The sequence below is a fragment of the Lynx rufus genome, unplaced genomic scaffold (genome assembly GCF_022079265.1).
Source record: "Lynx rufus isolate CCGP_SWC_20201006 ecotype Redwood Valley unplaced genomic scaffold, mLynRuf1.p SCAF_3, whole genome shotgun sequence".
NCBI lineage: Eukaryota > Metazoa > Chordata > Mammalia > Carnivora > Felidae > Lynx > Lynx rufus.
Genome location: NW_025814845.1, coordinates 1828025 through 2377500, shown reverse-complemented (window position 1 = coordinate 2377500; position 549476 = coordinate 1828025). Strand labels below are relative to the sequence as shown.

General features: G+C 51.8%; 5 protein-coding genes across 8 annotated transcripts in view; 2 read left to right on the top strand and 3 right to left on the bottom strand.

Annotated features, from left to right (window-relative positions):
* Positions 1-102814, top strand: part of STK32B (serine/threonine kinase 32B) — a 393873-nt gene extending 291059 nt beyond the window's left edge. Inside the window, exons 5-12 of one of the 2 annotated variants that reach the window (XM_047092008.1) lie at positions 31969-32006; positions 47461-47550; positions 70669-70772; positions 79348-79464; positions 81345-81470; positions 84286-84417; positions 85132-85196; positions 102676-102814. In XM_047092008.1, the coding sequence (XP_046947964.1) occupies positions 31969-32006; positions 47461-47550; positions 70669-70772; positions 79348-79464; positions 81345-81470; positions 84286-84417; positions 85132-85196; positions 102676-102814 (811 nt within the window). The remainder of the gene's footprint in view (positions 1-31968; positions 32007-47460; positions 47551-70668; positions 70773-79347; positions 79465-81344; positions 81471-84285; positions 84418-85131; positions 85197-102675) is intronic. The other variant, XM_047092009.1, reaches the window with a different exon arrangement.
* Positions 102815-139192: 36378 nt separating this feature from the next.
* Positions 139193-274401, bottom strand: EVC2 (EvC ciliary complex subunit 2). The gene is made up of 21 exons (XM_047091307.1): positions 274074-274401; positions 264103-264269; positions 260304-260372; positions 258388-258574; positions 251454-251563; positions 246028-246081; positions 230489-230623; positions 227029-227168; positions 200093-200417; positions 191488-191727; positions 189148-189323; positions 186233-186392; positions 182218-182672; positions 176564-176768; positions 174293-174415; positions 159284-159511; positions 148895-149109; positions 147372-147459; positions 144691-144887; positions 141895-141996; positions 139193-139748 (listed from the first exon to the last, which is right to left on the bottom strand). Exons 1-21 carry the CDS (start codon positions 274399-274401, stop codon positions 139478-139480), a joined length of 3975 nt encoding a protein of 1324 aa, XP_046947263.1. The 3' UTR covers positions 139193-139477.
* Positions 274402-276729: 2328 nt separating this feature from the next.
* Positions 276730-349398, top strand: EVC (EvC ciliary complex subunit 1). 2 transcript variants are annotated; one of them, XM_047092145.1, is made up of 21 exons: positions 276730-276903; positions 283023-283145; positions 289210-289293; positions 291324-291556; positions 292833-292917; positions 298748-298846; positions 301685-301822; positions 304600-304758; positions 309637-309853; positions 312400-312548; positions 314809-314907; positions 323156-323368; positions 331622-331731; positions 335163-335373; positions 336316-336522; positions 339150-339294; positions 341091-341202; positions 345906-346032; positions 347758-347851; positions 348517-348628; positions 349168-349398. In XM_047092145.1, the coding sequence occupies exons 1-21, from the start codon at positions 276730-276732 to the stop codon at positions 349247-349249; spliced, it is 2973 nt and encodes a 990-aa protein (XP_046948101.1). In that variant the 3' UTR covers positions 349250-349398. The 2 variants fall into 2 exon arrangements, with proteins under 2 accessions (XP_046948101.1, XP_046948102.1); XM_047092146.1 differs by having other exon boundaries at positions 349165-349398.
* Positions 349399-354967: 5569 nt separating this feature from the next.
* Positions 354968-432636, bottom strand: CRMP1 (collapsin response mediator protein 1). Of its 2 annotated transcripts, none has more exons than XM_047091862.1 (14): positions 432256-432636; positions 406747-406835; positions 401221-401405; positions 397173-397337; positions 383006-383067; positions 381003-381083; positions 375836-375904; positions 374596-374716; positions 371940-372096; positions 370529-370670; positions 369693-369863; positions 360866-361045; positions 358651-358816; positions 354968-356032 (listed from the first exon to the last, which is right to left on the bottom strand). In XM_047091862.1, the coding sequence occupies exons 1-14, from the start codon at positions 432634-432636 to the stop codon at positions 355941-355943; spliced, it is 2061 nt and encodes a 686-aa protein (XP_046947818.1). In that variant the 3' UTR covers positions 354968-355940. The 2 variants fall into 2 exon arrangements, with proteins under 2 accessions (XP_046947818.1, XP_046947819.1); XM_047091863.1 differs by lacking the exon at positions 432256-432636 and adding an exon at positions 427689-427860.
* Positions 432637-500593: 67957 nt separating this feature from the next.
* CUNH4orf50 (chromosome unknown C4orf50 homolog) lies at positions 500594-548232 on the bottom strand. The gene is made up of 13 exons (XM_047091306.1): positions 547844-548232; positions 543240-543378; positions 539659-540243; positions 531674-531875; positions 530396-530523; positions 527136-529568; positions 526453-526458; positions 519391-519558; positions 515465-515521; positions 514111-514293; positions 507470-507518; positions 505854-505981; positions 500594-500853 (listed from the first exon to the last, which is right to left on the bottom strand). Exons 1-13 carry the CDS (start codon positions 548131-548133, stop codon positions 500602-500604), a joined length of 4620 nt encoding a protein of 1539 aa, XP_046947262.1. The 5' UTR covers positions 548134-548232; the 3' UTR covers positions 500594-500601.
* Between the last annotated feature and the right edge of the window lie 1244 nt (positions 548233-549476).

The window sequence follows — 549476 nt, the reverse complement described above, 5'->3', positions numbered from 1 at the left end:
CCCTCTGGGGCCACAGTGGGAGGGGTAGGAGCTCCCCAAAGCAACCAGAAGAAGAGGGCAGGAGGCCATGCTAAGCAGAAAACACATGGTTCTCTAGTCCACACGCACACACAATACATACACACAGATACATACAACGCACACATGCACACACATACATACACATTCGCACATATGCACACATATACGCGCACACACACATACACATACACACATATGCACACACATACACACCCTTACGCACATATACACATGCACACACATATACATGTGCACACACATATACACATACGTGCTCACATACTCACATTAGCACATATGCACATACCCACACATACACACATATACACACATACACGCACACATATTCACACATACACGTACATACACCCACAGACCATTAGGGCTTGTTCACAGTGTTCTCAGCCTGAATGCCTCTCTTCCATGAACGCTTCCTGGGGAAAAAATACTGCCTCTTCTGGGAAACCTTCCAGATTCTTTTCAACAATGTAGTTACTCCCTCTTCTGTGTTTCCACTGAACTTTTGCATATTTCTATGACAACAATGACTTATTTACATATCTGCCTCCTCCACCAGACTGGGGGCTTAGTGTGAACCCTTTATGCACCTTGCTCCCTTCAGGGTAGAACACAGTGCCTGGCATACAGTAGGTTCTAGAAAGACCTAGAAAGAGTGAATGAATTGAACAGTAAGACTCTCAAAGATTTCTTGAAATTAAATCCTAAATACAAGCTATTTTCATTCTCATTGAAAGATTCCTTACTTGCCTGCACCATTCATCTTGCTTATGTGCATTCTGAAAAAGCTGCATATGAAGTCACATTCTGTTCTCTACAGCGAAATTCGATGCTGTGCTGGGGAAGAGATTTTCATGTTTGAAAACCTTCCACTTCACCAATTGCATGAAAATCCAGAGAATTCCCATGGCAGGGCGGGGGGGGGGGGGCGGGCAGCAGGTGCCATTCCTAACATTTTAACACAGATGTCCCTGGAGGGTATTAGAACGTTAACCTGGGAGCTCCTCCCAAGGTTGGCACTACTCATTTTTCGAGATGGATTAGTGAGTCAGGGGGGAAAGAGGAAGTTCTTAAGAGTGAGGGAAAGAGTGGGTGTGTGTGCGCGCGTGTGTGCACGTGTGCTCACTGCAGAGGTGTGTTTCTACACATTAGACCGAGGAGGGCGTGGGACTATAAAGGGCAGCATAACAGGTCTTGATTTAGAACTTGGGACTCCACACTGTCGTGCTCAGCGATGTTCACTGATGTGTGCTGACTTTCTGGACAGCTCACAGTTGTACCGATGTGGACGTATCCTCTTGCTGTGTGTTTATTTCTGTAAGATGTATGCATCCCCCGAATCTACTTCTAGAGGAGGCTGGGTGGCTGATAAATGGGAAGAGAACATGAGAAGCCATGAGCAGGGGATCCAGCCTCGGAGATTGAACCCAGTGGTGCGCTCCACGGAAAATTGCTTCAGTCCCGAGCCTTGAGCCCATTTTCTTCCTTGAAAGTGGGTATGGTGCTGGGAACCTCAGGGTTGCTGCAAGGACATTCCTAGCATGTGTCCTGTCCGCTGCTTGGTCCAGTTGTTGAGCTAAGCCACCTGTTACCTTCCTGAAGTCTTGGACAGGCAGATAGATTAAAGCAGAGTGAAATCTTTATTAAAGAAAACTGACTTTGGAGGTTGGTTTTCCAGTTTCTCCCTGGGTCACGGGAACAAGTTTATCTCTTCAGTCCTCGTTTTCCTCATCTTCAAAACGGGGTGAGTATCGGTCACTCCTGGCTGGTGGTGGAAATGAAGTGAAATCGTGCGTGAGAAGACGCTCAGTGCCTGGGAGGTACCCAAGCAACACGTGCAGGGAAAGGAGATTCTCATATCAGTCCCACTAAAGGGGACAAGAAGCACAGATGGCCCCCTCCCATGGCCCAGGTGACAACTCAAATGGCTTCAGTCGTACCTGACTTCCTGGCTGCCTCTTGTAGTGTTTTGCATTGAGTAGAAGCACCTGGCCTTTTACATAGATGGACCGGGGGCCAGATCCTGACCATGTCTTTGTCGAAGTTGATGCCAAGTTCCTGGACTACTAATTTCAGAAGACAGCTTGCAGTAAGCAATACAGATGGTGGTCCTGGTGACAGCTGCCCCTGACAGCACACCCGGTGCACCACGGGGTCTGTTGGCTCTGTTACGCACGCCATCTTGTTAACCCTCGCGCCCACCATGTCTGTTGGGCGTTAGTTGCCACTCCCCTCCCTTAAGGAGCTTTGAGCATGGAGGTTCAGGGAGCTTAAGTAGCTTGTGGGAGGTGATGAGGCTAATTTAAGTGGGGGAGGAGTTTAAGCCCGCATCTGCTCATTTCAGTGCAGGGACTCTGCCCTTCCCCTTCCCTCCATATTTAGATTGTAGTTTCAGAAGAATAAAGAAAAGCACCCTTTTCGCCTGGAAATAATTCACATTTCCCCTAGAACTAAGATTAAAAAAAAAAAAAAGCAACACATGGGCTTTTTATAAGACATTGACGATGTTTATTTTGTCGATGCCCGTCAAAAGGCCCATGATTCAGAAATGCTCCAGGGGAGCCCCAGGATAGCTCTTTATGCCCTTCCATTTGTCAGATGGAAGATGCTTAAATTGTGTGGTCCCAGGGGTCAGAAGTGGAACACGACAGTGAACATGGCAGGAGGCTGGTTGGATTCTCCATCATGTAAAGGATTTGGAGCTGTCCAGCCCTGTGGCCGGCAGCCTCACCCAGCAGTAAGTATGTAGTTGGCTTTCATTGACCCCATTTCATCAGGGACTGGAGGACCACCAAGTAGGATGCTGGAGAGAAGGTGCATCCAGGGATAGAGACCTAGGCGGGAGGGCTGGCAGCCCCCCTGTACCAACAATGAAATGCCAGCTGACTTGTCCATACCCACACACTTCAACCACAGATTATGTAAGTTCCTTCTTTGATCCCACATGCTGGAGACCCAGGAAAGAGAGGAACTGGGGGTATATCAGAGGCAGACCCTTCCCTCCACCCTCACATTCCTGGGCAGAGAGGGAAAACAAAGGACAGCACAGCTAAGCCCCTTCCTACCTCTGTGTCCTTCAGTCACGCCTACAGTGATGGGGGAAGGCAAAGCTCTGAATCTTATATGAGAATGGAGTTTTAAACTCTAGGTTGGACTTTGATTGTCAACCTTTCCTGGGACGTAATGGAGTTTCCCCAAAATGGGAATCTTCTCTCCAACAGAGAAAGGACATTCACTATGGCACAAATGGGCAAGGATTTGAGAATAAAGACAACCTGATTTAAATAGCCTGATAAGCGGAGATAACATAAGACACTGGCCGTGTTCACATTTCCCTCCAGAAGTTGACCTGTACTTGGCCAAATGCAGCTCATGGCAGGAGAGGAAAAAGCACAGCTCCCTTCTCCATGCAGGCATGTTGCACCTGATGACTCCCCCGCTCTGCTCTCTTCTGTTGCTTATGTGAGGATTTGGTGAGCCCAATGGCTGTTGGTGATCAGACCAGTTGTGCCAACGGGCACATCCACTCCTTGGGCCTGGTGGCCGTTTCTCAGGGAGCGTGAAGATCTCAATCCTGATCCCATGAGGGGAATTCCCCAGATATGGGCCAAGATTAATGCCTATGTAGCTGCGAACCAGCACATTGAATAGGATTGTGTTAAGCACATCAGTGGTGGTTCTTACAGGCATCTTTTCCCTCACTGGGGCACTCTCATGGCTAACTCAGCACCTGCTATATTGGAGGCATGCCATGTTTCTGAAGGAATAACAAGTGAAACCCTTTGGAAACCCTTGAGGGAGAGTTAAATCCTAAAGAGTGACTGATGGCATCTGACGGTAAAGATTGTGATCTGGAGAGTGAGTCAGAGGTTGGTTTACACTTCTGGGGTGAGAAACAACCTTTTATTCAAGCCGAAGTGACCCTGCAACTCAATTCCATAGTTCAGGTTGTGCAAACAGCTTCTGAGCTTGGATTCCTACCTGGAGAGGCAGGTGCCACAGGGTAACGTCACTGGACTGGCTGCCGTAGAACCTGGGTGGAGACCCTGGAGACACCACTTACTGGCCGTGGGACCTCAGGTGAGGTATTCATCTCTGTAAAAGAACAACACACTTGTTAGAATGGTAAAAAAAGACTCTGGGCAGGTCTTTTGCAAGAGGCCAAGGCTATTGCAATAAAGAAGAAGGATTGGGCTTAACTCCAAATACAGGAAGGGACCGATGGGGACTTCTAGCTAAGAAGCAGAATGGAGGATCATGGATGAAAATTTGCTAAGAGGAAACATTAAACATAGATTTCTGTCTGAACCAACTCAATGATATTTTCGCTGAAGACAGATGAGCATGATCAGATATGAGGGGTGGGCATGAAGAGTTGGATCAACTTTCAAGGATGGGAGTTATTGCCAAACTGTCTCAGCAGAATTCCTGCTGAAATAGGGCCCCGTGGGCCAAACACAGGGCCCCAGGACAAGGTCTGGCGCAAAAGAGGGCTCAGAGGAGCCAGTCTAAAGTTGAGTCAAGAAGACAGTCTTCGTCACTCTTGGGCTGTCTCTTGTCTTACGGCCCTCACAGGCTGGCTGGGAAGATAACACAAGGCGGGGCAGTAGATGGGAAAGAGGAGGCTGGATTCCAGCCCTTAGGTTGGAGGGGCTTTGTCATGACCACTCAGCGCCTGCACTGTGCTGTGGAGATACTCATAGACCACCTGACAACTGGTGGAAGTCACTACATTCCAATAAACCTTGATGTACAAAAACAGGATTTGTGCTCCAAGTGGTAGGCTGCTGACCCCTGTCTGTAGAGGGAGGGGAGCCTTTCTAATTAATACAAAAGTGCTGTATAGGTGCAGTGTTCATAGGGCTCCCATTCTATTTCCCCCACATTATCGTGATTATCAGTATTTCTTTTATAATCCAGTCCTAATGTATGTGTAGTAGAAGCCACTTCGCAAACCCTTATGCAATAAAGTGGATATAAATTTTTTCAAACATATTATCTTGTGGGATGATCCCAGGATTCTGGTCTCTGGAACTTGGGGCAAGGAGAGCAGGGAGGGCAGGGAGGGGCAGTGTCCCAAGAGGTGACAGTACCCTATAGGGATGACATCCCCTCCATGCAGAACACAGCCAGATGATGATAGAGCTGTCCTCTGGGAGCCACAAGACACTTCTCTCTGTCCTTGGAAATAGGCCAACAGGTGGCTTGTACTTGAGTTGACCCCACTCATCCCTGCAGACAGGGAAGCAGATAGAGCAGGTGGTCCAGAATGAGAGGACTGACCTCACTGAGGAGAGGTGAGCACTGGTGGTCAGAAGGACTTACATTTGAGAATGGAAGACAAAGCACTGGGGACCATGGTAGCCAGCATGAGGCGGGAAATGTGGAAGCAAAGGGTGGGGGGCCGATCTCAGTGAATTTCTGGCCGATGAACAAGACTTTGAAACTGCCACCTGGTCCTCCACCCCCACCCCACCCCCCAGGTTCCTGCCCCCTCCGTTCAGCCAGGTTGTGCATGGACTTGGTTAATTTGCTGAGAACACCACGGTGCCGTCCATTCTTTGTGCAGGAGCCTTGAAGCTTCGGGCAGGCCAGGACTCAAGGCATCTTGCTCTCTTAGCTCTAGTTCACATTTGAGACCTTGTCATCGCTGTTCTATATTGGCGTCCTATGGAGGGAATTGTCATTAATCTAATGTTTCATCCTATGCTAGAGCAGGACATACGGAGTGTTTAACTGGGAGAAGATGATAGCTCTGCTCTCATCTTTTCTGGGTCAGTGGACTATTTAATAAGGTTTCGGCTCCATCCCCATCATTGCTGCAGTCACTGCATCCGCACTTTTGGCTCAAGCCTCCAGCAGGAGAAAGGAGATTCTATCAGGCTGATATCCCAGCTCTTCCTCTCCACCACACATCTGTATTTCTTTCCTGAATTCAGACTGATTTTTGCAGGGCGTTTCATGCTCCAGAGCGTGAAAGCAGAGGGTTTTTTTTTTTTTTTGCAATGAGCCCAATAAAGCGTAAGATTGGGTTCAACAGAGTTGAGCTCCTTCAAGACATGAGACCCACAGCTTGTGTGGTGAGCCCTCGTTTCACTCACCTGAGGTCAACAAAGATGAACTGAATGCTGCCTAGTAGACCCACATTTTTTTTTTGTATTTTTTTTTATTTTATATATGAAATTTATTGTCAAAATGGTTTCCATACAACACCCAGTGCTCATCCCAAAAGGTGCCCTCTTCAATACCCATCACCCACCCTCTCCTCCCTCCCACCCCCCATCAACCCTCAGTTTGTTCTCAGTTTTTAATAGTCTCTTATGCTTTGGCTCTCTCCCACTCTAACCTCTTTTTTTTTTTTCCTTCCCCTCCCCCATGGGTTCCTGTTAAGTTTCTCAGGATCCACATAAGAGTGAAACCATATGGTATCTGTCTTTCTCTGTATGGCTTATTTCACTTAGCATCACACTCTCCAGTTCCATCCACGTTGCTACAAAAGGCCATATTTCATTTTTTCTCATTGCCACGTAGTATTCCATTGTGTATATAAACCACAATTTCTTAATCCATTCATCAGTTGAACAAATAACCCAGTGAAGAAATGGGCAGAAAACATGAATAGACACTTCTCTAAAGAAGACATCCGAATGGCCAACAGGCACATGAAAAGATGTTCAGCGTCGCTCCTTATCAGGGAAATACAAATCAAAACCACACTCAGGTATCACCTCACGCCAGTCAGAGTGGCCAAAATGAACAAATCAGGAGACTATAGATGCTGGAGAGGATGTGGAGAAACGGGAACCCTCTTGCACTGTTGGTGGGAATGCAAATTGGTGCAGCCGCTCTGGAAAGCAGTGTGGAGGTTCCTCAGAAAATTAAAAATAGACCTACCCTATGACCCAGCAATAGCACTAGTAGACCCACATTTTGTTCACACCAACTGAGAGATGTGATTAGAGCTTCGGTAGGGTCAGCCCTGGGGACAGGAAAGGCTTTCTTGGCGGGGGGTGGGGAGCTTTAGCTGTGGCTTGAAGCATCAGCAGGAATCACCCAGGAAACAGAGAATCATAAGGAGGCCTCAGTTTGTGAGTACTCTTGCATATAACTTGCCCATCTGTCTCAGTCAGGGCTCCCAGAGAAACAGAGCCAATAGGATGGATGGATGGATGGATGGATAGATAGATAGATAGATAGATAGATAGATAGATAGATAACTGGCTCGCGTGACTACAGAGGTGGGCAGGGCCTCACGTCCATAGGGTTAGTCCTCAAGCTGGGCAGCCAGGAGAGCCAGTGGTATAGTTAGCGTCCAGAGGTCAGCAGGTTCAAGACCCAAGAGAAGCTGATATTTCAGTTCAAGTTCAAAGGCAGTCAGGTGGGAAACAGTTCTCTCCTAAAAGGTCAGCAACCTTCTTACTGTAGTCAGGCCTCCACCTGATTGGAGGAGGCCCTCCCACATTGGGGAGGCAATGTGATTTACTCAGCGTATGGGTTCAAATGTCATTCTTCTCCAAAAACATCCTCACGTGCACACCCAGAATATCTGGGCACCAACTATCTGGGCACCCCATGGCCCAGGCAAGTTGACACATAAGATTAATCATCATAGGCTCTATAGCCAATGACTGGTGTCCTTACCAGAGACAGAACTGGACACACAAAGACACAGGGGAGAGAAGGCCATGAAGACAGAGGCAGGGAGTTCAGTGATGCAGCCACAAGCCAGAGAACACTTAGAGCCACCAGAAGGACCCTTCCCTAGAGCCCTGCTGACCCCTTGTCACCTGCTGCGGAAGGCAGTGGTCCTGCTCTCTGCTCTTTGTTAAACGGAGATTAGCAGGTGTCTGATGTTAAAAAGATTCCAGATCCAACTGAGAAAGCTTTTTGACCTGAATGAGAATTGGTAGAGAAGAACTTTATCACCCCGTGATCCAGTGCAACAGAATGAGGTCACGTGTGCGCCTAAAGTCACCGCCCAAGGCCTGTGGTCCTCACAGCCTTGCGTGGTGGACGTCTGGGCTGCACTGGCCCAGCCTACACCATCCTGCCTGCCCATTTCCAGCCTCAGTGCCAGCACTCTGCGCCCGCATCGGGCCTCTCTGCCTGTGCAGATCGTTTATCTGCGGTCCCACAGGACACCCCCCCCCTCCCTCCCCATGCACACCTGTTTCCCCAGCCTCCTCCCCAGGAGAACCAGGTTCTCCTGTATTGGCCTCTTGTCTTCCTGGAACTCCTATCAATTATTTGGGTGTCGGACTTGCTAGAATTATCCCCTCTGCTTTCTCTTTCTCCCCTTATTTTCCATCTCCAAGACTTCTTAGGCTCCTCCCTGGGAAATGTCCTTGACCTCAGAATCTTCCGAGCCCGACTCTTGGTTTGTTTTGCAGTTCTCCGACGAGAGCCTCTCTCATTTTCTGATTGTTCCTTTTCCGTAGCATCTTGTGTTTTATGGGCGCAATATCTTCTTCTCCCTCTCTGAGGATATTAGTTACGGTTATTTCCAAGTTCCCTCTCCCCTACATTTGTTTCTCTGTCCTCTGAGGGCCTTTTATCTGTTTATTTTGGTCATTGTCTTTCATCTTAAAGGTTTTCCTCTAATGACTGCTGGCCACTGGTAAGTGCTCCCTCATAATAAAGGGCAAGGTGGGAAAAGGCTGGCTGGTGGCAGGGGCCGTCGGGGAGGCCCCACAGTGCAGCACAGACAGGTGCCTCCCGGGCCTGGTTAGGCAGCAGCTGGCCATGCCCGTGTCTGCAGGTATCACCCCAGCCCACTCCTCATCCCGACCCCTCCCCCACTGCACCTGCCTCCCCCTCCACCCCGCCCGCTGCTCATGGGGCTCCCGGCATCCTCCCAGTCTACCCAGAGTCCCCTGCCCCCCTGCTTCCAAAATGCAGCAAGTCTCCTCTGAGTTGTCCACCCTCGGAAGGGGCTGTGAGCTCCCTTTCCATCCTCAGAAGGGCTGTGAACCCCCCAGGCACGCCCACCGCCCCTTTGCCTCCCGCCAGCTTTTGGCATCTTTGTGCTGATGGAGCACGTGGATGGCGTTCCTCTACGTGCCGCGGTCAGGCTTCATTCTAGGAGGTCGCGGGACTCCTGCGTGGTGTGGGGTGTTCAGAAATACCTTCAAATTTAAAAATATCTGTCCCCGATGCCAAAATTTCACCATTAAAATTCATATTTCTTATTGAGGCATAACAAAGAGTTCTCAAATTTGAAACAGCAGCAGAAGGGGTAAAACATTAAGAGCTCACCTTCGTTGGGTTGAGCTTCTCAGACTGCATTCCAGGCTGATAGAGAAACGGTTCCCAACCTCAGATCCAGTGTGTGTCCTGTCACACCTCCCACCAAATGCCTCCTTGGTATTTTTCTTTGCCGATTCTTTGTCTTTCATTTAATGCATGTTTTTTTAAAAAATTTTTTTAACGTTTATTTATTTTTGAGACAGAGAGAGACAGAGCGTGAATGGGGGAGGGTCAGAGAGAGAGGGAGACACAGAATCTGAAACGGGCTCCAGGCTCTGAGCTGTCAGCACAGAGCCTGACGCGGGGCTCGAACTCACGGACCGCGAGATCACGACCTGAGCCGAAGTTGGCCGCTTAACCGACTGAGCCACCCAGGCGCCCCTAATGCATGTATTTTTAAAAAGACTTTACATAAGTATCTTAAATGGCCAATATTACTTGCTTTTAATATAAATGTAAAGAAAATAAATGAAAATGAAATAGTACTATCAAGTTTGGGTTAGATTGGGAACCCACCAAGAGTATAAGCAGAGTCCTACTCTCTCTCTGTGTGTAAAAAGGGCACAGGGTGGCACCTGGGTGGCTCGTTCAGTTAAGCATCAGGCTTCAACTCAGGTCATGATCTCATGGTTCATGAGTTTGAGCCCTGCATCGGGCTCTGTGCTGTCAGTGCAGAGCCTGCTTTCAATCCTGTCTTCCTCTCTCTCTGCCCGTCCCTGTCTCTCTCTCTCTCTCTCTCTCTCCCTCTGTCTCTCATAAATAAATAAACATTAAAAAAGAATTTTAGGGGCGCCTGGGTGGCGCAGTCGGTTAAGCGGCCGACTTCAGCCAGGTCACGATCTCGCGGTCCGGGAGTTCGAGCCCCGCGTCAGGCTCTGGGCTGATGGCTCAGAGCCTGGAGCCTGTTTCCGATTCTGTGTCTCCCTCTCTCTCTGCCCCTCCCCCGTTCATGCTCTGTCTCTCTCTGTCCCAAAAATAAATAAACGTTGAAAAAAAAAATTAAAAAAAAAAAAGAATTTTAAATACTGCAGATATAGGGCCGCCAGGTTGAGTCTTGCTTCTTGACATGATCAGGAGAATCTAAAGAGCTGAAATGTCTGGTAGGGTCCTGTCCACATAGCACCCAAAATAATCATACTGGCCACTGGGAATGTCACACACTTTGTGAAACACTGGCTAAGTGGGAATGGAACACAGGCAAGGAAAAAAGTGGTGAAGAGGAGAGTAGAACCAGAGGTCATTGTGATGGTTCTCAAGCTTGAGGGTGCAAATCCACGCCAGGAGAGCAGGCCACCGGCCAGGTCTCCTCCAGACTTCCTGTGTCTGGGTTGGGGTCCCCGAGTGTGCATGTGTGATCAGCATGCCTACAGGTGGTCGGTGGAGCCTTCTTTGAGAAACACTGGTCCAGCAGGTGGGGTTGTGGCTAGGAGTCTCTGTGGAGCCCCATTCCAAAGCCCCAGGCTTCATTTCCGTCTCTGGCCCTCTCCGGCATGGGCCCTCAGCACCTTGATGCCCATCCCCAAGTGGAAGATGCTTCCCCTACAGGAGTATGACAGTTCTGCCCAACCATTGGGAGATCTGGGAGAGGGCAGGTGATCGGCTCTGTGCAGCCAAGTGAAACCACTGGGTAGCTCTGGGCTGCGCTGATAGACCTCAAAGAGACTTCAGGGGTCAATGCTAAGGTCAGTAGGAAAGGAACACCAAGAGGAAGAAACCTCTGGATTCAGCCCGAACCAAGCTCTCTCCTCCCCACGTTTGCTGGTCAGTGATAACCATGAGGCTGAGAGTACCCAGTTATTGCGATGCTATATGGATCTTTCACTATTCCTTATGAGATAATTACCAGTTATCATTACCTTATGAGATAATTACCAATCTCATAGGCTGGATTCAAACCAGCCTGTGGTGTTAGTTTCTCTACTAGCCTGGCTGCCCCCCACTCTCTGTTCTCCATCTTCCCAGACCTCTCACCAGGGTCCCCTTGAACTCCACTACTCAGTCTACAATTCTCTCTGATATCTTTATCCTTAGAGCTCACTGCATGCCTCCTTCCTGACTTCAGGGAAACTGGCTTTTCCTGAACCCCTATTCCTCTTACAACTGTCCAGAGTAGGCAGCTCCCACCCCCACTTCTGTACCCCAAGGTCAAGAGGGCTCTCTCCTCTTCACATAATCCCATGAGAGGGTGTTTGGGGCTGAACTGTGTTCCCTACAAAATTCATATGTTGAAGCTTTAACCCCAGCAGTTAAGAATAAGTCAGAATATGACTATATTTGGAGATCAGGCCTTTAAAGAAGTAATTGAGGTAAAATGGGATCTTCAGACTCAGCTCTAATCCAGTCTGACTGGTGTCCTTATGAGAAGAAGATATTTACACACAGATGCACACAGAGGGATGACCATGTGAGGACACAGAGAGAAGACAGCCATTTACATGCCAGGGAGAGATGCCTTAAGGAAGTCGACCTGCCGACACCTTGATCTTGGACTTCTAGCCTCCATTCCATAATGGGGATATGAAGACACTCCATTAGGAGGACGTAAGTTTCTGTTGTTAAGCACCCCGGTCTGTGGTGTTATGTTGTGGCAGCCCAGCAGACCTAGACAGAAGGCTGGTGGTCCTCTGGTGCGTCCTTAGGATGATCTTGGAGCTGAATCTGATGCTGGGAACCGCTCAGTGCATGTTCCAGGGACTGATCGTGTTAGCACCACTGGGAGTACAGCGGGAGCCACCATCGTCCCAGCAGGACGTCACGAAACTGCTCACCGTGAGGCTGCCTGAGTCACAGACCCACATTCTCATGCCCAGGGCATCTCCCAAGCCCACTTCTTGGTTTTCAAGGACAATTTGGTTATGTTTATTCTAGTAAAGCCATCCCAAAATAGATCTGTCCTCCAGCTGGTCACGAGCGATTTCATGCGCTCTTCTCTTATCAAGTAAGATAGAAAATGGAATGAGGTAGGCTGCTTCTGAGCCACCATGACCCTGTGGCCACACATCCCTCCCCTATGTGTCTAATCCAGACCCTCCTGGCCCCTCCCGAAGTTCTCCAGTGCTAGTCAAGAAAACAAAAGAGGCCAAACTTTTGCATTGAAATTATACTATGAGATAGAAGGATGTTGCTCTGAAGATATATGGGAATTGGGGAATTGTACTGATGCTTTGTCTAATTGTGTGAACAGATACTGTAGAGAAAAGCTTCATGTCTAAGGTGAGGGCAACTTAGGCAACCACTCACTAATCAATATGCCCTTGAGCCAGCAACTACTCGCCAAGCCTCATTATTTCATAGGAAGCAGGAAGCGCAGTTCCCACCTCACAGTGGGACCGGCATCAACTGAGAACCTACTACGTGCAGGTGCCTTTACCTAGGGATGGCTGGGCCACCTGGGGCACCATATTCAGTAGTGCCTGTGCTTGGTATAACATTCTGCTGTAGCCACCTTGAAATTCTTGCTAAGATTTGGACAAGGGCCTTGCATGTTTCTTTTCACACTAGACGCCACCAATTATGTAGCTAGTCCTACTTTTACCTCCAGTCATGTAATCCTCACAGTATCCTGCAAAATGGAGCTTAAGATCTTTGTGGTAAAGAACTTGAGACTTGGAGAAGTTCATAAGCCTGCTCAATAGCCCAACAGCCTGTTGACAGCATCACCATCACCATCACCATCACCACCGTCATCATCACCATCATCACCATCACCATCAACATCATCACCATCACCATCACCATCACTAACATTACCTCTGGTGGCTCTTGGTCCATAGCTCATCATCATCATCATCATCACCATCACCACCACCACCACCATCATCATCACCATCATCTCTACCATCACCATCATCACCAACACTATTAACACCATCACCACCACCATCATCACCATCACCGCCATTGTCATCATCACCATCATCTCTGGTAGCCCCACCCCTTCCCCAGCTCTCTGCCCCATTGCCCAGGACAGATCTTGAACTGCAGTGACACAATGTGAATGACCATATTTATCACCTGTTTTTATTTCTTGTCTCTCCCTACTGGCAGGCAACCTCCATGAGAGTAAGAACTTGCCTGGGTTTTGTCCATTCTAGTCCGAGTAGAGAGCAGCACCTGGCACATAGTGAGCTCTGAACACGTGTGGTGAGTGCAAGGAATCAATGATTTCTCAAGACTCCATTGCCAGGAACTGTGCTGTCACTTTAGGTCTTCGATCTTAATCTTTACAGCCATCCCTCAAGGAAGGACAAATGTCCCCAACTGATGGGTGAGGACTCTAAGACTTAGAAAGGTTAAGTCACACTTCTCATCAGTGGCAGAGCCAGACTTTGAACCCACATCTCTCTGGTGCTCGTGAAGGATCAGTTGCTCGTGGTATGATGGGTCACCTGGGGGTCACAACGAGCAGCAGCCTTGTCATCTGTAGCATGAACCCGAGAAAAATCACCCCACCCCCAAGGGATTTTAGACTAAATGAGATGATGTGTGTGCAGCATGTAAAAGGTGGTCAATACAGGTTAGATGCTGACCACCTTTGTCTCCTGCACCCTTCCCACCATCCTATGCGGAACTCTTGCCTCACACCTGCCTTGCCCAGAGGTATAGATTTTAGGAAATGGCACCTACCTGGATTATTTGTAATCAAATTCTGAATTCTTTTTCTGAGAGCTTCTCTGCCCCTGCCTGCCACCACCTTGTGGCTCCCCGATGTCCTTGGGACCTTGCTAATATGGTTACTGGCACAGGTTCTAGCAACAGGTGCCTAGGTTTGAATCAGGGGGCTAATGGATAGATAGGTGGATAAACAGATGATAGATAGATAGATGGATAGATAGATAATAGATAGATAATGTATATATTTTCAGGGATTGCCTCACACGGTTGTAGAGGTGCAAGTCCAAAATCTACAGGATGGAGACTCAGTGAAGAGTTACAGTTCAAGTCCAAAACTGTTGTGGAATTTTTTTTTTTTTTTTTTTTTTTTTTTTTAGCCAGGGGAAGTCAGACTTCATTCCATTCAGGCCTTCAACTAATCGGATGGTTTTCTTATTTCTAAATTACTTAAAATTTTTTGATATATTAATTAAGCTCTCACCATGGTGCCCAGATTAGGCTAATTCTTTTGTATCCATTTTCTTTTTTTGAGAGAGAGAGAGAGAGAGAAAATCTTAAGCAGGCTCCATGCTCAGCACAGACATGGGGCTTGATCTCACGACCTTGATATCGTGACCTGCGCCAAAATCAAGAGTTGGACGTTTAACCGACCGAGTCACCCAGGTGCTCTTACCCTGTGGCATTTTCAATCCTCACAGCAATCCCGAGAGGGCGTGATGACTGCCCAACCTTACAGAAGAGGAAACTGAGGTACAGAGAGGTTATGAGCCTCAGGGCCAGCTTGTTTCAGATAGATTTAGGGTCCCTTCCAGGGGTGGCAGACTCGGCCCCTGTGGCTCTTACACCTTTTGGCTGTATGCCCCCTTGGACAAGATACAGAGAGACTGAGCCCTAAAAATAGTAACTCTTGAAATACTAATTCACTGTAATGCTCGTTGTGTGTGCTGCTTTCTACCCAGGGCTCCGGCGTTCCTAGTGCAACCAGGGAAGGGAAATCCCTCCTCCTTTGTTTCCACCCTGAGCCCTGCCCTCCCCTGTGGGTGGGTGGGTGGGTGTCAGTGCTGTATGCTCGATTCCTCTGCCAGCGGATCAGCATTGCTTTAGAGCTCCGGGAAATCAGTCACTCCTGCATCCACTGTCACTCGTGCAGCCCTGCCTCGAGTCAAGGATCGCCTCCCCAACCCCCAGCCCATCAATCGAACTGAACATTCCTGCTCCCAGCGAGCCCCAGGGCTCAGCAGCTGTAACACCAGCATCCCAACCGGTTCCCAAAGGAATCAGAGCCCACCACCGGGGCCTTTTGTTTTAGTGACCCTGTGCCGACACGCCAGGTCTCCTAAGACTACAAGTTCCCCCACAGCCCTCCCCTGAACTCAGCGCCCCCCTCCCCGCCCAATGCGAGCCAATTCAGATATCTGAGTTGCTCCTTTAGCAGAGCAGGGCTTTCAAGCCCCAGGAGGCATCAGACCCCGCCTCCACTGGGGCTTGTCCCCAAAATGCAGGTTCCCAGGCCTCACCCTCGGAGGCTGAGGCTGCGCCTGGTCTGGGATGGAGATGGCAGGCTGCGTTGGTCCTAAGGATCCTGGTTCCCAAAGTTGCCAGACTGAGGGGCAGTGGTGAGAAACGAGGAAGGGGAATCCGCGGAGGCAGGTGGTCGGGAGCGCCGGGGCTTGCGTCCGCTCCGCCATCCGGACAGCTGTTAACCGAGTGCGTTTTGTGGCAGACGCTGTTTTAGGTGCTGGTGACATACCAGCGTGGGGGGGGGGGGAGGGGGGGGACGTCCCTGCTGTCTGAGGTTTACATCGCAAACAAGAAAGACACACCGAGAGCAAGTGGGTAAGAAGGTCGGGTGGTGATGGGGTATGGAGAGGAATCAAGGAGGGTGAGCGGGAGGGGCCGGCAGAGGGGGGGAGTCACAGGGTTTGGGGGACGGGCCTCCAGGCAGGGGACCGCAAGGCCCAGGCTCGGTGGGACCTTGCTGGGCAGGCAGCCCCTCTGGCCGAGTGCAGGGAGGGGAGGGGAGGGGAGCGGGCGGATCCTAAGTGGTCTTGCTGCGGGGGAGTCCGCAGAGGGCGGTGAGCCGAGAGCGCCCCCTGTGGCTGCTACGAGGAAGTGTGCGGGGAGGCGGGGCCTCAGGGTTGAGGAGGTGCTCACTTTGGGGCGGGTGTGAGAAACCGCAGAGCCAGTGGCGTCCCCCCCCCCCCCCGCCAGGCTTTGGGGCAGAAGGTGTTGGGGGTTTGAAGAGAGAAGCATATAACGTAGCCCCCGAAGAGCGAGAGGGAGCAGGTGGGGAGGGTGCCATCAGGGGCCAGGGGGCAGTGGGAAGGGAGTTGAGAGCCAACCCTGGGTCGTGGTTGCGCTTTCCTGCAGCCGTGTTCAGCCGGACGGTGCAGGAGGGCAGCCGTCAGAAAGCAGAAGGTAACTAGGGTCTGGGTTTGGCCTGCCGTACCGGGATCGGGAACCGAGGGTTGGGGGAGTTGGCGTGGATGAGGACAGAGGACTTCTGGCTGTGAGAGCTGGGGACACGGGGCCTGGCGGGCGGACAGTGAGGGGGCAGCGAGATCATGAGACTGTGGATGCGGTGGGTGAAAGACCGAAGATTCCGGGCACCCAGCCAGAGTGGCAGGTGTGCTGGAAGGTGGCCGTGGGTGGTCCAGAGCGCGGTGCCCGAGAGGTCAGGGGCGTGACTGTGGGGTGAATGGTGGAGGCAGAGTGGGCACCCAGACCTTTGTGCGTCGGGAGGTCAGGGACTGAAGACTCTAGGTGCCCAGCCACGTGGCTGTTGCATCCCGAGACTCACACCTGGGGTGCGTGGCAGGGAGGCAGGAAACCAGGGACCGAGTCCCACGCAGGGGCCTAACGCAGGGAAGGGAGGAGACAGAGTGGTCAGATAGCCCCAATTTCAATGGTGGTGGAGTTGAGGCAGAAGGAGGGACAGGGACAATGGGGAGCCAGGGGACGCCTGCCCTCCTCCATCCTGGAGCCCCCAGGGGTGATGGGAAAGTGTCCACTAGAGAGGACTGGGGTGGGGGCAGTGTCCCCGGTGGATAGCCCTTGGGGTTACAGCAGGCAGTGAAGGACATGTTCCAAGGAAGAGCTGAGCTGTGAGTTCTAGAAGGGGCAGCGGAGGGACTGGGGCTCCCTCTCCACTCTTACAAATGGGGTGATTACATCAGGGAAGAGGGAATTTTCCAGAGGCCCGCCATACTCTGGGCAACTTACCAAACATTATTAGGTTCCATGTTCTTCAACCAGAAACTGGGAATAATGACCCTTGTCCCAGGGCTGTGTGGGGACAAGCTGTGAGGTGCAGTCAGATCACAGCCTTCTTGTTCTCGAGGATCCGCGGGTCATTGCGTCACACTGACTAAAGATAGAAGGTTCTGGTCCCCCCCCACCTTGCTGCATCCCCCCGTGCCATCCCCCCTGTTGTCCACAGTCTCCAGAGACCCCCACCCAACTGTCTCTCTCAAACAGGACCCTCCACTGCTTTCCCCTGATTTTCCCCCAGTGCCACGGTGCACGGTCTGACTCTGCCTGTTTACCTCCTTATGGCTACAATGTAAGCCATTGTTTATTGACTCTGGGTACCTTGTTTTGTTCACTGCCTTACCCTCAGCACCCGGACCATTGCTGTCAGAGGGTGATGTCGATAAATGTGCTAGAATGCCCACAAGAGCTCACATCCGGTGTGACCCCAGAGCCCGGCCCGCTGCGTGGTGGTAAACTGTGGTCTGCGGGGAGGTGGGCTTAGGAAAAGCAAGTTCTCAGCGGTACAGAGAGCACTGGCCTTGGAGACAGATCAACCCTGACCTGAGCCCCATTGAAATGCACCTATTTGTGATTTAGAGAAAGCAGTTGAGCCTCTCATTATAATAAGAAACACAGTTATTTCTTAGGTGTCTTTTAGCCCTGAAATACCTTTGTCAGTGACTCAGATAAAATCCACGCTATTAGTTTTATGACAGCTGGGAAAACAAAGTTCAAATCCCACGCGTGGTGCCCTTCACGGGGGGACCCATGGAAGTCGGCAGGCAGAGGGCTGACCAGACGGAGACTCAGCAGTGCTCCAGGCACGGGGAGCGTGTGCAGACACGTGGGCAGGTGGGTCAAGAGGCTCTGTCTCACCCAGAACGTGGACCAGAAAGAGCCAGAGGAGCTGGGTTCAAATCCAATTGCTACTTTTTAAAATTTTTTTTAACATTTCTTTATTTTTGAGAGAGAGAAAGAGAGGCAGAGTGCAAGCAGGGGCAGGGGCAGAGGCAGAGAGAGGGAGACACAGAACACGAAGCAGGCTCCAGGCTCTGAGCTGTCAGCACAGAGTCTGATGCAGGGCTCGAACCCACGAACCACGAGATCATGACCTGAGCCGTATGAAGGGGGAATTGCTGGTGCTCTCTAGACTTCAGTTCCTTGTTCAGAAAGAGAAGATAATGCCAGTTCTCTAGGGCTGTGAGGTGGATTAAGTGAATTACACATGGGAAGGGCTTTCCTGAACTGTAAAACCGCGCACACCCGAGAGATGCTCCTAATCGTGTTGGTCCGCTCTGCTGTCTTCCTTTCTGCCGCATCCTGTTTCCTCTGAACTCCCTCGGGGTGGGGGTAATCATCACCATTTATTGAGCACCTACTATATGCTAGGGACTGAGCCAGGTCTTTTGCGTACATGATTTCTTTTTATCCCCATTTTACAGATGAGGAAAACTGAGACCCAGGTGGTAACAGAGTAAGGATTTAAACCATTGTCCGTATGTGAAGGGCCCAAAGTTTTATCCATCGGCACAGGATGTCTGGGCAAGCGTCCTGTCCTTTTACGCGCTTTTCTTGTTTTCCATTTGCCGTGCAGTGGCTCTTGCCTTGAGTTGGCAGTCTGGCAGAGCGTGCTGACTCTGGGACAGACTGTTACAATTTGAATTCTAGGAGCAACTGGAAAGTGATAACGCTGGGTTGGGTGGGTCTCCAAGGTCTTCATGGACCCTTCCTGACCTGACCGGGAACGTGACCCCCTCATTGCGTCTAGGGTGGCATGTTGGGTATGTTGTCAGGCTCACCCGTCCATGAAGGAATTAATTGAACCCAGTGCATCCTTGACCATGTTTGTGAACGCTGAAAGCTTCAAAAACCTCCACGAGATATACTTGGGGATAATTAGCTGGATGCAATTGCCGTAGTAACCAAGTTTACATCCAGGCCCCATGGAGAGACACAGCTCTTGAACTGGATTAATCAATGTCAACCATGCTGGTGTTTGTTCTTTGCAGGATTAAAGGGAAACGAACAACCCCCACGCACGGTTTGACCGGATGCGCTTTCTCCCCCAGATAATGAAGAGAAAGGAAAATGGCTGGGGTCGCAGCATGAAGTTTTAGCTAGATGCAAGACAGAACTCCCTTACGAGGCTGTGTGCACATTTAAAAAATGCTTCTGTTAAACCAAGACGTGGGTCTCTAACTGGTCTATCCTGGCTCTACCACGGACTGACTGTGGCTCAGGGAAACGTCTCACTGCGCTCAGCCTGTTTGACTATCCGGGACCAGAGGGATCACAATATTGCCCATGTGTATGAGTTCGTGGGGGCTGCCATAGCAAAATAGCCCCAGACAGCGTGGCTTTAAAAAACAGAAATTTACTTTCTCACGGTCCTGGAGGCTGGAAATCTCCTGGAAGATCAAGGTTGGTTGTCCTGAGGCCTCTATCTCTGGCGTGTACGTGGTTGCCTTTTCCCCGTGTCTTCATAGGATCGCCCCTCTGTGCATGTCTTAACCTCCTCTTCTTATAAAGACACCAGTTCAATTGGATTCGGGCCTGGCCTCGTGACCTCATTTTAACTTAATTGCTTCTTTACAGACCCTGTCTCCGAATACAGTCACATTCTGAGGTCCTAAGGGTCAGTGCTTCAACACCTGACTCTGCAGGGGGACACAATACAGACTGAATCATGCCCCCGCCCCCACAATGCCATGTCTTAATCCCCCCAAACCTGTGAGTGTGACACCTTTATACAGCAGAAGGGACTTTGCATGTATGACTAAGTTAAGGATCATGAGCTGGGAAAATTATCCTGGATGGTCTAGGTGGGTCCAATATGACCGCAGGTGTCCTTATGAGAAGGAGGCAGGAGGTTCGGAGTCAGGAGAAGGGGGTGTACCTGTGGAGCAAGAGGCTGAGGGGAGGCGAGGAGGGGGAGCCAGTTAAGGAACGTGGGTGTCTCTAGAAGCCGAAGGGCAGGGAAACAGCTTCCCCCCTAGAGCTTCCGGAAGGAACACAGCCCTGTCGACACTTGATTTCAGACTCTGAAGGCTCATTTTGGACCTCTGGCCCCCAGAACTGTACGAGAAAAAAATCCATTTTGTTTTAGGTCACTAGGTTTGCAGTAACTTGTTACGGCTGCCCCAGAAAGCGCATCGGGTTTATGAGGGCAGATGGGGCCGCACGTGCTACGTACCCGGAAGAGGCAGCCAGACTGACATCAGTCTGGGGCACGGGGCAGCAGGGAGGGGCCGTGGGCCAACGAGACACTACGTCCCTTAAACTGGGTGGCCTGAGACATGAATTGATTCTCGTCCGGTTCAAAGTCCAAAATCGGGGCGCCTGGGTGGCTCAGTTAGTTAAGCATCCGACTTCGGCTCAGGTCATGATCTCACGGTTCGTGGGTTCGAGCCCCCCGTTGGGCTCTGTGCTGACAGCTCGGAGCTGGAGCCTGCTTCGGATTCTGTGTCTCCCCTCCCTCTCTCTCTGCCCCTCCCCAGCTTGTGCGCTCACTCTCTCTCTCTCTCTCTCTCTCTCTCTCAAACATTAAAAAAAAAAAATTTTAAGTCCAAAATCAAGATGTCAACATGTTTGTTCCTTCTTGGGGCTGAGAGGGAGAACCCAGCCCCTCCCTCTGTCCCGGTGCCTGGCCGTCCCGGGCGACCTTGGCCTGCAGATCTCCTCTGCAGTCTTCACTTCTGTCTTCACACGGCCTTCTCTGTTTGGATGTGAGTCTTTCCCTCTCTGTATACGGACACCAGTTGTTGGGTGTGGGGCTCTCCTCAAGCAGTGCCCCTTCCTCTTCATGACCTCTGCAAAGACACCATTTCCAGATGGCATCCCATTCACAGGTAGACACGAACTTGGGGGACACTCTTTGATCCACGGCAGTAGTGCGGGAGGGGATTGCAGTCAAACCGTGTCCTAAAACCTGCGGGTTGCTGGGTATGGGGGAGGCTGTGCCACTGAGAGACAAGACCGGGGACAGCTGGAGGACACAGGGCGCCACGGGGGTCTGCTCTGCTGGGCCCTGGCCTCTGGCTTCTGGTGGGGCGTGCTAGACGCGCGTCCACGCATGGGCCTGGGTCTGTGACAATCACGCTGTAAGTTGTGTCCTTACGACTGACTTTTCTAGGTTAAAATGTCTCCTCTTCTCCTCCTCCTGCTGTTCAACTACACTGGGGTCCTTGGTAGTTTTCTTTAATGCCCTCAGCTGATGGATGCCCACGTTGACAACCACATCTCAGTGTTCACCTTTTATTTTTGAGATTATGTTAGAACTGGCCAGTGGCACCGGAGGTACCAGAGGGCCATTAAGGGGATTTATGTCAGAAGGGACAGAGTCAGATTTATGCCTCGTAAAGCCATTCGGGTCATAGTAGAAAAGAAGTGCGTCCTCGTGTGCGGGCGTTGTTATAAGGAAACGTATCCTGCAATACCAGTAACGTAATCGTATTTATCAAATCAGATGTTTATTACGTGCGTGCTTCTCCGGTTATTACTTACTACTGCCTAGTATCGATTGTGGAAACTCCTGCATGTTTTTTTTTTTTTTTCTTGAGATTTGTTTTTTTTCTCTCTCAGGCAGAGAACATTGATCTACAGACCAGGCCACATGCAACTGGGGTCTTATCTGCTAACATGTGAACTCTGACCTTCTGTGAATAGTTCTTTCTTCATCAGTACGATGGGAGCAGTGACATCCGCTAGAGATGTGTCAGAACTAAGTGAGGTGACATACGAAACGCTGCCATTGTACTGATGCAGAGTAAGCGCGGTCCGTGTTAAAGCCACGAAATGTGCGTGGAATTGCCCCCGGCACGCCGCTAGCTGGGGGGTGGGTGCAGGCTCCGCCCAAGCCGGCTAAGACGGAGGTCAGCAGTCAGGGTGACCCCCACCTACCCACCCCGAGCCCCAAAGATGGCTCCTTATCTGCCCCCAGGGCCTGTTGTGTTAGCCCAGCCTGACCTTCGAAGCGTCTGGGCCTCACTCTGCTAACAAAGAGCATGGCACCCATGGGGATGGCCCTGTGCTGACCACTCCCCCGAATCCCCACCGAAATCAAGTGGGTCACGAGTGTCCGGCCAGACCAGAAGGAAAGCCCAAGAATTCGCTTTGCGTCCTAACCCACCTAAAGTTGGCTTTCTCCTCAAATAACGCCCCTCACAGGTGGCCCCCGCCTGCCTCTGTAAGCTCGTCTCCCCTGACCACAGCCTCTGCCGACCCCCCCACCTCCCGGGTCAGGCCAGGTCTGTCCTCCCTGTGCCCAGAGCTGCCCAGATGTCCTCCGTGGTGAACAGCGGGGAGTCACAGGAGTTTCTGGATCAGACGATGGGCTTGTTGAATTTGGGTATTACAATAAAGGGGAGTTCCTGCAAGAGGATGTACATCGAGGTGCTTTAACGACACCAAGAATGAAAGTGACTGAAGCAGACAAATCCTTTCCGGAACTGCGCGGATTGTGTGTCATCCGACTTAGAGTGAGGAAAAGCGGGCCTGCGGTGGCAGGTGGAGCGCTGGGGCCACGGGGCCGGCGAGAGGGGCGCTCAGGACTCGCTTCTTCCCACCTCCACCTGCCACCTCCGTGCACACCTCCCGCGTCCGCCTCTGGCGGTGAAATAGCCGCAGCTCTCATTCCCAAACGTGGCCCTTCTTCCATCCGGTTTTTCTTCGTTGCCGCGGAGGATTGCTGACGGAGGGCCTTTTGAAGTCCCTGCAGAGGGACACATGCAGAAATGTCCTTTCCGCCCTCCTTTGCAGTCAGGATCAGAGCCACTTCTGTGCTGGTTTTTTTTTTTTTAATAGACAGTAAATTTCGTATTAAAAAAATAAATAAAATAAAATAGCCCAGCTGACATTTTATGCTTTGTTTTATTTGGGGGCTGGAGAATAATTCAGGAGCAAGAACCAGGTTTTATAGCCTCGCCTGCGTCCTTTCCATCAAAGTGCCATTTTGCCCGGCTCTGAAATTATGGGCCTGTCCTCAGAAAACATCGTCACGGCCTTTCCATCCACGCAGAGCTCCTGACGCGCGTTCCGAACGCCCGAGCCCATTTGGAAGGGGATGATGTGCTGGCACGGAGATATCATCAATGAGAAAAATAGAGCGGGAGGGAACGGCCCTGAGTCCCGCGGCCCTACGGCTCTGATAAGATGCTCTGCCCATAAAATGCTCTTATTAAATCCCAAGTGACTCGGGCTCGAGGCTGCCTGGTGATGCTCCTATGAAAGAGATCGCATTCACTTTCCCAGAAGCCAGGCGACGGGCCCGAGTGCTCCCCAGCTCCATTTAAACAGCAGGGGTAGTGACCTGTCGCTTATTTCTGCACTCCTTCGGCACAGGGAGGCCTGCCGCCAGTAGGACTGCGTTGGATTTTTCCAGCAGCAGTCAGAGAGGGGGCGATTTCCATTTTCCCGGTGAGGGAGCAAGGCTCATGTTGCCCTAGATCATAGTGTGTCGGTTTTCCATTGCCGGCTAACAAACAGCTACTAATTTAGCAGTTCACACGGTTCACATTTATTCCCTCAGCTTCCGTGGGTCAGGCCCCCGGCACGGCTGAGCTGGCCCATCTGCTCAGGGTGCCACAAAGCTGCAGACTAGGTACCCACGGGCTGTGCTCATTCCTGGACCTCCGCCAAGCTCCCACGGTTGTGGACAGACCAGAACGCGTCCCTGCGGCTGCAGGCTGAGCTCCCGTTTTCTCGCTGGCTCTCAGCTGCTGGAGGTACCCGCGACTCCCGCCCTGGGTCCCGCGCACATATGACAGTGCCCATCCTCAGAGCCAGCAAGGGAGGATCCCTCACTCCAGCCTGATGGAAACGGAGTCGGAGAGAATGGAATCTTGGGGGTGACACCTGTCTCCTTCGTCACATTCCCTTGGCTGGACCCGCGTCATAGGTCAGATGATCCGCTCTCTCTCGGACAGAGTCAGCCACCTCACCTGCAAAATGAGGGCTTGCTCCCAGGTTGCCCATGACTGACGCTTTCTTGATGTCAACCTAACGTCAGCTCTTCTGGAAGCCCTTCTGTGACCTCCCACCAACAGCAGGACCGCTTTTGGTTTCTAGATGTTCAAAGCACTCGTCCCAACTTGTGACGGGTCATTTATTCACGAGCTTCCTGGCCCGTCTCCCTTCCTGGAGCTCAAGCTCCATTCAGCTGGATCCGTCCTGTTTGCTCTTGTGTCCCCCGTGACCACAGAGGGGACACCCCATAAATGCTGGAGAACCGTTGATTCACCTCCAGGCTAAGAGCCGGCACAGAGGGAACGTGTGCATGTGTCAGATTTACCCCGCAGCATGAAGGGTGCGGGAGCACAGGCAGGGGTCACCCTGGTGGGTGGCCCCAGGGGGCAGGGCTGGGAGCCCAGGCTATCTGCTCCTGAGAAGGACTCACCGGACAGATAGCCTCTCTCTCTACTTTGCCAGACTGCTCACCTCTGTGCCCTGTTCGGTCCTCTTGACGTGAGAGACGGTGAACAGGGCTTCTCAGGGGTGGCGGCAGACTCTGTGGGCAGGAGCCTGTCTGAGGTCACCCTGTGGTCTGTGGGGGACCCCGGCTGCCACTGGAGATCGGCCAGCCCCCTCCATCAGCTCCCCTTCTGCCGGCTGTGTTAGCTTCCTAATTACCACAAAACCTGTGGCATAAAACGACATGAATTTATCATCTCACACTTCTGGCCAGAAGACTGAAATTAAGGTGTCAGCCACACCGAGACTCTCCGGAAGCTCTGGGGAGACATCGTTCCTGCTTCTTCCAGCTTCTGGTGGCTCCTGGTGCTGCTGGGCTTATGGCCACGTCTCTCCAAATGCTGGCCGTGTCTTCACAAGCTCTTCTTCTGTCCTTCATGTCTGTGTGTCCAAATCTCCCTCCCCTCTCTCTTGTAAAGACAGAAAGCGTTGGACTGAGGACCCCCCTAAACCCAAGATGGTTTTATGTTGGGGTCCTTAACTAATTCCACCTGCAAAGGTGGCGTTTCCAAATAAAGTCACATTCTCAAGTTCTGGGTAGATACGAATATTGGGGGGACACTATTCACCCCACTCCACGAGGTGACGTCTCCTTAGGTCTGCCCCCATCTCGCGTTGGCTCTGACACCCTGATCCCTACTGTCTGAATGCACCTGGCTGTTGCTTCTCCAGCAGCCCCCTTCAGTCTTACCCGGCTTCGTGGCCTCACTCACTCCTGCACTACAGCATCTATGCTTCTGAGGCACGTGGCACCCAGCCCACGCGTGTCTCAGCCCCATGGATTCTGAGCTTCGTGTGGGAGGGACTGTGTGCTGAGTCCCTGCAACCCCAGCTCTCGGGCGTTTGCAAAATGTTGGTGGGGAGAAAAGGAAGAGGAGAAGGAGAGAGAGAGTGATGAAGAGAAGGGGGTAGGTGCAAAGCCCCGAGAGAGCACCTTTAGCATCAGAGGAGGCCATGGACCCTGCGAGCATTTGGGGGCTTATGCTCCATGGGCCACAGCCACCTCCTCCCCCATCCCCACCCCCCAAACAAGGTCACGCCAGGCCTTACGAGATTGCTTTAACATCCACTGTTCTGTCTCCATTCTTTTTTTTTTTTTTTAATGTTTATTTATTTTGGGGAGAGAGAGAGAGAGAGAGAGTGTGAGCGGGGGAGGGGCAGACAGAGAGGGAGACACAGAATCCGAAGCAGCTCCAGGATCCGAGCTGTCAGCCCAGACCCGATGCGGGGTGCGAACCCATGAACTGCGAGATCATGACACAAGGCGAAGTTGGACACTTAACTGACTGAGCCACCCAGGCACCCCTCTCCATTCTTGACAAGTACTTAGTTCCCCTTTTCTTTTTTTTTTTTTAACTTGAAATTTACTGTCAAATTGGTTTCCATACAACACTCAGTGCTCACCAACAGGTGCCCTCCTCAATGCCCATCACCCACTTTCCCCTCCCTCCCACCCCCCCATCAACCCTCAGTTTATACTCAGTTTTTAAGAGTCTCTTATGGTTTGGCTCTCTCCCTCTCTAACTTTTTTTTTCCTTCCCCTCCCCCACGGTCTTCTTTTAAGTTTCTCAGGATCCACATAAGAGTGAAAACATACGGTATCTGTCTTTCTCTGTATGGCTTATTTCACTTAGCATCACACTCTCCAGTTCCATCCACGTTGCTACAAAAGGCCATATTTCATTCTTTCTCACTGTCACATAGTATTCCATTGCGTATACAAACCACAATTTCTTTATCCATTCATCAGTTGATGGACATTTTAGCTCTTTCCGTAATTTGGCTGTTGTTCAAAGTGCTGGGGTACAAGTGCCCCTGTGCATCAGTACTCCTGTATCCCTTGGGTAAATTCCTAGCAGTGCTATTGCTGGGTCATAGGGTAGGTCTATTTTTAATTTTTTGAGGAACCTCCACACTGTTTTCCAGAGTGGCTGCACCAGTTTGCATTCCCACCAGCAGTGCAAAAGGGTTCCCGTTTCTCCACATCCTCTCCAGCATCTATGGTCTCCTGATATGTTCATTTTGGCCACTCTGACTGGCGTGAGGTGATATCTGAGTGTGGTTTTGATTTGTATTTCCCTGATGAGGAGTGACATTGAGCATCTTTTCATGTGCCTGTTGGCCATCCGGATGTCTTCTTTAGAAAAGTGTCTATTCGTGTCTTCTGCCCATTTCTTCACTGGATTATTTGTTTTTCAGGTGTGGAGTTTGGTGAGTTCTTTATAGATTTTGGATGCTAGCCCTTTGTCTGATATGTCATTTGCAAATATCTTTTCCCATTCTTTCGGTTGCCTTTTAGTTTTGTTGATTGTTTCCTTTGCAGTGCAGAAGCTTTTTCTCTTCATGAGGTCCCAATAGTTCACTTTTGCTTTTAATTCCCTTGCCTTTGGAGATGTGTCTAGTAAGAAATTGCTGCGGCTGAGGTCAGAGAGGTCTTTTCCTGCTTTCTCCTCTAGGGTTTGGATGGTTTCCTGTCTCACATTCAGGTCCTTTATCCATTTTGAGTTTATTTTTGTGAATGGTGTGAGAAAGTGGTCTAGCTTCAACCTTCTGCATGTTGCTGTCCAGTTCTCCCAACACCAGTGTTAAAGAGACTGTCTTTTTTCCATTGGATGTTCTTTCCTGCTTTGTCAAAGATTAGTTGGCCATGCGTTTGTGGGTCTAGTTCTGGGGTTTCTATTCTATTGCATTGGTCTATGTGTCTGTTTTCGTGCCAATACCATGCTGTCTTGATGATTACAGCTTTGTAGTAGAGGCTGAAGTCTGGGATTGTGATGCCTCCCGCTTTGGTCTTCTTCTTCAGTATTACTTTGGCTATTCATAGCTGAGAACTTCCCTGATCTGGGGAAGGAAAAAGGCATTGAAATCCAAGAGGCACAGAGAACACCCTTCAGAGGTAACTTGAATTGATCTTCTACACAACATATCATAGTGAAACTGGCAAAATACAAGGATAAAGAGAAAATTCTGAAAGCAGCTAGGGATAAACACGCTCTAACATAAAGGGAGACCGATAAGACTAGTGGCAGAGCTATCTACTGAAACTTGGCAGGCCAGAAAGGAATGGCAGAAAATCTTCGATGTGATGAACAGAAAAAATATGCAGCCGAGAATCCTTTATCCAGCAAGTCTGTCATTCAGAATAGAAGGAGAGAGAAAGGTCTTCCCAAACAAACAAAAACTGAAGGAATTCATCACCACTAAACCAGCCTTACAAGGGATCCTAAGGGGGATTCTGTGAGTGAAATGTTGCAAGGACCACAAAGGACCAGAGACATCACTACAAGCAGGAAACCTACAGACATCACAATGACTCTAAACCCATATCTTTCTATAACACTGAATATAAATGCACTAAATGCTCCAATCAAAAGACATAGGGTATCAAAATGGATTTTTTAAAAAAGACCCATCTATTTGCTGTCTACAAGAGACTCATTTTAGATCTGAGGACACCTTCAGATTGAAAGTGAGGGGATGGAGAACTATCTATCATGCTATTGGAAGTCAAAAGAAAGATGGAGTAGCCATACTTAGGCAAACTAGACTTTAAAGACTGTAACGAGATGAAGAAGGGCATTATATATTAATTACAGGATCTATCCGTCAGGAAGAGCTAACAATTATAAATGTCTATGTGCCGGATATGGGAGCCCCCAAATACATAAAACAATTAATCACAAACATAAGCAACCTTATTGATAAGAATGTGGTAATTGCAGGGGACTTTTTTTTTTTTTTCAATGTTTATTTATTTTTGGGACAGAGAGAGACAGAGCATGAACGGGGGAGGGGCAGAGAGAGAGGCAGACACAGAATCGGAAACAGGCTCCAGGCTCCGAGCCATCAGCCCAGAGCCTGACGCGGGGCTCGAACTCACGGACCGTGAGATCGTGACCTGGCTGAAGTCGGACGCTTAACCGACTGCGCCACCCAGGCGCCCCTGCAGGGGACTTTAATACCCCACTTACATGGGATCTAGATGGCTAGATCATCTAGACACAGGATAAATAAAGAAACAAGGGCCCTGAATGATACATTGGATCAGATGGACTTGACAGATATATTTAGAACTCTGCATCCCAAAGCAACAGAATATACTTTCTTCTCAAGTGCACGTGGAACATTCTCCGAGATAGATCGCATACTGGGTCACAAACCAGCCCTTAATAAGTATAAAAGAATTGAGATCATAGCATGAACACTTTCCGACCACAATGCTATGAAACTTGAAATCAACCACAGGAAAAAGTCTGGAAAAACTCCAAAAGCATGGAGGTTAAAGAACACCCTACTAGGGGCGCCTGGGTGGCGCAGTCGGTTAAGCGTCCGACTTCAGCCAGGTCACGATCTCACGGTCCGTGAGTTCGAGCCCCGCGTCAGGCTCTGGGCTGATGGCTCAGAGCCTGGAGCCTGTTTCCGATTCTGTGTCTCCCTCTCTCTCTGCCCCTCCCTCGTTCATGCTCTGTCTCTCTCTGTCCCAAAAATAAATAAATGTTGAAAAAAAAATTAAAAAAAAAAAAAAAGAACACCCTACTAAAGAATGAATGGGTCAACCAGAAAATTAGAGAAGAAATTAAAAAATATACGGAAACAAAAGAAAATGAAAATACAACAATCCAAACGCTTTGGGATGCAGTGAAGGCAGTCCTGAGAGGAAAATACATTGCAATTCAGGCCTATCTCAAGAAACAAGAAAAATCCCAAATACAAAATCTAACAGCACACCTAAAGGAACTAGAAGCAGAACAGCAAAGAACCCCAAACCCAGCAGACGAAGAGAAAGAATAAAGATCAGAGCAGAAATAAACAATATAGAATCTAAAAAAAACTGTAGAGCAGATCAATGAAACCAAGAGTTGGCTTTTTGACAAAATAAACAATTGATAAACCTCCAGCCAGGCTTCTCAAAAAGAAAAGGGAGATGACCCAAATAGATAAAATCATGAATGAAAATGGAATTGCTACAACCAATCCCTCAGAAATACAAGCAATTATCAGGGAATGCTATGAAAAATTATATGCCAACAAACTGGACAACCTAGAAGAAATGGACAAATTCCTAGGCACCCACACACTTCCAAAACTCAAACAGGAAGAAATAGAAAACTTGAACAGACCCATAACCAGCAAAGAAATTGAATCAGTCATCAAAAATCTCCCAACAAATAAGAGTCCAGGACCAGATGGCTTCCCTGGGGAATTCTCTATCAGACATTTAAAGCAGAGATAATACCTATCCTTCTCAAGCTGTTCCAAAAATTAGAAAGGGAAGGAAAACTTCCAGACTCGTTCTATGAAGCCAGCATTACTTGGATTCCTAAACCAGACAGAGACCCAGCAAAAAAAGAGAACTATAGGCCAATATCCCTGATGAATATGGATGCAAAAATTCTCAATAAGATACTAGCAAATCGAATTCAACAGCATGTAAAAAGAATTATTCACCATGATCAAGTGAGATTCATTCCTGGGCTGCAGGGCTGGTTCAACATTCGCAAATAGTTCCCCTTTTCTTGAGAGCCCTACTGGGAGGTGCCCTCTGTGGGGACCAAGTGTTTGTTGGTTTGAAGCACAAACCCTTGACCCTGGGTCTTCTGCCCTTTGTTTTAATTTCATAAGTTTTCAAGCTTATCCTTCCCATGGGGACTCCATGAATCATCTCTGTCCACTGTGGATGTTTTGTGAACTTGGCAGTGGTGGGGGCAGGGCGGTAAATTCCATTTTCAGAATGCTCATCAATATTCAAGGCTCGAAAAGTCACAGTGGAACTAAAAGTTTAAATATATAGGTTGAGTGTTTCTTTCATCTCCAAAGCCATAGACACTGCACCACATGATTACAAATATCCAGCGTCTGTTTTCAGGTACAGTTACTAGTTGATAAACTCAGGAGCAAATGTTTTCTATTTTGATGCAAGTTGTTATTAGTCTCAGAGGATTGGACATTTGTTATAAATGAATGAGTGGGGTTTGCATTTCTAAAGGCTGTGGTTTTAATACCGAGCTTCGGGGAGTGTATGCATGTTCATGATAAGTACATCGGGGCTGAAGATGTCAATTGAGTTTCTCAAAGGCTTTTGTTGTTGTTGTTGTTACATTTATTCTTCCATTCCTCCCTCATCCGTGTTTCCTGTGTGTTGACAAAGACTCCTTCTCCTCAACCAAACTTCATGCAGGCTCTTCTGAGTTCTTCTGCAACTCGTCCTCCGCTTTCGGGCTTTGTTGTTCACCTTTGCATTGTCCAGTCTTAGGGAGGACCGTGATGTTGGTTTTGCCAGAAGCGTGCATCCTCCACATCTGGTCAGGTGCCTCATCCCCCAGGTGATGTCCAGTGCCCCAGCCTGCCTTTGGCAAGAGTCCTCTAGTGGGTGGCTTTACCCAAATCCCCCTCCCTTGATGTTTCCAGTTAGTAACTTTGCATCCATGACCCCCACCTGCTCCTTGGCTGTAAATTCCCACTTTGTCCGTGATGCGTTCAGAATTGAGGCCAGGTCTCCCCTGCTGCAATTGTCCTGAGTATAGTCTGTTCTTGCACTCTGACTACTGTCCAGCTCTGATTTTTCTCTGACAGAGTCTACTGACAACAGGCATCGTGCTAGGCACGTGGTGCAGAGGTGAAGAAGGCAAGCTCCCACCTTGAATAAGCATGACTTGGAGTCGGAAGCCCTTTGCTCTAATGGCGATGTTCGGCAGAACTTTCCAGAAACTCGCCTGCTCCCACCCTAAAAAAGACCAGCAAACTTTCTCCCCAAAGGATCAGATAATAAACATTTTAGGCTTTCGGGGCCACATCAGTCTCTGTAGTACATCCTTTTGGTTTTGCTTTTTGTGCGTGTTTTGTTTTGATGACTCCTGAGAGATGTAAAAGCCCTTCTTAGCCTCGCAGGCTGCACAAAAACTGGCTGAGGGCTGGGTGTGGCTGATCTCTGACCTAAACAAGTTGACAGTCTTCCTGAACCTCCTTCCCGTGTCTGTAGAGCAGAGACCGTCACCCCCGGGGGGTTGCATAACAAGGTGGGAGGGCTACAGTCCATCAGGAGGGGGGAGCGTCTATGCAGGTGCTCAATGAGCAGATACTCCTAGGAGTCTCAAAACCAGAAATTGTCAAGAACATTCAGGAAGAAGGTATTCCCACGGTCGACTTGGAGTTCCAGGAAACGAGAAGGGAGCAAGAGCACAGGTGCTCTATCATCATAGTAATTACTCCCCTGCCCCCTGAGATGTCATGCCAAGGGAGAGACAGGCATGCTGGGTGTTGTCAGGCGTTTGTCCCCAAGTGTCATGTTTGTTATGTGCTCATCAATAGACTCAGGAATCACATTTTCAGCCTCTTTGTTTTCTCTTACAGAGACATCAAGCCAGACAACATACTGCTGGATGAACACGGTAAGCCTGTTACGTGAGTTTTATAGGGACACTTGCAGCGGGGAGTTTGAGGCTCTGGGAAACCGGGGTCCTGGGGCGTTGGATTTGAGCGTTGGCTAGAAAGCCTTTTTTTGGTTTAATTCTGGTGGGTGAACATCTGTGTAATTTCCGGTCCGTGTCCTGAGCAGTGAGCCGAGCCCAACGTATTTGAAGGTTTCATGGCCGACCGCATAGCTGTTCTTGTCCTGATGTGAGGAGGACGGGGCAGAGGTGGGAATGAGATGTAGGGCTGGAGAGCTCCCCCACCTGTGGACCTGTGGCTTCAGGAAATGTGCTTACCTCTCCGAGCCTCAAGCTCGTCTTCTGTAAAACATAAAATGGGGTCCGCCTTCCAGATTCTCACGGAGATCAAAGGGCATCATATGTGCCTCGCAAGCCAGAAATCAGTAATCCGTAATCCGCCACGCTTTCCCTCATCCTGGCTTCTCGAGCTTTCATGTGCGTATAGACCCTGATTCAGTAAGTCTCAGGTGGGGCCTGGATTCTGCATTTTAAGAGCTCCCGGGTGAAGCCAACGCTACTGGTCGGTGGACCCCATTTGGAGAAGGAGGGCTGCCTATGTCCAACTTTGGTCTCCTGGGAATCTCTGCGGGGACTTGGTAAGAATTAAAGGCCATTCCCTGTCTTGCTTCGGCAGGCCTGGGCCTCTGTGCTTTGGCTCACTCCCAGGGATGTGACGCCCATCAGAGTCGGGCCCGTTAAGTCCGGGGCGTGGCCCAACAATGCACAGTTCGGCCGATCTGACAGTCACCTGTAGCCTTGAACACTGACCTTGCTGACGTGGCTTTGGGGCCTCAGCCCCCAAGGGCTTTGGGGAAGACGGGGTGGAGTCAGCAGCTGGGGAGTTTTCTGAGGTGCTCCTGTGTCGTGCAGGGGTGAGACTGCTGCCTCTTCTACGCAGCTCCTCCCAGCCTCCCTCCCCGACCCCAGGAGGAGGAGGCTGTGGCTCCTTCTAGAAGCCTCTCTGGAAGCCTGTTTGTGTAATCCTACCTCATTGTGTAAGCTCCTTGGTATCAGGAGGTGGAGAGCAGGAGTGGTGGAACCTGGGCTCGAACCTCCTGCCAGAAGGTGAAACCGGCCTGGGTGCTTTGGGGCGGTGGGTCGAGATGCCTGTGCTCCGGACCGGAGGGTCAGTGATGACCTCAGGACACCAGGGCGCCTGGGCAGAGCTGAGGATACAGGTCGCGGCTCCAGTGAGTGTATACAAGTCAGGGTCCCCGGATGTGGAGCTCAGCTGACCCCCCGGCTCTCCGCGTGTCTTCGGCAAGTCACTCCACCTCTGTGAGCCCTGGCTTTCCCAGCGGTAAGGCAGAAGCGGGGCGGCGTGGCGGGCACGGCGACCGTGGAAGACAGACAGTGAGGGCCCGCCCCTGTCACGCCAGCAGGACCTAAAAGGTGCTCCCTCAGCCGCTCCCTGCCCCTTCTCTGCTCAGGGCAGGGTGGGTGGGATCACAGAGGCAGGTGAACACGACTTAACCGGAAGAACTCGGCCATTTTATCTGTGAGGAAATGAGACCCAGGCCTGTGCGACTCCACAGTTCATATGTGGTCCGGCCACTGGTTCCTGTGGCCACTGCGCGCAGAGACGCAGGCATGCAGCCTTCCCTGTGTCTCCTTGGTCCTGAGCTCTGGATCTCCATCCATCCCTCTCCTCCTTCCCTTTTACGCTCATTCTCAGGGGTCCTGAGGGGGACCCCTCAGGGGGATTTTCAAGGTACCTGGTGGTTCTGAGGTCAGTGCTGGGCCAGGGCAGGGGCCGGGCCGTGCGAAAGCGGAGGGACTGGGCTGCGGGCTTCCTGGGTCCTGCTGTGTGAGGGGGGGTGGTTCACAGGGCACTTGGGGGCGAGTGGGGACGCTCCACTGCCAGAGGCCACGAGACCCCACACAGTTCACGCTTTCACAACTGGCGGTGGAGGGTGGAGCTCGCGCGGGCAGGAGACACCTGCCCTCAATCTTGGGCATCAGGTGACGCAGCAGCCACGGCAGCCAAGTTTGCTTTCCTCTCCTTGTATTAACCGTGCCTTTTCTTCCTGACTTCTGATGCCTGACTTCTTCACACTCAGGGCCACTATCCACCTGCCCCAGTCACCCCAGGGCCAGGCCCCAGACGAGCAGGGACGGTCCCTGCACCCCAGAGCTGCTGAAATCACGCAGGCCGACCAGTCCTAACCCTGCCTGCCCTGCCTCACTCACTCCTTCCCACAGAAACCACCAGAAAGCCCCCTGCCCACGTTTTCGCCCTTCTCCCTCAGCCTCGCGGCCGACCCTGATCTCCTCCACACGGCTCCCATGACGCGGTGGACCCCCTTCTCTTGGGTACGTGCAAGAAGAAACTATCCTTTCAGTGGCAGTTGTCCCCTGGTCTGTTGGCCTTACTGTACCTCAGATGTCCCGTTAATTGATGTATTTTAGAGCAGTCCTTAACTGAACTCGTCTCAAAGAATTCACCCTCCATTGCTGAAATATTTATTGATGATTGTGAGGGGCACTCCCCGAAACGGTAGCAGACAGGAGCACAGACTCTCCCCCTCCCTTGTCAAAACGCTTTCCAGGCTTCCTCCGTCGCCCCTGGAGGCAGAGACCCCAGGGCAGCAACAAGGTGGGCGCGCATTGTTTCTGAAGCCTCGGATCCAGGGACTGGAGAGCGGAGAAGGAAGTGTGGGGGGCCGGGGGTCTTTCCAAGTCGGAGGGGCCACAGTGTGTCATTATGTAGACAGGGTCCCGAGCGTTTCAGGACGGAGTGTGGGGGTGGGGTTGAGATCTGCTCTGGGGGTCCTTGGGAGGTGGTAGGTAATGCGCTTCTTTTCAGAAGGGCCGCAGGGAAGGGTCGGTCCTCGTGCAGCACGATGCCAGGGGAGAGTCGTTTAGCCTCAGCGCGGGAGTCTCTGAAAGCCCCCCAGTACACAGCCCCTGTCTCAGTTTCCTACGGCTGCTGCAACAAAGTCCCACAGATGGAGAGCTCCAACAGCAGAAATGCATTGTCTCCTACTGTTGGAGTCTGGAAGTCCAAGGTCAAGGTGTGGACGGGGCTGTGTCCCCTCTGAGGCACCAGGGACGGTCCGTTCCTGTTCTCTCCGTGAGCTTCTGCCGGTCCCCGGGCTGGGGCAGCGTAATTCCAAGCTCCACGTGGCATTCTCCCCAGGTGCATGTCTGTGTGCAAGAACACCAGGCTTACTGGACCAGGGGCCCACCCCACCCGCTTCCGTGTGACCTCGTCTTAACCAGTTACATCTGCCATGGCCCTACCCAAATGGAGTCACCTTCTGAACTAACGGGAGTTAGGACTTCAACATACGAATTTGGAGGGCGGGGGAACATCTCAGCCCCATCGTCTCCGTATGGGATTTTAACAAATGAAAAATAAAGCAAGGAGGTGGCAGATAGGGGCCAAGATACCACCTCTTTGCTGACCAAAGCTTGACTTTGTGTGAGTCGAAAAGGCTTCCTTCTCCAAGACCCCAGCGAGGGGAAGATTCACCTCCCAGATCCCCACCCACGTGGGGTAAGAGACTGTTCACATAAGACCAGCAGAGGGGCCCGCATCTGCCCGGGTAGAGCTAAACTGAGTAAAGCTAGTTTGTTCATCCCAAAATGACCCTTCGCATAACCTCCCTTCCTCCCTTGGGGGCCAAGGGTCTACGGACGTGAGATCCCTCCTTGTGAAATCATGAGTTTCTAGGTCTCTGGGGACACGGAGTCCAAATTCCTGCTTTGCCTGATGATCCCCTTAATTGCTCCTGGTTTCCAGAACAGTGTTGGACACCGGGCTGGATGCCCACGTGGCCTGGCCCCCGGCTTCAGGGTGCACATGTGTGTGGAGGGGAGGCTTTCGTCCTGGAGTGAGTCCAGGAGGGTGACCTGTGGGGATAGCAGCGACCTGGCCATCCCCTGACCTGGAGGGAAGGCAGTTCCATCACTGGCCAGCAGCACACCCCTTGTGCACACACCGGTCTGGGTGGCAGTGCCCTCGCGAGAAAGCGGCTTGGTGAAGGAGGGGGGGGGGGTGGTGAGCCTCGGGGTCAAACCCGCCTGGGGCTTGGATTCTGGCTCTAAGACCTCGGGCTGGACACTCAGTTCCTAGCTGCTCACACCAGTGATGAGGCCACCTTAGCAAAAGTCCTGCCTCCGCGAACACCCTCGTCTATCCAGCTCGTCCATCCTTTGGCTTTGCCCCAAACAGCTGACCTCTGCTTTCTTTCCACCTTCCAAACCTCTCCTGAGCACAGCTCGCTGGCAGAACACAAATCTCATCCAGAACCCAAGGTGTAAGAGAGTCAGGAAATGTGGATCTCCCCTCTCTCTGGCCCTTGGAATACAGGAAGTAGCAAAGGACGGAGTGGAATGTGGTGAACGTAGCACAATGTATGCGCTTGGTGAACCGCTAGTTGTACGCCTGAAACGAATGGAACGTTGTGTGTTAGCTATGGGGAGGAAGGGAAGTAGGGAGGGAGGAAAAGAGAAGGGAAGGGAAGGGAAAAAGAAAAGCAAAGAGAAGAAAAGAGAGAGGGAGAGAGAGAAAGGAAAGAAGGAAGGAGAAGGGAGGGAGAGAAGAAAGAAAGAAAGAGAAAGAAAGAAAGAAAGGAAAGAAAGAGAGAAAGAGAAAGAAAGAAAGAGAGAGAGAGAAAGAAAGAAAGAAAAAAGAAAAGAAAAGAAAAAAGAAAAGAAAAAGAAAAGGAAGGAAGGGAGGGAGGAAGGAAGGAAGGAAAAGAAAGGCTGCTAAATGTCAGGAGATCGTCGCCAGCCTGGTCCTACAGAGTCGTACAGAGCAGATCACAGCTGGAAAAGCACTATGAAAACCTCCCTATGAATGGTGTTCATTGTAATTAATTTATGTGATTGCATGAAATTACATGCCCAGCCAGAGTGTGGAAGGAGAGTGTTTTGGCCAAGTAGCCTTGGCTACCCTGCAGGGACTCACCCAGAAACCTGGTGGCTGGAGAGAAAAGAAGAGACAGAACCATGGAGAACCCCTCCCACAGAAGCCTTGGGCGAGGTGGATTCCCTGGGGCATCAGATGAACCAGGCTGCAAATGCCGGGGAAGGCTTTACGAAGTCCCAGTCTATCCTGGGGGAAGTCCCTGAACTGGTCGGGGCGTGAGAGGGCCCCACATCTCCGCCACGGGCTCAGGAAATCCCCGAAGGCTGTTGGCTGCGCACAGCGGGGCCTGGAGCACACAGAAGGTTCTATGGCCCTGAATCCCCGCCCCATGACCAAGACACGGGAGGAGGTCAAATCAAAGAAGAAGAAAACCACACTTTCTTCTCATCAGGCAGACATGCTCTGAAACAGTCAGTCTTCCTGCTGCCGTCAGCCAGATGAAGCCTGGATAAGCTCATGCCCTGGGATTTGATTTGGTTTCTTTTTCTTCCTTTCTTTCTTCTGTTGTCCTGCAGTAAGTCCGCTATGATCTCCGTGAAGATAAGGAGGAGGGGAGAGCGCACGGGGTGTGTGATCCCAAGCGAAAGGTCAGGGCCAGCGTTACGTCACAGTGACATCTCAGAAGCACAGTTATGATTAGCGGGTACACCGGAGCCTGCGCTGGGGAGGGGGCTGCAGCCCACGGCCGTGGCTTCATCCTGTGGCTTCTGTTCCACAGCCCCAGTCTGGCCCCTGCTCAGGCATGATGTAGACCTTGTAAACCAGCGAAGGAAGAGACATGTTCACAAGAGACTTTGCTCCAAATCCAAGTCTCATGAAAGGGAAACGGGGGGAGGTGGGGGGGAGTAATGTGGAAGGTGATCCCCTCTTGTGGACTGGACTGCCTTCCATTCTCTCTCCAGGTCTAGCTCCCCCTGGTGGGCACTGCCTTAACACTCACTCCCGGGAATTCACAGGGAGGCATGGCGTCCAGGAGACAGATCTAGAGAGAAGTCACTGTGCTCCCAGACACAGCCTGCCATTCGGGGGTTGACTGTCCCCTCTGAGCAGCACCCCCAGGCGTGGGCTCATAGGTCCCAGTGAGATGAATGTTCTGCCCGGGTGCATTTGGTTAATACCCACGTGGGGTCACTTCATTATAGGGGCCGAGAGGGGAGAAGGGAAGCAAGGGGCATGGCGGAACAGAAGTAGAAGTTTGTGCAGTGTAGCTGCGGAGGAGGTAAATGAAAATGCAGCGCATTTCACGAAGACTTTGGGTGGCTTTCCCCGGAACGGATTGGGAAGGTGAGGGACTGTGGGTGGGACGTCAGCACCGCTGACCATCCCCACCCCTAAGTTCACGACACAGATAACCGACATTGGGGTTTCAAGCCCCTCCCCGAGACACGCAGGCAGGGTGCAGGCCATAAACAGTTGCTGAATGAATAAAGAAATGAGTGAGACTTGAAAGTGACTTGAAAGTCACATGGCTGTTGTGTGTTTATACTCAGAAAATAGCCCCGGTTACAACTCCTTCTAGCACCAGCTCTGACATTAGCACTTGTGTTTACGGAAGTCATGGAGGGGGTGGCTGGTCCCACCAGCTGAGGTCAGGCTGAGAAAGTGACATTACTACAGTCATAGCAGCCAAAAGTTGACATGGAATGTCATCTACTCCTGTAAATATCACTCTAGGCAGTAAGGGGGGAAAAAGGGAACAGGATTTACTTACCGTATCTCTTTCATTCAGTCTCTCATTTGGTCAATCAGTCAGTCAGCAAACACTTGATGGGTTCCTTTCCCAGGACAGCCCTTTGCTAAGGTACTGGAGGCGGAGATGAACAAGGCAGGATTCCTGGCCTCAAGGGGATGGACAAAGTGACAGATACAGTGTGGTGGATGCTAGGAGGGACGTGACATTGGAGGGCCGTGGAGGGCCGGGGGGAGAGGCCTGAATCCGTCTGCTATGGACGGAATGCTGTGCCCCCCACCCCCTGCTTAGAATTCATATGTTGAAGCCTTAACCCCAATGTGATGATACTCAGAGCTGGGGCCTTTGGAAGGTAACTAGATCTGGATGAGGTCATGAGGTTGGAGCCACCACCATGGGATCGGTGCCCTTATAAAGGGAGGAAGAGGACAGAGCTGTGCCTCTCCACCATGTGAGGTTACAGCAGGAAAGCAGCCATACAAACCAGGAAGAGGGCCGTCACCAAGAACCCGACCGTGCCATCACCCTCGCCTCAGATTTCCAGCCTCCAGGACTGTGGGAAATAAATGTTTGATGTTTCAGCCCACCCCCCACCCCCACCAGCCTATGATATTCTCATAGGAACCTGAGCAGACAAGACACAGTCAGAGATGCCACCCCCTGTGGTAGTGAGTTTCCTGTTGGTGGAAGGATACAAGCAGAGGGTAGATGCAAAGTCTCGGGGCAGGTTTTGAAGGATGAATGGAAGTCTACCAGGCAGAGGAGAGGGCCGAGCATTCCAGTGGTGTCAGATGTGTGAGCTCCCTTGCATTCAGAGAAAGGAGGGAACCTTGGCTGCAGCATGGCTACTGATTGTTGCTGCCACCATTAAAACTTGTGCTGATGGGCCTCACACAACATCTTGAGCTCCTTCTCTTGCTGAGTTTTGAATGTTTTCGATTTATGGAAAGCAAATAGCCTGAAACTCAGTTCATATTTGCCAAGTTTCTCGTAAATTTCCATTCTCCTGGGAAGGAACCCATAGGAGACCTCATATGGCACTAATTTTCACTTTCCCACATCTTTACTCGTTTGTTAAAGGAAGCCCAGTAGGGAGTTACAGCTCATCAATTAGCACTGTTGGGGGCGGGGGGGAGGGACCAGAAAGTGGAATTTGCTGTCTGTCGCACCTGCTGTGCGTGAGTCCCAGGTGAACCTCAGCAGGCCTGCCCAGAGCCCTCGCCCGCCCCGCCCCTGCAGAGGGCTGTCTGGTGCAGCTATGCAGGGGGCAGCGTGGGGCAGAGGTAAACGCTCACCGACCAGGATGAGGCCTGAGACCAAGTCCAGCTTCCTCCCAGATCAGCTGTGTGACCTTGCACAGCACACTGGCCTCTGGGACTTAAGGTTGCTCTCCTGTAAAAAATGAGGGTAGTCAGACCTTCCTGACAAGCGTACTTCAAGGCTTACCGTGAGGTTTGGGACCAAGTCTGTTCTAGTCATGCGACCTTAAAAACCAGTGGCTCAAACTAGAGAGGCTGCATTTTTCTCTTCCCCACTTTGGTGCTTGGCCCCATGTCCATTCACAGCAAAGCAATGTTCAAAAGTGAGTTGGATATGTGGCTCCTTCTCAAAACTCCCTCACTTGGAGTAAAAGCCACTCTCGTCTCCCCGGCCCTGGAGTCTTGCACAGTCTGCCCCACCCTGCCCTGACTGAGCTCCTGTCCCCCTTTCTCTCTCTGGCGTCCTCGCTGGCCCCTCGGAGGGGTCTGTACATGTCTCAGCTTCTGCCAACTACGGTCTTCCCCTGATGTTCCAATGGCTTGCTTCCCCCTCAACCCCTGTCTTCTGGCCTTGTTCAAATGTCACGTTCTCAGTCCCTAACTGCTCTGTTTAGTGCTTACAGCTACCCCATGATGTACTTACTAATGTTAGTTCCACTCACCAGATGAGGGACTGGAAGCTTCCAGAGTGAAATAACTTGCCCGAATCTCGTAAGTGGCTGTGTCAACCGTGATGCGCAGCCAGTCATGTATGGCAAAGAGGAACTCAAATAGTCCCAAGCAATGAAGGGTGTTTTTCAGCTTATACAGCTGAAATCCAGTGGAATGCGGCTTCAGGCAGGGTTTGATCAGGCTCTGGCACCATTTCTCATCTATGCTTGCAGCTCTACTTCTCCATGGGTAGGCTTCATCTTCAGACTACCTTTCTTTATGGTAGCAAATGGCTTTTAACAGTTCTGGGGGTCATATCCCCACCTTACACTGGCCAAAGACAGAATATTACTTTAGGTACCTCCTGAAAAAAAAAAAAAGAACTGAAAAGTTTTCATTTCTTGAACTCCCTGGAAAATTATCTCCCCAGTTTTTAGGTCATATGCATAATCCTGAGTCAAATGCTAAAGTGGAGGGTAAGGTCAACTTGACCCAAAGCCAGATGTACCAGGACCAGTAATTGCTAAGACAGGAGGTAGGAGTGACCACAAACAGCATATGCCTACCAAAGGAGCCCAACCACTGGTTCTTAGGCAACCCAACTCCCAAGGCTGTGTTCTTAACCACTCTGCTCCAAGCCTCTTAACAAGGGAAAGAATGCCATCATTGTGTGCAGATAATGTGCTTCTATGCCTACAAACACCAAGATTCCACTTCAAGAGCTATCATTAAGAGACAAATGAACTGCTTTCCCAAGACTATAAAATAAAACAAAATGGAAGTTCTTTTTTCCTCTCTGTTAGAAGTCCATGATGTTCAGAGGGGCGGAGCCTCCTTCTATCTTGTTCCTCATCTGTGTGGCAAAGGATGTTCTCCCAAACCCACGTAATAGGCAAATGGAAGGAAGGTGGGAGGAAGGAGGGAATGAGAATTCTTTCAAAGGAGATATCCTGGAAGTTCAAATATCATTCTGCTCGCCACCCTTTGGCCAGAAGCTGGTCCTGTAACCACAGCCAGCTGCAGGGGGGCTGGAAGTCAAGCCTTTAGCGGGGTAGCCCTGAAACCAGCTACCAATCCTAGTGCTGTCTGAGAAGGGAAGATGGGATTTTGAGAGATAACCAAAGCTTTTGTGATGGAAGATTAACAGAGAAGCCAGTTGGAGATGAGGAAGCAAAACCCAGTAGCTTTTCATTCTACCGAAAACAGCCAGGGAGAAAAAGAAATGGAAAATATCCTCGTTCAAAAAAGTGACCAAAACTACGTAATACCTGTCTACAAGCGAATGTACCCAGGAATTTACAGAGCGTAAATGAAGAGAACACTCAACATATTTTGAAGGAATCAAGCAAGATCTGGATGAAAAGCCGGGCATGACCCTGGGTGGAAAAACGACGTGTCCACACTCCTCAAATGAATGTATACATTAATGGAATTCCCATCACACTTCATGGAGGGATTTCCTAAAACCAGGCACAACTCGTCTCAGAAGAATAAATGCCTGAGAGTCACTACAAAAACACTGGAAGGAAACATGAGTGCAGGTGAGGCACTCCTATCGAATACTGTAACAGCCTACACATCTATTGTAATTAAACTGATCGAGTCCTGGCCCAGCGGTAAACAGTAGGTCAGTGGAACACAAGAGAGAATCCATAAGCCTATCTTTGTATGTGTAGAACTTGATAGAAAATGAGGGTCACATTACAAGTTATTGGGAAAGGTGAAATATTTCAACAAATATTGGTGAGACAACTGGCCATCCATTTGTAAGAAATAAAATTAGAATGTTACAACAAATTATTCTATATGATTGGGAGATTTTTTTAATGTTTATTTATTTATTTATTTAGAGAGACAGAGCACAAGTAGAGAAGGGGTAGAGAGAGAGACACACACACAGAATCTGAAGCAGGCTCCAGGCTCCGAGCTGTCAGCACAGAGCCCGACGCGGGGCTCGAACTCACGAACCGCGAGATCATGACCCGAGCCGAAGTCAGACGGTCAACCGACTGAGCCACCCAGGCGCCCCCGGGAGATTTCAACACAAAAGATCTAGAAGTATTCTAAGAAAATATAGAAGGTTGTACAAAATATTTGGGGGTGGAATAGGTTTCTGGAAAATTAGAAGGACAATATACTCAAACTATAAAATTAACTTATTATTATTTAAATTTTTAAAACTTTCATGTGGCAAGAGGTACTGTCAGTAGAGTCTAAAGACAAACAACAAGCTAGGAGCAAATATTTGCAGTACACAGAGCACAGTGTAAATGTGTCTAAGAGACACAGCTCTTGTTGAAAATTGATTATTGGGGCCTGGATGGCTTAGCCGGCTGAGCGTCCGACTCTCGGTCTCAGCTGGGGTCATGATCCCAGGATCATGCGATGGATGGAGTCCCACATCGGGCTCCATGCTGAGCGTGGAGCCTGCTTAAGATTCTCTCTCCCGATCTCACAGCTCGTGAGTTCGAGCCCCACGTCAGGCTCTGTGCTGACGGCTCGGAGCCCGGAGCCTGCTTCGGATTCTGTGTGGGTCTCTCTCTCTGCCCCTAACCCACTCGCATTCCGTCTCCGTCTCTCTCAAAAATAAACATTAGAAAAAATTTTTTTAAAAGATTCTCTTTCCCTCTGCCCCTCTCCCTGCCTCTCTCTCAAAATATTTTCAAAAAAAAATTTTTAAAAGAAAATCATTCAGGATTCTAGACAGTTCCCAGGGAGTTGGTAACTGATCATGTGAGAAATGTTCAGCATCGGAGCGCCCGGGCGGCTCAGTCAGTTAAGCATCCAACTTCAGATCGGGTCTTGATCTCACCATTCGGGAGTTCGAGCCCAGATCGGGCTCTCTGCTGTGAGTGCAGAAGCCTCTTCCGATCCTCTGCCTCCCTCTCCCTCTGCCCCTCCCCTGCTCATGCTCTCCATCTCTCAGAAATAAATAAAAACATTAAAGAAAAAAAAACCTTAAAAAAATGTGCAGCCTCATCTGCAGTGAGATACTACTATTCCTCGCCATGTGATTTGCAACAAGTAAAATCATTGAGAACAGTGCTGGTAATGCACGGAAATACTCACTCCCATATCCTGTTTAGAGTACCATAAATGACAACTTTAGAACATAATAAGCAAACCCTTTGATCCTGCAGTCCCACTTGTGGGGATTTATCCGGTCAAATGAAAGTATCTGTATGTATGTAACGCTATGCTCAAGACCGCTAGGGCCAATACAGTCACAAGACAAACAAGTAAGCGACCCAAACTGCAAACCTATAGGGCGATTGGTGAATAAAATATGATATAATCACACTATGGGATGCTTTGCAGCTATAGGGCCACAATTTCTTATTTGAAACTCTTGGGGCCAGGTATGTTCTCGTATCTCGGAATTTTTCAACTTTAAAAATATATTTATGTTAAATTTTTTTTTTCAACGTTTATTTATTTTTGGGACAGAGAGAGACAGAGCATGAACGGGGGAGGGGCAGAGAGAGAGGGAGACACAGAATTGGAAACAGGCTCCAGGCTCTGAGCCATCAGCCCAGCGCCCGACGCGGGGCTCGAACTCACATACCGCGAGATCGTGACCTGGCTGAAGTCGGACGCTTAACCGACTGCGCCACCCAGGCGCCCCAAAATATATTTATGTTAGATAACATATACCTTAGCAATATGAAAAGAATATATGTCTGATAGATAATAATACTTAAAAGCAACACATAGTATATATTATGTAACACCCCCATAGGGGTTAAATGAATCACCAAGGGGGATCAAATATATTTGGTAATCAAATATATTAACATTTCATAGCAAAACATGAATATTCACCATAAGTGGAATAAATAGAACTATGAAGGGAAGTTCCAGGTCAAGTTTTATCACCAAGTAATCATCAAAATTATTGGATTTCTTTCCAATGGAGAACAAGGGTAAGGCCGTTGAGGACAGACCTATGTACATAGACCTGTGAATGGAAAGATGTCATGATGCATGGCTAAATGCAAAAGTAACTTCTGGAACAGCCCATGGACTTTGATCTCATGACTGTAAGGACAAACCAATATGTGTGGAGACACATATACAGAAAAGGGAGAAAGGACAGAGAACCAGGTGACTCCTGGTGGTTACGAGCGGGGGCGGGGGAGCGGCTCAGATGCACATTTGCAGTCTTTGACTTACTCTAATCAGCTGGTGTCACTTTCATAATGCAAATACTAATATTTTTTAAAGAAAGGGAGAAGTGAAGGAAAACCAAATAAAAGCCATACGGGAGGGTTTCAGGGTCCTCTCCATGTGGTGGCTCTGCATGGAAGCCTACAGGTGTGCGGGCAGAAATGACTGAGACCCTCCCATGCCTCACTGTCAACAATGGGACTGTGGATTCGTTTGTTAGTATTAGAAATGGGCCTGGGAGGGGCGCCTGGGTGGCTCAGTTGGTTGAGCGTCTGACTCTGGCTCAGGTCATGATCTCGCAGTTCGTGAGTTCGAGCCCCGCGTCAGGTTCTACACTGACAGCTTGGAGCCTGGAGCCTGCTTCTGATTCTGTGTCTCCCTCTCTCTGCCCCTTCCCTGCTTGTGCTCTTTCTCTCTGTCTCTGTCTCTGTCTCTCTCTCTCTCTGTCTTTAAAAAATAAATAAAACGTTAAAAAAAAAAAAAGAAAAGAAAAGAAACGGGGCCTGGGCAGGTGCGGGGGGCGGACCGGCCCTGGCTGCAGAAGGTGGGGTTTGAGCCACACCGAGGCGGGATAACACAGCTATGAGCAAACACATACGAGAAACCACCCAACGTGTGTGCCAGCCGCTGTAGCATTTTGCTTTTCTTAATCCCTGCCTCCTCCCAGCCGCTCTCTGGGATGGGTATTTCGCTGCCACCCTCCCCACTTTACAGACGAGGACAATGAGGCCCGGGGACACTAAGTGCCTCGCCCAAGATCAGACAACTAATCACAGCCCAGCTGAGACCCAAAGCAAGTCAGTGTGGCTCAGAGTCTGTGCCCACCGCTAGGCCGCGCTGCCTCCCTGCGGGTAGGACGTGGCACGGACGCCAAGTCCAGCCCCAGAGGCTGCAGCAGCTGCATGTTCTAAGGAAGCCCCCTGGGTGGGCACATGCTGCGTCCGGCCTCAAGGAGTTCCCAGCAAGGGCCTGGCTAGTTGACTTAAGCTTCACCCACAAGCACCCGAAGGGAACTGGACATCCTCACGGAGTACCCGGCTGCCGCATCCCACCCAGGAGCTCTGGACACAGCGTCTGGCAGAAGCCTGCCCACACATCAGGGCTGGCAGCTAAGCCTGAGATTGGGGGTTTGCACGTGAACCCACTGGTGCTCTCTCTGTCCACTGCGTCCGATGCTATCAGGCGCGCGTCTCGAGGGAGCCTCATGGCACCTGCTCTGGCGGGTGTCTGTGCACCTCCTGGGGGTTCCCTCCGGGCCCTCCCAACGTCAGTTTTCTGCACGCAAGCCACTTGGATGTTTAAGTCCCAGCATCCTGAACACAGCTTTCAGGTGTACAAATCCAACCATTTTCACATGATGTGACGACAAACAGAGAAATGTGATTGCGTTTATATCTGGTATTCATGGGTCTCAGGGTTGGCTCTGGTATGTACCAAGTTCCCCGGGAGGCCAGTACTAACTGTCAGAATGCTACTCTGTCCCTCTCACCCCCTTCCTTACCTGCTTCTCTTCACCCCCTTTACCCCACATCTCCTGTCTCCTTCCTTCTCGGTCCTTCTTACTTCCTTCTCAGGCTTCTTAAACACTTACATATGGGTGCGCCCAGCCTCTCTGTGTCCCTTCTGCTGCCATTACTTTAGGCTTGATGGAAGGTGGTCTCAAATACCCAGCCACCTCCCCACTGGATTCCTCAGGCCCCCACTGACCATAGCAAACAGCAGAACGAGAGTGTCCTCTGGGCATGAAAACCCTCTCTCCACCCTCTCTCCTCGCCATGGCCACTCAACTTCCTGGGTGAGGGAGTCCAGACTGACCCTTTTCATTTATTTACCGTGAGCTTTTACTCTCTGGGTCAGTGCCTCCAAACTTTTAATCCATAAACGTTTGCATCATGTCCTCATTAGATTTGTTTACTTAAAAGTAATATGCATGTGTCACCAAAAATTCACATTGTAAGACTGGCAGAGGGGCGCCTGGATGGCTCAGTTGGTTGAGCATCCAACTCTAGCTTTTGGCTCAGGTTGTGATCCCAGGGTCGTGGGATCGAGCCCTGCATCAGACTCCACACTGAGCGTGGAGCCTGGTTGAGATTCTCACTAGCTCTCTCTCTCTCTCTAAACAAACAAACAAGAAAAAAAACCTTGCACATCACTGAGACATTTTTTGTGTGTATGTGTATATATACCTACACATTCAAATGGTATTAACTGTCTCCATGTTATTAATTAAATTCTCAAAACTTGTTCATCTTACAGCTGAGAAAATTTATACCTTTGACCAAACTCTCCCTATTCCTCCCAACCCCAGACCCTGGCAACCACTTTCTATTCTCTGCTTCTGTGTGCTTTTTTTTTTTTTTAATGTAGATTCCACATAGAAGTGATACATTCTGTATTTGTCTTTCTCAATCTGGCTTATTTCATTTAGCATGTGACATCCTCAGATCCATCCATGTTGTCAAAAAAACGCCAGGATGTCCTCCCTTCTCGTGGCTGAATGGTACTCCATTGTTTATACACACCACATCTTCCTTATCCTTGCAGCCATTGGTGGACCTTACATTGTCCTAAATTTGTCTAAGTTTGTCTACTGTGAATAATGCTGCCCAAACTAGACATTTTCAAAGTATCAGATAAAAATAGTATTCTGTGTAGAAGTTCTAATATGTTCTTGTACCCACCATACAGCCCACAGCTTTAAGTAGACAAGGAAATAGCCCAGCCGTCTGCAGCTCTTGCTAACTGGGGTTTCTGTTTCTCTATCTCCAGGACATGTTCACATCACAGACTTCAACATAGCAACGATCGTGAGAGGAGCAGAAAAGGCTTCCTCTATGGCTGGGACCAAGCCCTACATGGGTGAGTGTTCCAGGCCCCTTTGGGGTGTTGTAGGCCCAGTGCCTGAGGCATTGGCGTTCCTGTGCTTCACCCCCACCCCCACGCCTACCTGCCACCCCCACACCAGGCCCCTTCCGCTCCCGGTAGGTGCCAGGCACTCTCACACTTTTGTCTTTGCTGTCTTCCCTGCCAGGAAGACCTTCTCCTCCTGTGATTTCTAGAGGACTCCTACCCAGATAGAAAACCTTGCTTCAGGGAAAAAAAAAAAAAAAAGCAGACAAAACCATTTTTTTCTTTTTTATTAATGTCCAGTGGTGTTGCCAAAATATAACTTTGGTATTGGTCATGTGGGGTCTATATTCTTAGGTACACAGTGTTTTCCAATGTGTTTTTTCAGGTTGGTTTTTCTTTAAGACCTTTGATGGAAGTATCATTTTTAGTAAGCATGCTATCTCCTTACTTTTTTTTCTCCAGGGACACCTACTGTCTGAATGTGGGGCCTTTACAAATCTTCAATATTTTGTGATTTTCAAATATTTTGTATCTCTTCCTTCATTTGTTTAAAACTTTCCTCATTTTTCTTTCTCCTTCTTTTAAAGATTATCTGTTGTGTTTATTTGCTTTGTGTGCTTTCTAGAAAAATATTTATTGCAGAAGTAATTTTCCCTTTATTTCTATTTTTTTCCTGAATTTTCTTGCCTGACTTCTGAGTTTTTTAAATTCCAATTTATGTTGTTCTTTCATGTCTTGCATAGTTTTCTTAATGTCTATATTAATTATTAATTCTTAATTGTCTATATTAGTTATTGATGACTGTGTAGCAACACAAGTCAAAACTTAGTGGCTTATATCCTGTTCACGGATTGGAAGAATTACGACTGTTCAAATGTCCATACCACCCAAAGCAATCCACAGATTCAGTGCAATCCCTATCAAAATACCAATAGCGTTTTTAATAGAACTAGAAGAAATAATTCTAAAACTTGCATGGAACTACAAAAGGCCCCTGAATAGTCAAAGCATTAGTGAAAAAGAAGAAGAAAGCTGGCAATATCACAGTCCCAGGTTTCAAGCTATACTGCAAACTGCAAACTGCAAACTGCAGTAACCAAAACAGTATGGTACTGGCACAAAAACAGACACAGAGATCGATGGGATGGAATAGAGAGCCCAGAACTAAACTCACACATACACGGTTAATTATCTATGACAAAGGAGGCAAGAATACACAATAGGAAGGTGACAGTCTCTTTAACAAATGGTGCTGGGAAGACTGGACACCTATGTGCGAAAGAATGAAACCGGACCCCTTTCTTACATCATTCACAAAAATAAACTCAAAATGGGTGAAAGACCCAAATGTGAGACCTGAAACCATAAAACCCCTAGATGAGAGCACAGAGAAACACTGGCCATAACAACATTTTTTGGATAGGTCTTTTCAGGCAATTAAACTATTGGAATTACATCAAAATAAAAAGCTTCTGCACAGTGAAGGAAACAATGAGCAAGATGAAAAGACAATCTACAAAATGGGAGAAGAAATTTGCAAATGACATATCTAATGAAGGGTTTGTATCCAAGAACTTCTATTGTTGTATAATGATAATAATTCCATTAAAAATGGGCAGAAGGCATGAATAGACACTTTTTTCCAGAGGAGACATCCAGATGGCCGACAGGCACATGGAAACATGCTCGTCATCACTCATCATCAGGGAAGTGCAAGTCAAAACCACAATGTGATGTTACTTCACACCTGTCAGAATGGCTAGTAACAAAAAGACAAGAAATAACAAGTGTTGGTGAGGATGTGGAGAAGGAGTCCTCGTGCACTGTTGGTGGGAATGCGGACGGGTGCAGCCGCTGTGGAAAACAGTATGGAATCTCCTCAAAAAAAAAAATCAAAACCAGAACTACTATATGATCCAGTAATTCCAGTGCTGGATGTTTACCCAAAGAAAACAAAAACACTAATTCAAAAACATATAGGCTCCCTTCCTGGATTGCGACATTATTTACAATAGCCAAGATACAGAGGCAACCTAAGCATCCATCGATGGATGAATGGATAAAGAAGATGTGGTGTATATACACAATGGAGTATTACTCAGTCATAAAGAGGAATGAGATCTCACCATTTGCAACCACATGGATGAGCCTGGAGGGTATTATGCTAAGTGAAATATAGAAAGACAAATACGATATGGTCTCATTCGTATGTAGAATCTAAAACACAAAACAAATAAACAAGCAAACAAACAAAAGGCAGAAGCAGACCCATCATTCAGAGAACAAGCTGATGGTTACCAGAGGGGGAGGTAGATGGGGGGAGGGGGAAATGGGGGAAGGGGAGGGGGAGGTACACACTTCTACTTAGGGAAGAAATGAGTCACGTGATGAAAGGCACAGCATAGGGAACATAGTCGATGGCACTTTCGTAGCGTTGTGTGGTGACAGGTGGTAGCTATACCTGTGGTGAGCACAGCATAACGTGTATAGCATTGTGGAATCACCTGAAACTAATGGAACACTGGGTGTCAACGGTACTTCAATGAAAAACAAAGAAAGGAAGTTTGGAGATGACAAAAAATACGTTTGGAGAATGATAAATGAACATTGTTTTAGAAAACACTTAGTGGCTTAGAGGAGTGACATCGTGCTGTGTCTCACAACCCACCATTTGCCTGAATGGTTCCTCTGCTGGCTTAGGCTGGGCTCACTCATCCACTGGGGGCGGAGCTCAGCTAGGACAGCTGAGTTCAATGAGTCTTTCTCTATGTGGCCTTGCATCACTGGGGGGACTGAGTGAGCTTGCTCACGTGGTGGCAGTGGTTTCCAGAAGGAGATCCCACTTCCCACATGCTTTCAAGCTTCTGCTTGTTTCACATTTCCTGACATCCAATTGACCAAAGCAAGTCACATGACCACGACCAGAGACCACGTGGGAGGGGACTGCAGGGGGCATGGATACCAGAAGGGCTGACTCATTGGGTAACCATTAATGAAACAACCAATCACATCTTTTAATGCTTCTGAAATAGTAGGTCACGGTTTTCCTCTGTTTTGAGATGGAGGGTCGTGCATCTTTCTGATCCATTGTCATTGTTAAGTGAGTTATTCTGCTCTTTATTTTCTTTCCTCTTAGGATAACTTTGCATGGAATTTGACTTCAATACCTTTCTGTTTCTTTATTTTAATGTGAAATTAGTTTTCCTAAACTTTTGGATGATGATGTGGTTCAGGCGAACTTTTCTTTTCTTTCTTTCTTTTAATTAGATGTTTATTTATTGGGGCGCCTGGGTGGCTCAGTCGGTTAAGCATCCGACTTCAGGTCAGGTCATGCAAGATCTCACAGTTCATAGGTTCGAGCCCCGCGTCGGGCTCTGTGCTGACAGCTCAGAGCCTGGAGTCTGCTTCGGATTCTGTGTCTCCCTCTCTCTCTGCCCCTCCCCATCCTCTGTCTCTCTATGTCTCTCAGAAATAAATAAAAACATTTGAATTTTTTTAAATTTATTTTAAGAAAGACAGCACAAGCAGGACAGGGGCAGAGAGAGAGGAGAAAGAGAATCTTAAGCAGATTCCGTGCTCAGCACAGAGCCTGATGCAGGGCTCGATCCCATGACTCTGAGATCACGACCTGAGCCAATATCAAGAGTCAGATACTCAACCGACTGAGCCTCCCAGGTGCCCCCAGGGTAGCTCTTCTAATCGAACATCTTCTGTTGTTTTCAAGAGTGTCCAAATCCACTGGGACTTGCTATCTGGGACTTCCTGATCTGTTCTCCTTCCCCACTTTGATCTGGAACATCTCTTTCTTTAGTCCATGGGGGCCCCTGTCCCACTGAGCTTTGATTCCACCTTCAACAGTTTCTCCTTGGGTTGACCTTCTAGAAGGTCTAGAGCTCCTTCTAGAAGGGAGCTCCAGCTGGACGACAGACATTTGGGGTCCCAGACTGACCTGCCCCCACAGAGCACTGGACTGGATAGGCTCTTCCAGACTTTAGCCACTGTTCTCAAACTGGCCAGCTAGGCCTTCCAGGAAATTCTTGCAGGCTGTGTTGGCGCTCTCTGTTCTCTAGCCCATCATATCCAGTCCTGTGTCTTCTCTGTTTCCCTCTGTTCAGAAATCACTACCACGGGAGTCTCGTCACTATTGCTGGTTTGTTTTCACGCACTTACACTTAGGGACTTGTGGGGAGACAACTTAGTTTCGTAGGAAGTGTCACGCATGGGTTTTGGCTTAGCTGTTTATCTGCTCTGTCAGTTCACATGCATCGATATGTAGAGATTCAAAACTGTGTCATCACCTCCGAGAATTCACTACGTGTGTCGTTCATCTTTTATTTATTAAATAAGTGAAGTTTGGCCACAAATAATGGTAAAAATAGTCCTTCTTAGTATTTGCTACATGCCCAGCCATTGAGCTAAGTGCTTTCCATCCACAGTCTTATTTAATGTCACAAACAGGCACAATTATTCATTCCCATTTTAGAGCTGAGGAAAGACGTCGGTGATGAGAGTCAGACCCACGTCAGCGTGAACACCAGAAGGCATGCATTCAAGGGAGCCTGTTCACTTCAGATAGTCCCCTTGGGACGCTGAATCTTCACACCGATACGGCTTTCACTGTTGCAGGTCATTCTGAAATCCCTTTACAGAAGGTTCCAGAGCTGAGGCTAGTCTGTCCAAGGAGGCCACTGACTTAACAAATGGGTGGGAGAACAGGAGTGGGAGGGATGTTAGGGCTGCCTCCCAGGCTTCCGTCTTGCACAGCGAGGTAGACTATAGTGATGTCCTCTGTGTGGGAAGCACAACGGGGCCCACAGGTGTGTGGGGTTCCAGGAAATTGAGTTTGAAATTGAGGTGTCTGGGAAATGCTGTCCGGGCTCCTGGAGTGATGTGGACAGGATTGTGGACCTGGGGAGTTACCAGCACTGAGATTCGGCAGAGCCGAGGCAGTGACAGGGTCCCCCAGGGAGGACGCAGAAGAGAAGAAGAGTGCCAAGCCTGAGGCCCAGGGGACACCATGCCAGGAGCAGCCAAGAGAGCTGAAGGAGCCATCATCTCCAGAAGGGCAGTGAGGAGGCAGAAAGGACATAAGGAGAAATGTGTCCCATTTGGAGCCGCCTTCGTAACCCTGTAAGTTAGTTCTGACTTCCTTTAAGCTATTCCCCAAAAAGCAGACTGATCTCCAGGAGTGTAGACCGTAGGCCACAGGAGAAATTCAGATTAGTATTGTATCAGCCCTTTCTTCTCTGCCTCTGCTCCATCGCCATGCATAGCAGACTTTCCGGCACCTCCTCAGAGATGCCACCGGGCCTGCCCCAGCCTCATTCCCTGGCTGCCCAGTGATGTCCTGGCTCCCAGCCTCTGGGGAAGCAGGCACGTGGTGACCCAGCTGGCCACTCTCCACAGGGGCCCCACGTCCAAAAGGGAGAAGAAAACCAACACGTATTGTGACCCTGCTACATGTTTGTCATTGCAATTATCTATTTATTTTGAGAGAGAGCGAGCACAAGCAGGGGAGGGGCAGGGGTGGGGGGGGGGGAGAGAGAGAGAGAGAGAGAGAGAGAGAGAGAGAGAGAGAGAGAGAGAATCCCAAGCAGGCTCTGCACTGTCAGTGCGGAGCCCAATGCGGGGCTCGAACTCACAGACCGTGATATCGTGGCCTGAGCCGAAACCAAGAGTTGAACGCTTAACCACCTGAGCTACCCTCGGAAGATCCATGTGAGGTTTCTACATCTCTCCATTGTATAGATGAGGAAGCTGAGGCCCAGGGAGGTTGATTCACCTACCCAGAGTTACACCACTGGCAAGTCAAGGAGCCAGAATTTGAAGCCACATCTGTTCGGATCCAAAGTCCACACTTTTGCCACATACCAAGCTGCCTTTTGACTTGGAGTTCCTGCATTGCAAAGCCGTATTTCTCAGACAAGACAAAAGTCTATTGTCCCAAGTGTACGTGGGATTCGGGGCTCCTGGTTTCCTTCTATTTAAAGGAGCTTCAGGGGCGCCTGGGTGGCGCAGTCGGTTAAGCGTCCGACTTCAGCCAGGTCACGATCTCGCGGTCCGGGAGTTCGAGCCCCGCGTCGGGCTCTGGGCTGATGGCTCAGAGCCTGGAGCCTGTTTCCGATTCTGTGTCTCCCTCTCTCTCTGCCCCTCCCCTGTTCATGCTCTGTCTTTCTCTGTCTCAAAAATAAATAAAACGTTAAAGGAGCTTCAGCCCTATGTTAATGAACACGTGAACAGGAGAGAGTTTTACGGGATTTAGCGGGCACAACTGATTTACCCAATGGATCTATTTTCAGACACCATGGGAGTTTACTGGGGAGGACGGGGTGAGGGAGAGCTCTCTCAATAAATTCAAACCCTACAGCTCCCACGGCTGTAAACTCCTGAGGTCAAGTGGCAGCTTGGTCGATTTTGTTCACTTGCGTGATTCAGTTCAAAGGCCCAATAACAAGCTCCCAGAATGTTCCAAACACAGATTCAGAGAACAGGCTGATGAGTAAGCTCCCAGAGGTTGCTCATGAAGGATGATCCTGGAAGAGGCATTTGCATGGAACTGAATTTTCATTAATTAAAAGAGCAGATGGCACTCACAATCAGAGAAAAATAGAAATCTCTCTGAAATGTGCCAGAGTAGAAGTCAGAAATGTTCCAGCGGCCGCCCAGGGCTTCAGAGTTTATTCATCTGTGGTGAAATGAAGAGTCAAGTGTTCATTCAGCGAATATTTACAGAACATTTAGGAGATGAAGGGCTCAGAGATGAGTGATGTTCTCCGGGGCCTTGGAGGCTCCCCGGCTAGTGGGGCAGACAGACGCGTGGGCACAGGTGTAAACAGGACCCTGTCAAGACAGATTCCTGGAGAAGGTGACAATCTGAGTTAGACTCTGAGGGTGCGTTCTGAGTTTGCCTGTTCGGTAAGGACAAGGAGAGGCCATTTCAGGCAGGGGCAACAGCCAGGGCAAAGGCACAGAGGAGGCAACAGCATGGTGTAGGGGGGAAATATGCAGTTTTATTTTTTTTATAGCTTATGGAACAAGACGGGGTGGGGTGGGAACCAAGATGAAGGTCTTGAGTTGACAGTACTCAGGCCAAAGATGAGGGTCTTGAGTGCCAGGGTAGGGACTGCGGAATGAGCTGAAAGCCAGGAGTGGGCCCAGGTGAAGTGTGGCCTCAGCGTGGGGCAGTCTGGGTGTCTCACACTAGTGGCTGATCTCGTTACCCAACATATGCACGTTAACATGCTCAACACGGCAAGTCCTCAAGAAGTGTTGGCCGCCAGACCAACTGATAGTTTCCTCATCTGAGAGATGGGGTGGATGGTTCGCAATCTGCCTTAGTAAGTTGTCTGTGAAGATTTCATGCCGTGGCTGTAGAAGGCACATAACGTAATGCCTGACAAACGGTAGATGCACACAACTGGTAGCTGGTAGTGTTATTGTTATTATTTCCATTATTTCTATCGTTATTGTTTAGATGGTTGGTTATTTGGTATCAGCTTAGCGTTGGGAATCCAGAGCCTGGATTGGGAATCCCCTTGCCTTACGGAGCTCACAGTCTAGTGGGGAAAACGGACCCTAAACAGCTCCTGGTTCACGATCAGAGCAGGGTCGGCTGGAGGACGCTGGGTGCACTGGGGGACCAGTGCCGGCACTCACCAAATGTTAGTTCCCTTCCCCAGGAGGCTGCAGTGAGCAGACAAGTGTGGCTTTGGAGCCATCATGATGATGGGAGTATGTTTCTTGTTGAAATGATTGAGGCTAGTGAAGTTTGCTGACTCTTGTGTCAGAGGGAGTAACAGAGCCAGCATTCAGACCCTGGCCAGTGAGGCTTCAGTGCCCAGTGTCTTTCCTGAGAACCTGTCATTCATTCATCCACCCATCCACCCATCCATCCATCCATCCATCCATCCATCCATCCATCCATTCATCCATTCAACAGAAATCTATTGAGCACTTTCTATGTGCCAAATAGTGTTCTATGGCTCCAAAATACATCTGAGAACAAACAGATAATTTTCCTGCATGCATTGGCTTGGCTATTTGTAAGGTAGATAATCACTTTAAAAATCATCAACCTGATAAATCTGTAGTTTGAGATGTTTACTTTTGAGTAACAATATTCATGCAGGAAAATACACTCTTTTAATGTACAGTTCTGTGAATTTGGACACAGACAGTCATATAAGCACCACCGCAAGAGAGTCTAGAACAGTTCCATCACCCCCAAAATTCCCTCATCCCAGTCCCTGGCAACCAGTGATCAGTTTGGACTATTCCAGAAAGTCATAGAAACGGAGTTGTATTGTCTATAGCCTTTCAAATCTGTTTTGTTTTCCTTTTTTTTTTTTCACTTCAAATGATGTATTCGAGATTTATCCATGTAGCAGTAGCTTTCCTTTTGATTGCTAAGTAGAATACCACTGGATGAATATACATGATTACTTCATCCATTCACCAGCTGAAGGACTTTTGAATTGTTTCCAGTTTTACATAATTATGTATAAAGCCACTGTAAACATCGGCATTCAGGTTTTTTATATGAACTTAAGTTTCCACTTCTCTAGAATAATTAGCTAGAAGCAGGATTGCCGGGTCATATGGTAAGCATATGTTGAACTTTCTGAGAAACTGGCGAGCTGTTTTCCGGGATGACTGGACCATTTTACATCCCACAAGCAACGTATGAGGGCTCCAGTTGCTCTAGGTGCTCACCAGTGCTGGTTATTATCCTGTGGTTATTGTTGTCCTATTAATCATTCTATTACGGAGGTGGTGGTTCTAATTTACAATTCCCTAGTGACTAATGGTGTTTTACATATTTTCATTTGCTTATTTTCCACCTAGACACCTTCTGTTCAAATCATTTGGCCATGATTTGGCCATAGTGACTTTTCTTAATCAAGCTTTTTTGAGAATTCTTTATATATGCTGCATATTAGTCCTTTATTAGATATCAAGTTTTGCAAAAATTTTGGCCAGTCAGTAGCTTGTCTTTCTATCACCTTAATAGAATCTTTTTAGAAGCAGAGCTTTAAATTTTGATACAGTCCAATTAAAAAAAAAATGTGTTGATTGATTGTGTATTTGGTGTTGTATCTAAACATCTTTTCCTCACATGAGGTCACAGAGATTTTTTTCCCTTTGTTTTCTTGTAAACGTGTTATACTTTTGGATTTTCTACTTAAAGCTACATGCAGGGGCACCTGGGTGGCGCAGTCAGTTAAGCGTCCGACTTCAGCCAGGTCACGATCTCGCAGTCCGTGAGTTCGAGCCCCGCATCGGGCTCTGGGCTGATGATGGCCCAGAGCCTGGAGCCTGCTTCCGATTCTGTGTCTCCCTCTCTCTTTGCCCCTCCCCCGTTCATGCTCTGTCTCTCTCTGTCCCAAAAATAAATAAACGTTGGAAAAAAATTAAAAAAAAAAAAAGCTACATGCATTTTTAATTTAGTTCTTCATATGGTGTGAGGTGTGAATCAAGCTTCATTTGCATCCAGCTGTCCAATAGTTCCAGCATGCTTTGATGAAAAGACTGTTCCTTCTCAACTGGGTTGACTTTGCAGTTTGTCAAAACTCAATTGGCCGTAAATGTGTACATCTGTTTCTGGATTCTTTCCTGTCCCATTGGTCTATTTGTTTATGCCCTACCTGAGATCATACTTTTCCCCATACCTTTACAATAATCCTTGAAATCAGGTAGGGAGAGTCTTCCAACTTTTTTCTTCTTTTGAAAATCATTTTGGCTATTCTAGATCCTTTCCCTTTTCACTAAAACTTTAGAATACACTTGTTAATTTCTACAAAAACAAAACAAAGAAACCTCTGGGTTTTTGTTAGAATGGCACTGAATCTACAGATGAGTTTAGACAGAAGTGACACCCAAACAGTGTGGAGCCTTCCAACCACAGAGTATCTCTCCATAGATTTAGGATTTCTTGGATTCTTCCATCAATATAGTTTTCAACGTACAGATTTTGTACATATTTTTTTACACTTATACCTAAGTATCTTATGGATTTTGGTGCTATCCAAATGGTACATTAAAAAAAAAAACCTAGTTACCATCTCCATTCATCAGCAGACGGACACTTGGGCTGTTTCCATAACTTGGTTATTGTAGATAATGGTGCTATAGACATGGGGGTGCATGTAAGATGTGGCATATATATTTACAATGGAGTATTACTCAGCCATGGAAAAGAATGAAATCTTGCCATTTTGCAATGATGTGGATGGAGCTAGAGAGTATTATGTATGCTAAGTGAAACAAGTAGGTCAGAGAAAGACAAATACCATATGATTTCACGCATGTGGAATTTAAGAAACAAACAAACAAAAGAGCAAAGGGAGGGAAAAAAAGAGGGAGAGAGGCAAACCAAGAAACAGACTTTAACTACAGAGAACTAATGGTCACCAGAGAGGAGGTGGTTACGGGGATGGTTGGAATAGGTGATGGTGCTTAAGGACTATACTTACCATGACGAGCACTGGGTGTTGTATAGAATTGTTGAATCACTATATTGTACATCTGAAACGCATATTATGCTGGATGTTAACTAACTGGAATTTAAATAAAAACCTTAAAAATTAGTTATCAATCATTAATTACTGATCTATAGAGATACAGTTGAGTTTTGTATGTTGACCTTGTATCCTGTAACTTTGCTGAACTCACTTCTCAGTCCTAGCAGCTTTGGCAGTAAATTCTTTGGGCTTTCTATGTAGGTAATCATGTTTGCAAATCAGGGTAGTTTTATTTCCTCCTTCCTAATCTGCATGCCTTTTATTTTTCTTTTGTCTTGTTGCTGTAGCTAGAACATTCAATACACTTGGCCTTGATCCTGATCTTAGAAAGCATTTAGTTTTTTTACTGTTGTGTTGGTATTAGCTATAAGGTTCTTTGTAGTTAGTTATTCTTTACCAGGTTAAGGAAGTTCCATGTATTTCCAACTTTCTTGGGGTTTTTTTTTTTTTTTTTTTTTTTTTTTTCAACGTTTTTTTTTTATTTTATTTTTGGGACAGAGAGAGACACAGCATGAACGAGGGAGGGGCAGAGAGAGAGGGAGACACAGAATCAGAAACAGGCTCCAGGCTCCGAGCCATCAGCCCAGAGCCTGACGCGGGGCTCGAACTCACGGACCGCGAGATCGTGACCTGGCTGAAGTCGGACGCTTAACCGACTGCGCCACCCAGGCGCCCCCCTTGGGGTTTTTAAAAATCATAAATGCATGTTGAATTTTGTGAAATATCTTTTCTCAGCCCACTGAGACACTCATGTGGTTTCTATAATCTGTTGAAAGATATTGACTGATTTCAGAAGGTTGGACTTTCCTTATATTTCCATAATAAATCTCACTTGGTCATAATGTATTTTCCTTTTTATATAATGATAGAATCAGTTTGCTAATGCCTCATTTACAATATTTACCCCTAGCTTTATGAATTTTTTAGTTTTCTTTTTCTCGTAACATCTTTGTATGATTTTGGTACCACAGTAACACTGGCAGTGTAAGTTGGGAAATGTTCTGTCCTCTTACACTTCTGGAAAAACTGTGTAGAATTGGTATTCTTTCTAACATATAGAATTGGTAGAATTGGCCAGTGAAGATATTTGGGCCTAGAGTTCTTTACAGGAAGCTTTTAAACTATGAATTGAATTTCTTTAATAAAGATGGTCTATTCTGTTTATTTCTCCTTAAGTCAGAAGAAGAAAGTAAATATTGGCTAGGATTTGGTCATTTGCGTCTTTCAAGAAATTTCTCCATTTCATGTAACCTTGCAAACATTTGGGCTTACAGTCATTTGTAATATCCCCTGGTTACCTTTGTAATGAGTGTAGATTCGGCAGTGATGTCTCCTCTTTCATTCTGGAATTGGTCATTTGTGTTTTCTCTGTGATTTTCCTGGTCATTTTGGTTAGAGGTTTATCACACGTATTCATCTTTTTAAAGAACCAGTTTTTAGTTTCATTGATTTTCTCTGTTTTATTGATTTCTGCTCTGATCTTTTTTATTAACTTCCTTCTGCTTGCTTCGGGTTTAATTTGTTCTTTTTATTTTTTTTAAATGTTATTTATTTTTGAGAGAGAGAGAGAGAGAGAGACAGAGCATGAGCCAGGGAGGGGCAGAGAGAGAGAGGGAGACACAGAACCCGAAGCTGTCAGCACAGAGCCCGACATGAGGCTCGAACTCACAAACTGCGAGATCATGACCTGAGCCAAAGTTGGATGTTTAACCAACTGAGCCACCCAGGCGCCCCTATTCTTATTGATTTTCTGTCTATTTATCATTAAGTGTTGAAATCCCCAACCGTAATTGTGAATTTGCCTATTTTTCTTTGCATTACAGTTTTGTCTCACATAGTTGGATGCTCCGCAGTAAGGTGTGTACATTTTTAGGATTACTACATCTTCTTGCTAAATTGTTGTGTGTGTCATTACATAACATCTTCTTCCATGTTCTGAAGTCTGTTTTTTTTTCAGTTGGCCTTAAATGAACTTTTTAATGTTTGTTTATTCGGTTATTTATTTTTAAATATATTTATTTAAATTCAGGTTAGTTAACATATAGTTAACTAACCATAGTAACATATGGTTTCGGGAGTAGAATTTAGCGATTCCTCACTTCCGTATAACACCCGGTGCTCATCCCACCAAGTGCCCTCCTTAATGCCCATCACCCATTTAGCCCATCGCCCCACCCTCCTCCCTTCCGGCAACCCTCAGGTTGTTCTTTGTATTAAGAGTGTCTTTGTGTGATATTAATATAGCCACTTCAGCTTTCTTTTGTTGATGTTTGCATGGTATTTCCAGTGGGGTACCAGTAAATGTTTAACAACTAGCTCTCTGGTAAAGAGGAAGAAAGTCACTGATTTGTAGATTTTGCTGATTTTTGTGATGTAAGTCCACCCACCGTGACTGACTTCAAGTTATCAGTGTGACATCATCGAACACAGAGTAGGAGAGAGATGAGCTGGGATAAGCCTGTTCCAGAACACCCCTGATAATATCTTTTTCCATCCATTCATGTTTAACCTGTATCTTTGTATTTTAAGTACATGTTATGTAGGCAGCCTTTTTTTAATCCAAGCCAATAATTTCTGCTTTCCATTGATGTTTAGACCATTTACGCTTAATGTAATTAGTGAGATGGTTGGATTGAAATCCATCACCTTGCTTTTTCTTTGTTCCATTTGTTCTCTATTCATTTGCTGCTCTTCTGCTTTATTTTGGATTCGTTCACCATTTTGTATGATCCCACTTTAATTCCCTATTGGTTTACTATTCCTACCTCTTTTTAAAAAATCATAGCTAGAGGTTGTCCTATATTTATAATATACACCATCAATTAATCTGCATCTACCTTGAAATCATACTGCTTCATGTGTAATGTAAGAATCTTACAATAGGGGCACCTGGGTGGCTCAGTCAGGTGAGCGTCTGACTTCAGCTCTGGTTCTGATCTCACGGTTCATGAGTTCAAGCCCCACATCAGGCTTGCTGCTGTCAGTGCAGAGCCTGCTTTGGATCTTCTGTCCCCTTCTCTCTCTGCCCCTCCCCCACGTGCACTCTCTCTCTCAAAAATAAACATTTAAACAAATCTCACAGGGGTACCTGGGTGGCTCAGTCGGTTAAACGTGTGACTTCAGCTCAGATCATGATCTTACAGTTTGTGGGTTCAAGCCCCACGTCGGGCTCTGCGCGGACAGCTCAGAGCCTGGAGCCTGCTTTGGATTCTGAATCTCCCTCTCTCTCTGCCCCTTCCCCACTCATGTACTCTCTCTCTCTCTCTCTCCCTCCCTCCCTCCCTCCCTCCCTCAAAAATGAATAAATGTTAAAAAAAAATGTTTTAAATCTTACAGTAATATACTTCCAGTTCCTCCCACCTATCTTTTGTTTTATTGTGCTGTAGATATATTATTAATTGATTTTATGTTTGCTTCAGACAGTGAATTATATTTTAAAGTGGTTAGAAATGAAAAATACTGATTTTACATTTACATTCCTTTTACCCACTTCCGGTATTTTTTGTTTCTTTGTGCAGCCTCAGTTTCTACAGGATATCAAATTCATTCTACCTGAAAGGCTTGCTTCACCAATTCTTATAGTTGAAAGTCTGCTGGTAGCGAATTCCTTCATTTTTTTATTGTTTGCTGCAAAAAGTCTTCATTTGTGTACATTTTTTTTTAATTTTTTTTTCAACGTTTTTTATTTATTTTTGGGACAGAGAGAGACAGAGCATGAATGGGGGAGGGGCAGAGAGAGAGGGAGACACAGAATTGGAAGCAGGCTCCAGGCTCCGAGCCATCAGCCCAGAGCCCGACGCGGGGCTCGAACTCACGGACCGCGAGATCGTGACCTGGCTGAAGCCGGACGCTTAACCGACTGCACCACCCAGGCGCCCCTTGTGTACATTTTAAAAAGAGATCTTAACAGAATTCTGGATTCAATTTTTTTTTCTCTTTTGGTGCTTAAATATGTCACTCTCTCGCTTATGGCAATGTTTCCGACAACAAATTTGCCATAATCCCTATCTTTGCTTTCCTGTGGGTCATATGCCTTTTTTCTTCAGCTGCCTTCAAGATTTTCCCTTTCTCTTTGGCTTTAGATACGATGTGCTTATGCATGTTGTTTCTTTTGTCATGTTGTGTTTATCCTGGTTGGTGTTCTTGGGGCTTCTTAGACATGTGTGGTTTGGTGACACAATTTTTTGGAAAATTCCTGATTGTTATCTCTGTAAACATTTTTTCTGACCCGTTCTCTCCCTCTCCCTCGCTCTCTCTCTCTCTCTCTCTGTTTCTGAGATTTCAGTTACATGTATGTTAGACCTTCCATATTTCCCCATAGCAGTTGGATTCTCTGTTATTTCTCCCACTTTTTTTTTCTCTTATTTGCCACTTTGAATAATTTCATTCGACTTACCTTCAAGTTCACCTCTTTTGTCCTTGGCTGTTTCAAGTCTATTGGTGAAGCATGTTGGAAGCATGCTTTATCTCTGGCACTATGTTTTGCTTTGTTTTTATTATTGTTAGAGTTTCCATCTGATTCTTTTATAGGTTCCATCTTTTGGTTGAAATCCCCATTTTTTAATGTGCACTGTTTTTTCCACTAGATGTTTGAGATGACAGGAACTGCCCTGTCTGTTAGTTCTCACATCTGGTTCATATCCGAACATGGTTCTGTTGAGTGCTGTGTCTCTTCACACTAGGTTTTTGTTTTTTCTTTCCATCATGTGTCTTACAGCTTTTGGTGAAAGACTGGACATTTCACGTAGGACAGTGTTTATACCTGGAAATGAATGTGTCTCTCCCACGACTGTGCCTTTAGTGTTGTGTGTATGGGAGAACTGAGTCAGTCTAATCAGGGGTTGAGCTGAGTCAGGGTCGGTATGGTTACTCTCAACACACCTCCTCCCGAGTTAGTGTTCCCTCAATGTTCCTGTTCTACCTTCCGCTTCAGGCTTTCTCTATGGGCCTGTGCCTTAGAGAAGGTCTCACTCCTGTTCCTTCTCTTCCTTCTTGTTACTCGATACTTGGTCTGGTTGGGGGCAGCAGGGCACAGGGGACTACACGTTCCCTGTTGTCTTGGCTCAGCCAGTCTTCGCTGGGCTCTGTTTCGCCCAACATCTTGTCTCGGGGATGGGTCTTTCTCATTGACCCTGCCTCTCTCCCAGCAATGGGAAACCATGAATTGTCTGAGCCCAGGATGATTTTCTGTCCCTTCCCAGAGGTAGAGATTTTATTTTTCTGTTCCTTGCCTCTCACGCTCAGTGAGTATTCACCTGTGCCCTTGTGGTCACAGAATCTTCCGCCCTTCCTGCTTTATAAGGCTTTTGTTCCAAAGGGGCATGGGGAGCTGAACCTCGGAAGAGCTCTGTGCCCTCCGGAAGCAGTTGCTCTCTCTTCCCCAATCCTGCATCAAGGCAAGCTTTCAACAGCCTCCTAGTCTCTTCATGAATATACAGTGAGGTCAGCAGAGAAGAGCCTGTGAGGAGAGGTGAATTCCCCTTGCATCTGGACAGCGGTTCTATTCTCTTACTTAAGCCTGCACACAACCTTCAGCAATTCGGTAATCACTGTAACAGAAGTCTCTCACCCTATGGTAGGTTCAGGGGGGCATTTTATTTTTTTTTTTTATTTTATTTTTTTTCAACGTTTATTTTTATTTTTGGGACAGAGAGAGAGACAGAGCATGAACGGGGGAGGGGCAGAGAGAGAGGGAGACACAGAATCAGAAACAGGCTCCAGGCTCTGAGCCATCAGCCCAGAGCCTGACGCGGGGCTCGAACTCCCGGACCGCGAGATCGTGACCTGGCTGAAGTCGGACGCCTAACCGACTGCGCCACCCAGGCGCCCCTGGGGGGCATTTTAAAGAGCATTAATTTTCAGGGCGCCTGGGTGGCTCTGTCAGTTGAGCGTCCAACTTTGGCTCAGGTCATGATCTCAAGGTTCCTGAGTTCGAGCCCCGCATCGGGCTCTGTGCTGACGGCTCAGAGCCGGAAGCCTGCTTTGGATTCTCTGTGTGTGTGTCTCTCTCTCTGCCCCTCTCCTGCTCACACTGTCTCTCTCTCTCTCTCTTAAAAATAAATAAAACATTAAAAAAAATTTTTAAGAGCATTAATTTTTGTGGATAAACAGAATCTTGGAATCCTTTAAGAGACAGACACTATATAAATGAGCTTTTCTTTTTTCAAGTTTATTTATATTTTTGAGAGAGAGAGCAGGAGGGCCAAAGAGAGAGGCGGAGAGAGAGAGAGAATCCCAAGGAGGCCCCAAGATGTCAGCACAGAGCCCAACGCAGGCTTGAACCTACAAACCGTGGGATCATGACCTGAGCCAAAGTAAAGAATCAGATGCTTAACCGACTGAGCCATCGAGGTGCCCGTGAACTTTTCTGTCAGCATAACGTGCTGTGAGATCCCCAGTTTCACATACTGACTGTGTAAAATGCCCTGAGTCTAATTCTGTGCTTCCAGTTAGAACACCATTCTCTAGGAAAACTTCCAAAGTCCTTTTTCTTTTTAAGCGACTAGTTTACTCTGACATGTTTAGCATGAAGTCGTTTTCTGGTTCTGGCACGTCATTTATTTTCATATTTCCTTATTAGCCAATCACACTTCCCTTCTCTTCCTTCTTGTGTAGACTTACGAAGTCCTAATGGTCAACACCTGAACAGTGTCTCAATGCTTTCATTTCAGTTGCTAATAATGCTGCTGGTGTTTCCAGAAGGAGAGAATTGATCAGACTGACGCCGTAGTTTCGTTTCTTCTCCAAGTGTGTGACACCTGAATTCATCTGGCTAGCTTGAGAGCCAAAGAAATATAAATGACCCCCAAGGGATCCAGGCAAAAGCCGGGGATGCTGCTTATCTCTGCTTCCCACAGCTTTTCAGCACGCTTTAACGCAAAGAATTAGGAGGGAGCTCTTGAATCATTTGGGGAACAAGTACGACATGGACCTCCACGAGCTGGGCTTTCACTTACGCGAGCATTTCATTGCTCATGCAATAATGAATTCGTATAACGATAACTGGGTCCCGTCTGTTGAGAACTTGCTGTGTGTCTGTCCCTGTATTAAATGCATCGCTTATGTTAGCTCGCTGTGGGGTAGGGGCTTTTATTATTCCACGGAATCTGAGACTCATACAGGGGTTGAGTCCTCGCCCAATGACAAACAACCGGCAATGGTAGCCACTGAGACTCGAAGCTAGGACTCTGACCAATTTCTTTGCTACTCGGATGCACTGAGCATCCACTTCTAGACCAGCTCCGTGCTAATCCCTGAGCATCAGCGGCTGACTTAGTCATATATCCCTGCCCTCCAAGGGCTCACATCCCAGTGAGGAAGGTGGAAATGCATGCCATTAATTAAAATATAGCATAGTCAGTGCTGCGGGGAGGTACAGACCAGGGTTTGCTGAGACCCTAGAATAGGAGAGGGTAATAGGGAAGAACAGAGGAACAGCATGGTACTCAACATTCCACAGGGGGAGTCAAATTTGGTCTGGGTCTTGAAGGATAAGTAGGAGTTTGTGAGTATAAAAAATAGAATAAAGATTATGAGACAAGCCACAGAAAATTAAAAATAAAGTATATCCTATTTTTTGCACTTGGGCAAAATGAGCAGAATCAAGACAGGGCCCCAGGACGAGGTCGGGGCCGGATTTTAGGAATTCTCGTGCTGGGGCGCTTGAACTTTATTCTATAGCAAATAGAAAAACTTGGAGTGATTTTAATTCAGAGATTTGATGCAATGACCTTGTAGAGATTTTGGAATATACAACGCATAAAGTAGCAGCACCTGGGTGGCTCAGTCGGTTGAGCGTCTGACCTTGGCTCAGGTCCCGATCTCACAGTTTGTGGGTTCGAGCCCCGCGTCGGGCTCTGTGCTGACAGCTCAGAGCCTGGACCCTGCTGCGGATTCTGTGTCCCCCCTTCTCTCTCTGCCCCTCTCCCACTCACGCTCTGTCTCTCGCTCTCAAAAAATCAATAAACATTTTTAAAAATTAAAAAAATTTTTTTAAACATATAAAGTATACATTATGCATGTGGATGTATGCATGTGGATTATTTTTATTTTCAGCATGTTTCAGCATAAACATGGTGTAATTTGGTGGAAGATGTCTGGATTTTGAGGGAGACCGAGCAAGGTTCCGATCATCGTTCTGGATGACCCCAGAGAAAGGGGGAGGGGACGCTGGGTTCAGATAAGGCTCTGAGTCTCCCGGCTGTGCCCCCAGGCCTGTTACTTAACTACTCCAAACCCCAGCTTCCAGGATTGAAGATCATAATAGCGCTGCCTCCCAAGGCCCTTCCGAGGATCAAGTGGAGTGTGAAACTATAGTTCATGCCCTGTAAATATTAGCTTTGCTGAGGAGTAAATAATCTATGTGAAAAACCTTGAAGAACTTACAGCACGTGGTCGATGTTCAATAAACGGCCACGTTAGTATTGCAGCTCTTGGTGTCATAAGTAAAATCACAACTCGTGGTAATAAATGAACAGCTGTACTGTGCCCTGGGCTGGAAGTGGTAGGGATGGTGGTCCCGTCAGGGAGACCTTTAAGCTGGGTGCAACCGTGGCCTGCGTCCCGGATCAGAAAGCCAGCTCCCCCGTCAGAATTGAGAAGGACAGACTGGAGAAGACGACTCTGGAGGCCTGAGGACTGGTGGGGAGACCGCTGCAGGAGATCTGAGCAAGGGCTGTAAGTCCACACAGAGGAGGAAGCGGGTACAGGAGCTGTGCCTGGTGGAGTCACCTGGCTCTGATGGTGGAATTTAACTGTTACAGTGGTGCGTCCCCTGAACCTGGGAGTCAGGATCAGGGTTCTAGACTTAATAGCAGGGCTAGCGAGGGGGTGGCCGAGGCAAACCATTCCTCCCCCTCAAGCCCTGTGGCCAGTTCCAAAAGGGAGGGGACGATGCAAGATGGTTTCCAAGAGACCCTTCGCTTCTGTCGTGCTGACACTCTAAGGCCACCAGCCATCTCTACTTCTGAGGCATGGTCCGGCTTTATGGCATCAGGGGTGAAAGAGCCAACGGATGTGCATTATTAAATGCCTACTGTATACTTGGCTGAGCGCCAGGCCCTGGGAGGGAAGGAAGGCGTAAGGGAGCATCAGGACCCGTCCTCACATAACTCCTGGCAGTCACCTTAGTACAGGAGAAAGGACTCTGGAGTCACAAGACCGAGGGAGGCGAAGCCCAGCTCTGCCACACCAGCTAGATGGCCTGGGGCAAGTCCGTGGCCCCTCTTAGTGATCTCCTTGGGCTGTACAACAAAGTACACAAACACAAGAGAAGGTCACTCCCTCGACGTTCTGGAGGCCAAATCCTTACCAAGATGTCAGCAGGGCTGTGCTCCCTCGGGAGACTCTAGGGGAGGACCCTTCCTTGCCTCTTCTGGCCTCCATTGGCCCCAGGGGTTCCTGGGTTTGTGGCCTCTCCAGTCTCTGCGGGCTCCCATGGCCCTCTCTGTGTCTCCAGCCCCGTTCTTTTCTCTCCTATAAGGACGTCAGTAATTGGGTTTAGCGTGGGCCCTACAATTTACTTGAGATGATTTTATCTTGAATCCTTAATTATATCTGCAAAGAGGCTGCTTCCAAATAGAGTCCCATTCACAGGTACCAGAGGTTAGCACTTGGATATAGCTTTGGAGGGATAGTATTCAACCCGCCACACCCCTTCATGCCTCTACTGTCTCCTCTGAAAATGGAGATCATTATAGCACCTGCCTCATTGGGTGCCTGGGGCATCATAAGACCCTCGGCCTGGACCCTGGACAGCTGGTTGTTCTTTTTCCTCCATCCACATTCGGGAGGAGTCTCGTACCTGACCTCCAGCTTTACACCTGCCCGATGCTCTCACTTCGACGCACTGTGATTCCGGGCCACCAAAGCGCTCATTTCGGTGGCATGTGGATTATGACAAAAATGTTTTTCATGTTCTGTCGTCAGCCCCAAGTGTGCACGGGAGGCAAGAATGTCACCGTCTCTGGGAGTGCAGTCACGGGTCACAGACATTTGTCACTTGATGGGTCATGACAGCCAGGACGGAATGCTGCTTGTACCCTGAATTCTGAATGGGCTGGGGCTGCTGGACCTGTCAGGGATTTATGGGGACCACGTCCGCGCACACAGCCATCGCTGCAGTCGTGGGCGTGTCCCTGCCTCCTGCACTTACTGAACCCATGGGCTGGGCCAGGAGCTGTCCAGGCCCTGGGAACGCACAGACAGCACGATGTTCCAGAACACTCAGCACAGACAGAAGAGGCCAGGTGCACAGACTGAGATGCAGGGAAGGAAGTCCCTCAAGATCGGTGCCCGGCCTCAAGCTCATGGTCGGATCCAGTGGGTTACAGAGGGGCACAGCTCGGTGCTAGCACCTGCGAAGGAATCAAGTATCTGTTCATAGGATGCCTAATGAACAGGCAAGATCCCCACCTCTGAAGGCAGGTCGATCTACAACGGAAAGAACGAGCAGACACAAAGATGCTAAAAATGTGCAAGTCAGGGTCTGGAGACCAGTAGGTCATGAGGATGAAGTTTAGGGTGACCCCCAGGCTTCGGGGTGACAGGGTGGACGGCGTTGAGGCTGAGCGTGACAGGGAGAAGAGATTTGAATGCCAACTCTACCAATGCAAGCCATGCCTGAGATTTCCGGAGCGCTCACTCTGGACCAGCCAGGCATCGGGCTGAACCCTTGGCACATACTGTCTTATTTAATCCTCATCACGGCTCGATGAATAAACCGTTCTTATTATCCGCATTTCACCAAACTGAGACAGAGACGCTTAAGTCACTTGCTAAACTCCTTTCCAGCCACACCGATCTGCTTTCGGTTTCCCAGCACACCACATCAGTTCCCTTGTGAGGCTCAAATAACCCAAGGGGACATTTGCTCAGATTCCCAGTCCTGCCTCCTCCCCAATTTAGGCCGAGTGACTTTTTGTGCTTAAAGAAACATCGATACAAACGTTACTTCAAACAGGGATTCTGCCAGTGTAAAAGGCACACCTCAGCTTTGCACCTCCCGGCTGTGGGACTTCCTTCACGCCTCCGTCCCTCTCTGAGCCTCATCTATAAAATGGGCCCCATGCAAACGTGACCCTGGGGGCTCTTGTGAAGAGGAAAGGAGAACCCGTGGGTGAGTGTGCCCTCTAAGATACGAAGCAAGTGGAGAGCATCGCCGGGGCGGCCGGTGTGTGGCGGCTGGTTGGGGGCAGGTGTCCAGCAGCCCAAGGGCCCAGATTCCAGCGTCCGTGTCGCCTGCCTCGTCCAGCCCTCCCCATTCCCATGCTCACTGAAGACCATTCTGAAATCTGAGTCGTGACCTCTTTAATCACAGCACATTGTGGTTCCAAGGGACAGATTTTGGCTGCTGTGACGACTGTAAAATGGAATTATGTCTGCAAATTAATTTGCTGGAAAAGATCCACATTTCCCAAAGTTTTTCTGGAAGCCGAGATGAGCAATCACAGCATAGATGCCCTCCTGGCCTTGTTGATTTTGGGGCGAGGCAGTGAGATGACCCCACCACTCGGCACGTTAGGGAGCCTCAGGGCCAAGGGACCCCCCAGCACCACCGCAGTGCCCTGAAGAATAAGAATCAGGGCCCAGCACACTCGGCCGTCCAGCCTTCACTTTTCGCTCAGCTGAGGTGAGATTGATTCACAGACCAAAACTCGCCGTTTTAAAGGAGCAATTCTGTCGCATGGAGTACATTCTCAGCACCACCCAGCCACCACCTCTGTCTAGTTCCAGAACGTCTTCATGTCCCCCAGAGGACACCCATTCAGTGGTCACCCCCCATCTGCCCCTCCCCCAGCCTGGGGCACCCGCGATCTGCCTTCTGTCTCTGGATTTTCCAACTCGGGGAGGTCCTCATAGATCCCACCTATGCTAAACTAAAACGGTTTCCTGAGATTGGCAGCAGGCTCAAAGGGTCCCAAACGTCCCCGGTTGTCGGCATGCCTGACCCGGCGTCAGTGCCAGAAGCAGAGTGACATTTGTCAAGGTGCGGTTTCTTCCTCTTAGCTGAGATCTTACCCCACCCGTGTTCGTGCTGCCTGGGATTCCCGCTCCCCCAACCCACCTCCCCCCAGCAGACCGCCTCCACCCCGCACTTGGTGCACCCCATTTGGTTTTTAATTTTTCAATTTTTTTAAATGTTTCTTGAAAACTCCTTTTATTTAAAAAAGTTTCTTAACGTTTATTTATTTTTAAGAGACAGAGCATGAGCAGGGGAGGGGCAGAGAGAGAGGGAGACACAGAATCCGAAGCAGGCTCCAGGCTCTGAGCTGTCAGCACAGAGCCCGACGCGGGGCTCGAACTCACGGACCGTGAGATCATGACCTGAGCTGAAGTCGGACGCTCCACCGACTGGGCCACCCGGGTGCTCCAGAGCACCCCATTTGGGTACCTCCCCGGGGGACACACCTGTGTTTCCGGGCATGCCTGCATTTTGTTCTCGAGCCCGCTTGTGGCTTACAGAGGGCAGGAACCACATGGTGCAGTGGACGGAGTCCTGGCTCCGCCCTCCGAGAAGCTGGGTTACTGTCCCCATGTCCCCTCTCTGAGGGCTGGTGAGTGTAAACTGTGACGTTCAGTGACATCGTCTTTGTCCTGTCTTTGGCAGCCCCGGAAGTGTTCCAGGTGTATGTGGAGGGAGGCCCCGGCTACTCGTACCCCGTCGACTGGTGGTCCCTGGGTATCACGGCCTACGAGCTGCTGCGGGGCTGGGTAAGATGTGTGCCTGCACGGGGAGCACGGGGAGCAGGGGCTCAGGTCCACCCGGACTGGGGTGCTGTCGGCCAGCCATTCGGCTGGGGAGGCGCGCACGCGTGAGGAGTCAGAGGCCCCGGGTCTCCGTCCTGATCATCTGTGTGCCTGGGGTCCCTGAGCATTAGAGGGGCCCCGAGCGAGCTCCTGGTCCAGCCGCCTCACTCTGCTGGCGGGAAAAGGACGTCCCAGCGGGGAAGATCTTCCGTCAAGGCCAGCAGCTCGAATGCCCCGAGCACCTCGGCATCGTGGTTTCAGACGCTGCCGTCTTTCATCCCACGACACTGCATCCGTGCCTGACCCTCCAGCTCATTTCGAGGCTCTTTCAGTATAAGGCCATGTTCCTTTCCTCTTTGTGTGTTTTCCCTGTATCTGCCCTGAGCACAGAGGTAGATGTCCCATAAAATCGGGGCGTTCGGTACGTACTTTTGTTTGTATTTCACTGAATGCGATAGCCAAAGACAAGTAACTGCGACTAATAACATTTTTATTTTGGCGGAAAGAATTATGACGAGCTCATTTTGAGGCGTTTGTTGTCTGCACAAGAATCGTTTGCCAACAATGCCCCTTGACCTTGGTTTCCCTGTTGGTGCAATGGGGTAACAGCCTTCGGTCTGTTTCATGGAGCTGCGGTTACCGCAGGGTCTCTCAGCGCTGCTGGAAGGAGACGTGGGATTTGTGTGTCACTTGCCTTGTCCAGCAACAGTGTCCCTGCCCAGAGCCACGATTTTCAGTGTGTCACAGTCATTTGTGTCCACGCACATCCAGGCCAGCGGAAGTGCACTCCCTGAAGGCAGGGGGCGCCAGTGTGTGTGATACAGGGTGAGGAAGGAAGGAAGGAAGGAAGGAAGGAAGGAAGGAAGGGAGGAAGGAAGAAGGAAGGAAGGAAGGAAGGGAGGGAGGGAGGAAGGGAGAGAGGAAGGAAGGGAGAGAGGGAGGAAGGAAGGAGGAAGGAAGGAGGAAGGAAGGAAGGAAGGAAGGAAGGAAGGAAGGAAGGAAGGAAGGATGAGAGCAGTTTGCAAGCTGTCAAAGCCATGGGAATGCAAATATTATTATTTTCCATCCTGTAGTTTAAGCAACTATTGTGTGCTCCCGATCTCAGTGACCTCCTCTGAATGCCTCAAAAACATAATTACTATATGTGACGTGTCTAGAATTTAAAAAATATATATGTGAATATATATGAACTTGTTAGTTTTCTCAGGCACTGAATGAAAAAAATCCATCTTATTCTTGGGTGGTTCCTTGGTCATCTGCCGGTTTCATTGGTGCTGGTTTCATTGAGAGTCCCTGACGCTGTATGACCACAGGACACAGGCATCCTTCAGATGCTATTTGTCTGATATCCTCAGTCACACAGATACCCTGGGCGAGTGGTTGCCCCAGGCATGATTGGGTGTTCACCAGCGGAAAGTCCATTGTCTGTGTTAAATAAAAATCAGTCGGGTACATTTGCAGATCTAATTGGCTTTATCGTTTTCTAAGTGACGACATTTTGGGCCCGTGGGGTTTTTTGTTCTTTTTCTTTTTGTTTTCATTTTTGTTTAACATCTGTCATTCCCCACGGGTCAGAACAGTCAAAGATGAGGACTTGACAAAAAGGCCCAAGGATAGAGTGGCTCTTGCTCGTTCCAAAATGAATTGTGTCACTTTTAATTCGACTGAGTTTTCTACTCAGAGATTCAAATGCCATGTTCAGGAGAAGAAGGACAGGCGCACGGTGGTATTGGAGCCTTCGGCATGGGGACAGAGTGGTTGGTTCAGTGAAAGGACACCTGTTATGTGCTCGTGTAAACCTTTCTCACAGATGTCTTGGTCTGGCTTCACCTTGGACAGGTTTATGCAAATACTCGGCTGTTTTTCTTTTTTTTCTTTTTTCTTTTTCCATTTTTTAAAATTTATTTATTTATTTAATATGAAATTTATTGTCAAATTGGTTTCCATACAACACCCAGTGCTCATCCCAACAGATGCCCTCCTCAATGCCCATCACCCACTTTCTTCTCTCCCCCACCCCCATCAACCGTCATTTTGTTCTCAGTTTTCAAGAGTCTCTTATGCTTTGGCTCTCTCCCACTCTAACCTCTTTTTTTTTTTCCTTCCCCTCCCCCATGGGTTCCTGTTAAGTTTCTCAGGATCCACATAAGAGTGAAACCATATGGTATCTGTCTTTCTCTGTATGGCTTATTTCACTTAGCATCACACTCTCCAGTTCCATCCATGTTGCTACAAAGGGCCATATTTCATTCTTTCTCATTGCCACGTAGTACTCCATTGTGTATGTAAACCACAATTTTTTTATCCATTCATCAGTTGATGGACATTTAGGCTCTTTCCATAATTTGGCTATTGTTGAAAGTGCTGCTATAAACATTGGGGTACAAGTGCCCCTATGCATCAGTACTCCTGTATCCCTTGGGTAAATTCCTAGCAGTGCTATTGCTGGGTCATAGGGTAGGTCTATTTTTAATTTTTTGAGGAACCTCCACACTGTTTTCCAGAGTGGCTGCACCAGTTTGCATTCCCACCAACAGTGCAAGAAGGTTCCCGTTTCTCCACATCCTCTCCAGCATCTATGGTCTCCTGAATTGTTCATTTTGGCCACTCTGACTGGCGTGAGGTGATATCTGAGTGTGGTTTTGATTTGTATTTCCCTGATGAGGAGTGACATTGAGCATCTTTTCATGTGCCTGTTGGCCATCCGGATGTCTTCTTTAGAGAAGTGTCTATTCATGTTTTCTGCCCATTTCTTCACTGGGTTATTTGTTTTTTGGGTGTGGAGTTTGGTGAGTTCTTTATAGATTTTGGATACTAGCCCTTTGTCCGATATGTCATTTGCAACTATCTTTTCCCATTCCATTGGTTGCCTTTTAGTTTTGTTGGTTGTTTCCTTTGCTGTGCAGAAGCTTTTTATCTTCATAAGGTCCCAGTATTTCATTTTTGCTTTTAATTCCCTTGCCTTTGGGGATGTGTCAAGTAAGAAATTGCTACGGCTGAGGTCAGAGAGGTCTTTTCCTGCTTTCTCCTCTAGGGTTTGGATGGTTTCCTGTCTCACATTCAGGTCCTTTATCCATTTTGAGTTTATTTTTGTGAATGGTGTGAGAAAGTGGTCTAGTTTCAATCTTCTGCATGTTGCTGTCCAGTTCTCCCAGCACCATTTGTTAAAGAGACTGTGTTTTTTCCATTGTATATTCTTTCCTGCTTTGTCAAAGATGAGTTGGCCATACATTTGTGGGTCTAGTTCTGGGGTTTCTATTCTATTCCATTGGTCTATGTGTCTGTTTTTGTGCCAATACCATGCTGTCTTGATGATTACAGCTTTGTTCGGCTCTCTGTTTTTCATACCGGAAACAATCACATTTAGTAAAAAAAAAGCTATCCCAGAAAACACTCCTAAGTTTACCTCTGGAGTGTGTAAACATAGGGGTTGTCCTTCCTTCTCAAATTCCAACACTGTGTCAGTGTCAGTGACACTGTCATTATCCACCTGTTTGTTCCTTGATGGCCTCCAAAGCCAGGGAGTTTTTCACCGCCAAAAGATGGAAGTCATGATGGGAACTTTCCAGTGTGTGCTCTCCGATCTAGAGCTGGAAAGGATGAGATATGTGGGTGGGAAATGGATAAGACCAATACAGCCTGCTGGCTAGGGACCCAGAAATACTCTAGACCCAACCTGGGAAACAGCTGTCTCTCCCCCAGTGCTCTGTAGGGAGAGCCCAGGAATCGAGTGTCCTTAATCGAGTGTCATTCTCTGCATAAATGCAGAGCATCCGGGAGCCTGGTTGGATCTTGCAGCCTGGACCAGGGTCATAAGGAGGCTCTCTCAGCCTGATCCCAGTCCTCACCCTGCAGGCACGCTAAGTGAAAGAGAGACCAAGAAAGTGTCACCCTCTTAGAGCACAGGCACCTTGGTCACCCCAGACGGTGACCACACCCTCTGATTAGAACAGGGGGAGGAGAGGTGTGAGAAGGAGGTTTCCTGCCCACAGACTCAGAGAGGGGACTGGGGATCTCAGCATGGCCGATGTCCCCAGGCATCCCTGACAGGTGATTACCACCTACGGGCTGAGTCCCCTCTGCATCCAGGGAGCTCATAGAACCCGTTTCATTTTTTGACAGCTTGCAAGGCTAGAAAGTGTTTCCTCTCACCCACCTGAAAGCCGCTTTGTCCTAGCAGACAAAGAGGATCCTAGAGGAATTCCCAGGGTCACACCCTGGCCCTGCCAGGTGCCTCGTCTGTGATCTTAACCAAAGCCAATAAACAGATCGGGTGCTTAGAATCCTCATGTCTCAACTGGGAAAGAAGAAATTAATAATATGTACCCAACAGGGTTGCTTTGAGAATTAAGTCATTTCGATGATGCAAATTACCCTGCATGTGCCTGATGAATGTCAGCAACTGTCTGCTTCCTGCTGTGATTCCTGCCCCGGGTTTGGGGGTGGGGGGCTGCCAGCAGCAGGCCTGCATCCTCTCTGACTCAGCCCCTTTACAGCTGGAGACGGGGACGGGGAGTGGAGGCTGGGTCCTGCCTGGTTGGTGAGCCCCGGCAGGAAAGCCCAGGGGCCTGGGGAGCAGAGGTCCGCGTCCCTTCCCCACTCTAGGCGCCTCGGTGCTCTGATTCCAGCTTGGTCACTTCGCTCCTCTGAGTCCCAGCTTCCTCCTTCATCAAATGGGGATTATGAGGCCGACCCACAGGGTCACAGCGGGGATGACGTGAGAAAACGTGGGCAGAGCACACGCAGTGTCTGGCACCCAGGAAGCTTGCTGATTATCAAATAAGTGTGCTCCTGAGACAGGTCGATGAAGATAAAGTGCTGAGGACTTGCTCAGAGGAGCGTGGGAGAGTGTGCGAGGGAGCAGACGCTTAAGCCGGGTCACATAGGAGCCGCTGGAGGGAACAGTGTGAGTATAGATGGGGAAGGGCCGCTGAGGTGGACACAGCAAACATCTCTGACTGACCAGCAGTCAGGACGGTCAGAGGACGGCCCGTAAAAGACCCCGAGAACAGCCGGAGGCACTGGGCTTCACCCTGTAGGCATCATGGTGCTGTCTGTGGCCGCGTCAGCACAACAGTTGAGCGAGGGTGTCCTTCGGAATCACATGTTGCTGGGCTCACCTCCCGGCTTCGCCGCGCAGTCTCTGAACAATCGGTGGTGAGCCCGCTTCTCATCTATCGGATGAGGGCACAGGGTTCCTCGACTTTGGCACTGTGGACACTGGGGGGCCGGGAGTGCTTTGTGGTGGGGGCCGTCCTGGGCAGCGCAGGACGTTCAGGAGCACCCCGGGCCTCCACCTACCAGAGGCCGGCAGAAATCTCCCCTCTGCCTCACGACAACCAAAAATATCTCCAAACATCAGCCAATTTAAATCGCTCCTGTTTGCGAACCACTGCCGTGTGGTAACCAGAACCAAACGAGGCCCCGCGTGCACTGCATGGCACAGAGCGGGGCTCGCGATGTGGACAAAGGGTGAGCCCCAAAACCCCACCCGTGGTGCCATCCCAACCACCTCCCTGACCTTGTCTTTGACCCCAGTCAGCACTTCTCCCTGCGGCCGGGTAGAGAGAGAAGGTTGGGGGTGCAGAGAGGGGATGAATAAAGAGGGAGGGTGTGTGGAGCTCCCCTAGAGGGTGGAGCGCAGAACTAAAGAACTTGGGGTATGCGGGACGGGCAGGCTCGACCGCAGAACCGGGGAATTATTGGCACGTGAACCTGAAGGAAGGAGGGAGGTGGTCCTGGGGTTGAACGCTGACGTCTTGTCCCTTGGTAAAGTAGAGAGAGCACTGTGCCAGGAGTCAGGACCTGGGAGGAAACAGACTCTGTGACCTCACTCTCCAGGTTTTACGTCTCCATTAAGGGAGGGGAAGGAGCGGGGGTTTCGCGTGGTTTTCAGGCCGCGTTTCCTGGACCTCTGGCACCCAGCACAGGTAGTTCAACAGTTCTGAGGAGGGGGACGTGATGTCTCTGGCTTTGGACGTTTCATAGCCCGAGGACCTGTTCTTCGCTTTCATCTGTTCCGCGTTTGAGATCTGGAGGGAAGAGGTGTGGGGGACACACACACACACACATTGGATTGGACGGTCCCCAAAGCCCAGCTCAGCTCTGGCTGTCCAAATAACAAGTCTGCAACAATTCTGTCCCCCCCCTTCCACTTCTCAGTCAATTGGGGTTTTCTGTAAACCGGGGGTTCTGGAATGGAGACACACATGCGCTCCATAACGAGTGTCCGGTGTCCCGCTGCGAAAATCACTTTCGCCAGTGGTTCACGTGATTGCTTTACCTTAGAAATGCCACTTGCTTTCCTGAGTCAACACATCCTAAGGCCGGTGCGTGCGAACTAAGCTTCCATAGAATTCTTTACCCCAAGCAGATGGAATATCGATCTGAGTATTTGCCGATATCCTTGTAGAGGGAGCTGGGTTTCTCCACAGCCGTCCGAACGGACGAAGGCTGAACCGAAAGCCACTGAGCGTATTCTGCGCACGGTGTTCCGCGCTTAGCTGGGAACGTATTTAACTGCTGTGTTGGCCTCGTGGCTTGTCGGGGTTACCATTATTATTGGTCTGGCTCCCTCCAGAAGTGGAGAGAAGGACAGAGCTAGAGAGTGACCGGCTTGGAGGTCGGGTGGCGAGGCAGACGGATCACGCTTGTCGCTGGCTGGTTCTCCGGTTGGGCACTCGGCATGGTGAGCTCTGGTGGCATCGAGGAAAGAGCGGCTAAGGAGATCCTGCATCTCTGTGGGAGGCGGCAAGGTCCCCGTGGGTCTCGCAGCCTCAGTGTCCCGACTCCTAAGATGCGGAGGTGGGAGTGCTCCATCGCCTGAGGTCCTCCAGCCTCCAGCAGCTGGTTTTCCAGGTGCGGCTGGGACAGGGTGGGAGGCATGGTTTTCTCCAAAGGCAAAAAGATGGGAAGAAGCGATCCTGAACCGCCCAGAAACCGACATCTCCGCTCTCAGTTAATGCTCATTCCTGCGACTTCTAATCATGGTAGCCGTTATGGGGGCAAAGGCAGAGGCAGGCAGCAGCCTCGGGAGGAAATTCTGAAACGTCCATGACTGGAACTGTCCTCCACTTCCCATTAAATTGGAAGACAGTGTTTGAAGACGTACGGTAAATAATGTTAGCACATCTAGGTAGCCGGCCTTTCTAGGCAGCCCCAGGTTTTGCTTTTGATCTACATGTTACAGGGCAAAAGGGAGAGTTCCCAGCTTGATTGGCAGATGAAAGAGGAGGCAGCCAGTCCGGAGAAGGTGCCCTTCTGGGTGGACACATCACAAGTCACAGGCACGCTCCCGTGGGCAGGCGTGTTCCCCAGGGGAGCCCCGTTTGGTGAAGATAAAGACGTTCCAGGGAACGGTCATGCACCCAGGGCTCAGGACCCCCTCACCTTCTTGGCTGGTGGCTCCTAGTGGCAGCAGCCCCGTGGGAATTCAAGTTCCACGGGATTGGAGCCCACACCCTGTGAGCCCAGTACGGGCTCTGACCCACAGCCGGCCTCTAGTCAGTGTTTGTGGATGGACAGGCTCATCATGCCCGTCACTGGGCTCTGAGGTCTGCTGGACGGCCGGGGCCCACCTTCAAGGACCCCACCGCTACAGGAATCCCACAGCAGTCAGGTTCACGGGGACGGCGATGAGCTCCTTGCTCTCGGTTTCTCTAGTTGTTACACCACCCGTGCTCCGAAGTGACTGCCGATGCCAGCCCTGAGCCTTTGACCGTATGCAAACCTCAGAGCATCTTGGCCCATGAAGCTGGGGGGAGGGTAAAGAAGGGGAGGGAATTGGGAGGGGGTCGAGGCAGAGGGAGTGAGCTGATGTTCAGACACTGTCCCAGCCATGTCCCCAGGGTCCCACTCAAGAAAGACTAACCAAGTTCCAGGTCTTGAGAGGTTCTTAGAAGCAACAAACTGCCCAGGGCAATGTTTGGAAAACAAGTCAGGAGGTTTAATGCTCTGCTGAGCTGGCCAGTCGGAGAACAGAGTTTTATGCCTCCTCACTGTCGGGGTGGTGCGGGGGGAGGGTGGTAGATAGAAGCCCTACCTCCCCACATCCATCCACCCCACCAGACCCAGACCTGGGTGATTCCAGCCCGCTCACTCCCAGCTGGTTCAGCCAGCGCAGGGAAAGGTGGAGGTGAGGCCCACCGGCAGGCAGGGATTTCGACCGGAAGTGAGGCTGGGAGTCCAGTGGATGATGAGAGCCACCCCACCCCCAAGCCTGGAGTCGGGACTCGGGAGTTAGGCTGTTGGATGCGGATCCTGCCTTTGTCACTTAGTGGCTACGTGACCTCGCCAAGTCATTTAACCTCCTGTGGCCATAACAGAGCACCCACCTGCCGGGTTCGGGCACTACCCTACAGGTCTAATCCCTGTTGGCACGTGGGTCTGGGCCACCTGCTCTGCCGTGAAAGAGGAACACCCACTGTTCCGTAAAGGGAAAGAATAAACCACCCCCTTGTAAATATACAGGTTTAACCACATGGGCGGCGTCTTCCGGTTGGCCCTCTCTCTGAGTCCCTCTCTGGTCCTTTGGTTGCAGAGACCGTATGAAATCCACTCGGCCACGCCCATTGAGGAGATCCTCAACATGTTCAAGGTGGAGCGTGTCCACTACTCCTCCACGTGGTGCAAAGGCATGGTCGCCCTGCTGAAGAAGGTAAGGGGACAGCCCCCAGCCTGCCAGTCCCGGGGGCTAAAGTCATTTAGTGCAGAAGCAGGCATCCCACCAAATTCTGGAAGGAGAGAGGGAACAGAATGCCAGTGGTGGAGGTGATCAAGTCAGTAGAGCGCTAACGCCACATCGTGAGCGCGGGCACCCATCCAGTGGGTCGGAGAACCGCTATCCTGAATGGGGATCTCCCATGCGGCACTGGAGTGGAGTATCCGTTTAAAGTTTATGTATTTATTTGGGGTTTAAAAAAATTTTTTTTAAATGTTTATTTATTTTTGAGCGAAAGAGAGAGTGTGAATGGGAGAGGGGCAGAGAGAGAGGGAGACACAGAATCTGAAGCAGGCTCCAGGCTCCGAGCTGTCAGCACAGAGCCCGGTGAGGGGCTCAAACCCACAAACCGCGAGATCGTGACCTGAGCTGAAGTTGGACACTCAATTGACTGAGCCACCCAGGCACCCCTATTTATTTATTTTGAAAAGAGAAAGAAAGAAAGAGAGACAGAGGGAGCACAAGCAGGGAAAGGACAGAGAGATAGGGAGAGAGAGACAGAGAGAATCCCAAGCAGGCCCCGTGCTATAAGCGCAGAGCCCGACTTGGGGCTCCATCTCAGGAACCGTGAGATCACGACTTGAGCAAAAATCAACAGATTAATTGCTTACCGACTGAGCCACCCAGGCGCGCCCCTAGAGGCTCTGTTTAAATCTGCACCCATCGTTTGGGGCAGCCCCGAGGAGGAGGCTGCCAGGACCAGCAGAGGTGACTCTGCCAGGTGCCCTCACACTGGTTTGACCGCAGCCCACCGGCTGGGCGCAGCTGGGACATTTCTGCAGTGTCGGGGGGCGGGGCGGGGCAGGCGGCAAGCCGGCAGTGGAGTTCCGACTTCCAGCTCCCACCTGTGGGCAGCCGGGTGCCAACCGCCCCCCCCCTTAGCACATGCCACGTCCTTACCAATCTCCTGGGGTCCCACCCTAATCGTGATCTGCAAGTGGAAGAATTGCGTGTCTTTGCTCTTCCTAATCTGAGAGGAGGAAACAGGCAGGCAGCCTCCCGCAGCCCGCCGGAGTTCTTTGTGCAAGGCAAGCCGGAATGTTTTTGGAAAAGCTGAAAGCCCCGCATGGGTGCAAGGTCATAACTCTGGGGCTGCTTTTTATGCCGCACCACCCCTTAGTAGTAGAAACTCTGTTTGAGGAGACACTAAAAATTATACCCTTGGCCACAAATGAGGCCACGCCATCAGGCCACAGAGGTCACCGCTTAGCCGTCCGGGGATAAATTTTATTACACTTTCGAACGCTCCGCCACCAAGCTGACCCTCTCAAGATGACGTGGCCAATTCTCTTTCTATTTAATTGGAAGCCTCTGCAGACATCAATGAGCATGGGTTGTGATGGGGCGCCAGTCCTCGAGGAAAGCGCGGTGGCTGAAATCCAGTCCCTGCCAAAGAGCCCCTTGCTGGGTGACCGTGAGGAAGCAGCCTGACCTCTCGGTTCCTCCCCGTCACTCAAAGAGGTGAGTGTAGGTGACGCTCCCGGCAAGAGCAACCCAGAGCACAGTGTTGATGGCACATGAAAAGCGGAAGCACCTTCAGGGCGCCTGGGGGCTCAGTCGGACACGACTTCTGCTCAGGTCATGATCTCAGAGTCAAGAGATCGAGCCCCAAGTTGGGCTCCACACTGAGCGTGGAGCCTGCTTAAGATTCTCTCTCTCTCTCTCTCTCTCTCTCTCTCTCTCTCTCTCTCAAAAAAGAAAAAAAAGCAGAGGCACCTTCATTTTCCCAGGATTCCTACCTTCAGAGTCCCCGCTAACCTCAGCGGGGCGCACACCTCAAGCAAACATGTTTAAGCACTTCTGCCTTCTGCCCGCAGCTCCTCACCAAGGACCCCGAGAGCCGTCTGTCCAGCCTTGGTGACGTCCAGAGCGCGCCCTACTTGGCCGACATGAACTGGGATGCGGTGTTCGAGAAGGCGCTGACACCCGGCTTTGTGCCCAGTGTGAGTGAGGGTCTCATCCCATGCCACGCCGTCCCTCTGCAGGGTCCCCTGCCCTGCTCTGAACGAACACCCAGAAGCTGGTCCGGGAGGCCTCTGCCGGCCGTGGCCACAGGAGCGCCGGAACGTTCCCATTGCAGTGAGACTTAGTGTGGATTTGGACCTCATCTGCCAGGTTTCTCTCCTTGCAGAAGGTCTTTGTGGGCACGGAGTGTTCTTTGTTTTATGGAGTCACACCCACCGTGTGCGTCACCTACCCATTCATCCGGCCACCCACCGCCCCGCCAGCCTGTACCCGCTGAGCGCCTACGGGCGCAGGCCGTGTGTGTGGCTTGAGGAGGCGACTGGAAAGAAAACACTCTTGGTGCCTGTTGTCAGGGGGCTTGCAGATGAGAGCAGGGCTCCTCAACTGTGCTGTTGGGGGCATTAGGGCCAGATGATTCTTTGGGGGGCGGGGGTGTGGGGACCGTCCTGTGCATCCCTGGACTCCATCCACAGATACCGGTAGCATTCCTCGGCTGTGACACCAAAAACATCCCCAGACCTTGCGGGGCATCCCCTGGGGACAGCTGCCCCCCCACCCCCTTGACAGCCTGTGGGCTAAGTAAGGGTTTGTGCAAAGAAAAAGCCAATAAACCTAAAAGGCACATTTAGTCACCCAGAGCTGGGTCCTGGAGGGACAGTGCCGGGTCTCGGCCGGGAGCACAGGCTGGAGACTTGGGTTCACTACCGCGTCTGTGACCTCGGGTGTGCTCGGGAGTGGGGTTCTTCACCCAAAATGAGGAGACGAGAGGGATCCATCCCACGCTTGGGCGGAGTAAATGCCAAGAGGCCTCCAAAGGCTCGGAGCAGCGAGCCCTCGGTCCACACCGCCCTCGGAACCGCTGTTTTATTAACAGACCCGCCGGGATTCTGGTCTCGGCTCCCTCGGTTGGCTCCCTCAGAATGTTCGCTCTGGATGTGCCAGAGAAATACGCTAGCATCCTTGGGGGTCCCCGTCCGCCATGCTCAGGCCAGGTGGATGAAACCCAGGGATCTTGATGTGGTCCTTTATACGGAGCACAGATTGCCTCAGACAGCCTCCCTGTTGCCACGTGAGCCGTCCCCAAGGCTGGGCGCAGGATGCCCGGGTGACCCTCGGGGCCAATGCCTGCGATCGCCTGTCAGCCTTTGTAGACCTCACCTGCTGCCCTTCCCCAGCCGCACACGAGCACGGTCGTGCACACTCACCTACTCGCATGCACGTTTACACTCGCGCATACTCACATGCACCCTCGCACCCATGCACACTCACACTTGCACACACTCGTGCAAATCTCATACTCATGCACGCTCACACTCGTGCACACTCACTTCCACAGAATCACGGGCAGAGGACCCTGCTTCAGCCACACCCAGACGCCTGTGGTTGTCCCCTCTGGCCACACTGTTTCGTAGCTGTGAACCTGTGCTCACGCTGCTTCCTCCTCTTGGGGGGACAGGGGCTCCTCTCCTTGTCCCCCCAGCAGTCTCCTGTCCCTCCTTCCAGACAGCATCAAACCCAGGGACTGGCTCATTTGAGGGTCTCAGTAACTGCCTTCTGGAAGAGAGAAAAACTTAAGCATTGTCTCCAATGGGACATCCCCCTCCCCCCACTCCCCCCCCCACTTACCTGGCCAGTCCCCCTCCCCCCACTCCCCCCCCCCACTTACCTGGAGTGAATCGCAGCCTCCCTGGTCCTGCACTACACAGAGGCCTGTCTACGCTGGCCGCTAAGATCATTCTGTTACAGTGACTCTGCCGTCCCCCGAGAACTTCAGAGGGCAGGGCCCACTTGCCTTGGCTGGCCTCTGCCTGAGACACACTCCAGAGCAATGGGTAGCCCTAGAAGGCACTAGAAGCTCTCAACGTGGCATTGTCTTAAGTGAACGAGTGATCAGAATCCTCCAGGACTCAGTGTGCTGTGTGTTCCAGGCACCGGCCTGAAGTTTTGCAAGCGTTATCTCATACAGACTCCATAACAGGGGAGTGGTCTCACTAGAAGCATTCTCATGTTGAGGAACTTACCCACGTTTACTCAGTGAGCAATTAACCTCAGGGATCTGTATCCAGAGCCTGCATTAGAATGAATGAATGAATGAATGAACGAACGAACGAACGAACGGATGGCAGATAAATCAGGCCAGGAAAGACTTGGGCCTAAAATCCGAGCGCCTTTTTGGAGACAAGTCCCTGTGCACCTCCAGACTGTGGATGATATAACCACTAGGCTGTGTTGCCTGACGGGACTGGCGTCCTGAGCGACAGCCACCAGCTGGATCTTGGGTCCACGGCCCAGAAGTCAGGGGCACAAAACTCCTCCTGACCCGAGTGGGCGGAGCCCCGCCTGGCACCAGCGGAGGGGCAGGAGGGAGCCAGCTTGGGGAATTGGGCAGATATGGGCCAGAAATAGCATTTTTAAATGAAATTATTAAAAATTATATTTATAGAAGAGGTAGTCCTGACATGAAGATGTGTGTGTGATAAGTGAATAGCATCAGATTGGGAGACTGAACTGGGCCCTGGCAAAACACGAAGCTTCGTGGGAAGGAGGCTGAGGAGGAGTGTGGATGTTAACAGGGCCGGGGGAGGAGACACGGGGATAAATGAACCGTGTCTGCCGCGAGAAGGTGTCGCTTCTCTTCCCCAGAAATAAAACGGAAGCAGCACACCCCACAGTGGTAGTTAGCCATTACTTGTTGAATGAACGATCGAGTGAATGAATGAATGAATGAATGAACACAATCCCGTGGTGGCTGCAACCAAGACAGACCGTGTTTGCTTTTCCGCTTGCTCTCAGAAGGGGAGACTGAATTGTGACCCCACATTTGAACTTGAAGAAATGATCCTTGAATCCAGGCCACTTCACAAAAAGAAGAAGAGGCTGGCAAAGAACAGGTCCAAAGACGGCACAAAGGACAGCTGTCCTCTGGTGAGCGGATCCCCCGGGGGCAGGAATCGCAGGGTCCAGGGAGCCTAAAGGAGGGAGGGGCTGCTGTTTAGCCTAACGGAGGCAACTCACTTCGCCTCTCCAGATACCTCCATTTGCAGTCACTAAGATGCCTCCGCGATTGGGTGGCTTTTCATAGCACAAAACGGAAAGATCGGACGCCTGGGTGGCTCAGTCGGTCATGAGTCCAACTTCGGCTCAGGTCTTGACCTCACAGTTGGTGGGTTCGAGCCCTGCGTCGGGCTCTGTGCTCACAGCTCAGCATCTAGGGCACCAGGAATAGCGCCCCTGTGAGCACAGAGCTGTCTGGCATGTGTTGTCAAAGAGGATGGGCACCTTGGCAGGACGTTCTTGAGATTCTCTGCTCTGCCCACCATCCCGCCTCTTCATCAGGTCTCATGGACATTCAAGCGATTACGAAGCCACTTCATCATTTTCCACCCATATTCCATTCTAAGCTGACTTTCAGGTTGGATGTAATGGCCGCAGACTGAGGTCGAGACGAACATCCTCATCGACCGGGTTCCCTTCGGCACAGCCGCCCATACAGTCAGGGCCCCTCCAGGCACGTCGCTCGTGCCCCGCCCCCGGCATCTGCAGCCCCGTTGAGGTCAAGCTCTGGTCGTCACGGCCTCTGTCGTGTGGCTCCCTGGATGGTGCCCCGTCATTTACTCTCACCTCTCTGCTCTTTGACAGAACGGACACCTGCAGCAGTGCTTGGAGACCGTGCGGAAGGAATTCATCATATTCAACAGAGAGAAGTAAGTCCCCCTCCGGCAGCTGCTGGGCAGAGCCCTCCCAGATGGCACGAGGGCTCCCCGGAGAACGGTGGTCCCTGGAGCCCAGCGAAGCCAGTCCCTGGAAGGGAAGCAGCAGGTGGCCCCGAGTTCTAATCCCGCCTCCGCCGTGCGAGCCAGGCGCCAACTTCACCTGTCTGGGCCCCGGGGTCTTCGCGGGAAGTGGGGGGGGGGGAGCGCGCTGAGCTGGCGCCCAGGGAGGCTGGTGCGGAGGGCGCAGGCTCTCCGACGGTTCGGTGCCTGAGCTCTGGATGGGAATCGCCCCGGGCCCGCCACCTCCAGAGTAACCTGAGGCAAGTCTACCCCTCACTGAGCCTCATCGTCAGCACTGACAAAATGGAAATCCCTCCTTCGCGGTGTGGTTGTTGGCAGATTAGATGAGATTGTGGATACGATGCCTGACAAGGTCGGAGTCCTCGTGCAAAGATTACCGTTACCGTTCTTATTCAACGGGGTGAGCTGGTGTGGGCCGGACGGGGACTCTGGCATCACGGGCTGGCGGGAGCCGGGACGACACCAGGTTAGGAGGGGCCCGGGTGGGTTCTGAGCTGGCGGCATGACCAGGGCTAGTCAGCAAAGGATGCAGACGGCTCAGGCTCGATCCCAGCAGGATGCCGTCAGGAGCTCATCCAACTGGGACTGATTAAAGCAGGATTTGGGCAGGAGTGGGCTCGTGGGGTGGGGACTGAAGCCCCACATGTGGGACTGGACGCAGACCCGTTCCATGTGACCGACACCGAACGAGGCCTTGGGCTTGCAGAGCCTATGGGACGCGCTTCCCACGCTCTGGGAGAGCCAGGTGGGGAAGTGCCAGCTTGAGCCCTGGACATCACAGGACGGCGCCACATTTGCTCCCAGCAGGTGACAGCAGCAGGAATGTGTGCCAGAGGGCAGCCCAGGCAGCGGCTCTCACACCAGGTGCCAGGCTCAGCCGGGCGTCGGGGAAGCTTCCCAAGCTGCCGCGCCCCGCTGAGTCCTGAGGCGGGGGGGAGGGGAAGGGCATGGGGCCCCAGGAGTGAGGACGGCACACAGAAAGGCAAAACGGAGGGACACAGCTGGTGAAGAAGTTTGATCTCCCGGGACGTCACGGTGTCGGTGGAAGGTGAGGCACTCCGTCCAGGATCGCGTGGGTTCCGGCCAGTGGGCCGCTGGGCAGGGCAGGGCCCCGTCCTGCACGGGGCACTGGGACGGGCGAAGGAGCAGCAACCCGACATTTGTCCCGGGCGGCCACAGCTCTCCGACTAGAGGCCGGGTGCCCAGGTCGGCCCAGGCGGGCACGCCAGGCCAGAAGAGCAGGCCTCGCCACTGGGGGCCCACGTCTGTCCGGTCCCCCTGTTCTGGCCGGCAGGACGCGAAGGGCCTCCGTGACCACGGCCCGTCAGACCTGGGGAAGGTGGCAGCCGATGGCTGGGTGCTTTCCGAGCTCACCACCCTTTCCCTGCGGTCCTGCCGCCTCCGGGGCTCAGGGTCCCTCCCCGGCCCAGAACTCTGGCCCCAGGAACTTCTGCTCACACCAGCTCGGGCACATTGGACCGGGGCTCCAGACAGCCTCGTCCTGGACCCTTCCTCCACTCAAGCATGGACTGAGGCGTCCTCAGAGAGCACCCGATGGCAGACGTGAGCCTGTGAAAAGGCTGAGCGGTGACGGACCCGAACGGGCAGCCGTGGCGGCCGCACTGTCCCGTGTGCCGGGAGACGCTTCATCTGGAATCCAAAGAACCCAGATCATTTCCTTTTAAATGAACGTGAAAATGAGACACCCCTCCTTGGGTTATTCACGGGTCGCATCTGACCGCTCTCAGCAGAACCACCACCCTATAGCGGCTCTGACCAGTAAGATGTTCTTTCCCACGGGGAAAAGTGAATTGATGGGGGAAGTCGCCCGGCCATGCAGAAGACCCCTCAGAGATTTGTGGTCATGCATTTAAAGGGAGGCTGGCGCGGCTGACAGGAGTTGGCAGAGCAAAGAGAGAGAACAGAGTCGTTTTCCAGACGGGGCGGGGGGGCGGATGGGCATGTGCAGAAGCAGGAGACCGGAAAGTAGACGGCTGGCCTCAGGGGTGGCTGCATCCCTGCCTCCCTGCTCACCTGGGCTGCCCACCCTCTCCCTCCCCAGGCCCCGAAGGCTCTGCCAGGCTAGCTCCCACCTGCCACGTGCAAGTATCCAGATGAAGGGCCCGGCTGCGTACCCGGGATGCTGTCTGAGCACCGCGTGGGCCCCTCCGGGTCCAGCCGCATCCCTGCTCCACGATGAACGTGGGAAGGGGACCACGTTGCATCCACCGCCACCCTCTCTGCTGCAGTTTCTCATCTCTACAATGTCTCCGTTTGCGAGCACGGTGTGCCCCAAACCAAGAGTCTTCCTTCTAAACCAAGAGAAAAAAATGGGACCTGTCTGTCGCCCACCCCATTCTGCAACCCCGTGTTTAAAGCACCTGCCATGTTGGCATGTAGGACCTTCCTATCTGACATCAGCCAGTGGCCAGTGGCCTGACTGCGTAGGGGACCCGGAGATGCTGAGCCAGGCTCCTCGTCACACTCCCTGGGGCCTCACCAACCCCGGCAGCCTCCAGTGGCTAGCGGCTGTCGCTTTCCTTGTCGGCAGACCAGGCCATCCGCTCACAGCACAGTGGGCCAGGCTGCCGCTGTGCATTGGGCTGCAAAGGGAATCAGCAGGGAGTACGTGGTCACATCAGAATCTCCTGGTTGGGGGGGTCGGTGAAGCATCTGACTTGGGCTCAGGTCCTGATCTCGTGGTTTGTGAGTTCGAGCCCTGCGTCGGGCTCTGTGGTGACAGCTCAGCTTGGGATCCTGTGTCGCCCTCTCTCTCTGCCCACGCCTGCTTGTGCTCTGTTTCTCTCTGTCTTTCAAAAATGAATAAACAGGGGCGCCTGGGTGGCGCAGTCGGTTAGGCGTCCGACTTCAGCCAGGTCACGATCTCGCGGTTCGGGAGTTCGAGCCCCGCGTCGGGCTCTGGGCTGATGGCTCAGAGCCTGGAGCCTGTTTCCGATTCTGTGTCTCCCTCTCTCTCTGCCCCTCCCCCGTTCATGCTCTGTCTCTCTCTGTCCCCAAAATAAATAAAAAACGTTGAAAAAAAAAATTTAAAAAAAAAGAGAGACCAAGCGTGCCCACACTGGGCCTCTTCTGGTTGGTTCTGAGCTGGCCACAAGAATCCGGGTCTAAAACTGCAGACCTTCCCAGCCCTCTGTCTCCCTGGCTCTGGGGTTGGTGACCTGCATCTCCGAGCCCTCACGGGCTTACGGGCGCTCCCGGGGGGCCTCACCCCTGCACGGCTGCCTGGTGTGTGACGTGTGCTTCGTCAGCGAGAACGAGCTCTTGAGCAGACAAAAGTTCCCCTCCCCCCATACGATGAGGAAGCTGTCCTCAGCAGGCAGCACCCGGGGGCATCAGCCAGCTCCTGGAGGAGATTCGCACTCAGTCCTTTAACAGATGTGCCCTAATCTCGGCCTGGACCCTGAGACACCAAAGTGGGTCCAGCGGGCCCTGTGTCCTTGCCGGCTCGTAGCTGGCACAGGCCGCCGTGGGGATGCGGAGGACATGCCCCTGGGCCTGACCTCTCTGGGCCTGTTTGTAAAGAGAGGGCAAAATTCAAATTAGCACTGCCTAATATTCTAGAAACACAACTTTATTGCTGAGCTGAGACCTCAACTGGCAAGAGGCCGCCGAGCCAGGTGGAGCATCTGTTTCAGGGACTGGTCCAGGGATGCGAAGGCCTGGGCAGCTGAGGCTTCCATTAGTTTGAGAAATGGCGCCGTGGGTCCTGTCCTCCTGTTTCTGGCCAGAGATTCGAGCGCAGTCTTTCCAGAAGGTCTTTTCAATAGCATTTGGCAGAGGTTTGCAGAATAAGGAGCCCCTGGTGAGAAAGGAGTTTCAGGAGCTGAATTGCCTATCTATCTGTGTCATCTGGTAAAGAAATCAACATTTTAAAAATCACATTAGGGGGCGCCTGGGTGGCGCAGTCGGTTAGGCGTCCGACTTCAGCCAGGTCACGATCTCGCGGTCCGTGAGTTCGAGCCCCGCGTCAGGCTCTGGGCTGATGGCTCAGAGCCTGGAGCCTGTTTCCGATTCTGTGTCTCCCTCTCTCTCTGCCCCTCCCTCATTCATGCTCTGTCTCTCTCTGTCCCAAAAATAAAATAAAAAAAAAAAGTTGAAAAAAAAGAAAAAAAAAAGGAAAAAAATCACATTAAAGTCACGTCTGGAGGCCCTAAAAATGTTGTATTTAAAAGATGTGGGATACTGCATGTGTGGTACTTATTAATACTGTTAACGATGGTCAGTGACGTTGGTGTAGGACTTTATGGTTTCAGATCATGTTCCTTTAATCCAGATTTGTCAGCCTCGGCCCTGTCAACGTCTGATGACTACTGACGTCAGTTGTTTGATGTGGGGACTGCCCTGTGCTTTGTAGGACGTTTGCCAGCTTTCGTGGCCTCTGCCCATTAGACACCAGTAGCACGACCAAAACTGACCCCAGACACGGGCTGATGTTCCCCAGCAGACCAGTTGCCCCCAGTTGGGGGTCACTGCTTACTGCTTACTTGCCACACTTTTCCTGAGGGGCATATTAGCGTTCCCAACGTCTGCAGCTCTGAACTGGGGTACGAAGGATTTGAAATCTGATCTTCCAGCCCCAGACCCTGGGCTCTTTCTGCTGCGTGTGTGTTCATCCAGCTGTCCGGGAGAGGTTTACTCAGCATCTCCCGGGGGTTGGCTACAAGCGGGCATAGCCGGGAGCAAGGCCCTGTTCTCGTGGGGCTCACACTCGGGTGGACTGAGGACCTGAAGGGAGGGGGTACTTTCCCTAAGCGGCGTCTTTGAGGTGGCCTCCAGCGCGTCCAGGCGGTGCAGCGGCTCGCGTGTAGCAACACCTTTTTATTGGGCACCTGCTCCGTGCGATGCAGTCAGTACGTCCGTCCTGTGGGCCAGGCGCTTTTACTCCCCCATGTAACAGGGGAAGAGGGGCAGACGAAACGTGAGTCGAGGGCACATGACTAGGAGGGCTGGGGTTCCATGGAGGTAATTAGGCTCCAGGGTCCAAGCACGAAATCGAAATGCAAAACGGTCCATCGCCCTGCACATTTAATGTGGAACAAGGAGTTTCCACTAGCTCTGTAGATGGCGTGTGTTGGTGAATCCGGACACGTTCCAGGTGCAAGATGGTACAAGTTAACGTGACAGCGGTCTGTCCTGCTTCCCCATCCTGAGAAAACACAACAGCGAGCCACTGCAGTCTCGGCTGAGGACGAAGGTGGGAGGCCTGGAACACTGACAGATGAATAATCAAAACATGATTAAAGTTTGGTGACCTCATCTTCCTCGGGGACGGGCGGGCTCCCTGGAGACCCCAGGCAGTGAGATAGGGACCCTCTATTGCGGCCTGGAACTGCTGGGGGAATGGAGGTTAAGCAGCGTGAAGTTACGATTCACTTCAGGCTTGGGAACTAGATGAACGGGGCAGGCCCTGGTCCTGCTGCCCTCGGGGCTGTGAGCATGGGGGGCAAGTGGGGTGGGGCGGGTCCCAGCCTCTCTGCCCCTCGGCCTCCGCATCAAGGGCTGGCCTTGACTTTACAAGGTCTGTGCCATTTGCAGAGGACTTTGACTCCCCTCTGATCTCTTCCCCATGGGGAAGGCAGGAAAAGGTTATATCTGCATCTCGTGGATTAATCAGTAAAGGAGGAACCTTCACCTTCACCACTGACACGTCCTCTACCCCCTTTGCTAGGAAGAGGCGAACTTCAAGGACCCCGCCTTCCAAAATCAAGGCCAGTGCATTTTGGTTCTCTCTAGTCTTTGGTCCAGTCTGTGTGGCCCCAGCGTCATTTATAGGTGAGCATAGCCAGGACAGGGAGCCAACAAAGGGCCGAGAGCACCTCCTCTCTAAACCGTGGGGTGGCGGGAGCACCCGCAGCCCTCTGCTCATTCCGTTCTCATCATGGCTCCATTCATAGGATTTTTTTTTTCATACCATTTCACAGTCAGAGAAACCGATAAAAGCCTAACTCTGACTGTCGTGGCATCTCTGAATCTCAGAAGAGTCTTGAGGCTTTACTGCCCACTGAGGCAGAGAAGAAGAGCACAGACGACTGTGGTGGGTGAGGCCAGGCTTTCTGGGATCGCTGCTCCGTGAAACAAGGTGGCGCCTTTCCAAAGCCCAGGAAGATGGTCAGGGAAGATCAGCTCAGCGACCGGGAACAGCGGGAGGAATTTCAGCCACAATTGAAGGGGGCCCTGCAGGTGCTTGGATTGCAGAATCCTGATAGTTGCATGAAAACTCTGGATCAGGAAATCACACGGGAGGCGGGGCCCTCTGCCAAATCCTTTAAGAGAAACTGAAGCCTGGTTTAAAAAGGGCTACTGATCCTGGGGCATGTGGGTGATGCAGTCCATTAAGCGTCTGACTCTTGATCTCGGCTCAGGTCATGATCTCACTGTTCGTGGGTTCAAGCCCTGGGTCGGGCTCTGTGCTGATGGTGTGGAGCCTGCTTGGGATTCTCTCCCTTTTTCTCTCTGCCCCTGCCCCACTTGTGCTATCTCTCTCGCTCTCTTTCTCTCTCTCTCTCCAAAATAAATAAACATTTAAAAAAAATTTTAAGGGCTACTGATCCTGACACATTCACCCCCCAGTGAAAGACCCCGGAAAATACAGCATGGCAGGTTTCCAGTGGGCCAAGAGGCAACACACGGTCCCTCACAAATAGCTGAAGCCATACAGCCCTGTTTCTCTTAGAAGCACATGCTGTCACTGGTCTGCTCAGACTTCAATTATTTAAAGTCCCATCTTCCTTCACCTGCAATTAGTTCTCCAGAGTAAAATATGCCCATTTTGTATGGGAATATTTATAGGCCTTATTAAGTCCTTTGTGAAAGGAGGCTGTGTATGAATTTAAAAATTAGAAACAGGGATCTAATGGTCTGTTTTGAAGTAAATACCGTTGTTGTTTTAATCCTGGTCTAATTTTCTCTCTGTGCCATCTAAGAATCTCATTGCCAGCCGATTAAATGAAAGAATACTATCGCTTTGTGAATATATTGAAAACCTGTTATATGCCATGCGCTGGGCTTGGTACAGTTACATTTCATCTGAAATAAATCCTCACCATAACCTTGATTTGTAAATACTGACATCTAGAGAGAAGGAGTCAGGTGCCTGAAGTCAGCAGTCAGTGTTTTTGCAGAGTTGGGATCCCACATAGTCCAGAGTTTCTCAAGCTCGTATTCTTTCCACTGACTCTTACCTTTAACTGTTTTAAATGTCAGAACTTTAATTAAAATATCCAAGGGAAGCAAACAAATGGTGTCACTCAGAATGTATGTAAAAAACAGAATACAATGGAGGAGGGCACCTGTTGGGATGAGCACTGGGTATTGTATGGAAACCAATTTGACAATAAATTGCATATTCAGAAAAATAATAAATAATAAATAAATAAATAAATAAATAAAACCAGAATACAAACAGTAAGATGGTCTGAAATAAGTGCTTAGAGGCAATTGGCAACTTCTCTGCGGGTCCTTAATGTTAATGCCCTCCGCTTTCTCTAGCTCTGGGCCGCCCCCAGAATCCTTATGAAAAATCCTCATGTTTTCCGCCTGAAATGGCTCTTTTGTTGGTTGCCTTGTGTCCCCCAAAGGGATATGATGAACTCCTGACCGCCCCCCACCCAGTACTGTATTTGGAAATAGGGTCTTTGCAGAAGTAATCAAGTTAAGATGATGTCAAACTGGACTAGGTATATCCAATGACAGGTCTAAGGAGAGGGACATTTGAAGACAGAAGTGGCCACAATCTGAGGGATGCCAGGGATCGCTGGCAAACACTGGAAGCCCGAAGACACAAGGAAGGATTTACCCCAGGCCCCTGCGGACACCTCGGTGTTAGACGTCTGGTCTCCGGAACTTTGAGGGAATATATTTCACGCAGTTGCTGGTACATCACCAGGGAGCCGTGAGGAGCATACACGCCTTCCAGGGACCAGTGAAGGCTCCGTGCCTGGCAGTCATTAACCCTTGATTCCTCCCAAATTTTAACCAAAATGTTACGCGTGCCTATTAGTCTCAGAAAAGTTATTTTACAAAGAGTGCAAACTAAAAATTGTAGTGACTTCTGAAGTATGGACGTTTGACATGTAAATGAATTAGTGATATTTTAATACATTTAATAACCGTACACATATGTGCCATTGCTTCCCCTGGAAGACTTGTGGCCCTGGGAGGTCACAAAGACAGACACCAGCATAAATGGTGAATTCTCTTGAGGCCCTCGTGGCTGCTAGGGTTGGAGATAAAAAAGCAAATGGCTTAGGTGAAATGGGACTCTCGCTCGTTCCTCCTTCCAGGGAGTCCTGCTTCTCTGTACATCGAGGTCGTTTTCTTTTACGGTAAACCCGTTCTTTCCACACAGTGGAAGACACAGTGCGGAGACCTTGAGCCTCCCACCTCTACCACCAGACCCAGGAAAGCAGACAAAAGAGGAAGCTGAAGGAGAGTCACCAAGGAGAAAGCTTGCTGGACCTCAAACGCAAGAATCCCAGGAAATGGCTCTGATTGGCCCCACTTGGGTCAGGTGACGTTCCCTGGACCAATCAAGTCTGGCCACTGGAGGAGGATTCTGATTGGCACCGCTTGCATCAAGTGCCTGCCCTTACCCCATCAATAGCTAAGAGGAGGGAGGTAAGGTCTATAAAAAGCGTGGGCTCCTGTCTCGGCCGAGTTGTGCAAAGGCAAAACAAAGGCAGTGCTCTCCACTTGGAAAATGGGTTGATAGGGTCGAGTTAACTGAGGCCGGCAGAGGAGAGAAGAAGGAGTGGCGCGTGTTGAGGGCTAGGGCAGATTAACAAAGAAAGGGCAGGTGATCCCCCTTGACTTCCCATCTGACCTCCTCTTCCTCTGGGAAGGTGGAAACATGGCGACCGTGCATGGATGGGGGTGGGGAGGATAAGCGGACAGACGGCGCTGATGGCCTAGGCACGGAGGTGAGCGGCCCCAAAGTGTACCTCTCCCTCGGGCCCCTCAACTGTCAAAGAGTTCATTCCTGTCTGGAGCCACAGGGTTTCCAACCATGGCAACTCTGCAACCCAGAACCAGACTGAGGCCATTATTCACCAACAGACCGGTGGCTGGACCTCCAGATCCCCTCTCTGAGCCTACACCGCATCTCCGCGGCTCATAATGAGGGTTTGTTTCTTATCTGCACCGAATGCCTATGGCAGGTCGGGGCGGGGGGCGGGGGTGCTCCTCCCACAGCGCCATCATCCTCCTCACTCAGGACCCAGCCAGCAGCAGCATCGCTGGAGCATCACAGTGACAGAGGAAAGAGACTCAGAGAGGGTCTGGCAACAGCACTGCTCCAGTCTGTTGGTCGCACTTTCTACTCACACTCATTGGCCAGAATGAGTCACACAGTCCGCCCAGCCCCGGGAGCCCCGAAGCGAGATCCTGCCAGGCGCCTGGAAGCGGGCAGATCAGAACGTTTGGTGACTGTCCATCCACTAGGCTGCTGGCTCAGGCCTTTCTTGTGCACCCAAGCCAGTGGGGACCCAGGAAGTCTCTCCCGTCAGCCTGCTCAGACACAAAAGATCAACCTCACCTCTAGACCCAGAGAGGAATCTGCTCGGGCAGGAAGAAGCACGGGGCTGGGAAGGCGGGAAGAGCGGGGTCCTTCACTGGAGTCTGGGCTCAGGTCTGAAAAGCGTGTGACCTACCACCAGCTGCTATATCTTGACGGCCCTTTCTCCTCACCAGGGGTGCTGTTGGTTCTTCTCCAGAAGGTGGATGCAGGCACTAAATGAGGAGGTGTCCAATGAGAACGCACACCCGATACATCTCAATCCCCATCACCCCCACGGGATGGCTGTCCCTGCTGTTTGCCCCAAGCCGATCTGCTTGCAAAGGGGTGGAGAGAGGGGGAGGACAGTAAGACAATCCGCTCCACTTTGCTATCTCACACCCTTGGTGCACACCCTACGTTTGCTTCAGGCAGCGGCAGATAAAACAGAATTGTAACGCTTCTGGCCAAAGGCTGTTATTGAATGTGTGAGATAAGAATTGCAGAGAAGGCTGTCTTCCCAGGAAGCGATGAGGTTTCAAAGTAGAACAGCCAGTTACGCTGAGTTTTTACCGAAGGAAGAGACACCTTGCAGAGACCGGAAAACTGTTTTTTCAGCCCGAATCCCAGAGGAAATACTCCCAGGAGACTTATTTGAAAAGGCCCCTCTGTATGTCCCACCGCTCACACAGTGCGGCGGATTGGGGCTACACGGAAGCCACCGCGTTTCCACCTGGACACTGGAAGGGGGAAGAGGGGACACGGCCACCTCAGCTGGAACAGTGACCTTCCAGTGTTCCCAGTTGCTCAAGGAGACGGTGCAGGGAGCCCCTGGGGAACAGATACCCCAGCTTGACTCCCCCTGCTCCTGATCTCTGCAGGCCCTCCCCTTGGCTAAGCTCGCTGAAGCCAAGGGCGTGGGAGCCTTCGATAAGCACCACCCCCACCAGATTCCTAGGCTGCAGATTCCCAGGCTCCCAGCTGGGTTGAGTGGATCTGGGGGACAACGGGAGATGGTCAGCCCCGGGGGCTCCTAAGAATTGAAGACAGAGAAGAATTCCAGAGAGCGCACCAACGGCCAAAGGAGAGCAGCTGGCATACAGCAGATTTGTCTCGGTTCTAGGTGGGAGAAGGTTCTAAGGGTCCGAGCTATTTCCCCGTGCGGGAAATCTCGGGCGGGGCGAGCAGCAGGGTCCTGCCCAGAGTGGACTCTGCCAGAGCAGGGATTCTTGCGGAGTACACGCCAGTGACTATCTTCCTTTCCACATCCACCTCCCAACCCCACCCGATAACCTTTGTTCGGTTTGGCATGGGCTCTTCCAGAACTTCCCTGGAACTTCAACTCTGGTTTTCAGGAACCACAGAGAGGCAATATACATAACAGCTAAGAGCACAGGTCCTGGAGTCAGACTCACCGGGTCTGAATAGTGATCCCTGCTAGCCTTGTGACCTTGGGCCTCGTGCCAGGGCACCAGTGTCCTCATCTGAAAAATGGGATGTAAATGCCAACTTCCTAGGGTGGTTGTTAGGACGAGTTCACACGTGTTAAGTATTTAACGGCCTCTGCTACGTAATCCGTGCACGCTACACGAGTGCTGGCTAATGTAATTCATTATATACAGAATTATCAGCCCATGTCCATTAAGTGCTGGGTCAAACATGATTTTGCCATAATTTTTAATTCACACACACACACACACACACAAATAACAACCTGTCCCAACTCCCTCAGCTACAAGAAAAAAGAGCTTCATGCATGTTAACTCAGGTGAACTGTTGCCCACAAGGGCTGAGACTCACCAGTTCTGCAAATGACAATCCAATTTGTGTCCCGTGAGGACACTTGTTTCATTTAATTACAATTGGCCTTCTTTCCCCCTTGTTGATGGTGACACAGAGCCTGCCAACCTCTGGGCAAGCACCCTGCTAATGAAGGGTGGCCATTTATTCCTTTGGCCCACCCATCCTTCCGGCACGTTGACTGTGTGCCGGGTACTGTGTAGACACAGACGGCCGTTTCCAGTGGATGAGAGACAACATAACAAGGCAGGAAACCTGGTTCCGGTCTCTGGTTCCACACCCTGGTCTTCCCTGGTTTGTGGACCCCTCTGCACCCCGCCATGACTCCTGGGCCTGGATTCTGTCCTACTCAGCCCGTTGTCCTGTTTCACCCACTTTCTGGGTCCTGACGCTCAGCCATTCCATGTGTACCCCATCCCAGTACCCTCCACTCCTCCAGTTCTTCTGCCCTGACCCCCTCCCCACCCAGGACGTGGCCTACAGAACCATCTCTGGGGGCCTCCATGCTTGGAGACTTCCATCAGAACTATGACAGGCAGTTAACTTTTACTTCCTGGTCCTCAGTTTCCCGATCTGCAAAATGAGAGTATCTCCACAATGTGATCATCATCATCATCGCAAAAATAGCTGCCCTTTAGGGATGCCTGGGTGGCTCAGTCGGTTAAGCATCTGACTTCTGCCCAGGTCATGATCTCGCGACTCGTGAGTTCGAGCCCCATGTCGGGCTCTATGCCGGCAGCTCAGAGCCTGGAGCCTGCTTTGGATTCTGTCTCCCTTTCTCTCTGTCCCTCCGCTGCTTGTGCGCTCTCTCTCTCTCTCTCTCTCTAATGTGAATAAACATTAAAATTTGTTTTTAAATAGCTGCCCTTTATAAAGTAGCTGCTATGGGACAGACGGATGGCACACAGTGCTTCATCTTCTCCTGTCCCTGTGTTGCAGATGAAGAGAGAGACTTGAAGAAGTTGCAAGTCCCCGGCCACTCGGCCAGTGATGGCAAAGCTTGGCCTCCGATCTAATTCTGCCAAGACTCCTAAGCCTGCACTCTCCCGATACACCCCTTTGCCTCGCCATCCACCTTTCTACACAATCCAGGAAACATACATGGGGAGAACCAGTGGGATGATATCAATAGGTGTGAAAACGCTTTAAAATGGTTTTCTTTCTCGAAGCTGATGGCACAAACGAAAACCCGGCTCTCATGTCAGAGGCAGGGCCTTACCTGCAGAAAGCCCGTACTGGATGGATGTTGGGTATTAAGCCGACTGCATCCTGCCTGTGTGATATAGCTTGATTTTAAATTACTTTGATTGCTAATCATTTTATTTTACTCTTCTCAGATGCTTTGCCTTTGAAAAATGCCTCCAGCCCGATTTATTACGAATTTTAATGTGTATCCTCCTCTCCTTGGGCAAGGTTTGCTATCCTAGAGTGCTTCCTTCTAGCATCTAATGGTGGAGTTCGGGGGGGGGGGGGCGGGTTGAGGGAACTTGTGTCTGTCACTCGGAATTCTGGCCACAAAGCTGACAATTAATTTGATAAGTTGGCTGAGAAAATTAAATGTTCCTGCCATTGCAGGGATAACCAGCCAATTTGCATCAGCAGACTTGAGCTCTGCCTAGTAGGATATGTAAAAGCCTTTTTCATTTCTTCCCGTTACAGATAAAACCGGGCTGTGGGCTAGTCATAGAAGTGAGCTCTCAGGGCCACAACCATATGGTTTCGTATCTCTTTCTCGGTTCACGGATTCCTATTTCAGCAACATGAGCCATTCTAATTCCTTCAGAGCGTGGAAAAATCATTCCACGCTCTCTTCCCTCCAGGTCCAGATTGGACGGCATAGGAGTCAACGGAAAGAGCATGGGTCTTGAAGAACGATGGCCCTGGGAGTCCAGCCTCCCAAAGTCACGTAGCTCGTAAGTGGCAGCCCCAGGGATGGAGGCTGGCTCTAAGCCCAGACCCTTGGTGCTACGCTGTGGCACTTCCTTCCAGCAGAGACTTCATCACAGTGAATGTTCGCTGTTTTCTCTCTGCCCTGCTCCACAGCCCCTTCAACTGTGAGCCACAGACAGTGCTAGTGGAAGGGTAGGGGGAGGCATGGGTTGGTGGTGGGTGGGTAGGTGGAAGTGTATTGAGCAGATGGGTGGGTGGCAATGATGAATGGAAATATGGGAGTGGATGGATGAACGGACAGGCAGGACGGTGATGGGTGGATGGATAGTAGATGAATAGGAGATAGATGGGAGGGGGTGGATGGGGAAATGGGGGTAAATCAGGAGATCGACAGATCAGTGTATAGTGAATGGATGAAATGGATGGATGACTAGGTAGATAATTAGGTGGATGGAGGGATGATCAATGGATGAGGCAGATGGATGGGTGTGGGTGTGTATATGGGAGGTGGGTGGCTGGGTGGTAAATCAGTAAGGGTGTGAGGGGTGGACAGGTGAGGAGGGATGAATAGGTGGGGTTGGAGGTGGGACAGATGGGTGGACATAATGGAAGTAGATGGATGGATGGGGGGATGGATGGATGGGGGATGGATGGATGGATGAACAGATGGAAGGGTGGATGGATGGATTGGTAGATGGATGGAAGGGTGGATGGATGGATGGAAGGATGGATGGATGGGGGATGGATGGATGGATGGATGGGGTAGGTGAATAGGCAGATGAGTAAATAAGTGGATGAATATATGGATCGGTGGGTGGGAAATGGATGGATTTTGCTGGGTGGGTGGAGAATGGATGATGAATGTTGGTGGGTGAGGGGCATTGCAGATGTAGTTGGAAGAATGCAGGCTTTGGTGTCTCCCGGAACTCGAGTAGAATCCCAGCTCCACAGGCTCTAGGTGGATGGGGGGATGCCCAGAGAAGGGTCCCTCTTCCTTGATTCAGCCACCTTGGTTCACAATGAATCTGATGGTAGGTTGCCAGGGGCACGCATGACCCGAACTTCATTTAGTTAGTGCTGTAGGGCCCGGTACTCACGGTCACAGTATTTGATGTATGACGCTCCACAGAAGAAGGCAGACTTGAAGCTGCTGGTTCTACTTGTGAAACAACTCTGGCCAAAAGAAGGGGCCAGAGTGCCTAAACCATCAGCTCCAGAGAGGATGCTGGTCCACACAGCAGTGTTCTGTTTGTTCTATTTCTGTGCCTTACCTCACTCCTGTCCCTTCATTTCAGAACCCCTGCCTCCCTCCCGCTACCCCCATTCCATACAAATCCTTAAAGACCAGCTCAAATGCTGCCTCCTACAGGAAACCTTCCCTGCCCCAACAAGATTTCCAAATCCACCTCTCCCTCATCTGCTCCATTCTTTATTACGCAACTTTTGAAGCTATATTTTGTGTTATAATTAGAGAAGGACTGGGGTGTAGAGACAGCAATGCTACCTCTGCTGTGTTTGAACATTTAACAGAAAGTGATAATGGGATTCGTGTTTACCTTGTGATACACCCAGAGAATTACATGGTATCATAGTTATGAACCAAAGAGGAACGTCCTGCTTTGGAAGTGCAGGCATCTGCCATTTAGTTTCTTAGCCATTTGAGTTTTCGACTTTTCCCTGGTTTTTATCTGATTTTCTTTCCAGGAGTGCCTGAGAGAGTCTCTTAAAACAGAGGAGAGGAAAGAGGAGGGACAGGGGAGGAAGGTTCCCAGGAAGTTCCCAGCCCTGCCCAGGAAGTCCAACCACCCCCTCTCATCCTAGATAGACTCTCCCTGCCCCACCCACTTTGTCCTCTAGACCCCAGGCCGCCCTCTGGGTGCTGGCGCCTTCAATAGGATGATGGCTGCGAGCCCTAACCATCTTTCCCAGGTGTGCTAGCTGGACAGCTGCGAGCCACAGGGGCAAAGGGACCGCACACCTGCTCCTCGGCCCTGTGGGTGGCCCAAGGGTAGGAGGCAGTGGCCACCAAGTTTCCCGTCTTAAAAATACTGTGTTGTTGCTGGTACTTCAGCATTACCTGAAGAGCTCACTCCAGCCCTCACATTGTTGCAGACACTAGAAGACCCCACCAAGTGTGCGTGCGCACTCACACACACACACACACACACACACACACAAACACACTGTGACCTGTCAAGGCCATGACTGTGTTGTAGTCACGTGCATGTTTGCCGAGTGAAGTGGCTGTCGTTTACATCTTTCATAGGTCCACACTCTGCTGGATGGAAGCTACTAATGTTAAAAAGTAAATTCAGGGGCGCCTGGGTGGCGCAGTCGGTTAAGCGTCCGACTTCAGCCAGGTCACGATCTCGCGGTCCGTGAGTTCGAGCCCCGCGTCGGGCTCTGGGCTGATGGCTCGGAGCCTGGAGCCTGTTTCCGGTTCTGTGTCTCCCTCTCTCTCTGCCCCTCCCCCGTTCATGCTCTGTCTCTCTCTGTCCCAAAAATAAACGTTGAAAAAAAAAAAAAAAAGTAAATTCAGTCTGAAACCTGCGTCCTTCAGAACAAGAATTGTGGCAATATGGGGCACCTGGGTGGCTCAGTCAGTTAAGCGTCCGACTTCAGCTCAAGTCATGAACTCGTAGTTCGGGAGTCCGAGCCCCACATCGGGCTCTGTGCTGACAGCTCAGAGCCTGGAGACTGCTTCCGATTCTGTGTGTGTGTCTCTCTCTCTCTCTCTCTCAAAAATAAACATTTAAAAAAAATTTAGAGGCACCGGGTGGCTCAGTTGAGCGACTGACTTTGGCTCAGGTCATGAACTTGTGGTTCATGAGCTCGAGCCCCACATTGGGCTCTGTGCTGACAGCTCAGAGCCTGGAGCGTGCTTCGGATTCTGTGTGTGTCTCTCTCTGCCCCTCCCCCGCTCACACTCTGTCTCTCTCTCTCTCTCTCAAAAATAAACATTTTTAAAAAATTTAGGGGTACCAGGGTGGCTCAGTTGGTTGAGCGACTGACTTTGGCTCAGGTCATGAACTCGTGGTTCACGAGCTCAAGCCCCACATCGGGCTCTGTGCTGACAGCTAGGAGCCTGGAGCCTGCTTTGGATTCTGTGTCTCCCTCTTTCTCTGCCCCTCCCCTGCTTGCACTCTGTCTCTCTCACTCTCAAAAAAAAAAAAAATTAAAAAAATATCTTTTAAATAAAAATTTTAAAAAATTTAAAAAGAGAGAATTGTGGCAATATTATTTCCAGCCCCATAGTGGATATTTCACACACATGCTCTCTGATTCCCTTAGCCTCCTGCCAAGTGAATGGGATAATCCCAGGTTTACAGAGGGAAACTGAGGCCCAGAAGAAGACAGCAGCTTGACCCACAGTGCCCAACTAGCAAGTGCTGAGAGCTGTGTTCTTCCTGGTCTCAGACTTCTCCCTCCCTCCCTCCCTGAAGGTCTCCATTTTATTTTTTGCCTGCACCATGCACGCGGTGACAGTTCTAGGATCATGCGTGAACGTGAACTTGCAGGTCACAAAGAGAAGGATGTTGACGTCTTAGATCCTGTGGAGGGCGACCAGGTGGCCAGCTGTGAAGAAATGCAGGGCTGAGACTCACGCCCCCTTAACAGTTTGTCGTGGGCCATTTTGTAAGGCTGGGTGCTCATCTGTTTGGATATGTATCTGGGGTATAAGTTGATTAGTGGCCATTGCCCATTTAGATGGTAAAGTCCGTGAGGACAGACAAGAGGACTACTTTGCTGGCCAGGGTCTCCCCTGCTCTCCTGCATGGTAGCTGGTACATTGGTGGGCATTCGATCACAGGCGTGAATGAATGATGCGCGGGGGCTCATCACCGACACCGACGGTGTGAGCTTTGCAAATCGCATCCATGATCTCCCGCAGACTTCGCAGGGAGTCCTAAGGCAGGAATCGTTATCCCCATTTTCTGGGGATAGGGTAACTGAGGCTCTGTGTGTTAAGTATCTCACCGGAGTGCACCTGACCCAGGCTTCGATCCCAGGCCCGCCTGGGCTCCAGGGCGCCACACTCTGGGCCTGTAGCAGCCGTGCCTCCCAAGCCAGGGGACGGCGTGGGCGAGGGCTTCCCAGTTGCCCTGTTTGTCCAAACGCGTCTCCCGGACCTCCCGCCACCCTCCGTTCTGTGCCACCGACTCAGGTCTGTGCTGTGTTTGTTTGCAGGCTGAGGAGGCAGCAGGGGCCGACCAGCCAGCTCTTGGACACAGAGGGCCGAGCTGGGAGCCAGACCCAGGGCAAGCTCCAGGACGGCTGCAACAACAACATCCTGGGCCACGCCTGCTCCCGGGGCTGCAGCAGCTAAGCCACCGCCTGCGGCCGCCTGACGGGACCGTGCGCATTCCCGTCCTGCCCACCGGAAGCCCCTCTCTGTGCCACGATGGTCCCTATCTCACTCCTGGTAACGCCAGATGCAGAGACAGCCCTGGGCTTGGAGCTGGGAAGCCCGGGTTCTGGTCGCAGGTGCCTGACGGATTCTCTGCGTGACTTCGGACAGCCTTGCCCTTCCTGTGCCTCAGTTTTCTGCATCTGCCAAAGGGGTTAAAACAGCTGTCTGTCCCACTTCTACAAGGTTATTGGGAGAAACCAAATAGGTAGGAGACATGCAAAATCTGTGACATTTATGAAATTGTTTACACAGGCAAAATAGAACCTTGATATTTGAAGTCCACTCCCATCCCGCAAGGCAACTAGGCACCCCCTCCATTCCCACGATTCCCACATCCTGGAGCAAAGCCGGAAGTGTCTTCATTTGCCGCCTCTGGGAGGCCAGTCTTTCTGACCCTCTAAGGTGGCGTGGCCGCGCACCAGCCTGGTCCCCTAGGTCCTGATGCTACAGGTGCATGTCTGCCCTTCTTCACAGAAGACCGCCTCCCACCTGTAATCCCAGCAGGTCCCCCCCCCCACACCCCGCACTGGCGTGGCAAGTGGATGCCCTTCAGAAGGTCAAGTCACTGACCACCATTTTGAGAGTTCCTCCCAAACCCAGTCCCACCGCCAAATTCTGAGTCCCCGTCCCCTTTCTGGGCGTCTTTCCTGTGAAGGGTGGGAAGTGGCCTCCTCAGCATTGTCCTAAAGAGGGTCCCCAAGTGCCACGGATGAGGTGGCTCTGTATTGAGGAACAAAGAAGCGTGGGTCACCAAGAAGTTGAGTCTAGGAGGACAGTGGACTCGCACAAGGAACAAACGGCGGTGGGACCTGTGCGGGCAGCGCTCTGCCCTCTGGATGGGGAGACGCCGTAGTGCCGGGGACCGAGCTTCCGCGCGGCGTCAGGCTCGTGCTCGGAACCCAGCCCTGCTGTTTACCAACCGGAAGACCTTAGGCAAATGGCATAATCACGTCGGTGTCGTTTCCTTGTTTCACAGCGGCGGTGATGAAGCCAGCCTTGCAGGGTGGTTACGGGAGTCAGTGGCATTCTGTGTGTCCCGTGCCCAGCACACGGCACCCACTGCATGGTAGGCACTTTGTGCCCGCGTCACCGTCACTGTTTGCAGAGACTTCCCTACGTCACTCATTTGGCAGGTCACTTTCCGCAGAAACGAGTCCGGTGGTTTGGCTTCCTTGAGCTTTTCTTCCCGGAGTCTTGGAACTCCGTCCATCCCTGTCGACGTTCCGCTGTGGTTTTAGTTTTCCTTCCAACTTCCGGTGTTTACTTTTTACATCAGTCCACCCTCGGGGCCGTCCATGCCATCTCTCCGAAATCTTAAGAGACGTTTTAACGGAGGGTGTGGTTTTCTGTCTTTAACCTTCAAAAAGGAGATGCTCCTAAGAGTCCTCCTTTCAGCCAAGCCTACTCCTCGATTCCGTTGCCCACGTCAGTCTGCTTGTCTTGCGCACTCGTCGTTCTCCGTCCCCCACCGGCACTGTCCTGTTCCCTCCAGGCAATCGCAGGGCTGCTTCTCTCTTCACTGTGACCCGGGCAGCACTTAGGATTTCTTGCTGGGCTGAGTTCATGAATTAGGGGGCAGGAGCTAGAAGTAAGCCCAAGAGACACCAGATTTCCTGGCTGTGTTTAAGTTGATGTTGTTTCTTGTTCAGAATAAACTATTTCTTGGGCATTCCTTCTTGCGACGTTGTTCTTGTTCGGGGTTGGGTGGGGAGGGGCCGTGTCCCTCTTAGAGCCAAAAGGCTCTAGTTGAATTGGAAACATAGAGACGGGGGTGGGGGGGGGGGGGGAAGGACACCAAGTTGGTGATGTGTTTACTTGACTCCCAATAAAATCAAACTCGATCCCAATTTGTATTATTATCATCGTTATTACTCTCATCATCACCATCATTATTTTACACTATAAAGGTGCAATCCGTTTATTACAGAAAAAAATACAGAAAGTTTTCCACCTAGAGCAAAAAAACACTCTTAAAATTTCAAATCACACAGCTCAAACCTCTATACAGCACATGTGCGGGTGCCGATAAACCATGTGCTCTAAAGCACAGACTTCTGGATTTCCCGCCTCCCTGCTTTTGCCCACCCCGTTGTCCCTGCCTGGGATGCCTTTCAACTCCCACACCCGCACATCAACATACATGCCTCTCCGGGGTCAATTCCACCCCTTCCACGATGGCTTCTGGTCTCCTGACCACACTGACTAACCCGAGCCAGACATGACCTTTTCCACGTGCTTGCTCACGCACTTTCACTTTCCCTTGGCTCTGACGGCCATTAATTGCACAGTAAGGCGACTTCTGCCCATGGCTCATCCTCCTTCAAGCCCAGAGAGGCCAAGACCTATTCGTGGCTGTGTCGGTGTCTCAGCCTCCATATTACAGGCTCAACTCTGCTGGCTCATAAGAGGTAATCAGTAATTTGGGAATGAATGAGATGAGAGCAAGCCCAACGCTAAGCGGGGTGGGGTGGGGTGGGTGAAGCTTGCTGTGGGCATCCTCCTGCCTGCCGTCTGGCCCCACTGTACTTCCTGGGTATTTTTCTCTCCACTCTCCAGTGCACTCCCAGGGGCTGCCCTTCTCCGCCCTCCACCCAGTGGAGTACGCAGTCCCTACCCACCCCCTCAGAGCCATCTCCCCTGAGTTCCAAGTTCCAAAAGACTTTTCCCTTCTCCCTCATGCAAACACCCATTCCCAAGGAGTAGCCCAGCCCAATACTGCTGAGCAAGCAATCTGATCAGAGAAATTTGCACCGAAGCAAGAATTTGCAGGAGGATCGTGATTTGCAATCTGGGCATGATAGGACAAGCTGGAGACGGGTGGTGGCAACAGGGTTTCCTTGCCTCCATGGAAATGCATCGTAGGCTTGTGCCAGTGAGTAAAAATGGTGCATATTTAGAGTAATAGTAAAGCCAAAGCTGGATGGTGTGAATCCCTGCTCACTGGCAGATATTACAGTATCTTGTCCCAGACCCTCTTTCCCACGCCAGGTTCTGAATCCATCAGGGCGGGCTGTGCCCTGCCGGCCCCCAGCACCGAACTGCCTTTCAGCAGGTTCTCAATGGATGTGGAAGGAGTGCAGACGCTCCCACCTCGGCGCCCAGCTCTGGCCACGTTTAGCAAATGCCTATCACTCTGATGATTCAGCCCATGCGCTGTGTCTCTCACCATTTCCTCTTCCTGCCGGGAGCATGAAATCATGATGAGGCCTCTCTCGTGTTTAATTACTGACTGTCAACAAAACACACACAGCTTTTTCTTCCTGGGTAAGCACGGACAAACATGATTAATGGATTTCCCTCTCAGTGTCTCTGCACCTCGTGTTGATTCCACATTCCCCAAACACACACTTTCTAATCCTTTCCTCTCCGCAGCGAGAGTGACACATTACACGCAGACTCTTCCCAGGCGTCAAGGCCGCCATTTTGTATTGTCCTGATTCTTGGAAGCTATTTGAACAACCATGTTCTATACTTAATGGCATTTCCTAATAGAAATTCATTTCACAGGTCACATTTAGCCAACTCTTAACAATTAAAGGTGAGAGTGGGGGACTCTCAGATGATGTTCTGGGCAGGGTGAGAAATACCTGAATCCTGTTGTGCTGACGGCCCTTCGCCATGTCCCCAAACCCCATTATAACAGATTCTTAAAGGAGCTCATGAAACAATAGCAAAATAGGCATCAGTGAACAAACGTCCCTATCAACATCAAAGCCCCAGTGCAGAGCCCTGTGAGAAGCTCAAGTTGAAGCAAGAAGACCAGGATTAGGGTCTTAGCGAGACCCTCGACTCTTCTCAAATTTTGACCTTGGCACCATCCAATTCAAGGATGCCAAGCACAGCAGCTCCAGCCATTAGTAATAGTGGCCCCATCAGTGACTCAGATTCTAACCATTCAGAAGAGAAATTCCTCCTTCTTTGTGGGGGAAATGGGCAGGCTTTGATCACAGCCACACCTAACAGAGGAGAGTATGTGAAAATCACCTTTGGACAGTCCTACTCTATCAGAGACCAAAATCAAATAAGCCCAAGTTTTACTCACTAGCCTCCTCCACATCTCTTTTGATAGAATTTCCCCACTCTCACCTACTTCCCACTCTTTGAGGTCGCAACCAGAATGTAATGGCGGACCTGCTTTCTTGTATTATGCTTTATGTCTATACCTCTTGAAGAATTAGTTCCATGTCCTGTAGGTTGTTGCCAAGGTCTTTTTTGCAAAGTCCCAAAGGCATCAAAGAAATCTGGTCACCTCCCAAGAAGAGCAAGTAATTCAATATGGCTTAAGCAGGAAATTACATTGCCACAATAGGTGATTTCCTCTTTCCAACCACTTTTAATCCACTGGGCAGTTGCCACAGTGACTGGTAACGATTCAGCTATAGGCTACTTCGTCAGTCTGGGTCCCAGAGAGGAGTCGTGTAGCAGCACGGCAGTCCACCCGTGATGGATGTGTGCTATGTGTAGGTCTTTGCTGTTTGAAGCCACTGAGATTTGGGGGATATTTGTTACTGCCACACAAGCTAGTCTATTCTGACTGGTTCGGTGCTATCGCCTCTCATCAGTCCTGGTCTCAGAACAATGATTATCGAGAACAGAGACCCAGAAGCTCAAGGAAAAGCAGATTCATCAGAAGGACCAGGAGGAATCCTACTGATGCCATCTGGAGCACTTCAGATGCCCTCGTGGGAACTGGGGGGTCAGCCGGAAGCCACAGTTGCCACCTTGCTCTCTGAAGCTGCAAGAGCTCCCCCCTCAGCCCCACCTTCACATACGCATGCTGTGCTCTTGCCCTGCTCTGCACACTTGCTTTTCCAGCCGTTTCATCACCTTGCACAGCTCCCAAGATTCATCATCTCACAGTTTTGGAGCCTATGGCCACCTGTCTGAATCCTCTGTATCCCTTGGTACGAGTTCCCCAGCGGAAGAGTGCGATAGTCCAGCTCAGTTCAGAGACTCCTGGACCAGTCAGGTGAGGCCGTGTGGGCACGAAGGACAGATCTAGGACACTGTGACATTTACTAATGGCTTTATTTAGCTAACAGGGACCCGAGAGACAAGATTAGGCTCATTTTTGAGAACAGCGTGGCGTTGAGTATCTGGTGTTGATCTTGTAACTTAATTTCACCATTTCTCTATTTCTCATGTTTTATCTTGTAAAGTCTATTTTTTAAGCAATTGGGTTTCTTCCATATGAGCCACCTCGAAACCTTTGTGGAACAGATGAGCAAGACACAAATGCAGAGCTCTTGCACACTTGCTCATGCATTCAGTAAACTCTTACTTGAGAAACCAACACGTGACAGACATTGTCCTGAGCACAGGTGACTTGGTGGTGAGAAGTTCCTGGCCCTCATGGAGTCAATATTCTCCACAGGGGGAGTCAGTCAAGGAAACAGTAAGAAATAAAATAACTCAAGTTGAGATGGAGGTAACCGATGTAGTTAACAGGGTGCCACATGGAGGGGGCTACCCTGCTGTGCTCAGTGAGAGCCTCCAGGGTCAGCACCTGCAGGTTAAAAAAGGGTCAGCCACGGGGTACCTGGGTGGCTCAGTCGGTTGGGCGTCTGGCTCCTGGTTTGGGCTCAGATCACGATCTCATGGTTAGTGCGTTCGAGCCCTGCATCAGGCTTTGCGCTGGCAGTATGGAGCCTGCTTGGGATTCTCTCTCTGCCCCTCCCCCACTCATCCCCCCTGCCCCTATGTCTTTCTCTTTAAAAATAAATACAACAAGAGTGTCAGCCATGCAAAGAGATGATGGATGATGACGTATTCCAGGCAAAGAGAACCAACTGGCAAAGACCCTGAATTAAAAATGATCTGGGTTATTCCAAGAAAAGTAAAGAGGCCAAGGAGGCCGGGGCTTGGTGGGTGGAGTGAAAAGTGGTACAAGATGTGGCTACAGAGCCAGGCAGGGCCCGATCACCGAAGTGCAGGGGAGCCACCGGGAGGAGTTTGGATTTGTGCGGTGAGATCCCCTTGAGCTGTTTGAGAGAGGAGGGTGTCAGCTGTGCAGACAAGAGACCATGGCAAGTGGGAGCGAGGGTGGCAGCTGACAGGATACCGGTCAGCGGATGGGCAGCAGCCCAGGAGAGACGCTGGAGCTTGGGTCAGGGTGGTGGTCCTGGAGATGCGGAAACATGGATGGACTCGGGACGTTTCTAGGGGACTTGAAGGACTGGATTGGGTGGTAAAGGCATGGGGCAGACTTTGGGGTCAGATTTCAAGACACTTGAAATCTCTGAGTCCCGGGTGTAACACCTCAGAGAGCCATCATGGTAATAACACAAAATCATGAATGCATTGTTCCAGTCGCCTGGCGTATGATGCACACTCAGTGAAAATCGTCTTCTCCTCTCCTTCCTCTGGACCCTTTCGGTTGCGCTCACTTTTATCTGCTTCCCTTCCTGGTGAGCTGCCCACCGCTCTGTAACCTGCCCCTCACACACAAGCATGAGTGCACACACGTGTGCTCACTTTCCCTCTGGGATACACACATCAGACATGTGTAAAGGACATCTCAAAGAGTCTTTGGAAAGGTATTTTTTAAAGGCCGCTTGTTTGCGGGAGGATTTTTCTAGAAGTATGAGTTTGCTTTCTGCCATGAGCAAGAGGAAACCCGACTTTAACCGCCTGGCACACAAAAAAGTACTATCCCCAGCGAGTCCAGGGGAGGGGAGCTCCTGGCACAGAACGGTCCACAGATCAACGATACCACCAGGGTCCAGGTTTCGTCCGCCCTTCTGCACGGATATCCCTAATGGGTTGGCATCATCTTCAGGCTGGTGACCCCACAGTTGAGCACATCATACCAGACACAAGAGCATTCAGGGAGGTAGGATGGATCCTGTGTTCCCAGAGCTTTCTCTCAAAAAAGGGAAGTCTTTCCCAGAATCCCCCAAGCTTTCCCTGATGACTCATTGGTCAAAATCTGGTCTCATGCCCATCCTGAACCAAGCGTTGGCATGGGCGAAGGAAGTGCTGTGAGTGGTTTAGGCTGGATGAAGGAGTGAGCGACATGGGTGAACAAAAGGGAAAGTCCATTAGGAAAGAGGAGGGGGAACAGGTTTGGGCTAAGCACAGGGCTCTTAGCAAAGGGAAACTCAAATTTCACTGGATTTGAAGAAAATATTATAGTTTTAATATTTAAACACACACACACACACACACACACACACACACACACACAGAACTTTCTGGCTCTGATTTGCCAAAGAGAGACAAGAGGGGCCATAAATAGTGATCTCATATTTCATTCTTCCATATTAAAATTCTATCCTATGAGGGGCACCTGAGTGGCTCAGTATTTTGGCTCAGGTCATGGTCTCACGGTTGGTAGGTTCATGCCCTGCATCGGGCTCTGTGCTGGCAGTTCGGAGCCTGCTTGGAATTCTCCCGGTCCTCTATCTCTCCCTGTCCCTCCCCACTTCTCTCTCTCTCTAAATCGATAAACAAGCATTAAAAAAAAGATTGAAAAAATTCTATCCTGTGAAAAGCACTCCTCAGAGTCGTTTGTCCTCTGCGGTGACAGTAAACTGCAGGACTTTAAAATGTTAGCGGTGATAGACAGTGCTGATGGCTGGGGCAATGGGGGACCGGCATCTGCTGAGAGCCGACCACCTGCCAGGCCCCGGGCCAGCCACTCTGCCCAGACCGTCCCACTGGGTCCCCAGATCTCTGCAAGGCCAAAAGCATCAACCCCTTTTCAAAAGAGGCAAACTGGGACCCAGAGAAATCCTATTTTATGGCCTCTTCCCAAATCAGAGTAGCTTTCCGTGTGATGAACTGAAAAAGTGCCCCTATACATCTCCAATGCTAAAGATGAATTGGAGGAAGAGGTTGCCCTGACATTCTGCATCGCCCAAGCCCCAAAGCCCTTGAGAACGCACCAAAGTTGGCTGAGGCCCCAGTCTGCCCCCTAATGAAGACAGCGGCCAGGGGTAGGTTATGGGTAAGCATGGCCGTTATCCTGGAGCCTGATGCCCTGAACCTAGAGACTCACTTCTCACAGACAGGACACGGAAAGGGAAAGGCAGTGATGTGGTGGAGGAGAAACCTGACAGGCACCACCTAAACCAGGTGATTAAAGAACACCTGCAAAAAGTCACACTGGTATCAGGTGACACTGGCGGGACGTGATGAGAAGCGCACTCCATTCCCACACTAGACTTCCCCCAAATCCATAACTCCAATCTGTCGCAGACTTTGAGTCTGGAGTTGTCTCTTGTCCGGCGAGAGAGCGGACGCAGAATTAATTGTGAGAGAGGCTAATGTCCAGGGGGAGACGAGAGCCCAGAGTAAGGGTCCTTGCTCTGTTTTTATTAGGATCAGAAGGCTTACAAACGTGATGGACGTACAGAAAGAGACAACGAAACAGTGAACGTTAACTCGTGTGTGTGAGAGAAGGGGGGGTTTCGAAGATGTCCGGCGTGAGGGTTTAGGGCAATACAAAACAAAAGCGCAGTGCCCAGCAGTTGGTTGTTTACGGCAGGCACGAGATGTCACGTCTGTTTACCTTAACTTGCCCAGGGAACAAGGCAGGTAGAGCATGCTACCTCAGGGTCCACAAGGCTCCCTTCTTTCACTGATCAGCTCTGCTCTGGGCAACTTTGCCCTGCCGTGGTCTCTGGCCCTGTTTCCCTGTTTACCTATTCTGGACCCTCCATCCTGCGAAAGCAGCTTTCTGCTTTTGTACTTTGCTGGGGACGCTTTCGCCCTGTTCACCTAATCTCGGATGCTTTCATCCTAAGTCTTGTCTACTCATTGGTGCAAGCTCAGAGAATTCCTAACTTATTCCCCGCACCAGTCTAGTCATAAAAAAACACCAGACAAACCACAACTGAGGAGCATTCTACAGAATGCCTGACCATTGCTCGCCAAAGCATCGTGGCCGTGAGAAATGGGGAAATGCACGGATCGCAGGAGACAAAGGAAACGGGGTGCCCTCAGCTGGCCCATGGAACAGAGAAAGGACATTAGTGGAAAAATTGGTGAAATCCAAAAAAACCCCAAAGGCCTATAGTTTCGTTAATGGTAAGGTAGCAATGCTAATTTCTTAGTTTAACAAATGCAGCGTGCGTGTGACATTAGGAAGAGGCAAACGGACAGTATACAGGAATCCTTTTATGTCTACCATCGAAGCTCTTCTATAAATCTAAAATCATTATTTGAAAAATGTTTAGGGCGCCTGGCTGGCTCAGTCGGTTAAGCGTCCGACTTCAGCTCCGGTCATGATCTCACGGTTCGTGGGTTCGAGCCCCACGTCGGGCTCTGCGGTGGCAGCTCAGAGCCTGGAGCCTGCTTCGGATTCTGTGTCTCCCTCTGTCGCTGCCCCTCCCCCACCCATGCTGTGCCTTTCTCTCTTAAAAATAAACATTTAAAAATGTTTTAAAAAAATGTTTAAATACATCAGCAAAAGAGCTGGGTATCAGCACCCCCAGCATTGTTACCTCCACACCCACCCCACTAACTGCTGCATTTATTTCCAAACTGCAGCGGAGTTCCACTTTCCAAAGAAACAGAAAAGCCCGACGAGGGTACACCTCCTAACTGCAGATGGCTGGTGCTTAGGGTAGAGTTTGCCTTCGGAAGGAGGGCGCTCTGTCTGTACCAGTGCATACAGACTGACGTCAAGCCGCTGGCCGACAGACCCCACGCACAGGTGAAAGCCCGCCTCAACCTGCCCTCCGTGGGGGAAGCCGAAAGATCAAACACAGTCACACACGCACCCGGCAGAGAGCCGCGGAGCCCCCTCTATCCGCCAGCTCGGTCCTTCACGGATAAACCAGAAGGACAGGCGGGATCGGCAGACCTTGGGGAAAACATCACTCCGGGAGGGGGGGGGGCGGGATAAACACAGACCCCCCCCAAAGGAAAGCGCCCACTCAGAGAAGAGAAGAGACCCCTGAAAGGCTGAACTCGTATCTTCAGAGAGATTTGAGATGGTATCGCAGCCACAGAACTTGAGAAGAAGCTATTCCGAAAACACGGGAAGAATACGGAAGAGTTCCTGGAAAAGAAAAATCATTGCCAAAATAATAAATTCAACGGGGGGCTGGAGGAGTAAGTGGAGGAAGCCTCCCAGAGCTGAGGGTAGAGAATTGGAGCAGGATCGGGTGGAGAGGCTGTGACACACGGGACCTGTCACTGTGGTGACAGTGAGCGTGCAGAGCGATCCCTACACGCGGGACAGCCTGCCGAGCACCCCGCGCCCGCACCCCCCCCCCCGACACACGCTCACACAGCTTTTACAACCCAGTGAGGGGGATGCAGTCACTTCCTGTCTTACGGGCGGGGAAACTGAGGCACGGGAGGGGGCGTGACTTGTGGAAGGCACGCAGCCAGGGAAGGAGAGAACCAGACCTCAGACCGAGGCCAGAATCCTTCCCCCCCCCGCCCCGCCCCCTCCCCCTCGGCTACTTTCGCAGCTGGTCACCAAACCACGTGGCCTCATAGGACGTTACAGTCACAGAAACAGAATCAGCGTGACTGCGTTGGTTTACAGATTTTAGAATCACACCACGGACAGAGCACAGCCGCCTTCCCTACATTCAGTCAAGACAACCGACTGCGGTGTAGCCGACAGAAGTCGGACGTGCAGCTGGGGGGGGGGGGGGGAGCCGCGGGGAGAACTGCAAGGGGCTAATCAGCTCATTTCCATAATGAGAGTCTCCAGGCACAGTTGAAAATCGATAAAATACGCAATGGGGCTTATTGGCATCCTCGCTACCGTCCGGCGACGACGTCTCAGCATAGTTTATACTCGCTACCTACGTATACGTACGTACGTGTGCGTGCGTAACAGATACCCCGTGAGGGTTAAGCGGTGTGACGCAAGTTAAGGAAAACACGCCGTAGCCCCGGGGAGTTCCGGCCGCGCTACTGTGGTTTCTAAGGCGTTGCTGTCACTGTCCTTGCGGCCGACGTGCCGGTGACGGTGGCGGCGCCAAAATACCCTTCCGCCTTCCCTGCCTCTGCTACCGACTTCCGCACCGACCCACGTTCCGGCCAGCCGGGATTTGCTAGCTTTGCGAGGGGTTGGTGCCCCGCGCCTGGTGTTTGCACAGGTAAGAGAATTTCTCTCCCACTTCCCAAGAGGTGACGTTATGACAGCAGAGTCCAGCGTCTCTCCGCCTCATCCCTGAACCAGGCAGGCTTCCCGGGGACCTGAGCTGCCCACGGTGCGCCCTCCGGGCAGCACCGCTGACCGGGTCTGGGTTGAATGCATACCCGTCTCAGATGTGTGAATCGCCGTGTAACGTGGCCGGTAGGGTAGGAGGAAGCCCGTGGGGCCACTCAGCTCATGGACACGGACCAACCCGGCCTTTGAAGACAAGTTCTCATTGCCACCTGTCACACTTCGGGAGCTTAATTCATTCAAAGTTGGATGTGAATTTTGTCTTCAAGACACCTACAAACTCATCATGATATAATTCAGTTTAAGTTTCATCTCCCCAAAGAGGCTCTTCCCTTATTTCTACGGCCCACAGGGATCCCACCTACCTGTGAATGTTGACAGCAGCAGACTTATTTGTATACCCATATATACCGTGAGATACGGGAGCCCAGCTACACGAGGAGCTCCCTCAGGCTGAAAGCATATTCTAAATGTCATCTGTCCCTTCATCTGCTACCGGAAGCAGTAGGTGTTCAATAAATGCTTATAAAATAGGGGCGCTTGGGCGGCCCAGTCAGTGAAGTGTCCAACTCTTGGTTTCGGCTCAGGCCACGATCACAGAGTCATGAGACCAAGCCCTGAGTCAGGCTCCGTGCTGAGTGCGGCGCCTGCCCAAGATTCTCTCTCTTTCCCTCTGCCCCTCCCCCACCTCATACATGCGTGCGTGCACACACACACTCTCTCTCTCTCTCTCTTAAAATAAAATAAACGCTTATAAAATAAAATACACCGAGAGCCTAATAGTTACAAGCATTCTCACATGGCTGAGTTTTTACACCACTCTGCCTCTTTGAAAAGAAAATATTAATTGAAATATGCATTCCAGAACTTCTATAGGATGCATGGATGCCCTCGATGGAGACAGAAACGGGGAAAGCTGATTAATGCTTCATAAAGATGGCCCTAGGCCATCTTTTAAATAGATTTAAAATTCTTTTAGTTTTCAAGATCCATCAAGTCTCCTGCGTTTGATATTAACTTCTTGCCATTACATGCAATTCAACAGAAGTGTAAGACCTTCCCATAGGACGGGCACTGGGCTGGGTACCAGGATTCTAAAGCTGAACAAGATGAAACCCCAAGGGGCTGAAGGTCCATTAATTCTCCGATGCTTTACTTTGCACACGACACTGATCCGGCAGCCTGGGGGCCCAGGGACCTGAATACCTTCCGGGACGCTTCCCACAGAACCATTTCTCTGGCTTTGGATTGTGTGTTCCCGGCTCCCCCTGTCCCACATTTCCCTAGGATCTCTCAATTCCTGGATTTGCCAGGAGGTTCCACGTGACTGAGGTTCCCAGACACCTGACCATCTCAAAAAGTAAATTCCTATTTTTAAAAGTGTGTTAGACGTCTTACGGTCTGAGCTACATTTATGCTCATCTTGTGAATCAGATCCCACCAACTGACAAACGTTGACGATGCCATTGACGGGCACTGAGAACTCGCAGGGAGCCTGCCGCCCTCACGTGCTCTCCACCGCATCTTGGGGTTTCGTGCGCTATCTCAGGCCCCACGCGCCCGGGGGCGGCCCTATCCTGCTGGTAGTGGCCCCGCATCTCCGGCCGCGAAGCACGCATGCGCACCAGCTCATAAGGGCTCACGCTAACGCCGCGAGGCTTACCACGATTACCGGCCCTGTTTGCAGAACCTGAGACACCCAGCGGGGAGAGAGAGAGAGACAGAGACAGAGTGTGAGTGAGTGAGGAGCAGAGAGGGGGGAGTCACAGATCCAAAGCAGGCTCCAGGCTCTGAGCTGTCAGCACAGAGCCTGACGCGGGGCTCAAACTCCCGAATGGTGAGATGGGGATCTGAGCCGAAGTCGGACGCTCCACCAGGCGCCCCAAAGTCCACTGATTTAAATATCAATATCATCCAAAACTCACCCTCACAGAAACATCCAAGATAGTGTTCAACCAAATACCTGAGTACGTGGCCCAGCCGAGTCGCACATAAAATTAACCATCACACCAGATGTCACATAGTAAGATCTAGGACCCAGGCTCCCGAGGCACAGCACAGCCGTGTTCTTAAAAGCTGCACGGGGTGGGGGGGGGGGGAGCCTCTGTTTTCACTGATTCTGCTGCCCAGCCGCTCCGCAGGTGAACAGGGATTGATTATGTCCTGCTTCTTTCTAAAGCGGAGTGTTCCTGGGGCGCCTGGGTGGCTCAGTCGGTTAAGCGTCCGACTTCAGCTCAGGTCACAATCTCGCGGCTCAGGTCACAATCTCGCGGTCCGTGAGTTCGAGCCCCGCGTCAGGCTCTGGGCTGATGGCTCAGAGCCTGGAGCCTGTTTCCGATTCTGTGTCTCCCTCTCTCTCTGCCCCTCCCCCATTCATGCTCTGTCTCTCTCTGTCCCCAAAATAAATAAACATTAAAAAAAAATTGTTTTTAATTTAAAAAAATAAAAAAATAAATAAAGCAGAGTGTCCCTGTCCTTTCTCCCCGGGGGGGCAACGTCCGTGTGACCAGTGCTGTCTCCGGACTAACCTAGTGGACTGACTTCAGCTGCTCATAGTTATTGGCTTCAAGACTTTTTCAAACACAGGGGCGCCTGGGTGGCGCAGTCGGATAAGCGTCCGACTTCAGCCAGGTCACGATCTCACGGTCTGTGAGTTCGAGCCCCGCGTCGGGCTCTGGGCTGACGGCTCGGAGCCTGGAGCCTGTTTCCGATTCTGTGTCTCCCTCTCTCTCTGCCCCTCCCCCGTTCATGCTCTGTCTCTCTCTGTCCCCAAAATAAATAAACGTTGAAAAAAAAAAATTAAAAAAAAAAAAAAAAGACTTTTTCAAACACAGCCCTCGGGCCGCTCGAGGCAAAGAGTGTCAATCAATCTGTTTCCTGGGCTGCTCGTCCTGAGTGGGTAGCCACGCCTGCGAACCGCACGGGGCGAGCCCGGAGACCGCCAGCTCCTGCAGGCGTGTGCCAGACACTCTAACGACTTAAGCCCTTCCGTCCTCACAATCCTAACGGCGGGGAGGGGCTCTAATCGCCCACCGTGCAGAAGAGGAGAAAGCAGGTGAGCCCTGCTCATTCACTCACCGGATCTGCATGCGCCTGTGTTCCAGCTGCCCTAACACCCTGGTGAGGAAGCATCCTTTCTCACGGAGCGGTCACTGTGCGGAGGGGAGACAGGCAAATAAGCCAACAAGCCAGCGACACAGTACGTTGCAAGCTGACGAGTTCCGTGGAGAAAAATAAAGCAGAGGCGGGTATGGAGGAGGTAGGGACGGGGTTGCAAATTTCAACCAGGGAAGGTTTCAGGCAGATGACAACATTTGAGTGAAGTCGTAAAAGGAGTGAGGGAGCAAACCATGTTGATGTTCAGAGCAGAGCCTTGCAGAGAGCATGATCAGTGAGTGCAAAGGCCCTGAGGCAGCATTAAGTCTGACTGCGACAAACTGACTGGAGCAAAGTGAAAGGGAAACCACGGAAGAAGAGGTCAGGCAAGAAATGGTCCAGTTGGTATGGCTTTCGAGGGCAGAGAAAGGAGCCTGGCTTTCTCTCTGTTTGAGATGAGAAGGCTTTAGAGGACTGAGCAGGGAAAGCACGCGTCCTGACTCACATCTTTATAAGATCAAAGAGATTAAGAAACTTGTCTCAGGCCATGGCAGCTGGTAAGGGACAGAACAGACCAGTATGTCTAACTGTGAAGGCTGATTCCCTCCTCACCACAACATCAGCCAGAATCGGTTTCCATTGCTTGTGACTAAGAAAGCTGACTGGTAGCGCTATGTGAAAAATAAAACAAACGTTGCAGGAAAGAACGATGGGTGTGAGTTCATTTAAGGTAAGGTAGCCAAGTCTCAGAAGGCCTTCTCGCAGAGGTAGTATTTGAACTGAAATCTGAATGGTAACAAGGCAATTCATGGAGGGTAGAGTGTTGACGAATAGGTGGTGCAAAGGTCCTGGGGCAGGATCCAGCCTGGCATACTGGAGGGATAGAGGGAAGACAACCGTGACTGAATTATGGTAAGCAAGTCGGGGAGAGGTTCCAGACGAGGTCAAAGAGGAGCCAGAGCCTTCAAGGCCTCACAGCCCATGTTAAGGAATTGGGATTTTACTCTTACGAGTGACGAGGAAGGAACTGGGGCGCCTGGGGTGGCTCAGTCGGTTAAGCGTCCGACTTTGGCTCGGATCATGATCTCGTGGTTTGTGGATTCGAACCCCACGTTGGGCTCTGTGCTGATAGCTCAGAGTCTGGAACCTGCTTCGGATCCTGTGTCTCCCTGTCTCTGCCCCTCCCCTACTCACGCTCCGTCTCTCTCTCTCTCTCTTAAAAATGAATAGAAATTAAAAAAAAAAAAAAAGAATGATGAGGAACCAGTGAAGGATTTTAAGCAGGGAGTGATTTGCAGTTTTTAAAAGATCTGTCTTGCTGCTCTGCGGAGAACAAGCTGGGGAAGGGCTTACAGGCTGCCTGACCTGAACCTCAAGTTTCCATAAGGAAAATGGTACATATTTAAGGGAGCTGTTTGTGGTGTGAGACACTGATGTGAGTGTGTTAACCCCAGGCAGGGAGGAATCTGTAAGCAGTCTCCATTGCCGTTCACGGACTCTGAGGCAGTGCCTGGCATCCATTAAGTATTGGCTGAAGGAATGGATGAATGCAGAAGCTTTAAATATACAGGCGCCAGGTAAATGAGAGGACCGTTAAACTCTAAAGCCTTTCCCAAGAGACCCTACCCCTTGACAACAGAGCCAAAGCGTTCCGGGGATATCACTTCCAGGGACTTCTCTTCTGTGAAGCATTCCCGTTCAGGGCTAACCAATTTCCTGTGATCTTGTCGGGGGGGGGCTGGAGGGAATCGCTTCCCACTAATTGATCAAATTCACATGTTCGGGCTTCATGTAATGTCAAATACCCCACCCTGCGCACCCCGCCCACAATTACCTTCCAGACCAGACCGCACGGAGTGGTGGGTGGGGGGCTTTTGTCGTTTTGATAGCCTCGCTGGTCACCGAGTTTTGATGTCCCGGCTTTCCTCCTGCATCTCACGATCATCTGTCACCAGGCACAGCATCTGGTGCGGGGGGAAAGGCTGGACTCCTGTTCCAATGAACAAAGGGAAGCGTTGGTGGCCATTAGCACAATGGTTTCACCGTCTGCCAACCCGATTCTCTACGGCAAACAAGGAGAGATGTTGATTTCCCTCCCCCCCCCCCCTTTGCCAGCGGTGAAGAAGCTGCAAGTTTCAACCGTGTCTCCCTCCCGACAAGCCTGAAAAAACAGGCAACAACAGCCAGAGGTTCCCGCAGCACCAGTGTAAAGGTATTAGGGACCTCCCGGACGAGCCCCCACAAAGGGCCTGTGGATCAGGGGTGGTGGCTAAATGTCCCAGTCGCACCGCGGGTCACCTCCAGTGAAGGTCCCCCAGTGCCACGTCCACGCTGAGCACAGACATCTCGGCTCACAGGGCGGACGAGGGAGGCCGGACCCCGGAACCCCAGCGCCGCTCTTCCGAAGCGCAGCCTCGGCTGTAACTCCCACGCGCAAGCGGATTTCTCGCATCGCGTGCCTCCTCCAATCACTTCGCTCCTCCAAGTCAGAGGGTTGCGTCCGTGCATCTGATTGGTGGAGCCGGATCCCGCGCCTGCCCTGAATCGCAAGGGGAGCTGGGAAAGCGAGTTACTGACTTCCACTGCGGGGAGGCGGGGGTGGTAAGGAGGGAGGGTTTCCAAATTCAGGAACGGTGTCCCCAAGACAAGGCAGCAGCAAACAGCACGATAACCGCTGCATCCGCCGCAGCCGTTCTCTTGGACAAACGTCGTCGTCCACAGTGGCTGCCACATAGCGGGTGCTCAATAAACGGTGGCACCTCTTTCCCCTAGCCGTGCTTCCCTGCTCCCACACGGGGTCTTAGCTGGATGGGAATCTTCTGCTTCCCTTCCTGCGCTTGGGGTTTCTTCCCGGGGACTAGTTCTCCAAAACTAGAGCTTGGAGGTGATGAACAACCGAATTCAGCATACGGAGCTCCACCTTACCCAACTTTAGCAACTGATTTCAAATATAGACACGTGCAGATAATCAATGCAAGTTTATTTCAAAGACATTTTCCCTGAAAAAAAATCTGGGTACTAAGAGTCCGGCTATTAGGTCAGAGCCTTAGTGCCCCTCACCCAAGGGGGGGGGCTTATAAAGCTCATCTGTATGGCTTGATTTCCACCGAATGTGTTTATTTATGTTGTTTGTTTATTTTAAAAATCTATCGAATCATTTAGACACAATAAGGGAAAATAGTTTTACATAAAAGCCATTTTTTTAAGAAATACATTTAATAATTGAGAAGCAATTCGGGAAAATATTTTTACATAAAAATCAAAAACATGTGCATGACAAAACCCATAAGAATTAAATGACGAATGTTATACTTGGCAAATATCTGGAATTTAATTTCATATTAATAACAAAGAGTTATTATCTCTAGTGTATAAATCTCTATAGAGTTCACCAAAATTAGAGGAAGAAGAAACACCCTAGGGAAAAATGAGCCAAGAAATGAATATGTAATTTACAGAAAGACAAAAAGAATCATAATTGTATGAAAAGATGCATAATCTTGCTGAGATGAGACAGGTAAATTAAAGCTACTTCAGTCGAAAGCTTACAACCAGGCTATAGTAACAAGGACCAGATTAGCCTACTGGCTTGGAAAAAAAAAAATTAATGGGCAAAAGGTACAAATAATAGTTTTCAAGGGCCACCTGGATGACTCAGTCCATTAAGCGCTGGACCTCAGCTCGGGTCATGATCTCACAGTTTGTGGGTTCGAGCCCCACGTCGGGCTCTGTGCTAACAGCTCGGAGCCTGGGGCCTGCTTCGGATTTTGTGTCTTCCTCTCTTTCTGCCCCTCCCCTGCTTGCGCTCTCTCTCTCTCTCTCTCTCTCTCAAAAATAAATAAGGGGCGCCTGGGTGGCTCAGTCAGTTAAGCGTCCGACTTCAGCTCAGGTCATGACCTCACAGTCTGTGAGTTCGAGCCCCACGTCGGGCTCCGCGATGACAGCTTGGAGCCTGGAGCCTGCTTCCGATTCTGTGTCTCCCTCTCTCTCTGCCCCTCCCCTGCTCACACTCTGTCTCTCTCTCTCAAAAATAAATAAACATTAAAAAAAATTTAAAAATAAATAAACATTTAAAAAGTTAAACCAACAAACAGACAATAGTTTTCAAGACAAGGGACACTAGGCAATGAAGGACAGTGACCTTGACAAATAGGAAATAAATGAAGTTAGCCCTACAATTGCCCTCAATTTCTGCCTTGAGAGACATTCTGGGCACTGCTGCAGGGAAGAGAATCCAGGTGGGGCCCTGGGGCTCCCCGAGTTAAGGAGGCAGTGCTCAGAAGCCAGACGGTTCAAGATGTCCACAGATTCTGGGAGGAGTAGAGGAGAGGAGAGAACTCCAGAGATTTGCAAAAGGTCACTTTCAACTACTCAGTACAGTGCTGTCAGCAGGTGCCTGTGAGAAAGCTATTTGAGGCCAGAGAAATAACCACCCAAAAGGATTAGAGGGATTAGCATTCAGTGCCCACAGGGGGCTGGGAATAGTGCCAGGCAGACTTGAAAACTTTGAAATTCAGGAATCATCCTGTAGAGTACTTACATCATATGATGCCCAATGATATGGGAATAATTAACCCTAAACTAAACACCATTGTGGCCCCATCCAATAGATCTTAAAAACCAGATGGAAAGGATCAAAATATTTCCAAGTGCGTAACTGCATCTTAGAACAAAGCTTAAGGGTTTTTTATATGAATACAAAAATATTTAGCACCTAACAAGCTAAAATGATTTTCATTCAACTAAATAATACCAGGCATGTAGAGAAGCAGGAAATGTAATGTAAAATGAGGGTGAGAAGTAAGAAATCAACTGGACTCGACATTCATTAGGGGGGAATTTATAGCGCTAACTTCCTAGATTAGAAAAGAAAAAAGATCTCTACCCCAAATTTCCCTTAAGGAACTGGGGGAAAAAAGAGCAAATTAAACCTGAAGTAAGTGAAAAAAAAAAAAAAGGAAAAAAGAGAGAGAGGGGCAAACCATGAAACAGACTCTGAACTGTAGAGAACAAACTGATGGTTAGGGGGGTGGGGGATGGGGGAAACAGCAATACCTTGATTCCAAAACAAGAAAGGCACTATAAGAAAGGCACAGACCAATATTTGTTATGAACTTAGATGCAAAAGTTCCTAGCAAATAGAAACCAATAATATATTAAAAAAAAAAAAAAAAATATATATATATATATATATATATATATATATATATATATTTTCATATATAATGTGTGGGTAACTCAATCGGTTAAATGTCCAACTCTTGATTTTGGCTCAGGTCATGATCTCACGGTCCTAAGATTAAGTCCCATGTTGGGCTCCGCACTGAGCGTGGAGACTGCTTATGATTCTCTCTCTCTCCCTCTGCCCCTTTCCCTTGCTTGCACTCTCTTTCTCCCTCTCTCTCTCTCAACAACAACAACAACAACAACAACAAATGAATAGTAATATCATGACCAAGTTGGGTTTATCCTAATGATACAAAGTTGATTTAATATTTAGAAATAATGTAATTCATCCTATAATAGAATGAAAACCAAAAACCGTATGATCATCTTGATAGATAAACATAAACCATCAGACAAAATCCAACATCCACTTCTTGTTAAAACATTTAAGTTTTTTTATTTCTTCCGAGAGACAGACAGAGAGAGCAAGTGGGGGAGGGGCGGGGGGGGAGAGAATCCCAAGCATCCTCCACGCTTGGCGTGAACCCGGGCTGGAACTCACAAACAGTGAGATCATGACCTGAGCTGAAACCAAGAATCGGTGCTTAATCTATTGAGCCACCCAGGAGCCCCCAGTGTCCATTTCTGATTAAAACTATTAGCAAAGTGGGAATTGAACGGAAATTCTTCCATATGATAAAGACCATCCATGAAAAACATGCAGCTAACATCATACCTCAAGGCGAAAGACTAGAGAAGGAATCACTCATATGTGCTCTGACCACTTCTATTAAACGTGGTGCTGGCCGCTCCGACCAGTGCGATGAGGCCATGAAAAAAATGAAACGTATCCAGGTTGGAAAAGATCTAACACTGTCTTTATTCACAGACTCCATGACTGTCTAAATAGAAAAACTCATGGAACCTATGAAAAAGCTGCTAAAACTCATGAGTGAGTTTAGCAAGCCTGCAGGATACAAGTAAACAAAAATCAATCGAATTTCTATATGCTATCCGTGGGCAAAAAACCCTAAAAACTGAACACTTAAACGGCAATATGATTTACAATAGTATTAAAAATATTTGCCACCCATGGGTAAGTCTGACAACGGTACACAGAGCGCCATAAAGTGCCCCCGAGAGACAGCCCGGAAAACTGTGATAAGTGGAGAGCCACGCTGTCCCCACGGGTCGGGAGACTCCACCTTGTTGAGATGTAAATTCTCCCCAGGCTGATCTAAGGATGCAACACCACCCGAACCCAAATCACAGCTGGCTTTGGGGTGGAAACTGACAAGTAACTTGAGATTCAGACGGAAATGCAAATAACCTATTGTAGCCAAGCAACCTTGTGAAAGAACAACAAACAACAAAAGACCACTAACCCGATGGAAAGTAGTAAAAGTGTAGTGATTAAGAAACTGCCATTCGTATCAAAATAAGCAAGTAGATCAGTGGGACAGAAGGGAGAGGACACAAATAGACTGACGCATTCGATTTCTGACCGGTGAAAAGGCAGTTCATGGAGGAGAAAGAAGAGAGCCTTTTCGAAGAAACAAGGCTCGAACAACTGGACATACAGGTGTGAAAACCGAAAAAGAGAACTGTGGTCCGTTGCTTTCACTGTATACAAAAAAAAAAAAAGCCCCCTCAAAATGTTCCATAGATGTAAAGGCAAAGTTAAAAAACTACACATGCACGCACACACACACACACACACACACACACACAGAGACTTCTGGAAGGAAATAGGATTTGTGATGCTGTTGAGCAACGATTTCACAGATACCTCTCTAGGAAAGGTGTCTGTCTGGGAAAGAAAAGTTTGACAAATGTGACACCCTTCAAAATGAATAGCTCCGCTCTTCCAAAAGTCAGTGTTGAGAGAGTGAAAACGCGAGCTGCAGGATGAGGAAAAATATTTGCAAACCGTACCTTCGATGAAGGATTTGTAGCCAGAATATACGACGAGCTCTTGAAACTCAAAACGGAACAACTAATCACGAGAAGCGACCCGGCAGAAAACTGGGTAAAAGATTTTGCAGGTGCTTCGCCAAAGAAGATGGAGGGTTGGCAAAGAACCACGAAATCCTAACTAAAACCTCAACAAGCCACGCCAGCCCTCCCCTGTCAGAATGACCCGGACTAGAGGCTAATCACTCCCATTTGGGTGAGGGTGTGGAGGGGCTAGAATCCCACACAGTGCTAGTTGGGATCGTAACATTGGCACAGCCACTCGGAAAACAGCTTCACAGATTCTTATAAAGTTTAACATCCGCTTAGCATGTGATCTAGCCATCCACCTGCCGATACATATCCAAGAGAGATGGAAGTATATGTCCCCGCAAGGACTTACGTCTGAACGTTCACAGATTTGCTTTGCGAAGAGCCCAAACCTGGAACAGCTCAGACGTCCATCAGCGGAGGCTGATGCAGAGACAACTTGGGGTGTGTCCGTGCAACTGGGCGCTACTCTGCAGTGGAAGGGATGACCCCCTCGTGTGTGTCACGACACGGATGAGACTCCGAATAATCATGCTGAGTGGAAGAAGCCGAGCAAACGAACAGACAAAACCCTATGTGCTGCTTGGCTCCGTTTATGCGAAATGCCTTGAAATGTGAACTGATCTATGAGAATAGGACAGATCAGTGGTTGCCTACGAGTCGGGGGGGGGGATGCCTTTGGAGGGAGGGTTACAGAGGGATACAGGGGAAACTTTTCTAGGGGCTGCACGTGTCCACTCTCTTGATTTCGATGATGGTATAACAGCAGTGTCCACATGTCAAAATGCACCAAACTGTACGTGCTAATGAAGTTCTAAATTTCAACCTCAGCTGTCCCGGCTGCCCGTGACCTTTCCAGACAGCGGAGCTCCAGTCCAGCGGCCGTAATAAGATTGCTCCGCGAGAATAGATGTTTAAGAGGGGAAGCAGCATATGAGGAAGGTGCAAGCTTTTGTTCATTTTGCATTGACCCTGCAACTTTTGACTGAGTGCCGCCTAGGTGTCAGGGTCTGTTCTGGGCACCAGGGGATAGATGTGGCTGTGAAGAAACCCGACAGAGTCCCCATCCCCCAGAGTGACACGGCAGCGCCACGTGGCGGTGTCAGACGGCCCATCAGGCACACAGGGAGTGTGTGAGACGGTAGTGAGTATACAGAGAGGAAAAAGCAGTGATGGGGATGGAGAATCTCGGGAGGAGTTGCTGTTTCTTTTCTTTTTTTTTTTTTTTTTTAACGTTTATTTAATTTTAAGAGAGAGAGACAAAGCGCGAGCAGGGGAGGGGCAGAGAGAGAGGGAGAGGCCGAATCCGAAGCAGGCTCCAGGCTCTAGGCTGTCAGCCCAGAGCCCGACGCGGGGCTTGAACCCACAAACCGTGAGATCATGACCTGAGCTGAAGTCGGACGCTCAACACACTGAGCCACCCAGGTGCCCCTGGAGTTGTTATTTCAAAGTAAGGGCCCCGGGCAGGTCTCTGGAAGGTGATGGCTGAGCAGACACCTGAAGTGATGGAGTATAGGCTCAGATGATCTGGAAGGGTTGAAAACCAGCTCCTGTTCAAGCCTGCATTTTCTTTTCCCTTTGGACGTGTTCGGAACGCAGCAATGATTTCCAGGTCCCTTCTTCCCAGTCTTGCTGCCTTCCCACCACGCTTTGAAGCAAGGCTTCCCGGCACCTGTTGATGTTTTCGGCATCATAAGCTCAGGGGCTCAGGCCTGGCCACGCCTCTCCCGCCAGCTGGGTGACTCTGAGTGGGTCACTGCCCGTCCCTGAGCCTCATTCTCCTCCTCTGTGCAAACAGAGATGCTAAAACTTCACTCACTCATCCAACAAGTGTGAGCTGACCAGTTATTAGGTGACTGGCCATGCGTGAGGTGCTGGGGACGTGGTGGTGGATAGGACAAGGTCACGGCCTTCCCCGAGTCTGTCCAGCCAGGCACGCTGACTTGGACAGACCACCAGGGTGATGGGTGTTTTAAACAAGATGCGTAGGGGCCACGGGAGCATAAGGAGGGAGTCGAGTTAGCTCTGGGACGTCAGACGATGCTTCCCGGAAGGGACGTGTAAAAGGGATCTAAAGGGGTTAGCCAGACAGAAGAACAGGGACAGCGTGTAAGTGTGCAAATGGCAGAGAAGGGAAGGGTTCTGGGAAGCAGGAACTGTCAGGCAAAGACCCTGAGGCAGAACCAACACTGCTACTTTTCAGGGAACTGGGAAAGGCCGGGACCAGCTTTGCTGGAGTCGCATGTTTGTGTCACAAGGTCACGAATGTCAACTATGATCACCTGCGACAACACGGCTCCCTCCCTGGGCTGCCTCACACACGTGACTCCTTTTCTTTCCTTCCTGGAGCTCTGAGCCGCCCCCCGCTGTGCAGGACACGGTCCCTGCACCTGTCACCCGTCTAGGAATCTGAGGTCCTGTCGTTGCCTGTAATCTACACACACCACGCGGGGCAAGTACAGACTCTTGTGTTCTTTCTGTAGATGAGGAAGCTGAAGTCCTGGAATTAATAGCAGCTCCCATCAGTCAGTTCAACAAATGCCGACCGATTGCTACATGTAGCAGCTTCTGGGCGGATCCGGCCGGTCGCGCGATAAGAAAGCGGCTCGTGCCTAGGAAGTCTCCAGCACTTACATCCGACGTGGGCATCTCAGCTTCCTGTAAGGAGCCCTCACTTTCCAGCACCCACAGCTCTTACGAGGACCTCCTAAAGGAGCCGACACGCCCGCCCCGCCCCCCCCACCCCCGTCCCGGGGCCACTACTCATCCTTGTAACCTGAGGGGGTGCAGGATCAGAGTGTCAACAACCCTGGGTTCTCACCCTGGCTCCGTTGCCTACGAGCTCCTGAATCTGCATGCATCACTCAACTAGGGCACCTCAGTTTTCCATCTGCAAATGGGGATGGCATTAGCACGTACCTTGCGGAGCTGACGTGAGACACAAGTGGATTATGACACGTGAGTGCTAGAGCAGCCCCAGGCACACGGTGGGACTGGCACTGGCTCCTCGCAGCATTCCTTCTGGGCGGAGGCCCGGGGCGTGGTGGCGGGGACAGCTCACGCACGGCTGCCGCCAGGGCAACGAGTGCTCTCCCAGGACCTTCCCCGGTGTCCCCGGGGCCACTGCCAACCCCAGCTGTACCGACAGCTCGAGGCTTTCGCTGGGCCACATGTAAACTCTTCCTGCCATGCCCACGTTGCAGAAGTGAGGTAGGCAGTGCAGAGCTTAGAGGCTCTGACAGTTGAAATTCTCAGTCCAACGTCAACTGGGAACTTGGTTCTCCCTTTGCACGCATCTGCCCCCTTAGCGAGCATCCCTGAGGTCTCCACCAGAGACAGATACCTGGACGCGGACGAGAGAACATTCTGGGCTAATCAAGATCTCCTCACCCTACCGCATTTCCTCATACTGTTACCCGAACAGGCAGCAACATTCAACATCCATGGTGGTCACCTCTCAATCATCTGCAGAGATCAGAGTTAAAGTGGAAGTAACTGACTTCGGAAATAATCTCTTAAAAACCATAGAAGGCATAGTTTTTCTTATTACATCTTTATTTTCTTATTACTTTTATTTTTTTTTAAGTAGGCTCCATGCCTAGTGTGGGACTTGAACTCACAATCCTGAGATCAAGAGTTACATGTTGTACTGATTGAGCTGGCCAGGAGCCCCATTGCATTTTTATTTTAGTTCCGGCACAGTTAACATTCAGTGTTATATTAGTTTCAAGTGTATAATAAGGTGATTCAACACCTTCCATACAACACCCAGTGCTCATCATAACAGGTGCACTCCTTAATCCCCATCACCTACCTCACCCGTCACCCCTCACCTCTCCCTTCCGGTAGCCCTCAGATTCTTCTCTATAGTTAAGAATCTCTTTCTTGGAGGCGCCCAGGTGGCTCAGTCGGTTGAGCATCTGACTCTTGGTTTTGGCTCAGGTCATGATCCCAGGGTCATGGGATCAAGCCCCGCATAGGACTCCACACTGAGCATGGAACCTACTTGAGATTTTCTCTCTCTTGGGGCGCCTGGGTGGCTCAGTTGGTTAAGCGTCCAACTCTTGATTTGGGCTCAGGTCATGATCTCAGGTTCGTGGGGTTCAAGCCCCACATCAGGTTCTATTCTGACAGTGCAAAGCCTGCTTAGGTAACTCCTTCCCTCTCTCTGTCTGCACCCCCCCCCACCTGCTTGCTCTCTCAAAACAAATAAAATTTAAAAAAAAGATTCTCTCTCTCTCCCTTTGCCCTCTCCCCCACGCACACACTCTCTCTCTAAAATTAAAAAAAAAAAAAAACAAAGAGTCTCTTTCTTGGTTTCTCTCTTTTTTTCCCCCTTTGCTCATTTTTCTTTCTTAAATGCCACATGAGTGAAATCATACGGTATCTGTCTTTCTCTGACTTACTTTGCTTAGCATAAAACATTCTAGCTTCATCCACATCGTAAATGGCAAGATTCCATTCTTTTTTCTGGCTGAGTAATATTCCATTGTATATATACCACATCCTCTGTATCCATTCGTCAGTTGATAGACATCTGGGCTCTTTCCATGATTTGGTTATTGTAAATAATGCTGCTATAAACATAGGGGTACATGTATCCCTTTGAATTAGTGTTTTTGTATTCTTTGGGTAAATGCCCAGTAGTGCAAATCCTGAATCACAGGGTAGTTGTATTTTTAACTTTTTGAGGAACCTCCCGAGCGGCTGTACCAGTTTGCATTTCCCCCAAGAGGGCAAGAGGGTTCCTTTTCCTTCACATCCTCACCAACACTCATTGTTTCTCGTGTTTTAGATTTTAGCCATTCTGACAGGTGCGAGGTGGTATCTCTTTGTAGTTTTGACTTGCATTTCCCTGATGATGAGTGATGTTGAGCATCTTTTCATGTGTCTGTTGGCCATCTGGCTGTCTTCCCCGGAGAGATGTCTGTTCATGCATAGAAGACACAGTTTTAAATCCAAAGGTTTTAACTGCACGAGGCAAACTTTCAGAGGGTCGTAAGTGCTTCGGAATCTGGGAGTTGGGAGGATTCTGAATAATAAAGTTGGCAAAAAAAATATTATGAATAAAACCCAGATTTCTGGGGCGCCTGGGTGGCTCAGTCGGTTAAGCATCGGACTTCGGCTCAGGTCATGGTCTGGCACTTTGCGAGTTTAAGCCCCGTGTCGGGCTCTGTGCTGAGAGCTCGGAGCCTGGAGCCTGCTTCCGATTCTGTGTCTCCCTCTCTCTGTCCTTCCCCTGCTTGTTCTCTATTACTCTCAAAAATAAATAGACATTTAAAAAAGGTGGGGGCACCTGAGTGGCTCAGTCAGTTAATCATCTGACTTTGGCTCAGGTCATGATCTCACGGTTCGTGAGTTCGAGCCCCGCGTCGGGCTCTGTGCTGACAGCTCGGAGCCTGGAGCCTGCTTCTGATTCTGTGTCTCCCTCTCTCCCTGCCCCTCCCCTGCTCGTGCTCTGTCCCTCTTTTTCTCAAAAAGAAATAAACATTAAAAAAAATCTCAAAAAAAAAAAGAGAGAAGGGATTTTGCTTTCACGGGCCCATCTCTGGAAAACACTCAGCTCCGTTCTCCAAGGTCCTTCCTCCACACACACCCTTGGCCTTGGCTTCCAGGTGCAGCTCTCAGGGAAGCATGGCCCACGGTTTCAGTCTCAGAGCTCCGCAGCCAGGGCGTCACAGGAGCTGGGAGCCCAGGCGAGCCCACGGACCCCTCCTTGGCCATCCACCCTCACGGGTCACCAGCAGGGCCGAGGGAACTCACACCCTTCGCAAAATTCAGAAGCTGCAGTGCGAACCACCGGCATGTCCTGGACATTTCATTGGGTGTTCCCTGCATCGAATCCGGAATAGATGCGGACGAGGGGCCGTAAATGTGCAGTGGAAGCCGACTGGGTGCCGGCAGATACCCCAAGACCCAGCTCGACCGGCAGGTCATTCCCTCCAAGTGCTCTTCCCATAGGGCACAGAGCCTCTGGGGCATCTAGACCAGCCCTGCCACCCTGCCCCCTCCTGCTCGGGTGTCTCCTCACACCGTCTCCCCACCTGCACTAAAATCCCTTCGTGCCCAGGCTGCATCCTTCCTTCTGCTTGCCCGCCCTGTCCCAGCACTCCGGGCTCAGGTGCACCGTCTATCCTTGGTGATGTTTCCCTGGTGGTCCCCAGAAAGAGGGGGCCCTTCACAATGGCCTGGAGACGACCCTATACGGTCCTGGTGGATGTCTGCTCTCCACTAGAGTAAGTGCCCCTCGTTCATTCATCCCCTGGACCAACGCTTACTAAAGATCTATGTGGGTCAGGACGCAATGGCACGTATCAACGGTTGAAAGGATAAATGAATGGTGATGCCAACTGCAGACTGATGAAGTCAGGATGACGTAGTGGGAAGAAGTCAGACAGACATGCGTCAGACACCCAGCTGTGGAATTTTCTCAGCCGGGTCACCCTGAGGGAGCTACTTGATTTATCTGACCTCATAGGTAAGTGGGAATACCACTATGTACCTCCCCAGATTTCTGAGGGGCAAACGAGAATCTGTGTGGAAGAAAGGCACACAGAAGGACCTAGCTTTCTCTCCCTGCAAGAAAAAAGACTGGGCCATATCTGGTCCACTGGCCACATGAGAATTTGGCAGAGATTTTGAGTTGCCCACCTAAGCCATTTCTCCCCTTCTATCTCACTAGAGAATCTCAGTTTGGGGGATACCTGCTAAAAATGACATTTCCCAGGCTGCCTGGGTGGCTCAGTTGGTTAAGCATCCGACTCTTGGTTTGGGCTCAGGTCATGATCTCGTGGTTCGTGAGATCGAGCCCTGCATTGGGCTCCGTGCTGTCCGTGTGGAGTTTGCTTGGGATTCTCTCTCTCTCACTCTGTCTCTCTGGCCCGCCCCCTCCCCTGCTCGTACTCTCTCTCTCTCAAAATAAATAAATAAACTTTAAAAAAAAATTTAAGAAGTTTTTTTTAATGTTTATTTATTACTGAGAGACAGAGAGACACAGAGCGTGAGTAGGGGAGGGGTAGAGAGAGGGGAGACACAGAATCCAAAGCACCTCCAGGCTCTGGGCTGTCAGCACAGAGCCCGACGCGGGGCTCGAACTCATGAACCATGAGATCATGACCTGAGCCGAAGTCGGTCGCCTAACCAACTGAGCCACCCAGGCGCCCCTGAAAAAAAATTTTTTTAATGGCATTACCCAGCGTCCCTTGCAGCTGAGGTGGTCATGTGACTCGGCTCTCGCCAACAATCTGTCAGCAGAGGGCACGAGGTGGGGCTTCTAGAAAAGTGGCTCAAACTGGTACGTTTTGTTCTTCTACTTCCTTCTGCTCTCAGTCTAGAATGAAGATGGGAAGATCTGAGCGCGGCAGCCCTCTCACCCTCTCAGGACATGAAATAACTGCGGGGGTGGGAGCTGGGCACCTGGCATGGCTGAGCTCAGAAGTGGCATTGGTGACGCGGAGCTCCCGTCCCAGCCTGGACTGCCCACTTCCAGACTGCGTATAACCCCCAAAGAAAATTAAACTTTTCTTTTCTTTTATTAAAAAAAATTTTTTTTAATCTTTATTTTTGAGAGAGAGAGAGACAGAGTGTGAGCGGGGGAGGGGGCAGAGAGAGAGGGAGACACAGAATCCGAAGCAGGCTCCAGGCTGTCAGCACAGAGCACGACACAGGGCTCGAACCCACAGACCGCGAGATCATGACCTGAGCCGAAGTGGGGCGCTTAACTGACTGAGCCACCCAGGTGCCCCAAACTCCTATTTTATTTAAATCACTAATATCTGGGTTTTTCTCAGTCTCTGAAACTATGATTGTCTACAGAGCAATCACATCTCCCTATGCAGTCCACGGTGCAAGAATTGGTAAGAAGACTTAATTTTATGATTTATGATTATTATGGGAAGTGGGTTTTAGATACTCATAAACCAGGAAGATGATTAGAATGTAAATTATGGAAACTATTTTCTTTATCCCCACTCTCTGATTTTAGATACCATTTTTGTACTCTGAGCTGATTACAGAGGCAAGAGAGGCAAATTTTAACAAATTTGGAAGCTCCTGAAAAGCACAAGGGGAAAAAAAAAAAAGAAAGAAAAGAGGGGCGCCTGCATGACTCGGTTGAGTGTCTGATTTTGGCTCAGGTCATGATCTCACGGCTCATGAGTTTGAGCCCCGCGTCGGGCTCTGTACTGACAGCTCAGAGCCTGGAGCCTGCTTCAGATTCTGTGTCTCCCTCTCTCTCTCTCTGCCCCTCCCCCACTCATGCTCTTCTCTCTGTCTCTCAAAAATGAATAAATGTTAAAAAAATTTTTTTAATAAAAAAAATAAAAGAAAATCATCTGTAAAGAACTCTCCAGGGACAAGTCATTTCTCACACCGATAAAAGGAAGTAGGACTCCTTGGAGACACGGCTGATTCTAAGACTGGGCCAGTTTCCACGATGGGCCAGGAGAATCTTGTGGTGCCAGAAAGGAAGGAACTGCACCAAAACAAACAAACACACCTGCAATGATGGGGGGGTATGTCAAAGGGACACAGCAGCCAATGGAAATAGGTCCCGGTGGCCAGAGCTGGAACGATTTGACCAACAAAATAAATACAGGAGCACTGGGTTCTAACCCAAAGTCTAAAATAAATATCATGAGTCCATAGGGATATTAAGACATACTCAAAGAAACAAGTAAGGGGGAGAGAAGAGATAAATCTCCCAGCACAAGAACTCCAAATAACTTATACGAACACCCCACCTTCCAAGAGCACCACTGTCCACTCCCTAAGTGTGGTCTGTGCCTAGTGACTTTCTTCCAAAGGATACAGTATGGAAGGGGCAGAACAGTGACTTTCTCTAGTGGAGAATCTTGCCAAGCCCTCCCCTCCTCCAGGCAGGCGAGGGCAACACGAACAGCGAGAAGTCGAGTGGATGGTATCTCCCCTTGACGTGATGTGATGAAGTGGAATTTTACCCCTGTGGTCTTCCTCTCAAGAAACCATAGCCCCAGTCTAATCATGACAAGACCATCAGAAAATTCCAACAGAGAAAAATTCGACAAAATATCAGACCGGTGCTCCTCAAAACTGCCACAGCCATCAAAAACAGATGAACATAAGGGAAGGGAAACAAAAATAATATAAAAACAGGAAGGGGGACAAAACAGAAGAGACTCTTAAATATGGAGAACAAACAGAGGGTTACCGGAGGGGTTGTGGGAGGGGGGCTGGGCTAAATGGGTAAGGGGCACTAAGGAATCTACTCCTGAAATCATTGTTGCATTATATGCTCACTAATTTGGATGTAAATTTTAAAAAAATAAATTTAAAAAATATATAAATAAATAAAACATCAAAATAATAAAACAAATAAGGAAAATCTAAGAAACTCATAGCCAAGGGGAGTTTAAAGAGACATGATGATGGCAAGTTATGTGATATCCTTGAGTGGAAAAAAAAGAACAGAGCCTCAGTGACGTTTGGGACAACATAAGGCAGATCAGGTGGCACTGAAGCTCCCAAAGGAGAGGAGAAGAAAGGGGGACAAAAAATTATTTGAAGGTTTAAAGACCGAAATGTTTCTAATATTTGATGAAAACTGTACAAGTCCCCCAAAGGCCAGCAAACCCCAAGGAGAAAACCACACAAGGGCAGCCATGGCCAAATTGCTGACAACCTCTGATTAAAAAAAAAGAAGAAGAAAAGAAAAAAAGAGGCTGCTCTTACATTAAAAAATTTTCAAACAGGCAGAGGGGAAAAAAAATACAGATTATGGAGAGGACCATTAAACCAACACAACAAACGTTTTGTCAGAACCAATGGAAGCCACAAGACAGAGGGATATCGTTAGAATAGCGAAAGAGAGGGGCGCCTGGGTGGCGCAGTTGGCTAAGCGTCCGTCTTCAGCCAGGTCACGATCTCGCGGTCCGTGAGTTCGAGCCCCGCGTCAGGCTCTGGGCTGATGGCTCAGAGCCTGGAGCTTGCTTCCGATTCTGTGTCTCCCTCTCTCTCTGCCCCTCCCCCGTTCATGCTCTGTCTCTCTCTGTCTCAAAAATAAATAAATGTTGAAAAAAAATTAAAAAAAAAAAAGAATAGCGAAAGAGAACATTTTAAATGCTGCAAACCTAGAATTCCATACTCAGTAAAAATATTTTCAAAAATGAGGGCAACAGACTTTTGACATAAAGGGTGAGAAGATTCATCACCAAGCAAACTTGCACTAGAAGAAATGTTACAGACATTATGTAGAGGGAAAATGATACAAGATGGAAATATGGATCTACATTTTTTTAAAAGCATCAGAAGTTGTAAATATTGCATGAACACAAAATACAATTTTCTCATTTTATTTATTACAAATTTTAAAAATGTTTATTTTTGAGAGAGAGAGAGAGAGACAGCGTGAGTGGGGGAGGGGCAGAGAGCGAGAGAGAGAGAGAGAGAGAGAGAGAGAGAGAGAGAGACAGAATCAGAAGCAGGCTCTAGGTCCGAGCTGTCAGCACAGAGCCCGACGTGGGGCTCAAAGTCACGAACCATGAGATCATAACCCGAGCCGAAGTCGGACGCTTAACTGACTGAGCCACCCAGGCGCCCCCAAAATACAATTTTCTCATTTTAAATCTCATTAAAAGATAACTGCTTCTGCAAAGTAAAATGATATTGGTGTATATGGGGGTTGAACACAGAAGCAAAATGTGGCAAATAGCATCAGAAAGGATGGAAAAGGGAATCCTAGGTATACAGTATAAGATTCTTATATTATTCGTGAAGGCAGATAGGAGTATTTGAAGGTGGAAAATCATTAGCAAAAGAGTATATTGTAAACCCTTGGGCAGCCTCTAAAAAAAGACATACAGAAATTCAATAGAGAAGATAAAACTGAATCATAAAAGATGCCCAACTCAAAAGAAGGCAGGAATGGAGGAAAAAGAGAGTAACATTAAAGACTGAAAAACCAAACAGCAACTCGGTAGACTGAAGCACAGTCACAGCTGTATCCAAGAAACACGTGAAATATAATGGTCCACACATCCCAGTTAGAATTCAGAGACTGTCGAAATTCACGGTCTGCGGGGAGCCAGTGTGGTTCATCTCCTGGGGCTGGGGGAGGAAACCCCTTTCCCTGAGGACAATTCCCAAATGAAGGTGAACTTGGTGGTAGCGGTCAGTGTTGTGGTTGTCCGTGGTGTGGCGGCTGGCATTGCCTTTGGTGAGCGAGGGCCAGAGAAGCAAGGGCGCGCACAAGGCAGGGATGGGACCGGTCCTTCTCGCTCCCTACCTGCAGCTGCGTGTTGGAGAATGGAAGTCAATGAAAAGCCTAAGCAACTGTCTCTACTTCTGGTCCATCCTCCACAAGGCCTTTACCCTCCTGAAACAAACTGGATAACGGCACTCCTCTGTTTAAAAACTTTCTAGGACGGGGGTACCTGGGTGGCTCAGTCAGTTAAGCGTCCACCTCTTGCTTTCGGCTCAGGTCACGATCCCGTGGTTCGTGAGACTGAGCCCCACATCGGGCTCTGTGATGATAGTGCAGAGCCTGCTTGGGACTCTCTCTCTCCCCCCACTCTCTGCCCCTCTCCTGCTCTCACACACTCTCTCTCTGCCTCTCAAAACAAATAAACAAACACTAAAAAAACTTTTTAAATAAATAAAAACTTTCGGGGCGCCTGGGTGGCTCAGTCGGTTGAACGCCCGACTTTGGCTCAGATCATGATCTTGCAAGCCTCTGGGTTCGACCCCCGCGCTGGGCTCCGGGCTGACAGCTCAGAGCCTGGAGCCTGCTTTGGATTCTGTGTCTCCCTCTCTCTCTCTCTGCCCTGCCCCTGCTTGTGCTCTGTCTCTCTCTCTCTCTCAAAAATAAATTAACATTAAAAAAAACTTTAAAAAGAAAAGCTTTCTATGACAATAACAATACCTAACGTTTATTGTGTGTTCCCTGTGTCAGGCACATTACAGGTATCATTTCATTAACTCTTTAAAATAGGTGAGGAAACAGATCCACAGAAGATCGGTGGCTTCCCTTGGGCTACCCAGTGGATGGCAGATCCAAACCCAGATCCACCTTATCCTTTGTCATACTGTCACTCAATGGTTCCTCGGAAAGTAGGGGCTCTCTCTACAGACATAGCCAGGAAAGCAGTCAGAGGACAGTTCATGGAGGTCTTAGAAGAAACAGAGAGTCTTTGGAGGTCTTTCAGCAAGGGAGTGACTTAGATATGGCTACCATGGAGCAAAGTGACCGGGGCCAGCGTGGAGGGAAGGAGGTGCTAGTTCCAACCAGGAGAGAGGTGGTGATACCCTGGCCTGGGCAGAGTAGGGAGCAGAAGAGGACACAGATGTCGAGGCTAATGCAATGATACAATCTCACGATTCGGACACCATAGCTGGGGGCTCAGAAATGGGAAGGTGTCTAGGCTGACAGCTTGGAACCACCCGCCCAGAGAGGGGACATCCACGCGGAAACGGGTTTTATAGGAAGCTGATGAGTTCAGGGTTGGACATGCTGAGGTTGAGACATCTACGAGGGGTCCAGGAGGAGATGTCCAGCAAGCAACAGATGTAAGTGTCTCGAACCCAAGAAGTCTAGCCTGGAGACAAAGATTTGGGGTCATAAACATAAGCTGTTCCCAAATATCCCCGGTCAGGTTGGCTCTCAATCCCAAATCCCACGGCATGGTTTTCATATATCTATTTAATCCCTTGTATTTAATACTTATTTATTTTTGTGTCTGTCGACTCTCTCAGCCTAAACTCGTCATCTTAGACAGAGTCCACTGGGAGCCGAGCTGCAGGCAGGTTTAGCCGTTTTCTCAATTTCATGCAGCTTATAAGTAAAGGAGCTCAAACTTGAACTAAGTCCCCTCAATCCAAGTTCCCTGGAGCTTCTCACTCACGAGTAGGTTTCCATGACTTGTGGCAGGAACAGCCCTTCTAGCGGGGCCACTGTCTTCACCTAGAGAGTCAACAGGAATGAAATGAGCCACAAAGCTCAATTTTGTGAGCAGGTAAAAATATAATAAAACAAATAACCTACATGTATCGTATACCAACAGGGTATTGAACGCGATAGACCTAAGAGCCACTATGCGCACTCTTTACGGCATCTTTACTCTAAGGTAGGTATTAGGACCCCTGCTTTACAGACGAAGAGGCTGAGCTTCAGAGCGGTAAAGTGACTTGCTCAGAAGTTGCCCGGCCAGGGTTTGAATCTGATTTACCTGATCACAGAAGCACAGGCTTCCCCTAGCCTGTCTTCATGTTTGTCATGCAGTAGGTTTAGAGAAAGTACATCAAGTAATTAGTCTTTCTCTGTCGGTTACAACAGGGAGTTATTATTAGGTGGAAATGCTTTATTTTAAACAGCTTGGGCTCGTCCCGTTGTTGCCGATAGCCTCTTCAATCAACCTTCAGCCCATAATTTTGAGCTCTGTTTGAGATCCTCGTGTGCAATCTACTTTCAACCATGCATACACCTGGGAGAGTACTACAGATGCCGGAAACTATTAGAAAGTCAGATGGGTCACTTTCAAGGGGTAGAGGAGGACACTTGCGTGGCAGGCCCACGCCACAATCAAGCGCTTTATGGATCTGGTTCATCTAATCCTCAAAGGGATTTGCGTCACCATTTTGTTGGTGTGGAACATACGGCTCTGAAAGGTCAGGTGACTTACCCAGGGACACACAGCTCCCAAGTGGCAGGGCGGGATGGACTCCAGCCATCTTACACCGAAGACCATGCGTTTTCCACTCCACTACCCTCTGCACGAAAATCACTGTTCTCTGTCCTTTCTCTGCTCACCGGGCCTTCTGATGGGAAAGCTGGCCCCATCAACTCTCCTCTCCTACATCTGAACTGCTTGCTCGGGCATCTTCACGAATGCAGCGACATGGCCACATGATGGCTCGTGATGGAGGTACGACCCCCAGCAAAGGTTCACCACGTGACATGCCTGCCGGTGGGAAAGTGCAAAGACTTGGCTTTCTGGTCGCCAACCCACAAAATGTCTCGTGGCAGATAAGGGTTTGGACGTTGGGAGATCTGGTTGTCAAACTAGACCCTTCCCCTGTAGTGGTGTGATTAAACTCTCTGAGTCTCAGCTTCCTTGGTTGTGACCGGGGAGTAGTGATGGCCACCTTGGTGGGGCGCTAGTGAGGACTAGAAGTGGGCTGAGGTAGCTGGAAGCAAAAACGATGCTCACATAGCAAATGTTTCATCAGGAGCCCTTGTCCTCCCCTTGCTGGTGACAGGATCCCCTTCTCAATCACTTCCTACCATCGGGAAAGCTCATGGGGTGAGCCAGTCCCACTGCAACCAGACATCATCGGCTTGACCACGTGTGATGGTAGGAGGGGTGAGAGCAGATCAAAACTTCTGTGAAACACCAGGACCCGTGGGCAGTGTGCCCACTGAGCGAGTGCGGGGCAAGGGCGAGGATTTGGGGCCATAAAGCGTAGGAACCCCGATTCTGTTACTTACTGACTTTGTGAGCCTGCACACGTCACCTCGCCCTCTTCAGCCTCTGGATTTCCTCATTTGCAAAAGGTGGAAATAACTGATTCGAGTTGGAGATCGTCTACCCCAGGGCTGGCATGTTTTCCGGCCGCTGGCACGATAGAGGGCAAATCTCTGCTGTTCACGACGTCCAGCCAAGACCCAAGAGGTAATTAAAATAAATGGTTCCTACACGGAGCAAAACCAAGTTCCACCGAGAAGAGCGTTGTGTAATTTATTTTCGAGAGAGTTCTGTGTAATGTATTTTCGAATGTTCCCTTGATAAAAACAGAATATGTAACAAATACAAAATGCAAGCACAGAGAGCCCCCTTGGACACACAGCCCATAAGCGGCCAGGCGGTGCCGGGGTACAACCTGGGGGCTGGGGTCTCCTCCACACCCTCAGAGGGGTAGCGCCACAGTGCTCAAGGCTGGTCCTGTGTCTCGTCACGTCCCTTGTGATGCTAAGGACAGAGAACCTTCTGGAAATTCGGGAGACCAGCTTGAACTGAGTCCTTGAAAGTCATGGATGTTGGGGGTGTTGGTGTCTTATGCATATGCAGTTTCTATCTATGAGTCGTATGCTACAAATGTGTGTGGACGTGGGCATGTACACACACACACACACACACACACACACACACACACACAGGTGCGCAGGAGAAAAAAAATCTGTCTTCAGACTCCAGAGAGCTCCCTTTGGATTAGTCCAGGCCCAAGGCCCAAGTGGCCTTCTTGGCATTCAGAAAGTTCTTCTTCTTTCTCCTGGGAGGAAAATGTAGCGAGATCTCTGGCTCCTTTGGATTTCTGAATATGAAGAGCTTCTCGCCTGTGTTCAACAAATCGATGGCTTCTGCCCCTACGATGGGCACAGCGGCCACTTCTCCGACCGACTCCAGGGACAGGTGTGGCCAGCTTCCTTTTCCAGGCAATGCCGCCCTCTCTCTGAGAGGGGGACATGGCTTCCGCAATATGCTAGAGAAAGAACAGATGATCAGATGTGTTGTTTTTGGCAAGTGGCCCTCCTGAGTGTCCTGATGGAGCTCTCCCCGCCTTGGATCCTTAGGTCCTCAATCAGATGTCGTTTAATTAAGTAATTTAAAAAGTTTTATTTATGTATTTGAGAGAGAGAGAGAGAGACATGCACAAGCGGGGTAGGGAGGGGCAGAGAGAGAGAGGGAGAGACACAATCCCAAGCAGGCTCCATGCTGCCAGTGCAGGGCCCGATGCACGAACCGTGAGACCATGACCTGAGCCAAAATCAAATCAAGGGTCAGTAGCTTAACCGACTGAGCCACCCAGGCACCCCCAATCAGGGGTCATTTTAAAAAAATTTTTTTAATGTTTATTTTTGAAAGAGATAGAGAGAGAGAGCAGGGGAGGGGCAGAAGGAGAGGGAGACACAGAATCCGAAGCAGGCTCCAGGCTCTGAACTGTCAGCACAGGGCCCGACATGGGGCTCAAACCATGAGATCATGACCTGAGCCGAAGTCAGACGCTTAACCGACTGAGTGCCCCCCGATCAGGTGTCATTTTAATGGAAGACTTTCTCCCTGTGATCACGAGACTGCCCCTGAAATTAGCCAAAGCCCGCGGCAAGTGGCATGACTTACAGACGACTCTTCCTGACTCATGATTGAACTTTGCAGGAGTTTTGTGAGCCCGCTGTTATCATGTCACTAGCTTGACATCAGCCCTGGTCAGAGTAGGGATAGCACGGGAACTGGTAAATGGCACAAAGCAGAACCCCACCCTGGCTCTCTCCCCACCAGTCAATTATTCAACATTGACCAGGGCATCATGGCCCGTGAACCTCATACCAAAAGCAAGCTGATGAGATCTGACTGCGAAGGAAGAGTCAGCAGTCAGGCAGACTGTGTCTGAAACAGGAGTTACACTTTTGCGGGGAATGTCCCATAACAGGATTGCTGGAATCCTGTCCATGAGCGGTCCAGGCCCCTAGATCCCTGGATACTCTTGACAACGGCCAGAACTACCACCTAAAGGCCACAGGGTTCTCTCCGTGCCCACGCGGTGCATGACGAGGCCACATCCCTGGGGGTCACCTCCTGGAAGTCACTGACAGGCTTGCCGGCCCTTCTGGGACAGATGTGACAGATGAGGCTCCCTTGCCTCCTGCCTTTGCATCTGGTATGAATCTGAGCAAGGATTCCACCCAGCTCTGTGTGATCCAGTCTCTCCTCCTCCTGCCATGGCTCCCCAGTGCCTCCGGGCAGGGCAAAGGCTGGCGGAATGAGCCGGGGGAGGGGGAGGGAAGTATTCCCCCTGATCTGTACTCACCCCACTTACATCAGTGCAGCCTGGGAGTGCCTTCACTTCCCGTCCTTATCTGGAGGAACTGATTTGCTCCTTCGTGGGGCACTTCATGTTTACACAGCTTGCATTCGATTTTGTTGGCTTGAGCTCAAAACCCTGATCTAAGTTCTATGGGACTAAATTCTGACATCCAGACTATCGACAATTTCTCCAGGATTTTTGTCATGGACAGTTCTTGAAGCTTGGCGTCGGCCCCTTTACCTCAGTCAAGAAATCACGGAAGGGACAGGACTCAGGGTACACACTTCCCTTGGACATCGACCGTTTCCAGAGCACACACTGGATATCGTCACTTTCTACCCTGTTATGAATCCACCTGACCTCACTCTTTCTCTAAAGCTTTTCTAGGAAGAAACACGGGATGTACTTGTTCAATTGGTGGGAGCAATCTAAAACCATCCTGCCCCCAACTTTCCTCTGACATCCAGGTGTGCGGAAACCACAGCTAAAAGAGAAAGGTGCTCTGGAAAAATCACCGGCCTGGAAGCCTAGGGGTTAGCCAGATGGTCCCAAATCCCATGGCCACTGAGTCACTAGTTAAAATAACTACCATCGTTAAAGCGCTAATAAGTGATAAGAGAACGTTCTCTGACAGCTAGAGGCTTATCGTCAGCTCCTTAACTAAGCCCATTGAGTAAAAATTGGAGTCTTTAGGGAAGGAATGTGGGTAGCTTGGAGTCACCCTCCCCCGGGTTACTCGGGGGCCCCTGGCCTCCCTTCCTGCTCACAGGCGCAGCTGGGCGGACCCGCTGCCCAGCCCACCGGAGCAGGTGCCCAGTGTTACCTCTCCTTCCTCTCGCGGGCCCAGAGCATCTTTTCCAATCCTCTGCTTATCAGTTCTCCCCGTAGTCTGCTTTCCAGGGCTTGCCACCAGCTCTGGTGCTTCCTGAAGGCAAGAAAGGAATGTCTTACGTTATCTAGAAAAATAGGCTCCTCCAGTGACCCACAATCCCCAAAAGCATGATGGCACGCCATCCCTCAACGTGACCTTGAGCGGACAGGAAGAACTCATTTTCACGGCTCTGTCTCTCTCTCAAGGCACGCTGATAGAGCACCTTCTCTGGGCAAGACACAATCTCTGTCCCCAGGAGGTTCCCGGTCCGGGGGTCAGAGCCGGGCAACGGGCGACATCAGTCAGGCAGGAGAAGGCTGCCAAGAGGTGGAGACACTTGAGCGGAGTCTGGCGTCCCCACGGAGGGAGCACACAGAGCGTTCGTGGAGGTATGCGTTCTCTGTGCCGACGTATGGACTGCCCATCCCTGGAGGGCATGCTCCACGCGGAACGACTCTGTCTTCCTTACTCTCCCACGGCTACTAGTGCTACAACAGCGGACATGCTAGGGGCTCAGTAGTGTTTTACGAATGTATTAAGAGAGCTGCAATGGCCCGGTGGAAGCTTGGAAGGAGGGCTGCCCAGGGAGCGCTAGTGTCCAGCAGAGGACTGTGATTCTCTGCTGTAGAAAGGACATTGCAGTGTCACACAGGAGAGGGACAGGAGGGAGATGTTGGAGGGCCCTGGGCTCAGGTCAGTTCACTAAAGAACACTGTGGAACTGAGAGTCCTGTCCGTGCTCTGCTCTGGCCCGGCTCCTACTCTGCTTCTGCTGGTGCACACTGCCTGGCTGGGGGTGGAGACAGACCCTCTCCCATGCTGTCGACTCCCCCCTCTCCGGGAGCGAACTCCTGGGCAGAGAAAATGGTCCTCTGAGGGCAGCACCCCAGAGAGCAGGTCTTTCGTACTCTCCTGGTCCTGCCCATCCCGGGACCTGGGGATTCGGCTCTACCTGGATTCTGACAGGTTCCCCCGCCACATGCCTTCTTGCTGAGATCAGTCCATCAGATTTGGTTGCTTGAAACCCAAGACCCTGAACTTGTGACCAAGTACTAGGTGCTCGGGACTCCCTTGACCTCAGAGACAGTGACAAGTGGCCTAGAGCTCCAGAACTGAGTCCAGTTGGCCACGAGGCCAGACAAAGAAATGGCATGCTCTTGTTCCACACTCATGGTGACGGCCGCTCTGGGTTCTCTTGCCTTGTCTATCAGCAATCGCTGTTCACCAGCCTCCCAAACTGAACTGGCTGAAGGTGCAGCCCAGTAGGGTGGCCACATTCAGGTTCGGGGTCACCTCCAATACCTGCCATCTGCATGTCCCTCCCTCTCTGTGCACTGAGAGAAACCACCCTGCGCAGTGCAGCTCTCTGACCACGCCCACACGCGGTCCTTACCAGGCCCCCACCCATCCCTGGCCACACCCACGTCCAGCCCTGACCACGCCCACACGCAACCCTGACCACACCCACACTCAGCACCGCCTTCACCCACTCAGCCCTGACCACGCCCACTCAGCCCTGACCACGCCCACACCCACACTGCCCTGACCACGCCCATACCTAGCCCCTAACTGTTGGGCCCCGCTGCCCTGAGGGGCTCATCTGGCCCCCCGTGGACTCACACCCCTACCCCACAGCTCCTGTCCCCACAGTCCCACCCTGCCTCTCACCCAGCCCTCCTCTTCGCCCTTGGCGGTGCTCCTTCCTTTTTCTGGTTGAGATGGAGGAAAAGACACTGCCCCCTTCTTCAGGAAAATAATGTACATACACGTGGGTGAGCACTTCGGCGGACTCGCGGGTCCTGGCGGAGGAGGCTGGCTTCACCGCCCGGCGCCCAACACTCTTTCCGGGTGCGGCCGCGGCTTTTCTTGCCACCTCGTCCCCCTCAAACTCTGTTCTCCGGCGGCACGGCCGGCTGCTCCCCACACCCCCTCGCTCCACAGCCCTGCTTCCTGCCTTGCCTTCTCAAGAGCCCGTGATGCCCAGACTCACACCTGGCACCTGCTCCCGAAGGGAAGCGTCTATGCAGCGTTGTCCGTAATTGAGCAAAACAGGGGTCCAAACCAAAGCTCCTACGAAGGTGTTTCAAGAACCGTGGAAAGTACGAATTTTAAACTAATAAACAGCAGAGATCATAGTCTAAGGGATCACGATTGTACAGAAGGACGTCTGCACGCGGCCAAGAGAGAAGGCAGTAGGCACCCCTGACTGTGCCATTCGGCTGCGAAGGGGGAGGTAGGTGCCACATACTGGGGTTGCTGCACACTCAGACGTACTCCGACATGTTTCTACACGCTCGCACACACACCCGTGCACACACCAAACGCACTCCTAAAACCCGGCAAGGAAACTGCAAGAAAATGCTAATGGCCCTTTTCTCCAGGTATTAGAACCATGGGTATTTCTTTTCCTTCTTTTTCCTTTGATGCATTTATTTTTACACTTTAATGTGTGTGTGTGTGTGTGTGTGTGTGTGTGTGTGTGTGTGTGGCATTTACGGCTGGGGAAACACCTTAAGATTCTACTTGGAAAATAAATTGGCGATGGAAATAAAAGTCTGGACGAAATACTTAGGCCTACCATGACTTCAAAAGGATTCTCGGCCCCTGGTCTGGGTGTCCTTTGCTCCGTGAGCGATGAAGTGCAGACCGGGAAGGTGTGTGCGTGTCCCGCGCCTGCTTCCTCCCTCCATGTGTTGCCTTCGTGGCATCTCACCCCGTTTTCCAAAAGCAGCCTGGATACCGCACTCACCCCTTCCTGCCCAGGTCGGCCTGCTCCCCACCACCATCATTCTCCGCCGAGTGGTCCGGATGCTTCTGGCTGCCCGAGTCCAGCGCGGCCAGCAGCTCGGCCGGCGAGGCCGTGGGCAGAGCCACACTCAGGAGCCGGCGCAGCGTGCCCCCCGGCACCATCGCCAGCCTGGACAGGTACGACGCCAGTCTCAGCTCCTAGAAGGGTTAACAGGAAGCTTGCACCTCACCGCGCCGACCTTGACGAACAACACGTGCTAACGGATGACGGTCTTAGGACTTTTTGTCCCAGGGAGATAAATATTTTAGCAGCTCAGTCTTGAAAACACATTCCCAAATTCACAGAGCTGTCAAGAAGAATCTATTCGGTCATCAGGACACGTCCAAAACCTCCATCTATCCTCCCAGATGCCCTCAACTCCTGCTCCGCGGCCACGGCTCTGGCCTGCAGTGGGGCCAAGTGGGAATGGTCCCCAATTATGCCATGGCCCACCCCTGGATGGATGCTGCGTGAGAAGAGCCAATCTCCATGAGTCACATCCTGTCGTGCATCTTTCTTTCCAGAACCGACAGAATGCAGAGATGGAGAAGCACTAAGTGGTCGCTGGGGGTTGGGGATGGGCAGGGGCGGGGGGGGGGGAGTGGGAGGGACAAAGGCAGGTCTTTTTGCCGAGGGAATAGTTCTGTATCTTGATTGTGGTGCCGGCTACATGGATCTACATGGGATAAAATGACACAGAACTGGACACTTTGTAATTGATGTCAGTCTCCTGGTTTGATATTATATGAGTTTTGTAAGATGCAGCCATGGGGGGAAACCAGTGAAACGTGGTGGGGGGGGGGTACTAGAGCTCTCTATACTATCTTGGCAATTTCCTACCAATCTAAAATTGTTTCATATCTTTTTTCTAAAGCTTATCTATTTATTCTGAGAGAGAGAGAGAGAGAGAGAGAGAGAGAAAGAGAAAAGCCAAGAGAGACGGAGAGAGAGAATCCCAAGCAGGCTCTGTGCCGTCAGCACAGAGCCCGACTTGGGGCTCGATCTCATGAACCGCGAGATCATGATCGGAGCCAAACTCAAAAGGCGGATGCTTAGCCAACTGAGCCACCCAAGCGCCCCTAAAATTGTGTCAAAATAAAAGGTTAAAAGAGACAGAGTATGGGGTCTGCATTCTGGCAAACCCGAGCTGGCTTCCAGCCCCACGGCACAGACAGGACTATGTGTGTCCTGGAGCAATGCCTTTATTTCTCTCTGTCCTCGGCGTCCTTATTTGTAAAGTGGGGTGACAGGAACCCTTATGGCAGAGGATTCTGTGAGCACAAAATGAGCTGGCGCGTGTAGAACCGTCCCATACTGGGGAGACGCAAACAGCAGCTCCAAACAACGCTGCAGTCCGGGGGACGAAAGTCTGAGGTCACTTCCACTGGGCTACAGTCAGGATGTCAACAGGGCCCCTGCTCAGGCTCTAGGGGGGCCACACGTCTTCTTGCCTCTTCCAGGTTCTAGCTGCCACCCGCCCGCCTTGGCTCACAGCCTTTCCGGCATCTTCACAGTGTGTCCCTCCAACCTCCGCTTCCGTCACTGTCACCCAGCCCTCTCTTCTCACCGTGACTGCTCCTGCCTCCCTCTTACCAGGACCCTTTCCCTCCTTCCTGCATGGATTTCTGTTGTGTATTAGAGAGTGAGCCAGCAGGGGAGGGGCAGAGAGAGAGGGAGACACTGAATCCGAAGCAGGCTCCAGGCTCTGAGTTGTCAGCACAGCGGGGCTCGAGCTCACGAGCCCTGAGATCTAACCTGAGCTGAAGTCGGACGCTTAACCGGCTGAGCCACCCAGGCGCCCCTCGTACACCTTTCATTTATACGCCTTGATTTATTTTCCAGCTCCTGAGAGCAATGGACTTGATCTTTTGTGTTGACTGCCGAAATCTCAGGGTCCAGGATAGTCCCTGGTGCTTATTAGGTGCACAGTGAATACTTATTCAGGAACAAAAGCTCTTCAGAGGATGTCAGGGTCTTTGAAGTTAAGTGGACTCTAAGTCATGCCTTATGTGATGAAGAAAAAAATCCACTTTGTATACAAATGGCTGTGGTCACGCTGGAGCCGCGAGGGGGTAAGGAGATCGGTGAGGAATGCAGGTAGGGTCCCGGCCCCTCCCACAGCACAAGGAAGCCTCCCGCCTCGCTGGGTTGGAGCCCTTCGTGTCTCAGGCGGCATCCCCTTCCCATTTTATTCGCGAAGCAACGAGGTCGTGTCTTGCTTTAAAGAGAATGTGAAGCAGCATGAAATGGGAAGGCTAGAGCATTTAAGGAGAGTGAAACCTGATTTCATGGCCAGCTCTGCTCCTGGTGGTGCCTGCTCTGTGCAGGTCACACTTGTGCCAGACCGAGAAGAGGAGAACAGAATGTCTGGGAGCCCTTTCAGTCTCGGAAAAGCACCTGACCAGGGAGGTCGCGACTACTGTCACCGCTGCTGCCACTGTGCCCGATGGGACGTCCTCGGCCTGCTGGCCCTGGGCCAGGCGCCTGTCATAAATCCATTCAAGCAGTTCCCTGGGCTCCACTGTCACCCCCCCCCCCCCCCCCGCCACCCGTGCTACAGGTGAGGACACGAGCACTCGGAGGAACAGGTGACATGACGCGCTGACAAGGGCTGGCCCAGAACATGGCTAACGGGTGCTCACCTGGCTGTACAGGGTCGTGAAGGTGTCAAACTCCATATTCTCCAGCAAATCTTCGAGCACGACGCTGTGGTCTCGCTCCTCCCTCCAGCTAGAGTGCAGACAAAATCTATGTGAGTCCACTTTAGTTAAAATGTGACCCTAGGAGAAGATCATCTAGTTATTTAAATAACGATCACAAGGGGGGCCTGTGTGGCTGTCGGTTGAGCGTCCGACTTCGGTTCAGGTTATGATCTTGCAGTTCATGGGTTCGAGCCCCACATCAGGCTCTGTGCTGACAGCTCAGAGCCTGGAGCCTGCTTCGGATTCTGTGTCTGCGTCTCTCTCTGCCCCTCCCCCGCTTGCATTCTCTCTCTCGTTCTCTCTCTCTCTCTCAAAAGTAAATAAACATTTAAAAAATCATGAATCTGATCTACATTATATATTTTTAAATATCTATTAAAATAGATGGCCACAAGAGGCTAAACCTCTTCTTGCCTAGAACACTTTGCAAATAACATATTATGGAGGCCCACCAGGACAGAGGGCGCCTCAAGGGGAGAAGTTTTGTGGGAGACTTTTCTGTGGCTCTGCTGGGCCATCTGTGGTCCTACTTGGAAAAGTCTTAAGATTAGCTGTCACGCTCAAGAAAGACCCAGATCTGGGGTCCTAGCCCACCGCGTTCCCTGTGTGGCCATGGACCCAGAACCGTGTTCCTAGCCTGGTCCTGGCTCTGGCCACAGAAGCTGGTGCCACCTTTTCACGTGAGGGTCCCTCTCAGGCTTTCTGACTTCCACACGAGAACTGCACTTTGCTGTTGTGTTTATAGGCAAGCAAAATCGGATAAATTAAAATAACCCAGAATCTCACCACCCACGGGTCACGTCCGTTACAATTTGGTCTGTTTCCTTCTAATTAATTTCTGCCCTGTGCGTTTTCATAAAGGGAATCACACTGTGTCTATAGTTTGCACCCTGTCTTTTCCACATCAACATTCTACTCATGGTGGAAAATGATGAAGCTGTTAAAAAGTTACGTTTCCCAAGAGTTCTTGGCAAAGGCCAATGGTCTGTTAGGGAAGAAGAATGTGAAGTGCAGCCCTAACAAAGACCGGGGTTCTGTCTGTTCCAAAGCAGGATACAAAGGGTTACGTTTACTGTGAGATTGGAGTCTGGCCTGCATTCGCTGTATTGAGTCAGTGTTTGGATAACGCACTGTGGTTACCAACGATGCTGCCACTGGGGGAAGCTGGGGGAAGGGCACACGGCAATTCCCTGCACTATTTCTGCCCCCTTCTTGTGAGTCTATAATTATTTAAAAGTAAAAAGTTCAAAACATATGTTCAGTAAAAACTTCAATGAAACCAAGTATAAGAAGATGTCAGGGACCAAGTGAGCTAAGTTAGCAGCAGGTGTCTGAGCGCTGGAGGATGCCTGACACGGGAGCATGACAGCCCGGGGACCGTGTCCGGCGGAGCTGGGAGGCCGGGTGCCAACCAGGCCTACAGGGGACCGACGCCACACGGTGCCACAGGGCGCTGGGCTCACCTCTGCTGCTGGTGTTCCAGTAACTTCCGGCCCTTGCCCAGGGCTTGCTGCAGGACAGCGGAGACCTGCCGATCGGAATCCGCGTCCTCGGGCTCGTTCAGAAGCCCGGGCCCGTCGCCGGCCCACTGCTGCCGACTGGCCAGTGCCCGCTGCAGCTGCGCGGCCTCCTGGTTCGCCAGCCTGCCCTCCAGCTTCCTCCCCAGCTCCTGGAGCTCCTGTGTGCGCACAGAGGGGTGGCGGTGAGCACAAGGCAAGTGGGCCCGGGGTTATATCCGACCTCCCGGACCCGCGTGACCTGGCCTCCCGCACCCGTCCAGCCACGCAAACGGCACGAATCGACTGCGACGGGACCCCTCACGCCTCCCGGCCTTTGTGCGCACGGCTCCTGACGCCTGTGGGGCCCTCCTCTGCTTGCCTGGCCAATTCTGGGTCTCCTTTCAAGCCCTGACTCAGGAGCACTTCTTCAGTGAAGGGCTCCTGAGGTCCCTTGGAAGATACAGACCCCCCTCTCCTAAGGCGCCCACTCACCTCCCCTGTGCGACGTGCCCGTCACAGACCGAGTGTCTGGGGCCTCTCACAATTCATGTGTTGAAGCCTTAATCCCCATGGGATGGTATTTGGGAGTGGGGCTTTGGGGAGGCATTTGGGTTTAGACATCGTCTAAAGGTAGGGCCCCATGATGGGATTAGTGTCCTAAGAAGTGGAAGGGAGACACCTGAGCCCCTAATCTCTGCCACACGAGGAGTCACTGAGTCTGCCGGCCAGGAAGAAAGCCCCAAGCAGCAGGTGACCGCTGGCACCTTCATCTTGGACTTCCAGCCTCCAGAACCGTGAGAAAAGTGTCTGTTGCCTCAGCCCCCAGGCTATGGTGTGTTGTTATCAGGACCAAGATGCTGCCCCGTGTCTGCAGCCGCCTGAAGTCCCTGCACCTTTCTGTACAGTGTGAACCCCAGAGCGCAGGGCGACGTCCCCACCTCCCTGACTGCAGCACTCAGCACCGTGTCTGGCGGCTGGCACCTGCCGCTGACATACGTGGGGCATCAGCACACATCCGTCCGCCCGGGGGCGAGGCCTGCACGGGGGCACAGCAGCCCAACAGGACCCACAGCATGCTGGGCGCTGTGCTAAGTGCTTCCAGAGATTGGTCTCACCGAGTCCTGTAACGGCCCTATAGAATGCATAGTCTTCTTGGCTTTTTTAATTGTTTAATTTACGTCCAAGTTAGCATATCGTGCAACAATGATTTTAGGAGTAGATTCCTTAATGCCCCTTACCCATTTAGCCCAGCCCCCCAGCCACAACCCCTCCGGCAACCCTCAGTTTGTTTTCCATGTTTATGAGTCTCTTCTGTTTTGTCCCCCTCCCTGTTTTTCTATTATTTTTGTTTCCCTTCCCTTATGTTCATCTGTTTTGTCTCTTAAAGTCCTCATATGAGTGAAGTCATATGATTTTTGTCTTTCTCTGGCTAATTTCACTGAACATAATACCCTCTCGTTCCATCCACGTAGTTGCAAATGGCAAGATTCCATTCTTTTTGATTGCCGAGTAATACTCTGTTGTATATGTATTCCACATTTTCTTTATCCATTCATCCATCGGTGGACATTTGGGCTCTTTCCATACTTTGGCTATTGTCGATAGTGCTGCTATAAACATGGGGGTGCATGTGCCCCTTCGAAACAGCACACCTGTATCCTTTGGATAAATACCTAGTAATGCAATTGCTGGGTCATAGGGTAGTTGTATTTTTAGTTTTTTGAGGAACCTCCATACTGTTTTCCAGAGTGGCTACACCAGCTTGCATTCCCACCAGCAGTGCAACAGAGATCCTCTCTCTCCGCATCCTCGCCAACATCTGTTGTTGCCTGAGTTGTTCATGTTAGCCATCCTGACAGGTGCGAGGTGGTATCTCAGTGTGGTTTTGATCTGTACTTCCCTGATGATGAGTGATGTGGAGCATTTTTTCATGTGTCAGCCATCTGGACGTCTTCCTTGGACAAGTGTCTATTCATGTCTTTTGCCCATTTCTTCACTGGACTATTTGTTTTTTGGGTGTTGAGTTTGATAAGTTCTTTATAGATTTTGGATACTAAGCCTTTATCTTAATGCCATTTGCAAATATATTCACCCATTCTGTCGGTTGCCTTTTAGTTTTGCTGATTGTTTCCTTCTCTGTGCAGAGCTTTTTATTTTGATGAGGTCCCAGTAGTTCATTTGTGCTTTTGTTTCCCTTGCCTCCGGAGACGTGTCGAGTAAGAAGTTGCTGCAGCCGAGGTCAAAGAGGCTTTTGCCTGCTTTCTCCTCGAGGATTTTGATGGCTTCCCGTCTTACATTGAGGTCTTTCATCCATTTTGAGCTTATTTTTGTGTCTGGTGTAAGAAAGTGGTCCAGGTTCATTTTTCTGCATGTCGCTGTCCAGTTTTCCCAGCACCACTTGCTGAAGAGACTGTCTTTATTCCATTGGATATTCTTTCCTGCTTTGTCAAAGATTGGCTGGCCATACGTTTGTGGGTCCATTTCTGAGTTCTCTCTTCTGTTCCATTGATAGGGGGTCTGTTTTTCTGCCATAAGTAATGCATAGTCTTATTTTCCCCATTATGGACAAGGAAATTAAGGCAGACGAGTTAAAGCAAGCTTCTGTTTCATGCAGTAATTAAGTGGCAGAGACAGAATTTGAGGCCAGGCCAGGGGAATCCAGAGTTTGTGTCCTTAATCATCAGCTAATCTGCCTCTCATTGGCCGAACAGAAGAAATCTGCATTCTTAGGCCACCAGAGTCGGATAATCTGGCTACAAGAGACTGTCTACAGCTCAGTGGGTAAGGGGCACAGGGGAGACTGGAAGGTCCCACGACTCGTAGAAGGCAGGCACCTTGAATCCGTTACTCAGCAGACAGGCCAGTGTTCTAAGTGGGGTTGGAGGGTGAGGCTGGGCTTTAGTCCTAAGGGGCCTCGGATGGGTTCCATGAGACAATGGTGGCCCATCATCTTCCTAAAATAAGTGTCAAAGAGTCTGCTTTCCTACTGAGGAGCCAAAGTTTGCATCTAATTTTCAAAAGGTTCTCAAAGCACCCCCCACCCACCCACTTCCAGCTCAGGAATACTCAAGAACTAAGAGAGAAGAAGAAAGGGCCAGAGAGGTAAACCAAAGGCAAAGTGTGGTGAGCACTTGGATTTTGCCCGCCAGGGCCATGGAAGACTATGGACACTTCCGAGGAGGGTCCTCTAACACGCGCAGGTTTCTCATTATGGCCATCCATCTCGTTGCAGCATCCCATATGGAAAGAGAAACCAGCCCAGAGCTTCCAACAGCGTTAATGAGTATCCGACAGTCTGTTGTGTCAGCGCATCTGGAGCCTGGTCCCGGACCAGACTCTCGCTGAGATGCCAGCCCCGGCCACCGCATGGGGAAGGAAGGCTCGAACCCGCCCCTGCCTGTCTCTCCACAGCATGAGTAGAGCACAGAGAGCGCCACACGTGTTTTCCAAGACCGGGTGAGCCCTGGCTGGCCACAGAACGTGAATGGACTGTGTCCTAAAGGTTGTAACTGCCATTGTCCAGTTCTCCCAGAGGCCGGTCCGTCCCCCCAAACGCCTTCCGCCACCCGTCCGCCCACCTGCCACTTTGCACAAATGGAATCCAAGGCTCGGTTCTGGGGCGGTCTTCCCTCATGCCTGCTCTCCTTACTGAAGTTGAATTGCTGAGGGCAGGGAGCACAGGGCCTGGCTGGTAGAAGGAAAAACGGTCAGCATCAGCATCACTGTCTTCATTATTCATAATAGTAATAATGGCAGCAGCACGTACCCGACGCGTACATGGCCAGACTCGATTCGGTACAAGGTAAGAGGGTGCTATCACGCCATTAGAGATAAGGCGGCGGACGCACAGAGAGTATAGGAAAATCTCCTTGAAGGCACAGAGCTGCCTGGGCGCCACGCTGAGGGGTGATGTCACGTTGTTCTGACTCTGGGCCGTACCCCTCAGCTTGGTTTCTCTGGGACCCACTCCACAGGTATCTGCTGAAGGAATGGGGAGATGGATAGACAACGAGATGATAGACTGACAGACACATCCAGGCCCTTCATTGGGCACCGGAGATCAGCAGTGCGTGAGACACGGCCCCCAGACTCTGGGAACTCACAGCCCAGCGCGGGAGACAGCTGTGCAGTTACAGTGACAGGAAACAGACATCATCTGCTATCGCGGAGACTCAGGAGGGAGGACGTGGGAGCACAAAGCTGAAAGAGACCAACTCTGCCCAAGGGAATCACGGGTGGCTTCACAGAGGAGGCAACATATGGCTTGTCTCAGAAGATGGATAGGAGCTTGCAAAGGGGTGAAGAAGCCAGACAGAGGTGATTCAGAGGAACGGAGGCCTGAATGTCTCTCAAGTATGCAGAAGCAACAGAAAGTCCAGAGGTTTGAAACGCGGGGTCCGTCCCCAAGTGGTGGAAATGAGGCATTTATTTATTTATTTATTTATTTATTTAATAAATGTTCACTTACTTATTTTGAGAGAGAGAGAGAGAGAAGAGACAGCACGAGCAGTGGAAGGGCAGAGAGAGGCGGAGTGAGAGAGAATCCCAAGCAGGCTCCACACTGTCAGCATAGAGCCCGATTCGGAGCTCGATCCCACAACCCTGGGACCATGACCTGAGCTGAAAACCAGGAGTCAGAGGCTCAACAGACTGAGCCACCCAGGCACCCTGAGGTGAGGTTTTTAAATACAGAGCTGGGGGTGGGGCTGTCAATGATCGGTTTTATGTTTCAGAGATTCCTTGGCTGCAGGGTAGAGGGGACCAGAGTAGGGAGAGGGAGGGGGGTGCAAACTGATGTGCGTACAGGAGCCGGGCTTTGCGGGAGAAGGGGTAAGCCCTACTTGCCAGCTGCTGGAGCTCGGTGAAATGATGTAACCCTCCTGAGCCTCTAGAATGGGTAGAATGGGTATAAGAGTATCATGGGGTTGGGACACCTGGGTGGCTCAGTCGGTTGAGTGTCCAACTTTGGCTCAGGTCTGCTGTCAGCACAGAGCCCGACGCGGGGCTCGAACCCATGAACCTTGAGATCATGACCTGAGCCAAAGCCCGATGCTTAACCGACTGAGCCACCCAGGTGCCCCAGGAAACATTTTTAAACAATGCATCATGGGATTGACAGAAGGTTCAAACGCTTAACAGGATGCTTTGGACTTAACGAGAGCTCGATTAATGTGAGCGACTTCCCAGTAGTGTTATTTTTCTTTTTCATGTCTAGATTCATGCCAGCAGTGAAGCTGGGCGGCAGACGTCAGAAGTGAGGGAAAGAAAACAGTTCAGGCAGAATCCGCAGACTGGGTGATTGACAGCAAGAGGGCAGTAAGCCAGAGCATGAACAGAGGAAGACACCGGCTTCAGACTTGGAAGAAGGGAAACACAGCAATTTAAGCTACGGTGTGAACTCGGTGGGTACAGTCAGTCCGGGGTCCCATGATCTGTGCCGAGGAAGTCCGTCCTATGCGGACTTGCCCGTTCCGCTGCCTGCCTCCGTGATTCAATTATGCCTCGTGTGTGTTCCCATTTCACAAGATAAGTCTAAATCTTCCATCCAAGGAGGTGCACCTGATACACGATACACTTTTCTTAGGACTCATTTCTTTCACAGCATTTCATGCCATGCTTTTTTTTAAGTCCCCTGAGGGTTTAACAGCTTAGAAGCCCATTCACCAGGGAAAGCGGTTTTGACAGAATGATCCACTGTGGAATGAAAGTCTAATATCTGGAGCCAAACAGCACGTTTGTCTTCCCTCCAAACTCAAATCGAGAAAACGCTGGCATCACATCCATTGTCTTACCACCAACTTCATAATTACATCATCTGACTCAGGACCCGTGGTTCCAATTCGGGATACCCAACTCTTGCAAACACGTTCAAGAATAAGGAAGCTTTGGTGCTTACCCCCAAAGGCTGTGAGATAAACAGAAAATGTAAGCGTCACATCCAACCCAATGACTACAGAAATCAGGATGGTCTCAGATAAAAAGAGCTACCGAGCATCTCAGGGCTGAGTTGACGGGCTGCCCAGGGCACTCAGAAGGAGCAGACACAATGTGAACCGAACACCAGAGGCTCTTCATATCTACTCTGCCCTAATCGATAGACGACCTTGACCTGCCCCTCCTCCAAAGGCTTCGCATCCTTCACCTATAATTCAGGGCCATGCCCATCACCCCTCAGCCATACTTGCTGTGGATTTTGGGTAAATACCCTGTGCAGATTCCCTCCTGTCACTAATTTGCCAAGAAGTTTTTGTCTGTTACGCTGAGACGATCGTGCGAGTTTTTTCTTTTCTCCTTTAATCTGTTAATCTGGCAAACTTTGTAAATGGAGATTTTAAGGTTACACCGACCTTCTATTCCTGGGAAAAACTGAACCTGGCCATGCTGTACTCATTATTTCATGGCCGGCTGGCCTATGCTAATTTTTGTTTACAAACTGTACATCCAAGTTTGCAAGTAAGGGCGAAGGGTTCGTTGTTCTCATACTACCCATGTCTGGTTTCGGTGTAAAGGTTGTCTGAGCTTCACAAAATGAGGAATAGTCCCTATTTTTCTAACACCAGGAATATTGTGTAGATGAGGTGGAAAAGTTTGTTGGAGCTCACCTATAAAACTATAGGGGTAGGTGTATTTTTGAGTGTCTTAGAAGACTTATTAATTACTGAATCAATTTCTTTCATGGCAATAGGATTATAAATAGACTTCTACTTGAGTCAATTTTGATGATTTACACTTTTCTAGAAATTCTTCCATTTTATTTCAGTTTGCAAGTCTATCTACATGAAATCGTTGATAGAGTTTTGTTTTTAAAAACTCTACTTCGGGGCGCCTGGGTGGTGCAGTCGGTTAAGCGTCCGACCTCAGCCAGGTCACGATCTCGCGGTCCGTGAGTTCGAGCCCCGCGTCGGGCTCTGGGCTGATTGCTCAGAGCCTGGAGCCTGTTTCCGATTCTGTGTCTCCCTCTCTCTCTGCCCCTCCCCCGTTCATGCTCTGTCTCTCTCTGTCCCAAAAATAAATAAAAACGTTGAAAAAAAAATTAAAAAAAAAAAACTCTACTTCATCTATAGTCATGTTGCTTTTTATTATTTACTTGTCCCAGGGGTGCCTGGGTGGCTCAGGCAGTTGAGCATCCCGACTTCGGCTCAGGTCATGATCCTGTTGTGGTTTGTGAGTTCGAGCCCCGCGTCGGGCTCTGTGCTGACAGCTCGGAGCCTGGAGCCTGCTTCGGATTCTGTGTCTCCCTCTCTCTGCTCCTCCCCACTTACACTGTTTCTCTCTCTCTCTCTCTCAAAAATAAATAAACATTTAAAAATAAATTACATACATACATACATACAATATTATTTACTCATCCCTTATCTCTTTTTTAAATGGTCACTTGTGTCAGAGCTTTGTATATTTTATTAGATTTTTTTTTTTCCCAGAAAATTCACCTCTTCTCTTTATTGATCTTTTCTATCATAGTTTTGTTTGGTTGGATTTTGGCAGTTTTTAAAATTTTATTTATGCAACCTTCCTTCCTTCTTTCTGCAGATTAATTTGTCACTGTTATCCTCTAGCTTTTTATATGATTGTAATTGTGAGCTTTTCTTCTCTAATATAAGTTTAGAGCATTCATTTCTCTTAGAGCTGAAAAGCTGCGTTAGCCAAATCCCACAAATTTTGATCTGTTTTATTTACATTGTTACATTATTTTTCTGTTCTACAGTTTTAGAAGTTTCCATTATGATTTCTTTGACCAATGACTTATTCAGAGGTAAGTTTTAAAACTTCCAAGTATGGGCTTGGAGTAATGACCTTTTCTTAAGTGGATTTAAACCTAATTGGTCTTTTTTTTCAAAAAGGTGGTCAAAATGATATTATATAGTCATTTCCTTAACTGTTCCAACATGTGCTGCAGAAGAAGATGTGTTTGTTAATTGCCAGCTGTAAGATTCCGTAGGTGCACATTAAATACAGGTTGATGAATGGGTTATTCAGTTCATTGGTATCTTTCCCTGTGTCTCGTCTGATCGCCCACATAAAGAGGGGGGTGTGCAGAAACCCCTCACTATCATGACCGACTCATCAACGGTCTATCAAGTTTTCTTTTCATTATCTTGGGTCTTCTATCACATATACGCAACTGGAGACTTGCTTTGCTCTCCAGGTGAATGAAACTTTAAAATCATTTTGGTAGCACCTTTAATTTTTAAGACAATGTCATAAATCGTGATTTTATAGTCTAGGCTGCTAATCCGAGCATCCGACGTCTTTAGGGATTTTAATCTGTTGGGTTTTGTTTCTCCGACACGTACATCATCTTGTCTTGCTTACGTGTTTCGGGACTCCGAAATTCAATTGAGAATACTTATTTGGCTGAAATTTATCTGTGAAAATCCCGAGTTGCCCAGATTGAGGCTATTTTTCTCTGGCGAGGATGTGCCGTGGCCTTGGCCATGCACCAGAGGCGTCATTCAACCTACAACCATTTTATTTTATTCTATTTTTTTATATGAAATTTATTGTCAAATTGGTTTCCTTACAGCCAGGGCTCCTCCCAACAGGTGCCCTCCTCCATGCCCAGCACCCACTTTCCCCTCCCTCCCACCCCCCCAACCCTCAGTTTGTTCTGTTTTTAAGAGTCTCTTATGCTTTGGCTCTCTCCCACTCTAACCTCTTTTTTTTTTTTTTTCCTTCCCCTCCCCCATGGTCTTCTGTTAAGTTTCTCAGGATCCACATAAGAGTGAAAACATATGGTATCTGTCCTTCTCTGTATGGCTTATTTCACTTAGCATCACACTCTCCAGTTCCATCCACGTTGCTACAAAAGGCCGTATTTCATTCTTTCTCATTGCCATGTAGTATTCCATTGTATATATAAACCACTTTAATTTAATGTATCAGCTTAGAGATTTCCTGACTGGAGGGCTAAAGTATTTTTGGATTCCTTCCTCACAGCAGCAAGAGCCTTTGACTACAAATTCACGGGGAGACTCCCCTCCACCCCACCCCACCCCTACCACCAGAGCAGGGCTGGGGAAGGGAGGGAAGGACAGGTTTCCCTGGTAACACCTCTGACAGCAGGTGACTTTCTCTTCCCACCCCCTCCCTGGGTGTCCTACCTCCTCGAACACCCCCAGCCTCATCTCCTGTCTCCCCAAAATGAACCCCAAATCCCTGGGTTGTAGGTTTCAGTCTTTTTCCCTGGATCTGAGTCTCTGGATTTGCCTTCCCCAGGATATCCTTGGCCTTTGGGAATTTTCCACATTCTCTTGTGAACTCACAAAGCACTAAGAAGTATGCTCGTTTTTATTTATTTAGCATCCAGATGTTTTGTGCTGGAATGCCAACGTTTCCACATCTTTCTATCCCTAACAGAAATAAACGTCATAATTGTGGTCACAGTGCAGGACGCATGATGTTTATGGGAAAAGCAGTTCTGGACTCTTCAGAATCTAATGTTATTTATGACTTTTAACCCCCACCGGCAAGATCAAGGTGGACAGTCCATGAACGTGACCTAGAGAGTTTAAGTCAGAAACAGACTGCATTCCGCTCCTGGCATTTCTTTATTAGCCGCGTGGACTTCACAAAGAACTTGACATGCCACCTGCCGGGATCTCAATTTCTCTACCCGAGAACTGAACAGCAGTACCTACTTCACAGCACAGTGCTATAACTAAGCGATATAATGTGTGACAGGGAGCATAAAGGTCCAGCAGTAAGACCGCAACTTATACTCAATCGCGCTTAACGGGTCATTTTTAGATGCATGCTTACGAATTATTAACGCTCAAATGAGAGTATGCCCATTCACAGCTTGTTAGCGCTTTTGCTCGCATATACTCAATAAGCCTGAATTCCTTTTCCTCTCTATAGGTAGGATAGTAACATACGAAATTCTAAAAAACTCTCCTAAAGGATCTAAGGTTAGTCCTCAGTTACTTCCATGGCTTTTGTTTTATGAATACACCTCTCGCACCTTGAAAAAAACGCGGCGTGCGGGAATAACCGTACAAATGTGATCATAAACGTAAACAACAGTGCAGTATTTCATTGCATCTAGGGCGCCGTTCATTGAAAGCCACACTGTTATTTTTCACAGCTCTGTGTTGGAGCTCCTGACGCTGCTGTGGATGTGGGAGACGCATCCCGGTTTCAGAGGTGTTAAAAATGTTATAATTCAAAAGGTTACTTCTCAGGGGCAAGGCAATCGAGCAGCCTCAGGGTTGTAAGTTCCCTCACTTAGTCCTCACTGCGACCCTGAAGCATACACAGGGCAGGCCACCACCCGCTTGCCGGCGGGGGGTTGGGGGGGAGCCGGAGGAGCCCATCCCGATCGTCCCCTCTTCCTTCCCGAGCCCCCGCGCTCACCGGGCTGTGCGACCCCAGGATCTGCTCGCAGGCCAGCTTCGTCAGGGTCTCCGACTCGCTCAGCTCCTCCAAGAGCAGGTCCTGGACGCTCAGGAGGGCGGTGTAAGCCCACAGGGTCTTGGCTATCCTGGCGGCCTTCTGGAACTGCAGGGAGGCGAGGGACTCTGCGAAGCGTGCCTCCTGGGCCTCCAGATGCTGCACGTGTTCCCGGAGCAGCTCCCCGCGGACCTGGGGACGGCAGGCCACAAGCCACACAGGTGAGTGGCGGGGGTGTGGAGAGAGGACTTCCAGACAGCACCCCGCTAGGCTGAGCTCAAGCACCCATTCACCGGGGGTGGGGGTGGGGGGGCTCGGGAAGGGCCTCCACGACTTGCAAAGAAGCAAGCACTGGGAGGTGCAGTGTGTAATTTAGGACCATGGGGCGTCTCTGTTTGCAAACACTCGCCTCGCTGGGACTTCTGGAGTCTGGCCGTTCCCTCCACATTTATCACTCTGGAAGGTACAGGGAATTACGTGGCTACCCAGCGTGAAATCCCATCCAGAGGATGAAAGTTTAAACTTCGGAACAGGCTCTGAGCCCCTTCCCACCCTGCTCCCAGCAGAGGTACGCCTGCAAAGTCTCATCTGTTCCTCTGCTCCCCCCACCGCACCCCTGGGACTCCACCCTTCCTGGGTGCCTGGGGGCTCCCCGCGGGACTGAAATGCCCAGCATCCTCGTCTTCCTGAAGATCCTCTATTTGTCCTTCCGTCCCTGGTTCCAACCACTGTGTTAGAAGTGTCCTCACCGAGCACATGCTTGTCACTCTCGTCTCTGCCTTTCCTCCTCCTGCTGGCTCTCACCGCACCGTTGACCCAGCGGGGACCCGAGCCCCTCGGGGGGAGGACCCAGGACCTGAGGGGCTCCAGAAACCCCAGACAAGGGAATGCATCCACTCCCCTGGGTCCCACAACCAAGCAGTTCATTCTGACATCAGTGTGTCTTCTCTGTGTCCCCACTGTCTCTCCTACTTTCTCCAGAAAAGATGCCACATGAACAAGGGGGCCTGATGCTTCTCACACGTGGCCCCCCGAGCCCCTGATGGCAGCTCCCTTTAATGTGCACCCCCTCCCCTCACAGGGACGCCACAAGCCAAAAAGCGGCCTGCTTGAACACATGTCTTGGTGAAGTCTTTCCTTTAATCTTTAAACGCGTGTGGAATTTCGGGGCGCCTGGGGTGGCTCAGTCGGTTAAGCGTCCGACTCTTGGTTTTGGCGCAGGTCATGATCTCACGGTTAATAAGTTTGAGCCCCGCGTCGGGCCCTGCGCAGACAGCACAGAGCCTGCTTGGGAACCTCTCTCTCCCCCTCTGTCTCTGCTCCTCTCCACTTGCCCACACACACACTCTCTCTCAAAATAAATACATAAACCTTAAAAAGTTACTTAAAAAAAAAAAAAGCGCGTGTGGAATTTCATTTGCAAAACCAAAGGTAAACGTAACCCAGATACGGACGGGGTATCACACAGCCTTAAAAGGAAAGGAAATTCTAACACAGGCTACAATTTGGAGGACGGCGTGCTCCGTGAAATAGGCCAGTTACAAAAGGGCAGACACTGTAGGATTCCTAGAGCAGTCAAGTCCATAGACGCCGAAAGCAGATGATGTGTGCCAGGGGCTGGGGGCAGCAGACACGGGGAGTTGGTGTTTCGTGGGGACAGAGGTTCAGTTTGGGAAGACGGATGGCGGGGACGCTTTGCACAACAGGGTGAACGTACTTCATGGCACTGGCCTGGATGAGCAGAAGCGGTTAAGACGGTAAGTCTCACACCATCTATATTTTACCACAATGAGAAATATTGAAAAACTTTGTGGAATTCTGTTTTCTGCCATGTCACCGATTTTTAAAAAATTTTTCATGCTTATTTTATTTTTGAGAGAAAGAGACAGAGCACAAGTGGGGGAGGGGCAGAGAGAGAGGGAGACCCAGAATCCGAAGCAGGCTCCAGGCTTCGAGCTGTCAGCACAGAGCCCGACGCGGGGCTCGAACCCACGGACGGCGAGATCATGACCTGAGCTGAAGTCGGTCGCTTAAGCGACTGAGCCACCCCGGGCGCCCCTTCATGTAACCTATTTTTAATATTCATCTGTTTATGTTCGGAGAGGTCTCGGGTGGCTGACACAGGGAAGAATACTTATGCGATGTGGGGGCCGGCGGAGGATGCCGACCCCGGATCTCCCGTAGCTGCACAGCCCTACCATGTCCATCCATGTGTCCCTCGGAAGCAGACAAGGCCCAGTTTGAAAAGCGCAGATTTCACCTCTACAACCTGACCTTCGGGAAGAAGTCTGATGGGGGTGAAGAGGGAAGAAGTCCCCCAAAGGAACAAACAGACAGCTTGCCGGCTGGGGAAGAAACTTCTATCTGGGGGGCCCTACAAACGCTTCTTGGAGAGGCAGGGCCTCTGACCAGCCTCAGAGAACGGAGAGGAGCCACCAACGGAAGGCAGGGTCTGCAAAGATACACAGTATAGGCACCTGCATATCTGGTTCACGGCAATGCCCACAAACATCGGGGGCCAGAGGCAAGAAGGCACAGAAGTATGGCAGATGGACAGAGCTGGTCTGGAAGACAGACGTTCATTTCCCTGCTCGAACGGGAACAAGAAGCCTCGTTCTCAAGAGGGTGCTACTAGACCCCCACCTTGCCCTAATGTGGACAACCAGGTGACAGTCACCTGCCCACTGATGGGTTCCCATGGTGACTTCGGATCACACCTGGGCCTCCTGGGTTGGCTGGCAGTCACACCCAGCCTGAGGCGTCCACACAGTTCATGCAGTGCCCCCACGTCCCTCCAAGACTGGGCAAAGCCTCGGGAGAGTGGGACCCAAGAGCCGTGTCTGATGGCTTCTTCATGGGGACGCGGGGTCTCTAACGTGCTTCAAGGATCTTCGCAGTCTTCCTGCAAATGCCTTTCTCCCACAGCTACTTTCTTACTGCAAGTCTGCAGACAGAAAATCCCATTTATGCTTTCATTCATCAATCCAAAAACTAATTACTGAGCACCAAGTAGGTATCATATAAAGGAATGTGTGATGCACTTAGGAGAGGGGGCGGGGTAGAGAAGAGGTAAAGATGAGTGAGACAAGAATCTGACCCTGAAAGAGCTCCCAACTGAGGACCCAAGTAGGCACAGGGGTGAAGGGGGGCCAAGGGCTCCAGAGCCAGAGGCCCGAGTACGGTTTCCAGCTCTGTCACTTACTGTCACTCACTAGTTCATGACCTTGGGCAAATTCATTCAGCTGCGTATGACTCTATTTCCTCATCTGTAAAATGGGAATAATACCTCCCCACGCATGGGTTTTTTTTTTTAAAGCTTTTACTGAGGTATAATTGCCATATGATAGGCTGCACATATTTATTTTTTATTTTTTATTTTTTTATTATATGAAATTTATTGTCAAATTAGTTTCCATACAACACCCAGTGCTCATCCCAAAAGATGCCTTCTTCAATGCCCATCATCTACCCTCCCCTCCCTCCCACCCCCCATCAACCCTCAGTTTGTTCTCAGTTTTTAACAGTCTCTTATGCTTTGGCTCTCTCCCACTCTAACGTCCTTTTTTTTTTTTTTACCTTCCCCTCCCCCATGGGTTCCTGTTAAGTTTCTCAGGATCCACATAAGAGTGAAACCATATGGTATCTGTCTTTCTCTGTATGGCTTATTTCACTTAGCATCACACTCTCCAGTTCCATCCACGTTGCTACAAAAGGCCATATTTCATTCCTTCTCATTGCCACGTAGTATTCCATTGCGTATATAAACCACAATTTTTTTATCCATTCATCAGTTGATGGACATTTAGGCTCTTTCCATAATTTGGCTATTGTTGAGAGTGCTGCTATGAACATTGGGGTACAAGTGCCCCTATGCATCAGTACTCCTGTATCCCTTGGGTAAATTCCTAGCAGTGCTATTGCTGGGTCATAGGGTAGGTCTATTTTTAATTTTTTGAGGCACCTCCACACTGTTTTCCAGAGCGGCTGCACCAGTTTGCATTCCCACCAACAGTGCAAGAGGGTTCCTGTTTCTCCACGGCCTCTCCAGCATCTATCGTCTCCTGATTTGTTCATTTTGGCCACTCTGACTGGCGTGAGGTGATATCTGAGTGTGGTTTTGATTTGTATTTCCCTGATAAGGAGCGACGTTGAGCATCTTTTCATGTGCCTGTTGGCCATCCGGATGTCTTCTTTAGAGAAGTGTCTATTCATGTTTTCTGCCCATTTCTTCACTGGGTTATTTGTTTTTCGGGTGTGGAGTTTGGTGAGCTCTTTATAGATTTTGGATACTAGCCCTTTGTCCGATATGTCATTTGCAAATATCTTTTCCCATTCCGTTGATTGCCTTTTAGTTTTGTTGATTGTTCCCTTTGCTGAGCAGAAGCTTTTTATCTTCATGAGGTCCCAATAGTTCATTTTTGCTTTTAATTCCCTTGCCTTTGGGGATGAGGCTGCACATATTTAAAGGCCACAGTCTGATTAAACGGTGACATATTTACACACCCCGAGGAAGTGGGAAGGGCTATGGCAAACCTACGGAGAGTTCCTCGAGAGGAAAAACACGAGTGACGGGCAGGTGACCCAGAAAGGGAGGAGCGGTGCCCTTCTGCCACACCTGCCAAGAGCCAGATTTCCTGTCACCGTGACCTCCGAACGGCCTCCTTCGGCCCCATCCTTGGACGGGTGGTGGCCCAAATATCCTGAAAGCCGTGTCTCCTGCAGAAAGGCAGGGCAGGGTGAGGCGGCCATGAGGGGATCTTGAGTTTTTTTTTACGCAAATTCAAACCTAAAACATGAGGGCAGCGTAAAGCTTTTCGTGTGTGCTGCACGAACCACGTGGACGGCGGAATTAAGACGAGAAAGATTCTCCAAAATCCTTTTCTCTTCTTTGGAAAGTTTACTTTGTTAATTCCAGCACCATAAGCATGTGCCTGCAGGGAGGGATTCCATCCTTGTCTAAAAGGCTCTGGGAAAGGATACGGGTTTGCATTTCTGTGACAGGTTTCATTAGATATGCAGGCTACCTAAAGTAATAAAAATTCATTTTCAAAATAATATGCTGCTAAGTGCTCTCATTTTAAATGGGAAGTTTAAACTGCCTCCTTATGCGTGTCTCTGACTCAGTGCATTTCAAAAAAGTAGTTTTTTCTAGGGGCTGTGATGTCTTTAAATGCAAAATAAAATAACCAACCTCCCCCCCCCCCCCAACCTTTGTCAGGGGCGTCTGGGTGGCTCTGATTTTGCTTGGGTCATGATCTCATTGTTCGTGAGTTTGAGCCCCACATCAGGCTCTGTGCTGACAGGCCGGAGCCTGGAGCCTGGAGCCTGCTTCGCATTCTGTGTCTCCTTCTCTCTCTGCCCCTCCCTTGCTCATGCTCTGTCTGTCTCTGTCTTAAAAATAAATAAGCATTAAAAAAAAAATAGATAGTACCCAAAATAGAGAAATGAATAAATAGCAAGATAAGCATGTTATTTGGAAATACGGAGGTAAATACCAAAAGATCAAACTAAAAAATTAGAGGTCATTACCTCTGGGGACTTGAAAATGTATGTGTGTGTGGCTCTTGGGAGTTGGCTCCTTGTTCAGCACAAACCTTGTAGAATTATTTGATTCTAAAAGAATGCATGCCTACATTTTATAAAAACGAAAAGTAAAGCTTTAGCTTTTTAAAAAATATTTATTTTTGAGAGAGAGAGACAGAGCACAAGCAGGGGAGGGGTAGAGAGAGAGACACACTCAGAGTCCAAAGCAGGCTCCAGGCTCCGAGCTGTCAGCACACAGCCCGACTCGGGGCTTGAACCCACGAACCATGAGATCATGACCTGAGCTGAATTCAGACGCTCAACCGACTGAGCCACCCAGGTGCCCCAAAAGTAAAAATTTTTAAATGGACAATGTAGAAACAAGTTACTACATTCAAGCCATCCAAAGATAACTCTAGTAACCTTCTGGTGAGTGAAAGGCAGAAGTGGAAGAGATTAGAAAGGTAAAATGAAGCCTGTGAGGCCTGAATGCCACATTCAGGAATCTGGATTTTGTCTGGGATGGTGGGATTCTAAGAAGATTCTAAGCAGCTTCCCTTAGAATCGTGCTTCAGGACAGGACTTTGACAGAGCCTGCCTCCAAGGACAAGACGGGGGTTGAGTAGACGCAAAGGGAACCACGTACAAGATTTCCCAGTCTTTGCTGGATGGACGGATGTTCTCACCCCTTCCTAAAACGCCTCCCCCGGCAACGCACCTTCTCTTCTAAGCTTCAAAAGAACCTGTGCCGTCACCGTTCTCCCTCGTCAGGTCATCGGAAAATGAGCACATTATTTTCATGCTTAAGCTCTAGTCACTTCTGAGATGACAGGGTGTGGAGAGGCGTGCCTGACAGAAGTCCCGGCCACCTCTGCATGACTGGCGCGGCGGGTGCAGAAACACAGCGGGCTGCACGGGCGATCGCAGCGCGTGAGTCCCGCTCCTGAATGAAGGGGCTGCTAATGGACTGTGCACACGTGCGTGTCACGAAACCCGGAAACAGTGGACACACAACGAATGGGTGAATGGGTACCACTCAGGTGGAGGACAGCATCCTTCAAATCAGACCACAAATAATGGGTGAGCAGGAGGCACGGTCACGTCATTTTCCTTCACATCTAAGTGTGTGCAAAGAATACTTATGAGAAATTTATATGAACTGTGTGCCGGAACAGCAGCAGACACATCAAAGATTAGCTGAAACATCCCCCTCATTTCTGGATCTGCCAAAGCGACACAGCGATGGGCAGAGAGACCTGTGGTTTGGGGCGCCTGGGTGGCTCAGTGGGTTGAGGTCCGTCTTCGACTCGGGTCACGATCTCATGGTTTGTGAGTTCGAGCCCCGCATCGGGCTCTGTGCTGTCAGCATGGAGCCTGCTTCAGATCCTCTGTCCCCCTCTTTCTTCCCCTTCCCCCCCTCAAAAATGAATAAAGGTTAAAAAGAAAAAAAAAGAGGCCTGTGCTTTGGGCACCTGCCGGCGATGTGACCTTGGACAAGCCTCTCCACCTTTCCGAGTCTCAGTATTCTCATCCATGAGATGGAAATAGTAATTATTGCCCTCACCAGTATTATTGTCTCACTAGAGTGAGACGATATACGAACAGAGTTCAAGATGGTTTGAAATATCAAGGGGTTGAAAAGAATCTAAATGTCTTATGAGCTGAGCGTCAGCTACATCATTTAAGCGTCACATGCACCACGATATGTTAAGCTGCTGTAAAACACCACGAGGGAACTCTCATGTACTGATAGGGAAAGTCTTCAAGCTTCAGTGTTGGGTAAAAAGCAGAGACAGGTGGGACAGAGAAAGAGATATGGGGAGAGAGAGAGAGAGAGAGAGAGAGAGAGAGATGTAGACAAACAGACAGACCTATTTCTTTTTTTTTTCTTTTCAAATTTTTATTTAAATTCTAGTTAGCTAACATACAGTGCAATATTGGTTTCAGGAGTAGAATTCAGTGACTCATCACTTACATACAACACCCAGTAACAAGTGTAATCCTTAATACCCAATCACCCATCTAGCCCATCCCCCACCCACCTTCCTCCATCAACCCTGTTTATTCTCTATCATTAAGAGTCAAAAAACATTCCTTTTTGTTCTCTTTCCTTTGTACAACTTTCCTTGGGTATGCACAATATCTCAGTAACTAACCAATAATTTAGCAGACAGACCTATTTCTACTAGCTGGAAAGTAAAAATGAGTCCCATAATTTGTGCTATGAGTTTACCTTGCTCTGTGGATTGGCCCAGGCACGGGGACAGGAAGAACAGACACATTCTCCGTCCTGGTCAAGGCATTCAGCAGGTAAAATCTTGGCCAGGCAACATTTTGAGGGGCAGCCCTCCAGTCCTACAGATCCAACCAATGGCACCAAGCTGGTCAGAGTCTCCTGGAAGTCAGGGAAGAATCTCGAGTGTCCCTTCCTCAATCAGGCACCCACCTCTGAGAAGCCCTCCTTGGTTGTCCTCCAGGAGAGGGTACTGGGACTCACATAACTGACCCTTGTAGGGTGACTCTAGCCACCAAGCCCACAGTGGACCCTTAGCCTTGCAGAGGGTCTGGCCGTGGGGCCCTTTAGTTCACAGAAATCGAGAAATTTCTTAATGGGAGCGGGGACTGGAGGCTTAGCTTCTAGCTCAGCCCTATGAACACAAGGGAAAGAGCAGGTCAGACTAAGACAAGGTCCACATCCCCTAGAGTCAAAGAGAGCAGAGACCAGGCAGGAAAGGAGGGGCTCGATACAAAATTAAAAGTGAGTATGTCCCCCCAAATATTCTCTACAAAGTGACTAAATTTTGCCTCAAAGGCTCGGTTTCTTAGTGTAGCCTCCAGACTTCCCAGGTCCTGGCTTTTACCTACCTCCTAGGGCTTCCTTCTCCATACCTAGCAGAAAACACCCAGCCTTTCCGAAGACAAATGAAATATCTTTCAAAATAGGACTTTTATAAAGCCGCAGTGGAACCACGATAAATTCCAAAGCATCATTATCATATATACTTTATTCTTTAACTAGAATATTAAAAAAAAAAATGAAAATCAGTAACAAATTTTTTTTTATTTTTTAATGTTTATTTATTTTTAGAGAGATACAGACAGAGCATGAGCGGGGGAGGGAGAGAGAGAAGGAGACAGAAAATCCCAAGCAGGCTCCAGGCTCTGAGCTGTCAGCACAGAGCTTGACATGGGGCTCAAACTCGCGAACCATGAGATCATGACCTGAGTTGAAGTCAGACGCTTAACCGACTGAGCCACCCTGGTGCCCCAGAAAAAAACTTTTTAAAAATAGGGTAAAATTCAAAACCTATGACAAAGGGATAGGTCAAAATTTTCTACTTCTGGCCAGGATGGAAGAACCAAAAACAGATTTAGTTTCCCACCACCAGAAAACCAGATCCCATATATGATGCCATAGTTTTCAGATACTGGGCAGCACTGGGGTACCAGAAAGGAAGGAAATAGACAAGGTGGCCCCACAGCTGCCCCGGCTTACTGCTTGGATGCAGTTCCTAGGGTGCACCATCGGATGGGGACCTGGGGAAAGCCCAGCAGGTGCACCGGGTTAAGAAAAGAAAACCAGCGTTTGGGAGGTCACTGTGTCTAGAATTTGTAGGGCAGAGTCCCAAAGAGGAAGGAGCTGCAGAGAGAGAGAGAGAGAGAGAATACTCCAGAGACCTCCAGGGGTGTTCTCAAGGCTTCTGCTAAGCGTTGGGCGTGCTTGGGGGAAAAAAAAAAAAAAAAAAAAAACCTGTACCAGATCAGGAAAAGAACCACCAGAAATAAGAGGCATAGCGATTTCTGGAGCCCACAGAGAGCTGGGAAGAGTCAGTGTTCCTATTAGCCTGAGTGAGAAAAGCACACAGGCATCAGGGAGATGGGTAGTACCTCAGTAATAGTGATAAATTAGCTCTTGACTAAAGTCAGCTCTTAATTCCAACCTAACAAAACTTAAAAGCATGTCTTGAAGGGATAAAACGAATCCTAAACAATGCAACTACATGTCCAAACGCCAACACTATTAAAGAAAGTGCCACAAAGTCTGGTACCCAGCATGTAAAACCTACCGTGCCTAGCATCTAATCAAAAATTACCATGCACACCAAGACGCAGGAAAATGGGAGCCACAACTCGGGGGGAAATCCATCAGGGGAAACAAGAGAGATGATGGAACCGGCAGACAAGGACATGGAAACACTGATAACAAAGAGCGCTGAGGCACAGGCTGGGAAGGGAGGCAACGAAATTGCAATTGTTTGTCGACATGGTGACTGACTATACACAAAATCAACAGAAGCAGCAGGTGAATTCTCACCAGAAGAATCCTAAATGACAGGTGCTTCTAGTATCCACCTTGAAGGATGAGTATAATAGGGCACAGAACAGTTAAGAAACTTGTTCAAGGTCACACAGCTGGCAAGTGGCAAAGCTAGGACTTGGACACCGATGTCCGGCTCCAGAGATAGAACAGAGACAGTCTGGAAAGACTTATAAATAAAAACTGGTAATGTTTCTTTACATCAGTACTGAATATGTCAAAAATACAACTGAAAATAGGTTACCATGGGGGGCCTGGGTGGCTCAGACGGTTGAGCGTCTGTCTGACTCTTGATTTCAGCTCAGGTCATGATTCCAGGGTCGTGGGATCAAGCCCCGCATCAGGCTCCGCGTTGAGCGTGGAGGCTGCTTAAGATTCTCTCCCTCCCTCTCCCTCCTCCCCTTCCCTGCTTGCATGCGTACATACTCTCTCTCTCTCAAAAAAAAATACATAAATAAATAAAAGGTTAAAAAAAAAGAAGGCAGGTTACCATTCACAACTGCGAGCAAACCTATATTGTATCTAGAAATCACACAAAGAAGTACCTTTCATCTAAGGTGACCATATGGTTTGTCACGAAGTTGAGAGTGAAAAGGAGCTAACGGGAAGGTCATTGGGACCATCCCAAGAGACTGAGATATATGGTCACCCTACTTACAGAAACAATTGTAAATCTTCTTCAAGACCCTAAGAGAAGATCCAAATAAAAAAAGAAACATTCTGCCTTCTGGGGGATGGAATGCCAATTCTCAAATTCACCTGTAAGTTTCACGCCATCACAACAGAAAGTTATTTAGGAACTGGGTTAACTTATTCTAAAATGTATATGCCCTCCAGAGTCTTTCAGGTTTAAAATGATGCACCTGTGAGCTTACAGTGACCCCCCCATCAGAAGGCCCAGGTGTCACTGCCTGAGTCCCATTTCTGATCACAGGCACACTCCACCCCTCCGGCAGCTGCCGGTGACCAGAGCAGACTCCTCACTCCATTAGCTCCTCAGCTGTAGAGGAAAAGTGGTCAGGCAGGAAGCCCATCCTCGTCTGTCTGTCTGTCTCCCTGCATCATTCACACCACTCTCTGTGAACCAGTCAAACAGCCACTCACCCACGGCGGAGCCCGGGTCAGCGGGGTGGGTTTTCTATCTGAAAGCAGGAGGCGAACCTCCAAATGGCTGGTGCGCAAAGTGGCCGCACGCCTGAGGCTGTGAACATCTTAAGAGCAGAAACCAAGACCAGCCGGGCCCGGAGAAGGCAGTCCACAAAACGATCTCTGAAGGAGGAAGTGGAAGGAGACAGAGGGATAGGAGAAAGACGAGAAAGGCAGGGAAAGAAGTGGAGGAAAGGCAAGGGGGACGCGGGCAGGGCACGGGAGAGCCACTTTGGGAGGCTGAACCTCCTCGCTGTCGCAGCTGGGCCACAACACGGCAGATGTGCCTCATCCGACCCCCAGCTCTAGTATCTGATGCCGTGAGGTTGGGCAAATCCCTTCAGGTGGAAGCGTCCAGACGAGGCACATATCCACCCGGGACTGAGGGTTACAGGGATCGCTGTCTCGGATTCTAGCAAAGAAAGGGGGCACCCAGCAGGTGCCTCCAGTGTGCTTGGCAGCCCCAACGAGTGAAGCCAGGGTCCCTTTGGGAATCCCACACTGCCGGCCAGACTGAGGCTTTGTGACGGGTCTCTGACCCAGTCCCTCTTTCCAGCCGCACGAGCTGTGAGGGGTTTCCCAGTCCTGGAACACGATCAGACCGCTCTCAGCTGCCGGCACTCAGACCGAGGGCTGTCATCTCCATCCGAAATTACCCTGCAGATGGAAAATCTGAACAATTCTGGCTCCGGTGCTAAAAGACGCGGCCGATCGATGTCGGGAGGAACGTCAAAGCCGTTGGCTTGAGAGCGCGCATTCTATCGGCACTTGCCACAGTGAGGTGGCCGGTTGTGAGGATGGCCTGTCATTAAAAGGTTACAGCTGACAAACACCTCCTGCCTTTCTCTGGGTTCTGGTGCACACACACGGGGCTGCTGCGTCATCAAAAACCAGCACTGTAGCCCCCTCAGAGCTAGGAAGTACCTTTCTGTCCGTTTGCTCCTCCCAATGACCCCGTTGCTACTAGGTTCTGATTGTCCCAATCCTCATGTGACCGATGCGGGAGCCGAGGCGTGTCTGTCCCACACTGAACAACCGCGGGAGGTAACCACATCCGGTGAGAATATTCCCCGTCAATCCTGACCAGGGCCTTCCACGCAGAGGCAGCACCAGGGCGAGGGGCCGGAGGTTCAGAAGCTGGAGCCCCGCCCCCCCTCCCGCCCCCTGTCCCTGGACACTTGTGGGACTTCTTCTACGGGACGTGGGGTGCCCAAATGCACGAGCACCTAGCTTTCAGATGGCTTAGCTCTTATCTATCCGTAAAGCGTGTGCCTGATTTGTATTGTATGTATTTTTAATTATTTTATTTTATTTTTATTTTTTAATATGAAATTTATTGTCAAATTGGTTTCCATACAACACCCAGTGCTCACCAACAGGTGCCCTCCTCAATGCCCGTCACCCACTTTCCCCTCCCCCCCACCCCCCATCAACCCTCAGTTTATTCTCAGTTTTTTAAGAGCCTCTTATGGTTTGGCTCTCTCCCTCTCTAACTCTTTCCCCTTCCCCTCCTCCCTGGTCTTCTGTTAAGTTTCTCAGGATCCACATAAGAGTGAAAACATATGGTCTCTGTCTTTCTCTGCCTGACTTATTTCACTTAGCATAACACTCTCCAGTTCATCCACGTTGCTACCAAAGGCCAGATGACATTCTTTCTCATTGCCACGTAGTACTCCATTGTGTATACAAACCACAATTTCTTTATCCATTCGTCAGTTGATGGACATTTAGGCTCTTTCCATAATTTGCCTATTGTTGAGAGTGCTGCTATAAACATTGGGGTACAAGTGCCCCTATGCATCAGCACTCCTGTGTCCCTTGGGTAGATTCCTAGCAGTGCTATTGCTGGGGCATAGGGTAGATCTATTTTTAATTATGCCCAGCACCTATAAGCAACATATATGTATACAGAAAGTCCTGAGTAGGGTACCCAGAGACGCAGGCATTCAAAGGCAAACAAAATAAATGAGCACTATTCTTACTGGAGGGTTAGTGTATCTGAAGAAGGGAGTTAAGTTCTTAAATCAGTGCACAGGACAAACATGAAACGTAAACTGCCCTTGAAAATGCCAGCGATCGTCCAGAGTGGGGCAGAGGGCTGCGTCTTCCACACACGCAAAGGGCCTGGCTGGATCTCAGGACAAATACACGACTCACACGGAAACGATGGAGGTGAACGCAGGGCAGGGCAGGCTGCAGAGTCTGGCTCAGGGAACCGCGGGACAGGATGTCATCTGTCACCACTCACGGCCACCCAGTAGTCATCCAGCCTGTCCCTCTCCTCCGTCGACGGGACCAGCGAGGTTCCGCTCACCTTCTCAGCCTGGCACGTGAGACCCTCCACCGTGGCCGGCTGTCCTACCCTCAGGACACCCTGTACTCCTGCAAAGCAGCCTTTTCACAGGGCTGCCAATCCTCTGGGCTCCCCTGAACCTGCACCATGTCCTTGGCCGTGGTTCAGGCCACCCACTCTCTCTGCCAAAACAAACCTCAAGTTTTCCTTCTGCAGCAACATCCACCTCGAGCCTGATGTGTTTGGGTCACGAACTGGCCTGTGTTGGAGGAAATGCCCCATTGGGCCCCCAGGCTGCCCCTCAGCACCCCTCTCCTCTGCTGCTTCTTGGTGAACTGCAACCACAACCCACCAGGCGGCTAGCTCTGCCTGAGAGCTGCCCTCGTGTTCACCTCCTCCAGGAAGGCCACCCAGAGAGCCCCAGGGAGGCCTGTGACCAGGTAGCCGCTCAGCAAGCCCATCTGGCTCTCACACTAATTTCCATCTTCAGTGCTAGCCTTTAGCAACGAGGACGCTGACATTTTCACCTCTACCCGCCTCAGTCTTCGTCCTACTTCTCAGGTTCGCAGAGAACTTGGGTGGGAACAGGGTGCTGCCTCCTGTGTCCCTTGAGACATCCCAGCCTGGTCACCCCTAGAAGGAGCCACTGACCTCTCACCCTGTGCAGGCTCTGCGGCTCCCGGCCAGGTTATGCTTTTGCGATCTGAAAGATACACCTGCACTAAATACACCTAGACAAGGACAGGGACAGGAGGCAGGAAGAAAAGGGCTGCTCAGAGATGGTCTGATAGATCCACCCACTGAACCCCTCCTCTCAGGAACCCACCCTTTGCGAGGGGCGCTGGGGACACGGCGGGCACCCAGGCAGCGAAGGCACAGTGTCAACTCTTAAGCGTCACCTCTCCAGAGAGACCTGACCTGACTCGGCCGCCTCTGGTGGGTCTCACTTCCCTCCACCCCCGTCTTGTCACTGTTGCATCACCTCCTCTGTGTCCTAACGACACTGATCAGGGTCTGTGGTTTTAAGTGCTTTCTGTCCGTCTCCCCCAACCATGAGAGTGAGGCCAGGACGGACCGTCGCCACTGAAGTCCTAGAGTTTGTCGACACCACACCCGAGCCACTGCATCATGCCGCCTCAGGGTCCCAGCGCAGTGAATGCACAGTGGGGTACGCGTCAGGATAAGAAAGGAGGAAGGAGGGGGAAGAACCGGGTGATCTGATCAGGCTTCTTAGGGGAGGGGACACCTGAGGACAGAGGCGGTGCCTCAGGAGGGCCAAAGACAAGGTTCATCTATCCGGGTAAGGGAAGGCAGCAGGGTTCATCCAGGAACAGGGAAGAACGTGGAAGGCACCACATGTTTGTGCGTGGTACACGCAGGGACGTAAAGTATAACACATGCGAACGCCTGGGCGCAGAGCCAGGCACAGCGACGGCGGCCACCGCAGCAGCAGCTGAGACGTGGGGCCCGAAGGACGAAGCAGAGATGGAACCAGAGACCGGGCGGGGAGGGAGGAGAGTTCCAGACAGGATGGGCGGAAGGGCCTGAGGGGCAGGGCTGGGTCCCAGCTGCGGGACCACGGCGGAACAGAGACGGGCAGTGAGGGTCCCCGGGGACTCCGTGTGTGCTGGGAACTGGGTGGCATCGGCCCCGTGTGTGCAGTGAGAGCAACAGAGGAGGCAGGAGGACTGACCTTTTCAACCAGGTCTTCGGGGGCTTGCTCCTCAAAGAGCTGAATTTTATCTTCGATGCACTTCCTCAGAAGGTCTGTCTTGCTTTTACTCTTGGAGCGCGGCTTTCTTGCCTTGGACTGTTGCTAGAGGGGGCAGGAGAAAGCACGGGCAGGGGAGTGACTGCCAGTGGGTTTGCACAGCGCCCCCCCTCCTTGTCTCCCAAAGCCGAGAGGAGCTCCCGCAGCATAAGCACCTGCCCAGGTGTCTGAGGCCGGCAGAGGGGGGAAAGATGGACATTTTCCTGAACAAGCTCAGTGCGTGGGCCTTTGGTCCACCAAAGGCAGAAAAGGGGCTCTGGAGGGCACAGCCAAAGCTTTGAGGTCAGGCCGCACAACCAACCCAATGCCCCTGCTCCCAGCCTTGGGACCCGGGTCTGGCAGCCTCTCCGGGCAGGGGACTCGACAGAAGAGGTGTCCCTGTGCTTGTGAAAATACAGAGAGCAGCTCTCGCCGCTGGCACCAGCAGAGTCCTCCACCACCGGCCCCTCTGCTTTCCCAGGACCGTCCTCGTGAAGGGAGTCGGGCTCAGCCAACCGCGGCCACCAGCCTGTGTGTGCATTTCTCGCAGGGGATCGAGGAGCGCGCTTCACAGGCGGGGCCTCTGCCCCTCGGAGGCAGGACGCGGGGCCACCTCTGTCTCCAAACCCAGCGCCTTGAGCAACTTTAGAATCCAAAACTTAATTCCTGCCAGGATTGGCCCTTGGTCAGCCCAAAAGCAGGGGAAACACACCTTGCTTCACTTACGTGGAAATATGTTTAGTCGCTGTTCCAAAAATTGGGGGGGGGGGGAACCACTTTGATCATTTGTTCCTTACTCTCTAACTATCATCATCTTATGTATCCTGCACCCTTCTAAGAACAGAAATAGAAAGGAAAAAAAAAAAACCTTTTTTTTTAATGTGAAAGAATATGAAACCTTCCAAGCTGTTTCTGCGTTGTACTGCTTTTTACTCAGTGAGGATATGTCTGATTTTTTTGTTGTTTTGATTTTTTTCTTCCCCTAAAGAAAAAGCAGTGGGTTTAAAGTCAGGAAAAACCAGCCCAAGCCCAGTTCTCCCACCTCCTGCCTGCCTCAGTCAACTCACTTTTCCTTTGCTGGGTGGTTTTCTCTTCTGGAAAGTGAGCTTGGAAACCTGCCTCCTGGCATTGCTGTGAACTTGCAGGAGATAGTGTTGGCTTAAGCGCTTTGAATAGGTTTTGAATCTCAACACAGCATCGTCTCAAGAGAAGATTGACCTCTTGTGTTCACCTGGTGATTGGCTGGCTCAGTCAAATGAACTGCACACCTACTGTGCGCCAGGCACTTTCTAGGTGGTGGGGACGGAGTGGTGAAGGGGTTAGAGAGCTTGTCTGCGGTGGGGACGCAGGCAGGGCGCGGGCTGAGAAACCAGGGCGTCTCAGGCAGTGGTCGATTATGCGGAGTCACGGACCACAGCCACGTGAGGAATGCCTGGGGAGGGGGTTCTTCTGGACGGGTGCTCAGGGTGGGCGTCTGAGCTGGGATGCAAACAGATCACAAAGGGCTGGACCCTCGAGGTTCTGGGGCAGGCGTGTTCCTGGCAGAAGAAACAGCAAGTTCAAAGGTCTCGTCTTGGGCTGGGTTCCCCAGTGGCAGAGCCAGAGATGGGGATGGGGAGACCTTGGTTTCCTGACAGAGGAGCCGGGAGCATGTAGGCAGTGAGGGACCAGGTCAGGAAGGGCAAAGGGCGGGGCTCTCAGTTAAGGTGTAGCCTTGACGGCTCCATGGGGGGGCTCTGGGGCAAACATGGCCTCCGAGAGCGGTCTGTCTTCAAGGCACACGACAAGTGCCCCCAAAAGGCAGCTGCCCATCATCGCACTACAAGGTCGAGCGTGGGGGGGTTCTCTTTCCCTGACCCCACCTGAGCTAAGCATCCTCCTTATGCCACTTATGGAAGGGGCCAGCCTTTTGTACCCCAAGCGGGTCACTGAGTGTGGCTGGGGGAGCGTGTCTCAGGCCAGGTGGTGCCCATTTGCCCGGAGCCACGCCCAGAAGGAGGGAGCAGGTGTGAGCCTTGAGCGGCTGCAGTGCAGGGCCCGGGCGAGGGGGTCTGGGCCGGGCACCGTAAGGTCAGGACGAGCTTGGCGGTGCTACGAGTAGCCGGATGCCGACACGGCTGCAGAGGAGAGCGACATGGGATGAACCCGGGGGGCATCGGGGGCTGAGAGACGCCCCATGTCCGCCACCAAGGAGCTGCCGGGCATCACTCTCACCTGCATCTCAGGGGCAGCCAGTGCCTGGTCCAACTTCTGGAACTCTGCTTCTCGCCAGGCGGTCTGAAATTGCTGCAGCAGGACGCGGGCCCGGATTTTGGGGAGGGCCAGGCTCCTGTCCATCTGGGCGAAGCAGCCGTGAACCTCCTGCCTCATCCTGAGCAGCTCCTCTTCAGACTGGGAGAAGGCCGAGGAACAGAGCTTCCTGGAAAAGCCAGAACAAAGACGTTCTTATGCGGAGGAAGTGGGCTGGGGGGCTGGTGGGGGTGGGGGGATCCAGACAGCAAAATGCATGTGTTCAATCCACGCCTGGAAAGGCTCATCGTGCCTTCATTGGCGCATTCCTTCCGTGGCGATCTCTCAAGCACCGAGTATATCTCGTGCTGGACACTCCCCTGTCCCGGAGCTAAGCTACAGTGGGACGAGGCTGTGAGGGTGTCTGCGGGGCCACAGCAGACCTTCTGGCCCCTCCTGACCGGGGACAGAGCCTGCTCTCGCTTTAGGAACACATGAAAACGCAGCGTCGTCTGCTGACCCCGCTCAGCAGCATGCAGTAGGTCCCAGCAGCCTGGAGAAGGGGTGGCCAGCTCAGCTCAGGAGGACAAGGGGAAAGGCCGGGGCCTTGCCCTGGGTCTTAAGAGGTGATGACCGACAGCCATCACTCAGAGAAAACCCGTTCCATGCTGGGAATGTGCTGACTGATCTCCTGCTGAAGGCTGACCTGTGTGTCCCCCCAAAAGATACTCAAGTCCCAATCCCCACTACCTCTGAACGTGATCTTATTTGGAAACGGGGTTTCTGCCGACGCGAAAGTAGGGTAAGACGAGGTCATAGTGGAGTAGGATGGGCCCTTAATCCAACATGACCGATGTCCTCATAAGAGAAGAGAGACATACACAGGGGAAGCCTTGAGACCACAGAGGCAGAGACTGGAGTGACAGAACAAAACTGACGGAGGCCAAGGGCAGTGGCATCACCAGAAGCTGAGAGAAACCAGGAACAGACTCTGTCCTCGTGTCCTCAGAGGGAGTCCGGCCCTGCTGACGCCCTGACTTCACACTTCCGGTCTCCAAGGCAGCCAGAGAATACCCTCCCGGTTTGAGACACTTTGCTGTGGCAGCCGCAGGAAAGATCCATTTACCTCCATCACTGCCAGTCCTTCCAGCAACTCGATTCTCAGTTTACAGGTGAGGAGGCCGAGGAAAGTGCCCACCTTTCCTTTCTGGCAAGGCCCACGGCCCACTCCACCGGGCAGACAGACCACGAGCTCACTTTCCCACGTCTCTGGGGAGATGTGAGGCTAAGTCTGCTGGGGACCCCAGTGCAGAAGAAGTTCCTGCCGGGCCAGGAGCGAGGAAGTGGGGGGGAGTCCTCTTCTGCTTCCTGCTTCGGGCAATGCATGTCTGTTCACTAGTTCATCTGACAAATGTTCTCTGTTGACAACGGGGGGCTTTCTTTGCTTCTTCCGGTAATGTGCAATCCACACGGGCTGCATAAAATATGCCCTGCGCTTGCTTTAGAAAAACCTGCAGGACCGCCGTGGGAGGCCGGGGCCGGCCCTACCACGCCCAAAGCTCAGTGAGGGAGGCTGGGACCACAGCTCAGCTAGAAAGTTCTCTTCTGGAAATAGGACTTTCCGCTGACGTGGGCCTCCAGCCAGAAATAGTTCGAAGGCCCCAGGCCCGTGTCTTGATATCCTGTCTTGGGTTTCTCACTTCATGGGGTCCGTCAACTTTTTTAAAGGAATGCCAGGAAGGGGCGCCCGCGTGGCTCAGTCAGTTAAGTGTCCGACTTCGGCTCAAGTCATGAGTTCAGGCTCACAGTTCGTGAGTTCAGGCCCCTCACTGGGCTGTGTGCTGACAGCTCAGAGCCTGGAGCCTGCTTCGGGTTCTGTGTCTCCCTCTCTCTCTGCCCTTCCCCAGCTCGCGCTCTGTCTCTGTCTCAAAAATGAATAAACGTTAAAAAATAATAATAAAAATAAAAGATTGCCAGGAAGCTGCCAGCTGCTCCTTGGTACCTTACCCCCTGGAGAACCTTTTCCCCACTGTGTTTGCAGGGCACGCGGGATCCAAAGTGAAAGTAACCTTGAAATGACTCTGAGTCACGATTCTTGCCCATCCTCAAGCCCATCGGCCCCGGGGTGGCCCGGCCTTAATGCTCTGCTGTGTAGGCACAAAGATAAGACAGAAACACAGGAGACAGGGAGGATCTGTGCCTTAAAGGAGTTTAAAATGAAGGCAGGAGCTCAGGAAAGAAGTCTCAAAGACATGCTTTCCCTGGCAAAAAAAAACAAAAAAAAACAAAAAAAAACAAAAAAAAACCAAACACATCCTTGTTAATTCCTACTTTACCCAACCAGGTTTATAGCAACTCCATCCTGCTTGAAATCAGAAAGTTTCTAAAAATGTGTTTTAAGACGACGGTGCAAAGCCATTTTTTCAGAATGCCTCAGTAATAAAGGCTGCAACCTTTTGGAATCTTGAATAAGCAAAGTAGACAAACACATGTGTATCGTGTGCATCGACCCTCCTCGACCCTTAGAAAAATGATAAAGCGTTTTCAGACAGCAAGGTGAGAATTCTCTTTTCCTGGTGAATGACTAAACCAGAGGCGGCTTTGGTCATACTCTCCGCAAAATGGATCCACATGATGTTGAAGGCAACGGCCATCCGGTAATGGGGATGTCAGGTCTAATTTATACGCCTCGAAGAGTCCAAAGCGGGTTGCAGTGTGCGAAGGGACTCTGGGGGAATACAGAGTGAATCACCGAGAACAATTCGTGGGACTAGGAAGCGGTGTGTAAGGGTCTGCTTTTTACCGGCTTGGAGAGGAGACGGCGTCTTGTGTGTCCAAGAAAACAGACGCTAACAAAGACTGGGAAATACATGAGAACCATAAAGCAGAGATGGGGAAGAACTGAGAGGTTGTACTCCCTGCAGACACCCGGGGACCCGTTCTCCCTGGTGGTGAGGTCAGTCTCGGGCACCAGCACTGCGTAGGAGGAGGCACGAAATGGTGGAAGCCGGGCAGATCCCGTTCCACGAGAGGTAACTGCCAAGGAAGGACGGGCATTGGCAGGAAGATGCCCTCCGTCCCATGCCCATCACAGGGGGGCAGGTGGGAGGGACCACCGATGCCCAGCGTGCAGCCTGCCGGCCCGGCAGAGGGGGGACACAGACGGGCTGACCCGATATGCTGAAAAGGACTCGTTCCCCTCCGGCCTCCGCCACCACCGACCCACAACACCCCCTCCACCGTCCTGTCCGTGCAACAACTTCCAACAGCCAGAGCTCTGGATTCAGAATTAAGTTGTGCCTAAGAATCAGCTCAGACGGTGAAGCGTCTATACCAAGAAAAGTATCCTAAATGGGGTTGAGTTTTGTTTATTGGCTCGGACGGATTGTTTGGGTTTGCTTATTTGCTTAAATTTCTGGGCCGGCTGGTTGGTTTCTTGAAAGGAAAAGCAGCTTTAAGGAATATGGATTGGTCCGTTTGTTAAGAGGAAAAGAGGCTCTCTGTTCCTGCCAGATGGGCACAATCACGTTCATACAGGCAAACGGTTACTTCATTACTGGAAATAAATGGACCCAGTGGAGGGTGGAAATTGTTCTTTCCTCCCGCGCTGCTGGTTTTTAACTTTGTTCCTTCACACCGGCCACACCGGTCTCTCCGTTTCACCCCCAGATAAGGACCACGACTTCTGTCAAGCTGCCCCATCCCCGGTCGTGCCCCCTCGCCGCAAGGCACCGGGGGCCCACGCCCGCTCGTCTCTGGCTCCCAGTGCCAGGCCGGTGGTGGGCGCACAGAGCATACCTCCCTCGGAGCCTGGCAAAGATCTGGATCCGGCAGGGTGCCCCGTATGGTTACCTGCCTGGGCATCGTCTGCCAGTGATCGCCTCTCTCTGTGTCTGCTCTCCCGATAATCTGAGCTCTTTCCAGCACAGGGATATTAGAGGTAAAGCTACTACTCATTTTCTGCTTCCTGCAGATCAAGGGTTGTGTTAAAGGATTTAAATATATTAACCCATGGACTCCCTCATCGATGCCGTGAAGGTGGCATCTTGTTAGACATGGTTGACGACCTAACCCAGGGCCACTACCTTGCCCCTTGTCAGCTCAGCTTTTGTTTGGAGGGGCTACCCTACATACCCCTCACAGCCCCAGGGTGGGGCTTCTGCAACTGGTCTAAGGCAGGGACTGGCAAACTACGGCCTGTGGACCAAGTCCAGCCCCCTGCCCGTTTCTGTTAATAAACTTTTATTGGAACGCAGTCAAGTTCATTAGTTCATTAAACAAACGTTTACTGCCTCTGGTCTACGACAATCATGGCTGTGTCATTCTTGCCGGTGAGTGGGTTAGGCATGGGCTTGTGACCGGTGGTATCGGAAGGACTGATGCCTGAGATGTTCAAAAGGGATAATGAGCGTGACACCTGGAGCTGCAGCAGCCATCCTGAAACCATGAGGGGATGAGCCCAAAGACCAAGGAGGCACACGGAGGGCAGTGGAGCAGAAAGACGGTGAGAACTGGCTCCCTGACAGAATCACTGAGCCACTGAATCAAGCCTAGAAACATCTACCGCTGACTCCTTCTTATAAAATATTCTCTTCACCTTTTGCCGATGCGATAGTATAGTGTGCTGCGGACAGCACCCTAAGTGATTTACTATTGTCGCTTAAGGCAAGAGAAATGAGGCTCAAGTTGGTTAGGTGACTTTCCTACACTCAGCTGGTGGGATTTAAATCCAGGCTTTCTGGTCTACGCGGTCCACACCTCACTCCTCTCTAAAGCTCCACGCTGGCCTCGTTTGGAGCTTCTTCTCTTTCCGATCTGATGGGCCAGCACCCAACAACTGCCAAACGCTTTGCTGGTCTCTCTGACACCACAAAAGGTGCCCCATTTGGGCCCCACCACATCTCCGTCTATGCAGACAGCTGTCAAACACTACCGGGAAGCAAAGGGCTGTGGCGCTCTGGCCCCTGAGGCAGGTGACTTGGGCTGGTCCTCATCACTTCCACAGCACCCCTGCGTCTTTAAAAACAGGAGGTGTGCCATTTATCTGCTATTTTCCAGTTATTATACGAGAAGTGGTGGCCAGCTGTGGCCCAGTACGTCCTACTCACAGGCGGATGTCATTACACAGTTCTCGAATTAAGAATGAAATCAAATAGCCCAGTCACCGAATCGGTGACTGAAGGGAGGGGCCGGGTGAAGAGACAGTGAGACGTGGAAGGCCTCAGAGTAGGGGCCAACATCACACGTCGTTGACATCTGGTGAAACCGGGCGGGCTCGGAATGGCCTCGAATGAGCAACGACATGTGATATGTCCTGCATGGGCAGGAGCCGTGCCTGGTCCCCTTGGTAAGAAGGTCGGCGGACGAAGGGCCTTGTTCCCGGGAGCAGAGAGGGGAGGGTCCTGTTCGCCACCAGTCACCTCCCTCCATGGGAACCTCACCCTCTTCTTGCTACAAAGCCTGCCTCTCGCTGGCCCCGGCTGCGGCCCTGGGTGACCCCGTCCCCTGGGCCGCCGGTCCTTGTGACTAAGGAACTGCCGTCCCCGCTCCCGTCTATGCAGTGCCCGCTGTCCCCACGACCACGGGCGGGACCCCTCTCGCGGGGGGTGGAGGAGGGGGAGGGCTCGCAGGGCACTCACGCGAAGATCAGGTGCTCCCAGCGTCTCAGCTCCGCCTGCTCCTCCGTGGAGGCCTCCGGGGCGTCGTCCTTCAGTCTCTGCCTCACGCTCTGGACGCCCTCCTGGTCCCTGTCCCTCTCCTCGGCCTCGAGCTGCCGGGCCCGGGCGGCCAGCTCCCGGCCGTGCTCTTCCAGGATCTGCTGCAGGAAGAGCCAGGGCACGCCGTGCTTGAGCAGCTCCTGGGCCACCCCCGAGCTCTGCAGCCGCCGCAGCTCCTCGGTGGCCTTCTCGGACAGCGACAGGGTCAGGGCCCTGAGGTCCTCCAGGGCGGCCTGGTCCAGGCGCTCCTGTAGCGCCTCCAGCGCGGCGCTGTGTTCCGCCAGCAGGCTCCCCCAGCGGCCCAGGAACTGGCCGGCGTCCTCGGCGGCTCGCAGGGCCTCCCCGACGGACAGCAGCTCCTTCCGCTGCTCCTTGTGCTGCGGGGGTTTCAGGCAGGAGAGCTAAGTGAGGGCAGGGTCCGTGCGCACAGCCCCCTGGGGGACCCCGTGCAAACCGGCTGCAGGAGGCACAGGACGCTGACAGGTCCTTTCCCGACGACCACGCTTGGAAAACCAGCCTCAAGAAAGGAACCCAAACTAGGGGCGCCCGCGTGGCTCAGTCGGTTGAGCATCCGACTTCGGCTCAGGTCACGATCTCAGGGTTCGTGGGTTCGAGCCCCGCATGCGGCTCTGTGCTGACAGCTCGGAGCCTGGAGCCCGCTTCGGATTCTGTGTCTCCCTCTCTCTGCCCTTCCCCCACTCCTGCTCAGTCTCCCTCTCTCTCTCTCTCAAAAATAAATAAACATTAAATGAAATTTTTAAAAAGAGAGTAACCCAAAATATAGTGAGAGCTTCATTTGTTCGAGGCTTGTATTATCATTTTTTAATTTTTAATGTTTCTTTTTTTGAGAGACAGAAAGCAAGCAGGGGGACGGGCAGAGAGAGAGGGAGACACAGACTCCGAAGCAGGCTCCAGGCCGAGCTGTCCGCACAGAGCCCGACGCGGGGCTCGAACCCATGAGCTGTGAGCTGATGACCTGAGCCGAAGTCAGACGCTTCATCGAATGAGCCCCAAGGCTTATTATTGAGTAGGTAAAGCCCACGAGGCAGACCACCTGGGTTCCAATCCTGGCACCTCCATGGCCAAGAGGAGTGACCCAAAGAGAACGTCTAGTCCTCTCTGTGCCTCCAATATCCTCATCTGCGAAATGGGGGCAATAGCAGGATGTATCTCCCACAGCATTTGTGAGGATTCAGTGAGTTGCTTCACCGTGTGCAGGACTCAGAGGAGTGCCTACTGCAGAGCTCACGACAGGGAGTGTCTATTACCCTCACCATGTCCCAGGCACACGGGAACCCCAGCTCCGGATGGGGTAACGGGAAAAAAAACACCCTGAGATCCAGGACAGACAACTTACGTGAGGAGGTCAGGGGAGGCCTTCAAGGCAAGAGATCCGAGTGGGACCCGAGGGAAGAGGTCACACTTCAGTCGGGTTAAGATGCGAGGAGAGAAGGGGCGCCCGGGTGGCTTGGTCGGTTAAGCGTCTGACTCTCAATTTCAGATCAGGTCATCATCTCACAGTTCGTGGGATCGAACCCCACGTCACGCTCTGTGCTGATGGCACGGAACCTGCTTGGGATTCTCTCTGTCTCTCTGTCTCTGTCTCTCTCTCTCTGCCCCTCTCCTACTCGCACCGTCTCTGTCTCTCTCAAAATAAATAAACTTAAAAAAAAGAAAGATGTTGGGGCGCCTGGGTGGCTCAGTCGGTTGAGCGTCCGACTTCGGCTGGGGTCATGATCTCACGTGAGTTCGAGCCCCATGTCGGGCTCCGTGCTGACAGCTCAGAGCCTGGAGCCTGCTTCGGATTCTGTGTCTCCCTCTCTCTCTCTGCCCCTCCCCCACTCATGCTCTGTCTCTCTCTGTCTCGAAAATAAATAAAAACATTAAAAAGAAATTAAAAACCAAAAAAAAAAAAAAAAATGTGGCGAAAGCACATCCCTGGGGAGAGAGCGGGAGGGGTGAGGGCCCTGTGGTGGAGGGCGAGCGGACAAGCAGAAAGATGTCCGTCCTGCTGGGACTTATCACAGCACCTGCAGACAGTCTCTGTTCTGTTCTGTGAGGACACGGGACGGTCCAGAAACAATATTCACGGAGGCCTGCTGGAGTCCCTGGAGCCCGTCCACCCTTCTGGATCCTAACCCGAAATCAGGCCAGACCATCAGAGAAAGGTGGCCTTGGGCCCCACTGATTTCATCCTCGAGCCAGTGGAGACGCATGAGGCAACGGTCAAGGATGGGGTGGAGTTGAGCAGTCAAGGCGAAAATCAGCACTTGACGTTGGGGCCAAAACTTGATCATGAAAAGCAGGGTTTCCAGTGATCAAATTAGGAAGTTGGTCTGCAACCCCTTCCCTCCCTCCAGAACGGGACCAGACGATACTAGGTGTCACCCCGTATGCCCCAGAAATGCTCTGAATCTGTCCCCACCCGCCGTGCTCAGGGACACTGCATAGGCCCCGGTCAGCTCCCATCTGCCCAAGCCTCTCGTGGGTCCGTCCCTCCAGGCTCCACCGTCTCTCCCCAACAGGGTGCTCCTAGGTGGGCTTCCTAAATCCCACATCCGATTATGTCCCTCTCTGTCTGAAAACCCTTCACGGCTCCCCGTCGGCCTGGCGCAAGGGGCCCTCCCCGGGGAGCCCCCTCCACCCCCCGCCCTCACCCTGTCTAGCTGGTCACAGCAGAGTGCACTCTCGCCTCCCTTTGAACACGACGCCCACCCACCACCTCCAGCGTCCATCCCGGCCTCCTGCGCATCGAGCACATTGGTGCTTCCGGACTCAGTGTACGGGTGAGGTGAGCCTGTCGGGAGGCATTTTCACATCTGCCTGTGGGTCTCGCCTCTCCCAAGGTGGGCAAAGAGCAGAGGAGGTTAGTGATGAGGATAAAGCGTAGGCCCTAAGTCACACGGGCCTCGGTTCAGCCCCATGTCTGCCACTTACTAGGTATCTCGCCGTGGCCACACCACTGAGCGCTATGACCCGAACGTGCACATCCCTTCGGGCACTGATGCGTTCAAACCTAACACCTGATGTGACGGCCTTCGGAGGCGGGGCCTTTGGGAGGTGCCGGGATCATGAGGGTGGAGGCCTCGTGGACGGGAGTCGTGCCCTCACAAAGGAGACCCCACAGGGCTCCCACCGTGGGCAGACCCAGCGAAGAGTCGGCCGTCCGCAGCCCACACCAGGGTCCTCGCGAGTTCGAGCCCCACCCTGATCTCAGGCTTTCAGCCTCCGGAGCCGCGAGGTATGAGTGTCAGTCCTTCACAAGCCCCTGGTCAGCTCGAGCTGCCACACTTAGGCTCTCTCACCTTCAGTGTTCTCATTAAAAAAGCAAAACCAAGGGCGCCTGGGTGGCCCAGTGGGTTGAGCGTCCGACTTCGGCTCAGGTCACGATCTCAGTTCATGGGTTCGAGCCCCACGTCGGGCTCTGTGCTGGCAGCTCGGAGCCTGGAGCCTGCTTCGGGTTCTGTGTCGCCCTCTCTCTGTGCTCCTCCCCCATTCGCACTCTGTCTCTCTCTCTCTCTCTCAAAAATAAACATTAAAACAAATGTAAAAAAAGAAAACTAACACGAAAACAAAAGGAGCCAATGCTAGTACTGACCTCACAGGGTTAATGTAGGGACTCAGTGAGACATCTCCTGCAGCAAACTTAGCACAGGGCTGAGCAAGCCCTCAGTGAGCGCGAGGGTACCCATCGCTCACTCTTCACTCCCCCTGCCCTCACTCCTGGCCCCGGTGGGCGGGACCAACACACCAGGACTCTCTGCTCTGCCCAGGCTGGACGGCACCTGCAGGACCTTCCGGACACCGCGTTCTAGTGAGTCTCTGCCAGGCACGGCGCGTGGCTCTGGGAGATCCTCGGCCGTGCTCTGGGTGCCCGGCGCCCCGCGAGGGCTCGGGAAGGTCACACAAAGCGTCAAGGGCGCGAGTCCTTACATACCTTTTGCAGTATCTCTCGCCTTCTCTTAAGGATTAATTTCTGGTGCAGCTTCTTCTTCTCCTGCTTCAAGTCATTGTCCAGCTTCTGTTTGATGGAAAAGACTTCCGTCTGGGTGCGCTGCAACAGGGCCTCCATCTGGTCCTCATCCAGGTACCCTGCTCTAGGAGGGAGAGAGAGAGAGAGAGAGGTGGCTGAGGCACGCTGCAAACCCACTCTCAGCCCAGCTGTTGGTGTGGCTGGACGGTCATCTCTGCCTGAGTTTGGTTTGATCAGAGAAAGTCTTCCTTCACCCTGAAGGAGCAGAAGCGGAACAGGCAGCCAGGAAGTTCCCGAAATACAGGAAGGGCGAAGTCAGCGTCGCTAGAGACGTGCACAGAAGGCTCAACCTCAGAAACCCGCCGGTTTGGGCCAAGGCTGGGCAAGAGTTCTGGGAAAGAGTGGCGCTCAAGGGGCCACCACAGTTTTCCAAGAGGAGACGGTGGGTCAGTTCCTGGTGATGGGATTGTCACGATGGAAGTCCAAGTGGGGGCGCCTGGGTGACTCGGGAGGCTAAGCGTCCGACTTTGGCTCAGGTCATGATCCCGCGGTTCCTGAGTTCGAGCCCCGCGTCGGGCTCTGTGCTGACAGCGTGGAGCCCGGAGCCTGTTTCGGATTCTGTGTCTCCCCCTCTCTCTGCCCCTCCCCTGGCTCGCACTCTGTCTCTCTCAAGAATAAACATTAAAAAAAATTAAAAACAAAACAAAACAAAAAAACAACGGAAGTCCAAGAAGTAAAGGTAGGAAATACCCTGTGAAGAGTTAATTCTTCACGTTCACCTGGGTAGCCGCAGGGCACCCACAGTAAGCGCTGTGTCTGAGTGGGTCTGGGAGGGGGTTTCCAGGAGACATTAGAGGGCAAAGCAGACCGCCCACCCTCCTCCATGTGGGGGGACCCCAGCCAATCCAGCAGGGGACTGAACAGAACACACGACAGAGGAAGGAGGAATCTGCCCCCTTTTTTCCAGTCTCACTGCTTCAGCTGGACTCCTCGCCTCACCTTCTGCTGCTCCCAGGCTGGGATGCCCTCTGGTTCTCAGGCCTCTGGACTCAGATTGAACTCCGCCACCCGCTTTGCTGAGTCTCCGGCTTGCAGATGACAGATGGTGGGCTTCTCGGCCTCTGTCACTGTGCGCGCCAACTCCCCGTACCTATCTGACTGGTTGTTTTTCTCCAGAATCCTGACCGATGCAGTCTGTTGCTGTGATTCCCACTACTAGTCCCAGTCGGCCTGCATCACTGGGCTGGGCCCTCTGCTCCCACAGGGTAGTTTATCCATGGAAGCTTCTTGAAGGAGTGAATAGGCGAATGAATGAATGAATGAATGCACGGTGGATACATGCCTTAGAAACAGAAGTCTGGGCCAACTTCTTAAAATAGAATTTAAAAGTCAGAGATAGGACACACCTGCCTAGTTGTGGCTCACGACAGTTCGACCAGCTGTCCGGTGTTTCAGTTCAAGGCAAGGAACGGTTTCTTTGACTTGGGTGAAAATTAATCAGGAGTGTCAAGGCAACTGCAGTGACAAATTCATTAGCATCTTTGGGTAGGGAGTGTTCGCATAATTTGCACCTTACAGCATCCTCATTTGGTAGGGCGGGAGAGCTGCAGAGCCCTAATAAAATTACCAAGATGGCGGAATCAATTCAGAAAACCACAGACTGTCCTGGAAAGCCAGCTTTATAGTCAGGCCTCTGTTTATTTCAGAGCTTCTCATAACCAGAAAGAGTAAGTGTCGTTGTTTGCAATCAAGTACCTCAAAGGAAGGAAGGAAGAAAGAAAGGAAGGAAGGAAGGAAGGAAGGAAGGAAAGAAGGAAGGAAGGAAGGAAGGAAGGAAGGGAGGAAGGAAGGAAGGAGAAAGGAAGGAGGAAGGAAGGAAGGAAGGTAGGAAGGAAGGAAGGAAGGAAGGAAGGATGGATGCAGAAGAGCAGAGGCTGCCCTGGCAGGAAGGTGCGTTTTCACCAACCACACGGTACCCTGGAGCTGCAGAGAAAGACCACGTGTGATCCAAGACCAGCATCTGTGTGTGTATGTATTGATTTATTTTAGAAAGAGAGAGAGAGCACATGTGCACCTGAGTAGGGTAGAGGGGCAGAGGGAGAGACCGAGACAGAGAGAGAAACAGAGAGAGAGGGAGAGAGAATCCCAAGTAGGCACCACACCCAGCACAGAGCCCGGCTCAGGGTTCAATCCCATGACCCCGGGATCACAACCTGAGCTGAAATTAAGAGTGGGACGCTCAACCGACTGAGCCACCCAGGTGCCCCAAGCCTCTGTGTGTTCAGACTTCACTCCCAAGTTCAAGGGGAAGTGGGCTCTCCCACCACACAGCCCATGTTAAGCCTCCACCACTGATCTCGCAGCGAGATGTTGGGGATTTGCTTTAAAATAACTCTGGAGGAGGGGTGCCTGGGTGGCTCGGTCGATTGAGCGTCCGACTTTGGCTCAGGTCACGATCTTGTGGTCCGTGGGTTTGAGCTCCACGTCAGGCTCTGTGCTGACAGCTCGGAGCCTGGAGCCTGCTTCCGATTCTGTGTGTCCCTCTCTCTCTGCTTCTCCACCTGCCCCTCGCGCTCTGTCTCTCAAAATAATAATAAATAAACACTAAAAAAAATAACTGGGGGGATGTGGAGCAACATCAAGATTGATCACGGAGATTGTATGATGGGCACAGGGAAGGTTCGTCGTATGGATGTCTCAACTATCACTTACGTTTGTAAAATTCTACAATGCAAAGGATTCTTCCAACTGGAGAATCTTTCTTACGAAGTAAGGAGCAGTCAGTGTATTCGCTGACCAAGCAGCGTGAACGATCCCTGATGAGGAACGATGGGACAAGGGGGTTGTGTGTGTCATCCGTGATGGCTCTCAGGTCTCACCTCTCATGCTTCTGGATGAACACGGTCAGCTGAGCATCAGCGGCGCTCAGAAGGCCTTGCACACGGGTCTCTGACGACTGCATGTTCTGGATCAGGTACTCCCTGTGGCCAAATCTTTTACTTAGATGGTATCTCTTACTAGCTTGGAAAAAGTCCATTAACTCTTCCAATTTCTCCTGTTTAGAAAAAAAAAAAAATCAAGAAAATATGCCTCATTGACATTTAGAGAACATTCTAGACATGTAAAGCATTCCATTTCCTTTCTGAAGAAAACGCACAGGGGTAGGGGCATGGGGGTGATCACCTTCAACCACCCTGCCATTAACAAGGGCTTAGAAGAAAATTACATACTAATAAGAAATGAGTGCATTCTAGACCCAGATAGCTGGGGGTTGTCGAAACATCTTTCCTGCCCTAGGAAAAGGGAAGCGGATTTCGCTCAGTGGCTCAGCCTTCACCCACGCGGTTCCCAAAACACAGCACCGGCACAGGTACGAACATCCTGGGGGTAAATCAGACACCTGAATTGACCCCCCGAACCTCCATACTCCGGCAGGAGACGGGAGACAAGATGACAAAGCGCAACCAAACATAAGACGCTGATGATAACCTGGGTTATGAGGTTATCAGATACCTGGGTATCTTCTCTGGTTCCGTCCTGGGCCCAGAGTGTTCCTCGCCTTATCCAACTTCATCTCGAGAGAGAGAACAATTGTTCCCACGTCACAGAGGCCAGCAAACTGCTGGCCAATGGCTGCGCAGGGATTTGAACTCAGTGATCTAATTCCAGGACCTGTGCTCTAAATTCAGGCTGCTATCAAGTGCCGCTTTAACGAGTGGCACAGTAGTTAGATGGGCAGTCATTGGACCAGCGGTAATCAAAACATTGGCTTAAGCTGTGCTATCCCACTGAGTGGCTCTGCTGTCTTTCCCCAGCCATGGAAATACAGTCCCTGCAGGGGGTCGCCAGAGAGATCAACGCTTTGTTCTACAAGATACATATGATACCACGGCCAGTCTCCTCTCCCCCTAAAGCTGCGATGTCTCCAGTTCCCGACACCTGGGAACCTGCACCGTCCAGACGGAAAAGCAGAACGGTCGGTCCGATACGGCCGAACACCAGCACGTTCCTGACTCACCAGCAGCAGAATCGATCTACCGGGAACACTGAGGCAATATTCCTGCCCTCCACAAAACCGGGTCCGTGCGAACCACTGACTCGAGCCAGTTTCGGAAGGAAAAGCGCCTTGCAGCACAGATGCCTGTGCTGTGGGACAATTATCACCCATGGAAGTCACCTTCCTGACCCCATTACTGCTAACAATCACGCACTCGTTCTAGCTCGAACGCCCACGTGTTGCCAGTCAGCCACCGCCCGCCATGAGGAGAAAGATGACTCCATAACTGGTCAGTACTTAAGGGATGCCACGGGGTCTGAAGGCCTAACCAGGAAGACAACAGAATCCTTCCTGTATCTACTCCCGCTGAAGTCTGAGTGGGAACAACCCGGAGAGGCTGGCTTGTTCTCCTCACGCGTGGTGCCTCCTGACGGGGGCCCTCTCACCCTGGAAAACCCACTTTCGGGAGCCTTTTGGGGACGGTCACTTGGTCTCCTCTGGCACGGCCCCACTCCTCACAGCCCTCCCTCGCCGGGCCTGTGCCGGGACCAGAAATCTGCTCGCATGGCTGCACGCCGGTGGTTTCACTCTGCGGGTGTAAACGCGCGTGCAAAATATCCCGTGCGGGCCGGAGAAATTCCTCAGCGGTGGTGACGGTCTCAGATCGGCTATTCCCATTGATGTTCGGGACTTTATTCCATCAGGATTAGTAACATTCACACCGAGGCTCACACGCAAACACACGGATTCACCCAGGAGTATCCACAGAGAGTAAACCCCAGGTACACACGGATGCATGCGCACGTGCATGCACACGTGTATTTATAGATTTTTAACTGCTGTATATATATTAAGGGTATAATGTGCCAGGCACAGGCTCTTCCATGAATCCGCTCTATTACCCCCATTCTGCAGGCTGAGGGAACGGGATCGGGGGAGTCAGGCAATTTGCCTCAATTCGCAGAGCTGATGGCTGGTCGGACAGGAATTCGAACCCGAGTCAGCCGGCGTCCCCGGCCTGGGCTTCAAGCCACCGACTGCCCGGTTTACTGACAACTCACGCACACGTCAAGGGGAGGAAGGAAAAGGCGGTCAGTTCACTGGACGCAACCGAAAGGAAGAGAAAGGAAGAGACGGGACTCACTCCGGCAGAGGAGAAACCCCTGAGAGACGGGGCGGGGAAGTCACTCTTCCCTCACCGCGAGCCGATGTGAGGCCTCACCTGTATTTCGGAGTAATCCTGCAGCAGCGTTTTCGCCGCCTCTGGCTTCAGTTCCCCTTGGAAAACGGCACTTTGTATCTGGGTAAAGAAGATGTTGTGCAGTTCGCTTCTTTGGCAAATGGCCAGCTGCCTGTGCGCCTTGGCAAAGTCTTCCTCTCGCTGCAGAGCCAGGGACCTCCTGAGGTGCTCCTGCTCCAGGCCGTGCAGGGTCCGCAGGAGGCCGTTGCACTCCACAGCCCACTGCGGGAAAGGGAGGCGCAACGGGAGAGATTACTCGTCAAACAGGCATGCCCGTGCCACATGCAAGTGCACACACACACACACACACACACACACACGTGCACACAGCAACACGGTGCATATACGGACGTTCAAATGCGTACACGCACACACGTGCGTCCAGCCACCCACATGCACACGCCGAACACATGCACGCAGCAACACACAGTGCACGAGACCAAAGTGCACACGCATATATGCGCATGCGCACGGCAAATATACACACACACACAATACTTAGTGCACACGCATGCATGCACACACATACACATGCACACATGCACGCAGCAATGCGCAATGCATACGCACGTGCACGTGCATATAGGTACACACACGCACATACCAAACACACATGCACACAGCAACACAGTGCATACACACATGTTCAAACGCATACACGCACACACGTGCACATGCACGCACACACACGCACATGCATCCACGCACACAGATGCACACACCAAACACATGCACGCAGCAACACACAGTGCACGAGACCAAAGTGCACACGCATATATGCGCATGCACACGGCAAATATACACACACACACAATACTTAGTGCACACGCATGCATGCACACACATACACATGCACACATGCACGCAGCAATGCGCAATGCATACGCACGTGCACGTGCATATAGGTACACACATGCACATACCAAACACACATGCACACAGCAACACAGTGCATACACACATGTTCAAATGCATCCACGCACACACGTGCACATGCACGCACACACACGCACATGCATCCACGCACACAGATGCACACACCAAACACATGCACACAGCAACACACAGTGCAGAACACACATGTGCACATGCATATATGCACATGCGCACAGCAAATATACATACACATAATACTTAGTGCATGTGCATGCATGCACACACACACATGCATACATGCACACAGCAATGCACAATGCATACACCCATGTGCACACATCTACAACATGCACACAGCAACACAGTGCACACACGTGTGCACTCACATGCATATGCATACATGCGTGTGCACACAGCAAGTATATATACACACAGCAACACACAGTGAATACATGTATGCACATGCACACACATGCATACTGCAATGCAGAGTGCATACGAATGTGTGCACATGGATCCGTACATGCACACACAGCACCTATACACTCACATGGCAACACACACGCGCACACACACACACACACACACAAGTCCCAAGCTGGCAATGATAAGGCTGCTAAGCTCTGGGAAATACTGTTGCAACCTGTCCTTCACCGTTATCTTCATGTTTTTCAGAACAATCTCAAAGCAGAAAATTCACAGGGATGGAAATCTGCAAATCAAACTGCCCGAAAATAGCTTGCAGAATGGAAACATTAATGGATTGTGCTGTTAGGCTCTCGGGCTTATTTCCATCATCTTTCATTCTTAACTCAATTGAAGAGGAAAATACCAGCAATCAGGCCAGAGTTGAGCTGATTTGGGTAAAAAAAGGAGGCAGAGTAGTTAAGAAATGGCCACTGGAGACCTGTGTTCCTTGTGGTCATTATGAAGGAAGGAAGGAAGGAAGGAAGGAAGGAAGGAAGGAAGGAAGGAAGGAAGGAAAAGACACACCTACGCTGAGTTCCTGCTGCCTTCACATCCCACTACCAGAAAAGACCCACATCCCAGGAGGAGAGGGTAATTAATTCCCCCTGGGGAGCAGACTTCTAAGATGGTCCCCAGCTTCTTGGCCCCGTGGTATACACATCATATAGGTCCCTCCCCCTTGAGTGTGGACATGAACTCTGAACCTGACAGGACCGTCGCCTTATGACTTGGTTATTACGTGGCAAAAGTGAACGGGTCTTGATGATGTAACGGAGGTCCCTGATCAGTTGACTTGAGGTTAACCAGGGGGGTGGGGGGGGAAAGGATCCTGGGTGGGCCCGAATACAGGAGGTGAGCATTCTGGAAAGATGCGCTGGGCCTTCCTGAACAGAGAGACGCTCTTCTGCTGGCCTTGGAGAAGCGAGCAGCCTCTTAAGAAGAACAGTACGTGGAGAAGGGAAACCTACAGGAGCTGAGGGCCCGAGTCCACACTGCAAGAAGGTGAATTCTCTGCACGACCGAAGAGCTGGGACCAGGGCCCCAAGCTCCAGAGAAGGCAGCCCAGCTGAGGCCCAGACGGCAGGCCTCTGAGACCCTGCAGAGAACTCAGCTAAACTGTGCCCAGACTCCCGGACGCAGAAACAATGGTCAGTGGGTGTGATGTGAAGTTGCTAGACGTGTGGCGATTTGGGACAGAAAATGAACACAGTCCACTTCATAGGTGAAGTCACACAAGCTCCGGGAAGCTGAGGGTCTCTCCCCAGCTCCTACCCGTGCCAGGAGAGGACAGGAGGTGAAACCAGAATCTTCGGGCTCTGTGTTCTGCAGCCATAGACGTTGGAGCAAAGTCAGGGGAAGGTGCCCGTGTCCGTGAGGCAGAGAGCACAGCCATTCCAGGGGTCAAGGTCAAGAGACCGTGGCCTCGGGTGGCATGAGGGGTTGGGTGGTGGCTGTGTAGGCTAAATGGAGACGCAGGGGAGGCAGAAGGGGGATGGGGACAGAGGGAGAGGGCTGTATGTAGCCCCTCCGGCTAAGCAGGAACCACCGTACGCCCGCCAATGCTCTGTGTTCTCAGTGACCCATGTGGCCAGGTGCCCAGACCTGCCGCCTGCGTTTCCGATCACTCACAAAAGCCTATAAAGGTGATACAGATGTGCTTCTCCTTTCTAGTTCTTGTTCCTTACGTTTGAATTTGCTCAGAATCCGGCTCAGATAGAAGAGTGTTATTTACACAGGGCCCCCCAAAAGCCCAGCAGCCCACCCAGGACAATCCCTGCCCTTGGGGTGCAACGACACCCCACATCTGTGAAGAGCAGCAGCCACAGCCCCCCGAGGTCACGGACCTCCACATGCATCCTCCCGGCCACATCTCCAGGGACCACCCCCGTATCAACGGTTTGCCTCGGCCACCAGAAAACACACGGTCTTGTTTTAAAAGCTGATCATACAGGGGCACCTGGGTGGCTCAGTTGGCTAAGTGTCTGACTTCAGCTCAGGTCATGATCTCACGGTTCGTGGGTTCGAGCCCCACGTCGGGCTCTGTGCTGGCCGCTCGGAGCCTGGAGCCCGCTTCGGATTCTGTGTCTCCCTCTCTCTCTCTGCCCCTCCCCCACTCATGCTCTGTCTCTCTCGGTCTCAAAAATAAATAAAAACATTAAAAAAAAGCGCTGATTGTACAAAAAGGATCGGATCAGACTTCTGTGAGCCACTCTTGTGGACAGAAGTGGTTATTCACAGCTTTCATCTGAATTAGAGAATGCAGCTCACCCACAGTCAGGGGGGTGTGGGCACCACAGGACGATCTGCTGCTGAGACAGGAGCTGGTGCCCAGTTAGGCTGATTCACTCATCAAAGTGACCTTCTTTTCCTGACAGTATGAAATCCAAGCCGCACACCTCAATTTATTTTAATTAACAGGAGCGAAACGTTGGGTGAAATCCACATGGCTTCTCGCAGTCAGGACGTATGTAGAGCACACGCGCATGCACGGAAATCCTAAAATAAAGTTATCTGTCCTTGTTCAGAATTACATTTCTGAAGAATAAGGCACGAAGCAATGATATGCTTGTGTCGTAGTGAAGCATTCCCTAAAACCAATTAAGAATTTTTAATGTTTACTTCTGAGAGAGACAGCGAGTGAGCGAGCAGGGGAGGGGCAGTGAGAGAGGGAGGCACAGAATCCAAAGCAGGCTCCAGGCTCCGAGCTGTCAGCAGAGAGCCTGACGCGGGACTCGAACTCACCAGCTGTGAGGTCAGGACCTGAGCTGAAGTCGGTCACTTAACCGAATGTGTCACCCGGGCGCCCACTAAAACCAATTTTGATGCGAGCCCCCCTCGCTTCCATCTACGCTGCCCTCCTGCGTTCAGGGTCCAGAGACCTGCAGAAATGTGTTCACCCCCTGACCGAGCTCAGTCCTCCTGGGGCACAGATGAGAAGGCTATGCTGTAAAGCAGGGGAGCCCCCCACCAAGGGCCTATCGAGCAGGTGAGCATATAGAAGCAAGTGAGGTGTCCTGGTATGAGGGGCGCTAAGGGGTGGTGGAGAGTGGACACAATGGAGAGAAGCCCTGCCTACGGGCCACCCACTGCTCAGCCCACCAACGGGGGCTCTGCAAGAACACGGGCGCACCGTGGCACATCTCCCCATTTTTTAAAAGAAGCTGGAAGTCTGGATTTATGAGGCGCCTGGGTGGCTCAGTCGGTTGAGCGTCTGACTTCGGCTCAGGTCATGATCTCGCAGTCCGTGAGTTCGAGCCCCACATCGGGCTCTGTGCTGACAGCTCGGAGCCCAGAGCCTGCTTCCTGCGATTCTGTGTCTCCCTCTCTCTCTGCCCCTCCCCCACTCACTCTCTCTCTCTCTCTCTCTCTCTCTCACACAAAAATAAATAACATTATAAAAATTTTGTAAATAAAAAACTAGTTCTTAATGGAATAATATGCCCAAAATATTTTCACGCATTTTCTTTAAAGACGACTGTGATAAACATATAGGTAAGTTACGAGGTCACTGGTAGTTTTTGTTAACAGGGAGTGGCTTGCACGGACCGGAAGGGAAGACTTTTGCCGTTCAGATGCTATTTTTGGAAGCGAACTGGCTCAAGCAAGGCGACCGGTTTCTGAACAGGGTGACTCAAAGGACCCAGAGCGATGGCAGCCTCCTGCTTCGGGCCTGCAGATTGGGGAGTGAGGCCAGGCAGGAACACGCTTGTCCCGCCATCCCTTCTCAGGACCCCAACTACCTGCGCCAATAATGAGGCAACACTTACAACCACATTGTTGTAGGCAGCCTTCTGGGAGCTAAAGGTAGGAGGCAGCAGGATGGGTTAGCCTGGCACAGGGCAGCAGGGGGGTATGGCGTGCCAACGCACCATGGCTGCAGGGAGGTGCGGGGTTGGCGCTCGCTGCCTGGCGGCTCTGCGTCTTGGCCCCACCCACGTGTCCTCGGGCAGGTGACCTTCTCCAAATCCGTTTCCTCAGCTGTAAAAGTGGGATCCTATCAATTCCCACCTCACTCAGGGGGTGTGAAGATGTGACGAGAAGGTCTGCGCGCCGTGCTTAGAACCACACCTGCATGCAGCGAGCGCGAAGTGTGGGAGCGTCTAATAAGATCAGAAACTATTTACACCGTGATATTAAGCGGGAACAAGCAAGATATGCAATTTTATGAACTGCTTAAACTTTACTTTGTTAAAAAAAAATAGAGACGGTGCCTGGGTGGCTCAGTCGGTTAAGCGTCTGACCGTCGGTTTCACCTCAGGTCACGATCTCAACAGTTCGTGAGTTCGAGCCCCGCGTCAGGCTCTGCGCTGACAGCACGGAGCCTGCTTAGGATTCTCTCTTTCCCTGTCCCTCTGCCCCTCCCCTGCTGATGCACTTGCTCTCCCTCTCAAAATAAATGAACAAACATACATATAGAAAGCAAAAGGCCAAAATGGATGCTGAAATCTCTGGGGTCAGGCAACAGTAGGTACTCAAAAACAAACAGACTGAATGAATGTCTACCTTGGATGGCAAAGGGGGTGCCACTTTTTTTTTTCAAGGTTTCTCTTTTTATGCTTTGGAGCTGGAGTTGGCGAACTTTTCTGTAAAGGGCCAGATAAATCTTTTAAGGTTTGCCGTCACACATCCTATCCTTCTACTTTTTTTTTCTTGCTTTGCTTTTATTTTTCACAATCCTTTAAAAATGTAAAAACAGGGGCTCCCGGGGGGCTCAGTCAGTTGAGCGACCGACTTCAGCTCAGGTCACGATCTCGTGGTTCGTGAGTTCGAGCCCCATGTCGGGCTCTGTGCTGACAGCTCAGAGCCTGGAGCCTGCTTCGGATTCTGTGTCTCCCTCTCTCTCTGCCCCTCCCCTGCTTATGCTCTGTCTCTCAAAAAATAAATAAATGTTAAAAAATTAAAAAAAAAATGTAAAAACACATTCTCAATCCACGGGCCAGACAAAAACAGGCTGGGCTCATGGGTCTAGTTTGCTGTCTCCTATTTTCTAGTACTTTCCAAGCCTCTTTCCTAGAACGTGTATTACTTTCATAGGAACAAAAATGATAACAAATTTAGGAGAGAAGAGAAAGAGGAGCTGTGCGATGGTTTAGGGGTCAAATCACTGCTCTGTGAGCTCAGCACCATCTTCAGAAGCACGTGGCTTAGAGAAACTTGGTGTTGACCAGCACAGTCATGGAGGGAGGTCAGAGAGCGGGGTCGGCTGGCAGGAAGCTGGTGGCTGAGGAGTGCCCCCAACCCCTTCCAGACACAAAACCACATCCTAATCCAGAACCTGTGCATGTGACTCTATTCAGAATGAAGATCTTTGCAGATGTAATTAAGTTAAGGATCTCATGGGACCATCCTGGGCTGTTTGGGTGAGCCCTAACTCCAAAGACAAGTGCCCTTACAAGAGACAGAAGAGATGACATCCCGGGCTAAAAGAGTGCATGTGAAGACAGAAGTCAAGACTGGAGTGATGTGGCCACCAGCCAAGGAGTGCCTGGAGCCACCAGGAGCTGGGAGGGACAAGAAAGGACCTTCCCCTAGAGACTTCTGAAGCGTATGCACGGCTGACACCTTGATTTAGGACTTATGGCCCCCAGAATTGTCAAAGAATGAAAATATCTTGCTTTAAGCTACTAAATCTGTGGTAATTTGTTACAGCAGTCACAGGAAGTTCATACAGGAGCCGAGCAGAAAATGAGCATCACCCTAAAACGAGATGCATGTTAAGGGGAGGGGGACCCCGGGGGCAAGGCATGAATCTCGCCTCTTTTCATCACCACCCAGCTTGCAGGCCGACAACAGATGGCCACCGGAGGGCCACAAGCTGTGGGCCCTGTTTGTCCACGTCCAGGGGAATCTGGGCATGGCCGGCAGGCTGGGGAACAGGAGTTAGCAGTTCAGAAGCCTGTTCCTTCCTAAATAGGTGTTAGACCTCCTGAGGATGACCGATTTCTAGACCAGGAAATGGGGGCTCAAGTCCCAGGGACTGAGCCTCTTTCACAGAGGAAGGCAGACATCAGGCTTGACTGGATGCACTCAGTGAAGAACTCTAGTATGATTCCTCTCAAAACAGAAACTGACAGGTTTCTTAGAGAAATGAGAACTGATCTCTGGTCAACAGAAGCCAGCCCGGGAAGGCCGAGGGTCAGAACTCTCAGAGCTGAGCACTGTGCACTGAGCCTGGGGCAGCCAACACCTCTTGGCTACTTTTCCTGCATCGCCTCTCCCAGTCACCCTGAGAGGGGGCGCCCTCAGCCCTGGTTCACAGCCAGGCAGGCTCATCCAGGCCCCCAGGAACTGAACCGCAATATACTGCAAAGGGAGTCCAGGTCTGTCTGACAATGGAGCTGGTACTGGAGGGCTCCGCTGTCTAGCACCACGCAGCCCAGACGGACACCCACACACGCTGACGTCACCACCTCCCTGGGCCACGCTCTCCGTGGATGCATGCTTTCTACTCTCCCCATGACCTCCCACAGCACTGTGAACACATCTCTATTCTCAAATAGTTGAATGAGGTCACACCTTCTAAACGTGAAGATCGTTCATTGAACTGTGAACTTCTTGAACTCAAGAACCATGTCTCATTTTCCTCTGTACTTCACTGCCTAGCCCAGTGCATGGAGACTGTAAGTGATCAATAAATCCTTTCTAAATAAATTCTAGATGGATGGATGGATGGATGGATGATGTATAGATGGACAGGTGGATGGAAGGGTGGTGAGTGGGCGAAAGGATGGATGGATGGGTGGATGGGTGAATGGGTGGGTGGATGGGTGCATGGAAGGGTGCTGGGTAGATGGATGGATGGGTGGATGGATGTATAGATGGATGGGTGGATGGAAGGGTGGTGGGTGGGTGAAAGGATGGGTGGATGGATGGATGGATAGATGGAAGGGTGGTGGGTAGATGGATGGATGGGTGGATAGATGAGTGGATTAAAAGAGTGATAGGTAGATGGATGAATGGGTATATAGATGGACAGGTGGATGGAAGGGTGGTGAGTGGGTGAAAGGATGGATGGATGGGTGGATGGGTGAATGGGTGGGTGGATGGGTGCATGGAAGGGTGCTGGGTAGATGGATGGATGGGTGGATGGATAAGTGGATGGACAGGTGGATGGATGGGTGGATGGATAGATGGATGGGTGATGAGTGAATGGGTGGATGGACGGGCAGACGGATGGATAAATGATGAATCCCTGAGAGAAAGCAGACAGGAGAGTGAAGCCTTCCTTTCAAAGCTGCCTTACCTTCTCACTGACACGTTTCAGCAATTCTTCTGCTTCTTCCATTGCCGCCATCTCCCTCTGGTACTGGTTCTCTGTCTTCTTTCTCGTTTCCAGGTCACATTCAGCTGTCAATGCCACCATCTTCCGATCATACTCCTCCTGTATTTCTTTCTCCAGCAACAGAAACTGCGTTTTGAAAATGGAGCCCATCCTCCTCTCTACTTGGGGGGAGAGGTGGCCAGCGCTGGTCAGATTCTTCAGCAGAAGGGCGATGATATCTCTGCTGATTTGGGTTCGACAAGCCTCCAGGGCTGAGTCGGCCCGATTCAGGGTTGCAATCTCCAACCTGGGGGACACAAAAGCCAAGAGCAGTCCACTCCGTGAAGTCACAGCAGACACCGAAGGTCCCACAGAGCTCTGAAGTTTTGAACGATTTGTAGGTAACGCCTTTCTTTTTCCCTTTTTCCTCCTCCTCTTCCTCCCTCCCTCCTGCTCCAGCCTGTTACTGTCGGCCAGAGACCAAATTAGCAGATTCTTCAGTAGTCAGTTTGCAGGGTGCCAGGCTGGAAACTACAAGGAATACAACTAATATAAGGCCTCATCTTTGTCAACAAGTAACGCTTCAACAACAACGAGGAGGCCAAGGGAAAAATGGACAGTTAATATATCTGGAGGATTTTAAAATAAAGCCGATTTTACTTTGTTCTGATTAAGTCATCTTGTGGAAATAACAACTAAATGTAATACGGTGCCCGGGATGGGATCCTGGAACAGAAAAAGGACATTAAAAAAAACTAGGGAGAAGTTAGGACGGCAGAGGAGCAGGGGGACCCTAAGCTTGCCTCGTCCCTCAAACACAGCTGGGTAAGTATCAAATCATTCTGAGCATGCAAGAAATCAATCTGAGGACTAAGAGAACAAAACTGCAAGTCTACAAGTAGAATCGTGGAAAGTAGGAGCTGCAGAGGGTTGATTTGGGGGAGATAAGAACTGCGGGTTTTGGGGGTGGTGGGGAGGGAACCCTGCTTACGGAGATTACCACAGGGTATTAGCAACAGCAGAGCACAAAACCTGAAGCTTTAGAAGTCTGACACCACCGGGGTCGTGCCTGGCTTAGCGGTGATCCTGCCAACAAACTGGGCAATTTGGAAGACATGGATAATAAATTCCTAGACTCACAAGTTACCAAAACTGAAACAGGAAGAAATAGAAAATTTGAACAGACCCATAACCAGCAAAGAAATTGAACCTGTAATCAAAAATCTCCCAACAAACAAGAGTTCTGGGTCAGATAGCTTCCCTGGGGAATTCTCTCAGACATTTAAAGAAGAGTTAAGGGGTGCCTGGGTGGCTCAGTCGGTTAAGCATCCGGCTTCGGCTCAGGTCATGATCTCACAGTCCGTGAGTTCGAGCCCCGTGTCAGTCTCTGTGCTGACAGCGCAGAGCCTGGAGCCTGCTTCGGATTCTGTGTCTCCCTCTCTCTCTGCCCCTCCCCTGCTCATGCTCTGCCTCTCTCTGTCTCAAAAATAAATAAAAACATTAAAAAAAAATTTTTTTAAAAAGAAGAGTTAATATCAATTTATCTCAAATTGTCCCCCCCCAAATTACAAATGGATGGAAAACTTACAAACTCATTGTAAGAAGCCAGCATTACCTTGATTCCAACACCAGATAAAGACCCCACTAAAAAAAGGAGAAAGTACTAGTCAATATCCCTGATAAACATGAATGCAAAAACTCTCAAGAAACTATCAGCCAATCGAATCCAACAGTAAATTAAAAGAATTATTCACCATGATCAAGTGGGATTTATTTCTAGACTGCAAGAGCAAATCAATATTTGCAAATCAATCAACACGATGCACCGTTTTATGAATAAAAGAAAGGATAAGAACCATATGATCCCCTCAACAGATGCAGAAAAAGGATTTGACAAGATACAACATCCATCGTTGATAAAAGAAAACCCTCAACAAAGTAGGTATAGATGGAACATAACCTCAACATCTTAGAGGCCATATACAAAAGACCCACAGCTAGTATCATCCTCAACGGGGTAAAAACTGAGAGCCTTTCCCCTACAGTCAGGAACAAGACAAGGATGTCCACTCTCACCATCACTATTTAACACAGTACTGGAAGTCTTAGCCTCAGCAATCAGACAACAAAAAGAAATCAACAAGGAAGAAGCCTAACTTCCACTATTTGCAGACAACATGATACTCTATGTAGAAAACCCGAAAGACTTCACCAAAAAACTGCCAGAACTAATCCATGAATTCAGCAAAGTCACAGGATATAAAATCAACGTACAGATATCTGTTGCATTTCTATACACCAATAATGAAGCAGCAGAAAAAAATCAAGGAATCGATCCTATTTGCAATTGCACCAAAAACGGTAAGATACCTAGGATTAAACCTAACTAAAGAGGTAAGAGGTCTGTACTCTGAAAACTACAGAACACGGAGGAAAGAAATAGAAGAGGACACAAAGAAATGGAAACACATTCCACCCTCATGGACTGGAAGAACAAATATTGTTAAAATGTCTACACTAGTCAAAGCAATCTACACATTTAATGCAATCCCTATCAAAACATCACCAGCATTTTTCACAGAGCTAAAACAAACAATCCTAAAATTTGTATAGAACCACAAAAGACCCTGAATGGTCAAAGCAATCCTGAAAAAGAAAAGCAAAGTGGGAGGCATCACGATTTAGGACTTCAAGCTATATTACAAAGCGGTAATCATCAAGACAGTATGGTACTGGCACAAAAACAGACACATACATCAATGGTACAGAACAGAAAACCCTGGGGCGCCTGGGGGGCGCAGTCGGTTAAGCGTCCGACTTCAGCCGGGTCACGATCTCGCAGTCCGTGAGTTCGAGCCCCGCGTCGGGCTCTGGGCTGATGGCTCAGAGCCTGGAGCCTGTTTCCGATTCTGTGTCTCCCTCTCTCTCTGCCCCTACCCCGTTCATGCTCTGTCTCTCTCTGTCCCCCAAAAAATAAATAAACTTTGAAAAAAAAATTAAAAAAAAAAAAAAAAAAAGAAAACCCAGAAATGGGCCTACAACTATGTGGTCAACTAATCTTTGACGAAGCAGGAAAGAACATCCAATGGAAAAAAGACAGTCACTTCAACAACAACGTGCAGAAGAATGAACCCGGACCACTTTCTTACACCATACACAAAAATAAACTCAAAATGGATGAAAGGCCTCAATGTGAGACAAAAAAACCATCAAAATCCTAGAGGACACAGGCAGGCAGCAACCTCTTTAACCTCAGCAAGAACAACTTCTTACTAGACACGTCTCTGGAGGTAAGAAAAACAAATGTAAAAATGAACTACTGGGACCTCATCAAAATAAAAAGCTTCTGCACAGTGAAAAGGAAACAATCAACAAAACTTAAAGGCAACCTATGGGAATGGGAGAAGATATTTGCAAATGACATATCTCACAAAGGGTTAATATCCAAAACCTATCAAGAACTTCTCAAACTCAACACCCAAAAACCAAATAATCCAGTGAAGAAATGGGCAGAAGACACGAATAGACACTTTTCTAAAGAAGACATCCAGATGACTAACAGAAACGTGAAAAAGACGCTCAATATCGTTCATCATCAAGGAAATACAAATCAAAACCATGATGAGATACCATCTCACCTGTCAGAATGGCTAAAATTCACAACACAAGAAACAACAGATGTTGGCAAGGATGCAGGCAAAGGGGAACCTTCTTCACTGTTGGTGGGAATGCAAACTGGTGCGGCCACTGTGGAAAACAGTGTGGAGGTTCTTCAAAATGTTAAAAATAGAACTACCCCATGATCCGGCAACTGCACTAGTAGGTATTTACCCAAAGGATATAAAAATAAAAATACAGATTCAAAGGGGTACATGCACCCCAATGTTTATAGAAGCACTATCAACAACAGCCAAACTATGGAGAGAGCCCAAATTTCCACTTACTGATGAGTGGATAAAGAAGATGTGGTATGTGTATATATATATATATATATATATATATATACACACACACACACACACACACACACACACACACACACACACACACAATGAAATATTACTCAGCCATTAAAAAGAGTGAAACCTTGCCATTTGCAATGACGTGGATGGAGCTAGAGTGTATAATGCTAAGCGAAATAACTCAGAGAAAGACAAATATCATATGATTTCACTCCTATGTGGAATTTAAGAAACAAAACAGATAAGCCTATGGGGAGGGGGAAAAAAAGAGAAGAGTGGGAAATAAACCACAAGAGACTCTTAACGACAGAGAACAAACTGAGGGTGGATGGAGAGGAAGTGGGTGGGCTGATGGGTTAAATGGATGATGTGTATTAAGGAAGGCACTTGTTGGGATGGGCACTGGGTATTGTATGGAAGTGATGAATCACTAAATTCTCCCCCCTGAAATCAATATTGCGCTGTTGGCTAACTAACTAGAACTTAAATAAAAATTTGAAAAGAAAAATAAAAGACAATCTAGGGAAATCTGAATGAAGTACGGACTTTGGTGAAGAACGGACTGACATTGGCTCATTGATTGTAATAAGTGTGCCATAACCATGTAGCCTGCTGACAACAGGGGAGATTGTGTACAGTGTAGGGGGGGAACTCTCCTTACTGTCTTCTCAATTTTTCTGTAAATCTACAACTGCTGTAAAAATAAAGTCTACTCAAGAAAAATCAATGAGATGCATCACAGGGTCCCAGGTTCTAGAACTTGATTGTGGTGGTGGTCGCATGACTCTATCCTTTACAGGAATGTGTCAGATTATACTCTTAATATGGGTGAATTTTACAGTATGTTCATCATACCTCTATATAGCTATAAAAGGATGCATAGAAAAATTAATGCTCATGATGAAAAGTGTGGATAACAAAGACAAACAGAAAAAGACTTCCTTTACTGTAAGACCAATATTTCAACACAACCAATGAAGGTATTTGGCTGTATTTGCTTCCAGTTTGTTTCTCTAAGCCTACACTTCTCCATGTTTGCACACCATTCACATAGATGCAAAAACAATTCTGTCCTTTTTTTTTTTTCTTTCGAATTAGCACTGTAACAGGAAACTTCCAGTGGTGTTTAAAAGTCATAAAAGCTTGAGGCGCCTGGGTGGCTCAGTCGGTTAAGTGTCTGACTTTGGCTCAGGTCAGATCTCACAGTTCATGGGTTCGAGGCCCAAGTCGGGCTCTGTGCTGACAGCTCAGAGCCTGGAGCCTGCTTCGGATTCTGTCTCTCCCTCTCTCTCTCTCTCTCTCTGCCCCTCCCCAGCTCGCATTCTGTCTCTGTCTTTCAAAAATGAATAAATGTTAAAAAAAAAATTTTTGTTTTAAAGCCATAAAAGTTTCCTTTACAGTGGTTGCAAAATAGTTCATTTTGTGATGTACCATGATTTTTAACCATTTTTCTAGTGTTGCACATTTGGGTTACTTGAAAAATTCAAAACCTAAAATAGTCCCACAGTAACTATCAATGTAAAGAGTTTTTGGGGCGCCTGGGCGGCTCAGTCAGTTAAGTGTCTGATTCTTGATTTCAGCTCAGGTCATGATCTCACAGTTCCTAAGTTCGAGCCCCACGTCATGCTCTCCACTGACAGTGCAGCATCTGCCTGGGATTCTCTCTCTCTCTCTCTCTGCCCCTCCCCTGCTTGTTCTCTCCTCCCTCTCTCTCTTTCTCTCAAAGTAAATAAACTAAAAAAAAAAAAAAAAAACCAAGAACCAAAAAAAACCCACAATGTCAGTTAAATCTACTTTTTTCTGCCCTCCCTTTTCTCTTTTATGCCATTGGTTTGTTGGGGGAGCTAGATTATTCATCCTGCAGAATGCACCACCTTCTTTCCATGGGGTGTCACTGTTCGTCTCTCCTCTGTATTTCCTGTAAAGTCCTAGTTACATCTCATATCTTGATTAGAATCAGACTTAATTTGTTTTCCAAAATACCCTGTAAGTGGCACCATATGCTTCCTATAAGGTCAAAGGATGGCTAAGTTCTAAGAGAGATCAGGAGGTTCAAGTAAGTGCCAGCATGATCCCTGCATCATAAAGTCTACCAACCTTCACCTAATCGTTTTAGCATCCAAGTGCAACTGTTAACTTAGATCCACGATTCCATTAGGGGCTGGAAAATGTTCATTTTGTAATTCTATCACTTCCACATTCATAAAGCTGACAGTCTTCAAACAATCCATAGATTGTTCTGTTCCATCAGAACAATGTTGTCCTGACATAAAGTCTGTAGACAGAATGGATGTTTGATTCTTTGCTAATTACAACTGATATCATAGCAACTTCCAATGGTGACAAATGAGATTGGGTCCGTGTTTTTCTTTTTTTGTTTGTTTCCTTATTTTGTTGTTATTTTGTTTTATTTTGTTCTGGTATTTGAAAACAAAAGGATGCTCAAACTTTTGCCAAATCCCTGAGAATCTGGGCTTTGGATAACTTCTACTGGGAAGCTCACAAGAGGAAGAACATGAAATATGTTACCAGGCAGCATGGCTAATGGGGCAAATGACACCTGATCAGTAGATCACATCTGGATGGGGGCACCTGTACATGAGCCATGAATGTCTAGCAGGGAAGCCACACTCTGGACTTCCTCAAGGGAAGTGACTCTGGGAACTGGGGATGTCCCTTGTGGGGGGACCCTGGAAGCTATGCTTGTGAGTTGTTACAGGAGATTCTGGCTCCTGTGGGGTATGAAGCTTTTAAGACAGGAAGGCTCCCACCTGAGCCCTGATGTGGATTACATCTCCTTGCACTGAGCTGTGTCGCCTGGCGAGAAAACACCTCCCAGACAGCGACGTAGTCCACAATGTGACCTGGGGCAAGGACACCCACGGAAGAATGCCTGATGTCCTCATGGCAAGCCATGTTCCTGCCCCTCTGGCCATCTGCTTACACGGGGTCAAGTGTAGCTTATGGGAGTCTTTTGAGCCCAAGTGTTTACCTGGACCTAGGAACACCCCCTCCTCCTGTCCTGCATCACTGTGAAATTACAAACTTTTATGTATTTGGTGGGTTTCAATCAACTGCAGTGATAATTCTTTTTGGTGCTCAAATTTTTCCATCTCAGGTCAAACTAGCTCCTGTGTCCTTTAGACATAACCCGATCAGCCTTTTTTTTTTTAAGGTTTATTTTTTTATTTTGAGAGAGAAAGAAAGGGAGAACGAGCAGGGGAGGAGCAGAGAGAGAGGGAGAGAGGGAATCCCAAGCAGATTCTGCGCTGTCATCACAGAGCCCGACGCAGGGCTCGAACACACGAACTGTGAGATCACGGCCCAAGCCGAAATCAAGAGTCAGACACTCAACTGACTGAGCCACCCAGGCGCCCCTCATCAGTCTACTTTTAAGTAACAGCTCTGGCATTTCATCTCTCATCTTCTCCACCACTACTCACTGAGCAGGTGTGTGTGCTGAGTGTCCCAGGTCACAAAGCAAGAAGGAAGCGCGTGCAGGGTTAAACATCCAAAGAACGAGGCCATGTTCCACAGGCTCAGAAAAAAAATTACTTCTCTGCTGAGAGAGACACAGTAGATTTCACATCTTTAATGAAGCTGTTTGTGGCGGGCAAGCTCATGGTCTCCTGAAGACATCCACGTCCTAATCCCCAGAACCTCTGGATGTGCTGGGTTACGTGGCAAAGGAGAAACAAGGTTGCGGATGAAATTAAGGTGGCTCATCAGCTGACCTTAATGGTAGAGAGATAAATAACAAGGGTCTCTAAGAGTGGGAGGAGGGGGCAGAAGATGAGTGGGATCGGGAGAGGAAGAAAGGGGTGGGGGGTACGGGGTCATCAGCCCTGAAGACGGAGGACGGGCCAGGAGCCCGGGAGAGGGGAAGTCTCAAGGAGCCGGAGAAGGCAAGGAAATGGATTCTCCCCTAAAGCTGACCCCCTGGCTTTTCTTGGGGAGGTCTGTTTTGGACTATGACCTCCAGAACTAGAAGACAATGCATTTGTGCTGATTGAAGCCACCCAGTTCGCGGTAATTTGTTACTGCTGAATACGAAACTCCTACATCTTGCCCAACCACTCTATCCATCATTCATTCATTGGTTCATTGATTAACTTGCACAAGAGAGTGTTGCGGCTGCCTGTCGGGTAAACTCCCCGTGTTCTACCAGGTACGTGGGGGTTGGAATGAACAAAAGGACATCTCTGTAGGTCATTGCCGTCCAACCACCTACCAGTTAAGGGACCCGGGGAAAGAACTTAGCTCCCCCAGAGGATAAGGGGGGGCACCCTCACAGGGTGGTGTTCAGGGTTAAAAGAGGTAAGAAATATAAAATGCACAGTGTAGTGTCTCAAATGTTATTGGTTCTAAGTAATCAAAGTTCCTTGGCGCACCTTGTCCCAGGAGACAGGCTGCGGAATAGAATATCGCGCACGGCTCGCCCTTCCCAACTGCCAGGGAAGACAACCTCATGAGCACTTCCTGTCCAAACAGTTTTAATGTTAATCACCGTGGATAAACTGTCAGAAGAGGCAACAGTCAAAACTGCCAGGGCGTCCCCAAAGCCACAAAGGAAAGAAAAATGTGCCTTTAAACCAATTAAAATGCCATGCAGTTAATGAGGCCAACTCTCATCTGTTAAATTTCCCAAATGGCCACAGGAGAGGAAAATAAGAATTAAGAATTCATCGTCTACATACGGGACTGGATCCATTGCTGTGGAGGCAATTCCCACCATCCCCTACGGCATTTTAAATTGTTTCTAATGAAATGCACATAAATTTCCACCTCCCCCCCCCCCCCAAGTCTCTAATGGTTCCATGGGACAGAGACACTGTGAATCACACATGCTGGGCTGAAATTCTTATACAAGTTGGCGGAGTTGGTGGGATTCCAACACTGCGTTCTCAGGGAATATTCATTTTTCTCAGGTCACAAAGATGTCATGTTTTCACTGCACTGTAAGGTGAGTGTATTTGCTCAGGCCAGTTCTGTTACACCGTACGAACGATATACATACTCTTGTAAATGAGAGACTCAAACCGGAGTGCAGAATGATGTCCAGCCCATAAGAGGCACTTAATAAATGTAAGCCATTATCGTTTCTTAACAGGCTTGCTTATGATGATAACATCTTTCTCAAAGAAACTGCCCAGCTTAAATTATCCCAGAACCGATTAGGACTCTGATGATTAGCTACTGATGATAAAGAAAAGAGAATGACACTAGTGTCTTTTCCCCTATTGATTTCATGTAAAAAATTAATTGAGTTCTCATCAAACGGCGAGGAAGGTGTCAGAACAAAATTAGGGTCTGATTTGATACACAAGGCAGAAAACGTTCTCTTGAATGTGAAAGAGACCTCACTGGCCTGGAGGGTAATTAATCCAGAAGGAAAAAGAAATCAGCCATGGCCGTTTTTCAATATAAATCCGGGACCTTCAAGTTGGCCTAACAGACCCACAAAAAGCAAACAGTACTAGGGAAACCGGAATTTTCTTCCTAGGAGTCCATTTCCACGGAAAGTGATCCTGCAGGGGGATCCCATGTCAGGACCATAAATCACATCAGCATACTGGTGATGTCGAAGGCCTAGACAATGCAAGTTGAGCAGGGAACATACCTCCTGAGTATCTTCATTGTCGAAACGGTAATGAGAGCCTAACTCAGAGTCTCCTTGCCCACCCCTGGCCCACGCACTGGCCACAGCCCCACACACCAGTCGGCTCTGCAGCAGACCAAAAGGAGGGAGCGTTCCTCTGCCCACTTCAAATCCCTCCGGAACGTTCCTCCCAGCTCCCTTTCAGGCACACGCCAATCACCTTGTCGCAAAAGGCAGCGCACACCGCGTCATGTCTGAAAGCACGATGAACTTGGAAGTCACAGCCACTCAGCTTCCAATCTTAGCATCGTCCCTTCAGAGCTGGGTGATTCAGGTGTGCACCTCGGTGTCTCTGAGCCTAGTTTCCTGGCTGGTTAATGAGAATATTATCACTGTGTCAAATGAAGGCCATTAAGAGGATGAATAGCAGTGCCTCTTACGCACAGGCTTTGTTTTAATAGCTTTACAAACATCATCCCATCTAATCCTCATAACAGCCTTATAAAGTAGGTGATTAACCTTTTTTTAACACGTGAGGAAACTGAGGCACAGGAAAATTAAAATGCCTGACTGAAAGTGGCATAGCTCTTAGGTGGCAGAGCAGGGATTGGAAGCCTAACACGTGGCCCCAGCTCTACCCTCTGTCCTGCTGCTTCAGTCACACCAACACACTCAAAGCGCTTAGCTAGTGCCTGAGACAAAACGGAGGCTAAGAAATGTTATTTCACATTGCTGTTGCTGTGTCTGTGTCTGTCCAGTCTTCCTTGATATCATTTTTATGACAAAGAAAAGAAGATAAGAGGGAAACATGACAAACATAGATGGATGAAAGGATGGATGGGTGGATGGATGGGAGGGTAGGTGGATGGAAGGATGCATGTACGTACGTATGGATGGGTGTATGGATGGATAGATGGATGGGTGGATGGATGGGTGGGTGGATGGTGGGTAGATGGGTGGAAAAGTGGGTGTATGGATGGATGGATGAATGGGTAGATGGATAGATGAATGGGTGGGTGGATGCATGGGTGGATGGATCGAAGAGCGGGTGGACAGATGGATGGGGGGATGGATGGAGGGTGAATGGGTGGGTGGGTGGATGGATGGGAGGGTAGGTGGGTGGATGGGAGGGTAGGTGGATGGAAGGATACATGTACGGATGAGTGGATGGACGGATGGGTGGGTAGGATATACATACGTATGAAGGGATGGGTTGGTGGCTGGGTTGGTGGGTTAGCGGGTGGGTGGCTGGACGGATAGATCATGGATGAGCGGACAGATGGGTTACAGCTAGCCAGCTAGGAACATAGATAGCTCTTGAAACTCCTCTTTGGAAAGACAGACTGTGTTCTACCTGAAGAGCATCTGAAAGAACTTTAGGATGAAACATTTAAAAGAGAGATAAGATAAACCTTGGATGTCTGCTAAATCATCTTTCCAACCAACACTCAGATTTCCTCAACACCTTCCCTGCCAAGGAGTCCCCCAGCCTCTGTGCTGCACACACATGGCGATGGGGAGCTAAGTGCTCCTCCAGGCAGGCTGCCCATTATCGGAGAGCTCAAACAGAAAGGTCTCCCTCTTAATCCCCTGACATCCACTTCCCTACACTTCCCATCACTGTCCCCGGTTCCTGTCTTCTTCATGACCGCCTCACAGAAATCTGGTCACCGTGATCACATGCACACAAAATATCAACACTCCAGGCCTAACGGCCTTGGGCAGACGACACAGAGCCTTGCGGGCTGTGGCGAGGATTAGGACTTTGCCAAGAAAGAGCAAGCCAGCACGGGGCCTCCAGCAAGTGGTCAGGGCCGTGGAAAGCATGCCCCTCCCCCACCCCGGCTGGTATGTGGAGAACGGACCGGGGCTCAGGGATGGATGTCAGGTCAGCGCAGGCCAGTGAAGACAGTGTGATGGTCAGGCTGCAGGCAGTGGCCGTGAGATGACAAGAGGGAGGGACAGGCCCTCCAGAGGATGGTATCAGGATGACGTCACAACGTGCACGGATTCGCTGGTTCTGCTCATATAGAACTACGAATGTAGACTTCTGGTTAAAAACAAGAGGGAGGGGCGCCTGGGTGGCTCAGTCGGTTGAGGGTCCGGCTCTTGACTTTGGCTCAGGTCATGATCTCACAGTCTGTGAGTTCGAGCCCCACATCGGGCTCGGGGCTGGGCACGGAGCCTGCTTGGGAGTCTCTCTCCCCCTGTCCCTCTGTCCCTCCCCAGCTCTGTCTCTCTCTCAAAATAAATAAATGAATAAACTTAAAAAAAAAAAGAAAACAGGCTGGACTTCGAAGGTGTACAAGCCACCCACACAACGACGAGAAGCTGTACTTGTTTCTAGGGCGGCTGTAACCAGCGAGGGTGCGACGCCCAGAATCAAGATGTGGCAAGGGCTGGTTCCCTCTGAATCTAAGAGGCTGTGCCCCTTTCCTGGCTGCCAGTGTGGATGCCGTGCTCAGCAACCCTCGTGTGGAGGCATCACTTCCATCTCTGCCTCCGTCTTTGTGGGGCGGTGCGGGGGGTGGGTGTCTCCCTGTGTGTGTGTGTGTCTAAACTTCCCAATTCTTAAAGGACACAACTGTAGGACACAATTCAACTCACAACAAACTCCGAGGGATGAAGGTTCCTATTGACCATGGGATATCCAAGTAGAAATGGAATAACCACCTGCGAGGCGCGCTCGAGAGAGTATTTCTGCTCGGGCCAAGAATCCAGGCCACGGATTCTCTTTAGCATCAAGATGCTACAGGCCTCCCCATTCTTCTCCCAGGGAGGAGGGGACGCCACCCTCACGGCTCCCTCCAGGGCTTCCTGTTCCAATGCCACCTTGTCCGGAAGGCTGTTCCCGAGGCATCTACTTCACGCAGTCCTTGCCATTCCCCATTTGACCCACTGACCCGTCACCTCCGTACATTTCATCTTCATTTGTTTTCTGTCCCCACCGACCACGGACAGCTTGTGAGGACAAGGACTTTACTTCGGTCCCTGCTGTACCTGCACAGTGCCTGCAAGACACGTTGCTTGTTACACGTCTCCCAGATGGATAAACCGGAAAGCCTAATTCCACGGGGCCACATCTATCTATCTGGGAACCTGACTCCCGCCCTCGTCCTCTGGCTCCTCCTTCTGCCTGAGGCCACGCCTTCTTGGTGAAGGCAGAGCTGGAACCCTCCCCTCCCACCCTGTGCAGTGTCCTGTCCCCAGCCACCTGCACCCCGTGCCACCTTGCCGGGACCATCTGTGAGTCTGTCTTCTCTGTGAACTGCGAGTGTCCGGAGATCGTGGAGCACTCCTAGCCCACCTTAGCATCCGCAGTGCCGGGAAAGTGGCTCTGGGTGAGAACGTGCTCGGGGAACACCCATTGGAGAGGGGATGAGCGAGCGAGAGAAGAAACGGGAGCCGTAAAGGGCTGACCTGCCGGCTGGTCTTCTGGGCTGTACACGGTGATCACCACTCAGGCCAGAGTCTTCGGGGACAGCACATCTCCTAGAGCGCTGACTTCCCCCAGCACCGAAATACCCAGGACGTTTAGGAACGTCAGGCTGCAGTGACTGGGAAGAAATATCGTCCCAAAGAGAGTTGTGTACATGAGTGTCAAATGACCGTCTTGGATATTTTCACGCGTTCGTGACAAAACGGACAAAAGTAGCAGAAACAACAAAGCAAAGGCTTTCAAAGTAAAACTTCTGAACTAAATCCCTGGGTAAGCATCCCGACACCAAATCGGTGAATGCTTGAAAAGAAGGGAGCTTAGGGGCGCCTGGGTGGCGCAGTCGGTTAAGCGTCCGACTTCAGCCAGGTCACGATCTCGCGGTCCGTGAGTTCGAGCCCCGCGTCGGGCTCTGGGCTGATGGCTCAGAGCCTGGAGCCTGTTTCCGATTCTGTGTCTCCCTCTCTCTCTGCCCCTCCCCCGTTCATGCTCTGTCTCTCTCTGTCCCAAAAATAAATAAACGTTGAAAAAAAAAATTAAAAAAAAAAAAAAGAAAAGAAGGGAGCTTAGAAATCCCACTGAAATTGAAGCGGCAAGGGGGCGGTCTGAGGGTTCACCTTCTCCGAGGCCGACAGACCCCAGTTCGAGTCAAAGCCCGAAGCCCACGCCCAGCAGTCCAGCCTTCACAACCGGGCCGGCCTCCCTCCGTCTGACCATCCACAGCACCCCACGCTGCAGGATAATCCGGTGACCTGGTGTTTCCTGAAGCTCGTGTCCCTGCCTGAGCCACTGCCGTCCCCAGTCAGCCTCACTGGTCACTGGGCACACGCCAAACCCCCAGCCCACAGATCTCTCCCAGCAAGAGGGGACTCTGGGTGAGGTTCTCGGAGCCCCAGGCATCACCTCCTTCGTGGCGCCCAGCTTGGTCAGTGTAATCATGTATTTTTCCATGTGATTCTCTGATGAATGCCTGTCTCCCCCACCAGCCTATGATCTCCAAGGAGCCGGGACCCCGCTGGTTGGGCTCACAGTAGCTTTTCCAGCCTTCCAGCCCACTGTGGACTCAACAGCTACATGACATGCTCAGGCACAGCAATGAATTAGAAGCTGAGAGACGCTGAGTAACTGTCGTCCATTTCTGCGAAATCTATGGAGCTGAGTCACAGAAAAGAAAAACGTGGACGTCAGTGGGCAGAACAGAGCCAAGCACTAAACGGTCTGGAAACAGGTGAACCGCTCGCCACGAGCCCATCCAGAGCCCTTGTTCTCAGCCCTGGGCGTACGCGAGCTGGTTAAACCCTCACCTCGCACTGGGTGGGCACTGTCACCACTCCCAGGTTCACACGAGGACACTGAGGCACAGGGAGGTTACAGGCAGTGCTCAAGGTCATCGAACGATTAAACGGCAGACCGGGAGTCGGGGACAAGCGCTGTGACTCAAGCCGTCCAGCCTAAGCCCAGGCCACCTCCTCTGCTCACCAGACAAGGAAACACAGACACGTCTTCAACGGGCAAAAGACGTCCCACCTCGTGCGTTACAAGAAAAGCGCAGGTGAAAGCTACAGGAAGGAGCCTCGGTTTCCCATCAGACTGACCACGGCTACCACGATCCGTAGCCACGGTGACGAGCATGTGCGACACAGGGACTCGGCTGGAGCCGGCCCGGCCTCTCTGGTGGGCAGTCTGACAGCAACCATGAAAAGTTCACAATAATGCAGCAATTCCACCGTGAAGAACTCATACTGCGGTTAAGGTTGCCCGCGTGCGCACAGCCCTCGACGCAGGAAGTTACCGGCCACGCGTTTGCTGGGGGCTGTGGAACACGGTGTTCACGAATGCGGCCGGCTCCGCACTCAGACCGCCGGGACTCACATCCTCCTACTTGCCTTGTGACCCTGGGCAAGTGACGCACACTCCCTGTGCTCTGGCCCCCTCATCTGTCAACAGTCCTCAGGTCGGAGGCTGCTTTGTGGGGAGACGGGTTCATGCACATAACACAGAGCTGTCTTTCATTTACATTAAATTCTCAGTGAAGTCAGTAATCGTTCCTGTTACTAGAAAGTTATGCAACCCCTGGGGGTGCCCGGGGTGGCTCCGTCGGTTAAGCGTCCAACTCTCGGTTTCGGCTCAGGTCGTGATCTCACAGTTGGTGGGATCGAGCCCCACGCGGGGCTCTGTGCTGCAGGTGGGGAGCCTACCGGGGATCCTCTCTCTTCCTCTCTCTCTCTGCTCTTCCCTCGTGCACACTCGCTCACTCTCTCTCTCAAAATAAACATTTTTTTAAAAGAATAATATTGGGGCGCCTGGGTGGCGCAGTCGGTTAAGCGTCCGACTTCAGCCAGGTCACGATCTCGTGGTCTGTGAGTTCGAGCCCCGCGTCAGGCTCTGGGCTGATGGCTCGGAGCCTGGAGCCTGTTTCCGATTCTGTGTCTCCCTCTCTCTCTGCCCCTCCCCCGTTCATGCTCTGTCTCTCTCTGTCCCAAAAATAAATAAACGTTGAAAAAAAAAATTAAAAAAAAAAAAAAAAGAATAATATTATACAACCACTTAAAGAACAGGCTGTTATACGTAGTTATGGATGTTGAACAATCCCCAAGATTATTGCAACATGGGGCGATATAAAGGAGCAAAACAGTGCGTGAGATGGGCTATTACTTTGCATTAAAAAAAAAGCGTCCCATGTGTAAAAATGCAGATAGCCATGGACGGTCCCCGCAGGCTGCAAGCCACGGGGAACGGACTGCCTTTGGGCACAGGGATGAGAAGACAATTCGTTTTGCACACTATGGCCTTTTACGCCCCTCTAATTCTTGGCCCTGTTCGTTATTCACTATTCAACAAATTGGCTGAGCAGAGGCAGGAAAAAGAAACATGGGCATTCATCGGAGTCAGGGACTATGGGGTGTTCTCTTCCCTGGGACACAGGGAGTTTCTCCCGTGCTTGTGACAACCTCTCTCCTGGATGCGCTCTGTGGCTGGTGCCACCCGGCCGTGTATAGTAAAGTCAAGCTGGTGGCCCAGGGCAGGGCCCCAAAAAGTCCGCTGCAGGCACCGCCATCCCCAGGGAAGCGGGCCCTCCTCCTGCCTGGCACACACACTTGCCGTCCGTGACCAGTATCCATTGGTTGGGACTGGCCAACCTGAGCGGCCAATGCTGGGGAGGGGCCATGCGGGTCTCCCTCTCCTTGGGGCCCCTTCACGTGGAGGAGCTCTGTGAGGGAACCGACAGGGGACAGGGGCTGGCACTTGGCAAGAGCAGGACGTCCCTGAAGGCGGCTTTCTTGGGGGGGGGGAGGGGCTGCAGTGTCTCACCGTGGGGCTCATCACAGCTGCACAAAAGCCGCATCCTCCGATCGAGCTTTCCAAAGTAATGAAAGTGACGGGTGGTTTCGATTTTTGGCTGGAGAACATGCCATATACAGGTCTTATTTCCCAACTGGTGCAGACCTCAAGGTTGAGGGGAGATGAGAGCTCTGTAGTGACCCCCCCTCAGCCACTCCAACAGTTGAGGTGATTCCTTTCATCTCAAGAACCCCCTAAGAGGCTGCGTGGACCTCCTGGCCTGGGGAAGCGGTGGTGTGGGTTCGGTGGGATGCAAAGTCAGGAAGAAGATCACGTCCCGCCCTGCAGAGGTTCGCTGGACCACGTGGAAACCACCCGCACGCGGCAGAGGCGCGGCCCGAGGGTGACTCATCGTGCGGTACGCGTCCGTGTGGGAGTCATTTCCCCCTGCCGATGGCGGGCATCCCGGGGGCCCTCGCTTTTCTCGGCTTCCTCTCCGGCACCTCGCCAACCACAGCGCCAGGCGTGTGGCGTCGGGGGGGGGGTGGGGCTCACAAAACACCTGCTTCTAAAAGCAGGAAAGTGTCTCCTCCAAGAAACCCTCACCTTGCTGGGAAGATGACAGTGAGGGTTGCCATGGGAACGAGATGGGCCTTACCGCTGCTCTGCTCTCCCGGTCTGTCCCCCGCACAAATCCCGCTCTGGCTTGTCAACCACTGGCGGGGACCCAGCAAGCACCTCGTGGGAACCCGGCAGCAAGGCACAGGTGTGAGGGCGGGGCTTCCGCCTCAGCTGGCCTGTGTGCTTGTGTCGGTCAAGTGAGGCTCTAGGTGAACCCCGACGTCCATCCTTCCGGAAATCCAGGACCGGCCCAGGCATGAGTATCTGCATGGTGGGTTGGGGGGAGCGGGGAAGAGGCAATCGGGGAGTCTGTGAAGACTTTCTTTCAGACGCTAAGGCCTCTCCTGGACACCTTCCCACGCGTCCGGTCTCCTGAATCCTCTCTGCGCCTTGTGAGGACATCAGGAGGCACTGTCACACGCCCATGCCCTGTACACGCGGGATCACTCTGCCAAGAACGCCCCCCTTCCCTGCCTGACACTGTCCTAAAGACCTACGGGTCCTAAAGACCCTCCAACACCCAGTGCGATTTCACCCAGACTCATTCACAAGACGCTGCTGATACGTGGCTAGCGCTGCCAGACCTGTTCCAAACAAGGGCTCGGGGTCTCACGTGGGAGTCAGACACACAAACTGAGCCTTACAGAAGCACGTGGCGAGGGCGCCAATGGAGGCCCGAAGGCAGGGAGCTTGCCGGAGTCTGGCTTGTGTCCCCACCGTGTCACCCAGTGCTCGGCACACAGCAGATGCTTTCAGATCCATACGGGAAGGGGGCTGGAGGGCTGGTGGGTGGGAGAGACGGAGGGAGGGAGGAGAGGGAGTTGAACTCGAAAAGAAAAGCGAAGGGAGTTATCATTGGCCTCTTACTGTGGCCAGCCCCCGCGAGAACTCCAGTGAGACAGCAGGCAACAGCTCATGAAGTGAAATCATTCAATGCCAAAAGGACTTCCGGGCCCCTGCCATGTGCAGGGAGACACTTACACCCCAGCCACACAGAGGGAAGCAGGAGTGCTACGCCGGTGGCAGAGAAGAGCCGCCCCCCCAGGCCGTGCCCCCTTCCCTCCCGGGGTGTCTTCACCATCCAGATGGATCTCCATCGTACGGGCTTAGCCTGTGAGGAAGCAGCAGAGGAAGCAGCCCGGGTCACAGGACCCAGGTTTGAGCTCTGGACCAACCACTCCTTAATGGGGAGATGACCATTTCTAATGGTACTTGTGTGAGCAGAACCCTCAGGAACATTCCAGAAACAACAGTAGGACTCACCTCATTGAACCTTCCAGCCCACGGATCCCCTCAAGTCTCTGCTTCCTCCCTCATTCTTTTGAGATTTTTCTGATCATTTCCTGGAACAATGGTCACCCAGAGACACCAGGCCCTCGTCCCCAGCATCTGTAAACGTGGCCTTATACGAAAAAAAAGACCTTTGCGGGTGGAATTAAGTGAAAGATCACGACATGGGGAGATTACCTCGGATTGTGCGGTGGGTCCTGAATCCCATCACAACTGTCTCCCTGAGACGGGGGCTGAGGAGACCGGATACATACGGAAAAGGAGGAGGCCACGGGGAGGCGGAGACTGGAGGGCTGTGGCCACAAGTTGGGGACTGAGAGAAGCCTCTGGAAGCTGGAAGAAGAGGGAGAGGCTCCACCCTACACCGTCTGAAGGGTGGCCCTGTCTACACCTCACTCAGCCCAGGGAAACCGACTCTGCGCCTCCGGCCTCCAACAGTGCGAAAGAAATTCGGGGCCCCCGAGTTTGTGTTAGAGCGGCCACAGGAAATCCCTCTCTCGTGCCGCTCCTGCTCCCCTCAGACAGCCTGGGGCCCCCAGAGGCACCCTCAGAGGCAGCCACAGCTGTCCCCACTTGACAGATATGACATCTACAGTCACCCGAAGGGAAGTGGCACTGCCGGGACCCAAATCAGGCAGCCTTGCTTCTCGACCTGCTGTCTTAACCCCTGGGCTCTCCCACCCACCCTTCGGGGGGCTCGGTACCTCCCACCAGAGCACTGCAGGAGGGAGCCCCTCATGCAGGCCGGCTGGGACCACCCGCCTCAAACGGGCACTCTACGTGCGTGGGAATTCTTGGGATTTTGCCAGTAAGTCACTTCCCCTCGCTGGCGGGACTGTCCCAGGCTCCTCTACAGTCCTACCCTCTTCTTCCCGACGTCCTCACCTTGTACCCCAGTGGCAAGCATCACACGGATGCGTCCCATCCACACACCAGCACGCACCTCCGTGCACTCTGGACCTTCTCCCTCCCCAGGGCTGACACCTGGCTCCCGTCCCCTCCCACCTTCTCCTTTTTTCCTGCAACTCTCCCTGCCCTCCCCCAAACCCTCAGGCTCCTCCTCTCTGTGGAGGAAATGTCCCCACTGGAAGGCTCAGAGCCTCTGGCATCACCCCTAAAGGCTCCTTTTCCTGGCCCCAGCTTCCCCTTAATCTGCAGCTGCCCACCTCTGCCCCCCTGCACGGCAAAGCTCCCCACTTCTGTCCCCTTGCACTTCCCACTTCTGTCCCCCTGCACAGCAAAGCTCCCCACTTCTGCCCCCCTGCACGGCAGAGCTCCCCATCTCCGCCCCCTGCACAGCAACACATAATGGAGGACTCACAGGGGTTTACTGAGGCCATGCTACTCGCCCCGTGCTCCCCAACCCTGCTCTGGTCCTCAGCATGTCCTGGAGGTAAAACCAAAACCTTTCCAAGTCTTCACTTGATAGAACTCCAGGAAATATCAGACATGGATGGCCACCCCTTCTTCTGGGACCCCTGTTCTCTGCCTTCCTGCCCTCACTCCCCGGGTGTCCTGTGACTTTCCCGGTCGTGTCAATGCTGCAGTTCCCGCGGGCACTGTCCCGCTCCCCTCCCCGCGATGCGGCTCTCCGGGGGCTCCTTCCTCAGTCTCCGTCCAGCCACGTCCGGCCCCGAACTCGAAGTCACATCTGAACAGACCCAGCATCTGGCTCCTCCTGACACACCCACCCAGCGTCTCGAGAGGCGTCTTCACCTGGCCAAGCCCAGCAGCGCCTCTGTATCTTTCCTCAAAGCTCAATCCTCCCTCTTTCCTGGTCTTAGGAACCTGTGTCACGTTCTCCCCGGGGCTCAGCTCACAGCTGCCACAAACCCCACCGCGAAGCCGCCAGCAGGCGCAGCTCGTCCTGCCTCGTGCGTCCCCTGGTTCCACAGACCCGCGTGGAGCCTGCGGGAGGGACGTCCCACACACCTACGCCCTGGGGGCCCTCCTGGGAAGCTGGCCCCGAGTGACGGACCCGCGCACAGCCCATTCGGACGACGCCCACGGGAACGGGTGGCCGCCGAACGAACGTCACTCTGCCAGGGTGTCCCCGTCACAGCCCGGCGCCCGCAGGGCAACTCTGGGCAGCCCGTGAGGACACGTCACCTTTGGGAACGTGCTGCGCTAACTGCCGGTTTGAGTGGTGCCGTCCTTCCCCCCCAGTCTTTGCTGTCAAGTTAACCACGCAGCCTCTAATTTATCTGCCGGTGACTCTCCATCAAGCCTATCACTGTCGTGTGCCATCACCCCACAAGCACCTACTGTGCGCCAGGCCGTGTTTGAGGCACCGGGGCCACATCTGCGAACACGACAGAAAGTCCCTGCCTTTGTGACCTTACCGCCCAGTTGCCAAAGCAGAGCCGACATTAAAAAAAAAAGAAAGAAAAGACAAGCAAGGTGGCTTCTGACAGCCGCGAATGTTGTAAAGAAAACAGGGTTGGTTTTTTTTGTTTCATGTTTTTTTATCTATTTTGAGAGACAGTGAGAGGCAGTGTGTGTGCAAGCAGGGGAGGGGCAGGGAGAGAGGGAGAGAGAGAGAATCCCAAGCAGGCTCCCTGCTGTCCGCGCAGAGCCCGATGCGAGGCTTGAACCCACAAACCGTGAGATCAAGACCTCAGCCGAACTCAAGAGCCAGACTCTTAACTGACTGAGCCGCCCGGGCGCCCCAAGAACACAGGAATTTTAGGGTGAATAATGGAGGCTGCTCCAGGCACCCCACCTCCAGCCCACCCTCCAGCCCACCTCCGCGTGCCTCTGCTACACCGGCCTCATCCCCTCCTAGACCCTCAAGTGCCCACATCCCTTCCTAAGCTCCGTCCATGTGGCCCCCACCAGGTGCCCATTACTCAGGTCTCAGCTCCCCTGACCCTGCTCTTGAGGGGTCTCCCGGAGCCCCAGGCGAGAGTGAGCCCCCGCCGTTCTTTAACAGAGCGCCTTGCTCCTTCATAGTCCCCACCACGCCGTGGAATTGCGCGGTTATCCGTGCGCGCGTCTGTATCCCGTTTGCGTGAGTCCTACGGGGACCCACACCAGGACACTTTGCCAGCGTCGGGCCAGGGCCTCCCACGTTTTAAAAATGTATCACACACACGAGCAAGCAACCCAAATGAAAGAACAAATGAATTAAGGAAACTCGGGTGAGTCGCTTCATTTCCCTGAGTTCCAGACACAAGGAACAAAATCACATCTCTGTAGAGTGTCAATACAGAATAAGGAGGGCGCCATTGTAAAACACACACACACACACACACACACACACACACCCCATATGGCCGGTGAAAATCACAAATACATAGGTAGAAAAGCCTCACCTCAATGCATACTCCCCGAACACCTACTTGGTACAAACCATCACATTGAGACAGCTTAGAAGGCGGTGCTAACATCAGAAATCAGCAATGAGCTTCCTTTGAGTAACTGGAAAGAGACACAGCCCTGGACTTTCTTCTCTTATTTTCCTTTGCCTCTCTGGAAAAAATCTATGCACAATCTTCTTCAAAAGCTGTGTTTTGTCAATAGAACAGCGGCTCAGAAAGCACAAACCCGTTATCACTTGTGCGACCTTTAGGCAAAACCAATAAACCTTTTTTGAACACCAGCTTCCTTTCAGGAGCCGCGGTGAGAATGACCTAAGAACATGGGCCAGAGATGCTTGGCAGAGGTCAGGGCCAGAGCAGGGCCGGTGCTGAGACACTGTGGGCTCTCCACGCTTCTAGAAGCTTTCGGGAGCAGCCGGTGGTTGCCTGGTTCCTCTTTCCTCTCGTCTCTCCAGGTCCGGGGCTGAGCTGTATCTATTACGACAACTGTCTAGGAACCTGATAGAAACCAAAGGAGAGACCTGTCCCTCAGATCCTCTCTGCAAGAGGCAGCCTATGAATTAATGATGCAAAAGATACACCACGCCAACCAAGAGAATGCTCTTTGTCAAAAATAAACCAGCAAGAGACAGCAAGGTTAGGGCTTAGAAGAGGTGGCAATCAAGTCACCTCATGGCATATTTAGAAGCCCAGCTAAACTTCACATAAGAATTACAAATGCAATAAATTATTTGCTGGAGAAAAAAAGCTATTTTTAGTGGGGAGACAATCACAGATTTCCATGCATACTAAGCCCCTGACATTCTGAGTGACATTTTCTTTCTGGGAGCTCCTAAGCCTGACTAGAAGTCAAGATGGAAAGATTAAAAGTAACTGACAATGCGATGATTAAAAAAAAAAAAAATGGCCAAGACTTTAAAATGAGCATTCAAGCACGGAGCCTGAAACAGAACTGGCGTTCAATAAATACTGAATGTTGGGATGGGGGGTGGGGTGGGGGAGGGGAGCGAGAGACAAAGGCAGTTCTCAGGCTACGCACTCTCAGGTCAGGCTTGAACATCAGTGTCAAACACTCTTCAGGCCAAACAAGACCAGCTTCCAAGGGGGCGCCTGGGTGGCTCAGTCGGTTAAGCATCCGACTTCGGCTGAGGTCATGATCTCGCGTTCCGTGAGCCCCACGTCAGGCTCTGTGCTGACAACTCAGAGCCTGGAGCCTGTTTCAGATTCTGTGTCTCCCTCTCTCTCTGACCCTCCCCCGTTCATGCTGTCTCTCCCTGTCTCAAAAATAAAATAAACGTTAAAAAAAAAAAAAAAAAGACCAGCTTCCAAGGAGAAATAAATCTAAAACTCTGGAGCTCCTAGGTGACTTACAGGAATACAGTCTCGGTAACCTCAATCCTCACGGCATTTCACACACCAGGACCAGCACGTTCCAGTGGCTGTTGTTGATTTCACAGAACGCGGGGATCGAGGAAGATGGTGCTCCCTACACGCCATCGCTTCTTTTCTTCTTTTTAATTTTAATGTTTATTTATTTTTGAGAGACAGAGAGAGAAAGAGCACAAGGGGAGGGGCAGAGAGAGAGGGAGACACAGAATCCGAAGCAGGCTCCAGGCTCTGAGCTGTCAGCACACAGCCCGATGCGGGGCTCGAACTCATGAATCGCGAGACCGTGACCTGAGCCGAAGTCAGATGTTAACCGACCGAGCCACCCAGGTGCCCCAAGCGCTTCTGGAACCAACAACAAAGGATGATTAATGCCTTCCCATCTAGTCCTGATACTATTTACATTACACGCTGTTACTATTGTAGGTTACTATCACATACGCTATTATGTATGTATTAATATACACATATATGCTAATCACAGCCCTACTTCCTCCAGCCGGAGGTGGTGGACTACCACCTACTTGCAAATTAAATATCCAGGTGCTGATCACACAAACTAAATCCTTTCACTCTACTTTGCGTTTTCATGTTTTGGAAGAAAACGGACAAAAAAGCCAGGAAATACTTCGGCGATGCACCTGCTCCTACCATGTAATGTAATGGGACATTCACAAATCTTTGCCAGTAAGCCACCCACCTTTCTCCCCGCTGCCCATCCAATCCTCCCTCCTCCCTCTTGAGTAGTGTGACAAACTTTAACGTGCTTCCCTTGGCGTTCTGATTAGGGACTTAAGCTAAAATGAAAGATCACACCTGAATGGCCGCCCAAAAGCTCAGTGAGCCGGGCGGCACGACCCTGGACCCAGAAATGGGTGAACAAGGCCCAGCTCCGTGCAAGGACAGTCCTGCACTTCCGTGGCTCAAGTCCCGACAGTGCACGAGGGCGCTCGGCTGGGAAGGGGCTCCCCTCAGGCAGGACGGAAGTCCCCTTGGGCTCGGAACCTCCTTCAGCTCACAAAATGCCACGAGTCAGACATAGGAGAGCTCTCTTCTCAGACCAGTGACCAGTTGCTCCTAAGGAAGCACAGACCATGCTCTCTATTTCCGGAGGTATCTTGGGTCCGTCTCCTGCCACGGGACTCCGTTTCCAGGCTCCAGGGAGACAGCACCGGAGCTGCTCAGTTGCTGTTTGCACGGCTCTTGAGAGAGACTCAGAGAAGGACTGCCCATCTTGAACGCTTCTCTCTTCCATCTGCTCATGTCCCTGCAGGTGAGACCCCGGCTCGCAGGGAACGCCGCGGTGAGGATTCTGCCGTTAAGTCTCCTTCATATCATTAAGCTGTACAGTCTCCCACGGTGTTCCTGGTTTCCCCCAGTTAAGAGATGAGGAAACTCGGGCTCAGAGAGTATTTGCGGAACACAACGTGGCCGAGATTAAACAGAGAAGACTCACTTACTAGATTTGTGGCTGTGGATAAACCTCTTCCCCTAGATGAGCATCGGACTCTTCAGCTAGCAAACACCAAAAATAAGATGCCCTACCAACAAGCATTAGCATGGGAACCAAACCAACATGTGGAAAAGAGACTTTGCATTTTTAAATGCTTCCCGAATATGGGGTATTATGTACAAATAGAAGATATTATAGCTTATTGGCATGGTGATGACTCCAACTGATAGAAATCACTCCCCAGTGGGAAACGAGCGGGTGGAGCTATGCATCCCGAATGTACGATCAGAAGAAGTGTGTCATAAATGGAATCCAGCCTGGGGAGGTTCCCACGGGGTTCTGTTGCTAATAACCATCAGTCCAACACGGCATCCCAGGGAGGCATCCTGAATTGTCCCCTCCCCTTCAGTGTCCAAACTACGCCCCCTGCGCATGCCTTCACAGCCACAGGGCAATCAGTTGCCAAGTTCTGTAGGCTCCTCCGGCTAATCCCAAGCTCCGCCCCAAGTCACACATCGACATCTCCAACAATCTCCCTGGACTTCTAAGCCACTGTCCATTTGTATCCAGAGTGGCCTTTGAACATACAGATCTTCCCATATTAAAATTAAAAGGCTGTTCCCTGACACCCAGAACCCTACAAGACATAGCCCCTCTCACCCTGAGACTTCACTTACGTAACTGAACCAAGGGCGCCTGGTGGCACAGCCCAGACTTAAACCCTGATCTAACTCTGGGGACCAGTCAAGGGTGCTACTGCTCTGTGCTATTTTGGGCCTTGCCTGTTTCCCTGTCCATCTCTCTCACAGGCTGCCTCTGTGGCCGGGACCGTGTCTACTCCTCGCCTAGAGTGGGGTTTACACGAAGATGGGTTCTGTTCGTGGTCCAGGTAATTTGGACAAACTATCCCATCAAAAGAAAAGCTGGGCAAAAACCAAATCACTCTGAGACCATCTGAGAACCAACAAGGAGAAGTAAAAGATGAGGTCAAGACCTAGCAGAACAAAGAAACTCAGAGAGGGGAGCCCCGCATCTGGGGCCACTCTGTTCCCCAGGGCGTCTAAGTACCAGAAGAGGGCCCCAAGGGCTGATAAACTCTGCAGAGTTCTCAACAGACCTGCAGAACCAGGGAGGTGGAAACTCAAGTCCAGAGACTCCAAGGAGAGGTCAGCCTGTACCCTTTGGCTGGTACAGATGCCTCAGGAGTAAAGATAGGCCAGAAACAGACCAGACCTTGGAGGACCAGAAGCCCTGCCTTGCGTGGTCTCAGTCTCTGTATGGGGGATCATCCAGAATGACGCCCCTCACCGCCTAGAAGGTGGTAACCTCCTCCTAGTCAGTCCTCCATTGTCTTCACAAATTTTCACACACACTGGCACACGATCAAAACTACCCAGGCATCCGAGGAGAAGAGGAAATTTGATCACAAACTAAGGGGAACAGAAGACAACAGGCACAAGAACATGGTAAAGGTAATAAAGCTTCAGAGACTTTAAAATAATTATGCTTCATACGCTTGAAGAAGTAAAAGACGAAACAGAATTTTGGAAGACAACTGGACGCCGAGACAGGAAACACGGAAAGCAGCTTTCTGTAAATATTCGCCAAAAGGAAACGAGGAAAGGCCAAGTTGATGAACCGAGTGAGTCACCTGGTAGACCGTGACCGCTGTGCCGGCCAGGAGAAACCGTGGGCTGTGCAAAAGCATCCTGGTTAGAGGCATGCACCCCGGAGCCAGGCAGCCTGGCCTTGAACCTGGCTCTCTCGTTCCTAAGTGTGTGCCCTGGGGCAAGCTCCAGAGACTCTCAAATCCTCATCCCTGGTAAGAACAATAATCGCTGCTCGGTTGGGTTGCTAGAAGGATGATGAGTTGGCATTTGCAAAGTTTTCAGAACTGCGTCTGGCTCCACGTTCTACTGTGCACAGGTGGTCCATTCTAAGCACGTGCGAATAAGCAACAAGAATCGAATTCAGTTCGGCAAACACGTCGCCTGGCCTGGCCTCTCTCTCCAGCTGCCTCTTCCCTTATCTTGCTGTACTCAATACCCCAATCTACCCGTCAGTCGTACCCAGCTACTGCGTTCACCAGATGCATCCTGCTCAACCTTTCATCTGCCCCTTCTTCCCTCTGCCTGAAAAGTCTTTCTTCTCATAATGCGCTTGGAAAGCTTATATCCATGCTTCAAGAATAAGTTAAAACACCACCTCCTCTGAGAAGCATTTCCAGGACTCTCTCAGAGGTCATTATTTCCTTTTCTCGGCTCAGCTAGCCTTGATTTTCCTTTCAGCAGGGTGTTCATCAAACCTGTATGGTCACTTAAGTTTGTGTGTCTGTCTTCCCCGTTAGATCAGGCAGTTTATAGCACAAACTCTGTCTTATCCATCCCTTTTTCCAAATACCAAGCACAGTAGTTGTTGCATTATGATAACTGAGTAACAGATGACAGAATGAATGAATGAATGAATGAATGAATGAATGAATGAAATGTTCTCAGGGTTTGCTCTGAGGCCAGTGAAGTTAAAGCACTCATCACATCCAAGCCAGTATAATGTGATTGAGAATTCTTACTCTTCCAAGGCTTGAAGCATGCTCCCGGGGTCCTCTGAAGACAGAATGTCAATCATTTGGTCATTGAGAGCAAGGTCCTCATTGATACCATTGGCCGAGGTGAACTGGGAGTACTCCAGCTTGTTCTCATGATGCTGAACCTACAGGGGAATTTCAGACACAACCGAGTGAACCCTCTTGTGAACGCCATGCGCTGAGAGTCACGAGGGAAGGCAGGGATCCGCCGTCGGGAGGACCTTGCTGGCCCCACCACTTGCGAACAGGGTACATTCAGGCAAGACACTGCATTTGCCTGAGCCTCCATCTTCCCATCAAAGAAATGGGATCATAATTCCAGTAGCCCCACACCGGGTTCCCGTGTGTACAAACAAAACAAGGGATGGAGAGGCCTTTGCAACCTGTAAAGACCTATGAAAATATTTCACCATCATTACCATCACCATCATATCACGATCACCACCACCACCATCATCACCACCATCATCATCACCAGCATCTCTATCATCATCATCATCATCATCATCATCATCATCATCATCATCATCACTATATCACTGTCATCACCACCTTCACTATCACCATCATCATCATCATGCGGAGGAAAATTACCGTTGGCAGATGAACTTCAATTCCATGCATCTGGCTGGTTTTGAATCAGAATACAGAGCTGTCAGATGGAAATGACCTCAGAGATAATTAAGCCCAACGCCACGACTAGATAGATGTATCTGTTGTGTCCTTAATATCAGTCCTGAAAACCGGGTGATAAGTATAGCTAATATTTAAGAATCCCTGTCCCTGTGCCTTGTAGGTGTGTTATCGTGAAACTATCACAACACAGTTAAGTGCTGTTGTCCCCACGTCACATATAAGAAACCACGGCTCAGAGGGGTAAAATGACGTTATCTGAGTTCGCACGGCTCCCGAAGAGTCAGAGTTGGTATCTGGTCCCAAGTTGGTCAAACTCCTAAGGTACAAGGAGTTGGTATTTGGTCCCAAGATGATCGAACTCGTAAGGCAGAAGGAGGGTTTTATCGCACTGTTTTCACTGCACACTGTCTCAGCGGCTGCCTCAGGCTGCCAAAAATAAAGATGTGAAAAGAGTTCATCCTGTGAACTTCAAGGGTCTTCAGACCTTAAGTCAACACTTTGCTTTCCTCTCTGCGGTTGTAATGATCAGCCTTTCATCTCCAGCAAAGGATTTCTGCTCCTTCATCAAAGCAGCTGGGAAGTTTTGTTCTTCTGTGATTGATAACGGCTTTGAGAGAGAAGCTGGAGGTCTGATTAGAGGAACGCTTTTTCTCCCCCTCACTTTTGCCTCCACGGACACTGTGGGCCGATCTCACTTTGAAATGGCCATCCTCTCCTCCAGGATGCAGACATAAAGCGAACAATGGGACACGACCTCCAGCCTCCAGACACGGCCCCCAGGTGCCAGGTCCCCGGGCCACTTGAAGCAAGTATTTAACTTCACGGGCCTCAGTTTCCTCAATATAAAGGGAGGGGAGGGGCGCCTGAGAGGCTCAGTCCGTTGAGCATCCAACTTCGGCTCAGGTCATGATCTTGCGGTCTGTGAGTTCGAGCCCCACGTCCGGCTCTGTGCTGACGGCTCGGAGCCTGGAGCCTGCTTCGGATTCTGTCTCCCTCTCTCTCTGCCCCTCCCCCCTCATGCTCTGTCTCTCTCTTTCTCTCTCTCTGTCAAAAATAAATAAATTTTTTTTAATTAAAAAAAAATAAAGTGAGGGGAACAGATGGCTGTGCTCCTTTCAAGTTGCTGGGCCCCTGGGGGACACTGGGTCACAGCAGCTCCAGCCCTCCACGGCCCTGGAGGGACCAAGAAGTTGCCAACGGATGCTTACTCCCAGCAGCGCCTCCCGGGAGAGGCTCCACGGGGCTCCTCTCCAAAAATTGCCGCCCTGATTTCCTTCCCGTCTGTCCATCCACTGATGGGCCGAGGGCTCCTTCATATCCTCACACGTGGATTCAGGGCCTCCTAAGCTCCAGGCTCCATAGGAGGCAATGGAGATTGTAGCAGAGATCGCCTGCTTCCTACCCACACCCCCTCGCCGCTTCAGACCCGCTGGCCCAAGACCCACCAGCCAGTATCTACAGTATCTATCCCCTAAAGGCTTCTGCGGGCCTTCAGAGCCCACGCCAGGAAATAACGTCACCCTTTGTCCTGGCCCCTGTAGGACTGTGGACAATACTGACCCCACCTGTGGCCCTCCTCTCTTGGGGCTACGTGTTCCGGGCCCCTTGGAGGTTAATATACATTCCTTAGAAATGCCCGTGAAGGCTGGAAGGGGGCGGCTTGTTTTGGCTCTCCGTAAATCGGTTAAAGATAACACAGTCTCTTGGCCTCCTGATGCACAGATGGGCCCCATGAGATCTAATTCCAGGACAGCTGTCGATCAGGCGCACGTGGACCCTGGGAGGTACGTGCGGACCCTCTGGTCTCACTACAACGCCCTCGGCACGTCCCCTCGCTCTGTAACACCCGCGGGCGGAGGTCCGGGCTTTGTGAGAACAGCCGCGCAGGGCCCGGATCGCAGAGCGCCCTGTTCCCTGTAAGTCAGCCTGAATAAAACTGTAACTTGCAGGCAGTCCCTGCTTCATTTTTCTGGTCTCAAAGGGCCTTCTCGGTGGGGAGGGCAGTCCCTCCTCCCCCACCTTCTAACAGCGCCTTTGCCCCCATATCCTCGACCGATGACCACCGGGGCGTGATATATACCCCAGCTCCGCCCCTCCTCAGCCAGCACGACTCTGAGCCTAGTGCCATACTGTCCCCAGAGCTGCCCACGCACGGTGAAGCTCCACAGCTGAAGGATCCAGCCTCCCCCTGAGGGTGGAGTGAGCCTCCAAAGACTTTTCCGCAGGGAGTGTGGACCAGGCCCCGAATTAGTGTGGCGGGAACACAGCACTATCTGCACAGGAAGGCGCTCGCTTATTCGGTCAGGCCGCAGTGGCTCTGAGACCCGGCCACTTGCTGGAATCATCCGGGAGCTTTAGAAGTCACTAAGGGGGCGCCTGGGTGGCCCAGTTGGGTAAGTGACCGACTTCAGCTCAGGTCATGATATCGCAGTTTGTGGGTTCGAGCCCCGCGACGGGCTCTGTGCTGACAGCTTGGAGCCTGGAGCCTGCTTCCGATTCTGTGTCTCCCTCTCTCTCTACCCCTCCCCTGCTCACGCTCTGTGTCTCTCTGTCTCTCAATAATAAGTGAGCATTAAAAAAAATAAAAATAAAAAAGTCACTAAGGACGGGGCGCATCCTGGGACGGTCCAGTCACAGTCTCTGCAGGCAAGGCTGGACACGAGCATTTTGTCGTTTCCCTGGGGATTCGGACATCAATCCAGGGTTGAGGATCAATCAACCCATCGAACTCGAGGGAAAACTTCAATCAACCTCACATCTACCGCCGACCCGACTACCCTCCGGCAACAAGATGCACGTGGAGACTCACCTGATGTCTGGTGATCAGGCTTCCCTTCAAACACTGATAGCGAGCCGTGAAGAAAAGTGTGGCCCAGGTCAGCACGAAGGAGGCGATGGAGGCTATGAAGAATCCTGCTGCATGAAGGCCATGGTTTGGGACAACCTAGGGGACGAGAGAGAGGGGGGGGACTTGTCCGTGGTCACACTTCATAGCCTTCAGTCGGGTCACAGCTAAGAGTTACAGCAGAAGAAGCAGGGAGTCGGTGAGACCAGCCTGGATTTGGACCCAGCTCTGTCCACACCGGCTGGGCTGCCTGAGCCCGTCGCTGGACCTCTCTGAGCCTGTTTCCTTAGCGCATCTCTAAGCGTCAAGCGGGACAAACACTGCAAGGGGCCGAGCATGGTGGCTTGCACACAGTAGGGCCATCCGCCCCGAGCCTGGCACCTCACAGACCTCAAGAGCGTTAAATTCCCGAATCCTTATGTAACAACCCTAAGAGGGCACTGGGGATCCGTGAACTGTTCCGAGTCAGGGGCGGATTTCTGCAGACGCCAGAGGAGAACCTGTAGCGCCCTTCCTTCCCCCTCGACACCGCCTGCTCCCCCTCGCTGGGAACACGTCCCATCAGAGGGGCAGCCCGCAGCCCACTCTGGACATCAGGGCCAAGCAGAAGGATACACAGGGCAGGGAAGCATGACACAGCAGGGGCAGCCAGCTGCCGGGCGATTCAACAACCTGACCGGTGGCCCTTAGAGCTCCCGTGGGCTTAACTCGCCCAGCCGCCTCCCTCCTCGGTGGCGTCCTCTGGGCTCCAGCCAGCGAGAGCCCGGGACAAACGTGCCTCTGGGATGGGCCAGGACTGAGAGGAGCTGGTAAGTCCCAGACACTCGCCATCAGCCCCTCCCTCCGCCTCTTCCTTAGGGTCTAGACAACAGCAGCTGGCATCTTACAAGAACTCAGAAGGGGTCAAACTCTGGGCTGACTCACACGTAAGCACGCAACAGAACTGCATCCCACCCTGAGTTTCTGATCCCCTAGACCCAGAGACAGGGCCTCACAAGGGGCGCATTTCCAACAAGCTCCCAGGGGCCACTGCCGTGCTGTCTGTCCGAGGAACACACGTTGAGAACCCCTAGGTTAAGGGTTTCACAAGAATTAACTCCTTGAATGCTCTCAAAGGCACTCTGGACAAAGTGAAGAGCTCTGGATTTCTAGCCCTCCAGATCTGGCTTGAAATTCCAGCTCCGTCACAAGAGCCGTGATGCCATGGATGAGTGGCTTAGGCCTAACCTCTGCCAGCCTCACTTTTCTCGTCTGTGAAATGGGGATAAAAATACGTCACTGCAGGGAGATCAAAGACAACAGTAATGTAGAGATTCGTGCAAAGCTTGGCTTGATCGTGCTACTTGCTCACTGATTGCTTATCGAGTGTTTACCGTGTACCAGGCTGTCGGCGGGGGTCCTTTCTCCGTTTGTGGGATGTACCCTCCCTGTGGGCACTGACTGGGTCTGACCAAGGTCCACCTCCCACCTCCTGTTCACAGGCAAGGGGGGCCCGTAAACAGCAGAGAGGGTGAAGCCTGGCCTCTGGATTCAGACCACCGGGCTGTGTGACATCAGCTCTGCCTTATTGGCTGTGTAGAATTGGTCACATCAGTTCATCTCTCTTTGCCTCTGTTCCATCCCTTGTCTAATGGAGACAGTGGCCGTCCAAGGGTCGTACTGAGGAGTACACAGGAATATGAACGAAGTTGAATGAAGTCGTTAGAAGAGTATCCGGCCTTAACGCTTGCTCACCAAACTCGAGTGATTCTTGCCGTGTCTTCCTTTGTGGGCTGTGTAGACAAAGGCAACTCCTTTTGGTACCATAATGGAGAAGCTGTACGGTGGCCATTCATCAGTCGTTTTATCAGAAGGTGACCTCAAGGGGCACCTGGGTGGCTCTGTCAGTTAAATGTCCAGCTCTTGGTTTCAGCTCAGGTCATGAGCTCACGGTTCATTGGTTCCACCCCGTGTTGGGCTCTGCACTGACAGCACGGAACCTACTTCAGATTCTCTCCTTCCCTCTCTCTCTCTCTGCCCCTTCCCGCTCTCTCTCGCAAAATAAAAAAATAAATAAAATTCACAAAATTAAAAAAAGAAAAAGAAGGTGACCTCAAAAACAGACCTGGACCAAGAGCCTCACATTTTGATAACACTTTTACCCCTTGGAGTGCTTTCAACAAAACGTCTATACTCAAAAATAAGAGGGACAAAATGTGTGTGTCCATAACAAGAAGGCTTTAAAACAATCAGTTCTTTAACTCAGCAGTTTAATACCTAGGATTCTATCCTCAGGGAAGAATTCAAAACTATGCATAAAAGTTTATATACAAGGTTGGCTTGGTCCAGAAATACGCACACAAATTTAGCTTTGTATTTTTTGCAGAGCATCATATTAAGTATCCTAATGTATCCTAAATGTTGCAAAATCCAAAGAGCAGTTAAATATTTTAAGTCTCTTTAAATTATTCAATCCATATAATGAGCAATCGTGTAGCCATTTTACTACTTTTAAAAAGCACAGTAATGTAGGGCGCCTGGATGGCTCAGTCAGTTGAGCCTCTGACTTCGGCTCCGGTCATGATCCCGCAGTTCGTGAGTTCGAGCCCCATGTCTGGCTCTGTGCTGACACCTCGGAGCCTGGATCCTGCTTCCAATTCTGTTTCCCTCTCTCTCTCTGCCCCTCACCCACTCATGCTCTGTCTCTCTCTCTCTCAAAATTAAATAAACATTAAAAAACTTAAATAAGTAAAATAAAAAATAAAAACCACAGTAATGTAAATCTACTACAGAAAAGAGTTCTTTACAAAAGTTAAGGGTATAAAATGATAAGCAAATGTCCTGCTGCCTTCCCCTACCCACTCTAACCCAGCTTCCCAGAGGCAAATCTTTTTTTTTTAGCTTATTTATTTTGAGACAGAGAGAGTGAGTGCATGCAAGCAGGGGAAGGGCAGAGAGAGAGGGAGAGACAGAGAATCCCAAGCAGGTTCCAGTACCGAAAGCTTGTAGACCAATGTGGGGTTCGAACTCATGAACCACAAGATCATGACCTGAGCCAAAATTGGTCGCTTAACCGACTGAGGGGGCCCAGAGGCAAATATCTTAAACAGATACTGTTTTTAGTTTTTATGGCTTAGTAAACCAGATGGTTACTTAAAATTGAAGTCTAAAATTTATACATATATCTCTATTTCTTGATTCATCAGCATTATATACTATTAACTGAATTATTATGAACATATTATAGGTACATATGTAACATATTATGTGTAATACGTATACATACCATACATATACACATATATGCCGTATTATATAATTATTAACATATTATTCCCTCTTTGACAGATGTGAATTTAGCTCATGAATTTTTACCTTACAAATTTGTAGGGTTTGTGACCTATAAATATCTCTGCCCTTCCTTCTAATTGTAATGATTATTTTTAGTTTTTCAATTAGCCATCTTTGTAAATTTAAATTAAAAAATTAAACTTCAGTTTTTACAACATTTACAGACGATTTCTTGTTGTCTTACTAAAAAAAGATAATGAAGTTAATGTCCCACACTTGCCTCTCCCCCCTTGCCTTTCCCACTTCTTTCTTTCACAGTTTATTAGGTTTAAAACATATATATTTTGTTCTGCAATCACAATTCTTTGTCGTTTATAGATTAATTATAAAACCTAAAACTAAAAAAAATTTTAAGACACGATTATTATTATACAAATGTTATTCACTGAAGAAGTAAAAAAAAAAAAAATCCTATGTTAATAAATATCTGCCCCTCAAAGCAATATATTTCTAATTCAATCCCTTTTCTTACATTTCACCGATTATTCAAAATCATGCCATATTTTTAGTTTGTTAATAACTAACTTTGGACTAACAGTCCTTTCTCTGTAACTTTTTGTTTTCCCTGGAGTTTCCCACTGTCTTTCTTTTTTCTTCCTATTATATACCATTTCCTTAATGACATTATCTGTTGCAGGTAGTGGATTTTTTTTTTTTTTTTTCTTAAAGTCATCATTCCCTGAATGCTTTGGCATTCTGACCTGATCAGAACTGGTTACTTTCCAGGGTTGCTGCTGTCATTTGGAGCCCTCTATTTACAGCTTTCTGTGTTGTCACACATGATTGATTAAAGCAAAACTATGCTTGTTGGATCCCATTTCTTCCTTTTTCTTGGATGTTTTTTTTTTTCAGTGTGATGGAGTATAATCAGTATTTTATTTGTTTGCAAGTAAATTTGTTTAGAAGACATTTTTTATTTCATATGTCTTAAAATGTTGTTACTTTGCCCTCACTTAATTTATAATTTGGCTGAATCTATCATTCAAGGTCCAAAGTCATTTTTCTTCAGAACACTGAAGGTACTGCCCCACTGTCTTCTGACATAACTGTGTCTGATGACTTCTTAGAGGGATCTGTTTCTGGCTTTCTAGGAATTTTAAAGTTTTCCCTTTTCCCTTGGAATTCTGAATATTTAACCATTAAGGTTTTTTTCATAATATTTTTAATTGTAGTAAAATACACGTAACATAAAATTTATCATCTTGGGGTGTCTGGGTGGCTCAGTCGATAAAGCCTCTGACTTTGGTTCAGGTCCCTATCTCGCCGTTTGTGAGCTGGAGCCCCACGCTGGGCTCTGTGCTGATGGCTCGGAGCCCGGAGCCAGCTTCCGATTCTGTGTCTCCCTGTCCCTCTGCCCCTCCCCCACTCATGCTCTGTCTCTCTCTCTCTCTCTCGCTCAAAAAACGAATAAACATTTTTTAAAAATTACCATCTTAACCAATTTTAAGTCCAGTCCAGTCGTACATCACAGTATGTACAATCACGTTGGTCTGAAATCATTACCACTACCTGTCCCCAGCAGTTTTTCCTCTTACAAAACTGAAACTCTGTCCCCATTAAACCACCCTCCTTCCATCCTCCAGCCTCTGCCACCCACCGTCCTACTCTCTTGTCTCTGTGAATCTGACTACTTCACTTAGCATTAGATCTTTATGGTTCATCCATGTCGTTGCAGTGTGTCTCAGAATTTTCTTTTCTTTTTTTTTAATTTAAATTCAAGTTAGTTAACATACAGAATAGTATTGGTTTCAGGAGCAGAATTTAGAGATTCATCACTTCCATATAACACCCAGTGTTCACCTCCAAAAGTGCCTTCCTTAATGCCCATCACCCATCTAGCCCATTCCCCTACCCACCTCCCCCCCCATCAACCCCCAGTTTGTTCTCTGCATTTAAGAGTCTCTTATGGTTTGTCTCCCTCTCTGTTTGTGTCTTATTTTATTTTTCCTTCCATTCTCCACTTCACACCTGTCAGAATGGCTAAAATTAACAACTCAGGGAATAACAGGTGTTGGCAAGGATGCAGAAAAAGGGAACCCTCTTGCACTGCTGGTGGGAATGCAAAGTGGTGCAGCCACTCTGGAAAACAGTCTGGAGGTTCCTCAAAAATTAAAAAAAAAAAAAAAAAAGAAAAGAAAGAAAAAAGAACTTCCTTATGACCCAGCAATTGCACTACTGCTAGGAATTTATCCAAAGGGTGCAAAAATGCTGATTCAAAGGGGCACTCCTCAGCAGTGCCATCGACAGCAGCCAACCTATGCAGAGAGCCTAAATGTTCATTGACTGCTGAATGGATTAAGAAGGTGCGGTGTGTGTGTGTGTGTGTGTGTGTGTGTGTGTGTCTGTTCATAGATGTATATGTATATACGTTATACATTATATATGTATATACGTGTATACACACACACATATACATAATGGAATATTCCTCGGCGATCAAAAAGAATGAAATCTTGCCACTTGCAACAACGTGGATGGAACTGGAGGGTGTTATGCTAAGTGAAATAAATCAGAGGAAGACAAATACATGATTTCACTCATATGTGGGATTTAAGAAACAGATTTCCTTCCTTCTTAAGGCTGAATAAAATTCCATTGTTATGTATATATCATATAGTGTTTATCCATTCATTCATCATTGGACACTTGGGTGGCTCCCATCTTCTGGCTTTTGTGAATATGCTGCTATAAACATGGGTATATGGGTATCCCTCTGAGACCCTACTTCTAATTCTTTGGGGAATATACCTAGAAGTGGAGTAATACGATTATATAATAGTTCTGTCTTCAATTTCTGGGGGAACAGCCAAACACTTTCTCCTCCTTCTCCTTCTCCTCCTCCTCCTCCTCCTTCTTTTTTGATAGTAGCCAGCCTGATATGAGGCGGAATCATCATGGTTTTGATTTGCATTTCTCTAATGATTAGTGTCAGAAGGCAAATGCTTATATTTTATTTATTTATTTTTTCAGCTTTAGGAAGAAGAATGGAGAGATACAGGGAATTGCTGATATCTGATCACCAACAGCATGCTGGTCCCTAGGTTAGGTGCCTGGAATGGATTTAACTGTGCCTTCCAAAAGGATATGCTTAAGTCTTAACCCCCAGTAGCTATAAATGTGACTGTATTGGGAAAGAAGATCTTTGGAAACAATAATCAAGTTAAGATGAGTTCATATTGGATTAGGGTGGGTCTTAAATCTAATGAATGTGTCCTTATAAAGACAGACTCGCACAGAGAGGGTCATGTGACCACGGAGGCAGAGACTGGAGTGAGGTAGCTACAACCAAGGAAGGATTTCCAGGAGCCACCAGAAGCTAGGAAGAAGCAAGCATTCTTCTCCACAGCCATCAAAGACAGCACGGCTCTGCCGACTTAACTCCAGACTTCTAGCTTCCAGAACTGTGACAAAGCAAGATTCTGTTGTCCCAGGCTCCCCAGTTTGCGATAACTTGTTACAGCAGCCCCAGGAAACTAATAAGGTGTCAGCTTTACATCATACAATCTTCAGCAATCTTGTAGTGGATGTATTGTCCCCATTCCATTGACAGGTAAACGGAGATGGAAAGAGATTAAGTAGGTAATCAAAGTGCGTAGTAGCCAAAAAACCAAAGCCAGCCCTGCCTGACTCCAAAGTCCGTGTTCTCCCTGCATTAGATCACACTGCTCTTGTCCAGGGGGCTGTGGGGTTTTCTAAACACATCTGGAGTCCCAACCTCCCACACCAAGGTAGAAGTTCCCTGCCTGATTGATGAGAACCAGAAACAAAGACTAGCACAGAATTACATGCCGGCAGGGTCACTGTACTGTAAAAGGCAGGAAGAGATCTCTCTGTCCCCCTCTGTCTCTCTCTTCCTTTCCTACTTCATGAAGTAGAACGGGCCAACGGGGTCAAACCACCAAACTTGAATGCCTGTATCTAGGAAGAGGGCAAAGGCAGGGCAGCTCTACAGATCCCGCCATCTTTCTCCCTTCTCTTTTGGGAATCTGATGCCAAGTGGTAAGCACATCCAGGTAGACACTGCCTGCTTGGGGCAGGCCCACTCACAACTCTCACTTTCTTCTTTCAACCTTCACTCATCCATGTTGCTACATTAAGCTAGGTCCTGCTCCTGCCCAAAATGTCTCTGCTCTTCAACTTTCCTCCTCCATGTAAATGGCTAAAGAAGTGTAGGATCTCAAGATAAAGCTTTATGGGAAGAAGGAGGCCCAATATAATCATTACCATCATCACCATCACTGTCATCATCACCATCAGCATCACCGTAATGTCACCATCATCACCATCACCATCATCATAGTTAACCTGATTCAGCAGACAGTAAACACCAGAGATAGCCCCAAGTGCTTTACATGCATGAATCCATTAACATCTCACAATAAAACCAGAAAGTGGGTACTGTTTCAGTCTATATTCTACAAATTAGAGTTCAATAGTGCTAATCAGTTAAGTAAATGGCCCAAGATCACAGAATGAGTCACTAGTGACTCCGGGTTTCACAGCCAGCAGTCTGGCCTAGAAGCTTTCACACCACAGCTGCCTCTCTGGGGCTCAAGCTCCAGCCTGGCCTTTTACCAGGAGCCTTGCATTAGGTCATCAAGGTCTTGGGTCACCCTGAACACTGTGATTCCCACTCTGAGTATACAGCTCACCCTTCTGGACTGAGTGGCAGGGCAGGATTTTAAAAATCTCTCAGTGTCTGGACAAAAGCCTTTGCAAACCATTCTTCAAAACTATTCTTAACCATCAGGGTCTTTATTGAACTTTTGCCAGAGGCGAGGCCTTACTCCCTTTATAGTCTTTGAAACAATACTTTAAACTCAGAATTCTCATGTCCATCTCACATGTGCAGAAACCAAGCTTTGCTATAACTTTTTTTTTGCCTGAAACTCTCTATTTAAGTGAATACATCACAGTGGGCTACCAAGGTTGGCTCGGTGTTTGGATGTGGTGGTCAGCTTTCCTGACATCGAGTTCATTCAATGAGCCCAGTGATGGGTCCTCAAAGGACAAGTGGGGAACAAAAGATCCAGGCCCTGCTCTAAGGAGCTCACAATCTTGCAGAAAAAACAGACAAGCAAGCAAGCTGGGGGTGACACAGTGTGGCTGAGTGAGGCTGGAGAAGCCTGGAGAAGTAGGGTGGGGAGGGGTGCAGCTCCTAGCCTAGCTCAAAGGACAAAGGCTTTACACGAGGTGACCCATGGACAGAGAGAAATGAGCCGGGAGGAGGGCAAGCCAGGCAGAGAGAACAGCATGAGCCGGACCTGCTATGTGGAGGAAATGCACCCCGGGTCCCAAAGGGTCTTCAAGAGCAGGTTAGTGATTTGCAGCAGCGTCCAAATGGTTGGGGGGGGGGGGGGTGACTGCAGGGTTTTAAGCCAGGAAGTAACACGGTCAGATCAGTATTTTAGAAAGGTAGATCTGGCCACTGCGTGGCATCAGCCTGGATGAGGATAAACGAGATGTGATAGCCAACAGAGAAATGATGACAAGGCTGCAGGAGGCAGTAGAATCTGCTGATAAAGACCATGGACTCTGGCCCTAGTTGAGGGCTCAGCTCTCAGCTCTGCCCCCTATCACACTGTGGGACCCCGGGCCTCCCTCTCTGCAAGCTGAAATCTCCCCCATCTGTAAAATGAGGATTAAAATAGTGCCTATGGCAGGCATGGGGCACCTGCGTGGCTCAGTCGGTTGAGCGTCCAACTCTTGATTTGGGCTCAGGTCATGATCCCACGGTCATGGGATGGAGCCCCGCATCACGCTCAGCATGGAGCCTACTTAGGATTCATTCATTCTCTCTCTCTCTCTCTCTCTCTCTCTCTCTCTCTCTCTCCCTTCCTCTGCCTCTCTTCCCCGCTTGCACACTCTCTAAAATGAAATAAAAGTAAGTAGTCCTTATGGTCCTTAGACAGGTGAAACACAGAATTACCATACAACCAAGCAATTCCACTCCTGAGTGTGTACCCCAACGAATTGAAAACAAGTGCTCAAACAAAAATCTGTACCTGAATATTCACAGTAGCACTCTTCATAATAGCCAGAAGATGGGGGAAGCCCAGATGCCCATCAACTGATGAAGAGATAAACAAATGTGGTCCACGCCCCCCCCCATACAATGGAATAGGAATCAGCCATAAAAAGGAATGAAGTCCCGACATATGCTACAACACGGACAGACCTTGAAAATATTACGCTAAGGGAAAGATGCTGGAGCAAAAGGCCACATTCAATGAGATGAAATGGCCACAAGAGGCACACCTGTAGAAACAGAAGGCAGATCAGTGGTTGCCAGGGGCTGAGCGGGAGGAGGGGATAATGGTGAGCAACTGTTCAATGGGAACAGTTTCCCTTGGGGGAGATGAAAAGGTTCCAAACCTAGGCAGCAGTGATGGTTGCTCAACACTGTGAACATACTGAATGTCACTAATGGTAAGTTTTGTGTATGTGTACTTTACACACACACACAAAATAGGACCTACTGGCTAGGGATGTAGCACAGAGACATCAGTCAGCAAATCTGAGCTGCTATTACTGTGACGACTGGAAGGCTGGAGGGAAGGGCAGGAATTAGGAAAACATTTAGGAGACAGAGTCCACTGGTTATGGTGACTGGGTGCTGGAAAGGATGTGTGGGATCCTAGAGATGGGGGCCAAAAGTGTCCTTGGATGTCTGGCTTGGTAGGCGGGGGGCTGGTGGGACCAGCCACCACAGGGACAGGTACAGAAATGTATGCACTTAGAGCGCCAGAAATCGGCCCCAAGTTAATCACTCTTTTAAGACTTCCTCTAAAAATCTCACAGCCAAACTCCACTGATAATCAGTATAAGAACAGATTTCAAAGAGTTGATTTACCATAAACTTCATTAACGAATAAAGAAAGAAAAGCAGTTGAGTGGTCCCAGCCTCCTTGTCCCCAGGCTCTGACTTTCCCTCTCATCTCTGACAAAGAATCACGTGCTATTGCCATCCTTTTAGTCACGTATTAGCTGAGAGCAGATCCTTTGATGAGCTCTGTCAGTGCATTCAAGAGGAGCAATGATGGGGAAAAAAGTCCTTTCAAAAAGAATGCTTTCAGTGCTTCTGATCTAACAGCAAGTTACAAAAGCACGAGGAGGAATTATTTACACGTTGACTTCAATTATGTAATAAATAAATTCAAAGACCCGTAGAGGCAAGAAGCCAACGTGTTAGCAGTGGTCCTCTGCTGGTGAGATTATGTGCTAATGTTACTTAACTTTTCCAATTCTTTGCGTATGTGTGTGTACGTGTCTCTGTGTGTGTGTCTGTGTGATACCGGGAGGGTGTTTTCTTTGTCCACGATGGACGTATATTAAATCCCACCCACCTATGCCTCAAAAGACAGAAAAAAGTTTGAAGAGAAAAACATACAGAATGATTTCTCTGAAATTGACTTTAAGAGTAATTTGTTGCAATCCTTCACTTTGAGCTAAAGATCCAAGAAACAGGGGGAGTTACTTACTTGCGGACGTGTGTCCCACAACCCTTGAGGGGCAGCTCTGAGAGCAGACAGTCTCTGGGCTTCCCAGCTGACAATGCTGACAGGAGTGAGAGCTTAGAGGCAGTCACACATAGAGGCAATCACACTTACCAACAGAGCTTTGCTGAGGTACCAGTCTGGTGAATAAGCAGATTTGGGAACAAATTGCCCAACAGGACTTTTAACCCTTCAGGACCCTGGCCAGTTCCCAGAGCCTCTCCAGTCACAGATTTTTGTTTTTTTAACTCTCAAATGAGAAAGTGAAACCAGATAATATTGAAAGTCTCTTCCAGGGCAAAAATTCTGTTCTGATGTCACAAAAATGTATTAAATGCCAACCAAGGGAACTAGGCCAAAGTCACAGAATGACAAGGTTTATCAGATGTCTCAGCGTTGTGGGATTCCCAGCCAAGGGGGCTACCAGCATGCTTGGGGGAGGTTCAGGAATCACAGATGTGCAGAAGTTGGACAGGGTCTTTCAGGACGTTTATGAATTGTCCAGAGCACAGGTAAGAAAAGAACAGCATATACAAGACCAGAGCAATGTGGAAAACACAGGGACCCAGCAGCACCTGGGGACACTAGAGACCAAATTTTCTGATGGATCCTGAATATTACCCTGAGATAACTGGGCTTAATCCAGCTGGCAACAGGGATTCCCTCCAGAAACAGAAAAGCAAGCTGGTTTTGGGTTTTACAGAAAGATCACTACAGTGAGGACGATGGGCTGGAGGGGAGCAGGACTGGACAGTTAGGAGGCCGGTGCAGTAATCCAAACATGAGGTGACACAGAGAAGGTGGACATGATGTGGGAGTGCACACCTCGCATCCTGAGAGCATCTCAAAGCCATGTGATCCTGCCAACAGTTACCTGCTCCCTCCACAAAGGCACAAAGGTACACGCTGCAAATCCCCGTGTTTGAGAAATTCTCATATAGCATATAGCTGTCTACAGACGCATTCTCTTTCTTACTAACAGGACCTCTTTGCATGTCGAAGACACTAATCCCTTTTTATGTGTTACAAGTATTTCCCCAGGTTTGTCACTTTCATAACGCTGTTTTTAAATGTAAAATTTTCAACTATTTGTGTACTCAAATCCATGGTTCTCCCTCATGGTTTTCTTCCTGTCATATAATGCTAACCTATATTTATTTTTTACAAATCGTTTTATCTAGATTTTAATCTGATGAGGGAATTCGCTTTATTTTCTTCTAAAAGATCCAGCCAGTTGCCCACAAATGTATGAATGATACACTCTTTTCCCATTGACTTGAAATACCTTTTTATTATACGTACATCTGTGTAGACAATCTATTTTACGCCCTTGGTCTGGCTTTTCCTGCAGAGTTGCATACGGCATTAACGTAGCTTTAGAATTTTTTAATATGTGCTAGGGGAAATCCTCCTCTATTACTCTCCAATTGTCACAATGTTCTCACCTAGTTTCATAAATTTATATCTGCAGGTGAAACGGATTAACTTGATCACATTTCTCCCCCCAGATCCGACTAAAATGATTCTTGGAACTGCCTTCTGCATGAATTTGGGGGACGGAACAGGTGGTTTAAACATCTCTCTCTTGATTGGATCTGAGATCCCCCTTCTCCCGATCTCTGCCCCGGCGCCCAGCCCTTTCGTGAGCACACGGCACCAACATGAGAAGCTGTGGGGAGGTCCAGCGCAATCTGAACACCCATGTCCAGCACATACAGCGTGACTATTTCCTCCCGGAGCCTCTCATGCAACAGACAGAAAGGGCAAGAGGGCTTGAGATAGGAAATGGGGACCTTGCTGTCCTTGGCTGACACCTGCCGATTTCACCCTCAGGAAGGTAAGAGAAAAACAAAGGAGATGATGGGGTCTCCTCCGAGGGTTGAAGAATCCCAGCCTACAAAGCGCAGACTTCATGCCTTTACTCTGTTTAGTTGTATGATGGCAGGGAGCCTCCGTCCTCACTGCCCTGCTCCTCCCGTTCACTCTCACACTTTCCTGATGTAATGACGTCACCTCACAGGTGCCCCCGTCAGCCGTGCTAGAACACACTCTGTAGCTGGCAAGAGCCTTGGCTGGGTCACTCATACGCACAGCTCACTGGTGCCAGGAGACCTCGGTTCACATCCCACCAACAGCTGAACCGGCTCAGCCTCGAGGTCAGATCTTCAGCGGCGTATTCTAGAACACCCTTCCTGCGTCTTTAACTAGGTCCTTCCCTTAACGACCTCCAGCTGAATGCTCACCTCCTCCAAGAAGCCTGCCGTCTACCCAGCACTCTCTACTGCCCGTATCTGCAGCATGTATGACCTAGATTTCGGGGTCACAACCTCACACATTCAGTCATGGCAGCTGTGTGTGGTTTGACCTTTGTTCTTCTCGTTTAATGTCTCAGTGAGGGCACGGGGACAGCGGGTGGTAGGTGATCTGAGTCTCCAGGCTGCCCCAGACTCCACAACGCCCTGGAATCTCGCACTGGGATCGACTCACACTTACGGCACCCGATGGCCCCTTGGGCTTGAGACCCTGACACGTGACACCCATTCACGAAAACCACAGAACAGCTGCAGAAGGGTGCTGTCTGCGCGTGCACGTAATAACGATCCCAAAGACCGCAGCTGACGCTTACAGAGCACTTTTAAAAAACGCCAGGCACGGGGCACCTGGGTGGCTCAGTCGGTTAAGCGTCTGACTTCGGCTCAGGTCACGATCTCGCAGCTTGTGGGTCTGAGCCCCGCGACGGGCTCTGTGCTGATGGCTCAGAGCCTGGAGCCTGCTTCGGATTCTGCGTCTCCCTCTCTCTCTGCCCCTCCCCCACTTGCACTCTGTCTCTCTCTCCCTCTCTCTCAAAAATAAATAAACATTAAAAAATATATTAAAAAAAAAAAAACCACCAGGCACTGTGCTGAGTGCTTTACATACCTCAGTCCATTTACTTTGGCGACCACCCTACGAAGGGGGTACTATTGTCAGTCTCCTCTCATAGCCAGGAAATGGAGACTCAGGGAGGTAAGTAACACATCCACAGTCACATACAATCGGTGGACGGACAGGGAGTCAAAGCTAGGCCTGAGAACCTGATGCCCCACAACGCTGTAGGGCCATTGCATTTTGTATGCCTCATCTCCCCACTCAACGGTGATCTCCTTGAACGTGGTCCACAAGGGCAGGGTCACCGGGACCACGGGCGGTAGGGCTGACATCCAACCCAATGCTCCACTGCCTGACCGCACCCATGGGTCTGCACCCCACAGTGGGCACCCACTCCTGTTTCCCTTGAAGGCAATGGGTGGCCTGGAGGCTGCCCCGAAGACCTGGGTGTGGCTCACCTCCATCCACGTGAGAGGGCCTGGGGAGCGGGGGAAGGGCTTACAAACATCGGCGAAGTGAACCTTCTCTGACTTTTATTACAGTCACGCAGCGACTAGACAGCAAGCAGCAATCGCCAGCATTGACGACGATCAGCTCGGCCAAGGGATGCTGACCTACTGAGTGCCACCCAGAAGGTAGGGCGCAGAGTGGGGCACAAGGATGCAGCAGACACAGCCCCGACCCTCCAGGGGCTCACAGAGAAGCCAAGATGGTTTGCACCCATCTTCCTGCCTCCCCTGCCCCCCCCCCCCCGAAACCCTCTCCTTGCTCTAGCCAGACTTGGATTTTATTTCCATCTCTTTTGGACAGGGATTTAGCTCCTTAGGAGGCAGCGTGGCCCAGCCGCAGGGCTCTGGAGCCCCAGTGTTCAAACCCTGGTTCTAACGCCCGCAAGAAAAGCACACTCACAGGCCCAAGACTGGCACCCTCTGAGAGGCCACCGTGCAAGGCAGGGCCTCGGCTGGCACGCGGGAGCTTGGGTTTCTGGACGGTAACCACCGGTGCCTGATAAGAGTGGCTCACTGTGCCTAGGCGGCCATGTAAACAGCGTGGTTTACATTGAACACGCTCCTGGGAGTCTGGAACATGCCAGACAAGGGTGCCCGTGTGCCCAGCCTCCAAGAAGAACCCTGGGGCCCGTCTCTGACGAGCCTCCCTGGTGACAACATTGACGTGTGCTGTCACACCTGCTGCTGGAGAACGAAGGGCATCCTGTGTGACTCTGCCGGGAGAGGACTCTGGAAGCTGAGGCCCGGCGTCCTCCAGACCTGGCCCCGTGCCCCTCTGCCCTTCGCCGATTCTCCTTCGCATCCTTTCCGGTAAGAAATCAGCCGGGAGCGTGACTACACGCGGAGTCCTGTGTGTCCTCCTAGTGAACCACCGAGCCTGGGAGTGGTCTTGGGAATCCGGACACACTAGCCAGGTGACCTTGGGCAAATTACTTGACCCAGCTGTGCCTCGGTTTCCCCATTTATGAAGCGAAGGTGATTTAAAAATGGAACCCAGTCCCCCAGTGCTGCTGCGAAGATCACACAACTCAGCGTATGTGAACCGCTCAGAAAGCCTGTCTGCAGCAGGTGCTGAGGTAGTGTGAGGTGTGGTCCCACTGTGCGTATACGCCATCCTGTCCAGATGGAAGGGCCACTCGGGAAACCAGCCGACGGCTTCTAGCCACGCTGGGGGACCGCAGACTGCCAAGGCCGGCGGCCGCCCCTCCCCTTGGCTCTGAGGACACCCAGGGACCAACACACCAGCATGAAGGCACATCGGGGAGTAAGGTGGCTGTCCAGCTCGGGCATTTTCTCTTACCTTTATCTTCTCTTCTGCTGTTATGGTGAGAAGGGCTTTTAGTTGCGTTCTGTTCTAGAAAAAGAAAGAAAAAATGCTTTAATCAACAAGTTTTGGGAATCTGACATTTGAGGCACCCGCCATCCGCCGTGCCTGGATAGGCACCGGGCCTTGGACTACTGGGGGTCAGGGGCCTGCGGGGGTCTTGAAGTCCCTTCAGAACAGGAAAAAGGTGGGGCGCCTGGGTGGCACAGTTGGTTGAGCGTCCGACTGCAGCTGAGGTCGTGGTCTCACGATTCGTGAGTTCGAGCCCCGAGTCGGGCACTGTGCTGACAGCTTGGAGCCTAGAGCCTGCTTCCGATTCTGCGTCTACCTCTCTCTCTCTCTGCCCCTCCCCTGCTCATACGCTGTCTCTCTCTCTCAAAAATGAATAAACTTAAAAAAAATTTTTTTTAAAAGAACAGGGAAAAAGTTCTGTGGAAACGTAGAGCCTCGTTCTCTCCCGGAGGTGCGTGTGAATCCAATCACCGGTTTCCCTAACTGGTGAGAGAGCAGGAACAGAGTGACCTGTGGTGAGATGCCTGGGGTTGGGGTCCGGCCAGACGGGGCAGAGGACGGATTCCGCAGCTCACGGCCACGGGACAGAGGAGCCACGGGCCCTCCCCAGCACCGCTTCCTTCAGGAAAAGTTGCCGACAACGGCGGCGGACGGGGCTCTGCTGAGCTCACCTCCCGGTGAGATGTGCCCGGCCCCCAAACCCCAACGCCCCACAGGTCTGCCTGCCCGGGTCGCATCTCCTCTGCTCGGGAGCTACGGGAAAACGGGAAACCGCAGGGTGTTAGGACAGCTATCTGTCCAAGCGCGCGGCATCGGAGAAGACGCACGGTGAGAACACATTTCCTCCTGGGAGAGCAGGCAGAAGGTCTGGCAACTGGGTTGGTGGTCAGAGCCAGACTGCCAGGGCTCACACCAGGCTCCCCCACTCACCAGCAGCCTGACCTTAGGCAAGGTATTGACGTCCCTGTGCCTCGGTCTTCTCATCTGTAAAACGGGAACCCTATTCGACTCGTGGGGTTGCCGTGAGGATTAAATTAGCCAGGATAGAATCCAGAAGTGTGCGTGGCACACGGAGGGAGCCCCGAAAGCATTCTCGCTGGTGGCTGTAGTCGTGGTATCGTTGTGTACAACTTGGCCTTGAGGCCTGGAGCTCGGAGCCTATGAGCGAGGCAGCCCTGTGTTGTTCTATCACAGCCGCTGCGGAGGCCTCTCTGTCTCACTGGAGGGACAGTCCATCTCTGGTGGAACCCCCTACCCACATCCCACAGCAGCTACAGTAGCAGCCCAAACCCGTTAAGGGCCAGCAGGCCAACCTAATGGAGACTTTGAAGGGAAATAAAAACACTACCAGGTCCTTTCCTAGGGGGAAAGGGAATTTAAAAACAAAACAAACAAAACAAAAAACAACAACAAATATGAGGCTGCATTCAGAAGCACACATTCGATTAACGTTTTCCATGCCCTTCTCTCTCTCCGGGTCCCTCCTCCCGGTGTTTTCTGACACCCAAGGTCTAGGCCGAGAGAAGCTTCAATCAAGTGTGTGACAAAGCTTGACTTCAGCTCTTTGCATAACATAAATCCTCAGCCCCGTGCTTGCTGCGGGAACTTCAAGGCTTGAGCAACACGCTTTATTTTTTTTACTTTTTTTTTCTAAAAAATTTTTAATGTTTATTTATTTGAGGGGGTGGAGAATGAGTGGAGGAGGGGCAGAGAAGGGCGGGAAGAGGGAGGGAGAGAGAGAGAGAGAGAGAGGGAGAGAGAGAGAGTCCCAAGCAGGCTCCACACTGTCAGCGCAGAGCCTCACATGGGGCTTGAACTCATGAACCAGGAGATCATGACCTGAGCCCAAATCAAGAGTCAGATACTCAACTGACTGAGCCACCCAGGCGCCCCAAGGAACACGCTTTAGATCACAGCATGAAGTCAGCAAACACGGACCAAGTAAAATATAGTGGTGACTGCATAATGTGTAAGGTGGGCAGGAAATTTTCATAAGACACTTGACATAAACGTTCTAGGTCTTTCCCCGTTAGCCATCCATCACCTAGGGCGTGTTTTATCTAAACTTGTATGAATGTGGGGTACGCGTGTGTGTGTTTGAGAAAGCGGCTTCCAGATCCAAACTCCATGCACCTGAGGCTGTACCACCTCCTGCTGAGGGAATCGGTGAGTGGAAGCCACAGTTGGTCCCCCCAAGCCCCGGCTTATCTGCCAGGGAGGCATTCCAGGACGCCCAGTGGATGCCCGAACCCGCACTAGATGTGTTTTTTTCTGTACGTATACACAGTTTCACTGATAAATGAGGCACAGTAAGAGACTGACAACAATAACTAAAAGTAACAACACAGTGTAGTAAAAGTTACGTGAATGTGCTCGCTCGCTCTCTCGCAAAATGCCTTCTGCCCTGTACTCGCCCATCAGTGATAATGTGCAGATTACACACCCCTGGGACGAGATGAAGGAGGTGAATGGCACGGGCCTTGTGACATGGCCTCAGACTACTATTGACCTGCTGACCACAGGTCAGAAGGAACGTCAGGCTCCAGACCACGGCCGGTCCGGGTAACTGCAAGCACCAGAAACAAGACCGTGAACAAGGCGGAGCAGGGCGGGGCGGGCGCTGTATTCTTGCGGTCTCCTCCGTTACTCTGATGCCATTCTAAAACGCCAGAACGAGAAGAGATGCGGGTGAGACCCTTCCTGCTCCTGTCATCATTCCGACGGGGACACCGAGCCCACTGAGGCCGCACCGCTCCTGAAACACAGCCGGGGGGCGGTTCCCAGGCTCTGCCGGGTCGGCCATCGCCCCCACTCTACTGGAAGGATTCCATCCTGTGGAGTGCTTGCCTGTTTAAATAACGGTCATTTCCGCCCCCCTCTTGTCGTAGCCGACGTCTTGGGACTGACTGACACGCAGAGCTAACCAGTGCTCTCCTGTGCAGCCACTGGTGTCTCACTCAGAATTTGGGTCATTATCAGCCCTAAACACACTTGACCTTCTCCACGTCATGGATGGAATCCCAGCAGTCCCCCGATGGACTGTGAGGTCCAGTCGGATGAAATGACTTGAGAACCCCGGTACAGTAGCCCCTTGTCCACTTCCAGCACTCGCTCGCTCACTCGCCAAGCACCGGGCCCCCAGGACCCATTTCCATGGCGGAATCTAGGTCGGCGCAATGCTGACCATCTACCAGAGCCGGCAGGCAGGAGCCCCGAACGCAGGCCAGTGAAGCTCGGAATTCTGGAATCTTCAGGTGGGCGGGTGGGCACTTTCCTCTCCATCTGCAGAACTGCCCAGAGAGCCCCCGAAGGTCTGGAAGGGGTAGGAAACTGCAGGCCACTGCACAGAGACACATCGTTTCCCCACAGAAGACTGGAGACATTAGTAGAATCATCCCCTTCCCTGAGGTTCAGAGACATTAAAAAATAAAAGAGAGGTGCCTGGGTGGCTCAGGCGGTGAAGCACCTGACTCTTGATTTCAGCTCAGGTCACGACTGCATGGTTTGTGGGTTCCAGCCCTGCATCGCAGGCCGTCAGGCACAGAGCCTGCTTGGGAGTCTCTCCCTCTCTCTGCCCCTCTCTGCTCACGCTCGCCTTCTCTCTCTCTCTCTCTCCCTCTCAAAAATAAATAAATAAACTTAAAAAAATAAAAACTTGCCTGAGATTCATTAGTTTACAGATTTGTTCATTTATTCAACAAATATTTACTGGGTTATTTCCTGTGCAGAGGTCTATTTTTTGGCACTGGGAACACAGGTGTCAAGAGGAAAGACGAGGTCCCTGGTCTCACGGAACCAGGGGGAGTGTGAGGGTTTCTTGTGGAAGTAAGAGTCAATGTGACAGCAACACATCAAGCAAAGGAACAGACAGGACCCATCAAGGCGCGGAGGCTTGGGCAGTGCCCTTGAGTGAGTGAGGGGCCCCTCCATCCCTCCCCTGCCGCCCCGCCCCATACCCGCCTTCCCCGGAGCACGTCCTGGGGGTCTGAGGTCTGAATGTTCCAGGATGAGGAGGGGCGGGCTTTCAGTTTCATCAACTTTCTGAGTTTCCCACTGTTGGTTTCTGTCACCTTCTTAAATTCTGATTTTCACTTACTTGGTTTCCTGTCCTCTGAAATTGGGATGGTATTTCTTCTGGGTCATGTTGCCACTATTTCTGTATCCTTCTTTGTCCTCTGTTCTTGACTTCGTACCTGATTATTTTCTGAGACATTTGTCTCGTCTGACAGGTTGATAGTTTCCCTGTATCAGGTCTTTACCTTTTCGGAATCTTTCTTTTATCTTATTTTGTCTAGGAGTTTTTTCCTAGTGCAGCAGCAAAGTCACACACTCGTCCATCAGCCTTGGGTGGAAGGAGCCGGAAGCCGTGCAGTCCGATTAGGATTCTGTGGCGTGACCTGGGACAGTCACGCTCGGAGCCTCATTTTCCCCATCTAGTAAAAGGTACTTTTTCCAGGGGCCGGAGTCATAACAAAGTGACCAACGTAACTAGAGCATGAGGTCCTTGAGGACAAGGACGCACTCTCCTCCTGTGTCCCCACAGTGTGCACAGCATCCTGGCATGACACTCAACTGTACACACAGATTAAAAGGTGACTGAAAAATGAAGACACTAACAGTAATGGTGTTACAGGCTGAATCGTGTCCCCTCAAAACCTGGATGTCGAAGCCCGAGCTCCCAACACCTCACGACGTGACTGTATTTGGAGGTGGGGACCTTACAGAGGTGATTAACCTGAAATGAGGCCATTAGGGTGGACCCTGATCCAATCCGACCGGTGTCCTTATAAGAAGAGGGGATCAGGACACAGACACATGGAGGGATGACCGCGTTAGGACACGGGGAGAAGACAGCCATCTACACACCAGCGAGACAGGCCTCTGAAGGCACCAAATGCCCACAACTTGATCTCAGACTTCCAGCCCCAGGAGCACGTAAAAAATAGATGTCTGTTTGCTGTTAAGTCACCCACTCTGTGGAACTCTGTCAAGGCAGCTCATAGCGAACTCACATAAACAGTAACTACTGGGCTGAATGCCTATTATATGCAAAACACAGGGACGACAAATTAAAGCTAGTGATGACTTATCTTTATAACAACCCAATGTCAGGCCCACAGGAGTTGAGTAATTAAGGTCCCGATGAGATGCCAGGGAGCCAGGTTCATGGCAAAGTGTGTGAGATTCAAGGGCCCACGCACTCGTCTGGAATTCAGTATCACTGGAGGAAGGAAAGAGGGAAGGAAGGAAGGAGAGAGGGTAGAAAGCAGGGAGGGAAGGGGAGAAGGGAGGGAGGGAAGAAAGGAAAAAGCTAACAGATACCGTGCCCCAAGTGTCAATGCTTCCAAAACAAGAGCGACAAGACAGAAATCAGGGTAACGGGGAAATACCGGTGCTGAGCTCTGGAAGGTGAGCCAGGCAGGAAGCATCAGGACGTCTCCGCTCCCAATTTCTCCGGCCTGGATGGAGGCTGTGTAGCTGACCGAGAAGGAGTCTCCAACTGCTCAGAAAGAAAGCAGGTGTGAGTCAAGAAGGGGCCCCTCCACCACACCCCGGACAAGCCACACATCAACGGAAGCCACCATCATCGCTGACGTGGGCAGCGAGGGCACCGCTCGGGTCTCAGGTGCCCGTCATCAGGACAGTGAACTACGCATGCCCACTCATGGGGTCCCTCTTTGTCACCTGGAAGAGGCTGTCAGCACGTGCTCGGTCTTACCTTGGCCCCAGGGCCCAGCCAGCATTGCCCGGGATGGGGTGGGTCAATCTTCCTGGTCCAGGATAAGGCTCACTCACACATTTGGGAAACCCAGAACCTTTTGTTTTGTCTGGGGTCCAGGTGAGGGCCTATTTACCCCCTGCAATCCAGTCCACACAACTAAAGAAGACGGTCTCCACGGGATTTTTGGGCCTTGGCCGACAGACCAACAGTAAGCACTACTTTGACCCCTCCGGGGGGCTGGTTCTGTGAGCACAGCAAGGGGTACGGGGAGGCAGGACCCGGGAGGGGCTCTAGAGGTCACCATGGGTTCACGTGGGGCCCCCTCCAGCCACATGGTCTCTAGCTGGCCCTCGACTGCTTCATGACAAAAACCAATTGGATTTCAAGGGAAGCTTCCCTGGAAGACAGGGTCTGTGGCTCAAAGCTCTCCTTAGTAGGAAGCCAGAACCGAACTTTCCAGCTCTCCCAGCTCCGCTGCTGGACAGGGGCCACACCCAGACCCCAAGGTGAACGAACCGCTGGGGAAGAGAGGAACCCCAGATGAGGTCGGGTGACGGAGAGGCCACCATGTGGGTTTCTAGCTTTGCAGGAGGCAACGTGCCCTCAGCCCCGCTTCCTGGAGGTGCCCCCCCGCCCCCCATCTGATGTTGGAGGTAGATGATGCCCACCTTAAGTACTAACAGTGGATGCTTCCACTGAGCTGATGTCCTCAGGTGGCTCTAGGCACCTGCCAGGGACCAAAGGCTCTCGGGGAACTAAAACCAATAAGGAACATCTCCGACCCGGTTCTTTACGACGGGTGCCTCCAGCCTTAGCCACGGTGCATGAAAGTGCTGAGTGCTGGGTCTGGGGACAAGGCTGTGCCCGGCCAGAGCTGACCCTGGCTTCTTGTCTGGTGGTGGTGGGGCCGAGATTGTGATACTTTTTTTTTTTCTTTTTTAACAGCTTTGAGATACAACTTACGTCTCACCCCAAGGTGTAGCCAACTGCTATTCTACTTTTGGGGGACTAAGTTGCCTTTCTGGACACTTGGTAGAAATGGAATCATATACTAGGTGTTGCTTGTGCTTGATTCCTTTTACCGACATTTTTTTGAGGTGCATCTATGCTGTAGCATCGGTCAGTACTGACTTCATTTTTTTATCATTTATTTATTTTTGAGACAGAGAGACAGAGCGTGAGTGGGGGAGGAGCAGAGAGAGAGGGAGATACAGAATCTGAGGCAGGCTCCAGGCTCTGAGCTGTCAGCACACAGCCCGACACGGGGCTTGAACTCACAAACCGCGAGATCAGGACCTGAGCCGACGTCAGGCGCTTGACCGACTGAGCCCCCCCAGGCGCCCCAGTCCTTCCTTCCTTCTCAGTGCGAGTGCTACTCCATTGTGGGGACAGACCACACTGTGTGTGTATGAAAGTCTCCTGTGTTCCTTAACTCTGGAATTTTTCAGAATTGAGGCATGCAAGAAACCTGGCATTCTGCTCATTCAGCTTCCAAGACAAAGAATCTGCATCCTTTCTGCTGCTGAAGGGACCCCAGCTCTTTCTAGACAGTTGTAGCCCCCGGGTGGGTGGGGGGCGGATAGAATAAAATATTAGGAGGATGGTGTGGGGGATTTTAATTTAATTTGAGAAAGTTGGACTTTGGACTTCAAACTTAGAAGGGCAAAGATTCTGATCTCAGATTTTAATTCCTTTCGGACTTGAATATATTTGGGTTTCAATTTATAAGGGATTCACTCCTAGAATTTTCATTTCTCCCTGAGAATTTGCAAAAGGGAGGCACTGGCGGGTCAGTGCTGGTGGACCTTTATGCCGATGAGCTCGGGGCTATCCCTCAATCACACTGCAAAACCCCTGATGCGCCTCGTTGACTAGGGTGGCAGGTCGTGTCTAAATGGCTGTTAGAGAGTGCTGCTATAAACGATGGGGTACCAGTGCTTCTCTGCATCAGCACCCCTGTATCCCTTGGGTAAATTCCTAGCAGTCCTATTGCTAGGTCATAGGGTAGATTGAGTTTTAATTTTTTGAGGAACCTCCACACTCTTTTCCAATAGCCAAATTATGGAAAGAGCCTAAATGTCCATCAACTGATGAATGGATAAAGAAATTGTGGTTTCTATACACAATGGAATACTACTTGGCAATGAGAAAGAATGCAATCTGGCCTTTTGTAGCAACGTGGATGGAACTGGAGAGTGTGATGCTAAGTGAAATAAGCCCTACAGAGAAAGACAGATACCATATGGTTTCACTCTTATGTGGATCCTGAGAAACTTAACAGAAGACCACGGGGGAGGGGAAGGAAAAAAAAAAGAGAGAGGGAGGGAGCAAAACCATAAGAAACTCAAACAGAGGAGCCAAGGTGGCGGAACAGCATGGAAGCTTTTTGTGTGTCTCGCGTCCATGAAATAGAGCCAGACCAACACTAAACCATCCTACACGCCTAGAAAACCGACTGGAGGATTAACACAACGATCTGCACAACCTGAATCACAGAATTCAGCATCTAATCAAAAACTCAACAAGGAAACAATGAATTTGAATGACACACTGGACCAGATGGACTTAACAGATGTATTCAGGACATTTCATCCTATAGCAGCAGAATATACATTCTTCTCCAGTGCACATGGAACGTTCTCCAGAATAGAACATATACTGGGACACAAATCAGCCCTAAGTAAATACAAAAAGATCGAGATCATACCATGCATATTTTCAGACCACAGCGCTATGAAACTCGAAATCAACCACAAGAAAAAAGTTGGAAAGGTAACAAATACTTGGAGACTGAAGAACATCCTACTAAAGAATAAATGGGCTAACCAAGAAGTTAAAGAGGAAATTAAAAAGTATACGGAAGTCAATGAAAATGATAACACCACAACCCAAAACCTCTGGGAAGCAGCAAAGGCAGTCAGTCATAAGAGGAAAGTACATAGCAATCCAGGCCTTCCTAAAGAAGGAAGAAAGATCTCAGATACACAACCTAACCTTACGCCTTAAGGAGCTGGAAAAAGAACAGCAAATAAAACCCCAAACCAGCAGAAAACAGGAAATAATAAAGATTAGAGCAAAAATTAATGCTATCGAAACCAAAAAAACCCCGGTAGAACAGATCAATGAAACCAGAAGCTGGTTCTTTGAAAAAATTAACAAAATTGACATACCACTAGTCAGCATGATCAAAAAGAAAAAGGAAATGACCCAAATAAATAAAATCAAGAATGAAAGAGGAGAGATCACAACCAACACAGCAGAAATAAAAACAATAATAAGGGAATATGATGAACAATTATATGCCAATAAAATGGGCAATCTGGAAGAAATGGACAAATTCCTAGAAACATATACACTACCAAAACTGAAACAGGAAGAAATAGAACATTTGAACAGACCCATAACCAGTAAGGAAATCAAATTAATAATCAAAAATCTGCCAGAAACCAAGAGTCCAGGGCTAGATGGCTTTCCAGGGGAATTCTACCAAACATTTAGGGAAGAGTTAACACCTATTGTCTCAAAGCTGTTCCAAAAAAATAGAAATGGAAGGAAAACTTCCAAGCTCTTTCTATGAAGCCAGCGTTACCTTGATTCCAAAACCAGAGACCCCACTAAAAAGGAGAACTATAGACCAATTTCCCTGATGAACATGGATGCAAAAATCCTCAACAAGATATTAGCCAACCGGCTCCAACAATACATTAAAAAAATTATTCACCACGACCAAATAGACTCATACCTGGGATGCAGAGCTGGTTCAATATCTGCAAAACAATTAACGTGATTCATCACATCAATAAAAGAAAGGACAAGAACCATATGATCCTCTCAATAGATGCAGAGAAAGCATTTGAAAAAATACAGCATGCTTTCTTGATAAAAACCTTCAAGAAAGTAGGGATTGAAGGAGTATACCTCGAGATCATAAAAGCCACATATGAACGACCTAATGCTAATATCATCCTTAATGGGGAAAAACTGAGAGCTTTCCCCCTAAGGTCAGGAACAAGACAGGGATGTCCACTCTCACCACTGTTACTCAACATAGTATTGGAAGTCTTAGCCTCTGCAGTCAGACAACACAAAGAAATAAAAGGCATCCAAATGGGCCAGGAGGAGGTCAAACTTTCACTCTTCACAGATGACATGATCCTCTATATGGAAAACCCAAAAGATTCCACCAAAAAAATTGCTAGAATTGATTCATGAATTCAGCAAAGTTGCAGGATATAAAATCAACGCACAGAAATCGGCTGCATTCCTACACACCAACAATGAAGCGACAGAAAGAGAAATCAAGGAATCGATCCCATTGACAGTTGCACCAAAAACCATAAAATATTAGGAATAAATCTAACCCAAGAGGTGAAAAATCTATACGCTGAAAACTATAGAAAGCTTATGAAAGAAACTGAAGAAGACACACAAAAAAATGGAAAAAGATTCCATGCTCCTGGATAGGAAGAACAAATATTGTTAAAATGTCGATACTACCCAAAGCGATCTACATATTCAGTGCAATCCCTATCAAAATAACACCAGCATTCTTCACGGAGCTAGAACAAATAATCCTAAAATTTGTATGGAACCAGAAAAGACCCCGAAGAGCCAAAGCAATCTTGAAAAAGAAAACCAAAGCAGGAGGCATCACAATCCCAGACTTTATTCAAGCTGTAACCACCAAGACAGTATGGTACTGGGACAAAAACAGACACTCACATCAATGGTGCAGAACAGAAAACCCAGAAATGGACCCACAAACGTATGGCCAACTAATCTTTGACAAAGCAGGAAAGAATATCTCTTCAGCAAGTGGTGCTGGGAAAACTGGACAGCGACATGCAGAAGAATGAACCTGGACCGCTTTCTTACATCATACACAAAAATAAACTAAAACGGATGAAAGACCTCAATGTAAGACGGGAAGCCATCATAATCCTCGAGGAGAAAGCAGGCAAAAACCTCTTTGGCCTCAGCCACAGCAACTTCTTAGTCGACACGTCTCCAGAGGCAAGGGCAGAAGCCGGCAGGCGAGGGAAGTGACAAGTGCGGTCGGGCAGGACCCCAGATGACGGAAGGCACTGGGGGAACGAGAGGAGAGAGGCAGGCCAGCCGGGTCACAGCCGGGAGGTGTGGGGAGGGACGCCAGGGCAGAGCCAGGGAAGGCTGTCTCACTTGGTCTCTGCTAGGACTCTGTGAGGCGCTGATACACGCACGGGCCATCCCAAGTTCAGAGAAGTTCAGTCCCTTCCAGAGGAGACACATCTCCAAAGTGGCCAAGCGAGGAGTCAAATCTAGGTCCATTTGAGACCGAGTCTGTGCCCTGCTTGTGGCCCCACGTTCTGTCCTCTGAACACCAGCTTAAGGAATGGGGAGGATTTATTTTTGCATCTTTGAAAGAAAACGCTGAGGATCGCTTAGCTGGGACGTATCGGAACAGTTCTTATGACATTACTTAAACCACAGCCAGGATAGACGTTGCCCTGCTCACGGGCCAAATCTGCTGGTAGCTTCAGTCAATAGTAAGGGGTCAAGAACGATTCTGAGGCCCTACACAGGCCCAGAGGGAAAGCGTGGGCTGATTGCTGAGCAATGTGGACCCTGGACATGGAAGTGGAGGGGCCAGTCCTGCGCATATGACAGGCACAACAGCATAATGGTCACGGGAGGCAGTTGTTTCCTCTGTAGAGGAGGTGGGTACTCGGAATAAAAGAAGTCTCACCCTCCTAAGAAGACTGATAGTCCTGAAATCATGGTAACAACTAATCCCAGAATTCGTTTAAACCTGCTTAATTAACCAGGGCACCTGGGGGGTTAAACCTGCTTAATTAACCAGGGCGCCTGGGGGGCTCAGTCGGTCGGGCATCCGACTTCGGCTCAGGTCATGATCTCACGGCTCGTGAGTTCGAGCCCCGCATCGGGCTCTGTGCTGAGAGCTCGGAGCCTGGAACCTGCTTCAGAATCTGTGTCTCCCTCTCTCTCTCTGCCCCTCCCCGACTCACGCTCTGTCTCTCCAGCTCTCAAAAAGAAATAAACATCAAAAAAAAATTTAAGCCTGGTTAATTAACCCATGCAACTTGCCTCAGGAAACACCTCTCCAAAAGCCAGCCAGTGACGGCGGCAGAGGCAGTCCAGAGAACACGCTAGAACACGCACGGACATCTTGTGCGCGTGCTTCCGGGGCTGATGTCAAACTGCTCCCACCTGTACCTGGAGACAAGACCTGCGTTTCACTGATAAATCTGGTCATCTGGTGGTGGATGAACCGGGGTTCACTAGAAACTCTGCCTTTCTGTACGTGTGAAATTTTTCATGACCAAAAATTGAGACAATAATAAAAATAATAAAAGTACATATTTCTTCAAACCTCTTTCCCCCAATCCTGCCTCTCTCTAACCTAAGTAACAAATCCAGCTTTTCGGGTGTGGATATTGAGCCACGGAGGCGGAGGTCTCCTCCGCCAATACCTGACAGCGAACTCCGCTGGGAGTGAACCCATGTCACGTGTTTAAGGACGCACCTGCCGCGCATCGTACGCTCCGCCAGCGTCTCTAAGTATGTTCACGTTCCCTCCCTGACCTAACACACTCTGCTCTCACCTTGCAGAAACTTCTTTCTGAAAGCCTGGAATCCTGCCGAGGTCCGGTTTCCAGTCGACCCCCTGACGGAGAGGCCAGTTATGTTGTCAAGCAGGAGCAGATCTGAGAGGTTGGTGGCCACGGGGGTCCCGGCGTTGACCACAAGCAGTCTCACCTGAGCCGTCTGCATTTCGCTCTGCCCGGACACCTAGGACAGGAGGTGACACAGGAGCAGATTTACTGGCAAGTCCAACCTCCTAGGATAACCGCCCCCCCCCGAAAGTCCAACCTCCTAGTATGAACCCACCCCCCCCACCCCCCCCCCCCCCCGCCCCGCCAGCTCAACTTCATGCACATCAGGTCTCCAGGCAGAGGGAGGGCACTATGGTCTCACTGGGTCCTGACAACATATCAGGTCTGATTTCAAAGGCCCCAGGAGTGTCTTGACTCATGCTTTGCTAAGCTGTTGCTTGGTGACCATTTCAAAGGGAACTGGGACCCTGAAATGCAGCGAAATTACTCCTACAGAGAAATGGCAAAAAGCATATTGAAGCACAGAACCGCAGTCAGTCTGGGGACATTGTGGCCACCGGCATCACCAAGAAAAGCAAACAATGGCTCTTGCTCCCTTGGTCATTTTGAAGATTCAGCCCAGCCCCGGGGACCTGCCCAGAGCCTCTGACTGCCATCCGACTTCCAGGAAGGAGCAAGCCCGTCTCCGGCCTCCCGGCCAGACTCCCCCATGCAGGCAGGTTCTGCTTGGCCATGGGTCTGAATGGCTCGGCTGCTGGAAGCTGCCTGGCGGCCCATGCAGCTAGGCTCCCCGCCTGGCCTCTGCAACCTTGCCCTGTTCCCACTCTCTAAGCTTTCCCCACCACCCCTGCCCTGCCTTCAGCCAGCCCAGCTGGAAACGATGTAGGAGCTGAGGACAGAGGGAAGCAGTGTATGTATACACATAGGTGTGCATGCATGCACGCACACACACACACACACTCATAACTGCACGCATATGGCAGAAACATCTCCACAAAGACTTAGGAGAAACTGTTTGCACCAATCATATCCAGGAAGGGGGGCAGGACAGCTGAAGGCCTGAGATAAAACCGGGCTTGTGCAGTAAAGGGTTAACCTTGCAGGTCTGGACGGCCCAGACCCTGCACACTCGGAAGAAAGGACCGCCCCTTGACCAGCTCCTGGTTGGTTAACCTGTAAAGCCCTTGGACTTTCCTATCTGAGAAGCGTATCTGTGTGTACCTGTGGCCTTGGGCCACACCAGGCCGTCTGTGCTAACAATATGGCTGGAGGCGGGGGCCTTACGCCAAGCTGTGTCAAGGTGACCTCCGGAGGGGCTGGAGGCAAGTTCCTGAGGTCAGCCACTGCACCCCTCTGTGAGGGACCCGCAATAAAAATTTGGATGTCAAGGCTCGGGTGCGTGCTTCTGGGGGACGATGCTTTGTATGTGATGTCACACATGGGTGCTTTGGAAAATGAAACACCGGCCACACTACCCCACTTCGGCTCAGGTCTCGATCTCGTGACTCATGTGTTCGAGCCCCGCCTCAGGCTCTGTGCTGACGGCTCGGAGCCTGGAGCCTGCTTCAGATTCTGTCTCCCTCTTTCTCTGCTCCTCCCCCACTCACACTCTGTCTCTCTCTCTCTCTCCAAAATAAACAACAAAAACATTTTAAAAATTAAAAAAAAAAAAATGATCACGGTGCATTTTCACTAACAGGAATTTAATTGTCACCAAAAACTCTTGGTCCTGGTTCTACCTATAAAACTGAAGATCACTTGTACGTCATTTCTTCACTCATGTGTCCAGACACAGGTGGATAACCCATGATTGGCCAGTCCTTGAATACATAACTCTACCAAGATGCGATGTGGTCAAAACCCAGCCATTTTCTCTTCAATACAAGCCACCTGTGAATACCTACCACTGCGCATTTCTGAAAAATTACTCCGTCCTCAGCAGTTCCTTGAACATCCCTCGAGATGTCTCCGTACTACAATAAAATATGGAAATTATCAGAAAATGAAAATTATTACACACATTTAATAAAAAGTACAAGATGTAAAAAATTATAAACAAATAAATACATGAATGTACAAGATGAACTTTTAAAAGAGGAGTAGAGGATTACTTCTGGCAGTCTAATAACCGCCTTAAATGACCTTGAAGATTTTTTTAACTTTTTTTAAGTTTATTTATTTATTTTGAGAGAGACAGAAAGAGAGAGCAGAGGAGGGGCAGAGAGCACGAAAAGGAAAGAATCCCAAGCAGGCTCTACTCTCTCAGTGCAGAGCCTGACGCGGGGCTCGAACTCATGAACCGTGAGATCATGACTTGAGCCGAAGTCGGGCACTTCACTGACTGAGCCACCCAGGTGCCTCTTGAAGATTTTTTAAAGAGAGTATTAAAAAGACTGAAACTTAAAGGCTGTGAGGAACAAAGAATATGTGTGTGTGGTCACACCCAAGCTCTCTCCTAGTCTGGGGGCGCATGTCAACAACACCCGTTGTCACAGGGGGACAGGCAAAGCACGGCTGATGCTTTGACAGAGGGAATGCGAGCAGAGCCGTGGAATAATCTTATGAGGGCTGCTCACGCGCCCTGCGTGCCTCCTGGGCACCGGGTGATGGAGTCCACCAGCCACACACAGCAGGGGCCAAGGGAGCTCGGATCATGGGGTGCTGAGGCAGCCTCTGTGAGCTGACCCACCATCAACACAGAGAATCCACCCAGCTCGGGCCTCCTCCAGCTCCTCTGTGGCTTTCCTGGGAAATCCCAGAGGAAAGGCAGGGCCTGCCCACCAGATGCCAGCCATCGCTGCCCCTCATAATCACAACCAGTATCTGTCCGTGTCTGCCCTTGGGATATCCCTACCCCCCGACCCCGGGGACTGGCTCCCATGATATGGGCACATCCTTTAAACCAAACCGGATTCTGACCTCATTCACTGGGAAGCTTCCCTGGGCCACACCTCCCGCTCTCTGCCCCGCCCACCTACTTCCTGCAGGGGGACCACTATGTGCAAACTAAGGCAGCCCTCAGTGATACCAATAATCAGAAGAGTGGCCATTAGTTGCCAAGCCCAGCCACATGCCCATCGCTTTACATACATGGGTTCGATTTCCCCCATTTTACAGATGAGGAAACTAAGGCTCAGGAAGGTTGACTCACTTGTCCCAAGTCACAGGGGCAGGAAGCTTGGCCTCCACCCCGGCCGTGTGACTCCACATCCTGTGATGCTTCTACACGTACACCCCCCTCTCCAGAGCCTGACCCTCTCTACAGAGACAAAGACGCAGAGAAGGGAAGTCATGTCCCTGAGAAGGTGTAGACAGTGTGCCTATGGCATCATCCCAGCATCGGCCCAACCAGGTCTCTGACCCCAGGGGGGCTCTCCGTCCGCCACCTCCCCCAGTGCCTTTGACACGCCAGCATCCTAACAAGCCTGAGAGCCCTCAAGCAGGCACCTGGCTTTCTGTTCTTCTGATCCTCCAACAGTATTGCCAGACACGGCTTTTGAGCATATACACGCAGGAGGGGTGGGAGTACAGAAGTGCGACTAGGCCAGGCCACAAGTCATCTGTTCCTAGTGACACAGACTGCAAAGAACAATGATGACCACTGTGGGGGGGGTGCGTGGTGGCCCCCCAAAAAGGAGAGTTCCCCATCCTGACCCCTGGAACCAGCGAATGTGACCTTCATTAGAGAAGGGGTCTTTGGGGGTGCCTGGGTGGCTCCGTCGGTTAAGCGGCCGGCTTCAGCTCAGGTCATGATCTTGCGGTCCGTGAGTTCGAGCCCCGCGTCAGGCTCTGTGCTGACAGCTCAGAGCCTGGAGCCTGTTTCAGATTCTGTGTCTCCCTCTCTCTGACCCTCCCCTGTTCATGCTCTGTCTCTCCCTGTCTCAAAAATAAATAAATGTTAAAAAAAAAAAAAAAAAGAAGGGGTCTTTGAAGATGCCACCAAGGATCTCAAGATGAGATCCTTCCATTCTAAATTTAGGTGGACTGGATTTAGGTGGCCCCCAGATCCAATGACAGGTGTCCTTATGAGCAACAGAAAAGGACAAAGACACAGAAGAAGGCCATGTGAAGGTGGAAACAGTTGATCAAACACTTGATGGGTCAATTTGGCTGTGACACCCAGGTATTTCACCAAACACATCCAGATGTTTCTGTGAAGGCAGTTTTTTTCTTTTACGTGAGATTAGCATTTAAATCCGTGGACTGTGAGTGAAGCAGATGACCCTGAAGAGTGTGGGTGGGCCTCACCCAATCAGTTGAGGCGTTAACAAAAAAGACCAACCTCCTGCAAGGAGGAGGAAGCACACACACACACACACACACACACACACACACAATTTCTTATTGTTTTTCTGGAGAATCTCAATGCAGAGATTGAAGTGACGTGGCCACAGCCAAAGAAGCTACCAGAAGGTGGAAGAGGCAAGGAAGGATTCCCCTACAGCCTTTGGAGGGGGCGTGGCTCTTGCCCACTCCTTGAGGTTGGACTTCTAGCCTCTAGAAGAGAGAGTGACAGAATAAATCTCACTGTTTTAAGCCACTCGGTTTGGCAGTTCTAAGAAACTAATTCAAACACTTAGCAGGGGGGCCAAGAAGGGGCTCATGGCCGTGGCAGCCTGTTGCCCGAGTGCAGTGGCTCTCACACCATCTTAGGTCATGAAATTGTAAGTGAAAGGCGGCCCTGGGGTGCCTGGGTGGCCCAGTCATTTAAGCGTCCAACTGCTGATTATGGCTCAGGTCATGATCTCGCAGCCGTGGGATCGAGCCCTGTGTTGGGCTCTGCACTTGAATGTGGAGCCTGCTTGAGATTCTCTCTCTCTCTCTCTCTCTCTCTCTCTCTGCCCCTCCCCACCTCTCAAAATAAGTAAACTTAAAAAAAAAAAAAAAAGGCAGTCCTATGTGGAGCCAACAAACAAAACAGAATGGAAAACAACAGCAGGGGCGCCTGGGTGGCTCAACTGGTTAGGCGTCCAACTTCCGCTAAGGTCATGATCTCGAGGCTCGTGAGTTCAAGCCCCATGTCGGGCTCTGTGCTGACAGCTCAGAGCCTGGAGCCTGCTTGGGATTCTGTGTCTCCCTCTCTCCGGCCCCTCCCCCGCTCGCACTCTGTCTCTCTCTCTCTCTCTCTCTCTCTCTCTCTCAAAAATAAACATTTAAAAAAATGGAATAAACATTGGAAAGAAAAAACAAAAAACAAACAAAAAACAACAGCAGGGGCGGGGACTCCGACTCGGGTTCGGCCACTTCACCTGCGGGACCCTGAACACGTTTCATAATCTCTCTCATCCTGCTCCCTAAACATAGCACCTGTGTACAGAACTCGTAATGAGGCTCCAGTGAGATGATGCACAGACGATGGTAAGCCCAGGGCCTGGCGCAGTCAATACTCGTTACACACTCACCGTTACTGTCCCCAGCAGTGTTTCTGACAGCTGGCAGCCAATCGGTCCAGCTGAAGCAGAACCAGAGCCCCGCTTCAGAACCAGCAGCCCACGGCTCAGATTCAAACCTCCGATTCATCTCAAACACTAGGCGTGGTACAGAAGAGAAACGCTCTTTGGACTGACAACTCTATTTAGTGAAAGAGAAGGACCAGACTTTTCTGAAGAACCAAAGCCCGTGGCATTTCCTACACTGTTGGCCCCAAACTGGTTTCTTGCCAACTTCCGATATTTCTGTTGACGTACCAAACGCGTTACTTACCAGGCGCTGAGTTATAGGAGACTCTCTTTTAGACAAAGTCTTCTTGGGCCCCGAGGGGGTAAAAGCAAGCGTGGATGGAGTCCAGGGCTCACTGGAGGCTGCGGAAGCCAGGAGTGGGTTAAAGACCTCACTTTTCCTGCTGAATTTCCTTCCAAACGGTGCTCCCCCTGCAAAACAGTGATGCGTCTGCAGGGATGGGCGGGAAGGCGATAAGACGCAGGGACAGACTCGGGAGGCAGACCACATATATGCGGAAGGCGCCTGAGAGGGGTTTGCTGAAAACGAGTAAGTGGATGAATGAACGAATGAATGACTTATCCTCTCTCTGCTGGGAATACGAGACAGGCTCATTGAGGGGCTATCGAGCTTAAAGAGAGTGTTTCTCCAAGTGCGTGCTGCTCATGGTGGGTGTGTGATACAAGGTACATTCCCGGGCCCCCTCCCAGACCTACCGAATCAGACCACCAGGCAAGGTAGGGGGCCCTGGGTGATTCCTACACACACGGCATCAGACGGCCCTGAGTTCGAATCCTGACTCTGTCACTCATCAGCTGTGTCCTTGGGCAAGCTATCTAACCTGCCCATGCCTCGGTTTCCCTAACTCCACAGTGGACAGGAGAGTAAGTCTCACCTCCCTGGTTTCCCTAACTCCACCTTACTGGGTCCTCCTGATGACCTGTCTCCTGCAGAATGGGCCCCTGGTGAGCACCACTGATGGTGACTCTGGGGAGGACTGGCCACCACCAGACACAGTGCCTGCTGAGTCACCCAACACGGACCGGGTCCCTCCAGAACTCGCCCTATGTCAGTATGTTGACAACTCACAGGCGCCATGAGTAACAGAAACATCACTTAAAACACACTGGCTGGGCTGTCAGGAGGGGGTGCTGATCGGCTATGGGGCCCCGGAACACTCTGAGCCTCAGTCTCCCTCCCCTGGGGATGTGGCTAAAATATCCCTGAGATGGGGCTCCCTACGGAGCAAACGAGATGACAGGCTAGACGTGAACACGCTCAGGAGTAACCAGGGCTCGAAGCCAGAAATTCACATGTCTGCAGAATCGTGCGTTTTCAACGTTTACCTTCTATCCAGACACAGACTGGATTCTGATTGAGAATGAATTTCCTTTTCGGTCTTCCTTCCAGTGTATGGACAGCAAGATCTTTACAAGTGCTTTGCCAACTTTTATAATCTCAAAATACATGTTGGAATAAGTAAGCACTTGAACAACAACAACAACAAAGGTGTGGAACTGGATCCTGGATAAAACTGGTAACTTTTTTCCCGGACAGTGTCTGGGGTTGAGTCAGGTCACGAAGTTGGAAAGGGGATGATGGCGAGCAATGGGGCCTCGCCATGGAAGGGACTGGGCGCCTTCCCAGGCCGGCTGCTGACTCAGGAAGGTCTGAATAAATCACACAGGTGCCAGCGGGACTGGATGCACGTCTCTGGACCTGCACCCAGTCCCTCAGGCTAAGGGACACATGCTTTCTCGGCAAACTTGCCGGACATAAAATCTGAGGCCACACTCGGCTTTACCTCCGGTGCACCTGTTCACGCCCCTGGCCCTCAGAAGGCCCAAACACAGGCTCTGATGAAAACTTGAACAAGGCGCTTCTGGTGTTGACAGACAGTAGAGAAGGAATCCAGGCCACACCGTGACTATCGCCACCCAGCACATCATCGCTCAGTGGCCTCCCCCTTCTGGCCACCAGCACAAGGGACATCTGCACTGTCTATGCAGTTCTTGGGCTGTCCCCTCACTCTCCTGCCTCTGGCTGCCACACGCCTGGAAGCTCCTCCTTCCATCCCCTTGTCCTGCTAAACTGTCACTTCTCAGGACGCTGCTGGGGAGCACCGGAGCACCTCCTCCAGGAAGCCCTCCCTGAAGCCCCTCCCAGGGATCTTACTGCTCCGTCCCCTGCTCTTAATGCAGTCACAGAGTGGTATACTCTGCTCCCTCTTGCCCACAGATCTGCCTCATCAATGAATAAAAGGTTCTCTACCATTGCAGTGAGATCATCTCAACCTATTTTACTCAAACGAAAACTGTATTTTGGAAAATGTAAAGTCGGCAGAGAGTAACCAAAGACCTGGGAAATACCTTTTAACTCCCCAAGTGAGTGAGATCTGGGCAGCCCTGGTATAAAGGAGGATCCCCGAGGAAGGTGTATTTCTAATCTGAGCCGAGCAGACTCTGCTGGAAAGACGGTTTTGTCAGCGAAGCCCCTCCTCTTCTCAGGAAGCATCTTGTTCAATCTGTGCGGACAAGCGGGGCCAGCCTGGCCCCCAGTCCATCCAAGACCCCAGGAGGCAGAATGAGGCACAGAGCCCAGAAGAGTCCACCCACAGCCCCAGTGATGGGGTCGGGGACAGACACAGGACTCAGGCTGAGCCCATCGGTCGCCACTAGAGCTCTTGCCAAGCTATTGAGAAGTCTTCCACTGCGTAAGGGCTGGCCGTTACAGCTCCCCAAAGGCTCCTAGGGGAAAGCAGGGCTGAGATGAAAAAGAAAGACGTGGCCCGGGCACGCGGAGCCGCGGATCTGGCCACGCCCAGGCTTGCACGGTTCAGTTACAAGGCCAGCGAGTTCTGTTTTGTGTAGGTGAGTTTCAGCTCAATTTCTGTCTCTTGATGTGGTGGGCTGACTAATGAATGACCCCTGAAGATGCCCAGGAGCTAATCTAGGGTAAGTAAATATGACCAGTAAATATGTCATCCTGTATGCAACAGGAACTTCCCGGATGTGATTAAATCAAGGTCCTGAAGATGAGGAAATCACCTGGACTATCTGGGTGGGTGGTAAATGTAATCGCAGGTGTCCTTATAACAGGGAGGCAGAGAGAGCTGACAGGTAGAAGAGGAGAAGGCCACGGGACCACTGAGGCAAGACGCCGGCCTGCTGGTGCTGAGATAGAGGAAGGGGCCAGGACCCACGGACTGCATTGGAGCATAGCCAGAGAGGCTGGAAAAGGAGCAAACGTTCTCCCCGGAGCCTCGGAGGGAGCACGGCCTTGCCGACACCTTGGCTTCAGCCAGCTACACGGATTCTGAACTGTAGCCCTCCAGAACTCCAAGAAAGTAAATCTGTGTTGTTTTTAAGCCACGAAGTTTGGGGTGATTTGTTACAGCAGCCGCGGGAAACTCACACACCTGGCTAATATGCACATTCTGTATTCAATCAGACTCCTTTGGGGGAGACTCAGGACAGGCCACCTGACCCTGAACCCTGCTCTGTGCACTAGGGCTCGGCCAGCTGCTGGAGGGGCAACGCACTGCCCTTGCCCTATCAGGTCAGCGGATAACATGATGTATTTGCCCAAGGTGGGCAGGTCAGTGGAATGTTGAGGCAGGTGGAGGCAAGAGGGCTGTGACTTTAAGTCTAATTCTCTTTCAGGGCCAAAGCAATGAAAACAATCAAGCAAAAGACAAACTTACCTTCGGTCTTAAGGCGAGAGCTTTCTACGTTGGGCCAAATCAAATGAGGCAAGTCCTAGAAAATTTCAAAGGCCAAAGTCACTAACCAAAGACCCTACTTTTTTTTTTTTTTTTTAATTTTTTTTTAATGTTTATTTATTTTTGAGACAGAGAGAGAGCATGAACGGGGGAGGGTCAGAGAGAGAGGGAGACACAGAATCCGAAGCAGGCTCCAGGCTCTGAGCTGTCAGCATAGAGCCCGATGCGGGGCTCGAACTCACGGACCGCGAGATCCTGACCTGAGCCGAAGTCGGCCGCTTAACCGACTGAGCCACCCAGGCGCCCCCCGAAGACCCTACTTGTAAGAAGTGATTGAACGTCATTTTCGTAAATGGCTCACACAGAAAGGAGCTGCACTTTTACCCGGAAACCTGAAATAAATTTTTCTAGAGCAACCACCCCCACCAGGAGTACGGGATTACCTTCTCTTTCCCACAGAGACCATCAGCTCAGTCCTGACTGCATTTGGGGAGGCTGTCTGGGAAGGCAGCACCGTGTGGTCAAAATTTCAATGTACTCGGATAGACCTGAGTTCGAATCCCAGCTCTGCCTTTCGCCCACCCTGTGACACTGGCTGGGACTCCAGCCTCTGCCTTCCCACAGTCTTGCAAGTTCCTATGGAGTGGCTCGTAAAACACTCGACAGGGAGTCCAGAGAAGTGGGTTCTAACCAGAACAGTCTACGTGCTGTGTGTCCTTAGCCAAGTCTCTCAAGCCTCTCTGAGCCTCAGACCCTCATCTAAGAAGTGAAGATCTCAAGGGCTCCTCCCAGCCTGCTTCACCTTGCTCAGTGATGAAACCTGCCCAAACAGGGCCCAGCTAACTCTCCCACTCCACCTCTGTAAAACAGTGGGCCCTGGAAAGGCCCAGACCTTTCTACTGTAAAATTAATAATAATAATAAAGCTGGCCTGGTTGAGCCCTTGAAATGGGCTGGGTCCCCTGCTGTGCACTCAGATGAGTTACACAAACAGTCTTGGGCACAAGCTAGTGAAGTGAGCGCCGTTCTCATTTTCCAGTAAAATCCCCAGACTCGGGGAACGGGATACGTAGGTAGACATTGAATGCAGATATTCAATAACCCACTTAACACTAATTGCATATTTCATGAATAATTATACTTTTAACAATATGCTACAGGGGCGCCTGGGTGGCGCAGTCGGTTAAGCGTCCGACTTCAGCCAGGTCACGATCTCGCGGTCCGTGAGTTCGAGCCCCGCGTCAGGCTCTGGGCTGATGGCTCAGAGCCTGGAGCCTGTTTCCGATTCTGTGTCTCCTTCTCTCTCTGCCCCTCCCCCGTTCATGCTCTGTCTCTCTCTGTCCCAAAAATAAATAAACGTTAAAAAAAAAAAAATTTAAAACAATATGCTACATAAAGTATCAGGACCACATATCATGTGGCAAAGTCTAGAAGGAGGTACTGAAGCGTCAGCCTTGGTGGCCTTGGGGAAAGGGGTGGTGTCCCTGCGGGCTGGAGAGGGAGGCCCCCTTCTCTCCATGCCAACTGAGTGGTTTATCTCCAACAAGCAGAAGCACATGTCCATGTGTCACTGTAACAACAGTAACAATGACTGAGTGATGGGAGCCCGTACAGGAGCTGCCCCTCACGCCTGCTCTTTTGGGGGTCTGCCGGGTCCCTCACACCCGACGTGAACGCCGTCCCCAAAGTCTCCTCGGACAGGAGTATGTGGCCAATACAGCCGCCAGTTCATAAAGTGCCTTCCACCAGGCAGAAGGAGGTACCCCTTCCCCCAAGAGTCCTTCCACCTGTCAGACAGTGTTGTGATACAGCAGTGTGGACGGAGTGAGTTTTTACCGCCACCCGGCAGGGGAAACAACCTCACGATAACAACACAGATCCAGGCGGCGCACAGGGACCTCCTCCCAACAAGCACAATACAGGAGGAGGAAGATGAGAAACACAAAAAGTGAGAATCATGGCCAACGCTACTCCAGCCAGGAGGCCAAGGTCAACACCAACAGCGGTAGGGCATGTTGACGGTATGCACCCAGACAAATCCTGGGAGGTGGCACCCTGCAAAACAACGGACAGGACCCTCAAAACTGCCAAGTTCATCAAAAACAAAGAAAGTCTGAGACACCGGCACGACCGAGGGGAGCCTAAGGAGACAAGATGACTGAATGTTATACTATGGTGTCCTGGATGTAATCCTGGAACAGAAAAAGGGCACTAGGTTAAGAAGAAAACAGGGGCGCCTGGGTGGCTCAGTCGGTTAAGCGGCCGACTTCGGCTCAGGTCATGATCTCGCGGTCCGTGGGTTTAAGTCCCGCGTCAGGACAGCTCAGACAGAGCCTGGAGCCTGTTTCAGATTCTGTGTCTCCCTCTCTCTGACCCTCCCCCATTCATGCTCTGTCTCTTTCTGTCTCAAAAATAAATAAACGTTAAAAAAAATTAAAAAAAAAAAGAAGAAGAAAACAAAAAAGCTCAGAGAGTCTGAATAAACTATGGACTTTAATAATAATATAACAATAACAGTATTAGTCCATTAGCGACAACAAACGTGCTATACTAAAGTGAGACGTTAGCAAGGAAAACCGGGTGTGTGGTCAGGGCAGATATATACGAACTTTCTGTACTATGCGCTCCATTTTTCTAAAATCTGAAACTGTTCTAAAACAGAAAGGCTATTAACTTACAAAATACACATCCACGATGTCTCTAGAGTGGACAGGGGCTCCACAGTGCACCCAACACCCACGCATCTGCATGTCTGTACAACCCCTGCCCCCTGGAACTTTCCACCCATTCTCTCGACAGGCTGTGCACTAGGCACCCCCAGGCGAGCACACCAGACCTGGTCCCTGACCTCACCAAGGGATGATGGTCTCTTTACCAACAAACATTTCCCCTCCAAGGGGCAGATTCCAAGGGGGCAAACAACCCATGAAAGCCCTTGGTAGGGCCAGGTGCCAGGAGTCCCTGGCCAAGTGTCCAGGGATCTCCCTGGCTTCTGGGTATCACCAGCCTGGAGGGTGCCTCTCCAGGGGCTCCTTGGCCCCACGAAACAGGCTGCTCTCACGGAGACGGTGCTCAGAAGGCAGCCGATAGCCCCTTTCAATGCCCAGCCTTCCCCTCCCTGGTCATCCCTCCCTCCAAAATGGCAGCCCCTGACAAGGTCACCATGACCTCTACAAGGCTCCATTTAACGGCTAGTTGTCCATCCTCACTGCACACGACCCACCAGCGGCATCCGATATGGGAACGTACTGGCATCCCATCCTTGCTATAACAACCACCATGAACTTAAGAGCTCAAAGCGACATACATTTATTGCTTTACGCTTCTTGAGGTCGGAAGTGTGACGTGAGCCTCAAGGGGCTAAAATCAAAGCGTGAGCAGGGCTACATATTTTTTCTGGAGGCTCGAAGGGAAAGTCCATCTCTTGGCCTTCTCTGGCTTCTGGAGGCCACCCACGCGCCTTAGCTCAGGGCCCCCTCCCGCATCTTCAAGGCCAGCCGCAGCAGGGTCTCCTCACACCGCATCACCATGACCTCCTTCCAACGCCACATCTCCCTCCCGCTCTCTCTTCCGCCCCCTCTTCCATGTTTTAGGACCCTTGTGATTACATCAGCACCAGCCAGATAATCCGACAACCTCTCTCTTTTGAGGTCAGCTGATTAGTAGCCATCAGCAACGTAAACTCCCCTTTGCAAGGTAACCTAACACATTCACTGGTTCCGGGATCGACGTGGAGGTCTTTGGGGGGCAATGTTCTACCTACACAGAGCCCCTCTCTCCTTTTAGTGCTCTCCTCCCCTGACTTCTGGGTCGCAGTCTTGGTTGCCTTCCTGTCACACCAGCCACACCTTCTCATCTCCTTTGCTGGATCCCTCCTTCTTCCTGCCTAGCCACCGGCCTCGCTCCAGGGCGCTGCCTTAAGGCCTCCCTCTTCCCAATCCACGCTTCCCCCCAAGGTGAACTCAGCCATTTCTCAGCTGACCACTGCCCGGCGTCACCAGCTCGGATCCCTCCCCCAAGTCCAGACTTGCCCATCTAACACTCCACTGTATGCCCACCTCAGAGGCAAACTGAACTCGGCAAGACCAGAACCGAATTCCTAATGTAGCCAATGGTATCTCTATTCTTCCACGTGCTCAGGCCGAAATCCTTGGCCTCATCATTGACTCCTCTCTCTCAATCCACAGCCACTGGCTTCGAAATACATCAGAAACCCCTGTTTCTAACCACCCTGGTCCAGCATCCCTCCACCTTGGCCTGGTCTCCCAGTCACCACCACTCTTGCTCTCACTTCCGCTCTCGGTCCTCTATCCTCTCCCCTGCCCCCAGGACGGGGGGAGGCAGGGATTCTTTAGAAAGATGAGCCACAGCGTGTCACTTTCCAGCTCAACACTCACCTGCCTTCCACCTTACTTAGAATTACAGCCGGGATGCTGAGCATAAGCCACGGGACCTTTCCTGATCTGCCACTCTTCACTCTTCTGGCCTCGTCACCTCCGTACCTCCCCCCCTTGCTCCGTCGACCCCCCTGCCTCCTTGTTGGTCCTGGGCCACACCAGGCACACCCCACCTCTGGCCTCTGGCGTGGCACTCCAGAAGGCTCTTCTCCTGGACATGGCCTCGCCCTCCCTCATTCCACCCAGGGCTCTGCTCACCTGCCACCTCCTCAAAGCGCCCACCCTGACCACTCGACTAGACAGCACTCACTGCTGTCTTTCCCAGCCCACTCCGCCCACTGTATTTCTCTCTGCAGCCTAAACCACCGCCTGGCACCACTGTTGAGGCCTTGTCCTGCCCCAGGAATGCAGACTTCCTCAGAGGAGAGACTGCTTGTTCTCTTATATCCCAAACAGGGCCTGGCACCTAGAAACTTGTCCGTAAACACCAGAAGTGAACGGCTAACTCAGAAGCGTCTTGTCCACTCAACCCTTCAAGGCCTTCTCTCCTTCCAACAAACTTTCGACAGAACTTTCCGCCATGGTGAGAATGTTCTATAGTCCGTGCCTCTAGCACACATGGCCATTAAGCACTTGAAATGTTTACGTTTAAGTAACCACACGTGGCCAGTGGCTCCCGTGCTGGACAGAGCATTACTTAGGCCATCTGGGAAATGGTTGTAACTGCCTCTCAGTTTATCCTTTGCAGGAAGGGACAGATAATAAGATAACACTAAGCATTTATCTTCAGGTTTTCAAAGCACTTTCTTATGGAGCCTAGCAACAAGTGTCCAAAAGAATGTTCCGGCATTGGTTTCTCAGAGCAAGTGCGGAGCAGGCCAGGTGAGGGGGCTCGGAACACGGGGACCAGGGTGAGAGCACGGCACGGGCCTGGGGGGATGGGTGACTCCCCGGCCGGATTTTGTCCTCTGCAAAATGGGTCAGACACATCCCACCTCACGGGACAGGAGTACATGAAAGGACCCTGTGAAATGTTGCCATGGGGACTTTTTAAAAGCTCAGTAAATCAATGGTGTTATTACTTCGTCTTCTCTAGTGAATATCTAGTAATAGAAAAATGAACAGAATCTCCTTGAAGGGCCCTAAAAATCTGTAGCACGTGTAGCAAGCACCTTGGGGCCTGCAGGCATTGAACCCAACAGGACCGGGGAAGCCAGACCCTGGGGGAGGATGGGGAGGACCCCAAGGCCTGAGGGGAGAGGCCACTGAAAAGGGCAGTTTTGGGAACAGAAGCCTAACTCTGCCAGGGATTGGTGGGAGGGGGGTGTGGGCTGGGGAGGGAAGTGGTCATAAGTCCCATCCTGGACGCCAGCCATCTGGGGGAAATGAGTGGGAGAGAGCACAAATTAGGGGGTGGGGGAGACTCAGAAGAAACAGTCACCAAAGGCCGGAGGCTAAGTAGTGGGGACGGAAGCTAAGGGCTGGAGCGGGGTGCAGAAAGTCCAGCGGATTGGGTGAGGGGGGGGGGGCAGGACGCAGAACTGATGGCCACTTTTGGAGGCAGGGGAAAGGGGAATCTAGGGAGACAGCCAGGGCTCTGTGCCTTCCCAGGTTGGTGGCCACAGTGGGAGGGGAAGGTGGGAAGTGGGTAAATTCAGCAACCAAGACGGTCAATGAAACTCCAGCCAGGAATCCCAACTGGGCTTCTAACAGCCGCTGCACTCCAGGCGTGCTCCCCTCTGCGGACGCTGCACCCACGCGCACTCGCCTACCTCGGCACCCACCCGCGGGGCGGACGCTGCAAAGGTTTACAGACCAGGAATCGGGAGGCACAGGAAGTGAAGCGACTTTGCCCAGGTCACAGGGCTTTTGGGCTTCGGGGCGAGATTCGACCCAGGCGGCCGGCAAAGCCCAAGCCCGCAGACACCGCGCGCGCTGCTCCTTTCCTGGGACTTCGCGGGTCTGAGCGCGATACACTAGAAACACCCGAAGCGTCCTACTCGGAGCTTGCCCTCTCTCCGATAGTCTCCCCAACTCGAAGGGGCCTCCCCGCCGCCGGTGTAGACGAAGCCCGGCCCGGCCTGAGTCCGACCTGAGACGGGGAAGCGCCCTCCTTACCTGCGCAGTCCGCTCGGGCCCCGCCCCGGGAGCTGAGGAGAGACCCGGGGGACGCTGCCGTCCGAGGGGGCGCCCGAGGGGACCCGGGCCCGCGGGGAGCCGGCCTCGGCCCCCGGGCCCAGCGGGCGGCGCCAGGGCGGCGGCCAGGAGGCCCCCGGCCAGCACCCACGTGGCGCTCCCCGCGGCACCCATCACCCCTCCGGGCCCGCGACCCCAAGGTGGCGGGCGCGGCTGAGTCGCCGGAGCTTCCGGACCCCAGGCCCGCCCCGCCGCCGAGCATGCTCAGTACGAGCCGCCGCGGAAAGTTTTCTGGAACACGCTCGGGCATCTGGGACTGGGCGGGCTGGGAGGAGGCTGGGTGGGGGACGGGCGTGGGGCGGAGGGCGGGAGCGAGCCTGGGGCCACACTTGGGTTTGCTCGCGCCACGCCTGGGAGCTCCTCTCTACCCAAATCAGATCCGATCGGGTCACTCGTCTTCTCCCAAAGATTTCAGAGGCTCCAAGTGCCCCTCCACTGATGCCTCCCGGGTCCTCAGCTCAGACCCATCTCCTCCGGGGAGCCTTCCGTGACACCTGCACACACCGGGCTGCCCCCAAAGCCTGCCCCAGACCCACCAGCCCCTTATCAGAGAACGGAGAAGCATCTAGAGAGGCATATAGCCGTGAGTCCTGGAGAGCCCCGAGGGGACAGGACAAGATAAAGAGGGGCTGGGAGGGAGACTCGGGGATCAGGAACCAGAGGGAAAGGCCACTCTCACTTTCTATTGGATTTAGTTCAGCCCCATTGGGCTCGTATTTCCTGAACCCTTACTGTGGATTAGCCCCTGGACCTGCCCAGGTATCCACCAATTTCCAGGGCAGACAGTCACCCCAGCCACTGTGGGGAACCGGAGAGAGGGGATTTGGTGCCTGGAGCCAGGAGGCAGCCCGTGAGCAAACTCCTTAAACTGTCCAAGGGGGTAAGGTTGTAGAGAAGGAAGGGGCCACAGATACCGGGAGAGAGCCAGATAGAGTAGTCTCTCTGCTTCCTCTTGCTTTCCCTGAGTCCTCAGTGACCTGCTCCTTGGGGAGAAGTTTCCTATCCTGCAGTCTGTGAAGCAGCCTCAGGCCAGTAAGACTGGCACCTGTCTGTTCCTTCTCCCCCAACCCCTCCAAGGACAGGCCCTCCCTGACTCGACACAGACAAGGCAGTGGGGTTTGAGAATCGGAAAATGTATTAGCCAGGCTCCCCGCAAGAGGTACCACTGCCCTGGGGGGAGGGGGTATCTGGCAGGATGCCAGGAGTGAGCCAAGGCCGAAGGCTAGATGCCAGCATATTGCTGAAGCATCCGTTCTATTTGACATGAGTAATTTACAGGGTGGTTTTAAGAGCCAAACAACTTTACAATAAAGTAAAACGCAAAGAACACTGCATTTAAAAAATAAGTTCTTAATGTCCGAAGAAACAGCCAGCATAAAAAGCAAGAACTTCAGGTTGTTGCCCCATACACGTTCCCAGAAGCCTTGGAGATGCTTCTAAGGAAACATTTAAGTAGAACTGCATAGTGGAGAGTGCGAGCTCTGAAGCCAGCCAGACACGGCTGTTAACATATCTGTCTCATTTCCTAGTTGCGAGACCTGGAATGAGCAACTCTTCCTCTCTGGGTGTCCATTTATTATATAAAAAGTAAATCCGGGTAATAGTTCCCACCTTGCCCACCTGGAAGGTTCATGAGGTTCTGCGTCCCCAAGACAAGAGCCGGCATCTAGAGCTCCTCAGTAAATGTTTGCTCAAGCAAAGAGCAGATGGTGAATTCCTCGGGTTGTTTATCTCCCCGCACAGCCGTGAGATCCCCGGTGTCTGGGCCTCGTCTGGTCCCTTGCGGGCCTGGGGCTGGTTCCATCAGCATGTTCTCTGTGAAGGCTGAGCGAATGAATGACCACGCAGTGTCTTGTTCCTAGTGCGGGCTGGGTGTAACAATCTTGTCTCTACACATTATCATAAACTATTGACTATCCATAGAAGGGGATTAAAACAGGAGCCTTCAGGCTAACAAGTTCAGAGGCAGTGGCGGACTGTGTGGTCCAAAGACGGCCGACAGGTCCGGGTGAGGAGCGGGACTGGAGTCGGACTCTCACTAGGTCACTTAGCCGCCCTGACCCTGAGCTTCCTCGTCTGGAGAGTAGGCGGAGAATAAGTACCCATCCCGGAGGGCTGTTGAGAAAGTTACTGACATCAACAGGCTAAATGCTTAGCCCATCTTACACGCTCGAGAAACTTAACCGAGCAACACCCTCCTCCGTGGCTGGGGGACCCCCCCTCCCCACCTCCTTCGTTCCCGGGAAGCCAAGAGGCCCCGGGGACTCCCCTGGCCGAGCCGCGCGCCTCGCTCCAGGCATGCTCAGTGCGAGGGCAGGCCGGGCGGAGGGCGGCTCCAAGTTTTGGGCGGACCACCCAGGCTCCTCCCTCCGGCCGGGCCGCGCCGGGAAGGGGGACCGGAGCCGGAGGCTGGAGAGCGCGCAGGCCGGAGGAGTCGGTGGAGCGCGCCGCGCCTCTGCCCGCCCGGTCCCCGAGTTCGCTTGTCGCCGAGCTGGCGGGGACGGTGCCCCGGGCGGCGGGCCGAGGCGGCGCGCGACGGCGGGGGCGATGCGGCCCGCCCGCCGCCTGAGCGCCCCCGATGGCCCGCGGCGCGGCGGCCTGCGGGAGCGACGCGCGGCTGCCGCTGGGCCGGGACGCGGTGCGGCCGGCGCCCGCGCTGCTGGCCCCCGCCGTGCTGCTGGGCGCCGCGCTCGGCCTCGGCCTCGGCCTCTGGCTCGGCTGCCGCGCAGCCCGCCCGCGCCCACGGCACCAGGTGGGTAGGTTGGCGGGACGCGCGGGTGTGGGACGCGTGCAGCGCGGGCCTCCTGCGCCCTGTTCGCACTCGAGCGAGATCGCGGGCAACGCGCGCACCTGGTCCTGCCCCGGCTCCCCTCTGCCCTGGGAAGGGGGCTGGAGATCCATTCCAGAGTGGGGGAGGGGAGGGCGGCGGTGGAGTGACAGGAGGGCACCGCCCTGGGGCCCCCAGAAGTGGCTGCTCCGTCCGACTCCGCCGTGCGTTCACAGACAGCCGCTAAAGCGCTCTGGGCCTCAGTCTCCACATCTGTGGCACCACGGGTTTGGATTCGCAGCTGGCCGAGGGGCCCGGCTGAGCGCGGTGGACGGGGTGGGGTGGGGGGGCTGCGATCCCCACCCATCCTTTCTGCTTCCTGCTGGGTGGGTGACCCAACTAGCCTCTGTAGACCCGGCTGCCACCCTGGTATGCATTCATGCATTCATTCATTCACTCATTCATCCCTACAATCAAAGTTTGATGAGCGCCTTCTGGCAGCCACCGTCCTGAGGGGCGGAGACGGGACGTTCCAGTGCAGGGTAGACCCCGCCCTTGCTGCTGGAGGTTCACAGCCTCCAGAAAAGGGCTGCAAGTAAATATTTGATTGTACCACAACCTGCTGAGCTCCATGATGGGAAACCATACTGCTGCCACCTGCGGATTGCTGACTGTGTGTCAGGCCCTGAGCCGGATCGTCTACCTGAATTATCTCATTGAATCCCGAAAACAGCTTTGTGAGTTTGTTCTGTCAGTGACCCCACTGTGCATTTGAGGACACTGAGGCACAGAGAGGTGAAGTGACTTGCCAAAGTGACAGATGCGTGTCTAAGCCCAAAGTCACTGTACTCTCCATGAGAGGCAGTGGTCACAGGCTAGCTGTATGAAGGGGATTGATGGGGGCTTCGCGTGACCTTTGTTGTGGGATCGGGTGTCGTGCGGAGAGGTCTGGCATACAGCAAGGCGTTCATTCGATCAGGAGTGACGTGATCACTGTCTTGGGTCCTTGCAGCTTTGACCTCTTTGAAGGATAAAGTCTGGTAGGATCTGAGTTGAGGTGTGTGGTCTTGTTGCCTGAGTTCCTGGCCCATTCGAGAAGGAGACAAGCCCAGCAGGTGGAAATGCGGGCTCTTTCATGTTGCCCTGGACTTCAGGGGAGCGTTTTTGCTGGAAAGGAGTTATAAAGTCTGAAAGTAAAATGTGTTGAATGCTTATGGGCAAGGTTGAGGTTGTCACATCCCGCTGGTGATTAAGGGACACTGAGAGACCTCGGCTTCTTGTGTGAAGAGAGAGGTTACACGTACAGAGCCTTTGCTGGGTGACCTGTTGCGAGCCAAGCGCTTGTGGGATTTGGGTTCTATATTCTCACTCCAGACCTCTGAGTGGGGGAACTGTCATTATCCTCACATGCCAGGTTAGGAAATCGAGGCTCCACAACGTTGTTCTCGGTCCAGGGCCACATGGTGAATAAACAGCAGGGGGGGGGGGGGGCTGGATTTCAACCCCAGTCTGTCTGAACACCTAAATCAGAGCCGAAAGCTCTGAAAGCCATCTGCTACTTGGTGTGGTAACGGTCAGTCTGTCTTGGTCTGTCCGGGCTGCAGTAACAAAATACCATACGCTGTGTAGCTTATAAACCACAGAAACTTATTTGTCACAGTTCTGGAGGCTGGAAGTCCCAGATCAGGGGCCAGCACGGCTGGGTTCTTGGTGAGCGCCTCTTCCAGGTTGCAGACTGCTGACTTCTCACTGCCCTCAGAGAGTACAAGGGTCGGGGACTCCCCGGGACTCTTTTGTAAAAGCACTCCTCCCTTTCGGGAAGACTGGACCCTCCGGAACTAATCACCTCCCAAAGGTCCCACCTCCAAATGCCATCACCTTGTGAGTTGGGGTTTCGGCCTGTGAGTGGGGGGTGGGGCGCAAACCTTCACACCATAGCGGTGGCCCGTGTCACAGCTGAGGCTCACGGGGCTTGGGTTTGTGCAGCTGGCCGCTAAGGCCTGCATTAGTCCGGTTGAAGGTCATGGTGGCTCAGACTAGGGCGTTAGCCTTAGAGGGGTTTCTGGCTCCAGGGTAGGGCTGACAGGGTTTTCTGATGATTTGGATGGGACCTTAGGAACAGCCTTCTTTATTTTTTTGAGGTTTATTTATTTATTTTTGAGAGAGAGAGGGAGAGAACATGTGTGCATGGAGGGGGGGAGGTTTGGCAGAGAGAGAGGGAGAGAGAGAATCCCAAGCGGGCTCTGCGCTGGCATTGCAGAGCCTGGCACGGGGCTCGAACTCACGAACCGGGAGATCGTGACCTGAGCTGAAATCAAGAGTCAGATGCTTAACCAACTGAGCCACCCAGGCGCCCCAGCAACAGCGTTCTACGTGGACTCCTTTTTCCTCTTCTCTTCCCTACGTCTCTTTTTCTAAAATGCCCACGCAGCAATCTGTCTGGGTTAAAAACCTCCAGTGATGCCGACGCTTCTCCACTTCTGCACATCCGTTCTCTCTGCCTGCAGTGACCTTTCTCGGCTTTCCCTACTCTCTGACCTTTCCCGCTGATCCTTCTTCAGGAGGCAGAGAAAAGACCCCCTCAGGCTAGATGAGGTACTTCTTCCCTCCTGCATGCTGGGTTCCCTGTTCTCCTCTGGTCCAGGTCACCCAGCTCATAATTTTACCTTGCACCGCTTTCTTTCTGTTGTTTTCCTTTTCCTTTGTGTGTTCGTTGTATTTATTTCATCATCAAAACTTTTTATTTGCGTTGGCATTCTACCTGCTCATCAAGTGTTCGCTTACCCCGTCTCAGAAAGCAATGCGTCTAATTCTTTCAGCTGGTTTTACGGTAATTTTCTTCCCCTTTCTAAAGAACTTGCTTCCCTGGCTCCTTGTTGCGTTTTTGGCTTCAGGCATGGCGTTGACTTCACACCGCGGACCCCCGGGAGGGTTCAGCTCTCTTTTCTTCTGTTTCATATGTACACCCACCCCAGCCGCCACCACCACCACCCTCCCTGTGTGGCTATTGGGTAATTTTGTTTCAATCAGCGTTCAGTGTTCCCTTTGTCAGGATTCTGGAAGCACTTTTTCACCGTGAGTCGAGGATCAGCTGCAATTGCGATTACTTTCCTTTTTCTCACTGCATTTTGTTTTCGCTGAAATTAATAGTTACCCAGGTTTTTTTCCATTTGCTTCGATTCTGCGTGCTCATTCATGTAACACCGAACACCCCTCCTTTTATATACATTTCTTGTCGAGACACTTGAGGGCGTTAAGCATTTGATAGATTTTATCTTCTTGCAAAACACCGGGAAACTTCTCGCCTGCTCCCGTCTCAACCGGGTTGGCTCTCTGGACCATTGGGACTCATTTGGACCAAACCAGCAACAGCATTTCCTGGGAGCTTGTTAGAAATGCCAGTTCCTGGGCCCCATCCCAGACTCACTGATGAGAATCTCTGGAGGTGGGTAATCTCCACTTACATTTAAGGAGCCCTCCCAGGGACCGTTTTGTTTTTCAACATCAAGCAGCAGATACTCTAGGCTTTTGCTGTCACCAGTGGGACCTCTCCGGCCGTCACCCTGGAACGTCTTCACCTCCCTGGAGTTACATCCTCTTCCAGGGATCTCCTGCACTGTCTTCCTGGGCCAATCTCCTCACGTGGGCGGAGCATGAACTCCTGGATCTTCCTGCGAGAGAGATAGAGGGAGGTGCTTTTGAGAACTTCTGTGTCTGGAAGTATCTGTGTCCTTCTGTCTTTACACTTAGCTTGGTGAGAGCAGTTAGGTTGTGGACGCCAGGCTGGGAATAACCCCCCTTCCCCCGCCAACCCGGGAATCTTGAAGGCATTTTTTTCCCCATTGCCTTCCAACTGCCGTTGTTGATGTGGAGACACGGGATTTTGTTCTGATCGCTGATAACTTTGTTTCGTTCCCCTGTAGAATCTGGAAGTATCTTTGCTCCCAGCTTAAAAGAGGCACCAGGATGGATGTTGTTGGCAATCAATAGATTCCCCTCCCTCCTACTGTGTATTCAGGAGGCCTTATGATGTGGAAACTCACTCTCTTTGATGATTCTTTTCCTTTTTTTTTTAAATATATATATATGTATACACTTTATTGTCTTTCAGGAACTCGGCTCCTGTTTTGGTTGAATTGGACCTCCCATTGCCTTCCTTCTCTTCTGTTTTCCCTCTCTTTGTCTTTTTACCCTGTTTTCTGGAAGGCTCTTCTCCACTTTATACTTGTATGGAGCTTTCCACATTTTTAATTTTCAAGAGTTCTTTTTTGTCCTCAGAATGCTCCGTGTTTATACTGCCCTGTTCTTGTTTGGTGCAAGTAACATCTTCTCTTGGCTCCCTGAGGATATTATAGTTGCTTGATTCATTTTAAGTTTTCTTTTTGCCCACACAGCATCTATGTTTGGTTCACTTTTTCTTTGGGTTTGTTTGGGATTTCTCTTTCATATTAGAGTTTGTCCTCAAGTGGCTGGCGATCCTTGGCTTCCTGGTTATTTTGCACTGGGGGGCAAAATAATGATGCCCCCGTGTGGAGTGGGTAAGGTTTATCTCCTACAGTCGCTACCATAGGATGATCTGATTGGGTGCTTGCCTGTGGAACCCTTGTATTGGGCAGCCGTAACTGCCAAACAAACAATCCCTACCTCCTTGGCTTCATCATCTACACCTCTCTACCACACCCCACACTGGTGCAGCCACAGGGCTTCTTTGGACACGCTCCTGCCACAGGGCCTTTGCACTTGCGGTGTCCTCTCCTGGAAAGCTTTCCCTGAGCTATCTGAATAGCTGGCTCTCTCACTAAAAGCTTTTTCTCAAATGCCACCTTGCCCAAGAGGCCTTCCCCTCCTATTGCTCTCCATCCTCCTGTCCTACGTCATTTTTTTCTCTACCACTTACCACCCCTACTCTCTACGTATTTATTTATGTCGCTCTGTCACTGGAATGTAAACTCCATGAAGGCAGGGGCTTTGTTTACTTCCTTCATTACTCCATTCCCGGTGACTAGAATAAGCCTGATGCTTAGTGATGCTTCGTAGCAGTTGCCGACTAATTCAATGACCAACGGGCGATATGTCTTCAAGGCAAAGATTATATCCATGAGCAGCCCCAAGAGGGGCTTGATACGTGTCTCGGGCGTGATGGGATTTTAAATACGGTTGATAATCATGACCTATGAGATCACTGCAAAGCCAGAATTAGCAAAGACTCGATCATTGCTCCCAGGGGAGACACAGGGCTGGGTTTAACCAGCCAATACGTAACTTTGTCTTATGTGTGTTTCTATTTAGCACATATTGTGGATGCGTTAACATTGAACTCACGGCCAACAGCACTATCGCTCATGCCTGAACGAAGCTTATCCAACACGTGCATTTTCTCCGTGAGGCACACGCCAGCTTTCTTGCCCGTAGGAACACCGGACCGCACTCCAGCACTACACTTAGGGGTTATTTTAAACAACTACGTTACCAACAGAAAGCACGGATGTGTGAGAGGAGAATGGCATTAAGAACAAAAGGGGCCACGTGTCTGCAGTAGGAGACCCTGACAATGTAGTCAGGCAGCTCAAATTCTCTCCACCCTGCGCCTGCCCAGGAGTGACCCCCAAAAGCACCACAAGTGTTGATTTGGGGGGGGGGGTTACAAATAATGTCAGCAAGTAAGCGAATTTACAAATACACAACCTTTCCCATAATGAGGATCAGCCGTGGTTCCCGATACAAACCATTCTATAATGTACCGTTACCTGAAATATTTTCTTAAACGCATCCAGTGGCATTATGGGGGCTAACAGGAAAATTAATACTGATGGGCTGTTTCCCGCAGTAAGCTGTTACCCCAAGGAGCTCACAGGCTGCCAGGGGCCGCCAACCCAGAAGAACAACGGAGTGACTTTTGATCCAGTGGGGATGGGACAGTCGTGAAGGCTGTGTGGCTGACTCGACCCCGGGCGGGGGCAGGAGGCAGGGCGCTACGCACAGAGGGGCCAGGCAGAGGCACGGAGATGTGCACACGTTGGGTGAGGAGGTGACGGCTCGAGGTATGGGGGCACCAGGCTGACCGGCTTCCCTGTGTTCTCCCCACCCCCACCTTTGGATTTTAGAAAGACGATGCTCAGAGTCTGCTCAAGAATTTGGAGTCTAACGTACAGGACCCCTCGGAAACCGGCTCCCCGTCCGGGAGGAGGAAGAGACACGCACAGACGTCGAAGGAGGAGGCTGTGGACGTAAGCCGCGTGTTTGGGTTTGTTTGCCGAGTCGCACGTTGGGTGTTGTGTGCCCCGCCTGGCAGCACAGATGTCATCCAGATGAGCCCCTGACAGATTTCCCAACAGGCTTCGTTCCTGCAGTATAATTTAGATACAGCAAAGTGCACAAATTTTAAGTTTTCCACTTGTAGCCAACACCCCGATCTGGAACGTTCCGTCGCCCCAGAAAGCTCCCCCATGCTCCTTTCTGGTTTACCTCCCCCCCCCCCCATCTACCGCCTTCCCTGCCCCTTCCAGAAGTGGCAGCTGCTGTGATTCCCATCACCACCGTGGTCTCACTGTTCTAGAATCCTGCGCTTTCTTGTGCTGACAGTGACTCAACACACTGCTCTCGAGGCTTTTACTGTATGGCTGCACTTATCAGTAATCCATCCATTTTAATTTTTGTTGAAAATTTTTTTTGATGTTTACTTCTTCCTGAGGCGGGGGAGGGGCAGAGAGAGAGGGAGACCCAGAACCCGAAGCAGGCTCCAGGCTCTGAGCTGTCAGCACAGAGCCCCACGCGGGGCTCGAACCCACGAACTGTGAGATCGTGACCTGAGCCGAAGTTGGAGGCTTAACCGACGGAGCCCCCCAGGTGCCCCCAATCTATCCCTTTTAATTGCTCAGTCCACTGTGGGGATATATCACCATGCGAGTTGTTTCCAGGGTTTGGCTCTTCTGAATGAGGCCTCTGTGAGTGTTTGTACGTAAGTTTGTTTCCGTTTCGTTTTATTTCTTTTACGGGAATGTTAAGTAAACGTCCAGGAACTCGGGCTCTGGACCTCTTGATAGACATGTTGAAGGTGGATTCTCCCCGTTCCTTCCTCACTGGCCCCCACACTGCCCAGCCTGAGCTCGCCGTGGGGCATCATTTCATGCATGAGCTCTGTGGATAAGGAGGGCGTTTCTTCCAAAGGTGTGCTATTTCTAGACGCTTGCCGGTCCCCAGAAAATACTATGGATCCTGGCCATTTACCCTCAATTGCCCAAAGGTAAATATAGACATTTACACAGGTAGATAGGGAGAGAGAGAGAGAGAGAGAGAGAGAGAGAGAGGGAGAGGGAAGGATGGAGAACGTTCTGAGAAAAGTGGAAGACGGAACTGAGATTTTTTTTTAGCACCTACTGAATGTCAGGCATTTTCACATATGTCACTTTGAATGATGGTGAGCACTCGTGTGGATTACCCCCAAGCACCTCTCTGAGCAGCCCCACGAGGCAGATCTATCTTCCCGAGGATTCCGGGACACAGGCTTCCCTTACGCGGCCCGATGGATGGATTAGCTGCCCTTGCGGGGCTGCAGCGGGAGCGGGCCCCTGGCACACAGGTGCTGTGTGTCCAGCTCATGTTCCCTGCCTCTCTGTCCCCAGGCGCTTGGTGTCCCCATGTGGCTGCATGTGCGTCTGTTGGTGCAGCTGTCTGTGTGTCCCTCTCTCTCGTGTCTCTCTCTGTCTGCATCTCCGTGTGTCTCTGTGTCTTTCCCTCACCCTCTGGCCCTCTGGCCCTATCATCCGTGTTATCAAAACCATGCTCCCAACAATGGGAACATACGTGTGCACGAGAACGTGTGCACCGTGTTCATGACAAGGAACGAAATCCTAGTACCTGCTTCAACACGAATGGAGCCTGAAGATATGCTGACCGAAAGAAGGCAGTCACAAAAGACCACCTATCAGAGGATTCCACTCATATAAAATGTTCGGAACAGGTACATTTACAGGGACAGAAAGGAGGTTGGTGGCTGCTTGGGGAGGAGGGCGTGGGAGGGAGAGAGGTGACAGCGAAAGGGTTTCTTTTGGAGACGGTAAAAGCGTTCCCCAATTGACTGTGGTCATGGCTGCGCATAGCTGTGAATATGCTAGAAATTGTTAAATTGCACGCTTTCTGTGGTTGAATTGCCTGGATACAACCCTGCTCACGCAGAGGGCAGCTTTGGAGATGATGAAAACACGACAGGCTCGGGGATCCAGGACCCCGGAAGCCGGCCCCAGTCCCGTCACCTGTTTGCTGTGTGGCATCGGACAAGAAACCTAACCTGTCTGATCACCTGTTAACTCTGCAAATATTCCGACTGCAGGACTGCAGCGATCACTCAGCGTTTGTAGGGGAGCCCAGTCCTTTTACCTCCCCGGAAGCCACACTCATTGTTTTTCCCAGTAACGCTTTACCTGTTAACTGTTTAGCTATGCCAGCCGATGTCCACTATCTAGCTAATAATTGCCAAGAGTTAAGTTAAAGATTTGCCTGTTCCAGTGACCGGCTTTGCCAAAATGCCCTGCCTTCTGCAGGCTGAGCTTGTCAAGGAATGCAGCCAGGACTGATTCTGAACGGGCGAGCTGAGCTCTAACGCCGATGTCCTCAAATGCGCAGAAAACCCAAGGCATTTGTGGCCCAGGCCACTCCTCGCATGACCCTCATTTCGATAAATAGCTCACGTCGGTCAAAAACAAACCGAAAACTCCAGAAGGCTCTGAGGCATGCCATTGCCCAGGATGAAGAGAGCTGGGGGGATGGCTCCTTTGTGGTCGCATCCGCGCGCTCACTGAAAGAACACCTTGATGTTGGTGAGCGAGATGCCTTTTCTTTTCCTGTGATTACGCTTTCACTGATTTTCTGAATAATTGCATTGCTTCAGCTGAGGAAGTTTTACACTGTGAACTTGCGCCATGACCAATTTTCTGTATAATTGTATTGCTGCTGTTGGGAAGGTCGTCAGAATTTGGAGGGCATCTGAACTTAATAAGAAAAGCTGTAAAAAGAAACAAAAACAAAACCAAAAACAGCAGAAGCCAGTTTTCTCCTGGATTCCATTTGCCAAGCCCTTCGGGGTCCTTCATCCTGACAAACATCGTGACCGTCACAGGGTCGGTCCTCGGTGCTCGATGGGCTCGCATCCTGCAGGTGGATCGGGTGGAAACTGCAGGTGGATGGGGCGCATTCACAGGCTCCCCGGACGGCGGCGGGAACGCGTCAGCTGGACTTGACGCTTTGAGGCGCAGGCCCGGCTCCTGCTTCCCTGCGTCTCGGGTGGACCCCAGCGTATTCGTCCTGTTCTTCTAATTATGTTTTTCACATTAAGTGCAATTTTTGTTGTCTATCTCCCCTGCAGGGCAGCGACCACGCCCTTCCTCTCATTTTCCACCCTTTCCATGCTGTGCTTTCTCTTCGCCTCTGTTTGTAAGAAGTTTAGAAAAGCACAGTGGTGCCCTCCGCTTCCCCGGCTTTCTCTGAGCAGGCGCGTGTCCACTGGAAAGCAGCCCGGACCGGCTTCCCGGGCGTGCAGCCTGCGCAAACACACAGGGGCTGAGCTCAGTCGGGCCCTGCTTCTGGTCTCTGGACCCTGCTGTCCTGAAATTCTTAATCACTTTCTGATAAGATGCACAACCCCCCATTTTCACTTTGTATTGGACCCCACAAATTATGTAACCTGTTCTGAAATCGGCCTTGTCAATCTTACTGTCCTCCTTTGCCTTTGTACATGCACAGCTTCAAGCAGAGATCGGGACTGGATGCTGGGGGCCAGGGCAGGCCTTGCCCTCCTCCCTCGGATCACAGGGAAGCCAGGAAGGGTTTTAAGCCGGCAGTGAGGGGGATTCCAAGTTCAAAAGATCATTCAGTTGCCACGTAGAGAATGAATTGGAAGGTATTCACCTCTGAGCCTTGCTGCATGAAATAGGGATGATGGAGATAGTACGGACCTCCCCAAACTGGCTGACGTGTGATAATTAAACGATCAAGAGGGCATTAAGAGCCTAGCACATAGTAGGCACTCAGTGCACGGACGGGAGCCAGTTATGAGGCTGTTGAAGCCCTTCGGGTAATTATGGCGGTGGCTGGGGCCAGGGCTGTGGGTCTGAGTGACATGTAGGAGTTTGAGTGTGGAATTTGTGGTTGATTTTACATGGCAGGTTGGGGTGTGGGAATAACAAAGTATCTCAGGATGTGGCCTGTGCTCCTGGAGTGTGGTGACACCAGCCCAGGGCTCTTCTCTACTGAACACCCACTTCCTTTTTAACTTCCTGGCTCTTACCCTCGTTCTTTTTTGTATGACGTTGAAGGAGACAGAAAGGTGTCAGCCAAAGAGGAGGGAATCTGAGCTCAAATCCCGGTTCTGGCGTTCATCAGCTGTGTGACCTTGGGCTCACGGCTTCACTGCTCTGTGTCTCGTCTCCCCCATGAGAAATGAAGACAGTAGACTCAGCGGCGGGGCCCTTGGCGGTGGAAGGCGGTGGCACACGTGGGTGGTCTGCCCCATTCTCGTCATCTAAGTCTGTTTTTTGTGAGTCATGAAGCACAGGTGGAAATGACAAGGCCCAGCCCTCGCCATGTGGCTTCCACCCCCACCCTGCTCAGAAGGGCACCGAGGCGAAACCCGCTTGGGAGGCGTCCTGGGCCACACTGCTGTCGGGTGCTGTCCCAGTGCCCGCATCATGAGGTAGTGGTAAATCTTTCTGTATCCCCCGTCATAGGGTATCTTATCCCGAGGTACAGTTGGCAACAAGAAATCATTGGTTATGGAGCCGTTTCTTCAGAAAGGTTTGGTTGAACAGCGTTGCAGTAGATGCGGGTGCGGTTTTCGCCTGGCAGGTCGAGATTTCTCGTGGTCTGGAGCGCCAGGCTCCTGATTCGGCTACCTGCTCACCATCATGCCCAGCAGGTGGTTTCCAAAACATTTATTCAGCACGCCCAGCAAAATGCAGGGGGCGGCTCCAGCAGAGGGAGCTACAGAGAGGATGTGGGGAATCTTGAGCAGCCGGGAGTAAGTCTTTCCGGTTGCGGTCAAAGAAGGCTCCCCGGGGAGGCGCCTCTTCCCCACCCTTGCTTCGTGGCTCTTCTGTCCCAGCAACTCTGCTGGGTGCTTTGTCTCATGGACCTAGGGGCACATACGGTACCTTGTTTTCTGTCTGGGAAGACTGAGGCTCAGAGAAGAAGTCAAAAGACTTGCCCAACTGCTTTTCATTGAAGGCTCTGATCCAGAGGTTTGTGTGAATATTACCATGTGTAAATGTTTACGCCCCTGGCAATGCTAAAACTACTCTGTGTTTTCTTTTCCACTAAAAGATGGTTCACAATTTTTAGGAACGCTCATAAATTTTTGTCATGTTATTTAAATACTTATTTCTTTCAAAGCTGAAGACTTGGAATTAAATAAGGAATGTGCTATATAACATCTACTCATCCATCCACCCATCCTTTCATCCATCCACTCATTTGTCTATATGTCCATCTATCCATCTAGCCACCTCTCTATCCACCTGTCAACCCATTCATCCATCCATCCATCCATCCATCATCCATCCATCCATCTACCCATCCATCCATCCATCTATCCATCCATCCATCCATCCATCCATCCATCCATCCATCTACCCATCCATCTACCCATCCATCCATCCAGCCATCCATCTATCCACCCATCCATCCATCCATCTACCCATCCATCCATCCATCTATCCATCCATCCAGCCAGCCAGCCATCTATCCACCCATCCATCCATCCATCTATCCATCCATCCATCCATCTATCCACCCATCCATCCATCCATCTACCCATCCATTCATCCATCTATCCATCCATCTATCCACCCAGCCATCTATCCACCCATCCATCCATCCGTCCATCTACCCATCCATCCATCCATCTATCCATCCATCCATCCAGCCATCCATCTATCCACCCATCCATCCATCCATCCATCTATCCATCCATCTATTCATCCATCCATCCATCCATCACCCACCCATCCATCTGTCCATCCATCCATCCATCTACCCATCCATCCACTTTCCCATCCACCCATGCATCCATCCACCCATTTGTCCATCTGTCCATCCATCCACCTATTCATTTACCCATCCATCCACCCATCCACCCACCCATCCTTCTAACAAGTGATCACCTACTGGGATCTAAATGAGCCTGTTACAGTCCCTTTCCGAGGCCACAGTTACAAATGGGGTGTGGCATTTTTGTAACTCTTAGCGGTTTATCCTTCATTTTCTAGAAAGCACCCGATGCCATGTGTTCTTCCTTCCCAGGAATGTGAGCCATCTTTCAACAGCAACATCACAGCATTTGCACTGAAGGCAAAAGTCATCTATCCCATCAATCAGAAGTTCCGGGTAAGAGTCCTCAGCTCCGTCTTAGAAACGCAATTATTCAGTAATGCACTAGAGATGGGAGTAGGAGTGGGCAGTGGTTTTGGGTCCTCTCTGAGGGTTTTGTGGTAAGTCATTTTAATAAGGATAATTTTGAGGCTGTGGAATGGACTAAAACTTTAGGATGAATCCACTTTATGACGGCATTGTCAGGGACAGGGTATAGCAAGGTGTCCCCAGGAACACCAGTGGCAGCACAGTAGGGCAGCACCCTACTCTTCTAGCAGTAACACAAACACCGGCCCTGACACGGTTCCTGGCATCGCTCCTCATTCGCAGATCCCACTTCCGCCCTGCTGAACACTGACTGCGGGGCTGGCCCAATGCTAAGCATTTCTCATGCGTTAGGCATTTCCCATAAGGTAAATCATACTGTTATTGCCTCTTCATGCATAAGGAAACTGAGGCCCAGAGAGGCCAATGACCTGTGCGAGGTCCCCTGGCTGTAGGTCTCTTACACCTGAAGCCAGGAATTCACCTGCGGTCAGGAGATTTGCAGACAGTAGCACATCCCACGGTGCTTCTAGGAGGCCTTGGCTTTGAGACTGTCCCTGGAAGAAAGAGTCCCTGGTCCAGTACTGGAGGAAAATGTTGCCTGCTCTCCTGGCCGTAAACAAGACGGGCTCTGGGGTCACACAGACTGCATCCTAACTCTTACCTCGGCCGTCACTATGGGCCATTTCCTGACTCGGCCTCCTGTTTCTTCATCTGGAAATGGGGGTGATGGGCCCTCCTGCCTCCCCCAGTTGTTTGAGGGTCAAATGGGATTATAGACATAGGGCTTAGCCCTGCATGTGGCAGCCAAGCGCTCAGTACTTGTTCGGTTTCCTCGGTTATTATTTGCTTTTGAAGACAGCCAGAGCCAGGTTCTGCAAATCCCTGCCCCACAGAAATGATTTCACTGTGCCGAACACAGACTTGCCCAGATTAGAACTTTTCTGCAGTACTGGGACTGCTCCCAGGGACGCTCATTGGGAACTGCCTCCTTCACTTAGCTACCTGGTGGGTCGGTGTTGGGGCAAAACTCCCAGACCAGGGGCATTTATTCATCGTCGACACCCTTTGCCAGGTAGGCTCCTGCTGGGCACTGGGGATTATCCAGTGGTTGGGACAGCATCGTCCTCACCCTGGAGGCCCTCACCGTCTGGGCAGAGATTGTAGGACGGTGTGCTGTAACCGGCATGGGCTGGGCCGGGCTACCAGGGATGGAAGGCTCTGGATCTGTGTCTGGAGGGAGGAATGCCTCCGCCCAGCAGACAGTGAGTGAGGGCTGTTGCGGGCAAGGGGACCAGAATCTGGAAAGACCCAGAAGTATGGAATGACGAGGGAGGTTTGGAGCTGGCAGCCGGCTCCGTACTACTTGGGCAGGAACATTCTGGAGCAGTGGAGCAAGCTGGACAGAGGTGGTGGCTGACATTTGTTGAGCCCTCCAGCTGTGCCAGGCACTAGGCTGTGACCTCATGTGGCCATGGCAGCGTGTGGGTCTTGAGTCCCTTGGTAAGGAGTTTCGGGCCTATCTAAGGGCAGTGGGGAGCCACCTCAAAGGTCTGGGGTCAGGAGGTGATGCCCAGGTCAGTGTAGGTGGGGAAGAGCTAGGTGGTCAGCAGGTCAGTGGACAGAGCAGAGCCGGGGGTCTGGGACAGAGGCAGAAGCAGTGTGGGCAGGGGGCAGGGAGCAGGTGGAGGTCAGAGTTGGTGCCCAGGTGTGGGGTGTAGGTGGGCCACTGGTGAGCGGACCCAGGCTCATGGCTAAGGGGTAGGAGCCTAGTGCGGAGGGGCTGGCCTCCTGGGGACAAGAGCTATGACCCTGGTCCCTGGGGTGTGGATGTGGGCGTGACCCTGGGGCACGGGGCTCTACCTGTTTACTCTTCCCCTCCCAGTGTGTCCCCAGCCTGGCCCTCTTGGGACTGCTGTCATATATCTCTGGCGGAATGACTGAAGCAAAGTCACGATAGGTCATGTGGACTGAGCGAGCTTTCTCTCCCCCGACCCCAGCCGCTGGCCGACGGTTCCTCCAACCCGTCTCTGCACGAAAACTTAAAGCAGGCCATCTTGCCGAACCAGCCGGTGGAGGCTTCCCCCTCCAGCAGCCTGGGGAGCCTGAGCCAGGCCGAGAAGGAGGAATGTAGCTCCTCGTCTAGCATCCACTCGACCGCCAGTGACGACAGGTTCCTCAGCCGCACCTTCGTCCGGGTGAACAGCTTCCCCGAGGTGCTGATCTGCGAGAGGTAAGGCGGGGGAAGGGATGGAGAAACAGACCCGTGGACCATATCACTGTCAGTGGAGAAAATGGAAGCCCAGAGAGGTTAAGCATCTCAGCCACAGACACACAGCCACCCCGTGTCTGAGCTGGAGCTCACCATGTGGTGTTGGCCAACGTGGGGGTTATGGAATCCAGCCTGAGCCCCGAGGAGAGACATTAGGGGCGTCGTTGAATCATCGACGTGCCCTGGGCGTTGCATAACAGCAGCTAGCACTGATCAGGTGCCTTCTGTGTACTGGGCAGAGTACTGAGCACTTTGCAGGGATTAATTGTCTCACGAGTGCGACCGGGTCTGTTTTATTCACTGCTGTGTCCCTACTGCCCCGTAGGAGCCTGGGACAGGTTCGGTGATGGATGAATAAAAGTTAATCAATCAATGAATTAATTCCTCTTAACACTATGTGGTAGCTGCTATCACTGCCCTCATTTTACAAAGAATGAAGGGACACAGAAAGGCTGAGTAACATGCCCGAGGTCACACAGCAGGTGAGTGGTACAGTTGGGTTTGACCTTATCTCCAAAGCCTTTGCTGTAAATCACCAAGCTGCTCAGCCCGTGGGAGAGGCTGAAGACAGAGTCAGCAGCGTTGTGCTTTGGTCCTCAGACTTCTCTGCTCTTTAAGTTCGGTGACGTCCAAGGGGCCCTGCCCCCGTGAGATGAACCGGGCCCAACCTCAGCTCAGGGCTGTGGAAGGAGTGGGCCCAGACCCTGAGCTCTGTGCTGACCTTGACAGTGGCTGGGAAGGGGTGTTGAGGAGCTTTGGGAACTTACTGGGCTCGTCACAGTTTGGGTGGGAATGGGGCTGCTCAGAGTGCGTGTGCCCACCCCGGACAAACGGTCGAATCTGCCCGGCCACTTACCTGCCCTGTGACCGCTAATTGACTTCCTAAGTCTGTTTCCCCATCTGTAAAATGGGCATGAGAATGTCTGCCTACAGGGGCGGAGGAGAGAGGGCTTGTGATGGAGACGTTACGATGCCGGAATGGGGTGTCCTTCTTCTCCCGCCTCTGTCTCTTGCTGCCTTCTGCCCGTCACGTCGCAGACAGCTGCTCCCTTCCGATCACAAGTGATGGATGAATCACTTGGGCGGCTGTTGGGAACCTCTGCACGCTGCAGAATTTAAAATCTGGGCTCGGGATGCACCGAGGCTTATACTGAGCAGGGATGTGCTCCCTCCCTGTCACCCCCCTCCCCACCTCAAGTACTCTCAAAGGCCTTCCGTTTCTCTTTGGACTTTTCAGTGTGGACCTTGACTTGTGTATCTATAACCTTCACTTAAAGGATCTGCTGCGTCTGGACACGGCGCTGAGGCGGGAGAAGCACCTGGTAGGTGGCCGGCCAAGTTTCTCGCCGTTTCCCGGGTCGTGAACACAGGCCCTCCATGGGCACCGAGTCCTGTGTGCCCTCAGGGACTGGGTCCTAGTGACAGTGGAGCCTCCATGACAGGAAGGCACAGGGTGTTAGGCTTCTGACAATAAAATAGAGAAGCAATTTGTGCCTGTTCATGGGGCACAGGCTGTACTTGACCCAGAGCTGTGGGGTGGAGTGGAAAGATGAGACCCTCCTCCCAGGGCACACGTCCTGATGGAGACGGGGGTAAAAGGCATTGAAAAGAGCACAGCATTTTTATTTGTGGTTTTTGCTTTTTTAAAAAAATATTTTTTTAAACGTTTATTTTTGAGACAGAGTGTGAGTGGGGAGGGGCAGAGAGCGAGGGAGACACAGAATCTGAAGCACGTTCCAGGTTCTGAGCTGTCAGCACAGAGCTCGATGCGGGGCTCGAACTCACAAACCGCGAGAACATGACCTGAACCAAAGTCGGATACTTAACTGACTAAGCCACCCAGGCGCCCAGGTTTTTCCTTTTAATGTTTATTTGAGAGAGGGTGCACGCACAAGCGAAGGAGGGGTGGAGTGAAAGGGGACATAGGATCCGGATGTGGGGCTCGAACTCCCAAACCGGGAGATCATAACCTGAGCCGAAGTCAGATGCTTAACTGACTGAGCCGCCCAGGCGCCCCAAGAGCACAGCATTTTTAAAGGAGTGATAATAGCGAAGATAATATCGTATTCACGAGCACTAACTTTGTTGATTGCTTACTATGTATTGGGCCCTGGGTGTGTTACACAGGCAGTTAGCTCTGAACTTCACCACAACCAGGAGAGGTGGGTGCCATTGTTATTCCACGTTGCAGATGAGGAAACTGAGGCACAGAGAGAAGGACTCACCCCGAGTCGTAGAGCCCGAAGTTGGAGCTGAGATGGGCAGTCAGGCACCCTGTAGGCGTGCGTTCTCGGAGCGGATGAGGGCGCCATCAGAACCACAGAGGGCAGCGGACCGAGACTCATCTCTGCCAGGTGCCCCGGCCTCCCAGTGAATCAGCGCTGGATCCAGGCTGCGGGGGGGCCGGAGGGATGCGTCCCACTGTGGCTGCAGAACGGCAGGGCCGGCCAGGCATCGGGGCCAGGGGGCTTACAAAAAGGAATGATTTCTCCCAAATTACCGACTGAAGGATGAGATCTACAGAGGGGAGGCCTGCTGCAAAGAGAAGGGGAGAGGGACCGATGGAGAGAGTGACAGAGACGTAGAAACGGAGACACAGACAGACGTGCCCGGGAGGTGCTTCGTTAGAAACTAGAAAAATAAAAACATCAAGTTGGGGATGCAGTGAAAAGAAATGTGGGCTCCGTGAGAGCAGGAAGGGCCTCGTAAACAGGGGCCAGTGTTGGAAACCAGGAATCCTACCAGGACTCCAGAAATAGAGCCTCTTTCCGGCAGCCCCACTGTGCCTGGAGAGCCCCATGGCCTTGAGGCCGCAGCCCGCCTGCTTTCGCTCGGCCACATCGCGTCCCACCTGCAGGCAGGTGGCCCTGGCCATCTTCTCAAAGGCTCTGGGCTCCCTGGAGGGCTGACTGTTACTGTGCTCAGAGCCCCATCCAGCTCGCGAGTGACATGGTGCCGGCCACCTCGCCCCCAGAGCAGACAGCAGGTGCCTGCGGGGACCTGGAGGAAGCATCCACCGTCACTCATCTGCCCGTCTTACATGTGGGCAGCCTCCCTTCCCTGCCAGGCGCAGTGGACAGGGACAGGGACAAGGACAGCCGCCACCTGCATGGAGCCCACTCTCCACGGGGACACGGCAGTAAACCACACAAATACGCCACGCAGACAGTGGGTCTGAAAAAACGACACAGTGCCGTGAGCATGTGTAAGGGGGGCCCGAGTGTGGGGGAGATGGCCAGGCTTCCCTGGAGGGAGACACATAAGCTGGAACCTAGGAAAGTTCCAGAAGCACTGGATTAGGAGTCAGAGGCCTGGGTTCTAGTCCACCCTCCCACACTTACGGGCTGTGTGACCTTGGGTAAGTCGCTTCCCCTCTCTGGGCCACTTTAGGAAAGGTATAAAGATAATGTTTTTCCAGCTCTTACCCCGTAGAATTTCTAGGAAGTGAAGTCGTCTGTGCGGGCAGAGCTCTGGGCTCTGCTGGGCGGTGTGACGAGCACTGTCACAGCACTGCTCGGTCAGCACTCGTACTCGGCTAGGCTAAGCACTCTGTATGTCTGATCTCAGTGAAGCCCTTACTTCTGTTGTACCCTCACAAGGAACCTGAGACTCAGAGAGGTCGCGTCAGTTGTCCAAAATCGCAGAGCTGGTGAATGGCAGACACAGAACCCAGAAGAGGTCTGGCTGAGTGTAAGGTCTGTGTGCCCGCACATAGTAGGCGCCCCGTAGAAATGTGCACGCTGACACGGAGGCCGCCCTGGGGACTGCTCTCCACGCATGGCCTTTCCCTCACTGCGGGGCACATCTCCGCCGGGTGCGGGACCTGGAGAAACACGGCAGGCTCTCACAGAGACCTCGACTTCCGTTCCTCTGGTAGAGATCCGTCACCACAGGTCAGAGTTCAGAAGTGACTCAGGCCACAGACAGATGGCGCCCCGTACGAACCCGTGGGATCTCTGTGTTGTTACAGCTGAAACTGCGGCAACACCGTGGTTGACTACGTGCCAATGACAAAGTAAAATAAAAAAGTGGCTCAGGTGGGGACCCGGGTGGCTCAGTTGGCCCAGCGTCCGACTTCGGCTCAGGTCACGATCTCCCCGTTCATGGGTTCAACCCCCGCGTCAGGCTCTGTGCTGCCAGCTCGGAACCTGGAGCCTGCCTTGGATTCTGTGTCTCCCTTTCTCTGTCTCTGTCTCTGTCTCTGTCTGTCTGTCTGTCTCTGTCTCAAAAATAAATAAACATTAAAAAAAAATTTTTTTTTTAAAGTGACTCAGGCCAGGTGCAACCATCATTCAGCCCAGGAGCTTAGAGCTCCCTGGTGGCCCCTGAGGGAGAAAGTGGCACTAGGCTCATCAGGAGGTGGAGGGAAGCTGCATCTGTCAGCGTTCAAAGCAGGAGAGCAGAGATGAGGACAGATTAGGGTGTGTAGGGGGGGAGGGGTGCCATTAGAGGGATCTTTAGGACTAGGGGATTTCTTCTGGTGCTGGAACATTCTCCGTCTTGGTTGTGGCAGTGGCCACATGAACCTGTACTTGGGGTAAAGTTGCACAGAAAAATACACACACACACACACACACACACACACACACACGACTGCCGGTGACAATGAGTGGAAACTGAATGAAGTCTGCAGTAAACTGCACTTGGGCCAATGTCAGTTTTGGAGTGGATACTGTACTGTGGTGATGTCACATGTCGTCCAGGGGGAAGGACACCTGGGACCCTGTCCTGGTTGACACATTCCTCTGAGCCTGTAAAGTTTCCAAATTAAAAAATTTTTAACTTGAAAGGAATGAGGCAAGACTGATGCACGTTACTGATTCCGTCTGGGGTCAAAGGGAACATGGGTTTGAGACCAACATCTTGAGAAAAGAACGTTACCTCATGCAGCCTCGACCTCAGTGGGTAGGAAGCCAGGACAACATTATGTTCCCAGAGCTCGTTAGCACGGGCAAGCAGAAGGAAGGTTGGTGGAAAGTTCTGGGTTCTGTCCCTCATGGCTGTCCCTTGTGACATGAGGCCAGTTTATCCAGATTTCTCAGCCAAGAGTCCTTGTCTGTGAAGTGGGGAAGATTGTACCGACCTCCTGCATCCTGTTAAAACCAAATGAGATAATCTGTATCTTAGCCTGGCACAGAACGTGTTTAACAAACCTTAGAACGAGGGTTGCAAACTATGGCCTTGGGCCGATCTGGCCATGCCTGTTCTTGCCCAAATTGCCCCTGGCTGCCTCGATGCTGTAACAGCAGAATCCAATATTCGCAAGAGACAGTATGGCTTGCCAACCCAGAAACGCTTACTATTGGTAAAGTGGCCCTTTACAGAACAATATGTGTTACGCCCTGCACCAAAGTGTCTGACTTTTGGCGACGGTACAAAAGCAGTTCAGTGGAGGAGTGATAAGCTTTTCAGGAAATGATATGCAGCAAATGGGCGTCCAGAAGTGGACACAGATGGGCCTCGAGCCAGTCCTCCATGTCGTACAAAAACGAACTCCGAATGGATCATGGACATAAATGTAAAATGTAAGAAATCTTGGGGAAAAAAAAAAAAGAACAGAAGAGAAAATCTTCAGGATTTAACCCTGGCAAAGAGTTCTTTCTTAACACTGAAAATGTGACCTACACAGGGAAAACTAATAAATTGAACCTCATCAAAATTAAAAACTTTTGCTCGGCAAAAGACCCCATTAAGGAAGAAGAGAAAGAGAAACATTCACATCGCAAACCATGTATCCGCAGGAAGCTCGTGCCTCAAATCTATAAAGAACGCTCCGACCTCAACAGAAGTAAGCAATCCAATTAGAAAATGGGCAACAGACATGAACAGACATTTCACCAAAAAGGAGATACAGTTGGCAAGCACACACGTACAAAAATCAGACAGAAAGGTGCTTGACGATATCAGCCATTAGGGAAATGCAAATTAAAACCACAGTGAGGTAGGCACCTATCAGAATGGCTAAAATAACAAGTGATGAGAACACTAAACGCTGGTGAGGGTGCGAGAAAGCTGGATCTGTCGTACATTGGTGGGAATATAAGATGCTGCACAGGAAGACAGGCAGTTTGTCACAAAACCCAGCAGTTGCATTCTTGTGCCTTTACCCCAGAGAAACTTAACATTCACACGAAAGCCTGTACGTGGATGTTCTTACCAGCTTTATTCGTAAGAGCCCCACCCTGGAAATGCCCGCAGGTCCTAAAGTAGGTGAATGGTTAAACAAATTGTGGAGATAGCACCCTTGGACATTCCGGGGTGTCCCCACTTATGGGAGGACACGTTTTGGTTTAGAGGAGGCCTCCGTCCATCAAGACAGGAGGCTGGAGTGGATGATGTCATACATCCCAGGTCCAAACAACTGTCCCTCTGATTCTTCCCACAAAGAAGCAACACTCTTTGCCTTTTGTATTTTCTTGACTCACAGGGAAATGGGCAACGTGGAAGGAATGGCACACATTAAGCGCCTAATGAAGATTTCTTGAATCAAGGGGTGCCTGGGTGGCTCAGTCGGTTGGGTGTCTGACTTCAGCTCAGGTCGTGATCTCACGGTCCGTGGGTTCAAGCCCCACATCGGGCTCTGACAGAGCCTGGAGCCTACTTTGTATTCTGTGTCTCCCTCTCTGCTCCACCTACACCTGCACTCTTTCTGTCTCCCTCTCAAAAATAAATAAACATTAAAGAAATTAAAATAATATGGGGTGCATGGGTGGCTCAGTCAGTTAAGCGTCTGACTCCGGCTCAGGTCATGAGCTCACGGTTTGTGAGTTCGAGCCCCGCATCGGGCTCTGCGCTGACAGCTCAGAGCCTGGAGCCTGCTTCAGATTCTGTGTCTCCCTCTCGCTCTCTGCCCCTCCCCTGCTCACGCTCTGTCTCTCAAAAATGAACAAAAAAGCATTAAAAAATTTTTTTAAAAAATAAAAAAAATTTAAAAAGACAACAAAAGAAGTAGAGCATATTTTTTAGAAGCTTCATGAAAATGCTATTGTTGTGATTTATAATCTGAGATCGTTTTCTATAGTAAAAATATGTACGTGTGAAGAGATATATAGAGATTGAGATGGGGGGAGGGGCTGGGAGCAGGTGAAGGAAAGGAAGGAGGAAGAAAGACATTTTTAAACCTTTCCATTATGTCTTCCTTCTTGGCCATAGATGTTTATTCAGATTTTAAAAATGTGCCTCCTTGATCTTCTTCCCAAAAAGAAGTCTGATGATGAATTATACCAGAGGATTCTTTCGAAACAAGAAAACGTAAGTAAGTCTTCAACCTGTATCTCAAGGTAACTTAGTGAGAGTTTATTACAATATGTAAAACACAACATCGTATGAAACTATTTTTGCTTTCACGTGTAAAAATAATTTATTTCAATATTTGCCTTTGAACAGTGCAGTCATACAAAAGTATGTGTACAAATGTAAAAATGACCATAGGTTATTATTAAAATTTGGAAAAATACTGAAAGCAGGAAAAAGAGAAGAGTGGTGGTCATACCCGCTCCTCAGAGAGAACCACTGTTACCTTTAACTTCTGCCCAAGGTTGGGTATTTTTATTTTTGGATTTTTAAATTATTTTTTTAATGTTTATTTTTGAGAGAGAAAGAGAGAGATGCAGAGCATGAGCAGGGGAGGGGTAGAGAGAGAGGGAGACACAGAATCCGAAGCAGGCTCCAGGCTCTGAGCTGTCAGCACAGAGCCCGCCACGGGGCTCGAACCCACCCACCGCGAGATCATGACCTGAGCCAAAGTCTAACGCTTCACCAACTGAGCCACTCAGGTGCCCCAAGGTGGGGTATTTTTAAATACATCATCGGTTTATTGGTTACAACGGTTTGTCCTACTTTGCGTTCCCCTCCTCTCAGTCTTTTACATGAAGTTTCCGTTGTTTTACGTGCCGCGAAATGAGCCGGGTCTCAGAGTCAGACATCCTGGTTTTCCTTCACAAACTCTGAGAATCCCAGGTTCCTCCTGTGCCATGGGATAATAATTCCCGTCCTATGGGATCATGGAAGGGATGAGAGAAGGTGCGTGAAGCATCTGGCAAAGTAATAGTTAGACCCTGAATACATGGTGGCTACCATCAGCCTCGTTACGACCACAACAACCGTCTTCAACTTCATCAGTAGCAGCGTCCTCACCATCGTTACCGTTTAATCCCCACTGTCACCACCACCATTATCGTCATCGCCACCATCATCTCGATCATCATAATCATTCTTATGACTATTGTCACACCATTATCGTTACCGCCACCACCACCGCCATGATATTTGGGGGACTGGGAGAGAAGGTTTCTTCCCCACTCTCCTGCATTCCATGGGGAAGGAGACACCAAAACACCCCAGGGAGGACACGGTACACCATGGTGGTCATCGTCACCATCCTCGGTATCATCATCATCAGGCAACACACACGGGGTTTTCACGCAATTTTTTGTTAATTTTATGCATTTATTTTGAGAGAGAGTGACAGCGCACAAATGAGCAGGGAGGGGAAGAGAGAGAGGGAGCAAGAGAATCCCAAGCAGGCTCCATGCTGTCAGCACAGAGCCCGGCAAGGGGCTCGATCTCACCCACCGTGACATCATGACCTGAGCCGAAATCAAGAGTCAGACGCTTAAGCGACGGAGCCACCCAGACGCCCCTCACACATTATTTTATTCAGTCTTCACAACAGCCCTGGGAGTAGCCGTTATTATTTGTTTACAGCTGAGGAAACTGAGGCTGAGTTTAAATGACTCTCCAGTGAATAAATGACAATAATCATGGCGACATTGGGAATTGCACAAGTAATAACGAAGCTGTGTTACACGAAAACGGTAACAAGCTTTGTAGTCTGCAGACCCAGGAGCCGGTTCCACCACCAGTACCGGGACAGCAGGGTAATCACTGCAGTGGCTGCTGCTTATCGAGAGGTTGTCTGGCCAAGTGCTTCCAATGTGTACTTTTATTTAATGCTCATCATGACCCCCCCGACTTCTAGACGAGGACAAAGGTACTCAGACCGGTGGCTGCTCTTGGGAGAGAAGCAGCATCATGGGGGTGCGTGCAGTTGGAGGCGCAGGTATCTGGGGTCCTCGAGGCTGAGTGACGAGCCCAGCACGCCTCTTCCTACAGGGAAGAGACTCCAGACGAAATACCCCAACTCCCCGAACATCAGGCTCTCCCTCTGGCAGGAGCCAGCGTCTCTCTCTGGTAGTGACAAGGCCCGAAATCACGCACAGCTTCACCACGGACGCGCAGAAGCAGTTTTCAGCAACGTCTTTTTTCCGAATGAAGCTGGAGCCACCCTGGCGCAGATTCCAGTTCTCTCGACATGGTCCTGGAGGAGACGGGGCTCCTCTCGCGCCCCACGGCGGGGCCTGAAGGACTCGGTACAGAGGGGGCTCCTGCTCCAGTTCTGAGTTGATTAAGAGACAGAGTCAAGGGGACACATACAGAGAGGTCAGCTTCACAAGGCAGCTTGGAGGACGTGGCTTAGCTGAGCAGCAGAGTCATAAACCCAGGACTAGGTAAATGCCTGCCTCATCTGGGGCGAAGCTGGCCACCTCTGGCCTGCCCAGCCCACCCTGGGCCAAGGCCACACCACAGCAATGGCCTCCCCTGAATGGTTCATGCCAAAGAGGAAGAGGCTGGACAAGCTATGGGTGCACACTTCCTGCTGTTGAACCCACCAATCGCATTGCTTCATGCCTCCCCTAGGGTGTAGAGGGTATTCCTTCCCCACGGAAACCAGAGGAGTGGGGAAGAAGGATTCCCCCTCCAACCCCCAGATGTGATGGTATTTTCCAGGAGTTTAAGGAGTGAAACACATTATTTCATCATTTTTAAAAAATACATTCTATGGGGGGGGCGGTTGTGGAATGAGGAGTATAGAAGAAAAGAATCTAGTATTCTTGAGGCTCTATGTTTAATGAGAAAAATAGATTTCTGTCATCAAACCTTAAGTAGGACAATGCCTAGGGCAGTTACGGTTAAGAAATATTTTATGATAATATGGTGAAAGATAAAAGCATTTCTTTTGTAGAATTTAAGATATATTAGATTTTTTACTTGCTTTTTTTTGCTTTTTTTTCCCCCTATTTTTCCCAGGACTTGGAGGAATTAGAAAAGGGACTTCAGGTCAAACTCTCAAACACGGAAATGTTGGGGACTGGCGATTCTGAATACATCACTCTGGCAGATGTGGAAAAGAAGGAGCGAGAATACTCTGAGCAGCTAATAGATAATGTATGCGATGGATTAATTTTTTCCTGTATAAAAACCTTGCTTTCTGGGACAGTTAAATTGGCGAGATTAAAGAGATGGCTTCTAGAAGCATGTTTCACACTTGAATTCCCTGTTGCGCTCGGCCCAGAGCCAGGGATCCAGTTTCGGAAGTTATGTGATAGAGGAGGTATAATTAAGGGGCCAAGGTTCCTTGGGAATGCCAATGAATTCCCCTTGTTTAAATTTTAGATTGATCTTTTGATCATTCTCAGCAAAGATTGCTCTAACCCTCTATGTCATACCACCCCGTGGATTAGGAACAGATGTGAGCGGCTAACTTCTCCAGCCCGAGGCGTCACTCGTGAAAGCTGGGTTTAAATTCTAGCCAGGGTGGCTTCTCTCAAATATCCCTTCTCTTGCTTCTCAGTTCCATTGCCCCCTGTTCCTACATTAGGTATTCAACAAACATCTTTTGGCACCCAGGACTGTGCTGCACACTGGGGACGCAGAATGAACTTAGACCTGGCCTTGCCACACAGATGCACAGGCTGGTCTGGCGGGGGAGGCGACAGGTGAGGAGAATGCAGACTTTAGAGCTCACAAGCGTTGTGATAGGTGAGAACAGCGGAAGGCTGGGGTGCCGCGGAGAGAGAAGTTCGTTGTACCCTAGGGTTAGGAAAGTCTTTATAGAAGAGACCCATTGAGAGGCTTTCTGGGAGATGTTGGGGGAGGGACGCTGGCCAGGGGATGCTGGCAGAGAAGGGAGCCAGGGGGCGCCGAGGCGCAGGCAGAGCAAGATAAAGCCAGAGATCTGGCCCGAGAGTTTTCATCTTGTGCCAGGGAGGTGGGTGTCACTGGAGTTTGGCAGCCGATGTGGCTGGGTCCATTTCTGTCTCAGAAGGACCGCTCAGGCTGCTGTGTGGGGGAGAGGTATGAGCTCTGGGGCTAGGGCGGTAGGAATTTCGTGGAAGGCAAATGCAAGTAGGAGCAGAGGGGTAAGAAAAAGTGGGAGAGCTGACAGGATGGCAGATAAGGAAGTTTGGGGGAGAAGCGGGTGTAGAGGATCCGCGCGGTGGAAATAAGGACCCCGGAACGAGAGCCAAGTTGGGAGGGGAGCTGGTGAGTCCCGGCTTGACATCTTGAGGTGGAGATGCCGAAGGATGGAGAGAGTCCGCTAAGCTCGGGTCAGATGACACGGGGAGCGAGGATGTTTGTGGCATGAGATGGCAGAGGGAGGGCGCTCAGCCTGGATTCCGGGGTCCTCAGGCTCCCGAAGCAAGGGACCTGTGTGTCCATGTCTGCGTATTTCAGACAGATGATTCATAGTATGTCCAAGATTCTCTGAAGTACGGCGACCTCCAGCATTGGAGATGCCTGGCCAGGGTGTCTGTACAGTGGGTAGGGGAGGCAGCCTGGTGCCCGGTCTTGGATCCTGCCGGCATTTAACGAGGAGGAGTCAAGGAGAATTGAGACAAGAAGGCAGAGTATGGACTCTGAGGGACCGGGAGAAAATCATGCCCTGGACATTAAGAGAATCAAGAGTTTCTAAGAACAGAGGGGCACCCTGGCTCCCTGGAGCTGGAGGAGAAGTGCCAAAGCCGGCTGGACATCCATCTCTGTTTGGGGGTGTGTGGGGTGTCATGGATGACCGTCGCATTCCTTTAGAGCCATCGGGAAGGACGTCATCTGGCGGCAGGGACAGGTGGGAGGCTGGAGGTTTGATGGATGGGCTGCCAGCCGACTGGGGCAAATAGCGGGTTACTGAGTACACGAGGCGCCAGGGCACCCAGGAGAGCGCTTCCTCTCGGCCGTGCCCAGCCCCTGGGAGGGGGCTGCTCAGAGTGACTCAGTGTTTTAGGTTGCGTTTATCTCCACCCTTCGCCATCGCAACAAGGTCAGGGTGGGCTTCTGGTGCCACCATGCCCGGTGTAGCCAGAGGTGCCCGGACAAATTCAGCATCTGAGAGGCAGAGCCACGGGGAAGAAAACCACTCCTTGGGGAGTTGGGTGGACCTTCACCAACTCTGCCCCTGCCTCCCGTCAGCTCCGTGATCAGCGACCTAACTTTCTGAGCCTGTCCCTGCATCCAGCCAATATGCACTTCACCTGGAAATAAAATGCGTGAAGCATAGAGCTTGGCATCTACCTGCATGCGGTGAAGGGAAGTTGTCCTGACTGCCGATGTCACGGCTCTCACAGCTCTGGGCGGCTGAATGAGCCCCGATACTCCGAGACCCTCCGTGATTCCCACCTCTCCTCCTGAGGAGATGCGGGGGGGAGGGGGAGGAAAAAGATTTCAAAGCAGAATGTTTTCATGGTCGGCATCGTCTCTGCCAGATTTGCTCTTTTGTACTTTGAGGGCAATAACTAAAATGTAAACGGCCATTCGTGCTTTTATTTCCAGAACACATTTAATCCCTTTCAGAGATCTGGAAGCTTCCAGGAGCACACTGTCGAATTTCACGCACTCCCCAGGCAGCAATCATGGCCTGTTTAAGAGTCTTTAAGCTGTTTACGCCGGGTGATCTCATTGTGCCTGCCTTCCTTATCAGCAGAGCACTGGTGTTTGCTGAAAAGCCACCTCGAAACTGACGGGCACCTACAATACTCCGAGGAGGAACCTCTCTATAGAACTCGATTATTGCCAAGATAAGCTCGCTCAGAATTGCAGAATTGTTTAGAATCTCAGTTTGTGATAAGGAATGAATTGTAATTCTCAAGCATGAGCCATCTAGCTTTATAGCTTTCTTAAATAAGTTTTCTACACCCACCTTCTTGCTTCTCATTCTCATTTCACAGATGGAAGCTTTCTGGAAACAGATGGAAAATATCCAGCACTTTCTTATGGACCAATTTAAGTGTTCCAGCTCCAAAGCCCGACAGCTCATGGTGACTCTCACGGAAAGAATGATTGTAGCCGAAGGGTTATTACATGACTCTCAGGATTTGCAGGCTCTGGTATGCTGGAGGGGCCGGGGAGGGAACATAAGGATACTCACTCTAGAGAAGGAGAATCCAGAAGTTTGATGCCCCATAGAGATCAAGTCGAACAGCTTTAAGTTGTAGATGGGGATATAGAGCCCAGAGAAAAGCAGTGAATCCATCCATCCATCCACCTATCCATCCATCTATCCATCCATCCACCTATCCATCTATCCATCTATCCATCCTTCCATCCATCCATCTATCCATCCGTCCATCCATCCATCCATCCGTCCATCCATCCATCCATCCATCCATCCATCCGTCTATCCATCTATCCATCCTTCCATCCATCCATCCATCCGTCTGTCCATCTATCCATCCTTCCATCCATCCATCATCCATCCATCCATCCGTCTATCCATCCATCTGTCCGTACATCCATCTATCCATCCATCCATCCATCTGTCCATCTCTCAATCCATCCATCCATCTGTCCGTCCATCTATCCATCCATCTATCCGTCCATCCATCCATCCATCCATCCATCCATCCGTCTATCTTTCTATGCATCCATCCATCCATCCGTCCATCTGTCCATCTGTCCATCCATCCATCCATCCATCCATCCATCCATCCATCCATCTATCCCATTTGTCTGTCCGTCCATCTATCCATCCATCCATCTATCCATCCGTCCATCCATCCATCCATTTGTTCATCCGTCTATCCATCTATCCATCCATCCATCCATCCATCCATCCGTCCATCCGTCTATCCATCTATCCCATTTGTCCGTCCATCCATCCATCCATCCATCCATCCATGTATCCACTCACCCATTCCTCAAGTGGAGATGCTGACCATCTTTTTGTTACTGCTGAATAGAGCACTGGTTCTCAATCCTGGCTGCACACTGAAGTTATCTGGGGAGCTTTAGAAAGGACTGATGCTTGGGTCCTAGATGGGTCCCCCTCCCAGAGATTCTGACCTAATCAGTCTGGAGTGTTTAGAGCTTCAGGGGAGCATAGTGGGTAGTCATTGTTGACTCCCACTTATGTGGACAGAACTTCATTTGCTTTCCTGATGGCTCTGAATCACCTGAAGAGCTTTCAGAAAATGCCCGTGTCTGGACCTCATGCCCAGAGATCCAACCTGATTGATCTAAAGTGAAGACCCTGGTATTGGCTGGTTTTAAGGCTCCCTAAATTCTGATACATAGTTAGAGATATAACCCACTGGTATCTGACTTTGAACCTAGTGTTCAGCCACTTGAAGCTGTGTGGTATTGAACCAATTACGTGACCCTCCTGAACTTCAATTACTCTATTTATAAAAGAGTCGTCCTAGGAGTTTCTGCACACAGGGCCCCAGGAAGTGCTCTGTGACCCGTAACACGCTAGTCACTGTGGGGTTTCCCAGTGGTGGTTTTGGCCTTGCCCGGCACACTATGTACCCATTTCCCCCTTCCTCTGACCTTGGAAACTCATGCCCATGCACCCACCCAGGTCACACCCAGCTCAGAATCCTGTAGCAGCCACCGGTCCTTGGCTCAGAGACCCAGCAGCTAAGACCTACGGAGCAGGCCCTGCGCCTTTCCCACAACCACTCGGCTACGGAGTGTGGTCCACAGACCAGTGGCATCCGTAGCCCCCAAGAGCCTGTTAGAAATGCAGCACCTCCCCACCCGAATCAGGATATGCATTTTCACAAACGGCCGCGGTGCAGCAGCTGTCTGAGAACATAGCATCATGTCCACATACGATCTCCTTTCCCTCCTCGACGCTGCTGGAAGGTAGGCCCGGCAGATACTCGCGATGAGCAGAGTGGGAGCCAGCTCAGCGACCCGCCTAGGATCCGCATGCTGTCGGTTGACATCGCTGAGCCCGGGCAACAAGTGTCCAGCTTTGCCGTCCAAACCCTTGTGAATTAGATTTTAATTTGATAAGGCTGCTGATATTAATGCTGATCAAAAGAGAAAGACTTTTTTTTTCCCTCTTTTTTTTCTTTTTATTCAATGATCATTCTGCCAACAGGATATTGATGCAGAAAAAAATGTATCCTTAGCTGACTCCGGCCCAAGTATTAGCCGGTAACTTCCTAGTAGGAAGAAGGGAAGGCACTATCCAGGCTATCAATATGTCCTTCTCTTAGCCAACATTCGATGGGCACCTCCTTGTGGGCCTCCTTCTCTTACAGAAACAGTGTTACAGACTGGAGCTGGAAACCTGAGCTCACACCACAGTCTTGCTGCTTGTTAGCTGTATGTATGACCTGGGGCAGGTTACTTAACCTCTCTGTGACTCAGTTTCCTCCTCTGTAAAGTGGGGAGTCAGAATAGCACCTGCTCTGAGAATGTTAGAGAGTGGATAATACGTAAGGCCTTTAGAACAGATCCTAGCACACAGGAAATGCTCAGTGTGTGTTAGCGATTAGACTCCTGCGGGCCACATGCCCGCAGGCAAAGGCCTATAATCTGTTTCTACAGGAGAGCGAGGCTCTGCCTGCATCACAGGTATCAAAAAACAGAACAACATCAACAACAAAAATCCCCAAAATAGTAGCTTCTTTGTGTTGCTGATAAACTCCCTAAGGATATAAGTTCTTGGGTCCGTGTCTGAGCATTTTGGCCTGGGCTGCTGGATCTATAATGTTCACATGGCATCATGAGTGTCAGACTGGTAGGGTCCTGGGAAGGACCCCAGAGGTCACCAGACTCAATCTCCTGGGATGTTTGACCAAAAAAGCTGTGCTGAGATTGGGGCACCCGGATGGCTCAGTCGGTGAGGTGTCCGACTTCGGCTCAGGTCACGATCCTGAGGTTTGTGGGTTTGAGCCCCGCGTCTGGCTCTGTGCTGACAGCTCAGAGCCTGGAGCCTGCTTCAGAGTCTGTGTCTCCCTCTCTCTCTGCCCCTCCCTCGCTCTCTCAAAAATAAATAAACATTAAAAAAGTTTATAAATAAGCCGTGCCAAGAGCAATGTGGGGGCTTGTAGATAATTATGCCGGCAGCTTGCATTCATGAGCACTTACTATGTTCCGGCTGCTATTTTAAATACTTTACATGTTTTACTTAATTCTCACAGCAGCTCCGTAAGTTCCGTGTCCCAGGAGGACCCTGTGCCCATAGTCTGCTGCTCTGAGAGGCTGAGTCAAGTTCTAGCCGAGGCACCTGTCGAGTTCCCTGCTACACTCTCGGAGCAAAGGGGACCGCTCGTCTCCCATCTGCACCCGTCTGCCCGTGCTCGCCTCTTTCCACTGCTGTCTTTCTTTGAATATACATCTGGAGGTTGTGCTGTCACTATTGAGCGGCAAGGACTCACCTCGCTACCTCAGAGGTGGCTGCTGTAGTGGCTAGGTCCTTGCAGAGCAGAGCCCCTCCCGCCAGGCACATGGCCGCCCAGGGCTTATCCTCTTGCGCCCCCTAGTGGTCATGGGCCTGCCGGTTGCTGGCTGGTGCCTCTAACAGGAGGAGAGGAAGGTTCAAAGCCACTGTCCTTGAGCTAGTTACGTGGCCTTCCGGAATAAACCTCAGCATTCTTGTCTGTAACGGGGGGATCCTTATCCTTGCCCTGTTCTCACGTTGTCGGAACACAGACCCGGTCTTCAAGGGCTCTCAGTCCGGCCTGGGACTGTCCCTTGTGATTAGCTCCTTAAAGGCAGAAGCACGGGGGTAGTGGAGCACGGAGGAGGGGCCCGGTGGGGGTGGGGAAGATCGGGGAGGGCACCACACAGCCCAGCCAATAAGGGTGAGTAGGACTAGCAGGCAGAGGAGAGGGGGTACGGAGTGTGCAAAGGCCCGGCGGAGCTGAGGGCCAGGCACGCAGGGCAGCCTGGTGCAGGGAGGTGTGTGGACGAGGCTGGAGACAGAAGCCAGGCCTGGTCCTTGGGGACCAGGGGCGCCATGCCTTGGGGTCAGACTTGGTTTGAAGGCAGTGACTGGAGGGTTCGGGCCAGAGGACATCTCTGTGTGTGCATCTCAGAAAGACCCTGTCTGCCACGCAGGTGCAGAGCACAGGGGGACGGGTGGGAGGCTGGGACAGCAGGACACGAGTGACCGGGGCCTGAGCTGGCTGTGACTGGAGCCAGCGGGAAGGAGATGGAGAGGGGGTCTGAGGAGGCAGGATTGCAGGCGTGGAGGAGGAGAAGGGAGCAGAGACTGACTCGGGGCTCTGCCGGGGCCCCGCCCGGGTGGGAAAGACGTCCTTCCCCCGGGATTTGGGGCCTCGTAGGCACAGCATCGCCTCCCCCCTGGTTCCATGGGCCTCATGCTCATTCTGTCAGGTGAGCAGTTACCCTCTGAAGCTTCCGGATCCACAGTGTCCTGACTGGCTCTGGTCACTTCCTGCCCTGGGGAGGTGTCTTTTCCACGAGTCCTGTCCTAAGTGATGACATTGTGGTAGGGCGGGGCCGGGCCCATTCTAAAGTCTGACCTCCAGGGAGCCGCTCATAAAGTCAGTCTTACCTTCCAAGGTCTCTTCAATCCCCGCGTCTCAGGCTCTCTGAGGCTCAGAAGCCGAGGATTCCTGTAACCTTGATTACTCCTTCGCCTTATTTTTCTAGGGCTGCGGAGGCCAGAGGCCCAGCTGACTGGGGAGGGGCGGGGGGGCATAAGAAAGGTGGATGTTCCTCTTGGGCCACGGGCACGGATTGAATCCCTTCCCGGAAGAGCAGCCTTGGAGGAGGGCTCTCTGTGTACTAAGTGCTTTCTGTATCCCACCCCGTGTCGGCCTCTCCACACCCCCATAAGGGGCGATTTTGTCCGCATCCAAGGGGCAGACACGGGAGGCTCAGAAGGACAGCCCGGTGGTCCGGCCTCCACTCCCCAGGAGGTATGGGCACCAGGGTGGACGCGGCCCGTGGCCATCAGCAGACCTGTGCCACAGGGCGCTGACCCAGGGTGTTTCCCTTCCCAGGACGCCCTGGAGAGAACGATGGGGCGGGTGCACATGGCAAAGACGATCGAGTCCCTGAAGCTGCAAATCCAGGAGGAGACCAGATGCCGACTGGCTGCCCTGTCCCGCAGCCTGGAGCTGCTGACCGTCGAGGGGAGGCTGTCCGGGCGACAGAAGGAGGAGCTGCTCGCACAGCAGCACAAGGCCTTCTGGGGAGAGGCGGAGCGCTTCGGCAGGGGTGAGTGAGCCGTGGCCTGGTCTGGGGCGCAGCCCTCCCGCGCCTGGGAGGGGGTGGTGCGGGGTGGCCCGGGCCTGGGAGGCAGTACCTGCAAGTGTCAGGAGAGGTGGAGCAGCGCCCGGGAGACTAGCACAGCCTGCGATGGCCTTTCTGCCCCCGGAACCACATCTCGCAACTTCTCTGAGGCTTGCTTGCCTTCCCCATAAGGTAGAATTTGATACAGGCCGCCCCTGGGGTCGGGGATTGCCCGCTGCGTCTACTCCCCAGTGATCCGGGCTGACGGAGGCCCCGGGGTCCTGCAGGAGAAGTGCCTGGAGTATGCAGAGCGCAGAGAGGGGTGGAAAGGCCCAGAAAGGACACATGCCACTCAGCTGCAGCCTGCAGCCCTACAGGGCCCTGCTTAGCAGGGCAGGTGCGGGCGGGCAGTGGTTGAGCGTGTGGGGCAGGAGAGGGAACCTGGTGTGGCTAGGGCGGGCCCTGGGAGGTGCGCAGGCCAAGGTTCAAGGCACTGAGGGCATCGGAGACCCAGTCCAGGTCGCATCAGTAGAAAAAAGGAAGCCACGTCTTTAACCTACGGGGCACACGCTGCCCGCACCCGCTTTCCCGGGCCCTTGGCAGAAGAGCTCACGGGCAGCTCTCTGATGGCCTTTGCCTGGGGCCGTGACAGTGGCCGGGCAGAGGCTGGGGCCTCTCTGCCCTCAGGGTGTCTGCCGGGCACGGAGCCCGTGTGCTTAACAGTTTCCCCAGCGGGTTCCAACAGCCACACGGGTGTGGACACTGTCGGACCAGGGGGTGTCCAGGTATCTTGGTCACCTCGGGCCACCGTAACAAGATGGCTCAGACCAGAGGGCTCACGCGGCAGACATTCCTCCCCTCCCAGTTGTGGGGACCCTGAGGTCCAAGATCAGAGCTCCAGCCGCTCCTGAGAGACCGCGCCCTGCTCCCACATGTCCACCTTCTCCCCGGGTCCCCACATGGCAGAGAATGAGCTTTCCTGCACCTGTTCCTCTTCTCATTAAGGCCCCGGCCCTATGGGATTGGGACCCCAGCCTCATGAACTCATTTCAACTTAAGTGCCTCCGTCTAGGCCCCGTCTCCAAATGCAGTCACATGGCGGGTAGGGCTTTAGTGTATCAATTTGGGGGGACGCAGTTCCGTCCGTAGCACTGGGTTTCATCGCAGCCAGGGACCTGGTCCTCTGTCTGCAGTGGTTCATGTCCCCTCCACCAAGCCTGCCCGCTGCCCTGGGGAGAGGGGGCCAGAGGGCAGGCACTCAGTGCTGGGACCTCAGGACTCCAACCAGGCCGTTCCACGAGGTCTTTGTGTCACTTGGTGTCACGGCTTCTATGACCACGTGTTGGCTGGTTGGAGCTCTGGACCATGTAGAATGAGCACATCTGGCCTTGGGGGTCATCACACACAATGGCCTGGGCTTTACCAGCGGAAAGAGGCCCCAGCAGCAGAGAGTGGCAGGGACAGGACACACAGCCCCCGGTGATCAGGCTGTTGAACTTGGACAAGACAGGGGAGGCAGAGACAGTCAGGGGGTGGAGGGAGGACCCTTGGGCAGAGGGAGGACTCTGGACACCTGGTCACACTCTTTTCTTTGCTGTCAGAGGCTAAGAGATTCTCAGACAAAACCCAAGGAAGTGTGCTTGTGTCTCAAGTGTGGAAGGTGTGTGTGTGTGTGTGTGTGTGTGTGTGTGTGTGTGTGTGTGTGTGTATGTATGAAATGCTGAAGCAAACATCTCCAAGGACTGCAGACCCCTGGTAGCCTGGCCCCCATGGACTCTTCCAGCCTCTACACTCAACATCGCCCCCATTTGGGGAGAAGGATCTGGCTGCCTTCTCTGTCTCCTCTCCCCGGATCCTTCTCTGGGGTCCCACACTGCCTGTTACGCCTCATCCTTCCCACCCCACCACCCCGTCCCTCATCCACATGGCACTGATTCTCCCTAACCCTTGTCTCAACCTCTCAGGACCAGGAGCAGACTGGGAGCAGGGCTGGGTCCTGCTCCTGGGACGGCCCCAGCGCCCGGGGCTGTGCCACACTGCCAGGCTGAGTGACCGGGGGCGGGGTGGAGGGTGGTTTTAGACCCCGGCCTTTCTCCCTCCTGTAACCTCCCCCATCAAGCAGAGGCCCTGCCCTTGGGCTCATCCTCCTGGTTTTTGACTCAATTACAGTCTGAGATGTCACTGTCTCCCAGCAGACCCCGTCTCTTCTGTCCTGCCTTACCACCTGTCCCTCCCTGCGTCACCCCCACCTCCCTCATTTTGCCCCAGGAAAATGCCTCTTCTTCGTCAGGTTGGCCGGCCGCCCTGCATATCAGCTAAGTGAAGCTTCGTGTGGTGTCCTGAGCTCTGGGCCCGAGGGGAAGTGGGGGTCTCTCAAATAATGTGGGACCAGGAGCTCCTAACACTGGCCTTTTGGAAGCACACGTGCCTAAAAGATCAAACCGTGTGGCTCGTCCTTGGTGCCGGCAGGAGACAGGAAGGTCTTGCCGGGAGAGTCACCTGCCATGTCCCATGGCTTATTTCCATTTCAGAGTTTGTGCAGCGAGGCAAAGACCTGGTTAAAGCGTCGCTGGCCCACCAGGCAGAGGGGACGGCGAAGCTGAAGCTGGCTCGAGAAGAGGAGCAGAGGGGCTTCCTAGCCGAGGCACAGCTGACCTCCGATCCGGCCGAGTTCCTCCAGGTGAACCTGCTCCTGACTCCCCACCATGTCCACGGGCACGGCCATCCCGGGAACAGCCACGCAGGTTGAGTGCTGGGGCTTGGTCCTCATGACCGAGCCAGGAAAGCCAGACGCGTTGACATCTGCCAGGCACGAGGTCAGCTTCTCGCCTCCACGTGTCAGCCCGGTGACCTTGGCACGTCCAGGGGCCCCGGGGACCGTGTCTGTGAGGCTGAGTCGGCAGGACCAGGGAGGTGGCCATGCTAGAAAATGCCCTTGTCCTGACAAGGAAGGGGACGAGGAGACTCGCCGACAAGAGATAAGAGGTCACTGTCCTTGAGGGCAAGGAAGTGAGCTGTCCCTGGCACAGGCTGAAACAACCCCAGCTCAGGTTCTCAGAAGGAAGAAGACCCTGCCTTTGGCCCTGTGTTTCCCCGCTAATGGGCGGGGTGGGGTCCGCTTGTCCTTCCTGCACGGTGGTCAGGCCGTTGGGCACTGGGGCTGCTTGGAAATGGGTTGGAACACCGACTCTGCTGCTAGGGGGCCAAGTGACCTTGGATGCATCGCTCACCCCCCAGCCCTCAGCTTCCTCATCTGCACACTGGGAGTAATGGCACCCACCTCGTGGGTTGTCAGGGTCCAGCGAGACTGCTTGTCTGGTCCCTTCTGCTCTGCATTGGCCTGTGGTGGACCTCATCTCGGTGTTGCCAGGGGGATCGAGGGACAGTGACCCACGTGGTCACAGGAACGCACCGCCCCCCCCCCCAGGGGCACCTTGAGGGCAGCGAGCGGCAGCTCCCCGGTGAGGAGCCAGGAGAGGAGACCCCCGAAAACAGAGGAGAGGCCTTGAGGTCCCTTTAAGGTCCAGCTGCCCCCTTCCTCAAGGAGCCTCCTCCCAGGCCCCTTCCAGGCAGTAAAGTGGGGCGGGGGCTGTTTCTGTCCTCGGGAAGATGCATCAGAAATAAGAGTGAGAGAGGCTGGGGCGCCTGGGTGGCTCAGTTGGTTAAGCGTCTGACTTCGGCTCAGGTCATGATCTCGCGGTCCGTGAGTTCGAGCCCCGCGTTGGGCTCTGTGCCGACAGCTCGGAGCCTGGAGCCTGCTTCGGATTCTGTGTCTCCCTCTCTCTCTGGCCTTCCCCCCATTCATGCTCTGTCTCTCTCTCTGTCTCAAAAATACATCAACATTAACAAAATTTTAAAAGAGTGAGAGAGGCTATGATTGTACTGCCCCCTCCGCCAACATCGCATGGTACAGGCTGCCCAGGACCTCAGCCCAGGCCAGGCACACACTGGTGCTCAGGAGACATGGGTGTGGGAAGAACAGGTTGGACGAGTGTGTAAAAGGATAGATGAATACGCAAGTGAATGAGAAAAAGGATAAATATGTGAATAAAGGAGTGAATGAACGGATGAATGAATGAATGCAACTCTCACCCAGACCCAGTGTCCTTTCTTTTTCTGGTCCCTGCCCCTCCCTCTCAGCCCAGCTCCCGCTCCGTGCCCCCACCAGGGCCGGACGGATTCGTACCGCCTGGTCCCAGCTGCAGGGCTCCTAGAACCCCAGTAGCGTGGGTTCCCCATCTTCCAGGGAAACTTCCTTGTCCTTAAAGACTCAGTGCACACGAGGAGTTTTCCCCTGTGGACCCTCCCTGAGAGGAATCTTTCCCTCTGTCGCTATGACCTGCCATGCCTCCCTGATCGTGTGTGGGACCCCCTGATGCACCCCTGTGTCTGCTCCCTGCCCTTCTCTGGGCTCCTCAGGGCGGTGCCCAGCCACGTGGTCAGGGTGAGCCTGGCTGGTCACTGACCACACTGACCTCTCATGGCCTGTCTGGGTGGTCTCCCAGAGCCTGGGTGGTGGTCCCCAGCAGTTTAGTCACAGAATGATGTCTGGGTGGCTTGTGGCCAGGCGACCAAATTTGCAAACTGCAGCCTCGTGATATCCCTGTGCCTCTGGTTTCACGTATATACATTTTTTGAAGTTTGTTTATTTATTTGGGGTGGGGCAGGGGAGGGGAAGACAGAGAGGGAGAGAGAGAATCCCAAGCAGGCTCCGCGCCGACAACGGAGAGCCCAATGTGGGGCTCGAACTCACGAACCTCGAGATCATGACCTGAGCCGAAGTCAGACGCTTAACTGACTGAGCCCCCCAGGTGCCCCTCCTTGTATATAAATCAGGGATGGACATCCTTCAGATCTGAGAGGCAGGGGTCCTTTTTTCTAGAAAAAAAAAAAATCAGCATTGTCTCGTGGGATTGCTTCAGCCCCTGTTTTTCTCACAGGCTTTTCATGAAGTCCTGGAGAGACAGAGGTTGGCCCAGAGTTACCTGGAGGAACAGGAGGACGTCAGGACCACCGAGGCCATGGCTGTGCTGTGCCAGGTATGTGGCATCACGGGGGGACCTCCAGAGAACCCTCAGGATCTGCGTGGGCGTGGGAATCTCACATCCTCCAGCCCGGGGCCCCAGAGATGCAGGTTTGGGTCCAGCCCCGGCCCTCTGGCTGGGCACACGCCCGCCATGGGTCCCTCCCCACCTCATATACCAGAAAACCTTCCGTTTTCTGTGGAGCTCAGGGCTCTTTCCTCCAAGTGTCCCTAGAGGCAATGGCCTTTGGAAGTGAGTTCACCCAGGATGGACAGTAGGCCGGCTTTTGTGGGTGTTGTCAGGGTAGAGCCGTGATGAGGAGGGAGCGCGAGGCCTGGCTCGGAGTGCCGGCACCGCCCCCCTTTCTCACTGGACAACCTCATGCAGTTCCGGAGGAACGGGGCAGGGGATCCCCGCTTGCCTGGAGGGCTGGCTTTGGGAGAACAGGCGTGCGCACGCGCCCTCCGGAGTGACAGGGGCTCCCGGGGATATGGTGATCACTGAGACACAGAGCGCCTGCCTCGGGTACACACCCTGAGCTGCTGGAAAGGCAGAAATGCAGACGTGTCGTCGCAAAGGAAGTTGACAAGTGCCATCGTGATGGGTAGCGCGTGAAGGGTCGACGCCAGACCCAAAGTGCCTGGGTCGGCGTCCTGGCTCTTCCCCTTCCTCGCTGTGTGGCCTCCAGACTTCCCTGGGCCTCTCTGGTTCCCTGTTTCCCCGCCTGGGCTATGGGGACAATGACAGCCCTTCTTCTTGGGAGTGGCGTGAACACCGAATACACGGGGGGTTGGGGGGGGCCCTGAGGCAGCCGCGGGCATCTGGGACACACCCCCTCGGGGCTGGCTCCCCTTGTAACATCCCGCTTTAGGGTACAGGGAGGGGGCATGAGGGATGCCCTGGGGTTCAGGCCAGGTCGAAGACAACTGTATGCAGGAAGTGATGCCTGAGCCAAGCCTTAAGGGAGGAGACAGGCCCTGTGGACGAGGAGTTGGGGGGACATCCCAGGCCCAGAAAAACATCTGAAGGCGGGAAGTACAAACCCTCACCGTCGTGGCAGCTATACTGGGTGAATAGGGTCTGTATGAGTCAGTTCAGCTGCCGTAACAAAGTGCCCCAGACAGGGGAGCTTAAACAGAGGATGTATATATCATCGTATATACCGTTCTGGGGGCCAGAAGTCCAAGATCAAGGTGGGGGCGTGGTTGGGTTCTGTTGAGGACCCTCTTCCTGGTTTGCAGATGGCCGCCTTCTCGCCGTGTCCTCACTTGGCCTTTCCTCTGTGCTCATGGCGAGAAAGAGTACTCTGGTGTCTTCTTCGTGTTAGGACATCAGCCCTGTGAGCTGAGGGCATCTCTTATAACCCCACTTAACCTGCGGTATCTCCTTGAGGGCCATCTCCAGGTGCAGTCACATTGGGGTTAGGGCTTCTGTATTTGAATTTGGGGGACACAATCCTATTCATAACGGCATCCCCCCAAATTTCAAGTTCCCCTGGAATCTCCGAATGTGACCTTGTTTGGAAATAGGGTCTTTGAAGATGTAATTGGTTGAGATGAGACCATAGTGACTGAGAGGGGCCCTGAATCCAATGACTGGTGCTGGTGACTCCAGCACCGGGGGCCACCAGAGCTGGAGGAGATGGCAAGGACCCTCCTGTAGAGCCTTTGGAGGGAGTGCTGCCCTCCAAGTGCTGCCCGACATCTTGGTCTCTGCCTTCTGCCTTCACAGCCGTGAGAGAATCCATTTCTGTTGTTTAAAGTCACATGGTTTATGGGATTTTGCTATGGCGGCCACAGGAAACTGATACAGAAGCCGATCTTTGTTCCAGGCAAGCTACTGTCTTAAGTGCTGTCTGAGAATTTGATCACTTAATCCAAATGAGAAACCTGTGTGGTGAAAACTGCATTTTCCTTCCTATGCAGATGTGGAGCTGGGAAGGGTTCTCTCGAGAAATGTGCAGGGTGGCATTCAATTAGTCAAAGCCCCAGACCCCCCCAGGCAGGAAACGAACAGCCTTGTCAGGACTCAGATCCCTGGGCGGGGAGTGAGAAAGCTGAGTCCCAGGCCCGCCCTGGATGCTAACAATGCTGTGTGACTTGCGTTGGTTACACAGCCTCCCTGTGCCGGCCCCACCGTCCTGCTCAAGTTCTAGAGTCAACGAGTAGTAAAGACGGGATTTAAAAGAAGTCCTTCTACCTTCGGTGCTGATGTTCTTGCCACGAAGCATTTGCTCAGTGTGGCGGCCGTGTAGTAGTGACATCCAGGCTGTTCGCCAGTTACGTGATCAGGAACAGCTTGTCTGACTTGTGCCTCGGTTTCCTCCATCCCAACGACATTCTGATGCCGCAGAGTTTGAGAACCGCTGTCTTGGAGGGGGTGGGGTGGTCCAGTGAGCTAACACTCGTGGGGCAGCTGCTCTGAATGCCCCGCCCCACGGGCCCCGACCCCCCCTCCGGCAGGCTGACACTCCCTCTCTTGAGCTGGGATTGGAGGCGAAGATCTTCCAACCGAACCCGCTTTCCTTCTCCATAAAGCAAAGACGAAATGCCCGCCGGTCGTTGCTGCCGGAGGAACGGGCAGCGCGTACGGAAGTGCCTGGCCAGTCTCTGTGGCTGCCAGGAATTACATTCGCTTCAATAAAGGTCTGTGGTGACACCGAAGTGACCACAGCCCCATCCCTCCGGTGGCGTCCTTACGATGTTATGCATTTGGTTTTCCTGCGCTTGGGTCTGATTGCCGGGCCTGTGAGAGCTCGGGCTGAGATTAAAGACCCCCTTTATTCTAGCATCAGGAGAGGCTGTCCGGTGCGAACCAGGCGTGACACCTGCTGGACTCTGTGCCTCGTGAGGCGGTCCTTGGAGGCGCACGGCACAAGAAGGCGCTTGTGACTCCGTGCATCTGCGTAGCTGCTTGTAAAGGACGTGACCAAAGTCCTGTGCCAGCTTGTCTCCCAGAGTTAGTCCAGCCGTGTTTCCTCGGATCCATTGTTTTTAATGTTTATTTATTTATTTTGAGAGAGAGCGAGTGAGAGTGAGTGGGGGAGGGGCAGAGAGAGAGAGACAGATTGAGAATCCCAAGCAGGCTCCGTGCTCTCAGTACAGAGCCCAACGCGGGACTCAGTCTCTGGAACTGTGACATCATGACCTGAGCCGAAATCAAGAGTCAGACGGTTAACTGACTGAGCCACCCGGGTGCCCCCTCAGACTCTTTATCAGCTCATGTTGAACCCTTTGGTTCCAGATAACTTTGGTTTCTTTTATGTTCCTTCATTGTGGAAATCGTTGCCTTTGGTTATTGGGAACTGCTTTCCTGGTATTTCCGGAAGGAGAGGTTGAAGCCCTCAGGTGGAGTAGAGAGAAACTGAATGAGCCGGTTAAATGCTGGCAGAGCCATTCCTCGCTGGGTGACCTCGGGCAAGAGCCTTAACCTCTCTGAGCTCACCTCCTCGTCTGCAGAATGGAGACGGAGAACGTTATCGACCATTATGGCAGCAGGAGAGCAGGGCTGGGGCCTAGGGCCCAGCACACAGTAGGTGCTCAGTAAATACCTCCCTGGCTACCCGACTGCTGAGCACACTGAGCAGGGGGTCTCAGGCCCCAGGCTGAGGAGCACAGCTCTTGCCGCAGAGTGTGAATCTGGCTTCCTTGCTGACTCGTGGGGGAGTTTGTTCATTCCTTTTCGTTCAGTATTACTGAGCCCTGTTTTGTGCAACCTAGTCAGCCGCAAACCAAATAAATAAAGTGCTCATCTTTGCAAAGCTCCGGAGCCAGCGACAAGCTCGGGGATCCAGCAGCCGCCACGGGAGGGCAGGGTTAGGGCCGAGGTCGGACAGCCTCCACCCGCAGGGCCCTGCAATCCATCTGAAGACATCTGCACTGACATCGGAGCAGCACGGGAAGCCACTGGCGTGTTTTGAGTAGGGAAGTGACTTGGCTCATGTTTTGCGAGGATCCCTCTGGCTTCTGTGCAGGGAAGGCACTGTGGGGGGGGGGGTGGGCAGAGGTGGAGGCGGGGATCTGGGGACGCATTGCGGCGGTCCGGGCAGGAGACCGTGGGGGCCTGCACTGGGATGGCGCGGGTGGGGGCGGCGAGAAGTCTGGGTCGGGCTCTGTTTTGATGGTCAGCATCTCATCTCCTTTGTTCCGACGGGAATAATAAGCTTTCTCCACAGGACTAGCTATTCAGAGGCTTAAACAAGCTCGCACATTCGTCAGGCCCGTGGTGAGCATTCAAAACATATTATCGCGACCGCGGTCGTCATCACTGCCTGCCCGGGAGGCTGTGTGAGCACAGAACATACGCAGGACATGATGCGCCTTGCGGTCTGGCTGGCTCTTCCGCAGACCCAGGCCCCGGGAGTCGTCATCTCCCCTCTCTGGGCAGGACGTCGATCATGATGTCACGGGCACGGAGGCTGTGCGATAAATTCGATGACCACCTGAGGGTTCTCAGGCTGCGGAGAAAAGCGCGTTTCTAAATTCTCACCATCGCTCGGCCTTTAAACAAATGGCACATTCTCGGTGAGACTGAGACAGTGGCCGCTGAAGAACACGTCTTGGTGCTTCGTGAAGAGACGGCTGGAACGAGCCCAGAGTCGTCCTGGTAGTGATGGGCACACGGCTGGGCTGCCACCGTCCCCTTCCAGGGTGCCGTGTCGACCTACTTGTTGATTTGGATCTCACTCGGGACTGTCCCACCCGTGCTGGGTCTGCTGAGGAGTGCGGTGGGACGGCAGCCTGCCCAGCCTGAGCCCTCTCTCAGCTTCCGAGTCTCCCCCCCAAGAGTCCGGGCTGAAGAAAATAAAAGCAAAAATGAAACTGTCCTCAAAGAAGGCAGCAGTGATCATTCTAGGCGCCCAGGGAACGTTTGGGAGGAATCCCCAGACACCCTCAAGCCTGACACCAAATGCAAGTTTGGGGGTCCCCAAGTCCTTGAGAAGGACTCCACGGAAAGCTGTTCTGCCCACGGTTACGGTTTATTCCGGCACAAGCATGCAGAGCACAGTCGGCGTGTGGGGCAGAATCCAGGGCTCCCATCCCGACCCTTTCAGGTGTCCTTTCCCACCGAGTGTGGACGGCACTGACCCCTCGTGGCATCACACACTGCGTGTGGCCGGCCACGGAAGCCCACCTGAGCCGTGGTCCGCAGTTTACCGGGGCTCAGCCACGCGGACCTGCCTGACCTCGAGCCCCAGCCCCGCCGGAGGATGTGCTGATGCCACGTGGCCAGCTCTTTGCTTCGAGGCTCGGGAGTGGCTTTTAATTTCGTGCTATAGAGAGCATCAGTACTTTAAAGTCCGCGTCCTATAATTACGCCCCCGGGGGTACCTGAGGGCTTGTTTTTGATGTCTGTTGTCTGTGGGGTCTTTGGTGATGTTGTCTTATCTCCTTGTGTGCCTCTTTGTTTTTTTATTATATGCCTTATTCCAAATGTGTACATTTATTTGTGAAAGTATTTTCAGGCACACAGTCATGTCCTCCAAAGAGGATTTGCCTTTGCTTCTGCCAGATGACTGGGCCTCTGGGGTTCAAGGTGACCTTAATTTGAGGTCAGGGCCTAAAATGTCCTGGGCCACCCCCATGAACGGACTCTGGGCTGCAGCTGTTTAAACCAGTCAGAGTCTGTTCCCTTCCATTGCATTCATGGTGCAGCTTTTTGGGTTCTGACGCTAAGCATGGAATGACTTACCAGGACCCACCCCTGGGGAGCCATGAGCTCCCTTTTGAGCTGGTGGCCATCAGAAGTCCTATCAGGTGCTCAGCTGTCTCCCCTGGATGGACCCGCTCCCATGGCTAAGCACAGCCCCAGAGCTGGGCACGCTTCTCTGACTGTGCCTTCTTCACGACCTCTGCTCGTGTTCTCCTCGCTGTCTTGTTGGCTCTTGGGACTTTCATGATCGTTTAATAAGCCTTTTGTCCAGCTTTGTTTTTCATTCATTCTCAGAGGGAGGATTGGTCCAAATGAGCTGTTTGTCCATTATCGGTAGGCTCTCTAAACCTTCGAAAGGCTGTGGATCACTTAAGTCCCCGTTGTGATCACTGTATTCTGAACAAACTCCAGCTTGGCTATGAGCTCCTTAAAGCAGGACTTTCATTGGGTTTAATTAACACCGACTTCAATTTAATTTCTATTCATTGAACACACCAGGTATGACCTAGGTACACCATTCCAGGTGCTGAGAATATGTTTATTTTTCTTTCAAAAAGAGAGTATGCTCTCCTTGTAGCATACTGGTTATGAGCACGAGTCCGACCGTCCAGTGGCCAGGACCCACTCTCTACAAACCATGTCCGGTTACTTTCCTGATCAGTGCCTTAGTTTCCTCATCTGAAATAATGGTAGTTATAATAGAACATCACCATTGCACTGTTACAAGGATTGAAAGAGATTATACAAGAAGAGAGTTCGTGGCATCCCCTGGTATATGGTAGGAATTCATAATTATTACCAGTTATAGTGTCTTACCTGCTGTGTGCCAGGCGCTATGTCAGGCCCTACAGATGCTTAGGTAGTAAGACAAGACTGTTAAGAAACTTCCTGGTCTCGTCCTTGAGAAGGACAATGACACAGCCAGTGACCACAAAGGGAGGCAGGTGCCAGAGGGGCAGCAGAGGAAGGGTTCCTCTTTGGTGCCCCCCAAACCATGCTCAGGTTTGATCATTTGGTGGGGGACTTGTAGGACTCAGCACAGAACCCACTTATGCTAAATTTCAGTGAAGACATTCAAAGCAGAATCGGCGAAGGGAACAGGTGCACGGGGCGAGCCAAGTCCAGAAGGAACCAAGAGCAGGCTTCCAGAATCCTCTCCCAGCGGAGCTGTGCATAATTCCACCCCTGCAGTGTGATAACCTGTGTGGAGTGGTGTCACCAGGGAAGCTCTCCTGAGCTTAGGAGTCCAAGGATTTTGAGGGGGGGGTCAGTCACATGGGTGCTGTTTACCTGGTCTGCACCGAGGTTCCAGAACCCCAGAAGGAAGGAGGTGTTCAGCCTAAATCACACTGAGTCCAATCAAACCCTGCAGTCAGGAAGGCCTTCCCCGAAGAGGAGACCGCAACTTGAGTTTTGGGACATGTGTGGGGAGTTCCTAGGCAGAGATTGCAGAATGGGCATTGGACATCACGTCCGTGTGTGATACATTCAGGTACCGAACCCAGGTGTTTGGTCCAGGAGGACGCAAGATGTTGGTGCGATCTGAGTATCATGTGGCCCCCGCTTGCAGAGAACTGTGGTTTGGGGGAGGGGTGACAGATAAATTGTAGTTTCAATGCCCTGGGCAGCTGACCAAAGAGCTGTGGGAAGCCAGGGTCAGAGACAGCCACGTTAGTCTGAGCCACCCAGGGAGTGCTTCACAGAGAAGGGGTTATTTTGCAGGGGTTTTGCAGGATGAAGAGGAGTCCACTCCAGGAATGAAAGTGTCTGGATTTGGGACAAGGGGAGTGGCTTGAAAAAGCCTCTGTGTTGTGAAACGTGCCACAAGATGCCATTTATGTGGATAACTCACATGAAAGCCACATTTATGAACATAATATGTAGTGAGGGTGTAGAAATCCAAGCTGGAAAGAGAGATGTTGAGGTCATGGGGATGGATGTCTCTGAGGATGCTGGGAGGGAGGGGGAAAAGAACGACAGGAGGAACATAAAGGATTCCAATTCCACCTGTAAACTTTAGTATTTTTAATCTCTACAAAAAAAAAAGATCTGAGTGGTGGAATCACAGGTGTTTAATATATTATCATACATGTGTTTTTTGGTTTGCCTCAATTTAAAGAAATACATTTTCGGGAAAAGACTGGAGTGGGCGAGGTGGGCTGAAGGGAACATAAGAGTGGAAAGTGGGGCAGGACCTCCCAGCAGCCCTGCTAGGTGACCCTGATAGCAACCAGGAGAGAGGGGTCTCATGTTATTTGAGCTGGAATTATAATAAGATCTGTGGTTTATGCAAATAACCGGCCTAAGTGTGGGGGGTGGAGGGAGGCTGAGAGGCCAGGGGTGGTAAAAATAATCTGGAGGGAGGTTCAGAGGGGTCACCAGAGAGTCAGGGCCTGTGGGGCAGACGGCAGGACTGGGTCGGGGTGAACGGGCTGGAAGGCAGCAGGTGTTTCCTGTGTGTGTGTGTGTGTGTGTGTGTGTGTGTGTGTGTGTGTGTCTGTGGCTTGAGAGCTCCCTCCGCTGGGTTTGCTCTCTGTCTTGTGGGAAGCCCACGGCCCTGCCCAGAGTGAGACCACGACTTATAACTCCATCATGTGGCTCTCGGCTTCAGGAGCTGTACCGCAGCACCGTGGAAACGTTCCAGAAGTTTGTGGACGTCCTGTTCCTTCAGACGCTCCCAGGAATGACTGGCCTGTCCCAGGCAGACTGTGAGAACTTGAGGCAGGAGGTCCAGGAGAACACAGCCTGGCAGCTGGGGAAGTCCAATCGCTTCCGGAAACAGCAGTGGGAACTTTTCCAAGATCTCCTGGAGCAAGACAAGCAGGTGGGTATTTTGTAAAACCAGGTCTGGGGTCCGCATGTTTTGCACTTAGGAAGAATAATGAGAGATTTCGTCCATGGAGCGTCCCCTAGTGCCCGTGTTGGGCACGGTACCGAGATTGTGCTTGCCAGCCCCTGGCCGCCAGGGTGGGCCGGAGAGGAGAGCAGAGGCTGAGAAGTCACTAGATAATGTCTCCGGCTGATCCATCAGGGAAGGGCAGCAATGCCTGTTCTCTAGAACGACGGGAGGCCGGAAGGTGGCTTATAAGGGAGTGGACTTGGTCATGGGGGGGAGGCTGCTACACACATAGAATTCCCGCTTTTCAGTGCAAGTCTGTTTCAATATTAAAACCACGTTATAAATGTGGTAGATAGAATAATGGCCCTCGAAGACATCCACATCCTAATCCCCAGAACCTGTGAACGTGTCACTTAACACGGCAGAAGGGACCTTGCCGAAGTGATTCTATTAAGGGTGTTGAAATGGGGAGATTCTCCAGGTGGAGCCACCAGGTGGCCCCAGTGTAATCACAGGGTCCTTGTAAGAGGGAAGGAGGAGGGTCAGAGACGGAGAATGAAAAGTAGTGACCTGAGCAGAGGTTGGCATGATCTGGCCATGCACCGAGCGATGCAGTCGCCTCTGGAGGCTGGAAAAGGCTGGGTGCGGATCCCCCCGCCACCCAACCCCGGAGCCTCCAGAACTGTAAGGTCATGATTTTGTGTTGTTTTAAACCACAGAATTTGTGGGAATGTGTGACAGCCGCAACAGGAAGCGAATAGACATTAATTTTATTAAAGAACAACTAAAATGTGTCTAACAAAGGGGGAATTTCCAAGCGTGACAGACACCTGTGTGTCCTTTCTCTCCCTGGCCTTCCTGCACGCTAGAGGCTCTAAAAGTAATGTGTTCAATATCCGGGTATCTAGCAGTGGCCGATAGTCTTGGCCTCAAAGTGTGGTCCCTGCAAAGAGCTTCCCTTTCCCATATCTAATACAAAAGCCAAGTGTTGCTTGGAGAAATCGCCTTCTTCAGGACTCCCCGTTCTTCCTGCCCAGAGCGTGTGCAGCAGGCCTGGGGTGGCCCAGCCTTCCTTTGACTCAGAGGCAGGAGAATGGAGGCTGCGCAGGAAGGTAGGGACAGAGAGTGTGCGTCACTGTCCCAGCCTCGGACTGCCCCCCACCCCGTGCTTGTTATAAGAAACAACCCCCCCCCCACCATCTCTTTACGATGGGTCTCCCAAGTCCAAGTACACCCATCATTACCAAAGAGCACTGGGCTGATGAAAGGAACGCAGGTTTTCCAAAGCAGCTGACTGGAGCTGTCCAAAGTACCAAGTAAGTAAGAGGAACCATCATGCAAACACATGGCCACTCAGAGCCGCAGGGCAGCACAAGACCTAGTTTCCTGTTGGACTTCCTTCTGGTTTATCTCAGTCCTCTGTCAGCTGCATCATGCTTTCCTTTCATTGGTTACTGTCTCCTGCCTTTGGCTCTAAGCTCCTGAAGGACAGCACCGCTGCTTTTCACTTTTACACTCCCTTATGGAAAGCCCAGGGGCTGGGACACAGCAAGGGCTCAGGAAAAGTTTGCTGCATTACCAACAACAACAGTGCGGCCTTGGAAATTATCACAGGCTCACCTTAGGGATGTACGTGTAGCTGAATCTGTGGATTCATAGCGATGCTGGGCCCAGGCCGCTTCATTTACAGTCTCTGGGGAGGGACGGGGACAAGATCGCCAGGTGAGTCTAACGTGCCCCTGATGAAGGCTCCCTAAATGCAGACGGGCTCCTAACCTTGGAAGCTGGATGCCTGAGTTTGAGTCAGCGCAACCCGTTGATGGGCTGGGTGACCTTGGCCGGTTAGCTGACTCCTCACGGCTCTGGGATTTTGCACAACTTGCTAAATGTCTCAGAATCTCTGCTTCGGTGTGAAAAATTGGGATCAAATACCCAATAGGGCTGCTGTGAGATAATGCAAGATAAGACCTTTCACACAGCGTCCGTTTCATTACTTAATGATATTGACATCGAAAAAAGATCCAGAATTTCATTTCCGATAAATTATTAACACCCACATCCATGATGCATCGGAAACCCTCTGGTTATGAGTCTTAAGTTATTTGAAGCAAATCGTAGACAGCGCATAACATCTGGTTATTAATTCCTATTTATTTGCTCTGGGAGTATTCGCGTGCATGTGAATTTTCCTTGGCTTGTGTAGCAGTGTTTCAGGAGTTTTGCATGCAACAAGCAAGCAGGATAGTTACTGACCTCATCAGCTGATTGGATAAGTATGACCCAAGACCGTTTTCTCAATGTGTATATGTCACAGTTAACTGACTGATTGGTCGTTTAATTGCAGTCAATTTCCACAAGATACTTAGAGGTCCGTGTGCACTTTCGCTTGCTATATTTCCTCCTTGACGATCAAAGTGACAGATGAGCTTTCTGTGATTCAGGTGAATATTTAGTGGTAAGAAGAAAAGCACCAACAAACTGTTCGTGGAAAATGAAACGCACACCCAGGCTGTGAAATTGTCTTCTACCCAAAGGGCTTTGGTGATTTCGTGTCTTAGGACTCCAGGAAGTTGTTAAACAGTATGGAATCTGTCAATTACCCAATTGGAACAGGTTGTAGCATAGTGCTTCTCAAAAAGTAATGTGTTCTAGTGTCGGTTTCTGGGCTTCTCCCCAGTCCGCTGGGTTAGGTCCCCCCAGAGGAACCCCCATCCTAATTCCCAACAGCTGTGATCACGTGACTTCACGTGGCAAGAGGGACCTGGCAAAAATGATTAAGTTTTGGATCTTGAGATAGGGCAATTCTGGACCATCCAGGGTCCTTACAAGGGAGTGGCGGGGGGGGGGGGGTGCAGGAGAGTCAGACTGATATGGTTGGTTAGAGAAAGTCTCAGCCAGCCATCGCTGGATTGAGGATTGAAGAAGCAGCTACTTACCAAGGAATGCAGGTGGCCTCCAGCAGCTGGAAAGGGCAGGGAAATGGATGTTGCCCTGGAGCTTCCAGAAGGTATGGAAGCCTGCTGACACCTTGATTTTAGCCCCTTGAGCCCCAGCTTGGACTTCTGGCCTCCAGAAGTATAAGATCATGAGTTTGTGTTGTTTCAAGCTACGAAGTTTGCAGCGCAAACAGCAGAAGTAGGAGAATAATAGGCCACCACGGAGTTCTCACCTTTGACAAGGAATGTGGCAGTCGCACGCCCCGTAGCACTTACCGCTGTAAGGGACACCGCGTTGCAGTCGGTCCAGCAGGCTTTGCGTCCTGGTGCCACCTCCCACTCTGCCCGCACCCTCTCCACCCCACCCCTGGCGGGTTTCCATCACCTGGCCACCACACCTGCCCCCGCCTGTGCTGAGCTCCTGGCCTGTCCTGCCGCGCTCAGCCACAGCACCTGGGCTCCGTCCGCGCTGTCTCCCGCTTTCCATATCGAGAGCTCCTGTTCTCTGGAGTTGGGCTCTCCCCTCCTCCTTGAAACCGCTGCTTGGCTCTCTCTCTTCTGCCGCCTCAGCGGTGGAGTCTGGACACGGAGTCCCCTGCCTGGGATCTCACGGCTGCAATGAAGGCCGTGGCTGAGTCTCCTCCCGGGGCTCGGCTGGGAGGGGATGGCATCCAAGCTCACTTACACAGTCCTTGGCAGGATTCTGTTCCTCGTGGTGGTGGGGCTGAGGTCGGCAACTCGCTCATTTATGTCTCCAGCTCGCAATGTGTCCCAGCCCAGCTCTCTCCCTGAGATCTCTGTGCGTATGATTCGTAGGCATGTGCAATGTCGCATGCCCGAAACAGAACTGCCCCCCGTCTTCCTGCCAACCCTCTCCATCCACACTCTTCTCTGTCCTTCCTCTATCCTTCCAGTCAACCGGACCAAGACCCTTGGGGTTGCCTCGACTCACCCTTCTTTTTTTTTTTTTTTAATTTTTTTTAACGTTTATTTATTTTTGAGACAGAGAGAGACAGAGCATGAATGAGGGAGGGGCAGAGAGAGAGGGAGACACAGAATCCGAAGCAGGCTCCAGGCTCTGAGCCATCAGCCCAGAGCCCGACGCGGGGCTCGAACTCACGGACCGTGAGATCATGACCTGAGCCGAAGGCGGACACTTAACCGACTGAGCCACCCAGGCACCCCACGACTCACCCTTCTTTAGTACACCCCACATCCAACTGACTCTGCCTTCTGTCCAGTCCAGAGAGGAGCCACTTTCGCCACCCCTGCTCTCGCGCCTGGTCGTAGCCACCACACCTCTCGTCAGATCACCAAGACGGCCGGCCCCCTGGTCCCCCTGAAACCGCCTTCCCCCGCTGTGATCTAGTCTCAACCCCCGGCCAGAGTCATACTTTAAAAACATACCACATGACACTAACTTTTAAGATGCACATTTTAAACGTGCTTTCCCAGCCTGGAAGTTGCGATGCATCGTAATTTAATTGGCAGCGATTTTTTTTTCCCTTAGCGATACTTAAAATGATTGTGCATCTTACAATCTCCAGCATGTCAGGTTTGCTAAAAGACACTGTCACGTTGTGTCACTTCTGTGCTCCAAACCCCCCAGTGGCTTCTCATTTCGTGTGTAAAGCCGGTGTCCTCACAGTGCCCTACGAGGCCCTGCATGTCAGGACCTGGCTTCCCTGTGACCTGCTCATTTCCCCACCCCACCCCACCCCCGGCTCATTTTGCTCCGGCCACACTGTCCTTCTCCTCCTCCAGCTGACGGGCCTGCTCTCGCCTTGCTGTGTCTGCGGGAAGTCTTTGTTCCCACGTCACCCTCACACGAGGCCACCCTCACAATGAGACCTACCCCGACTGTGTTTTTTAAAACGGCGGTGCTCCCCTCCCTCTGCACTACATCATTTGCCTGAGGTGCTAGCTTTAGAACCCCCCTGCCTGGAAGCCCACCCTGTTTGTGGGAGGGCACTACAAAACCCTTAGCATGTACCGGGCATGTCCTGACTGCTGGCTCCTTTCCCCTTTCTCTCCTTAGTAAATAAACGTTTGAAACAGAGAGTAAACTTGTCCAAAGCCACAAAATTACCTGTAGCAGTGACGAGGGTCAGCACTCTAGCTCACGGAGGCTAGAGCCTGCTTCAGATTCTCTCTCTCTCTCTCTCTCTCTCTCTCCCTCTGCCCCTCCCCTGCTCACATTCTGTCTCTCAAAAAGAAACATTAAAATAATTTTATAAAACAGGAGCTCTTATAAAGGATGTATGTTTAAAACAATAAAAAACCTTAGCAGAAGGAATTACTAGCTGTTAAAACAGGACACAGGGAAAAAAGACAACAGATAAAAAAAGCATATACTTTTATGAATGAAAATTCTAGTGATGGAAGCAGATATTTAACGGATGAGTCAGTTAAATGGCAGATTGAACACGGCTGACGGGGCAGGGTGTGAAATGTTAGAAGATAGATGAGAGAATGAGGTCCAGAATGCAGGGCAGAGAGGGGACATAGGACAGGGACTGAGGGACGTGGGCACCAGAAGGATAATGTCCCACAGGAGCTTTCTCATGGGATCCTAGAAAGAGAGGATGGAGAGAATGAAGGAGAGTAAGTGCTCAAAGCGATAGTGAATAAGAGACTTCCAGAACTGGTGGCAGACATGAATTCTAAGGTCAAGAAAATACTGCTTAGGTTTGTGGAGTCAGGAATGTTTGTTAAAAAAACTAAATCCACAAAAGGAATAGGTATACGATACACAACTTTGAAAGCAGTAGAGAAAAGGAAATAAGAATATCGACAAAAGGAACATCAATGGTTCAAAAAAAAGGAGTTTAGAAAATAGGACGGAACAGCGGAATTGCATTAGTCCTATTCTGGAGGAAGGGAAGTTGAGCTTTGTACTGACAGGTTAAGTGTGTAAGGTCGGGATGAAGTCTCCCCACGTGACAGAGACAGGACTAGCCCCTCACACACAGGAGCCGCCTGGGACCCACGGGCCTGGGTCTCCTGTTGAACCACGTCACAGAACATCAACATTGGACAAGGCCACTCTGTGACCGGGAAGGATGGGGACAAAGTGAGACCAGCTCGTAAGCGTGTCTGAACGCAAGGTAACACGTGAACATTGCCGGAGCCACAGAAATGACCAACCGTGCCCCTATCCTGGCTGAGATGACTGAGGGCTGCTTCTTCCGCAATGACAGCCTTGTCCTCCTTCTAAAAAAAATTTTTTTAATGTTTATTCATTTTTGAGAGAGACAGAGACAGAGTGTGAGCGGGGGAGGGCAGAGAGAAAGGGAGACACAGAATCTGAAGCAGGCTCCAGGCTCTGAGCTGTCAGCACAGAGCCCGATGCGGGGCTGGAACCCATGAACTGTGAGATCATGACCTGAGCCAAAGTCGGACGCTTAACCCACCAAGCCACCCGGGGACCCCAGATTGCCCTCCTTTTAGGAAGGACTTAGAGATGCCCCATCACTGCATGACCCCTTTCAACAGCACCCAATCCAGAGCAAGGCTCCACTACCTTGAACCCTCCAAAGCCTAAATCCTACAGTCAGGCTTAACACCCTCTACCTGAGATGTCTCCCGTGTCCCCGTGGTGCACCTTCTCCCTCCCTGCACTGAGCCATAGCCCGGCTCGTTAACCACAGCTGTGCTCCTGGAGACTGCTCAGTCAGTCCCATTAAAAGGCAAATAGAAGGGGAGGGGGTGAACAGTGCAACGGAAATTCATGGCAACCAGAAACCACAAGATGGTAGAAATAAGTCCAAGTATACCATCAGTCACAATGAATAGTAACAAATTCATGTAAGTTGCAGAGAAACCTTCCCCACGCTACGTGACATTATGAGATTCACCTACAGCATCATGACACCAAAAGTTATATACCAGGCAAATACCAACCAAGAGAAAGTTGACAAACTCTACATTAGGCAGAAAGCGTTCTTGAGGGATAAAGAGGGTCATTATATAACGTAAAAGAAACAATTCCTCAGGAAAATGCATTAGGCAAAATTTGGCTGAATTAAAAGGAAAAATGAACAGATGGAAATCATGATGGAATATTCTAACACCTCATCTCACAGAACATGATAGACTGATCAGATGACAAATCAGGCCATAAAAATAACGTCTAAACAACACAATCGATGACCTGTGTGGCTCCTATGTAGGTTTTTGTGGATGATATGACTGTCTCCATTGAAGTTTTTTTAAATGTGTATTTGAGAGAGAGGGAGGGAGAGAAAGGGGCAGAGGGAGAGGGGGACAGAGGATTCGAAGTGGGCTCTGTGCTAACGGCAGAGAGCCCAATGCAGGGCTCAAACTCACAAACTGTGAGATTATGACCTGAGCTGAAGTTCGATGCCGAACTGACTGAGCCACTCAGGCACCCCGTGACTGTCTCCACTGAGAAGCCCAAAGAATCTGCAAACAATTACAACTATTCAGATTGCTCAGTAAACTTACCAGATACAAAACCAGCATCCCAAACCAGTACGTTTCCCATATACCAGCAGCACCCAGTGATAACATAAATAAGGATCCCCTTCCAAATAAAAGCCGTAGGGTCCCTAAAAATATATCTGACCAATGTGTATAAAAGCTTAATGGAGAAGTTTATAAAATGTCATTGGAGGCTTAAAGTAAGACTGAGAAGAAATGCCGTGTTCTTGAATGGGAAAACTCGATCTTGGGAAGACAGTCATCCACTCCAAATTAATCTATAAATTCAGTTCAACTACAAGAAAATCCAAAATCTTTTTTCCCCAAACTTGATAAACTGATGCTAAAATTCATAGGAGAGGAAAAACAACCAGGAATAGTTAAGACAGTTTTGTGTAAGAATATGGGAGGACTTGCCTGGCTATGAAGTCTTGCTGTAAGCAACAGCAATTAAAGCAATGTGGTATTGATGCGGAAAGACAGACTCATAACAAAACAGAGAGCCTAGAATGACATTTGTGTGTGTATGGAAACTATGTAAGACGAGGTGGCACGACAGACCAGTCATAAAAAGACAAATTAGGTAATAAATGGTGCTGGCACAATTAGTATCCATTTATGCAGAAAAAAAAAATTGGATCCCTTCTTCAAACCGCAGAAAATGAATGTTAAATTAGCTTTAAGATTTAAATGCAAATAAGAAACTTTAAAAATCTCTAGAAGGAACGGTGAGGGGAATTTTTAATGAAATCAGGGGAGAAAAGGATCTTTGAGACAAGAAACAAAAGGCATGTTCCAACAAAGCAGTGATGGGTGAAGTGGCCGTGAGTTGACCCCTGTTCCTCTGTGCTGGGCCTAGGTGTGGATGGAGGAGTGGACCCTGTCCACCGTGCTGCAGACGCACCTGCGAGATGGCCATGAGAGCATCGTCCACCAAGTCTTGGGCCGATTTGGTGGCCTCAGTGAAGAGTGAGTACAGCTTTCTGCAGGGTGGGGGCCTGTGTGACCCCTGCTAGCTTCAGTGTTCTCATCTGCAAAGTGGACAAGTTAACCGTCCCCTGCCATTCTTACCGTGTGGTTTGGACACCAGCCAATCTGTAAACGTAAACGTGGAAGAGAGTGATAGGGTGCTACGGATAAAGGTGTGGAGTCAGAAATGTTCTGGGCTGATGACTTACCGTTTCTTGCCCTCAATTTCCTCACCTATAAAATGGGCTAATCACACCTACTTTGTAGAGCTGTCTTTGATAGGAACATTTTAAACACTTTTTTTGGAGGTATAATTCACATACATTATTTTAAGTGTACAATTCAGTGATTTTTGGTAAATTGACAAGAGTTCTGCACCTATGACCATGATCAAAATTTAGAACGTTTCCATCACTTAAAAAAAAAAACTCTTTGTGCCCACTTTCCATCACTCTCAATTTATTAATAAATGTATATCCTAGTCTGTTTTTTCTGTTGCTATTAGCGTAATCCCATATTTTCATCTTACTCTAAAATATTTATTTTTCCTTGTTTTCTATGAGAATAATTATTCTGATAAAACTATTTTTTCTAGTTGCCACCCTTTTCCAGGAAACTAGTTTGTGTATACATCCAGAAGTAGGGGGATAACTATCTTATTGGATAATACAGGGGAAGGAGATGACAACACACAGGAAAATTCTGTGAGCCCTGCTAAGATAATAGGGAGCAACTGCAAGATTTGCCTAGCCTGAAAACCTGTGTCTTTTAAGTATACTAATATTTGGTCCATTTATATTTAATGTAAATCTTAATGCTGATATATTTGGATTTTTAATCTGTCACCTTACTATTTATTTTGTTTGTTCTCCCTGCTCTGTGTTCCTTTCTCTCTCCTTTCTTGCCTTCCTTTGGATTAGGTGTTATTATTATTATTATTGTTATTAATCATTTTAATTTATCTCTCTTTTGGCATGTTAGTTATGTATTCTTTTACTGTGCTTTTAATGGTTAAACATTTTTAGATTTTTGCTGTGCCAAAATCTGATGTACATTAATATATTCCTTCTTCTGGGCAGTGTGACACCTTAGAACACCTTAATTCCATTTATTCCTCCCTCATAGATTATGCTTTTGTTAGTGGGTATTTTACTTCTCTATCTATTTTCAAGCCTGTGAGATATTATAATTATTGTTTTATGCAGTCAGTATTTCTTTTTTTTTTTTTAATGATTTATTTATTTTTGAGACAGAGAGAGACAGAGCATGAGCAGGGGAGGGGCAGAGAGAGAGGGAGACCCAGAATCCGAAGCAGGCTCCAAGCTCCGAGCTATCAGCACAGAGCCTGACGCGGGGCTTGAACTCACAAACTGCGAGATCATGACCTGAGCCAAACTTGGTCACCCAACCAACTGAGCCACCCAGGCACCCCAACAGTCAGTATTTCTTTAGATTTGCTCACATATTTACCGTTTCCGTTGCTCTTGATTGTTTCCTGTGTCTTTATTCCAGATCTGCTGGTGACAAATTCTCTTAGGTTTTGCTTGTCTGAAAAGGTCTATCTCATCTTCATTTTTGAGGAATGTTTTCAGTGGGTATAGAATCCTAATTTGGTTTTTCTTTTTCTAAGTACTTTTAAAGATAATCTTTTGTTTTCTGATTTCAATAATTTCTGGCTGCTTTTAAGATTTCCTTTTGTTCTTTGGTTTTCATTGGTGTATTATGATATATCTAACCATGCATGTGGTTTTCGTGGGCATTTCTTGTTTGTGTAATAAATCTATAGTGCTTCTTAAGCCTTCTCTGATTTGCAGTCTTTCATCAGTTTTTGAACATTCTCAGCCATTATATCTTTAAATATTCCTTTTGCCTGTTCTTTCCCTACTTTTCTGGGGCTCCGCTTCTACATTTTATTAGAACTTTTTGCCTTCTCTCACATACATCTTACAGAGTGTCCTTTATTTTTCATTCTTTTGTTCTCTGTGGTTCAGTTCTAGACACATATTTTGAGCTACCATCCCATCCACGGTCTCTTGAACAAAGTCTTATCTGCTGTTAAGTCCATCTACTGTTTTTCAGTTCTAGAATTTCCATTTGATTCTTTTCACAGCTTTCAGTTGTTTCTTGAAACTCTTCACTTATTTAGTTTATTAGACATATTCATCGTAATTGTTGTGAAGGTTTTGTCTGATTAGCCCAACAGCCAGTACCTTTTGGGTATGTTTCTATTGTCTGTTTTTTCTCTTTATTTTTGGTCAGTTCGTATCTGTTTGCAAGTCTGATTATTTTCATCGGATGCTAGACGCTGTTGCTCAAAATTTAACATTTTGATAATTTAAGATAATTTTGATAACTTAAGAGATAATTTAAGATTTTGAATGATGGGATCTTCCTCCAGAGAGGATTTATCTTACTTCTAGCAGGGATTTCCCATAGTGGCAGTTCTGCTACCCCAGTTTTGAACTTAGCGGATTCAAAATTAAGCCTCTGTGAGGGATGATTCCTTACTCTTAGGACAAGAGCCCCCAGCTGAAAAGCCTGGAGTGTTTGCCTGGTCTCTCCTCCTTGGTAGGCTGACTGCCCCGACTCTGTTCAGCTTTTCAGGCTGTCAGAAAATACCAAACGCTGGGCCTGTCTGGTAGACCATCATTTTTCACTTGAGTCATTGAAATGGGAACTCAGAAACAGCCCACAATTTCAGTTTGGGATATGTTGGCTTGGAAAGTTAACATAAGAAATTCATGTGGATGTGTACTGAAGAAAGCTGCATAAATGCATCAGAAACTTGGGGCAGGATGTGATAAAGTTGAAAACACGAATCAAAGAACAAATGACTGAATATAGGTGAGAATACCCATGTCAAATGGAAAACAGGCAACATGAGATCGGATGATTCCAACCTCCCTCCTTCTGGAGGGACTCCCTGTGGAGCATGATTACTTGAGGCATTTCTTGGTAGTTCAATGTATTAGGGTCGTCCAGAGACACAGAACCAACCAGAGAAATATATGTAGACCGAGAGGTCCCAAGATCTGCAGTTGGCAAGCTGCAGACCCAGGAGAGACCATGGTATATTCTCACTCCTGAGTCTGAAGGCTTGACACCCCAGAAGAGCTGGTATCTCAGTTCAAGTCCAAAGGCAGGAAAAAAAAAACCAAACCCACGTTCTAGGCCAATGCAACCTACAGAAGGGTCAGCCTTTTCTGATCTTCAGGATTTCCACTGATTGGATGAGGCCCACCCACACTAGAAAGGGTGGTCTGCTTTACACAGCCCACTGATCCAAATGTTCATCTTATCCAGAAACACCCAGAATAGTGTTTGGTTAGATGTCCAGGCGCCTTGTGAACATTCCAGCTGGCAAAGTTAACCGTCACCCTCAGTGAAGCCAACAGCACTGACTCCCAGCCCCCTGTCTGCTTTCCTCAAAGGTCCACGTGGTACATCCTACAGGGACACGACCTGCTGCTGCGCTCAGCCCTGCGGAGGCTGGCTCTCCGGGGCAGCGCCATCACCACCCTGACCCACATGAGACTTGCCGGGAAGAAGAGTCTTCTCCAGGAACTGCGTGAGCAGCACGCCCTTGAGCAGGGCTCCTCCCAGTGTCTGGACGAGCATCAGTGGCAGCTGCTCAGAGCCTTGGTAAGATCGGCATGTCGGGCCCTACCCGTCCCAGCCAGGCCGTGCCGGGTCCGGGTTTGGCCGTGTTTGCCGGAGCCCAGATCCCGCCACGCCTATTATCGCAGGGGGGGTGGGATGATGGCAGCCTCCCGTGGGGGCGCCCCGTGTGCCCGAGGGCTTTAGTGCATGCCATATCGAGAATTGGGCTAAACATGCAGATGGAATCACAAAACAGATACGTACGGTCGCCATCAGGGTGCTGGGAGAAAGGGGCTTCTCTGTTTCAACAAATGGGAAGAAAGGATTTGGAAATTGCCGGGCTGGGATCTCAATCCAAGCAGGCTGACTGCAGGGCTCATGGAGTCACCGAGCTATTGGAGCTGCTGGCGTTTTGACCATTAGTGGGGGACGAGCTCACAGTGACTTTCACTCTCCCCAGGAGCGTGCAGCGGGAAGCAGGCAGGACTGGCCCTCCTCCTTCTGACTCCCCTCGCCTCCTTCTCTAATTCCCATTCCCATAACGAAGGGCAGTCCCGGGACCCTGCCCTGGCTTCCATGATGTCCCGGACTGTGCTCAGACTCAGGTCTAGCTTCAGAACGTAGGTCTGCTGTGTGACTTTTACAAAGTTACTTAGTGTCTCTGAGCCTCTGTGTCCCGTCACTCCTAGCGTTCAGGCCTCACAGTATTTTGGAAGAATGAGGAAGTTCTTGTACGTGTGAGGGGCCACAAGGGGGCACCGGGCACACCGTTGGTGCTCAATAAATGCTTGGGGGATTCTTGAACAGACGCCCCGGCTCACCCATCGTTGGCTTTGCGGGCCCAGAGGTCCCCACTTTCTGCCCCTTCTCAGTCCCTCCCCCACCCCTCCTGGGGCCCTGGGCTGGGCCAGCCCCACATCCCAGTCCTGGCCCTGGCCGCGGCTTCTGTGCAGCGTGGGCTCCTCCCTCTCCTGTCCCTTCCAGGAGGCGCGAGTCGTGGAGGAGGCCAGCAGGCTGGAGGACGAGGCGCAGCAGACGCGGCTGCAGCTCCAGCAGCAGCTCCTGGCCGAGGCCCAGGAGGTGGGGCGGCTCCTGCAGGAGCACACAGAGAGAGCCATCGGGCAGGCCCTGCTGGCCCACGCGCGGAACGCGGCCACCAAGAGCCGGGCCAAGGACTGGGACGACTTCAAGGTGCGAGCCAACCCCCGGCCCCGGGGCCCCGGGAGGCGAGAGGGACTGGGGCGGGCTGGGCAGGCAGGGGGAAGGGTGTGGACGGGGCAGCAGCCTGGGACCCCGGCCCCGCGGTGCCCTGTCCAGCAGCCTCGGGCCTGGCAGAAATCACCTGGCTTCTCCGAGCCCCCTCTTCCTCCTCCACGAGCGGGAATCGCCTCCCCCACAGGACGGCGGGGTTTCCCGCCTATAACGTTATTCTGAGCACCGGCCCCGCCCTTCCAGTAGCTCTGAGAGGGACGTGGGCTCAGCCAGAGCTGCCCGGCCGGTCCGTGGCGGACACAGGATCCGGAGACAGCCTCTGCCAGAGAGAGACAGGCGTGAGCCGCTCCTGCCTCTGGCTGCCTCGGTGGACACGAGCCCTTGCAGAGTTGACCCTGACAGCTGAGTGCAGCTAAAACCAGCTAGGCTTGGGTGGGGGGGGGGGGGGTCCTGCTTGAACCGACCCCGACCACGAGCCCTAGGGAGAAAGATGACAGCGGTGTGCTCGTAAGTCTACCTGAGTGCCTCGCCGGCCGGCCGCATCTCAGCAGGCTCTGCCCACAACCTTGCCCGGAAAGGATCCTTTCCTTCCCTTTGTTCAGATGGGAAAACTGAGGTTTATCACGGGCAAAGGACATGGTTAAAGACTCCCAGGCTTAGGAAGTGGCCAAGTGGGACTGGACCCCAGTCTTCCCCGCACAGCGTGGACACATTCTGCCTCCCCCGGGCCGCCTCCCGGGCTCAGACCATAAGGAAAGGCAAGAAACCTCCGCTTGCTACAGACACCGTACTTATATGCACAGCAAAGAGAGGGGACCCACGTTGCTGAGACACCCCCCCTCGTTCCAGATAGCTCATGTCTGCTGCCCGCCATCCAGACATCAGGGCCGGGCCTGCTTTGTGGTGTTGGGAAGGGTCACCTCCTTTCCCTAAAAGTCTACAGCTCCTCCCCGATAGATGCTCGGGGCACGAAATTGCAGTGAAACGTGAACGTGGCGTCCCTTCCCAAAGGGAGCCTGAGTCAGGATAGGGGAGGAGTGCTCCCCACACACACCGCTACGAGAAAGAACAGGTGTTCAGTTTCTGGAAGAATGTCCCAGTCGCGGGGCTTCTTGGTGCCAAGCCCCGTGGCAGGTGCTGGGCTGGCGATCCAGGCAGGCAAGCGCTCTCCGTGGGACTTGCATCGGCCGGACACAGAGGGGAGTGAACAGCGCCCCCCTGTGGCAGGAAGACAGGAGGACAGAGGCCTGATGGTGCCTGTGGCTCGGCTGACTTGGGAGGGAGGTGGAGAAGAGGGGCTTCCTGTCTCCGGGCTCCGGCTCCGTGAGCTAAATGAAAGCGAAGGAAGGGCGCAGCCATCCGAGGTAGTTCCCTGCAGAAAGTTCGAGGCCAGGTCCGGGGGCCTTGGAGGCATGGAGTCGGAACCCCTCCGTGAGGATGCTGAGGTCAGCAGAGGGGAGGGGAAGAGGGCACCGGCTCTGTGAGCCATGAGCGGGGCCGTGGGAGCTCCAGGCGGCTCAGACCGGCTCCGCCACCCGCTCCGCCTCCCCCGCCTCCACGCACCCCTGCACGTCTCCCACGGCGCCATGACACAGCGCAGCTCCAGGAACGTAACGTAACCAACCGCTCAGCAGTAAGTGGGTATTTTTTCTTGCCCGAAGCCTGGAACCATCTGATAGATGTTTGTTGAGACGGGGGCCTCTGGCGTCTGACTTCTCTGACCTTTTGCCCATCATCTTAGGAAGTGAAGGGCGGTGACTTTGCCAGGGCACGGCCAGCACGTGCCTGATGGTGGGGCATCTCAGCCTCCGCTTTGGGTCTGAAGGTGTATCGCTTAAGATTGCCTGTTTCTGCAGGTAACAAGAAGACATACTCAAATGGCAAATAAATGGACGTTGTTCAGCCCACATTACAAGAAAATGTGCAAGTAGGTGGTTCCAGGCTGGCACAGAGGCTGCGAGCAAGGACCGGGCTCTTTCTTACTGATCCACCATTCTTGACGTTAGTTCGCTCCCTCCTAGTCTCAAAATGGCCACTGCCTTTCCAGACGTCAGATCTGCATTCCAGGCAGAAAAAAGACAGCAAAATCTTTCACCCATATCCTAAGCTTTGCCTTAATGTTTGTAAAGGGAAGGTCTCCCAACAGATTTTTTTTTTAATGTTTTTATTTTATTTTGGAGACAGAGAGAGACATAGAGTGTGAGTGGGGGAAGGGCTGAGAGAGAGGGAGACACACACAGGATCCGAAGCAGGCTCCAGGCTCCGAGCTGTCAGCACAGACCCCGACCGGGGCTGGAACTCATGAACCGTGAGATCATGACCTGAGCCGAAATCGGACGCTCAGCCGACTGAGCCACCCAGGTGCCCCCCCCCCCCGACAGATTTTCCCTAACACTGGGTCTCGCTGGCCAGAACCGGTCATACGGCCGTCCCCAGAGCACCCCTGACCAAGGACATAAGATCACTGGGACAGGCGTAAGCCACCCACCCACCCATGCTCTGCCCGCTGCCCCACCAGTCAAGGTCGGGCGTGGTAGAAGCTGAGAACCAGGACGTGGGTGGGGGACCGCATGTGACTTTGCTGTGTCTTCCCCCTCCTGCCGCAGAGAGTGCTGACGGAGGCGGCCGTGGAGAGCGTCTACGTGACCAGTGCTGGCGTCGGCCGGCTCGTGCGAGCATATTACCAGCACATCGGGAGGGTCATGCAGGACCACGAGGAGAGAAGGCTGCAACACCTGAAGACCCTGCAGGGTAACGGCCCCCTCCTCAGGGAAGCCCCGCACACAGCAGGCCAGACGTGCTCCTGCTTTGGGACGCAATGGCACGTCAGACCTTCCGAACGTTACTGGGGTGGTTTGGTTGATTGATTGCCTGCTCCCTCCCCCTAAAATAGGCTTTTAAAAAGCCACCTAGAGGACCATACGGTATAAGAGGATTTTTGAAAAGTAGATGAATCAGGGGGCGCCTGGGGGGCTCAGTCGGTTAAGCGTCCAGCTTTGACTCGGGTCATGATCTCACGGTTCATGGGTTCGAGCCCCGCATTGGGCTCTGTGCTGACAGCTCAGAGCCTGGAGCCTGCTTGGGATCCTGTGTCTCCCTCTCTCTCTGCCCCTCCCCTGCTTGTGCTCTGTCTCTCTCTCAAAAATAAATAAAAAACGTTAAAAAAAATTTTTTTTTTTTAAAGTAGATGAATCAGGACAAGGATAGGACAGTGAGATGGGGTTCAGGTGAGGTCATGATCTGGGACATAGGCCATCAGATCCCTACCTAATGGTGACACGGTTTTGACTCTGGGCTTCCTAGTGGCCAAAGGGATGGGAACTTCATCAGTTACAGCTGTGCAGTGACAGCGAGTGAGAACAGATCAGTGGCCCTGATGTTCCTAAGACCCAGAGAGTTTCCCCCATGTGCCCTCACAAGAAGCCACCTGGGTGACAGAATGGACAACATCCACAAAGCCAGCAACAATACGTGTATAATAATAGACAAAAGCCAGTTTCCTCGAGGCCTCTGCTTGTAACGTCCCTCCCTGCATCCAGGACTTCAGAACAGCATAGAACCCCACGTTCTCAGACGGGTTTTGCCTGGATTGCCCAGAGCTGGAACCGATTCCTCGACCAACGATGGGCAGCAGGTCCTGGGCGCAGTCTTCTGGGAATATCAGTCCCCTCAATAAGCACAGCAGGTGCCTTTTCTTCCCCTGTCCTGGGGACTTTGAATCCCAAACTCAAAGTAAAATCTGGACACCTGCCTGGAAATCTGCCCAATGACTCCAGATGGTCTCGGTCGGCAGGAGACAGACAGATGGTCACCGCAGGGCGTTTGGGAGCCGGGGCCTTCCCTTCCCTCTCTAGGCCTCGGTTTCCCCATCTGTGAGGCTAGGTTGGGCTCACCCTCCACACATCCTCTCAGCTCAGATTTCCTGTTTCCCTGACACCCCGGCTCTCATGCGAGGATTTCCCAGGAAATACATTGAAATGATACAACTTAGCTGACCACATAAGCTCCTGCTGCTTCGTTCAGTGCTCTTTTTGTTTTTTTTTAAAGAGTCCTAGATTGCCACATCCCCAGAGATCACCCAGGTTAGAGACCATCCAGGTTAAACCTGTGTGTTCTAGAAAGCTCCGGCCCAACCGGACTTCCTGGCTGCCCGGAAAGCACCCACATGGGAGGGGCCGGCTGCACACCCACAGCACCGCCTGTCGAACGCTTTGTTCCTTCTGCTCTGAATTTTTACCCGTGATGGCCTCTCTGCAGTGGAACCTTTCTTCTTCTCCACCCTTGCTCCTGGCACTCTCAAGAAAGTGGGGTCTGAGCAGTTGCAGGGAGAGCAGGGGTCACCTTCCTCCGGGGGCGCAGGGTCCTTGACAGAAGCCTCGCTTTCTCACGCATGCGGAGCCTTTCCCAGGGGCAGTGCAGGTGCTGCGTAAGTGGCCCACGATTTGAGAGCGCGTCTCCTGCCGATCTCTGTGCCCGGCCCCACCCCAGACCTGGCTCAGAGGCCAGCCCCAAGCATGCCCCTTGACCTTGTGTGCTAAATGGTCTAGGTGAGAGAACGGAGAATTACAAGCTGCAGACAAAGCAGGGATTCGGAGACCCTTCGCCGGGGAGCAAGGCGGTGAATGGATCTGGCGAAGCCTGCACGGCCGTCCACCAGAGGTGAGCTCGCCCCCTCTGTCCTGTGCGCCCTCCTCTCCTCCCACGCGTCTGCTCCGCGCACTCGGCGTCCGATGGTGCGTGCACGTGGCTGCCAGAGTGGAGGCCCCCGTGCCTCGGTCGGGCTCCCTGCTCAACACGCGACCCCCAGGATGGGGCCTGGCACACGGGAACGAGCGAGTCCGGGTGGGGTGGGATCCCCCCGTGCACGGGGGCCGGGAGCAGGCTGTTCACCCTGGAAGTGACCCCAGAAAGCACCGTGAGGGAGCAGGGAGGTGAGGCCCCCAGCTGGTTCCCGCTGCTGGCATGACAACAGCCAGCTACGTGGCCCACGCTTCTGCGGACCTGAGGTCCCTGCGGCGGGTGCTGGTTTTGTGGGTCTCCCACGGCCAAGCTCGGGGTGTTGGCCCAGTGGGCTCTTGACGAGGCTCTGGGGAGAATCTTCCCAGGTTTGCTCGGGTCGCCGGCACAACACAGGTCTCTGTAGAACTGAGGTCCCCTTGCTTTGTGGCTGTCGGCTGGGGGCCACCCGGCCTCTAGAGGCCTCTGGTCCTCACTCGTGGTCCCTGCATCTCGATGCTTGAAGTCCTCTTCCTTCCTCTTCCGCCTCATCTCTCTGACTCCATTTGGAGAAACTTCTCTGCTTGTAAGCGTTGTGGTGATTGAGACCCACTGGAGAGTCCAGAAGAATCTCCAGATCCTAAAGTTCATAACCCTAACCCAGCCTGCAGAGACCCGGCTACCATGTACTGTAACGTCTTCACGCGTCCAGGGATTAGGGCAAGGCCACCTGTAGGGGCACTGTGTGGCCTACCGCAATGGAGAAGAAGCAAACCAACCCTGTGGCCGTGCAGCCTGCCCACGGCAACTGAGGCCCGATCCCGCTCTGGACCTTCTGGGAGATGGTATAAAATTCAACTTCCAATTATGTCAACAAGGCGTGCAAAAGATAGGGGATTTGTCTGCCAAGCCCTGTTCCGCACGGGTTGAGGATCTGCCCTGGGGGCGTTATGTCACCAGCAGTTCCGGCCCCTGAGCTGGCCAGACACACCCCCGTGGCCAGAGAAGGCACTGAGACACAGACACAGACACAGGTGTTCGGCGGAAGAAGCCACTGGCCTGTGTGGAAACCGTCCACCCAAGTGTGGACAGCTGCCCGGCACGCCCCTGTAAGCACCGACTCTTGGCTGGGCCCCGAGCTAGCCACTGGGGACAGTGCCTGTCACCCCAGAGCTCACAGCCTGGAGGGAGAGACGGACAGGGGAACAGCAATAAATCTGTGCGGGTGCTCTCATGGGGGGGGGGAGGGGCGCTGAAGGACGACAGGTGACGGACCCTTGTCTAGGCAGAGGCGTCCCGGCGGCTGGAAGCAGCAGACAGCCACGGCCCTGCAGGATGGAAGTGTGGGCTCCGTGCGCGGCCTCCGAGTAGATTCCAGCCCCTCATCGGACAGCTGGAAACAAGAACCACAGGGTCCCCTGGGTCGGACTGAGTCCCGCACACACTGTCCATAAATCCTCCAACGGCCGTTCGCAGTGGTCAGGAAACGTCCTGCCATCCCGCACCTGAGTGCCACCTGGCCCTGACGGTCGGCTATCCACCTGACTCGGGCCCGGCAGCTCTCAGACGTGGGGGGGCATCATCTCACTTGGTTCTCCTCCCGAACGTGCAGATGCCAGGCCCCACACCTGGACACTCAGACTCGGGGGCTGTGCGGGGGGACCCAGGAATCTGAGCCGTTACCCCACTCCTCCTCTCCAGGGGTTCTGATGGATGGAGCCCAAGGGCTTCACCTGGACCCCAGTGACCCAAGAGGAGGGGCCTCAGCCGCCCCCAGTCCGACCTCCCCGCCAGGTTTACGGGAGATGGAAGCAAAGCCCCGTGGGGGTGCGGGTGCGTGACCGACTCTCGCTGTGACTTAGAGGCTCATACGTGGCTGTTGGTGCCCTTTCCTCCGTGCCCGTCCGCTCGCAGTTTCTGGTGAAAGTCCGCCAGGGCTCCTGGGGACAGAGCCGTGTAGCGAGAACGGATCGTTGATTTAAAAGAACGTTACGAGACTAAGCGCATGAAAGCAATTCTCTGTCCAAGGGCGAACTCCACACTGCATCCCCGGGGAGCAGTGGGATCGTGGGAGAGCCCGGCTGAGGGGTGCCAGGTGACACGGCGGTGGACTGGCCACACGCGGGCTAGGTCCCTTCACGCCCCGAGCCTCAGGCTCCCCATCTGTGAAGTGGGGTGACGGTAGCTCCTGGCTCACAGGGTGCTACCGTCAGGACCCACAGAGAGTGCGGCGCCCACGGCAGGGCCGGCCCGCGGCCAGCGCCCCACGCCTGATGTCCTTCACCACCAGCACAATTGTCACTGCTGTGCCTTCTGCACGGTGCGCAGTGCGGCTTGAAACAGTTGTGCAGTCGGGACTCTTTCAGGAGGGATTTTTTTTTTAAATACCCACTTCCATAACCAAATAGGAGTCCAAAAGGAAGGGGTTTATGACCCGTCCAGGTGACTCAGATCCTACAGTAGGGCATCCTCTCCTTCCGGAAGGTCCAGAGGATCAGCAGTGCCGAAGGGGCTCATGCTCGGGCCAGAGCACCACATGGCTGTCCCTCCGCAGGCAGGATTGTCTGGCGCATGGCCTCTCTCTCGGCCGCTCTCTAGTCTCACTCCCGGCTTAGAGCTGTGGCCTCTGGCCTCCCGTCTTGTCCTGTGTCTACGTGTAGCCAGGGCATCGCGTAAACACAGGCGGCTGTGTCTCAGTCCCCCCTGGACCCTTTCGTGGACCTCCGGGCCGGGCAGGGGGAAGCCCCACTCCGACCCCACCCCCGGATAGAGTTCTCACTGCCTGGCAGGCCCATTAGCCAAGTCCATGGCGGGGAGCGGACAGGCAGTCAGGGTGGCAGCCGAGAGTGACCAGGACTGTTGGCAGAACGGGTACAGGACAGGCTGCTCACAGCAAGAAGCCGCCTGGCCGCTGAATGGGGGCCCCTAGGAGATTTGTGCATGTCCTCATCCCTGGAGCCCGTGCGTGTGACCTGTGTGTGCGTGTCCTAATCCCTGGAGCCCGTGCGCGTGACCTGTGTAGAGGGAAGATCTTTGCAGATATCATTAAGTGAAAGATCTTGAGACGAGATCGTGTTGGATTATTCCAGCGGGCCCCAAATCCAAGGGCAGGTGGGGTGGAGGGAGATTTGGTCACACACAGAGAAGCCCACGTGAAGACAGAAGCAGGAATGGGAACGGTGCGGACGTATGCCAGGGATCACCGGGAGCCGCCCGGAGCTGGGACAGGCAGGGAGCGGGCTCTCCTCTAGAACCTTTGGAGGGAAAGAAACCCCGCTGACCCCTTGACCGAAGCCTTCTGGCCTCCAGAGCCGTGAGAGAATAGATTTCTGTTGTCTTAAGCGCCCCCTCCCCTGCCTCAGCTTGTGGTCCTTTGTTAGAGCAGCTCCAGGAAACCAATGCAGCCTCCTCGAGGGTGTGGGGGAGGCTGTACTGTAGAGCACTGACCTCATCTGTATCAATTATTTGTTCCGCATCTATCCTCTACCCGAGTTCAAAGTGGAGCTTCGTGAAGTCAGGGACTGTGACTCTCTTGTTCGCACCTGTATCTTCAAAACACAGGACAGCACCTGGCAGGCCAGGGATGTTCTTATGTATAAATGAAGTTGTACACGGATGGATGGATGAGTGATGGGGTTTTGGAGGACGAATAGGAGTTTGCCAGGCAACTACAAAGAAGAGGGGAAAGCTATGACTGGCAGACAGAGGAGCATGAAGCAAAAGCAAGGTGCAATTCTGTGCCTGAAGGTAAACTCCGTGAACAGCTCCCTGTTGACACTAAACGTGGCTTCTGCAGATGTAGGAACTCACAGAAGATTGGAAAGAAAGAGGCAAAGGGCCGTTAGGAAAACAAGGTGGATGGGATGGGATGTTCCTATTTGCTGAGGGTCTGAGGAAGGTCAGCCAAGGAAGGAGGGGATTCAGGGTAGGGGGGAGGCAAGGTGAAAGCAAGCGGGGGCCGTCTCCCGGTCAGGGACCCTGCTGCCGGCCCCGCTCGGAGCTGTGCCACCCAGAGTAACGGGCCCCCGTCTTCAGGGGGGCCCCAGTCGTCTCCCCGCCATTGAGCCAGAGGAGAAGTGAGCTCTTCCCCTCACGTGGCTCGGATGCTGCAGGCTAGGAGATGAGCATCCCGTTGCACGTTTTCCGTAAGGATGGGTAGCTGGTGGGTCCCCGGCCCTTTCAGGGGAATGCACCCCCACCCCTGGGTTGAGATGATTTTCATGCCGTTCAGTCACTGGGCAGCTGCGGGACCCCAGGGATGCCCCCGCCCCCTCTGAGCGCCTCCTGCCCTGAGTGTTCTACCCTTTGTCCTGCTCATATCGCTGAGGACCCAGCGGGACCGAACGAAAAACGCGCACGCGGGATTCTGCAAAGTCGCGAGCGTGACTCACGTTTATGATGAGTCAGCCCCCCCCGCCCCCACCCGGGTGGAGGGACTCCAGCTGCGGCCGCTGTCACAGGCCGTGCAGCCACCGTGAATCCTGCCGGCCAAGGCCATTCCTCTCTCTGGGCTCCACGGGCCCGAGGACGGCTTCCGCTCCCCGGTTCCCACGACTCAGCAGCCTCCGGGGGCACGTCTGTGCTGGGTCTCTGATTAACCCGCCTCCGGCTGGGGCGGCGCTGATGGCCTTCGTTCCTTCTGCCAGGATGGCGGCACAGCAGAAGAAGTTTCTGGCCCAGTTCACCGTGCACCAGCGGATCCGCCTGCATGCTTGGAAGCAGAAGGCAGGGGCCATGGATCATCTGGAAGCCCAGCTTGAGACCCAGCTACAGGTACGAGGGTCGGAAACGCGCCTTCACGGGGCGGGCCGGGGTTTAGGGAGGAACAGGAGCAGCAGAAGGCCACTCTCGTGACCCCAGGTCGCGGCAAAAAGACCTTGGCCCTGGCTGAGTCTCGCTGGCTGACGGCTTGGCCGTGAGCCTTGGGGGCGGGCAGCGCTGTGCTGATTCCCGAGCCGGAGGAGAAGTGAGCTCTTCCCTGCACGTGGCTCGCCATCACATGGGCCTCTCAGGGTCACGAAGGCAGTGCGGCTGGTGCCCAAGGCCTGAACTTTCCCTGGGACACACGGGTGGCTCAGCCCTTGTGAAATGAAGTGGGTAGCTCATCACGGGGAAGTCTCATAAAGTGCGGTTATGAAAACAAAGTGGCGGGGCGCCTGGGTGGCTCAGTCGGTTGAGCGTCTGACTTCGGCTCAGGTCACAATCTCACGGTTCGTGGGTTCGAGCCCCTTGTCGGGCCCTGTGCTGACAGCTCAGAGCCCGGAGCCTGCTTCGGAGTCTGTGTCTCCCTCTCTCTCTGCTCCTCCCCTGCTCACGCTCTGTCTCTATCAAAAATAAACATTAAAAAAAAAACTAAAATAGGGGCGTCTGGGTGGCTCAGTCGGTTGAGCATCCAACTTCGGCTCAGGTCATGATCTCATGGTTGATGAGTTCAAGCCCCGCATCGGGCTGTGTACTGACAGCTCAGAGCCTGGAGCCTGCTTCGGACTCTGTGTCTCCCTCCTCTCTGCCCCTAACCCACTCTCATTCTGTCTCTGTCTCTCTCAAAAATAAAGAAATATTAAAAAAAAAAATTTTGGGGGGCGCCTGGGTGGCGCAGTCGGTTAAGCGTCCGACTTCAGCCAGGTCATGATCTCGCGGTCCGTGAGTTCGAGCCCCGCGTCGGGCTCTGGGCTGATGGCTCAGAGCCTGGAGCCTGTTTCCGATTCTGTGTCTCCCTCTCTCTCTGCCCCTCCCCCGTTCATGCTCTGTCTCTCTCTGTCCCAAAAATAAATAAACGTTGAAAAAAAAAATTAAAAAAAATAAAATAAAAAAAAATAAAAAAATTTTTTTAAAGCAAAGTGGGTGCCTTAAAAAAAAAAAATCAGATATTCCAGAATGGAAGCACTTAACAGAGTGTTGGCCCGGTCAGAGTAGTCCCCACCGGTGTGGCAGCGACAGGTGAGAGCCAAGGTGGTTAATGCTCGTTCCCTGAGCGTCTGTCCTGACACGGAACCAAGAGCGTTACACACGCCATCTGACCTCGTCGTCCCATAACTGAGGACAAGGTGACTGTCGTACTCCAGGTACAGGTGGGGACACTGCAGCTCTGAGAGCTGAAGTCACCGTCTAGTGTCACGCAGCTAATAAGTCACGGAATCCAGGTTGGTGGTTAAACCACAGCGTCGGCAGCTAAGAGCTCAGACTCTGAAGTCGGGCAGAAGCGGGTGCCGTGTCCCTCTCTGAGCCCTCACCTCTGCACGCTTCTCTGTAAAATGGGGCTCCCTGGCTGGCATGAGTGAGGACGGACAGTTCCCTGGCAGGAGCCGGAAAGTGCTGGTTCCTGTGCTCACACACGCGTCCGCCCTGCTCCTGCCGTCTCTGGGTTCTTCTTGGAGACCCGTCTGCCACCAGGGATGCGGGGCCATCAGCCACCCTGGAGAGGGCGTCAGCCTCACTGTGGTGCAGAGGCGGGACGGGCAGAGGGGGACCCAGATGACCCTCTGTCCTTGCATCCAGGAGGCCGAGCAGAGCTTTGTCTCAGAGCTGGCGGCATTGGCCCGGGTGCCCCTCGCCGAAAGCAGGCCATTTTCAAGCAAGCGTGGCTCGTCAGGTAAGTCGTGGAAGGCGGTGCACAGCAGCGGGAGTATGGGCTCCAGTCCCCTGTCTGCCACTAACCATCTGTGTGGCCTCGGGCACCGTGCTTACCCTCTCCGGGCTTTTGTGTCCTTGCCCGTCCACGAGCGGACTCACTTAGACAGCCCCAGGGCCGCCTTGCTCTCCAGCGTTCAGTACTTTGGATTCTGAGGTCTGCAGCTCACCACCCGGGCCTCTGTGTCCCCGACTTACAGACGGGGGTGATTAGCCCTTGGCCCCCTGCCGGCGGCAACTACTGTGACCTCACAGGTGGTGTAGCCGGATAGAGACAGGGAGGTGTGTGAGAACACAGGGGTCTCTTAAAACAACGCTGCTCTGTCAGGGTCCTTCTGCTTCAGAAGCTCGGGTCAGCTGGGCGTGGCAGAAACCCAGCGGGAGCCTGGCAGCCCTGCGTTCGAATCCCAGCTCCGTCACGTAACGGCTGTGCGAGCTTGGGAAAGCACGTCACCTCCCCGGGCCTCAGTTTCCCTACAAGTTAAGTGGGTGTAATCGCAGAAAGCACAGAGTGTCTCCTTGGCCGCGGACGTCCTCAGCAGATGCCCGGCTGGGTCGGGGTGAGGCCGAGGGAAGCTGTCACGTGCTTGACGTCACCCAATGTCTGGGTTTATGTGTCTTCTGTAGAGAAGCGTGTAAGGACGAGAAGGAAGAAGCCCCCACCCCGGGAGAAAGGGAACCCGGGGGGCCCCACCGACGATGACCCTGCAGCAGGGGGCCACCCCTCGGGATCACTCAGGTATGGTGGGGGGGGCCGGCTTATTGCCAGTGGATGCGTATTGACCGCTTACAGTCCGGGCAGGAAAACAGGCGCCTTTCTCGGAGGTGTTAGCCACAGGGTCCCAGAAATGATGGACGATGGCGGGAGCTGTTGGTATCCCTGTCACTGCTACTATTCGTGTCCAGTTTGGCCGGGTCGGCCATGACCTAGCTCCGCGTCCCGCCAGCATCCGGCCTGAACGGTCCCCTTCTTGCCAGGCCCCCACTGGCTGCAGACACTTTGGGGTCTGTAGGAGGGTCAGTGCGTCCCGGTGCGCCCAGTCCTCTGAGTGGGGGGTTTCCTTTACCCCGTGGCCCTCAGGTGATCACCCCCTCCCCCCACCCAACAGAGGGAAACCGGAGGCCGTGTTTGTCTCTGGACAACCCCAGTTAAAGGGGGTGGGGCTGTTTTGAAGGCCTGTCACTGCCTTTTCGTCTGATCAGATCGGATGAGTTCTTGCCTCTGGACAGATCTGGACTCACGTTGTGACCACTGCATTGCTTCCTTGTTTTAAGCAGCAAAAGGCTGAACCAGCAGGAGAATGAAGCTGGCGACGGCGAGAGCCCCAAGAAGCCGCTGAAGGAAAGAAGCCATCCGTAGGTTACGGTTTGGGTCGGCGCCGATGTGGAAGATCCAGCCGGAATAATGCCACCTGCCCGCCCCAGCCGGCTGGGACGGGGAGGGCCACCGGGGGCCCGGAGGGACAGACGGACAGGCGGAGAAGTGCCTAGAAGGCCTGAGTGAGCATGGCAGACCCTGCCGCCTGTGGAATGAAAACCCCGTGTCGGAACCCTGCCTGCAGTTTTCTCTTTCTCTTTGGCTTGGAGACGTGGCTCCCTTCCTCAGGGACCTCTCTGGCCCTGGATCTCTGAACCCCACCCCCCACCCCCACCCTGCCTGCCCAGCGTGCGGCTGCCTCCAGCCTCGGGGCCCCCCTGCTCCCCAGACTCCACGGAGTTCTGCTGGGAATGCGGGGGTCTCCGGGTGGGGCTGGCGTTTCCTGGCCTGAAGCCTTTTCTCCATCTCTTTATAAAAACTATTTTTAATGTTTATTCATTTTTGAGAGGGACAGAGACAGAGCGTGAGCAGGGGAGAGGCAGAGAGAGAGGGAGACACAGAATCCGAAGCGGGCTCCGGGCTCCGGGCCGTCAGCACAGAGCCCGACGCGGGGCTGGAACCCACGAACCACGAGGTCATGACCTGAGCTGAAGTCAGACACGTACCCAGCTGAGCCACCCAGGCACGTCTTTTTCTGCAATTCTGTCATCCTTGTTCTCATGTCCCACGAGACGTGTCCCACGCACCGTGTCCCAATCCCCATGTTTGGCTCAACCAGCAGCTAGTGCCTGGTCACCTTGGAGGTTGTCTCAGGGCCCCAGGACCCTGACACAGACCACGGAATCCCTGACCTGCAGGCCTACGTCACCCACCCTGGGGATCTGAGGCCTTACTGGTACCTAATGACACCTACAGCGGTGTCTTCTGTGGGTGGCCCCACTCAGCCCTCAGACTTCCCCTGGGAGGGGACAAGCCGTTCTGCCAGATGGCAGTTCTCCCTCAGGAGACGTGTTCCCCAGGGGCACTGCTGCTCCCAGTGGGCAGGGACAGTATCCAGGAGCTTCCAGACTGGCCACACTTAAACCACTGCCAGGAGAGGTCTTTCCCACTGGGAATGAAAATTACTCTTCTCATTGAAATCAGGGCTTCTCAAACCCGGCACTGTGGACATTTTGGGTGAGCTAATCCTCTGTTTGGGGGTGGGGGCCGTCCTGTGCCCTTGCGGGATGTTTAGGGACATCCTTGGCCTCCACCGACCAGATGCCAGGAGCCCTCCCCAGTTGTGACAACCAGACGTGTTCAGACGTGGCCAGATGTCCCCTGAGTCAAAGTGTGTCAGTACCTGGTGAGCCCAGAACGTAGTGGGCTTCGGGAGATTTCTGAACCGTTTGTGGGCTGAATTTTTATTTCTTAAAATCTAAATTAGATTCTGTTAGGAAGGAGTAGCTCTGAGACAGAAGAAGTCTCCCACGGCAGTTCCCTGGTTGGTTAAGGATGTTCCCCATCAGAGCGACTGGTCAGCAGGCGGGATTTCCAGAGTTGACCGCCAGCTCCCTCTTGTGGCTGAATAAAGCATGTCATTATTCTGCTGAGTCCCGTAACAGGCGGTGGTTTCCTTCTTGCCGCGTTTTGAGAACCCGGTTTACATAGAAACCACTTTTGTCGTGTGGGCCCTCTGCACAGAGGCATTCTGGAGTTGGGAGTGTCTGCTTTGATAACTTGATTTTGGTAAATCCAGACCCCCCCTCCCCCAGCAGCACCGGGATCTCTGAAAGATCGAAGGCCATCTCAGCTTCTGCAGACCTTGCGTGAAAGTTATTCTGCTTCACGAGCGTAGCCTTCTCGGCCCAAGGGACTGTGTCACATGCCAGTGCTTCTGGGCTCTTCCTCGGCCCTGCTGCCCCACTACTGTGCTTGGCGCAGTTAGGGGCCCGTGATTCCGGAAAGGCTGTGGACTCTCTGTTTTCATCCCATCGCAGACCGACTGCCAGCTCCAGCTCTGGGGACGCCCGGGGCCGGGCTGTGCAAACACAGCACACGATCCGTGCAGGGGAGACCGAGGACACACCGCGACCCCCCTCCTCCACTGGGTTCCCGTCCCCACGTGCATTATGGGCTGTGGGTTGTTACAGAGATAGGAGGTGGCGCTGGTGGGGACGATGAGGGACGATCCAATGAGAAGACCGTAGATTCCTTCTTTTACACACATCTACCCTCTGGTCTGAGCTCAGCTGCAAGCAGAAAGGCCGTAGATGCTCCGAGCACCTCTCTGGCCAGCCTGGTGTCTGTCCTGTCCTGTCCTTGGCTGCTGACCTAGACGCGGCCACAGATGACTCCTAAGTGCCCTGCCCCAGTCTCCTGGTCCACACGTTCCAAAAACGCACATCCGACTCACGAGCTTCCGCGGTATTCTTTGCTCTAAGGAGAAAAAGGAAATCTTTAACAAGGACCACGGAACCCTGCGAGGTCCGGTCTCAGCCACGCAGCCTGTCTCCTCTCATGGACTCCTACGTGCCCGCCCCTGCCTGCCACTGGGCTTTTGCACAGGACTTTGCTGCTGCCGCCTGGAACAGTTCTACCCACCTCCCATCCCCCTTGGCCTCCCGAGTCTGTAGTCATCATCCACATCCCAACAGCAGGACTTCTGTCTTCAAGAGCCTTCCCTGCACCCCTCTGATGGGACTGGATGCTCCTCTGGGGCCCTTAGCACTGTGTATTTTACCGCTGGGATGGGGAGGGTAATAAATAGCATCCCTTTCTTTCCCATCCACATTTGGAACCAGTTGAGATACAGGCAAATCGGTCCGATGCAGATCTGCCCCTGCAAATGCGCATCATCAGGGCTCACGCTTTGTGCCACAGAGAGTCACGACCACATGCACTTTGGTCCAGAGACCAGCCCCCGGGGGGGGGGGGTGGTGAGGAGATCTGACACTCGGGCTGGAGGAGCAGCCTTCTCCGGTCCGCGCGCACTAACCAAAGCGGCCAAGCAAACTCGGGGGCCAGAACGCGTTAGGCAGTGCTGGGGATGTCGGAAAATGGTTGGGGCTTAGCGGGCAGGGGGCAAATGGGTATGAGGAGACCTTGGCCATTCTGTCTCACTTTTTACAGTCCGTGTGCAGCGTGGGTGCAAAAATAGACCAGCCGAGGTAGGGGGGCTAGGCCAGCCCTTATGGGACACCAGAGCCCGCTTAAATTTTAGGAGTTGCCAGCTTGCTGGCTTTACGTTGGTACTTTGAAACTGGCTACAGTGGAAATTAGCAAGCACTGCAGACTGGGGCTCCCAGCCCATTTAGCCGTGCCACCTCGGGACCACTGCGTCAGAAGACCCACACACTACGGTCACCTGATCCACAAGAAAGCCACCGCTGCAGCTTAATGAGAGAAGGGATAGTCTTTTCCATTAACGGTGCCGGCTCAATGGGATAGCATATGGGAAAATGTGAGTCTTGGGCCCTCCTTTTCCTTAGACACAAGGATTAGCGAACGATGGACCGTATACCCGAACGTGGCAAGATAAAACAAAATTTCTGGAAAGAGACTTAGAAGACGGGACAGCAGAATAATCCCCCCTCCAAGATGTCCGCATCCTAATTCCCGGAGCCCGGGGCTAGGCGATGACGTGGCAAAGGGGAGCACGAAAGGGAAGCATGTGCCTCACAAGGAATGTTCCAGCACAGCCTCCAAGACTTAAGGCTCGTCTGTCTCGCACCGCCCGGACCCGTGACTGCCGCTCGGACGTGCTGGGGAACGTTGTGTGGGACAGTGGGTGGTGGGGAACCTCAGCCGGTTACGCAGCTGGACAGCAGCCCCTCCAGGGTCGGCCTGAGAGAGAAGACTTCTGCTTGCGTTTCTGGGTGGCCTGGGGCGGGGGGTGATGGATGCCGGAGACGAAGTGCTCTCCAGAGAGTGGGACGAGTAGCTTTACTTATCTGGAAGTTTCTTTCCTGCCCTTTAATAGTCTGAATGAGCTGAGGCCAAACGTCAAAAGGCCTTACCCTCCATTCTCGACCTTCCGTTATGTAGCCTTGTTTCAAGAAAGTCCACGGCAGGCTGCGAGCCAACACCATGTGGGACCTTAACCAAGGTCCAACAGACCTTGGGGGCAGAGGGAGAATACACTAAAACCAGGAAGTAGATGCAGGACCATCAAAGGCATCCTGCCTTGAATGGTAGTAAGGGTTAGAGGTTAGGAGCAAGGAGCTTTGTACTTTGAGCCAAACCGCGTGGGTCCTGGATTCGAATCCTGGCTCTGCCTCTTCCTCCCCGTGTGACCTTGGACATGTCACTGAACGCTCTGGGACTCATCTGTGAAAGGGGGATAGTAATAGAGCCTACCTCACAGAGTACCCAACATTTGGCAGCGCCACACGAAAGAGCAGACCTAGGCCGGCCGACTAGCGACTATGTCCCCGACATGGCCACAGAAAGAGGTTCCTGCTCAAACCTCAGAACACGCCTCCTCCCCTTAAGTAACTTACCGATTGATGCATTTTTCTGAAGTCTGAGGTGGGAGGAAGGGGAGTGTGAGAGGCGTGGAAAGCGTGAGTAGAAGAGGGAGGGCTTCTCTCAGGTAGGGGCCAGAGGCAGGAGCCCTCAACCCTGTCCAGGCTTAGAATGACCTGGGAGCATTTTACCCCTCCCCAAACCAATTAAATCAGAGTCTCTGGGGATGGTGTTTGATGCTAGGTATTTATATAGCACGGCAAGGCTGACAGCCAATGGTTAATAGGTGACCAGTGAGAAACGTTCTGTATACACTGAGGCCAAACATGTTAGAGACCCTCAGACCCAGTGGTTCTTAAACTTCAGGTGCATCAGAATCTCCTGGAAGACTTGTTCAAACACAGGTTGCTGAGCCCCACCCCCAGAGTTTCTGACTCAGTGGGTCTGTGACCACCAGGCCCAACATTTGCATTTTTAACAAGTTCCAGGTGACGCTGATAATTGCTGATGTGGGACCACACCTCGGCAGCCATTGTTCTAGCCTTCCCCAGCCAATCGGCTGAGGCCACGACCCTTCCCCAGCCAATCGGCTGAGGCCACGACCCTTCTCCAGCCAATCAGCTGAGGCCACGACCCTTCTCCAGCCAATCGGCTAAGGCCATGATCCCTATAAAACCTTTGTGCTTTTGAAACTCGCTCTCTCTCCCCGGCATCTCACCACTGCGTCTGTGCAGGTAGGGGACTGAGCTTGAGCTAGCTCGAATAAAGGCTCTTTTGCTTTTGCATCGGACTCGGCTCCCTGGTGGTCTTTGGGGATCACGAATTCTGGGATAGCACCACACAGATACTGTCTGCATCGTCACCACCACCATCACTGTCATCAATCGTCACCACCACTGTCACTACGACTAAAGGCAAATTGGAACAAGCAATTTGCCTGAGTGTTTCCTTCTCAAGAATGTGCATCTGCTCATGGGACCCGGAGTGAAGAAACGTGATGTTTACGAGGTTGGAACTCCCAGTCTGAGGCCGACCCACAACCTATATGAAGAGAGGGCACCAAGGAGGCTTGGAGACAACGGACGTGTGCTCTCAGCCCGTGTCACAGAAGCCACCCACCACGGCCTCAGGATCTGAGCCCGACCCTCCACACCTCGTGACTGGCTCCCTCTCTTCCCTCCTCTGCTCCCTCGGTGTCTACAGGAGCGAGTCCTGGGAAGCAACCCACACTCCAGTCATCACGAGGAGGGACCACTGGGGCATTTGCACCCAACTGAACAGTCACCCCTTAATGAAAACACACCAGTGGGGCCAAAGGCTGTTTATTTTCTTTATTTTTTCACAAGCTTTGAATTCAGAAATAAGAGCCACAATAAGTCAGTTGTTAAGTAAAAATGGGGGTGATTACAAAGGAAAACTTTGTACAAAACTTTAAAAATCTGACTGCCCCGTCAACCACCTCGAAGGGACCAGGACCGGGGCAACCGGGAGCAGCCGTCGCCCCACCGTCATCAGCCCTGATGGGGGTGGGGAGACCCCTTTCTGAGTGTGAACCTGGCTAGGCCTGAAGTCGGAGCTGGCTGGAAGGACACACACAGACCAGAAAGACGTCATGGCGAGTCACAAGTGCCACGGAGACCGGAGTTTCTGACACAGGACGTGGATGATGTTTCTCTGAAAGCACTGGAAGGTTCCCCTGCCCCTCTGAAAATTCACAGAAGGTCTCAATGGGGATGGGGTGGGGGAGGGGTGGGGCAGGCTTCTTTCTAGTGCGGACTTGGGGTGGGGACAACAAGCGAGCATCTCCGTGTGAAGAGTTTGGAAGGGCCCCTGGGGGCCTGAGGTCTGGGCATTGTGTCTACATCGGTCCTCGGTGATGTTCCGTCAGACGCACTCACAGACTTGCATACATAATTTAGTAACATGCATCAACTATCCTAGAACAGCTACGAGGGTGCAAAGGAACCACCCAGAGAATCATGGAGCCCGTGGAGTCAGAAGCGGAAGGGACGGTACAAGACGATGCTAGAACCTGGGTTCACTAAGGAGGGCAATGGAGACCCATGATCTGAGGTGGAGTCAGCATGAACACACAACTGTGGGGCAAGGAGTTTCCGAGCAAACACACCACACTAATACCACTTCTTCCTAAACAAAAGAGGAAAGAACGTCATTCAATTTTCCCCCCATCAGTACCAAATAAAACCGCGGGTTTCCCAACCCCTGGCGGGGAAAGGGATTGACAGTATTCCTGGAACGCTTCACTGGCTCATCCACTCGTCCGCCTTCAACCGAGGCTGGTGATGTTGGAGCGGCCACCAGGGGGCGCCACGATGCGGTGGCCGGTGCGCCTGGGGTTGTTGTCATCTATCTGGGCACCTGAAAGAGACAGAGCCAACCGCTCCAGACCGGTTCCACGGGCCGCTCCTGAGAGCTGGGATGCTGAGCCCTCGTCCGTGACATCCCTCCATCCGCTCGACCCTCTGGGACTCAGTCCAGGCTCACCTCTGGGAAGGCCCCCAACCTCCACGGGGTTCACTGCCCTCTCCTCTGTGCCCCCTCCGGCCCTGGGGTCACCCTCTTGCACCCTCTGAGCACCTTGTGCTACTTCTTGCCTGGCTTCGTGCTCTTGAGACAGGTGGGCCAGCACTTACTGAGTGCCTACTGTGTGCAGGCATACACTTGGTGCTTTAACATATGTGCTTGCACTTAGGGTATACAACGATACTGTGAAGTGGGGGGGTGGCTACCCCAACTTTCTACATGAGGAATTTGAGGCTCAGGTCATGCATCTTGGGGGGCAAAGTTGGAGGACGGGTAAGCCGGGATTCCAGCCCCAACTGGTTGGTCCCCAAAGCTCCAGCTTCTACCGGAGTCAGAGCAGCACACAGCATGCCCGATACGTCAAACGCATTTTATGTACGACATGCATGGGAGTGGGTGCATGTGCATTTTCAAAAGAAATTTTTTTAACAGTTATTCATTTTTGAGAGTGAGGGAGACAGAGCATGAGTGGGGGAGGGGCAGAGAGAGGGAGACACAGAATCCGAAGCAGGCTCCAGGCTCCGAGCTGTCAGCACGGAGCCCGACGCGGGGCTCGAACCCACCAGCTGGGAGATCATGACCTGAGCCGGAGTCGGACGCTTAACCAACTGAGCCACCCAGGCGCCCCTGGATGCATGTGCATTTATGTGTGTGAACCACTTACAGCTGGATTTACCCACCTGATTTGCAATGGGCAGACCTCCATGGAGAAGGGGCATCAGGTTTTGTTTTAAATCTGCAAAGCCGACCGTTCCAATTTTATGCATTCCCTTGCGGTTAAAGATTTAACGTTCCAGCACCAAGCCCAGTGCCTGATGCTCAATAAATACGTATTCAGTGAATTACTAGTGACAGACAGACAATGCCGAAAGGAGGGATGGCATGAGAGGGCCCTGGGGTCCAGTCAGGAGACAGGTTCCAGTACAAGTCATGTCTGGAACCCAGGTAATTTGGAATCAGACCCAACCTCCCTTGGCCTCACTTCCTTTTGTCCCAGATTCAGAAATCGGATGGAGTGCTCAACACCAGTTTCCCTCATAATCACCTCCACCCTGCTGGTTACCTGTCAGCTACTTCAAAAACACCTGTTGGACAAAAGGACACTCGTGCAGGAAATCATGCCACATCTCTACAAAGTAGCATCACGCAGATTATTTAAAAGGCATCTGCGAAGTCATTCCTGATGTCCGAGAGCACCTATGGTGGTGATAGCAAATGAAATCACACGTCGACCTGCCACGAGGCCGGCCGGGGCAGTTCTGCGGGTCTCGGAGAGGACTCTGCTGACCCGGGGCACTGGTGGCCATGGGGCCCTTCCAGCAGACTTTTCATTTCGTTGTTTTGCTAGTTCTGAAAGGGAGGGATTTTCCCTCTGTATTCGGCGGCAATTGTGAATTGCACGACTTTCAAAGAGAGGTCCGGTTTGCAGACTCCACGTAGCCCCACCCAGTGGCTTGTCCTGGCATTGCGTCCACTCCCTAATTCTGTTGACTGAGCATCAGAGAAGCTATTTGAGCTGTGTCTCCGGTTCATTTGTGGAAACAATACTAGTTGTCTTTAAAGACCGGAACCGCACTCAGTGTGGGAGAAGCTCCTGCATGAAGGCTCACAGAAAGTGAGATGAGCTGGACTAGGGACCCCGCCCAACTTCTGTCCCCCATTGCGTAATCGCTGAGACAGACACTCCCTGGATGGATGGCAGGTTGTCACCCCCACGGTTGAAACCGATGTTCGTCTTTCTCTCGGCCCCTTCGACTCGCTTGCCGAGCATATCAGCTTTTCTGTTTAACTGTCCTTCCCTCCCGTTAGACCACAGTCTGCAAACTACAGACCATGGACAAACGGCCACCACCTGCTTTTGTATTGTTCAGGAGCGAAGAATAGTTTTGTACGGTTGTTTTATTTATTTATTTTTTTACACCGTTCAATGGTTGCATTTGAAATGGCTGCTTAATAGAATATCCTAAACGTTGCCCCTCGGCTCACGAAACCTCGAATGTTTGCTGTCTGGTCCTTTAAGAAGAAGTCTGCTGACCCCTGGACCGGACTGGGGGCTGCCCAGCTGTGCCCAACTCCTCACCATACTCCTAGGACGCAGCCCCGTGCGTAACACACGCTAATGCCTCAGATACTCTGGGGGACAAGATTCCAGGTTCGATGTTCCCAGCGTGTGCGTGTCTGCCCTCACGTGGCGAGCTGATGACATTGTAGCGTCTACTGGGTCTGAGGGACGCGTTCAGCTCCCAGGGTAAGCTCGTGCTTCAGGATGAGCTCTGAGCTCAGGGCCAATTTGGGGGCAGACCCCCTCTGCTTTCTGACCTCCCCCAGCCCGCTAAGGCACCCCGGGAGGGAAGGGGAAGGGTTCCCTCGCCCGCTCCCTGCTTCCTCATCTAGCCCCCGACGGGGCTGTTTCAGCAGGAGTGTGGGCCCCTGGGAAGCGGGGAGCCTCTTACCTGATAAACTGAAGTTGGACTGGTGGAGGTTTCTGATGGGCGGGGGCTGGTGTTTGGAGGGCGAGGACTTGGCAGACGGGGCAGGGGTTGCATATTTGGGCGTGGCTGGCACCTCATACACAGGACCGTCATACATGCCCCTGGGAACACCTTGCAACCCAGAAACCTAAACAGAGGGAGGCGAGGGGGGTTGGTGGGCAGGATTCACCTGCCACTTCCCATTCGGGCAGGCCAGAGCCCTGCAGCTGGACAGTGACCGGAGGTCGCCTCGGGGAAACACACACACACACACACACACACACACACGTACACGTGTGCACACACACTCCATAAGCATGCACCCACTTACTCCACATACACACGTGCACACACACAGCCTCATGCAGGACCCCAAGCCCATTTTCAAGAGGAAAACACTTTCCCTGACACACCCCACTGTCCCCCTCAAGGGCCAGTGAATCATCTGTGGTCCTGAGCCCAAGACAAGGATTGGGGGCAGCTAGTTTATCGGGGACGGGATTCCAGAAAGGAGGAGGAGGAGAGAAAGGTGGGGTGATGGGGCCACCTCTGAGGGCAGCCGGCTCAGGGAGGCTGAGAAGTAAACACGTTCACTGACCCTCTGGGGGGCCAAGCATGGGCCACGGTCTCCATCCCCGCGGGCTGAGTGCTGCCCCCGGGGGAGACCTATGTCCCTGACTACCGGGTCTGGCCACCGTTCTGTTCTACTCTTCACTGTACCTGCTTCCTGCACCTCGGGGACTTCTCCCAGTTCCAGCTGGCTCCAGGCCTGCCTCCCTGCCCCCCCCCCAAGCCCTTCAGTGACGCCCCCCCCAGGTCAGCTCAGCCAGAGACATGTTCTGGGACAGGTTCTGTCCCTCACCTGCTGTGGCTCCTGTCCTGTGCCCCAGCATGTGAGGGGGCCCGGACGTCTGGCCACTGCGGATGATGGCCTGGCATAGATCCCAGGCACCTGCTCTTACAGACGTGGCCACTAAGCACAGGCATCGGTCCAAACCAGTTTAGAGGGAACGCATCTGGCCAAGGTGTATCTGCGCCCCTCCGTGGGTGTCCAGCCGGGAATTTACACAAGTCTCCTCATCCCTAACAGCCTGCTGTGGTCACTTGGCCACCGCGGCTTTCCACGGCCATTTCTCAGATCTGACTGGCTTCCTCCCCACGCCCATTCTTTCCCCACTGGACACGCAACGTCTGTGTCATTTGGAATCTCGGACCCGGGGTGCCACACCCTACGCGACATGGAAAGACCTCGAGCATTGTAATGCAGGCCTGGGGGTCTGGGGGGGCCAGGAGGTTTCTGGGCTTTTCCATTAACACTGGGGGCGGTGGCGGTGCCGTTTGTGAAGCACAAGAAGAGTGGGACCACCCACAGGTGGGCACACACACACACACACGCACGCATACACGTACATCTACGCACACACGTGCGTGCACACACATATACACATACACACATTCATGCAAGTATATCTACGCACACACACGTGCACATATATACACACATACACACAAGCTGGCCTTTCCAGCAAACATCAGCCACCAAGCAGGTGGTCACGGTGACAGGAGGGACCTGATTAGGGAAGACGATGGGCCACAGTGGCAGTTTAGCCAAAGTGGGAGCGGCTCCCTCCGCCGAGCTGGACCAGAGAAGGGATGGGGCCGCTCCACACCTCCGACAGGGCCTCCCGCATCCCTGCCACAACTCTTCAAGGAGAGAGGGACAGGGGGACACAGAACGGAAGGGCGGGGAAGCAAGGAGAACAGAGGGAAGACCGGAAGAGCGTCCAGACACAGTTCTGCCGTCCCCCGAGTATGCTGGGGGCGGGGTGGGGGGGGGTGTCGACTTTTACCAGAAGGGCAATGCCTAAGGGTTTCGGCTTTCCCAGCTGTGTGACGCTGGCCTGTCCGATGCTCGAGCCCCGGGAGGTCTCGACACCTCAAAGAGCCGGTGGCGAGGGCCCCGAGAGGACATGGGATGCGTACCCCAAAGCGGCACGGTCCGTGTTATTCCCGCCCCCTCCTCCCCACCCCACGGGCGCACGCCCCTTCACAGTCTGCAAAACCCCGAGACCTCCCCTCCGGCCCCGAGACACAGGCGGGGGGGTGGGGGGAGAGCCCACCTGACACGAGAGGAAAGGGAGGCCCCCGCGGCTGTGACTCGTGAACGCGGCGCGCGCCGGACCCCAGACCCACCGACCTTGCTCCTGATCCTGACACGCTGGTAGAGATACTCGGGGAAAGGCTTCCGCGGGATGAAGCGGCCCATGCCCTTGTTGACGTTGATGTTGCCGTCCTCGAAGACGATCTTGCCCTGGCTGATGACCACCAGCGGGGAGCCGTGGCACTCCATGCCCTCGAAGATGTTGTACTCCACGGCCTGCACGGCAAGAGACGTGACCGGGCCCTTCCGGCTCTCCGCCTGGGCCGGGACATCCCTCACGTCCCCACAGGGGCACCTCGCAGCCCTTGCCCTCTGAAAACCTCCTCTTTGGGGCTGTGTGGCATTCCATAACCAGCCCTCGCCATGGGCGTTTAGATCGCAGGTGGCTTCGTACAACCCAACTAATGTCTGGGGCATCACGAACGTGAACGGGGGCCCCTGATGTCAGGCACTGTGGCTGCTCAGACTACAAACAAGACATTTTTGTGTCTTTTTAAAAAATGTCTCCTTGGGGCGCCTGGGTGGCTCAGTCGGTTAAGCGGCCGGCTTCAGCTCAGGTCATGATTTCGCGGTCCGTGAGTTCGAGCCCCGCGTCGGGCTCTGTGCTGACAGCTCAGAGCCTGGAGCGTGTTTCAGATTCTGTGTCTCCCTCTCTCTCTGACCCTCCCCCGTTCATGCTCTGTCTCTCTCTGTCTCAAAAATAAATAAACGTTAAAAAAAAATTAAAAAAAAATATCTCCTTTAAAATTTTTTATTTTTATTTGAGAGAGAGAGAGAGAGAGAGAGAGCATGGGCAGGGGAGGGGCAGAGAGAGGAAGAGAGAGAATCCCAAGCAGGCTCCATGCTGTCAGTGCAGAGCCTGATGTGGGGCTCGAACTCACGAACCGTTAAGATCATGACCTGAGCTGAAGTCGGACATTTATCCGACGGAGCTCCCCGAGCGCCCCACGGTCACTTTTATTTTTAATTCCTTTCTCCCTTCCTTTAATTTGAAAGACAAAACGTGTTCTCAAAAATACACACCGTTTTCATAACTCCGAAAGGGAATGTAACCACCTCTAGCCGACTGCTTTTTATTATTTAAAAAGTAGGTCATTATATAGGGTGAGAGAAAACTCAAAAGGCGCAAACGATATTTGATTTTAAAAAGTAGGTCTCTCTTCTACCTCCGACCGAGACATCTGCCCTAAAGAGATTCTTCTGTGTCACAGATGTTTTCTGTCTCGACACGGCAAGAGCACTCTCTCTGCAGCTGGCTTTCACCTGAATTTTTCTCTGGAGCTCAGGGACTGTTGCCTATCAGCAAAGGTACGTGCTTTAAAAATGTGTTCAACACTCTTTAAACTGCTGCACCGTGTCCCCTCGCAGGGGTGTATTATCGTTTATTCATCCGATTCCCAGGGATGGAACACTGGGTTGTTTCCCTGCGTTTTGCTAAAACCCCTACCGAACCACCCTTCTGTGGGGTCCACACCGGCATGTGTGAACCTTTCCAGAGGTGGAGTGTGGGGCCAAGGTGTCAATGGATTTTCACTTTGATAGATCCGCCCTCCCAAAAGGCAGCACCAGTCTCCACTCCCAACAAAACTCTGTGAGCTCGCCTGCCTCCCGCGGTCTGACCCCACCTGCGTCCCCTCGGCCGCCAGGGTCTCTGTCACTGCACGGGTCAGAAACAGCATCTTACTCTTGAGGTTTGCATTTGGTTAACTGTGGGGCTCGGTCTGCTATTAAAGATCTAGAAGTCGTCTGTGTATTTCTTCTTGCATAATTGTGTTTTTGCACAGCGTTCTATTCATTAGGCTCTCGGTATTTTTCTTACTGGTTTGTAAGGACGCTTTTTTTAAAGTTAGTTTATTTATTTTGAGAGAGAGAGAGAGAGAGAGAGCAAGCAGGGGAGGAGCAGAGAGAGAGGGAGAGAGAATCCCATGCAGGCTCTACGCTGTCAGCATGGATGGGCTCTGATTCACGAACTGTGAGATCATGACCTGAGCTGAAATGAAGAGTCGTGTGGTTCACCGACTGAGCCACCCAGGCGGCCCTCGGGGACACTTTTGATGTTAAGGACTTTATCCGTTGTTTGTCCTGAGTATCATTCTGCTGTCTGTCCTCCTGATCTCATATAAGGTAATAATAATAATTATTTTCATGCCATACAGAGGGGGTATTTGTTTAATTTGTATACAGTCGATGCTCAAACAGGCCAATCTTCCCCTTTACACGTTCTAAGTTTTGTGTCTTGCTTAGAAAGATCTTCTCCCCTTCCAAACTATCATTTTTACTTAATTTGCTTTTATTTATTTATTTTTCAAAACTACCACTTAAAAAAAATTTTTTTAAGGTTTGTTTTTGAGAGAGAGAGAGAGAGACAGAGTGAGTGAGTGTGGGGGAGGGGCAGAGAGGGAGACAGAATCCGAAGCAGGCTCCAGGCTCTGAGTTGTCAGCACAGAGCCCGACGTGGGGCTCGAACTTGCAAACCACGAGATCAAGACCTGAGCTGAAGTTCGACGTTTGAGCCACCCAGGCGCCCCCAAACCATCATTTTTAAAACCACATGCTTTATTATAGACCCTTGGTAACTTTCACTTCAACCTCCGATCCCTCCTGAGTGTGTTTTGAGATAAGGAGCACAGAGAAGTCTGGCCTTACGGGCCCGCTGTTGAGACCCACAGGCCAATGAGCACTGCTGTCCGGCTAATAAGAATTGCCTCCTGCATCGGACACCAAATCCTTCTGTGTGGCTGGTCTGCCGCCTGGCTGTCTCCTCTGTCGGGCCAACAGCAAACCGCCCCCCACGCCTGCAACGGTACAACCCGTGTTAAGAACAGGGATGAGCGGGCCTTGTCCCTCAGCTTCCCACAACTGTTTACCTACTCTCACATTTAGCACCTAAGACCTCTGCTTTTCTAGCTCAAAAACTATTCCCTTGAATGTTCTGATGGGATTACTTCGAATGCAGAGATTAAATTCGCAAGAATTGGTATGCTCCGTCTAATGATTCGTTTTAGCCTAAAAGAACTTTTATTTATGTAAGTCTTTAGTTTTTATTGTTATTAGAAACAGGATTTTGAGGGGCGCCTGGGTGGCGCAGTCGGTTAAGCGTCCGACTTCAGCCAGGTCACGATCTCGCGGTCCGTGAGTTCGAGCCCCGCGTCAGGCTCTGGGCTGATGGCTCAGAGCCTGGAGCCTGTTTCCGATTCTGTGTCTCCCTCTCTCTCTGCCCCTCCCCCGTTCATGCTCTGTCTCTCTCTGTCCCAAAAATAAATAAACATTGAAAAACAAATTTTAAAAAAGAAACAGGATTTTGATTTTCATTCCTTTATTCCTTTATTTATTTATTTATTTATTTATGTTTATTTATTTGAGAGAGAGATACAGAGCAAGCAGGGAAGGGGCAGAGAGAGAAGGAGAGAGGGAGAACCCAAGCAGCAGGCTCCGCACCGTGATTGCAGAGCCTGATGTGGGGCTCGAACTCACAAACTGGGAGATGAGGACCTGAGCCGAAACTAAGAGTCGGGTGGTTTGCCGACTGAGCCACTCAGGCGCCCCCCCTTCTCCGTTCCATTTTTTAAAGTGCTTTTGAATTACTTCACAGAAAAGCTAGCGATTCTTTATATTGATTTGTAATCAGCCAAAGGACTTTCTTATCATTTCCGATGGGTTTTAGGAGCACGCTCAGGGTTTCGGGGAGACAGATCCACACACAGCTGCTAACACTGAGCCTCACCCTCGGTTTGCAGCTGCCTCCCAGGACCCGGGCAGACGGGCTGCTCTCCGTGGTAACATTTGCATCTAAGCCTTCTCGAGTCACCCTGCGGCGACCAGCCGTGTGGTGCCTCACAGTCTTGCTGAAGCCCAAATGAGCGCGTCCAACCAAAAGACACTGAGGAAGCAAGCACTTCCCTACCAGTCGAAGCCGGCCGGCCTCCCAGCTCACTCGGCCCTGCATGGCCCACTGTTCCTCGGAGGGGAAGGACATGACGTGCGCCATGTGACAACTCCCCATGGATTCCACGTGGCGCCAGGTTCTAGGTCTCGCAACCACATGGAGTTTCAAAAGTTGTTTCGTTTCCCAAAGGTGACAGGTGAACGATCTAATACTCCAAACGAGTACAAAGGACCACAATGAAAACACACAACCGTTGTTTTCCATCTGTGAGCCCCGGGTCCCTAGACCCCACCCTAGGGGGCAGTTCCTGCTCCTCGGTCCCTCTGTGTCCTGTAAAAGACAGCCTGACACTGATGAACGGAGAGCAGGGCATATGCTTAGATCCTCGAAGAGATGAGTAACGTGCTCTCTCCGGGCGAGGGAATGTTCTGCAGCCATGAAAAGGAACCAAGTATTGATATAGACCACAGCATAGACAAGCCTCAAAAACATGAAGCTAAAGCGAAAGAAGACAGACAGAACAGGCCACATATGGTGTGATTCTTTTTCTATGGTATGTCCAGTGTGGGGATAGAGATTCTACTTACATAAATGGGTTGGAAGAAAGCTTAGTGCGGAAAACTGCCACCATGGGGTGAAAACACCCGAGGTTAGCTAGCGAGAACCACCCACCCCAGGTTAGCTAGCGAGATATCGTAATGGGATCATGAGTAACTTGTTATCTCACCTGCAGGAAGTTACTTTCCATCCGGCGCCAACGCACCTTGATCACAAACTCCACTCGCCCACCAGACCCTTTGCTTCTTACACACACAAGTTGATGAGTACTGTCTGATTGTTTTCTCCATGTTCACGTGTGCGAGATCTTTCTTCACACTCACCATGTGGGTAATATCTTGTGAGCTCAATAAATACGGAGACAAAACCCCTGTTCGGGGCTCTTGTCTCCTCTCAGATATTAGCCTCTCTCGTATTCAATTCTGCGTCTGCTCTCTTGCTGGATAAGAGGGAACTCCAGACTCCTAGTCTGCGACAGTCCAGAAAGGCACATACGACAAGAAAGAGATTTCTGGCTGACAGAGACTGTGAGAGGGGAGATGGGAAATGCCTGCTAGTGGGTCTGGGGTTTCTTTCTGGGGAGGAAGGGGAATCTTCTGAATAGAACAACTGCTGCATTAGGGGTGCCTGTGTGGCTCAGTCAGTTAACTGTCCCACTCTTGATTTCGGCTCAGGTCATGATCTCACAGTTTGTGGGTTCAAGCCCCACATCGGGCTCTCTTTCTCTCCCTCTCTCTCTCTGCCCCTCCCCTGCTCATTCTCTCTCTCTCAAAAGTAAACAAATACACATGTTTTTTTAAAAACCACTGCATGGTACATTTTTAAATGGTGAAATCGTGGTAAGTGAATTACATCTCAATGTGAAGAGTTAAAAAAACTAAGTGGTCTATGGAGACACAGACAGGTAGATACACAAACAGATACACCTGTGGTGTGGCACTTTGAAGCAAATGCTTTTTCACTACGAGGAAAGAAGCTGCATTCTTTTTACAGAAGAGTAGACTTCAAACATTAATCACTAATCAACATATAACATGATCCCTTTTTAATTCTTAAAAGTAGTATTTTTTTTAACGTTTATTTATTTTTGAGACAGAGAGAGACAGGGCATGAACGGGGGAGGGTCAGAGAGAGGGAGACATAGAATCTGAAACAGGCTCCAGGCTCTGAGCTGTCAGCACAGAGCCCGACGTGGGGCTCGAACTCACGACCTGAGCTGAGGTTGGACACTTAACCGACTAAGGCGCCCCAGTAGTATTTTTTTAAACTTAAGAAAGCCAAAAAAACATCTAACAAGGCATTTTTCAATCCATGGTCTGAAAAAAAAACATTGGTGTCCCGCACTGTGTGAATGGCCCTGCTTTTGCACAGAGACAATGCAACAGACAAAAATCTTACAGCATCCTGAGTAGTCCTCCTCTTGCTATGACAAGAATTCAAATCTGGCCTGGCATGGGGGGAGGATGCTTCCCCAAGATTAAGCTAAAACAGTCACTTCCCATATGGGTGACCTCAGGCACATGACTTATTATGGGTTGGATCATGTCCCCCTAAAGATACGCTTTAGTCCAAACCCCCAGCACCTCAGAACATGACCTTATTTGGAAATAGGGTCTTTGCACATGGGATTCATTACAATGAGGTCACACCGGAGGAGGCGGGCCCTGATCCAATGGCCGGTGTCCTTAGAGGAAGACGGTAAGACCCAGGGAGACGCCAGAGATTGTAGGGACCCATCCACAAGACAAGGGATGGCAAGGATGCCCAGTGACATCAGAAGCCAGGACAGAGGCACAGGACAGGTTCTCCCCCAGACCTTCAAGGGAGCACAGCCCCGCGGACATCTTGATTCAGGACCACGGCTTCCGGAATTGTAAGAGAACACATTTCTGTTTGAAGCCACTAGTTTGTGATGCTTTGTTACAGCAGCCACGGGAACTCATACACGTATCCTCTCTCCGTCCACTTCTGTATTTATTAATCCCGGCCTACCTGAGATGACCACTAAGTCATTTAAGTACGGGTCACTAAGTGACAGGACACATGGGAAATGCTAGGCACAGAGTAACTACAAGATAGTATCTGGCTGGACTGTGACAGTAATTGGAAACCCTGATCCTGAGCACAGAGCCTGCACATCCACTGAACACGCACTGAAATAATGAAAAATGAGACGTCTGCACCAGTGCAGCTCAGCCTCCTTCCCACCTGTCCGTGTCCCTGCTGGGCCCCCAGCAGGAGGGCTTGAACAGTGAGTGATCTGGGCTTCATCTTCTGCTGGACCTTGACCATCGTGTGGGCTTAGGGGCGGCCCCAGCCGGCGGGTGGCAGGGTGGTGCACACCCTCTCACCCACAAGACCTTCTCAAATGTTCTCTTGATGTGACACCTTCCTGACACCACGGGGAACGTGTGCCTGTCCCGCATTACCGGACCCCACCGTGCACACACACATCACTGCATTCACAGTGATTCAAATGGGATTGCGTGCCTGCTAGGTGGTAAGCATGAAGAATGGGGTACGCTTTTCTTCTGGGGGGGGGGCGACCTCAGGCTTGTTTCCCCCTGACCCTGTCCCCGGGAATGGGGGGGTGAGGGAAGCCAGCATGTCACTAGGAAGCACTGGTTATTTGTGGGGAATAAGCTTAGGAATTTCCCGAGCTTGCACTGATGGGTTAACAAGGCATAAAGAATTAGAAACCCATTGGATGTACACACCCAAGTTTGGGTAAACAAGATTTGGTAAATAAGAATAGGTAAAGTGGGGCGAAGGTCCCAGTATAGGACAAAGGTATAGGAATAGGGGAATCTCAGGATGAAAACATCCAAGACGGTAAGCAAGATTAGGTATTCAGGGCAGAAGCAACCCCCCCTCCCAACTGAGTACTATAGCAGAAAGCTGCTTCCACAGGAAGGAAGGACCAAATTAGGTAAATAGGGCTACAGATCGCTGCAGGGCGAAGTTGCCCAAAGTGGAGCTAATTGGCAAAAGAAAGGTGCCTTGTTGACCCTGAGGTGGCGTGCTCTGTCTTTCTTGTCCCCTAGACCAGTTTAGGTAAACAGAGGCGGGGCCTCACGTCTGCTGTAAACTGCCTTCCACCCAGCACCAGGACTTTGTTTTGTGTTAACCCAAACCCCTAACACCGCATATCTTGAAAACCCCCTTGCCCTCACGACCACGAGTTAATGTCTACGATTTCATTGTCTCTTTGTGCACACCCAACAGCACGTTTGTAAGCCTTCTGATCCTAATAAAAATGGAACAAGGGCCCTTACTCGGGGCTCTTGGCTCTTGTCTTTTCCTGGACATTAGTCTCTCTCACATTTTTAATGCTGCATCCCGCTTTCTTGCTGGACAAGAAAGAACTCCAGACCCAGAGTCTACGACAGTTATTGTAAGCATGACTGCCTGTTGGGGACAGTCATGGATGGTCATGGACTGGACAAGACCTCTATGGCCCCAGGCCATGACCCCTGTGGCCAAGCAGGGTTCCAGGGCCCAAGCTCACGGACTGCTAAAAATGATTCCTGTCACTTTCTTATGAGATTTCCTTATGCCCGGGGTCCTGTCCTCATGCATGTGGCCTCGCCTCTACCAGCAGGTAACCCCCGGGAGGCTGGGAATCTGCCTCTGTGTGGCAGTGAGGACCCTGTCACAGGGGGATACAGCATGCACACACCCTGCCTCCTGGCCCATGTCCTGTAGCAGACTTAGCGGGCCGGAGGCCAGGCTGTGGCCTCCTGCGTCTTGTGAGCGTGGACGTTAATCTGGACCCAAGATCACTGCTGGCCTCACAGAGTGGCCTTGCAGCCAGCAGTGAGGGAGGGGAAGAGGTTTTAAGTCTCTCTGCATCCTTAGGTTTGCTGGCTGAGTAAAGAAGTCAAGGGCATGTAAGATACAAAGTGCAGAGATAACCCACAGCCATAGGCTTGGGGCCTGGAGCTTGGGAGAGCGTGCACGCGTGGGGGTGTGTTCACACACGGCAGACTTTAGGTCCAAACCTTTCCTTTGTGGACTGTTAGCAGTGACCACAAAATGAAGTAGGAGGTTTCTGAGATAGGAGATCAAACCCTTCCTAGCTTGATAATGAAATTGGAAAAAGAATCTCGGACCTAATACTTCTCCTCTGAGCCTGAGAATGCATGCGTCTAGGGCACGGGCCACCGAGAGAGAAAGACAGACACAGAATCAGAGAGAGGTGGAGAGAAAACACATCTAATAGAACGGCAGCAGCTTAGTCGAGCCTGATCAAACTCAGTCTCTCCAACTGGAAGAGAAATGTGAACGAGTCATGCCGATGATCAGATAGCATCCTCGTTGAAAACTTCACACATCATTTTTAACCGAGACTGCTAAAGTGGCTACAGAGGAAGAATCACTTACCCAAACCGGAAAGGTCTCAGATGAGCCAGGACTTACCGACTTGTGACTCTTGGCTGTTATGGTCTTCACCTTGTCGGGGTCCCAGATGACCACATCGGCGTCCGAGCCCACGGCAATCCGCCCTTTCCTGGGGTACAGGTTAAAGATCTTGGCTGCGTTGGTGCTGGTGATGGCAACAAACTGGTTCTCATCCATTTTGCCAGTAGCCTAAAGGCAAGATCCGTTCATGAGAAGAATGCCCCGTAACAGGGCCGGGGGAAGGGCAGACAGGCAAAAATATGGAACTGCCGACAGGAGTCCCCAGCAGAGGTCTGAAATTTTCTCTTCCCCCGCCGAAAACCGGCCATCCTGAAAGAGCCCAAGGGCGCGGCCCCATCAGAGTGGAAATGTAACTGATCGCTCAGGGGTATGTTGTTGGCATTTGCTCAACAGCCACTGTGCCATCTTGTCGGTCTCATTGGGTCCAAGTTTAATAGAAAATAAAAATCTGGGGTTTCAAGTCAGGGAACAGGGGCTGACTTGTGCAACAAGCACTCTCCTACCCACTGTCAACCCCAGACACAAACACACGGTTTACAAAACCATCTTCACAGGAACTGGTCAAAACAAAGCTAAAGAAAACATTTTAAATCCTTAAAGAGTAAAGGGCAGCTGTCACGTCTGCAAATACAGAGGACCCCATGGGACCTGTGCTGCTCTCTGAAGAGTCACGCATTTCTTCGTGTGCTCTCCTGGTACATTCTGCTTCTGCCCCAAAGCAAGGAAGGGAGCTTTAAGAGCCAGCAGGGCACAATGCCCCAGCTTTTGATGGGCCAGGAAGGGTGCTTCTAGAATGTTCCTGGGGAAAGGAACCTCCCCGGGGGGTTCCTTACCACTGCCTTGTCCCAGACGACGGTCATCCGCTCCTCTATACCGTTGACGCCCTCAGGGATCAGAGTGAAGTTATCCTTGCCCACCGCCTTCTGGGCAGTGCTATAGGGACAGTGGCCACTGCCTGTGACCTGCAGGTCTCCACTGCAAGGACAAAAACAAGGTGGGGGTCAGACCTGAGTTCAGGTTGAACTTCAGGCACCCATTGCAGGCTGTGAAACGAAAACCCCCAGAGATTCTAAGGAGAGGATTTGGGGCACATCCCAGGAATCGGTGAGTGACATCAGAAGGTCCTCTGGGGGCCATGTATCTTGTTGGGAGAAGGTTCGGCCAGTGTGGGCTTCAGGCTCTCCGGGTAGGGCTCTCCAGGTGGCCTTCCTCTTCCTCACCTGGAAGAGTGGGCATCTGCCCAAAAGAGGTGCCAGGCAGGGTTCAAGAGGGAGCGAGGCCAGATCAGCCTCAGCCTTGGGGGACATTGTGGGACTTGGATTCCATGTTGACAGAAGAGGACCCTGGGAGTCTCCAGGCAGAGGAGTGGTTTGGTCTGAGTTGGGTTTTAAAATCTGGGTGCTGGCTGGGAATAGACTGTGATGTGCTGGGGGTGTGGAAGGGGCAGCACAGAAACAGGGGCCTGTCGGAGATGAGCCAGGATGGCCACAGCCAATGGGTGAGAAGTGGTCAGATCCCGGGGCCTCTGGGGCCCTGTGTCCTGCCATCTTCAGAGATGGGCAAGACTGTGGGAGCATTCGCTTTGTGGGGGACGACAGGGAGTCCATTTGGACTTGGAGCTGCCCTCCAGACAGCAGGCTGCAGATGATGAGTAAGCCCGTGGATATGCGAGTCAAGGGTTTTTGCATCATTTGGGAGAGACTTCCATGACAGGCACACACCCTCACCCCCTTGGGGCCCCTCCTGACCAGAAGCCCTGACTTATCCCCTATCTGGCAAACTCCTACTCCCCCTCTAGCTCCAGGCCCAATGTCGCCTTGCCCACAAAGCCTCCTGCAAGTCTCCTGGTTGTGAGCACGTATCTCTACTCCCAGAGCAGCCTGGGCACCTCACCACTTACCCTTCTCTATGGCCTGTGTTCTTCCCTCATGCTGGCCAATAGCAGGGAAGGGACCAAAGTGGCTGTGCTCCTACTGTGTGCACGTGGCCAGGAGGTGCTTTGCAAATAATAGGAGGCACTTAGTGAACCCTAAATCCCAGGCCATTTTCCTACACTGCATCATACCCAGCTCTTCAATAGATACTATGTTCCCCCCCACATTGCCAATGAGGAAACCGAGGCAGAAAGCCATTCCAGGTTATGTGACAAGCCCAAGGTGAATCCTGGACTCTCATTCCTAATCTTGAGTACTTCCCGATAGACCTCAGTATGCCCAATATACCCCCCACCCCCTGGGCTCTCACCAGGCCAGCAGGGAGGTCAAGTAGTCAGGTGTCGTGGGGTCCGGGCTCAGAGGAGGAGAGGTCACGAATGCCGCTGCCTTGGCCCAGTTCTTGCTCCAGTAGTGGGTGCCATCGGTCCCCAGGCTGGCAGCGATGGGCTCGCCAAACACGAGGGGACCTTTGGAGACAGACACGAACACACATGGTTAAGGGCAGATGGTCTTGTGTGGGATGCTGGTGTAATAGAAGTGGAGGGTCTCAGAGACGGGAAAAGGAGGCTCTGAGGGGCAACGTGTTGTCTGTCCTTCTTCCTGGCTTCACCACGCAGCCCAGTGACCCCCGGCTGCCCAGGTACTCACTCAGCACCTGCTGACCCACCCAGCAACCTCCCGGACTAGTCGTGCTTTTAATATTTGGATATGACCATTATCCCCTTTGGCAGATTTGTCCCTCGAGGCACAGGGACGGGATTTGCTCTCCCAGTATGGATTCTTCCAGAAGCAGATCTTCAAATGAAGGAGGCAAGTTCAAGTGTTTTATTTGGGAGGTGATTCCAGGCAGCACTGGCTAGAGATTGAGGAAGTGACATAAGGCAGAGAAAGACGTCAGGAACAGGTGAGTTGTCACCAAGCCACGGCCATGGGCACCTGCAGCTCGGTGCCGCGGGGGCCTCTGGGATACTGACGGCTGTTGGCACCTCAGGGCTGTCCCACCCCCAGGGTGTGGGAGCTGAGCTGTGTGTCCACCCCCCCACTACTTGAGAGCTGCTTCCAGAACATTCACTTTCCAGAAATTCCAGCCTGCCTTCTGGGGAGCAGGCCAGATGTGCTTCTGCCAGAACAAAGCCCATAGGCACGGCTGTAGGTCTGCTCACAGAGAAAGACGCTGCTGGGATGGGGACCAGTAACACCGCTGAATTTGCCCGGAGCCACGCTGCTGGCCTGGTGGGGTGGCAGGCTTTGAGCTCCAGCGGTCTGGCATGTCCGAGAGCATATTCTACAGTGATGGGAAGGTTCTACATCTGTGGTGCCCAGGACAGCAGCCGCTAGCCCCGCGTGGCTTCTGAGCATGTGAAATGTGGCTATCACAACCAAGGAACGCATTTAAAATTGTATTTAACTTTACTTAATTTAAATTGCCACAGCCATGTGTGACTGGAGGTCACCACATCTCTCCATGCAGCTCTAGGACTGCTTCCAGATTCCTGTTACCTCTCTGAGCCTCAGTTTCCTTAAAATGGAGCCAGTCCTAAGCAAGCTGTGTCATACTAGAGCACCCTCTTTGAATACCTCTGCTTGTCAGCTTTCCCTTAACGATACTAAAACCAGGTTATGATGGGTTCAAAGGTGCTCTGTCCAACATGGTGGCCACCACGTGGTTGTCAAGCACTTGCCACTGGGGTTGGTCTGAACTGAGATGTGCTGTAACAGCGACAGACACACTGGATTTCAAAGACAGCACAGAAAAAAATAAGACAGATATATCATTAAGATCTTTTCATATAATTACGTGTTGAAAGAATATGTTGGATATATCAAGTTAAAATACAGTGTTGAAGATTTTTCTTGAATACAGTTGGTAGTACTTCCCACTCAGGGCTCCTATGAGAAGGAACATAACGTACACAGTGGATGTTCCATTACGGTTGTTGTGTTGTTGATTTCCACCTGGCCCTCCCCACGGACCCACAACTCCCCGGTCGGCCTCACATGAAGCAGCGGGAACGGGCGGACCTCGTCCCGGTGGCAAATGTCCCTGGCGAATGTCCTCCACGACAAAAGGGTTCCGGCCACTGTCTCTGTGCAATGGGCACTAGCCCTCATCTGTCCATCTGTCTGTCATTCTCTCTCCCTAAGTTTGGATAGGCAGATGTTCTGGGCACCCTTCTTCCTTCTTGGTCTGGTGACTGCTGGAGACTGTTGCACCTCACTCTCGAGAAGGCCTGGGGACGGTACGCGGGCCTTTGCTCTGAGTCTGTGGTTAGAACGCACCCACTGCGGCCTTCACCCGATGGTCCTCAGCGCGGCAGGCGGCCTGATACTGGGGCCCCACTCGGGAGGTGAAGATACCAAGGCAGGAAGTGAATGGCCAACAAGGAGCCGAGAACGGCATCAACCAACACCTATGGAGCCCTGGGGACCCGCCACGGGCTTCAAGTCTATGAGCCCCTGGGGCCATTCAGAGACAAGGCAGCGGACGCTCAAAGCAGTCATGTAGCACGTCCGTCTTTGAGCTGGGCGGCTGGCTTCCTGGACCACACTCACCTGATGTCCAACACAGACCCCCTGGCTCTGGAAAACCGTCTTCTTCCTTCCCAACCCGCAGCCGAGACTCTGTGGGCCCCACGACTGACCCTGGATGCAGACACTGACCATGGGGCCCTAGACAGGGGACTCAGGATGAAGGGCCAGAGGGGACCAGAAAGACGGTGGGCAGGATCCCACAGCTGACGCAGCCCGGCCCCATCACTGACTCGAGGTGCCATCCAGGACGGAGCTGGAACAATGCAGAGCTCGTTATCTGATCCCACAAGGTGGGATAATAACCTGCCTGAGGCTTAGACTGCTGGCAGGGTGTCTCTGGGCAGTGGCCCCACCAGTGAACTTGACCCCACCGGACGACCCCCTTCCTTATGGCCCAGCTGCCCCGCAGGAGGCCCAGGCATTGGGCTGCGTACCTTTCTTCCTGGCCAGAGTGATGATGTCCGCTGCACTCTTGCTCATGACCTTCGTGATGTACACCGGGCAATTGATCCGGCCAGCGATGGTGATGGCCCGAAACACAGCCTCGGCCTCTAGCTGAGGACACGGCAATACACGGGTCACAGGACGGAGGGAGAGAGGCAGTACGACCCCCCCGCCCAAGTCCCCAGGGCTCTTCCCGAATCAGAGCCCTTCAGTGTTCTTCAATTAAGTGTGGCCAGAGGCAAATCTACCACATCAAAGGAGAAGAACACTAGATTTCTAAAAAGAAAGGAAATATCGAGTCAAAACGTACTTGGTTAGAGGGCTGGGAGACAGGATTGTGTCATTACGCTTGCTTGGAAGTATGCTGCAGGTTCCGTTAGAAGGGAACAGACCAGGCAGAATAAAGCATCAAAAAGCCCATAAAAAACCACCTTGCCCTCCTGTAGACCAGTGCGTCTTGAATAAAAGGACCAGATACGTTTTGAATGGCTTTGTTTTTAATTTCCAGTCTGCTGATGCCCCAAACGTGGTCCCACCCACGCACACCCAAGAGGGTCCCCACCTTGCTCTCCCGGCTGGACCCACTGTTCACATGCCTAGATGTGGAGTCAAGTCCATGCGCTATAAATGTTTATAAACACAGTCTCCCTGATCTCACCAGGGACCAGGAACACAGCTCGTGGGGCACGGGGCTCGGGTGCAGAGTACTGTCCTAGACCAAGAGCCCCTCAGGGTAAAACGTCTTTCTACTCGGGTATTTGTGTCCCCAGGATTGGGCACAAGGCCAGGCCCTCAGCAGACACACACACACAAACTGCCTGCCATGGAAACTCATCCGTGCTGGAATCTCAGAACACAGTGGGCAATGTCCAGGAGAAGCTGGTAGGTTCCAGGTCGCAAACATGCGGGTCCACTTTCTATCACCAGAGACGCAGATCCTCGGTGAGGATCCTGGACATGGTTAGGTCACTGGAGTGTTCGTGGGGCCTTGGTGTGAAGCTTGTGGGCCCTGAGACAAGCAGAGCCTTTCCCTGGCTCCTCTGATTGATTTCCGTCCCCCGGGGCTCCCGAGTCAGAGGGCAGAGCCCAGGGAAGGCCATGTACGCTGGGGTGTCCACGTCAGGGGAATGTGATGGAGGCGGGAGCTCTGGCTGGGCTGTTCCAGCTGGAACAGCATCAGGGCGAGCCCTCAGCCACGTCAGACTCACACCCAAGGGGAGGCCCCATTACCTCTTCAGGTCTGCTCAGAGCGTGGCCCTCAGGACCTGTGATGCCCATCTCCAAGATCCGCTTCTGTTCCTGCAAGATAAGAGCAATGAGTCAGGGATTGTAGAAAGTCAATGGGGAGAGGCCGATTCTCCAGCCCCTGGTTAGGTAGGTGGGCGGCTGAGGCCCGGGTGGGGGGGGGGTGAGTGGTTTACGGGAGCCTAACATGGGCTCTGGGGTGATCCAGCTTCTTTGCTCGCTCTGCTCCCCCTGCCTCCTTCTGCCTTTGCAACCCAGGACCTCTGTCTGCATCCACACCTGCTCTCTATTCAGTGGCCCGACACCAGTGAGGGGGCGGGTAGGAAACGGGGCTCTAAAGACCACCCACCCACCTTTCCCATCCCCGACTCTCTGCTGCAGGGCTCTCCTTGGGCAAGAAAGGAGGTGTGTCGGTATTGCGTGAACGTGGAAACAAACCACAGAGCCCCACACTGGGAGTCCGGCCACAGAACTGGCCGCCTCTGTGACTTTGGGCAAGTTGGTCAAGCTCTCTGGCCTCAGCCTTCTCTTCTTTACACTGGGGACATCAGTGCTTCTATCTTGCGGCTCCCACAATGAGTCAGGGAGGGGGCGTCTGTGAGATGCCTGCACGGCACTCGGAGTGTAGCGGAAATCAGTCATCGGCAGCGGGTTCTCATTATCGGCCTCCTCTTCCTGGCGCCTGTCATTCTAGCGAAAAGCCTCTACCTCAAGCTTGTCATATAGCCTTGAAATGGTTCCCTGAGCTAATGCCCTAGATCCAAACCCATTTGCTTCAAGGTTTCCTTGCTGCAGGAATACTATAATTTCTAAAAAAAAAAAATTGTTTTATATTGCCCAGATGTCAGCTGTGCTGCTGCTAATTTTCGCTTCTGCATTTCTGTATCATTCTCAGGCACATCCCTACCATGGGCCCCCGAGCCCTATCAGCCATGAAAAAAAAAAACAAAAAAAACCACCTAATTTCAACTGCATCTCTGGTTATGAAGCTTGAGCTTACTACAGAAATGTAAACAGGAAACAAGGTCAAGGTCTAAGAGTTGGGGTGGATTTGAGTAAGGCATGGAATAATTTCAGCTATTACAGATGGTGTTTAGAAAGCATTTCTGTACACAGTCTACAAAATGATTTTATGATATGGAGAGAGCCCTGTGCAAGACTGTTTAATTGTCTGTTACTGTTTCTGTTGGAGAGAAGGCAGGAAGGGAAGAAGGGAGGAGGGAGGAAGGACCCAAGACACTACGACGGAGGAAAGCACAGGTCACAGAAAACCGGAACAGGGTTTCCAGGCAGAGATCGCGGGCCGAGCACGCGCGGTTAAACGTCTCGCACGCTGCTGGTGGGTATGTGGGTTTGTTCATTCTGGAAAATGGTTTAGCAGTAACAACCAAAGCTGAATATACATGCACCCACCAGCCAGCAATTTCACTCCTAGGTATAGACTAACAGAAAAGCAAGCACAGGTTTTTAAAAAAATCTGTTTAATGTGCTTATTTCTTTTTGAGAGAGAGAGAGAGAGAGAGAGAGAGAGAACGAGCAAGCATAAGCAGGAGAGGGGAAGAAAAAAGGGAGAGAGAGAATCCCAAGCAGGTTCCACACCATCAACGCAGAGTCCAATGCTGGACTCGAACCCACAAACCGTGAGATCATGACCAGAGCTGAAATGAAAAGTCAGACGCTTAACTGACTGAGCCACCCCGGTGGCCCTGAAATGGGAACACAGGTTTAACAAAAGACTGAGCAAGAATGTGCACAGAAGCTTTGTACACGGCAGTCCTACATTTGAAACCATCCAAACATCCAGCAGTGAGAGAATAATTTCTGCCATATTCCTGCATCAGAATTCCACAAGTGATGGAAACAGAAAAAATTACGGTTTTGTGGACAACGGGGAGGAATCTCACGGACTGCGTTTTGAGCAAAAGACGACAGACGTAAAAGAACACATACCACGTGGTTCCATTTTTATGAACTTCAAAACTAGGCAAAACGGAGATGTGTGGGGTCCACGATTTCTGAGAGGTCCCCAGCGAGCCCGCCTCCTGGCTTCCGTGCCCTGGGTAACCGATCCCCTCTTGGCATGTGGCTTGGCCCTAGCAGCATGCTTCTAATGAGCATCACACGGACAAAAGAGATGGGATGTCCCTGCAGAGGTGAGGCTACAAAAGGGTTCTGGCCTCCACCTTGCTCTCTCCCTTGCTCTCTCGGGAGGAAGCCAGTCTCCCCGCTGGCAAGGAACCAAGCTGGCCTTTCGTAACGGCCAGCAAAGAACAGAGGCCATCGGTCTGACAGCCTGCAAAGAACGGAATCCTGAAAAGCACCACCTGAGTGGGGTTGGAAGACCCGTCCTAGTCCAGCCTAGGACTGCCACCTTCACCGTAGCCTGTGACAGTCCCAACTGAGCCACACGCGGACTCCTGACCCAATGGACAGGAAGATAAGAAATGTTTACTGCTTTAAGATGCTAAGTGCCGGGGTGCTTTGTCACGCAGCCACAGAGAACTAACCTAGAGGTTGGTGACCAGAGGTAGGGTGTTACCGTAACAACCACCTGAAGCTGTGGGAGTGGCTCTGGGACCAGGCCGTGCACGGAGGCTGCAAGAATTTCAAGGCACGTGTTGAAGAAAGCCCAAAGTAGCCCGGAATGGACCGTCTGTGGAAAGACGGACCTTGGGGGACCTTGGCAGTAAGACCTCAGGAGGAAATGAGGACATTTTTGGAAGCTAGAGCCCGCTGTGTCTTAGCAGAAGGCTTAGCGCACTGCCCTCCGTGGCGACATGGAGGGCAGAAACGGGCCGAATGAGCCGGGGCCCCACGCAGGAGACTGCCCAACGAGCTGTTGGGAGAGTCCGTCTGGTTTCTTCCCGCTGCTTGGAGTAAAATGAAAGAGGGGGCGTAAAGAAGCAAGGGGTGTTAAAAAGGAACCAGGACATGATAGTTTTGAAAATTCTCCACTTCTCCAAAGAGTAGAGGATAGTGCGATGAAGAAATGTCTTCTGAGCAAATATCAAATGCAGGGCATAAGCAGCAGACAGTAGCCCAGTGACCCCACAACCTTGGTGAAGATCTGGAAAGACGGAGGGTGGTTGTCCACAGGGTGAATCGGTCACAAAAGGCCTGTGAAGAGATTGAGGGTGTGTCCCCAGAGCCTCTCCGACAAGAGGGCCTCTACGGAGCTCCGGGTGTGACCAACGTAGGGGTAGACTTATCTGGAAGAAATCTGTGGGTGCCTTTTGTCTGATGGGGAAAGCCACAGAGGGATTCATGGGAGGCCAACAAAGGTTTGGGGAGAATCACTCTATAGCAAAACACTGGCAGTCTGGGCTGAATGGAATGAAAACTCCTCGAAAGGAAAGGGGGCAGTTGGACCTTCAAAGTCTACTGGGCAGGAAGCAGGCTCAGCTGCAGGCACGTGCTGCCTGCCATGGGACGGATCGATGACGGGAAGCGGGGGGATAGAGCCAAGAGCCCGGAAGGCGGAGCCAAGAACCACGCAGAACTATTCTCAGGCTCCAAGACCACTCAAGGAACTGCCAACATGTGTCCGACCGGATTTCAGAACGGCTATGGGCAATCCTGAAGCTTTCCGTTTTCCCTCTTGAAAAGGAATGTCCCCCCACCGTTGATGCTGTATGTTGCGTGTGTGTCGGGGGGAGGCAGATAACTCATCTCTGTGGCTCCAGAGACCTAGGGACTGTCCCCAAGGCGCCTCACCTACACCTAGATCTGACCTAGACACTTCCAGACTTTGGGGCTGTGACGGGGCTGTGACGGGGAGTCGGGAGGACCCTCGAAGGGGACGGATGTGTTCTGCATGTGAGAGGGGTATCAGTCACTGGGGGTCAGAGGACAGACTGGCAGACAGTCTCGGAGAGGGCCCCCAGCGATACTCCCTTCCTGGCATTCACACCCTTGTACCACCCCAACTTTCTGGCTGTGGGCTAGCCTTAGTGACTTGTTACCAATGAACAGAATTCTGCTGCGTGATACAACGTGTTTGTTTTTTACTCTGAATTTGAAAGAATTTTGATTTCACAGAAAAACTGCAAGGATGCAAATAATGAGAAGTAAAGCCAATAGCCAACGTTCACAGCGAATCTTCAGATCTCACGCACTTCACCATCGCGGCACAGTCCTGCTGCGCTATGGAACTGCCTTACCATCCTGGCTCTGTGCCCCATGTAACAGCGAGCAAGATGTTCTTATCTGAGCCTCAGTTTCCATATCTATAAAGTGGGGACGTCTATGCCATCTCTATGCCATGGAGTAGTTGTGAGCATCGCCATATACACGGCATCGTGCCTGGTATTAACTCCCCTGACTAGATGCATCCAAGTCTCCTGTATGCCTGGCCTTGCTCGGGGACGTCATGACCAACCCACAACCCCCCACCCCCACCCCTGCAAGGCCAAGTGGCCATCCCTGCCTTCCTCCTCTTCTCCATCTGGTCACTCGATGAAATCTGAAGAAGGTGCTCCTTCCTTCACACACTTCGCTTCTTCCACCTCCTCTATCTCCTGTCTTCATTCCTTCTAAGAAATGAAGTAGAACCTAGCTGGTCACCCCGCGTCCATCCTTTTCCTGCCAAGTTCATTCTACCGCCAGAATGATCACATTGGGCTAATGTCTCCCTTTGCCCAAAACTTCTGCATCGCCGCAGCCTATTATAATGCGTCAGACACTGTCCTTCACATACGCGACAGAATTTAATCCTCACAAGGTAGGTGCTTCTGGACGAAGAACAAGAATGTTCGTGGGGTAGAGTTCCCTGCCCGAGGTAGGAGGGCTGGGAGGTGGAGGGGGCCGGGCTTTAGCCATCACACCCCCCTCCCAAGTCCCATAAGACGATGATCAACCCCAGCGCCCACGTGCCTCATCTCTGGTGTCTCCAAGTCTGCAAAGCATCTCCATTCAATCCTTATTTGTCTCTCACACAAACCCTTTGAGGTCCTCAGTGGCCTGCCGAAGGCCCCCTGCAGACGGTGCGTGTGTGACGCCCACCTGGAGCGTCTGAGGCGTCATCCAGTTCCCGGCCTGCCCCTTCGATGCCTGGCCACCTCACTGACCGATGCCCCCACCCCTTCGATCAGACCTTCTGCACACGGCCGCCGACTGGAGTGGAAAGGGGGGGACCTCCCTCCACACCGCTCACCTGAGCTATCAAGTCTCCATTTTCCGCGTGGACCAAGATCACAGCTCCCAGCCCCTTAAGGAAGGTGAAGGCTTCATAGAGCTGGGGAAGAACAAACGGGTTGGGGGGAGATTAAAAAGATATATATATCACAGCCTGAACAGCTGCGAAGAGTGTTCTGCTCACGCACAGTCACCCACCCGCCGGCGGCTGCGGCCGCAGCATGACCGTTCTGTTCAAGCGGATGGAAAGTTAAGCCTTGGAGAGGATCTCCCTTTGACCCTGACGCCCTCTGGACGCTAAAGCAGGAGGCTGCGGGTAGGGCAGAACCGATCAAAGCCGCACCGTGGCACAATATGCCTTCGGTCTTGGTGCCCACCCGCGCCTTTCGCGTTCGCTGCGGCCCTGCTCCATTGACGTGCCTTCGGCTGCCGCCGGGGACAACGAGGGTGCGAAGCTGGTTTTCGTTTTACTAAGACTGTGTAACTGGATGCGCTCAGCCTGTCCTGCGGCACCTGGGGGGTTTGTACAGCTCTGCGAGAACTGGAACGCGTGTCATTTTCCAGACCACGGTGGGGCGGGGGTCGGAGGCTACAAGAACTCTTAACACTCAGGTCATACGCACCCTGCCAGGCAACCCCTTATGTAGGCAGCACAGGCCCCGCCCACCGCCCCTGCCCTCTTCCCACCTGCAAAGGATCAGCACTCCGACATTTGCACACGGTGAGGCCCAAAGCCCCCACGTTCCTTCTCCGGGGCCTCTCGAATTTTACCTTCGTTCTCCAAGTGTGCAAGGCAGCACCCCACCCTGGGACGTGTACTTTTCTATGGAGATGGCAGGCGGGGAGGATACACAGGGGCAGGAAGCACCTCCCAGGACCCCCATTGCTCAACTCCACCTGTCCGTGGGGGTTGGCGGTTAGAATAGAACAGGTGAAAAGTTCAGTTATGCTAGACAGACTCATGCTACTTTGTCATGAGACTGAGCCAGTTTTAGCCTTTTGGTGACACAGCAGAGGCCTCCAGGGCATCTGGGGGTAAGTGATTCTCTATAACTGCGCGTGTTTATTTTGAAAGGCAAGACCCGGAAGCATCTCCCATCACACATCGAAGGCATTACAGCTTATTGGCATCCGTATGTGCCAGGCACTGCCCTGGAGCCTCGTGTGAACTCATCCAATCCTCCGACAACCTTCATGAGGCTCTTAGGAGTCTAAAGCAGAGAGGTTGAGAAAGCTGCCTCGGGCTGCCCAGCAAGGCCAAAGCTTGCGGCCAAGCAGTCTGGCTGTCGCATCCCTGCCCTTTACCAGCGCACCACCCCGCCTTCTTAACCAGCAGAGGGCAGGGCACTGATAACAAAACAAACCAGGAGCCCCAGTGGCGTCAGAAGGCCAAGCGCCCGGCAGACAGTCACTGCGTCACCTGTACCATCGAGCCGCACCTTCTCCATAGCGGCTGTCCCCACACGACAATTGTTGGAAGCCGGCACGGCCAGAGATGACCGCCTTGCACAGGTGAGAAAACTCAGGGAGGGAGTGGCCCCAGTCACTCAACTGGCCGGAGAGACAGCCAGGACTCTCCTCTGGGTCAGAGCTAACGGCATGGTCCCCACTCCTCTGGGTCAGAGCTAACGGCATGGTCCCCACTCCTCTGGGTCAGAGCTAACGGCATGGTCCCCAAACCTGCTAGAGCCCCAGGATGAACTGCACAGCTTTTGGAAAGTCTGTGATAGGATCTGAGTCTGTCTTTTCAATGAGCGTTTTAGAGGATGCTAAGGATGAGCTGGGTTTGGGAACCACCGTGCGAGGGACCCCCCCACTCCACCCTACTCTAGGAGCCAGAAAGGAATGCAGGCCCAGCAGGCATGGGGACTGACACAGGTCACTCGGCGATTTAGAGGACAGACCGGGACTTGAACCCAGACCTCTCCCCTGCCCCTTTTCACAGCTCCCTTGCCCTGTGCTGTCTTGCCCGACACGGTGGCCTATTCCTGCCCAGGAGAGGAGGTGTGCAGGAGGACCTACCTGGCTATCAGACATCTGGTAGAGATCCTTGTACGCCATGTAGACTTGGAAGGAATTGACACCTGTTTCAAGATGAAAAAAGAGAACAGAAAAATGCATTAAGAAAAAAGAAGGGTGACTCTCCAGTCAATGATCACAGTACAGAGTGCTGACCCCTAGGATAGAGGGCTGCCGCTGGGATTCACAGTGGGGACACCGAACCCAGCCTGGGGGTAAGGGGAGGAGGGTCAAAGGAGGCTTCTAGGAAAGTCACACAGGCTGAATCTGAAGGAGAAGAAGGGGGCGTGGAAGGGAAGGAGGGGGAGGAGGGGGAGAGGTGGGGGAACCATTTGGATTGAGAGGGGTTGTGCATGGGTAAGGACGGTAGGGAGGATGAAAAGACACACGATGTGAAGGTACTAGAAGTGTCCTACAGCGGGATCCAAGGGACCACGAGGGGTTTTTTTAATCCCTTATTTTTTATGTTAAAACCCATAGAACGGAATTCACCATCACCGCCATTGTGAAGTGTGCATTTCAGTGGCGTTGAGTGCATTCAACAGGTTGTGCAACCATCACCACGATCTACCGGAGCGTGTGTTTCTAAAGCAAGAAGTGACATGATCAGGCTTTTTTTTTTGTCTCAGAAAGACCATGCTGGAAGCGGTGTGGAGGATGGGGGGGTGGGTCTGCAGAACAGCAGAGAGAAATGGCAGCTCGTAGGGTGATGGTGAGAGTGAATGGGACAGGTGCGCAGAGACTCTGAGCCTGGACAGGAGCTGCAGGGTCGGGGGAGGATTCGAAAAGGTGGAAACGGCAGGCTTTCACGTGCTGTGTGGACAGGCCAACAGGGAGCACGGGACGTAGGGGACTCTTCCCTAACACACCTTCCAGTTGCTTGAGGACAGGCACCATGTCTTAAATACGACTTTATTATTTTTTAATGTTTATTTATTTTTTAATACTTTTTTTAATGTTTATTTTTGAGAGAGAGACAGAGCATGAGCGGGACAGGGGCAGAGAGAGAGGGAGACACAGAATCCGAAGACAGGCTCCAGGATTGAGCTGTCAGCACAGAGCCGGATGTGGGGCTCAAACTCACAAAGCATGAGATCACGACCTGAACCCAAGCCGGACGCTTAACAGACTGAGCCACCCAGGCACCTCTTAAATACTATTTTAATTTGCACACCCATAATATGTGCTGTGCAATTACTGCTTGTTCATGGAATCCAGAGGTGTCTAGATAATAGGAGTTGAAGGCAAACCATGAAATGGGATTTAGAATTCCTTTATACTAAATAATGGTGAAGACAAACCAAAAATCTTTCCTTGTGTAGAAAACCCCGGCAACAAAAATTCCTTGTCAAATTATTAGGAAAAATTTAAAGAAAAAGTAATATTCGGAAAGCAACATTAAAAGTATCCGTTTCTTGGGTGCTCAGGTGGCTAAGCATTTGACTCTAGATCTCAGCTCAGGTCACGATCCGAGGGTCATGCGTTCAAGCCCCGTGTTGGGCTCTGGGCTGACAGTGTAGAGTCTGCTTGGGATTCTCTCTCTCCCTCTCTCTCTGCCCCTTCCTCTCTCTCTCTCAGAGTAAATAAATAAACCTAAAAATATTTTTTTAAATAAAAAATAAGAACAGCCGACACAGTTATTTTTGGGGGGAAGGGTATTATGACGGCAACACAGCCCACGGATCTTCTATTGGGGGGCAACTGGCAAAGCTCTATTTCTTGCCTGAGTAGGGGAGCCTCATAATAATTCATAAAGCCACACTGTTTTTATTTGTGTGGTTTTTCTACTTCTGCTTTACTTTAGGTTCAAAATATTCAAATAAAAGCAAAGAAGCCAAAAACCCCAAAGGGAAAACAGTACTTTCAGACAATTTAAGAAAAAAAAAATGGCTAACTAATAAAGACAAAAAAAAATTGATTTTATTTGTAATCAAAATAATTCAAACTAAAACCTCAGCACCGCACCACATCTTAACATATGGTGCCCAGAGCTAGTGAATGTGCATCGAAATGAGTCCCTCTTACATACCAATTTGCACCTGCTTAAAAAACCAATTAAGCCATGCATATCAAGTAAACGTTCCAGAATATTCGGCTGGATGCTGCCAGTACTAGCAATGAGCCTAAGGAAACACAGTGGGTCCTGGTATTCACAAAACCTCCCAAACTCACAGATGCCATCATTAACAGTTTTTCTCCAAGGAGGCTGCATGAAACACCAGTTCTCAAGGACTGCAGTGAACACTTACTGGACTGTCAACCCATTCATAATCCCTTCCAGTTCTTGGCAACCCCACTCTTACTCTCCCCACCTCATAACCTTGGAGGCAGCCATGTCCATACCACGTGACCACAGACCACAGATGGTAGCCTAGGACTGGGCACCTGGCAGAGGCTGAGCTGAGCCAGGAGGAAGGACAGAGTCCAGTTAAAACCCCCAAACACCTGCTGGTCTCTGAAACAGAGATGCACACCCAAAGGGCGGGCCGCTGCATTCCATCATGGTGAGACAGAAGTAGAGGATGCAGGTCAAGGGTGAGGGGGAACAGAGCTGGCTCAGAGAGAAAAGCACAGAAGAACAGGAGGCAAGACGCCCTTGCAAAGGATGCTTGGATACACATCATTATCCCTAAGGCACATCTGCTCCATTCAACTTAAGCCAAAATCTGGAGGGATTCTGTTGTTTGCAATCAAACACGGGGATGTTGATATCCATATTGGTAAAGAAAACCTGATTCATCAGCAACGAACAGGTTTCTTTACTGCAGGGCTTCCCCCGGATTTTAACATGATAATGTGCATTAAGAATATTCAAGAACAGAATAAACAGGGAGCATTTCCCAAACTTATTGGACCCCAGAAGCCCTTTTTCATGGAATATTTATTTTCTCACTCATCAAATATTTACTGAGTCCTTACTATGCATGAACACCATCCTAGAAGTTAGAGATACAGCTGTGACCCAGGAAGGAAGAAGGATGCCTGCCTACCTTCTACTTGGAATAAGCAATAAGTGAATAAATAAGCAAGGGCGTTTCATGCAGAGATGGGTGCTAGGAAGAAATTAAACAGGCTGATAAATTTTTTAAAGTTTCACAAAGTTCTGCAGTGACTCTGCCTCTCCCCACTCCTTGAATGCGGGCTGGTTTGGAGACGTGTGCCAACCAATGGTCTGAAGCAGAAGTGGCGCCATATTGGCTCCAAGCCTCGCCTTGGGGCTTCCGGCTCACTTTGGAGCCTCATGTGAAGGGTCCTGGGAGAGCCTGTGGGAGGACAGGTCATGGAGATGTATGTGTTGCTTATCCATTCACCCATCGATGGACATTTGGTTTGCTTCCACCTTTCGCCTATTGTGCACAATGCTGTACAACTCTCTTCAAATCCCTGCCTTCAATTTTTCCCGATAAATACCCAGAACTAGAGCTGCTAGACTGTAGGGTGGCTCTATGCTTAATTTCTTGAGGAACCTCCATACTGCTTTCCAAAGTGGCTGCACCATTTTGCATTCCCACCGATGGTACCCAAGGCTTCCCATCTCCCCACAGCCTTGTCAACACTTGTTCTTTTCGGATATTTTGATAACACCCCTTCCATGGGGTGTAAGGTGGTATCTAGATGTTGGAGTGGTTTGTTCTAAAAACAAAGGCTACCTGATACAGAAATCAGTGTCTGGAGGCCGGGTGCTGCAGTGGCCAAAACCTAAAACATGTGGCCTTGGCCTTGGGACTGGGGAGTGAGTGGAGGTCAGAACAGTCCCAAGGAAACTGTAGGCAAAGGCTGGGGGAAAATACCCAACAAACTGTTAGTGGAGGGTGGGAAAGGGGCCCTTCATCCTAGGTAGTGGCAACACGATGGGAAAAACCATGACGAGTAACTTGGAGGAAAATGTACCCAGAGAACTTGCGGGTCTGCCTAAAATGATTTCCATGAAGAACATAGCAAGTGCCAGTTGGTTTCTCTGAGCTACATGTGATGAAGCACCAGAAGACACACATCAAAATGGACCTGAGGGGCAAGGATCAGGTTAGTTTGCAAGCGAAATTCAGTGAACACACAGGACGACTTCTCCTCTCTACTCTTGCCAATCTGCAAATAGTTCTCAAAGTGAAAAATGACCTCAAGTGTAAGATTCAATCAAGGGTATACCCAGAACTCTTTGTTAAGACCTCATAGAAACCCAAAGTGGTGCCCAGTAAACTTCTTTGGCCAGACAAAGGGCTTCCAAAAAATTTTTTTTTGAAAAAAAATTTTAAGTTTTATTTATTTATTTAGAGAAGGTGAGAGAGAGAGAGAGAGGGAGGGAGAGGGCATGAGCAGGGGAGGGGCAGAGAGAGGGAAAGAGAAAATCCCAACCAGGCTCTGCACCATCAGCACAGAGCCCGACGTGGGACTCAAACTCATGCGAACTGTGAGATCACGACCGGAGTCGAAACCAGGAGTCGAACATTTAACCGACTGAGCCACCCAGGTGCCCCAGGGCTTCTAAGAATCTTATAAGTATCATCACATAGCACACTGACAGTCACCTAAAGTAGAAAGAAGCCCGTCTCAAAAAAAGATTTGTCCGTGGGGTGCCTGGGTGGCTCAGTTGATTGAGCATCCGACTCTTGATTTCAGCTCAGGTCGCGATCTCACAGTTCGTGAGTTTGAGCCCGACGTCAGGCTCTGTGCTGACAGTGCAGAGCCTGCATGGGATTCTTTCTCTCCTTTGTCTCTGCCCCTCCTCTACTCACACATGCACACATGTATGGGGGCGCTCTCTCAAAATACATACATTAAAAAAAAAATTGTCCATTGGAGTGTCCATTTGTCCAATGGAGTGAACTACAATGTGACCATTGGAAACCCACAATGTTTTTAAGAAAAGTATACCCTCTGTGACTAAAAGAGACTGAGCCTGTTCAAAATGAACTTTCCATGGGTAGGGAAAAGGCTGAGAAAGGTACTTTGCTGCAAACATGGGCCACTTTTATGGAAAGCAAACTATATCTCTAAGGGTCTGGCCAAGAGTCCAGAGGGTGGAGCCTGAGCTATGCAAGCAATGGCCTAGGGCAGGGGACAGGAAGCTTTTCCGTAAAGGGTCAGATAGTAAATGTTTTAGGCTTTGTGGGCCATATATAGTCTCTGCCACAAATTCTTCTTTGTTTCCTTGTTGCTGTTTGGATTTTGTTTTGAAAAACCCTTAAGAATGTGAAATTCCTAGTTGCTGGGCTGCATAGAAACCTAGAAACAGGCCACGGGCCATATTTGGCCCACAGACTGTAGAGTCTGCCAGCCCCTGAACTTGGGCACCACTCCCAAGGAGAAGGACTGGCCTGGATGAAGGAACGTTCTCTACCCCCAGAAAAGGTCTTCCCAGCAATGTGTCCGGCTGGATTCCAGTCCTGTGGAGTTATGACCATGTGCCACTCGTCTTGTCTCTTTTCAAATGGACTATTTATCGTGGTTGTCCTGTCTGTGCCCCACCATCGGATGTGAGGTGTACGGGGAGGGGAGGCACAGAACTTACCTCTTAGGCTCACAGGTCTTTGGATCAAGAGAAGTCATACCCAAGGAACCTCATCCACATCCTACATACATGCTCATAATGAGATACTGGACTCTGAGCTTGATGCCATAACTGGAGGGAAATTTTGAGATGGCTGGATGGAGTTGAGAGTATTTTGAACGAATGAAGGAGAACTGCACTAATTATGGCCAGATGAGACACAATTTAGATTAAAATGGCGACGAATTGTTCCAAGTTCATCTCATCAGTGGAGTAGTCTTTTTTTCCCATCCCTTGAATCTGGGATACTCTTGCGACTCAACTTGACCAACAGGATGCAATGGACATGATGTTGGGTGAGTTCTAAGCTTAATCCTCAGGAAGGCTTCCAGCTTCTACGTTCACCTGTTGGAACACTGCCACCAAGTGAAGAGGTCCCAGAGAGCCCATGAGAGGACAAGGGATCATGTGTGGAGCATTCCCCCACCCCCCTTCCCACAGCCATTCCAGCTGAGGCCCAAATGTCTGAGTGAGCCCAGACAGGATCAGTAGAGAAACTGTTCAACTGAGCCCAGCTGTGGTTGTCAACCAACAGGATCAGAAGGTAATTAATGACTGTTGTTTTAAGTCTTAGGTTTGGAGTGGTTTGTTACACAGCACAAGCTAGCTGATACACAGGGCAATGTGACAAAGAGACAATGAAGTGCTCGCAGAAAGATCCAGGAGGTTCATACCAATAGTGGAATGACACCATTGCCCAGGCACTGCCGTTCTTAGAAAATAACCAAGTGACACAGGCTAAACACCTGACCTAAGTGACACAGCCTAGCACCTAGCCAATATGAGTTCCTCTCTTCTTTACTGGGCTCGATTTTTTTTTCCTCTTCTTTTCAATGGTTTCTGCATTAAAGTTTCTATTTTGAGACTGAAATGCTGCTGACATCCAACAAAGCCAGTAAGTGCTATTAATAGGGGTCTGTGGCTTATAAAACACAGGCAGGACTTCCCTGTCAGTGGTTTATACAAAATTCCATCCCAAGGGAAGCCATTCTCCCTTGCCAAGTCTACACAGCATGCTGGCACCACCGTTTTCTAGAATAACTTCTTGTATTTTGAGATTTCTAAAATAAGCCGTAAGTTGCTTGATCGAAAGATGGATTCAAGTGCTGAACCACGACTTTCATATCCCACGGGCTGAGCCTGTCCTTGGGAGACGCACGGTGAACCTGTTCTCTTGGCAGCCTGAATAGAGTGAAAAAAGCACTTGGCAAGAAGGAGGTCAGGGGCTGGACAGCAGCTGTGAGGAGTTGCACCTGTGCCCCGGACAAGGGCTCCCAGCAAAGGGAGCACCCAAGGGGGCTAACTCCAGCCTGAGCCCCAGCTGCCAAGCCTGTGCCTTGAGACAAGGGCACGTTCTCCCAGTGGACCACCCCAAGAGGGTGCCAAAGACACCAGAAGCGCCAGCAGAGCTCTGTCAGAGACAACAGAGTCCAAGCGCTAGCTGCTGTGTGACACTCGGGAGGCGACTACACCTCTCTGAGCTCAGGTTCCATTTCTAAAAACAGGCAGACTGAACTGCAGGAGCTCTAAATTGATCTCCCATCCTGAAAATTTCCTGTGCTTGATTCTGCAGTCCAGTGATGATGACCCTCGAGATTCCTGAGCAAGCCCTCTGACTTAGAGAGCAAGGTGCTAAAATGCTGTAGGAAAGGACGCCAGGCATGTTCCTCCCTCCCTCCCTTCCCTCCCTCCCTCTCCTCCTCCCCTAACTCATTCATTCATGCAGTAAGTATGGACTGAGAACTTACTCTATGCAGGTGTGTGCTAAACACTTGGGGTACAGAAGTTCGCCAGAGCGTCTCTCAGGAACTCTGTCAGCTCCCCAATATTTGCTGCACCTCTCCGATGTGCAGGCACCCGAGGAAAAGCCCTTCAAAGCCACGTGAGCACCTTGGAACTTATCCTGGGGACACTGTGGGGCCACTGCAGGCATCCACACTAATTACTTTTTTCAATCCCACTTGTATGGCTGGGGGAAGAATGCACTGGAGGGGTAGGACTGGGGACAGAGACCGAGGAGGAATATCTGGAGGAGACACAGTCAGCCCCGCATCAGGGAAGGGACGGGGGGGGATGGAGACCACAGTCAGATCTGAGCTACTGCACAGGCAAAGCCGCGGATCCAGTGACGGATGGGGAAGGAAGAGCGAAGGGCACATTGGGAATGATCGTTGACAGGGGTCTCCAGGTTTCTGCCTTGAGTGAATGGCTGGACAGGGGTCCCCTCGTGAGGCCCCGACTAACAGGCAGTAGGGTTCACCGGAACCCCTGATGGGTTTGGGAGAACCTGGTAAGTCGAGCCCCATGTGGGCATCTAGAGAGCTATGTTCTGTGTGAGTCTGGGCCAGGGTCACGGCAGATGGGTGACCCTGGCCCTAAGACACTATGGAAGCTGAGGGGCCCCTCAGGCAGGGGGGCCTGGACTGGAGCCCTGAGGTCACCACCATTCACTGAGCACCTTGGGAAGGAGAAGGAAGACCAGGCGGGGCTGGGCAGGGCTTAGAGAGGATCCCACCTGTGTTTTGATGGGGCTGCAGGTGCACAGAGGAGGCGGGAGGGCTTCAGCCAAGGCCCCTGATGGTGCTGCTTGCCTTGGGGATAAGAAGGAATCTGTGCACTTAGGAGCCCTGATAGCGATATCCTTCATAACCCGTCCACCCAATCTTAGACACAGGACTGGCCAACAGGAAGGAAAAAGCAAGAATAGTTGCCCCTGGCAGGGGCCAGCTTCTACAGAGGACCGGGGAATTCTTGTTTCCCTCCAGGCCCTTTGGTCCTAGCATCCCCTACAGCCTGTCTGTGGTTAACCCTCTGGGCCCCAAAGGAGGGCATCTTCACTGGCTCACCCATCCTGGAGCAGAGGGTTCCAGTCCTGGGGTCTCCTTCAGGGGATGTGAGGTGCAGCCTGTGACCTGTCTGAGGGCCCAGGGGTCTTAGGGGGCTGGTGGTCCTTTGGGTGATTCCTAAAACCCTGACACAGGGTGGGCGCAGGGCAGGCCCTGGGCAGTCATCCAGCCAGTGGCCCCAACCCTGCTTTGCATCAGAACACCTGAGCTTTGCAAACCCTCCCTCTGGGAATTCAGGTTCAGCGGGGCCTGGGGCCGGGCTCTAGCAGCCCAGAAGAACTGGTGATTTAATCCAAGTGCCTCCAGCTCCCGATGAGACAACCGAGCAGGGGGCCACTGTGTGCCAGCCTTGGCCTGGGAACAGAGATGAGAAAAACCAACCTCTTCCTGAGTCATCACGGTCCAGAGGGCAGTGAGAGCCCTGAGCCCCACAGCCTGGCTGGAGAAGCCCCCTCTGGGGCTGTGGGGGCTCCAAGGGGACCCCATCCTGGAGTGCAGAGCAAGCAGGAAAGGCTTCTAGAAGGTGTGGGTGCTTGAGCCCCTCCAGGAAGATGAGTGTTCACCACTGAACACTGGTGTGGGACCTCCCTGCATGCCTCAGTTGCACCAAGATTAGGCAGCCCGGGGGCCACCAAATGATGAATGAGGCTGAAGGCCGCCGGGGCACTGGGTAAGCATCAAGGATCCTGCCTGAGGGACCACAGTGCCCCAGGTTCCCGGGGAGGGGGAGATGGGTGGTGGGGGTAAAGCCCCAGAGACAGCATGCTACTTCTTGCCCAAAGCCCTCCCACTGAGGTCACTGCCTCTGTGGGTGGCTGCAAGACACCAGCCCTTGTCACTGCATCCGCTGCTCTGGCAGAGCCTGCCAGGTGTGGACACGGGCCCCTGGCTCTGGCAGCGCTTCCTCCTCCTTCACTAGGGCAGACTGGGGTAGGACCTCTCTCCACAGAGAGCACCCCATGGGGACCATTAAGAGACATGCCGGGTTCGATGCCTGATGCCTGGCTTCCGGGTGGACTGAGGAGCTCACCATCCGTGGTACCTCAAGCAAAGCAATCCCTACCATGCACGGCCTACCTCTGAGGTTGCTACGACAACCAAGACCTCCATCAGGGTGGAGAATTAACACCGAGCTCAGGTTGTGGTGCCAGGTACCAGGGCCCTGGATGAGGGGCCGCCGAGCAACCACAGAGAGCTCAGCTGGGGGGACTTGTCCAGCATCACGCAGCCAGGAGGCGGAAGGGCAGGATTTGAACCCGGGCGGTCCACCTGCTGGGACCGTCCCACACCTGCTGCTTCGTATAAGGCACGTGACACTTACAAGCCATTTCCACGGGCGCTCGTGGGAGGGAGAGTCCTAACGCTGCCCAGTGTTAGAAAACGAAACAAAGTTAGGGACAGAGCCAGTGACCTGCCCACCTGCTGCTGGTGGCCCAGCTCGTCCCGGAAACCACCGCCTCCACCGTCGTCTCCCACCCCAACACCAACAGCCCCGCACAGACACAGGGTGGAGAGCACCCAGTGTCCGCTTCCAGCTCCTCGCCCTGTAAGATATCTACACAGGTAAGCATGGGTATCTTCACAGACACGTTTTCCCAGAACACTGAAACACCAAACAATTGCAAACAGGCAGCAGCAGGTGCCGTCAGGAGCCCCAAGAGCCCTCTTCGGAATGAAGGACTTCTTCCCCGCTCCCCAGCCCCGGCTGCTGGGCGAGCTGCAGGCAGATGGCCCTCAGCTGTCAGTCCTGTTTGTACCACCCTCCATGCACAGAGCAGCCTAGCTCAAGGTCATGCCCCATCCCAGAGGGGCCACACCCAATGCCGGGCTGGTGGGAGGTGTGAAGTCCCCACGCCCTTGGCGTCCTCGGGATCCATCTGAAGGGCGTCAGGTCTCAGAGCTCCCTGCAGCCAATCCTGTTTCCTGGGCTTCGCTCACAGGGGTGGATCCTGGATTCGCCCTGTGGGAGGCAAAATAACGGCCCCCCCAAAGACTGGACGTCCACACCCTAATCCTCAGGAAATATGACTATGTTCCCTTCCCAACAAAGGGAATCTGCAGGTAAGATTAAATTAAGGACCTTGAGATAAAAGATCATCCTGTATCACCTGAGTGGGCCCAGTATGATCACCAGGGTCCTTTTTAGTGAAAGAAGGAAGGGAGAGGTTGGAGTCAATGAGGGGGGAGGGAGGCAGTAGCTGGAAGGATGCAGGGCCAGGGGCCAAGGCACTTGGGCAGCCTGTAGGGGCTGGAAAAGGTAAGGAAGGGGCGCCTGGGTGGCTCAATCGGTTGTGTCCAGCTTCCGCTCAGGTCATGATCTCGCGGTCCGTGAGTTCAAGCCCCGTGTTGGGCTCTGTGCTGACAGCTCCGAGCCTGGAGGCTGCTTCGGATTCTGTGTCTCCCTCTCTCTCTGCCCCTCTCCTGATCGCATTCTCTCTCTCTCTCTCTCTCTCTGTCTCACAAATAAATAAATAAACATTAAGAAATATTTTTCTAAAAAAGGCAAGGAAGTGTTCTCCCCGGGCCTCCAGAAGGAGCCCACCCTGCCAGTACCTTGTCTTGAACCTTAAAGCCTACTTCAGACTTCCGGCCTCCAGAGGTGCCATCTGGGTTGTTTTAAACCACAGGTTGCTAGAGTTTGTTACAACAGCAACATGAAACTAATCCACACTCGCTTCCTACAGGCCATCCTCTGCCTCAGAGTCGGCTCCCTGCGAGCTCTGACAACACGATTTTTTAAAATTCTCCACTAGGGAGTAGATTAACCCAGTACCTCCATAAAATGGAATACTCTTAGGAGAAACGATGGAATGATGATAAAAGAAATAACTAATAATACAGAATCAAACCAGGGGCCAGCACTCCTCTAAGTACTTTATGTATAGCCTCTCGTTGGACTTTCAAAACAACCTCGTTGTTACCTCTATTCTCCAGACGGGGAAACTGAGGCACAGAGAGGTTGAAGGATTGGCCTAAGGTCACACAGCTGCTAAGCGGAGGGGCCTGGTTGCCCATGACATTTATTGAGGAAAAAAGCATACTGCAGGGGCGCCTGGGTGGCTCAGTCAGTTAAGCGTGCGACTTCAGCTCAGGTCATGATCTCACGGTTCACAGGTTCGAGCCCCGCGTCGGGCTCTGTGCTGACAGCTCAGCCCTGCTCTCTCTCTCTCAAAAATAAATAAACATTTAAAAAAAAATTTTAAAAAGCATCCTGCAGATTATGCATATTACAGTTCCACTTAAGTAAAAATTATGGCTATGTGAGCATGTACCTCACAAATACACAAATAGGAAAAATGCCTGGGAAGACAAACACCAAATTACCACTTTTTATGTGAGACACTTCCATACTGTTTCTCAATAAATGCGCATTAGTTCTTTTGTTTTCATTTATTTAATGTTTATTTATTTTCGAGACAGAGACAGAGCACGAGCAGGGGAAGGGCAGAGACAGAGGGAGACACAGATCGGAAGCAGGTTCCAGGCTCTGAGCTGTCAGCACAGAGCCCGACGCGGGGCTTGAAACCACAAACCATGAGATCACGACCTGAGCCGAAGTCGGACACCTGACCGACTGAGCCGCCCAGACGCCCCTCCCTGTTTTGTTTTTTTAATGTTTATTTATTTCTGAGACAGAGAGAGACAGAGCATGAGCGGGGCAGGGCCAGAGAGAGAGGAAGACACAGAATCCAAAGCAGGCTCCAGGCTCTGAGCTGTCAGCAGCACAGAGCCCGACGCTGGGCTCGAACCCACGAACCATGAGATCATGACCTGAGCCGAAGTTGGACGCTCAACCGACTGAGCCACCCAGGCACCCTACGTGCACTAGCTCTTAAACTTAAATCAATAAAAAAACATTACACAATACGAGTTAGACACTTAAAACCAGGAATGCACCGAAAAACCTCCACAAGCCATTTCCTTACAAGTGTCCGGTCAAGGGGAGAAAATTCTCTGCCTTCCTCCAGGACAATGCGATAAATACGACCCCACAAAGTCCCCTCCCTGTGGCATTCTCTTGTGACAGCTTTGTGACCTCAGTGTCCCCCCTGTCCCCTCTGCACATCCCCATTGGGTCAGGCTCTGCTAAAACTGATATGATGAGCCCCATGGGGAGAGTGGAAAATTGCTCAGGAGTTAACACGAGGTGAGGAAGGCAAGGTACAGAATTGTAAATTCCCTTGGATTGCGATGCCCAAAACAAGAGTGTGATTCACAGCCACCGCAAGGGAGGGATATCGCCTTCTTGATGTGGAGAACTCAGACCCAGAAAACCCAAACTTGGAAGTAGGCAAAGAATACAGTCGGACATTCACAACGAGGATGCAAAATGTCTGACATAATTAATGATAAAAAAAAAAAACTGCAGCGTATGCTGATAGACTGGATTTGCCTCATCAAATTTACAAGGATTTTGTAGAAGTAACGCCCCACGGTGCACACGTGCAAGGAGCCAGAGACACGGGGATCGTGGGCATGCAAGCGTGTGCATCCTCCAGGAAAGCAATTTGGCTGCAAGTGTCACAATCTTGAAAAGCGTTAACACCTTGACCTTGTAATTCCACCTCTGGAAATCGAAGGAAGCAATTAGAAATGCAAACACATGTTTGTAGACAAAGATGTTCACCGTAACACCATTTACAGTAAAGCAGACAGAAAACCTAAGTGCCCGATAAAAAGAAAATAAGCAAATTAACCATTACGTGCTACATTACAAGCCATTAAAAAGTTATTAATGAAAACTAATGATTACTCATAAAATGTTAAGTGAAAATAGAAGGATCTCGAATAACTGCCGTCGTGTAACTATATAAGGAGGAAATCGTCTAAATAGACAGGGAATGGAAAGCAATACTCCTTAACGTTAATGTGGGTGGTGGGGGCGGGGGGTATGGCCAGAAGAAAAACATTTTTTCCTTCTCTTTATTTCCTGACTCTTTTGTATTGTGGAGAATATACTCTTATAATGAGAAAACACAGCATCTCTATCTTAAACATTGAAAACACCCTCTAGGTCTCCTTGAAGCATCTCATTCATTTGAGGGTGCCTCTTCAGAGAGCATCCAGAACAGTCCCCCTCCAGACAGACCACTCCTGTCCTGGCTCATTCTGTTCTCTTGTTTTGCTTCATGTATCTGCAATTTAAGTCATCTCAACACGATGCACACTGTAGTGTCTACACTGTGCAGGGCCACCCGGTGTGAGTGAGTCCAAACAGAAGCCTGGGATACAGAGTTGGATAGAGACGATCCCCCCACTCATAGAGCTCAGGGTGTAACAGACGAGCCAAAGAACCAGTGTCCCATAGTCCAAGTACGATGGAGAGGGGAGAGCCAAAAAAGGGGAAACGGGAGAAGGTGCTAGTTGAGCTCGGGAAGCAGAGTAGAAGAAAGGGCCATCCTGGTAGGGGGTTCAGTGCGCGCACAGGTCCAGTGGTCAAGCAGGTTTCAGGGGACGGCATCCAGGATAACAAGTACCCCAGATACGTTTAGGCAGAGAAAGAGAAAGGGGACTAGATCAGCGAGGGCCCTGCGTGCCAGGCTAAGGAAATGAGGCTTGCTTCTGTGAACAGGGGGATACCTCCCAAGGACTCGAAGGAGAAGAGGACAGACCCCTTATAGAGGATCCCGTTTTTGCATTGTTTATGCGACAGTGTGCAGCACATAGCTGGGCTCCCCGCAGACGCAGATAAAGGGATTTTTCACTTCACATAATCAGACCCGCCAAAGAACCAGAAATTCCAGAACTGCGCCCCCATTCTGAGACTTTAACTGACCTTTGTCCTGCACCAGCACCTCCAACTCCTCCCGGACGCCATCGTACCAGCTCGTGATGTCCACATGGAGGGAATAGTCGCAGCAGGACTTGGTGTCAGCTGCTTCGTGCCATTTCTCGAAGGAGGTCAGCAGGCTAGACCCAGGTTCAGGGACAACGTGGTCAACTGTGAAAGAACGGCACTTGTCACATTCCAAGATGTTTAGGACCCAAGATGTCCCAATGGTAGGCTCTAATAGCCTCTTCACCCCATCACCACCATCACCTTAATCATCACCCCCACTTCCATCACCAAGATCAACATCCTCATCATCACAACCCTCTTCATCATCATCGTCAACATTGCCATCAATGTCACCATGACTACCATAACCATCAGCAGCGGCATGGTCACCACCATTGTCATTGTCATCTTCGGCAGCAGCAACAGTATCACAACTATTTGTTGAATGCTTACGATGCCTCAGATACTGCCAAGGCCTAAAATTATCACATTTAATCCTCTCAACCACCCCACGAAGTGAATATTAGCATCTCCATTGCAGATGAAGAAACTGAGGCTCAAAGAGGGCAAGGAACTTGTCTAACATCACACAACTAGTTAAGTAGTAGGAAGATCCCCCAGAGTCTCGTCTGCTGCAGTCTGAACCTTTCCCCTACCCCATGCTGCCATAGATGAAAAGTGAAAAAGACTTTAGAGACCAAAAGAATGTTAATTTCATCACCCTTTTTCAAATAAAATCTTAAATGTAAAGCAAATGAAAGGGGAGACGCCTAACTTTTAAGCCTCACTTGGCTTTGTATATCCCTCTAGCTACTGCCCTATCTCCCTAACATCCACCCTTTACAGCCAGACACCTATAAAGAGAGGTCCCTATTCTCCCACTCACTCCTCCACCCATCTAAAGCATTGGCCTTTGCTAATTCAATCTCCATGTCTCTGGATTTAATGGAAACATCCAATCCTGACTCCACTGGCCCTCTCAGGGCACAGTGAATCACTCCCTCCTCTTGGTTTCCATGACAACATGGCGTGTTGGCTTTTATTCTACTTCTGTGGCCATTTTTCCTCAGGCTCCTTGTAGAATTTTCTGCCTCTCCTTGGCCATTAAATGGTCGAATTCCTCATGGCTTGGTCCTGGAATGTTTCCTTCAATGTAGCTAATTATTAAAATGTACCACTCCAGCTTAGCTGCAGAACTCTGAAACCAGCTATTTCCCCGACCTCTCCACCAGCAAAACTCAAAAGCTCCTCCAGATTCAAATGTCCCAAACCTTATGCAACATCATTACCCCTTGCAAATCTGGTCCCCCATCACCTCCTTAGCTGTGCAGATACCACCTTAGTTCCATACCTAGGATCGAAGGGGTCATTCTTGACACTTCCTTTCTCTCAGATACCCCCACGTCCGACCCATCACCAAGTGCTTAGATTTCCCTCCTACGTATCCCTGGAGCTGTCCACCTCTGTCCACTCCATGGCCACACCCCTAGTCCTAGCCACCCTCTTCTCTCAGTGAGCTACTGTGATCCCACCGGTCCAGCCACATCTGATCTAGGCCACTCTATTATGGTCTCTTTAAAACCCAAAGCAGATCAGCAGATCACATCACTCTTTGCTTAAAATCCTTCGACAGCTGCTCATTGCCCATATGAAAAAGTCCAACATTCTTACCTCAGCCATCGAGGCTCAGCACCACCCTCACCTTCCAGTCTGATCTCACAGGACTCTATCCCTAAGTCTCTGCATTCATGCCTCATGGGTCTCTTAAATGCAAACTGTGTTCTCCCATCACGGGGTGTTTGCACATGTCGTTCCCTCTTTCTGGGGCTCTGGTCCCCTCCACCTTCTTCACCCAGTTAATTCATACTCATCCTCCAGATCCCTGCATGAATGCTTTGCCTTCCTTGAATGCTTTGCCCCTCAGTTCAGAGTTCTGTGCACCTTTCTGTTGTAGCCCGAGTCACAGACTATAGACATGGATATATAGTCATATATGATTTGTAACCCCCCCAAGCCTGCAACCACTGGAGAACTAGCACCATGCCTGCTTTTTCCATCCTTTCCCTCAACACCTAGCACTGTGCCTGGCACAGAGCAACCCTCAATAAGGATCAGCTGAATGAAAAAATGGGGTGGGGACTCAGAACCTCACTGCCCCTCACACTCCTCTTACTATGGTCCTCCTGGTGTTGTCACAGGTTCTTGGAGTTCCATAAAACACACTGTGAAAACCACCCTATTACAGACAGGGAGGAGGAGACCCAAAGAATGGGCCAGGGGCCTTCCCGAGAGTCTCAAAGCTCATGATGGGAAAAGAGCAAAGGGGGACTCTGGAGATCCTGACTCCTCATCTGGGGCTCTGTCCTCTACTCCACACAGGTCACCTGAGCCTGGAACTTCCATCTCCACCTCTCAGAACCATCCGAGCTCATATTTCCAAGTACTTATCATGTGTCATGCACTACGCTCAGTAACCTCATGTATGTCTCCCAGCAATACTATGGTGGGGGGTGGGGGGGTGGGGAGGCTCTTATTATACAGCTCATCCTATAGGGCACCTGGGTGGCTCAGTCAGTTAGGCGTCCGACTTTGGCTCAGGTCATGATCTCGCTGCTCGTGGGTTCGAGCCCCACCCACGATGGCCAGCTCTAGCCCACAATGTACTTCCAAAGGGGTTTGTTGGAGGAAGAGAGATGGGCAGGGTTGTGGCCAGTTTGGTGATGAGCTGCCTGGATACAGAGAGCAGAGCCTACCAGTTGAAAGAACACTGAAAATCAGCTAATGCTTGATTAAGATCATTTACTAAGGGGCGCCTGGGTAGCTCAGTAGGTTAAACAACTGGCTCTTGATTTCGGCTCGGGTCATGATCTAACGATTCGTGAGATTGAGCCCTATGTCAGGCTCTATGCTGACAGCACGGAGCCTGCTTGGGATTCTCTCTCTCTCTTTCTCTCCGTCCCTCCCCAACTCATGCTCACTTTCCGCCCCCCCTCTCAAAATAAATAAATATTTTTAAAAACCATTTATTAAAATGGAATCCAAGAAACAAAAGCTACTTAAAAATATATAGGGGACTGAAAAGTGCAGTAGAGGAAGAATCTAGCCTCCAAAGAAACCACTGAGGTACATGGCATTATTTGTGCACAATTCTTCCTCCACTCCCCACCTTCCCCATGGCTCGTGGTGGGCAGAGTGAGATCCCAGTGACTTTGGGCTTGGCCATGTGACTTGCTTTGGCCAACAGAACTTCTGTGTGTAAGTGAAGACATAAGGTGGTAAGAGGAGTGACAAGTTCCTGCCAGACCCTTCTTGCACTTCTGCCATCTGCCAGGAGAAGGGCACAGTTGAGGTGGCCGTTGGTTCCAGGATGGGGGATCCATGGTGTCCCTGAGAACCCAACCCACAGCCTGAAGCAGACCCACTCCAGTCCTCTCCCTGGGCCCTCAGATCCTTGACCAAGAAAAACAAGTGATGCTTGAAATTTGGGACTGTTTGTCATGCAGCATTATCACAGCATTACAGCATCGATACTGACTAGTACAACCTGCTCCCCACTGTGTAACGTCCAGCAACTTATTTTATCTTTGTGAGCCTCTAGTTCTCCATCTTTCATAGTAACACCTACATGACTGGTTCCCAAACTTTAGCCATGTGCACACCAGGTTCAGGAACTTTTGGCTTTGTCTGCCTATAATCCGTATCATTCTTCCCTTGATACTTTTCTTTAAATCAGTCCACAGTTCCTAGAAATTTAAACGTTCATTTTAATCGCACAAGAAACAATAGTACCCACAATGTGCCAGTCATCTCATTTCAAATGCATTAAAATACTTTAAACTTTTAAATGTCTATTGCCTATAAAATTATCGGTGTATTACCAGTGGCACACATAATATATTGGCCTTTATGGAAGGGTTGTGGTGAGTTATATTAAATGGTCCCCTGAGCAAAGTGCCTGTATCTATATTGAGTGTTGTGGTGTTGCTGATGCTGCTGGTGACATAGAACAGAAGTCACATGTGCCCAAGGCAGGGGTGCAACTCACTGATCATGGTGGTCCCGCCTGCCAGTGCTGCCTTGGTCCCTTGGAAGAAGTCATCAGCAGTTGTCATCCCCTGGGAGGGCTTCTGCAGGTACGTGTTGACATCGATACCTCCGGGAATCACCATCCGCCCATTGGCTTCAATGGTCTTCACTCCACCAGGAACTATTAAGTTCTCTCCTATTTGTCTGGAAACAACAGAAACGGCCTTGGGTTCTTAAGAGAAAAACAAAATGGCAGTCAACTGTGTGGTGTCAGTTCCACTGGGTAAACATTTCTGAGCCAGGTCCTATACAGGGCACTGGGTAGACAGAGAAAGCTCGGGCAGGGTTCCTGCCCTCGAGGGGCTCATGGCCTGAGGAAGGGGAGAGGCATGTGGGCAGGTGGCTACAATCCAGGACAGCAGAGGGGTGGAGGGTATAAGGTGGGCTGCTTTACCAGCCCGGGTATCTGGGGAGGCTTACGGGGGTTGGTGTCAAAGGGTTCTCAGAACAGCCTGTCCCTCCAGAGTACTTCCCACTCTTTGTCAACCACTTCAGGGAAACAGAGGACAGTGACTGCAGGAGTAAAGTCCCCTTAGCTCTGCAAACTTTGACAGTGCTATGGGCTGAAGTGTGACCCTCCCAAAAGCTGAATGTTGAAGCCCTACCCAAGGACCTCAGAAGGTAACAGTATTTGAAGACTGGGCCTTCACAAAGGCAATTAAGGTAAAATGAGGCTATTAGGGTGGGCCCTAATCCAACAGTGTCTTTGTAAGATTGGTTGGTGTCACTGTTAGAAGACAAGATCAGGACATAGACCCGTACAGAGGATTGATCATGTGAGAACACGGGGAGAAGACAGCCGTCTACACGCCACGGAGAGAGGCCTCAAAGAAACCCACCTGCTGACATTCTGACCTCAGACTTCCAGCCTCCAGACCCATGAAAAAATAGATGTCTGCTGTTTAAACTGCCCAGTATGGGGGGCTTTGTTATGGCACCTGTGGCTAGCTAATACAGACAAGCAACCAGGATTTTCATTTTCACTCTCAGGAGCACTGACCTCAGGGAAGCTGCTGGACTCCCCAGTACCCACAAGAAAAATCCACTAACAGGGTAAAACCTGCCTGGAGGGAATCACACTGGGGATGGCAGGGTTTCTCTGCACACACTGACTATCACCTCTGTTCCCAAATGCACCAGGTGCCTGCAAACTCTCTCCAGAAAGAAGGAAAATTCCAAAGGCTGGAAGAAGAGAGAAGAGCCCAAGATATTCGAAGCCTTGCCCCTGTGGTGGCAGCTGTGTTTCACCTGCTGGAACCAGAGTCAGGAGACATGGGGGGCAGAGGGGAGGCTCAGCCAGCACCAGGATAGATACAACAGCCTCCAAGGTCAACGCCTGGTGAAGACCACTAGATCTGAACATGAGCGATTTTTATTAAAAAAAAAATACAGGGGTGCCTGGGTGGCTCAGTTGGTTGAGCATGCGACTTCGACTCAGGTCATGATCTCGCGGTTGGTGGGTTTGAGCCCCGCGTCGGGCTCTGTGCTAACCGCTGAGAGCCTGGCGCCTGCTTCGGATTCTGTGGCTCCCTCTCTCTCTGCCCCTCCCCCACTCATTCTCTCTCTCTCTCTCTCTCTCTCTCTCTCTCAAAAATAAATAAACATTAAAAAAAATTTTTTTTTAAATACAGTTGTTCTGAGCTCATCAGCTTAGGCAACAATATCCTAAGTCACGTGAAAACACCAGTAATGAAGGTAAAGGAAAGTGTCGCTCTGGTGACCACCATGCCAGGCCCCCAAAAAGAATCCACCCCCAGGTGGCAGGAACAGAATCCCCTGGCTCCCCTTGGACCCCTGGGCGGGGCCGGTCCAGGCAAGTGGGGTGGGGGGGGACAGAGGCCACGGGGCTCCCCTTGGGGGTCTTCCACAGAGTTGGGGCACCACACACTATCTGTCCCGAAGCCAAAAGTAGGTCTAGCGGAAGGACACTGCTGGGGACCATCACCGCTACCACTCCCGCAGCCACGGCCGCTGCTCCCAACGCCAACCTCTTCCCCTCTGTAATTTCCATCTCGATGTGCAGACTCCTGCCTTGCCCGATCCTCCCGCTGTCCAGCTCCAAACACAGGGCGTTATGTCAGGGGTCCGGGAGGAGGCACCCCCAAGCCTTACAGCAGGGGCAGGTCGCTGCTGAGCACTGGCCTTCTATACACTTCAGGGATCATCTCATTTAACGCTCCAACTGGCTTCTAAAGAAGATGGGGTCATGTTCAACTGTTTCATGCTGGCAACGGCTTGGGCATGTCACAGACTGGGCATGGGCCCTACAGGGGGGTATCCGTGGAGTCTGATCGGGAATGTGACTCAGTCACCACACTGCCAGCAAGTACTGCTGTTCGGGGTCCATCTTAAAGGCATGACAGTCGCCTCTCTTTACAGGAAGTGAAAGAAGAAAACAGAACTCAAGAGAGGCACGTGACATGTCTGAGGCCACACAGCAAGTCAGTGGTGGGTCTGGACTCAAGCCAGGTCCCCCCAAATCTCCTATCTTGGCTCTGCCCACCAGCCTCAACTGCCTTCCTGCTTCCCTTAGATAGAAGCAGATTCTCCCCAAACCGGGATTGAGCCAAATGGAGCCCTCAGTGCATTCGGAGGAAAAACCTAAAAGGTTCTCGATGGCAATGGATGTGGAAAAGGGGCGAGGAGAAAGGAGGCTCTGAGAATGAGACAGATGCTCGACACCACGCTCAGGAGTCTTGGGCGGCCGGCGTTTGAGTCACCGGCGCTGAGCAAACTGGACGGAACCTTCAATGAATCATAACAGATTCTGCACAAAGACAGACGAACAGCTGTCAGGAAAGCTTGGTGAACGGCTGCCAAATAAAAGGGTTCTTGGGGTTCCATCAAAGTAAAGGGAAATAACTGAGCCTCCTCATGCCGGGTGGTGCCTGGGGTCAGCGCAGGTGGTTCCCCCAGGGTCTCAGCCCTCCCACACCTGCTTCCCAGCCAGCAGGGACCTGCGCCCCACATGACCATCCGGAGACTCGTCTGCTTAACGGCGGAAGGGGAGGGCCAGCAGAGTCAAATACAAAGGCGTTTCAGACTGAGAGGGGCCGACAGATACCGAACTTGTGGAAACCGCGTAGTTCCTGAACAACACGGTCCACCAAGGTCCGAAGACTCCAGGTGTTTGCATATGCAGCAAGCACTTCATAAATGCAGCTCAGCCAGTGAGCTCCTGTTCCATGCACACACCCTGGACTGCAAGGCTCCTGGGGGGTTAACTTCAAACCCCGTGAGGCTGGTGGGAAGGTGGTCCCGCAACAGTTGTCAGCATCCTTTACCCCTCACGCCCCAGAAGCCCAAGGGTCTGCCCTGGAATGGCTGTCTCCTTATCTAAGCAGGGGGTGACCTAGGAACCTCACTACCCACCAACCCCCCACCACGTGTGCCTTTCTCCCTCTGGTTCCAGGCTGTACTGCGGCCGAGACCAAGGTCCTGCACTGACGGGCCAGGGTTCTTCCAGCCAATACTCCTGGTACCTGTCTGTCCCCAGCACTGTGCCAGGCCCCGGGGGGGAGACCCTAAGGTGAGGTCCCTAAGTCAGGGCTGCGTGCAGCATGAGGAGCGTGGGACTGGCACGCAGGCTGGCCAGCAGGAGAATGCTTCCAACACGGGGGTCAGGGAGGTCTTCCTGGAGGAGGAGTCACACAAGCAGGACCCAAAGGACAAACAGGGATTGGGGAATGGGGGGAGGAAAGGAGAATGAGGGAAGGGACAAGGTGTTCCAGGCAGAGGATTTATGGGTGCGAGGTTCCAGGCGAGGGCTGCTGGGCTCGCTCTGGGGGTACCATGTTTTCAGTGTGGCTGGGAACAGCTGAGAGGAGAGAATCACCTGGAAAAACAGGGGCTTGGGCTGGACTGGAAATGCTTGGAGTCTGGGGCTGGAGTTGGGGTTGGCAGAAAGGGGCAGAGGAGGGCTCCTCCTGACCCTCTTCCTCTTCCCTCCTCCTCCTCCACTTCCTCCTCTTTCTCCTCCTTCTCTTCCCCTTCCTCCTCCTCCTCTTCCTCCTCCTCCTCCTCCCCTTCCTCCTCCTCCTCCCCTTCCTCCTCCTCCTCCCCTTCCTCCTCCTCCTCCTCTTTCTCCTCCTCCTCTTCCCCTTCCTCCTCCTCTTCCCCTTCCTCTTCCTTCCCCCCTTCCTCCTTCTCCTCCTCCTCCTCCCCTTGCTCCTCCTCCTCCTCCTCTTCATCAAAGCCTACATGGGCACCAGACAGTCCTGACCTTCATCTCACGCATATTCCCCTCTGCCCTTCTTTGCTGTGCCAGCAGCCGGAGCTGGATACTGAGAGTTTCCAGCTCCTACTCTCCCAGACTCCAGGGGAAGATGCTGAGCGAATCCAGGGCGTTCATCATGCATAAGAAAAAGAGCTGAACCTCTCCATTACGAGCCGGTGAAATGTGGAGGCCACATCCAAACCACTATCTGTGGACTGTGCTCCCCCAAACTTGTATGTTGAAGCCCTGACCCCCAGCATCTGAGAATGTGACTGTATTTGGAGAGGGGGCCTTTAAAGAGGTGAGTAAATTAGAATGAGGCATTAGGGAGGGGCCTTGACCCCCCAACAGGACCGATGTCCTTGTAAGAAGAGGAAGAGAAGAGACCCCAGGAGTGCATGCACAGAGAGGGACGACCACGGGAGGACAGCCAGAAGACGGCCATCCGCAAGCCAAGGAGAGAGATCTCAGAAGGAATCATCCCTGCCGGCACCTTGACCCAGGACTGGCAGACTCCAGATCTGTGACAAGTGAATTCCTATTGTTGAAGCCGCCCAGCCGCGGGTCCTCCGTTACAGTGACCGAGCGAACGAGCACACTGGGATGTCACAGCTAGAGAGGACGCCGATAGGGAGAAAGCGGAGGAGACTTCAGTCCCGACGGATGTCTTTTATTTAAGCACCACGGCCCTGTCCTAACATTCTTCCCTTCTCCCCTGCCCCCCTTCAACCCAATCCAGAAATTCTGGGCAGGTGGAAGAAAGAGCTGTGAGTTCAGGCCTATGTACCAGGTTGACACCTGTGCCTTGTCCCTAACGGACACTGCAGTGTGGGGCAGCTGTTTTGCCTCACTAGCCCACCACTTCCTGCAATAGGACAGGAGGCCAGCAGGTGCACATCACAGCTCCCTGGGCATCTGAGGGCCTACAGAAGGCTCACACGGCAGGGGCACTCAATAACTGCTAGTCCCCGACCCACCACTAGTTTGGAGCTCCTCCCTCCTCGAATCTCTCCCTCCCTGACATTCACAGGACATAGCACAGTCATTTGGGGACAGAACGCCAGCTGTCTGTGTCCCCTAAGGGCCAGGCAGCCCGGGGAGACTGGCTTCTTCAAAGACGCGTTTTGGGGGCACCTGCCTGGCTCATTCAGTGGACCGTGTGGCTCTTGATTTCAAGGTTGCAAGTTCGAGACCCACATCGGGTGTAGAGATTACTTTAAAAATAAAATCTTTTTCTTTTTTTTAAAAAAAGGTTTTTGGTCAACCCACTTTATAAGTCCATCTTCCAGGTAGACGTCAGCATAGAAGGACTGGTCATCATTGATGATTCGTCCACCTTTGATGAGGAGTCGGTCACTCTGAAAAGCCAAGCAAAGTATTCAGTGTTACTAGGGAAAAGCCGAGACGTTTTTTGAACTTTTAATATAAAATTATCCAAATATTTTCAAAAGTAAAGAAACGCCATAAAAAAGCCCCCTCACGTCCATCACCCGGACTCAAAACCTTCCACACTTCGCCATTCACGTTCCACCTATTCTGTGCCCCCACCGACACTTCTGTTTTGTTTTTGCTGCGGTATTTTCCAATAAAATCCCCAACACTGTATCATGTCATCTGTAAATACTTCAGTGTGTATCTCTCACCATGAAGGAGTTAAAAAAATTTTTTTAAGTTTATTTATTTATTTTGAGAGAGACAGAGACAGCATGAGTGGGGGAGGGACAAAGAGAGAGGGAGAGAGAGAGGGAGAGAGAGAGAGAGAGGGAGAGAGGGAGACAGAGAAAGAAGGAGAGAGGGAGACAGAGAGAGGGAGACAGAGAAAGAGGGGGAGAGGGAGAGAGGGAGAGAGAGAGGGAGGGAGAGAGAGGGAGGGAGAGAGAGGGAGGGAGAGAGAGGGAGGGAGAGAGGGAGAGAGAGAGAGGGAGAGAGGGAGACAGAGAAAGAGGGAGAGAGGGAGAGGGAGAGAGGGAGAGAGAGAGAGGGAGAGAGGGAGACAGAGAAAGAGGGAGAGAGGGAGAGGGAGAGAGGGAGAGAGGGAGAGAGAGAGGGAGAGAGAGAGGGAGAGAGGGAGAGAGAGAGAGGGAGAGAGGGAGACAGAGAAAGAGGGAGAGAGGGAGACAGAGAGAGGGAGACAGAGAAAGAGGGAAAGAGGGAGAGAGGGAGAGGGAGAGAGGGAGAGAGAGGGGGAGAGAGAGAGAGGGAGAGAGGGAGAGAGGGAGAGAGAATCCCAAGCAGGCTCAGTGCTGCCAGCACAGAACCCGACGTGGGACAGGAACTCACGAAACTGCGATATCATGACCTGAGCTGAAACCAAGACTCGGACACTTAACCAACCGAGCCACCCAGGCGCCCCAAGACGTTTTGAAATAAACATAGCCACAAACCATCATCTCAGTGGACCCGACTGACATGAATTCCTTCATATCGGTTAATGGACCATGCTCAATTTTGCTTGGCTGTCTCAGAAATGTCCTTTGACCGTGGGCGGCTTGAGTGGTCCCGTCCACAGCCCCCACCCTGCATCTGGCTCTGTGAAGTCTGCAGGGGTCTGTCCCGCCCTCCTCCCTTTCTGATGCCATTCATTTGTTGCAGAAAACTGGGTCATTTGTAGAACAGGAGTTTCTTAAGGCATCATTATTGAATATAACAAAACTCAATTCAGAGACAGCTTAAAAACTAGCAGAAAGACTATTAAAAAAAACCACAACTGCCCCGGAATGACCTCCAGTCAACGTTCTGATGTTTCTCTCTACCGTTTTCCGTGAATCCCCATGGTGGCGATCGTAATGCACGCATCCGTCCACTCATCTGTGTCCCATCAGATGCTGCACTTTGCCTCGGCTCCCAGCCCAGGGCCAAGTCCCGAGGAGCCAGGAGGAACCAGGGACAGAGGGGAATGTGTCCTAGTGGACATGGCGGAGGGAGAGGCAGAGGCTTCACAAGCCTTGGGTGCTGGGGGCTGGTTACAAGAGGAAAAGGGGAGGGTGCCCACCATGGGAGCAAAGTTAAGGAGCTGTCCCCCTTAAGGGGGGCCAGGCAAGACCAGCTCACCCCTAGAAAATAAGTCGAGATAAGTTGTTCCAAACAAACAAAGTTCGTCCAGGTACGGCAAACATTCAGTGTCTGGGCAGAGAGAACTGGTACCCAAGGCCCAGAGACAGTAAAAAACAACAACAACAACAACACACACACACAGCAAATTCTAGAACCCCAAAACCACAACTGTGTCCTTTTCTGCATTTTGCCATAAGGGTATCCCAAGTTATCACATGTTCTTCACAGCCATAAGTAAGTGTCCACAAAGCATTTCACCTTGTGGATACACCATAAATTGTTTCACTATCTCCCTACTGTTGGGCATTGGAGTTATTTTTGAGTGTTCGCACGGGTGACGTTGCTGTAATGAGCGCCAGTGAGCGTCTCTCCACACAAAGTGTCTCCCTCGGCTTGACGCGTTAGGCTCGGTCCTCAGAGGCGTAACAACTGGGTCACACAGTATAAACCTCGTTTATGGCCCTTGATAAACAGGACCAGATAGCTTCCCAAAAGTATTGCCCCTATTTGCCTTGCATAAAATCACCAAGCACCCTTGGTTCTCAATAATCGTTCATTTGCATTTCTCGGAGGCAGAGAATTCTTTTTGCCATGTGCTACTTTCCACTTGTACTATCTCCTAGCTGGGGATGCGGCAATGAATAAATAAATCACAGCGTCTCTGTCCGTAAGCCCCAGCCCTGGGGTAGGGAGACAGAGAGTAAACAGACATTAAGAACTCAGGGTAGTCACTTCTGGGGGAGCGTCCTCCATGGGCTTCCCTGAATGCAGAGCCTGAGACAAGGATTGAGGCAGATCGTGTATACGGGAGGTGACTGCAAGAACTGTCACGAAGAAGTAGGGTTAGGCACAGAAATCCAATGCAGGGCGTTTGCTGATCTGGGTAGCACTGGGGTTAACTGGGGCTTGATCCCACCCGGACCCTCTGAGGAACCGTACGGAATGCACAAGGCACGAACCAGGAGAAGGCAGAGGACGCTGCACAAGCCCAGAGAAGAAGGGTTAACCCAAACTAAAGACTCAGGGAAGACTTGCTGCGCAGAAATGGAGCCCACGGCCTGCTGCTCAGAACCCTCTGCCCGCATCTGGCATCAGCACCGAACTTCCTTCAGAGTGAAAGCCAAGGTCAGTGAGACCCTGCGTAATCTGGAACCCCACCACCCAGGCCGAGTTCACTCTCCCACTTGCTTCAGGTGTCTGTTCGGTGTCACTTACCTGAGAGCCCTCCCGCCGCCTGCCCTGTTTGGAACATCATACACCTGTGCCCTGCCAGCAAAACCCACACCCCACCTCCCACTTTGTTTCACAGCCCCTACACGCTACGTATCCACACGTTTGTCTAAAATGTGACTTGCCCGCTGACATCAGAGCTGTGGTGGTCGCCCGCTGGCTGTGGCAGACACAACTCACAGGGGACAGCTGCACATATGCTGATGTAGGTGGAGCCGTGCCCTGCAAATGTCCTTACAAGACTGGTAGCTTCACCAGGGGAGAGATTTCACCTGTTTTCTTCAGTGTTGCATCTCCAGTATTGGACACAACCTGGCCGGATGGACGGATGGATGGATGGCCAGATGGATGAACGGACACACAGACGGATCCCTGACTGATTCTTGAAGGACAAATGGATTAAGATGGAGAGAAAAGGTATCACAGCCAGGAGACAAAGAACTACGAGCCACGAGGCAAGGGAGACAAGTAGGAACCAGCACATCTTACCCCCCAGCAGGAGAGTCTCTGTCTTCAAGCTCAACCGCTCCCAGGCCCTACAACCTGCCTCTTAGCCCTAAGACAGAAGCCAGCCACGATGTGCACATTCCCGGGGAGGATACTCCGGTACCAGGGGAAAGGGGAGGCATGGGCTCTGCACACCCAGAAGCAGAGACAAGCTTGTGTCCAGGTTTCCCGGGCACCGGAAAGCAGGGGAATGTGAGGCAGCAGCAGCAGCAGCAGCTGGTGCGTGGCTTCCAGAACACGGCCTCCCGCAGGAAGCTGTCTGCTCTGCCACATTTAATAGAGGGCTTTTCAGGCTCAGCCTGAAAGGTAGTGTTTAATACACTGCACACCAGAAGATCAGCCCCACCCTGCTCTTTCTAGAATCAGGTGGTGCAGCTTGTGTTCAAGTCCACCTCCTCCCCAACTACCAGCCGATTCTGTGTGCAGCTACTGCACCGATCCGAGCTCCGACGTAGTCGGGTGCAAGCGTAGTTCTAAAACAGTAAGTCCGTGTATGATAAGGCAAGAGCCAATGTGACTCCCTGCTTTTCCTCCTTGAAATTAGCAGTGCCTTCGCCTCTTAATTGGCATGTTCAGAATCCTGTCCCGTGGCACTCTAGCTCAGAGGGGTTTAAGTAGAGGCTATTCCCCAAGGTGAGTCCCGGGGGTAGTGAGTTTAGAAAATTCTGGGTTAAGCAGAAACAAAAGATGGTCGATATGACAAGAACCCAGATCCTTTACTCTGCTGACGTGTAACGTGCATACGCGAGCGGGGGACCGCACTTAACATCTTTTCCAAACACAGATCCTTTTGTTGTGTGGAAAGTTCTGACAAGGGAACTTTCCCCAGATGACACCTTGGGAATTGTGCTTTACGACAGTTCTGCTCTCCAAGCCTGTTTGCGCCGAGTGGTTCTTATGGAGTGTTGGGTCTGATCTGACCTCAGATGGAAACGGGGCTTAGAGACCGGGTGACCTCCCGTGTTCACACAACTGACGGGGGTACGGGTTAGACCCAAGGTTCCCTAACTTCCGGCCTGGCATCCACTGCACCAAACACATCTTAAATATTTCTTCTGTCACATCTTAAAATATTTTCACACGCGAGGGGCGCCTGGGTGGCTCAGTCGGTTAAGCGTCTGACTTCGGCTCAGGTCATGATCTCACGGTTCGTGAGTTTGAGCCCCACGTCGGGCTCTGCACTGACAGCTCAGAGCCCGCTTCAGATCCTCTGTCTCATCTTTCTGCCCCTCCCCCATGAGCTCTCTGTCCCTCAAAAATAAACATTAAAAAAGCACATTAAAAAAAAAAGAAGCATTTTCACACTCTAGAATCCATGACACCCATAATCAGATATAATTTAGAAAATACCAGATGTCTGTGACCCAAGGACCTAGCATTCTAGGGCTCCCTTTTTTCACGCAGGAAATCTCAGTGTAAAATCTCACACCAAGAGGAGTGAAGCTGATGGTAAATAATTGTTAAGAATGTAACAAAATAACAGTCACACATTTAAGAGAAAATTAATAATTCCCTGCCTCTCACAGACACACATGTGAACAAGGACAATTGTTCTGTGTCACAATCACCCTTTCGATTCTTTGAAGGAAATGAAACATCTGACTAAAAATTCAACAAAAGTCCAACAGCTAGAGTGTGCCAGAGACTGCCATTCATTCCATGATGACAGCTGTGACCTAAAGGGAATTACGCTCAGTATGGCTCGTGTCCTTGGATCAGCGTTACATCAGGACAGACTGTCCAGAGTCAGATACAAGGTCCGGTCTCTGTCTGCTTACTATCCATGTGACTTAACCTCTCCTAGCCTCAGTTTCCTCATCTGCAAACGGGGACAACTGTCCCTGCCTCATAAGGCTGTTGAGAAAAGTCCACGGGGTATATACATAAAGCACTTAGCACACGTCTGGCATGTGTAACTACTCAGTAGAGTCATGCATTGTTTATTCTTTGCCATTTTCTATAGCAGGAACCACACTCAATAAATAACTAAGGGAGGAGTATGTGCAGCTAAAAGAAATAGCACTTGCCCTTAAGGAGTTTTCAGGCCAGTGGGGGAGACTGGGAAGGGCTGGGACCGAGAGAAGAGCAGAGATTGCCAGGAGCACAGAGGTGCCCCAGTTCCAGCTCTTCCAGGGAAAAAAATGCTTACTTAAGCTGGAAGCATGAATGGGAATTAGCCATGCGGCAAAGGACAAAAGAGACTACAGAAAGAGGTATGACATGGGGACAGGCACAGAGGGACAGGGTGTGCTGGGGGATCCATATGTGGTTTTATCTGGCTGAAGTAGGACCTCAGGGTGGGGACCTGGAGAGGGGTTCAGATGCCAGCTCAAGGGGACCCTAACGCCATGAGGAATGGAGTCTGGGCGGGTCCCCATGATAATGAAAGGGTTTTCTTCAAAGAAGAACTCAAACATACAAAAGCTCCTGAGCTGAGACATCACACAAATACTGGGCAGAAGTAGAAAAAGGGAAACTGATTATAGTTTCCTCAAAGCAGGGGTTTCTCAGGAAGAGTAAGCACTAGACAATTTTGCAAAATGTATCATGGGCCTTAAAATTGCTGATGACCTTTGATATAAAAATTCAGTGCTGGGAATCTGTCCTCAGGAAAATATCCCCGAACAGGCCAAAGGATTGTACACAAAAGTGTGATCCAGAATTAATTGCACTCGTATAACCACACCACTAATGGGGTATCCTTCATCTGCTAAAATATTTCCCAGGAATTTTTAACGACAGACAAAAGTGCTAGACAATAAAATCTTAGCTGAAAAAGCAAAATACCAAACTCTCTATATAGTAGTAATTCAGGGGGGAGAGCAAATCTTTCTAATAGTAACAGACTCCCCCCCAGCAGAGACTATGGCGTGCCCCCGTGTCCCACTGCCCCTTGCACATCCCTCTGCTACAAGACTGAGCATCTGGCATGGTCATGGCTCATGTGTCCATCTCCCGCAGGGCTGGACACCCCTTCCTGGCCAGCCTTGCCTGGGGCGATTCACCTCTGGATCCCAGGGACCAGCCAGAGGTATTTAGCAAATGTTTGCTGAGCAGGAGGAGAGAGGGAGACACACAGGAGGCAAGGAGAAAGGGAGAAAGAAGAACAGAATGTTTGAAAAGAGAGAAGGAGGAAGTGAAAAGGGGAGGAAAGGAGTAAGATAAAGGGGGGGGAATGGACGAGAGAGGGAAGAAAGGAAGGGAGGAAGAAGGGGTGGGGGAAGAAACACAGCACAGGAGAAAAGAGAAGACTGATACATCACAAATCCCTTTTTCTGCTTTTAAAATTCCCTGAAAGTAGGGGCGCCTGGGTGGTGCAGTCGGTTAAGCGTCCGACTTCAGCCAGGTCACGATCTTGCGGTCCGTGAGTTCGAGCCCCGCGTCGGGCTCTGGGCTGATGGCTCAGAGCCTGGAGCCTGTTTCCGATTCTGTGTCTCCCTCTCTCTCTGCCCCTCCCCCGTTCATGCTCTGTCTCTCTCTGTCCCAAAAATAAATAAATGTTGAAAAAAAAAATTAAAAAAAAAATTCCCTGAAAGCTTAAGCCTACTGCCTGGGAATAGAAGCTGGCTTAGTGCAAAGCCTGTACAATGCAGATGATGCTGAAAGAGCTCTCACGAAGGGCCACCTAAACCTTGGTTCTGGGCAGGAATCACATCTCTGCCAAAGGTCCTGTGAGTCAGAGGAGAAGCTCAGAGAAGGGGAGGGCTTGTCTTCAAACCCACTATTATCTTGCATCCAGCCTCAACTGGGAGGGAGCTGGTGTTGGCAGGACGCCTTCATTCTCTTCACAAACACTAAGTACTATGTTGAGTGCTGCTTACAAAAATTAGCTCTTAAAGCTTCAGACATTCTTACCCATACAACAGCAAAGTAAACAGCAGGCAGCCTCAGCTAGAATGCGAGGTCTGGGTCACAGCGAAACGTTTGCATCATTGTCCATCCCTGAATGAATGAAGCATTAAGCCTCCCTGCATTCGGTTCTCTCTCCTGCTTGGTGGGAATAAAACCTATCATCTCCACCGCAAAGTCATAAGACTGGAAGATCCATTAAGGGAGCCTTGGAAGAAAAGAGAGGTGCAGTTCTCATCTAATCAACCCCCCAATCACTCGTTTATGAACTGGAAAACAGCAGAAAACCAAAGCTGTTATTACAGAGACAGGGAAAGACAGCGACTATGTCATCAAGGAGGGGACATTTAAGCTGGGTTCTGAAATGTGAGAAGTTCATGAAGCCAAAAAGGGGGGAGAAGGGGAGCATTCCAGCAAAATGAATAGTATATACACAGACACGACGTTCCCAAAGTTCCAGGTTCCATGGGATGAACAAGGAATGGAAAGGGCAAGCTGTGTGCTGTCCGTGGTCCTGACACATCATCGGTCACTCGGATAGCAAGGTTTCTCCCAACCCTGGGATGTTGAAGATCCCTCTCCCTCCTCCAGCCTTGTAGTTCTTCACTGCTCTCCTTTCTCAGCTCACTGGCATTTTGTAATCTTTACATTTCCAGAGAACACAAACAGTCGTGCCTTATGCTTCACAATGTATGCAACTGGTTCCAAGTACTTTTAACTCATAGTACAAGACTTTAATTCTCCCAAGAAGTTGGGGGGAGGGAAGTTGGTCTGCTTTGACCAACAGAATGAGAGTAGATGTGAGTGCACCAGTCTGAGCACAAGCTTCAAGAGGCAGATGGGATTCAGCTCAATCTCTTGACAGTCCGTCCTCTGTCATGAAAACCTCCAGACCCCCTCTCCTACGATGTAGACACTGGAATCTGAAGCCAATGAACAATGTGTATCAAAAAAGGCTCTCAGAGGATTAAGGTTAGGGTCGGAAGAATGTTCTTCACACTGAGAAGGCAATTCCACCGGAGATGTGTGGGTGCATACAGATTCTGATGAGGCTGCCTGGTTCATCAGTGGGAAGAGGCTCAGAGTAACTACATGACCTGTCACTCCTTGGCAAAAGGAAGAATTCCTTCCTCCAAGGGGCTTGCATGGAAATGAGTCTCAAGAAGATCAGGGAAGCCCCATTTTAATAGAAATGTGCTTTGCTCATGCATTGAACTTCATTCTCTTAAGACAAAAGAAATGTCAAGGTGAGTTCTAAAAGTTACCAGGCCTGCAAACTCTACAAGCCACTAATGCTGAGGCTAATGTTTACAACTCAAACATTCAACAGGACAGGTAGACACATGTCATTCATGCAAGTACAACTTACAACATGGCGCCTGAGCCTAGACGATCCTCAAAATCCATTGGGATCGCCTGCTAAAAACTCCAACCCAGGGGCTTTTGCCAAGAATTTCATTTACCAGATGCAACTTACGGGCCAGGAATTTATGTTACTAACCAACACCCCCAGGTAATCTTGATGTAGACCCTCTGGGGTGGATTGTGCTATTTGTTTTACAATTCTCTCTGTTCTCTCACCCTTGGCATGCGTCAATGTGGGGGCGGTGCTCCCCTGCCCCACCAGCTGATGGCGCACCCGTGTGCCTTGCTTTGACCAACAGAATGAGAGTAGATGTGAGTGCACCAGTCTGAGCACAAGCTTCAAGAGGCAGACGGGATTCAGCTCAATCTCTTGACAGTCCGTCCTCTGTCACGAAAACTGCATGGCCGTCCCAGAAGGAGATGGTATGAGGAGAAAAGTTGACCCAAACAGAAGCCTGATGACAAATCTGGCCAAGCTCTGCTAATACGTCTCTACCACCCACAGACCTAAGAGCAAGAAATATTTCAAGTTGTAAGTCACAGAATTACAAGGTTGGTTGTTTACGTGGCATTATGGTGTCAAAGCAAATTGATACACCATCAAGATTCTGTGCTGAGGGGCGCCTGGGTGGTTCAGTCAGTTGAGCATCCCATTCTTTTTTTTTTTTTCCAGTTTATTTATTTTGAGAGACACACAGAGAGACAGTGCAAGTGGGGGAGGGGCAGAAAGAGAGAGGGAGAGAGAGAGAGAGAATCCCAGAGAGTTGGATGCTGTCAGCACAGAGCTGGAAACTCACACAAACTGTGAGATCATGACCTGAGCGGAAATCAGAAGTTGGGATACTTAACCAACTGAGCCACCCAGGCGCCCCGAGCATCCCACTCTTAATTTCGGCTTAGGTCATGATCTCAGGGTCGTGGGATTGAGCCCCACATTGGGCCCTGCACTGACTGTGGAGCCTGCACAAGAGTCTATCTTTCTCTCTCTCTCTCTCTCTCTCTCTCTCTCTCCCCCTCTGATCTGCCCCCACTCTCTTCCTCTCTCTCTAAAAAAAAAGAAAAAAAGAAAAAGGAAAAAGATCACGTGCTGAGAGCTGCCTGAGGGATTCTCCAGCTCAAATACTTCACAGCCCAAGACTCAGTCCCTACCTCTAATAACCAGAGCCCCCTTCCTCCCAGGCCCCCCTTGCAGATCTCCCAAAAGGTGCAGCTGTGCACTCTTATTCATTCACAGAAAACTAGCCCATTTGCCTTTGATTTTTGCCTCAGGGGACAGCCCATCAGCCTGCAGCCCTTTGCTTCGCAGCACTTTCCGGGAAGGCAGCTCTGGAAAGGGCAACAGGCCTGAGACCCAATCTAATTAACACACATTTGCTCTCCCCTCGCATGGGCAGAGAGCACAGTGGCATTTTCCTCTTTCATGAATTAGAAATACAGGTGGTCCCCATGGATTGCAGACCTTCTCTGGAAGCTTGGGCCCGTTTCCATGACAACTGCAGTTTTAACAGCAAGGTCTCAGGTCCCATGATACCAGCAGACATTCAGGAAAATACTCCCTGATGGACTGAATATCTGGTTTTAAAATAACACACCAGGAGTGGGCAGGGCCTTCGGGCTGCCCCAAAGGACAATGATGCCAGCTATCTCCGTATCTACGTTGGGACCCACTTTGTGTCTCCTTGTCTCTGCTTTTTACCTTCCATAAAGCAATCTGAACACAAATCCTTTCTCTTTAAGGAAATCACATTCCTGAGGGCATACTAAGTGCCAGTTCTGCATTCATTTTTAATTCTTAAGTTACCTTAAGAAGTGGGTACGACTGGGGCGCCTGGGTGGCTCAGTCGGTTAAGCGGCCCACTCTTGCTTTGGGCTCGGGTCATGATCTCGCCATTTGTGGGTTTGAGCCCTGTGTCGGGCTCTGCACTCACAGTGTGGAGCCTGTTTGGGATTCTCTGTCTCCCTGTCTCTCTGCCCCTGCCCTTCCCCCTCTCATGTGGTCTCTCAAAATAAATAAATAAATAAATAAACTTAAAAAAAAAGAGTGGGTATGGTTGCTACAAATGAGGAAATAAGAGAAGTGAGGTAATTTCTCAAAGTCACACAGCCAGATGGTGCTGCCCGATTTGAACCTAGCTCCGTCGGTACCTACAAAGTGACAGCCCCATTACCCCCAGGTAGTTCTCCCCTGTTCTCCTCATTGTACCTGGTTAACGTGTCTGAGCCTCAGTTCCTTCCTCTGCAAAATGGGGATAGGCAAGAGCCGGACATGCATACACATTCCGCTATTTATCCAAGCACATTCCCAATGCCATGCACTCACCTGACCTCCTAATGGGGTTGCTGCCATTATAGCCGAAAGGGAGTAAGGCAGATTCCAGGGCTCTGGAAGTTGCAAAGGGCTCCAGGGAGGGGAGATATTAAAAGCAGAGACCTATTCGCCTAATAAGCATTGGCAATGCCTCCTGTGGGCCAGATGCTTTCACACTCATTATCTCATGTGACAAAGAGGCAGAGTGGCCTGATGGTTCAGCACGTGGGTGCCAAGGCAGACTGCCTGGGCTCAGATCTGGCCCCGCCCTTACGAGCCCTGTGTCCTAGGCAAGCTCTCTCCCAGCCTCAGTTTCCCATCTGTAATGCAGAGAGCTCTTTTGAAAGTTAAATGAATTAACACGTGGACAAGCACTTAGAACTGCGCCTGTTTGTTTGTTTTAAGTCTTTGCAAGCTAGGGAGTCAGATTGCATACAGATGCTCAGTTCCATCTTCGACTTCTAAATTCTCATTTCACACCCAAGACTTCCAGATCGTGTTGCATCTGGTCCAGAAAGTCCTGGCATACACCTGCTGATTCCCACTTCCCACGGCACCTGCCCCCCATCCGCCCTCGCCACCTCTCCCCCTGCTGCCCGTCTCGTCCCTTCCTCATGACAGCCAGTGACCTTTCTGAAACACAAAGGCAACCATGTCATGCCCTAAAACTGCAACGTCACATCCCCGTGCCTTCCTCTGGCCTTCTTGCCAAACCTGCTCTCCCCAGCGATCTCCAGCTCAAGGTCCTGACCCCAGGAACACGTGGTCACCCTTGCAGTCCCCACAGTGTGAGGCCTGTGCCTTACGGTTAGCATTGCTTCGTGATGTGTTATATTCAGCTGGTCTCTTGTCTCTCTCTCCCGTGAGACTGGGAGATCCTTCACACCAGAGACCACAGCCTGTTCCCACACAGCTTCTTAGCTGGGTGACCTGGGGCCAGATACTTAACCTCCGTGTGCTTCGGCCTGCTGCTCTGCCAATAGAACGAATCAAAGTAGCAACTCATAGGATTTCTAGAGATAATGTGTAAAAGCACTTTGCACACCTCATACACGGAATACTGGCCTAGGTATTAAAACATGCCCAATGGGGCACCTGGGTGGCTCAGTCCGTCAAGCATCCGACTTTGGCCCAGGTCATGATCTCGCGGTTCGTGGGTTCGAGCCCCATGTCGGGCTCTGTGCTGACAGCTCAGAGCCTGGAGCCTGCTTGGGATTCTGTGTCTCTCTCTGCCCCTCCCCCACTCATGCTCTGTCTCTCTCAAAAATAAATAAACATTAAAAAAAAAAACAACCCATGCCCAATGATTAAAGTTTTATTTTGAGTCGGTTTTGTTCTGCATGCCCAGAAATAGAGGATACCAAAAGAAAAAGGAGAAAATGAAAGGCCGGGGGTGGGGGGAGGAAAGAAAAAGATTGCACCTGGAAAGTATGCTCCGTGAGGAATAAAGAACTGGGGCCATTTTGGAAAAGAGAAGGTCCTGGATAAGGAGAAATGGCTGAGAAATGCCTTCCAGAGCCTCCAGGAATATCGGCGTAGAAGAGGAGGAGGGCTGTGACTATCCACAGGGCAAAAGTATGACAAGAAGCAGATCCTCAGTCCACATACCTAAGAGCTTTTCAACGACAGAGCTTTCCAAGGATAAAGCAGGCTGCTGAGTAAAGTGGTGATCTCCCTGTCACTAGAGGTATGCGAGGAGAGGGTATCTGGAATTCCTACACTAGAGGAGGGAGAGGGGGCTGGGGGAGAAGCAACAGACACTATTTCCTGCCTTCCTAACCACACAAACGCTGACAAGTTGACATAACTTAAAAGGCTCCTTTCGACTTTAAGACTGTATAAATAAAATATCATTAGGGCTTCAGCCCTAAGGGCCTACGAACATGGCAGGATACGAAAGACAGGGCAGCATAATTTGGGGACAGGTACAAAATCTCGAACAGCTCCCCGTGTGCTCTATGCAGTTCTGCATCAGAGCCATTGAGTCTTCCTGTGGGACTGACCCCAAGTCATTATTCAGTCAAGGCCTAGGGGACACGTGTGCCAGGATCTGCACCCACTTAAATGGGAGGCCCCTATTGTAAAATCGTGCTTGTCGGTGGGAAATACGATGAAGCACCTTCAAAGATCAGACCTGCCCTCTCCCCACCGCCAAAGTGCCACCTGGGCGGCCCTCTTTGAGCTCCAAAAGCCCTTCATGCCCCCCTCACGTTCTTCTGGACCGTAAACCACCTGAACACGAAATCCGCGGATAGGATTAGTTAAACGTTAAGGAAAGTCAAATGCAGGCGTGGCTAAAACCTCGCTCAGCAAAGCAGCACCATTTACAACCTGGCTTCATTCATCCAGCCACCCACGCGGTCTGGAGTCCCTCTGTGAGTCACCGGCGAGCTGCAGCACCCCCGAGAGATGCCAGAAAATCTGTCCCAGCCCTCCAGAGTGTTCGATGAGGTTGGACAGACCACAGTTACGGACGTGCCAGTGCTCGTGGCTCCCGGCCCCCAGGGGAAGGATCCTCCATGGAGAATGGGCACAACTTAACACAAGTGCAAAGGGCCAGAGAGGGTAAGCCCCGTCAGGAGAATGTTCCAGGTGCCTGGGGCGCAGGCCCGAGGAAGGAGGTGGGCGAGCGCAACCTCCTAGGCTCACAGCCATCACTTCTCTCCGTTTACTGCCTGCTCTCGTTTTCTAGAGCACTGATTTGGGTCTGGATCATGGGACTGGCTTTGGCCGCGTGACTATGAGCCACAGTTGAGCCCAAGTCCTCAAAGAGGCATTTCAAGTTGCCACCCGGAAACACCTTACTTAGACCCCACTCCTTCCCCCACACCACCAACACCGACTCAGAGTCCCTTTCGCAGAGCAAAGTTACTATTTCATCATTGCATCTCTCCAGGACCGTGAGTCTCAACCTGTGTTCAGAAGACGTGTCCAGGAGCACCTGCGTGGCTCGGTCAGTTAAGAGTCCGACTCTTGGTTTTGGCTCTGGTCATGATCTCACGGTTCGTGAGTTCGAGCCCCATGTGGGGCTCGGTGCTGATAGCATGGAGCCTGCTTTGGACTCTCTCTCTCCCTCTCTCTCTGCCCCTCTCACGCTTGTGCTCTCTCTCTCTCTCTCTCTCTCAAAACAAACTTAAAAAAAAAAAGAAGATGTACAAACAGCATAAAAAAAATGGCAGCATTCTTAAAGTAATGAAAGACATACACACCGCCAAGTCGGTCGGCATTCATCGGCGTGCCCTCCCTACTGGTGTCACCGCCCGTCTTTGGGGGCCTTTAATTGCTCGTCACTGCCCGTGCTTACTCTTCAGCACCCTGGCACTATGCACTGCCCTGTGTCCTTTTGATATGCTCAAGGGCAAAGTCCTCTGATGCTTCCTTTCCAGGCCAAGGGGTGCCTTTGATTCACAAAAACTGACACTCATCGGATACCTCCCAGCTTGTGAGCGTGCAGAATGCCACCTGATACATGTCACCGGACCAACGTGTCGACTTGGTTGCAACAAATACGAATTTTAAATACTGATCAAAATTTAGCGGTGCATCTGCCGAGGATTTTGTTTTGTTTTGTTTTTTGGATGTGTCCCTCTGCTCACAGCACATGGGCTGAGAACCACTGGCTGCTAGAATATCTCACATTTCCTATCTTCTTGGGTCTCCGATCTCCGTAACTGGCCCCTTGGCTCTGACCCCCCGTTCCAATCTAGATTTCCAATTGTCCACTGAGACCCCTCGGCTTGGCGCTCTTTCCCCCACTCAATTCGAGTACCTTTTCTTCCAAACTCACCCCTCATGCGTCCTGACCACCTCATCATCAGCTCCAACGGGTGTTGATTACCACCTTCTATGTGCCGTAATTTTCACACTTAACCCTCATATCTCCTTAAGAAAGTCTAACACCGGGCTTGTCTCCACTCATTTGGGTCTGGATCGTGGGACTGGCTTTGGCCGCATGACTATGAGCCACAGTTGAGCCCCAGTCCTCAAAGAGGCACTTCAAGTTGCCACCAGACTCCCATGCTTCCCTCCTCTGTTCCTTCAGCCTGAGTCTCAAAGTGAGGAGACACAGGGAACAGACCGCTGTTCACCGGCATCCGGGGGCCGAGTCACAGCCAATCCGAGGCCCTCGCACAGCGTGAACAAGAATTCAATGTCTGTTGCTGAAAACCAGACCTGGCGGCTGCTTGCTATGGAACAACGCCGACTAACACGCCTTCCCACGGTAGGAACAGCAGCTAACCTACAGACGCTACACCATGTGCAGGCACTACTCTCAGCGTCTTCCATGTATTATATTAACTCATTCAATTCTCAGAAAGAAACAACGCGCCCAAGTTACGCAGCTAGTATAGAAGTCAAGCCCAAATTGTCTGCTTTCAGAACCCACACTCTCACATACACTGCCTTTATGACACCATCTTCCCAGTTCAAGAACTTCCTTGAAGTTCTGGTGGCTTCCCGTTACCCACAACATAAAATCAGAGTATCCAAAACGCGGAACTGGATCCTCTAATCCAACTCTATAGAGAAAAGGAATCTGAGGCTCAGGGAAAGGAGGTGATTTGCCCAAAGTCAAATACCCCACTTCCCTTGGAGCCGGACTTGGAATCTAATCTGCTCCCCCCTATCATGTTGGGTACAGTCTACCTGACCTCCAAAGCATTGTAGAATTCACATTTCTTTCACGTTCCTCAACCCCCAGTCTATCGATGACTAACCCCTCACTCTCTTCTGACCATATTCATTCCCCAGTCCAAGTCTTACACATGCTGTTCCACGTGCCTTACACACTCTTCCCTTGTCTCCACCAATCAAATCCTTGAACGTCTAGCTCGTGTTGTCCCCCACAAAGCCTCAGGCAGTCACCCCCCACAGTCTCCACCAACAGAGTCTCCCCCTCCCCGAGGCCCTCTAACACCTGCGCCCTGTCATTCTCGGTTGTGCACTCTGTCACCTAGGCAGTAAGCTCGTTAAGGTTATGGATCATGAGACGGGGAATTTTTTCACCGCCCGTCGCACCTCGCACAGTTCAAACAACAGAACAGACATGTGGCCAACCCTTGCCGTTCACCTGCACCCTGAGTTTTTGTTTCCTCAAAGAGACAGCCCGAGTTTGGAGAGGGAGACGATCATCTGTCAGCCACTCACAGCGTGCCAGGCACATTCACATATGCTGCATCACGTGTGTCCCATGTATTCAGTCCGGGCCAAGTCTATCACGAGACACAGACATGCAGGGCTAAGTTGGCATAGCTAGGTTACCAACGAAGCTAACAATATCATGGTTACCCTCTCTGAAACACCTTTTAAGAATTTAATTGAGGGGCACCTGGGTGGCTCAGTCTGTTAAGCATCCGACTTCAGCTCAGGTGATGATCTCACGGTTCGTGAGTTCAAGTCCCACGTCAGGCTCCGTGCTGACAGCTCAGAGCCTGGAGCCTGCTTCGGATTCTATGTCTCCCTCTCTCTCTGCCCCTACCCTGCTCATGCTCTGTCTCTCTCTCTCTCCCTCAAGATGAATAAACATTAAAAAAAGAAAGATTTAAAAAAGGGAATTAAGGTGGGATGCCTGGGTGGCTCAGTTAGTTGAGCATCTGACTCTTGATTTCAGCTCAGGTCATGATCTCACGGTTCGTGAGTTCGAGCCCCAAGTCGGGCTCCATGCTGACAGCTCGCAGCCTGGAACCTGCTTCGGATTCTGTGTCTCCCTCTCTCCCTGCCCCTCCCCTGCTCCTGCTCTGTCTGTCTCTGTCTTAAAAATAAACATTAAAAAAATTTTTTTTTAAGAATTTCACTTAAACAAAATAATTTTCCCCCCGAGAAAATGGCCCACTTCCCTCTCTCTGGTCACGAACTTGATGTCGCCGAGCATCTGCTTCTCTACCCTGGATGCCGGAAGCTCCGAATCGCCATCAGATGTCCAGCTGCACACCTCCAGTGGCCTGAAACACTGGCAGGTTTGTTCCCTGCTCTACTTCGATCCTCAGGAATTTCCTCAGGATCCGCATGACAAATCACTGTGGGCATCGCAAATCCTTTGCATGAAAAGAAAGGGGAGCAAATCAACTGAATGCCTATCGATACACTGAGCGGCATCCTCGGGAAGAAGCAGGACAGGGCTCACGCGGGGTTTGCACGCTTGCACATGAGAGTCACTAACTGAGTCTGATGGTTTCCTAACTCCTGTCTTTCTCTCCTCATCACCGTTCGATCGAACGCAGGCACACACACAGACTCGTACAGATTTCAACCAGAGAGTGATTTTCAGGGCGGGCAGGTCAGCCCGTCTCCCCCTTCTGCTTAAATCTGGCTGTTAGAACTCCTCCGTGCCACTAAGCCTCTGTGAACCTTCCTTTCCTCTTTGGGAAACGGGGATGATCCAAGTAACCCGCCCCCCTCATGGGGGCGCTCTGGACACCGAGTCAGATCACGGAGGTCATGGTGAACGCTGTAATAATAACAGCCTGCAAAACCACAAATGACCAGGACTCGTGAGGTCCTACTTGCAATAGTAATAATTCATAACCGCTGTGTTGGCACGCTGGTCTCCCCCCACAGCGGAGCAGGCCCCCCACTCCTTAGTGGCTCAGCTGGGAGACGAGAGCATGTGCGGGGGGGGGGGGGGGGGGGGGCCAGGAAACCATGTGCCTTTGTTTGCTGATAGCCACGCCCAGGATGTTCTAACACTTAACCACCGCAGTGGGCTCCAGAAACAGCTCTAGCTAAGTTAATCCCCGGCTGTGCCATTAATTTTTTACAAAGCTACACATGAAGGAGCGCCTTGTAAATATTTTAAACAACCTTGGGGGGCGAAGCGAAGCGTTTCTGCTTTTTCCCTCCTCTCTGTCGGGTGCTCTATTCTCTCAGGAAAAGGCTGAGGTGGGAACCAGAGGGGAAGATGCCCGCTCACCATCAAGGTGGGTAGAACATCTTCCTGACTCAGCCCTGCCCTACCTGGGATGTCCCTTTCTCCCCTGCTCAAGGTACCCTCTCCCCTACCTCTGGATTCTCTGCGTAAGCTGGAACCTTATCCCGATTGGCCAGATGACCACGCTGAGGCTCACGGGGGCACAGAGTGGCCAAACATGAAGCAGGTGGGGTCCTTGGGGACGAGCTGAGAGTTTCCCTTGGTCTTTTTCCAACCCCAAGGCCCCTCCACGGGCCACGCCCACCATGGCTGCCGGAAACATCCAGGATTTGTTCCCGATGCACAGAGAAGACTTGGAAGCAGAGGTTGGGTTCCCACAATGCGGACTTTCCTTCAGTTTCTCCAGCATGCCACACTCCTCTGCCTCTGGGCCTCCCTCCACTCAGGCAGAAACAACCCCCTCCCCCATCCTTCCTGTCCCCCATCCCAGGACTAGGGTGAGTTTCTCTGCTGTGGTTTCCACCAGGCCCCTCGGTGTCCCCTGACGACAGCCCCCACACCTTGGTGCAACTTCAGGCGGAAATGTCAGTCTTTGCCAAACTCTGGGCAGATAAGAGCAAAAAGCCCACCTCCTTCCTATTTGGCCTCACACCCTGCACAGTGCCCAGCACAGACCAGCGCTAATTTAATTTACTGAGTGAGTATGACTGCACAAGCCGGGGGTGCAGCCTCAGGAAAGCCACGGTGCCCTCCCACCCACTTAACGGCATTCTGGTTCCTGTCACAACATGGACATTATCAGCAAGAGACCCTCAGGAAGCCGAGGGTCCTGAAAGGGGCTCCAGTCAAGTCCATCCTCTCTGGTTTGCTCTTCCTTTAAACCTGGATGGAGTGGGCTTATGTGGACCAAATAAAACACAAGTGTTCATCAAGGGCCTCCTTCCCAGGAACTAAGTATAATTCTCAGCATCTCCTTCCCACTTCTCCAAGCTATTGAAGCTGTTGGAACCACTCCACCGGGTTCTCTTTGACACACAGGCTGACTACTGGCTTCGCACAAACACTAAAGCAGCAGAATCAGCCAGCAGTCCCAGCTGCACCTACTATGTGCCTGACACACACTCAGCGCTTTGCCAGAGTTCTCCTGGATGCTCATCGGTCCTGGGAAGTGGCCGGCGTTGGCCCATTTGGGGTATCGGAGCACGGAGGCCAAGAGAGCTGGCAGAGCAAGGATGAGCACATCCGTCCGGTCCGGAAGCCTGGCCAAGTCACCTCCGCTCAGCGGCTCACGGCAGGAGGGCAGGGTGGTTGCTGTGTCCCTGCAGACTGAGAACTATTTGAGTCTGGGGCACCTTACAGACCTGCCTCGAAGATCATCCGGCCAAACTGCCTTTTTAGAAACCGGGTTCCTGGGGGTGGGGGGGAGGACAGACCTTCCATGGGCCACAGCCACGATGGGACCCAAGGCTCCGGACTCATCTGTCACTGCATCCATCACCTGCACCGCCATCACTTGCCCTAGTTCCCCTCAGGGGGTAGGGCTAGAGAGTCCCAAGGCAGGGACCTGGTCAAACACCCCCCCCCTTTCCACTTTCCTCCCACTTGCCTCACCTGGAGTCAACCAGACCCCTTCCAATGACTCACAGGCAACTAGAGTGTTAAAGGGCTGGCCACTTACACCTTCATATCTCAGAAGGCAGGGATCATGGATGGGTTAGAGACCGTCTCTACCCTCAGGGGTCATACCTCTGGACGCAAACTCACCAAAGGCCTGCTGGCAAGACCTGAAGCTGAGCCCAGGAGGGGTTTTCTAGAGGAAGACTCAGGCCACAGTTGGACAGGAGGCATGGGGGGCTCTCACCCAGTGCCCCAGCCAGTGCTCCAGCCCCTGGGAGGTTTAGGTAGACAATGCCGTCCTCAAACGATTTATCGAGAAGACTCCATAAAATAATGTCCGCAATAGACTGGGCAGGTGAATGGGAAGTGTCCGCTCCCTCCCCCTCCCCAAGGCTGCCCTCCTGTAGGTGCCCTAGGGCTCCCAGAGGCAGGATTCTGTGTAAAGGAGTAGGAGTAGTCTGGGTTTCCTGTCCTCAAACCTCAGGTGTCACGCTGGAGGCTTCTATCGCACCTGGAATCCCACCTCCCAGCCCCTGGCTACTCCTGCACCCACCGCCGGAGGCCCACTGGCTTCCACAGCGCCTGTGGGGCGCATCCTTCCGGGCTGGTTTGGCTCCCCTCTGGCGCCAAGGAGGGAATGGGGTGGAGGCCGGGTCTCCCCACCGCCGCGCCCTCAGCCCTCAGCTCCCCACCCAAGACAAAGCAGGGATCCTTTGTTTCCGGCCACACCCAGGGACGGCGGCGGTAGGCTCGGGCCCACTGCTCTCCTACCCCCCAGTGTTAACCCTTCTGGGGCCACAGCTGCCAGCGCAGCCCCGAGAGGGTTATTTTTAGCCGCGGTGAGGAATGGGAGGGGCTCCTCCATCATGGCGCTGTTTCTGGGTCCAGACTTCCACTCCATCAGTACGGGCAGGGGAAGGGGGGGAGGGTGGGCAGAGGCATTTTCCTTGCCTCTGGCATGGAAGGAACTCGGCGGCGAGGCGCAAGAGCTGGACCGTGCAGAGGTCGGGCGCAGGCCACCGGCCCTCCCCGCCCTAAGCCCGCTCCAGGGCCGGAGGGAGGGGTTCGGCCCCCCGCGCCCCTCCCTCTTTTGTTCAGCGCCGCATCCACCCGGTCCACGCCACCCTCTGGCCCTTCCCGTGGCGGGGGGGGGGTGGGGGGGGCGGCAAGCCCGCGGGGAGAGGGACCCGAGACTCCGGCCCCGCCTAGCCGTGCGGGGCTCCCCCCACCACCACCATTGTCCCCAGAGGCTGGGGGGAGGGGGCTGCAAGGCTGAGATCAGCCCCGCCCCACCCGCCGCCACGCAGGAAGCCTCGCGGGCCGCCCCTGCAGTCCCCCCGCGGATCCCGACCCTGGCGGCGGCCACCCCCAGCCCACAAAGAACGGCGGGGCGGGGGCGGGGGCCCGGCTTACCGTGATGTGCGGGATGCTCTTCCTGCCCTGGTAAGACATGGCCCCGCTGGCGCCCTCGGCCCGGCCGGCGGACCTGTGCGGCTGTCTTTTCGCCCAGCCGGTCCCGCTCCCCGCGGGCGCGGTGACAAAGGCCCGGGAGGGCAGAAGAGAGGGACGGAGGCTCGGCGCCCGCGGCTGCCCACGCGCCCGCTGCCCCGGCTGCTCGGCCCGCCCGCCGCCGCCGCCGCCGCCGCTCCGGCTGCCAGCACCGCCCGGCTCGGTGAGGAGGGCGGGAGGAGGAGGGAGAGGCGAGGGCGGGAGGAGGGGGCTACAGACAGACAGCTCCTCCCGGCGGCGCGGAGCCGAGCCCGATTCGCCCCTCTCGGCTCGAACCAGGAAGCTCTTCCCTTCCGATCCCCCCCCCACTCCGCCCTCCGTCCCCCCCCCTCCGCCAGCCGCCCAGCCCCGCCGCCCCCCGCCCCGCGCGCACGCCCTCGGCTGCGCCCCGGCCTCGCTCTCGCGATTGCAAAGGTCTGGTTTTCAGGGTGCTTTTAAATGCCAGAGACGGCCTTCGGCGGTGCAGACGGAGCCACAGGTGTGCGGCACCGCATCTGCGGGCCTCCGGGAACAGCTGCGCGGGGGAGGGAGTGCGGGGCGGGCGCGGAGGACCCGCCCGAGCTGCTGGGGGCGTTCAGGGCCCTCTGGACCCGGCCCAACGACTGCCCCCCTCCTGCCTCTCGTGCCGCAGCCTCCGTTTGTCCGTGCGCCGTGCACACTCCCTGAATAGAGGAGTTAAATTAAGCACTTTTCCATCTCCAAGGCCTGCAAGCCGTTTTATTCAGGCTGTACCCTCTTCCTCAATATCTAACCCCAGACAAAGGTTACCCATCTTCCCAGACTCCTCGGCAACGGCTTCTCCGTAAAGCCTTTCCTGCCACCCTCCCCACTCACATCACTGAATCAGCCTCCCTGAGGGCTGACCAGGAGCCCCACTGCCAGGCCGTTGGAGTGCAGCAGAATGAGACAAGGCCCTAACCCAATTAATGGCTGACCGGCTGCACCCTCTGCAGCAGCTTCTCCTCACACAGCAGCCTGGCCCTGGGGCCACCAGGTCACCCCCATGGTCTTGCCTACCAGTGGTTGCCTGGAAGGCCGGACCACTGGCACGAAGGTCCCCACAGACCCCAGGAGAGGCTAGGAGACAGGAGGGGAATAGGATGTCCTGCCTCCCAGGGTATAGCGTACCAGAACCCCAGCACCCCTGACCCAGATGTTCCTCTGGGGGCAGGTGGGCAGGAGGCCAGTGCATAGCTTAATAAACAGGAAAGGAGAAAAGAGAGAAGACGAAGGAAGCAGGAGTCCCAGCAAGCCCCCACAGCCCTAGACAGGTGCCCCAAATCTCCAGACAGAATAAAATGCTAACTTTCTCTGCCATTCACTTTCTGCCTGCAACATACTAACCCGCAGTATATTTTAGAAGACCCATCTTCTTTCCTTTCAAGTTGCCACCCAGAGGGAGGGTGTGCTAGGGGTGGTAAAGCCCCCACTAAGCAGGTTGAGGCCTGAGGCCCTTACCTTCACAGGCCACCTAGAGGCCAGTCACCCAGACCAGGACAGGAGGCCAGAGATGCCTTGGCCTTGAAATGGAGGTGGGGTTGTAAGTTCACAAAAGAGAAGCATCTTAGTATTCCAGGGACGCTAGGCCATAATTTTCCCATTATACAGGTGGGAAGTTAGGGCTTACAGAAATAAACTGATATCTCATTTATTTAAAGTATTTTAGCTACAGGGGCGCCTGGGTGGCGCAGTCGGTTAAGTGACCGACTTCAGCTCAGGTCACGATCTCACGGTCCGTGAGTTCGAGCCCCGCGTCAGGCTCTGGGCTGATGGCTCAGAGCCTGGAGCCTGCTTCCGATTCTGTGTCTCCCTCTCTCTCTGCCCCTCCCCCGTTCATGCTCTGTCTCTCTCTGTCCCCAAAAAAAACAAACGTTGAAAAAAAAAAAAAAGTATTTTAGCTACAGCAGAACACTATCTGGAGGCCAGGTTCCCGCACACCTTCTCTAGAGCTCACTCTCCTACATCCGTCCATTCAGCCTGGCCTCTGGGCTCGAGCGGTGGCTTAAATCCTTGTTGGTGACCAGAATTTGCAGGTCTCCGTTCCCATGACGCTTGCATTCTCTTCCTCAGCGTTGTTAAGTCCTAGGTTCCACGTACTGGGACGTCCCCAGGGGCCACTCAGGGCAGGGAAGCTCCAGGGCTGGGGACAGGACCACGTGCGTATCGGGGGAGGGGCACTGGTTCGCGATTGGCCAAACAGATCTCTGCTCCCAAGCAGACTTCTCTGGTACAAAGCGCCGCAGTCGCTGGGCCTTGGGCCTCCGCAAACGCTGCGCCGGCGCTGCAGAAACCCCTCCTCCCTCCCCAGGAGAGGGCTTTCTGGGCCGGGGGGGGGGGGGGGGCGGGGGCGGGGGTGGGGAGGAGGACTCCCGGCCCCATACCCTCTGCAAAGCACTGGAGCGGCGAAGCCCGCCCCGGAGCCCAAGCCCTGTGGCCGCCTGGTCCACAGAAAGTAAAACGCATCCTCTAGGGAGACCGTGAGCCCCTTGGCTCCGCAGCCCCGAACCTCGAGGGCTCTGGAGCCCTAGGCGCGCTGGAGGAGCCGCCTTTTGTCCAGTCCCCGAGAAGCCACCGAGAAAGGGAAGAGAGGGCCAGAGGAGGAGAGGGAGGAGTGGAAGAGGTGAAGCGACCAGCATAGCATCCCCAAGTGCCTAGGCGCGGCTGCGGAGCCGGCCCAGGCAGAGCCTGGGGGCGACGTTGGCGCTGGTGACATTGACCGTAGCTTTGTCAGGGACGCACTTCCAGACTGCTCGGGACGTGCACAAAGCTCTCTCGCCGTCCTGATATTCCACCACGCCTTATGGGGTGGCTGGGAGAAAAAGGCCATCCCCATTTCACAGGTGGAGAAGCTGAGGTTCAAAGGGCGAAGTGCCTTCCTTGGCTTGGAAAGCAGTGTTTCCCGGTACTGACCCCAGCTTCTGGACCCACAGCCCTGAGACCTCCAGCAAGGGCTCAGAAGCCCGGATCCCACGTGAGGTCAACCACCAGGTTAGGAGGTGGTGAGGGAAGAATAAGAAGGGGCAGGGAAAAGAAGATGACTCTCTTGATGTCTCCCTCCCTTGCCCCCACCCCCTCACCTCACACACCATCATTGTAGACCTCCCCCTTTCAGGGCGCCGGATTCAGGACCACGGAGAGTTCCCGAGCTGCGGGAACACCAGGCGGAAGGCGATCGGGAATGGAAGCAGCAGGAGACCCAGTATTGCGTCCCAGCAGCCCCGGGCTGGCCCCAGCCCCCACTCCTCCAGGAAGCCCTCCCAGATTTGTCTGGATGGAGCTCTGCTTCCTCCCTCTCGCTTTATTCCTTTCATAGTATTTAAAGGGAGAAGGGTTAATAAAAAATGATAGTAAAATTCAAAAACGAACATTTATTGAATGCTCACTGACTACCAGCATTAACTGATGTAATTCTCACAATGAATCTATCGCCCACCCTGGCCTGGGGTGGGGCCAGCGTGCTGAACCAGGACTCCAGCACCAGGGGTCTGGGGCCTGAGCAGTGCTCAGACTCCGAGTTCCCCGCTAAGCTGACAGCTCGCTGGCCCTCGGGTGCTCCAACTTCCGTTCTCCCGGCATCTGGCCCCGACCCTCACACATACATCCCAAAGGTGTGCTGTCTATCCATCCATCTTCCTCCAGTTCCCTGGCGACCTCTAGCTTAAGGGAGAAGAGCTATAGGGCCCACGGCCTGGCATTCCCTCGCCCTAATGCGCCTCCACTTCCGAGGGTAAAAACCTCCAAGTCTAGGAAGCTAGAGACTGGGGTTCAAACCTCCGCTCTGCCTCCAACTTGCTCTGTGAAGAGAGCACACTGGCGTCGTGCTGTGGGACTCGGGAGCGTCCCCTGAAGATGTCGGTGCTTGGAGATAGCAGTTTCTAGTTCTATCTGCCCGATCCCGCTAAATCTTTAACCAAACCTTTGCCCTAGAAAGCACAGAGGGAGCACACAGGAAAGGTTTCTTTCAGCTTTAACCTGTGTGACCACAGGCGTTTCACAGAACCTCTCCCAGAGCCTGGTACACAGTAGGTGCTCTAGAATGACTGATGAGTGCGTGAAAAAATGAATGGACGAATGCGGAAAGGAGCTCCCCTCCTTTTCACTAAGCAGAGAATGGAGATCCCTGGGTTAACTTCACCCTAGAGGTCCCCTCGCATTTTAAGGGTCCATATGGCACCTTGGGCCAACTTACTTTCTCCTTCTCAGAACCTTGCTCTTCCTTTCTGCAGAAGAGGAGCGGGGGACTGGATCTCGAAGGACCCTCTGGAGTCTCACGGGCTATGCTGGCCAGCCCCAACCAAATCGCACAACCTCTCCGACCCTCCGGGGTGATGGAGTGGGGGAGGGGCCTTCGGGAGCCCTCTCAAGCCTGGGGGCAGCGGCTCCAGCGCTGCCCTCGGGCGGCTCCACGCCCAACTGCCCCGAGGACCCCGCCCCCCCACCCCGGTCCGGTCCGCGCGCGCCCCGAGGGTACCTGGCCATTGTCCCGGCCGAGTGGCAGGTCGCGGGGCGCGGGGCATCGGATACGCAGCGCGGGTGGTCGCTCTTCGCGCTCGCCCGGCGAGCTGACTGCCGAGCCCGAGAGCTCGCTCACGTCGCTGGCCGTGTCCTCGCTGCCGCCGGGCCCCGGCAGGCCGACGGCGTCGGGCCGGCCGGCGCTGCGAGGCGTGCGCGCCGAGCCGCGGCGGCCCACGCTGTACGCGTCGAAGTCGATGGTCTTGTTCTCGTAGGCGCCCTCCACCGCGGCGAACATGCCGCCGTACTTCTGGCGCGGGGTCTGCGCCGCGCTGCCCGGCCGCGCCAGGTACACGGGCAGGTCGTCCTCCGTGTTCCACGCGCGCCGCCGGTCCGCCATGCCGGTCCAAGGCCGGCCGCCCGCCCGCGCTCCCGCCCGCCCGCGGCCCTGGCCACCGCCGTGCGCCGCGCTCCGCGCTCGCTGCGGGCCCGCGGCGGCCCAGGCGCGACTGCGGCCCGGGGAGGGGCGGGGCGGGGCGCGCGGCGGGGCGGGGCCGGGGCGGGGCCGGGGCGGGGCCTCCGGGCGGCTGGAGGCGAGCGCGGCGGCCGGCTACAAAGGACCGGGGGGCGGGGCCCGCGGCGGGGGCGGGGAGGGACAGTGACGCGCCGGAGCCGCAGCGCCGAGGGCGGGCCGCCGAACCGCAGTGCCCTCGCCACACCCCCACTCCCCACCCCCAGGCCGAGCGCAGGGCGCGAGGAGAGCGAGGGGTGGGAGCCTCGAGTATGCACACACACACATACACACACACACACACACTCGCGTGCGGGCACACACACGCTCTTCAGGCACACACAGGTTCGCACTAGCACACCAGACAATTACGCCATACAACACGTGAGAGATGCACAAATCCGCTAGCGCACACACCACAGTCCATTCCACTCAGCTCCCCAGACACACTTTTGCACACACGTACAAGCTTGTACATATTCCGAGCCAATTACACACATCCTCGCCGTAAATTCTCCTAGTCACCCAGCACCGCCAACCCAGCAGCAGTACGCCGAAATTAACTGCGCAACCTGAGAAGCACTCACACTTTGGACCCGGCATTCATTCGCTCCTCGCTATTCTACCGAGTGCCCGCTGGTGCCTAGCACGTGTTTGGTGCTGGGGACAGTGCTGTGGACAAAACACACCAAGTCCTGCCCTCTGGGAGCGGACGTTCTAAGGAGGGAGGAAGCAAACACACATAATGTACCAGGAGGTGCTAAGTGCTGGGAAAGATGATACGGCAAGACGAGAGGGCCATGCGACGGCCCCATTCGCTCAGGCAGACAAGAGAACCACGTTCCTGCACGGGAACGAATGACACACACATACACGTTGCTCACTCCTACAACACCCACTCCACACAGACATTGTCACACGCTCATACCCAAAGCAAACTCACAAGGTGACTCCACACAAATGCACTCATAAACCGGGTCAGGACGCCCACACAGAAATCCACACCAGAAATAAGGAAAGTTGGAAGCTTAAATAGGAACCCTCAGGAGAAAGACACACAGAGAGATAGATGAACACGTACATACACACATTCTCCTGTCAGTCACCCAGACAGATACATATTCCCCACTCTAGGGTCACCTCCCACGACCCCTTGTACAGCCTATCCTTAATGTGCCAGGAGCTTGCAATAGAGGGTCCCAGGCTTCCTCTGACTTGGGCCACGTGGGAGGCATGGGGTCTTGGGGGTCATTCATCTGTGTCTCCCCTCAATCCTTCTTTGAGGCCAGGCTCCATGTGCCTCCCCTAGATACTGTCCCTCATTTTTCCATGATTATTATCAGGCAGAAGGGTCTAAGAGTCTCGGGGGACCTGGCGATCCCAGCTGCTCTTTCTGGACGGATGGGAGCACCAGCTGCCGGCCCTCTGCAGGCGAGTCCCGACAGGCGGCATCTGGGGCTGGGTGGGGACCGCAGCAAGGGGCAAGAGTGCTTGGCCTCACACCCCAGGTCCTCCCTGTTCTGGGAGCTGTCCCTTCAGCACCAGGTCTGGCCAGTTCTGGAGTCCCAGACAGTCGGACTCACATTCTTGTTCTTGTGACTGCCAGAACCCATGGACTGATCACTCCAGGGCTACTGGCTTCATAGTAGCTGACACCTCCCCACATTTGCCGTCTTGCGACCCTGTAACAAATTGCCCACTTGGAAGATGAGGAAACGGGAGAGGAGTAGTGAAGCAGACGTCTAGTGCCTCGGATCGTACTGCTACTCAGCCAGGTCTGGAGCTCAGTGGCCATGTGGCAAGTCCCTTTTCCATGCGGGGGACATAACAATGAGCATTTATAAAGCCCTTGCCTTCAAGAAGCAGATATGACTGCAGTGTAGGGAGTACTGACCATAAAAAGCGTAAGAACAGAGAATATCAACCCCCCCCACTCTCTCTTCTATCCACCCCATCCTCCATGCTGCCCTCCTCACTCCTTTGTCCCTGAGTACCCTGGACAGATTTCTGTCACAAATAATCCTCTTGAGGTCTGGGGGACTCTAGGCGTCACTGCTAGTGTTTTCAGTAAAAACTTCCATCTGTCCTGGGAAACACTATTCCCAGTATATCCCAGGCAAGGAAATCTCATATTGAAGCCCACCTAGAAGCTTCTCCTAAAGCTTCACAAATATTCATAGCCACTAAACCCATAGAAATACCAGAGAATCCAAGAATATGAGTTAGACTGAACTTTTGAGGTCAATCTTCCATGCTTGTACTTGCTCTCAACATTTTGAGAAGGCAGTCTCTCCTTGCTTAAATACCCCTCGTGCCAGAGATCCCACTGCTTTCCAAGAAAACACTTCCTGCTGTAGGAAAGGGCGAGGCAGCTGTCAAGGCTAGGAGGCAGTGGGACAAGGAAGAAGGAGGGGAAGTCACCTTTTACAGAAGCAAGAAAGGAAAACAATAGCTCCCCTTTACAGAGAGTTTACCACATGCCAAGGACCATTGTGGGCACTTTACATATAGTAATTGTTTTAAGCTTCACAGCAATCTTTGATGTAAGTAGCCTCATTTTACAGATAAGAAAACTAAGGCTCAGAGAGATAAGTGACTTGGCTGGGGTCACAGCTGGTAAATGATGCTGCTTAGGACTTAAACACAGTAGTCTGGTCCCAAAATCTGCATCTTAATGAGTACTCTTTACCCTCCCCAAGAAGTGTGGCTGGAGTAGTCCCTTTAGGAGAGGGGAGATAAAGGAATAAGCCTTGGCGGGGAGGCGGGGGCACCTGGGTGGCTCGGTTGGTTAAACACCCTACTCTTGATTTCAGCTCAGGTCGTGATCTCACAGCTTGTGAGATCGAGCCCCGAGATGGGCTCAGCGCCAACAGCGTGTAGCCTGCTTGGGATTCTCTCTCATTCCCTTTCTCTCTCTCTGCTCCTCCCCTGCTCACACACAATAAACATTAAGGAACAACAACAACAAAAGAACAGGCCTGGGATAGTCCAGATTTGGGGGTTAGAATCCTGTCCTCCATACAACCTGGGGCAAAAAATCATTCATCCTGCATCCAACATGCATTTGGGCACCCACTGTATGTTTCTTTATGTTACTCCTCAGGACTCCTCTGCGCCCCTACAGACAAGGTGGGGGGGTTTGACTTTTATGGAGTGACTACCACGTATACGTAAGGGTCCGTGCACTCACCGTTCATCTCTACACACTACACTCTGCTTTACACAGCACCGGCTCTCTCCCCAGCCCTATGTGGCAGACAATACCATCTTGATTTTCAGGCTGGAGCACTGAGGGGTACACACCTTACCCTCACAACTCCAGTTAACTGCCAGGAGGTGATCACGCCGGGGTTTGGCTCAGCTTTGTCTGAGTGCTTCCTACAATGTCCCCTCATTCAAGGGTAGTAACCCAAGCGTAGCAAAGAAAGGGAGGCCAGAAACCAAGCTGGGGGTGTAAATTAGGAAATGCACCCACCAGTCTGCAGGGAAGCCAAGAGAATGGTATCTGACGGAGGCCGGCAGAAAAAAACCCAGGAAACCTGAGCAAACTGCATTCGGGCCAGAGGATGGCCGTGACCTTCCCCAACCTGTTCTCTGACTGCTCTCAGTCCTCCAGGAAAGGAGTGATCACAAGTGAATGAAACCGTGGCATTGGGGGAAGGATAAGCAAGGAGCTCATCCTGTCAGCCCATGAGGGCTTCCGGGGTGATGGCAGAGAACAGGAAGGGTCACGTCACCACATGGCCATAGGGAGAGAATAGGAGAGGCCACTCAGTTCCAATGCATATTCTCCATCAGGGCCCCTCTTGGGCAAACAAACACACAAAAAGATATTTTTTAAAAGTGTCAGTTTGTAGGGGCGCCTGGGTGCCTCAGTTGGTTAAGCGTCCGACTTCGGCTCAGGTCATGATCTCACGGTCCATGAGTTTGAGCCCCGAGTCAGGCTCTGTGCTGACAGCTCGGAGCCTGGAACCTGCTTCGGATTCTGTGTCTCCCTCTCTCTCTGCCCCTCCCCATTCTCTCTCCCTCTCTCTCTCTCTAAAAAATAAGTAAACATCAAAAAAATTTTTTTAAGTATCAGTTGTAAAAAGAATTATTTCCAAAAAAAAAAATGAGGGAAAGGGAAATGTAGTTTATTGTTAGGTGTGAATTTGTGAGGCCAGCAATGGATTATTTCAGTCACTTCGTGTAGGTTCAGAGAAGTTAAGCAAGCTGCCTAAAGTTGTGTGGCCACCAAGTGGCAGAGATACAGTTCAAGTTCAGGCCTGTTTGATTCTAATATGTCTGCTTTTTTCCCCCACTACCTCCAAATCAGTTCATAACGGATTATGGTAGGCAGAATAATATCCCCCTCCCAAAGATCCCCATCTCCTAATCCCTAGAGTCTGTGTAGATGTTATCTTGCATGGCAAAAAGGAATTTGCAGATGTGGTTACGTTTGGGATCTTGGGAAAGGGAGATTATCCTGGATTATCCAGTTTGGCCTAAGGTAATCCAAGCATCCTTATAAGCAAAAGAGGAAGGCAGGATGACAGAAGCAGGTGTCAGAGTCAGAGAGAGATATGCTGTTGCCTTTCAAGATGGAGGAAGAGAGCATAAGCCAAAGACTGAAGGCAGCTTCTAGGAGCTGGAAACGGCAAGGAAGCAAATTCTCCCCAGAGCTTCCCAAAGGAACGCAGCCCTACAGAGATCTTGATTTTAGCCCTGTGAGACCCAATGCAGACTTCTAATCTCCAGAGCTGTAAGATACATGTATTGTTTGGAGCCCCTACGTTCGTGGTAACTTGTTACAGCAACAGCAAACTAATACAGCCATATAAAGGGCCATAAAGGAAGTCACTTATTTGTGCAAAGTGGATGTGACTTCTGAGAAGGGCACTATTCCCCACCAAAAATCAGGACTCTTGGATTCATTGCCTTTTTGTATTGTGTCAAGGTCTACAACTCTTTGTAACAAACCATCAGTAAGTTAGACATTCAAAAGGGAAAAAAAACCTTTAATTGTGAAAAAGCATACATTTTAATGTACAAAATTACACAAATTATACATTTAACTAACATAGAAAAATACATCTTGGTAACAAGAGAAAATGCCAGCCTGGTTTACACAAGATTGAGCAATCATTACAAATCTTGAAAACCCAGAAGGGAGTTTTGAGCCTAACTCACAACTGATCGGGAATCCAATGAGTGTCTCCAGGGACTGAGCGCTCTGTTCATTTGCTGAAGGCAGGAGCTGGGGGACAGCCACTTCTCCTGGACCCAAGGGAGGTTCCTGCTAAAAAGCATCCAGAAGGAAAGGGGTTCTGCTCCTTTTGCCAGACCACTCCCATGCGAATCCACACTTCTAACTGAGGGGAGGGCCAGAACTCTGCCAAAATTCTGACCCTTGTGTTTATGAATGGCCGTATATAATATAAAATTCCTTTAATGCTCAAGCAGTAGCAAGGTGTAGAATCACTGTACATTTGGGACCCAGTGGGAAAGTCTGCAATTTCCAAACTATTGTCTGTGCTTCACAGTTTTCACACGATACCCTCCCAGGAGTCACCCTGGAAGACTGAAGAGAACAGGGACATTCTGCCAAGATGAATTCTCAAGCCTTGTTCATCATCTTTGCCAATGACACCCAGGTCCCTTCCTTGCCTCCTCGTCAAAAGTGGATTGTGCAAACCTGAACAATCTGAGTTGGAAGACCAACGGAGTCACACAACTCAGCTTCGTGACACACGCCCAGCCATGGCACTGAAATGCATCAGAGCACTTTCCAAGGGGTGAGGAAAGGTTCCCAATATCTGCAGAGTGCCAACATATGCAGGTGCTTTAGAAAACGTGTGCTATCTCATCAAGGCTCACACCTTCCCTGACGTTTCCATGGAGGATGTTGAGATTGAGAGAGGTAAGCACACCATCCAAACTTGCACAACCAGTTGGTGGCAGAGGACAGTCCAAACCCAGTGTATCTGGCCCATAACTCCTTCTATGATCTCCATTCGAGTCAGACCTTGTCTTCACCCTCATTGAAAAAGTCTCAGTTAATAGTTATACTGTGACTGCATAGATATTTATTCCCCCATCACTTTTGACGTCATATCCATTAACATGGTATTACATTACTTTACCTTAGAAAAGAATATATTGATACAGAGTTGATATCAAGCTTTCCGCCATTTTTAACAATCCCATTCATTTGTCTTCCCCTCCCCTTATTCCACCATCATATAAATGCAGCATCAATCCACCTGTGGACATAGCCTGATGATACTTTTCAAAGACAAAAAAAAATGGTGTTGGAGCAAACCTTCCTTTGATTTGTACCAGTTCTCGCGTTAGTCTTTCCATGACTCCATGTAATACATTTGTGCCATGGATGCAAAAGTCAGATTGGGATGAGAGCTGTGCTTTCTCAAACCAGAGTAGGATTTAGGGAAGATCCAATGGGATAAAGAAAGCCAATCCTTCCATCCTAAGCCTACCAGCTTCTTAAAAACAAGTTTTGGTCCAAGGCACACACTATCTTTTTTTAGAAATTCTTCTAAAACAGGGAAGAGGACTAAATACATGAACAAGTCCCAGGGGTCTTCCTTGTCCACCTCCTTAAGGCATCAAGAATTCCCAAATAATTTATTTCAAGGCCAGATAGGACACAGTTGGCTACTGGCACAAATGCTGAACAGAAATCAGCTTCTATTTGGTTGCAAAACTGATAAAGCTATAGATAGCGGTGGATTTGGAGTATCTATTTCCGGAAGATTTTAGGATGCATTCGGCCGTACACAAGAGGTTCATTCTTGATGTCTACTGCATCACCCAGTTGTTATCCGAACTCCCATGTAAGCGTGCTGTGATCAGCCACCAAAAGGAGCTCAAAGTCAGGTTCTGCCATGGTAGAAATGAATGCTACAGTGTCATGCATTTCGTTTTCCTAAGGATCATTAGCTGCTTAAAAGGGCCTCTAAAGGTGAAGTTGCAACGCTGACTCATGGTCAAAAACATTCCAAAGATGAGAAGGTTCCTCCTATCAACTCTGAGTACACATTTCTTTCCTAGCAAGGAGCAAAAATAAATGAGTCTAACACAGAAGAAATCCCCAGTGGCATCTTGGAATTTAATTAACACAGGGGATGGCAGAACTGAAAGGGACAATTTGATGCTTTTCCCCCTGGCTGCCCATTGGAATCACTGGGGGCCTTTTTAAAGATCCCCGCTTGGGGCCCACCCAAGATAGGCTGGTTTCAAGGCCTGGAAAGGGGCATGTGCGTTGGGTTTTTAAAAAGCTCTGCAGGTGAGTCCAACACGAAATCACAGTAAGGAATTATCACTACCTAGGGCAATCTTTATAGCCTACCGATGGCCTAGAGAGGGGGTTTGGCAAAGCTCAGTTGGCAGACCTCCCTGCTCCCAGCCCAGAGCCCTTTCCACGGCAAGGCCCTATCTACATAGAGAAAGAAAGGTTGAGTCTCTAAAATACGTCACACGTGTCTAGCACCCTATTCTCAGAAGTAGATAGTGCTCAACAAAGTTTCACATTCCGGTCCTGGAATTTCACCCTGGATTAAACAAGAGTTGTGAATCTCTTAAAAGCAGCTCGCCAGCCTGAAGGTAAAAAAAGAAAAAAACAAAACAGAGACAAAACACCTTCTCAAGTTGATAAAATTTATGCAATAAATTGCTGAGTAACACAAATAGAAGAAAGGGAACTCATCTTTTAAAGGGTTTGGCTTCCCCGTCCTCTGTAATGAGGGGTCACTAACTCACACAGTCATCTCATTGCAAAGCAGATCATAAACTTTGGATAGGCTCTGCTACCTGATTTCCACACTGGGAAACTAGAGTAGGGAAGGCTGTGGAGAGATGAACTTAAACCACAATCATCTAAGCCTGGCCAAGAAGCAGGTGAGTTTCCATGACATCTTGGGATTCAGGGCTTCCGCAGGGAGAAACGGGGCATAGATTCTATACGAAAGGAAAGATTCCTTGACCTGATGCATGTTGCTAAGTGATGCCATGCAGACTGTAACCCATTAGGAAATGAACTGCATCGGGCCCAGATCTAGAATTCCAAAGCAGAAAAGCACAGTTGGAGAAGTCTCTATAAAGACGTCAGAACCAGATTCAGTCACATCTGCAATCAGATGACTGTGTGACCCTGGGTCGGTCACTTAACCCCTCGGGGTTCCACTTTCCTTACCTCCCCTGTTAAATGGGGAAAGGCAGGGGTATTTATAACAAATTAAGTCGCCAGTTCCCACAATGGATGCTTCCGGGTCTATCTTAATTACCGTGCCTCTGGTCTCCTCAGGAAGGGGGTGGCATGGCCTTTCTGAACACACAGGTGGCAATGGAATCTACCTTGGTCCACAGAGCCATCAGACCACCCTGCCTCTGTGTGTTTCCACCGCTGCCACACCTCCGGGAAACCTATTTTAAGAACACTGCCTGGCAGTTTGTGGGGAAACGTTGCCATGCCAACTCCCTGGCTGTTGCTAATCATAATTTATGAATGCATAGTACAACCATCTGACAAGCAAGCTTCTCTTCCTTAGCTTAGGGACCTTTTCCAATCGTCATGACACAGACCACCTTGTCCATGACAGCACACAGTAGGTGCCCAGCAGACACATATTGAATTAATGAAATGAAGAAAGCATATGCACAACACTGAGGTCCGCAAAGTGCTTTTTCTGGTCACATTTCCGTCTCACTCAAAGCCCAGACGTAGAGAGGCAGGGCTCTGCCAGGGTCCACACCGGGCCTGGGATGCACTGCTCCCCCAGGGGTGCCTCACGGGTCCCAAAGAGGCTCAGAGACTTCCCTCAGGGAATCTGGAATGGACCGAGTCAATGAAGCAACACAAATGGACAGAAAGACCGGGGCCACAGGATTCACAGGGTACAGCTTGGAGGCAGCCCACATCCAGCAACAGAGATGAGCCTTGAAGGTGAGGCCAAGGTCCCGCATAAAGTCAGCTCAGAAGAGGCACTTAATGAGCATGTATCCACCAACTGACCCACTGGCTGATATAATTCGACCCCAAAGAGCAGGGGATTGGTATGTTTTGTTTTCTCCTGTTACCCCAGGTAGGCCCATCATTGGTGCCTGGCATTTAGTGGTGCTCAATAAATGCGTGCTGGTTGAATGAATGAATGAATCCCATTGGGCAACAAACCTTAACCCCAAGAACATGAGAGCCCTGAGGCACTCCAGTGGGGGCTGAAAACCATATTTTCCCTCTCCTTCCCCTTCCCCTTCCCCTTCTCCTTCCCCTTCTTCTTTAATACTCATTTGGAAAACACGCCATCTTTTTAAACTCAGAGGCCGACTTCCGCTTGGGAAAGGGAGGAGGGGAACTATGTTTGTTGTTGAGCATCTAGTATGCACCAGGCACCTGATGTTTCTCGTTTCCCCTGGTGCTGGCAAAGACAGTGACTGTGTGCCCTCCAACAGGGGACACTCTACAGCTCAGGGAGGCCGCTGACAGGCCCTGGCGGATAAAAGGCGGAGGGTGGGCTTTGAAATCAGGCTGATGGAATCTGCAGCCAGGCTGTGCCCACAACATCAGGACGTCAGGTGTCTTCCTGGACTGTGACCTCTGCCAAGGGGGATCTGGAGCCCCCCAACAGAGCCCTCTCTTGTTACCAAGTAACATGTGGGATGCACCTGCTGTGTGCCAGGCGCTTTGCTGGATGCTTTACCTTCCCGGTCTCAGTCCTCAGGACACTCCCGTGGAGAGGCATGGTCCCTTTTCCAATTTTGCAGAGGGGGAAATGGACCCTCAAACTCTAGGCTGCCAGACTTGGACTGTGCTGTTAGTAATGCCATGTTCCAGTCACCACACAGCTTCTTCTTCTATCTTGACAATAATTCCATGAATCTGCTGGAGAAGCTATCTTTTCTTCCAAAGGAGGAAACTTAGGCTCAGAAAGGGGAAGGTCACTGAAGCAGGCAAGCAACAGAGCCGGAACCAGAACCTAGTCCAGGCCTTTCCCAGGTGACAGCAGTCACTCACCATCCCACCTGTGACACCACGGGCCCAGGTCCCTGTGCCTCTCGGGGTCACTGTATCTTCAGCCATCTGGTCAGAGGGTTGGGCAGACCGGGCAAGGTAGGTGGTCGGCAGAAGAGACCCTGGGAGGGTGTGGTTGCCTGAAGCCCTCCCAAGGCTGAGTGTGCCTGTCGTTGGGAAAGGAGTGTGCTGGCCTCATTCATCTGAGCATGGCCATGAACATAGAAACCTTGAATTGCCAGTTCCACTGTCTTCCGAGAGAAGCCAGAAATTCGTATTTCTATGAGAAATCTTCTGGTTTTTCAATGGGGTTACTATTGGTTACCCCAATAGTAACAAATACAATGCAGGTATTTGTACTTCTGTGTTCACAGCACATTATTCATAAGAGGCAGAGGACGGAAACAACTCAAGTGTCGGTCGACAGGTAGACGGGACACAGGATGTGACCTGTCCACCCACTGGAATATCATTTAGCCTCAAAAAGGAAGGAAGTTCTAACACCTGCAACAATGTGGATGAGCCTAGAGGCCATTATGGCTAGTGAAATAGTCCCCAAAGGACAACTCTGGTAGGACTCCACTTACATGAAGTTTTCAGAGCAATCATATCTGTCAAGATGGAAACCACAATGGGTGTTTCCAGGGGCTGAGGCAGGGGAGAAGAGGGGGCTAGCGTTTAATGGGGACAGAGTTTCAGTTCGGGAAGATGGAAATGTTCTGGAAATGGATGGTGGTGATGGTTGCCCAACATGTGAATGTCCTAAACTGGGCATTTAAAAAGGGTTAAGATGGTACATCTTATGTTTACGTACTCTACTGCTGTTTTTTGAACAAACCTAAGCCAAATGGGATGTGTTTGTGAGCCAGATCTGACCCAAGGGCTGTCCGTGTGCCCGCTGCAGACTAAGAGCTCTCTGAGATCTGCCCCATGGGTCGTGGGGCCTGCCTATCACTTACCCCTCGCTGAGCCAGCCCAGGCTCTGCTGAGGCCAAGGACTTTGGGGCAGATCCTGACCACCAGCCTGTCTCCTTACTGTCAATCTCTGCCAGTAGCAGCAGGGTGGGAAAGAATTCGGCTCATGGAGGTAGTACCACATTGCAACCTGCTTTTCATTCTGCCTTCCTGGGGGATGCTTAGGCTTCAGTGTCCCTGTTATGCCTTCGGCTGCCCAAGGAAGAGGGTGTCACAGACCTGTAATTTGCAGGGAGGTATTTTCAGAGGCAGCAAACCCCTCAGTCTGCACAGTGGCTGGGCCATAATGCTCTTTAATGAGCTTTGAGTGCTTTAAGAATTTTGAAGTGCCGTGGTTATCTGGGGGACAATCTGTGGACACAGTTGCATGAAGTGACATATGGTTAGACTAGAAGAACTCTCTACTTACTCAGGAAGCAAGAAGACTGAGTACAGGAGCTTCCAGCCGGCCAGAGCTCACTGCACAGTAGGGACCCAGCAAGTGTTTGCTGCAGCGGGAAGAGTGTCCTCTCTGGGGGAGGACACATGCAGGGAGGGGCCACAGACTCATCCGCTGCCGGACTGTGAAGGTTACTGGAGGGCATGTGGCTGCACCCATTTTGTAGATCAGGAACTGAGGCCTCAAAGTCACCAGCCAGTTAGAGGCAGAGCTCGGTCTCTGGGTTCCTCAGTGGAGTCCTTCCCCCCTAGACTACGGGTGCTTGGCTTTTGAGGGTTCCAGTTTCATTTGAGAATCTAATGAAACCCATGGCCCCTCTTCCCAGGGAAGTGCTCACATGTGTACAGTTTTTCGCACAGGTTAGAACCTTCACCTTAGCTCAGGCTTCCGCAGGAGCTCTATAATATCAAGATGACCACTGAGACTGCAAAAACGATAATCCTGCCATGGTGCCACATCACCCAACTTGGGTGGCAGCTACAGAGAACTGTGAGTGTAATGAGTAGCTGTGGCAGGGTGTGGTCAGTCACATGAGTGAGAGAATCACATTTACAAACAGCCATGATCCCTGACGTGTGGGAAGCATCGTATGGTGTGCAGAACACTTTCGTAGCCATGAGCTCATTCGGCTGTCAGAACAAAACTGTCAAGTAGGTGTTTAGACCCTCAGACAGGTAAAGAAGTGGACGTTCGAAGTAATTTGTGCAAGGTGACACAGCTTAGGAGGGGCAAAGCCAGCCAAGACGTTGGGACTCCAGACCCAAGCTTCTTCCCACCACCCCGTGCCAATACGTACAGCTTCTGATAGTCAAGAGCCATCCTTTGGTCCCCTGGTTGGTATTATACAGAAGAGAGACATTCCCATGAATGACTTAGAATAGGAAGACAGTCCTCTGGCTTGTAACTCAGGTCCCTGGAAGGAACCACAAATCCTGGGGCCACTGCTGCTCTGTTGGTCAGTCGGGAGGGATATAAATATTCCTCAGTGGGATGTGCGTGTCTCTGTGCTGTCTTCTTTCCTGCAACAACAAAAGTAGGAAGATGAGCTTTCAAAGGGGACATACCAGCCAGCATGGCACCCCCATGATGCCATCTGAATGCACCAGCCTTTGAAGATGCTGGGAGGCCCATTTTTATCTCTAAATGTGGTGGGCTTAGGGGTGCCTGGGTGGCTCAGTCGGTTGAGCGTCCGACTTTGGCTCAGCTCATGATCTCATGGTTCATGGGTTCCAGCCCCGCATCGGGTTCTGTGCTGACAGCTTGGAGCCTGGACCCTGCTTCGGATTCTGTGTCTCTCTCTTTCTTTGCCCCTCCCCGGCTCGTGTTCTGTCTCTCTCTGTCTCTCAAACATAAATAAAAACTGAAAAAAATTTTTTTAATGTGGTGGCCTTCAATCATGATATCTGGACACAATTCACCAGCTGCTCTCTCAGGAAAAGAATCTTAGCTTGGAATTAATAGACAGTGGCCTCTTTATTTGGAGTGGTTTTCAATTTTGAAATAATATGGAATAAATGTTCACGTGTATTTGTGCAGAGAGGGTTTCTAGCTTTCATGAGACTCTCAAAGGGGCCAATGGCCAATAGAAGGTTAAGAACTGGTCCAAAGGAAGAGACAGATTGAGGTTCTCAAGGATGTCTTCATTTCATCTGCTCAAGACTGGGCACCTGCTATATGGCAGGCTTAGTGCTAGGCGCTGAGGTTACAGGGCTTGCCCTTGTGAGGCTCCAGTGTGGTTGAGGAGACAGAGGGTAATCTAGGAATCACAAAAGGGCAGAAGTGAAGAAGGAAGGCAGAATGAGACAACCATAGGGAACCAGGAGATGACAATCACTGTGGGGAGAATAGGAGAGTGGGGGGGGGACTCATCAGGCAGAGAAGGGTGAAGCCTATGCAAAAGTCCTATGGAGAGAGAGAGGGAGCACAAGAAGCTGGTGTGGAGAGAGCAGACAGTGGAGGGGCAGCACGGCGAGATGTGAGGCTAGGAGGGTCTGCAGTGGAGCAGATGCTGGGAGGCAGGGAAGTTGGGGAGCTCCAGTGCAGGGCTGAGATATGGTAAGGGGTCAATTAATAACAGATAAAAGGAAGGAAGGAAATGAAGGAAGCAGAGGAGAGAGCCTACCTGGAGACAGAGATCATTGAATGGAGTCTTAAGTTTTCGGGCAGAGGAAACAGCTGGGGCAGAAGCCTAGAGGTCCAAAAGAACACAGCTCAGCAAGGCACATCGGCTTGCGAAGAGGAGCCTTCATTGCCCAGACAGAGGGTGGTCCAGGAAACAAAGGGGGCTGGCAGTCAGTAAATGCATTTGGGCAGCCTGACAGTTTGCAGAAGGGGATCCCAGAAACAGCAAAGCCATATCAGAGAGCAGCCTCCCTTTGGAGTGCCACAATTGCCCCATAACTGACTTCACTGGGGTGGGCTTTGCAGTAATGCCCAGGGTCTCCAGAAATGGACAATGGTGGGTCATGCATGGTCCACAGCCACATCCATGATATGGATGTTGGTGAGGATGCCAACCATAGCATCTCTTGTGTGCCCTAGTATTGGAGTAAATAAAGTCAGATCACACTCACTTAGGTTATCTGTTTGTGTAGGTGTTTTCTTTGCTTTTTTATTTTATTTTATTATGTTTATTTTTGAGACAGAAAGAGACAAAGTGTGAGCAGAGGAGGGGCAGAAAGAGAGGGAGACACAGAATCCAAAGCAGGCTCCAGGCTGTGAGCTGTCAGCACAGAGCCTGACATGGGGCTCAAACTCACAAACCGTGAGATCATGACCTGAGCCAAAGTCGGGTGCTTAACTGACTGAGCCACCCAGGTACCCTGTGTAGATGTTTTCTAAGTCTGCTTTTCAAAATGTATTTTCATATATCTTATAAGGTGCTTTAAATCTTTTCGTTTGAAGTAAATAAGACAAAAATAATTTCAATTCCAGTCTTCAAAGCTTATAGGATCATTGGTACCCAAACTTCACTATGTATCAGAATCCCCTAGAGAACTTTACAGGAATTCAGATTCCTGGGCTCAACCCCAGACTTAGGGAGTTGGTATCGAGGAGGTAATCTCAGAAATCTATTTTCAGTGAATTTCATGCTTATGCATCAAGCTGGGTGATTTTCATGCATTATGTTCATGCATCAGGTACCAGGTATTTGGGCACTGATGCATTGCATGATGCTTGTGTATGAATCTTTCAGAGCAAAGTCCTCTTTATTGGAATAAGGAGAGTGACACAAAACATAAGAAATCATCATCTGTTGGGGCACCTGGGTGGCTCAATCAGTTAAGCGTCCAACTCTTGATTTTGGCTCAGGTCATATCTCACTGTTCATGAGATCGAGCCCCACTCTGTCAGTGTGGAACCTGCTTGGAATTCTCTATCTCCCGCTCTCTCTGCCCCACCCCACCAAATAAATAAATAAGTTTTAAAAAAGAAATAATCATCTCTTGCCTACGTCATGCATGAGGTTGGTGCCCAAATCCTTGCACTGATCTTGCATTCATCAAGAAATTAACATAAAAACTCCTCTACCATTAATAAACACTATAGGGTCACCTCCACACCTCCAACACCATGTGGGTCACTCATAGATGATACTTCCTGATAAAGTTACATGTAAAAAATTATTACAATACAAAGATACACAACTCATGAGAGATAGCCAGCAGATACAATAAATAGGAGAAATCGCTCTGGGGGATTCCATGTAACAGGGACTCTAAAAAGGACTTTAAAATAAGAATGATTACAACATTCACAAGTACATTCTATAGATATAAAATAGAGTAACTGATAGAAGACCTCAATGGGCAGGTTAAACAGTAGACTAGACACTGATGAAGAAAGACCTTGTGAACTGGAAGACAGATCTGCAGAAATCACCCAGGATTCAGCACAGAGAGGGGAAGGGGCAGAGGAGGTTACTCTAGACTTACAGGTTATAAATTGCTTTTCTGAGGAGGTGATATTTGAGTTGAGACTGAAATAACAAGGAGCGTCCAGCCATGAAAAGAAATTTGAGTCAAGAGCCCTAGGCAGAAGGGGCAGGCAGGCAAAAAGATCAAGATGGGAACAAACTCGGCAGGACCCGGTTGGCATGTTTGAAGACGAGAGAACAGGTCACTGTGGGGCCAATATGTGAGAAGACACCAGGGGAGGAGAAGAGTGTGATCCTGTGAATCCTTGTAGAGTCAGTGAGTGGACTTAGCTCAGGAAGTGGTGGTTAGCAGGAGGCAAGTGTCAGCCAAGAGTAAAGAACTTCTTAACAATGAGAACTAATCATCACTCTCTCCTTCCCTCCCTCACTCTTTCATTCATTAAATCATTCACTCACTCACTCACTCATTCACTCCCTCATTCATTCTCTCACTCATTCACTCTTTCATCCATTCACTCAACTCACTCACTTATTAACTCATTCACTCACTCACTCAATTCACTCTCTCATTTACTCCCTCATTCACTCCTTAACTCACTCACTGACTCATTCACTCATTAATTCATTAGCTCATCCGCTCACTCATTCATGCACTCACTCACTAACTCATTCATGCATGCATTCTTTCATTCACTCATTCACTCATTCATTAAGTCATTCACTAGCTCACTCATTCATTTATTCATTCATTCACTCATTTACTCATTATCAAGTACCTACTATATACCAGACATATAAGAGGAAATTGAGAATATTGAAGAGGACTCCTGCATTTGGAGGAAAATTTAGCCAGTGGACTGTAAGGTCCCTTCCCACCATGTAACTTGATGTTTCTATATAGCCATGGCAAGTGTTCACAAGCCTCAGAGAGTTGGAGAGATCTAAGCTCCAGCCTCCCTTCCTGGTCCAACTGGGGAAGCAAATGCATGAGCAGATAACAGCAGAGATCCCAGGCAGGGAGATAACCACATGATGGGGAGGGGGGAAGCCCTTGGGTATCAGAAAATGAGGGCAAAAATGGGGACACTAGTCCATGCCCTACTTAGTTTCAGACCTTTGTGAAGATAAGATCTCCTCTATGAGAGAAGGTGCTCTGACAGGAGGGGCCCACACAGATGTGACTCTCCTTGACACCATTCACCTAACCCCCAAGGTCAGGCAGCCTTCAGTGGGGATGTATACAGGAGATGAGAAGGTCATACTTGGGGACCGTTTCATCACCGCCCTTTCTCTCACTCTGATGTATTAATCAAAGCAGTGCCGACCTGACCTACTTCATAGATTAAAAATGCCCAGAAAGTAAAGAACTGGTGTTCTCTGCTCAGATTCCTCTCTCTCTCTGATTCCTCTGTGTCCTCTGCACTGTCATAGTTCCAGCCAGCCCACCACCATATACTACCTGGACCACCAGGGCAGCATCCTAACCAGGCTGCCTGCTTCCAGGTGGAGCCCCGCCCCTATCCACGCTCCACACAACAGCCAGAATGACTAGAAAGCTGAGTGTATCACTCCCTCCCTTCCACTCCCTGGCTTTCTCTGCCCTTAGGATAAAGCCAAGTTCCTTAGACTTCTGGGGACCTGCAACATCTAGCCCCGCCCACATCTCTTATCTCTTCACTTGAGATTCAAGCCCTTCCACTTCCTGCAGTGGCCACATGAACTCCTTGCACACTGAGCATGCTCGCTGTGGTCACACAGCAGCGCTAGGTGTCTAAGGTTGGAATGAGTGAGTGAGTGCTTGGTAGCACGTGCTCCTGGCATTGAGGGGCACATTCAGTGGGGTTCCCTCCACTTTCATTCTCTTCTTGGTGTTTGGGGTTAGGACTTTCTTTCCATCAGCACTTTATCAGGAGCGGTTCCTGAGCCAGAAATGGTTTCCCTTTTCATGTGTCCCTCGTCTGAACGTGCAGTCTAGCTCACTCGGTAAAGCAGATGCCCTGCATGCTGAACACTGGACTGAGCACTCAGGATTTGCACAAATGCAAGGTTTGTGCCGTCAGGAACTCGCGCGACGGGACCGAAGGACCAGCAGCCTCCACGGGGCGATCGAGACCCTGGGGAGGAGAACTTGGGTAAACGGGGGGGGGGGGCAAGGAGGGTTATGTGGGAGCTCCTGCCCTGAGGGGGACCTAGTGCTCCGGGTGGGAAGATCAGCAGAGACAAAACCTGATAATCCAAGAATTACAGGGACAGCAGCCCTGGACCACACCTCTCATGTGTCAGCCAGTGTCCTGAGCCCTTGACAGGTATTGCCACACTGAATCTTCACGACCCCCCATGATGTGTGTTTTCATTTTCCTTGTTCACAGAGGAGGACACTCGTTGAGGCTTAGCAAGAAATTTCCCCAAGGTCCCACAGCCAGTAAGTGGTGCAGCTGGGATTTTAAAGGAGACCCCGTCAGACTCCAAGGCCCACAGAAAAACACGCATGAAAACGGCCCCAAGCAGAGGAGAAACAGCCTTTGAAAGGGGGTGGTGGGGTGCAGACAAAGGACAGATTAAGCCTAAATCAACTTAATGTGATTCTCATTGAATGCAACCCAGTTCCAACATATTTCCTCAGGGAATAATCGGGCATTTTCTTGCAGGTAAAGGGAATCAAATGCAAAATTCATCGTGTGTGTGTGTGTGTGTGTGTGTGTGTGTGTGTGTGTCAAACAAAAGCCTTCAAAATTTAAGAATCTATTCCGTTGGCTCCATCTGGCCACTAATTTTTATGTTTTAAATGATGTCTGTTTGTGATCCACATTATGCTATAAACAGGTTCGGTGTGAATCACGGTGTTTTAATTAGAATATTAGTTATTCCGAAGAAGCTATCTAAAATAAGTCCTCACATAATTAGTGAGAAAACCGATCCCCAGAGACAAAGTGGCCCCATGGTAATCACCCAGCTTGATAATGGCTGAGCTTGGAATCGCTCCCCAGTCTTCCAACCAATGCCCTCTCCGCTTCACCCCTGCCAGCTTCTTCCCGCGCTGGGCAAAAAGCTGTTTTGGTGTTCGGGTGAAATGGGGATGAGCTCCCTGCTCTCAAGCGGCTCACATCTTTGGGAGGGCCACTCCTTCATGAACCCCAAAGTGGGACCATGTACCCATTCCCGTAACAGATGTTTCACCAGAGCTGATGGGTTTCTTCTCACCCTATGCCTCCTTTTTTTAAAAAAAATTTTTTACCATTCATTCATTTTTGAGAGAGACAGAGACAGAGCACAAGTGGGGGAGGGGCAGAGAGAGAGAGAGAGAGAGAGGGAGACACAATCCAAAGCAAGTTCCAGGCTCCGAGATGTCAGCACAGAGCCTGACGCGGGGCTCAAACTCACAGACCACGAGATCACGACCTGAGCCAAAATTGAATGCTTAGCACACTGAGCCACACCCGGGCGCCCCTCCCTCTATGCCTTCTGAACATGTGGGGTTTTCTGGCCCTTCTCAAATCCAGAACTGTCCCCTTCCTCAAGCATCTGGGATGGATTTTGCTCAAACTCTTCTTGGATGCATCCTCTTATGGGCAGCTCACCACCTATGCCAGGGAAACTTGCTCCACTGGGCAGCTCTGACTGGTGGGAAACTCCATTCTGTGTTTTCCCAACACCACCAAGCAACTCTCTGCGTCTCAGAGGACACTAGCCAGGTGTCCTACAATTTAACTTGACTGTGGCACCATCTCCCGGAGACAGTGTCAGACCCCACAGGGTAAGGGCTCAGTCCCACAAGACTGTCCCCCCTTAGGATGCCAACCGCAAGTCCCTCCAGCTGTCACCTGTGTTTCTGGCTGGCTGCCTATAAATTGGACGTTCTTATGATCCCTTCCTCGGGTTCCATTAACTTCCTAGAGGGGCTCACGGAACTCAGAGAAATGTTTACATAAGTTCACCTGTTTGTCATAAAGAGTATTGTAAAAGCTGGAGATGAAGAGGTGAGGCATAGACTGAGGTCCAGAAGCATCCTGAACACCGCAGCTGCTGTCCCCATGGAGTTGGGGCTGTGTGACCTTCCCAGTAGGTGGATGCATTCTGGTTCGCCAACCTGGAAGCTCTCTGACCCCCATCCTCCGGGGGTTTACGGAGGCTCGATTTCATAGGCACGATGGGTTAAATCATTGGCCGCTGGCAGTTCAGCTGAATCTCCAACCCTCTCCCCTGGCCAGAAGCCCTGGGGAGGGACTGAACGTTCCAGCTTTTAATCACCGGGTGGTTTCCCCTGACAGCAAGCATCCGCCCTCAGGTGACCCAGGGGCTTCCCGAAAGTCGCCAGCATAACATAACATACCCAATACATCTTTATCACTCACAACACTTAGGAAATTCCAAGAGTTTGAGGAGCTACATGCCGGAATGGTGGAGTGAGATACTCCTTATTGTAAATCACGATATTACAGAAACTCATCCACGAATGGAGTTAAAATGACACTTGCTAGAAGTGAATGAAGCCACTGAAGGAGTGTTCCATGCACATTTCAAGCCAGCACGGGGTCCGCTCACAGAGACTGGCCTCTCTTCAGACATGCGGAGCCTGGTTCCACGTGTGCTGTCTCGCGTTTCCTGGGAGTGAAGGATGGCCCAGCTCTGCCGGCTTCACCCGCCAGAGGGGCCTGCCCCGGGGTGTCTTCTACACCCCAGAAGAGGGGAGGCAACTTGCTGCTCTCAGGCCCTGGCAGGCGCGGAGAAGGGCGACCACAGTGCTGAGCTGGTAAATGGTAATAAAAACCGGGACTCGGGGAAAAAAAAAAGCCCTGATTCTTTTAGCGTCTGCCAATTGCTGGGGTGTAAATACTTCAGCCGTGGCTGGTCTCAAGCTGCAAGTGGGGCGTCACTGAAGAGTTGGTAAGAGGTGCTCGTGATCAGCTCTCGTGTGCCAGAAGGAGCCACTCCATCACACCAGTGTGTGTGCCTGTGTGTGTGTGTGTGTGTGTGTGTGTGTGTGCGTGTGCATGCATGTGCTTGGGAAGACTGGATGCACGCACGAATGAGTGAGAGAGGGATTCCAATGTTGTGAAAGTAATGGGAGAGAAGTAGAATGAGCAGAACGGGTTTCTAACTGCCGTGGATACAACTTTACAAGTAGACCAGGCCAGGCTCAGCACAAAAAGCATTTTCAGCAGCTTCTTCAAACTGCTTTCAGAGTCATGCCTCTGTCTTTTTATAAAGAGGAATGACCGCGAAAGGCACGGCCACATAGCTCCCTACCTGTGTGGCTCGGGGCACGTTACTGAGTCTCTCTGTTTCCTCGCCGGCAACGGGGGTGGGGGGCGGTGATGACACCCACCTCACAGTGCTGCTGGGAAGAGGGCAGCAGTCAGAGGCCTCAGCAAATGGGAGAGCCGGCACCTGGGCCTTGGCAAATCATGCAGACGCCAGACTACCGCTCCTTGAGGTTGGCCATGTCCCCAGTGCCCGGTGAAACATCTGCAGCGTCCCACACGTGCCACGGTTATTTTTTTTCTGCTTTAAAATATTTATTCATTTTCAGATTCTGTGTCTCCCTCTCTCTCTCTCTCTCTCTGTCCCTCCCCAACTTGCGCGTGCTCTCTCTCTCTCTCTCTCTCTCTCAAAAAAAATAAATAAACATTAAAAAAAATAAAATCTTTATTTTTAGAGAGAGGAGGAGGGGCATAGAGAGAGAGAGAGAGAGAGAATCCCAAGCAGACTCCAGGCTGTCTGCGCAGAGCTGACGCGGGGCTCGATCCCACAAACCACGAGATCGTGAAACTGAGCGGAAATCAAGAGTAGGACGCTTAACTGACTGAGCCAACCAGGTGCCTCCCAATGGTTATTCTTGAAATGCATTTTGAGTAAGGGCAGTGGGGTCAGCGAGCTTAGTGGGTAATGTGGAAAGAGCACATACTAAGGAACAGGTGAGCCGCTGTTCAATTTCCATGAGCTTCCTCATCGTATGGCATACAGAAAATACGGATAAAGATAAAACACTTCCCTCCCCAAATGCCCTAATCTGTGTTTCAATATCAAGATTCATAGAAGCCATTTTCACTTTCACTGTTCTTAACGTTCTGGTCTAATTGACGGATGCGTTCATGAGTGGAGGCCCCTCTGAATCTCATTATGCCAGGGCTCCTGGGTGTATCGATCCTATTTAGAAATAAGGCAATAAATCGTCCACAGACGTAATGACCCAACCCACACAGGCTGCCAAGGGAGAGAGTCCAGAAAGCAGAGCTTTCTCACACACTGTCTGTCTTTAACTTTTGTCACCAGTGTGGATTTCTGAATCGCTGATAAGTATCAATGGCTTTAAAAATGCTTGTTCCCTTTGAGACAGTCATTCCATTTCTAAGAATCATCCCGAGGAAATAGTCTTCTGTGAAGACTAAAATTTGTACGCTATGGTGATCACCATGTTATTTATTACAGAAAAAAAAAAAAAGAAGAAAGCCAGTCAAATGTTCAGTAACAGGGGTCGAGAGAGTTTTGTGGCATATAAACCATGGACAGTGAAGTTTATGAAGACTGTGTTAGCAGGGGGAAAAGTCTACAAGATGAAGTGATAAAATTGTACATTGATTCCTACTATCAATATTGTGGGGAAACATACCCATCGGGATAAAAAGGGACATGTGCCAAAATGTTAACGGTGATTTGGTTTCTATGGTTTTTAATGGTTTCTCCTATTATTATTATTATTATTATTTTATTATTTTTAAAAAATGCTTTTATTTTTGAAAGAGAGGAAGGGGCAGAGAGAGAGAGAGGCAAACAGAGGATCCAAAGGGGGCTCCGTGCTGACAGCAGAGAGCCCGATGCAGGGCTTGAACTCACAAACTGAGATCATGACCTGAGCTGAAATCATGAGTCATACGCTTAACTGACTGAACCACGCAGGTGCCCCTTTAATGTTTTCTTCTTAACTGCAATTACTTTTGGTAATTTGAATTTTTCAGTAGGTATGCAAGCATATGATGGCCTCTCTTACAAAGCTAGCAGATCTATAGGAAAGAACACATACAATGGTACTCCTCATTTCTCACTTGTTAGAAATACTTAGAGAGTCTAATGTCCTTTTCTCTAGTGTTAAAGGTACTCTCTCCCTTGGATGTAACCTTGAGCTTGCGTTACATGGCTGAGTCAGTAACTCAGTATGGCCTGGGATTTTCCATGCACACAAAAATGCGGAGAAAAGCCACCTTCCATCAGATCGAACGTGGGAGATGAGTGCCACATCATCGTGTATTTTCCCATGAGGATGGACTCTCCTATATTTCTTGTGAGTATTAATCTAGTCTTACTTGTTTGTCTGGTCACTTTCTTTCCTTTGTCCAGTGAGCAGCTCAGAAAGGTGCTGAGTTATTCTAAATTCCTTTTTAAAATTTTTTTAAATGTTTATTTATTATTGACAGACACAGAGAGAGAGAGACAGAGTGTGAGCAGGGGAGGGGCCGAGAGATGGGAGACACAGAATCCGAAGCAGGCTCCAGGCTCTGAGCCGTCAGCACGGAGCTCAACGTGGGGCTCGAACTCACGGACCGTGAGATCATGACCTGAGCCGAAGTTGGACGCTTAACCGACTGAGCCACCCGGGCGCCCCTATTCTAAATTCTACGCCTGCATATATTACCTCGAATTCACAGGATGAGCACTGCAAACACCTGTCACCACCTTCCAGTCCAATCCCAGCCCAAACCTGTCTCCAAGTCATAGCCAGAGTGGTCTTTCTAGGATGTAAACGTAGTCCTGACATTCCTCCAGCAGGCTGAAGAGCCTTCCATGGCTCCCACCACCACATCAGGCCTTGACCGTGGACATGATTTTCCCCCACGCAGCCCACATAGCCCAAGGTCCACTCATGCCCATCCTACCTTTCCCAGACACAGCATGTTCTTCAGACCCTTATCTGGGCTCAGACTATGGAAAGACACCATTGCTGACCAGTCGACAGCTATTCCCAATCCCTTTCTGCCTTGTCACCTCCCACCCGAGAGGTTGGGAAGGTGAAAACTGGCTTTCAAGTAGAAATGGTCACGGGACACGTTTATGGGTGAATCTGGCCAATGTGATACAAAGCAAAGCTGGCTGGAGCCATCTGGGAAAGGTTTTCCTCTCCTTTTCCTCTTGGGACACAGATGTGAAGTCTGAAGCCACAGTAGCTCCCTTGTGACCTCAAGGCGATAATCACCAGGAATAAACACAAAGAAACAGAAGCCAGTGGAGCTGAGCGATGGAGGACAGCCGGGCGGTTGACGGTCATCAGTGAAATGACAGACCAGCCTCGAGGCTGGTAAGTTAAGGTGAGGGGTTCTATTGCTACTGGCTGCATATCTTGTACTGGACTCACTTCTTCCCTCATATTCCGCAACGCAGACAAAACGGGGAGCTCAGTGGCTGGAACATTCTAGAAGTTCCATTTCCTCTTCTTCCTAAGCATTCTTTTTGGGACAAACCTACTCACCTGTTGGGAATACACTGTACCCAGAACCATATATTTGTGCTAGGTTGTCTGGCACATAATTTGGCATACCATCTGGGATGCAATTTGACTGCCCGTGACAGCAACCAAATTGAAGTGGCTTAGACAAAAATAAGACCGTATGGCAAGGAGATCTCCCATACCAGGAGGGAAGGCTGAACAGCCATCCCCAGGGGTAACTGGGCTCCACACACAGCTGGCACCAGTGACCCTTAAGCACTACAGGACGCTCTCACCACTTTTCTGTTTCTCCTTGGCTGATACTGGTTTCCTTCTTATTCCGCACCGGCTCGCTCCCTGTAACAGGGCGCAGACACATTGACAGCTCCCAAAGTCACCGCGGGGTCCTAATCTGAAAGAATCTTCGGCAGTTTCAGAGCAGAAAAATCCTAGAAGAATTCCGATGGGCCGGCTTGGGTCAGGTGTCTAGCTGCGGGCCAATCAACGGCCAGGGGGCGGAGCAGAGCCAAGGGAGTTCAGCACCCCCCCCCCCCCCCCCCGCAGGACAGGTGTAGGGAGGAGTCTGCCCAGCTGGACGCCCGCGCTCAGTTGGTCCCCCTCACTCCACCACCCACCCCTCCCTCCCCAGTACACACAACCAAGATGCCCCTAGAGCAGGGTGATGTGCCCAAGGCAAAAGCCATGACTCTGTGTGATCATGAAAACTGTCTTGGTTTGGGTCCCCCTAAAAGCAGAGCCTGAGGCTTCTGAGAAGCACACAGAAGACCGTTTTCTGCTTAGAGGGTGGGAGCCCATGCCTGAGGTGGGGACAAGGTAATTACTGTATTCATGCCCATGTTACAGATGAGGAAGCTGAGGCTCAGAGATGCCAAGTAACTTGTCCAAGGTCACCCAGGTGGAAAGTGGGCAAAACCAGCATTCAAGTCCAGATCCGCCTTGCTCCCACGTCCGGACTCCCGCAGCGCACCTCGCTGTCCCCAGAGTTTCAGCACAAAGGGACAGCTGGGCGAGAGCCAGTCCCTGAGAGCCTTTGAGAAGGTGGCCTCGTTCACACAGCCCCGACCAGCCAGCCTGAGATTGCAAAAGCTAGACATTTTTAACCTTTACCTAAAAAGTAAAAGAAAACAAGCAGGGAAGCGAACGGAAACATATCAGTGAACCTTCTTGAAAAAGAATAAAAGCACTGGGCCAGTCACGCAGGGAAGGTGGAGGGTTTCCGTTCCTTTATTTCTGTTGAAAGCTACAGCGCGTCTCCTCCCTGAGCTTTGAGGCTCACACCCAACCCCAGAAGGCGTCTCATTACCGAGCATTGCTGGTCTCTGTTTGCCCAGGTCATTCAGAGACACCCAGCCTATGACATCCGTAAATCATTGCAGGCCAAGCAGGGGCCCAGGGCGAGGTGGCACAATCAGCTCAGGGTACAATGAGATGTGGCCGGTCATCCATCAGAGGGCCCAGGGACCAGATGGATGCAAATAATGACTAAGAAGAATGGTTCCAGGGCCCAGAGCGACAGGCACATAATGAAAGGGCAACATTTGAAAAAACACAAACCGCACTGTCACTTCTGTCATCGTGAAGCTCCAAGAACCACCCCCTCCCCCGCAACTGAAATGCAAAACGCAAAAGCGAGGCTCCCTAGTGTGACTCCCTCTGACCTCGAGGATGTCGAGCATCGGTAGCAGGAAGGGTGACGGGCTCTGGGTGACAGCCCCTTCTCATGACTTGTGTGACAATTCAGATGAAGCAACGCAGGTGACACGTCAATGGTGTGGCTCCCCTTCTCCTCCCTCTTTCCCCAACCATCACCGCCAGCCTCCCTTCTACCTGCATGTGGCGGCTTTGTCATTTGGCCTTTTGCGCTCCTCGGTGACACTCACAGCACCCTGGGACTTCCTAATTGGTCCTTCCCTTCCTCACATCCACTGGTGGCCCTGCTGTCCACCTCCAAACAGCAGCCACAGTGAACAGACAGCAGGCAGTCCACACCCCTGCTTTGAAAATCTCCCGTGGCTTTCCCACTGCAGCTCCCGACGCAGACTTCCGCCCTGGCCCACGGGCCCGAATGGCCAGCTCACGTCTGCCTCCTTGACCACATCCCCCCACGCTCCCTCCCACGCTCGCTGCCCTCCCAGGACTCGCGGCCCTTCACCGTCCCCCGAGTGGCCAGGTCCTCTCCTGCCTCGGGGACCTGTACGTGCTCTTCCTTCTGCTGGAATGTTTGCCCCTCAACACTCGGAGACCTTCTACTCATCCTCCAGATCTTGGCTTGGCTGTCACTTCCTCTGGAGGTTTCCCCTACCAGATTACCCCCCCCCCCCCCGGTTACAGACCCTCACTGTCCTCTTCTTGGCAATCACAATGACTGAAATTTCTGGATTTCTTGGGTAAGTATTTATGGACCCTCTAAGACAGCTGTTTGCTCTTTGTGGCCAGGATGGTTGTGTCTCTGTCGCTCACCGCTGGTGCCCCTCCACTGAGCCCAGGGCCTGGCACAAAGGAGGTACTTGAGAAACAACATGTTTGATAACTGAATGAATGGCCCTTATCCTAGACTGATGCCATCCTGGTTAAGAGGCTTTCAGACGAATTCTCTACTCTTGGTTCATGTTTGGATTTTAACGTCTAATCATCTTCCTTTTCGAAGAAACGAGCAACCCAAAACAACCTAAAGCCAAGACTTTTGCACCTTCCCCTGACAGTAAGCACCAATGTTTATCTCTCCTTGAAGAAATGATATAAGAATGATGAAGTCCTAGGCACGCAATGATCGTTGATATTTATGGCTGGGGTGCTGTACCTAGTTAGTTCTCACGACCACCCCGGGAGGTAGGGCCTCTCCCGAGGAGATGGGGTCACGGGGTGCCGAGTGCCTTGCCCAAGGTCTCCCATTACACGTGGTGTTGCTGGAGTTCCAATCTGGGTAGTTGGGCTCCTGAACCACACTCTTGAACGGTTCACACCAGCACCTTTGGCAGGAAAAATAAAAAACAGCCAATCTCTTCCCATAGTTAGGTCTTGACAGGTGGTTCAGGCAGGCTTTGGCTCATGGGTAACGAACGATGGTGGGCCCCCGTGGGCTGTGTGGGACAGAGAGGAGAGGAAGTCGGGGCTGCGGCGTGTGATTTCAGGGGGAAGCTGTCAGGGTAAGGATAGAACAAATCTTGTCTTAGCTGGTTGCTGGTAGATCGACTTTCACTGCTCCCACATCTCCAAGGCACGGGAGGAAACCGGACAGCCTCTGTGGCCTTTCTGCTTTCAAGGACGTCTCCTGGCAAGCAGCATCTAGGGCTCCCCGTTGGCCGAGGAGGCCCCCACCTTGGCAGAGGTCACCAGGGTCCATGCCTCTGTCAAAGCCACCTGGGGACCTTTCAAAAGTGTTAATCCCTGGGCGCCCCTGGGCCAAGCAGGTAGAGTCTTTGGGCCCCGGGCCGCGACACCTCAGTGTTTAAAGCTCCCCAGTGGGTGGGAATGTGCAGCCGGAGCTGAAGGTCATGGTCCCGAGCTGTGACCCTTCTCAGAGGGAGAAACAGACTGGAGATGTAGGAAAGTCACTCGAGATCCCATGGGGCATGGTGAGTTTCGAAGAGAATTTGCCGATGGGACCCCTGGTCAGGATGGCTATTAGTCTCTCTCTCTCTCTCTCTCCCAGATGCTGACTTTGCCAGTGAGTGGCAGGGTGGGGGCTGACATCAGATCTTAGGACCCCCTCTGTCCCGTTCAGGGTCTCTTGGCTGTCTCATTTCCGGAGCCGAGGTGCTGCCACAGCTTCCAGCTCAGAGAAAGCCCCAGGTTCGCAAGCTGGCCGATCCAGCCCCAGTTTCCATGGATACTGCAGTTCAGGAAGGTCCTGGAAGGTTCTGGAAGTGTGGATGGGCTAACCTGGGGTGACACATCAAGTCTGCGTCACTCATTCCTCCGAAGCAGTGGGCTGAGGCAGGTGCAGGTGGGTGTGGTGGCAGGGGCCACACCCCTTCTTCAGGGACTAATGTGCCTCAGTGCCCGAAGCAACGCTTCTCAGCCCCTGCAGGGAGGCTGGGCTGACGGTGCCCCCGGCAGATTTCCCTGAGCAACCAGCAACAGAAGCATGGCTGACAAGGACCCCTGCTTGGTCTCTAAGAGCCTCCTTTCTAATGCCACCACCCCTGCCGGATCCTGTCACAATACCAGGATCGGCAAACAGCATGCTGGCCCAGAGTGCCTTGGCAGGACCCACGGCTGTGAGCGAGCGCAACACAGGCTGGTGTCAGCAGGTTCTGGAACCAAGAAATTGCTGCGGGAGTGGAGACAGGTAGCACAGGAAATACCGAGTCACCGAGCCTCAACAAAGCATATGATGTGGGACGCTTTACCGGAGTCAGCTCTGAATTCAGGATTTCTTAAGGGAGAGTCATTATTTACTGCATAGCAATCAGGAGCTTGGGCTCTGGAATCAGACTGCCACGGTTCAAATCCCACCTCTGCCGCTCATCAGCTGTGTGATCTTGGGCAAGTTGTGAACCTCTCTGTTTCCGCATCTATAAGAGGTAGACAGTAATATCTACTTCACAGTGGAACTTGTAATAATTAAGTGAATTGATGTGTGCAGAGTGCTTAACACACGGCCTGGAACGTGATATGCACTTACTACGTGCTAGCGTTGTTTTAGTCTGTTCCACCTGTTGTAACAAAGCGCCGTAGACTGGGTGGCTCGGAAACAACAGAATGTAAGGCCACAAACGCAAACATAAAGAAGCGGGACTACATCAAGCCAAAAAGTGTCTGCACAGCACAGAAAACCATCCACAAAATGAAAAGGCAAACTACTCAACGGGAGACGATATTTGCAATCATATATCTGTTAAGGGACATAAAGAACTCATACGACCCCATGGCAAAAAAAAAAAAAAAACAAAGGATCTCATTAAAAAATGGGCAGAAGATCTGAAATGACGTTTTCCCAAAGGAGACATCCAGATGGCCAAGAGGCCACAAAAAGATGCTGCACACCACTCATCATCAGGGAAATGCAAATCAAAACCACAGTGAGATATGCCCTCACACCTGTCAGAACGACTAGTATCAAAAACACAAGAAACAACAGGTGTTGGCGAGGATGTGGAGAGAGGGGAACCCTCCTGCACTGTTGGTGGGGATGCAAACTGGTACAGCCACTGTGGACAACAGTGTGGGGGCGTTCTCACATAATTAAAGGTAGAACTACCCTATGACCCAGCAATTCTACTCTGGGATATTTTTGTTGTGTTTTGTTTTAATTTTTTTATGTTTATTTATCATTTTTGAGAGAGAATGAGAGAGAGAGAGAGAGAGAGAGAGCAAGAGGGGAGGGGCAGAGAGACAGCGAGACGCAGAACCTGAAGCAGACTCCAGGCTCTGAGCCATCAGCACAGAGCCCTTTGCAGGGCTTGAACTCAAGAACTGCCCGAACCACAAGATCATGACCTGAGCCAAAGTCGGACGCCCAACCAACCGAGCCACCGGGGCGCCCCTACTCTGGGATGTTTTTGAAGAAAATGAAACCATTTATTTGAAAGGATGTCTCCACCTCTGTATTTATTGCAGCATTAATGACAACAGCCCAGACATGGAAACAACCTAAGTGTCCATCGATGGGCGAGTGGACAAAGAAGATGTGGTGTGTGCACACAATGGAATATTACTCAGCCATAACATACATTTGCAACAACACGAGTGGAACCTGAAGGCATTATGCTAATTGAAATAAGTCAGAGAAAGACAAATTCTGTATGGCCTCACTTATAAGTGGAGTCTGAAAAAATAAGAATAATTTTACAAAATGAGCTCACGGTTGCCAAGAACAGATTGGTGGTTGCAGGGGTGGGGGGCGGGGTGGGAGAAATGGGTGAATGGGGCAAAATGTACAAACTTCCAGTTTTAAGATAAATAAGTCACAGGGATGTAATGTACAGTATCCCCAGCTGATATATTGATAATGCTGTGCTGTGTATTTGAGAGTTGCTAGGAGAGTAGATCTGAAAAGTTCTCATCACAAGAAAAAGAATTGTTATTGTGTGATGGCACATGTCAGCTGGGCCAATTACGGTGACCATTTTGCCACATGCACATGTCTTATGTTGTCCACCTGATGCTAATATAATGTTATATGTCAATTGTAACCCAGTTTAAGAGTAAACAACGGAAATGTATTTCTCACAGTTCTGGAGATCAGGGTGCCGGCACGGCCAAGGTCTGGTGAGATACCCTTTGTAACAAAGACCAGTGTGATGGCCGGTGCTGGGAAGTGAGAAATGGGGACAGGACAGCTGGCTGGAGAGTGTAGGCACAGGGCTGCCCAGGGTGGGGGGGGTGGGAAGGCAGAGAGGGCTCAGCTCCTCCATCAGATGCAAAAGGCAGCTGAACAGCTCTCCGATGCCACTTGGAAAGTCCCCACGGGGACCAAATAACAGGAATCAACAAGAGCACAGCGTTCTGCCCCCCCAGCAAGCTGGTCTCCAGCCAGAGCAGGGAAGTAACGGGGACCCAGGGAAAAAGCAAATTTGAAAGATCTCAGGGTGGCTGTCCAGCCCTTGTGCAGCTCACGGGGAAGACAAATGAATGACCTGTGGGGTGGGGAGTGCCTGCCTGGTCCCTGACTGCTTGGAGACCAGCTTTCATTAACTCACTTCCACGCCACGCCCATCTATCCTGCACACCTTCCAGGTGCCGGGCCCTGTGCCCGGCAGGGAGGCAAGACAGAGCCCTTAGCCTCAAGGGGTTGGCATTCCGGGGGCCGGAGTGGGGACTGAACTCCCCAAAGAGGCCGGCACTGCCCGCGACAGGTGGTTCTGTAGAGGAGGTCTTTGGGAGAAGGTTCCTTACAAATTGCTTTTCTAAGTGTCTGGCCCGAGGACCGCCAGTCTTCAGCGGTGCCGGGCACAGAACAAACACTTGCCGTACGTTCCAGGGATGGGCGCACACAAGTCGAAGCCGCTGAAGGACCCAGAGAGTTTGCGGGACTGCGGCCCTGGTGCCCTAAGTGACGCACAACCCAAGGTCTCTTAACTGGCAATGTTTTCTCCCTCGGTGTCTCTAAAAGACCCTCTGAAAGCAGGAGGAGAGAGCTTCTTCTCACAGCAGGCCTCTCTCCCGGCTGCCCTAAATTTTAATTAGTCATAATCGTTATAAACACGTTTATGGCACTTGAGCATTTACGATCCACTTCGCACACATTATCTCCCTGGGATCTCAGACAACTCCTCTGTAAGGAGAGACAGACGATCAACTTTAGTGACGGTGTTCATGATCTTCCCTGTTACGGGAGGGAGGGGAATTGGGGTCCTACACCTGCGCCTCCCCCCACCCATGCTGGTTGTCTTACAAATGTTGTTCATAGTTCACTTTTTGTGCAACTTATTAAGTCTGATCAACAACAATGCCCGGGAATTCCGTTCATCCCTATTCTAGATATTCGGAGAAATATTTGAGAAACTGATATTCGGAGACGTCAAACATCTTCCCCAAGGATCCCCAGCTAGTGAGTAGCATTGGAGCCTGGATCTGTGTCACCCCCCCAGGCTAGTCATCCTGACAACAAAGGTGGTAAAGGGTGGTGCGGGCAGTGGCGGGTGCTTGTTGAGTGCTAACTCTGGGCCTAGCACTGAGCCTGGTGCTCGATGAGTATTGTTAATTTAATACTCAATTTCATATTAACCTGGTAGTCAGCTAGTACTGATGTGATAATGCTGATAATCCCATTGGGTAACTGCCATTGGTAGCCACCATGATGGGCCACAGGCACTCGGGGACTTGTGTGTCGGGAGGCCACGGGGGGCTGGTACCTGATGTCTCCCAGGCATTAGGTAGCTCCAGATTTGCTACTCTGTGCTACCAGTTTAAGGCTCGGCATGCAGCTTCGTGGCCCAGGCTAAAAAGTAGAAATGAACCCGACATATGGAGACATGCTCTCAACAGGCATCAATGAAGTGTATCTCCAGACCTGATCCTATTTGAATTTTGTTTTCACCGTGCTTATTCTCATAGACCCTGAGAAGGGTAACTTCAGCTCTGAAGAACAAAGAGTTTTCTAAGAAACCAAGGTCTTTTGAGCCATTCTTGGAATGGCTAAAATTAACAGCTCAGGAAACAACAGATGTCGGCAAGGATGCGGAAAAAGGGGAACCCTTTTGCATTGTTGGTGGGAATGCAAGCTGATGCAGCCGCTCTGGAGAACAGTGTGGAGGTTCCTCAAAAAGTTGAAAATAGAACTACCCTACGACCCAGCAATTGCACTACTAGGGATTTGTCCAAAGGATCCAAAAATGCTGATTCGAAGGGACACATGCACCCCAATGTTTATAGCAGTGCTATCGACAATAGCAAATTATGGAAAGAGCCCAAATGTCCATCACCTGGTGAATGGATAAAGAAGACTTCTTTATCCATATGGGCGCCTGGGTGGCTCAGTCGATTAGGCGTCCGACTTCGGCTCAGGTCATGAGCTCACCCTTCGTGAATTCGAGCCCACATTGGGCTCTGAGCTGACAGCTCAGAGCCTGGAGCCTGCTTCGGATTCTGTGTCTCCCTTTCTCTCTGCCCCTCCCCTGTTCATGCCCTGTCTCTCTCTGTCTCTCAAAACTGAACAAAAGTTAAAAAAATGAAAACACACACACACACACACTGGAATACTACTTGGCTATCAAAAAGAATGAAATCTTGCCATTTGCAACAACATGGATGGAACTAGAGTGTATTATGCTGAGTGAAATAAGTCAGTCAGAGAAAGACAAATATCATATGATTTCCCTCATGTTTGGAATTTGAGAAACACAACAGATGAAGGGAAGGGAAGGAAAAATAAGACACAAACAGAGAGGGAGGCAAACCATAAGAGACTCTTAGATACAGAGAACAAACTGAGGGTTGCTGGAGGGGAGGTGGGTGGGGGATGGGCTAGGTGGGTGATGGGCATTGAGGAGGGCACTTGTCGGGATGAGCCCTGGGTGTCGTATGTAAGAGATGAATTACTGGGTTCTGCTCCTGAAGCCAAGACTATACTGTCCGTTAACTAACCTGAATTTAAATAAATACATTAAAAAAAAAAAAAGAAATCAAGGTCTTTTGAAATGGACTGTGTGGCTCAGGGCTGTCGTGAGCTCCCTGTCTCTGGACGTCCATGTAAGAGTGACAAAAAGCTCAGGGTGTGGCAGTTCTGTGCTTGTGGAGGGGTCTCTCCACGGAAGAAAGGCCCACCAGGGCAAGAAATCCGGGTGGGTGAATCTTCTCAGGGTAGAGGGGAGGAGAGCATCCTGAGCGTCGGGGCCCACGCGGGAGCTGCTGGGGGCTGGGCTAGAACCCGCCGGCGCTCACCGCCAAGGGCTTCTCCTGCAAACACAAATGATTTTCCAGATCACGGGTATCAGACCAGCCCCCGCTGGGCCGGGGATGAAGCAAAACCCAAAGCAATCCGTTTCATCCTCGTCCTGGGCTAAGACAAGGTCACCGTGCGAACCGCAGAAATGGCCAACACCCCCAGCCTGGCTGCATTCATTTCCTGTGGCTGCTCTACCAAGTCACCACACGCATAGGGCTCAGTGGAGTCTTTCCCGCCTTTGAGGTGAGATCGACTGAGATGCCCACTTCTGGACAGCATCCAAGCCCGAACAAAGCCCGTCTTCCCTGAAACCTCCCCACACCTCCTCCCACAAGCCTAAACCCTACAGTCAGGACTTTCTAGAAACCGCAGTGCGGACCGGAGGGGCTGTGTGTGTTTGGGGGACGCAGGCAAGCGGGTAGGGCACCAGAAGAGGCTCCGTGGGCCTGGAGTTTCGGGGGCTCTGTGAGGACCCAGGGGCCACATGGCTTCCCGACAGCACGGTGTGGGGACTGTCACCCTCTTTCGGCAGAGGAGGAAACGACCCCCACCCGGGGTTAGGGGGTTACAGGACCCAGGCCAGTGGGTGGAGAAGCCAGGCAGTGAGGCTGGCCTTTGGGGCTCACAAACCCAGATAGATGCACCCCTGCCCCCAGCCATGCAGGACCCTAACCCTAACCCTAACCCAACACAAGGAGGGGTCAGACCACCAAGAGCACCTGTGCCATGGGTTGGGGGGGGGGCCAACAGGGGGTGGAGGATGGGGGGAGCATACACAATTAGACTGAGGGGCTGGTGGAGGAGGGGAAGGCTGGTGGTGGGGGGATGCCTGGACCCCACCCGAGCAGCTAGAGAGAATGTGGGCGGAAAATCATTCCATGCAGGGGGAAGGAGGACATCCGTGGGTTATCAGGGCAAAGGGGCAGAGTCCGGGCCCACAGCAACGGCTGGCACCTCTCGTATTCCTCCCTTGGGGAAGAAGGGGCCAGAGGCCGCCCCCAGGCAGGGACGAACCAGAGCCCCCCTGTGGCATAGGGGAGGCAGTGAGTGGGTGTCTGCTCGCCCAGCCCGAGCTGTGTCAGAGGGGCAGAACTCTAGATGATACGAAGCCTTGTTGTTCACATCTGGCTAAGTTCCGGCCGCCCCCAGCGGCCCTCAGTCTGGACTAGGAGGGAGGCGGACGGAGTGGGAAGGCTGGGTGGCCTGGAGGGGCGTCTGGGCTGGAGCCAGATGCCAGGTCTGGGACAAAGCTATGGGAAAGAGCACGGTGGGGGCAGGAGGAGAGGGCGGGGAAGGCGCTAGGGAAGCCCACAGGCAGGAAGGAAGGGGGACCAGGTGGTGTAGGGGCCCAGTAGAGGGAGGGGAGCGGCCTTGCACGGCTCTCTAACGAGTAAGGGAAGAGACTCGGCGCAGAAGGACCAGGAAGTGAGCTTTGGGTCTGAGCCCAAGTGGAGGCTGAGGTGGGAGCAGTGTCTGAGGAATGGAGGTGTTAGGAGAAGCTAGATGGAGTGGGTGCAGGACCCCAGCGGCCACTGGGAAGCGGGCAGAGGGGAAGCGGGCAGGGAAGTAGGGACCTGGTTGCAGCAAGGGAACCAGCGGGTTGGGAATGCAGGCGGGAGGATGGCACAGCTGGTGGAGGGGATTCGGAGAGGAGGCAGGAGCAGGGGCGGAAGCGGCAGGCAAGGAGCCCCCTTCCTCTGTGGCCACAAGAAAACGAGGCAAATTGGGGACGGGGTGTTGGTGGCCCTCCAAGACCCAGAGTCCCCATTTTCTTTTCCAGTTTTCCAGAACTTTTCCAGTTAGAGGGCACATGGGGAGCATAGAGGCCTGCGTGGGAACTGGTGACCACTCCCTCCGAGGCCTGAGATCTAGGACATACTTGATCTGAGGCTACAGGGCCAGGTAGGCCAATGGTCATCCCGCGGAGGAGGCTGCCTGGGGGAGGGTCTGGCTGGCATGATGCCATAGGCAACCAGTCTGTCCCTGGGGGTGTTGAGAGAAGGCTGGCTGCATCAGACAGACGGGTCCCAGTCCTAGACATCCAAAAACTGAGTTTCTATGGCAACCTGTCTCTGACCTGCATATCCCACAAATGTTCAGCTTCAGTAAAGTGCTTTCTTTTTTCTTTTCTTTTCTTTTTTTTTTTGGAGAGAGAGAGAGAGAGAGAGAGAGAGAGGGAGGAGAGAGAGAGAGAGAATCTCAGGAGAGGAAGAGGTAGAGGGAAAGAGAGAGAGGGAGAGAAGCAGGGCTCATGCTCACCGGATGTGGGACTCGAACTCATGAACCATGAGCTCATGACCTGAGCCAAACGTCAGATGCTTAACGAGCCACCCAGGTGCCCAGCAGCAAAGCACTTTCTGAACACCAGGCCCCACATGGCCCCGGCCCTGGGGAGCCCGTGGTCTTGTAGGGGAGACACACTGGCACCGGGGTTTGGGCTGAGGACGGGGCTAGGAACCTCAGGACTCACCCGTGGGAAGCAGGGATGACTTCCGGAGATGGCAGTGTCTCAGCTGGGAGCTGATCAAGGGGCTGGGAACATCTGCGGCCTCTGGGGTGTTAGCAGCGGCGAGGAGCAGAAGCCCAGGGTGGACGGACGGGCTTGGGCCTCCCGGAAGCCTCCCTTCCCTGTGTATGCGTCCTTCTCTAAGGTTTACACTTTGATAACGAACACCATTAATTCGGCGCCTTAAAGTTTCACAACAGGGGCGCCTGGGTGGCGCAGTCGGTTAAGCGTCCGACTTCAGCCAGGTCACGATCTCGCGGTCCGTGAGTTCGAGCCCCGCGTCAGGCTCTGGGCTGATGGCTCAGAGCCTGGAGCCTGTTTGCGATTCTGTGTCTCCTTCTCTCTCTGCCCCTCCCCCGTTCATGCTCTGTCTCTCTCTGGCCCCAAAAAAAAAATAAATAAACGTTGAAAAAAAAAATTAAAAAAAAAAAAAAAAGTTTCACAACAGCCAAGAGACGGAAACAACCCAAAGGTCCATCAAGTGGCGGATGGATAAAACAGTGCGGTGTATCTACACAGAGGCCTCTCATTCAACCACAAAAGGGAACCAACTTGTGACACGCACCCCGCCACGGCTGACCTTTGAAACCTCACGCTAAGGGAACGGGGCCAGACACGGCAGGCCGAGTGCTGTGCGATTCCGCCTGCTCGAAATGTCCAGAAGAGGCACATGCAGAGAGACGGGAAGACTAGTGGCTTCCGGGAGCTGGGGGAGGAGGGAGCGGGCCCCGAACGCCCAATGGGGACTAGGGTTTCTTTTTAGGATGACGAAAACGTTCTGAAACCAGCCAGGGGCGATGGTTGCACAACATTATGAAGGTACTAAAGGCCATGGAATTGAAGGCCTTAAAATGGCTAGTGTGGTAGATTTTATGTTATGTGAATTTTTCCTCAATTTTTTTTACAAAAGTGGATGAACCCGCCCAGGACCTGTACCCTCAGACCTGTAGGTCACAACTCAGAGCCAGAGGAAGAGGTAATAAGCTGCTGGAGATAAACCAGTCTGTAAGTAGGACCCCTACCCCCGCCCCCCGCCATTCTTCCGGCTCTCCGTCTCCCACCCAGCAAGGACACCAGCTTTGTCATTAGGGAGAACTATACTTGGTGCCTCCATAGCCTATTTGTATCATTCATTCACTCACTCATTTGTTCAATAAATATTTTATGGGTGCTTTCTTTTTTTCTTTGAGACAGAGTACAAGCAGGGGAGGGGTAGAGAGAGAGGGAGACACAGAATCCAAAGCAGGCTCCAGGCTCCGAGCTGTCAGCAGAGAACCCGACGCGGGGCTTGCGCTCACGAACTGTGAGATCGTGACCCGAGCCAACATCGGACGCTTAACCGGCTGAGCCCCCCGCCCCAGGCACAATATTTTGTGGGTGCTTTCTGTGTGCCAACATCTCTGGTGAGATGCGTGAAGGTCCTGCTCTCACGGACCTCCACTCTGGAAGGGGAAGGCAGACAAGAGTCGATGCACATTTGGCAGATGGCCATGAGCGCTAGAAAAAACCACAAAGTAGGATAAGGGGCGGTAGGGGTAGCCCAGCTGTACCCAGGAGCCAGAAGACCGGTCATCCAGAGGTGGCTCAGTAATCAGGGCTCAGGGACAGATGCCATGGCTACAGTCTGATGTCCACACGTGTGGGGCTACCGTTGAGACCCCCTTGCCTCGAGGGCACGACTCCTCCAGATCCTGCCCCCTCTGCAGCCCACAGCTGACCACTGACCACTGGCTCCAAACACATTCAAGCCGCCCTAATCTTTCTAGCCTCTGGCCCTCGTCCACGGTGTCCCCTCTGCCTGGAACTTTCTCACTTTCTACCCCTGCCCTCTGCCTGGTAACTCCTGCCCAGTCTCCAGTTTCAGCTTAGATCTACGTAGCTTTCTCCAGATACCCTTCCTTAACTACGCGGCAGATTCCTGCCAGCCTCTGCCGGGGCCAGCTGCCTCCTCTGCGGGTCCCAGCACGGATCACGCAACGTTGCCAATGTCTGAGCCAGGTATGCGTCCCTGGCGGACCCTGAGCCGTCGGGACAGGAGACTGCCTCGGTCACCTCTAAGTCCCAGGTATAGCTCGCTGGAGGGGTCTGAAACGAGGAGCTGAAATTAACACATGGAACTTGCAATATTAAGGAACATAAAGTTTACAGTCTTCTATAAATGTTAAACGTTCATAATACACCCGATAATTTAACTGAGGTAGAGCTCATTAAGTCAAAAATAGAAAGACAAAGTCTTTCACAAAATTCTCCTGAATAACATGTCTTAGTTCGTTTTATATTCGGGGCGTGTCTACCATATCCAGGGCACCTGGAAATACGAGCGGTGAGGTATTTAATTGTGCAAGGTCAAAGGCAAGATCGGCAAACAAAGCCCTTTGCTGGGCTGGCTCTCTTTCTCTCTCTCATACACACACACACACACACACACACACACACACACACACATGCGCACACACACACAGCTCTCTCAGACAGCAGCAACCAGGGGTGTGGGTCACCAGGGAGTGTGCAGAGCAGATGATGAAGTACCTTTGTTTGCTCTGACCGAGGGCTGTGCGGGAGCCAGCCGGCTGGTCTGCGTGCTGATGGACAGGAAGTGAGAAGGTGACACTCCCCTCGAGCTGCTGGAGGAAGGGGGTGGGCGCAAGCATGAGCCGGAGGCACAGATGTCCTGCACACTTCCCAGCGACATAACGTCTCCCCAGGGCCAGGCGCCATTCTTCCTGGGGAGAACACCTTCCCGTGTCACTTCCAAAGGGACAGTGACTTCCAACATACGGACACAGTTCCTGAGAGTGGCACGTCCAAATTCATATTCCAAAATGCTTTTGAAACACTGGGGGGGTTTTCCCCACTGTAGAAGTTTTATGTGCATCTTAAAGATATTCGGAGAAACAGATAAAAAAAACAAAAAATAAGCCAGCTTCCCAGAAACCACGTATGTGTGTGTTTTCAACACAATTGAGATCATGAAATTTCACAGGGGTTTTTACTGACCATTATATGATTTTCTCAAAGCATCGTGTTTCACAGCAACCATTGTTAACAGCTACGTAATCTGCAGGTCCATAGTTGCATACGCAACTCGTAACACCGTCCTTGGGACACAGTGGGCACTCAGTAAATGTGTGTTGCGTGAATGTCAAATGGCCAACATTTCACGGAGAGGATATATCACCATCTACCTGACCATTTCCCGCAGTTGGAACTATAGGGTTTTTCAAATAGCCAGCAAGTATAAATCATACTGTGATAAATAGTGCAATTAATTATATCTGTGTCTCAGTGATCACGCAAGTGAAGAATCCCCAAAAGGAGATTCACCAGCAGGAGTGGTTTTTTTTTTTTAAGCCAAATCTGCTTTATTTTATTTTATTTTATTTTATTTTATTTTATTTTATTTTATTTATTTTTTTGTAATTTAACTTTATTTTTTATTTTTTTAAATTTACATCCCAAATCTGCTTTATTTTAAAAGCTGGAGGTTATGTAAATATTCCTGTATCCCAAACCCAATAGCCAAGGCAACTAGGATTTACATTTTGTTTTGCAAAAGTGAGCGCTCGCTCCTTTAGAAATGACATTAAATCTTGACATTTATGCACAAGATGAAATATACCCTTGGAGGAGCCAGGAGAACGGAGTCTGACGTGAACCATATTCGAATAGCAGTGACTCGTATTAGAAGCACAAGGACAGAAGGAAGCGGGGGGGGGGATTTACGACTTAGTTGTTCTAAACAGAAAAATCAAATTGAGAAACTGAGGGAAACGCGGGCCCCGTACACGAAGCACATCCTGCTTCAGCTGGACCCCAAGGTACTTAAGAAACTTAACAGAAACCCATGGGGGAGGGGAAGGAAAAAAAAAAAAAAAGAGGTTAGAGTGGGAGAGAGCCAAAGCATAAGAGACTCTTAAAAGCTGAGAACAAACTGAGGGTTGATGGGGGGTGGGAGGGAGGGGAGGGTGCGTGATGGGTATTGAGGAGGGCACCTTTTGGGATGAGCACTGAGTGTTGTATGGAAACCAATTTGACAATAAATTTCATATATTGAAAAAAAAAGAAACTCTCAGTCTGTACACATCACCTTCTTACAAATGGGAGACGGCTAAGAGTTCAAGTGCTTGGTGCAATTACCTAATTCTGCTATAATCTAATAAAGGGTAATTAAGTGCTGAAGATGTTAGGTCATTAAGGACTGTTGTGACAACGAGCACCTTTAAATATTAGCTCCCCCACCGTGAGCAAACCCGATTGGGCACCTCCAGAGAAGTGGAGTTTCAGATGGCTTTTACGTGATAGGTTTATAGCCTCATGAATGTTTATGGTCTTTAAATTTTGTTCCTGTGTTTACAGGACTCAGAAGACACCTCCAGGTGTGGATATGGAAATCACTGGGTCCCCGGCAGAGGCTGCCCCCCTGTGTGGCAGGTGCGGGACCGAGAATCGGGGACCTGGGCTCTGTGCGGGCCACTGCTCCACAGGATTCCTGATCCTGCCCCGGGCATCAGACTGACTGTGGCTTCAACTACTGGTTGAAAACATCATCAAACTTTTCTAAATTGTTTTCTCTGTTGGCCACTTCATCGTTGAGATTTTGTAAGCTTTGGAAGACTGGACAAGTTTAACAGTTTTAATCAACGCATCTGGGCACCCCCTCCCCAACATCACACACCGGGGACAGGTGCAGCAGCTTTGTATACGGGGTGCACGGAGCATGAAATCCCCCCGCCAATCCCAGGTGGGAAGGTCTGACCGCTCCCTTCCGGTAGCTGGGTCACCCTCCCACGAGGCTGTGCAAATGTGTGCCCAGCTAGAGGGGCTGTAACTAACTCCAGAGCCCCTGGGGGAACACGTAAGCCCCTGGGGGGGCAGGGACTGTGTTTTAGATTCAACTCTGCTACCCAGGATGCCTGGCCCGGACCGGGGTGGTGCTCCAAACAGTGTTCTAAGGCATAAGTGGAAGGAGAGAAGTGTGGAGGCCACGAGGAAAGAAAGGAGGGAGGGATAGCCCCGGACAGAATGAATCGATGCCCTGTGCATAAGCAAGTGAACGATTCAGGCCGACTGGCCCTCTGGCATTGCGTGTAAGAGGGCCTCACTCCCTTCCCAAGGGCCCAGAATTAAAGTGTCACCCCCAGGCCCCAAGGTGGCTGGAATCCACCTCTGTCAACTGGCTGAAAAGGCACTCCCAGAGACCAGACGGAGCTAGAAACATGCGGGAGAACCAGCCCCCCGGGGCCTCGCCGTCCCGGCTGCGTGGCTGCTGTATTCCCATGCCCTCTGTGGTCTGCATCCAGGGCAAAGGGAGGAGACACAGAGGAAGCCCCACCCGGGCAGGGGGTCGTTCTTGGGGGATCTGCATGAGGCTCCCAGGAATGGCGTTCAGTTTCCCGTGTAGAGAAATACATCCTCACATAGGTGAGGATTTTCTCTGTCTGGTTCCCCTTGGGCAAGATGAAATAATTTGTCATTATCTCATTTCACAGGACAGAAAAAAAAAAAAAAGCTTCGAAACAAAGAGCCACTTTCCCAGAGGATGTGCAGCTCTTGTGAGGCCAAGAAGAACTAAACCCCCGTCCCCTGAGTCCCCCTTCTAGCACAAAAGTCCTCCTCTGCTTCTGGGACGGCCCTGCTCCGCTCTCTATGCAGGAGGATTCCTCATGCCACCTCCTCCAGGAAGTCTTCTCAGATTACTCACGCCCCCTCCATGCACCCGGCACCCCTGGCTGGATCCACTCCTGAACTGTGTGCTTTAACGCAGAATTCACCACCCGGGGTGGCCGTCTCTTTGATGTCATTTCCTCCCTCGGTTAATTTATTCAGGAAAATTTAGAGATCCTCTGGGGAAGGGGAGGCTGAGGCTGGCAAGGCCACACAGAAGGCTAGACTAGAAGCCACACAAGAACATGTCCGCTCAGTGAATATTTAGAGAGAGTTGCCCCAGGAGCCCCAAATAGGTTCTTTCCAGGACCCGCCTCTTCGTGGGGGCTCACTTCTGCACGACGTTTGGACCTCCGCCCATCGGGGTCGAGATGGCAGGTGTAACTCAGGAAGCTGCCAGGTATTGGCCCAGCAGCCACCTGTCTCCACAGGGAGATGAACCACGGTTCTTGGCTGAATGCCTCACAAAAGCAGAAGAATATGTGATTTGCATGCTAGCGCCTTCGTTCCTTGGTCTGTTTATGGAGCGCGCACTTGAACAGCTAGGCTGGGCTCCTTTTGAGAACCCAGGCGTCCAAGAGGGGCACGTGAGAGGCAGATCCACCACCAAAGAGAGAGCGGCTTCGCTCTTTGGAACCTCAGTTTCCTTCGTTGCGTTGTGAGAGCATCACCAGGTCACAGATTGTTACAACACGGAGCACAGCCCCTGGCCTACAGCAGGCACTCCACAAACGACACAGATATTATTGCTGCACATTATCCTCATGACCTCTGCCCCACAGCTTTTGCAACGAAGTTTCCTTTAAAATTTGTTTTTCAATGTTTGTTTCTTTTTGAGAGACATAGACAGAGCGCAAGTAGGGGAGGGGCAGAGAGAGAGAGGGGGAGACGCAGAATCCGAAGCAGGCCCAGCTCCCGGCTGTCAGCACAGAGCCCCGCGCGCGGGGCTGGAACTCACGAGCCGTGAGATCGTGACCTGAGCCGAAGTCAGGCGCTCAACTGAATGAGCCACCCAGGCGCCCCCTGAGTTTCCTTTTATTTTTTTTTTTTTTATTTTATTTTATTTTTTTTCTAAATTTTTTTTTTCAACGTTTATTTATTTTTGGGACAGAGAGAGACAGAGCATGAACGGGGGAGGGGCAGAGAGAGAGGGAGACACAGAATGGGAAACAGGCTCCAGGCTCCGAGCCATCAGCCCAGAGCCCGACGCGGGGCTCGAACTCACAGACCGCGAGATCATGACCTGGCTGAAGTCGGACGCTTAACCGACTGCGCCACCCAGGCGCCCCTGAGTTTCCTTTTAGAAGGGCTACCCTCAAAACAAGGGATCGGGAGCCTAGAGGGGAGAAGCCCCACGGGGAACACCAAAGACTGGTTCTGCTGTATTGGATTGCGAGCGACCCGGCAAGTCCCTTGCCCCTTCTGCAGCTCAGTTTTCCCATCTGTAACATGGGCATGGTTTGACCCGCCTTCCTCTCCCACAGGGTGGTGGATATGCAACGATGCGCATGAAAACGCTTTTAAAAACATGCCTCAGAGAATAAAAATACACACTGTTACTGCCCGGCTTAAAATCTCCGGATGGCTCCCTACTGATTCTGGGAGAAGATCCAAATTCCCAGGGCACCGCTCACAGCACTTGGTGTGATGGGGCCTTTTTCTGCTTTTCCAGCCTCCTTGAGTGGCAGCCTGCCTGGTACCCCCCACCCCACCCCCACATTCTCCATGTGCGGGAAGGAGTGGGGGTGGGGGAGGGGAGAAGTCCCAACACGCATCCGTCACATCAGGCTGCACTCCAGTGACTTGCTTATGGGGCTGGAGTCCCAGAGGGCTGGCACCGTCTCGCTCATCCCCGTGTGCCCAACTGGAGCCCTCGGCCAGCCCAGACTCGCTCAGTGTCTGGTGCAAGAATGAAGGGGGTAGGGGGTGGGGCTGTCTCAGGCAGAGCCATTTCTGTCCTGTCCAAACCCGCTCTTCCCTGCAGGGCTCAGGTGCTCGTGGGAAACGGGCTAGGGCAGCAACGGTGTCCTCTCTGGCCTGGACCCACGGAGGTTGCCATTCTCGAGGGTGGCTCTCAGGCAGCCCTGGGAGGCGTGGAAGTGAGCCAGGGGTGGGTGAAAGCCCCCCTTAGCCCAGAAAGCAGCCAAACACCGGGATCCTGGCGACAAGCCTACAGTGGAGAGGGCTGGGGAAGTGAGGGGACAGAAGAAGGAGGATGAGAGGAGAGAATGGGGGAGAAGAGGAAGGGGAGGGATGACCCCAGGACCGAGACACCCCCCCCTGCTTTTCCCTCTAAAACTGGAGAGGCACCTGGTGTAGAGGTTGAGAACGTACTCCAGAACCAAGCCCCCCCCCAAGCCCTTGAGCAGTATTCTTGCCCCCTTTGTGCCTCAGTTTTCCCGCCTGTAGAAAGGGATAATCACATGACCACGTGGCCACGAGTGCTCAGAGCAATGCGGGCTCCCAGCCTGCACCCGAAAGTGTCCACTCCCGTTCGTAACATCCGTGAACCTCAGGCAGCATCATCGTCAAATGTGGGTCCTTTCTGTGCCACCTGCCTCCACTATCTCTCTGCTCAAATGTCACCAATACGAATTTCCCTACACGTTTCCTTTGATGGGAGAACTCAACACAACATTGAGCTTTTTAAAAAAATCGATCTCCGCCTCTACGCAAGAGCGCCTCAGTCCCTGCAGGAGGGACTCCGCACTCCTTGGGCCGCCTTTATCTCGCCCCATCTGTCCTTTCTCGGTGTCCTGCCCCTCTCTTCTCCCAGCCACACTGACCCCTCCGCTTTAACATTGCCTGCCCCCACCCCCATGGCCCTGCCTCCCCAGGCCCACGGGGCCCTCTAAGGCTGATCTGAGTGGCGCTTCCTTCCATACATGTATCTGGGTCTCCTGGGCCATGATCTGAGCTCTGGGAACAGGATTCACTTGTAAATAACACCCAATACCGTGTACTCCCTTTTACGGGCTAGAGACCATGCGAAGTGCCTTCCCACAGCCTGGGAGGCAGCACCATGTTGCTTAACAGCACGGATCTGGATGTAAACCGCCTGGGTTCAAATCCCAGCTCCTACTTTCTGGTGGGGTGATCCCCAGCCAACTCTGTAACAGCTTTGTGCCTGTTTTCTCACCTGTGGACAGGGTTGGCAATTGTGTGCACATATGGCTGCTGGGAGGGTGCTGTAAATGCTGGGAAGGGTGGTTGGCACCCAAGAAGCTCTAAGAAGCATGTCGCTGTTACTGAAGCCTGTCTCATGGTTTCCTCACAGTGGCTCAAGGAGGAAAGCATCCTACGAGGGAACGAAGGCTCGGGGGTGAGAGATTGATGGAGGCCCCAGGTGGGGTAGACACCCGGCAGGACTGGCCCCCCAGTTGCTCAAGGCCAAAGCCTGTGCTCGCCTCTTCTCCGCCCTGCTGGCACTGACTGGGTCGTAGCTCTGGCATTTTCTCGGAATTGGTGTGGGATCATTGGAAAGACAGAATCACAGACCGGAACCTCCTGCCCTATCTGCCCATCAATGGGATCTCCAGGTGTCCTACACGCCTTGACCTTTGGGAAGCGTTGCCCCACTCACGACCCTGTCAGCTCCAGAAGGGCTAGGTCCGGGTCTGCCTTAATGATCACTGTCCTCGGGGCCCAGACAGCATCAGGCACATAGGAAGCATATAAGAAACACTGTTAGCTGACCTCTTGAGGGAATATCACAGTCTCCAACTAAATTCCTCTTGTCCTGGGGCACCTGGGTGGCTCAGTCCATTAAGTGGTTAAGCATCTGACTCTTGATTTGGGCTCAGGTCATGAGTCCCAGCACCATGTTGGGCTCAATGTTGACAGTGTGGAGCCTGCTTGGGATTCTCTGTTTCTTTCTCTCCCTCTGCCCCTCCCCTGCTCTCTCTCTTTCTCTCTCTCCCAAAATAAATAAATAAATAAATAAACATTTAAAACATAAATAAATTCCTCTTGTCCTCCTTCCAGGCATAGTCTCCTATACTTAGGACAGGACTCCTGACAAGGTGGAGGTATGGTTCTGAGTGACAGTCAAGGCTCTGAACTGGAGGCCTGAGCTCTTACATGTTCTGCCATCCAGTCTGTCCTTCAACAGACATTTCCTGAGACCAACCTTGAGCTGGGCTCCGGGCAAGATGTGGGGTTGTAAGGAAGACCAAGAAAGGACTCAACCTCCTGCAATATGGCAGACAGGATAACTTTCGCATTGCTGGATAAAGCACTTAACGTGTCTTCTACATGAAGGGTTGCACTCGCAAGCCAGTAAAGGAAATGTGCATGAGACACAGTGGAAGGCCATGCTGGTCTCTGTGCATGAGGGGAATGGGATGCAGAGAGAGTCAGGGCCCTGGAACTGAGACCACCACATAAAGCCAGCACCCTGGAAAGGCCATTCCCTCAGCAGAAGAGGTAGGGTGGTAACACCCCAGTTTAGCATAAGAGATCACAAGGAGGCCGTCTTAGCCTGAGCTCTAGGTGGGGTGAAAAAAAAATCTCCCTTGAGAATACATGAATACAGGCCTATGTCCTATGGCAATTTGGGGCTGAACTTATGTCATCCTAATGGCCCACAAACCTTCAGTTGGTGAATGAACAGAAACAGGTGCCAGTGAAACCCCTGGCTAATGATACTCCTAATACTCCTGACATCCCAGACCAGGGACACTCTTGATTCTCCTGGGTGTGATATCGCTGATATCTCTGCGCCTGTAATACCTTTGCAGCCAAAGCTGAGACACATAGGACTCCTACAGATAAAGCCCCAGGGACCAAGACTACAGAGCACTCAAGAGAATAGTATTTCATGAGTGAAGACATAAGACATATAATCAGCAGGGTTAAGTTTCCCAAGAACACCAAATAACAGAACTATTGGATAAAGAGTATAAAGTAGATTCTTATAATAAGTAAAAGAAGGACTAACTTATATACAGCACTTACTAGGGATCAGGTTATGCTCTCTCTCTCTCTATATATATATATAGACTCATTTAACCTCAAAATAATTTTAAATGGCTAGGTATTAGTGTAACTTTCACTGTAAAGATGCTAAAACTGAGGCACAGAAAGGGCTCATTGCCTAAATCTGAACTCCAACAGTCTAGTTACAGGGTCTTCACATTACAAAAAAAAAAAAATCGCAAACTTGAAGATTGATCTGAGGAAATTACACAGAATGTTACTTGGACAGATTAGAAAACGTGAACGTGATTATGAGCCATTGAATAAAAAATGGGGTACCCCAACAATGTTAATATGAGTTCCAAAAGGAAAGAAAGGCGGGAGGAAAAGTAATATTCAAATATATAATAACAGATTTTCCAGAAATGCTGAAAGATATAAGTCCTAAGATTCAGGAATCACAAGTTCCAAGCAGGATAAATAAAAATAAGCATGTCTTGTAGCAAAAGTCTAGAATCCCAAAGACAAAGAGAAGATCCTAAAAGCAACCAGAAAGAAAGATTACCTAAAAATCTATGGCAATTACACCAATAGCAAGCATCTTGATAGAAACCAGAAGACAACAGAATAACACTGTCACATTACCAAGAAGAAGTAACTGGGGATCTAGAATTCTATATCTAGCTAATGATCACTCAATGATGAAAATAAAAGAAACACATTCTCAGGCATAGAGAAAGCATGTAAGACGCTTACAGATTAAATGTCTCGCTGATAAAATGTTAGTAAAGAATGTGTTCCAGGGAGAACTAAATTAACCCCCCCCCCCCGCCAAATATAAGAAGGAATGGTAAGCAAACAAATTGGTAATTAAAACAAGTATTGACTATATAAAATACTGGCTAATGTGAGAAGTATAAAGGTAGTGTGGAAATATGCTTCTGGGCAGTATGGATGACGGAAATAAACACATATATCAGTTATCATAATATTATAAATGGACTAAACTCTCCATTAAAAAGACAAGGATCGTCCTGTTGGATTTCCAAAATGCAGCCTCAGGCTGTTACCAGAGATATACCTAAATTGTAAGGGCAGAGAAAGGTTGAATTTAATAGAATAGGAAAAGCTGTACCAAGCAAACACTAACCAAATAAACTCAATATCACTATATTAACATTAAACAAAATAGACTCAAAAGCAGAAAGAAGGTCACTACCTCTTTGTAAAATAAAAATTCATAGCATAATAGAAAAATACTAGACTCACAAGTACTGAATAATATAGCCTCGAAATACACAAAACAAAATTAAGAAAATTAGAAAGAGAAATTGCTAAATCTCCTACCATCGTTGGATGATTAAACACATCTTCAGAACTTGACAGATTTAGCATACTAAAATGCCAGTCTGGCCAAATAAAATTTGAAGAACATAATTAATAAGACTGATATAATGATACACCTATAGAAGTCTGAAGCCAGTAATAACTAAATATGTGCTATTTTCAACCGTATATGGGACATTTGCAAGAAATGATCATCTTGGAAAATAGAGCAAGTCCACACAAATAAAAAAGACATGGGGGTTGTAATCAGTTTGCTGGGTCCCTTGAGCAAGATGGTGCCATTTTCCTGCCCCAGCCTTGGTTTCCCCAAATGAAGGAGTTGAGCTGATTCGCCCGCATGTCTCAGAGAACTGCTTTATTGGTTTTTCAACCTAATTTGGATCCACCCCTAGTTTCAAATCTGCTTAATATCACACGGATCAAAACGCATTGTAAAAATCCCCCGCATTGTAAAAACCCCATTCGTCCAACCCCTTTCGTAATGCCACGTCAGTTTTCTTTTCTTTCTTATCACTTAAGACAAATGATGCCTCTTTTCTGCCTTGGCTTCACCCTCATCTTCCCAAGTTTGCTGCAGAGACAGATGGTCCATCCATCAAGTGGTGTGCCTTCCTCTGTCTGCTCGTGTTTATCTGCTCCTTTGATTTATGAAAGAAATGGAGTAAATCAATGATCATGCAGCGCCTCAGTCATTGTCCACAACCAGCACCTCCTTCTCCTGTACCCTCCCATCCCTTCTCTGCACTGGGTCCAGAATGGTCTTCCTAAAGTATACAGCCATTCTCCTGCTGGAAGCACCTCTGTGGCTGCAAGGGACCCTGAACTCAAACACCAGATGAGGGCCCAGCTAGCTCATTGGGTCCTGTCCATGGTAGGGCCTATACACCGATCCTCTGCTTCTCAGCATCTAGACTAGAAAAACTCTGTTTTGCTGTTCAGAGATTTTCTTGTTGGTTTATCTACGCCCCGCTCTGCAAGCTTTAGAATCTAGCAAATGTCTGGAGGAGGAAACCAATCAGGTGTTTGAAGTGCCCCCCCCAACTCCCCAGTCTCTAATTCTGTCACTTCGGCCCCAGTAGAGAGCGTCTCTCTGTCTCCTGCAGGGAGGGTCATCTACTGCACCAGGTCTGGACTCAAAGCCTTGTCCCAAGGTCACAAAAGACCCCAAAGAAAAAGCCAGTTGGCTCTCCAACCTTGTCCCCTCCCCAGAACCAGGCTCCTCTGTCTCTCACAGAGGAGAGACACTTCAGCTGCTCCCTGAGGATTTGAACGGGTGATTTTTATATTTTGTACAACATAGACTTTCTCATCGTTCTTGGCAAGAGTGGTTGTCTCCTCCAACAAACTCCACCCTGCCCAGAATTCATCTCACTCTCTAGCCAAAAACACTGGCTTCAAAAGTCCAGAGGCAAAAGCAACAAGCATGTGGATGAAGAAGTATTGTGTCCACACCCACCTTGCTTTATGTGGTCAGGACATTAAAGTGGCCTCACCAAGAGCTCCTCTGAGACTGACTGACTAGATGATTCCATTCTCCCTTGTCAGTTAAGGCCCTTCAAAAATCATGTGCCTCTCTCTTCCTTAATGCCTGGAGGGAACCACACATCTTTGCTGATATTCACTTCTTGTCAGCAAGATCAACATGACTCTGCAATCCCACCACTCAACAGAAATCCTACCTCTCACCCACAATTCGCTTTGCTATTGTGAATTTTCTTCCAACCCTGCAACTCTTGCTAACAGAAAGAACCCTGGTGCCCTTCTCCCAGCCCCTAGTCTGCAGCCTACATCCCACCATCTCCATCATTTTTTTTTTAATTTTTTTTTTTTTTCAACGTTTATTTATTTTTGGGACAGAGAGAGACAGAGCATGAACGGGGGAGGGGCAGAGAGAGAGGGAGACACAGCATCGGAAACCAGGCTCCAGGCTCTGAGCCATCAGCCCAGAGCCCGATGCGGGGCTCGAACTCACGGATCGCGAGATCGTGACCTGGCTGAAGTCGGACGCTTAACCGACTGCGCCACCCAGGCGCCCCTCCATCATTTTAACAGTACTGCAGACCTGGCTTGAATATTCCTAGTACAGTGAAGTCCTCACATCACCACGGAGATAATTTTGCTGTGTGACCAAAGGCTATGAAAGTCAATGTTCTGGGAGGTCAGCAGGGCCTCAAAAATGTTAGCTCCCTCTGTAAAAGGCTGTTTTCAAAGCTGGTTGTGAGAATCCCTCCCATCTCTGGGTGCATGTGCATTTGCAAAACGACTCCCCTGCACCACCTACCAGGAGAGTCTGGCTCCCTCCTGCCTGGGCTGCCCTGGTAACAGAGCAGGATCAGTATAAAGGGAGCAGAAGTGACATTGTGGGCATTCTGAGCCTGGGCCACAGGGGCCTTCAAGGTCCTACTCTCTTGGAACGCTGGCTCTAGACCAGCAGATGCAGAATGAGAGCCCACATGAAGCAGAACTAAGCATCCTCAGAACAGACCAGCCATCTACTGGCTGGCATCAACCCCCAGACGTGAGGCCATCTGACGACCCATTCCCAGTCGAGCCACCTGATTATCACGGCCACGGGAATGACCTAGGTAAGACCAGCAAAAAACCACCCCGTAGAGCCCATCCAACCTGCTAACCCAGATGAGCAAATACATAAAATCCTGGTGGCTTTAAACCACTAAGCTCTGGGGTGGTTTATTACCCAATAATATCTAATTAAAATGCTTTCTCTCTGTCAATTAATAGACCGTGATGATGATGATGATGATGACTTATATCAAGTAGATGCTTCCTTTGTGCCAGGCTCTAAATAATTCTTAAACAACCCTATGAGTTAAGGACGATTATTGTTAATGAGGGGACTGAGGACCTGAGATGAGGCACTTTGCTAAACCTGCACAGCCAGCAACTGCAGGTGCACTGGCTCCAGGGCTGGCACCTCACCTCAGCTCACGCGCTTCTCTCTCCCCGGGCCATCCTTCCCCCCTGCTCCCCACCTCCTCACCACACCTCCCCGTAACTTCCCCCTGGGACTCAGACAGAATGAGTGTTGGGTTATGCAATAACATCTCCTCACACGTTTTTATATTAAAAACATTAATTCCGGGGCGCCTGGGTGGCGCAGTCGGTTAAGCGTCCGACTTCGGCCAGGTCACGATCTCGCGGTCCGTGAGTTCGAGCCCCGCGTCGGGCTCTGGGCTGATGGCTCGGAGCCTGGAGCCTGTTTCCGATTCTGTGTCTCCCTCTCTCTCTGCCCCTCCCCTGTTCATGCTCTGTCTCTCTGTCCCAAAAATAAATAAAAAACGTTGAAAAAAAAATTTAAAAAAAAACCAACATTAATTCCTAGGACAAAGCAGACAAAGAGCTCTGTTCTGAAAGGTCTAAACGCAGGCCCTGCACACGCAGCCACTCTGAGTTCATGTTCCTCCTCGCTGCAGCCTTATGGGGTAGACAGCAGATGGGGCCAAGGAAAATAAGGACACTCGCCCAAGGTCACTCAGGGATAGAACCCAGGTTGGCCTGACCCCAGACTTAAGCTTTCCCTAATCGACCATTGGACCCCCCCTTTCCCCACAGCTCCTTGGGTATGGATGTCCTGATTCTTCTCCAAACTAAAGGCCCCATTTCCTTTCTTTGTCCTTAGGTCTTCAGTCCCAAGGACCTTTTGCTTGCCAAGGCTTATGTTTATGGAGTGGCTTTCAGCTCAACTGTACGCACATTTATGGAGCACTTGGCATCTGTCAGGCCCTGGGGAAAGGGCTGGCTTTAAGGGGGAATCCCAGTCCCAGCTGCCTAAGAAAACTGAAGGCAGAGGTGGCAGCTGGCTTGAAATCACAGGGTGACACATGGGATGAAAAGCCCCATCCCCCACCACCCTGCACACACTGCCCCAGGAAGCAGTAGCAATCAATGCCGGACAAATCAATAGTAGCTTCTCGAGTGCCAATCTGGTTTTCTCAGAGCTAAGATGGGCAGCAGGGTGGTCTGAGAGCAGAGGTTTGGGCGTCAGACTGGGCCAATCACAACATGACATGGCAAATGACGTGTCTACTCCAAGTCTCAGTGTCAACACCTGTGAAATGGGAGACAATACTAATTTCTTGGCATCATTATAGAGATTAAGTGAGGCAACATGATCAGCAAAACTAAAAGGCGACCGACGGAATGGGAGAAGATATTTGCAAATGACATTTCTGATAAAGGGTCAGTATCCAAAATCTATAAAACACTTATCAAACTCAATACCCAAAAAAACAAATAATCCAGTGAAGAAATGGGCAGAAGACATGAACAGACACTTTTCCAAAGAAGACATCCAGATGGCCAATAGACACCTGAAAAGATGCTCAACATCACTCATCATCAGGGAAAAAAAAACCAAAACTACAACGAGACATCACCTCACACCTGTCAGAATGGCTACAATCAACGACACAAGAAACAACAGATGTTGGCAAGGAGGTGGAGAAAGGGGAACCCTCTTGCACTGTTGGTGGGAATGCAAACTGGCACAGCCGCTCTGGAGAACAGTGTAGAAGGTCCTCACAAAGTTAAAAATAGAACTACCTTACCACCCAGCAATTGCACTACTAGCTATCTACCCAAAGGGTACAAAAATACCGATTTGAAGGGGCGCATGCACCCCGATGTTTATAGCAGCGCTATCAACAATAGCCAAAGTATGCAAGGAGCCCAAATGTCCATTGATGGATGAATGGATAAGGAAGAGGTGGTGTATATATAATGGACTATTGCTCAACCAAAAAAAAAAAGAATGGAATCTTGCCATTTGCAATGACATGGATGGAGCTAGAACGTATTACGCTAAGCAAAGTAAGTCAATCAGAGAAAGACACATACCATGTGATTTCACTCATATGTGAAATTTAAGAAACAAAACAAACAAACATAGGGGGGAAAGGAGAAAGAAAGCAAGAAACAGACTCTTAACTATGGAGAACAAACCGGTGGTCACCAGAGGGGGGTGGTGGATAGGTTAACGGGGGATGGGCGAAATAGATGGGAGTTCAGGAGGGCACTTATTGTGATGAGCACTGGGTGATGTACAGAATTGCTGAATCACTAAATTCTACACCGGAAACTAATATTACACCAACTGAAATTTAAATAAAGACTTGGAAGAAAAAAGGACAGAAAGAAATATGGCACCATGTGTGAGAAGGCTTTGGAAAATGTTCAGCACTCGTGCAGTCACACAGAGAATGTGCTCAGAGTGGTTGCCTGTGTTGGGCACGTGTTTAGACCCTTAAGGGTACAGGTCTTGTCTACTGTGTTGTAGACATAGGTATCCTTAATTTTTAGGAAGAGTACTGGGCACACAGCAGGTGTGAGGCAATGGTTATTGCATGAATGAATAAAGTAAGTAGCTGGTGTGTCTTAAATAATCTTACTAAGAATAGTAACACTATCAAATACTTAGAACTTGCTATGTGTCAGGCTCTGTTCTAAGCACGTTACATATTTAGTTCTTTGCTCCAATGAGCAGGCGAGATACACACTATGCTTATTTATATTGCATTCAAGGCTGGGGCGCCTGGGTGGCGCAGTTGGTTAAGCGTCCGACTTCAGCCAGGTCACGATCTCGCGGTCCGGGAGTTCGAGCCCCGCGTCAGGCTCTGGGCTGATGGCTCAGAGCCTGGAGCCTGTTTCCGATTCTGTGTCTCCCTCTCTCTCTGCCCCTCCCCCGTTCATGCTCTGTCTCTCTCTGTCCCAAAAATAAATAAAATTTGAAAAAAAAATTTTATATTGCATTCGAGGAAATGAAGGCCCCGGGGAATTCAGTCAACTTGACCACAGCTAGTAAACACTCCAGACTCCATTACCTTAAGCAGCAGGTCTCCTGCCCCTGTGAAATCACACGACAATAACACATTGTTGACCGGGAAATGCTACTACACATCGTTATACACAGTGCGATCGCAAGTTGTAAAAAGTCTGGCCGAATAAGGGTAAATGTCCAAGCGCCGAAAGTTGACCCCTCTTAATGATGGGAGTCCATGCACTTTTGTTTATTTTTTTTTGTATTTTCTAAGTTTACCCAAGAAAGCATATATTAACTTTTATAAGCAGGAAAAAATGTGACTTAAATTATGTCTCGGAGTATCTGCTCTGCCAGGCTTAGTTAGGCACTGGGCTTATTTCAAAGGCTATGATGTTATTCTGGTGTTTTTGGGCAACCAGGGAGGCTCCCAGCCTGAGCCACAAGAGATGCTCAGGGATGCTCGGCCTCTTTCCTCACAGCAGCAGCTTTTTCTGGGATATCTGGACCCCCTCTCCCCCCCGCCCCCCACGGTAGGCTCCTCCTTAAAGTGGCCACACCCTCCCTAAAACCGTTCTGAACACAACAGAACCTGGCAATATTTTAACGATTTTGTTTCTTTACATCCACTCTGCGGATAGGTTCTAAGTTTCCCCAGGGGGGTCTCATTTTTGGGGTCCTCCCCTTTAGTTTTTGAATTTTACTGGGGATGTACCTTTGGGCTTGGTGTCCAAGCACCGGCAGGTGGAACTGGGATAGCGTGGAGGTATGTGGTGCCCTTTCCAGATCCCTTGTGAGGAGTCAGGGTAAAGAGGGCTCCACCTCTCGCCCGTGCCGTGTGGTCTTGGGCAGACAGGAGTCTTCGGGAGGTGGCTCAGGCAATCCCCGAGCTCCCATACCCCTCCCACAGAAACCTCCGACACGCTGTGTCCCTAGCCGATGGGACACAGCTCTGGACAGGAAGTCAGAAGACCCGTGCTGCAGTCACCAATGCCACTGGTGTCCAGATCCCTCATCTGTTCCCTGGACAATCACAGTGGACAGCCTGTAAGAGGCTGGGTTCTTATCTTGTCCAGGGTTCCCCTTTGTTGCCCCCATAACCCTGGCCTGTTTCTATGGCTATTGGCTATGTCTCCCTCAGGCACTAGGGAAGTGTTTGGGGAGTGAATGAGGGAGTGAACGAATGGGAATGACAGATGGGGCCGACATTGAGGCAGAAGTTACGACCCAGAGCCGCTCGGCACATCCTCCCCTCCCCTGACGGGTGAGCAAAGGCCACAGCCTGGTTAATACCCGGGAGAATCTTCTGGAAGCCCCCAGCCCCCAGTGGAGGAAGTGTCTCCACCCTCCTAGGGCTTGCAGGGGTGGAGGATGAAGAGATGAGCAGGGTGGGCCCACACGCTTGAAGAGCACACGGCCTGGCGGGGAGACGGATCGGGGACAAGCAGCAGGGACCAGGCTCATCTGTGCAGCGGGAAACTGAGGCTGGAAGCCGAGTGCCTGGGTGGCCGCGTCTGGGAAGGGCTACTCTGCCTTAATTCACCGACTCCTTCTGAAAACCTAGTAAGACACCTTCCCAGGGCCCCACGGCTGGTAAATGGTGTGGCTGGAGTTCCCACCCAGGCCCAAGTGGCCCCACAGTCTGTTCTCAGATTTACAAAACAAATCTCGATAAAAGACTCCATCACTTGAGTGTATATGACGAGGTGCTCTGGGCTGAGAATGTCGAAGCCTTTCTGGTGAACAGGAGGATCTCCTGGGGTCATTGGAGCCCCCAGCCCCCACTGCGTAAGGGAGCCAGGGCAGAGAGTGGAGGGTCCCCTTAGTAAGCAACACTCTGTTTAGACAGCCTGGACAAGGCATGACATCCTAATCTTCCTTCCGGTGTCATTTGTGATTCAGCTTGTCCCCTGGATTCCCGAGGGGCCGAGCCGGCTGCTGGTGCCCAGGTCCCAGCTGAGGCCAAACCCGAAGACTCACGTTACCTTCCTCTACGTTCTCTTCCCTAGGGTTCGATCAGCCTCAGACAGAGCTCTGGGGAAGGGACAACCCTGCGAGGGTTCACAGATGAGCTTCTTGGCCGTGAGTACTGAGCATCTGTATATTCGGTGACTCACACGAGTAGCCTAAGGAGCAAAGCAAGCTCCAGAGTGTTCTGAAACTGCCCACCCAAGGAGGCCTGCAGCTCGGACCCGCCCAGGCCTCCTGACTCCTTATCAGCCTCTCTTTCTCCATCTCAGTGGCTCCTATCAATCATGGTGGGAAATTCAAATTTTTGTTCAGTATCTACTATGCACGTAGGCTCTGGTTAACCTTGGTCAGCCGAACCTCCTGCTGTGTTTTCATGTACTCTGCTGGTTATTCTGCCTTCCTGGCCCCATTCTCTGGGCTCCAGGAGGCCGACCCCGAAGGATGAACCCAAGACACCCACCCTTAAGGATGACCCCAGGAGGTTGACCTCAAGAATAACGTTTCCCTTGGTCTCTGGCTCCTTGCCAATGAGAGATGCAGGCAGGCGTCTGGAGAGAGGGAAGACAGAAGGTTCCGGAATTTATTCTCTGTCCCATCAAAAGCTTGGGCAATGGCAGGGTAGCTCTCTCCACCTCCTGGGGTAGCAGCACCTTGTCCTCATCTGCAGCCCTTGGGTGGTAATGACTTCCTGCTCTCGCTCTCCTCACCCCTCCCCCTCCCCCCAACAGCAAACGCACTCACTCACTCTTCAATCACCCACTTGGGGATGTCGCCTCTTTCCTTCTGGGGTGTGAGACAAAGGAGCTGAACTATGTAGCCTCCAAGACTTGGCCTTCATTTCCTGTTGACCCAAAGTCTACCAGCTGGAGAGTTCTGTGGTCAAGCCCTCTTTTGGGGTGCAGACATGGGGGAGGAACTCAATGTCCATCACCTCCCTGCTCCCTGGAGTAGGTAAGTGCAGCCAGGGGAGACAGACGGACGGAATAAGAAGTTGCCTGTAGGAAAAGACCTAAGGAGCCACATGTCTACAGGTCGGCAGGGGCAGCGGGGTCTGTGGAGGTCAGTCTCCCCACACCCCAGCCCTGGGCCTCCCTCGTCTGACAGCCTGTGGAGGCCAGGCCCCCCACGCCCCAGCCCTGGGCCTCCCTCGTCTGACAGCCTGTGGAGGCCAGGCCCCCCACGCCCCAGCCCTGGGCCTCCCTCGTCTGACAGCCTGTGGAGGCCAGGCCCCCCACGCCCCAGCCCTGGGCCTCCCTCGTCTGACAGCCTGTGGAGGCCAGGCCCCCCACGCCCCAGCCCTGGGCCTCCCTCGTCTGACAGCCTGTGGAGGCCAGGCCCCCCACGCCCCAGCCCTGGGCCTCCCTCGTCTGACAGCCTGTGGAGGCCAGGCCCCCCACGCCCCAGCCCTGGGCCTCCCTCGTCTGACAGCCTGTGGAGGCCAGGCCCCCCACGCCCCAGCCCTGGGCCTCCCTCGTCTGACAGCCTGTGGAGGCCAGGCCCCCCACGCCCCAGCCCTGGGCCTCCCTCGTCTGACAGCCTGTGGAGGCCAGGCCCCCCACGCCCCAGCCCTGGGCCTCCCTCGTCTGACAGCTGCTGACTCCTGTGCGAAGCAGGTTCCTCCCGTGTGTCCTCTGAGGTCCTGGTCACTCCCACTGAGACCCCTGCATGCAGCTGTGTCCAGGCTCTAACCCAAGGCTCCCCTGATTCCAGGGGATGGGAACCACCCTGAGGAATGCCAGCTGATCTGTCCCTCTGGGAGCTGATGTCAGGGTGGTTTGTGTGCATTCCAGCTTTAAAAACTCAAACTTCGAAAGTGTCAAAGCGTGAGCTGTCAGCCAGGCCAGCAGGAACCCACGTCAGCCAGCTGACCGTCACCATCCGCTAATCCTGGCCCAAGATGACAGGAGTCAGATTTGCCACTAAAGCGCTTCTTCCAGTCTCCCCAGCCCTGTGCACCCATGGGACCTTAACACTTCTGTTATCCTGGTCGCCTGTTATTCCGTTATCTCCTTCGGGTGTGTGATCACCCAGGGACAGTGCCTCATCTTTCTACCCTCAGCAAGCACCCAGAGCAGGCAGTCGGTAAAAGTTGGGAAGTGAGTGAGTGTGTGAGTGAATGAGTTCGTCAATGAGGAAGTTAATGAATGAGTTAGTGAGTGAGAGAATGAGTGAGCTAGTGAGTTGATGAATGAGTGAGTTAATGAATGAGTGTGAGGGTGAGTGAGTTAATGAGTGGGTGAGTTCACGAATGAATGAGTGGGTGAGTGAGTGAATGAATGAATGTGTGGGTGACTGAGTGAATGAGTGAATGAATGAGTTTTGAATGAGTGAGTTAATGAACGAATGGGTGAATGAGTGAGTGACTGAGTGAATGAGTTTGTGAGCGAGTGAGCCTCGGAGCCTGGAGCCTGTTTCCGATTCTGTGTCTCCCTCTCTCTCTGCCCCTCCCCCGTTCATGCTCTGTCTCTCTCTGTCCCAAAAATAAATAAAAAACAAAACAAAACAAAAACGTTAAAAACAATCCCGTAAGTGCCCACTGATGGAAGAATGGACAAACACACTATGTCCACCCAGCAGAACGTGACTCATCCTTGAAGAGGAAGGGCATTCTACCACATGCGACAACATGGATGAACCTTGCGGACACGGCCACAAAAGCGCAAACACGGTGCGATTCCATTTACGGGACGTCCCCAGAGTAGTCAGGTTCGTGAACAGAAAGCAGATGGCGGGGGCCGGGGGCCGGGGAGGCAATGGGGTTGGGGGAGGGAGAATTTCACGGAGACAGAGCTTCAGTTTGGGAAGATGAGAAAGTTCCGGAGACGGATGGCGGAGATGGTTGTACGACAGTGTGAATACTTATTGGTTAAAATGCTAAATGTTACCACAAAAAAAGACACACCGGGAAATCACAGTTTAAGGACCTTATCTAGATCCTGATCCCAACAAACTGCAAAAAAACAATTTTACCTATTAACTGATGAGACAATTGGCAACTTGAAGACTGATTGGGTGTTTGATGAAATCAAGGGATTGTTTATTTGAGGTATGATGGCTTTGTAAAGTATTTATGAATTCAGTGATAAATTGTCTAGTTTTACTTGAAAGTAATACATGTGAGAAGTGGGTGCTGTACAGATGAAACGAGATTGTTCTGGAACAAACCAGTGTTGAAGCTGACTGACGTCTACGTAGGGGCTCCTTTTGTTATTCTGTCTCCTTTCTGAGCGCTTGTATTTTCTCGTAAAAACAGTGTTTTCCGAAATGATGCCAATGGATTTCTCTGTTCAGATGAGCATGTTCACAAAATGCAAATGTCCCTCGACACTAGCAGCCATTCACCACATAGCATGAAATAGTCACACCAGATGACTGTCCTAGTCACAGTACAGCAGAGTCACCTGCACCCAGGGTATGACCGCTCTGATGGACGGGGGAGGGCAAAACTGGAGTGGGAAGCTGAAGCCAACCGACTCACGCATTCATTCCACAAACACGGAGCCCCCAGTGTGTGCCAGTCAGTGTTTCAGGCACTGGGAATATGTCCGCAGGACAACCGGTCCTTGTTGGGGTTGGTAACAAGTGGTCGGGTCCTGGATGTATTCTGAGTATCTGAGGACCCACGCACACACATATGCACACACGCACACCCATGTGCACATGCACAGAGGAGCAAGAAGAAGAGAGAGAGAGAAGGAGAACGGAAGTTAAGCTTTCCGGCTTTCCCTGCTGCGCTGATTTCCTGAAGCCGGCGAGCTCACGCCTCAGAATCCTAGCGAAGCCGGCAACGAGCCAGGGCACCTCTGATGGCTGGACACAGAGTAGGACTAAACACACAGGCGTGGTGACATCTGTCCAGAAAGCAGCGAGGCCAGGGGTCCCGGCTCCCAGGCCGCTCAGCCCGGTGACCCCACCCCAGCTGACCTGGGACGGCGGGCAGCCGGCCCTTGCCACCCCAGGAGGCCATGGGGAAAACATTCCCAGCTTCCTAAAAGATCCAGTGCACGAGATAAAGGCGCCTGGCCCCTCTGAGGACTTGATTCCGTTTTCCTCTTCTGGATGTCTCGGTTCAGATCCGTTTGGCAGACCGGAAGGAAAGCCAAGCGTTGCCAGGAGGCAGACTGGGCAGGAAGGAGCCAGTCGGAGGCGGGAACAGCCGGGCAGGCCCTCCAGCGGGGACACTGAGGCCCACAAGCGGGGCTGTGTGCACCAGGGGGCCCTCCACCCCTCACTCCGCTTGGGGCACATGGATGTCCCTGGCGAATTTTGGATTTGCTCAAAACAGTTTATGTCAACATAAAGATATTCAAAGAACGGCAGAGGAGGAAGGCAGTGGACACAAAGTCACCGCTGTGATGGCCACTCTGCACAGCTGGTCACCTCCCACCCTGACCGCTGAACCGCACAGGACGCACTCAAGTCCTGCTGCGAGGGGGTGGCGGGTTGGGGTTTCTGACCGGTTCGTCTGCCTGCCGCGTGAGCTTGTAACTCGGGGGAGGGGGCGGGGGGCGCGTATTTCCTCACCCTGTGGATGTTCAACCTGTTCCCGCGACTCATTTTGACTGTTCTGAGCAGAGGGGTCAAGAGGCTTCGCTGCTCTGTGTGCCCTCCTCCGTGCCGCGGAGGACCAGGCCCAGGTGGCCGGAGGAGGGATTCCGAGAATCCCAAGGAGGACACGGTGGCAGGGGGAGCCGGCCCGAACCCAGCTCGCAGCCCGAACCCAGCCTGGCTGGCCGCAGCCAAGTCAACCTGCAGACCCGAGAGTGTGAGAATCGATTTTCCAGGAGGCTGAACTCGGGCTGGTTTACGATGCCGTAATAGCGACGCTTCGGCCAATGAGCACAGAGAAGTAAGTGACTCACCTGGGCACACGCATGTATCGGGAAGCAGCCCTGGGAGTGGGCCCAGGCCCCTTGGCTCCGGGTCCAGTGCTCCGTCTCTCCCCTCAGCTTGGTGCTGGGGCAGAGGAGGCCTTAAGCTCCTGACACAGGACTGAGGACGCAGGGCTCAGCCTACTTGGGGGTAAAGGGAGGAATCAGTGGCCTTGGTCTCTTCAGACAGGCACTTGGCAAGGAGAGGGTAAGGGTGGATTTCACCTCTTTTTGCCCCCGGCCAGATGCTTTGTTCAGTACACAACCTGAACAACCAGACACAGCAGCCCTGGAAGAGTGGGGAGGGTGGCTGGCTGGCTGGTTCCTGCTACCTGACAGCGGGCCCCCTCCCCCACCCCCAGCAGGTATTCTCTGACCCAGCGCTGCCTACCTGGAACCCAGGACAGCAAAAACACAACAGGCCCGCAGTAACGGCTCGCACCCAATAACGAACCATGGTTAACGACGGGGGGTTGGCTACTCGAGGCCACTGGGACTGCCGGTCCTGAAGCTCAGCCCCAGTGGGTCCGGGAGCCCAGGAGAGCACTTAGCTGAGATTTATAGCCGAGGAGGGAATTGCTGTGTGCGTCTGTGTGTGTGTGTGTGTGTGTGTGTGTGTGGTGGACGGGGAGGGCGGGAGGGGGATTAGCTCCTGGCAGGAAATCCAGCGCGGAGCCCCCTGAGCTGGGCACTGCCGCAGAGGGGAAGGGCTTTGGAGGATGGCAGGGAGTTCTGCGCCCCACAAGCAGAGTAGACGTAGAACACGGCCGAAGCTTCTCCACGGGTCGCATCCCTAAAGGGCAACTTACGCTGCTCAGCCCAGGGAGCCGTGAGAACCCCACAAAGCCTGGCGTGGCCGAGGGAGAGGCAGGGCACGGCTTCAGCTAGAGGTGCCTTCCCTCCCCAAGGTTGTGGAGGCGTGTCACCAGGGACACGAGTCGCCATTTGTCCTGGCCACAGTCTAGAGACCCTCAGGAGGCCTGCCCTCCGGGCTCAGAGCTGCAAGAAACGTTCTCCAAACCTGTTTCCTTTTATTGGAAAGTCAGCGCGGGACAGCCCATGCCACTCCCCTTTTTTGCCTCGGCTACCAGGAAGCTCAGAACTCACTTTTCCATTCAGTTGGGTTTGGGTATGGCTATGGGTACCTACCCACAGCCTCAGGGCCCAGAATAATTATTCTGTCCTACTCCCTCTTCACCTATGATTGACCCTAAGGTTTCATGCTTCTGCGACACACATTCTTTTTCTCGTATCTATGTCTTTTTTTTTAGGTCTAACTCCTCCCTAGAAGCAGACAGTAACACACGCAGCATGCAGGGGGGGTGGGTTACAAGGGTACAGACGTGAGGACCTGCGCGCCCGGTTGGAAAGAAAGCTGATTTCAGGGTCAGAGCCCTACAGACGGGGACTCAAATCCTGGCTCTAGTAGTCTGGGCCTCAGTTTTCTCAGCTTCAAAATGGGCACGAAGCCCTTCCCTCGCAGGCTGGACAGCGAGAAGGTCCAGAGACACGGGGCCGGCCTGGAGCCACAGGGGCGCCGTGCCCAGGGTGATGACGGATCAGGGGCGCTGTGTGCTGTTGACTCCCACAACGGGCAGCTTGACACTGTCCCCTGACTTGCGCAGGTGACGAATTTAATGACAGCAGAAATCATCATAGCTTACACAGTGAGGGGACTCTGGACTTTGTAAGTGTAAGTGTCCCCATTTTACAGATAAGAACACTGAGGCCCAGAGGCGCTAAACTTGCCCGAGGCCATATAGAGAGGCCACGGCTGGCAGGCAAGCAGAACTCGAGGCTGGAGCCTGCCCTGATCCATCACGGAGCTGCTCCCACGGGCTCGAAGGGGGAAGGGGGAGCCCGGGAACTCATTTCACACGCCACACAGTGAGTTCTTTGTTGGTGAAGTGCTTCCTCTGCCTGACAGCGGCTGCTGGCTTTCTAGGTGAAGGGGTGCTGACCGGCTGTGCTTTAGGAAACCATCAATACCGCCAACAGCTAAGGATCAGGCTCCTAGCCTCTACCCAGTCCTTCCAGAATACACTCCCTGAGGTGGATTCTGTTATTTGCATCCTTTTCCCGGGAAGGAGACAGAGGCACAGAGAGGTTAAGTAGCTTGCTCAAGGTCATGCGGTTGCCAGGGAGCAGAGCCGGGGTTGTGGCGCGAGTAGACTAGCTCTCTCTCTCTCTAAGCTTCCACGGCCCATGTTAGATTTGTTAGTTTTAAAAGGGTCCAAAGGAAGAAAAAGGACACACTCGAGCAGCAGAAGTGAGCACTCTTCCAGATAAATAAACAGGGACTTTCAGGAAACGGAAGGAAGTCAGCTGCCCCTGGCCGTCTCCGGAAGGATCCCGGCAAGGAGACCCTCCGCTCTCTGGGAAGGCAGAGCAATAGAAAGGCCCAGAGACCCCGGAGGGGGTGCACCGCTTCGCGCTGGGGTGGCGAGGGCCAGTGCAAGGCCTCAGCCCGCGGGGACCGGGTGGCCGCTTTCGGGACTAAATTTACAAGCCGGTCTGCTGCGGCCCCGGAAAGCTCGGCTGCGTCACCACACGCGGGGCCCAAGCGGCAGTGAGACCGCATTCCGGTCTCTTTTGCCCCCTGCCCCCCACCCCCCAATCAGCTTTCGGTCCTGAGCACTGGCTGGGCCGCGTCACTAGGCCGCCCTCTCTCCTGCTCTGCCTCCCAGGACTCTCATCCTTTCTGGTTTTCAAAAATCCGGTGCAGAGACAACACATCGGACGGGCGTCCGTACTCGCCACGGTGCTCGAGGGCCTTTTCTCAGCGCTCGGGGTGTGTGAACTCACTGGTCCCTCAGACCCTCCCTGGGAGGCAGGCATCCCCATTTGACAGATGAGAAAACTGAGGCACAGAGAAGTGAGCTGAAGCAGGGTGTGGGCCGAGCTCCTGAGCGCCAGCAAAAAAGGGAGGGAAAGAGGGACGCGCAGGGACAGGGCGTGTGTCACAGACATCAGACCCCGGCAAGGCTCCGGCGTGGTGAGACTGTGTTCAGAGTGATGCCACTTCCTTTTTACAGGAGGAAACCCAGCCTCCGGGGCCGTGGATGCAGGTGTCGGCACCACCTGCTGCGTGGGGTCGTCTGCCTGGGGCCCTCCGGCCACCTCCGGCTTCCTAGGCCCCTGCCGGGCGTCGACCCTGGGACCTGGGGTGCCAGCCACCGAGCACGGAGCCCAGCGCACAGCGTGGCTCAGAAACCCTAGGTCCCTTCCTGCCGGCCCCACCCAGGCCACCACCTCTGCTCTGGGGACCGTATCGCCCCTCGTGGCTCAGCCTGAACGCCACCTTCTCTGCTCCCCGCTGCCTCTAGCTGCCTGCTGCCTTGTCGTCATCCGTCCCCGGTGTCCAGATCCCAGCTCCCCTGCCCTGAGGTCACTCCCACCACACATCGCGTCCCACCCAGGCTGTGAGCGTCTGCAGGATGGAAACCCAGATGGTCCCTCACTGGGTCAGGAAGGAAACACCTGCTTACAAACTCTCACGTCCCCACTCAGCAGCTCCCTGGTGAGGGCGAGGGCCCCCTCTGTCTAGCTCACCACCTCCAACCACGCTGGGCACATGGTAGGGGCTGGAAGGTAGATGCTGAATTGGAAGAACATGGCAGGGCTGCGGGCAGCCAGGACCCCCAAGCCTTGCAAGTGGGACCTCCCCGGGGTGGGGAGGGGGGCGGGCAGCAGGCTGTGCTTCGAGCCAGGCGTATGTGCGAGCATTTGCACCACGGCACCGGCTTGAACGGCAACAGATCACAAACGACGCAGACGTCCGTCGAAAGAGGACGGGTAGAAGCCACACGTGGAAAACAACGCAACTGTTGAAACACGAAGGCGAAACGTATGTTCTGATGCAGCACAGACACCAAGATAGCGTTGATGGAAAGGCCCCGGGGGCAGGACGGTACGGAGCGCCTCCCTCGGGGCACAGATGTGCGTGTCCCTGGGCCACCGCTTATAGCACGCCAGCATCTCCAGAGGGATTCGTAAGAAATCCCTCCTTGGCACCCTGGGGCGCCTGGGGGGCTCAGCCGGTTAAGCGTCCGACTCTTTACGTCGGCTCAGGTCATGATCTCACGGTTTGTGGGTTCAAGCCCCGCTGGGCTCTGAGCTGACAGCTCACAGCCTGCTTGGGATTCTCTCTCCCTCCCTCTCTGCCCCTCCTCCGATCATGCCCCCCCCAAAAATAAATACTTCAAAAAAGAAAAAAGAAACTGGGACCTGTTGGCCCCTGGGGAAGGGAGAGGAAAAGGAAGAAGCTGGCCCTGTGCACACCTTCTGCGCCTTCCAGATTTTGAAGAATGAAAATGTCTTCCTTCTACCAAATGCATACGTTCAATAAAACGAGAGAATCACAGCAGAAAAAGGCAGCACCTTCCTTCTGGCAACTTCGACCCCAGGATTACAGAAAGACAAGTACGTCCACCCTGCTTCCTACCCGCCCCCCGACTGCACCCCAGGCCTTTGCACACGTGGCTGCCGCCTCCCTCCGGGGCTGACCCCTGCTCATCTCCAGGACCCGTCACAGTTGGCACTTCCTCCAGGAAGTCCTCGCTGACCCTTCGCTGCTTAAGCGGCTCTGTGCCCCCGGGCCCGGCGTTCGCCCCGCTGCACCCGGCCCACGCCAGGAGGTCTTGGTCCGCCCGCACATCTGCCCGCCAGGGGCCTGAAGGATGGAAACCTGGAACGAGGCCCCTGTGACCCAGCTCCTGGCCCTTCACCCGCCCCAGCAGGTGCCCCAGGAAGTGTCTGCTGAGCAGAACCTCTTCCACTAGAGGAAAATGCCTCCCCGGAGGGCAGGACAATGAATCAGGGGGCCGGGAGAGACACGCACTTAACATTCCCTGCAGCTTGGCCACAGGCCAGGCCAACACTCTCATCTGATTTGCTTAAGAGCCCGGGTGGGGCCCTTTTGCAGGAGTGAGGGGTGGGGGTGGGGGGGGAGTGCATTACCTCGCTCGGGCTCAGGGCTTCCGTTCTGCAGAGCCTGGGCAGGCAGTCCCAAAGAAGGTCACCGTGGCTGTTTATTGACAGCCCTCTGACAAATTGTTTTCTGCCGCGGCAGCCGGGCCGGTCCATCTGGTCGCTCCCTGGAGGCCTCGGGTCACTCACAGTGCGGTTCCCGGTGTGGGGGGGCGGCCTGACCCCAGCTTCTGCGTGCCGGGTTCCTGCCTGACCCCACTCTGCCGCCCCAGCTGGTGCAGCCTCCACCCCGGGGGCATCTGACCAGACTGGGCGCTGGCCACATCGGGCCCAGCGAGGGGGTGGCCCCTTCCCAGGGCTGGGGTCTACGGTGGAGGTGAAGAAAATGCCAGAGTCCTTCATCCGCCATCGCAAATGCACCACCAGGGAGTCACAGCCCCAAGCAACGACCCGGCTTGAGGCGACAGGAAGTGCCAGCTCCAGGCCGGTTGATAAGTGGTTTCTGGCTTCGGAAGATGATTTATTACGGAATCACCGTGTTATGCTACAAAGATTGCCTTGGCTTCCTTTAATGGGTTTTCCCCAGTCGCCTCTCCGCCGAGGCCCAGGCTATGAGAAGCAGGAGGCGGAGCACTCACGTGACAGGCGGCAGGGCCCCCGAACCCGGGGGGAGCGTCCTGGAGATCAGGGGTGGCCTCGAGAGCATCCGGCCGGCTTAGCAGTGAGGTTCGGCTGGCTGTTGCCCGGCCTCACCTGGCTCATCCCTCCTCTTCCTCGTAGTCCCAGTGCCCAAAGCTGACGGCGTTGTCCCAAAATAAAGGTGGAGAAAGGGCCCAAAGAGAGGTCCCACACCGACGTGAGGGACCAGCTGTATAGGACGCCACACGGCTGGCAATTCCGTGGCTGGCGTTGGTGGCCGGAATGGCAGTAATTACAACAGTGTTTTCCAACATCGGGGGTTCCTTGAGCACCTGATGGGGACGCACGGTTGCCAGGAGGTCCTGGGGGATACGGACCGACCACATCTTCTTTGTTCCTGCTTCCCGGGACCTGACCTCACATGGCAGTTAGCGTTGAATGCGCACTGAACAAACGGATGGGTGGGTCCGTTGGCAAATCAGCGCAAGGACAGGTGGATGGATGTGATGACCCATCACGCAGCCCCTTGGGTTCATCACGGTGGCGGCAGCTCAGGGTGTTGTCGCTGGCTCGACGGCCCCGCTTTTCTTACGAATCAATGGCTCCCCCGGGTTCCCTCAAAATAAATCCGTTGGTTTCTGTCACTGCCGCGTGGTCAGGTGTATAAGATGTGAACGTTACGGGAGGCCAGGGGAAGGGTAGATGGGACCTCCCTGCACTTCCCAATATTTAAAGTTCAACCGCATTCAAGTAAAATCTACACATTTGCCTGCTGCCCCGGGAGCCCCAGGTCTCTGGTCCCGATACCTCCTTGGCCCGAAGTGACAAGACATTCCAGGGGGGAACGGAACCGGACAGGTAACTCTGACCTTTCCCTCAACCCTTCACCAGTCCCTTTCCAGAGACAGAGATGGTGTCTCTGATTGGTGAGCCCGGGGACAGGATCTGGGCATGAGTGGTGCAAGGCCCCTTGATTCTTTTGTTGGGCGGCTTGCCCTCAGGATAGATGCATTTTCTTCACCCCTGAGTCCTACACCCAGGTCAGGGCATAAGTCCTATTCTCAGGAGGAAAGAGAGGGGTGCAGGATGGGATGAGGCAGGAACCCCTCGTAGCTGGCTGGGCCAGGGGCTGCTTTGCACACGTCTTTAATGACACGCACAAAGTTCAGTTCCATGCCTCGGGGCCTTTGCACGTGCTGTTCCCTTTGACTGCAACACCCTTCCCTACCTCACCTGTGTGTTGAACACCTCAGTGGGCCCAGGGGCTCTGCTCAGCCATCCCCTCCTGAATGACCTCCATTTTCCGAGGCCGGGCAGAAAGGGCCTTTACCTTCGTCTCACCACAACTCACAGCACTTTTAATGAGCTACACGGTGCGTGGTTCATACGTGTGTCTCCCATTGCCCCGTGAGCAACCTGAGGCAGGGACCAGAGTTGGCTCACCTCCCTCCCCCTCACATTATACTTCCTGGCATTCGCTGGATGTCAACAAACGTTGGTTGAACGAATGGGCCTTATTAGAAAGTTCCGATGGGTTTTAATGCCTTAACATGTAAAATATATAATTACTTAAATCAAGCATTTCATCTAGTAGACAAAACTCTTTTCACACACGGGGAGGGGCCCCAAGGGCAGGAAAATAACAACACAGGTCTCTGTGGCTGTCAATGTTAGGAGCTGATAGACCAGTTCAGGGGTTCCCAACCCTGGCGCTGTTGACATCTGGGCTGGATTACCTGTGTTCTAGGACACTGCCTTGTGCATCGTGGGATGTTTAACGGCATCCCCGGCCTCTACCCACTAGATGCCGGGAGCGGCTTCCGAGTTAGGACCAAAGAAAATGTCTCCGGACGTTGCCAATTTTTTCCCTGGTTGGGAAAAATCACGCCCAGTTGAGAACCACCGGACCAGTCTTTCAATAGGTTTTGGTACGGTAAATATTCCCTTTGCTGCCTTGACAAAGCTCTCGGAATGTGTCGGGCACAGTCGCGTATTTCTCCCAAGCTCCGACGAGCAGCACAGACCCCCGAGCCAGAGGCAAAACCACTTGCCACCGAATGAGGGCTTTGATTGCTACCAATTCCTTAAAGCCGTGTCTGAAGGCTCGGCTTCAAATATTTATGGAGTCTATGAAACGGCCCCGGAGCGTGAGCGCTTCTATTAAATTTATAACTCCAGCGGTGATCGATGGACCTGGGCATTGCCGCGAATGCTTTGTGTGAGCTCTTTGTGGAAAGCCAGGATCCTCGCAGGACTCAGGAGCTCAGAGGGTGGCGGGGGGTCATCGGCACGGAGGACGGGACAGGACAGCCCGCCTTCTCCCCGCGGGCGTCGCGCAGGGCACGCGGGCTCCACGGCGGCTGCAGCCGGACACGGACACGCTCCGGGACCAGGCGTCGGCCCTGAGGGCGGGGGAAGCTGGAGGCAAGAGCAGAATGAAATGGTCTCTGCCTCTCCAAGCTCGTAAAAGCCCCCTCATCCCACACTCATCCAGGGAAGAGACGGCAACAGGAAGGAACATTTGCGGAGGCTTTGTGTGCCCGGCACGAGTGCTCCCCCTGCACCGCTCACGTCCTCCTATACAGCTCAACGAGGCACACGATGCCTTCACGGTGCGGCGGGGGAGGAACAGGGGCTGGGGGGTGGCCCTCACCACGTCATCCAGCAGGTGTCTGCCAGGACAATCACTGATGGTGTCCCCATAGAGCGGGGACGTTTCTTGTTTGCAGGGACGAGAGATGGCGAGTGTCCCATCAAACGGCAATCGATGTCGACTGGCTGCCGACCTCATGCCGGGCACCGCCCACGGCTCTTGTCATCGAGCTGGTTCACCTGTTTCCACTGAGCCCTCCCACCAGGCTGTCATCAGGCCCGCATGACCGATGGGGAAACAGGTGCCTGTTTCAGAGACCCTAAATAGCTCACCTAAATCTATGCAGCTGCTGAACCCAAGCCCACCTGCCCTCAAAGCCCCACCCACTCTTTCTGGAGCTCCACCCTCCCCTAGCATACGCATGTCAGCCCTCCCTGCCCAGCATCCACAGTTATCGAGCACCTTCCCCGCAAATGACGGAAGGAAGGATCCCCATGCTGGGCAGTGTCAGTCCTACACCACTGGCAGAGGGCCTCAGCACTCAGACGGGCAGAAGGGAGCAAACTTCTCCCATGCCCTCGGGAGGCCGTGACCAGTGGGTGGCGTGGCACACGCAGTTCCACTGATGGCTGAGAAAGGCACAGCCAGGAAGGAGAGGAAATGCCGGTCATCGGGCGCTGGCCCGTGTGCCCCGCCTGGACCGGCCCCTCCCCCAGGGTGCTCCCCCCCGCAGCGGCACAGGCAGGCCAAAAAACGTGGAGGTCCGCTGCCGAATCAGTGCCGGAAGAGAGGCCCACGCACCCGCCAGTGGAGCACCCGGGAGGGGAGCACTGACCGTACACTGAGGGGCAGGAAGGCCTCCTGGAGGAGGCGGTGTCTGAGCCAGACTTTCGAGAAGGAGCAGGATTCTGCTGTTAAAAGCTGAAGGTCAGGGCGCCTGGGTGGCGCAGTCGGTTAAGCGTCCGACTTCAGCCAGGTCACGATCTCGCGGTCCGTGAGTTCGAGCCCCGCGTCGGGCTCTGGGCTGATGGCTCAGAGCCTGGAGCCTGTTTCCGATTCTGTGTCTCCCTCTCTCTCTGCCCCTCCCCCGTTCATGCTCTGTCTCTCTCTGTCCCAAAAATAAATAAAAAACGTTGAAAACAAATTTAAAAAAAAAAATAAAAGCTGAAGGTCATTGCACGTAGAGTAACGTGCAACCAGCAACTTAAGGAATCTGCGCTTGTCGATGATAATAGTTTAAACCTCATGAAACCGCAGATTCTGTCGCGAGAAGGTAGTACAATATCAGCCTATGGCCGCGAACATTTCTGGAGCTCCTATGATGTGCCGGATATCATGCTAAGCAATGTATACATATCGATCCATTCCGTCTTTAACCCAAAGAGGCAACTAGGATTATTACCTCATTGTACAGATGAAGAAACAGAGGCCCAGAGAGGTTAAGTGACTTGCCTATGGCCACACAGCTAACAGGAGGCAGAGGCAGGATTTGAGCCCAGGTCGCTCAACCCCTGGGCCTGCACCGTTCACCCCTACAGCCGGCTGTCACACACAGGACAGATGAAGGGTCTTCAGTGGGGCAGTGGCATGACCAGTCTGTGACACAGGGACAGACATTGCCTCCATCACCAAAGGTTTACCAGCCTTCTTGGGATATTTGCGTGTATTTCCAGGCCCTCCCTGCCTTCTTTCTTTTTTCTTTTCTCTAAGCTCGACCATAAAATAAGAGAATTGTGACATGTGACAAATTTAGCTACTGCCCTTCAACAATGACCTCGTTTTGCTGCTAGGTCACTGATCCCCTAGTGTAGTTATTTAACAAACTCATTTTCGCCACAGGAAGCCCTTCCCCTCGAGCCAGCCCGGATCTACGGCTCGCAATCTGTTGTCCCACAAGGCAACGGGCTCTCTACTTCTTGACGCCCTGCACAGCGGAGCAGGGTGCAGCCTGCGTGGGGTGGGGGGGGGGGAGCAGGTGCCCCGGGACCTTCTAGAGAAAGAGCCCACCAGCCCCTCGCTCTGATTCTGCGTCCCACAGGCCCTTGAGAGGGCCCCCTGTGGGCCAGGTGCTCGCAAAGCAGGGGGACAAAAATGCCTGTACCGACATCCCATCATCTCGCTGCAGAGTCAGGCCAACATCCCGCGGATTTGTCACTGCGTCCAATGGAGGAAGCGTGTTTAATGGTGGCATTCGACGTGCGTGGCAATGACTCTGAAGAAAGCTAAAGAACAATCCGGAAACTTGGAGCACCTTCTGGTTCACTCATTCATTCATTCATTCATTCAGTTTATGCTCTGCCCATTTCCTCAAGTTTCTGGCCAGCACCACCTAGCGCACGCCCTCGCGGGGTTTTTCTCACCCTGAACTCCAGGCTGGGCCGTGCAGGGGGCAGGAGACACTGTTCCCATCCCTCCCGTGAAGGCTTCTCACCGTCTGGCCACTCAGCGGCCGCAGCCCCAGCTCCAGAGCCAGGCTGCCTGGGTGGGACCCCAGCTCTGCTGCCTATGAACTGCGTGACCCAGGGTCGGCTATATACCTCCTCTGCGCCTCGTCTTTTCTCACAGGTAAAGGGGGCAAATTCTGATACCTATTCTGTAAGCCCCTCGTGAGGACTGGAAGAGCCAGTGCATTGCACACGGCGAGCAGGCATTCGGGAAGGGGGCGGGGGGCTTCTTTCCCACTGTTACTCTCATCATCATCATCACCGGGGGGCACCTGGGTGGCTCAGTTGGTTAAACATCCGACTTCAGCTCAGGTCATGATCTCACGGTTCATGGGTTCGAGCCCCGCATTGGGCTGTGTGCTGACAGCTCAGAGCCTGGAGCCTGCTTCGGATTCTGTGTCTCCCTCTCTCTCTCTCTGTCCCTCCCCCGCTTACACACACACACTCTCTCTCTGTGTCCTTCAAAAATGAATAAATAAATAAACAAAACATTAAAAAATTTTTAACATCACCACTGGGATCTCTAAGACCCCTCTCTACACCTTCTTACTTCCTGCCACAGCCACATTTAACTGCCCGCAATGCCCCTGACACCTGAGGAGCATTGACCCCTCCGTCTTTGCGGGTACTGTTTCCTTTTTCTAGAATGCCTTCTATTGCTTGGGATAAGCCAGGCCAAAGGTCAAAAGTCAGAGGAAATTTTCCTAGGAAAAGATCAAAGCTAGGAAAAAAACAAAAAAACAAAAAAAGTACTCATTCTTAGGTAATAAACCTGTAGACGAGTAATTTAAAATTAAAGTCACCAGTCAGGGGGAAAAAATGTTTAAGAAGGTCACCACTAGGGGCGCCTGGGTGGCTCAGTTGGTTAAGCATCCAACGTTTGATTTCGGCTCAGGTCATGATCTCACGGTTCGAGAGATCGAGCCCCGCATCAGCTCTGTGCTGACAGTGTGGAGCCTGCTTGGGATTCTCTCTCTCTGCCCCTCCCCCCACTTGCTTTCTCTCTCTCTCTCTCTCTCTCTCTCTCTCAAAAATAAATAAATGAAATTTTAAAAATAAATGAAGGCCAGTAACAATAGCTGTCATTTATTGACCACCTCTCGTGTACCAAGCAGTATAGCAAGCATGTTATGTGTGTGCTTTCATTGAACTGTCCTAACAATTCTAAGAGGTAAATACTGTCTCCATTTTTTAGATAAAAAAATTAATGTAATCATGGAGGCCGGAGACATGCCACGCGAATGACAGGTGGAAGGAAATCACCAATAGGCTGAGATGAAATGCTAAGAGTAAGATCAGATTCCTCCTGAGTAATGGTGACTTTCTTCTTCTCCTGAGCATCTCTCTTGTTCACATACTTATTCAGCCCTGTTTACCTGGTTTTGTGATCATACTAGCAGTTGGAAGTATCATCCCCACGTTACAGACAAGGAAGCAGAGACACAGACATAGTAAGTCCTCTGCCCAACATCGCACTGAGTTACAGTTGCGATTTGAACTCAAGCCCGTCAGACTTCACATCTCATCAGTAAAATACGTTCTCTCTGAGAAAAGAGGGGGCTGCTGTGGCTCTGCTTGGTCAGGACATTTTGGACTGAGCCTCTGGTAAATACTAGAAAAGCTGGACAGAACAGAGCACACCTTGTATTTAAACCATCTGAGAGCTACGGAGATGGGCAGGATCTGAGGGACTAAAGCTGAAAACAGGAGAGAAGCCGGGAGTCATTGGCATGGCCGTGGAGGCCATACTTCCCTCCAGGTGAGAGGCTACGGTAACAGTGGCAGTTGTGATGCAGAAGGCTAAGCAAGGCTTTTCCCAGCCTCGTGGGACTGACAAGGGCCACGGGCAAAAGATGCTGGTAAACACTACAGTCTTCTGGTCAGGACGCCAAAGGCTATGCCCAAGGAGTGAGAGTGAAAGGGAAGGAAAACAGAACTCGTAAGTGCTGAAACCATCTCTGAACCAGGTTATGATGTGAGGAATGGCCTGAGCCCGGCCTAGCCACCTGTCACAAGCAAAAGGAAGCGTGCTCTGGATGAAGACAATACACTATGAGGCAGAACCCCAGATTACATCTTTAGGTTTTGACTCATGATGTCTAGCACTCAGGGGAAAAATAACCAGACACCGAACACATGCCTTGACCAAAACCACAAATTAAATGGTAGATAATAGATAGAGACTAGGAAGGGAAACCAAGGGGTTTCTGTGGTGCTGGTCACTTTTCTAGTTCTCAACCTGGTGATGGCTTTTGGGGTGTCACTCCATGATAATTCATTGATCTGTACACTTACAATTTGTGCCATTTTCCTTATGTGTGTTACAGTCTTGATAAAAACAAAAGTTTATCGAAGAAATTAGATGACTGACGTCCTCTCACCTTTGGTGAATCCGGTCTAGCCGTGTTCTGTGCTGGCCACTCAGCCTCGGGAACAGGCCAGGACTCTGAATGCAAAGGTCTTTGGATGATGACACTGTCTGTTTTGGGCTTCGGGAGGTATTTCTGAGCTAGAAAAGAGTATTTTCAGTCAAGCCTCAAACCAGAAATCTACTCTAAAAATCACAAGTCTCTGAGCCTTGGAATAACCTTTTCCATTCTCTTTCATTCCCAGATCCCCACGTACCCATGACAGAGGCCCTCTCGGATGCCCACAAGCCCTTGAGTGCCTTATCCACACCCCTCTGATGGTCCCGTCATGCCTGTGGGTATCCTAGAAAACTACCTGCCCTCGTCAGCTTTCTTTCCTTGGCTGTCAGCTCGTTCAACACAGGGACCACCACCTCTGCAAGCTGACCCATTTTTGTAAACCCTGAGATACACCCCCTGGGTCTGGTACCCAGTAGCCTTCTGGAAATGTTTAAGGAACAAGTAACTCAATCAACTGAGCACATTTCTGAGGACGCTGAGCCCACAGAAGGAAGGACACTTGCACAAATTAGTGGCAGATGAAGGGCCAAGTGGAATTCAGGCCCTTCCAACTGTGAAAACAGATGCCAACTCAGACTGCTAGGAGGACACGACAGTACAGAGGGCAGGCCCATCCTGACCGGACAAAGACCGAGAAAAGATCTCTCTTTTTGGGTCAGGCAGTAAGACACTCCTGAGAAAGGTCATATTATTCTCCTTTAAAAGATAAGACGGGGCGCCTGGGTGGCGCAGTCGGTTAAGCGTCCGACTTCAGCCAGGTCACGATCTCGCGGTCTGTGAGTTCGAGCCCCGCGTCAGACTCTGGGCTGATGGCTCGGAGCCTGGAGCCTGTTTCCGATTCTGTGTCTCCCTCTCTCTCTGCCCCTCGCCCGTTCATGCTCTGTCTCTCTCTGTCCCAAAAATAAATAAACGTTGAAAAAAAAATTTAAAAAAAAAAAAAAAAGATAAGACTCTGGGGCTCAGAGAGGCTAATTAACTCATCCAAGATTACACAGCTGGTACGCACAAGACCCTATAATAAGAATTGCTAGATAAGCAGATCTCATGAGCAACCCACTCACCTGCAGACAATGCCATCCGTGCTTTCTCTGTGTTTCTTTTTTTTTTAATGTTTATTTATTTATTTTGAGAGAGATAGAAAGTGAGCTAGGGAGGGGCAGAGAGAAAGGGACACGGAGAACCCCAAGCAGGCTCCACGCTGTCCTAAATTTTTAAAAGACAGGGCTCATCGACAATGCTGGAGGGCCCCCGCCCCACAGAGCTTTTCATTATCAGAAACACCAGGGCATGAATACACCTGTCCATTGAGTTTTTCCACACAGAGAATTATTTCCTTAGGATGAATTTCCAGGAGCGAAACCGCAGAGCTGAGGAGACCGGCCACTTCTGTGGAGTGTTTCTCGTCCCGTGTTCTCCTTACACTGGGGAGCGAGAAGGCAGGGCCAAGTAGGGCAGGAGGGGGAGACGGCGGGGCTGGTTCCTCACAGTCTGCACTTGACCCTGGCCCACCTGTCAGATGGTCCTGGCGTCTGAGCACACAGATATCGCTAATTGAAAATCGCACTGACCTCTTACAGCTGCTGCCGTCTCAGACTCGACATCCAGGTGGTGGCTGGTCTGGAAGAAAAGACGCATCAGCAGTTATTCCGCGTGATCCAGGAGAACAAGCCTCCCGCGGATGGCTGCAACTGGGAGGAAGCAGGTCATGCGCTGCCCCCCCCCCCCCCCCCCCCCGCGCAAAGCACATTCTCCGGTCAGAGCCACCCCTCCCCCTCTGCCCGTGACCCTCGAAGGAGTCCAGAATCTGCTCTTAGGGAATACAGGTGCAGGAAAGCAATTGCATTTTCTCTACTCAGATTAAATCCCCAAATGGAGACTGTGATTAATGTGTTTTAGAAACTGCTGTGAAAAGTGGGGGGAGGAAATGAGGGCGGCTGGACGGCAAAGTTTCCAGGAGAGATGTTCTTCCTCCACGGAGGTCCTGCCAGACCTTGCACCGGCCGACTGCTGAGCTGCCCCGGGGTCCCTGGCTCAGTCACCCAGGAACTCAGGTCGGGCTTGAACTGGAGTCCCCCGCGCCACCGTGTAGACCGGGTGCCTGTCCTCCTGGGTCCCACGACCGCGCAGGGTCTACAAAAGGTGGTGTGGCAAAGTTGGCTAGCTGGTGTGTCTCGACTGGTTTAACAAGAGCAGGGCTGGACCTTCAAGGCAGGTCAGATTCCAGACCAGCAGCCCAGACCTTGCCTCCTCTTGGGCGTTTCTGGCGGAGCAGGGGCCCGTGTGCGGTGTCACTGTGACATCTCGCTTCCCCATCACTGTGTCCTCCAGGTAGTTACATCAGCTGGCCCCCGGCCTGAAGACCCCTGCCCTTTCTCTCTTTCTCTGGCGAACTTCTATGTATATGTCACAACCCAACTGAAATGTCCCCTCCGGTAGGAAGTCTTCCCTGATTTCACCCACCTGCTTCTCACATAGCCCCTCCGGGCTGTGCCGTGACAAGGGACTCTTTTGCCCCCTCGAAAACGGATTGACCAACCCAGCGACGGATACACAAGGGCACAGATTATGGCTTGACCATCTTGACCGGCCCCACTTACTGGAGCCTTCTGTATTAGGCACGCCGCCTCTTCTTCCGCTCACGGGGCGCTGCGCTCATATCCCCGGGGACACCGCGTGTCCTCCGGCACCATCACGGCTCGCAGCCCTGTGCCCGCCCACGTCCAGCTCTCCGGGGCCCAGACGGCCTTCGCTCCACTTTTTCTGGCTACTACAACCCCTCTGTATCCCTCCAGGCCTGGTGTGTGTGCCGCCTCCTCCAGGAAGCATACTCCCCATCAAGTCCCTCTCTCCTCTCTCCACACGTTTACTGTCCCTCGCACCAGCCTCCGAGGGGGGCCCGTTCGATGCCGACTCCTTCGCCACGAGAACGAGGTCTCATTGACCTTCGTGTCCAGAGTAGCCTCAGACCCATCCCACCGATGGCCAGGGGGCAGCCTGTGATCGGGGAGCCACAGATCCTCCTTCCCTTCCTGCCCCTCGTTCCTCCCACCGGCCTAGAGAGGCTCAGGGCCGGGCACCGCCACGCGGAATCCTGGCTCTGCCACCTCCCCGGTCTCGGCCAAGCAAGACACCCCAGACCCTGAGCCGTGCCGCTTCCACCTGCAGAATGGAGGCGCTCACGTGTTCCTGGCGGGGGCTTGTCGGAACGCGAGGAGAGTGGACGTCTACGAAATGCTCCACACAGGGTAGCGGACTACCGTTCGCCCTGTGGGCGCCGCTCCCCTCCCTCCCCCATGTAAACTTTTGGGGGCCATATTCTAAATTTCATAAAAGGCAAGAGCTAAAGGGAAAATAATTTCCCGGATCCTTGGAGGCCCAGGCCTGGGGGTCGCCGATTTAATGAATTAGGGGAGTTTAGGGCTCTGAGCCCCGCTGCTGCTTGTGAAGACGCGATTGCTTTTCTGGAAGCCTGTCTATAGATCTCGCTGACGATGCCCAGAGGAGAGCAAGGAGGTGGAGGAAAAGGAGAGCGCGGGGCAAGAGGAAGCAAAGGTAGCAGCCCCCTTGCCGGTCGCCTGCCCCTGCCCAGGGCTGCGGTGTAGACGGCTCCCCACTGCTGGAATGCCCAAGACCCGACCTCCGCCCGGGGACCCTGGTGCTCTCTGAGTGCCTGTACGTGACAGCTCGTGTGGCCATTTGACACGAGGTCTTACTGAAGCCTCACAGAGCCCGGTGGAGGGACCGCAGCCCCCTGGCCTAAGGGAACGGGCAGCTTAGGAAGGTGAGGGGGGAGCACCATGGTCACAGGCCGGCAATTCTTCGGGGTCTGGGGCGTGTCCATCTGCCTGGTACGAACGTGCGGGGAGAAAATACAGTGACCCCCGAGTCCCGGAACTGCTGGGTGCCAGGCAGGCCCCACTCATCAAGTTCTCTGATGGGACCTGCCATCAGAGCTGACAGCAGGCCAGACCCTGGGGGAGGCGGTTCAGGCTCAGGCAGGAGGGCGTGCCTGCACCCTAACCAGGGCCGTCTCCGGGGTGAGGCCTGGCACCCCCTCCCCAGCTCCCCCCTCCCACCAAGGGCATCTGCCCCCAAGGAGGGGATGACACCTGAATAGAAACCACAAAGAAAGGTGTGCCTCATTCTTGGCTTGGGAATGTCAACAGCCTAGGTCCTGGCAGAAGCCGGGGAGAAAACAGGTGTCCTGGGACTGGGGGCGGGGGACACTGCCCACTTAAGCCAAGCTTGAGGGGTGGGTGGAATTGAGACCCCCGCCCCCACCTCCCAGAGAGGTTTTCAGGAATCCAAAAGAGGGAAGGAACCTGCCCTCCCCTTGCTCCCACCTCCGGGTGCAGGCAGGGAGGTGGCGAGACCCCCGTGGTGCCCGCTGAAAGACGGTGGGGAAGCTGGCCGAGCTGGCCTCAGGGAAATGCCCCACTTTAGAACCAGTGCCTGAGCTGAGCTGGAGGAAAGACACCGGGGCACGTGCAAGGCCAGACATGCCAAGGGCCAGCACAGCACCCCTATGTGATGGTATTCAGAGGGCGCCTTTGGGAGGTGATCAGGGCCTAAGGAGGGAGCCCTCGGGATGGGATTAGCGCCCTTGTAACCAGAGACACGGGAGAGCTTGCCTCTGTGGGGACACAGCGAGAAGGCAGCTGTCTGCAACCAGCAGACTACTTGGAGCCTCAGTGGCCTCCCTAAAAACGCAGGCTTTGGGAGGAGGAAATGAGCGAATGGAAAACGCTGGCAAGGGGGAGGGCTGAGTCTCGGCCAGCATCCCCACGGCTAGTGGATAAAGGACCGGCCTGTCTGATGGGGCCCGTCCGGTTGGGCCCCACCCAGCCCCCAGCCCCCAGCCCCGTCCTCCGTCAAACCTTTGCATTTAGTGGGAACCTCTTGCCGAGGCCAGGGGCCAGACCACCTGAGCCTCCAGGGTCCAGGCCCTCCCGGGATGCTTCCGGGAGCACGGCCGGGCCTCAGTGCTCCCTCTGCCCTGGCACAGCCCACCCCGAGCCCACCCGTGTCTCCCCAGCCAGCTGGGCAGTGCCCCCAGGCTGAAGCCTCCACGGGGAATCTGTGTTCTCTGAATGAGAGGCAGCGCCCGTCAAACCCACCCCCTGCCCGGCCGCCAGCAACACTCTGCCCTAGTCGCCTGGCCCTCGGTCCTCACAGCCCAAGTCACTGGCTGTTGAAAGAGAGAAGCTGCTGTGTGCACAGCACCCACCCCCCCCCCACCCCCCAGGCTGCAGCTGGGTCTCACCCCTACACCTGCTGGGTCCGCCTTCCCAGAGCACGGGGACCCCGCTCCACCACCAGCACCGGTGTCCCCACTCACGAGGAACACAGCCTAAGTGACCTCCCACCCAGCCAGTCTCCCACCACTGCTCCACGAAGCACCCGGGCCCTGCAGCCAGCCCGGAACACCCTTGGTTTCTTAAACACATCACGGCCTTGTAGCCGCACTCGGAGGGCCAGCCTTCCGGAAACAAGAGGGACCGAGTCCTTGAGGGCCTGGGACGTGCCAGACCCTGCACCACCCATATTCCCAACGGTGCATGCGCACGCACCCTACCCCCCTCCCGCAGGGGTGGTGACGGCACTGGCTGGGTGCAGGGGCCCCCTGTCAACGTCAAAGCCCAGCTCAGCTCAGGCACACGGCCTCTTGCAGAGAAGGCCGAGCTGGAGAGCCACGTAGACGTGTGTCTCTGGGCAGGACTTGAGACCCCTGAGCCTCAGGCTTCTCAACTGGAGAAGGGACCATGACAGCACCTTGCCTGTGGGAGGACCTCCCGAGTCAGCTCCATGAAGCACTTGGGACAGCGTCCGAGCGCTGTAAGGGGTACGTGGAAGCGTCCCCTCCTAAGGCCATAGAGCTAGACAGTGGCCACCCTCTTGACAGCTGCCCGCACACAGACCAGCTTCCCACCAAGTGGGACCACCCCCCCCCCATACAGGGCGCTTCACAAACGCCCTGTCTTCATGTCAACTCTGCCCAGTAGGCTCTCCTGTTCCCATTTGACAGATGGGAAAACTGAGGCTCAGAACAAGTACGAGTCTTGCCCAGAGACACACACATAGTCAGTCAGTCTCTGCCCCAGTCCCGTTTTCACTTCCTTCATGACCCTCACCACGACTCACGATTATCTACTCCTCCGTTGTCGGCAGGTTTGCTCTGAGAAATGATTCACCGTTTCTCCCCCTCAGTGCTCGGCACCTGAGGTCACGGTAGGGGGCAACGGCACAGCCAGGGTTTTGTGGTTTGCACAGGGAATTGTGAGGCGTCCCCCTGATCGTGCAAATAGGGGTGTTCTTGGAGAGCGGAATTGCAAAGTAATGCAAAGTCCTTAAAAGAAGGGAGTAGAAGTTTATGTAACTGGCCGTTGCTTTCAACAGGTCTCGGGGAAGACACCCCGGGAGGCAAGTCTGGCCCCAGGAGCACATCCTTACAGGAAATGAATGAATCAGGCTGATAACACCATTCATTCTCCCTGTTTTCATTCCTGCCTCCAAAAGGACCTGGTTATAAATGTTTAGTGACTAACAGACGAACGAAGGAACGAATGAATGAACTTGATTGCCTGACAATTCCACTATACAGGGGGAGAATATGCGGAAAAGTTTCCATCCATCCCTGCAATACTTCAGCCTGCACATGGTTCTAGTTCTCATGGGAAACTGATACCTTAGTGTTAAGGTTTGTACATCAGTCTCTGTGAATTTGGTTATTATGAGTCAGCCCAGCCAATCCCGGTGAACATTTCAGTTCTAGTTTCAGAGCAGCCCCTGGGGGGTGGGGCTCTCACTGCTATGATGCCTTCTCAGCAGGGGGCCAGCTGGCCCTCCCGGGTGACTGCAGCCCACACCCCGGAACTCTGCTTTCTGTCCTGCCTCCGTCAACACAGAGACTGTGCAAAGCTTCTCAACAACATGCTAACTTCCTTCCTCAGCCCTATCCTGGCTCTCAAGAGGTTTGAACCACTCGGGCAGAGAGATGAGCCCCGGACTGAGAGTCTGGGACTCCGGATTCAAACTCTGGCTCTGAACTCAACTGTCATGCAGCCCTGAGCAGATCCCTGGGCCTCCCGGTCTCCATCTCCCGGGCTGGTTGGTGGCTGGGACCAGGGGGCCTCTGATGACTATGGGGGAAAGGAAGGGACAGAGAAGGCCGGGCTTGCAGAGCTGGGCTGGGAAGGGCCGAGCTGCTGATCAGGAGTGTGGGGAGCAGGGCCGGCTGTGTCTACAGCGGGAACTGCGTTTCGCCCTCACACCATCAGGAGCCGCGCTCGGCGGGGGCGTTGCGGCCGGTCCCCAGGAACGAAGCTGCCTGCGCGCGCACACGCGTGTGTGTGTGGAGGGTGGGCTCAGTGAGCACCCACCATACTCCGCACACAAATGCCGGGACGCTGCTGTTCAGAGCTGGGCACAGATCCGGGAGCCCCTCCCCGGACCTGGGTCAGAGCCGGCATCCAGACCGTCCACACTACCTGGGGGCTGTGTGACCTCGAGTGAGCCTCCCAACTTCTCTGGGCCTCAGTTTCCTTTTTGGTTGACTATCAGGAGAGGAGACCCTCATTCATCCAGTTCATTATTTCATTCATTCAACCTGTCTCCCCCGGGCGGCTTCTCTGTGCCAGGCACTAGGGAGACACAGATGGTTACGGAGCCTCTCTGGCCCCATCAGAGAGGTGCTGACAAAGCTCCCACGACAGCAGGGCAAAATCCCTCCCACGTGCCATGTCATGAACATCCACGTGCCATGGGGGACAGAGGAGGTGGCTGACTCTGTGGTGCATGGGAATCAGGGAAGCCTCCCTGGGCAAGGTCACACTTGAACTGTGCCTTGAAGGATGGCTGGGAGGCTGCGGGACAGACAAGGATGCTACCAGAGGACGCGGTGAGTGCTAAGGCCCTGAGGCACACGTGCAAGAACCCTCTGGTGAAGTAAGTGCCGCGGGGCTTGTAGGACTGTGGCTGTGTGCGTCTGTCTCCTGCATGTGCTGGGAGCACTTTAAGGGTAAGATGCCCAGCTCGCCGTCCTGCACCAGCCAGGAGCGCAGGGGCCGGCCCAGAGCAAGAGTCCTGGGCGTGTTCTGGGTGGGCTCAGTGGACAGAGGGAGGGAGGGACGGTTCGGGTCAGGCAGGTGGACAGGAAGCCGTGTGCCCTCAGCTCCCGGAGGACAAGTGTCAGCGGGTCTCTGGAGACTACCTCTGGGAGCGCCGGAGCCAGGAAGGTGGCCGCGTACTCGGCCAGTGCCACGTCGGCCACCATGCCCCGCGCCGTCTCGGAGAGCAGGGGATCCTCGGCCCCGCGTCGGTGCAGCTCCCGCAGCAGGTGCGTGATGAGGCGGTTCCTCTCCCGGCACTTCTGGACCAGAGAAGCCAGCTTGGCCTGCAGGGGTGGGAGCAGAGGTGCTCCAGGCGGGTCCGGGGAGGCAGGGCACCCTTGGGGGCCGGGCAGCTGGGCTGGGCTCTGGGCCCTGCGCTGTACCCACCTGTGCCGCCTTAGCTCGGCCCCCTCCCTGCGCCCCGAAGCCAGAGCAGCTTTGAAAAGTAGCCACGCAGCCACACACCCTCAGGGGCTCCCCACTGCCCTCTGGGTGGGGTCCAGGCTCAGAGCGTGGGCCCCACCACCGACCATCTCTGTGACCAAGCTCCTCTCTACACCTTGACTTGCTCATCTGTACAATGGTCATTGTTAAGGGCAAAGGGGTTGCTGTCTCTCTGTACCCGGCTTCAGGCTTCCTTCTATCCCAACAATTAACGTTCATATCTGTGGGTCTGTCTCCCGCGTAGCCCAGGAGCTCCTCAAGGTCAAAGCTGACATTCCCCTAGATCCCTGCACCATCTCTGTGCCATTGCTGGGCACACTATGGCCCCTGGGAGGGATCTGCTGCATGAATGGTGTGAGAGGGGACCCTCCTGCCATGAAATGACCTCCCACATCTGGGCATGTCTGGAGGGGGTGACAGATAGACCCTCCTCATTCGAGGGTGGCCCCGGGCGAGTCCCTTCCCTCCTGATGTGCACTCCTGCTCCATCAGGAGAGCAGGTGACCATCTTTTCCTGCCAGGACTTCCGGCCCAGCCCAGCCCAGAGGCCCAGGAACATTCCCTAGGCAGTGATGCTTGGGCACCCAGTACCGGCTGGCAGGGCAGGAGGGTGGCCTGAGGTGCAGGCCGGGGCTCCCCGGGTCCCCTGGATCGCACCACCCCAAAACATCAGGGCCTCGTGCATTCGGCCGGCACGTGCCATAGCTTCAGAGGTCGGGACAGACGGGGACAGTCCTCCTGGGTCACGCTCTCAGGCAGGAAAGCAGGACATGGACAGGGAGGTGTGGTGGGGCCTCAGACACACGCAAAATATACTGGAAGAAAATTAATGAAAGCACTAGGTTCAAACGGGGATTTATGGTGGTATTTGTCTCTCCCATTTTTCTTTCCAGTTTTATTTCATAATAGACACGGACTACATCTAGAATGGGGAAGATACTAAGCTCGTTATTTTATCTTATTTTTTTTTTGGAAAGGGACATCGCGTATCGATCTCACAGACATCATTACCTTCAAAGGAGCCACGGCCGAATTTGCCTCGTGTTGCTTTCTCTGAAGTTCCTCAAGCTGAAAGAGAACCAACATGGTTGATAACGCCGAGCCCCCGTTGACACAGCCTGAGCCTCCCCAGGGGAGCTGGGCTCAGAGAGGTTGGCTCTGGTCCCCTCTCTTCCCACAGTGGCTGGGGGGGGGGTGGTTCTCAGTGGGGAGCGGGGGCCTTGCCCATCACCTGCCCGGTGAGATCTGGGCGGGGAAGGATGCTCTGAGCGCTACGAATGAGCTCTGTCAGATTGCAGGTGCCCGGCCAGCTCTGTTCCCTCTTCCTTCCAGAAGGAAGCCTTCCCGGATTCCCCATGAAGCGATTTTTTTTGGTGCTGTGTTAACCTCTGGGAATCCAAGCCAGACACCCTGGGTCCTAATCCTGGCTCAGCCACTCACTACCACTGTGACCTTGTGCAAATCACCTCTCTTTCTGTCTCGGTCTTCTTGTCTGTAGAGTGGGCGTCCTATCAGAGCCCACCCAATTAGTGAGGATTGCAGCGAGGAGTCCGTGAATTGTCCCCTGTGAAGTGCTTAGAACATCCAGTTAGCACCCACTGAAGGTGAACCGTTATTACGAACTGGCAGAGGCACCAGGCACGGGAGGAAAGCCACCTCTGACCCTCCAGCCTCGCCCCGCACGCAGCTGAATACCAGCAGGTGACTCCCATCGATGCTTTGTGGGGCGGAGCTGTCCAGCCGCGTCCCGTCCGAACTGCTGACCCACCAAATCATAAGACAGAACAAGAGGGCTGCTGTGTCAGGCCTTCTGCCTCACCCTCTCGTTCCCTCTGTAGTCGGCACAAAGAAAGCTACACAAATAAAAGTCCTTTTTCCTCTTCCCGACCTCCTCTGACCTCTAACGCTGTTCTCAGCCTTCCATACCCGCCCTCACAATGCCTACACATACGAAACTGTGCTATTCAAATGTCTTACATCTTGGATTGCCGTTTGATTTTAAATCATTGTGTTATCTTGGGCCACCTGGGCGGCCCCATCAGTTAAGCGTCTGACTCTTGATTTCAGCTCAGGTCATGATCTCACGGTTCATGAGATCGAGCCCCAAGTTGGGCTCTGTGCTGACAGCACGGAGCCTGCTTGGGATTCTCTCTCTCTCTCTCTCTCTCTCTGCCCCTCCCCAACTCCTGTGCTCTCTCTCTCTCTCTCTCTCATAATAAATAAATAAACATTAAAATAAAATAAAATAAAATACAATAAAATAAAATAAAATCATGGCATTATTTCTATGTCATTTCATACAAACGGACCATGTTCTTTTAAAATCTTGCATATTATTTCATCACGAGGCTGACACATAATCTATTTAACCGATTCTTTGTGAAAGTTTATATTGTTTCTTTGTTTCACAGACAGGCTTCAATGAACATTTCTATATAGCTATTTTTTCGCATATACCTTCCTGAATGTAATCAAAGTGTAAAATACCAGCTCCAAGCCGACTGTCTTGCATTCAAAAGGCACTCAATAATATTTGCAGGCTTGGATTCAACCATGTCTCTGCTTCCGCTTAGGAAATAGCAAGAATGTGTTGCTGGGCGCCGTGTGGTGGGGCATTTGCCATGAAAACGTGAATGAGAAGAGAGTAAACAGACAACAGGTGGGAGAAAACACCACTGGGGAAATGTAAATCAAACCACACTGAGACACCACGTCGTGCCCACGGGGATGGCGATCACCAAACAGACAGTAGGGAGCGTCGGGGAGCTTGCGGAGAGGTTGGGGCCTCGAACCAGCAATCAGAGACCCATCTTAAGATAACTAAGTGTGACTGAAAAGTTCCATCAACATATTACGAGAATTTCGTCATTGAGCTGAAAACCATAAGAAAAGGAACCAAATGGAAATACTAGGACTGCAACATACAATCCCTGAAATTAAGAACTAAAATAATGAGTTTATGAGTAAACTCAATGCCCCCGAAAAGCATTAACTAGAAGATGGGTTAAGAAGAAATATTCGAACTGAAGGGCAGAGAGAGAAAAAAGATTGAAAATAATGAAAACCAGACTTCAAAATACATTGGATATGGTAAAAAGCCCTACCATGTGTAGTGGGGGTTATATTTCTCACACCTCAGTGACAGGAGGGAAAAGGGATGGTCCCTCCCTTGCTGGCTGAGGCACAGTGAAAAACACTGGTTATTGCCTTGGCTTTGGAAGCGGGTCACAGTGTCGTGGAAAGGCATTCTTCAATATCTGTTAAGAATCAACAACATCTCCACTCGGGACCAGTATGCCCCCAGTTCTCTGAGCTCTTGCATATAAACAGGAATTTATAAATGAATGGAAATAACCATAGATCCAACAACAAGGGAATGAACATCGTACCCAGCCGATGGATTACCACACAGGAAAAAAAAATTGGGTACAAAGGCTACGAAGCAACGTGGACATGAGGCTAAGTATAGTATAAATGCATCTGATTATACAGAGACTGCACGGGAAAGGAGCCAGAAATTACATCACAATGTTGATGATGTGTTTTCCATCCATCAGCTTGTCAAAAACATGTAAAGTGTGATAACATTCGGGGTACCAAGTGTGGGCAAACACTAGCCTCATTTATTCTTGGTGGAAGCATAATGATGTAGTCACTTTGGAGGGTTCTTTGCCTTTATGTTTCAAAGCCAATTATGTACATATCCTTTGACCCAGTAATTATTCTGCTAGAATGTTACCCTTTGCATATGTAGCAGAAACATATCCTAAGACAGGGGTATAGAAAGGTTCACTGAGCTTTGTTTGTAAAGCAAAGAAACAGAAACAATTTGGATTTCCATAAACAAAGCATTGGTTAAATAAGTTATGGTTTGGCCTCTTGAAAAAATAATATGCCAGATTTAAAAAAAAATTTTTTTTAACGTTTATTTATTTTTGAGACAGAGAGAGACAGGGCATGAACTGGGGAGGGGCAGAGAGAGGGAGACACAGAATCTGAAACAGGCTCCAGGCTCTGAGCTGTGAGCACAGAGCCCGACGCGGGGCTCAAACTCACGGACCGCGAGATCATGACCTGAGCCGAAGTCGGCCGCTTAACCGACTGAGCCACCCAGGCGCCCCATATGCCAGATTTTTTAAAGATGAGGTCAGTCTGTAGGTGTTGATATGGAAATATTACCAGTATTTTTATTAAATGATAAAATCAAGGCGCAGAATATTTTGGGGTGGTATAATTTCACTTTTGTGTATGCATCCATACATACACCAAATATGAGTAGATAAGGCTGAAAAAAATACGGGAGGTCAGAAGCGGTTGGGGCCAAAGGGGGGGAAGAACTAATTTTTTTTTTTGCATTTTAAGAAAATAGCTAATTATAGATCTACATGCACTTGTAAGTAATAATACAGAGAATTTTGCCCTGTTTCTGCCAAGGGGAGCATTTTGTAAAATTATTGTATGTGACAATGTTATCATGTCGATTATACTGACGCTGGTATAATCTTCCAATATTACTCAGGTTTCTTCAGTTCTACTTGTAGTGTGTGTGTGTGTGTGTGTGTGTGTGTGTGTGTGTACTAAGTTCTATGCAATGTTATCACCCGTGAACATTCACGTCTCCATCATGATGGACAAGACAATGAACAGGGGACACTCGCTTCATTCCTACAGAGGAAGGACTTTTATTTACGTAACAGTTGAAAACCTGTTAGACTTTTTAGGAAACCATTATGCGTATTTATCACCTTTAGATGGAACAAAAGTCAACTGGGTGGAGGGATTCCTTCCCCACACCGTTCTTTACTTGAGACATCTAATATATACTAGCAAACCGCTGGGAATGGTGACATCTTGCCTGATTCTTCTATTCTCAAAACTCCCCGGAGCCTGGGAACGTTTCATTCACAGGTGGGAAAGAACCTGCGGGCCCAGCCTACCTCGCCCTTGAGCTGGTCCCGGAGGCGGGTGGCTTCCCCATGTGACACCTGCAGTACCCGGTGGGCAGAAGCCTGGTCTCTGAGCTGGCACCGCAGGGTCAGCACCTGGTGCTGGAGGTGCCCAATGCACAGCCTGAGGTCCTCTTTGGGGGTGTCTGTCTCCGTGCCCTGCAGCGGCAGAAATCACAGATCGCACGAAATGCTTAGGTTAGCTTATCTTCCAAAGCAACTTGCCTTAGCAAACAAACAGGATCCGTTTTCTTTCTTAATTCTTTTTCTGCCTACGTTTTTTTTCTCAAGTGAAAAATTTCAGAAAATAAAGTGGCAGAAGTCACCCCACATCCTACTAGCCAGAGTAATCACTGTGATCATCCGTGTATTTTCTCCAGTCTTTCTGATGCCCTTCCTTACGCGCACATGTGTGTGTGTGTGTGGCCCGTGCTGGGAATCAGGGTGTTGGGGGAGTCTAGAGAATTAGAGAATAACATTCTCGAGTGTGATTTTCAAGAGACACATGTATCTATCTATATCTTTTGCATATATTTTCAAAAATACGTAAAATGGCATGGCATTCCAGAATCTATTTCAATCAATTTCGGTCACCACTCCGCTGAAAAAAAGTATAATGAATGGAATTTAAGGTTCAAATCCAATTACGAGATGCTTATCACATTAAAGCATCATCTGTTGATATAAAAGAGGATACTGCATTTTCCCCACTTTTCTTAAATCAGTACAAAATTGTCTCTCACTCTTTTTGGGTCAGACATGGGCAGCTTTCATACGGACGTTATGGGGAACTTCTGGGAGGCAGCAAGGCGGGAAGGAGAGGTAATTTAGCACTCTGGGAAGGGTGATTAAATGACAGTGACACTACGTCCCCCGATGGTTCTGGACTCTACAGTTTTATTTTCTAGTAACTTCTATACGGAGACACATACACTCAGGCACGCACACACACACATTCTTTTCTACATAACATTGAACACACCGTGTATTTTGCATCCTGCTTCTCCCCTTTAATACCATGCCATGAGCATTCTTCCAAATTAGTAAAGAATACTGAAAACACTGTGTTAGCACACGGGAAGCCTTCTGCACCGTGCTGGAGGTGCAGGTCATTCTAAGGTTCTGCTGCTGTAACCGAGGCCGTGATAGAGACTCTGACACACGGCTCCTGCCCAGACTCCGAGCCCTTCTGTGGGATCACCAGGGAGGGGGTTTTCTGGGTCCAGGACCCAGAGTATCAAGAAGTTCCCAGTTCCCGTGCGAAAGTGGCCTGTGGAGGAGCAAATCTGCTAATCACGGCTCCATTCGCGGGAGCCCAGGAGCTCGAGGCTTCCCGGACCCTCGTCCTCACTGGGGTGGTCCACCTTCCAACTAAGGCAGCCGCCCTGGGAATCTGAGGCCTGGGAAAGCCATGCCTGCCTCGCGCTCCTGGCCCCGGGTGGTGAGCCATCCTGCCGGGTGAGGAGAGAGAACACCGTGTTGAGGACACAGCCTGCCCCACGGCTGATGAGGCCTCCGCCTCGTTAGCAAGGAATCCGAGAGCAGGATGTGGTTTTCTTCTAATTAATAGAAATTCACAGAGCGTGGGCCTGAGACGCACAGGCTGGGCCCTGTCAGGAACAGATGGGTTCTCCGGATGGCTCCATGAAATCCGGCTCTAAGACTTGCAAAACAACTTGGCCTTTCTGGGAAGTTTGGTGCCTTCGCTGTGTCCCCCCCCCCAGCCCCCCCCTCCCCTCCAGGACTTGGACGAGGGCTTTGCCCCAAGGATCCTGAGAGAAAACCCCCCATGCGTTCTAAGGAGAATGCGCGTGTGGGGTGGGGGCCAGCAGCCTGGTGAACGGCCCCGTGACCCACTTGTTCCCTAACAGACTATCGGCACAGGCTCCAGCCACACGCCGTACTTGGGCTGAGAGCCACGGTGCACACGGCCCTCTGGGAGCTCTGTCTGCGGGGGGGGACTGGCAGGGCGCGGTAAGGGGAAGGCCAGGAGGCACTGAACCAGAGGCACCCACTGCCACCCAGGCGGGCGGTGGCGAACGTTGTCACAACTGCTCTGTGGGCGGGTCAAGGGCCACACAAATCTGTAGCATTTGCCGATTTCCGTGGCGTAAAGGTCCCCACTGTGAGCCACGACACGCTATGAAAATGGCATCACGCCTCCACCCTGAGGCCGTCCCGGGGTGCCAGGAGGAGATGCCCCCCAAAAGAAGACCCCGCAGATGAGCCACAGGTCCCAGGAGGAAGTGGGGTCGAGGAGGGGCAGAGCAAGGACGCCAGCGTGCAGAGGGTAGGACGTATGCAGCAGTAGCCAAGGCTCCCGGGCTCACGATCCACCAGAAGGAAGGTGGAGTTCACACCAAGTGCAAGAGGGAAAAGGCAGAGGGTTTTAAGCAGAAGAACAACACGATCGGGTTTTGACTTAGGGTGACGGAAAGGGGAGGCTTCCTCATGCTCTGCCTCTTGTGCATCCACAAACCTCATTTCTTTCAACTCTGGTTCTTGTCCGGAATCCTCCCTTCTTTCAGCTCCAAGTTCCTCCGCCCTGGCATCGTGTCTTGGCATCATCTCTTGACTGCAAAGTCGTCTTGACTGTTCCCCTGCATCCCCCTGGCCCTTTGCCTCACAGCACACAGTGATCTTTTTACACAAGAAATTGAACCATGTTGTTCTCCTGCTTAAAACCCACCAGCGGCTTCCCATTGCACGTACAAAGGATCCTAACGGGGGCCTGCAGGCTGTCCCCGCTCTGCCCCGTCTCACACCACACCCACCCTTTCCCACGTGATCCCACCACGCTGGCTCCTCTGTTCTTCCAGTGAGCCAGGCTCACTCCTGCCCCAGGGCCTTGCCACTTACTTCTCCCTCTGCCTGAAAAGCTCTCTGCCTGTTGTTCCTTCCCCACCTTGAAATGCTCAACTTGATATTCCTCCCCTCCGAGTCCAGTTCCTAGCAGGTCTGACTGGCTGAGATTGGACAGCTACAGAATCTGGGGAAATGCATAAAGCAATTCTTTGCGAGCATTGAGTGGCAGCCGAGGCAGGGCTACAATCCTGGAGGGAAAGGATGTACATCAAGGTGAGCTCCATTTCTCCCTGGATTTCTCTCTGGCGCATTTTCCAAAGCCTGGGCCAGGAGTGGAGCCCAGGCCGTGCGGCGGTCCTGCTAGATGGAGGGCTCAGAGGCTGGGGTTCAGAGGCGCTCTGATACCTGGGTCTGGGGAACAAAGTAACAGGAAGGAGAGAGCCTGGCACTGCCCTGGAAATGCCCCCTTGGGTCCTTGGCTGAATTCTAAGCTGAGCAGCATAGTGTGGGACTCTGGGGCCTCGCAAAGGAGAGCATCTGGTCGGCCAATTGCTGGAGAGACCTCAGCGGTGGCACACCGTCACCAAGTTGGCAGACTTTCGGCCAAGCCCCAGTTGAGCGTCCTCGGCAAATACTCAGGGGCCTCAGCTGCTACCACTGAAAGTCCGGGACCCAGGAGCAAGGTCCACACCATAGGAGGACAATCAGGCCCTAGGACGGGGTTGAAACTCACATACACCTGCACAGGAATGATACGGTCTGTTGATCATCCCTTTAGAGGGAGCTAATGATCAGGAGTCGCTACCACATCTCATCCTACACGATGTCCAACATACAAAAGTTTTTGAAAATTACCAGACACATGAAGAAGATGGAAAATGGACTTAACCAAGAAGATAACCAAAGATCAACCAAACAGTTGATAAAAACAGACCCAGAGAGGGGTGCCTGGGTGGCGCAGTCGGTTAAGCGTCCGACTTCAGCCAGGTCACGATCTCGCGGTCCATGAGTTCGAGCCCCGCATCAGGCTCTGGGCTGATGGCTCAGAGCCTGGAGCCTGTTTCTGATTCTGTGTCTCCCTTTCTCTCTGCCCCTCCCCCGTTCATGCTCAGTCTCTCTCTGTCCCAAAAATAAATCAAAACGTTGAAAAAAAATAAAAAAAAAAAACAGACCCAGAGATATCTAGATATTGGCATTAGCAGACAAGACCTTCAAAATATAGGAAAGATTGGGGTGCCTGGGGGCTCGGTTGGTTAAGCATCTCACTTCAGCTCAGGTCATGATCTCATGGTTTGTGGGTTTGAGCCCCACGTCGGGCTCTGTGCTGACAGCTTGGAGCCTGGAACCTGCTTCGGATTCTGTGTCTCCCTCTCTCTCTGCCCCTGCCCTGCTCGCACCCTGTCTCTCTCTGTCTCTCAAAAATGAATAAATGGTTCATTTAAAAGAAAATGAACCATTTAAGAAAAGAAAAGAAAAGGAAAGAAAAGAAAATGGTTCATTTAAAAAAGATTTTTTTAATATAGGGAAGATAGACAAAATGAATGAAAAGATGGGAGTATTTCAATAGAGAATCAGAATCTCTTTAAGAAGGATAAAATGGATATTCTAGAGCCAAAAAAATAGAACAAATGAAATGAAGAACTCATAGGATGGAATTATCAGAAGATAGGACACAAGAGAACACAGGATTAGTGAACTAAACACAGGTCAATAGAAAATGCAAAGTAACGCACAAATATTTTTTAAAAAGGAAGAAACAGAACAGTTTCCAAAGATGTGGGATAGAGTCAAAAACTCTGGATATCCAGGAAATGAGAGAAAAATAGGACAGAACAACATATTTGAATAAATAACGACCCCAAATTCTCCACACTTGATAAAAAAAACCCTCGAATCTACCATTTTAAGACGCTCACAAAAATCCAAGCAGGATAAATATAAATAAAACCACACCAGGCACATCATAGTCAATTTGCCAAAACCCAAAGATAAAAAGGAAATCTTAAAGCAGTCAGAGACAAAATAACACATGTATTTCAGAAAAACAAAACCAAGCAAAAAAAAAAAAAAAAAAAAAAGGACTCGGATAAAAACAACCAATTTTTGAACAGAAGCTATGGGAACCAGAAGGCAACTCAATGAGATCCTCAAAGGGCCAAAAGAGGGGGAAATATCTGCCTACCTAAAATTCTAAATCCAGATCCTCACCAGAAGAAATAACCAAGTTCTTCGGACAGAAGGAAAACAGATCCCCAGGACTGAATGCACAGCTCAGACACGTGAGGACATGTGGGAAACGTAGATCATTGCTTGCTTTAAACAACAACAGTAACAACGCCTCGTGACATTTATTAGACAGAGACATAATATATATGCTAAAAATGAAGAAAAGAACAAAGAGGAATGGAGATAAACTGTTAAAATTTTTGCATTGATCATTAATAATTATTCACTTATTTGGGACTTCTGCATTACCTGCTAAAAGTACCAATGTAAGGTACATTTAAATAATTAACAGGTACACTTTGAAATCTCTAGGGCAAATACTGAAAAAATGAGGAACAGAATGAGCTAACGGAGAAGAAAAATGAATAATAGAAAATATTTATGAGTACCAAAAGCAAAGGCCAGAAAGGAGAAACAGAACAGAACAGACAAAGAGAACAAAAACCCAATTCTATCATCACATGCGTGAAATGTACGTGGACCGAACACCTGAACTGGAAAGCAGAGGCTGTGAAAACACACCAGTCGCACGCTATTTCGAGGATGCCCGTGGGTTGAATGCAAAAGGATGAATGGTGTACGAGAAGTTGAGGATTCCATGAAAACACTAAGGGAAGAAGCTGATGTGCCTACTTTAATGTCAGACAAAGTATAATTTGGGCAAGAAGGCTGAGAGATAATGAGGGACCCTTCATCACGATCAAAGAATCAAGTCAGCAGGAAAACGTAATTTTAAGTCTGCGTGTATCTTATAAATAGTTTCCACGGGCACCTGGGTGGCTCAGTCGGTTGAGCGTCCAACTTCGGCTCAGGTCACGATCTCACAGTTTCGCGAGTTTGAGCCCTTCATTGGGCTCTGCGCGGACAGCAAGGAGCCGACCTCAGATCCTCTGTCCTCCTCTCTCGTTCTCTCTCTCTCAAAAATAAATAAACGTTAAAGAAAATTTCCAAATATATGAATCAAAACTAATATAACGCCAAGAAGAAATACACAAATGCACATTCAGAGATTGCAAACGTATCTGTGTAAATAACAAAACACATGGACAAAATGTTGGTGAAGACACAGAATATCTGATTAGCACAATTAACCACCTTGGACTGATCACAATCCTCAAGAACTCTGGAATAGTCACTCCTTACAAGGGCCTCCAGGATACCTACCAAAATAGACTATAACCTGGTCGCTAGAACAAATCTCAAACTTTAAAACAACTAAAACAATATAGTGTATGTTTTCTGACCACAGTGAAATAAAACTACAAATCAGTAACGAAAACATAACCAAAAAAGTCAGCAGGTGCTTGGGAACTCAGCAACACGTTTCTGAATAACCCATGGGCCAAGAGAGACGCCGCAAACAGGAATTAGAAACTACTTTGAACCAAATAGACATAAAGCACAACACATCAAAATGTGGGGAATGTAGCTGAAACAGTGCTCCGCAAGCATTGCAAAGACTTAAGTGCACAGATCACAAAAGAAGAACCTGCTGAAAATAAACGATCTAAGCTTTCAACACAAGACGCAAGAAAAAGAGAAGCCAACTAAGTCAAAACAAAGGGGAAGAAAGGGAGCGATTCTGTCAACAGAATCCGGTGAAATAAAATACAGACATACAATGAAGAAAATCAGCAAAACCCAAAGAGAATCCTTTGCAACGAATGACAAAATTGCTGCAGAGAGAGAGAGAGAGAGAATATGGGTCAAAGGGCTCAACGCTAGATGTCTTAACAGATATGCAAGACCACCGTGAGAGTGATGAGCATTTCTTCCTGTGATTCCTGAACATCGATTACCGTCCACACGTGTGGACAGTGACTCGGGGAAGCCCATGTCTTGGCCAAATCACAGACGTGGTTAAGTACAGAGCTGGGTTTGACCTCAGAGTGAGTCCTAAAGCCTCTGTTCTTTCCATTGTCCCTTTCAAGACCCAATGCAGAGCCTGATGGAGGTGTTAGCCAACCTATGGTGGTGATCGTATTGAAACATATAAACGTTTCAAGTCAACACGTTGTGTACCTTAAGCTTATACAATGTTATATGTCAATTATATCTTTAAAAGAGAGAGAGAAGGAGAGAGACTCAATGTGCAGAATTAGGACCTGGACTGCTTGAAAATCTCCTGGATCTGAAAATATGAGCTCTTCTCTTAAAAAACAAAAGAATTTTTTTTAATGTTTACTTATTTTTTGAGAGAGAGACAGAGTGTGAGCGGGGGAGGGGTAGAGAAAGGGAGGCACAGAATCCGAAGCAGGCTCCAGGCTCTGAGCTGTCAGCACAGAGCCCGACGTGGAGCGTGAACCCACGATCTGCGAGATCATGACCTGAGCTAAAGCTGGACGCTTAACCGACTGAGCCTCCCAGGCGCCGCTGAAAACGTGAGCTCTGATGTTAAAGCTGAACACGGCCCCCTCCGCCGCCATCTCACCCGACACCCGTCTAAACAGCCTGAGCAGAGGGGCAGGCTTGTGTCTCAGGTTGTGCACAGGAAGGGGCCATCCGGGTGGGAGTCCACCCTTCCTGCGACCTGACGGCCCAAGTTATTTAAAGTTCCCTGTGCCCGCGTTCTTGCATCTGCTAAATGGGGACAATGATCGTCCCTCCTCCGAGGGCTGCTGGACGCTCACCTGAGGAAAGGGGACGCTCCGCACTCTAGAAAGTTAGCAAGATGATGAGAAGGCACCGATTCCAGATCAACCTACCTGGGGGCCGTTGCTTGCCCTCAGAGCTCGCCCTGGGTCTGCAGAACACCATGGTCTTTTCTCCTCCTTTTCCAAACGTGCTTCTCTCGCTCCTGCTCCGTCGATGTTTCCTCGCGGGGCACTGGATACCTCGGCACTTCCCCCCACCAGCGACGAAGCAGCTGAATTGCCATCATTTCTGGAATTCTCCATGCGTAAGGAAGGCCCCATCCACCTGCCAGCCAGACCCGGTTTCTCCTCCAAGGGCGGCCCGTGGGCTTCTGCGGTCAGTTGCCCTGACAGCTGAGTCACCTGCACCCCCCTTTCCACAGCACCCTCCTTGCCCCCCACCATCTTGCTTTCCCCCTGCGGACCCTCCTCCGCTCTCACCAAGCGGCCCCCAGCTGTGCTGGCCCCCAACGCGACTTCTGTCTCCAGGACGCAGAGCCTGCTCAGAAGATGGGCGTTCTCCCCCCTGAAGGCCTGGACCGTGTCTTCTATCCCCAGCACCACGCCCTTCATCAGCTCTTTGTAACTGACCCCGAGCTCCGAGATCAGCGCCTTGAGCTCCCGGTTTTCCATTGTGACGTGCTCCATCACACCCTTGGATTTTCTGGCGCTCTCGGCCGTGGCTCTCTGAAGCTGGGCCAGGCGCCCTTTCAGCTGCTCGTTCTCCTCTTCGAGCTCGGAAATTTTGCCGTAACTCTTCCCGTTGCAGTCTTCCAGGTCAGAAACGACCTGCCGGTATTGGGCCAGCTCCCTCTTCAAGAGCGCGATGTCTCCGACCAGCATGCTGTTGTCCTGTTCGAGGACCGCCATCTTGGTCACATTTCTCTCCCTCTCTTCCTCGAGGGCGCACACTTTTCGACGGCATCTCTCTCGGTCGCCCCGCAGCTCGGCGTTGTCACGTAAAACTTGGCTTCTCTCTCGTTTCAGCCCAGAAATGAGCTGGTGAAACCTTCTCCTCTCTTCTTCAAGGGCTCTCAGTGGCTGGGAGGGCTGGTTCCCACCCAGCTCGGAGGGCCACTCTGGACCCGGACCCACGTCATCTGAATCAGGCACCATCCCTGGGAGAACGGTGCTGGTCCCCAGGACCTCCGTCCCGCCTGGTCCGACCTCTTCGTCGGTCCCCCCGGGTCTGACCTCTCTGGCCAAACAAATATCCGAGCCCTGGTTTGCCAAAGCCTGCTGGGAGTGAGCATTCTCCGGGGGGCTGTGCTGTTTCCGAGCCAAGCTCTTGCTTCCTCCGGCCGGCGTGGAGGTTGGCCACCGTCGCCCCCCGCCCCCACGCTGCAGGATGGAGAGTTGCTGGGAAGAAGCTTCTGCCTCCTTCCCAAATTCGTCTCTTCTGAGCTCAGACCTGTCAGATTGTTGGCTCAGAGCCCACGGATCACTGGTAGGTTCAGTTCCCCTGGGTGGAAAGGCCGATCGGGGAGACAGTGTCAGACCTCCCTCCGCCACCGGGGAGAGCGTTTCCTGGTGCTCACGTTCCTCAGGGCCAGGCTCCCCTGGGATATCCCTGTGGGCCAGACAAGACCCTTCTAGAGACGGTGCTTTCTCCTCCTTCTCTCCTTGCCTTTGGTCCCCAGCGCTTTCCTCTTGCAGATTCAGAGCATTTGCAGACCACACGAGCGTTTCCTCCTCGCCCTGCCCTGCAAGGAGCTGAGTGCCTCCTGGACTTGGCCTCTGGGAGCCCTGGGTCCTGGCTGGGGGGGCCTCTTCCTCCTCCGGTGACGAAAGCCCTCCCTCCCTCCACCTCCTACTCAGGGGTGCGGGACCCTCAGTTGACACGGAGGCCTCCTCCTGCAAAAGAGGCCATGGGAGCTTTGGCCTGGGCCAAGGGCAGGAGACAGAGGCCTGGGTTTCTGAGGCCCCGTTCTCGACCGGCTCGCCCTCTGGGGCTCTGACGCCGTCCCCCAGGCTCGGGTTGTCTCGGCTTTCCTGACTTAGCTTGCTCTCATCACCAAGGTCTGCCTCCTTCCTGCCCCAACTCCTCCTTGCCCCCTGCTCCTCGGCTCTCCACTCTGGGGGCCCTCCTCCCTCCTTCCAAGCGCCTTTCACATCTCTGGGTGACTTGAATTTGTGACTTGAGATCTGGGGGGGCTCGTGGCAGAGGGAGGCATTCTGGCCCCTTCTCCAGTGGGGATCCCGGCAGGTGGGTCCTCCGGCTCTGGGAGCAGGTGGGAACCTGGCGTCCAGCATCCGTCGCATCTGGGATTCTTGTGGAGAAGACTCCCGGAGCAGGAGCAGCGGCGGCAGGGAAGGGGGGTCCCCGGCCGGCCCCCAGGGAGGGAGTGTGGACGTCTGCACCAGGACCTGGGCAGCTGCTAGCCTCTGCTCTGAAATCCCGGCCAGCTCCACGGGGAGGAGTGAGCCATCCCTGTACTGGCCGGGGGGGCAGCCACAGATGAGGAGAAAAGTCTGCGCATCCAAGCTGGGCTCAGCCGGAGTCCGCTAGGGATGGGAAGAGAAGAGAAGGGAAGGGAAGGGAAGGTGTGAAGCGAGCCCTGCCTCTCTTTAGTCCCCCACACCTCTCAGACCTCATCTCCTGATGCTCTTGGTGCTTCCTCACCCAGCCACACGGGCCTCCCTAGCACACCAAGCCTGGTGCCACCCCAGGGCCTTTGCACCTGCTCTTCCCTCTGCCCAGAATATCCCTCCCCAGATCCCCTCGTGGCTTACTCTCAATTGATGCATGTCTCTGCTCAGACGTTACTTCCTCAAGAAGCCCCTGACTGTTTCCCCACACGGTTCATGTTCCCTTTTACTGTGCTCCCCTCCCCACATCCCGCTGCACATCTACGTGGGCATCGTCTAACGCCCCTCAGCCCTGCGTGTCCAATACGGTAGCCACAGGCCACCGGCCACCGGCCACATTCCAAGAGCACCGGACATTTCCGTAGTTGTGGGAGATCTAGGGGACAGGGCGGGGCAGGGCCCTGGGCCTAGACCAGTGCTGGGCCCGCAAGACATACTAATTCAGTGCATGTATCCAGGGAGGAGACTGGGCCAGCTCACAGGCTGGGCTGGGGAGGGGCTGCTAGGAGGGAGGGGGGCCTGGGAGGGGCAACTTGGCTCCGTGCGGCCTGACTGACCCGCAGCCCCGGGCTGGGGACCTGCCCACTCCCCACCCAGGTCTCAGGCTGTTACAGTGCATCCCCTTGAATCTCCCTCTCAGTTAGTTCCAGAACGTTCTTCCAAGCCCTTCTTGAGCCCCTTCTCCCGCCGCCCACGCGCAGTAGGGCTGGAGCCCTGGGCTGGCAGAAAGCCTCCGACCTCACCCGTCCACGGTCAGATCCTGGGACGTCTTCCAGGGTCTCATCTGTGGCCTCCAGGCCTGCCACCACAACACAGGGGCCTCGCCCGGCCCCGACACGGTCCCAGGAGCAGCACGCCTCGGAGGGCTGGCCTGGGAGGCAAGAGGACCCCAAGAGTTAAAGAGACCCTCCTAGGGGTTTTCTCACAACTGTTGCCAGTGACTGAGCCCCCTGCACTTGGGAGGGCCCAGCTCTTCTCACGGACTCACGTCCTCTGAGCCCCAGAGACAGCCAATGGCCGCAACCTTCCAGGCGAGGAAACCGAGGCTCGCGGATGGGGAATGACTGTCGCCGATGAGCAGCAGGTCGGGTCTGGAAGCCACCTGTGCTGACCACAAAGCTCACGCGGGTGACGAATACCTGCCGTGAGACCTGCCTCAACCCCGCCCCCTCGTGGTCGCACGGGGTGCTGATCCCCCGCCCCACCCCCAGCCCCGCACGGCTGGCATGCAGACAAAGGGGCTGACGCTAGACTTCACCACCGGACCGCCCCCCTCCTTCTTCTTCCACGGACAGATCGGACCTGTTTGACTCGCCAGCTCTGCTCCCCAGAAATAGGATAGAGCGGGGGAGGGGGAGCGTCAGGGGGCCCATCACCGGCACCGCTGGGTGTAAGTAACCCTCTCGTCTGCAAACTGCATTTGGCCTCGGAAGGCTGTCCGTAAACCACAGACAGCTACTTGGACATCGTGGCTTTGGGGCTCCCCAAGTGCAGTGGCTTTTGCAACAGAGGCTCTGGAAGCCGGGCCCAAGACTGTGACCAGACACATGGGTTCCCATGAGGGACAAGTTAGGGACAAGGGGCTCTGAGCCCTAGCAGCTCCCAGACCTCACACCTGTCTCACCCCTGAGCTGTCAAGGGGGCGGGGGTGGGGGACAGAATAGTCGTTACATGGTCTTCTGCAAAGACATCCCCTCCCGAGACAACAGCTGCCTCGCGCTAGGACAGGTGTCACCAGGCTGGCACCCTTCTGAGGGCAGAGGGAGTGAGCCTCAATGTCTAGGTGAGCCCACGTCAAGGACCTTGTCTGGACATCGCACACCCTGATCCTACCTTCTCCAGCTGTGTGGCATCGAGCAAGCGACACTACCTCTCTGAGCCTTAGCTTCCCCTCTGCAGAATGGGGCAGTCACCCCCCCCCCCGCCCCGCTCCCGCCCCGGCACACTAGCATGTCCTAGGCGAGCTAGCCCGTCAGCGGAGGTCCACGCAGGCACCCGACGCACCCGACGCACCCACACACCTGCTGAACTTCTCGGGCCAGGGGCGCCGTGGGAGCAGAGGGTGGTCTGCAAGCCTCGGCTTCGGCAGGCATCCAGGGCGCCCTCCCCGGGCAGGGCCAGTGGCTCGTCCTGAAGCTGGCTCAGGGCGTCCTTGAGGAAGACACAAGGAGGGAGCTGGGAGGATGCTTCCTCCAACGACTCGGGAGGGAGCCGGGTCCCCAGCTGAGAGCAGAGGGCATGAGGCCTGACCCCGGCCCCAGTGCCCTTGGTCCGAAGGCCAAACCCCTCCTATTGGCACGACTCAGTTCAGCAGACAACGAGGTGTGGCACTCGGTTCTCCGAGGAGTGTCTGTCCGGCCAAGATGCCCCCGGGCTCCCTAGTCCCCTCTCTTTCCCGAAGGTCCTCTGTGTCCCCCCAGCAGAGGCAGGTGCCTGCCCGGGGGCCCCAGGCAGTCCTGTCTTTCAACCGTCAACAAGTCCCAAATGCTGCAGCCAAGGGTCTCCAGGGGACACCCCTCCCCTTGGCCTCTCCCAAACGGCAAGCCAGCTGTGCGGACGGAGCTTCCCTGAGCCGGCACCCGCCCTGCAGGGCATCGTGCAGACCCGGCCCAGCGCCGATCCACCGTCCACGAGGGGCTGGGGACGGGCCCCCTCCGGCTTCCCACAGCCCCCGCTACTTGGAACCAGGTTCTAATGGGCGCTGTTTGCTTCTGCCCTTGCTTCCCCACTAGACCTTGAGTCCGTCAAGCCTTCCACTTGGCCTCATGTGGTTGGCGCCCTCACCTTGGCCTGGCACACATTAGGTGCTTAATAAACGTTTGATAGATGGATGGGCAGAACTTGCAGAAAGACAGGTATGCAGCACTTATTCAGCAAACACTTATTAGGCTCCGACTGTGTGTCCGGTGCTATTCTAGGTGCAGGGGTAACAGAGAAGAACAGGTAACATCGTCCCCCTGTCCCCTGTCCCCCGGCTGCTCACCTGCTCTCAGCAGAGCCCTGCGTCGACACCTAGCCAGGCCTCCCGTCCCCCCACATCCCACTCACAGTGCCAGGGACCCCCCCTAGCTTGCACTCTCACACCTACAAGGCCTCCCGTGGCTCCCCCTCCCCAGGCTGGGATCAGTTCAAGGCTGACATAATACACTGTCGGGGTGGGGGCAGGGGGGCTGATACTCCTCGCCCTGGTTTCTGCTCACGGTGGCCTCCCCGCCCCTCCCCAGCCGGCTTCTTGCCTGCCTCTGCACGTCCGCAGATGCTGTTCCTTCTGCCTGGCTACACGTCTTCCTGGGAAGGACGGGGGTTGCCCGCACCTCTCTCTCTGCCCCTCCCTGCACACCCCGCTCAGCAGTGGAGCCATCCCGGTAGATGGAAACCAGATCAGGTTGCTCTCCTGTCTCGGATGTCCCACGCTTCCCGCTGTGCAGAAAGAGGAAACCGCGGCCCCACTGCCCCCACCCTCGTGCTGCTCCTTAAAGGGACCCTTCTCCCCGCAAGCTGCCTCAGAGCCCTGCACCCCTAGTGCCTGCTGCCTGCCTCTCTTCCCACCCCTCTGCCCGGCTAACCTGCTCTTCTCTGGGCTCCGCATAAAGGCCAGATCTTCAGCGAGGGCTTCCCTGGCCCTCCCCCAAATCAAGTCCCTTCCCTCCCTCTAGCATCTTCCGCTCACTCTCTGGGTTTGGGACCTCCCGGCTGTCTGTGTGATGTCACGTCCAGCGTCCTCACAGACCAGGCACCTCAACCCCGGCTGCACCTTAGAATCCCCCGGGGGCTTTGCCACAGAGCAGGGCCTCGGCCCAGAGCCCCCAAAGCCAGAGGGACCTGGGCGCCGGCCTCGTGTTCCGCGTGTGGGGTTTTGATTTCATCAAAATCACCACCAGAAAGAGGGGGAGAAGAGGAAACGGAGGAGAGAGGAGGTCGTGAGAGGAAGAGGAGGGAGCAGGATGGACAAAAGGAGACAGAGGCTCCACGTGGAGGCGAGCGAGAGAGCGACGGCAAGGAGGAGGGAAGAAGGGAGGAGGGAGAGCCGGGAGGGCAGCGTCGAAGGCCAGCACCGCAGCTCTGTTTGCTTCTGTTTGGATTTCGTTCCGATACCCAAGTTGACTTCAATTCGGTTCAACAAATACTTGCCGGGCCTCAGCAAAGTGACAGACCCTGTTCTGGAGCTGGGGACACCGCCGCGGATAAAACACACAGACCCCCCCCGCCTCCGGGAGGTGACTTGGTGGGGGAGGGGGACATCCTAGAAGAAGGTGCTACACGCCCTTCATTTCACAAGTGACCAAACCACTACTCAGAGAGGGACAGTGGCCGGTCCAAGGTCACACAGCACACACGGAGGGAGAACAGAACCAGAGCTCAGGTCTTGAACTGGGTCCGAGCTTTCTCTGCCCTTCCCTGCCTCCCCACCCCCGCTCAGTCTTGTCAACCCTTCCTGCCTTTTGGTGCTCGGGATGGGGGGGGGAGGGCAGCGGCCCCCAGTTTTACGTGGCTTCAGCTTTCACATGCAATTATGGGGAAAGATAAGCAAAAAAGAGGAAAATGAGGAATACAGAGCTATCCGGACACAAACACGATCAGTGTGTCAGAATATATCCATCCACCTGGGCTTTCTTCTATGCAGAGACACTTAAATTCTTCCAAAAGTCCGTTTCTACAAAATGCCCATTTTTGCCTCATGCGTTTCTCATTTGATGATACGGAAGGATCATCTCCCCACAAGTTCTCCCATAACGTGGTGTTTTACGGCTGCCTCGGAACCTCTGACAGAGGGGATGCCTTAGCTTACCAAGTCAGGGCCTTCTAATTGTCCGTTTAGGTTGTTCCGATTTTCACCAACTATAAACCGCACTGGGGCACTTTTAATGTTTGACCAGTATTCAGAATAAAATGGGACCTTTTGTGTATGTGTATTTATTCTGTAACTAACGGACTTGATCTTTCTGTGGAAGACCACTAGACATTCGTCTTTCCTTTTGTGTTACTTGCACGTCCGTGGCTCTGCTGTGTTTTATTTTTTGACCCTGCCAGCCCACGCTTTAAAGCCCTTGCTGACTACTGGAGTCCCAAGTATGCAATACAGACTTCTGCACAAGTGAGAGCCAGAGCGGGGACGGGGCTGCCTGGAACTTGAACTTGCTGCACAATGAAACGATTCCTGTAAACGCCACCAGGGGGCGCTCTACCCGCACTGCCGGGGCAGAGACGTTCTGGGAGCTTCCCACATTCTTGATGCTGGGGTCACCAGGAGCTTGATCTCTGCTCTGGCATGACATTTTTAAGTGTGTAACTTTTCATCTCCCTGCACAAGCCCTCCCTCTAGTCCAGACCACAGCCCCTGGGCTGTCCCCTGCTGTAGCAGTCTATGGCCCAGGTCTCCCCTACCTGCCCCTGTGTCTGTCTCCCCTATAAAATTTCAAAGAGCAGGGTCACCCTTCCAGCCCCGGTGCCCTTTCTTGTCTTGCAAACCACAGTCCTTTGAACTATCCTCTCACCCGTGCCCTGAACAGAAACGCTCTCCCCAAACTCCTCCCCAGGCCACGGTTTGTCATTGCAGTGGCCTGTCCCTTCAGGGACCTGGGCCCCAAGGCATTTGTTTTGGAAACTGGATGGTGTGTGATCCCAGGCCAGTGGCGTGCCTTCTCTGGGCTGTGAGGCTGGGTACAAGGACAGGGGGATTCCTGCCTGGCTACCTCCCAGCGCTGATGAGATCCGGCTTGGAAAAGTGCTTGTAAATACAAAGCAAATAAAGCACCTTCCCGTGACGGTTCACTTCACCATGACCCAGGACGCCCAGGGCACATCACAGGTAACCACTGGGCTGTTGAGGGGGTGGCTCCCCGATGACGGGTAACTCTTTATCTCATGTGCTTCCCCGGAGCTGGACGCCACCCGGGGTTCCCAGCGCACTGCCGTTGTGAGGCCGCCCCTCCGGCCGGGATTTTCCATTTTCCACGGGCAGCGGAGCAAATCTCTTTTCGTGGTCGCTTGCCCACTGAACCGCTAACTTGCCAAGCACCTCCCGGCCATGGTCAGGGCCCGGGGTTCAGGGCTGACTCAGACGAGGAGCAAACACCAGCCAGGCCCTGCACAGTGAGAATTAGGGCCTCCAGAAGTGGGTCATGGCACTACAGGGGCACTGAGGAGCGAATGAGCTGGAGGTCAGGAAAGTCTTCTTGGAGGAAGTGGTATTCCCACTGAATGGAGAGAGGGTAGCAAGGGTTTTTAGAGCAGCCGAGGAGAGCAGGTGGTAGGAGCTTCCAGAAGCAGGGAAGGCTGCAGGCTGCAGAAGCTTCTAGACACAGGGAAGGCTGCAGGCTGCAGAAGCTTCTAGACACAGGGAAGGCTGCAGGCTGCAAGAGCCTGCAGCATTCAGGGGCCTGCAGGAGTTCAGTGCGGCCAGGACAGGGTGGGGGTGGGGGGCTAGTGGGCAATAAGCCTGGAGGAGCCCAGCCTAGAGTGTGGGCACCTTGAAGGCCATGGGTAGGAGGTTGAACTTGATCCCAGAGTGACAGGAGCCAGGAGGTTTACAAAAGGAGATTATTTGGGGCTTACCATGCCTATGCAGACAAAGGTGCTGAACACCTGGCTATAGCTCTTAGCACCCCCCCCCCCCCCGGCTCCAACCCCTTTGGAAACATACTGTCGGCTTCTGGAAACCACACACGCGTGCCATGTTCTCAGAACTCTGCCTACAATCCTGTAGGAGTGCCGCCACGGGCCGCTGAACTTGATACAATTCTCCACTGAGACCCTGAAGGTCGACGTGTGGCTGGGCAGTTTTGTTATCAGTAGGTTCTAGCACTGAAATTTTAAACCTCAGCTATACTCCCCTGAAAGCTGGTACCTGGCTGGCATTTTACGCCTCCCCAGGAGCCCTCTCCAGACGGTCATTTTTGACCCCAAAATGCCCCAAGTCGGGGCTGGCACTGCCCTCTGAGAATAAGACAGACCCCAGCAGACTGTCACAGCCTGTGGCCCTGGGTCCGGCCCATATTCTTTTTTAAAAAATATTTATTTACTTCTTTTGAAAGAGAGAGAGAGAGAGAGAGAGAGAGCAGGGAGGGGCAGAGAGAGAGGGAAACAGAATCCCAAGCAGGCTCCAAGCTGCCAGCACAGAGCCTGACACAGGGCTGGAACCCACAAACCGTGAGATCGTGACCTGAACCCAAACCAAGAATCAGTTCAACCGACTGAGCCACCCAGGCAACCCCAGCCCCTATTTTAAATGCCAGGGTCCCCAGCAGCGACCCACAGACTGACCGTCAGGCCCCTTCCTCAGCCCCACCCCCTCCACCTACGAGGTCTTGTCATCCTGTGCAGGCAGGGAATTGTCATAGGAACTTTCCCAGCCCCTGTCCTGAGCCCAAGCCAGGCGGAGGCACCAACGGGACACCCATTAGTACTGACTACTATGCCACCGACCAGTAAGTGCTGGAGGGCAGAGCGTGGCACTCAAAAGTCCAAGGAGGCACAGCTCCTGCCCCACTACTTAGCATGTCCGTGACCCTACTATGAGGTTATGGCCTCTCCGTGCCCTCACTTCCTCATCTGTGAAATAAGGACAAAATAGTGCCTCCTTCCTCAGATGGACTAGACGAGTGACAGCTAAAGAGCACGGAAAATCGCACATGGCATGAAGATGCCATTGTCAATATCCACCCAGGCAAAGCTGGCCATGCAGCCCGTGTCCCTGCCACCTCGCGGGTCTTCACGGCTGTTTGTCCAGAGGGGTACTTGTTATGGATTGAATTGTGTCCCCCAAATTCCCAAGTTAAAGCCTTCATCTCCAGTATCTCAGAATGTGACCTGATTTTGGACATGGCGGTAGGGAGGTCTTTGCAGATGCAACCAGTTACTATGAGGTCCATTAGCGTGACTGGTGTTCTTAAAAAGGGGGACGTTTGGGCACAGAGACAGACAGAGAGGGGAGATATGCCGTCAAAGCACAGAGGGAAGACAGCACCCACCAGCCCAGGAGAGGGGCTCGAACAGACCGTCCCTCACGGCCTCAGAAGCCCATGAATCCTGCCACCGCCCTGACTTTGGAGGTCAAGTTCCAGAACTGCTGTCTCAACCACCGTGTTTGTGGCAGCTCCAATAAATGACAATTTCCGTCCAGACACGATTTATTTTCCAGAATCACAATAAGGTGCCAATATAAAAATGTACACTTCTTTCCTTTTATCTGGCGAATATAATAGAGGAAGAATGAATAGACCACACAGAAGAGAGAAAACAGGGGCAGAGGGTTGCTATTTTCTTTTTTAAAAAATGACCACAGAGAAACTCATTATTAAAATGAGTCAAGCGGGCTGCCCTTCATTCCCTGAGAAAACATAGCACATTTAAAGGTCTAGTTAATTTGAAAGAGATTTATCTTATCCAAAGAAAAAGTGGATTCTGTGTGTGTGTGTGTGTGTGTGTGTGTGTGTGTGTGTTAGCTTGTTTAACGAGTGATCTTCTTTCGGTAAGGTTGCTCACTGATTTTTCCTTAGATGTAATTTGGAGGGAGGCAGGATCCGGAGCTCTTGTAAGGAGCTGAGTTAACTCTCCCTGCCAGGGAGGCAGGCTGGTGCAGGAGGAACAGAGCACTCTGGACTCCCATCAAACCTGGATCGGGCCCGAGGTCCGCTTCCCACTAGCTGTGTGACAACAGATCGATGCACTGCCTCTCTGAGCCTCAGTATCCTCTATGTGGAGTGGGGATACCATTAGTACCCACCTCACAGCCTTCTTGAGCACTGAATGAAAATAATGCCTTTGAAAAACCCCCAGGAGGGTGCAGAACACAGGGCAGGAATAGGTTAAACGTGAGCTTTTACTCTACTGTCAGTCAAATGAAAGAATCAATGTCCAATCTGCTCTTGTTTGCAGATCGTAAGAAGTTCGCCCAAGGTCACACAGCTAGTCATTAAGAGAACCAGAAAGGGACGCAACCCTGTGTGCATAGTCCTGGGGACCCCCTGGGTGATGATGCTCGACCGAGGCTCCAAAGAGCCCCCGGACCTGGGCCCTGCCCTCAAGGAGCTCACAGTCTAAGGAAGGAGAACTGAAGAAACATGGACGGCACTCGCCACCAGGGAACCGTCCCCACCTTTGGAGTTGTGTGGGAGGAGGGAGAGGGGGTCATCATCTTCGGAAGGAAGACCTTACGGGCATGTGGCAGTTACATAACACGCACACCCAAGCGACTCATGTGGCACGGGGCCTGGCACACAGCCAGGTCTTGTTAACAGCTGGACAGCTGGATGGACAGGAGGGAACAGATGATGAGGGATGAGGGGTAGCTGGCTCCCAGTAGAGTGGCTGGATGGAGAGGCGGACAGCCAGATGGTGGGGTGAATGAGATGATGGAGCATGGGTAGACAAGCAGATGGATGGATGTGCAGGCACATGGGTGAACTGGTGGATGGGTGGACGAGAAGGTGGACAGATGGGCAGTGAGGTGGCTGTGCTGAAGAACGGGCGGGTGAAGGTGCGTGACTGGCTATGCAGATGGGTGGGTCAGATGACTGATGGAATGAAGGATGGATGGATGGGTGGGTGGATGGATGGATGGGTGGGTGGGTGGATGGAGGGATGGATGGATGGATGGATGGGTAGATGGATGGGTGGATGGGTGGATGGGTGGGTGGATGGATGGATGGGTGGGTGGGTGGATGGAGGGATGGATGGATGGATGGGTGGATGGATGGGTGGATGGGTGGGTGGGTGGATGGGTGGATGGGTGGGTGGATGGGTGGGTGGATGGATGGATGGATGCATGGATGGATGGATGGATGGGTGGGTGAGTGGATGGCTTGGGTGAGTGGATGGATGGATGGATGGATGGATGGATGGATGGGTGGATGGATGAATGGATGGATGGATGGATGGGGCTGGTGAGGCTGGATGAGTGGATGAAGAGGAAAACTGGGGGACGGAGGCGCTGGTGACTTGCAAGGGGCTGTAGGAGAAAGAGAAATCAGAAAACTCACTGGTGCCTTGGGTTGCGGCCACTTACCGGGCTGCACTGACCGGCAGAGGCAGGGCTGCGCGCGCTCTCCCCGGGTGCTTGGGCCCCCAGCTCCTCTCGCAGGCTGCGGTTTTGCTGGGCGAGGTCGTCCACCTGGCCCTGCAGGCCGATCTCCGACAGCTTGAGCTCGTAGATGCAGCAGCGAAGATCCTCCAGCTGCCCGCGGAGCCGGCGTTCCGTGGCGCGCTGCTCCCGCAACCGGCGCGCCGCTTCGTCCCGCTCGCGCTCGCCGCGCTCGGCGCGCGCCTGCAGGGCGCGCAGCTCCTCGGCCTCCCCACCGGGGCCGGCCGGGCCGAGGGCGCGGGGGCCGCGCGCGGCCGGGGCGTCCAGCTCCGCCAGCAGGAGGCCGGCCGCGTGACAGAGGCGCCGCACGTCCCGCTCCAGCCGCCGCACCTGCTCCCGCAGGCCGCGCTCCTGCTCGCGCACCAGGGCCAGCTGGCGCCGCTGTGTCCCTCGGCAGCGCTCCAGGGCCGCCGCCTGCCGCCCCAGCGCCTCGTCCTTGCGCCGCAGCCGCTCCCGCAGCCGCCGCAGCCGCCACCGCTGCCGCCTGGCCGCGCGCTCCTTCTCCAGAACCTACAAGTTGGCGGTGGAGTGAGGGCGTCAGGAAGTCAGCCCCGCACACCGTGAGCTCCCCGGTGGTGCTTGGAAGGAAACTGTGCACTGGGCCGGGTGGGCATCAGCTGGTGTGCCCAGGGAGGCCCGCACTGGTGGTTCCAGTAGCGAATACCTCGGCACCACTTTATAAAGAGCTGCCTCCTGGACCCGCCTGGGTTTCCCCGCTTGTACCCAGGACCTCCCACATCTCTCCATTTCCATACCCCTCAAGCGTTCATGCCTGGCCCTGCAGAGGTCAGCCAGCCCTGGCTTCTGGTTGCTGAGACAAACCACAGCAGCCGTATTGGGAATACCCCCCAAGAACTAGGTACGGTTACTCCCCCCTTGGGATGCTCAAAAGTGGCTTATTTCATCATCAGTCTCCACAGCCAGGATTCCAACCTCTGCGTATCTGAAAGGTCTGGAGAACACAGCTCTCTCTGTTCTTAGACCTAGCCTCCCTCCGGGCCCTTGAGCTGTGAGCTGGACCGGGGTGACCCAACCACTGGGTCACGGGAGTCACCCGCGAGTCCTGGCCCAGTTTCCAAAATGAATCGATCACAAGGGGTCAAACTATTTCTATGTGAAGCTCTCTCTCAGCCACCCGTGCCTGCTGTCGGCAGGGAGATCTGGTGGAAGACAGAACTGAGCGTGTGCGGAAGACGAAACCTGGGGACCGCTTGGCACGCTTTGTTCGACAGCTTGGTTTGGGGGACGTGGGGCAGAGAAACCTGGAGTCCGATTCCCCGGGAGGAAAACTGTCCCCAGCTATCCCGTAATCGGCGGTACGTTATCCCCTAGATGGGTCTGCCTTTATGGGCTTTCAGAAGGACCACAGGTCACTACAGAAATGAGATGGTTTTGCACGCAAATGCTTCCTGGGAACATTGACGCAACAGGACAAAACTGCCATTTGGCCCATATTGGGCATAAAGAGCACAGAGAACTCGTGCACGCACCCCTACAAAACTTGCTCCGAAGTGTGGGCATCTCTGGGGAGAGGTTCGGGGTTAGGGGGGCTGGGCTGGGTGGTAGCTGGGGCAGGCGATCTCGGAGGGTCCCCGAGCAGAGCACCTGTACCACTCTGACTTTGTGCCCCTCATCTGGAAGTGGGGCTCCTGACCGGTCTCCCCAGGAGCATACGGGTTACAGGAGACGGTAATAAGGAGATGCGTGTAGAAAAGGCTTGCGTCCCACACAACTGCTGGTCCTGCGGTGCCTCCGAGCCCCCTGACAGCACTGTCCCTGCTTGTCACCCTCGTCCTCTGTCTCCCGTCACACTGGGAACGACTCGTGACTGCAGGGCTGCGGCTGACTCGTCTTGGAAAACCTACATGTATATCGGGCACGGCCCCAAGCATATTTATTGAAGTATTTTCCACGGAGAGGTGGCATCCTTCCTGCTGGGAACCCACACAGCGCACTACCTTTCACGTGAGTGACGGCGTGCTAGGAGCTGAGACGGGCAATCCGTTGTACTTTCTGCACCCAAGTTCAACGCAGAGGGCAAAGCAAAAACTGCCACTCGTATGTCTCCCTGGCATTTCGAAGGCGAATTTCAGCTCAACTGAACCCCTTATCTTTTCGTGCTCCACGTCTGTCTCCGTGAAGGCCGACATCGGGGCTTTGCACGCTTTTGTGACGGCTCCCCACGCTTTCACAGCTTGCCCCTTTCCACGCACACGTGTGCCACTGAAACAGAAGTCTCACCAAACAGCCGTCCTCCTTACACACGTCGCGCCCTTTCTTATTTTCTAGTCGATCCCGTTTTGGGAACTGGTTTCCCACCACGCTGCTGGGCCGTAAGCGGCAATCAGCGGAAACAGCCTCTTTGAGAGCCCCCTGTGGCTGTCCTGGAAGGCCTTCATTTCTGCCTCTGCAGTATTTCCTCACGTGCCCTGCCCTCCAGCCTTCATCATCGCCCCCGGAATATTTCGAGAAAGGCTAATTAATATTCATGAAAGGAGCCGCTGTTATTTACCGTGACTGTTGTCAGTGTTTAACGCGTGCCGACTCTCTTAACCCACACGACAGTCCAAGAGGGTTGGTCCTATAATCATTCCCATTTCACAGATGAGGAAACTGAGGCCCAGAAATCGCAGCCAGTGAGTGGCAGAGCCAGGGCTTGGCACCAGCTGCCTGCCTCTGGACCCCACCCCCTTAACCACCGACTGTTTGTCCCACGCACCAACCTGTCTCTCTGCCTCCACCATCTCTGTCCCCCACGCATCTAGAATAATTTCCCCCAAACCCCGTCCTGAGCCTCTCCTGCTAAAGTTTCCTAGAGCCTGCTCCTCACTGCAGTCAATGTTTGGTTCACACCCTGGCCCTTCTGGAACCCTCCTGTCTCACCAGCGCCCTCTCCCGTGCCCACGCCCTCTGCTCCGGCCCCGGTACGCACTCTGCACTTCTGTGCCTGCGCACAGGCTGTTCCCCACGCTCCACGTGCCCTTCCCACAAGGGCCAGGTCAGATGGCTTCCTGTAGCTTCCTCCCGCCCCCACCCCATGCACCCACACCGTGCCTGCACCCTCCTCCTGGCACCTGGCGCCCGGTTTGGGCGTTACCTGTTTCCTATCTGCGTCCCCACCTGCGTGCCAGCTCCTGAGGCCGGGGACCCTGCATCAGTCATCACCCGCTTGTCCCCAGGCCAGAGCCGGCCTCCCCGAAGTCAGTTACAAGGGCCACAGAAACGAACTTGAGGCCAAAGCTCCCGGTGCGTGCGCGGCCCCTGCACGTCACCCAGTGCTTTCGCCAGCCCCCTGCTCCCCGCAGATCCCAGCCAGGACCTCTGTGAGGCTGGCAGGGCAGGACGGCGATCCCGCTTTACAGATGGGGCCTGCTGAGGCCCAGAGAGACCACGTGACCCTGCCCCAGGCCCTGCAGCTCCCGCCTGCACCGTTGCAATCCAAGCACATGGGGTCACCCTGCTGGATGGAGAAACCAGTAGCGGAAACAAGGGGGAGGAGAGGGTACCTGGCTGGCAAGCTCGTCCCGCAGGGCTTGGAGCTTCTCCTGGGCCCGGGCAGCGTCGCTCCTTTCCTGCAACACGCGGGCGTTCAGCTGGTCCACACTCTGGAGGAGCTGTCTCTCCGACAGCTCTAGCTCCTGGATTCTGCGGCATTGAAGCGGGAAGATGCTTACTCAGGGTGCAAGTGTGGCCGGAGAGTTTCACAGACCCTGGGGCCAACCTCTGTGGGGTTTTTATGGGTTTTTTTTTTTTTTTTTTTTTTTTTTGGTCATTGGGCCAGTTTGATATTCTGACAATATACACTGTGCGAAACATTCGCACATATTTAAGATGATCTGGAACGCTTGCAAGATATCTGTCGAACAATACGGCACCATGCATCGAGAGTGTTAAACGCGTTCTCATCCCTGAGCCCGTAATCCCAAGTTCAGTCGACACCAACAAAGAAGGGCTGTGCCATGTGGCCTAAGAGCTTTGTCTGTGTCGTGTCAATCCATGCTACGTTAGCAGCCTGCAGTAGGGGTAAGTAGCAGCCTTACCCCTACTTCACCCTCAAGAAAAGGGAGGATCAGAGAGGCCGGGCAACTTGCCTGAGGTCACACAGCATCCCAGAGCCCAGTCTGTCTGACTCCTGAACTCATGCTTTTTTAACCCTGCGCTCTGTTGACCCCCGCATGAGCTATAACCTTTCAAATCTCTTCCGAGGAAATGAATGAAATTCAGAAAAGGTTTTCTGCAATTGAAATCATTCATCCTGTATTACTTACAACAGAGAGAAGGTGGAAACGGCCTAATAATTAGGGACGGCTCGGCCACAGGAAGCCTTTTCTTATCATCCTGGGGAAAAATGTGGAACTTGTATCGCAGGCCGGATGTGAGCCCTGACCGCAGCTCCGTCCGGAGGAGGTGCACAGGAGAATGGAGAGAAACCCAAGGGGACAGGCTGGTCCCGCTGGGACCCCAGGAACCACAAAGACTGCCCATCTCCTGTTCGTGCCTGGCTTCCAAGTCCCCTTAATGTGCCACTCTCCCCTCTATGACAGAAATCCAGGCAACACGTGGGAAGTGTGTTCACAGCCCACACCTGTGCAACCTTCACTCCTCGGCCCACGCCACACAGGGCGGCCTGCTCCGCTAGGACAGACTCTGTGCTCCCGGGGGAGGACCCCGCTTTGCTCCCTGACCCGGCCGCTGACCAGCCACGGGGCCTCACCTGGGATTGTTCCCCACCGTGACCCACAGTCTCTGCGTCTGTAAGACAGAGGTACTTGTGCCTGGCTCGGAAGGGTTATTGTGAAGAAATGAAATGATGCATTACTATTCCTAATGAGGACAAGAGCCCCCTCTCCTGCCCTGAGGCCCTGGGGAAGGCTCTCGTAAGCGACGGAAGAGGGAGCGCCCCTTGTATGGATTGTAATCAGGTTCCTTCCAAACCGAACCCCAGGAATGGCCCCAGGTTAATCAGTCAGAGTCAGGCCGAGCACTCGATTGCTTATAAAATGTAGTGATATGGGGGCGCCCGGGTGGCTCAGTCGGTTAAGCCTCCAACTTCGGCTCAGGTCACGATCTCGCAGTTTGTGAGTTTGACCCCCGTGCCCGGCTTTGTGCTGAGAGCTCGGAGCCTGGAGCCTGCTTCCGATTCTGTGTCCCCCTCTATCTTTCTGCCCCTCCCTCCCTCTCCCTCTCTCTCTCTCTCAAAAATAAATAAAACATTAAAAAATGTGTTTTAAATGTGATATCTGAAAGGGATCAGAAAAGCCTTTCTTTCCATTTTTTGAGATCGACCCAGAACACTAAAAATGAGACAATATTTAACCCTGGTATTATCCCCATACTTGAAGCAGAAAATGGCTAATCTCACCATGGCAGGCTGAATACTGGCCCCGCAATATATCCGGGCTCTAATCCCCGGCACCCATGAACATGGCTTGAAAGGCAAGAGACTGTAGCTGTGATGACGTGAAAGGCCTGGACACCATCTGGGTGGGCCCTGGCTGCCGTCACAGGTGTCTGTCCTTGCAGTAGGGAAGCAGAGGGAGATTCCCAGGTGACCCCTGAAGCTAGCCGCTAATCGGCTGACTCTGTGGGTGGGGGGAGGTGCCGGGGGCCAAGGAATGCAGCTGTGGATGCCGGAAACGAGGAGGGAGCAGATTCCCCCATGGCTCTCCCCACGCCTTGACGTTGGCCCCCGGGGTTGTCGCTGTAGGGCTTCAGCCTCCAGAACTGTCAGAGCATCCCTGTGTGTTGCCTTAAGCCACCAGGTTTCTAGAAATTTGTTTCAGCAGCCCTTGGAAACAAACACGCCCACGAATACGAAATAGACAATGAGGTGCCATTTTCCGCTGGCGACCAGTTACGCAAATATCACTACGCAGAGCTGCAGACTGCTCGCTATGAAACCAGGGGCACCACGAGAAATTGCGCCCCCCCCCCCCCCGCCAGCTGCTATTACCACCCTGGGCGGGGCCACTGGGGTTCAAGTCCCAGTCCCACCCCCCACCACCACGTGGCTGGATGGGAGTGACTGTGGAGAAGTCACTTAACTACCCCACGCCTTCCTTTCCCCATCTATAAATGGAGGATAACATTATCACCTCATTTTGGGTGTCGTCGTAAGGATTAAATAGAGGCGATTTAACAGTGCCTGGAACAGAGTAAGCACTCAGTGGCTAGCTTCTGTTACTTTTGTTGCAGTTTGGTTGGAAATGAACAGGCAACACTGATGTGGTAATAAAGATAGGAGGGGCTCTTCTTCCTCAAATTTCTAACAACGCTTCATTATTTTTATAATAAATGCTGTTTAATTTTAGCTCTGTCCTCCAAGTGAAGTCCAAAGACCAACCTTAACCGTACCCTAGCAAGATGAAACCCACGGTGCGTTCGACCCCCGGCTGCATCTCTCAGTGACCCTGGATAAAGGTGGTTCGCCCTCCCCAGCCTCTGGTCCCCCGCACCTGCAGGATGGTGCGGCCCACCTTCGGAGAACAGAGGACGTGTCCTGCATTACACACAGGCAGGTCCAGGATGCCTCCTCCAGGATGGCCTCACCCCAGGCCCCAGCCGCAGAGGCCCCCTCCTCTGCATCGCTCATGGTGCCCCCAGGGCTCCTGGTCTCTCCCTTGCACGGAGGGATCTCCTTTGGCAGACGTTTTCCCACCGTTTTCCACAGGCTCAGTGACTTTCTGGCTTTCACTGCCCATCTTTCTGGAGAAAGATCTGAATCCACACCGTGTGTGGGTTACACTCTCTCCAGGGCCGGGGCCCTACCTTCCCTGGGTCTCAACCCCCAGGGCTTATATTATGGGCTGATCTGCGTCCCCCTCAAATTCGTATGTTGAATTTGAGGACCTCAGACAGTGACCGTATTTGGAGACAGCGTCTTTACAGAGGTAACTGAGTTAAAATGAGGTCGTATGGCTGGGCCCTGATCCAGTCTGACTGGTGTCCTCATAAGACTAGGGGATTAGGACACAGACACGAGAGGAATGACCATGTGAGGACGCAGGGAGAGTCCTCAGAAGGAACCAAACCTGCCTGTACCTTGAACTTGGACTCCCAGACTCCGTTAAGCCCCCCAGTCTGTGGTACTTTCTCAGAGCAGCCTGGGCAAACTACTATAACTTAGCACATGACTCTTGGGTGGGCGAGTGCAGGCAGTAGAATCATGGGTGAGCAAATGAATGAATGAATGAATGAATGAGTGGACAGTCACACAGAGTACCAAGCCAATCTTTCTGAGACGTGAGTTTCTCCACGTAAAAAGCTTTACAGAGAGGAAACAAAAAGGAAATCACGTGTAAATACACATTGAACAACTCGCCTTTATTAAAAGGAAGGAAAAGACAAGAAAATGGTGACGTCCCAGACAAATTCAACACACTTGGCCGCTGGGATCTCGGTGAACCCGTCAGAGTGGAGCCCAGCCACTGCTGTCCTGCGTTTCCAGGTGTCTCCCCTGATATGCACGCAGGACCCCGCCTCACTCTGCGGGCCTCGGTGTCAGAAACTGGTCAGGAAAGAGCACGGGCCTTGAGAAGGAGCCGGGCTCGCATGCCCAACCTCCAGACCACGTTGGCTCCATCAGGGAAACAGAGCCCACCCCCGGAGGTCAGCAGCGAGGGACAAGTGCAGGGAGTCTGCTGCGAAGGTGACGGAAGAGCTAAAAGGCCAGACGCGCCAGACCACGGAGAGATAAGCAACCGGCAGGAGCCACTCCGACCCCTGCGTCCCCCGAAGGACACACGAGGAGGAAGCAGGGACGCTGGGCCACAGGCAGGGGAGGACCGCAGAGGAACCCCGGGCATGGCTGAGGCACCGCTGGCCCAAGATGTCACCCGGAGAGGGTGGCTCCCCGCGGTGGCTCCCGTTGGCCGGACCCACTTGGAAGCCTGAGCTGGGAGCCCGGGAGACTGCGGGCTCAGCCCGAGACGCGGAGCAGAGGACGGGAGGGAGCGGGGACCCGTGCGGGTCGCAGAGGCAGCAGGCAGGCTGCGTAGCATAGGCCGGCCGCGCCCCCGGCCACAGAAACGATTCGACACACCGATCTAACACGGTTACGGGGCTCGGATTCCTTAAGTACACAGACAAGAGGTGCAAACGCCGTATTTACCTGCTTCTGAGCCTGGACTCCGACATCACGTGCCTGTCCACAGCTGCCAGCAGCTTCTGCTCTGAGGATTCCAGCTGCTTCCCGAGCACGCCCGCATCCGTGTCTGGGCTTCCCGCTGCCGGAAGACAGCCGGGCCCCTCACCACCGTCCTCTATGTCCTGGAATACCCAGCACGTGTCGATCTTCACGTCAACGTTCATCTCATCAAACCCATCGCTGCCGGGGGCTCTGACGACGTAGCTGAAGCTTTTCTCAGTCCGCCCTCTGGCTGCGGGCTCCATCGCGTGCATAGTTCACGGGTCAAGACTTCATGCCATGAAGTGGATCTGCGACTCTGACTTTCTGGAGATTTCCAGGAGGCCGCGGTGCCTTCGGATTGTGTGGGACAACACCCTTTGAGGAGGGCAAGAACAGGTGAATGATTTATGAGTATTTCTGAGGCCTTGGGTTTCACTGGCACACACATCATACAATATGAATGAACGCCTCTCGTTTTACAAGCTGGCATGCCAGAACTCACCCAAAGCGAGACAAAGTTGCGGAAAAGTCACCTGGAATTGAACGCTTAATGCTGCGCACAGAGAGAGAAAACGAGATTTCCGGGCAGGACCGTCAGAAATATAAATTCTCAGTGGTGAATGAAGTTCTATGCCTCCTCTCTGAGGACAGCAAACGCTAATCAGGGGCCTAGAGCTCGCCAGGCAGAGGGGATGAGGGGGCTAGCGCCGCTCCGGGTATCGCCCGCGCTCTGGGTCACGTCACCCTAGCCGGCCCAACCATCCCGGTAACCCTAGGAGGTGGGCATCATCGTGCCCATTTTGTGGACGATGAGACAGAGGCTCCAGAAGGTAGAGGAGCTCATCCAGGCCTCACGTATGGGAGGTGCTGGAGTCAGGATTCAAGACCGGGTCCAAATCCAAAACTGGAGAGGTAAGGAGTGCACCAAGGCCCCGACGGGAAGAAGCATGTCCTGTGGGAGGGAGCCCACTCAGGACTCGGGTCAGTTGACTCAGGAATGGAGGACCCCAGCTGGCGGACCTGAGCACAGGCTTCCGGCAGGCGGAGGCAGCCTTGGGGTCAAAGCCCCGCGGCATCGGCAGGACAGGCGAAGGGAGTGGCCAGCCCCGTGGGCACTTGGAGGGGAAATGAGGGCAGAGGACAGAAGGTGAGCCGGGGCCGTATCAGTGCAGGCCTCGAGCTCCAGGACAAAGACTCAGGCATCTCCCTGTGGGCAGCGGGGTGTCCCAGGGGTGTTTAGAGGCAGGGAGGGCCTGGTCCGATTTACCCTGAGGAGGAAGCACTCTGGGCCTGTGGGAGGAAGGGCAGCCAGTGTGCTCAGCCTGATGCAGAGCAGTGCAAGGGCAAGTGCAAGCTGGAAATGCCAGGCTTGGGGCGCCCGGGTGGCTCTGTCTGTTAAGCGTCCGGCTTCGGCTCAGGTCACGGTCTCAGGGTTCGTGAGTTCGAGCCCCGCGTCGGGCTCTGTGCTGACGGCTCGGAGCCTGGAGCCCGCTTCGGATTCCATGTCTCCCCCTCTCTCTGCCCCTCTGTCTTGGGTTCTCACAAAAAGAAATAAACATTAAGGAAAACTTGCATATGCTTTGTTCGGCTCTTTGAAATATGTGTAAATCTTTTT

Excerpts from the sequence above, each read along its gene's own strand:
- EVC2 (XM_047091307.1), bottom strand. The coding sequence starts at position 274,401 with ATGCCCGAGCGTGTTCCAGAAAACTTTCCGCGGCGGCTCGTACTGAGC. Across the intron at positions 264,270-274,073 it reads GGCCCGAGCGGACTGCGCAG|GGGGAGCACCGTTTGGAAGG; the intron begins GTAAGGAGGGCG and ends ACTGTTTTGCAG. Across the intron at positions 144,888-147,371 it reads TCACGACCCTGTACAGCCAG|GAGCTGAGACTGGCGTCGTA; the intron begins GTGAGCACCCGT and ends TAACCCTTCTAG.
- EVC (XM_047092146.1), top strand. The coding sequence starts at position 276,730 with ATGGCCCGCGGCGCGGCGGCCTGCGGGAGCGACGCGCGGCTGCCGCTG. Across the intron at positions 276,904-283,022 it reads GCCCGCGCCCACGGCACCAG|AAAGACGATGCTCAGAGTCT; the intron begins GTGGGTAGGTTG and ends TTTGGATTTTAG. Across the intron at positions 304,759-309,636 it reads CTCAGGATTTGCAGGCTCTG|GACGCCCTGGAGAGAACGAT; the intron begins GTATGCTGGAGG and ends TTCCCTTCCCAG.
- CUNH4orf50 (XM_047091306.1), bottom strand. The coding sequence starts at position 548,133 with ATGCACGCGATGGAGCCCGCAGCCAGAGGGCGGACTGAGAAAAGCTTC. Across the intron at positions 530,524-531,673 it reads TGGCCCGAGAAGTTCAGCAG|GCCAGCCCTCCGAGGCGTGC; the intron begins GTGTGTGGGTGC and ends CTTGCCTCCCAG. Across the intron at positions 529,569-530,395 it reads CAGGATCTGACCGTGGACGG|CGGACTCCGGCTGAGCCCAG; the intron begins GTGAGGTCGGAG and ends TCCCATCCCTAG.
- CRMP1 (XM_047091862.1), bottom strand. The coding sequence starts at position 432,636 with ATGGCGGACCGGCGGCGCGCGTGGAACACGGAGGACGACCTGCCCGTG. Across the intron at positions 406,836-432,255 it reads TCGGCCGGGACAATGGCCAG|AGTGACCGACTCCTCATCAA; the intron begins GTACCCTCGGGG and ends TTGGCTTTTCAG. Across the intron at positions 397,338-401,220 it reads AGGCGGGACCACCATGATCA|TTGACCACGTTGTCCCTGAA; the intron begins GTGAGTTGCACC and ends GTTCTTTCACAG.